Consider the following 576,716-nt stretch of genomic DNA (forward strand, 5'->3'; position numbering starts at 1 on the left):
AGCACTGGGACCCCATCTCCCTTCAAGCTGCTTCCCTACCCTGCGATGTCTGTACTCTTCCAAGCATCCCCCCGCATCACCCACTCTAGCCGCCTCACCACGCTCTCCTTCCGTCGCTTTCCATCCCCGCACACCACCACGCAGCTAACCATCTTCGGGATAGTGAAATGAGATGGAGATAACAGGGCGACTGAACTCGTGAAACAAGCATTTGGCCAGCTCCTGCGCGGAAGGGGTCGCTGAATACCCAACCCCACTATCTACGGGCATCACACTCACTCTAAAAAGCAGCACTGAGAGGGCTGGCGGCCCTCGGCAGGAGATCGCTTATAATGTTCAATTCCAAAAGGTATGCGTGTTCCAAAGAAAGGAATGTACAGCCAGAGGGAACAGCGCTTGGTATAACCTTCCAGCAAGGCCCTGCCAACAGGGCACCTTTATCCAGGCCTGGCTCGGGAGGCAGCTGAATTTGTCATGTTGGGCTTCGTACACCTACTGGTTAAGATGTATAGACCTGCAAGTCCCAGGGGTGTGCGGGGCCGCAAGAGTGTCTCGAGGGTCCTTTCTAGGGTTCAGGGGCTTCACATTTAGTCGAAAAAAGGGCTAAGCAGGTTCCTTACTCTCTAGGGAATCGCATTCCTAGAGGTAGTCCAAATAGGCAGCAAGATTTATCTGCATAAATGCAGATGTCTCAAATTTGGATAGATTTTTGAAATTTTGTAACTTTCCTGCAGATTTTGTACCATGACTCAATTTCCAGGTATAAAGCAAGCCTGCAAAAGAATCAGAAAATGACTGGAACCAGGAAGACATGGCTTTAACAGCAGCGGCTGGTATATTAGTGACATTTCTCAAGTGCTCACAACCATTACTATCACTTTGTAGTACATTCACTTACCTGGACATTCTCATGGGGACCTGGGAGGACTAGAGCAAAGCCAAGTACTAACTTATTATAGTGGCAGCTCAGATGATGTGCGGACTGCTTCAAGACACCCCAGGACACCAAGTGCTTTATAGGCTTACCTGTCAGTTGATCAGTCAGGGTGTGGTGGACAGTGAGTTCACTGGTCACTGGAGGAACCTGCCCAGCCAGTTAGTCCTAGTGCGAACTATCTTCTGTGGTTGAATGCGGTAAGTTTATGTGAGCTGTTATGTGCAGAAACTGCAAAGTGGGACTGATGCAAGTAGAGTAGGGGACACACTGGCATCAGGAATCACACAGACGGAAGAGATCTGAGTGAGTGGTACAGAGAAATTCACGAGTGGAGCACCAAAGGGGGGCTGAAGAGAATTTGCTCAAGCACTATAGAGACAATACACATCACCAATAAATGTTGAACATAAACAAATACAGTGAGTGCATTTTCATGTAGTTTGATTTTTTTGGCATTAAATTGAGAAATATTAATATATATTTCACAGGCGCTTTAGCAGATGTAGCAAGCTTTCGTTGCATATTTTATATTTTTTTCTACAAAACTGATTTCTGTAGAATTCTGCATATTTTACAGCAGATCCGGAGTACCCGATAAGATTTCTGTATTTTACAGCAGATCTGGACTACCTCTATCCACTTCTTATCCGTTTTTGATGTACTTAACTTAAATTTAAAATAAATAAATTCCCTATGTGCAGCAGCAGATCGCTATTTTCACCTGCAACGTTGGGGTAGTAAAAAAATGTAAGCAGTCCTGTTCAATTTATTTACTTTATAGTTAAGTCACGCATACAAAAATAGATATTCTGCTAATATGCTATATACACAATAATAAAACATGTATATAACCACGGCACCTACTGTATTTGTAAATTTACAGTCCTTTGTACATCAGTATTTTTTCTACTCACCTTGACACTCTTGTTGACCTTAGGACAACTATATTGTTCTATAAATCCTGAGTATAATTTAATCAACGAAGGACCTGTCAATCTAGGTTTTGTTGTACTAGCCAATGTATAGTTCATTTCATCCATTACTATAGTCCCATACTGCTTTCAGAATTTATGTGACATTTTCTTATTCTCATCTACCCTGATGGTGGTCAGCAGATATACACGTCTCTATATTATCAAACTTGCAAATAAATATACAGCCACACACAGACAGGCCATTCTAACGTGGTCCACTTTTCAAGCATTTCAAAACGGTAAAACACAAGACCTTTCTTTTTATTATCTGCACCTTATTTAGTAATGGCAACCCTTTTCGTTTTAGACTATTCTCTCTTCGTAGTTTGAACTTCAGATTATTTAAATCATAAACAACCAGTGGTACATTTAATAGGTTTTCCATTTAAGGAGGACTTTCATCTTCCTGATGTTTCAAGATGGAAATAAGTTACTTACCTATAACTATAGTTCTCCAGTATTAGCATCTTTCTTGGATTCACATGTTTGAATCATTCCCTGTTGTTGAGATGGGAGTCCCCGGTACGTTAGAAAAGACAATGGCCCTCAGTACGACCCTGGCGGTTGGCGGTAATTTGAATACTGAATTCAAAATACTGAATACTGCCAACAGGCTACCACCACGAAAACCATGGCGGTAGGCACTATCAGTGCCAGGGAGTTTGTTCCCTGGCACTGATAGGGGTCTTCCCCCCCCCTCCCCCTCCCCGTAGTCCTCCACCCCCCCTCCCTCTCCTGCCCCCCGCACATTTCCACATCCACACGCGCACACACATATAAACATGCATACCCACATCCACCCACGCATGCACACATACATACCCACATACCGCAACACACACCAACCTACTTTGCCGCACACATGTATTCACAACACACAACATACAGGTACACTCACATGCAGGCATTCACGCACTCATTCAAGGTGACTCACACCCGCATGCACGCATTCATAAACAGACACCCCCTCACACACAACACCCCCACACACGCACACAACACCCCCCACACCCCTTCTCCTGTCAGAGAACCCGAATTACCTGCTTGCAGGGGGTCCTCCGACGGAATGCGGCGCTGCTGTCAGCTGCAGCGTCCGCCAGCAAAACACCGCCAGGCCGTATCATTGCTCATGATACGGTCGGAGGTGTTTTGCTGGTGTGACGCTGCTGCTGACAGCAGCGCCACCTTAGCGCCGTCCGCCGCCAGGACAGTCGGTGGTATTCCGCCAGCCTTCTGGCGGAATTATGTTGAGGGTCATAATGCGGGTGGGCGGCTGGTAGCCTCGGCGACGGTATGTTGGCGGCCATCGCCATGGTGGTAGGCAGCAGTTACTGCCAATGTTGTAATGAGGGCCAATGTCCCACAAGACATAACAGTAATAACTTAGAGCTCTACTATTCAGTAATCTATCCAAGTCCTTATGTAAAAAAGGACCAAACTTGAGCCTAAACCAATCAGATTACCCCACCCTCTAGAACCGTCCTGAGAGAAGCTCTAGTACCTCAGATTTTCTAAGCACTAGTGCGTATCCTAAAAGTTGATTGAGAAAGTAACAAAGGTGAGCTTCCCCCGGGAGGTGGGTGGGTCGCATGTGAATCTATGAAAGATTCCAATACTGGAGAACTATAGTTACAGGTAAGTAACTTATTTCCTTACTCCAGTATTGGAACTTTCATAGATTCACATGCTTGAATCAGACTATAGAGCAGTATTTACAGCATATTGCATTGACAATAAATCGTTTGAATTAGTGAATGATAGCTATCTTACCTGTAAAGACATGATAGTATTCTAACCTGTAAAGATGCTGTTAGTTCTGAGCATAAATATTTATGTCCGACAATAATTATATTTACATACAAAGCACAACTATTAAACCATGCAATGTGCATACCAGAAAAGAAGGATGGAGGGAGGTAAAATTAGCTCACCGTTACTGGAACAGATGTCGCAGGACCGCCTGCCCAACCGCTACATCTCCTTGAGGCATGGCATCTAGACAGTAGTGCTTTATAAATGTGTGGGTACTTCTCCAGGTGGCCGCTCTGCAAATGTCTTGTAGGGGCACACCTGCAAACAGTGCCATCGACGCTGAGACAGATCTCGTGGAGTGTGCCCTTACCAAAGAATGTAAAGGCTTACCAGCTGCTTGGTGACAAAACTTTATAGCAGCTACTATCCACCTTGCTATACTCTGCTTGGAAAGGGCCTGGCCCCTCCGCAGGGTGCTATAAGCGACAAATAACTGTGTAGTCTTGCGAAAATGCTTGGTTCTCTCCAAATAAAATTTAAGATTTCTTTTGATGTCCAACGAATTAAGAGCTGTTTCTTCCAGAGATGACAGATTTGGAAAGAAAGACTTCAAGATCAAAGGCTCCTCAATATGAAAGTCTGATGGAACTTTTGGAAGAAATTTTGGGTTTGTACGAAGTATCACTCTAATATGCCTAAATTGAAGGAAAGGTTCTTGAATGGTTAAAGCTTGGATTTCGCTGATATGTCTAGAAGAAGTAAGGGCCAGCAGAAGAGCTACTTTCCACAGTAACTGCTTCATCTCCACTATGTGAATGGGTTCAAATGGATGTTTCATAAGCTGAGATAGAACTGTGTTGAGCTGCCAGGAGGGTGTCGGAGGTCTTACTGGTGGATAAACTCGAAAGAGCCCTTTTAGAAACTGTTTTACCAATCTAGAGGAACAATGAGATGACGATGTTGGCGAATGTCTGAAACGAGATATGGCCGCCAAGTGCATTCTGATGGATGCATGAGTCACCCTCGTTGATGCCAGATGGAGTAGATAGTGCAATATGTGCTCTGGTGGCAATAATACTGGATCAATCTGTTCTTTCTGACACCACAAACAAAACCTTTTCCACTTCAGAGAGTATGATTTGTTTGTGCAATCTGCTCTGGCCTTTGAAAGTATCGTCCGACATTCTGGTTGAATGTTTAAATGGGCAAACTCATTGTGTTCAGGAGCCAAGCTGATAACGTTAGTGATTTGAGGTCCAGATGCAAAACTTGACCCTCGTTCCTTGTCAGAGCTGCGGTGAGACTGTCAGTGGAATGTGGTCTGTCTCTGAGAGCAGGAGGAGCTCCGAAAAACAATGCTGGCAAGGCTAATACGGAGCTATCAGAATCCGTCTGCAATGTAATCTCTTTGTTTTTGTGAGCATTCTTGAAATCGGGGGAATAGGTGGAAAAGCGTAGGAAAATATTCCGTACCATTCCACCGAAAAGGCATTCCCCCACGAGCCCGGATGTTGAACCCAACTTGCATAAAAGCGGCATTTGGTGTTCTGCGGAGTTGCGAATAGATCTAGGTTGGGCTTCCCTTACCTCCTGAAAACTAGGTCGAGCACCTCCTGGTTCAGCTCCCATTCATGACAGGAGGATGTTAGTCTGCTGAGGGTATCTGCTGTCTTGTTCTGCCTTCCTGGCAGGTGTTCCGTTCGTAAACTGATTTCATTTAGAATAGCCCAATTCCAAATAGTTTGAGATTCTAGAGATAGGAGAAGAGCTTTTGTTCAGTCATGAGCCTCTTGATACGACGCGCTTTTATTAGCCAATCGTCTAAATAGGGAAAAATTTGATTTTCTTTCTTAGCCAAACCACTACCGGAGCTAGACACTTTGTAAAGATTCTGGGGGCAGACTTCAGGCCAAATGGAAGAACTCTGAACTGGAAATGGCTGCCGACTGTGAAGCGCAGACATTTTCTGTGAGCAGGTGAAATCAGGATATGAAAGTAAGCGTCCTGTAGATCCAGGGTAGCCATAAAGTCTCCATGATTCATGCGGAAGAGAATGTCCTGCAACACGACCATGCAAATGATTTGACGTTTGAGGTATTTGTTTAAGTCCCTGAGATCGAAAATGGGATGCCATGCTTCCCAGTTTTTGCATACTAGAAAGAAACGGGAGTAAAAACCTCTGCCCTTTTCCGAAGAAGGAACTCTCTCTATAGCTCCATTCTTTAGCATGGTCATGACCTCCAGCAGGAGTTGTTTTAGATGCTTTTGAAAGAAGGTATGTGGAGGGCGTGAAGGTGCGATTTCAATGAACTCCAAAGTGTGGCCAAATTGAACTATCTTTAATACCCACTGGTCCGAGGTTATTTCTTGCCATTTCCCAAAAAAGTGTGATATTCTTCCCTCTATTCTGTGAATTGGTGGTGGGGAAGTAGCCGGAGCCTGAAAGCTGTCATTGGCATCAAACCACATCCTTGCAGTGACGCACTCTACCCCTGGGAGGAGGCCTGGAATAGGACGCCTGGGGTGGTTGTCTCTGTGAATATTGCGGTCGGAACTGCTGCGTCGCATAGGAGAGATAACTAAAGCGTTGGAAACTCCCTCTATATGATCGGACTCCTCGACCCCTGGAGACTCGAAATGGCAACTTTTTTAATTGTAGGGTCCCTAATCACCTGGTGGTGTCTGTGTCAGTTTTGATCGCTTGCAGGACTTCATCCACGTGTTTGCCGAAAAGAGCCTCCCCATCAAACGGAAGGTCCAATACTTTATTTTGTACTTCCGGATGAAAGGAAGTTGCTCTAAGCCAGCCCTGCTGTCGCAGCACCGTTCCACCAGCTAACTGTCGAAAAGCAGTGGTCGCAATATCTATTGTGCAATCTATAACCTCAGCCAAGGTGATCTCCCCCTCCAAAAGGATCTTCTTTACTTCTGCCTTAGAATCTTCCATAAGGTGGTCCAGATACAGAGCAGTATCAGCCCATAATTGCCTGTCGTATCTGCCCAAAATTGCCAACGAGATCGCTGCTCTCACTATAAGCCTGACATAGAGGAGAAACGCTTCCCAATGTTGTCCAGCCTTCTACCTTCCTCGTCTGGGGGCACTGGAATTGGCGTTGATGGATTTTTTGAACGCCTCTGCGCTGCCTGGGTTATGACTGAGTCTGGTTTTGGGTGACCAATGAGACAAGTTGGAGCGTCTTCTGGAGCCTTATAATTTGGGTCTAACCTTGGTAAAACCGCTGTCACAGTAGCTGGATTCTTCATTACCTTTAGACCTTCCTCCCAGATGTAGCCTACTATGGGTATGGAGCGTATACTTTTTTGAAAAGGCTCCTTGAAGTCGTATAGAAAGCAGTCCATCTGCTTAGATGGCATGGGCCACGCAAATCTGGTTGCTGCTCTTTCAAGCAGATTATGGAAACTCCCAATGTCTCCTGGGGGTGAATCCACCGAATTAGACGATGGAGATGAAGGGGTTGGCAATAAATAGTTGTCCCAATCAGAATGCGCATTTTGAAGCTCTCCTTCTTCCCTTTCCACATCTGAGGAGTCAGTAACGTGCATGAAGGTCCTCTGCAGGGTACTCCTCGCCGATCTAAGCAACATAGGCTGTGGTACTGGAGTGGCAGGTACCGACGGTGGAGGTTCGTTGGTATGTTCTCTAACTGTGGTACTGTGGTGCAGGCGGAAACCTTTTCTTGTAATCTGACAACATAAGCTGCAGATCAGAGATAAGGGAACTTGGGATACAGACCATATCTTCTGGCACACCTGGTTGGTCTCTTTGAGGAGAATAATATTGTTGGTAATGTTCCTCTTCATCTTCCTAACACTTAACATGGAGAGCTGGAAAGGATTATGGGCTGCCCCAAATGGCCCATCATCATCAGAATCCTCCTCCAAAAGATGGGATTGGAATTAAAGGTGTGACCTTACTTGGGCATGTGGCTGGCGGAGTTATATCCCATTTCACAGTCAAGGCCTGTAGTTTTCTCCTCGTCAACGGTGTTGATGATGGTGCCGTCGACGAGGTCGTCGACAAAGTTGTCTCCATCAGCAAAGGTCCGCCTCTAGTCCCCGCCGACGGTGCACCGACGATGGCGTTGTCATCAGAATCCTTGTTGTTGGTGTTGTCATTATTGACGTCGATGGCATCTTCATCTTCAACGTCAACTGCCTAGATTTAGTTACAGTCGACGTAGATGTCGTCGACGAACAGGAAGCCACAGTTGAGAGGCTGGTAACCGTCTACGTTGTCATCGTCGATGCAGCCACCATATGTTCTCGTCGACGACGATGACTTCGCCGATGGTAGAGTCATCGTCGACGGTCTGTCGTCTGGAGCTGAAGAAGGCTTTCTGAAAGTATTGAGAACCTTTGGTGGAGGTGTAGATGGCTCTGAAGAAGGTTTGGACTCCTCGTTTGAATTTGAAGGCCGATGTTTAGACTTTGAGGAAGATTTCTTTGCATAAGGTGATGATGAGAGACTGCGGCCTTCACCAGACCCCTGTGAGGTCTTTTAAAAAGTTTTTGAGGGTTGTCTTGAACCCTTTTCAGAGTGAGGCGATCTTTGCCTCTTTTGGGATTCTTAGAAGACCAGGAAGATTCCTCACTGTCAGAATCTAAGACAGGGTTCTTCCTTGTTTTAAGCTTCTGGAGCCATATAAGCAGTCTTCCCTCTCTATCCTTTAAAGTTTTTGAGGCAAAGGTACGACATACCTCACAATCAGCAGCAGAATGTTCAGGATAGAGACAATATATACAGTCTCTATGTGGATCCTCAGAATGGAGCCTTTTCTTTCCACAAGTCCTGCCTGCTCTGAAGAGACTTTTCCTCTCTCTGTTAGACATTGTGCTGATAAAGTCAAAATCCAGAAATTCTGAGTGTAAATAAGAAACACTCAAAAATAAAGAAGAAATTCAGATGTAGTGGCAAAATCTTCTTCAACAGGAACAAAATGAGCAGAGCTCAGAGGTGACTCCCTAGCACGGCGTGCAGTAGTAAATCTGAGGTACTGGAGCTTCTCTCAGGAGGGTTATAGAGGGTGGGGTAATCCGATTGGTTAAGGCTCAAGTTTGGTGTTTTTTTTACATAAGGACTTGGATAGATTACTGAAAAGTAGAGCTCTAAGTTATTGCTGTTATGTTTTTGGGGACATTGTCTTTTCTAAGGTACCGGGGAGTCCATTCTCGACGACAGGAAATGATTCAAGCATGTGAATTTATGAAAGTTTCAATACTGGAGTAATGATGTTTTCAATGGCAGTACAATCTGATGGGTAAACACCTGATGAGTTTATTTATTTGGATGAAACCAAGAATTTAACTATGTCTCGTTATACGAGGTATTCAGTTGTCCCTGTAATCAATTGAGTAGCATTTTGCCAGAAATGTACGACTCTTGGGTCACACTACATCAAGTGCATTAACGTCCAGGAGTCCTGCTTCCAACTGGGACTTAAAGCAGATGAGGTGGATGCATATTGTGGTGCTACACCTGACAGCGATAATCCTGGGGCACTACCTCAATAACAATATATTTAGCTTGATCTCCAATAATACAGTTATCTCTGATCTTCTGAACCGATGACCACTATACTTCCACTAAATTATTTTGCAGATCTTTAGCCCATTTATCTATCATATCACTACTTGTTTGGCAAAACTATCATTGATCACCTTGAACAAGATATTTTAATATAACCTAGCATACAAACAATGGCTATGAGCTAGCGTTTTCTATTACTGTTTGCCTGTTGATAAAATCCTGATGTAGATAATTCATTAGGCAAAAATCTACTTCAATGAATCTTCTAAGATAACATGATGGTGGGGACTAGACAATAGCAATTTGATTATTGATTTGTTAGAAGCCATAAATTTGACTGACAGAATATCCTCAGATATTTAAATGCACTTTGTTGCTACAATATCCAAAGACAGTAAATCTGTACCAGATCCAGATTCAAATATCAGGATGACATATTAATAAAAGGAAAATACTCCGTCGCAGCTGGCAACTGGGCAAAGTTGCGGGGCATGGGGAACACAACAAAAATAAATAAAATATGTTAGAAAAAAAAACTTACCTTAAGCGCACCACCGCACTGCTGCTCTCCACCACACTGCAGGCACAGGCTCCCTGCCTGGCCTGCGGCCAATCATGACGCTGCTCAGAGAAGCGTTATGATTGGCTGGAGCTCCCTGGCTAGGCGCTCCAAGGCACAGTGGGAGCCTGGGCCTGCTCTCCCCAACCCTGCAACATAGTGCTGGGTTGGAGAGAGCCTTGTGCGCGTGAATGTTTGGCTGGCCCGAGATGGCTGGCGGGGGATGGGGGAAACTGACGCTCCTCTGCCAAACCGAATGAGCCGCCCCTGAAAATACGTTCCATTTTGTGTAGGTTCTCTCAGTTTGATACCCTTTGAAGGACTTTCTTCTACTATTCACTCCTCACAGATATTGCTGGAAATGCAGTCAGTTAAGGAGATTTCATGTTATCTTTTAATTTAGACCTCCAGTGATTTGTTTATATTTAGAAATTCCAGGCAAGTCCAGGAAATGCCGTAGTTCCATGATTTCACGTCACCATACCAACATATTTTTTCTGCACTGCTGCATTACTGCTGACATTCTCTGGAGAGAAGCCACGGACTGAGTTGACATGAAGTCATAACTCCTCACACATGGCTGCACATAATTGATGTACTGTAGTGATCACTGAGAATTGTAAGAAACTTGCTCTGGTCGGCAGTGTGAGAAGCTGGCAGGAGAGGGAAGTGAAAGTAAAGGCTTTTGTTGTGCAGTGTGAAAATCTCACACTGGTGAGTCGCTCGAGTACTTGCACTGATGGGCAGTATGATAAGCAGATTCTTGTGGATAATATTGCAAACTCCTACTATTAGGCAGTACAAGAAGCTTGCCTTGTTGGCAATGTGAGAACCTCACAATAGTGGTTAGGGTGCATAGCTTTCACCGATCGTCAGTATGAGAAGAAGGAACTGGTGGGCAACGTGAGAAGCTTGCCCTGGTGGGCAGTGTAAGGATCTGGCACTGGTGGGCAGTATGAGAAAATTGTGAGAAAACGAGCATTAGTAGGCAATGTGAGAATATGTTATGGGTGGTCAGCCTGAGACATTTGCACCCAATGGCAGTGCAAGTAGCTCACAATGATGTAATGTGCGAGAAGCCGGCACTGGTGATGAATGTGAAACGGTTACAATGGTGGGCATTGTTTGAACACTGTACTTGTTAATAGCACGATGAGCTTGCACTGATGGGCAGTATGGAAAGCTGGCACTGTTTGTGAGGGAAGTTCAAATCGTTTGGGGGGGATGAGAGGCTTCATTCTATGGGTAGTTTTCACCAGTGGTGAGTATGAAAGCTGGTACCTTTGGGCACCACGCAAAGATGACACTGTCGGTCAGTGCGAGTCCCTTGCTATAACGTGAAGGATCTAAGGCCATAATTTCGTAAAAATTCACAAGCAGCAGGTCGAACTCGCCTCCATCCATCCAGTTTTGCACTGCGTGCTGTATAACTGTCTCACATCTGCCCTGTAGTGTTTACAGTCAGGTTTCCAAGCTGGTTTATTTTTAAAGCATCAAACACAACTTTTAACACATTATTTCGGATTCTAATACCAACAACTCTTGCAAACATCAAGTGTATTAATGTGCATATGGGATAAATATACACAGACGTTTTTCTGTGCATTTGTCCATTTATTTGGCACACTCCAAGTGGCCTGACCCAACGCCCAGTCTTGCTTTCCTTCTCTCTCTCTCTCTCTCTCTCTCTCTCTCTCTCTCTCTCTCTCTCTCTCTCTCTCTCTCTCTCTCTCTCTCTCTCTCTCTCTCTCTCTCTCTCTCTCTCTCTCTCTCTCTCTCTCTCTCTCTCTCTCTCTCTGTCTCTCGTGTACGAACACACCACAGCACACGTGTCCGTCAATTCTCAGTTCGCCTCTGTTGTACCTTTGCTCTACAAGCACTGAGGTGAAACAGGCAGAGTAATGACCGCATGAACTCTGCCTTTTTCACTATAGTGCCAATGGCCCCTCTTGGAGCACTGGGGCCTCAGCAAAGCACCCAGTCTTACATCCTAGGGAATGCATATAGCATATAGTCCTTGGTCAGTTCTATCTGTGTTAAAAGAGTGCGGGGGTCTGTGTTCTATCACTTCAAGTGATTTTTTTGTCCTTCCACACACCTCGAACAACTGGGCAAGGCAATGTGAATTTATGGAAACTCCAAATGCTTCCTCACTCCAATTCACTTCAGTTTTGGGTTCTGCTGAAAACTTTGTGGAATGGGGTTTCGTGGTAGGAGGATAAGGCAGTTGACTGTCAACAGACACTTTAGGGAAGTCAGTGCACAGCCTATTGTATTTCTCAGGTCCCTATCTGACTTGGTTCATCTAAAAAATTATTGACTTCCAAACTACCTTCCAGCCATGATCCCTCACTTGGCACGCCACAATATCTGTCCTACCCTCACCTATTATTTTTTAGACCCAAGCACAGATTGGAGGCAGCAGGTAGTGCATGCTGGTACACACTCCAACATGACTTCATTTCCTCCTAGAGCGCCCCTTTTCTCATCCCATCTTCACTCCTAGCCTCCTCTCTTTCCCAATTTGTGCTTCACGTCAAAATCCTTTTTGTCCTCTTCATGTGTACTCTCCATGTTTGCTTTCCCCTGCTTCTTCTCTTTTCTTCTCAGGGTTCTTGAAAATCTCAGAAGTGGCTGAAAGGTTTGTGTCATAAAAAACATCAAAAATATGTTTGTGTAGATATTTTACTACCATGCATCAATGTTTAATCTGAGTCTGTGGCCCTCAGTATCAGCAGGTACGTCTTCAGAAAGCAAAAGCAGTTACAAGTATTTTGCCAAGACCAAGTAGTTTGGTCTTCTAGTTCATCTGTTTCCTCTAGAATACATTTCCCCTAAATTCATTTGGGCACTTTTATATGGTGAAAATTCCCCAATCCCCGCCTCAACTATTTACATATTGTCTCGAGAAGCTGAATAAAACAGCCGGTTTGAAGAGCCACATTTTCATGTGGATCCTTAGCACCACCAAATTTCAAATCAGTGGGTTTGGAGCAGGAAGCATATTCCAAACAACCAGGTGCATCATCACAGTGTCCGAAAGAGCTGTAAAGAAAAGTAGCAATATGCAGCATTCGGCATTAACTCAAACTAAGCAGTGTCTGACACACCTATGTGGAAAATTGAAAGTGTTTATGGAAGTACGGAAGAGCTGGAAGTGAAACACCTACATGTCAGATTACTTGAGCAGCCTCTGGATGCCACAACCAGATCAGCTTTTGTCCACCCATCCCCCGTGCAAGGAACACCTCTTACGCTGTTATCCAATTAGACTTAGACCAATACAACAGCATTTATTCTCAAATCGTGGAGACAAGTTTGAAGGAATCTAGGCCTAAAATAATGATGTTTTGGTTTTTTGACCAATGGTGAGTGCTAAACACATAAAGATCATGCGTTCAAGATATAGGGGGTTATTCTAACTTTGGAGGAGTGTTAATCCGTCCCAAAAGTGACGGTAAAGTGACGGATATACCACCAGCCGTATTACGAGTTCCATAGGATATAATGGACTCGTAATACGGCTGGTGGTAAATCCGTCACTTTTCCGTCACTTTTGGGACGGATTAACACCTCCTCCAAAGTTAGAATAACCCCCATAGTTCTGTATTGTGGGATCTCCAACACTGATTGTCATCAAGAATGCCTATCTTATGAAACTTGCTAAGATGCCAGAAAGCTTGAGGTGCGAGGACCACATGTAAGTGGCAGACAACCCAGACGACTTGACTTTATGTTGTCAATTGGTGTCCGACAGATAAGAGCTACCTAGAAGGACTCTGCTTCCCATGATAGGAACAATGGTGAAACACCTTATGTCAAACTCACTTGGAACATACAACTGCAAAAGACTTAGGTGCCTATACCAGCTAATATTTTTTCTCAACGAACTGTCCACAAAGAGTTGTAGTTTGCAGAGGCATACACCGCAAGCAGAGGTTCTTAACCCCCTTGACTTGATGAGTAATATTCCAGGGAGTTGCTTATATTATTGAGCTTCTGATTACTTTACATGCCCTTTACTCACAATATCTATTTCTTCACTAAAGGCATTTAATTTATTTCAAGAAAGAAGTCCTCCTTACACATGTGTGGAAGAGAATGTAACCCCGGCAACCCATTCTCTTTCATTACCAACTTCACCTCCAGCTTTTCTGTTACGAAAACCGGTGTTTAGTCTTGTTACTTTCATCACAAGTACAAACTTGTGACAAAGTTTTATTCTGATATAGTTTTTATTCGTGCTTAAAACCTCTACTAAAGCTTTATCAACCACAACACTGATTTCCTATTTGCCTTGATATAACCCTGGTCGTTCAGTTGCAGCATTTATTAGCTGCGGTTTACTCTTGGAATTCGTCCCAATGCTAGCTACTGGTACCTGGGTTTTGTACTTGGAAAATTCAATAACATATATTAAAATGAAACAATCAAAGGTTTAGAGCTACAAAGCCCAGGGTGTGTCAAACAATGATTTCTTAAGCCTACAACTGGGTACATTGATCGCCACCTTTACAAATACCCTGGCTATTCGTGAAGTCCTGCTCATCCTACTGAACTTTTTGATTTGCGAACAAGTTTATCATTTTGGAGCAAAACCACCCATAAGCTTTATGGGGCCGGACGTATCTTTAGGATTGCTAGCCTGGCTGTTGGGAGTAACCTTGTCTTTCCATGAACCTGGATTGGTCTTCACAGGATTTAAATGAGCACCGGTGCTAAAACTCACTCACTTTGATTCAAAAGCTGAGAATTAGAAGACACTTGTGAAGTGTTAAACATGTTAAGTCTCCATTCCTCCGTCTTTGCCCATCTGACATGTGGGCAGGGTCCCTGGATTAGCTATGGAAATTAAATCAGATGCACCACTCTCAAAAATGGTAGGAGATGAAAACAAGTAGAAAGGTGCTTCTAGCGTCAATAATGTAAGAAGCGAAATAAATCAAGTGACAGTAGCCCAGAAATACTTCTCTACAAATCATCAGCGCTCGTCAATAGCTCTCTACAACGATTAATGGAGGGATGGAAAGAATGGGTAGTACATAGAGGGGCCAGGAGATAATACCATGATGAAATGCGGAGAACAAGTTGTTCTTGTCTGTCTTTCGGTCTGGAAGACAGAGTGTTGGGTCCTGGATGTGGAGTAAAACAGTCATTCAGCCTCGCAGAGGATTCCCTGATTGTTTTTCAGGAAGAGAGGACAGTAACAGCAGTGCTAGAGGTGCAGATGATCCAACTATTTTGAGGGCTGTTGCTTAACACAAAGAGTATATGTACATATGTACCAGGGTATGAGGCTCTGATCCACTTCAGAAGAGACACAAAAAAACAGGTTGTTAGGAAATCTCTGCCAAGGTTATAAATGTAGACAGCAGGGTTGTATCTTTTAAAGCTCAAACTAGGTGGGAAATCCTTCACAGTGCTAGTGTTACTGGGTATTTTGAAAAAAGTGATAATTGTTTTTTATTTTTTTTAATTGATTTATCCCAAATGATCATACAATAGCCAGCGGAATCCAGCAACAGTAAACTGCAGAATTCAAGTCAATTCATTGCTTGACATACAAATATAGCTCAGGATAATAATTAATAATACAGAACACAATGAAACCATATCAACGCACATTATATCCAATTGTACTTAACCACCAACCAGTCCTCATGCCCTGATTTATTAAAGAGCCATCTACTCAGGACATGCCAGACCGATTTCCACAACTCCTAGCTTGTTTCCCCTTACAATTAGTAAATGATCTCTTCAGATTACATACGCCCAGCAGACGCCCAAAATAAAGGAGAACTGTAGGAGGTTCAGGTTTTTTCCAGGTCATTGTGATAAGGCGAGTTATGGCCAATGAAATGAAGATAAAGTACACCTGGGTTAGCTACCCCTCAAAACATTGATCATACCCGAGAAGCATCATGGTAGGAGTAATTCAAATCTCTTTCCCAAATATTTGTTGCCAATACAGCTCTATTCCTTTCTGAAAAGACTATAGCTTTTTGCAGCTATAAAACATATGTATCTTTTCTGCAGGGCCTTCCCCCATCTGGGACATTTATTATCCTCCCTCTTGCTCCATCCGAAGAGATTAGCTGGAGTAAAATAGAGTCTAAAAAGAGTTTTATAGTGCTCTGCTCGCAAACTGGAAGAAAGCAGTTATTTCCTTCTTATCACCATTGCTGCTTGGAGCTCTATACCTTCCTCCCCAAACTTCCATGTCCAAGTTGCTTCCTGATGCTCTAGGCCATCTATTGCGGTGTTGATTAAAATCTTATAAATTAGGCCGATTTTACATCCCACCTGCTGAATAGCATCAATCAAAGGAACCCCTTTGAGTGAAATTATACTCTGATTGTTGTCAAGATATCTCTTAGCTGTAAGTACTTGAAGAAGGTTCTGTGTCTTAAACCATAATCCTGCTGAAGCTTAATAAAAGAACAGAACTGATCTGCTGAACAGAGATCCCCCAATCTGTTGAGACAGGATTATTCCCATTGTCTACCAATGGATTAATACAATATTAGTGGAAATAGCGACGACCGCTACAGAGGTGTTTATGCGTTGTACCGTTTAATATTCAACAGCTTACGGATTTTATTCAACGTATTCCAGGCTGCGGTCACAATCTTGAATTTTACTTTTCTAGAGTAGCTAAGCTGAACCTGACATAAAAAGCAGCCCTAACTGGTGCCCAGCGCTAACTCGTAGATGGTGAGGGGAGCTAATTTTTTTATCTAACTCTGTTCGGTGATCCTGTTCTGCTGAGAACAGAATAGACATATGCTGGAGAAGGGCTGCCCAATAACAAACTAAGAAATTCGGAGCTGCTCATCCCCCACGTTCCTGTGGAAGACACAGAAATTTAAAAGCCTGCCTAGTTTTCTTATATTGTCAAATGAAATTTATACAAACAGAATTGAGTTTCCTGAGTCAAATCTGATCTAATACAAGAGGTATAGTACGGAATAGATTGAGCACCTTACTAAAGATTGTCATTTTAAGGACACTACACCTTCCAATCAAGGTTAAATGTAGCCTGTGAATTTGCTGCAGGCCCAAACTAATCTTCCTTAGTAAGGGGTCTAGATTGATCTGATACATAGTGTGGACTAGGAGTGATATCTTTACACCCAAATATGTAGTAACATCAACCTTGCAAGTGTCTGCCAGGTCAATATTATCTGTACATATTATCATGGGTTTTTCCAGGTTAAGTAGATAACCAGAATTTTTCCGAATTCAACAACCAACCTCTCAACCTCAGGAAGTGCACTCTGGGGATCTGAGGTTATTACTTATATATCGTCTGCGTAGGCTAGCACCTTAGGGTCAAATTCTCTTATACAAACTGTTTTGATGACTTGACTTTGGATAATTTGTTGTATAAATGAGTCAAGATAGACGGCAAAAAGAATTGGAAAGAAGGGACAACCCTGCCTTGCACCTCTCATGATAGTAATGGCTCACAATTCCCGGACTATTATTTGAAGCTTGGCGAATGGAGCATAATATATTGCCCTAATCATCCGTGGGACAAAACCCTTCTGTTCCAACACTGACCATAGAAACCTCCATGATATTCAGTCAAATGCCTTTTCGGTGTCCAGTGGGATCATGGCCATCCAGCCCCCGGTAACTTGAGCTATATAGAAAAGAGTGATGGCACGTCTGACATGATCAAAGGCTCCTCTGCCCAGAATAAACCTGTGTTGCCATGGCAAAACCAAACGGGTTACAACCCTCCACAAATGGGCCGCAAGTATTTTAGCATACAGTTTGGAGTCAGAGTTGAATAGGGAGATTGGTTGATAGAAGCCAGTGTTATCTGTTTTTTTTTTTTTTTTTTTTTTAAAGAAAAATCACATTATCTGTTCCCTGTCAGGAAGGAGGAGAAACCTCAGTTCTTTGAACGCCTAACAACAGATCTAGTACAAACGGCGATATCTCTTGGTAAAATACCTTATAAAATCTGAATTTTTTATGAATCAGTAAATGTCTTTGGACTAAATGAATGCTTACTCACCACATACTAGACTAATAATTTAAAAGGCAAGACATGATTTTCATCATGATTTATTGTGTGTATGATTATCCTGCATAAAGTAACTTTGTAGTCAAACCATTGATTATGTATAAATACAAAAGAAGTTACCACTGCAGAATAGAACTTAAAATAGAAGAACGGTGGTCAGTATAAAAGTGTCACAATTTTTCTTCCACAGGACTACACTGACATAGGACACACAGGGTCAAATGTATGGAACCATTTTGCAGTCACAAAACCTGCGATTTTAAAAGCACACGATTTGTGATCAGAAAATGGTGTTTGGCCAAGAATTAGCCCCATTTTGTGACTTGGAAGTATTTTTCAAAAACAAAAAGGAATATTGCAACTTAGGACCTGATTTATATATTGGCAGGGAGGGTACTTCGTCGCAACAGTGAAGGAGTTCCCTCCTCACCAATATAATGGTCCGCCCTCCAAATGTCATGGCGGTTGGACCTTAAGTTTGGCCACTGCAGAAGCTGCATGTCTGCTCACTCAATTTAGGTGGGAGGACATGTTGCCATCTTTTTACTGCCCCTTACTTCCAGGTAAAGCCTGGTGGCAAGGAACAGTAAAACCATTCTAATGCTCCCCCCACCATAGGAGAAGAGTCCCACGGTGAGGGGAGCATTACTTTTTTTCTTTTCAAAAAGGAAATTCTGTTTAGGGATTTTCTTTGTGAAAAGAAAAAGAAAATGCTGTTAGCTGCATGGCTGCATCCTTCCAACGCAGCCCTTCAGCAAAAGGTAAAATGCCTTGACATGAACCGCCATGAAGGCGGTGCCTGCTAGGCGGCCATTTATAAATCTGACGGGAGGTTATTTCACCAGGGCAACTGAGAAATGTACCCAGTGGTGGACCCATGGGGCGTCTGCCAGGATATAAATCAGGCCCTTAGTCGGAATCCCAATGAGGAGGGGACATGAAAGGGTCATCCTCTCAAAACTGAAAAACGAAAACTCATTAGCTATCAGACGGGGAATCAAAGAAGAAAGTGGCAAACAACTGTAGACTTGGATACCCCATTCAGAGCTTGAAAACCAACAGCTGCTCTCTCTATCATCAACCTCCCTCCACACCCTTAATTATACCCAAGAGACACGCGGGCACACACAATTAGGCGAGACCAGACAAGCATGGAGAGCAATGTATTTTTTTTTTCAAATATATTTTTATTAACTGTTTGCTGTTTTACATATGTAGGTCTGTTTACTGTAACATTTTGTCCTTATTGTACATTTCTGCTCCTTGAGCCGCAACTCTGTTATACTTTGCTTGCGATGCGTGTTACAATTACTTGTACATTTCAATGATATTATAATATAATACTTATACATCAGTATTTCCAATTCTAAATCAGATCGCTTTTATGTTGGCAGTACTTTCAGTACCCCTTGTTACCTCTTGGATATTGTGACCTAATAAAAGACTTAACTCAACTTCAAACTTTGAATAAACTTATTGGCTTAAGTGGGTGGATCTGCTTAATTTCTTAATGGGGCAATTGTCAGGGCATTACTTGTTATGTAGGGTTGGCCTGTGCTTCGCGCCCCTCCGTCCTCTATCATTTTAGTTATTGTGTCCTGTCCCCCCGCTCTCTCACTCTCCGCGTCTGGCTCGGAGGGGCGCCTAGTATTCCTCCTGTCATAGTTACGGGGACCTTCCCCCACGATCCTATCCGCTGGCCATTTCAATTAGTTCATCCCACCCCCTCAGGTGCTTTTGGTCTCTTCGTTAGGTCGTCCCAGTTTGTCACTAGGTTTTCCCACTCCGAGGCGATGGGAGTCTGGCGTACCCCCCTGGCCTCTTCGGCCTTAAGGACCTGCAGCTCAGCTCTGGACCATCTTGTGACATCGCTTCTCCATTCTGTCAGAGATGGGTGAGTGGGAGACTTCCAACCCTTCGTAATCAGTCTTTTATATAGGGCTAGGGACAGGTCAAGGAAACGGACCCCTACCCTACTCCACTTGATGCCGGTTCTAAGGCCCAATAGACACATGACAGGGGTTGGCCTGAGCTCCATCTCGAACAGCTCCGTGAGGATTGCCATCATCGCGTCCCAACCCCTCTGGAGTATCGTGCATCCCCACACCATATGGTCAAAGTCGGCCTCACCGTCCCCACATCTTGGGCATGTCCTGGGCACCCCCCCATATATGCGGTGCAGCCGTTGAGGAGTGAGGTATGTTCTGTGTAGATAGTTGTTTTGGATGTATCTCAGCCTTGTGTTGCGCGAGATCATCCTGGGATAAGCTAGTGCTCTGTTCCACTCGGATTCAGACAGATCCCGCCCAATTGTCTTCACCCATTTTTCTCTTAGGGAATGCAGGGGGTCCACTGCTGCTTCTATTTGGGCCCAGTATATTTTTGCAATCAAGTGAGGTTCCTCTCCTGCTGTCAACAGGAGGTTCAACACCCCTTGAATCGTGGGTTCCGCGTTGATCGCGTCCCAATGCTCTTTCAGGGTGTGCACCAGCCTCCTGAAGAGTAAAAATTGTCCTTGCGGCACTCCCCCCCCTGCTACATCAGCGAAGCTCCTCAGCACCCCCTCCTTGAATAGCCCCCCACTGTCACTATCCCTGCTCTCGTCCATGGTCCCAATCCCAGCCCCCTTCACTCCCCCACTCCCGGGTCCAGAGCGACGGCCGCCAGCGGCAGAGCGGGAGAGTACGGCGGCCCCACCCCAGTCCTTTTCTCGCACCGTTTCCAGCATTTCATCGCCACATTGCACATTATGTTGTCTCTTATGGGGGCAATCTTCCTGCCCACCATACTTGCTGCTATCCGAGCTGTGTCTATTACTCCGTGCGCGGTAGCTAGGTCCAGCCGTCCCCTGCCTGCTAGCCAGCCGGCCACCCATTGTAGCTGGGATGCCAAGTAATAAGCCTCGAAGTCAGGAGCACCCAGCCCCCCCAAGTGTGTCGGTCTACAGATGGTCGAAAGCGCTGTTCTCCTGCGACCCTCATCCCATATCAGCTCTCTGAGCAGAGCATTCAGCTCTCGGAACCATGCAGAGGGGACCTGTAGCGGTAAGTTAGCAAAGTAGTAAAGGAGGCGCGGAAGCATGATCATTTTTGAGAGCGCCACTCTGGCCATTATTGTTAGCTTCAATGATCTCCAGAACCCCACCGAGGTGCGCAGGGATCTGAGTGTCCTGCCAATATTCCCGTCTCTAAGGTCGTTCAATTCGTGAAATATCTGTATGCCCAGGTATTTAAAAGTCCGTGGGGCCCAGTTTATATCCGCTGGGCACGCATCAGGGCGCATGCCGTCTGACAGCACCGGGAATACAAATGTTTTTCTCCGGTTAAGTCGGAGACCAGATATGTCTCCGAAGTCTTCCAGCGTCCCCAGTGCCCACGTGAGTCCGCTTGTCCCGTCTCCCAGGTAGATAAATATATCATCAGCATACAGAGAAACAATATGCTCATCCGGACCCCACACAATTCCCCTACCCATGCCTTCACATCGCAGCCGCGAGGCCAGGGGCTCAATTGCCAGAGCAAACAGCAGTGGGGACAAGGGGCAGCCCTGCCTAGTTCCCCGGTAAACTGGGTATGCACTAGAAATCGTCCTTCCGGTCTTAACTCTTGCTAGTGGGGATGAGTACAACAGATCCACCCATTTCACCCATTCCTCCCCCAGCCCCATTTTAAGCATCACAGTTCTTAAGTAGTCCCACCTGATAGAATCGAAGGCCTTCTCGAAGTCCACCGCGAGCAAGACCCCCGCCGTCGGCCTCAGGTTCTTAGGCATGTGCAGAACCGTAAAAACCCGTCTCAGGTTCAGGGAGGTATTACGGCCGGGGACAAAACCGTTCTGGTCAGCGTGCACTAGCTTGGTCATTAGGGGGAGTAGCCGAGCAGCCATGATCTTGCTAAGAATTTTGAAATCGCTGTTTAGCATTGATAAAGGCCTAAAGTCTGCCACCGAAGCTTCCCTGTCTTTTGTCTTGGGGAGTGGCACCACCAAGGCTTCCCGCAGTGTGCACGGTAGCTCTCCTTGTTTCAGTGCCTCCGCATACATCTCCATCAGTTGGGGAGCCAGCAGTGATCTGTATTTTTTATAAAAATCCATGGGGAGGCCGTCTGTTCCTGGGGTCTTTCCAGGTGCTAACTGTGCTATTGCTTCGTTTACTTCTTCTACCGACACTGGACCCCCCAAGCCGTCTCTCTCCTCTGCACTCAGTGTAGGCAGTGGAGTTTGTAGTAAGTAATTATCAAAGTCCTCCGTCCGCAGCTCACTGGGTTTCCCGTACAACTGCGTGTAGTATTCCCTGAATGCGTCATTTATGGGGCCCGGTCTGAGTCTGCGCGATCCCTCCCCATCTAGCACACATGTGACCGGCTCACCCTGCCCCCCTGGGCGGACCAGCCATGCCAGCAGCCTTCCCGATCTGCCCTCCTCCGCCTGCAAGGATGCTATGTATTTTGCCTATCATGACATCTGAGCTGCTCTTCAATACGGGAGTGTTCTCTGCGGGCACGGCTGTATTCTCCATTCTCCTGGACTGCCTTCCCCTGTCTCAACTCCCCATCATGCATATCCTTCTCTAGGGCTTCCAGTTCCTTTTCTAGCGTGCGCCTCACCCCCACTGACTGCTCCAAACAGAAGCCCCTCGTCACCACCTTGAGTGCCTCCCACTCCAAGGCCCTAGATGGGGTGGACCCACTGTTCGTCTCAATATATTCTGCTAGGTGACAGTGCAGGGCCTCTCTGTACGCCTGGTCCTCAAGTGCTGAGGGGGACAGTCTCCATGATGGTATGGGGGGTCTATCTTCCGACAACCTCATCGTTATTAGCAAGGGATTGTGGTCAGACAAGGTGCGGGCTAAGTATTCCGAGTGTGTCATGTTATTCATCAGGCCTGCAGTACAAACTACCCTGTCAATTCTAGTGTGCACCCGGTGAAGACCCGAGTAATAAGAGTAATCCCTAGTAGTTGGGTGATGCACTCGCCAGACATCCGACAACCCCCACGTGTCCAACCACTTGCCTAACCTTTTGGCTGTTCTAATTGTAGCTGCCCCTTGTAGAGGTGGGGTGGATCTGTCCATGTTTGTGTCTAACACTGCATTAAAATCACCTCCCACTAATAGTTCTCCGGCGTGTTGGCGTGTGAGGTGTCTTGATAGGCCCGATATGAAGGGTACCTGGTCTTGGTTGGGGGCGTAAATGCAGCTCAAGACCATTGGTATACCGTGTAGCCTCCCCTCTAATATCACGAATCTTCCCTCTCGGTCTATGTTAGAAGAAATCATTGTGAAGGGGACCCCCGCTCTGATCCATATTAATACACCTCTTGCATAGGCTGAGTATTCTGATGCAAACACCTGCCCCCTCCACCTGCGTCTTAGCTTCTCTCCCTCTCCAGGCGCCAGGTGAGTCTCCTGCAGTAGTGCCACCTGTACACCCCTTCTCTTTAAATAGGAGAGTATTTTGTGCCTTTTAGCTGGTGTACCCATTCCCCTAACGTTCCAGGTCAAGAGATTGTAATCTGCCATTTTGTGATTTCAGACTGGTAACATTGTCCCCGGCCCTCCCAAGCCTCAGAGTTGTGTTTCCACATATTCATGACTTTGCCGCAAACTAATTCCGCCATCCACTGTGCCATATTAACTTTTAACTGTGTATCCCAACTCCCGATCCCCAGGGCGCCTCTAAGCCTGTAGGTTGCCCAGCTAATTGTTCAACAGTGCAACTTGTTTAGTCTCTTAACAGCAGTACTCGCCATTTTGGATAGGCGAGATTCTGGTCCGGGGGGTGGCCAAGTCCAGAGGGGCCGTTAGTTCCCATGACACGCTCTATCTCCGGCGCCCACCGCAGGTCCATGTTAGCCGAGTTCGTCAGCCGTTTGTGGGGTTACCTTCAGGGCCCGGGCTGAGTGTTCCAGGTCTCCCGCAGAGGACACCAGCGTGTCATCCGTTTCATCCCCAGAGCCTTCCTGGGGGGATGCCTCGCCACCCATGCGTGCTGCTGCTTCCAGTGCTTCCTTCCTTCCTTTCTCCTTCTGTGTTTGCGTAGGCGCCAGTCGTCTGCGGTCTCTGGATTTCCTTCCCTTCGGAGCTCGGTGAGCCCTGCCCCCATTCGCGCCCTCTCCTGCTGGCCCTCCCGCCCGTGAACTGTGTGACTCCAGCCATTCCCACGCCTCTTCAGGGGATTGGAGGAACGTTGTCTTCCCTTCCAGCATTACCCTTAACCTGGCTGGGTAGAGTAGCGAGTACTGGATTCCTTCATCCCTTAGGGCTCTCTTGACTGTCAGAAATGAAGCTCGCTTATTTTGCACCTCCAGGGTGAAGTCCGGGAATAGTGTCACCTCCCAGTTTGCGACATTGAACGAGCCCGACTCCCTGGCCCGCTGCAGGAGGGTGTCCCTGTCTCTGTGGTGTAACAATTTAGCTATCACTGCCCGGGGGGGCCTGCCCGGAGCAAGGGGTCTCGCCGGCACTCGATGCGCCCGCTCCAGCGTGTAGAAAGAAGTCAGGCGCCCGGGCGCCACTGTTGTGCTGAACCACTTCTCCAGAAATTCAACCATGTTCGCCCCCTCGGCCCCCTCCGGGAGGCCCACTACGCATACATTGCTCCTTCTGTTCCTACCTTCCGCGTCTTCAGCTCTCTTTTCGACGCGCGTCACTCTGTCAACCAGGGAGGTCACTTCGGCCGCCAAGTCTTTCTGTTTTGGTGCAATGTCCGCCAGTGCAGTTTCTGTTTCTTTGACTCTGTCCACCAATTTGTGGTGGTCCGCTCTCAGTAGGCTCACCTCAACCGCGACCTGGCTTATCTCCCGCTGCAGCGTTGCTTTTGTGTCCTCAATCGCTCCGAGTATTTTATCTAGAGTATCCTGGACTTTGAGCTGTATGTGGTCCTGCGTGCCCGGTCCCCCGCTCTCAGCCGGAGCCGCAGTGTCCATGGTTCTGGTCTTGCGGCGGCTCTTGGGGGACATCAGACTGGCTGCCGGCCTTGCCCTAGGGGCCCCAGCAGTGGCCCCAACGATGTTTATAGTTCCACTCCAGGGCGTCACTTCCACTCACCATAAGCGGCACCTTTTTGTTCCTGGTTGATCCTCAGCTGGGCCCCTGCGCTCCGTCCAGACCCGCTGTTTTCGGGCCGCGGCGCCGGGGGGTCTTTACGCCGACTTTTCCTGTTTAGCCGCTAGCTTCTCCTGTTCTTGGCCCTTTGGCACGTCGTGGGCTCACGTCTGTCTCCCCTCTTCGCGGCTCCGCTTTGCGTCCCACTTGGCTTCCTTATTGCACCAATAACATTTCTGGGCACCCTGTTTCACCCCTCTGGGGCTAATCCCCCTTGTACTGTTCCCTGCCCTACTCGTTTAGGGGTCTCTGGCCCTCTAGGGCGCCCGAGGGAATCCACAAGTCCATCCACTGGTCCTTCCACGTTCCGCTCACCCCCAGGGCGCGATCCGCCACTCACCGGTTCCACAGGCTGTTCCTCTTGCCCAGCTGATTTGATCCTGTCAGTTGGATCCTCCCGCCCCGGGCTCCAAGTCCGCCCCCAGGGGGCTCAGGCAGGCGCGGTCCCGGGCCACTCTTCTCTGGCACCCTACCCCAAGGGGCCACCAGTCGCACTGCGAACTCACCGATGTCTACAGGGGTTCACCAGGGTCCGCGTTCCTCTAATCATTTCACCTCTTCGGAGTTTGCCGGGGCCCGAGCTCCACCTCCAGTCAAGCGGCCTTGTGGCCTGCTCCCGGGTCGCACCGTCACCCCGGTGTCGCGCTGCTCCTACTCTCTCTATCGGCCACTCGTCGTCCCCACTCTTCTTCTCTGGGGTCATGCTCTTGTCTAAGAGCAGCGCCTCAAAACGTGTCCACTATTGGGCCACCGGGCCCCAACCGGCGACCCCGCCGCAGCGGGGGGGACTCCCTTGGCATCCCCCGCTGCCCTCGGGCCGATCGCCCTCGTGCCGCCTCGGCCCGCAGTTCCACCCGCGGCCACAAACCTTGTTCGTAGGCCGGCCCCCGTATTCATCTTGGGCCGACTGCTTCTAGGAGCATTGCCCTGCCACACCCCGATTAGGCGCGGTCACTCTTGGGCTCTCGGGCCCCCTCCGGAACCAGCGCCGCCACGGGGAGACCCGTCCGGGGTCCCCCGCCTCTCCATTCCGTCTGCCCACACGCCGCTTCGGGCCTCGGCCCAGCGCAAGGCCGCGGCTTCGGCCGCGCTCTCAGGCCTCCGGGCCCCGAGCCCAACAGCTGGCCGGTTTCGCCCCCCGGCACTCTCCGTGGTCGCCGCAAGGGTCCGCGCCCTCTTGGCCACTTCCTCCGGCCCAGTCCCTCCGCTCGGACCTCGGCAGGGCCGGAGAGGGCACGATTTCAAGCACTTTCTCGCCGGCCCCTCCGGAGCGAGAAGTTCAGGCGTGCGCCATCTCCGGGTCCTTGGCCACGCCCCCCATGGAGAGCAATGTAGAGCTGAATCTACCAATGAAGCAATAAGTCGAGCAGAACCCTGCACTGGTTATGCTCAAACACAATAGAGAGAGATCCTATAGCAGTCACTGAAGCGGAGGACAGGAACAGACTTAAGGGAGACTAGGCTATAGCTACAGAATTTGCTTTATACTACAAAAAACTCTACTCAGAGGAGAGCCAACTGTCAGGCAAGGACATGGAGTGCTTTATCAGGAACCTCCCCACAAGAAGCTTGGACTCCACTGAAAGGGCATCATTAGAGGAGTTCCTCACGGCCGAAGACAACTGTAAGTTGGGAAAGCCCTGTTGTCCAAAGGATTCTTAGCAGAGGTCTTCCGGCTACACACCAATACAGTCATTCTACCCTGACGGACGTAGCAACACAGCGGGTTCTACCTGCAGACCTTCACACACCAGAGATACTGGTCATTCATAACCCAGGGCGACTGACGGAGAGGTGCTCATTATACTACCTAATCTCATTACTCAATGAAGAGGCCAAAATACTGGTGAAGGCTCTGCTCAACCACCTCACAACAGTTATAAGCACACTTGTGTTGTGGGACTAATCTGGCTTTATGACGGGATGGGCAATACAAGATAGTATCAGAATAGTCCTTAACACCCTAGATCTGAATGGCAAACTACAGGGCCCACTAGCGCTGTTCCTAGCAAGTTTTGAGAAAGCCTTTGATTCAATATGATGGGACTATCTCTGTCTTCTCTTGGAAAAACTAAATTTTGGCCCAAGGTTCCGCCAATATATCAAACTCTTATACACAAACCATGTCCGGACAGGGAGAGCCTCTTCAGATGCCTTAATGATCAGTCAAGGAACTCTACAGGGATGTCCCCTCTCCTTGCTCCTTTTTGCACTGGCAATGGAACTTCTAGCGCAATGGATCCAGACAGATATGCAGATTTGGAGATTTGAATGGGCACCGGATATAGAAGAAAGGATAACACTCTAGGTCAACGATGTGCTGGTTTTCTTGGCAGACTTGCAGTTGTACAGCAGTTTCTTTTACAGATCCTCCTTACATTTGGCGCCCTCTCTGGCCTGCAGTTAAATGAGACAAAGTCCTCCCTGTTTATTATCGGGGACTAACTGGTAGATCTGGCGTGGGTCGGAAATGTTGAACGTGCCGAGGGAGCGTTTTGATATCTGGGGGTCTATGTCACCCGGGAACTCCAGAGAGCCTGGCACTGCAACATTCAATCCCGGTTAGAGAGATTAGTACCTGATATTTCATTTTGGTCAGCCCTGCTCCGATCACTTCTAGGCCGGGCGACTATCTCTAAAATGGTTTCACTTCCTCGAGGTCTTTATCAGTTGCAGAACTGTCCCTACACACTTCCTCAACATTTCTTTCCTAGACTGGATGGGATCCTGTGAGGATATCTGGGTTTCTAAAGAAGGGTGCTGAAGCTAGACTTGAACTGATCAAATGTTACAAATCCCCTTATGACGGGTGGATAGCCAGGGCAGTAATGACATCGCACTATGGGACCGCACCTCTAAAGATTCTTCATGTATGTCTGCACAACACTGAGAGCGATCTGACCTTTGGCGCTGAACAATGGGCGATGTGGGGTGTACCTTTGCTGCACCGTCTCTACTGGGACTCACACACACTGGACCTCACTCCAGCCATGAGAGTGGTGTTGAAAACCTGGCAAGATGCAACAAAATTGCTAGGTTGGAAGGGTAGGCTCTCAGAGGGGAAGCAATTATGGGTGGGGATCCAGCTTCCCTAACAGGATTTAGTTCATGTGATACAATTGGAATTTCCACACTTGAAAATGTGATGCAGTGATCCATTATGAAATTCTTTGCAATACTACAGGTGGAATTTGACCTCCACTGCTGTCAATTATTTTGGTATCTACAGATGCGTCATACGCTGACGCCCTACGTAGTGTATTTGACTGGCTTGCTGACAGCCAGTCTCCTAGAGACTAATATACTGTGGGAGGATCTGGGTATTCATAAAATTGCAAAGATGTATATAGTCCTGGTACTCAACACCCCCAACACATTTCTGAAGTTGTGGGAGGCCTGGGACCCGGACCTAGGCCCATTTGAGGAGGAAGACTGGAGGGAGACCCTCGCTTTTCCACAAGAGGCGGCGGTTGCAGAACAATTCAGGCTCAGTCAGGTACACTACCTCTGCCTCACATATTGGAAGAGACATAGGTTGTGGAAGCGAGGGCTGGTGCTATCCTCGAGATGTCTGTGTAGCCGGGGGGAGGAGGAGACTTGCTACACACAGTGTGTAATTGTAGGGTATTGACCTCCTTCTGGAAGGGGGTGCTCTCTACAATCAGGCAGGTTTGGGCTGGTGCATCGCACAAAACCCGAAGCTGATTTTATTACACATACAGGCAGATCTAGATAGCAACAGATACGAGACTGCTCTGTTCTGGATTGCTCTAATGGTAGCCAAAAGAGGCATCGCAAGTCACTGGAAAGATGGTGCAGCCCCCACTTTTGAGGGGGGAAAAAAGGGTTAGACAACTGTATCAGATTAGAGGCCGTGGTGTTCGCAGCTAAATTCTGCCCACACAAACATCTGAAAATTTGATAAGATTGAGTCCAATGTAGAGGAATTCTCGTGGAACCCAGCAGGAATCAACAGAGTTCCTTGTGGGCTTGGCTGTAGGAGAGGAGGGTGTGAAGGAGCGAAGAGGGACTGTCAGTGCACATACTATGTACGGTAGACTAGAGAATTTTTAAATATGGCATGGATGTGACCTTGGCTATGGAGAAAATTTAATGAAATGTTTTTAAAAAATGCAAATTGAAATGGTACGTACTAATGGTTTGTGACCACAACTACAGTCTCAAACACTGAAAAGTGACCGATAACTCAGTGGACATTTTTACCGATTCACTAAGAGGAGGCTGCCTCTTTTGTATGCCCTGCCGTTTGGGAACCATGTCGGGCAGCCTCTGGGCAATAAGCAGTGGTCCATATGGACCATGACCATATGGACCACTACCTGCTCCACTCAATGTCTTACCAAACGAGATTTTTTAAGCAGCACGTGTTCCTTTAATAAATCAATGCCGCCTTAAAAAAATGGTTCCCATTCGGTGTAAAGGGCTGCGGTTTCTTGCAGGTTACGATCTCTGCATTGGTAGCCAATTGCAGTTGGACCCAAACAGCGAGCAGTCGAATTAAGATTTGTTATGGAGCTCATCGGCGGCCATTTTGTGAGTCATCTGCTGGTACAAAGATCATTCTTCAAAGTAACTGGCAGGTCGCAAAAAAGTCATTGTGTAATGTTCACCCATTATTGTTGACCTTCCTTTTCGTACATCTAGCTCAAAATGCATACAAGTAGGGCCGTCGAGTAGGAGAGACGAGGGCGTATGGGGTGGCCCACACTGGGAAAGAATAAAGCCTCACAACCCTTTTATTTTAATTTTGTGAATTTCATTAATGTTACAGCAGCTGTTTTCTTTCTCTTTTTAACATATTATTACTTGTGTTATAGTTTTCTTGTCTCGGATTTATTTTAAAGTAAGTTCACCCTCTGCCAAATGCGTGACTCACCGGTGCTGAATATGTCAAATCGCTAGACCCTATTTTCAGATATCAGGCATTTTACATTTTCAAAATGTCTTTCCAGACTTGCTGAGTTTTAAGCATTTTCTCCAAGTTAAAAGGAATCTAGAAGCGCTTTATAACATTCATAACAACAATGTGTAAGACCAACACAAAAGAATACACAAAAAATAAACAGGAGGAGAATCTGGACAGGCTAGAGGCAAAATAAACATAGGAGAAAACAGAGGAGTGAAGGAATGGGCCTGCGCCAAAACTTAGAACTCATAACCACAGACAGATTCAAAACAGGCCTTACTTTTATAGTGAGGTTTGGCAGCTCACAATACAAAAGTAACAAACTTTGAAATTATAATAAAATATGGAGGAAGCTGTTTTCACACAAGTGAAATATGAAATAATCTAAAGTGGTTAAAAAAATGAGAGCTAGATCGGATAAAATCTCCCTTGACGTACATTATGAGGACATTGCAAGTCACGAGGATTTCTGTGACCCTATTGAGGAACGACGCCCAAGGTCGAGTTCCTCTATAAAGCCATGGGATTCCTTGCAATATCCCTTAACATGTACAGCCAAGGGTATTTTATTCCGTGTAATACATGGTTACCCCAACAACCTTCACTCAACCTCTTGAATCTTTGGTGTCTTGCTGTTTCACATGGAAGAAACAGTATAGTTATGTACATGAATAATAAAATTAGAATCTAGGATGAAATTAAGCACAGCTGTTAATAATTTTTTGGCAATAGTTACTACAAACAATTTAATGTAAGCCAGACTAAACAATAATGCCGCTCACAATGTGCAGATAAAAATAACTAATTTCGCAATTATAATTGATTCAGGGCGCAGAATTACTGATAATTCTTGGCCTGTAGACACTTGACCTCTCAGAGAGGCAGCAAGGGTTGGGAATATGGCAAGCAGCGCTGTACAGCCCAACCCGTTGTCTGCTGCAGCCCGTGGGAGCAGTTAATGGTCCCTTTGGACAGGCACACGCATGCCCTTCCTCCTGCACTCCCCAGTCAACATCCCCAACTGCTCGGATAAAAATGCGATAAATCGGGGGTAAAAGCAGTTGTCAATGCTTTGTTTAAACTGCAGCTGTAACTGTGCTTTATGACCTACTTGGGTCCTGGCTGTGCAGTAGGCATTGTGATGTCAGAATTCAACTGTATTATCTTACTACAGTTGAGCAACTATGTAATTCATTTATTACAGATGACTAGAGACGCCAGAAGTCAGGTGTATTGAGGAAATTAGAGAAGGTCTTTTGTACTGTAATAGCAGGCTCACATGTACTATATGTGACTCATCAAAAGATTTGACCTTACCCTACCTATATCCACCTTGTCATGTATTATGTGTACATAACTATTTAAAAAACATTTTTAAGGAATGTTTCGGTTATAAATCAAAACTTAAAAAACAGATTGAAATTTGCCTGTTTTGGTGAGCCAAAAAATAACATTTTGACCCCCCACCCGACCCCTCTATGCACTGCTCATGATCAAACATGATGTCCCAAATATTATCACTGATGTGATGTCATCAAATTAAATGTAGCTGTAAGGACAGCGTATTGCATTCACTAACTAGATGCCCTTGTAAAGAATAGAAAAGGAAAGGCCGTAGCCTGCACCAAGTGTCCAGTCCACCGTGGGCATAGATGGGTGAAACAAGCTAGCATTTTCGCTGTCAGCAGTGAAGTGTGTAAAAGAGCAGCTGTTTGCAGCTTTGGTGATGCCACCAATGATGCCTGTGGCGATGTGATATGTAATGTTGCTGTTGATTTATTCACTGATGCCATTTCTGATGTCACCGCTTTTATTTGATGCAATTCCACTAACTAGTAACATATAATCCACATATATGTTAGGGTACCAGGAACATTGCTGTACCACTCTCAACATCTAAGGAAACCTGAAATGGATGGATCTGAAACAACTGTATCCCTGCCACCAACAAACAACTGATGTCATCAGTGATGTTAGTGATGATGTGATACATATTGTGACTAGTGATGTCATCACTGGTGTTGTTTCTAATGTAATTAGCACGTCTAGAAAGTAAAGACAGCTGCAGTTCCATTCACTAATAATCATAGCCTCCTAGGCAGTAATTGCACACAGAAGACTGTAGAACCACTTTTAAAGTCTGCAACGGAAACACGTAGAAACAAGTCTTATTTCCACTGTCACTAAACAGATGTTAAAAGGGGCAATCCATTCAAGCTTCAGTGATGTCATGAATGATGTCAGTGGTGATGTCAATGATGATGTCATTCCGTATGCCATCTGGGTATACAGATAAACTAGCATGACGGCCATGGTTATTAACTCGCTGGAGGCGGTAGTACTACTTTAAACATTAGGTTCCATTGTAGCGGATACATATAGAAATAATACTGTACTTCCGAATTTCTAACGCATCTTCAGTAATTTTATCAATGATGCCAATGGTGATGTCTGATGTCACGAGTGGTGTCATCAGTGACGTTATGTTTTATATCATGAGCAGAATTACAGTTGCATAGTTCACCCTATAGCTTGGTGTTTATGTCTAAGATCACAACCATATTGTCCTTTTAACTAACTTAATAAAAATGGATTATTTTATAATGGATAGTTACCGATCTCAGCAGAGAACAATAAATTCCCATGTCAGTGAAACGTTTGGGTGTTGTTATGATTTTTTCGGCAAGTGTCTGAAATTTAGCAGTGCCAGTGCTCTTAGTGAGGCCATGCACAGCACGGTGTGGGTGCCGAGGGTGCCTTCCAGAATGCCAGAGCTCGAAGGACACAGACGTTGGGCATGCTCAATGGGCTCAGAGTATAAGGTGTCTCCTTAGGCCATGCTTGAAATATATCGAGTTCCCAGACCCCATATCATGCAGGTCATGGGCTCATTCCTGGTCAGCTCTGTGTGCGGGATGTGTCAATCAGCCACGCCCTGTTCCCGGTCCCCGCGCCCCTTGTCCCACCAGGCATGGCCTGTATCCAGTGAGCTCTGAGCAGACTGTATCTTTCAGCTGCCGGATTTCCTGTGCAAAAAACATACTGGGTCAAGGTTTTGGGGCGCAGGTCATGGAAACACCCCTTTATTTCCATTGTCACTAAGCAGATGCGGAAAAGAGCAGCTGTTTGTAACTTTAGTATGGAAACTGAGGCTGGCAATGGTGATGTGATACATAATGTCAACAGTAATGCCATCATTACTCATGTTAGTTCTCATGTCATTAGAATATAGAGAAAAGGAAGGTTTCTGCTATTCCAATCACTAGAATTACATATCTTCACAGACATGCATTGTAGTTGGCAGGATAAAGTACCACTTCCTGCATCTACATGTCTTTCCAATAGATACAGATTGGTAACACATCTGCGTAACCAACGTGAGAGGTTTAGACAATTATTTGCAACTTCATTGAAGTCATTGATAATGTAAATGATGATGTCATAGGTAATTTCACCAGTGATATAATTAAGAAAGATCTGTATTCATATTGTTCATTTAGTGTGTATGTTCAGGCGCACCATAAAACAATGAAGAGTCGTGAGTGTGGTAGGAGACATTAGAGGAGGCAATAAAAGGTGAGAGAGAATAGGTGTAGATGGAAGAAATAGGTCAAACAACAAATCTTGCCCAGTAGGCCGAGTAAGTTGGGTTGGAATTAAGAAGAAACTGGTGGGAAGGCAGTGCCAGGAAAATCCAAGCAAGAAATAGTGCACAGGAGGGCGGGGTGATCCAATGTCATACATGGCAGGCACGTCAAGAAGGATAGGTTACGATGAGAGCTCACTGTGACAAGCAAAGTGGAGGTGGTTAGGCACGGCAAAAAGAGAAGTCACGGTAGAATGAGTACATGAAGAGAACAGGCCTGGATTTCTCTGTTTTACTATGTTACAGATCACATTATTGTTCCATCTGAATAAAGTACTTCCCTTTACTGAAGTTTTTTTGCGTTTTGTTATGATCTTCTTCGGCCCATGCACAGTCTTTGGCCATTTGCAGTGGGCTCTGGTTACAGGGCGAGGTCTTGTCCTATAGAACCCCTGCACATAGCAGCATGACGTCTGAAGCAGGCTGTGTTCCCACTATTCCAGAATTAGCTGCCCACAATCTTCTCCCATGAGTGGTGGGCTATGGGTGAAGAGCAATCCTGGAATACAGTGGAAACAGATGGATTTCCGTCTCAACAGCTACTCTGGGTTCTGAGCTGGACACATCGAATCAACCCAACCAGGCACATACTGAGTGCGCTTCACCCTGAGAACCAGCTGAGGTCTCTATTCAGAGTGAGTCAGCAATTACCTCACCTCCAGGACAATTTAATTATTGATGTCACTATGGTGTCCTAGTTGGGAAACTGAATGCAGCACAGCTGGGAAGTCATACATGCCCGCCGTACCAGCAACGTATCAACAGAAACAAAGAAACTTGTTGTCACATTTTGCTAAGTGATAAACAGAGATTTTAAAATGTTTTCATTTCCTTAGTTTATGTAAGACGTTGCTCTATGCATGTTGTCTGTACAATGTATGTCTTTCTGTGTGTGTGTGTAAGCGTGCATGTGTGTTTGTACGTACACAAACAACTATGATTTATATATAGTGTAAAAAAAACGTATGCACGTCTACTACCATCTATTGGAATCCATTATGCCACCCTTACAATAGAGAAAGACTGAGTTAAAATGTGCACAGCTTTAAAGGTATGGAAGTTTAATAGAGCTGTCTTAAGTGGGCACATAACTGACTGGGTTATTTTACCTAGATTGTAACTTGCAACCTGAAGGTATCTCAAACAGCTCTGCAATGAATGCCTTATTCTATTGAGCTATCTTGCATAAATTATAAATCTGTGACCTGTATTTAGATTCCATGCTCAAGAGCACGCACATTCACCCTGTGAATTATTTTATGATGATTCAGACTTGTAACCAAAGAGTGTACATATTTCTCTCAAGCAAATGCATTATGTATCTGTTATCCTACCAGCATTTCACCCAGAAACGAGCTGATGTACATGGATATCCGCAGTAGTGTTTTAGCCCCGAATCCTCTGGTGCTTCCCTTCATGACTCCACCACTTGTGTTTTCCCCCTCTACAGATTTTGTTTTCATCTGCAAAAGAAGCATAGGTCATGCCTTCAGCCCCGATGTACTTTGTGAGCCCATACAAATACAGCTTTCATGGTCATTGGCAATTTAGGCTTTTGGTCATTGATGTATACTAAATACCTCCTTACCCCCTTCCCAATTCCATTGTGCACAACCTTGGACCATGCCCCTTGGACTTTGAATGCATTACACTCAATATCTCGTTCCTAAGTGCCATTATGACAATGGGAGTGTTGCTGATTTCATATTCTTATACCAATGGGTGGTTTAAGAGGGAAACTGGTGCTCCCGCTCCCTGTCATACAGGTTTTTAACAGTATCACAATATATAATTTGTTGCCAGACGGTGCACTTAACAGGAACCACACCCAAAACCCCTGACGTCAACAATCATTGATTGTTGAAAACCAATTATACATATTAAGACACACGTCCAAGAATGTCCACCAATGTGATGTGATATAATCTTCACAGTTTTATTTTCATGTTTATCTTCAGATCAAACTCCAGCCAACACGTGTTTCGTCTGGGAGGTAACCCAAAGACTTCATCAGGGCATGTGATGTACCTTTGCAATAGAACTTCCATACAGGTAAAATTTTAGATCAATTCACGTCCCTACTTTATTCAACTCTTCAAATAGCTCTGTGTTGCTTTCAAGACCTTTCTAGTCCGTAACTCCAATCACCTGACTACATTTCTCCCTTCATATCCGGGCAATCTGCCTATAAGCTTCTGATCTTATGATGCTGCTAGTACGCTTGTAGAATACTTCAATGTTACTATCAGTTGCTACTCTAGGTGTCCAACCTGACTTACTTTCTAAGCTACTAGTCTCATGTAGGTTTGGTAATATATTCAGAACATTTAGTACCCTCAAAGTGGTTGTTGGAAGATCCTCATAGTCTGTGATTGACAACAAGGCCGCAGTATCATATATATCTTGAATAGATAAATCACTTTTCTCTAATCTCTCTACTGGTGTCCTTAAGTCTTTTTTCTGCTGGTGATTCAATTTGAAAACTCTCTTTAACTTTAAACGTCTCACAAATTTTTGTAGATACATTTTTAGCCAACAAACATGGCCCCAAATGGTTGGGCAAAAACCCAATCCCTTACTAAGGAGTGAGACCATCTATGCAGAAATAATTGTATTCAATATGTTGACTACATTGAACATCTGGTCTGGAGTTACCCCTAGACTCTCTTGTCCCATGATCTTGTCTTCAAGCCCCCTCTGTCCCTGGGAGCCCCCTCCTCTCTTACCCCTTTGGGTTTTCCTTTGAATAGTCTTCCCTGTTCTCAATTTCCCTGTTTTATTCTCAACATGTCTTTTAAAAATTACTTCTATTCGTGGGTAACACTCGTGACATTATCCCTTCGCGTCCATCCGTATCACTATCTCTAGTATATATAAAAAAATACAATAAGAAATATTTCACTTTAAAACATAGTAACAGTAAAAAAAAGACAATCATTACCACAATGACTGTTGATTAAGTAGCCAAAGTGCCTTCTGGTTTACCTGCTAACCAACTGTGCCATCTGAGTGAAACAAGTGTAAGCAAAGTAAGTGTATAATGCACATTTAAAACAAAAGTAGCAATTACTACACACCTCCCCTGAAGGTGAAATTAAAAGGAGAAGCTATGTGAACTAAGACATTCTGCTAATTTGCACACTAAGTAGAATATCCAGCCATGAGGATTTTTTGAGAACATCCAACTTAATGTCAAATTTATATGATGTCCAAACTCAATCCAATTATAACCGATCAAAAAAGTTTCAAAATATTAACAGCTTGTTCATAAAGCTTTGGCTATTCATCGTTTTTTTAAACTTTCTCGTGATGTAATTAAATAATTTGGCACTGAACGATACAGATGTGAGTTTTATGGCAAGCCTCATATGAATGGGTGTTCCTTAAAAATATACACATCATACATTTTAATATGATTTTTTTTTAAGAAACTATTTTTACTTAAAGGAAAAGAGAAATCGTTTGTCCTTCTTAAATGGCTAAATCAGCTCTTTAAATCTTATTTTTGGCAACTCCTTCTAGTTTTTCATTGACTATTCACTCAAATTATTCTGAAAAAATATGACATGGATTGAATCCATTACTTAGGATAAATCGATTACTTATAATGCCTTCATTCTTTTATTTATCACATTTTCAACTTGTAGAAAATGCTAAACATTTACCTTCTAACTTTATTTTTAACTTACTACCTAGGATTTATTTTTCTTTTCAATATTATCTCAAGTCAATTGATCAACACTATTATTCTCCACTTTAATTACTATTCATCGGAACCTTATTGTCATCCCTGGTTATCAAACACGTCATAATAGAATTATGTAACTTATTCTGCAAGCATCAGTTCGTTGCAAGTAGTGATGTAGTTTCACATGTTTTGCATACTCCTGCCCTTTTGTATTTGGGCTTGGGTGTGATTACAACTTGTTTTTCTTCAAAGATGTCTTTCAAGTCATGAGGTTTCGGTGACTCCTCTTCTGGTCATGGAAAAGTATGGGAATTGACTCCAGTGATAGACTATTATTTTACCCAGCAGATAAGAGCAGGATTGGTGTAGTGAGCAGAAAAGAACAGAGTCCAGTCGTATAGATAGAAAAAAGTGGATCACTAACACAATATTGAAACCAACTAAATTCTGTAGCACAAATATGGTCAAAAATGTAATTTACAAAAATATTGTGATCTTATGATTACAATGGTACATACAAAAACATTGTTTATATATATATATCAAATGTTACATATTTTAATATATACCATTAATGTTATTCAAATAACTCTCACTAATATTTAATACTTTACATAAGTATATACTTACCGAAACACACACACATATGTGTGTTTATGTATACATATATATCTAATGTAACACATTTATTAAAAAAAAAAAAAAAAAAAATATATATATATATATATATATATATATATGTATATATATATATATATATTTCACAGAGGAATCATGGTGGATATTTCACAGAATGGAGCAGGATCCGCCGGTTTTCACTGCGAAGAAACAGTAAATAAAAGGTACGGGAAACCAACCGATTATCATGACTTTACTTTATAAGCAAGTGAAACCGGGCTTGGGAAGTGAATGAGATAAGGATCTAATCTCATTCACGGTTTAACAGCTTTTTAAGTGGCACTGAAGCTAAGTAATAACAAAGACAAAGACGCATTTAAAGAGGCACAAACGAAGGGAAATGTTGCAGTGTGGTGGTGAAATGAAATAATTTTAAGACACTGTTTAAACCAACGGAAAAATATTGGATATGTCTATTGAGCATTTGGAAATATGATAACGATACTGCTAAGGAAACGCAGCAGAATATCTTGGAGAATGAATAAGTGGCAATAGCAACGTTGAGAATAATGATAATGACATGAACAGTGTATTTCAAAACGAGGAACAAACACTGCGCAAGGAAAGAGAATTATATGCACTCAATTTTAATGCGTGATCTAAGTTATAATTAAAGTGACTCTATAACTTTAAGGCCACAACATAAATGAGTGGTTGGTTTTACCACGTGATAAATTTTAAATTTGAGAATCATGCACCTATGAATAAGGCTGCTGTGAACAGCCGAAACGCGTCAGGAAAGAAAGAACTTTCTTGTTTTCTGTAATGTGAATGGCAAATAAAGTGCTTCTTTCAGCTGTGAACCTTTGGCGTACGGCGCTCTTCTCTGAGAGGGGATTTTTGTTGGATATATATATATATATATATATATATATATATATATATATATATATATATAAAAAAACATATATATATGTATATATATATCGTATCAAACCAAAACAAAACCGCGTGCAGTTGGCGCCCCTTGACAGACGGCAGAGACGGGGTCGCGGGCCTTTAAACTTAAAAAAAACTGCTTTCTCCTTACAGAAAGACGCCTCCGCCATACGGTGTCTTCTTACATAATCTTTTTATTGTGGCACACAGACAAAAATACTCAACACGTTTCGGGAGTCACAGCTCCCTTGGTCACAAGTAATCCTAGTCCATACTTCTCTTCCCATATATTACTGCACAAGTGCTGACAACATAAAAAACGGACTCATAACATTCCTCATAAAACGGCGGCCATCTTAGAACTTTCTTATTGTGAACATTCAAGCGTATACCTTTGTTAAATAAATATTTCTTTTATTGAACAAATAATTTTCTAATAACTTTCTACTGACTCCTTCTTCCTCATCTCAAATTTAGATCTCTGATTACTATAATCATGTAATACTATTTTTTAAATATACATCCTTCAATACCATATTCATAAGTACATTAATTTACTTCAATTATTAATTTAAACAATCAAATTATCCACATAATGATTATACTTCACCAATCGATCTCATTTAGATATAATAGCTCTTTTGCACTTCCAGATCTTAATAATCCTTCCTTCTGTAGAGATAAAAAAAAGAAGAAGAATTGAAAGAATAATAATAAAATTAAAAAACTAAAAGAAGACAGATATATATATATATATATATATATATATATACACACATATATATATATATATATATATACATATATATATATATATATATATATAAAAAACAATTCAATTCCCAAAACATTAAATTACCAAACAAATAAAGCATTAAAAAACAAAAAAAGACATTCGCAAAAACTATTATAAAAATGTAAAATACATACAAATATACACAAACAGATAAAATTATAATTTTTACTATTAATAATAAATATTAACAACCAATATTTGAAAATATTAGAAAATGTATTGACGTCTGGGAACAATAGATATATTATTCACACTCCAGTTTATGCAACAGTAGAGAAAATGTAAGATTTCAGAGGGGTTAAATATATTATTCCCACTCCAAACAGAGCAACAGTAGGGAAAGTATTAGATTTTGGAGGGATTAGACTGCAAATAGGGCAACAGTAGGGAATGTGTTGGACGTCAGAAGGGTTAAATTTACTATTCCCACTCCAGTCTGCGCAACAGTAGGGAAAGCACTGGACTTCAGACTGCTAAGGTTTACTATTCCCACTCCAACAGTAGGGAAAGCATTGGACTTCGAAGGGGTTAAATTTACTATTCCTCCTTCAGTCTGTGCAGCAGTAGGGAAAGCACTGGACTTCAGAGTGGTTAAATTTACTATTCTCACTCCAGTCTGTGCAACAGTAGGGAATTGATTGGACTTCAGAAGGTATGATTTACTATTCCTGCTCCAGTCTGTGCAACAGTAGGGAAAACGTTGGACTTTGGAGGGGTAAGATTTACTCTTCCCACTGTAGTCTATACAACAGTAGGGAAGGCGTTTGACTTTGGAGGGGTTACATTTACTATTCCCACTCCAGTCTGAGCAATAGTAGGTAAGCTACTTTACTTCAAACACATTACATATTTAAATAACCATATTAATTTAGAAAAATATATAAAACTCTTAATATAAACATTATTACTTAACCTAAAATATATGTTAGAAACTAAAAAACAGTTAACCAATTTACAAAATTCATAAACAGTGTAATAATGAATTTTCAAGTAAAAAAATGGTATTTCATTATTATTTAATTAACTTGCCATCCTATACCAGACAAACAAATCTAGCAACACACATCTAAAATATAAATAAGTGTAACACAATTTTCATAATTGATAATCATTCACACAGTTAACTAGCAATTAATAATTAATTGTGAACAGATTAACCTCCCATCCTATACCCCTACAAACCCAGCAGCCCACACCTAAAAAATAGCATAAATATATAATTACACAATTCACATAAGTATTAATCAACTAAATGTTTATTAATACATTCATATTTTTTTAAATTATTGTTTAATTAACTTCACACCCTATACTCCTACAGACCTAGCAACCCACACCTAAAGTATAAGTAAAATAAATCAGTATTCCACAATGTACAAAATTACTATCACATACTTACTTTAAAATATTAATTCATTATTACTTAATTAACTTTCCACCCTATCCCCCTATAGACCCAACACCACGCTATGACACTATAAATTGCTATAAGCAATTACATTAAAAATTCTAAATAACTTAAAATTAGAAACTGTATTTACAAATATTAATAGCAACTATACAAACAATAGTAACACACAACATTAATATATGAACAAAAACATAATAAAATAATTTGAAAACAATAGATTTTACGACTATCTAATTGAAAACAATATTAACAACAACAATATTCTTAAGAATGACATTACTTACCTGAAAAAAACAATATTCTTAAAAATAATATTTCTGCATTGCAATATTTTTGTATCACGATTTATTTTTCCAATATTTCTGTCTCCCGATATTTACAACTCGATATTTTGTCCAAATACCGGTGAAAATAGTATTAAGTGAAAGCTATCAGTAACAAACACTGGCTTCCAGGAAGGAGGGTGGACGCATGTGAATCTACAGCACTTAATGCAACAAACAGACACCTACACAGTAAACAACATAATCCATTCACAGCTTGTGTGGCTGTGGATACACATGCTATGCATAGACTGTAAAGCAGTACTCTCCTAAGCAGTGGGTAGCTAGTGGTTGGTGCAGAGGTCTGAAACGGAGTCCTAAGGTCAGTCTGCCCAAGTTTAGCTTATTACCAAGCAAAAATATATATCCACACAATGGTGCTTTGTGAAAGTGTGTGGAGTGGACTGTGTGGCAGCAGAAAAAGGTTCCACTTCGCAGCGTGTAGTGGGCCTACGGGCATCCCTGACTACATACATGCACTCCTGGGGTAGGTTAAGGTAACCAAATATAAGACCTCAAGAGCCAAACTGTCAGGTTGAACTGTCTGGGATCCGGGTGTCTAACTTTGCTGAGGTTTTGTGTGAGAAGGTATGGCCTTTTGGGGAGCTTTGGATGAACACTTCTAGAAGGATCAAGAACCATGCAACAAACGTGAAACACCGACATACCCAGATAATCATCTCCAGGTGACACAAGTAGAAATCTCTACACCCTCCTATCATGTATGAGGTGCAATGATCAGATCACCGCTCATAAACAGGAAGGTTAATCACAATTATGTCTTTGAGAGAAAGTAATGCACACCAGTTGGGTGTGTCCAATAGGACTGATAGGACTGGTATATTGTTTGTTCCTACTTTCTTTTTGTCAGTGTGCACTAGTGAGGTTCCTATACACCGGACATTTCACAGCGCCCTGAGAAAGGTGATCTTGCACTTTCGTGTGTCACTGAAATATGAGTCGGCGCTCTCACGATCTTTGATTTGAACCAGGGTCACAAATAACATTGTTATGATAAACAACTATATACCATTGTGGTATTTTAAATCATTCATCAGCCAATTGTAATTTGGAGTCCCAATGTTATTGTATATTATCTTTCAGGTAGTATTTTTTGTATCATTTAGAGTCTTTCTGGTTGCATATGTTCTATGTTTTTAATGAGTATGCGTAGTTGTTTGATATGTGTGAATGTGGTTTGATTGATATATGCACATGACATTGTAGCTTGTGGTATCTGTTATATATTGTTGTTATTTGTTACATAAAGACAATCGAAAATAGTATGTATTATATTAAATATATTAATAAAGAACAAGACTGGAAACAGTTTGAAGATGTATTGTACAACTGAGTAGGCTCAATGTTTTTTTGAGTGGCAATATTTATTGTATTAAGGATATATTCTTGAGTGGGCAGTTTTTGAATGCATTTGCAGACTTAATCATACCCTTGAGCATGGGAAGGTACTAATTGGGGCGTTCAGTCTTCAAGGGTGTATCCACCAAAAAGTCATCCTTTTCGAGGTAGCGTACATCTCTATCTTATGGTAGGCAGGCAAGAGCTGGATAACGCTGTGGTATGCCATGGTGTTATCCAAAGGAGAGGCCCTGACTGGAATGTTCTCTTGGTCTGGGTCTGTCTGAGGGTCAACATTGTAGTCTTTCCAGGGATCTTCTGAGACACCAGGGTAGACGCGGGCACAGTCTTCAGCCAGAGAATAAAGGTTAGAGTTTCCAGTATTTGAGTAAAACTCCACAGACCCCTGAGAAAACGGCACGGGGTGAAGGTGGGAGTTGAGGAGGCGGTAGTGGAGGTCAGGCTGGAGAAGGCAGAGAAGAAGATGGAATAGGAGGAGGAGCAGGAGGAGGAGAAGGAGAAGGAGGAACCTAGTCCTTCGATCTTTTGGGAGGCAAGTTGGGCACAGGAGTATCTGGTAGTGGGACTTTCTCAAAGGCAAGCCTGCAATTCTTGGGTAGAGTTTCCTCTGAGGCCAAATTCTTTACTGTGCATGTGTGGATGATGATCCTTCTCTGCCATTCGTTCAGCTTATGCTGTAGAACTCTCGAGAAGAAGACATTCTTCAACACTGACAGCAGAGGGTTTTGAATCTGAAAATAGTTTCGGCACCAAAGGAGGCTGTTTCGGTGCTGGTGATAATTTTGGCTTTGATAATGGAGCTGACTTTGATGAGTCTGCACTAACGGAGGTCCTTTGGCTCAGGTTGGTCAAGAGTCAAGGCCTGTGGAAGTTTTTTTTTTGGTTCTGAATACTTGATTAGGTGTCGACCAGTGCTCAGAGGTGGTGGCGCACCCAAAGGTGGCAGCGGCTTCAGCAAAGGGCTCGAGGCCCATCCCCCAGAGGGGTGGTGCTTGGTTTTAGTGTGTGGCGATTCAGAAGTTTTGGAGGGGTTGGGGTGTCTACAGTACTCATTCAAGGTGAGGTCTTCAAGCAGGGACTGGAGCTGACGATGTGGATGCAACATCTTTGGGTGTCTCTTCGCCAAGACCTAATCATTGCCTGACTCAGAGAAATCAGAGTAGTCCAACACAGGTCTGTCCCGTAAGATCAGGTGACAAACCAAATGCTTCATCCTCTTCTTCGGCACTGAGGGGATTGGCCTTGCTGAAAATAATCAGCATTTCAGAAAAAGAATGTGCCATTCTGCTGCGGGCCCACCTTTGCGCTTGGCACTGATGTAGAGTCTTCTTTCTGCAGGGCACTGAGCAACAGTCACAGCGGCTCCTGTCATGCTCTGGAGAGATGCAAAGATTGCAGATGGTGTGGAGCTTGGCCCAAGGGGATTTAGAGTGACATTGGAGGCATCTCTTGAAAGACATCCATTCCATTACCTCTGGTGTGCCTTTATTCTCCGAAGGGTGGCCTGGGTCACGTGGGGGCCTGAAGGGCCAGTAGGCCAAGAGGGCTGGTCGATCAAAAATGACGGACTGGAGGAATGTAAATGGCACCGTTAGCAGAGAATCCCTGGAAGAAGTCTTCTCACTACGAGGTGGAAGGCAATAGACTCCGAGGTCACGATGAGAACTGACAAACTCGTCAAGACCAGGAGCATGCTGAATCATGTCCGAACCCAATGGTGGAGAAAAACAATCTAACAATGGAGTTGCTGCTCATGAGCATTCAAGACCAGAGGAGGAGTCACCAAGACCACATTACTCGAAAGACTTCTTTGAAGAAAAACAAGCTGTAGTTGTCCGAGACCAACACTAGATGGCAGAAGTATGCAGAGCATGTGTATCAACAGCCACACATGCTACGGACATCTCATTCCTCTTAGAGAGTAGATTCTAAGTCTATTACTGAAAAAGATCTCCTATTCTTACCTTCTACTCTGGATGTTGCTATTCATAAATGAACCAAATTATTTTCTATTCTTCTTATGACAGTCATTGATCCCCACAATAGTAACTACTTAGACAACAGTACAGAATCCGTATGACAGAAAATTCATAGTTTTAATTTGGCGATTTTGACTGAATCTTGAATCTTAGTAATGACGATCAATTTATTATTCAAAGACAGTGAGAAGCTTTTTAGATGAAATATCTACAAAAATTGAAATTTGCAACATATGTATAATTATAATAGGAAGGATTTCTACTACATAAATAGGAGAAACTCCATTATAATTTTTCTACTTCATTTAATTTTTTTAACTCACCAATTTTGTGGCATGTTCATGATCCGATGGTTCAACATAAAGGCTGGGCAACTGCAAAGTGGCTGATTTTTATACGTTACACTCCTGTGATAACAATATTGGTGTTTTAGGAGTCACTAGTGACTTTCTTCCACTGTATGATTAGTGTCTACAGCAGGGGTCTCCAACCTTTTCTACAATAAGAGCTACTTATGTTCAATGAAAATTATACAGAGCTACTAATATTATTAGTGTTGTAATATTGACCACATAGGGTTACAATAATGGCCTCACTATGCAAGATTATTAAAAGTGATCACTTGAGTGCATCACGCAGAGCTACCAGAAGCAACGTAAAAAAAGGCTTTATTAACAATCTGAATGGTTGTACATGGATAATACATAAAGGCCATAGCTGCAATGCCCTTGGCACCAAGGCAATAATATTAGTAATAATATGTCTTCTCAGTGCCGCACAATTAGTTCCTAAAATACCAGGGTTAAATTTATTTTGGAAATTTGACCATTTTATTTCCAAACATCAGCTTATGATGTCTAATAATAGACACATTTCACATCTTGAATATAAACTTTTTGATTGTATTCTACTTATATTAATTCAACCAATCAAAGGCTTCTTATTTAGTAGGTTTGGCTGCACAGCAGAAGAACTACTTCGGGGGGACTGGAGAGCTACCAATAGCTCGCAAGATACTGGTTGGAGAAGCCTGGTTTACAGTGTATGTTGAGAGAATCTACAAAATACATAGCAACTTGTGATCTGTCTCTTCTCACCCATTATGCTCGACTGCCTCAGCAGAAGAGGACTTCTAATAACACAAAACACTGACATATCTACAGTCCTATGCCCAGGAAAAGGACTGGATCAAACGGACCCTTGGTCATGTGCCATATGAGCATTGTATATACTGGACCCAGGAACAAATTATGGTTAGGGTTATAAGATAATGCACTCGCACATTAGAACTGGCAGACATCACTCCAGCGCTCCCTGGAATTGGAGTGTGTTCGTCCTCTCCCCTCAAAAGGCACAGTGATTTTGTTTTCATAGTAGTTCTTAGGATCACGGATGCCCAGCTCAAATTGGCAAAGTAAGTAAAATGATTCAGAACGTGGTTTGGATTTTGGAGTCTGCTACTTGTTCATGGGCATTACTACAATAGTATCTTTATTTCTTCTAATCCTATATTTCTCAAGCACCCAGAAGGCAGAATCATCTGCCTTCGTGCCAAGTTCAGTAATTATCTGTCTAGTGTTTTTCCTGTAGCCTCCCTTTTTTATCTGTCAGAATTAGAGCGGGAAATTGAGTTTTGGGACCTCCTCAAAACTGCCTTATTACTTGATCAATATGCAAGACATTTTTCAAGATCCACCAAAAGTGAATAGCAAATTTTCTAAGAAAAGATTCATTTAGATGTATCAAAATGGAACCCGATTTATTAGCAACACAAACAAATGTTCATACTTCTGAATGAAGTTTAATAAAAATGTACATGAAAGAAATAATGATTAAGAAATGTGTACAAATAAAAACATAGAAGAATGTAAACAGTGTGAAGTAAATACTGATAAAGATATGCAAAGGATAAATCAAAATCCTACACAGACAAAAAGAAAAAAAGCAAACAAAATAGAGAAACTTCAAAATATACACTTAATACACCTAATATTTTAAAAATATGACTGGGCACAAATCAATGTAAAACTAGTAAGGTATAACAAAATGGTAAAGAATTAATAAAATAAAATGCATGATATTGAAATCTTAGTGCATTACTTAAAGTTTGGATACACCATCTCAAGTGTGGTGATGCCCCGTCTGCCAAACATCAAGTGCACTATAGCCTATAGCACTTATAATATAGCAGATACAATATCAGCCATGTTTTGATGGAGTACCCCTTCCTCAAAACTTTAAATAAAGTACTAGGTTATAAATGTTAAATACCACAGCCCTGTCTATAATAGGCCACCCTAACCCTCCACCCAATCCAGACTCTGCAGCAAGGCAATGCCAAAGACTACAATGCCATCTACTTTTTCTTTCTCTTTTCTCGTTGTAGCTTCTGTGAAAATGTTATTTTATGATTACTTTTTTTCTGCTAACCTTATTGTGTTTTTCTGGTTGCTCTTTAATTTCAGTGCCTTCTTTCCTCCAGCATTCAGTATCGGACCTCAAAACATTGCATGCCAGCTATTAATAGCTCACCCATTTGATTCCTCTTTGCATCCTGATGATTTTAGTTCTGCATTTGTAGTGGGAAAAGTAAAGTCAACAATTGCATGAAGGAGAACAAATAGTGGGTGTATGGTGTTATACAATGCAAAGCCCTTTCCTACTGTATTTGTCCATGTTTTACATCATGCAAAGCCTCTTCCTTCTGTATTTTATCCAGAGGCTATGTTAATAATATCTCTATCAGTGTACAAAAGGGAATGACTTCATAGCTGGGAAAACACAACTGCTGCCCATCAAATACCCTGTAAGAAAAATAATTTTTAAAAGGGATAGAGCCAAACCTCCCATTTACTACTGAACGCTAACCGTGGGCCAGGTACACTCCTTTAGAAATTGACCCCCCAGATAAACTGATAGAGGTGTCCAAGGTTTACTCATAGAGGCTGTGGGTTATAAACTCAGAACCCTGCTAAGCCTACTACACAAAAGCAATGTACTTTCACTAAAAAATGTAATTCCCATAAAACTAAATACTAACATAAAATTCCAATTATACCCAATAAAAACAAGACTTCTGTAGCCTCTCCGGAACTAGATATTTTTGTAAGAACGTCTCTCAGTGTTAATGTAAAGCCCTTAATGTACTGTTTGTCACAGAGTTCAGTGTTAGACTCCTTCCAATTGAACTTATCAGAGTACACAGTGCACCATCTCTGCATAGTGCACTTGTCAAAGAGGTCACAATGTAAATACCTTCCTGTTGTATTAGCCAGCGAACTCACAATGCAAAATCCCTTCCTACTGTGTTGTGACAGGCTTACACCATCTTATTACTGTATTTGAGAAGGGGTCAATGTTGATGTCTCAGTTAATTATGAGCAATGGAATACTTCATAAGTAAGATAACACAACCTCTGCCCAATCAAATGAAGACACGTATTAACATGGGTGCAATGCCACTCTGGGCCTTATTACTAGGCTGGCAGTCTGAATACCGCCAGCCTCGCAGTGGCAGTCGGATCGCTGCGGCTGTGGAAGTCCGACTGCCACATGACGAGGTTGGAGGGCTGACCCACCAACCTACCACTGTCCCTGCCAGGATCAGTGATTCAGGAGGGCTGACGGCGGTCCTGGTTGCAATCAGCCAGGGCTGTGCTGAAGTCAGCACTGCCCTGCTGATTACACCTTCTTCTCCGCCAGCCTTTCCATGGCAGTCTGACTGCCATGAAAAGGCTGGTGTAGAACAAGTGCAGGGGCCTCAGCGGGGCAGACAGTGTGCTTTTCAAGAGTGCTGGTGAACCCTGCATGTGGCAGCATTGCCGCAAGCTCAAATATGAGCCAGGGACAATGCTGCTGCAACTTTCCCAATGGGCTGACGGGTGGGAAAGTTGCAATAGGGCCGGTAGGGAGACCACCACCTCGACGGGGGTCTCTTCACCACGGGTCTGGCGGTCAGGTTTTCTGACCACCAAACTTGGAATCAGACGCTCTGTCTTTACAGCAATGACAGGGATGGTTTGAGCCTATTCTGCTGTATGCTTGTTTTCTAGTGCTTATATATTGCGTTCTTTTGTGCATTTTCAAGTACGTGCTCTTTGATACATCCACAGTATAGTGATCCTGCCCAGTAGAAAGCCAGCTGCCCCTGGTAACTTACTGTACTATGCATGCATCCGCGGCGTGAAGGGCACTTTGCTGTACATTCACACTGTGTGTGGGCATGCAGGGGAGGTAGAGTGGTTTCAGGATCTGAGCACTGCAGCTGCTAGAAACTGCTGTGGAAATATTCATGTAAAGCTAGAGGCTGAGTCTTGGAGCATAGAGGTGAGTATCTGTAAGCACTAGAGGGTTCTGGGGAGCGGGGCTGAGATTATGTTTCCTAGTGTAAGTGATGGGTGGTGACGCCAATAAACACAACCAGTTTAGCACATAATGCAAGGGTTAGTCATCTTTGAACCGGGAGGGGTTTCGTGGCAGGGGCTGGCCAGCCAGCGGTCACTGGGCAAGGGTCTTTAAAGTAAATAAATGGATTGCCTGGGTCATTAATGACCCATCAAACTTCTGGCAACCTCAACACGGAGAGCAGACTGTCGAGGCTCACAAGAGGAGGAACAGGATTCGTCCATCGTTAAATAAATATACAGTGTGGTTTCACTGCATGTCTTTATTGTGGTTCTCAATGAAAACAAGATGAGAACTGCTGAAACCTTTACACTGGAAAAGAAAGCAAAACTCCCTTAACACTTTCACACCGCTTCCACAATAACTGTCATGCTCTACCAGGAGCATTCTCACACCTCTCACATAGGGCCAGTCGCACGCAACCAAAAGCATTCTTGCACCCCTCACATACTAGAAGTCTCGCACTTCTGGTAGCACTCCTATACACATTGGAGTCATAGCCACATATTACCAGACGCAATCAAACACACCTTACAGACTAGTAGCCACACATTACTGACAGCACAGAGTAGCAGTGTGGCATTGCTAAAAGCACTCTCATACACCTCACAACTCACACTCCCGACAGCACTCCTCCATTCCCCATAGCAATTACACACTATCAGAAGCACACCAACAACCCTTACAACCTAGCAGCAAAGGCAATAGGTCTGTCTGATAACTCAAACTGCTTCTTCATTGACTGGTGAGTCCATGCCTGTGGCATTGTGGTTGACAGTTGAGGCAATAACAATTCAGTGGGTGGAAGAACAGATGCATGAATGAGTGGCAGAACGTATGCATGATGCTTGACTGAGTGCACGGACAGATGAAAGCATCTAGGCACTCCAACTAACTGACCTGCCCAGTGCTTGCTTGTTATTGGATTTAAACAGGATCCCGCAAAAGCAATAAAGTTATAAGTGAAGCACGATAAGTTTAAAATGTGCCAGCTCACAGAAAATACTCTGTGTAAACTGCTCGGCTGCACCTTGAAGTTAGATTTACTATATACTAAATACCCCATATAAAATAAAAATAATAATCAGGTCTCTCTCTCACACACACAGGCACACGCACACACACACACTTGAGCACCGAGTGCATTAACTCAACAAGCAATCTTATTGGCGCTGGAACAAGTGACCTGCAGGTTACTCACACACACCTATCACTGCTTCCAGGATAATCTTATAGAGACTGGAGTCTTTAACCTTAAGGGCGCCCTTTTGCTTGGCATGTGATGAACTCCTTGGTCTGCTGCCAGCTTTCCTCCAGCTCTTGTTATGCAGCATTCAGACACCTTAATGCCTCTGGATTGATTTACAAGGTTTCAAGAATTTTGTTTTCTTTTCTAAATAGTTCCTTCCCACCCACTGACACTCCTAACCGCCCACATGCCTTTACCTCTAACACGCTTCAAGGTCGCCAAATCTCATTCCTGCTTGCCTTTTCATTTTTTATTCTATTTTATTGAGTTCACCACAATGACTGTAGGGTCATAACAGGCTCCTCTGACTTCCATCTCACGAAAATGAGCCCTGAATTGACGTATAACTTCCCCTCATGTGTTAATACGGAGGCAGCAAGTATCATTTTAAAACTATACGATATGGGTGGATAAACTCTGTAGTTATATGACTTATAAAAGTACAAAGACCTTAAAACATCACTGAAACAAAACTTCACAGTATCTGCATGTAAGAGTGAGTATTGTTGATTGGAGCAGCGCGCAAAGTAAGACCTCGATTGTGTATAATTTCCACAAATTGAGACCCATATTTATATTTTTTTTACACAAAACTGTGCAAACGCAGTTTTGCGTCAAAAAGTATAGAGCCGGCTTGCGTCATTCCAGAGTGCCAGCCAGGCGCCAAATTTATGGAATCCCGCAAGCCGGTGCTAAGGGTGGGCTAGCGTCTTGGAAAATGGCCTTAGCCAGGTGGGCGTGGCGGTGTGGAGAATGGGGGTTTTGCACCAAAAATGACGATAGGCTGAGTAGATGTAAAAAAAATGCCTTTAACCAGCCTAGCATCTTTTCCTGACGCAAAGCCATCCATACCACATGACTCCTGCCTTACAAACAACAGGAGCCATACCCACCCCCCAATGGCCAGCACAGGGGACAAGGGTCCCCTGGGCATGGCCATTGCACCAAATGCCATGTAGGTGGGGCCATTTCAGGCCCCCCAATGGCACTTCCATTTTTTTTTTTTAATACTTACCTCTACGTACCCTACTTACCAGGGATGCCCCCCCCCCCATCCTCTGGTGTGGGTGTTCCTGGTGCTTGGGGTGGGCACCTCGGGGCTTTTTCCATCCTGTTTGACCATGGAAATGGGTCCACAGGTCCCCTAACTCCTGCCCTCACCCAGGCATTAAATAATGGCGCTTAGCAGGCTTAGCGCCATTATTTAGGACTGTCTTCCCCACGCACCTTTTTTGCACGGGTGGATAAATAAGGCGCTAGGGGCTTTGAGTAATTTTTTGGACGGGAACACCTACCTTGAATCTCATTGACGCAAGGTGGTTTCATGCATCCTGAAAATGACTTTAACTCCAATATTTTGACTCTAGACTGGTCTAGCATCAAAATATAAATATGGAGTTAAGTTTGCACTGAATTAGCATTAAAAAATGACGCTAATTTAGCGCAAAGAAATTATAAATATGCCCCTTAGAGCTGAGATAATAAATGGAGGTCAGAGACAGATGAGATACTGATTTCACTCAAAGAAAGGTCATCCGCCCTTTGGCTCATGTTCTTAGTATTCATCCAGATTGGGGGTTAAATGCATGATGGTAAATGCTCATCCTGCCCTCTGTCATGCAGAGACATGTATTCTAAATGCAGCAAATGAGTTGGACTTGGTGATTACTGAAATCTGGTTGAGGGTTTCATCTAGCCCTGACGTTGCTAGGGCAGTTCCTGAATCACTTAACATTCTCAGAAAAGACAGAGGACAAATTGGATGAGGTGAGCACTAATCCATCTCGCCCATCTCAAATTAGAGGCACTAAAGGGAAAGATTATGAGTTTGGGGGAAGTGATGCAATTTATGTTAGATGCTGCAACCCCAATGATCCTGACACGAATAGTGATCCAGCCCCTTCTAGGCCTTAAGAACTTCATGCAAGCCCTAGCGGAACTAACATCTGACAGGGCATGTAAGTACTGAGAAGTTATGCTTTGGCTGGATTTAGACAATAAACAGGGTGCACTTAAAGAGAACCTCAAAGCTGTTGGCTTGCAGCAATGTATTCTGGAGCATTAGTTAGATGGGATATTTCAATTCACTGAAATCATAAAAGAAATGCTCCACAATGTTTCAGTGGACAGACCAGGGATCCTTTTTATAAGCAGAGATCAAACCTAGTACCGTACCTTGGTATGAAAATAGGAGAGACAGCAATCCACCTAACCAGTCCTGCATTCGGAGGTGGGTGCCTGTTTGCCTATATCAAGAAATTCTGTAGCACCAAATGGGCAAAATGGCTGTCCCTCCTCACTTCTGAATCCAACCAGTAATGGTTTGCGAAAGTGTGGAAGGAAGCCCAGGTTGCTGCTTTGAAAATGTCAACAACCAGTACACCTCTGGCTAAAACCGATGTAATACCCTTAGCTCTGGTCGAATGAGCCCCAATGCCCTCAGGAGGATCTTTCTTTGCCAGCGCCTAACATATAATGCAAAGAATGATCCACCTTGACAAAGTTCTTTTCTGGATGGCTTTGCCCTTCATTTTGCCCGCGTAGCCAACGAAAAGCTGAGCGTCCATCCTAAATTCACTCTTACTGTCCCTGTAGAAGCTCAAAGCTCTCTTTGAATCCAGACGATGCAGCCTTTCCTCCTCCTTAGAGTGACAGAGAGGAGAGTAAAAGGATGGAAGGGTGATGGACTGCCCTAAATGTAAAGGAGTCACTACTTTTGCCAAGAAAGCCATCTTGGTTCTCAAAACCACCTTGTTGGCATGGAAAGTAGTAAACAGGGGTTTTGCACTCAGAGCTTGCAGCTCACTAACACGTCTAGCCGATGTGATTGCTATGAGAAAATCAGTTTTAAACGTAAGGAGCTTCAATGGGCAACTATGTAACAGTTCAAATGGTGTACTCATCAAGTATGTTAAAACTAAACTTAAATCCCACTGAGGCATTATGAAAGGAGTGTGAGGAAACATATTAGTCAAACCTTTAAGAAACTTAAAACTATAAAAGAGTTAAACAAAGAGGATTGGTCAGGTAAACAAATAAATGCCGACAGTGCAGAGATAGCCGTTTACTGTTGCAAATGCACAAACTTACTGCGCCAAGGAAAGGGCATATTGCAAAACAATGGATAAGTGGGCCTTTGAAGGATCCGCGTGCCTGTCCCCACACCATTTGACAAACTTGGCCCATCTACTAGCATAGATAGTCTTGGTGGAGTGCCACCTGGCTGATAAAATAACATCCACCACTTCAGGGGAAAGAGACAAGAACATCAGATTGCCCTGTTCAATCTCCAGGCATGTAGATGCAGGCTCTAGAGGTGGGGGTGTAGAACCTGCTCCTGCGACAGCGAGAGGAGGTCTTCCCTGTAAGGGAGGCAGAGCGGAGGGCACAAAGAGAGTTGAAGAAGGTCTGTGTACCACACACTTCTTGGCCAAGTCAGAGCTGGTCTTGGCGAATCTTCCTCAGAACTCAAGAAATCAAGAGTATGGAGGGAAACGCGTAAATCAGCTGGTTGCCCCAGCTCAACTCAAACGCGTCCCCCAGCGTTCCTTGCAGTGGATACTGGGGGCTGCAGAACAACAGCAGTGTGCGTTCTCGCGAGTGGTAAACAGGTCTATCTGAGACATCCCCCATAAATGGAAGACGTGAAAAACCACCGCCGGATGAAGTTGCTACTCCTGGTCGGCTGAAAAGCGCCGACTGAGACTGTCCGCACATACGTTGAGAGCTCCGGCCAAATGGTTTGCTACTATGCAAATCCGATCGTCCTGATCCCAGGACCAGAGTGGAAGCACCACTCTGCACAGAAGATACGACCTGACTCCACCCTGTTTGTTGACATACCACATCACGATAGTGTTGTCCGTCAAGACCTGTACCAACTGACCGCAAATGGAAAGGAGGAAGGCCTTGAGAGCCAGACGTATTGCCCGCAACTCCAACAGATTGATATGAAACATCTGTTCTTCTGCAGACCAAAGACCCTTGATCTCCAGATCCCCCAGATGAGTTCCCCACCCTAGAATGGAAACGTTTGTAGGTAAAACAGCCTTCCCTGAGTCAAGTTGCTGTCCACAGACCACCACTGAAGATCCGTTGCAGTGCTTCTGGAGATCATTATAAACTCTTTGACATCTCCACTGTGTTCAAAACACTGCTTGCAGAGGCACCACTGAAGGGCCCTCATGTACCAGCGTACAAGGGTGACCAACAGAATGCAGGAAGCAAACAGACTGAGCAGATGTAAGACCTTTAGGAACTGAACGAACACTCCATTCTGAAACATTGGAATCATAGCCCGAATGTCTTGAATCCTTTGTGGAGGAGGAAAGGCATGATTCGCTGTGGTGTGCAGTACCGCCCCTATTAACAGGTTGCACTGAGAGGGTTCCAGGTGAGATTTGGGGACATTGATTGAAAACCCCAGATTGAACAACAGATGCATCATCAATTGCAAGTGATGCTTCACCAACTCAGGAGACTTGGCTTTTAGCAAACAATCATCTAGGGAAGGGAATACTGGTATTCCTCACCTTCTAAGAAGCGCTGCAGCCACTGCCATCACCTTCATGAAGACTCGAGTTGCGGAAGTAAGACCCAAAGGAAGAACAGCAAACTGGTAGTGTTGCATTCCAAACGTGAAACGGAGATACTTCCTGTGTGACTGCAGAATGGAGATGTGAAAATATGCATCCTGCTAGTCAATATTAACCACCCAGTCTTCCATGTCCAATGCTAAAAGCACCTGGGTTAGGGTCAGCATTTTGAATTTCTCCTGTTTGAGGAACCAATTCAAAATCCTCAGGTCCAGGATGCAGCACAACTGACCATCCTTCTTGGAGATCAGGCGATATCTTGAATAACCTCCCTGACCCATTTCCTGCTCTGGAACTAACTCCACTGTGCCCTTTAAAAGCAGATTTTGTACCTCCTGCTGAAGCACCAACAGATGTTGTTCCGAACACAAAGTTTGCTGGGGAGGGAAGGGAGGGAGAAACTCCCGAAAGGGAAGGGCATACCCTTTTCCTACAATGTCTAACACTCAACTGTCTGTTGTTATTGACTCCCACTTTTGGAGGAAATGAATTAACCTCCCCCCTACGGGTAACACATGTTCTTGAAAGGAGGGAGTGCTAGGGTTGTTTTCCTGAAAGATTTCCAGTGGAGGATGAAATGGAGGAGGAGGAAGGCTGATGGACAGTACCGCTCTGCCAAGGTCTTCCACCACCTCTGTAGGATTTATAAAGGGGGTCCACAGACTGCTGACTTTGGAATTGCTGCCTCGCACGAAAGGAGGAGCTGCGGCCAAACAGCCTACAGAAAGGTCTGTAGGTTGAGGAGAGTGTCTGAAGGCCTAGAGACTTAGCGGTGGCCTTACTCTCCTTAAACCACTCTAAGGCTGAATCGGCTTTGGCTCCAAGGAAACTGGATCCTGTCAAATGGAAGATCCATTAAAGTAGACTGTACATCAGGGGAGAACCTTGACCCTCTAACCCATGCATGTCTTCTGTTAGCAATTGAAATCCCCATGGCTCTGGCAGCAGTCTACAGTATCCAGGCTCGATTGAATAGCCTGTTTTGCTGCTGCCTGACTGTCCCGCGCAGCTCCGTAAAATGACCCTGCACATCCTGAAGCAGTTTGGGAATAACATTTTGGCCGAATCCATCAGTGAATGGATATACCTGCCCAACAGACATGTAGTATTCACTGATTTCAGCGGCATACTTCCGGATGAAAAGATCTTGTTCGCCGACTGCTCCATGTGTTTCGACTCCCTGTCTGCAGGAGTCATGGGGAAGGAACCAGGTGCAGCTTCAGATGAACATGTAGCCTGAACCACCAGGATTTCAGGTGTTTGGGGATGACTCAAAAACTATGGGTCACCTGGTGCAGCTCTATATCTCCTGGCAATGGAGTTGGAAACTGCAGGAGTCGTAACAGGTTTCCACCACAGATCCAAGACTGCCTCTGACAAAGCTTCATTAAATGGCAGGAGAGGTTCTGATGCAGCAGAAGAAGAGTGAAGAACCTCGATCAGAATGTTCGATTTTAATTCTGTAGTGGGCAGTGGAAAGTCCAGAAATTCTGCTGCCTTCCTGATTACCCCATGATATGTGGTAACCTCCAGAGGCGGTATAACCCCAGAGGACAACAGTTCCCACTCAGGAAAAGTGTCCAACCCACTCACTACCTCAGTACCTTCAAATGTGTGGGAAGACAAAGGAATCTCTCCTTCCTCAAGGTCCTGCTGCTCTCCCAAGTACTGTTGCTCCTTCAAGTGCCTCAAGGCTTTCTTCCTCAACCTTAACCTGGATTCTAGCCATGGAGTCGATAGTTGATGTGCCGACATTGAAGAAGCCTGTTGCGGCACCAGTACCTTACTCCGGGCAGGTGTAGATTGACCCGACGAGGGATGAGATCTGTCCAATGTTGGAATTGGCGCCAGCAGTGCTGACAACCCCGAAGGCGATGGTATCTTTCTTGGCGCCGTCCCTGACCACTGATAGGGAGTCTTAGGTAGGAAAGGCATGAAAGGAACCCACCTTTACAGCACCGGGATGCCTCCAAGGTTAAAGGCCTAAGGACCCGTGGGGCCCGCAGGCGTGCCAGTGGGGGCCATTGTTTATTAAAAATGCTATACATAGCATTTAAGAAGTTGGATGGATCTGTCCCTGGGGCTGGAAAGGTTGGATACTCCTGCTCCTGTTGTGGAAGCTGGACCTGACCAGTAGTCTTTTCTTCCAGCTCCTGAGCTGATGGAGTTACAGGAGAAAACTGTGCCGCAGGACTTGAGGTCGACGCCGAAATCTCCACCAAAGAAGGCGCCAGTGACATCTCTGGCGATTTCAGTTGAGGAGGAGATAGTGTGGGACTCACTTCCCACGTCGAACGGCGCCGAGAATCCAAAGTCAGAGACAAAGACCGAGGGCTGGTATCTCTGTATGAGCGATGCCGTGAGCTGTGGCAACGCCACTTCTTGTGCAACCTCGAAGACCTGTGGTACGACAACTCCTCTCGAGGCCTTGATCTTCGACTGCCCCACTTCTCCTTCTTAGCTTTCGCCTGGATCAGCTTTGTCTCCCTTTCTTTAAGTGGCTTCGGGTTCATGCTTGGGCAAGAAGAGCATCCCCCGACGTCATGGTCAGAACTTAGGCACCAGAGTCAGTTTTCATGAGGGTCTGTAACTGACATGTGACCTCCACACTCTTTACAAGGCTTAAAGCCAGACTTCTTAAGGAGAGACATTGTCGCACTAAGAAAAACACTACAAAGAAGCTCTTCAATACAGAGTAACCACCTGGGGAGGCAGAAAAACCATTAGCATCAGAGTTGCGGATAAAAAGGGAACTGACATCAGCACGCCGGCGAGGTCTTCTTATAGCTCCGATGACGTCAGACGGAGTCGCATGCGGACCAGTTCCATTGTGACGTCCTCGTCGACGTGGAAAGCTAGAAAGAAAAAAAATCCATTGAATGCTAGCGCAATGGGAGAATTCAAAAGGTGAGGAATCCACAGGTAGGTGTATCCATCAGAAAAACATCTACTTATGAAACCCAACAAAGCGACAGCAATCTTCTGTTTTTTTATTTATAGGGACTATGTGGATCTACTGCTTCAACCACTGAGGAACTAATTAACTCTTCTAGCAAGAGTGGGAATGTCACTCCGTGATGTACAGTGCTGAGATCACACTTTTCCCAAAACCAGGGAAAGACCCAATCGTGTGTGCATCGTATCTCCCCATAGCTCTCTCTTAAATACTGATATCAAAATGTTTTCCAAAACCCTAACCTATAGACTGGATAAAATAATCCCATCGCTGGTACGGCAGGACTAGATGGGGTTTGCCCAGGGTAGACAGGGTTGTGATAATATCCACAGAATGGGGCATCTTATTGAAAGGGTGAAACTGAAGAAGATCCTGGCACTCCTGGTAATGTTGGACGCTAAGAAGCTGGTTGACATGGTGAGCTGGGACTTCCTGAAAGAAGTCCTGTCCATGGATGAGCCCTAAAATGCTTGGTTGTATCCTGTCTTACTACAAAACTCCTACATCTAAAGTGTTGGGTTAATGGATTATGCTCTAGAGAAACTAAACTAGGGAGGATTACAAGGCATATATGCCCCTTATCCCCTATTCTGTTTGTACTGGCAACAGAATCTTTAGCATGCACTTTTAGAGGGAAACCCAAGATTTAATTCAAGCCAACATCTGGTTTTAGGATTAATATAGGGAAATCTAAAATTCTTAATGTCAGTGTGCCACTACACCGATTTCAAGAGCTGAAGACATTGACTCTGCTCGCATGGGCCAAGAACTCCATCAGATACTTGGCCTCAAGATTTCAAACTCAATAAAGGATTGTTTAAAACTTAATTGGCCATTTTAAAAACACAAATCCTTAAAGACTCGGCCCGATGGAAAGGGTTATAGGTCTCCTGGGTGGGCAGAATTGACACAATCAAGATGAATGTCCTACCTTGCCTCTTGTATTTGTTTTAATTAATGCCCAGTGCCGATAGCAGAGCTTCAGGCCCTTCAGAAAGTGTTGTCGTTCATAAGGTTCAAAGGCAAAGTGAGAATGTGTAAAAAGGTGCTTATGGCTCTGGAAGACAAGGAGTTGGTGTGTCCTAATATTGTATACTATTACAGAGTAGCACATTTGTACATAACAGCAGAATAGCTCATGAGTGAATCTGAAAAACATTGTATTATTATGGAAATAGCCCAGGCTCACCAGACTCTGTGGAGTACACCATGACTGTCTTATGTACACATGACACCCATCCTCTAACTATGGGAGATTATTAAAACACAGCTGAAGGGCAGAATCACCACGTTTCCATCATCAAACGCCGCGCCCGCTACACTACAATCCACATTTCACCTCTGCTCTAGATGAAAAGCAGTACACTAAGTGAAGATCAGGAGATTGCCTGACTGTGACTTATTTAATGGGAAGACAGTCAGGTCTTTACTGGAGTTTAAAAATAATTTTGGGTTAACTGAACAGGGTAGACTAATGTGCCCAGTTGAGACCCTGGATGTTAAATTCAAACATTAAAGCTGCAGCCACTAGACAGCTCACACCCTTTGAGAAGTAACTATTGATCTTTGACTCTACGAAGGACCTGATCTCTACATTACTTTACATTGTTAGTTCGGGTATTCACCTATCCGAGAAATGGAAGTACCAAGTACGGTGGAAACATGAACTAGGATTCGAATTTGAGAAGAGTAATGGGGGCATAGGAGCCATGAGGCCTCCGTGAGGGGGAGTACGATGCCTTCTCTATAGGGACACAGTATAAACTATGAATGAGAGGGTACCTAATGCTACATAAATTATATCACCTTATAAAACAAGTTCAGACAGGTGCTGGCAAATTTGGAAACGGGCAGAATATTCTACATTCGGTGAAGTTATTTGAAAATTCAAATCTTTGGAAGGAAGTGCCAATTATATTGACAATACTGCAGGGTTCTCCACCTCCCACACCCCAGGATATGTACTATTAATTTTAGGTTCAATAGGTACATCCAGAGAAGGGGGACTTTGGAATTGTGTGATCCAACAGATGCTGGGAGCAGCTAAGTGCTTAGATGCTAGGGTTAAGAAAAAAGGAAATCCTCCGCCCCTACTCCTGGGACACTGTGGGTTGTTGAACTGTGGCATACTATGGTCCTGGGAAAGCTGCTTGTGAGATGCTGCAATTCCAGAAGGCCCTGGAGGATACATAGGGGACAATCATTAGATATCTTACATGATATCTTTACTATGACACTTTTGACCTAAACTGAGAGCGCTGGGACTATTTAGCATTTAATCTATTGTGTCATGGGAGAAGATCTTATAGTCTGTTATGTCACTGAAGTGTGTGTGTAATTGAAAGAGTGAAAAAGAAGGCAGACTTTGTGGTGGGGGGATGGTGGGATCTAATTGGGAGGATAGGAATGGGGGGGGGGAATTTGTTTGCCTGTCTCTTTGTTGATGTTTGGGTAATACCTCTGTGCAGAGCTATTTTATACGTAGTTAAGCTGAAAATGTATAAAAACAAATCTGAAAAGCTAAGGCAGAATACTATGCTGCAGCTATTCAGACAGCTGAAAATTATTCAAGGGAAGTTTAAATACGTTTTGTCCCCTTCTCCCTCCCTCGATCCCTTGTGGTAACTTTGAAGTAGCACTTTCCCATAAAGTATGCCAGTGTCTTTCTTTGAAGAAAAGATAGCGAAAATAAATCAATCAGTAATCAGTGGGGTTGTACAAAGGTGTTTTCCAGTAGAGGAGATTAGGGAGGAAAGAGAGAAGCATCCAAAGCTGGATGGATTTAAAGAATTTAGCCTAGAGGAGGTGGATTTATGGGAAACACGGAATCTGGCTCCCCAAATGGCCCCTGCCTGGCCTCAGGATTTACTATGGGGCTAAGTTATGGTATTACAACTCAGGGATCTATGTAATTCCATCCTAGAGAATGCAGTAACTCCTAAACAACAGAAGGAGGTCCACAGCTGATCATAAAGTATGGAATAAATATCACCCAATATCACTGTTGTCCGATCTAGCTACAGCATTTGAAAAAGGAGTAAATCACCAACTACACATGCATGTTTACCAAACCAGGTTCACAGTGACTTCATGAGAGTGAGGGAGCATTGGAGGCTGTGACGGATGAGATGCGGAGAACACTAGACCAACGTGGCAGCACTGAAGTGCGGCGTATAGCATGATCTTTTGTGATCTTCTGTTTAACAGATTGGTTGAGACAGACGTCTGTGATGATGCACTAAAACAGTTAATATTTTGCCTGACTGGTAGATTTCAAGCGGTAGCTGTAAAGCCCTTTCAAACAGAGGATCGGAAGGTCAAATGTGGGGTCCCTCAAAGATCAGCTCTGAGTAACATCCTACTCAATTATATACTCAATTATTATATATAACACTATAGCAGAGCTTATTAAAAAATGTAGTTTTATAATTATGGCTTGCAGATGACACCCGGGTAATAGTGCCATTCGTGCAAAATAAGAACACCTCCCCCCCCCCCGAGACAATTTCCGGGAATGTATGCAATCTGTAGCTGAATAGATGGGATCCATTTCATTAAAATTAAATGTGGACAAGAGTGAGGCCCTGCTGAGTTAGGCTCGCCCCACTCCAAAAAAGACATAATTAGTTTAGGTGTCAAGTTGGAAGAGTCCATAGACCTTCAGTCAATAGATAAAAGCCATCAAATCCTCGTGTATTTAATATTTGAGGATGCTTCCGAAATTTCTACTGCTGATACCCGAAAGTACTAGAAAAACAGTTGTGTGTGCAATAATATTATTTATTATTCCAAGGAACTTTACTTGAACATCCCAAAGAGAACTATCAAAAGGCTACAACAGCTTCAGAACGGAGTAGTTAGGGCCCTGTTAAAGTTTTCAGGGAAATGCAGCCCAACCTCAAGATATCTGGGAAAGCTCCACTGGACGCCAGTTCAGCAAAGGATCTATTTTAAATTTTATAAGTCATAAGTATACAAGTATGGCCCAAAGCTTCTTCAGAATATGTTGGTTCACTACAACCCGAATGGTTCACACCCAGACCTAGATGTGTCAAGTGGGGTGGCAGGTCCATTCATGCTTAATACCAAGGGCCTGGAATGATTTCCCAGGAGACCAGGGTCTCTGAGAGCCTGTCAGCGCAGCTCTCCTTGTCTGTTTTGACTGAAAGCTGAAAAGAGACAGCTGCAAGTGGGGGAAGGAAGAGAGTGAAGGTATTGGGTTTTGATTAAGGATAGCAGATAAGATTTTGGTTTTTCACATTTGTGTCAGGGAGGAGAGGTCTTGTTAAGTATTGCTCTCCAATTATCCTCTGACCCTGTGCAGTAATTGAAGATGGGGAAGTTGATCATGGGGGCCATATAAATGCTCTAGTTGGCTATTTGATGTCACTCAGAACAACTAGGTGAAAAACATCCCTGTAATTCAATTTTACCCGTCTATCAATCTATACATCATGCATGGCTCTCACTGAGCCCGCTTGCATGTATGCCAGATTCGAAATCTGGTAATTCTCTGCTATAATGTGGCAACAGTGGTTAAAAAAAGCTGTTAACCTTTTTTTGTAGATCATAAAGGTATTCCAGGTTGCTCTGGCAGGGCTCTCGAACAGCTGGTCAGCGTAGAGCTGCAAATCAGACAGCTCCTCAGGAGGTGGGGTGGAACTGGAGGGAGAAGGAAGCCACAAAATGTGGTGGGGTTGATTGGCAGGAGTTCAGGTGTTTTTGCAACACGTTGGAGAGAGCACGTTATGTGTCCCCATTATGCCATTGTCTCTTCACAGTACTTGAAAGCAGGGGCAAATGATCTGGGGGGTCTGTAAATTACGCAAAGTTATAGATGAGTAACATAATGTTAGTAATAGTTATGTGATGATACATTTGTCCTCCTTTCTTAACAACTTTGAGTGCACGGGGTGACAACTCAGTGGGTCTGAGTGCAGGAATTCCATAAAATACCCTTGGCTTTCTGTTACAAGTCCTTTTTATCAGCTGTGCCAGCCCAGTTGTCTAGTTGGAAGCCAGTTAAGGTTACAGCTCCCAAACCACGCTAGCTGCCAGATGAAAGCCTAGGACTTGAAACATGGTGCCCTGACATCATGGAGAGATATGGCGACCTTAAGGCACTCTACATATGGTAACCAGTCAGCTCAGAACGGAAGCGGAGTGCACATATGTGTCTGTTTGTCAATGGCAAACACAGTCTCTGTGATAAACACACCACAAAGTTCAAAGATGAGGTCCACTATGTGAAATAATGCTTTTCCACAGAGAAATGAATTTACTGCTAGCACATGTTAATTTCTACACAGTAAGCGCTATATAAATATAATTACAGTGTAATATAATGCATGGACCCTAAGAATCATTATACCCTTGAATCGCTTACTCATATCGCCGAATTCAGTTTTACTAATGGTGCTCCTTCGCGGGGACTAGAAAGTGGCCCCTGCTGCAGAACCCAATCAACCCTGAAAGCATCTTCAACCTCCATCTAATAACGCCTCGCGCTCGTTATTATGTCGCTGCTTGTCACTGTAACACACGTTACTCTTAGCCCCCTTAGGTAGTCTAACTGTGTTACAGCACGAAGTAAGGCAGAGTAACACTGCCCATGACCGGAAGTCCTAGGATGCAGCACTGCTTCCTCTCTGACTACACTAACCACGTCAGAAACCAGCTTTATGTGCCTGGGTGTTTACTCACACTAAGCAAGTGATATGGAGGCTGCAATGTTAACAGTCTCTCAATCTAACCTAACAAAGCGAAACACAAAGTTCAATGTTCACAATTAAAGAAGAAATACCACTGATGTCATTCGCACGATCTGCTACGATCTTATAGTGCAGTAACTGCATTCTGGGGTTATCTATTCTGGTCACGTGATACAATACTTCAGTATTTGGAATCTATGCCGATTATTATGCTACCTATACCACGCCTGAGCTAAACACAAAGTACAAGTAGTGCAGTCCATGCTGCCTAGCTATAAGCTAGACAGGGTAATGTTCACTGTCTCCAGTAGACACACGATATAAAGCTAACTGATATGTGACTGACTCCGTCACAACCCTTCTAGCCTTTTACAAGGCCTGCCTGAAGTCTCTGTTGGGCCATCACCACAACACATCTGCCAGCGGTGCGTCAGGGTGCTCGGCGCCCCTGAGTCTCAAGAGGGAATTATATTGTACCCATAGTATCTCCTTTTATTTTCGAGCGCTGGCAGCTTCGTCTCGGGAGTGGGGAGAGGTGAAGTTGGGGTGGCAGACGCTGGAGATAGCCCCTCACTTCTCGCTATACGTCCTTCGCCTTTGACTTGCTGTTTTACATCAGGGCAAATGTTGCCCGTTAGGAACCTCAGCCTCAGTCATTGGCTATTACGTTGTAACCGTCAGTTATGTTCCAAAACAAGAGGATGCAGCCAGTCAGAATGCAGCTTTCCAACAAAGGGCACCAGGATTCGGAATACTCACCCAGAAGGAATTTTTATCTGGATAAAGTTTGACATCGGTTTCCCAGCCATGTGCGTATCATCTATGTTTCCCAACCCGGGCCCCTATCTGCACACCATCTCTAACAAAGATTAAGCCATGTTATGCAACACGCAGTCTGCAGCGTGCCCGGCCTCCGCCCCAAGCCTGGCCACTGCAGATCCATAATAAAGCATCCGCCTATTTGGAGCCTGACTCAGGAGGGAGGGTCTGAGCAGGGTTCAGTGATAAGGGACATGGCGCAAAGGCTTGCTGTGGGCAGCACACAGGGAGCTATTCACAAAATAATATACAAACATAATAGTATTGCCAGAGATTTAGATCTCTGCCTGACTATAGCTATATATTATTTTCCTATTCACTAACATTCCCAGTATTCACCTGAAAAGCTGTGATAGGTGCACAGAACTCCGGACAGGGGAATAGAGGCTCTTGTCAAAATGCACATTTTCGTTCTTTTTTTTCTCTGAGAAGAAAACGTCTCCTCACGAAGAAAGCACTTCTTCCTATTCTATTGAACTGTAATTGTATTTATATAGCACCTACTACCCCTAACAAGCCGCTGAATCAATTTTCGGCGAGTACCATGCTACTAGGGAACCCAAAGGTGGAAGAGTAGTGGATTAGTGGAGGGAAATATACATTGTTACTGTGAGTGGTGGGAGTGGTGGACATGTGAGTCTGTTAGTTGGATGAATAAAATAAAGGATGGCTAGAGGAGGGAAGAGTTTAGAAGGGATTATTTGGTAGTTCCTAGTAGTAAAACAGTTTTGGGATGAGTCAGGGAGTGGAGGTGGGGGATATTTTGGAAGAGGAATAGGACGAATCATAGAGCGTTGGTTTGGTGAAGTTTGGGAAAATTGGTTACCTTTTATCCCCTGTAAATACAATATAAACATACAGATGAGGTATATATACAAAGAGATGTTACTATGATAGGAATATGGAAAATAATCAGGAGATAGTTGTACTAGATAAACTCCTGTATATACATGCACAGATAAATATTTACAAACTCAGGCTTTCCATTTTGCTGTAAGTTTTTATTTTATTTATTATTTTTGTATTTATCAATTTATATGTGTCCCCAAGTATTTCAGTAGTGAAGCACTTATAGACACAATTGCTATATTCATGTTTACACACTGTGACAGATATGTGTTATTATAGGAAAATAAACCCATAAGCATACACTCATCACGTTTTATGTTATTGATGTATTGATCTACTTATTTAGAGATATATTGATAAATACACACTCACACACACACATATATAGGTGTATCATATTTGCATGTTTTATGTGCGTTTTTTATTTTAAATATATTTATTTATTGTTCCTCTAGTAAGTACAACTAAATATAAATAATTAATATTATTTGTTTTTATTATTGTTGATTTTATGTATTTTTAATTTAGGTGGCCGGGGACCACGGAAGCACCGCCAACAGGCTAGCGGTGCTTCCAGGGCCATTCTGACCGAGACGGTAAAGCTGCGGTCAGAAAAGGGGAACCAGCGGTTTCCCGACGGTTTTCCCCTGGCCCAGGGAATCCTCCATGGCGGCGGTGATTGCAGCGCCGCCATGGCGATTCCGACCCCCTTCCCTCCAGCCTGTTTCTGGCGGTTTACACCGCCAGAACCAGGATGGCGGGAACGGGTGTCGTGGGGCCCCTGGGGGGCCCTGCACTGCCCATGCCAGTGGCATGGGCAGTGCAGGGGCCCCCTAACAGGGCCCCATGAAGATTTTCACTGTCTGCTCTGCAGACAGTGAAAATCGCGACGGGTGCTACTGCACCCGTCACACCCCTGCAACACCGCCGGCTCCATTCGGAGCCGGCTTCTATGTTGCAGGGGCTTTCCCGCTGGGCCGGCGGGCGGCCTTTTGGCGGTCGCCCACCAGCCCAGCGGGAAACCCAGAATGGCATCCGCAGTCTCCTGACCGCGGAGCGTCCATTTGGTGGTGACCGCATGGCGGGCGGCAACCGCCGCCCGCCGCGGTCAGAATGACGCCTAAGTGTATTGAATAGTTGGCATTTACACATACTTTCTCTGTAATCATGTTTATAGGTTGTGATAAGAGTGATCATAATAAATAGAATAAGGCTGCAGTTAAATACTTATATTATTTTTTACCTATATATTTTAAGCATAAATATAAGGGACGTATACATTTCAAACAAAAGTAATATATACATTTGTACATTGCTAAGCATAAATATAAGAACATATATGTATTTTTATTCATAAGTAATATGTGCATTTGGACAAAGAAATGCACACATGTGAATACATACATACATATAATTAAAGTATACATGTTTGCAAACATACATGTATGCACCACTGGTGTCTTGGGCATACTATTGCTGTATGTTTGTATTTTTAATATGGTGGTCATGTACGGAAGAGCCAGCTCTTGAGTAATCTTCTGAAGATAAGATGGTTATCTGAGGATGTCAGAATTGTATAGTGTGGCTGCTTAAACAGAGAAAGATTTTTCACACATGTTTTTTTTCTTGTGTGCTGTGATTTTGAGGTGCAGTATCAATCTGGAGCGAAGGTTTCTTTGTTGTATGTATTTTGTGGTTTTCTTTCTTTGTTGGTGATACAAAGCAGCTTGAAAGTGGTCTTCTGGCAACCAGTAACCAATGTAGAACCCTTAACGCAGGGGAAATGTGGGCTTGTGGCTTTATATGTAGGAGTCATCTGGCAGCAGAGTTTTGAATTCGCTGTAGTGTTTTCATAGTTCATAGAGGTGATCCATGATAGAGGTCATTGATGTAATCAAGTCTAGACAGTACAAGAGAGATAGTAGCTTAGACCTTGTGTGGAAAACCTAGGTGTTGAAAAATGTGTTGCAGAGTTTTCATAGTAATGAAGCTTGATCTTGCTAACTTATCTACTTGTATATTCATTGATAGCTTAGAGTCCATGGTAACGCTGAGGTTTCTTACTTCCTTGGATACTTTAGCAGGTGGTCCCAGATCGTCAGACCAGGCAGAGTAGGGATCATAATTTTTCCAAATGCTGCAGGGGAGTATTTCAGTTTTGGATGCATTCAATTTGAGATGGTTCCTTGTCATCCACAGATCAACAGCTTAGAGGCACATGCAGATTTTTGAGTTTCCACTGTCTCTGGGGCTTTCCAGGTTAAGAAGTATTTGTATGTCACCTGCGCAGTTATAGCAGGTAAGTGGAAATCCACTGATCATTGCGGGCAATGAGTTCAAGTAGATGTTGAAAAACATGGGAGAGACAAAAAAGCCTTGTGGGACCCCTGCTTTTATGATGTAGGTTTGGATGAGTAAGAAGGAGTATAGATGATATTTATTGTGCTTGAAGGTAGGATGTGATCCAGTGGTGGGCAGTCCCCTCTATGCCGGCTTTGTAGAGTCTTTGCATTAGCCTGTCATGATCAACTGTGTTGAAGGCAGCCAAAAAGTCCCATAGAAGTAGTGCAGCAACACCATTGTGGTCTACTGTGTATTTAGGGTCATCCCAGATGGTGATTCTGTGCCTCTTCCTGGACAGAAACCTATTTTGAAGTCAGAAAGTACTGAGTTATCTTCAATAAATTGAGACGTCTAAGTGAATGTTGCTCCTTCCATTAGTTTGCCAAGCAATGGCCCATTTGCAATACCTCTGTAGTTGTTTGGGTCTTGAGGGTCCAGGTTTGTTTTCTTCGATAATGGGCAAGTGTATGTCTTTTTTAAGTATTAGGGAAAAACTGTTGTCAAGGAATAACTGTGATTGTTCTGACTGGGGTAGCAACAAAGGTTGTTGAAAGGATGTTCTTGAAGATTTATGGTGGATAAGGGTCAGAGGAGCAGCCAGCTGGCCTACTTGCTTTGACACAATCCATGTAATCAATTTCTTATAGTTGTTTGTAGGTATGCAGAGGCTAGGATAAACTACTCTTGGGAAGGATTGTTGGAAAAGAGCAGGTGGTGGTAGTTTTCTTTTGGGCTAAATAGACATTCAACATCTATGCTTTGGTTGTGTAATGATTTGCCAGTTTGTCAGTAAATTATTTGGAAATAGGATGTTTTTTCGGTGCATTTAGGTTTACAGAATTCAACGAGAATTTTATCATATTCTTCATTTGCACATTTTGCATGTGAATTTTGTTTGAAATAGTAGCTTTTTTGATAGATGACATGTATATTCTGTTGTGTTTGAATAGGTGACGTTTGTCTGAGTATTGTCTGTTTTGAGCCAGAAGCATTTAAGCTTTGCAATTTGTTGTTTTATCATTTTAGTTCTGCATTCATCCAAGGTGCGTGTTTTCATTTGGCATGTTTTATTGTTTTTTGGTGCTATTATGATATCAAAAGATTCCAAAAGTCACTCAGAGTTTTTGAACTAATTTTATCAGCGTCCGGTGATGAATGGGCTTGGGAATGATCTGATGTAGGTTCAGTGTGTCTATGGTAGTGATAATAGTTCTGGGATGGGGCATATTAGGTTTATCAAATTATATGTTTAGGTCACCAGGTTTGCAGAGGTTGTATTGCCAGAAGTGCTTGAAACCGTGTCTAGAAATGTGTCTGGCAATGTTCCATTGCTAGGTGTTCATCTATAAAGAAGGAGAAAGTTACAGGAGAGACCTGGTAGAAGGTTCCATCTGGGGATGAGGACCTCACAACCTCATATGGAAATGTCCCCAGTTTTGGTGAGATTTATTGGTTTCTTTAATTTAAAAGCTAATCCACCTCCTTTTCTGCCTATGTGATTATGTGTGAGAGCCTGATAGCCTGGAGGAACATCTTCATGCAGCACTGGAGTCATGTCATCTTCCAACCATGATCCGTTTATGAAGGGCAAGGCAAGTTGTGTGTCTGTGAGTAGGTCATAGAAGTGGTGCTTGTTTTTAGAAAGGGATCACACATTATTAGTAGGCAGTTTAGAGATTGTGCTTTGATGGTTGTGTGAATTTGTTTGCTGGAAGAGCGAGTAGTATCCTTTGGCTTATTTGTGATGTTAACTATACTGGAATAGCAATAGTGATTGTCTATAGAGTTATCCTTGTTTAACAGCATTAGAAAGCATTTTATTGGGTTGTGTGTGCAGTAATCACCACAAATAGTTTGGTCAGGGTACAATGGTGAAGATTGCAGACTAGTTTAAGTTTATAGTCACATTACTTTTCACAATCACTGTATGGTTCAAAAACACTGCTCACAATAAATAATGTTGCAATACCTCCCATAGGAAACAGTGGTTCAGTGCTAATTTCAACACCGCAACACCACACATGACTCCAGACCAGCCCTAAAGAGAACCAACAGAAGTTACTGTAGGAATCTATGCCACTGTGACTGAGACACCTGGAACAGCACACTCAGTTGTAAAGTTTGAGAAGTGCTCTGTAGGTTCCTTTTTATGAAACTATCAGTCAACAACTCTCAACAGCAAAATAATAAAAGTTAGATTAAATTTAATAAATCCAAATAAAAAGCTTCTAATGGTCAAGATTAACGTTCAAAGGTGCCTCCTTACAGTGGCGGCTGGTGGAATTTGAAAATGGTGAGGTGTATGAGCAGTAAGTGTATAGCTCAAGCGAGTGAGGTGATCCGATGTTAAATAGGGAGGCTTGGGGGCCTCCCCTCTCAAACTTTTAATGATTTGTGTATTTCGGGTGCTATTTCACACTATTTCTGTGATAAATGAACCACATATACAGCTCTTATACAGGCCTCAGCCTGACACCCTCCCTCTACCAAGGAGGTGGTCTTACGGCCAGAGCGGCCAAAGCTTCTGACTTTGTTACTCGGGAACCAGGTCCAATTCTCTGCATTGGCTGAGCATCCTGTGATCTGGACAAGTCACTTAATCTCCCATGTGCCTGTAAAAAACATGAATGTTACCTTGTGTAACGTAATTGGTGCTCATGAAAAGTGCTTCAATACCTCTGGGTATCCGAGGTTAAAAACAAAGCTTTAACATAATGAAAGACAGATACCGATTTAGTGACTGATTTGTACAAAGTGAAACCAAAATTCTGTATAAATCGCGGCATGGCCACTCAAATTGTGTGATCTTAGGCAAATATTTTAGTTCACCAGAACTATGTTTTCAAAAAGCGCTTTCAAATATGTGAGTTCAGAGCCCTAGTTGGACAAACACCCTATTGGCTTTGTTTTATTAGACTATTTGTCAATGTTTGTTGAGAGTTCTGGAGTTCAGGCTGCAGGCAGTGCATGGTTTTCACAGTGTCCATCAGTAGTTCAAAAAGCTGTTTGAATCCATTGTCATGGAAACCTTGGCCTCTCAGTACTGCCCACAGAGCAGTGATCATGTTAACTGGCAGAAACAGCGAAGGACCCAAGATTTATGCTTATGATCCAGCACATTTTATGTTCTGTTTCTAGAAAGTAAGAATGCACATAGGCACAAATGAGCTTAAGAAACATTCTCGGTGACTGGAAAAACAAGGACAGTGGGGCATAAGAATGATAAAAGAGAAGGAAAGGACGGGACCAGGAAGGAGCAGCAAGAGAATTCAAGCTAACTCACCTCAACAGTTCTGATGTCCGGTTGATGTCGAGCTGCACGGGAGGTACTGCACACTGTCACTAGCAGTCTGTCCGTGGAGCTTTCTCTCCATGAGGTCAAGCCCTCTTGCAAATGATGCACCCCTTCCCTTCCCAACTCGTTACACTGTGACGACTTGGAAAGGGAGTGGTGGTGAGAGGCACCGAAAACTGGTAAGCAGGCCCAGGAGTACAGTGCTGATTCTGTACATGCCCGGAGCAGCTTGAAAAGGTGATGCTTTATCACGGCACTTGAGGCCGGTCCCAGAGGACCCCCAAGTATTGCAGAAGCGGGCTGGCAGCATGTCAGCCCGGACCCTGCTTTAACATCACCTGTTGCACTGGTGCATGTGCCTATTTAAAACTGCCGGGCGTCCGTTTTGGAAACCAGCTGGGCAAGTCAAGGCAGTGAATGCTTTAAGCATAATCTAAACTGGATAGTAATTCCTTTTTGCAATTACCATCCATTTTGCAGAAAATTGGAAGGGCTTAGCCCCTCCCGCCTACCCCCAGAAACCACCTCTGCCTCGTTAGTACCTAAACCTCTGATACTGATAAATGAGTACCTGTAGCTGCAGTTGAAAAAGTTCAACCCCAGTGGCCCAAGGGAGGGGGGTCAAAAGCTAGCCAACGGTCCAGTTTTGGTAGCCTAATCATTTAAACAGCTGCAGAGCTTGAATTGTTAGTCTGTCAGGTAAATCCAGTGCTGGGTTCGTCATGGATGCCATGGCTGTTTCCCTGTTTTAGGGAGTAGGTCTCCTGGGCTTTTAGAACAGCAGTATCCAGGTTCCTACTCAAGGCAACAACACTGGCACAGAGCCTCTCAACAGGGGGCACTCTTGCCATTGGAAGAGGCCTGGGTGACCTGATGCTCAAAAAAGGCATAGGGTGGCCCAAAGTGACCAAGGTGCTCATCACGGAATGGTGCAGACCAGTCAACTAAGGATGTGGACAGCACTCTGGTCTACCATGTGCAGGACCACTGCTCAAGCAGGCAGGGCTAGTGGACACTTCTTAATTCACAGAGGACAAAAGGCAGACGAAGGGCTAATGCACATGCTGAAACAGAGAATAGTGAGTGCTGGGACAATATAAAATAATTTGTCCCCACAAATATAAATGAAGCAACTCTGATGCATTGGATCGCTCTTGCCAGGGAGTCACTGACAGATGGTTATTTCTCTAGCAGCATTTCTCTGTTCAGAGCTAAATAGGGTATCTTGGCAATCTGGGACCTATGCTTGTGTCCTACGCCAAGTTGGTGGTACTCAACACATACAGTGGTGGCACTAGGGAGGGCAGCAAAGACTCAGGACGTTTGATCCAGTCGAGGGAAGTTATGCAATTCCAGATATTCAGAAAAGAAACTTGCAGAACAGTACAGGTCCTCCCAAGTCTTGTGATGGAGATGTTGGGCAGAGTAGGTTTGTCTCACTCTCAGCATGCACTGGGTCGCTATTCTGAACAAGCGCCACTGAGGCGCTTTCAGAGTAAGAACTTTGTGCATCCCACTCTGAGAGTCTCCTGGAGAAGTAGGAGGAACAAGAAGTGGGGTATGACGTGATGCTGAAATGCATCCATCCTCCATTTAAGAAACTCTTTTACAGAAATGGGTGCTCGTAATCATTTATTTAAAAAGAAACAAAGGGATCTTCAGTATTGATTCCAATCATCCCTTGTCCACAATGAAGGCTGTGTTTGCGATCACACCACTGCTTATAATCATTCCACTATTCATGATTACTCTTGTAGGAAAAAGGGGGATGGAATACTGGCGGTTTTTCTAATGATCAGCAATAAGCATCACTTATATGGGGTATCATCATACATTTTGGAAAGAAATTCAAAACATGCTTTCCTTTGATTATTTATCCCACACTTTGATTATAAATTACTTTTAAATCTCTGTTGAGCTTCGCACTATTTCAACAATGTGTTTTGGATCAAATCGATTCCCTTTTTTTCCTGAATACCTCAAATCTCCCACCTTCAACTCACAATTAAGACAATATGTACAATCAACCAAATTGTTTTACTACACCGGTTAGCCGAATGGTTAATAAGCATTGACAAAGTCATGGATCCCGCCAAGTTGGGGGAAGAAACCCTCTCCTTGTCTCTTAAACAATTTAGAGAATGCTTTAGAGAGAGTCGTGGGGATGGGGATTTTTGTAAGAATCCCAAAATACGCATTTTCTTTACAACTACCCAGAGGAAAAAAAAAAAACAAACGTGATTTTGAATTTTTTTCTTTGTGGGCTAATGAAGAAGACCGTGATGGTTGAAACGCGTTGCCCTGCTTTTGCATGTTAAATTAAAAAATTTGAAACTTGACAAGGATTTTTGGGTCTAAATAAACATTTCAGTTGTCTGGAGTGCCAGCGTTTGAACTTTGTTTGGTGGAATACGTGACCAAGGCTGCTAGTCAGCCGAAACGTGTTGTGTTAAATAAACAAACTCTACTTTGACTTCCTGAGTGTGCGGCTATTATAAAATAATTCTGATGCTGAAATATATATATATATATATATATATATATATATATATATATATATATATATTTGTGTGTGTGTATATATATATATATATGTATGTATGTGTGTATAATATATATATGGAAGTATATAAGTATATATATATATATATATATATATATATATATATATATATATTTGTAAGTAGATATATATATTTGTTTATCTATACATACATATATATTATGATACACAAAAACCCTTCCATAGTACATGAAGAATATACACAAACTCAGAAGCGTATTGCAACGTAGTTTAATCAGTTTTCATAATCACCAACTGACCCCAACCCAACGCGTTTTGGCGCATCACGCCTTGCTCTCGTGTTTTTTTCCAGTGAATTTCTATGGGTTTTTTAATGCACATGTTAATATTTGTGTTAGGTTGTGGCAAGCCAATCAGGGACTTGCTTTTCCCCAGGATCCGAGGAAGATCCAAGGAGGACCCTCAAATCTGCGAATTATCCCAAAAAAGTAAAAGGGCAATTTTTTGACCATGAGGGGTCCCTAAGGGACCCCTCCATGCATTCTATGGGGTCAGGATACCTGTATCCTGACCCCCTTGCATGTATTTACACTGTTTTTTTCCCACCCCAGGCAAGGCGAGAAACAAAATGCCAGCCACAACTTTTCTGTCAGGTTGCAGCCAGCCAATCAGGGCCCTGCTTTTCCTCTGAATCCGAAGAGGATCCGAGGAGTATATAAGGAGGATCCGCATCCCTATATATACAAATTTGGTTTTCATTTAATAACTAGAAACTACTGAACAGATTTACACCAAATAACAAAAAAAGCCTCTTTCTGGACCAAGAGCTACTTTTATATTATATATATAAATATATACACATATACCATGCCGCGATGAATCCGCAGAGCCAATAGATCTCATCCAGAGAGCTGAATATTTGCCACCATCTCAACCAGAAGTGGTGGCAGCCATCTTAGGACTCGGGACTCAGTCCCAAGCCTTAAGTGAAATGTAGATAAAAGACATAAGGAGACAGGGTGCAGACACTGATCCTCTAGGCCTGGTGGAGGGGTCCCTTTGGGACTTTTTTAAAATGTTGCCACAAATTTGCAGAGGATCTATGCCCTAAGTTAAGTAACTCGCACCCTCGCCATGCACTGCTAATTAGCACACACATTACATCACTCATTACATCTTCTATGAGATCACAGATAATATCACTGCAACGTTTGCAATGAAATTACTGCCTTCAAAACTGTGCCTGGCAGGGGCATGAGTTATAGATACTTAAGATAACTATTGAATTTCTGTGTTTTTCAGAATGTAAAACATTGCCTTGTTACTAAACATTTCACCTAACTGTAATGTTACTTTAACCTTTGTTTCTATAACATAATGATGGTCTCCAGTAGGTAGTTATGGTTAGGACCTATTTCCCCATAGATTAAGCGTTTTTTGTTTTGCCAATAACTCTGTTACCGTTTGAAAATTTTTTGCTAAATTTTCAAAACTCATATGCTGATTAATTCAGCTGCTGTCTTGAAAGTTTCGTCCAGTGGCGGCAGAGAAAAAGGGGGGGGGGGTTCCAAAACGCATTGTCCCCATGAAATTTAACATAGGGAGTTTGAACATTACTACCTCCTGAACCGCTTAACAGATTTACACCAAATTCGGCAGATAGCTAGATCTTTGTCCAGAAAGATCTCTTTTTTGAGATTTTGTGCAAATCCATTCAGTAGTTTTTGAAGTATTAAAGGAAAAAAGAAATATAGATATCTAGGGATGTGGCTCCTCCGCGGATCCGACAGAGCTAATACTAAGATCTGATTGGCTGCCAGCACTTCAACCAGGAACTGTTGACAGCCATTATGGGACTCAAATGTAAGCGAGTCCCAGAAAAATAAAATGTAAAAAAAAAAAGAGAAGGGGGTATATTCGGAATACCCTGACCCCCTAGCCCCGGGGACCAAAAAGCATTTAAAAAAAAAAAAATATATGTGAAAATCATGGAGGATCCGCTGATCTTGGGAAATTATTTAAGAAAAAACAAGAGAGGGAATATAGTTCAGACCCAGAGTGGGCCAGGTCCCTGGGGCAAATTATAGAATTGATTTTGAGGAGAGGGGTGAGTAGAGGGGTGGACTGATATTGACCCTGGGGACCGCCACCTCCCAAGGGCCAAGCCAAAGTTAAATGAAGAGGAGGGGGCCATTTAAGGCCCTGGGGACCGCCACCTCCCTGGGGCAAAGCCAAAATAACCAGGGGGATAGGGGTTGTGTGAACACCCCTCCTGGGACCATTACGGCCCCGGGGTTCCACAAAATCCCCAGGCCAGCCCATTTCGGAACAGAGGAACGGCCATTTTTGACTCTGGGACCACCACCTCCCCAGGGCATGGCTGAATTTTCAATGGGGAGGGGGCCGTGCAGGTCACAGGGCGGTTTCCGCCCTACGGACCACCACCTCCCCGGGCCAGGCCCTGCACAAACAAAAGGAGGGGGGATATGCAGCCCCCCTCCTAGGGCCATTAATGACTCTGGGGATCTCCACCCCCCAAGGCTGGCACCTTATGCCCCGAGGTGCTCGCTCTCAGGACATAGCTTTGACAGCTCCCGCCAAGCGAGAGCAACCAGTAAGTCCACTCCCAGCGGGAGGGAGCAGGAAAACTGCTCCTCTGCAAGGGGAGCAGCCTTTTCAAATTGGTCCTGCACACAGGGAGCAGCATTTTTTGCTGCTCTCTGTGTGTGGGAGCAATGCCAGCCGCAGGAGGTGGGTAGCCGGCAGGAAACATGGGAGCTTTGTGGCCCCCCGTCAGTACCCACTAGGTGCCCTGGATGGGACCAGGGGACACAGGAACAAGTAGCCAGGATCTCGGAGATGGGGTGCCCAGGGCCAAAATCGACCTAGAAAGGGGGATCCATGACCCCCCTCCCCTTGAGCTAAATGGCCAGGCCCCGGGGATAGGGTACCTGGATCCAAAATTGGCCCAGAGAGAGGGGCTGTGTGACCCCTCCCCTTTCATTAATTGGCCAGGTCCCAGTGGATGGGGTCCACAGGGCCCAAATTGGAGGGTGACCACCTAGCCCCCCTCTTCTTTCACCGATTGGCTAGGCCCTGGCCGCCCGGCCCCCTCCCCTTTTAATAATTGGGTGGCCCCAGGGGATAGGGTTATTGGCCCGGGGAGGGGGGCTGTTTGCCCCTGTACTGGGTTTCCTACATATGGGGGGTGTTCTGCAGGGCCTAGGTGCGGGCCAGGCCCTGCAGACATCCCTCTGCTGAACACTGTTTTCGACCATGTGAGAAGGGGTAGTGGGTGCCGTGGTGGGGGGGTGGTTTCGCTGCAGGGCCTGGCCAGAGGCCGTGTGTGTAGCAGGGTTGGGTGCCTATGGGGAGTTGTGAGGAGGGCTTGGCTGCAGGCCCTGCAGTCAACCCCCACCATGCACGATCAAAGGCTGTGTGTGTTGTGGGTTTTGGTGCCTATGGGGGGTGGGCACAGGCCCAATACAAATACGGTGGTTGGATTAACATAAAGTAAATTAGATATTACTTAATGTTGAGAAAAACATAGGAATTCACTGAAAAAAACCCAAAGGTTACAGGGACGTTATAGTTAGGAAATAGAATTAAAAACACATTAGGTATTCACTAAAAACCAAATGTTAGAGGGATGTTATAGTGAGGTTTACATTTTATAAGCAGAAAAACAATAGAAATTCCAACAGTTATAATTATTTCAACTAACTTTAACTCGCGCCCTCGCCATGCACTGCTACTTATCCCACATATTACATCAGTAATAAGATCTTCCATAACATCGTTTTTAAGATAACTGTAACATCTGCAACTAAATTATTGATGAAAAGACTGTGTATGGCAGGCATGCTCGTTATACTTACCTTAGGACATATATAGTTAGGTCAACGGTTCCATAGGAAGTGCCTTTTTTGTCTTGCTAATAATTTTTTGGCTGTTTGATGAATCTTCATAAACATTTTTGAAAAAGTGCTCTTTTTATCTAGTTTGTGCATGGAAGGTTTCGGTGTGATCCATCAAGCGGGGGCTGAGAAAAAAGGGGGAGGGCCTAAAAGCAAAATCCCCATGCATTCGCGATAGACTTTTTTGAACAGCACTACCACAAAAACTGCTGAACGGAATTAAGCTAAATTTGGCAGGAAGAAGCAAGCTCTAGGTCCAGAAAGTGTGCTTTTTTGTGCTTTGGTGCTTTGGTGTAAATCCACTCTAGTTTTTGAGATATTAAACTAAAACATATTTGGATATGTGGACAGTTGGGTTCAAAGGACTCTTGTGAGAGTCCCTTGCACCCAGTTTTAAAAAATAGAGCATTTTGATTGACCCAGGGGGCTTTTTTTCCTTTGGGCCAGTTCGCTCTCACAGGAGACAAGCTCCTGCGGGAGCAAGTGCTATGAATGGCTGCCTGCAACATCAAGAACAATTTTGCATGCCGCTATTAAAGGACTCTGGAACATAGTTTCCTGTCTTAAATTTTAATTAAACAGGGTATGTATACCCTGCCCCCCTAGGCCTTGTGGGGGGAGGGAGTCCAGAGAGACCTCCCTGATCCAAACTATATATTTTTTTTAAGCTGTGATCCCCAAGAGTCCCACAGGATCGGTGCTTTATTTTTTGTTAAACAAAATGCCAGTCACCATTTTTATGCAAATACAAATTTACCCTGGGGAGGGCCAGGGCCCATTGGTCATTAATAAAATATATTTGGGAAGGGGGTGTTTGTGGGGCACCTTCCCTAAGCCAGTGACCGCTCTGGGGATCCCATCCCATGGGCTAGGGGCATGCGGACCCCCCTCCGTAAGTCGCAAATAGGCCCTGGACCCCATCCCTGTGGCCAAACTGATAAAAAAAGGGGAAGATGGATTATTGCCTCTCCTCCCCAAACCTCTTTAGGGCACCAAACACTCTATCCCCTGTGGCCAAAATACTAATAGAAAGGGGAGGGACCCCCCTCCCGTACCTATATCGGCCCCAGGGGCCCCATTCACCAGGGTCCGGTAAGCTACAGTGTCCCGAGCAGCCCACCACTGGGAAAATGTGGTTCCCTGCTCGGGAGAGTGCAGGCATACCCTGCCCACACTCTCCCGGGCAGGGAACTCCACTTCACTCCCGCCGGGATCAGATTAAAACAACTGCTTCCACCAGGTGATGCTGGGGCTCCCCCCATGGCCCAACATAATAGTTTATGGGTGGATCAGGTGGGCACTGGGTCACCCACCAGGGGAACTTAGGGATGGTGTACGTGTTTTGATTTAGCAGAAGTGGGATGCTTCCACTAAATAAGTGCTTCCGTCCGCACAGCTGTGATCATTTTGTTTATTTATCCAGGTGGTTGGGCTTGAACTTTCAGGGGCACCAACATGACATGGTAATGCTGTAAAGGTGCCTTAGATAACTAGATTATTTACGGTGTTTCTCTTTCTCTGGCAGCAGCATAGATGGAGCAGCGCAGTGATTAACCTACATGGATTTGTAGGCCTTGTTTGACAGTGAAAATGTCACCTGACCTTTAAATCTACATCAATATTATTCTACAGTTCCTTGCTTCCACACAAATACATATTAATTCCCTTGCTATTTATTGGTAAATGCTTCACATTACCATACAACACTCCTTTAAAGCCAGTCCTACTGGCATTGTCAATGCTTATTCGTAATGTTGTTGGGGCTGCAGGGGGTCCAGCACCCTCTCACCCCAGCACCAGTAAAAAAGAATTCTCCTAGGTCATTAAATCCATGACCTGAGGAAAACGTACCGTATTTTTTTAAAGCACTCCTACCTGGAGCTCTATGCTCTTTAGCTGAAGACCCTTGTGTAGTTCTTTTTATTATTGCAGTTTCTGGGGCAAAAAATATTAAAAGAAAAACCCAGAGACATGTTTGTTTTAGCTTAAAAAAAATATGTCTCTGACTATTCATTTTGAGATTTTTCACACAAACAATGTAATAATAAAAACTTTGTAAAAAGAAAGAGTCACAGACAAGGATTTTCAAAAGAAAATTATTAATCCTTTTTATACTAAACAATATTAATAAACATTCTATTGTTTGAATTATTGAAATATACATTTGATTAGACTATTGGTGATTTTTGGAGAAAGATGATAGATCTGCTTTATATATAACAATATGTTCACCCCTTCATAAAGCCAATAGGATCCCTTTTTATATTTTGGTGTTGCAGAAGGCCATGCAAGGCGTTGGTTTGGTCGCACATGGAGGGTTGGCCCCAGAGCCGCTGGCCAACCCTCCACATGCTGCCAAAGGCCATGTGTGGTGGAGTTGGCTGCCTGGGGTGGGGTTGGCCACAGGGTCTGCAGACAACCCTCGCTGCACACGGCTGAATGGCAAGCACAGCGGAGGATGGGCTGTATGCAGGAAGTTGGCTGCAGGGCCTACCGAAAAACCCTCCTTCTGCACATGGCCTTTGGTTGTGCGTCGCAGGGGGGGGTTGCTTTTATGCTTTTATGAATGGTAACAAAATATAACTTTATGTTAAATAACCTTAAAATTTACTGAAAATAAAACTGAAGGTTAAAGTGACGTTATTATTAGGAATTGTTATTTCAGTGCCAGGGTAACATTTTAAGCATATAAAACCACTGAAATTCACCAACTATAGTTTGCACTGGTAACTATAACTTGTGCTCTACGGTAAAAATAACTAGCGCCCTCTCTAAGCACTGCTAATTACCCATCATATTACATCACTTATGATTTTTTCCATGACACCACTGATAATATCACAGTTGAACTGTGCATAGCAGGGGGCACAATTTATAGTTACTTAAAGGCACAAGTTATAGTTGCCAGAACTAACTATAACTGGTGAATGTCAGTGATTTTGTAGATTTAAAACATTAATTGTCACTGAAATTATCACCTAACTATGAGATCACATTAACCTTTGTTTTTAGTCTAAAGTTATTTTAATGCAATTAAACAGTATTAACAATTAATGACAACAATGTCACTTTAACCTGTTTTTGTGAATACATACACACACACACATACTTGTGTGTGTGTGAGTGTATACACACATATAAGATGCCAGTTTGTAAACCAGGTTTCCCAGTTCATGCACCAATGTGCACATTTTTTAAATTATATTTTACTTTTATACTTACAAAAAAGTCAGCAAGGCCCTGGATAACATGGAAAAACCACAAAAAGAGACAGAATAAGGGGTACAGGATGCTGCATACCCTGCATCCAGCATTCAAATTCCCTACATGTTGGACACATGATATGCATGTTGTTCCAATGAGATAGCAGCATTGGCCATAGAATGTGGATGAAGACCAATCGCTAGAAAAAGGATGAAGACAGAAAGACATGACAGGGGGCTTGGCTAAAGGCCACATTCTATTCACAGTGTCCTGGGGAAAGGGGTACTGGGCAAAGGGCATGGCAAAAAGCTATGGCATTTTCCCATTACATGCAATGCATAGCCACATGGCGTGCCCCATGGGTACTGAGGCCGCATGTATTGGCCACAGTGTGTAGCTGAAGGCCAAATCTGTGCCCAGTACCAGCAGGCAGGACTGCAGAAAGTAGTTGGTGGCTATTGGAGCTGGGGATACCAGACACAGGACATGGCTGAAAGCCACAACCTGTGCGCTGTGTCCCTTGGTCATGGCCATTTTTATTTATAAAGCTCTTCCCTACTCTACTAGGGTGTCAGAAGTCTTTACGTACAAAGTAAGATATAGTATAAGTGCAGCCACTCAATATGTGAAGTCCAAGGTTGTGTACAATATCTAAAAAACATGTGTAATGTAAAAAGGTTGAATGGGTCAGTGAAGTTAAAAAGCACATACAGTGTGAGATTATGAGCAACATCAAGGAGGAAATGCCTGAGCTTTACAATATTGTTGTGTCTGGTTGGAAGTGAGTGGATGTTGAGTGGGTCCACATGGGAACTCCTTTGGCGTAGTGACCAGTGCCTAATTTGAGCCCATGGTTGCAAGTGGTCCTCCGGCTCACATTTTTGTGGACCGCCAATTTGTTTTCCACAATAAAAATCTGACCCAGCCGAAAGAACGTAAAACACAAAAGGGAGAGGAATGAAGAAGAGACTAATTAAAATGCGGTGATGGAGAAAGAACACAGGGATGAAAAAACTTGAAAGAGTAAGCTAACAGGCAGTGAGTGTCTGTTAGTTTGGTGAAAGAGGCAGTACGTGCAATCAAGAGTATGCAGCCTTGGCATTCAGCAACCCTGACATTCGATAACGCTGACTGCAGGCTTTTAAACAAAACTTTGGGCCATAGCACATATTCTTTTACAAATTAATCAATGGCTGTGAATAATTAGTATTTTTTTTTTTGGGGGGGGGGTCTCATTTCTTGGGACAGTATAGCCAGAGACATTGTAAGTTCATGCCTTCCTTGTTGGAGGACTCCAACATAACAGTGATGACTTGAAATGGCAAATTATTGAACAAATTACTTTGGGCCCAAGAGGAGGTGATAAAGATTACCTCCTCACCAAACGTGAATTGTATTGGATTGAAAAATGTGAAGCTATAAGTGATGGACTGAATTCCTTGGAGGATTGGAGACAGGCCTCTTTATTGTAATTTTCATGTCTTTCCTACCATTTGTTCACTGATGTCTCAAGGCTTACTTGGGACTTTAGGATTTTAGAGAATATGTCTAATTATCACAACTTGTGTATATACATATGAATCACACGGGTATGTACATAAATATTTGCTTCCTAATAGCCTTGTACATCAGGACTTTAGAAATAATTGTTACTACAGCTGTAATTTGCCGTTGAACACTTTGTGTTTCGGCACAATATATATACCTTTCCATATTTAGAAATGACCATAAATCCTTTTAAACAAACTCATAGTATACATTTTAAATTATAGCAATCGCCAAATGGGTTGATTAATTGTGATGCATAGGATCAAGCCCGGGTATCATTAATTCTAAAATTTATACGTTATTTTAAAAAAAGTTCCCTTTAAGTCTGATGTATACGAATCCGATACCAATTTAGGGCAACCAATGAGAATTTGCGAATTCCAGCTATTGGTTCCATGGTAAGCCGGACCATGAAGGGCCCTCAATATATAAAATAGGACCTAGTTTCTTTACGCAGTGATCTGTTTATAAAAGAGTCTCTACACGATAACATGATAATCCTTGTGCGATATATGAGATTATACGTGATACTCTTAAATAAACTTCAACATTACCAATGAGAATCCGTATTTACTCCCACGGCTTTTTATTTGTTTACCAAGATGAAGCCGGTTTTAGCATCCTACGTATATGTAACGTAAGTACGCTGAAATGGACCAGGAAGAGCACTTGTTTTCTGGGGGATTGAGCCGACTCCGGCGCCTTACGTATGTATGACGTAAGCACGCCCCCGCAGACCAGAAAGGGCACAGGTTGCCAATTGAAAGCGTCTTTTAGTACAATGACGCTTGTCCCCTTCCCTTTTAGGCAGACCAGAAAGGAAACAACCTACTCGATTAGGAACACACGAGCCTACTCTATTTAAATGCTCCCGTTAGACGCATACGGGAGGTTGTAATTCGACTTCTTTCGTTGCGCAGGATGACATTCTGAAAGTAAGTTGATTATAATACCAGTATTAAGGACTGAAGTTTTTGTATCTGTATTTTGGCATTCTAAAACTCGTTCTCCTTGTTATTATTTATCTTTTAGAGCTATGAATTTATAATCAGCTGCCATTATTGCCAGAACTCCATTAAGTAAGGATTTAAGGGAGAGATCATAACTCTGGTGAAGACTCCAAATAATAGGCATCATTTAAAATGATTACTACTGTGCAGAATCGCTAACATTGTAGGTAATTCTACACAGTGAATGACTTTTTCAGTATAATGTCAAGGGACAATGATTTCTTAAAAAATTGTGTTCCTATTAGGAAGACGACCAATATACTTGGGCAAACAGTATCAAGATATGATAACATTAAATCTGAACTAATAGGTGAGTGATAACCCTCGTTTTTGTATTTAAATAATTTATGTATTTGATTTTCTTTTATGAATTTAGTCCCCAATATTATAATAGAATATTATTTAGTTATAGGTGCTACCATGTAGAGAGATTCCCAGTCCTGATGATTACCCGTTGTTGATTCATATCTATATAAAGGGTCGAAACGTCGACAGAAATTGATTAGGGATTGATATTATATGCCTCTAAGTGACTTCAGGACTGTTGGATTGAAGGAGCCTTTGGAAGTTCACGTTTCATTGATTTTAACCACATATCTTGTATATGTTGTACATAACCCTGTCACTTTTGTTCACAATATTCACTTTCACTGTGTTTGTAAGTTTAGGAGCACCTAGAACTGTATTTTTATGATAACAAGAAGAAGTTCATGATGATTTTTATAGATTATAATAATTGAGTTGATAAAAGAAATAAAATATAAATCAACCCAAGGAGATTGGATTAATTGAATTTAGTCTTTCCCTTGAACAAGTAACTTTACCATGGAAGTCTAGGTTTACTTCCCCCTTGTAGTGACCACAGACTATTTCTAATGTTTATATACCCAGGTCAAAGGGTTAGTGGGTTTTGCCTAATTTTTTGAAACCGCACATGGTTGAAGGCTGTACATACAAGTTCCTGGTGTAGGGCCACGTCAAAGACCAGACTCTGTGCTCAGAACCTGTTGTACTTGGCCGAAAGCCATGCTCAATGTGGTAAGTTCACAGATGGGGTAGGTGCAGGGCCTGGCCACATATGAGGTGAAATGTGATGTTGCTACTGCATTATTTGTATCACATGATTTGTATACATCAACTGTAAACACATTGGTTTCGGCATTGTGCTGAATCTAGGCATATAATCGGACTGCAGTAGGCGAGGAAGCAGAAGGTAACAAAACCGACAATCAGTAAACATCACTCTGCACTTTGAACCCTGAGGCTGTTGCACTTTTCCAGGGCATACTCCTGGAACATTTTTGTGAGTTCCATTTTTTGCATTAGTAAATATATGTGTGTATGTGTGTTAAACTAAAAATATACCAAGCATATCTACATGCATTTCTTTTTTCTTTTTGAATAAACCTTTTTTCCTACTGCCTCCTCCAATTCTGAGTGTTACAATCCCCCTCCCTTCTTCACCACCTTTGAATGAGAATTACTCCTGCCCCTTTTCATGAGTACATTTCCAAAACGTTTCCAGGGAGGTGGAAGGTGGCTAGGAGAGAAAGGGTCAGAGGGAAGGTTTTTTTATACCCACAAATGTATACGTTTATAAGTTGTCACAGAATCACAGGGCTCTCCAGTCATAGAAGCCAACTCCCTGCTCTGTATGTTGATTTTGTCACACAAATATCTGTGTGAGTAAATTCTTTTACAAGGGAAAAACTAACAGGTGTGAATTAAAAAAGAATTGGGTTTGCAGTTCTACGACAGACAACGTGTGTATCTAATCTTCGCCCATGAAGCCTGCCTACACAAGGCATATGACAAAAAGTGCTGTATTATAGCCGAGCTGTGTGGTTTTGTTTTAAATATGCAAAATGCACATACTATAAACAATGCAATGTTGAAAGCAGGTGTGTCTGTTTAGACTAAGCATGGTTGGAATAGTGTTTACATTTTAAGGGCCTCATTATAACTTGCCCACGATACTCAGTGATAAATGCACCCCTTGCAAATACTGATACTGCTTTTTGCAGTATTCACCGGGTGAACAATTCCAAATTTCCTGATCTGAATCTGTTTAGGGTATTTGTTGAGAGGTTTTTCCCTTTCACATTGCATAAGGTTTTTCCTGGAACAATGTAAAAGTGTAATCGTTTCAGCTATGTAGCCATTACAGAAAAACTCGGGATACTGATCTGCTAAGTGCCTCAACTGAAGTTATGCATACTATGCCAAGGTAGCAGAGTACACAATATGTGTCTATTGCATACACTAAGCACACACAAAAATAAATATACTGTGGGTGTACCCAGATTAAGCATACAATACAGTGCAGTGTTTACACTGTGCGTACGGTGTGCCTGCACTAAGCACTTGATAATAAATAATGTATAGTTTACATTCAGTGTGCATCTGCCTGTACTAATCACACAGTAAAAATGGTGCAATGTGTGCATTGTGCTTGTGCCTCTGTAAACTAAGCCTCGAATATGAATAAAGTAACGATTACAGTTTGTGTATGAACAGCTACTTAACGGGCATAAATAGTATTTTACTTTCTGCGTGTATCTTGCTGCAAAGGTGGTGCAGAAAGTGCAGTATTTGCACTCTATAATCCTCATCCTTAAGAACAAATTGAAAGCTTGCACCCAGATTTCCAAATGTTAGGACTGTTCCAAGGTTTCCAACAGTACTCCTAGAAACAAAGGACTGAGGTTATGCACGTAGTGTAATATGGAAGCCTTGTTGCACAGAGTTCCTATTATTGATCTACCAAGTAGTTAGTGGTATTTCCACTTATCCCATGCCTAGGCACTTGTGTAATTTTCTCTCTGCATACCTGGCGTAGGTTTTTCTCACGGGCACTCTGAAACTGTGTTAAGATAGTAACTTTCCAGCATTTTGTACATGAAGGCTCATCTTACTTAGCTTTTCCTCAGAGTTACTCTGCACATATCATAGTCATGCACAACTTTTAGGAATTCCTACTTGCATGCATGTAAGATATTCACAAACACATCTGTAAGTATGCACTGTATTTTCCCTCCACAGCGAAAATAGTTTCTCGAGGAGAAACCTCTTCTCCAACGCCCACAATAATGTGCGGGGTGTTTACCTGCCTATTCGCACCCTGGAGAGGGTTTATGTGTGCCCTTGACTGGACAATATCTCTGACCCTCGAGGGTGAGAATTGGCCAAGAAAAACAAGTCCATTTATGGCGGTGCAAAAACCCTCTGGGCATTTGTACCCCAGAATACCCACTCCCCAGCCCTGGGAGCAGTTTATTCACACCAAACATTTTGTGTAGGTAAATATTTTTACAGGTTTCAAACCATATTGCATGAATGTCAACTATGGTTTACAATTCACCAAAAAGATTATTTATGCATGCAAGTTAAACCTAGCGCCTGCATTTACTAAGCTTGTGATACTAACAGGCAGTGCTTAGAGTCTCTGTGTGTGCGCGCCTACACAAAGCGAGTAATGCACGTAGCTAGTGCTTAATGCCTTTCTCAGTGTCTGCTTATGCTAACAGTGTGATACATACAGGCAGTGCTTAGGGTCTCTCTGTCTGTACTAAGCGTCTGAAGCAAATCTGTAGTGCTTATGAGTGACACGCACAGGCTGTGTTCACAGGCTCAATGTATGCCTACCTAGACTAAGAGAATGATACAAATAGCTAGTGTTTACGGTCTTTCTCTGTGTCAGCCTATACTAAGAGTGTGGTACAAACATGCGGTGCTTAGGGTCCCTCTTAGTGTTTTTCTGCACTAGGCGCCTGATACAAAACACAGCGCTTAGGATATTTTTGTGTGCCTGTCTGTACTAAGTGATACACATAGGTAGTGTCCTTCTGTCTGCCTACCTATGCAGGTGATACAAACAGGCAGTGCCTAGGGCCTCTCTGTGTGCATGTGTGATATAAATAGTGCGTAATGTCTATCTGTGTGTTTGCCTGTAGTGAGGCAAATAGGTGTGCTTAAGGTCTCTCTGTCTGCCTTACTAGGCGTCTGGGTCTCTGTTTGTGCCTGCCAATATCAACCATGTAATACAAACAGGCGGTGCCTAGGGTCTCTCTGTCTGCCTGTACTAAGCGTATGGTATAAACGAGCAGTGTGCTTAGTGTCTCTCTGAGTTTATGCCTGAAGTGCCTAATACAAACCTGCAGTACTTAGGGGCCCCTCTTTGTGACTGTCTGTACTAGGCACCTGATCCAAACAGGCAGCGCCTAGGGTATTTTTGTGGGTCTGCCTGTGTGTTTGCCTATACTAAGCGACCGATACAAATAGATAGTGCTTAGGATCTCCCGGTCTGCCTTTACTAAACGTATGGGTCTCTGTGCTTGCCAACATCAACCACGTAATACAAACAGGCAGTGCTTAGACTCTCCATGACTGTCTGTTAGCGCGTGATGCAAATAGACAGTGCTTGCCATCTGCCAACTATTAAACACGCTGGAAGCACTGCCCCAAATAGTGCTACATTTTAGCTCATAACACCTGGATTGCATCTCTTGGTATATATGGCACAGCACACGTTCTGCCATGGGTATGGCCTCGCGGGGGACTGTCACAAAGAGGCTATTTCTGAGCCGGGTCCCCTCCCTGAGGCCTCGCCACACCTCCCCAAAGCCACGGGAGGCTTACACAAGGCTTCTGCCTCATGCCCCAGCCTCTGTACCTCCGCCTACCCGCGGAACCTCTGGGCATCCCTTCGATTACATCAGAAGAGCAGCGAAGATACCGAGAGCCGTATCTGGGCCTCCTCCAAATGATTAGCTTTTATGGCCTCGCTCATCCGTGACGTGTCGAGATCTCCTGGCTTGTGTTGAGTAAACCTGCCTATCAAGATGGACAGAGTCTCTTCGCTTGAGAGGCGAGCCAAGGCACATGTCCTTGTTTTCGCTCTGGCGCAGTTACTTTGCACTTGCCCTGCTTGTTGCAGAAGCGTTAGCCTGGGAAACATCCGGGAGGGCTCCGCTTTCTTCCAGAGCACTCCGCGGGTCGTCCAATGGCGTCGGTTCGAGTGGCACGGTGGTTGCGGAGGTTGCTGGAGCAGTGGGGCAGCCGGTAGGTGCGGGTGAGTGGTTCGTGTGCATGGGAGCTGCGTTTCATCGGCGTGATTGGCTACTTGTCTGGAGGTGGACACCTGACCTTTGCGCCTGTTTGTTATCTGGTGGGGGAGAGCTGTGGCACAGATTGGGCATATGAGGTGACGCCACGTTTCCAGTTCTGGGCTTTGATTTGGAAAACCGATGTGTACTGGGAGCGAGTTTGCTTCCATTCAACCAATGATGAGAGTAAATCACCTGGCGCCAATGAATTATAGCAAAAAAGATCAAGACTGTCAGCATGGTGCGCTGCCACGTGGGAATGAGGTGGCAACTTTAGTGATGTTACTAACTTGGCACAATGAAGCACTGCAGCCATTTCTCACTTGAACCCACCCATGCCAGTGCATCCTGGGCCCCAAGAACTGCGTTCTTTTCATTAACACCCAAGCGTGTCTTAGCTCAGGATGGCTCCGGACGGGATGCAAACTTTACGAAATCATTAACCCCACTTTTAAACTCTGTAATGTGGAGGCGTCAGCTGGGTATCCCTGGAATACTCCCCCCGGTGCACCTTTGTGAACTGTGATGCTGACTGGTTTTCTATTCCATCCAGCCAGGTAGGATACAGCCTAATGAATATACCGACAGTCTCATACAGAGGCGTTTTAAGGCATGGGCAATGTGGGTAATTTCCCAGGGCTCCCACATTCCTAAGGGCCTCCTGGTAATACACTGGGAAAGGTCCATGTTCGAGGTGCTGTGATAAACAGTTATTGTCCGTATTTTTCTCCTTCAAAACAAACTGACTGACTGACTGACATTCGCAGCATTTGTACAGTTCGCTGGAGCACACCATCATTAGGTAAAGGTTTCCTGGGCACAAATGGAGCTCAAAACAAATCTACCCAAACACTTACATACCCAGAGAGATCTGGCTCTGGACTAAGGATGGCAAGAGGAAAATATACGCTGAGAGACATATTCTCCTACACGCCATAAACTAAGATGGCATCTGATAAACATGTATTTCTATCAGATAAACGTATTATCGTAGGCGTATTGAAAATAACTTAAAAAAAAGTTAATGAGAAACTGCAGCATCCTAAAGAGAACATAAAATTCAACTAAAATGGCCACAAGATATGTATCATCCTGTCATCAAGTCACACCTGGAATACAGCTTCTAGCATGTCGGTCCACAAAATGTATGTGTACACCTTTGCATGAAAACAGAATAGCGGCATTGTCCAAATCCTGCTGCTGTATCTATTGGTTTTGGGGTAAAGTGTTTCTGTATTAATTTTGGCAATATTGGTGATATCTGTCTTGCTAGTAACCTTTATTTCAATTTTAAGTTGATATCCGATCTGCGGTGTGGTAAACCCATGTGTCACCCAGCGCTCCACAATTATAAAGAACCACTAGCCAAAGCCAAAGAACCAAAGCCAATTGGTCTGTATTACTAAGCTTGCACCATGGCTTTTTTTTAATGCAAGCACATGCCACAAAAAATAAAAGAAAATGTCCAATGCAAATTTTAAAATATTGGTTACCATTGCATATCATTTTAATATAACAATACAAGTATTTCCAAGCAGGCAGGTGTATATGTACGATATGTATGATTCTAAACAGAGCAATGAAACTAGGCTATTGGTTTTGAATTTAACCTGATGATCTAGTTAAAACATTCAACAATGAGCAAGAAAAATATGAAGTGCCCATCTTTTTAGGCGCATATCTGCAAGTGATCGGTAAAAAATGGTTTTCCTCGCAGAGCAAAAGAGCCAACAGCTGAAGTGGACTGAGCCACTGCCCTCTGCTGCATATTGTGAAGTACAGAAGAAACATATGAATGACACAATAATAGACCAGTGGATAAAGAGATCCAAAGCCATTACGTGTATGGATGTATCTACAAGGCTGGCAATACCTATGAAGCAGTTTCTTGGCAAGACCTCAAAAAGAAGTGGATGAAGTTTCATTGTGGGTTGGGGCAGAGACTTCAGCTCCTCCATCACAAGCTATTGGTGCATAATTGCAGCCATGATAAAGACTCCCGTCTAATACTGGGACTGGGACTTACTGGTAAACTAGTTTGTGAACTAGATCCCATTTCATTTTGGCATCTGCTTCTTTTCTTGTACTTGACCATTTAGTCCCAGGGGATGCCTGGACCTCACAGACACATTAATATTTCAGCGGTATTGCTCTCTTTGGCATTTTGTTCTTGGACTTGGGTTTGCCTGACCCATGTATAGAATTTTAATTTATTGGTTCAATTTTGTTAATTTATGTCTGGCCTGTTGTGAGTTGGCCAGTAACTGTTGAGGTTTCCTCATTGGCTCTCAGGTGTTTTCATAGTTGTTAAACGCTACTACTCCGCTGGTGTGGACAATAAGCCCTCTTTAGGGGTTGTTCTTCACAAAGAAAACCTATATTATCTAGTGCCACATGGGTTCAAAATTTTGCCATGACCATACCAATAAGAAAGGCGGCGAGACAGAAATTATGCCTCATGATTATCTCTCTCTTAAAATTAAGACATGTAATAATTTTGCTACCGTAAGGACAATGTAACCTGAAATCAGCTGTGCTTTACCAGGCCAGATACTGCAAGATATGTGTAATTTGATGGTATTGCTGTCATGTCTAAGTGATATGACTGGTGTCTGAAGTTTGAGTCTGTAAAATATATGTGGAACAGATTACTGTGTGAGATTTGGGCTTGTCCAATCTGTGTAACCCAAGGGATAGCTCCGAGGCCAGGGTTTAGATAAATTGATACCTTAGCCTGTAAACTCTACCTGTGTAACTTTGGGGAAAGCTTTCCTGTGTGAAGTCTGAGTCAATGTTAGAATCTATGTAAACTGAGACACGGCCTTGCTGGCAAAAGCTTGAATGTTTATGATTTAAATTATATGAACAAAGCCCAGTTTTCTAAAGTCGTAGTCTATGTCGTCGGTGATGGCCTCAACTTTATGAACTTCAGTTCTTTGTAGAGCACTTGAAGTCTTTGAAATTTGTACACAATAATACAGTGTCCCTGGAAAGGCTGCAGTGCACCCCACATCTTTCTAAAGTGACGTATATATATTTTTAAAAATTCTTATGTATCATGTTTCTTTTTATGTTCACTGATGTTCAAGTCTGTCCCTTCTGTTTTATGATTTATGGTTGTAGGTCTTGTAAGTTGATGGTCTCTTGAAATTGTAGTCTTTCTTCCGTACCTGAGAATAAATTAAGGGAATTGTTTCTTGGGGATGTGAAATTTGTACCACTTATTAAGTCTGAATTTCCCCGTTAAGGGTCCCCGGAACTGTGGCCCGGGACCCAGTTATCCTTAAGATGGATGCCTGTGACCTGGCCAAAACAGGAATTAATTGGCTGAAAATATGCAGTAAAGTCAAAGCTGTTTCAAACAATGCCCCCCAAAATACGTTTGGCCCAGGACCCCCAATATCCTTAAGGTACCCAAAGAGCCTATTTGATCAGTTGACTCCCTAAAACTGATTACATGTGGCACTCCTGGGTCCCTCCCATCCCCACATTCTGTTTCATTCTGAATCTGAAAGCCTACACTCACCCTCTGCCACCAATGTATTTGGTTAATTGATGTGAACAATAAATGAGGAGAATTTAAAACTACAATGCAGCGCGTAAGTAATTTGTAGACAAGGTTTGTCAGTTGTTTGTTCTCAGCAGACTTCATTGGGCTCATTCAGAGTGCCCTTTAAAATCAGGCACAAAGAACATAAAACATTCTTGGGAAATATTGTTACAAATGGTCGTGTGTTTGTACCAGTATTTTAAGACCTGATAAAATCCACCTCTGCGGAGTCAGAAATGTATCCCGTGGTATTCATAAAAGTAGTTACTGCACTTCCTGGAATTATCCCCCATTCGTAATGAGGGCCCTGCTGGCAAAGCAACTTAGTTCTAGTAGACCTCCTAAGTTACTGCAAAAAAGAAAGATAGGAAACCGTGCAGTGGTAATCACATTGTGTAATATTTTACTATAGGACTTTACCAAAAGGAAACATTCTCCTAAACTGTCCTTTAGTGCACCTCATAGGTGAAGGTTGAGAGGCGGCGCTGACCAAACAAGATGGTGCAGCATGATGTCAGGGACTCAGTTCTGAGCATGGTGAAAATCAATCATTATTTTCAGCCACTATCAGCTCTGCACTGCCACAAGGACATCACTTAGGGGTCACAACAGCAGCCCCAAGGTTACTGTAGTAACCATGGGGGCAAGAAGCATTATTAACCTTTGCATATGCTGTGGTCTTGATTCACTGAAGCAAACTTACAGGTTTGTATATGTTTAGTCTTTTCCGTACTCAGAAAACTGCAATTTGATAGCACGTTTACGACAACGTAGTCCCTGCAGTCGGGGCGGGGAACTCCGCACATTAAAAGATAGGCCTGTTATCTCTTTTTATGTGCAGACTTCTTCACCCTGACTGCCACACTCTGCAGCTGTAAACCTACTATTAAATTGCAGTTTTCCGAATAAATAAAAAGAGTAAACTTATGCCAACATGTACGTTTACCTTTGTGAATCAGACCCTGTGTTTACATAGAATCTTTGGTGCAGTGAGGCAAATTCTTTGTGCTGACCAGTTTTAATTTATCAATCTCCATCACAAACTACAGAACAACTCTGTGGGCCAGATGTATGACACAGAGTTTGGCAACTCGCAATTTGTGACTCATCTGAGAGTAGCAAGACCATAAGTACAACAGTGTACTTCACACTGTTTACGATTTCCAATGGGGTCGCAAATAACCTATCTCATTAGTATTCATGAGGTAGGTTGCAATTTGCGACCCCATTGGGAATGGCTGCACTCACAGGGATGGTGGCCTGCTGGGCTCAGCAGACCCCCATGTCTTTGACTGCTTTTAAATAAAGCAGTTTTTTAAAAAATGCAGCCCATTTTCCTTAAAGGAAAACGGGATGCATTTCATAAACAAAAATGAAAAGTTTTCTGTTCATTTTTTCAGTGCAGGCAGTGGTCAGGTTGACTAAAGGCTGCACTGAGAAAATATTTTCGTTACCATTCACAAAGGGGAATGGGTCCCATAGGGACCCATTCCCCTTTGTGAATGGGTTAGCTCCAATTTGAAATTGGGGCTAATTGTGATTGTTTTGTGACCACATTCACGGTCACAAAACAATCATACATCGCACTGCGGCTCGCAATTAGGAAGGGAACGCTCCTTCCTAATTGCGACTCGCAAAGCTATTTTGCGATTTGGTAAATAGATTACAGAATCGCAAAATAGGGTTTGTAGAAACCGAAATGCTTTTTTCTTGTGGCAAACTGCCCCCTGCACCAGGTCTCTGCTAGCCTTTTTATGGCGGTGCTACCGCCATGAAATGGCTGGCAGAGAACAAGGGGCCAGATGTAGCAAAGGATTTGCACGTCGCAAACTGCGAAAATCGCCGTTTGCGAGGCGCAAATGCCTCTTTGCTATGCAGAAATGCATATTGCGAGTCGGGACCGAATCGCAATATGCATTTCAGAATCGCAAATAGGAAGGGGTGTTCCCTTCCTATTTGCGATTCGGAGTGGTATGCAATACCATTTGCGACCGCATATGCGGTCGCAAATGGTGTCGCAGTTACCATCCACCTCAAGTGTATGGTAACCCACTCGCAAATTGGAAGAGGTCCCCATGGGACCCCTTCCAGTTTGTGAATGGACCCAAAACAATTTTTTCAGGGCAGGTAGTGGTCCAAGGGACCACTGCCTGCCCTGAAAAAATACCGAAACTAAAGGTTTCGTTTTTTTTTTTAAGTGCAGCTCGTTTTCCTTTAAGAAAAACGGGCTGCACTTAAAAAAAAAAAACTACTTTATTTACAAGCAGTCACGAACATGGAGGTCTGCTGACTACAGCAGGCCTCCATGTTTGTGAGTGCCTAGACTCGCTATGGGGCCGCAATTTGCGACCCACCTCATGAATATTAATGAGGTGGGTCATTGCGACCCCATAGCGAGTCGCAGACGGTGTCTGAGACACTGTTCTGCATTGCAAATTGCGACTTGCAATTTGCGAGTCGGAAGGACTCGCAATTTGCAATTTTCCTGCATCTGGCCCAAGGTTGTTAATCCTCAGGACAGTGCTGCTTGCAGTGCTGCCCTGGTGGATTAGGACCACTGCAACCACCAGATGGCCGGGTCTTCGATCCTGACGGAGTTGGAGGCCCGACCACAATAGTCCTAATATGGTGCTCGGACCGCCATCCACGAGTCTGGCGGTCAAGTGACCACCAGACTCGTAATGAGGCCCATAATGTCTAAATAAGTGGATGTGATACTGAACACAAAATGGAACGATTTAAACAGTGGAATAAGGTACCATTTGATGTTCAAAATGGCCTCCTCTTTTCTAGATACACTACCTACTAATATGTAACCACTGACAACTGCACTAGCCTACACAGATTGAAAGTAGATACAGTGTCATTATGCTACAAAGTATCACTGTAAATCCCCGACTCATTTAGAAACATTATATGCCATGCCTTTCACGTAAATTGTGTCTCTGTTTAAATCATCCCTAAGTGATGTCCTTGTGCCTGTGCAGAGTGGCCAGTGAGTGAAAACAATGGTTGATCTCAACCAAGTTCGTAGCTAATTCCATAACAGCATGCTGCACCTGCTTGTTTAGCCAGAGCCGCTTTTCAATCTTCAACTACAAGGTGCACTAAAGGACAATTTAGGAGATTGTTTAAGCTTTTTGTAAATTACTCTAGTAAAATATTACACAAGGTGCTTCTTGCTACATGTTTACTATCTTCCTGTTTCTGTCACTTAGTGAACTACCAGAATGTAAACATGATGACACCACCAGATGAAGTTATGTACAAACAACTGTTTCTCACTAAGACCCTATCCATCAACTCTCCAATTCTGATCACTCCTGCTTCTTTTTTTCCATTCCTCCAGCTATTTGAATTATAAGGTTCCCCCACAGCAACAGAACACTAGAGCCGCCGCTTTCTCAAAACCCAACATTCTTAGGATACAACACAGAACTAAGCTGTTTTGCAGAGCAGGGCCCTCATTAAAATTGTCTCGGATAAATCTGGTACGTGCAGTAACTACTGTTATTTATCCCCCATGATAAATTTCGGACTCAGCAGAGACCGAACCCCCTATAATGTGGTATTGTACATATTTATCAATCTGGCACAACACAACGAGTTGCAAGTATTAGCTGAAATTCTTACACATCAATAGCCATAAGGCAGAATTCCATCTGCAAGTCTTTTTGACCATATGTGAAGGCAGAGACAGAGGCTTCCAAGGGACAACAGTCCTCCATCTTTACATTTGCATTCACATAGTACCGTTATTGCTATCTCGGCTCTAACCTTTTATTTTGAAAAAACAGCATTTTCAGAAAAGGACACACAGCAGTTCATGCCGCCATTTTCTGCTTTCCCAATGCCCACAGCTACCTTTCCAACAGGAGAAAATATCATTAAGGACAACTTCCACTGTGCCAGTTGTTACTGACCAATATGAGCAAGTAGTAACCTTCTGATCAGTGTTGGACTTGCCTCTCGGGCAATAATAGCAGCAACAGCCACAGTCCTTACACCATCCACTGTGAGAGGTGGAACAATTTTCCTCCCAGTGGGTTCAGGGCTACAGCCACTTTTATCCATCACCCTTTACCTGTTTAGGTGACTCATTTCACAAGTCACCTCAAAACTGCTCTATAATTATGGTATAGAGGCTTTTTTACCTGAACTACAGTGGTGACGAACAAGTTACTTATCTTCAGAATGATATATCTGGTAGAGACATATTTTAGTTGCAGATCGCTTACCTTAGAATATCCCCCAGGCATCAGATTGGATCTGAAGATTTTTCTTCAAGCAGTACCCCTGTGTGCTGTCAGGTGGCGTTGGTGCATCATTGGCATTGTGGTCGCAGAGATGATGTCACAGAGGTATATAGGCACCACCCTGTGCGCTGATGTCAGTTTTGCTTCACGACTTTCCACACCAGTAGCAAGGAGCCATGAAGAACACTGAGAATGGTGCGCCAAAACTAGGGTCCTTAAAGGGAAGTTCCTGTCCCTTGAAATCAGTACACAGAGTGGGGAGGATGAGGGGGTCGGTAAGGAATATGCAATAGAATATGTCTTTACCACATATATCGTTACCAAAGGGAAGTAACTTGTTCATCTGATAGAGACTTCTAGTTGCAGATTCTTCACCTTAAAATAGATACCCAAGCAATACCATACCTGGAGGTGGGCTACAAACTAAGATCGCACCAAAAAGTCCGGCAGGACCGAACGGCTGAAGTAGCCATCTTTGCAGACCTGACTATCCAGGAAGTAATGTTTAGTGAACATGTGCAGGGATGCCCACGTCGCTGCCTGGCAGATATCCAGGACTGGAACTCCAAGTGTTAATGCTGTGATAGCAGCAGTTGCTCTGGTGGAATGAGCATCGAAACCCTCAGGGGGTTGCTTTTTCGCCAGAGCAAAGCACATCTTGATGCAGAGGACTACCCATCGCAAGATGGTCCTTTTCTGCACCGCCTTTCCTTTCTTCGCACCCACACAGAGTTGATCGTCCACCCGGAAATCTTTGGTACGGTTGAGGTAGAATGCCAATGCTCTTTTTGGATCCAGGCGGTGAAGTCTCTCCTTCTCATGAGAGGGATGTGGAGGTGCATAAAAAGTAGGCAAGGTGATTGATTGGCCTACGTGAAAAGGTGTCACCGCTTTGTGGTGGAAAGAAACCCTGGTACGAAGCACAACTTTGTCAGGATGGACAGCTACAAATGGTGGCTTTGAAAAGAGAGCCTGGAGTTCAGTCACTCAGCGAGCAGAGGTGATAGCAATCAAGAAGCCAGTTTTAAGGGTCAAGAGCTGCAGGGGACAGTTGTGGAGCGGCTTGAAAGGAGCACAAATGAGATACATAAGGACCAAGTTCAAATCCCACTGAGGCCTTAGGAAAGGGATGGGAGGGAACATGTTGATGAGTTCTTTAAGAAACCTCCCAACAATGGGAGATTTGAACATAGAAGGTTGGTTTGGCAGCATTAAAAAGGCAGAGATAGCAGATAAACAACACTTAAGGGATCCCAGAGCAGAGCCCTGTTTGGCAAGAGAGAGAATAAAGAGGAGAATCTGCAAGAGAGGTGCAGAAAGGGGATCAACAGATTTGTTGATACACCATGCCACAAATTTATTCCGACAGGCGTATACCGTTTTGGTGGAAGGATGCCTGGCTGCCAAGATAACATTACAGACTTCAGGTGAAAGGTCCAAAACTGTCAACTGCCCCCACTCAATCTCACACAAGGAGGCGGAGACTGGACAGGTTCGGGTGAAGGACCGTCCCCGGCTGCTATGACAGAAGATCCTCCCGAAGGGGCAGTCTGATCAGCGGATCGATAGCCATGTCCAATAGCTCAAGATACCAGACTCTTCGTGCCCATTCCGGAGCCACCAGGATTACTTGGGCCCAGTTGTACCTAATCTTCTTCAGAACTATGGGCAGAAGTGGTATTGGTGGGAAGGCGTAAAGGAGGACTGAGCTCCACTCATGACGAAAAGCGCCACTGAGCAAGCACCGCTTTGGAAACTCCAACGTGCAAAAGAGTTGACATTGCACGTTGTCTGCGGAGGGGAATAGATCTAACCAAGGCTCTCTCCACTGCTGAAAGAGACCTTGCACCACCTCCATTTGTGATCGACTATGTATCGATGGCTGAGTTTGTCTGCTCTGGTGTTCAGAGAGTACGCCAGATGTTGAGCCACCAGAAAAAATGCCCTAGTGTTCAAGCCACGTCCAGAGGTAAAGAGCCTCTTGAAAGATGGTACACGACCCCCCTCTCCCTTGCTTGTTGCAGTACCACATGACGGTGGTGGTGTCAGTGAACACCTGCACCACTTTCCCTTTGAGAGAGGGAAGGAATGCTTTCACTACAAGTCGGATCACCCTGAGCTCCAAAAGGTTGATGTGAAGCCCGGACTCTGCCAGAGACCAAAGGCCTCTGATCTCCGCCTCTCCCATGTGGCCCCCCATCCCTCCCAGGAGTGACGCATCTGTCACTACTGTGAGATCTGGTTCTGGAAGGGAGAGAGATCTGCCGCTGACCCAATCTGGAATCGACAGCCACCACTGCAGATCTAGAGTTGTGCCCTCCGAGATCTGGACCATGTCGGAGACATTCCCCTGATGCTGTGTCCACTGGAACTTCACGCCCCTCTGGAGAGCCCGCATATGCCATCTGGCATGTTGGACCAGCAAGATGCAGGAGGCCATGAGGCTCCACAGCCTCAGAGTCATTCTCCCCGAAATCCAGGATAGAGTCTGAAACATCAGAATCATAACGCAAATATCCTGGACTCGCTTTTCAGGAGGATATCCCAGAAAGTGCACTGTGTCCAGAACAGCTTCGATGGAAGGGAGCGTCTGTGAGAGAGTCAGGTGTGACTTTGGCATGTTTATAGTGAACCCGAGCAAATGCAGGAGGTTCGCTGTAGTCTGGAGGTGGGAGACGACAGCCTGGGGTGTGTTTGCCTTCAACAGCCAGTCGTTGAGGTAGGGGAAGAATGAAACCCTTAACCAGCACAGATGAACTGCAACCACTTCCATTACTTTTGTCAACACCTGAGGGCTGCTGGTAAGGTCAAAGGGGAACACGGTGAACTGAAAGTGCTCGTGATCTACCATGAATTGCAAATAACGTCTGTGGACCGGCATGACGGAAATGTGGAAATAAGTGACCTGCAAGTCCAAAGCTACTATCCAGTCTCCAGGGTCCAGGGCAGACAGGACCTGAGCTAGAGTGAGCATCTTGAACTCCTCCTTCTTGAGGAACAGATTGAAGGACCGGAGATCTAAGATAGGGCGTAGACCCTTATCCTTTTTGGGCACCAGAAAGTAGCAGAAATAACAACCACAACCTACTTCTAGCACACAAACCCTCTCTATGGCTCCCTCGCTGAGAAGTGCCAAATTATCCTCTGACAGATGATCGTATAATGGTGGCATGGCTGGAGGGTAAGTCTCAAAGGGGAGGGAGGGAGTAGTCCCTTCGTACAAATTGCAACATCCACCTGTCTGTGGTGATGGATTCCCAGTGAGGCAGGTGATGGTGGATCCTGCTGCCAACTGGTCCAGGATGTTCCAACAGACTAGGAAGGCTTGGAGGTGGTGGAGGGGGTGTGGGTGGAGTGGGTGGACCGCTGGCTCTCTGATCTACAAGCACGTGGGATCCTGCGTCCACGGCTGCCCATCATGCTCAGGTCGGTGGCCAGGTAGAAATGAACGTACTGGGTGCCCCTTCCATAACCACGAAAGGTACAAAAAGAGAACTGTGGGGGTGAAGAGCAGCTACGAGGCCAAGGGACCGAGCCATAGCCTGGGAATCCTTAAAGCGTTCGTGCGTTGAGTCCGCTTTTTCCCTGAAGAGACGGGTGCCATCAAAAGACATGTCCGTTAGAGATTGCTGGACATCCCCTGAAAAGCCAGTTGTCCTCAACCAGTCATGGCACCTCAAGGACACTGTTGATGCAACTGGTCTACCTAGAAGAGTCGGTCGTACCCAGTCCACAAGGAATCATGAGCTTTGCTGCCTCTCTCCCATCAGTAACAGCTTGGGAGAGAACTACCCGGGCCTCCTCTGAGACTTGAGCCAGCACCTGCGTGACCGTGTCCCACAGAGTAAGGGAGTATCGTCCCAAAAGGCATGCAGTGTTCATGGACCGCAAAGCTAGACTGGTGGAAGAAAACATTTTCTTCCCAAAGTTATCCAGTCTTTTTGATTCCCTAGCCGGGGGAGCAGAAGGGAATGCACCGGAAGAAGAGAAAGCCTGGATCACAAGGCTCTCAGGCCTAGGATGTTGGGTCAGGAATTCTGGCGCAGGCCAATGGCGGCAGGCAACCGTCCTATTCACAGGAGCCCCTGTGCTGGGTTTGGACCAGGAACCCAGTAGGACATCTGTAAGGGCTTCATTAAAGGGCAGGAGGGGTTCCGAACTAGAAGCCACAGGCCGAAGGACCTCCACAGAAGGATGTTCGAAGTCCAAAACCTTGGCAGCCCTTCTCATCCCAATAGAGTATGAAGCTACCTCCTCCGTAGCCATGGTAGGGGAAGAAAGCATGCCAGCGTCAGGAGATGTATCTAATCTGCTAGCGTCACCCAAATCCTGAACCCAGTCCATGTCAGAATAAGGCTGGCATTCTAAAGGGTCCAGCGACCCCTCTACTCTATCACCATATCCATATCCATAGAAAGTAGGGTCAGGATCCACCCTGGGCCCAGTATAGCCCATGGAAAATGGAATTGGCTTTGAGCGACGGCAGTCTGGCTGCATGTCGTCGGGGATAAGTAAAGGATCAATGTCGATTGCAGACTCAACAGACATCAGGAGCATCCACCTCTGTCCTGACGCCAGGGAAGGCCGCGTTGGCATGCCCGGCATTGGTACGGATCCAAGAGCGGATCCAGAGGTGCCCACCAGAGCTGAAGCCAAAGCCGCCAGTGGGGAACCTGTGAGGGCCCTTACCGACTCTCCTGGGCTCAAAGGCACTGGGGATGGGTCTTTTTGCCCAAAGATGAGGTGCTTGGCCTCATAGAACTCGTTCAACTTGGCAAGGGTGGAACCGGCTCCCGCAAAGTAGGGGAGGCACAGTGCCAATCCAGACGCATGGTCTGAAGAAGGAGGCCTAGAGTGTCAACACTCTTCTCGCATCGCGTTGTCTAAGCGATCGGGCAAAGTCGAAGAACTTTGGCCGTCTTTGACTTCTTCTTGTGACCCGATCGTCTTGAGGACTTGGAATGAGACGAGGAGGCCTGGTGATGACTCGGCAAGCGGTCTCGTGACCTTCCTCTCGACCGAGAGCGACACAAAGTTGCGCTCCTGGCCACCATGGGATTTAGTGATTGCTCCCTCAAAGCCTTCGGATTCATGACCCGACACTTGGAGCCCAACTTTGGGTCGTGGTCACGCTCCAGACACCAAAAGCAGACGTGATGCGAATCCATCACTGACATCATTCGGTGACAGGAGCCGCATGGTTTAAAACCGGTCTTCTGGGACATCCCTCGACCAAAACTCGTCAAAAAGTATTTGACAAAAGTGTCACAGTTTGTCAAAAAATTACTTGGGGTGGCTCTTCTCTCGGATTTGCACGTAGGCTGGCGCGGAAAGAAAAGAACCGAAGTCAGCACACCGTGGTAGCACCTATATATGACCTTGACATCATCACAGCGACCACAACACTAATGACAAACACGGAGTCCCCTGATGCTACCTGACGGTGCTGCTTAAAGAAAAATCTCCAGATCCAGTCTGACGCCTTTGGGAAATTATCAGGTAAGGAATCTGCAACTAGAAGTCTCTTTCAGATATTATCTACTGCTTTTCCCTCTGTAAACCCATGTAGGCCTTTATGACGAGTATCCCCAGTTCAGGGATGTGCCTGAGTGGTGTTTGTATGCGAGAAGGGTGAAGATCCCAAAATCAACTAACCCTTGTATGTAGCCCTAACATTGTAGAGTATTTCAGAACGTTCTGTAATATTAACTGCTGCTGTCTGCAGTTCCCTGTCAGTCTCCTTTGCTGCTCTCATTTTCCTCTCCCTTGCAGAACCCACTGTAAAGACAAGAGTATGTGCCTGGATGAAAATGACATATCGTACAGTGAAGCAGAACGATTTCTTTGTGCTCCCTTCCCTGCAGGTAACCAATGAGAGGCAATACCTGAACAAAGGATTTTAGACAAGGGAACGCCTACTGCTACACATCCTGTGTCATGAGCTAATAGAAAAGGGGCAAGAGCCCCTGACTGGATGGAGCTGTGTGGCTTCAATACAGGAGATGAAGTGGACATTATGAGATGCCTGCCATCCACAAGGAGACCAGAGTGAAAACAGTGGCTACTAAACTGTATAACATTTACAAGGAGAGGAACTTTTAGATGTTTAATTAACTACACAGTTTGTAGACAACTCTGAAACTGAGAGGTCAGCTAACCCAAACCCAACTGTCATTATTTCTGAATACAAGATGGCTTTTTGGCGTATCCATAGGGGATTGTTGAACACACATCCCTAAAAATGTAGAAATGTCTGTCAAACTTGAAAGAATTGAGAATTTACTCCATGGCTGAAGAACAGACTCTGATTTACCTGGAAGCTGAACAAAGAAAATGGGATGGATAACCTGCTTAAAGCAGCCCAGAACCTGAGCCCAGTATTTCCTGGTGTGGCTACGAGCGGTGTTCACCAGCAAGGATTCCCCAGATTGGAGGCATGTGAATGCTACCAAGCTGGCTTGACGAACGTGATGGCAGAATAGAGTCAATAAGCCACTGGCCACACTGCTTCAAGCGAAATCTCCTCTCTACAGTCTTTTTCCTCTTCCTGGCATCCCCACTGTAACCTACATGTCAACCCCATACTGTGCCTCTGGGGCATATCTTCTATTTGTAACCTGCTGGACAGGACTGCTACCTACCCCAGCGTCCTCTGGCTGCACAAATTACCGTTCCAAACAGATCAGGAGAGCTTAAGGGCTCTTGATGCAGTACCATACTACTGCAACTGTTACCGGTGGTGCTGATGTCACCACGAATGTCCGATTCAGCCTGGTTTTTCGTAAATGTCACCAAACTCTTGATGGCAATAGAGGGCCATACTGCACCATTACTGTTAGGTATTCTGTCTCTCTCTCTCTCTCGCTCTCTCTCTCCCTATACATATATATATATATATGTATGTATATATATATATATATATATATAGTATAAATATATTGGTCACCAGTAGTACATTATGACCCTATTTCCAGAGGAAAAGCATTTTCTTATAACTTTGGCACCATTTGATAAATCTTCACAAAAAGTCCCAAAAAAACTGTCTCTTCCACTTCAGCTTCTTCCTGAAAAGTTTTGGGGGTGGTCAGTCATGAGGAGGACCCAAGAAAAAGAGGAGGTCTTAAAACACATTTTCCCAAGTCATTTTTCCATAGGAAAATTGAACAGCGATACCGCAAAAACTACTGAACAGAATTGCACCAAATCTGGAATAAAGCCATATCATGGCACAGAAAGCCTACTGTGCAATTAAGGAGTAAATAGATTGTATATTTTATGGTGCAGAGGATCCACAGACCTGACAGATCTCAAGATGAAATCTGATTGACTGCCACCACATCAACAAGCCATCTTAGGACTTGTGACCAAGTCCTGAATCCCGAAAAAAAGGTAAAAAATAGGTATAAGGGTAGATATATCCCTGCCCCCCTACCCAGGCCAATATGTAAAATAAAGTGGTGGGAGGTATGAGCCCCCCCCCAACATCCCGAGCATATTAAGGCCCCAGGGGACCCCATCAGCAAGGGATGGCTCACTCACTGTGTCCCAGGGAGCCCATCCCCGGAGGCACAGTAGTTTTCTTGCCTGCAGGAGCATGGGCAGGAAAGGTATATCAGTTCCCACCCGTCCAGAACTTTAAAAATGCTGCAGCTGAGTGGAGAAGGCTTGTGTTTCCTTGCCCGTGCTCTTGCAGGCAGTGAAGCTCAGACTGCCACCATCCAACGGGAGCAAGAAAAACTGTTGCTCCCGCTATTGGCTCCCGATGCACCCGGCATGAGTGCATGCAGGGAGCCAGTGGGCCTGCAGCGGCCCTGAGGCTCTCCTTGACAATCCCAACAGTGTTTGCTGTGGGTGCCTCAGGTGGGATGGGGGCCACTATTGGCTCATGGAGGGGAGTCCCTGAAAAAAAAGAGCTTCAAGGGATGACGTCCCAAAAGCTCAGGGAGGGGAGTCCTACAACCCCTCCTCTTCATAAAAAAACAGGATATGGGGTCCCCATGTGGTAACAGCTTTGTGAGGGGAGGCATGCGCCCTCCTCCCCTGAAAAAAAGAAAGGCCCCGGGGGCCCAAGGGACCTGAAAAGGCTCAGAGAGTGGGGATGCACACCCCTATCACTCAATAATTATAAAAAAAGAATGTCCCAGACACCAAAATGAATAATAAATGAGCATCATGAGGCACTCATTTATTATTCACTTCTCCTTGAAGGAGTGCCCCATAATGCCCCATAATGCCCTGCAAGGACTTTTCTGTTGATATTTTTATGAGCTGGTGGTGCCCCTAGGGAGGGAGGAGCACCACCAAGCCATTTTTTTTATGTTGTAGGGGCTGTAGTGAGCTCAGCAGCACCCCGCCCGCGAGCAACATAAACAAAAAACAGTATGTCTTCTGGGTCATTAATTCCATGACCCAAGGAGAACTTATCATATATATATTTATTAAAAACACTCTTAGTTGGAGCTCTTTGCACATCAGCAGGACTGCAAAGCCCACTTGTGGTTGTTTTTATGATTGCATTTTGAGGGCTGAAAAAGTCATAAAAAAGATTCAGAAACATATTGCTTTTTTCTTAATAAAACCAACATCTCTCTGATTCTTTCTTTTAAGACTCAGATGATGGTTTTATTTAAAAAAAGCAATATGTTTCTGAATACTTCTTTTGACATTTGTCAGCCTGAAAAATGCAATAATAAAAACTATGATAAATGAAAGACCCAGACCTGTTATTTTAATTCAACCTTTATTAAGTATTTTTATTATAATCACTATTATTAAAAATCACTGAATTATACATTAGATTAAATATATCTGTGATTTTAGGAGAAAGATGATAGATTTGCTTTATACATGCTGATATGCTCATCCCCTGATAAAGCCAATAGCCGCACTTCTTTAAATTTGGAGTTGTGGCACTTTGACAAAGTCAGCAACTCTGCCTGAGGGTGGCCAGGATCAGCACGTGCCAGAAAGTAGTGTGCGGCCCGGTGATGGCTGCCCTGCAGCCAACTGCATGCTGCACATGGCCCAAGGACAAAGGCCATGTGTGGCTGGGGGTTGGTTTTACGTATGGTAATAAAATATCACATAAAAAAACATAGAACGTAACTAAAAAAACTAAAGTTAAAGTGATATTACAGTTATAAACTGTAATTTTATCTGACTTTACATTAAAAAAGATTTAGAAATTCACTAAAAAAACTCAGGTGAAAGAGACATTATAGTTTGGTTACAATGTCACTTAAAACATAGTTTTAAACAACAAAACCACTTAAATTGACTATTAACTATAACTTATGCTCTAAAGTAACTATAACTCGCATCCTTTCCATGCATCGCTTATGACCACATGCACTGCTCACAAATTATATCACTCATTACAACTATGACATTACTACAACAATTAAAATGACAAACTGTGCATGGCTGGTGGTGTGGTTTTGTTAGTTTAAAACAGTATGGCCCATATTGATACTTTTTTAACGCTCCGTTTGCGTCATTCTTATATGCAAAAACAGCGCAAACTTCCAAAATACAATTGTTTTTTGTAAGTTTGCACCGATTTTGCGTCAAAAAACTACACAAATGCATTGCTAAAAAGTATAAATATGGGCCTATATTTTAATGTGACATTTTCATCTAACACAGTTTACTCACACAAAACCATAGAAATTCAGCAGTTTTAGTTATGGTTATCCCAAGTAACTATAACTCCCACCTCTCCATGCACTTTTTTCCATCAATAATTTTACTGCAAATGTTGAACTGATATTATCAATGGTGTCATAGAAGATGTTAGGAGTGATGTGTAATGTTGGGTAAATAGCAGTGCATGGTGAGGGTGCGGGTTATAGTTACCTCAGGGCACTAGTAATAGTTACTTGAGATAACCATAACTATAACTGCTGACGTTTTCTGCTCCCGCCTGCTGGGAGAGGGCTTACAGTTTGCTCTCGCTTGGTGGGAGTTGTTAAAGCTCCTGTCAAGCAAGAGCAAACTGCTATTTTATGAGGGTGGGCACCTCAGGAGATAGGTGGTCAGCCCTGGTGGGTGGAGGTCCCCATGGCCATGAGTGCCTCCGGGGGGGGGGGGGGTTGCGAGGCCTCCCTTCTTTCAGATGCATAGGGCCAGTTCTGGGGAGGTGGTGGTCCCCGGGGCTGTAAACGCCCCCCCCCCAATCCCATGTTTAATGGCCATGCCCTTAGTGGGGGTGGTCGCTTTGGCCCAATACGACCCCTACCCTTTTTTGCACATTCATAGCCCCAGGTCGATGGTGGACCACGGGACCCTCCGGGCCAATAAAGGGGGTCTGCGTGGTCCCCCTCCTATTTAATTTATATTTAATTTATAAACCCCGGGGAGATGGTAGGACAGCATGGCGTGGCTATAGCATCAGAGGCAATGGCAGCCTACTTTTCACGGTAACTATAAACAACTACCTCCATCTTGGAATCCAAGGACGCGAAACGTGACAGGAACAACAAGAGCCCATGTTGCTTTCAGCAGCATACTCTTCTTAAACATTAAAGAAGTACAAGATGACAAAAAAACACCACAAAGAGGTGTGTGAGGCATGTAAATTACTCGCTATTAGCAATGATGTGCTCTAATGCAGCGGATATCTTGGCGTGGTACTACCAAAGCAGTTAGAAGTGTGGAAGTATCAAAAACAATCAAGCTAAATGAACATAGTCATCACATCAACGGATATAATAGATACTCATTTGTAAGCAAAACATTCAATGGGCTGTTATTTCAGTAACGAGCTTTAGCGTTTTGTGGACGTTGTGATGGGCAGAAGGCCACATTAACATAGCTGTCAGGTTTTCAGTTTACTGTATGTGACAATTTCATTTTTTAAGTGTCCTCGTGTCACATTCACACCCATTGTGAGTGCCGCTTAATATGAGTAACTTCTACAGTCTCCAGAAATGTTTTCTTGGTTTTGGCATCTGGTTTTGATCAATACAGGGCAGCAAACTACGTTGCATGGTGGTACTGTGGAGGAGACAGCATGATGACAGACAGCAAAGGGGGGTTTGGCCAGAAAAGGACACGGAGGGAACACTGAACGAAAATACAAGTGGGTTAAAGAGAAGGAGAAGAATTGTGGCAAAAAGTAAAATATGAAGAGAAGGGGGAAGTCTTGCTGAAAAGCTGAGTGGGTTAAAGAGAAGGGGGGCGCGCCAAAAAGTAAAATATCAACACATGGGGAGGGGGGGGGGGTCGAACCTCCACGCAAGAAGACCCGACTCCAAGACTAGTAAGCAGCCGAAGCCCAGGAGGAGCCGCTGACCAACCAAGAGGATGACTGGAATGCAGACTGACGTGGGAGCCAATTCATCATAACTATAGGTAAGTAAAGGGCAGGCTCTCAGCTCCATTTAAGATTTATTTTTGTTTAAAAAGGATTTAAAAAACGCAGTGCAAGCGCTGTACATGCGAAACCGAAAAATGAATAAATAAAAACCTTAATGTTGGTTGTGCTGGACTGTCTCCAAATGGCATAAAAACATTAGTGCCTTTTAAAAGGAACTAAAAGAAAAAAGCACATTCTATATAATAACAGATTAATGTGTATTAAATGATTAACCCTTTCAATGCTACCAGTACTTTGAAAAAAAAAACAACAAAGTGAATAATAAAAAGAACATGTGGTAATGCTTACTCAACAACCATGCAAGGTATCAATGCACCCATAGCCTTCCTAAACATGCCAGGGAAACCTGCAATTAAATGAGAAGACTGGGAAGAAGGATTCCAGGCCTATGTTGCTGGAGAAATATTTACAGCTTCTTATATATTAGCTATGTTGATGCATTGTCTGGTTTTTGAAATTGGACGAGGATGAAATGAAATATGACGACTGTGAGAGGGCTTTACAAAGACTAGATTTGAACTATGGAAGGAAGCAGAACAAGTTGTGGAGAGATTTAAGTTTCTATAAGGAGACAAATGAGTGGAGAAACATAGATAACTTCATGAAAGCCTTATGGATGTTCTCTTCTACGTGCAATTACAGAACGTTTTTGGACAACATGTTATGAGATCAGTTGGTGCAGAAGGTGTGCAACAGGAAAGTGCATGAGAAATTGTTGATCACGGAGAGTTTTACTATGCAAAAGGCAACTGATATTGTAAAAAGAGTGGAAAATACTGATGAAGGACTGAAGGAAATGGGCTCTAACAGCACTGGCAGGGGGCAAGTTGTCAAAAGAACATCCACTAAATCCAGCATTTAGAAGGAAAATAAATTACGGTCAGAGAGGTGGTTGTTATATAAATGGCAAAGGGGTGACATGGTATAAATGTGGCTTGAAACGACATCTGGCCACTGATACTAACTGTCCTACTATAGGTCAATATTGTAGAAAATGCAAGAAATAGGGGGAATTCACAAGGAAGTGTAAGAGAAAGAGTAGAAATTTGTGGACCAGACCCATTATGTCAGTGGGGGTCATTAGTGAAGATCAAGACGATGATGTTACAGAATAATTTTTGATGCAAATAAGTGAGGTGGGGATTCAACAGGACAGGAGAATCATATTTATGCTACCTTAACTGATGGTCTGGGCATAAACGTCACTGCACATTCTGGAGCCTGTTGCATACTGATTGGTGAAGAACACCTTTACAAACTTCCTAGTTGTAAGTTGAAACCTACTGACAAAGTCAGTGGCTAATGTTAACAAGCCAAATGGTTTATTGGGATGCTTTGAGGGTACATTATAATTTCAAGGGTTTCTGGGGTGGTTGCAAAGATATACACATTAAAAGATGGATCTTGTCTAATAGGGGGGCCTCAACAGAGATGCCTATTTATCAGTCTAGACCCAAATCCCCCCGACCAGGTGTTGGAGGCAGAGTCTAAAATAAACATGTTGAGGTACAATTCTGGGGAAGATAACTTTCCTAAAGTTTTTACAGATGAGTTAGACTTACTTAAGGGATTTACATATAAAATAGTATTGAAGGAAGGGGCAACACCTAAGGCACATAAACCTCCTTGTGTGCCTTTGGCAATGAGGAAACCTTTACGGAAGAAGGTACAAAAGATGTGTAGTGATAAGGTCATCAAGTACATCGAGGCGTGTGAATGGCTGGCTCCAGTGGCTTTAGCTAAGAAGGTCCAATGGGACTTGCTATTATGTGGTGACCTCAGGCATGTAAACAAGGCAATTTGGGTGGACAGACATCCGCTTCCCAATATAAATGACATGTTGGCAACTGTCAAAGGCACAAAGGTGTTCACCATATTAGATATGTCATCTGTGTACTACCAGATTTCCTTGCGTCCTGATTATAGACTCCTCACATCTTTCATTACACATAAGTTTAGGTGCATGCCTTTTGGATTGGCATTAGCATCTGCTGTTTTTTCAAAGGGCAAAGCATCAGATCTTCTGGGGCATCAAAAATATAACATACTTCAAGGAGGGCATTTTGGTGGTGGGTGAAAACAAGTAAGCTCATGATAGGGTGCTGAAAATGGCTCTGGATATTTTGGGATTAAATGGATTGACTACCAAAATGGACAAGTGTAGGATTGGTGTGAACAGAATAGGCTACCTGGGGCATTGGTTAGATGAGACTGGTGTGTTACCTATGCAGAAACTGATAAAGGCCATTAAAGATGCTCTAACTCCAAAATGCAAGGATCATTAGCATTCATTCCTGGGGTTGACAGAGTTTTACTCTCAGTTTATTAGCATGTACGCATATAAAACCAAGTGCATGCCTAAATTAATGTTGAAAAATGCCACATTTGATTGGAGTGTGGGTTGCCACAATTAATTTGCATTGTTGAAAAACAAAATAGCCACAGCTCCTGCATTGAAACCACTTGACACCAGGGACAAAACCATAATTAACACAGATGCAAGTAGTGTGAGCTTGGGCGCTGTATTCAGGCAATGCAGGGATGGAAAATAACTCACCATAGTCTATGCTTGCAGATTTTTTAGAGATGCAGAGACCTCCTATTTCACCATGGAAATAGAAGTGTTAGCTTGTTGGTGGGGTTTAAACCATTTTAGAAAGTGTGTCTGGGGAACTGAATTTATAATTCACACTGACCATGGCCCTCTTCTAGATGTTTTCACATCCAACGGTACTGGACAAGCATCAACCAGAATATTGAGGTGGGTGCTGAGGATGATGGAAGTTTGTTATAAAATAAAGTATGTGCAAAGAAACAAAAAAGTATTGGCTGATTGTTGTGCTTGCCAGTTAATGATGGTGAAGAGAATGAGGCGAAGGATGAAGAATGGAATGAGGCAAATGTTAACAAGATCACAGGAGGAAGTATTTCTGATGAAGCATGGGTTCTGGAAGTCAGCGAGGGCAAGGTTTTCAAGGAAGTCAAGAAATACATGTCTAATGGTTGGCTTAGGAAAGGTAAAGCTCCAGGTTTTAGTAAGTTGCTCCATCATATCAGCAAAGAACTGTCTACAGTAAATGGTGTGCTGGTAATGGTTCTACCTGAAAGTGTATAATGTCACAAATTGGAACTGACGCATGTTGGAAGCTCTGCTATGAGTGAAACTAAGCAGAAGGTTAGGGTTGAATACTGGTGTCTGGGTCTTGACTGTGGTGTGGAGAGATATATACAAGACTGCATAGCGTGTGCATGAAGGGAAAAGTTGCAGAGTACAGAGAACTGTAGTATACCCTCCTGTGGAATCCAATAAAATGGACAGCCCATGGAAGAAAGTTAGGTTGAATAATGTTGGGCCTAACTATGGATTAGGTACAGGTCCAAAATATTCCATGGTAACAACTGATTATTTTCCCAGTTTGGAAGTCAAATTTACCAATCAAGTTACCACTACAGATATCATCAAATTCTTAAAGGAACTGCGGGAAAGGGAAGAGCTTCCATAGATCATCGTGGCGGACAATGGGGTGCAATTTGTCTCTCTGGCAATGCAGGATTTTCTTAAGATGTGTGATGTTGACCACAACTGTCCTTCTGCATATTATCCCCAAAGCAGTGGAATAGTTGAGAGGTGGAACCATACTTTAAACAAGGGTTTACAGTCGGGTGCTCATCAGGAAGGAAATGGAGCACTACTAGTAACAAGTTTGTGCATGCGTATTGCACCAATCCCAACAGTGTCACTGGCAAAGTGCCCTTTGAGTTAATGAGAGGAAGGAATCTGAGGGTATTGTTGAAGAGTCTGAAAAAAAAAAATGTCATAAGGGGAAGGAAGAAGAGATGCTGGACATTTGTAAAGGTGGTTTTTGTAGGGTGCTAGTAAGGAAAAGGCAGATGCCAAACAATGAGTCATGGCTGTGTGAAGCCCCATCACCACAGTATTGTAGCATTCATGCCTGGGCCACACTAAACATAGGCACAGGACTGGCAGCCAGGAAATTTGACTCAAGAGTCCCGGTGGTGACCAATAAGTGTCAGTGACAAGGACCTGCAAAAGTGAAGTTCTGTCATGCATCAAACTCATACGCTCTCATTAAGCGCCTAAGACTTTGACTTTGTGACAAAGTAGTAGAAGTCTCACTGAATTGAAATAGTAATTGTTTTTTTGTGTGGGAAGGTATTTATATTTTGTGAAAATATCTAACATTGGCAACATGATTGGTCAATTGCTGCTGTGGTTTTGAAGTGTTATTGTACAGTATAACATAACCCTTGCATGGTAGTGTACAAAAGGATATGCCACTTGCTTGTAATCCTAGTTCTGCTTCGTAGACCTCCTCAATGAAGTTTTAAACATAGAATATAATAGACCAAGTGCAGGGACCCAGACCATTTTTCTATGAATATATCAGAATCAATCTATAGTTGGAGGTAGGCACCTCAATGTTTATAGTTTGATTATACCTTAATAAATAGTAAGACATGCTAGATTGTACTACATTTTACCTGTGTAAAAAGCTCCTTTTATGCAGCAGTAGGACCACACTGCAGCAATTACATGAAAACAATGTGCCACATTATCCAAGATTACCTGTAACCTTTTTGCTTTGGTGAAAGAGAAAAATTATGCAACAGGTGCCTATCTGGTCAAAAGTACAGAAACTGCAGGTAACATACAGTGTTTCAATAAGAAGTGAGCTGCTTTCCTTCCCCAGCATGCACTTTACTGCCAGCTTGTCTCAAAGTCCCGCTTCTGTCTGAACAGCAAAAAGCTGTGATGAACAAGTCACTTACCTTTTGTAACACTTTTTCTGGTTGAAGCTCCAACTGCGGATTCCTTACCTTTTGAATATTACTGGAGGTGTGCCAGTTTCTAATTGGAAATCTTTTTAAATGAAAGAGCATTACCAAGGACAAATAACTTGTTCTTCTGATAGAAACTTCTAACTGCATGTTCCCCACCGTTTGAATAGATACCAAAGCAGTACCTCCCAGGAGGTGGGTCTGTGAACTATCTCAAACCAAAATGTTCTGCAGGACTGAGCAGGCAAAGTGCCTTTGTTGACAGACCTGGCTGTCCAAACAGTAGTGCTTTGTGAACATATGGGGTGACTGATGCCCAAGTAGTATCCTGGCAAATGTTTGTGTACCAACCAAGTGATGGCAGGTTTGGCTCTGGTAATATGAGCGCTTGCTCACCTGCCATGCTACCACGACCATTAATAGCCCATTTGCTTAACTACTGAGACAGGGACCTCCTCCTACAGAGGTTCCGAACCAAGAGGCTATGGAAATATGAAGACTGCATGATCACAGCCTATCCAGATTTCAGCAGCGTCAATGAAATTCCTACACCAAGGTCAAGTTACACCTACTCAAAGTAATATGAAGTGTGCCCTGCCATACCCGGCACAGCGCTGCATGATTGATGGGGAGCAGACCCATTACTTCTACTCTCCGGAAGACGTCTGGACATGTCTGCATGCTAAAAATCTAGCAGGATCACCAGAAGAGACCGTGGAGAACATGCCATGGCTCATTGCTGTTAACTGTGTATCTAGTATGTTACAGGGTGGCATGGGGTTGTTTCACGCCCAGGCCTGGGGAATGGGAGTTCTTTGCCTAGTTGTTTTTTTTGTTTTGTTCTGTTTCATGCTGTCTGGAGACCTCGTTGGTGGGTGTGGCAGTTGCGGGGGGGGGGTTGGTACAAGTGGGGCTAGAAACCACCTGGACATAAACATATTTAACTATTTCCCATGGCTTCTACATACAGTGTGCTTACGTGGAATGTTAGGGGCATAGCTTCACCAGCCAGAAGGCACAGGATATATGCGCACCTCAGGCGGCAACACATACACAAAGTAGAAGTGAATTGGATAAGGTGAGCAGGAGATTGGGGGGGGCAGGTTTTCGGTATGGGATACTCTGCCTATCCACAATGCGCCCTTGTCTGTATTTCTCCAAAAGTCCCTTTTGTGAAAGAAAGAGTCATGATAGATACAGAGGGCCGTTATGTGGCAGTCAAGGTTAACCTAGATGGACGCCCATTTTATTTGATATCAGTATATGCCCCAAACACAGCGCAAGCTGCTTTTCCAGACACTTTAACACCTACCACACTTCTAATGTCACAAGCACCGGGGATGTGGGGAGGGGACTTCAACTGTGTACAGGATATGGCCTGGGATAGATCTCTCCCTCCCTTGCCCGGAACAGCAAGCATACACACCACTAAACACTTTTGGCAGTGGTCTAGGATCATGGATGTTTGGCGGATGCAACATCGGGGGAGCGTGAATATTCATATTATGCACCAGGCAACCTGGTACATATGCGCTTAGACTGTTTTTGCAGTAATTCTGAGTTCTGGACAATGATACGCACATCTGAAGACCCTGCCCTCCTTGTTGCGGTTTCCTTAGATTTTGAAAAGTCCTTCAATACGATCAATTGGAGCTACCTGCTCCAGGTGTTACAGGCTTTTGGCATGGGCCCCAACCTACTGCGATGGATTGAAATATTATATACCAGTGGTTCCCAACCTTTTGACTCCTGAGGACCCCCAATGAATCATTACTGGAAGCCCGGGACCCCCAGCAATTTGTACGATTGAAATTTCAAATGTTTCAACAATAATTTGCAAAAAATATAACAAGTACACACCAAACAAATACTCAAATTACTAAAGATATCATTCTTTTATATTGAAAAAATATGCAAATATCAAAACATTTTATTGGGAAGGTTGGCGCTGCATCTCGGCGACTACCTTTTCATTCTTTGGTTTTATTTAGGAAAGGTGAATCCTCAAGTCAGATTCTAAAGTTCCGGAGCGATTTCTTTTTTTGATATTTGTTTTAGGTATGTAAGATCTGAGAAAGCTTTTCCACATAAATGAGTGATCAGGAAAGGAAGGAAACCATAGGGGCCTCTCATCTCTCCCTTGCCTCTCCGTCACATGTACTTCTTTTCTTTTAAAGCACCTCTCATACCACTGTAGGGTGTCAGGGCACTTTACAGGGGACTCAAGGTGTAGGATTCACATGTCATCCACACTGGTAGGCATTTTCTAAGAGTGCTTGGTCTGGAGAAGCACAAACTTAGGATTGAGAACACAGCACAGTGATTAGCGAGGACGTTAGTAATAAGAATGTATTTCTACATAAGTAAACCTTTTTAGCAGCATAAGGAAAATGAAAGACTAGGGAAAAAACTACTTTCTAATTTGTGCCATGCGTTTTGCATGTAGCTCTTTAACACCAGTTCATAGCTCACTGTGCTAGATTATTATTATGAACTGCACAGTAACAAAAGAATCTCTGTGACAAAAGCAGTAATCCACTGTGCCATGCACATAAAATACTGTTCTTTGCATGATACACATTCTTAGCAGCAGGCATATTAACCATTTGTGCTACCTTTGAGTGAAAACTGCCACTGCCCAAAACTCTCATTCCTCTCCAGGAGGTACATTAATCAATAGAGTTCTCTTGACACTTTTATTTTTGTTGTACAGGAGCTTTGCAGTGCTTTTAAAACTGCTGAACAAAGGAAGTAATAAATATAAAAACACGACACACGTGTTTGTCTCCTAGCCCATGCCTGCGGACCCCCTGGGAATGTGTCACGGACCCCTGGGGGTCCGCGGACCACAGGTTAGGAACCACTGTTATATACTAATTCTAAGGCCCGGGTTAAGACAGGCCAATGCACATCATGCTCTTTTAATATAGAACTAGCAACTCAGCAGGGTTGTTCTCTATCGCTGGTGCTGTTTGCCTTATCCATGGAGCCTCTGGCTGCCATATTACGCAAGAAAGTACCAGACTGGGGAGTCCGTGTGGGAACCGCCTGGCATATCGTCTCCTTATATGCCAATAATGTTCTCATTTATGTAAGAGACCAGGCCCTCAACACTAGTAAACTTACATGATAAACTCACACAATTTGGTGTCTTAACAGGACTCAAAATTAACTGTGTTAAGTCCTGCATTTTCCAGCTGCGGAGGGTGGAGCAAGCCCAGCGCTATTAACTGACAGCTGCCCGCTTTCCCTGGGCCTTTGACACTTTTTGTTATTTGGGGGTAAATATATCAAATGGCCAAAGATCTATTGGATGGTAATCAGCGGAGGGTGCTAGCGTCTCTACGCTGATCCCTGCAATTCTGGGTGTGTCTCCCATTGTCACCTACGGGGAGGGCGTTGATCGCTAAGATGGTGGTCCTCCCCCAGCTATTATATTTCTTCGGAACTATACCGGTGCTCCCGCCTACATCCTTTTTTGCCACCCTACATGGCTTGATGTCAACCCTTATATGGAGCCAGCCAAGGAAAAGGGCGTCATTATCGATTCTCCAATACACTAGCTCGAAGGGGGGCTCGGGAGTCCCAGAGCTTGAATTATACTTTGCAGCAGCACAGCTCCAATGGCCAATGAAGTGGTTAACGGGGGTGGCCTCGGAATAAGGTCATATGGTGAAAGCACTCCTGGTGAATACAGACCTTTTGAGATGGCTATTTTCCCCACCTACACCAAGGGAAGAAGGGAGTATACTCTTACAGGTAGCAAAACAAACATGGAAATGCTACATATTCAACAAAAGAGCTCCACACCCCTATGCGCCTCAGATCCCTCTATGGAGCTTACCAAACTTGCACAAGATGCTTGAAATATATGACTCAATGCTGTGGCGTGAGGCTGGTTTAACCCAGCTGGCTGCGTTGTACCAGGAGTCTGCTCTACTTTCTTTCCCCGACATATGTCCTCAATTTGACTTAGGAGCTGGACATTTTTTAAGTTACTGGGTGCTCAGGGTGGGAATCATGACCATCTGGCACCAGGGACGAGTGGAACCATTGATACACCTGGGACTCCAATGCATATTAACCCACGATTTGGGCTGTAAAGCAATTTAAACTTTATAGCTCTACGGGAGGGATAGGGGGGCCCCCATCTTGAAGCAGGTAACGCTGGGAGGACTCCTTGTCTATGACAATCACATGTCAACCATGGAACATGGTGCTTGAACAAGTTCAACAAGTCTCTCGCAATGCACCGCTGAATTATATACAATTCAATTATGTGCATCAGACTTATCTCACACCATATCGCCTCAGAAAGATGTTTTCTGCGAAACATGCCAAATGCCCTACATGTAATTTACCTGCTGCAACATTCATTCACATGGTTTGGGAGTGTCCCCCGTTGGGACGCACATGGGATCAGATAATGGAACTGGTGTCAGATATTGTGGAGGTACAAATTCCCCCGAGACCGCTGGTTTGCCTGCTGGGTATTTTGGCACACGACAATCATAATTAACACTATCTGAAACTCACTGACCTAGCAACTGTGTTATATAAGAGACTCACCGCGATACAGTGGAAGACCCCACATCCCCCTACAGTAATTACTTCCACAAGCGATCCAGAAGTGGGCAGTAGCTGAGTCTGAGGCTATGATCCGATGCTGCAGGCTTCAAAGGACTGCTGCTTCCATCGTTGCCTGGGATGCATAGCTGAGGAGTTACACTCCCCTGAGATAGACAGACACCAGCAGTGGATCCTACTTTAGGCACCCATTTGATATTCCACATAGGGCTGAGCCTTTGGACATGTTGTTGATCGCAAAGTGCCATACTAACTTGAACATAATTCCTTACATATCACACGGACCTTGCACTTCCCTCTCTTGCATTCTTGCTTACCCTTGCTTGCTGAAACTCTGTTTCGGTATGGGTGTTTATCCTCTCCCCACCTCTCTCCTCCTCTCGTCCCCTCCTCTCTCCCCACACTGGACTCCGTCGATAATATGATACATACCTCCGACTGCTTGCATCAGACAGTTGTTTGTTTGTTCTGCACAGTTACATTGTTATTTGATGATATCCTTGTTGTGTGGTCATTTCTTTAATTGGCACAACCGTGGATTATCCTGCTGGGCCGGAACTACTCTTTTCCCAGGTACACACATTGCCACTTCGTTATGATGGCCTTGGACTCTTGATTGATATCTATGGTGATACAGGGAGTGCCTCATGACACCTGTGATGCAATGTTATATGCAAATTAAGGCCTTTTGTATTGCCAATTTATAAATGTATGTAGTGTAAAATGCCAATAAAGATTTTTTTTTTTTATGGAAACAGAGGTTGCGCAGGCTCGTGTGTAGGACACTGCCTTGCTGCTGCGCCCCAAGATCCTCCCAAAGGGGCATCCTGATCAGAGGACAGAAGCTCATTTGGGATACCAGATTGTCCATGCCCAATCAGAGGCCACTTGGATGACTTAGGCCCAGTTGGTTTTGATCTTCAGAACTGCGGGTAGAAAAGGTATCAGTGGAAAAGCATACAGGAGTCCTGATCTCAACTCGAGACGGAATACATTGTCTAGCAAGAGGTCCTGTGGAAACTCTAAAACGCAAAAGTGCTTACACGGCACATTCTCTGCAGTGGTAAAAAGATCAAGCAACAGTTCTCCCCTCGGGCAGAAGAGATCTTGCACCCCTTCTGAATATAATTGTCACCTGTTATCTGCAAAGCATTCCCTCTGACTTTCAAGGATCCTGCCAGGTGTTACCAGAAAAATCCCCTTGCGATCTAGCCACATCCAGAGATGACAAACCTCCTGACACAGGGACCACAGCCCCACCCTCCCCTGCTTCTTGCAGTGTCTGTGAGCACCTGCACCAATGCCCCTTTGATGGATGGCAGGAAGGCTTTCAACGGAGCAGATGGCTCGCAGCTCCAAAATGTTGATATGGAGCAGGGCCTCTGCCGGAGACCAGACACCTCTGATCTCCACCTCTTCCAAGTGGCCATGCCAAATCAGAAGCGAAGCATTGGTCACCACTTTCAGCTGTCAATGGGGTGTAAGGAGGGAGGTTTGCACTGATCCTTCAACCACCACTGCATATCTTTTGCAGCATCCTATGAAATCTCAACTCGATCAGAAAGATCCTCCTGGTTTTGGTCCCACTGTGACTTCAGATTCCAGTGCAAAGCCCGCAGGTGCCCACCTGGCATGCTTGACCAGCAAGATGCTGAAGACCATCAGTTCCAGCAGCCTCAAAGTCATCCTAAGTGAAATCCAGCCCAGAGGTTAAAACATCTGGCTTATTTCCCGATGCACCGGAGAAGTGCAGGGAGCTATGTAGGTGTAAGGGAGGGCAATGTCACTTGACAAAAGTGTGACTACAGGAATAAGCCACCCAGCCCACCTCATGAAGCCCTATTAAATATAGGAGACAGACCATTGAGACGAAAAGTCCACTATGGTGTGTATGTTTGCGTGCTTCATAATGTATGTGTGAACTAATATTCAAAGTTGGTATTCACAACTACATACCATAGGGTTTCGATGATTACTTTTGGCCTTGAAGAAAGCCTGCTGTCCCTTGGTGGCACTAGATACAAGTTGAAACATGTCGACCCATTGAGGTTAGGTGTCCTCATACCCACTGAACATCCAACAGTTTTTTATTATCGTCAAAGGACCTTGATAGTAAACAGAATCTAGGATCCTGAAGGCGATTTTAACTTGCACTTGTAAGCCCTTACCGCTTACAAACTGCGTTGAGCCCACCCACTCACACTAGGTGTAGAGGGTCGGGATCCGATGATGAAGCCTGCCACAAGTGGTACCTGTGGGTGGGGTTGCCACTAATATATCCATGAGATGCCAGGATTGCACTAATTTACCTTGGTGCGGATCCTTTACCATCTTGAGATATATTGGGACCAGTCAACTGACCTCTTAGGCCTAAAGAGATCACAATTTATTAGGTTAACCCTCTGTTCTGTAATTATTTGACATATTCGGGGAGGCTGAGGGTTGCCCCTATTTAGCTTCTCACTCCTCCCTTTGGTTATTTACATATCTCTGCTGTGATACCCTTGTCTTGAAACATGTAGTGAATTTGACCTGTCATCAGGGTAGAGATCATGCTGTGCTTCTGAAGAAATAAAAAAAAGAAGCTGCAGAGTGTCTTGATGATGATCGTCTTGAAGGAAATGTTCTAGCCCGTGATTGGTGATGCCTGACAGCTGCATTGTGGGCACAGGTCTCAGCTTCGATGGAGGTGATGCTGGTCAGGATGGAAGAAGTGGAAGTGTTGATAGTGCCTGTTGCCTTGGTGTTGACGTCAGTGGCGCCACTGAACTTTATGATGATGAACAAGACGGTGCTGATGCTTGTGTCGAAGTTGACTGGTGCTCCCAGGTGTGACAGGAGTGTTGAGAATGCTGATAACGGTGTTTTCTTCATCTCATCTTTCCAGATCGCTCAGTGTGGGAGTCTTTTCAATGAGAGGGTATGGTCTAAGAAGAGGGAGCCTCCTCTCTGGACTATTTATTTTGCTTCTTCCTTTCCTCTTGAGCTGGCAGGTCTTCAAGATTCCATCTGAGACAAATTATTTCCCTATCCTTAAAGGACATCTTCGCAATGTTTTGACAAAATCGGTACTCTTTCACAAAATGTGTGGCAGGTCGAAAAACAACCATACAAACAGAATTAGGGTCAGAAAAAGCTTTTCACTTTCATATGAAAGAAATTTCACAAAAACAGATGACATCTGTAGTGAAAAAATTCTCTGTGATGACATTTTGATGTAAAACATTAAAAATCTTACAATCCTGCAGAAAAATCCCAAGGAAAATTGGGTAATGAAAACAAGAACGTTTTGTTAGTTCTTCTTTGTACAAGCTGGAAAAAAAACTGGGCCTGTGAGTTGAACTTCCAGTACTGTGCATCTTGGGAAGGAGAAGCTGCTGACTTGTTAAAGGAACAGTATTGAGTATCATCAACATCTGCACTTTCGACTTGACAGGAACCTTTTCCTTCAGTTTCCTTTTTCTCTTTCATTGAGTAAACGTTACAGACTCATCTGGATAATGTAGCACATTTGTTCCAGGTAGGTGCTGAGGCGTGATCTTATTGCTATAGAAGAGAACGTTTTTACATAAGAAAAATGCAGTAAAAACTAGCATTTCATCATATTAGGTATCACCAGACTATCGATACTGAGATGCCTTCCTCCAACTACAGATTAACTCTGTCATGTTCACAAAAAAGGTGCTCTGAGTAGGAATCTTTTACATTTATGACTATCAGTGGCAGTGTACTTTGTTTACTGTATCATGGTGCTGCACATTTTTGCCCTAACAAAGTTGGATTCCATCCACGTTAACCGCTTATGATGTATTTCTGGATACTGTAGGCTGCGTAATATGGATCTAAGTGTGTGAAAACTTTGGAAGTTGGGAAGGCATATGAAAGTGGTAGAAGTAGTGTGAAGGTACTCTAACTGTGGAATTTGCTATCTTTTGCAGATTTGTATTGTACGCAATGTTAACATCCAGCCATCCTTACCCACACGCACATACATATGTTAGTGAACGTAATATTGCATTATGTAGTGGCATTTGCAAATCTCATACCCTGTCGAACCTATCTGAGAAACTGATGCATATTGTTGTGATTTCATGAGATGCTTTAATCCAAATTCGCATTACTCTATGAATGTTTAAAAAAACAAAAAAAAACATAATTTGACTTCTGCATATATCTATCCAGAATTTGCAGCGCCACATCACTTTAGAAACGCAGGGATGCACCATATTTACTAAAATACACCCTGTGCCGGTGCTAAATTTAGCTGCCAGAGCCAACGCAGGCACTCTGCGTTGAGGGGATTGATTGTTTACGTGCAAGAAGGTGTCCGTTCCTGCACATAAACAATCTACAATGGCGATTTTGCACTACTACGTGTACTGCAGAACGTAATTTTTGAATGACTGTTTATGTGCAGGTAGGAACACCTTCCTGCACATAAACACTTATTTATGGCCTTTTGCTCTTTCTATGTGTTTTGCAGAATGCAGCACATATGGAAAAAGCAAAAACGAGGAGGAATAAAAGTATTCCTCCTCATTGTGCCATGCTGATGCCACCCTGGGGGGGGGGGTTATTTTTAAGTGCTGCCACAGATTTAAGCCTTCTTGCAAATCTGGGGCAGCACAAAAACAATGGGATTGTGGTGGAACAGTTACAGCAGCAGTTATTGTATGCCTCTCTGATGCAGAAAATTGCGGCAAAGGGCCCATATTTACAAGGTGGCTCCAACAGAGCATCACAAAAAATGACACTCCGGTGGAGGTAAGACCTTGTAATTCTGGCCTTAAGTTTAGCTTTTTGGACTTTACACAACTTGTGAACAGTGTGTGTTTGTGGAAGGTACAACGGGGCCCACCAAGGCCTGGTCAAAGCCGACCCTGATTTTGTTGGGTCCGGGTGGACATTGACACTAACTTTGTTTGATTTTTAATTCATCAGAACATCTGGCCTCTGTATGTGTGGTTTATGTGACAATTGGGTCGGCCAGGGAAGGCACACTGAGCTATTTTGTGGTTTCTTTGATGTTTGAGAACACTGGTTTATTAAACAGCGTTAACTCAACATAACTTGATCCCTGTGTATATGTGGTAAATGTTACAACTGGTGTTGTCAGGCTGTAGGAGGTTTGAACGTGGTTCTGCGTGTAATATTTGCATACAGCCATGTCCTAGAACTTGCTGGAAGAGTAAAAGTGCTTATAGGGAGAAGTGGATAGATGCCAGCTGCCACCTACGGTGGTAGGGCACCTGCTCCTCTGTGGTCTGCAGCATAATGCAAGCCACGAAGAAAAGGGCGTTCTGACAACGGTTGGGGAGGATTGGTGTCACCTGCACTCTGTTGTAAAGGGGGCAACAGAGTGCAAAGGCTCCCTTTATCCTCCTTAAGGAAATAGGTACACCATGGCATTTGCCCTCCCATCTTTGAACAGATGCAGTTGGAGAGATGCCTCTAATACCCTTTCCCATGACAAGAAAGGGAGCTGTATGAAATAACATCCCCAGCAACAATTTTAATTCTATCACCATATTTCAGAACACGGTGTGAGATTTCTTTTTTCAAAACTTGAGCCTGGGATTGTGACTGTTTTTAAGAAACACCATAGCCATTTCCAGGCCTTGTCGGCAGCAGCGGTCAACCATGGCGGTCTTCCCAACAGAAGACAGCCAAACTACCGCCAGTACAGCCAGTGCGGTCATGCCACCACAGACAACGGTAGCCACCTTCAGGCCAGCAGACACCATGTTACCGCCGGACACATTACGAGGCTGCACACCCCCAAGGTTTCCGCCGCGGTGACACAACCACAAAAACCTTGGCGGAAACCAACTCTATGAAAGGAGACACTCACCTTCAGGAACACATACCAGTCTGGAGCCGCCATGGAACCTGAACTGCACGTATTCCCTCTGTTCCTGCTCGCCCAACGACTCCGGAACCAGCGATGAAGACAACAACCGTGACTACACACACCTACCAGACACTGTAGGGAAAACCCAAAGTACACACACAACATACACATCTGGGGAGGCAAGTGACACACACACGTAACCACACACCCATCCGCACATACACACACACCTACATACACACACCCATACTACACACACCATGGCCAACACACGTGTGTAATACAGACAGCAACTCGCAGATACACAGCACTGACAGTCGAACACAATACACAACAGCACCAATTCACACAATGACACAACCATACCTACAGAAATGTTTCATCAAGCGATTGCAGTACACACCTCCACATGACACCACATTCATACTACAACACGTAACAACACCTGACTATCAAGCTACACAATCACAGAGCCATACAACGAAATGTACGTCATACCACGCTAACACAACACACAGCGTATCTGACATATCCATCACCACACACCCACGCACACACAACAACCACACAAGGACACACAACACCACCATTACACATCTCAACACAAACAATACACAATTAATCCACATGCGTGCATGTACCAAACACAAACCTGTCCTACACAGAGGGGGAGGTTAGGGCTTGGGTTTGGGAGGGGAGTATTTGGGTTTGGGCTTCGGAGGTGGGGTCCTTGGGTTTTGGAGGCGTCAACTTCTTGGCATGGGGAGGGGCATGGGTTCTAGCAGTGGGTGCAGGGGAGGACTTGGTGGTGGAAGGGCTGGAACTGGGGAGGGCCACAGACCATTTGGGGGTATCACGGGGTGGGAGAGGAGTAGGGAACAGGGAAAACTCTGAGAGAAAATGCTTCTTAGACACGTGGGGTGGTCATTATCAAAAAGGTTTGGGAGTGGAGGTAAAGGGAGTGGTTGTAGGAGGTGTTGCTGTGGATGTCTTTGGTGCAAGTGTGCGCAATGAATGCTTGTGGGTGTCTGTTGGGTGGGTGAGTGTGGGCGTTTATGTGTCTTTGGAGGACAGAATAGGAGGTGCTGAGAGATGCCATGTTGGATGGGTGACTGTCTGTTGGGGTGGTATCTGCAGGTATGGTAGATGTGCTGCATGTGGGTGTGTCGGTGGTTGTGGTGGATGTGGATGTGGATGTGGTGACTGGGGTGGATGTCTGAAGGTCTGCTATTGTGCTGACTGTGGTTAAGATAGGAGTTGTGGCTGGATCTGTCAATGTTGGTGTGGTGGTTGCAGGTGTGTCTGGTGTAGTATCTATGAAGGAGGGGGTGGTGAGGGAGTCGGTGCAGGTAGTGGATGTTGGTGTGTCTGCAGGTGGGTGTTGTTTGTGTGCATGCCGGTGGTGGGTCTTGTGGTGCTTGTGTTTCTCCGGGGTACTTTTGGCTGTTGAGGTTGATACATGCTTGTGTATGTGTGCTTTTGCTGGGTTTGGGAAGAGGGGTTTGGGTAGAGGTAGGTGGATGAGGGACAGGAGACAAAGGGTGACTGGCTGCCATCAGTGTGGAGGCCACAGCCTAAAACGATTTTTGTAGGCCAGCCAGTGCTGGCCCTCCAGGAATGCATTGCTTTGCTGGACTTGAGCTGCCAGTCCCTGGATGGCATGCACAATGGTAGACTGATCCACAGAGATCGACCTCAGGAGGTCAATAACCTCCTCACTGAGGGCAGCAGAGCTGACTGGGGCAGGGGCAGATGTGTCTGCAGCGAAGGAGACACCCATCCTGCTGAGTGAGCGGGCACGGGCAAGTGGGTGGGGAGCTTCAGTGGTAGTAAGGGCGGTGGCGGACACTGATGGTGCTGGGGTGGTCCCAGAAGGGTCCGCTACCACCAGGGAGTGTTCACTGGAGGAGGATTCAAAAGGTGACGTGGATAATCCGGTCTCACCGTGGCATTCCCCTCGCCCTCTGTGCCACGGGGTCCCTCGCTGTCACTGGTAGCAGCACTCCAGGTCCCGTGGCCTGCAGCATCCCCACTCGCCTGTGCCCCTTCTCCTTCACCTGCCAATGCTGATGCACAAATACAGAGAGAGAAGCAGGGAGGGAGAGAGATAGGGAGAGAGAGGGTTAACATATACCTCACATGCACACTTGTAAACATGCACATCTTTGACAATACACCTACATCAACATCCAAGTAAGTCTTCACCACTGGAGTCATCCACATGATCACCACCATTGCCATGTCTGCATGCACATCTTGACCTGGATGAAGTACAAATGTCTATCTGAATTCACATAAGACCTCTCCATACTCCTATCACCTATTGGAAGTGCAGCTGACTGAACCAAACACATCAGGCCTGTACAGTTACAACAGGTGATCAGTCCACGTCCTTTGTGATATATCCATGACAATGAATACTATTACACTCACACACCACACAGCATCTGCCTGTCACATTACATGGCTGACATAACACTGTACAATATTGGTAATCTGTTACTAATAACGGATTAAGCCAATACAAGTTCGACAACCATACAGGTGACATATGATGTGTACAATACAAGTAATGGGAACAGGCATGTGATTAGTCTAACCCAATCACAGAGGAATATCTGCAGACAACAAATACATATGTATCACAACAATCATATATCTACGTGCAGCTACAATGGCCCATATTGCATATATAACACATCCATCCCCAATCACTGAGCGCAGTGCCACAACTGATGAACATCAGGAACACACATATGGCATCATGCTCCACATACAAAACCACCACACATGCATTTTCACCAATAGGACTTCACAATATCATAACACCACCCTCAATCACACCATTCCAGACTTGAGAATACCTGCACCTAAGTCGTGACAACACACATCTCCGATGTTCAATGCATGGTTGCAATATGCATACATGGCCCAACACCACCACCTTGGCACTGACACCACATCACACTACTACAGAGGGCTGCCTCAGTAGAGAAAATACTACATACATTTCACATCAACATATCATTAGTCATACAATACCCAATCCTGTCCTAAACACCCACTTCAGCTAGGCCAAGGGTAGCTGACATGTTGAGGCTTCATCATATGTGCCCCCAAATAACAATCTGGACATGATGTAGGCAGCCAATAAGCTACGTAGCACTGTAATTGCTAGGACATTGGCATACATGGCATTAACATTACACATTGTGAATGACAAGGTCTGCCTAGGCACTTACCACCTCTAGTACTATCCCATTGTGTTCAAGGTTTCATCCCCACAATCCCAGCACTCAGAAATGCATGATGTTGACATGCCATACTATGGTGGCTGACTTTCTGGGTTGTGGATCCTGATTAGTGGCCAACTGGATTAGTCACTGTGCTGCAGCTGTGTTAAGCCTTTTTAGCGTTGCGTTGTTCCACTGCATTGCTGTCATTGCCATGTTGTGGTCCTCAGTCGTAACATCTAGTTGGTATAGGTAGCCCAACAGGCATACATGCAAGGGATGTGATGTGCACATTCCAGGTATTCAGGTAGATGGGTTTGTGCATTGTGGGAGTCGTAGTGTTACTATTTGTCCATGCTAGGCGTGCCTTTGCCAAGGCCTGTGTGGGCGGCTGGGCTGGGTGGAGGTGTGGCATCCAGAAGAGGGGCATTAGGTGGATAGTTGGGATGTGTAGTGAGACATGCAGTACTCTGAGGAGTATTTGGGTGGTGAGGAAGCATGCAGTACACTACAATTATATGACATGGAGGTTGTGTGCACTTACCAGAGTCCAGTCTGCCAAGTATTCCAGTCAGGTCCTCTGGATGCAGGATGTTCAAGACCTTCTCCTCCCAAGATGTGAACTGTGGGGGAGGGGCCCACCGCCAGTCTTGTGCAGGGCGATCTGGTGCTGTGATGCCATGGAACGCACCTTCCCCCTAAGGTCGTTCCACCTCTTCCTGATGTCATCCCTTGTGCGTGGATGGTTGCCTACTGAGTTGACCCTGTCGACTATTCTCTGCCACAACTTCATTTTTCTGGCAATCAAGGTTTGCTGGACCTATTCTCCAAACAGTTGTGGCTCTTCCTGACGATTTCATCCTCCATGATCCTCAACTCATCGTCTGTGAACCGTGGGTGCTTTTGTGGGGACATGGTAGTGGTTGTGTTGTGGGTGGGAGGGGGTTGTGTGTGCAAGGGTGCAGTGTAGTGTGATTGATGGGGTGTAGGTGGCGCGTAGCGGTTGATAGACGCTTGTGGTGTGTGTGGTCGTTATGTGTGTTTTGTGTTGGTAGTGCAGTTGTGTGTGCTGGGTGGGATATGTATCTGTGCCTATGGAGTAACGGTGCTATATGGGTGTATTTTCCTGCTCTCTGTGTATGTGTATATTGAATTTGTAACAAGGGATTGTGGGAAGGGGTGGAGTGTGTTATATAGTGCTGTGGGTAGGTGTGACTGGTGTGTGTATGTGTGTCAGGTGTGGGATATTCAAACTATCCAATGTGGTGTTGTGTTCTGATTGTGGTGGATTCTAAGCGCAGCAGTTCACACAGCCAATGGTTTTCCGCGATGAAAGAAGAGCTGTGCTGATTTGTGGCTCATAATCTGGTGTGTGTAAATGTTTTGGCGTGGCAGTGCTGGTAGTGGCACCGCCTCATTCCCACCCTCAGTGTCCTGGTGGTGTCGGATTTGTGGCTGACAATTTCCATGGTGTGAGTCGTAATGCAGCGGTTGGATTACCGCCAACATGGCGGTCTTTTGGTGGCCGCCACCGGGGCGGTCTTCCGAATAGACGGCCAACGTCGCAATGAGGCCCTCAGTGTCTTTAAAAATCTTTCCAGATGTATAGAGATAAAATAAAACATTGGCCAAGCCAATAGGTGGTGTGTAACTTTTTCATTTGGTTAAGCAAGCTAGATATCCCTCAAATTAATTCAGCGATGTGAATTATGGGAAATATAGGAGATAGACCATCAAAAGGAAAAGGTACACTATTTTATGTATGTTTGTTTGCTTCATGATGTCTGTGTGAACTAATATTCAAAGTTGATATTACCAAATATATACCGTAGGGTAATATATATAACCTACACCAGATTGTACACAATCCCACACACATCACTGTACACATCCTAGATGTCATTTTTGCTGAGCCTGAACTAGTTACCGTTCATAGCATCACGCCAATCACATGGTCAGACCACCATTTGATAACTTTCCGACATAAAACTCTACAAATAAACACACCCCACAACTACTTACATACATGCAACTATCAACCTTGGTGCATACTCAATTTTGATGACTTAGAAACACAACTAACAGCCAAAACAGAGCTAGATACAATTAATTCTGTTCCAAAAATTTATGAGTGGCTACAGGAAGCTTTTGATATCCTAATACCATTCAGAAAAACTAAACACAACAAAAGAAAACCAACACTTTGGAGAAACATAGAACTTAAAAAGATGAAGCAACAAATCAGAAAGTTGCAGCGGACCTGGCTCAAAACAAACAACAGTCAAGACAAACTGCAGCTACACAAACTTAACAAAATATACAAATCATCAATCAAAAAAGCTAAAAACAATGTACTACTCAGACAGAATTCAAAATGCTTAATCTACAACCAAGGAATTTTATAAAATTCTCAATGAATTTTGAAAACTTACATGCATGGAAAGAAGTCATCCCACTACTCAAGATTTCACAAACAAACTGGCAACTCATTACACAACCAAGGCAGACACATTGGACTCCTATTTAAAACAGAAGAAAACCATCAGCACCAACCCCTTTCCTAAAATACCCTCTAAGAATAAACCACCCCAGCCTCTACAGTCCTTCAAACAAATATCTCAAGCTGAATTTATAGATTTGGTCAAAGCAAGCAGACCTTTCGGTTGCCCTTCTGAACCTTGTCCACCACAAATCTTCAAGAACATTCGGTTATCTACTTCTGTTGCCTGTAAGAAGAATCATCAACAACTCTTTAACTACAGGAATTTTCCTGTCGACCTAAAAAAGGCATACATACAACTGTATTTAAAGAAAACAAACCTAGACCCGCAGGACCCCAACAACTACAGACCAATCACAAATGGACCTTTCCTGGGCAAACTGATAGAAAGAGCAGCATTCACCCAGATGTCACAATTCATTGAAGACAGTTCTATACTTTCAGACTTCCAAACTGGATTCTGCCAAGGAAGAGGCACTGAATCGACACTCATAGCAATCTGGGATGATCTTAAAAACACAGTCGACCACAATGGAGTTGCTGCACTACTTCTCTTGGACCTCTCGGCTGCCTTTGATACAGTTGACCATGACACCCTAATACAAAGACTCCACAAAGCCGGCATAGAAAGGACTGCTCTCGACTGGATTACATCCTATCTGTTGGGTTCCGTAGTAGCATGCTACTCGCCGAAAAGCAATTTGACGCCTCGTCAGGGGTAGTAAGAGCTATATAAATACTATTACAATACAATACTATATATACATATATATATATATATCAATAGATATATATATTGTAGTGGGTGGGGGGCTAGGCGCAGGGCCTGGATGTAAGCCAGGCTCTGTGGGCAAACCCCATTGCACAGAGATAGGCAGAGTGGGAATTGTCAGCCCTTGGGAGTTACAAGCAGGGCCTGGACTTTGGCCAAAGTTTGTGCACAACAGGGTATGGGCACACAAAGGCGGTTGGGTGCAAACCCACTCTGTGCATGGCCAAAGGTTGTGCGCAGTGTGGGTTGGGTAGTGGTGGGGGGTTGGATGAAAGGCCCAGCCCCATGGCCAACAACATCTGCGCATGGCCAAAGACAGTAGGCGTTGTCTGCACACAAGGGATGAGATGCAGTGCCTGGTCTTTGACCTTCTGAAGCAGGCATAAGGATGGAGACATTTTCCCAACGTTTTCTGACTATGAAAATATGTTATAATGTACAGCACACATACAAACTGTATAAGTAATGTAGCATACACTTTGTAGTGGAAGGGTCAATCTTCAAACTTCCAATACTAAACATATGCTAGTGAAAACACACACACCCTTATTCCATGGTGTAAGAGTGTAACACATTGGCACACAGTAGCTAAAAGTGCACCAGAGTATGGAAAGAGAAAACAAATCTATGCAGTTTCTTACTTCACACAGCAAATTCCCTAATTTATGTTTGCTATATTATATCCCAAAAAATATGGGCGCTGCATTGCTCTTTCTATTAGTATCCTGAGCACTTCATGACGGACATGACAAGTAACAAAGATTTTTATTAACTGGGAATCATGGTTCTAACAAAAACCTGTTTTTTTTTATTTGTAAAACTTTTTTTTGTTTAGTTTATTTCTTTTTGGGGAAGAATCAGGTGCTCTGATTTTGGATTTAAAAAAATACACTTTTGACCGGCAACCTGATGGAAGACTGCCAAGCTTTGTCTTGAAGTGGCACTTTATTCACCTACAAAGACAATTTTTCCATACACCATACAGTACTTTCTCATGATGGCATATATCAATCAATCATCATTTATATAGCGTAGCTTATCACCCAGGCGGTCTTAAGGCACTAGCTGGGGGATGCTGGTCAGTCGAAGAGCCAGGTCTTGAGGTCCTTCCTGAACTGAGCCAGTGATGGAGACTGCCTGAGGTGGAGCGGCATCATGTTCCAGGTCTGCATGGTGGTGGTTCTGGTAGGCAGCTCCGCCGTTGTGAAGGGCTCTGTATGAGTGTGTCAGGAGTTTGAAGGTGATGTGTTTGTTTACAGGGAGCCAATGTAGGTCTCTCAGGCAGCAGGATATGTGGCGATGATGGGGATATCCAGGATCAGTCTGGCCATGGCGTTCTGTATTCTCTGGAGTCTTGACAGGAGTTTTTTGTTGATTTGGGCATAGAGTGTGTTGCCATAGTCGAGTTTACTGCTGACGAGGGACTGGGTGACTGTTCTTCTTGCGTCGATAGGGGTCCACTTGAAGATCTTCTGGAGCAGGTGAAGGGTATGGAAGCATGATGAGGACATGGTGTTGATTAGGCGGGCCATGGACAGTGATGAGTCAAGAAAGATGCTGAGGTTGCAGGTGTGGTCATTCGGAGATGGAGCACTTCCAAGGCTACTGGGCCACCAGGAATCAGCCCAGGATGAGGATCGCCGTCTTCTCCGAGCTGAGCTTGAGGCAGCTGTCCCTCATCCAGTCGGACACTGCCTTCATTCCGTTGTGAAAGTTATTTTTGGTCGTTGATGGTTTGTTGGTGAGGGAGAGAATGAGCTGTGTGTCGTTGGTGTATGAGGCGATGTTGAGCCTGTGGTGTCTGATGATCTCAGCAAGCGGGGTCACGTAGATGTTGAAGAGGGTGGGACTCAAGGAGGAGCCCTGGGGAACTCTGCATCTGGTTTCCGCTGGCTTTCAGGTGAAAGGTGGGAGCCTGGCTCTTTGGGTTCGGCCAGTGAGGAAAGAGCAGATCCATTCCAGGGCTTTGCCGCAGATGCTGGCATTGTGTAGTCTGTTGCATAGGGTGCTGTGGGAGATGATGTTAAAGGCAGAAGAGAGATCGAGGAGGATGAGGGCAGCTGTCTTGCCACGGTCCAATACGGTGCGGATGCCATTTGTGATTGCTAGGAGTGCAGTTTTGGTGTGTGGTTGCTCCTGAATCTGGATTGGGAGGGGTCGAGGATGTGGTTGGCTTAGATGAACTCGGTGAGCTTTGCGTTGATTGCTTTTTCGATTACCTTGGCTGAAAAAAGGAGCTGTGAGATTGGTCTGTAGTTTTTCAGCTTCAGTAGTGGGATTAATTTCTGCGTGTTTCCAGGTTTCCGCGAAGGTGGTGGTTTCAGTGGAGTGGTTGATGGTATGGCATAGCTCAGGAGCGATGACGGAGCTGGCTTGATTAAAGATGGGGTTGGGGCATGGGTCCGAGGGTACCCCAGGGTGGGTGGTATTCAGTAGCTTGAGGGTGTCTTCCAGGCTGAGGGGGGTCCAGTGCGCTCGCTCTCGCGCTCTCTCTCTCTCTCTCTCTCTCTCTCTCGCTCTCTCTCTCTCTATCTCTCTCTCTCTCTCTCTATATATATATATATATATATATATATATAAGTGTCACTTAAATAGGTCCTGTGGCATGGAACCTCCAGGTATCAACAGTTCTCAAGGTACACAAATAGCAGAGGCTGATGCAGCTGCATCTTCCTGTCTGCAACACTTGGATGCAAGGAACTGTTTGTTGTGCCATGCATTTAGATGCCTGTGCAATGCACTGGACACAAATCTATATTTCTTTATTGTGCCATGAAAAAAGTCACTATTGCAAATTTTGCAAGTGACAAGATTGGCACTGACTTTCTTCTATCCGGCAGGTATCTGGAAGTATTCCCAAAACACTGATTCAGGAGTCATCCTAATGTCTTCCTTCCCATTGACATCCTGAGATAGCTGGGGGTGGATTATCTCCTCCGAATGCCATCGTTTTAATGATGTTCCCAAAAAGACAAACATATGCCATAAATCAAGGCTCACAGCCAGACAGGTCTGGACTCAGCTAGAAACAGATCTAAAATTATTGCAAAGAGGGAAGAACTACTTAAAGTTTTAAGAATACAGTGATAACAACCAATGAAAAATTACTTTTCTTAAAGATTGTAGCACCTAAAAATGTGAAGATTTTAGTAACAACTACAAGAGATTTTGGCTATTAGTGTCTTTCTATCAACTTCTGTAGCACAACAGCAAATGAGGCCAACTGGTCCAAAAAGTGTGCAGGACGAAATGTGCAATTTGTCAACCAAGTGGTCCATAGAGAAAAAGCTGGACAATGTTTCTTGGGAGCCAGTGGGATATGGAAGTAGATCCTGTGCTGGGATGCAGAACAGCCAGGTGGCTAAAGGACAACAGACTGCTCCAGAGGAAGTGTTTCATCAACACCAAAATGAAAATGATGAGAAAAAGTAGCATTATGTAACATACTGCAGACGCAGCCTCAAAGTTGTGGCCTTTGGAGAAACTAATAAAAGAATATCTCAGAGAGCACAATGCCTAGAAGAAAAAAAACACAAGGGAAATAACAAAATATGTAAAAATTAACATGTCTAAATTATAAAAATACAAGTTTAAAAAACCAGTAGCTCAAAATTGTAAACAATTTCAAATAAATAACAATTACCAAAAAAATAAAGCCATAGAAATCTGTAAAGAAACAACACAAAAAATATCCCAAGGATAAATGTGCATCCAATCTCCTCCGTAGGCAGGGTAAGGTTGGATTTTTTGCACAGAGTTGAGCACAGTGTCTGGTTAGAGAAGAGGCATTTTGCCCAATCTTCTATTACAAATGACTGTGTGCCATCCGCAGAGGGGCTCCACAGCTGAAGAACTGGTGCAGTGATGTTAAAGTTAAGCATGGTAATAAGATATTATATTATGTTACAAAGCCCTCAGAAATTCACTAAAGAACTAAGTTTAAAGTGACACTGTAGCTAAGTGCTGAATTGAGATAGAAACTAATGTTTAAAAACTAAAACAACTTTGGAATTTGTCACTTATATTTTACTGAACTAATTATAACTTGTGCCCTACCATTCACTGCTTATGACTTCACATTACATCACCAATACCATGTTAAGTGATGATTGATTGCATCATTAATGACGACATCTCAACTGGCATTATTGATTACATCGCTGATAACACCATTGTCATACACTGCTCAGAGTTTCTGAGTGTACATGCGTGGGTGTATAGCAAGGAAATAGCATAATCCCTCGAGGCGAATGTGATTGTCTATGTTAAAACCTATATGATGGACCACTTACAAATCACTAAAGTTTGGGGTGCAAGTAGTACTCCACGTTAAATAAGGTAAAGTCTGAGCACATCTGATGTGGGTTTCAGAGGAATAATTAAAGTATCTTGTGGCTTCAAGCCAAACCCTATTGCAAAGATATCTGTGAGTAAAGCCTAAGCTTCTGTTGACAATAGACCGTCGACAAATGGATGTCTGAGCATGTGCCCTAAATGGTTGTAATACAGTGCTATTGACAAATTGTATTGAATAAGGACCTTTATAAGGTGTGGATGTTTATTTACAGAATTCCTTTAAGAATTTGTAGCACTGCAAATAGTTGAATAATGTAGAATGTAGGGGATGAAAGCATGGCTGTAAGACAGTAGTCATTGCACTTCGCTCAGGAATATGTGCAGTGTATTTTAGCAAACTAAAGAGTGTAGTGCATATGTCCTGGCAGAAGATCCCTTATTAGTTGTAAATGCATATTTATCAACCTTTTGACTTAATAAGTATGAAGAGTGAGCATGTTAAGGTGAATCTTCTACAAACTCTTTTTTGAAGGATGTTCAAGGTTCAGAAAGAGGAAACCACTTTAAACTCTATGGAGGCATTTTGTTTGATGAAAGAATGCCAGTAAAAAGAAGGTAACATTCACTAAATGTAGGTGACTTGATATATATGCAATGCGTCAAATGTTGTCAAAAGGTATGTCCATTGTCACATGATTAGTGGTAGAAAATTGGCCATAGTTGTAGCCTGTTGTATACTGTCACTCTGACTGGATGTTATCACCAGTGATGATGTGTTTCTGTGTGTTTGCTGGTGTACTGGGCCTGGGAATTGCACCCTAAAATGTCTGCATTACATACTACTGATTTCACCCTATGTGTTCAAGCAACTTATTATGATTTATTGAGGACTTTCCTAAAGCTTTTCTTGTGGTCATGCCAAAGCTCTATGCATACACATTCATTTCTAGGTAGAAAAATAATAGGACAGTTAGGGCCAGATTGTGAAACAAGCCCTGTGGTATCCCCATGTGGGATAACTCTCCACCCAATGACAAAGGGTCTGGTGTAACTGCACCTGAAACTACTGGGTGTAGGGATATCAGGCCCAATTTCTGAGAGAGGAATCACTTGCTGATAAAGTAAAGTGCAGATTAGGAAGGTACTATGGCACAAGCTCTGCAGGACTCTCATCACTCTCCGCATGACTGTTGCTGAATCAGTGGAGAGGTGGCCAACAGAAAATTAATTTCTGGCTCGTGATAAATGTTTTGTGACAAACTCAGCAATTTTTCAAGAGGCCTGGAGCATAATATTGTGTTTCTGAACTTAATACTCAGGTTCACCGGGCGTAAGTGAAGAGCCTGGTGTATAGTTTCACATGATAATGTTTCAGCAGGCTTACGAACATTCTGCAGGTACGGATTTCAAGTCTTTGCAGTATGACTGTGATCTTTCTTTGAGAGAAGGGACCCACTTCGAATAAGGATTGTGTCAGCTTCAGGGTATGATAATTCCCTACAACATGCAAGAGGTATAAGTTCTTATGCCTTATTGCTCACTAATTAGGGTGATGTGATATGTGGGGTTCTAGATTAGGTGATCTAATCCTGAAAAATTGGCTTAGATCTGTTGACAAATAAGGCCAAAAACTTGTTGACCCTTTAGGTGAACACAGGCATAGGAGGATATATTTCCCATCATACTCCTGCTTTGTGTTTAACTTTTAACAATGATCTTTGCAATAATGTAATTTCAGGGGGATACATTAGTTAATTTTAATCTTTGGTTTACCAATTTATAAATTCAGTCAACATTGGGTTTCTTAGTGATTCCTCAAACTCAGATCCCACACACTAGGAAAAGATCTCTAGCAAAGGGCTTCTATTCAGGGGCCTGTTGGGCATTGTAGCACTGGCCCAACGAAGAGCTAGCCCAATGACGCAGCACACCACCTCTTAGCATGGGTGAAGGCTCTTGTTCTTATATTTTCAATATCCTGTGAAACCTAAAAAATCAATGGCATTAACCCTACTTAATTTGTTGAAGGAACAGCACAATTTTCTTTTGTGATTCATGTTTAACTTCTTAGGTAATTTCCCAAACAGGTGTTGATTTTGATGTTGTTGTATAGCTTTAGAACTGCATCTATCATTGCTTGAGTCAAGGTGTTACAAAGTTAGAGTATCCATTAAACCAAGAAGGAAGAATGAAGGGCCAATGTGGCATCCCACAGAACAACTTTGGAGAGCATAACTTTATGGATCAGATTCAAATTTTCTGGTTGTGGTTAAACAGAAATAAGCATATTTCATTCTGGCTAGCCGGATGTCATGGTATACAGTGTTATGAGCTGCAGAGAGGTGAATAAGATCAATGTAGCTTGTTGTCCTTCATCAAAAGTGTATTACAAAACCACAGAGGGTAACCCAAAGTAAACCCAGGGGACTGGGTAAAGACTATGGGCCTGATTACAACTTTGGAGGACGGTGTTAATCCGTCCCAAATGTGACGGATATCCTGCCCACTGTATTACGAGTTCCATAGGATATAATAGACTCGTAATACGGTAGTTGGTATATCCGTCACATTTGGGACGGATTAACACCGTCCTCCAAAGTTGTAATCAGGCCCTATGTTACATAAACTACAATGTCCCCATAGGAGACCACATTGTTCACACAAGGGTTTAAAAAAAAAAAAAAAACAGAATGGATATAAATACAATTGAAAAGCTTATTTTATCAGTGTATATTCGGAGTAAAACCACTATCATAAAGATCAAAGGGAGTCCCTAACACACCACCACAAAATAAAAGGACAGAAAAAAGTGCAAAGATCAAGTGCTCGTGTTCAGAGAAAGAAAACAGAGATAATGAATCTCATCACCGTCTAATCTGACATCCCTGAATGGGAGGAGCTTTTGAATTTGGCCCAAGAGCGTAAAGGGGGTCGAAGCGTCGACGATGATGCTCAAGCCTGTTGTAGTTTGTTATATTTAATGCCCTTTAGAATTAAGGACTGGTTGAGTGCAGAAAAAGATTTACCAACAGGCTGTATATATGTTTTAGTATTTGTCAGATTAGACGGTGATGAGATTCATTATCTCTGTTTTCTTTCTCTGAACACGAGCACTTGATCTTTGCACTTTTTCTGTCCTATTTTTGGGTGGTGTGTTAGGGACTCCCTTTGATCTGTATGATAGTGGTTTTACTCAGTATATATACTAATAAAATAAGCTTTTCAATTGTATTTATATCCATTCAGTTTTTATTTATTTTTTAAAACCCTTGTGTGAACAATATGCTTCATCAAAATTGAGCAGAAGAGCCTTTCAGTGGTTTGCTGTGATTAATTCACTTTGTGAATTTTTATCCAACTGGTAGAAATGCTTATTTACTGTTGAGAATGTATTCAACAAGATGAGGAAATCCCCAGTCTTGCTTCAATAGGGAGAGAACAGTGTGTGTTAATCTGGGAGTAAGGCCAAAAATCTTCATTTTAGACCAACCATACCAATAAGCAGCTCAATTTGTGCTTTCAGAGCCAAAGAAAGAGACCTGAATACAGGTTAATTAGCACATTAGTTTGGTGAGACTCTGAGCAGATTAAGTGAGCTCAGAGCTTTGTATTTACCAAGCAGCTTTGCAAGGTGCTGAAAAAAAGTAAGTACTTAACACAAACAAAATAGTGGGAGATACATGAATAATAATTTTTGGTCTCCCCGATGACAAGTTACTTTTTTCATTTCAGGGAGATCCTGGTGTAGTATTTTGGGGTTAGAAGCAATGACCAGCCAGGAATCTAGATATGTGTGTTAAGGAACCAACTGTGGGGCCAGAATGTAAATTTGTTTGGCGGTCTAAGTCAACCTATGTCACAAATAGCTTATTCCCAGGAGTACTTGTGAGGACAAAGGAGATTTTCAGAACAAGCTATTCTTGTTTTAAGGGTTGATCAATGGGAACATTTCAACCTCTGTGTGGTGTTGGGCTGTTCAAGGTCCAGGTTGTCCAACCTTTGACTTTGGAAGACGTGTCTAGTATCCCCTTTGGTCCCCATGGGCTCTTGCTGAGAGGGAGCAAAGACTGCACTAACCCAAGTCAAAGATCTTCAGTGGTGGAAATTTCTGTAAAGTTCTGTGGAGTTCTGAGGCTCACAGCTTAAAATATCTGCCCAGAACAATTTAAAACGGCCACTTTGATGTTTTAGCAACAGACTTCGTCTTCTTTAACTGGTCCAATATCTCAGAGTTATACATCCTGAGGTGGGGAGAGGCAGCAATCATGACTTACAGACAGAATGAAGAGATATGAACACTAAGGCCTTCATTATGAGTTGGCCTATATTTGGTGGAATATATATCACACACAATAAAATCCTACTGGGCTGGAATAAGCACATAAAAGGGGGGACTCTTCAATTAAGGGGCAAGAAGGACATAATAATTCAATCATAACGGGGCACACGAAGAGTTGAAGGAGACCTGTCTAAACTAAGAAGCACAACAAAGGATGCAAGAAGAAAAACAGGGCAGGAAAAGGGGAGAGGACAGTGGGGCTGCCAGGACATGGACACCCAAAACTGCACAGTATCTGGAGTGATCCCCCTTCAGTGCCAACTGCTTCATAGAGATGTTCAACACTTAAACAATATTTTGAGAAATACCTAGCTGCAGACTCCTAAGTGCATAACTACCTCTGCAAGAACCTAGGAAATGATCAAAGACACATCATGCAGCTGAACCACAGAGCTCACTTACAACTGCTTTGAACACAACCTTTAGTATCATCGTCTCCACGTTTGCCCTGCACTCTTAAAAGAAGTGATTCACAGTGACAACTAAATCACTCTCTCTCTCTCTCAAAACTTGCCTAGAGCGCTTTCACTTTTCTCAAGAATTGTGGCCACAAGCACCTACAAGGCCAGTGAGGATGTTGCGAGTTTTCTGAACACTGTCTGCAATCGGCTATCAGAAATATCTAGAAAGCTTTCCCTTTGTAGTTAGTCATGCTTCTGAACAATGTTTTGCCTTTAATACGCCCTGGCATTTTTTATTTGACATGTGTTTAAGTCTCCTGATGTGATATCAGGTTACCACACCACACTCTCTTCGGAACCACTGATTGGGTGACAGCAGCTGACATAAAATGCCTGACAGCCATTTCTTGGGGTGTGAACCACCCCTTCATTGTATAAAAAGAAGTGACTATGGCTATGTGGAGAAAAGGAGAATGCATCCTACCCCCAGGGAAATGGAAATGCACTTTTCCAAGAAAAAAAACCTACATTAATATGTGATGCTTTTCAGGCAGTTTTCCTTGTTTGTGAATCAGGTCTCACAGTTCAGAAAGGTAACCATTATGACAATTAGAAAAATACATTTACACTTATTGTGTCAAGAATAGTTCACAAAGGTCAACAAAAGGATGAAATATTTCAAAACAAAATAAGAGTAAGAAGTACTGTGCCTGGTACACGGCTAACAGTCATTCCCTATTCCTAGTACCAACTGCACATTGACACTGGCCATGCCCAATGGCTTTTGGGTACTGGTGAATAAGCTGTGCCCAGTGAGCAGTGAAAGCAGGGGAAAATGGGCACAGAGACCTGCTGATAATCCTGGCCCTCTGATATACCGCTGTAAAAAAAATTGTTGTCCAGAGATTTTCATTTTTGATTTGTGTTTTTGGATAGTTAGAGAAGTAATTTGGCTTGGGTAGACATTGCTGATCCAGGCCCAATTTTTCTGGACGACATTTTTTAAAATGGGGGATGTGTTGCAGTGATGATGTAATATTTCAGGAACCATGAGACCTACATACTTGTTGTGGTTCTGGGGGGTCATGTAATCTAATAAAGACAGAAAATAACTCCTCAATGCAACCCTTCCACCATTTTCCAAAATGGCGGCTATAATAGAGATAGAGGAGGCATATGTAGAAATGAATCAAATAATAATGTTTTTTAATCATTTTATGTATATACCAAACAATGTTTATGATCTGAATATGAAAGAAAATATTTTTTATCACTCCTGTTTTAGACACATTTTCATAGTTCACTTTATTTGTTTGTTTCAGCAATCGCTTGTGGTACATTTGCAGAATGTTGAACATTTGAGAAGAGCATATCAACAGGGATCTCTTTTTGTAGCACAGGTTTTGCAAGTATATGTATATGTATGTTTTGTGGGTAGTCTTTAGAAAGTTCTTAGGTTTTAGCACCCCATCAACATCTTCCCAACCAAATTCACATGGATCATACTCTACATATGCATGATCCAAAACATTTACACATCTTCAGATAAAGTAGAATGCTCTTTTAATGTGGCCACGCACAGAAGATGATGTTAGTGGAAGGTCACTTGGCATGACTGATCTCTTGAACTTACTGAACCAAAGATCATTAAATGTTTGGCAGTCAGAACCCATTTTCCACACACACACAAGGAATTTTTCAACGTCTTTAAAGTCACATTCTTCTTCTGTCTCAGCAAATCCTTTAAGAAACTTCACAAGTTCAGCAGTTAAATCTCCAAGCTTTGTTCCAATTTTGGTCATAGTGTCATCATCCTTAAGAATATGTGACTTGATAAGAACATTGGGCATCTCTGGGTCAAGTTTCTTGTACAGAATATGGAGCAGGATTAAGGGCCAGATGTAGGAAAGGATTTTACCCATTCTGTGTCTATGGGAAAATGTGGTCGTACATATGGCCCTAAGTGTCTTTTCTCGCCTGTTCCATAACATATCCATAACTTTGACAATTCTTGACTTATGAACATGCAACAAATCTTAGTAGCACAATAATAACACTTGTGTCATTTGACAGTACAATGACTCGATTGGAACCATTTCGAACAACCCACTCAACATGTCACACAACATGAAGGTCAGCTTCCTCCAATTCGTGGTTAAATCCTTGAATAAAATGGCTCATACCTTTTGAATATATCACTACTGGCACCAACTCCTCATTAACAATCATTCCACTTCAATAATTGTAAATTCAGTGTTCACTGAAGCATCAGCAATATTTTGGTGAGTTTACATCTCCAAGTTCATCTTGTTCAGTGTTGATGACCAGAATTTACCAAGTTGTACAGGTATAGGTGTCAGATATTTGATGCCGGCAAGGTCAATTGTTCCACTTGTAGACACTCGTCTGATTCTCTCACATTCTTTGACAGATAGTTCAGTATAACTGTCAAAAACAGTGTGGAGTTCCTGCAAGGTGCTGGCTGACTTTGATATCTGTAAACCTATCTGAACGACCTATCCGAAGTTTTGCATGGATGAAATCTTGACCATCTGCAATAGTGACGTATAGTCCACAACGACAGCAGTTTTCAATGAGGACACCTTTTCGAACTGAAATCCTTCAGGAAAGTTTTTTTTTAGCTCTTGTACGATTTTGTGCTTGATAAATTCACCCCTTTCTTTTGCTACATCCATCTCTATGTGCTTAAGAAAGTTGTTTTTTTGTAACCTGTTTTGTAGTGGCTGGTTGTCGAAACTCTTACTATGGCAATTAAAGCGTGGAATGTTAGCTTTAGTGATTATGTCTTTCAATACAAATCTCTCCTGCTTCAGTTCCTGCATATAGTTTTGATCCATGTTCCAGGACATCTAGTAGGTGTCTTTATATCACTATCCACATATAGGGGGTCATTCTGACCCTGGCGGTCTTGGACCGCCAGGGTCACGAATGACGGAATCACCACCAACAGGCTGGCGGTGCTTCAAATGGCATTCTGACCGCGGCGGTAAAGCCGCGTTCTCCCTGCCGGGGCCGGCGGTATTCCGCCGTTTTTGCCCCGGCTTGGAGAATCCGGCAGGGCAGCGCTGCAAGCAGCGTTGCCCTGGGGATTCTGACCCCCATACCGCCAGCCTGTTTCTGGCGGTTTTCACTGCCAGGAAGAGGCTGGCGGTAAGGGGTGTCCTGGGGCCCCTGGGGGCCCCTGCACTGCCCATGCCAGTGGCATGGGCAGTGCAGGGGCCCCCTAACAGGGCCCCGGCCAGCTTTTCACTGTCTGCGTAGCAGACAGTGAAAAGCCCGATGGGTGCAACTGCACCCGTCGCACCGCCGCAACACCGCCAGCTCCATTCGGAGCCGGCTCCTGTGTTGCGGCCTCATTCCCGCAGGCCCAGCGGGAATGTTGGAATGGGGACCGCGGAAATTTGGCCGCATGGCGGCCAAATGGCGGTTTCCGCCTGGCGGGCGGCGGTAGCCGCCCGCCAGAGTTGGAATCACCCCCATAGTTTGGTCACAAGCTGTATAGTCGCACAGGCTCAGTCATTTCAGTGGGGTTTCCTTGCTGTTGCATAAAATGAAGAAGGCTGTCAACATGTTTATTAAACTGTTTGCCTCTCTTTCCCACAAGTTCGTGGTGAGGAACAGTTTAACGAAGGTCCATTCATTTTTAATTTGTCATCTCTCTGCAAACATTGCAAATAGAAAATAATTCATGGTAAAGTGGCTGCCACTGAGCAACATATCCACTTTTACATGTCTGACCAACAATTCCCTTTGAGCTTTTCTGTGATCTCTGGAGCGTCTGTTCCAGTTTCATATCTGGAGCCACAGCACTGAACCTTCCCTCTTTGTATTTCCCCACAATATGTATTTGGATGAATTTTCTGTAGAGGTATGGCTTTTCTACCTCTAGCTTATTCACTCTTTCCAAATTCCAGGACCCATATCTCAGGTACTTTATGCAATCGAATTCATGAAACAGTAATCAGTGCAGCTCCCAATCACCTTCCTGATCAGCTTGTCCCAAGTTTTTCACTACAACTATCATGTGTAAAAGATTTACCCAGTAATTACAGTGGTCTGATTTTAATTCACATTCTTTGACAAACTCTACAAACTTGGTTTTCTGATTTTGAACTGAGTTTATTGAACATTGTCTGGCTTTGCATAATGTCTTTTGAATGAAGTGCGCCCTGTGCCTTGTTCACTTATGAGATAAGATTTGCAAAAACCTAATTTGCCATTCTTGTTCCAGAAAGCATTCCAGCACAATGTTTCTATAGCCTCAGATATGATGAGCATACCTTTTAACGAATGAACATAATGAGATCTGCTCAATACTGACTAGACAGTTTTTCTACCAATGATTTCAGCCTCAATAAGTGCATTGTCTATACCACATCCATTGACATAACTTCCTGCACAACACAATGCACTTTTTCCATCACTGGAAAAAGATCATCAAATTCTACTGGATTGCACATAACAATCTCAGCTACAATACGGAAAACACCTTCATTGCAGAAAATTGGCAGGATAGGCTGGTCTTTAAGCTGAGCATGCAAATTTTGGACATTTTTTAGAGCTGCATAGTTTGTGACAGGAGATGGTATCACCGTTAAAACGGTATTCTGAGAGATCAGAGCATGAATTCCTGCCCATGGAGAAACTGGCTTTTCTTCATCCTTCAGTCTACATCAAATAAGAAATATGATAAATTCTGTTAAATTAGATTTGTGGACCACAGCAACAGGTAAAAGAAAAGCTAGGTCCTCCGCCACTTTGAAACGTTCTGGTCTCACAAGGGCATGTTGATGCTTGTAGTGATTTTGCACACATTGGCAAGGCAGTTGGATTATACGTTTCCAGCTTCATTAGTTTCAGCTGACAGATTGTTTTCCAGCAGCTACTTCATTGGTATACAGCCTTGAAAAAGCACCATGGCAGTATCATGTGTGCTGGATGTTCCAGACAAAGAAGAGCTGTCTTCAAAATCAAAATTATCAAGAGCAGCAATTACAAAACCTTTCCTGGTAAAGTGACTTAGAAGTGGTGTGCTGTCGAATTCACCAGACTTTACAGCATGGACTGCCAATTAGTTCCTGCTCTGTAGTATGTCATTATAACTGGTTGATACACCATTCCTATTCATTGAAGTGATTAGCTCTCTACTTTTGCACTTATCATAGATTGCATGGGCAGTCATCATGCGTAGCAGAGTTTTCTTCTTGCATGATGTAATTCACAGAACATGATTTGGAAAAGACAGTACATTTACACAGTATAAGCCTGTCGGTTCATGGGATTGCCTTCCACTTCTTAGCTTATATCTTCAAAGCTATCATCAATGTTGTCAGCCTCTGCTCCGAATTCAAGAAGTTTAGTTTGTAACAGTTTTGCTTTGCTGATATTAAACAATGATGTAAAAAATGTTATGACAACATCAGGCATTCTTGTAAACTCCCATGATTTGTTGAGCTCTGGGGCATCACAAAATTTGTTATTAACTCCAAAATCTAAATCTTTCAGGACGTTTCTTAAAATGGTTCCTGCTGATTTAACTGCATCCTGTGATCTTATTGTGGCAGCAAGAACTCCAGGAGTCAAATCAACTGAGAACACCATAAGTGCTCAATCTTTTTGTTAGACTGACAAAAACGAATTCCATCATTGTACATTGTCACCAGAACATTTTTTATTTCATTATTATGGATCAATACAGTTTCATCAATGTTGACCATTATTTCTCTGATCTCACTGATTGTGAACCTGTGGCCAGCACTCAAGAGTGGCTTTAAAACTTATGCCCCCATCACAACTTCGGCAGTCTTTCAAAAAGACCGCTGAAGTCTCTGGCGCTGAAATACCGCCAGTGCCGGCGGTCTTAAGACCGCCCTAATATGACTGATTTCAGGCAGAATTCAGAGACCAGTTGTGCTGGCAGTAGGTGGTGCAGAGGCAGTACCGCCCCGTTACCGCCATGCCAAATAGAGACAACACACCATGTTACAACCCGTAACACGGTGTGGCGGTGTACAGATGGCTAGGCGCTACCGGTAGTGGAAGCGCTAGGACATGTTCCCAGACCACCTCCTCGAAGGACCAGGTAAGTGGATCATCCGCCAGGGGAGGGTGTGTGAGTGCGTGCGTGTCTGAATGTCGTGGATGCAGGGGAGGGGGGATGTTTGTGGATGCATGTCTACGGGTGTGAGTGATTGTGGATGGGGTGGGGGTGAATGAGTGTTTGTGGAGGGGGTGGGGTTGAACGTGGATGGGGTGAGTGAGTGTATGTCGATGGGGGTGGGGGAGAGTGCATGTACGTGGTGCAGAGGGGAGGGGTGTGTGAATGTATGTATGCGTTGCCGGGGGAGGGGGGTGTGAATGTATGTATGCAGTGCAGGGGGAGGGGGTTGTGAATGTGTATGTATGTGGTGCAGGGGTGTGTGAATGTATGTATGTGGTGCAGGGGGGAGGGAGTGTCAAAGTATGTATGCGCCGGGGTAGTGAATGCGTGCATGAGTGTGTTGTTTGTGTATGTATGCTAGTGTGAATAGGGGTGTATGACGTGAGTGCGAGTGTGTTTAGTTTGCGTGTGGGATTATGTGAGTGCATGGGTGCGGGTATGTGGATATGTGTATGAGTGTATCCTGGTGACCGCAATGGTTATTCCTGTCTCTGGGGTGCAAGACAGCCAGCTTTTTCTGGCGGTGCGACTGGCAGAAAAATGCTAGCAGTCTCCCGCCTCGTGATACCACTAGTACACGCCATCCACCATGATGGAGGTGCTTACCTCCATCCCAGCGGAACATGGTAATGTGGCAGGACAGGTGGAAGCTCGGTGGTTTGGCTTTGGCCAAATCGCCAAACTCCTAATTTGGCAGTATTCACCGTTGGCCTGTCGGCCGTGACACCACCAAAGCAGCCCTGGCGGCCTTCGGACCACCAGGGTTGTAATGAGGGCCTTAATTTTCTTTTTCAAACAGTGAAAACGTAACTGAAGGCTAGATGTTACGTTGTTGCTGGGAGCTCATTGTACATTCATATTTTCAAATGTATGCACGCATGCAGTTTGGGTGGGCATACAAATTCCCCTGTAAATACATTCACCTCGATGTTTAGAACAGCTTTGTGGCTTAAAACAGCATCTTGGAATAAACTAGCTGCAGATAAAAACAAGTTTACCCTTTGAGATTCACATACTCTGTACATTGCTCTTTCGTAAATCCCTTTGGCCCTTGTTCTGGCTAAACCACAGATAACACAATGAATATCCTCTGCTTTCTGATCAGTTGTGGGAAGTGGATGAGGGGTAGCCATCAACCTTCTAAGTGGGTGCCACTGGGTTCAGTTGTCGTCGCTTTCTCAGATGACTCGGATTCTTGCTGTGATTCACGGGTTTCTGCTATTTTTTGAGGCATTTTTCCATTGTATACAACTTGTAGCACTTGTTGTTAAAATGATAAAATATTTGATCCTCTTCACCCATCAGTTTCAATCTTTTTTAACTTCGTCTTGCCATATTTCTGCAGCATCCCAAACTCTCTTCTGTCCTGTCGCAGTTGATGTTAGCTTTTCTTACTGTTTAGTTTGCCATATGACAATTTTTTTTTAAGGAGTCCTCAGATCTTGTAGTTAGATAATTGCATTTACATAGCTCTTACTACCCGTGATAAGGCGTTGAAGTACATTGCATTGGATAGTGGGCTACTCCGAGCCCAAAATTAGAGGTAAGTATTTATTTTTTCCATTAATTGATCTTTTAGTAACAGAAAGTTTTTTATATATATATATATATATATATATATATACAGACAAACCAACAGATGCTTGTTTTCTTTTTTTACTGTAATTTTGATCAGCGCACAGGCCGCACTGACGACATTGCAGTGAAAGTAAATGTAAAACAAGCCAAAGGGTTTGTTTTACTTTCACTGAATCAGTGCTCGGGGGCATGTCTCAGCATGGTCATGGTTATGCCCCCTCCCCAAATAAATGAAACAAAATTCTTTCTCCTCCTCAGAGGGCAGATGAGGTTAATTACCCCTGATCTGCCCCCTGGGGTTGGGGGCAGAAAGCCCACTAAGCGCCAGACAAAGTTTTTTTAATGTAAGGATGGGGGCTGTGCGCCATGGGCATGGTTATGCCCCCAGCCCAAGTAAATGGGGCAACACCCTTTCTGTCCCCCTGGGTGACCTGATGGGGGTAATTAACACAGATCTGCCCCCCAGGGAGGGCAATACGCCCAGTAGATGACGGGAGGTTTTTTTTTATTGAAAAAGAAATAGGGGTGATAGATGAACAACAGTCTTTCTGCCCACTGGGGGACAGATGGGGTTATTGCCCCCAATGTGCTTCCCGGGGGTGGGGGTGCAAAAAGACCACTACATGCCAGGGACTTTTTTCAAATATGGGGGTAGGGGCTGCATAGCAAGGGCATGTCTGAGGGGATACATGGAGGTAATTACCCCCATCTACTCTGAGGGGAGCAGAAAGTCCACTGTTTGGCAGGAATATATAATTTTAATAAAATAGTTGGGGGGTCTTGCCCATCCTAACATCATTCTCATTCTCACCCTTAAAACCTCAACAGTCTGTCTGCTCCTCTGTGGACTAAAGCATCCCATTCCAATGGCAAGCGAGAGGAAATTTGAATATTTTGGGTGATGTTTTTACATATGGGCCAGGAGAGTGTGGCTAACTCCCAATAGCGTCCCACTTGCAATGGTGAATGGCTCACTTTTTGGGTTTGGGTGGGTTGCCACCTGGAAAAACCTACCAGACCCCGAAAGTTCGGAAAACTAGAAATCAGGGGGAGTCCAAGGTAGTGTACTTTGCATGCATCCCATATTCTTTTCATATGCACAATGCCCTGCAATCCTCAAACTTTGACTAAAACACACACACACATTTTCCTCACATTTCTGTGAGAAAAAGGTCTGAAATCTGAAGGGAGCCACAAATCTACTACCACACAGCATTCTCCCAATTCTCCGGATAAAAACAGTACTTCACTTGAGTGGGTGGGCCAAGAGACTTTGACACGAAGGACCATAAAGTGCTACATGGAGAGATCAGCAAGAGGGATAGTTGCGGGGGAATTTGGGGATCAAACCAAGGTCAATGGGGAGTCCCCATGCAAGGGCTCCCTTTACCTCACAGGCACTAGGCTCAGCCACACAAGTGACACAGTGTTTTTACCAGCAGAAGTGAGGCAATGCTGGGTGATAGGAATTGTGTGGCTTCCTGACTTTTCCATCACAGAAATGTAAGGTAAATGTGTGACTTCAGGCAAAGTTTGAGGTTTCAATGGCATTGTGCGCAACAAAAACCTCATGGCATCCATGCAAGGCACACCACCCTGGATTCCACTACTTGTCTAGTTTAAAAAAATATGCAGGCTTACTAGGTTTCCCTAGGCACTGCCTAAGTTGAGGCCCTAAATCCACAACTACCCACTTTACATAAAAACAGATTAGCTTTGAAGTGAAAAATGCGATGTATCATTTTGGGCAGTTTCCTGTTGCGCGCACTGAGCCTACCAACACAAATGAAGTACTGTTTTTATCGGAACACTTACATTTAAGGGAATGCTGGGTGGTAGGAAGTTTGTGGCTCACCGCAGATTCCAGAACGTTCAATCACAGGCATGTGAGGAAAATGTGTGTTCTTAGTCACAGTTCGAGGACTGTAAGGGATACTGGGTAAAACAACCTGGTGAGAGTCACGCAAGTCACCCCATCCTGGATTCCTCTAGGTTTCTAGCTTTCAAAAATGTACAGGTTTGGTAGGATTCCCTAGGTGCCGAGATAGGGCTGAGGTAGGTCCCAAAACTCACAGCCACTTTGCAAATAACCGGTCTATTTTGAATATAAAAATGTGATTTAGCCATGTTGCGTTTTGGGCCGCTTCCTGTCATGGGCACAAGGTCTACTCACACAAGTGAGGTATCATTTTTATCAGAAGACTTATGGGAATGCTGGGTGGAAGGAAGTTTGTGTCTCCCCACAGATTCCAGAACTTTCCATCTCAGAAGTTTGAGGAAAACGTGTTTGTTTAATCATTGTTTGAGGTTTGCAAGGGATTCTGGATAACACAACCTTGAGAGAGCCACACAAATCACCCCATTATGGCTTTCCCTAGGTGATGGTTGAGCTGATTTGAGCTAGGGCCCAAAATCCACAACTACCCACTTTACAAAATAATGGATCAGTTTTGAGTCGAAAAATATGATACCCACACAAGCAAGGTAGAATTTTTATGAGAATACATATGGGAGCACAGAATAGCAGAATATTTGTTTTTACCAATTTTGCTGCTTTTGTGCCTTCCAAATGTACGCAAGAGTGTAAGAATGAAGACATGCTGAAAAATACCCCCTAAATCATATGCTCATACGAGTAACCACATACTCAGAGGGTACAAATAACTACTGTCCCTAAACTCCATATCTTATGTACGTAGATACCTATTTTTCACTCTACATATTTCACCATATGAATTGGTCTATACTCCGTACACAGAGAAAAAACATTGTATAGTGCAGCTCAGATGTTGGTTCTAGGTACATTGGGTGCTTATAGAACCTGCAAACCCTATATATCCCTACAACCAAAGGGTCTAGCAAACATAATAGTGCATTTCTTTTGTAAATTGGCCATCGTGACGAACAGTTACAGATGAAAAAACTGTCACAAAAGACTGTTTCTTCCTGCTTATTTTCAATAGTTCTTTGTTTCAACACTTAGGGGGTCATTTTGACCCTGATGGTCATCGGACCACCAGGGTAAATGTGGTGGTCCCACTGTCAACAGGCTGGCGGTGCAGACCACCACATCTCCTCTCATACCGTCATGGCAGTCTGAACAGCCGCGCCGGAGATGATCATCTCTGACCCGGCGGTCCACAGAAGACTGCCAGCGGTATTAGGAGCCAGCCTTCCGACATGGGTTCTGCGGCGGTAGCACTGCCATGAAAACCATGCCGGAAGGGCTACCAGTGACAGGTAATTCATTCCTGGTGACTGGTAGACGGCTCCCCCACCCCACCAGACAATGCACTAGACCCCCCCTCCACCTCAGCTCCCTCCTTCTGATACTGCGCCCCCCTCCGTACACCCCCTTCTGATACTGTGCCCCTTCCCCCTCACACAGACACCCACACGCACCATGTATACACCCATTCACTTACACTTACATGCACACATCCACTCACACGCATCAAGGCACGCATTCACAGCAACATTCATACAAGCATTCACAACTACATCCATACACGCAATCACAACTACACTCATACACGCATTCATGCATGCATACTCACACCCATCCAAACACACATTCTCACATGCATACACACACTCACTCCAACATTCAGACATGCATACAACCATGCATACACACATTGATGCACACACGCAGACACCACACACTCATACACGCACACACAACACCCCCCCCATCCTCCCACACCCCTCCACTGTCGGATGATCACCTTACCTGTTCTGGGGAGAAGGTCGTCCGGCAGGGGACAGGATGGGACACTTCCACCGCCGGCAGCGCCCCGCCAGCAGGACACCGCCAGGATGTATTATGGCCCATAACATGGCGGCCAGTGTCCTATTGGTGGGATGGGGCCGGTGGTGGGACCACCAGAGCACCTCCGCCCGCCAGCACGACTACTGACGGATTTCCACCCAAAGTGTGGTGGACATCCGGCAGTACCAGTGATATGGCAGGCGGGAGACAGCCAGCACTGGCGGTCCCCTGGCGCCCACGGCTTTGGCGGTCTTCATGGAAGACTGCTAAAGTCGTAATGAGGGCCCTAGTTTCTTTGGGAAAACCCAGAGGGATCCACAGATATAACCTCTTGCAGAATTCAAACTTTTTTCTACGTTTCAGAAATATATAGCTTTCCTGGATCACCCATGAGTTTAACACTGGTTTCCACCACAAAGTGGAAGTAGGTTGAAAGCACAGAAAACAGGAAAAATGGATAACCTCTTTTAAGAATTCCATAACTGTGGAACAAAAATCGTTTTTTTAAATTCAGCTCTACATGTGCCTGAAAACTGGGAAGAAGGTGACTTTTGCACAGCATATATATATATAAGCTCATTTAGAGAACAGGACAACCCCGGTACAAAGTACAGAAATAAATATCTTGACATATGTACTGTACATAAAAAATAATAATATATATATATATATATACACACACACACACACACACACACATATCTATGTGTATATATATGCATGTGAAGTTGTATGTATATATATATATATATATATACACACACACACACACATACATATATATATATATATATATATTATATATATATATATATATATATTTACTTAAGAAACCAAAGGTTATATGGACATTATAGTTAGGTTCTGAATTTACTTGTACAAAAACATAGAAATTTACCAGTTATAGTTATAGTTATCTCAAGTAACTATAACTCGTGCTCTAAGGTAAGTATAACTCGCGCCCCCACCATGCACAATTTTCTTGCCGAAAATGTTACTCCAAATAATACAATTGATATTATCAATGATGATATCAAAGATGTCATGTGTGCCGCAATTTGTTGGGTAATTAGCAGTGCATGACGAGGACGGGAGTTAGAGTTACCTTAGGGCATGAGTTATAGTTACTTGAGACAACTTTAACTATAACTGATGAATTTCTATGTTTTTGTACAAGTAAATTCAGCACCTAACTATAGCGTCCCTGTAACCTTTGTTTTTTAAGTGAGTTAAAAAATGTTTTAACTTCTATTTCCTAACTATAACATCCCTGTAACGTTTGTTTCATTACTATACGTTATTCAAAACACTGCAGAGCACGGACTTTTGCCTTGCAAGGTGGAGGTTGGCTGGAGGAACTGTGCTGCGGCCAACCCCCTATAACCACCTAACCTGGCGCCACACATGGCCTTGCGCTGTGGGGTTGGTCGCAGGGTCTGGTCTGCGGCCATGCTTAGCAACGAACCCTTCTAACCATCCAACCCTGGGAGAGAGTAATTCAGAGATTCAGAGAGAGACAGCGATTTAGGCTTTGATTAATGATATACGAAGAATGAGATATTTTCATACAAATTTAAAAGCAAAGTGTATTTGTCATTTAAAATGAGTGAGATCACCTTTCAGTATTAACTTATAACTTTTGAAGTTTAAATAAATTAAAGAAGGGAAAAGACAATAGACAGGCCAGGAGTAGAACCCTCAACTTTCAGTGTGAGGGTCTGTGATCTTAACCATTGCACCACAGGTGATTCCTTACCTTGTTCGTTTCAGGCATACCTATGACACTTAAGCCACACATGTGATAGGAATGAAACATGAATGTTCCATCACTAGGAAGGTTTAACAGTAAAAACTCCAGTCAATAAACACACACACTGCTAAGCCATACTAACGAAACGTAAGTATAACATTCATACCAAACATCTTGCTAGTCTTACTCTTTGAGGTCATTGCATGGAGAAACCATTGCAATAACAATCTCTCTCTCCCTCTCTTCCTCCTGATCTCTTAGCTTTGGTGCTCCCCCAGAGCTAAAAAGTATATATTTTTTAATTTTCCGATGGAAAAAAAACAAGCATGGTCTCCCACACTTGTTTCTGTCAGGCCCCCGGGTGGGCTAAGTCCTGGGGGGCATTGCCATTTTAATGTGGGGGGTGCTACCTGGCCCGCCGCACCCCTCTCTCCCCCACAGCGCCAGGGACCGCCACCTCCCTGGGGCTTTAAACAATTGTAACCGAGGGTGAGACGGGTGAGGTCATCACTCGTTGTTGATGCAACAGTCGAGAATCTTATTGATGCACAAATTTCTATTCTGTGTTTAAAAACAGTGTATGCTTACAAATCGCTATTTGCCCACAGGAAAAGTGCCTACCTCATATTTAGCAATGCCTAATTTTCAATTCAGCATTTGTTGCACTTCAGGAATCACTAAATGTCCCTTTCATACATCAGGCCCTATTTCTTTGGCCCTTAATAAAAAATATATTGGAGTCTGTCCAGGGCGCATAAATCTGCACTTAGCTCAATTTACGAGGTACTTATTTTCTGTGTATAAAGAGGTGGTGGTGAACAGAAGATAGCATTTTGCATGCCATCTGGGCATTCTAAACATCAAGTAATGCCATTTGGATTGTGTGGTGCTGCAGTCATTTTTCATAACTTTATGGATTCTATATTTTCTGAAGCTTTGAATTTATTTTGGAATGCTCTGTTTGAATGGCATTTTGAAGTACTCATATGTTTATGGTCAACTTATTATTACATTTGCAGAAATAAATAGTGATATTCATGTGTGTTGTAAAAGACAGTATGAGAAAAAGCTTTTCCTGGGATCATTGAGTTGATGAGGTTTTAAAGACACTTAAGAGGATGTTTACTCAAGCACCAATCTTATACCATCTACATACTTCTAAAGAGTTCATTGTGGAGGCAGATGCCTCTAAAAAGAGCTGTTGTGGTAGCATTGATACAAACACAATAAAGTGATGGTTCGAGCATACAGTCATTTTCTTATCCTATGTTCTGTCAGAATTCAAGTGGAACTATTCAGTTCATGCAAAAGAAAACTTTTTGTTGGGTACTAGAGATCCAGCTGAAATTCAAACTGATCATCAAAACCTACAGTGCCTATGAAATAGACAGTTACATCAACAACAAAGAAGGAATAAGTTACTTACCTGTAAATATAGTTCTCCAGTATTGGAAACTTACATAGATTCACATGCTTGAATCATTCCCCGTCATCGAGATGGGAGTCCCCGGTGCAATACAAAAAACTATGCTCAATAGCATATAAAGCTCTAAAAGTACTAGGCCTCTAACTTAGAAACATATCACAGTCGTTTTGTAAAAAAAGGACCAAACTAAAAGACAAACAATCAGCTCACACCCCCCTCTAGAACCCTTCTGTGAGGAGCTGACTTCCCTCAGATTTTCCAAGCACAAGTGAGCAATACAGCTAGTACTGAGGAAATGAAGGTAAGCTCCCCAGGGGAGGTGGACGGGTCGCATGTGAATCTATGAAAGTTTCCAATACTGGAGAACTACAGTTACAGCTAAGAAACCTATTCCTTACTCCAGTATTGGAACTTTCATTGATTCACATGCTTGAATCAGAATAGTAAGCAGTGAATAACACATTTTCAACATGCATATAGTAACACAGCACTCTGAAATGCGAACCGGCATGACAATATGCACATAAACTTTCTTTACGATCTACAGCCTGAGGAGTAGAAAAGAATTACTTTTAAAGATAATGTGAGATAATACAGAATAAGCGGATGGAGGGAAGGAAACATTTAGCTCACCTTCATTGGAACACGTTTCTAAGGACTGCTTGCCCGACAGCTGCATCCCGAAGTGACTCTGGGCCTCATTACAACCCTGGCGGTCAAAGACCGCCAGGGCTGTTTTGGAGATTGGACCGGCAACAGGCTGGCGGTACAATCTTACGGATTATGACCGCGGCGGAGACGCCGCAGTTGCACCGCCGGGACCGGCGGTTTACCGCCATGGTTGTCCCGGCGGTTTTAATCCGCCAGGGCAGCGCTGGGCTGCCCAGGGTAATACGAGTCCCCTTCCCACCAGCCTGTCCATGGCGGTAGAGACCGCCATGGAAAGGCTGGCGAGAAGGGGAGTCGCGGGGCCTCTACAGCAGACAGTGAAAAGCACGACGGCCGCAACACCACCGGCTCCATTAGGAGCCGGCTCCCATGTTGCGGCCGACATCCCCGCTGGGCCAGCAGGCGGAAACAGAGTTTCAAGGATGTCAAAATGGGGCTAGCTGGAGTGCGGCTGCATTGGCGGCTGCACAGCAGTTGCCAAGGTTGTAATAAGGCCCTCTGTGTCCAAGAAGTAATGCTGCGTGAAGGTGTGAGTTGTCCTCGATGTCGCAGCCCGAGAGATGTCTTGAATTAGCACACCTGCAAACATCGCACAGGACGCAGATATAGCTCTGGTAGAATGCGCTCTCACACTTGTTTGCAATGGTCTACCTGCCTTCTGATGGCAGAAGATGATTGCATTCTTAATCCATTGGGAAATAGTCTGTTTCATCACATTGGGCCTGATTCTAACTTTGGAGGACGGTGTTAAACCGTCCCAAAAGTGGCGGATATACCACCTACCGTATTACGAGTCCATTATATCCTATGGAACTCGTAATACGGTAGGTGGTATATCCGCCACTTTTGGGACGGTTTAACACCGTCCTCCAAAGTTAGAATCAGGCCCATAGTGTCCTTTCCTGGTGGCACTGAAAGCTATAAATAATTGATTGGACTTTTGGAATGACTTTGTTCTGTCCAGATAGAATTTTATGCACCTCTTAAGATCGAGTGAATGTAGGGTCCTCTCTGCAGTAGTTTGAGGGTTCGGGAAAAATGATTTTACCACCACTGGTTCACTGATATGGAATTCTGAAGGCACCTTAGGAATGAATTTGGGATTGGTGCATATAATCACTCTATCTTTTTTGAATTGCAAAAAAGGTTCTTGTATAGTGAATGCTTGAATTACACTAACTCTTCGTGCCGAAGTAAGGGCGAGAAGGAAAGCCACCTTCCAAGTGAGGTACTTGATGTCTGCCGCTGGATAGGCTCAAAGGGCTCCTTCATGAGCTGGCAAAGGGCGATGTTAAGTTGCCATGTCGGAGGAGGAGGTTTCACTGGAGGAAAGGATCTGAAGAGACCCTTCAAGAATTGCTTGACTAATTTCAGAGAACATAAGGACGGTTTACCTGGTATCCTTCTGTATCTGGAAATAGCTGCCAAAAGGACTCTAATTGACGAATGGGCAAGACCAGAACGTGTCAGCTGCAGAAGTATGGCAACACTGCCTCCGGAGCGGAGAAGACAGGGTTCACATTCTGGGTTTCACACCACAAACAAAACCCCTTCACTTTAGGTGGTATGATTTAATGGTGCTAGCTGCCCGTGCTGTAGCTAGCACTTCCCTGTACTCAGCTGGTAGGTCTAAATGGCCGAATTCGTTGAATTCAGGAGCCATGCGCACAAACTGAGAGACTTGGGATCCGGGTATCTTACTTGTCCCCTGTTGATGGTAAGCAGCTCCGGAATTGGTCTGATCCTGATGGGTGGACAAACAGACAGGGGAAGGAACCCATGTACCACAGTTGACGCAGCCACGCTGGAGCTATTAGGATCATCTGGCAAGGTTCCGACTTCATCTTCCGGAGGAAAGGCGTATGCATAGATCCCTGACCATGCGAAAATGCATCCCCCCCATGATCCCTGTTGGTGATGCCAACTTGCGTAATGTTGGCATTTGGCGTTCTAGGAGGATGCAAATAGATCCAGATTCGGTTTTCCCCACTGGTCGAATATTCCATCTAATGTTTGCTGGTCTAATTCCCACTCGTGAGGGGAAGTTGCCAACCTGCTTAACGAATCCGCAATGGTATTCTGTATGCCTGGGACATGTTCCGCTGCTATGTGGACTGAGTGGTGAATGCACCATTTCCAGATGGTCTGCGCCTCTCGAGAGAGCAGGTGGGAACGCGCTCCTCCTTGCTTGTTGAGGTAGTGCACTGTGGTGGTATTGTCTGTTCTGACAAGCACTGGTGACCCTCAAATTCTCAGAAGGAAGGCATGCAAAGCATAATAGACCGTTCTCAGCTCTAGAAGGTTTATGTGAAAAAGACAGTGAGAAGGGGGCCATTTGCAGGCATGCACCCCATCTGGTGAGTGACGTGTCCGTCATCACGATCATTTGAGGAATCTTTGGCAAGAACATGAGACCTTTTGAAATTATTTTGGGAATTGTCCACCAATCGAGAGAGTGGACCATGTAGGGTGTTATGAGGACCATGTCCTCGAAGGATCCTTGCGCCTGCATCCATTGTTTGTCCAGCTCCTCTTGAATTGGATGCATGTGCAGCCGACAGTAGGGAATGAGGCTTATGCATGACAACATCATGCCTAGTAAGGACTTGTACTGATGAGCTTAAAGACACCTTTTACCTTGGAGTCACTTCGCTAAGGAGATTAACTTGGTTTGTCTGTCCTGCGTTGGATAGGCTGTGGCCTGTTGCGTGTCTAATATAGCCCCTAGGAAGGCTAACCGAGTCGAAGGTGGAAGGAATGATTTTTCTTTGTTTAGAGTAAGGCCTAAGTCCTTGAAAAGGCGCAGAGTTGCCCTGACTGACTTTCGTGCTGACTGGACATCTGGAGCTTTCACTAGCCAGTCATCTAGATAAGGAAAAAGCTGGTGCTCTTCCTCCCTAGGTAGGCTGCAACTGCGGCCAAACATTTGGTGAAGATAGCCCAAAGGGGAGGACCTTGAACTGGAAGTGTTTGCCGTCGACCACAAATCTCAGGTACTTCTTGTGCAGTGGATGAATGGAAATATGGAAGTACACGTCTTGAAGGTCCAGAGATGCCATAAAGTCTGCTCTGTTTAGAAGCTGGAGGACGTCTTGAATGTGGCCATCCGAAATGTTTGCTTCTTGAGGTACTTGTTCAGCTCCCACAAGTCCAGGATTGGCCTCCATAAGCGAGATTTTTTCCAAATGAGAAAGAAGCGAGGGTAGAACCCCTTCCCTCTCTGGGAATATGGAATGGCCTCTATGGCCCCTTTCTTTAGCATGGTTGCTACCTCTAAGCGGAGCAGACAAAGATGTTTTTGTCGGGTCTGGAATGGAGGCATTAATGGAGGAATCTGAATGAATTCCAACAGGTGCCCAAATCGGATTACATCCAGCACCCACTCGTCCTTCGTTATTTGCCGCCAGTGTTGGATATGATTCTTTAAGATCCGATGGAAAATTGTAGGGGAGGAGAGAGGAGGAACTGGTGGTAGGCAGTCATTGTCTACATGCAGACTCCTTAGATTGTCACCCTGACTTGTTCTTGTGGTAGGGTCTGGTGTAAGCCGCGGGAGGCGGTTGCCTTGGTTGATATTGTGGCCTAGAAGGTCGGAATGCGGAGGAGTAGGATGGATACTTATAATGCTGGAATCCCTGCGAAAGGAAGTCTGACCTCTGCCTCTGGCTCCTCAAAAGGGCACTTTTCTGTACTGTGGAGTGCCCAATGATCTTGCCATCTCCGTATCCGGCTTTATAGTCTGAAGAGCGTTACAACGTGCTTCCCAAAAAGCGCCTCTCCGTCATAGGGAAGATCCAAAATCTTTGGCTGCACCTCGGGGCAAAAGTTAGTGGCTTTGAGCCAACGCTGACACCTCAAGACGGCTGACCCAGCGAGTAGTCTAAAGCCCACTGCTGCGGAATCAAGCGCACAATCAATGATCTCTGCTGAAGATCGTTGGCCCTCCATAAGCACATTTTTTGCTTCTGATTTGGCACTCCGAAAGCTCTTCTAAGGATTGGGACATGTCTGACCAGAGCTGCCGATCATATCTACCAAGTAGAGCAAGGAATTTGGCCACCCTCACCACAATAGCAGACATTGAGGAAAAGCGCTTGCCGATGTTATCTAAGCGTCTCCCCTATTTATCTGGCGGTGTTGTCAATGGTGTTGAGGGGTTTCCGGAGCGACTTTGAGCAGCTTGTGAAATTACAGAGTCCGGTTTCGGGTGGCCTGAGAGGCAAGCAGGAGCATAATCAGTGGGCTTATATTTTCTGTCCAGCCTCAGCAGCACTGCAGGGACCGTTGCAGGATTCTGCATTATCTTCAAGCCCTGGCTCCAAACATGATCTATTATTGTTATAGCCCTGACTGTCTTTCTGTGGGGTTCCTTAAAATCATGGAGGAAGCAATCCTGCTGAGTTGCAGGCATCGGAAGATCAAACCCTGTGGCTGCTCGCTCAAGTAGGTTATGAAAGCCACCAATGTCTTCAGGTGGAGACTCTACAACAGGTGTCGTAGGAGATGCAGGCGCTGGTGTGATATAATAGTCCCACTCGTCATTCCCAGTCTGTATTTCTCCTTCCTCTGCATCCTCATCAGAAGAGACTTGCTGCATTGGTGTAGAAAGTGTAGAATGCTGTGGCCTTGGTGGAGGTGTATGATGTGGTTGATGGAACTGGGGAGTTGGTGGCATAGCTGGAAGTATTGGTTGTTGCACTGATAAAGGCTTTGACGGAAAACGTTCCTTATAGTCCGCCAACATTGCTTGCAAGTCTGAAACCAACCCCGGGGGAAGACCTACCAGCCCCGGCTGTTGCTGCTCATAATACCTTTGATCATAGTATGAACCATCGTCATCCGAATACTCCTGGCATTTAACCCGTAACTGGGAAAGGGCTGCTGGCCACTCCAAAAATACCATCTTTCTCGGAGTCATCCTCATTAACAGGTATTAAGGTAAAAGTCTGGAAACCTTGCTAGGAGATGTTACTGAGGGCGTCAAATGGTACTTCTTTACCCTTCTTTGCACAGCCTGATCCGTCGACGAGAACAGAGGCAAGGAACATGGTCTCTGTACTTTTGTTGTAACCTTCATCGTCGACGAGAGATGAGATGCTGCCGACGGTGGTGGTGTTGATAAAATGATCGTCGAAGGAGGCATTGTTGATGGATTGACTGTTGTCGGCTGTGGAAGCATCGACGGTTGAGACGCCGTCGACGGTTGTTGCTCCATCTACAAAGCCATCATCGGTAGAAGCATTGTCGAAGAGGCCGTCGTCGGCAGGGTCATCGCCGACAGGTGTTCCATCGACGGAAGTGTCGACAGTATCAGCGCCGACTCATTGAAGAAGAGTGCTGCAACGGCGAAGAGATAGGGCGTGCCGTTTAAGAGGATGAGCAGACTGTCGACGAAGGGTCGGTTGCTGCCACTGACACAGACAGTGTGACAACGGTGGATGTCCTCGTTAAGGCATGAGCTGTCGACGGTGCAGAAATTGGCTTCTTGAAGGTATGTTTTACCTTAAATGGTGTTGTTGATGGCTCAGAGACAGGCTTCTTTTTTTATTTTAAATCTGAAGCTCTAGATTTCATCTTCTTTGAAGGGCTAAACATTTTTGAGGACACTTCAGCAGATTTTTTTAAAGCTTTTCTGGGTGGTTCTTCTGAAGAAACTTCAGCACTGTCCTCATCAGAAACTGGATTGTCTCTGGATTTCAGTTTTTGTAGCGAAAGTAGAAGGCGACCTTCTCTGTCCTTTGGTGTTTTAGTAGAAAAGGTCCTACATACCTTGCAGTCTCTAGGTTTATGGCAAGGATAGAGACAATATATGCAGTCCTTATGCTGGTCATCCACATGGAGTCTTTTCTTCATGTAGGTAGCACAGGCTCTAAAAAGCCCTTTCCTAGGTGTCTCTGACATGGTAGTAAGGTTGACCCACCTTGAATAATTCCTAAAGAGAAAAAATAATCCAAATCTCTTCAGAAAGGATTTCTGAGAGAAAAAACTGAGCAGAGCTCAAGGGAGACTCCTTAGAATGACTTGCGGTGGAAAATCTGACAGAAGTTCTAGAGGGTGGTGTAAGCTGATTGGTTGTCTTTTAAGTTTGGTCCTTTTTTTACAAAACAACTGTGATATGTTTCTCAGTTAGAGGCCTAGTACTTTTAGAGCTTTATATGCAATTGAGCATTGTTTTTTGTATTGCACCGGGGACTCCCATCTCAATGACGGGGAATGATTCATGCATGTGAATCTATGAAAGTTCCAATACTGGAGTAAATGGATAGTTTGCCTGAATTAATCTCAGCTATTGTCAGTCAGTCGGGCAGTACTCCAGTCCATTGTTTCTCACCCACCAGGACACCTAAGTTTGGACCCAACCGTATGCAAATCGGTTTTGACCCTACTCCAATAGGAACAGTCCTGCCTGAACTGCCAGACCAAGTCCTCTTTGAACCAAAATGCAAGCAGCCCAATACCGGTTTCGCTCTGACTGAGGCTTTTCAGTCAGTGTGGCTTGGTTCCAGTGGCATAATAGACACGGAAACCACACCTGGACATACCTATTGTACTTAGGGCATGTACTGCAGCAAGAACAAGATGATGGATGGAATATTTGAATTAATTTCAGCCACAGGTAATTACTCGGGCTGCATCCCAGTCCATTGTTAGTTTGCACATCATGCCACCTTAGTTTGGACCCAGCCATATACAAATCACTCTTGACCCTGCTCCATTGGGAACAGTCCAGCCCAAACTGCCAGGCCATGTCCTTCCTCAATCGGGATACAAGCAGCCAATGACCACATTAGTCCTAGTTAAGGCTCACCAGCAAAGTATATCTTGATTCCAGTGACTATGTGCACGGGACCCACATTTGGGCATACCCATCCCACATAGGGCACACTAAAGTATACAAAAAAGTGATGGATGGAATGTGTGAATTAATCTCTGCCACTGGTAATTACTCAGAGGTGCATCCCAGTTCATCGTTTTTTGCCCACCCTGCTACCTTCTTTTCGACCCACCCTTATGCAATCAGTCTCAGCGGGTATGACCTTATGTTCTGTTACAGAGAAACAAAAATACCAGAACTGAGAAAATGTTGATGGATCCCCACAGTAAGGTGTTCCACCTTTTGGTTTCCTTATCTCCATTTTTTTTCATTACATAAATGTTTTTTATTCTTGAGTTAAGGTGGCAGTGTTTCACCTATCTACAACAATAAAACATCGAAAAAACACAAAAACAAATCAAAACACTAAAAGGGGGTTTTAGATCCCCTGATTAAAAATAGATCTAATTCTTTCTTTCATTTTTACTCTCATTTCATCAATGTTGTTAAAACTATTGCGCTCATAGTCTTAAATCTAGGAATTTTCATCCCATTATATAAGCCGGTGTGTAATGTGTGAAGAATAATAAATAGTAGGTTTACAACACTACTTGAGGCTAGGCCCTACTATGCAAGTGGCCAGAAACAAGAGGCCATGCACTGCAGAAATGGCTGCCCACTCCGTTGGGTGCAGGACCCAAGTGTAGAAAGGGGGGGGGGGGAGGCAAGGGAGGTTCATTTAGTATATAATCGACTAATGCAAGCACTCATGTAAAACTTTGTTATGGTAAATTATGTTTTCTCTTGCTTAAAGGGCATTAAAATATATTTAACAACCCCTCAGGAAATTCCTTAAAAACACTGTTAAAGTGAAGGTATGGTTATGAAGCAAACCCAAAAACCCTGAAACTATCCAGTAATAGTAAGCTACACAGACTAAAACTCTAGCCCCTGCCATGAACTGCTTAAAACCTGATACATGACATCACTGGTGACATCTCAAATGACATCACTGATTGCATCACCAATTAATCATTGATGATATCACTCTATTAGCAAATATAATGTGTGTTGGCGACTGTGAGTAAATCAAAAGGTGTTAGGAGTAACCTATCTTTAAGAAAAACCCTGGAGATTCCCTTAGAAACACACTAGTAGATTTAGTTACATAACAAACCCGAACCCCATGAAATTGTCCAGGTATAGTTAGCTGCACAAACAATAATTTAGAACAGTTCAAAACTCCACATAAGACATCATTGGTGACATCCTCAATGGCATCACTTTATCTACCAGTATAATGTGTGCTTTAGACTGTGCGGAAGTAACGCGAGTGCAAGAAATACAGTGGGACCTACTCTTTGGAAGCCCCCCTCCCATGTCCTTGAGGCATTTGTCAAGAAAGCCCCCTCAAGCCATCTCATTGATTCTAGCCTTGACTGCCTTTTGGTTTCAGTTGTGACAATTTAGACTTCAAAGAGACCCCCTCTGTGACATTTAATCCTCACCACATCTAAGTTTGGCAGCTCATCGGGAAAAAACCCAAGAGGCTTTCTCTGGCTGTCACTTCCTACCTTGCTCAGCAGAAAAAACATAGGAAAACATGCAATAAGAGAGGGCAACAGACGTGTTTATACCACATTTTTCAGGTCCTGCATTTTCAATGAACATTTATTTATATTGTATCATGTATGCAGCAGTTTATGGTTTAGCAAACCCAAGAATGACTTTTCATAGCACATAATCCAATCAGAACTGGTTTTAACACTTCATAATATTATTACAACCGAACGTGATGGCATTCAAGTGTGAAATGTTCTAAGAAAAAAATAAATTTATGTTGCCCTGCAAAGGTCCAAACATAAGCAAATTAGGCCACATGTAGAACTTTATACCAGACACAGAACTCAATTAACTTATCTCTGGGTCATAACTTGGGACCTACAGCTCAGACGATTGCTTCTATAATGACTGCATGAACCCAATGATCTACCCCACTAATATTCCATCCTGAAACCTACAGGCTGAAAGGTAATGCAAGATATGAATTATGTTACTAAACTGCAAAACGTCAGTAAAGAAATGCAGATAAAAGACCGATACGTATGTATACATGTATACATATATGTACACGTGTATGTATACACATAAACATATTTGTATCTTTTGATTTTACATGTGATTTGATACATTGGATACCACAGCTTTGTAATGTATTAGCAATATCAATGTGTTTATATATAGTGCCCCTTTTTCCTCTAGGCATGGGCCTGAATACCCAGTTTGCTTGAAGAAAAGGTGACATTAGTACCCTGGTAGCTGCAGAGAAGCTGAAAAGTGTATGACGATTTCTGAGGTCTCTGTTTTCTGATATGCTGAAGTGTCTGGCAGGGAATCTCTTGGGCTGTGCAGGCAATATAATGGGCTCTGGTGGCCAGTGGAGGGAGACTGAGGGTATCATATTAGCGACGGATTGGGTGCTAGCAGAGGTGCTTTGAGCATTTAGAGGCCAAAAGAGAGGGGCCAATGCAACCTGTTGTGATCGACAGTGCTGTGTAATATCGTCTGAAAGCCAGCAGAAGTACTGGCAAGATGATGTAAGGTTTCAAAGGGTGTGTGGTTGCCAGATTAATGTCGCTGAAGGCCAAGTGAGATTTGTGAAGTGCAGCTAAGGGCTTCTTAGACTTAAGTAAGGATAGCTTTAGGTTACCAAAAGGGCTCATGGGTACTCTGAGGGCCTGCTGATGCCTGTTAGACGGTAGTTACAGGCTATGTTCAGGGAGAGTGGGTCTGAAAGCCATGTGAGAATCAATGAGAGTAACTGAGGAATAGTGGAGGATCTGAGTGCCATTTGAGGGCCTTCTGAAGGTTTAATATTGGTTCCTGAGGAATGTCTGATGCATGGCGAAGGTATGCCAAGATTGGCAGAGGGCCTCTGAAAAGGAGCGAGGACAAGCTTTTGTTTAGCTTAATTATAGCCTTCGATTTCAGAGTGCTCAATAAGGGCCACATGATAGTTTGAGAGACAACTTGAACTGCAGCTGCACTATTTTACCTGTCTTTTGTGTGATAAGTGTAGGAAGCTGGCCTGGTGTGTGGTGGACACCTATGGTGTTTGCACCTTATACCAGGTCAAGGCAACCCCTATTAGTGAGATGGTGTCTAGGAAGCCAGGGCTCTCTGGTGGCAGCTGTGGTGAGCAGCCAAGAATTATCTAGAAGGAGTGTAAAGCACGTGCAATACCACAGCAGCCACACAGCAACTTATCTCACATAAAAGGAACCACACAGTGCTACTGAAATAAAGGTACTTTATTACAGTAGTACTGAAATAGATCACGTATAGGCAGTCCCCCGGCTGGAGGTTAAGTACACACTACATATACACAATAAGTATTAGGAATTAGCATTGGTAAATAACAAGCTTTGGCAAGAAATAGCAGAAAATAGCTAGGGCCCTATTTGGGGGGGGGGGAGAACCATAGACTAAAATAGTGGAATGTGAAGTCCCCCATCTAAGGAGATGGAATAGTTAAAAGGGAGCTGGGAGAACTCGGACCCAGAAAGGTGAGTACCTAGATGACCCTCAGCGTCCGGCAGAGCAGAGGTAAGTAACCTGGTCTTCCCAGAGACTAACAAGAGGACTTGGAAAGGAAGATTGCAAGACCAGGACCAGTCCAGTGGAACCCAACGGTGGATTGCGGACAAAGAGGACCTGCAAAAGAAGTGGACAGAGTCCAGTCCACATGGCTGTCCAGGTGGGGGCAGGAACCACTACCCACCCTTCTGTGGAGGAAGATCTGGGTCGGCAATGGAAGATGAAGATCAGATGTGGAGCCCAGGAGCTGCAGAGAAGTCCTTGGAGTCGTGCAGAAGATGTCCCACGCTGGTTGCCGGGTCACAGATGGTCAGTGGTCAGGAGGACCACCATCAATCCTTGGCAAACTCAAATCTGGGCAAAAGAGGATTGGACCCATGGAGGGGAGTCTGGGCAGACCCTCAGCAGTAAGGAGAGCAAGGAGAAGTAATTGCAGCCCCCACAGACAACCCACTGGCAGCAGACACAGTAAGTTGCAGTGATGCCTAATCAGCACATCTAGAGAGGAGTCCCCCGTCGCTGTAGCAGCAGAGGAGTGACTGTCCTTGCAATGATGTAGTGCTGGAGGCCGGGGCTACTTGGAGCCTGAAGATGTCCCGGAGCAGGAGTCAACAAGCCTTGGCTGCTGTAAGAGTTGTGGTGCACAGGGGTACTGTCCTGGAGGAAGAGGCAAGGGCTCACCATCTCCCAAGTTGGACAGGGGGCAGAGACAACCAAGAAGACGACTCAGGACCATACCCTGTGTTGGAGAATCCACAGAGTTTATGTGAACAGCAGATCCCAGCAGCCGGACATCATTACCTTAGATGCCTTCAGACACAGGGGAGTGACTCCTTCACTCCAAGGGCGATTCCTTCTTGCTTCTTTGGTGCAGCTGAAGTCTTGCTGACCCCAGAGGATGCACAGCTGTGGAAATGTTGCAATTACTGGAAGAAGCTGAAGAAACAATGTTGCAAGGCCAGGTCGTCTCAGGAGTTGCAGGCTTGTTTGGTTCCTGTGAAGTCCAGCAGCGATTCCGGTGGCCAGGAGCAGAAGAGATTGATGTAGAGGAGTCCTGGTGGAGTCTTGCACACCGATTCTGTGGACCCACCCACAAAGGAGTCTCTAAATAGCCCTAACAGAGAGCTTGGTCACTCTGCAGGGTGACCACCTATCAGAGGGGGTCACTGATGTCATTCACCTGTCCTGGTCAAAAAGATGCTCCCAGGGGCCTCTGCACATCTTGTTTTCAAGATGTCCGAATCAAGTGGCCACCTAGAGGAGCTCTGGGCACCACCCCTGGGGTGGTGATGGACAGGTGAATGGTCACTCCCCTTTCCTTTATGTGTTTTTGTGCCAGAGCAGGGACCAGGGGGTCCCTGGACTGGTCAAACCGGATAATGCAAGGAGGGCACCAAATGTGCCCTAGAAAGCAAGCCTGAGGCATTGGGAGGCTACCCCTCCCCAGCCTTGTAACACCTATTTCCAAGGGATAGGGTGTTGCATTCCCTCTCCCACAGGAAATCCCTTGTTATGCCTTCCCCTGCTTGAGCTGATAAAGCAGAAGGAGTGCAGAAACCTGCCTTAGGGGCTGCAGCAGTGTGGGTAGCCCGCAAACCCTGAAAGACTGGTAGAAGCAATACTGGGGGGTCCTCTAAGGAGCCCCCGTAGGCATGGAATCATGCCACCAATACTGGCATTAGCATTGAGGCATGATTCTGACCTGTTTGATACCAAACATCCCTAGGTTCGGAGTTACCATTATGAAGCTGGACCACAGGTTAAGTGACCTGTGGTCAGTACATGGGTAAAATGACTTCCCCGCATTTACGAAGTCCAGCGCATTGGAACTGGAGTTCGTGGGGGCACCTCTGCTCATGCGGGGGTGCCCTCACAGGCAGGAACCTGTATCCTGCCCTCTGGGCTGCGATGGCCTACATAGGGGTGACTTAGGGTGACCTGGTGCGGTGACCAGCAGTGAAAGGTTGCATGCACCTTTTCATGCAGCTGCAATGGCTAGCCTGCAGACAAAGTTTCAATGGGCTCCCATGGGTGGCATAATACTTGCTGCAGCCCATGGGGGACCCCTGGTGCCCACGCTGGCTGCAACGGCATGCCTGCAGACACAGTTTGCATGGGCTCCCATGGGTGGAATAATACATGCTGCATCCCATGGGGGACCCCTATTGTACCAATGCCCTGGGTACCTAAGTACCATATAGTAGGGACTTACAGGGATACACCAGTATGCTAAATGTGGGGTGTTAAAGGTACCAAAGCAACCACATTTAGAGGAGAGAGCACAATCACTGGGTTCCTGGTTAGAAGGATCCCAGTGAAAACAGTATAAAACACTGATAAACAGGCAAAAGGTGGGGGTAACCATGCCAAAAAGAGTGACTTTCCTACAATAAGGAATCTTGCCCTACTCCTGGCTGTGTCATTTCAGTATATTTTTGACCGAAGGAGCTAGGTGGCAATTTCTCCTTCCAAAGCCCCCACTCTGAACTATGGGAGGAGGGAAGGGGAAGACTAGTTATGTGCCTTTATCCACAAGCTCTGCCTCTTCATTTCCTCTGCAAAATGCACGTAGCCTGTGGAGAAGCAAGGTAAATGAGAGTCAGAGTAACAGGCTGTAGATTAGGACCTTGGAAAGTTGAGAACAGCAGACCTATACCAATGTTTATATCTGCTGCAGCTCCTTTCTCTTCAATAGAGTTCCCAATATTACGATGTTCTAATGGCTAGTATGTGTCCTTGTAAACGATATGTTAAAAAAGTCTACGTCGTCATACATTTCAATTGTAGTCCGAAGGCTGTACAACCACTTTTAACATAGAGATGTTTTCTTGTTGGATGCATATGGAAACTAAGCTGAATTTTAACTATCAACAAATAAAAGTGAAAATACCAATTATGCCTAATTTCTGTGATGTTATTGATAGTTTGGATAGTGATGTTACGTATAATGGCACTCACTGATTTTTAATTGAAATTTCAGTTTGTGTACCGGTTTACTAGCCAAATTGTCAAAAATAGCGTTATGACATTCTGATGTTAATATTTCAAAATACATTGGATTAGATAAATAAACGATCATTAAACTAAGGCAAAAGACAGTGTAATGAGTCTGAATGACAAATTAGGTGCAAATGTATCTAGTGATTTTGGAATGATCATTCTAACAAAACTCTGCACTTGGGATCAGAATAGGAAACCCAAGTTACATGGGCCAACTGTTGCCACTGTTGACTGTATTACATGTTACAAGACAAATCAGAGAGGGACAAACACATGTTTGAGAACTTTTTGCACAGCTTTAAGTAGCTTGACAAGTCATTAGACATTTTACTGACAGCAACTTACATAGGGCCTGATTACCAGTGTGGTGGTCTTATGACCACCACGGATGCATCGGTCTGACCGCCACACAACAACCCTCACAGTCGGACAGCTAGGGAACTGCCAGCTCCACTAGGATCTTGGATCCCGGCAGTCTGGCGGTGGCAGAGATCCTGGGGATTACGACCTCATTCTCCGCCAGCCTTTTCATGGCTGTAATACAATCTTAATCTAGTTTGGAACATGGATCTATGTCATTCTAACCTGCATGAGTATTAAGCAAAGCAGCTAGAAAAAGGTTGAAAAATGAAATGTAAGACATAGATATAGTAGACTCTTGAAAAAAATATAATGCTACTGAGGTCTATTCATATTTTTTGGCCACACACAGGACATACACGAGAACCGATCATATATATACAGACAAAAAGATTTTTGGCATAATTTAAAACCCTGAAATGGAAGACACAGTGCTGGCTAACCACGCGCATGTAGAGTGGGCCATGAGAGAGGTACAGGAAACGGAAAATGCCAAGGTAGACGGAGACTTAAGAAATATGTATATTGGGGCTCAGCCAACATGCAGGAAATGTAAACCCTAATAAAGGAATTTCTGCTAACACATGCCAAGAATCGTATCCCATTACAATTACAGTGGACACCTTAAAAGCATATATTAGAGGCAGACTATTAGCTATGAATGCCCTTAAAAATAGAGAATGGAAATTAGAAACAGACAACATCTTGGGTGAACTTGGAATACTAGAAAACCTTAACAACCCACAGACCACAGTATATATTTGAAAAACTTTCTGAAGATCAATTTGCAAAATATGTCTGTTTTAGAGAAGTCTGTGATCATCCCATCCATTCAACCACGTCTGTAGTACACATACACATATAAACCATACGAAACAGTTGATTTCATAAAAAATATATATATTGCCTCAGGTTAGTTAATTTCTCTAGAAAAATAATATATAATGAAAGGTTGCTCCATGTGCAATGTATGCAAAGTGCTCATGAAGTAAAATGTGCATGAAGTATAAATGAAAAATATTGTAAATATTGAATCAAGTATCTTCAGTCTGGCCATTGAACAATATCCAACAACAGAGGCGGATTCAGTCATAAAAGCAGTCTTTCAATGCCAGCCCATACAAGTGATCCAGACAAATACATTTGTTGACATTTCGACCTCAATAACTCACCATGGTGATTGATCATCAAGCAGGTCTCCCTCAGGACAGTGAATGTAGGCTCCCAAGCAGTGGAAGTGGAGATTTTAATTAACACCATGTGTAATGGTGACAGTATTGTATTTCGATCATGGTAAGTCAAACACTCACCCAACTTCACAGGTACGAGTTTAATATGTTCCGACCCGTCACCTTAATACTGCCGCTGTTGCATGAACAATGTGTTTTTGAGTATGGGAAGCTTATTATCTCTTATATCAAACACAACAAAAAAAATCTTTGTGAGGAAGGTAAACACTCACCAAGTCACCTGCTATAGCTACTGATGTTCACCGTAAAAACTGAAAAGCAAAGACTCCGGTTAGTAGCCTATCTCCTTTTATTCAAAAAGCAACAAGACAGATAGACTGCTTGCCCAATTATTAAAAACAAAAATGGACAAAGTATATGTAGCAGAAATCTGGGATAAGCAAGGAGTTTTAAAATAAATCAGGGGGAAAAACAGGTGTTTAAAGACTTTTATCAAGAACTATATCATAAAGGGGGAGAAACTGAACTGAAGATGTGGCACATCTTCAGAATTGTCAGCTGCCATGCCTAACACCTGAACCAAAGGACAATCTTAAATAGAGCCACAGAGGAAACCGAGATAAGGGAGGCTTTAAGATCACCGAAAGAGGGGGTAAAGTGTGAGGAAGAATTTGTTCACAGACGTAGCGACAACATTAGCACCGCATTTGACGCTATTATTCAACACGGATGAGATAGATGGTGAGACAATTCCAACTATTATGTAGGTGGATTTGACCCTGATCTCTAAGCAGGAGAAAGAATCTAGAAGGTGTAAGTCATAGAGGCCTGGTTTTACATCGAAATGTTTATTAAAGTGCATGCTAATAGGCTCGGTATGTAGCTGCGTGTTCGTAGACGCCGGCAGGTAAGGTTTTATTAGGGGCTGACATACCCATACCCATACCTTAGACAAGCAGCCCTCATAATTAAAAAAAAGAAACAAGAGAAAGATACAAACAGCAACAGCCATGCTATATGCTGAAAAGGACTCTGACCAGGAAAGCAGGAGCATTTTAGGAAACACAATGTGCAATATGGGCTTAGGTGACTGGCTCCACAGCTGAGTATTTGATAACTATAAACAACCAGAGGCAAAGATAGTGGTAAATGGGCTAAGATGTTGAGCCACTCAGTTACAAAGAGTAGCAAGGAAGTGGGGGGCATTTCTGCACTTTTATTTGCCCTGTCAATAGAGCCACTGACAACATATCTTTGACAAGATCCAGAGATAAAACAGACTGCCTTTGTAGGAGAACAACATGAACTTTGTCTCTTTACAGACAACATGCTCATCACCCAGACAGAACCAGAAATGACTCACCAATCTGAACACTTTGTAAAAATTGCAGTTTTTTTAATTAATAAGGAAAAATCTGAAATATTAAAAATGACACTCTTCCAAGAGAAAGAAACAAAATTAAAGGTTGCTTTCCCCTACAGATGGGCATGCATTTATATATGTCACTTGAGCTTAAACATAACTGACTCACTAACAGGGATACTCGACGTCAAAAATTCTAACATTCCTATATAAACAGAGGACTCTACTCTTATTGTAGTTAGGAAAGATACCCACAATTAAAATGAATGTGCTGACAGGACGCTTACAACTTTTCAAGCCAGGCCAACCCAATCCCTAGGTATGTGGTTATCTCCATCCCGAAAAAAATTCTACTTTTCACTGCGGGGGCGGAGGGGTGAGGGAGTCCACCGATCTTCACAGAAGTTCTTTGTCCTTGGTGAGAGGGCAGGACTAGCCTTTCCCAAAACATGGAGGTACTATCTGGCAGCACATTTAAGACTTCAATATCCATGGACAATGAGGGAGACACACAAGATATTGGTGTTTATGGCTTGGGTGGTGATGAGGGGTTCACTTTAGTTATGTGATCTTGGTTGGCGAAACAATCAAGACCACCAAACCCGTACCTAAGTAGCATAGTTGTCACATTAATGCACACGCCATTGAGGTGTGACTAGAACTGACCACATAGCATTCTCCATTCACCCCTATCCACTGAAACACAGATTACATGCCTGCTTTACAGAAGCAGGCCTTCTGCATAGAGGAAAAAGTTATTGTCGAACAATTAGGGAACCTACTTGAAAAAAATATAACATCATATCATTTCAACAATGAGAAACAGAATTTAAACTCACAGACCATGATAGAGTAGCCTATACACAAGTGAATCTATTTATGAAGTTGGCTGTCACCAGGTCTCTTACCGATTTTGAGGAATATACAAAAATACGCCAAGAGTCCCGGGATGTAATTTCCAAGACATATAAACTATTGTACTTAGGAGAATCTTAGGGAAAATGAAAATACCAGGAAGGGTGGGCTAAAATCTTTCCAAGGGAAATAGAAGACAAGGAGCGGGAAACACTGTGGGAAGACCTAATAAAAACTCATAGAAATGTCTCACACCCTTCAGAGAAGAAGGGTGCAACCTAATCTATAATTGGTATCTCACCCACATTGATTAAAGGAAAAACACTCCAATGCAAAGGGAGATTGTTGTGTGCGTGGTGCTGCAGAAGGTTCAACACTTCACATATCACGGTCATGCGCAAAACAAAGTCATTTTGGAAGGAAATCATAAGTAAAATTAAACAAATTATACGTTTCCCATTATAGGATGCACCTGATGTGATCATAGTGGGTGTTTGGGATAAGAACGTGAGATTAACATGGGAAAAGGTACACCAAATGTTAACGGCTACTTATCAGCAGATAGCGACCGACTGGGATATATGTGAGCCACCCAGGATCTTTAGATGGTGTACCAAACTATGGAACACGCTAGCACTGGAGATCATCATTTATGACTCGAATTGGCAATATAAACACTTAAAACAGAAATGGCACCCACTGAAGGACCATCATTTATGCATAGGAGATCTATCTACTAGAGCTCAAAGACTAATAGATCTAGACTTGACTTACTGATGTAACTAGTATAAATCTGTGATCTTGGTGAAAATGAGTTGAAGAAACGGAGACTGGTACCCTCACTTTGGGGGTAATGCCGTGTGTGTGTGCGTGCGTGGGGGGGAGGTGAGGTTTGGGGAGTCAGGGGAGTTAAAGTAACATGAGAAAGAACAGACTAAATATGATAGTTAAGCATGTAATTGTACTGTAAGCTCTGAACTAACTGAATATAAAAAGTTTTTAACTAAAACATTTTTACACATTGAGTTCTGAAAATATCCACTGATGTTCTATACATTGGAAATAAATTAAGAAATATAAGGTGCATACAGATGTGTGGCTACAAGAGGTAGCAAAGCCATGCCCCACAACCTGAAACAAATGGGAAAAGCTGAAAAGTGTGCCCTGTAGTTTCTGAAGGAAGAGGAAGTGGGCATACTGCATGATTAAAAGCAAAGTCCTTTGTCCAGAACCACTCAGCACAGCCAAAATCAGTGCCCAGCTGTGCATGAGGGCCCCCTTGCATGGCCAGTACTCACACCCTGCACCCAAAACATTGCGAGCAGCCAAATATTTTACCTAGCAGGGTCTCGGGACCGGGAACAGTGTTTCAAATGCAATACAAATCTAAGTAAGAACTATATTTTTTTTTAAAAATCCTGAGTTTAAAAATCCCTGGTTCTTTTTCACATTCTGCTTCAGATGTTGTGGCATTTCTCCTTTAAAACGCCACCACAAGTTGCATAACAGAGATCCTTGAAAAGGTGACTGAATGAACAATCAGTACAGAGACCTGAGGACGGTTGCAAGCAGCAAATCAAACCCCTCCTGGAAAACAAACAACTCAGTGCTTAATTTGTGCAAGTGGTTGTGGTGGTCACTTATTTCTCAGGACTGTAACTTATTTTGTTCTGTTGTTCGCCAGCAATTGTTTCCAACACATTTAAGTCTAGTCTAGATTTTACTATTTTACTGGCTTTTACTTTAAAAGGTTGATCCCGTTCGAGTCAGTCACCCGGAGTCGGAATCTGATTCTACTCAGATCCTTCCGCGGTGGTGTCTTCCAGCAGAGGTGTAGGAGCACTGAAGCTATCCCTGCTCCCCATAAGCAAGGCAGGCATTGGTACAGTTGGCAGCGGTAACCTACCAACAGAAGCCTAGGGCGACACTCACACCACTATTAGCTCCACTAGCCCCTCATCTTATGACTCGCGTGACAGGACTAAAGCAGAGGATGGGAGCAGTAAATTGGTGGTGGTAATATGGACCATAGCAAGGAGTCACATAACCACCAGCGTGTTACTACTAACGAGGTAGTTTTCCCTCTATTGGTATTTGGGAAGGCCTGAGACTGCAGGGATGGAGACCTGCAAGGATGTCAGACCTGCCTCCATGCATTTTCAAACTCCAATCACGGCAATGAAAATAAAATGTGGCAGTGTGCGTAGGGACATCATGGAGGGCATGCTGCATCCCCTTTGTCTTTGTGCTTCTCCCGATTTCAGCTGCCGATCTGCATACTGTGGAAGGACACGTTCTCGGACAGTTTCCACTGCTGTCACGAACTTAACTATGATAGGCGTTCCTGAGTTTTGCAAGGAAGTCTGGGAATGCCCCCTTTCCTACTCCATTTTCCTTGGCAGGGACTCACAAAATGGACATAGTGAGTCACTAAGCCAACTGCTACGCTGTATTTGTCTTTGCTACATTGCAACTTGTTTTTTGCAAATATTGCATTATAGGACACCACAGGTTTTATAAGTACACATTCCTTTACCCCCAAGGTAATTAATTATATGTGCCCTGAAGTGCCTTGGCTACTGGATATGGTGACCTAAATGAATACTAGATCGATAGCTAAGGAATTCCAAAGAGTTTGTCTTAGGCAATTGAATGTTGACATGTGGTCATGTTCTCAACTACTAGCAAGGTCTGAGAACCTGAAGCAGCTCATTACATTCTAATAATCCTACAGTATTTACTAGGCAAGTAGCGCTCAATAGAAATATGTTCTGCATTCTGTCTAATCCACGAGGGATAAGTCTGGTAAGTTATAGTTACCTTGCAGTGATCACAACAAATAATGTACACTCTCTCGCCCGATTGCTGGGATAGAATTATACATAAACACGAAATATCTTACATATACATTTTTCTGTCTGTCTATTCCTTGATTTCTCTTTTATTCTGTCTGTTGCCTTGCCCATGCACTGCCCCGGTTCCCAATGGTAGCTAAGCCCTGCAGATACTGGGCACAGGGCATGCCCTTCTGCCATTCGCCAGTGTTCAGTACGGGTGTCGCCTGCAGGTCCCTGAACACTGCCTTTGACTCTACATTGGGTAGCGATCTTGGCCTTAACTCCCCCTACCCTTAATACTGGTGTAAGCACACAGTTATCCTTGGCCTGTACCATGCACACGCTCTTATAGTGTGCACTGGACATATGCTGCACCCATGCAGCTACTTGGAACAAAGCAGACCTTTCGGCCCTGCCTTTATATATTCACTGTGCTGAGAACCTTTTCCCTCACTACCTATAAAGTATGACTGCAGATAAGCCACAGTCTGCCGGTGCCAGTTATAGACCTTTGATCAGGCCCAGTACTTCTACTCACAACATCCTGTTCCATACCGACAGTGCTCATGGGCTGACTACAGAGGCAACTGTTCTGATTCATTCGTTCTCTCGTTATTCGGAATCCACGTGCATTTTTAATGATTTTTTATTCTCATTGACATGGGAACAATTCACATTATTTCTAGCAGGGCCAAATTACATTATATGATTCTGCTGCCATATCAGTTTCGATGTTTGTTTGAATGTTTTGCCCTATAATCCATATAATTCACTATCTGCAGCATAATGTGAAGAGTTCAACAAAAAAAATTCTCTAGCTCAAATAGATCAAAAGTTATTAACAAACATTGGCATAGCCAATAGGTCTCGCTTTTGGGACCTTATGAGTATTTATCCATGCAGCACATTATCTACTGTTACTTCACGTGCCACCAGTGAATGGCCATACACATCCAACAACCAAAGCAATGGCAAAGACAATCGGTCTCTGCAATCCGAGAGCTACTGGCATTGTGAGTGTTTATTTTTTTTAGCTATGTGTTATGAAGAGGATCTTGGTTGTATTTGAATTGCTTGTTGTGTAATTGTGTGGTGTTGAGGGGAATTATATGGATAGTAATTATGTGGTACTGAGTGTACTGGAATTATGTGTTGTGGGATTGTGTGACATGGAGTGTAATTGTGTGTAGCGGTCTTGTGTGTCGTGGAGTAGAATCATGTGGTGTGGTGTTGAATTTTGTGGCATGATGTGGAATTCTGTGTTGTAGCTTGGATATATGTGGTATGGAGTGGAATTGTGTTGTGGAGTGGAATTATGTGGTTTTGTGTGGAAATATGTGGTGTGGAATGGTACTGTGTGGAGTTGAACTGTGTGGCATACAGTGAAATTATGCTGAGTGGAATTATGTGGCATGGTGTGGGGTGCATTTATGTGTATTGTTGTTATGCGCCATTGAGTGGATTTATGTGGGGTGCATTTATACAACAGAATAATAATTCAATGTTTGTAAAGAACCTTCTGCTATGCTGTTACATAAGGCACCAGTTTTTAGTAAGTTTTGATAAGTGTGACGTCAAAAAAAATGTGGGTGAAAATTGCAGATTTTGTAGCAGAAGATAGATTATGTAGCAAAAGGGACAAATATAAAATCATGCAGAAAACACCGATGGTTTTGCAGGGGCTATGGAAAGTACTATAAGAATACCATTTATGTTGCAGGATATCCAGTCCCCTTCTGCTCCACACATCTGTCTTTTTTTTTTTTTATCTGTTTATTAGTTTAACAACATGTACATTTTGCTAGATATGTCTCCGCTTTTTCCGACATTTTATCTTTACATTTAACGTTTCGTTGCCATTTACATATTATGTTGGTATAGCGTTCAATATACGATTTGCTGCCAAGTAAGGCAACGGAGTTTAGAGGAAATTGAAAACGAAGAAAACAAAAAGAAATCAAACCAGCAAGAAAAAACCCACTTCAGAACTGAGTAGCAGGTGATGCCATATATTAATTGTTATGTTTGTGCATGTTACCTGTTTGTGTTCAGTGTTATATGAGGAAATAATCCTTCAGGGAGGAGGGAGGAGGCATGTTCAGGAAGGGGAGGAGGAGGTGCATAGTTCAAAATAGTTATAGTTTTGAGGCTATTATTTGCATGTTGGCTAAACTTCACTGGTAAGTTGTGTACGGGCATGTTTGTTACTGGATTGGTCGTTTATCCAGTTCAGGGGGGTCGGTTGTCGTTTTTTTGCTCCAGTTGTTCTATGATAGTGTCCCATACATCTGTACCTTTGATTTCCATAACATTATCGCGTAGTGTCTGAAACACTTGTGTTTCAGCTTTGGACCAATGTAGCATCTCTTGTGTCCAACGGTGTATGCTAGGTGTACTGGTTGATTTCCATTGTATTGCAATTAGGCGCTTGAATAGAATAAACGTCAGGTCTGCGCTTCTGTGTTTTTGTTTATCTGCTCCTTTTCGTGTACGTATTCCCAATAGGCAGGACTCTGGAGTGGGGGTAAGGGGTAGTCTCGACCATGTGGCTGTTTGTGTCGTTACTTCTTGCCATATGCGATGTAACGGTGGGCAGCTCCACGTCATGTGTAAGAAATCTACTTCCGGTGTCCCACATCTTGGACATTCCGGGTTGGATTGTAAAAACATGCGTTTGATTCTTGCTGGGGTAAGGTAGGTCTGGTGCAGATAATTGAGTTGTGTGTACCGGAAGCGGGCATTACGTGATATTTCTTTTGTATTTAGCAGTGCCATGTTCCATTGTTTTGTGTGGTTTTGTGTATGGGTGTATGTAGCGCTGTCTCCCGTCTATTTTTTGCTTGTGTTTGGAGCTCTTCCGGGTGACCCTGTAGGGTACAGTATATCCAAGATATATCCGCTTGGGTCGCTGACCCTGTCAATAATTCATGTAGAATTGGTGCTGTAGTAGGTTCATTGCTGCCATTTCCCCATGTACTGCGCACCACATGTTGTAATGCCCTATATGTGAGAAATTCGCCTTTACCCAGGTTGTATCTGTTCGTTAATTCTTCACATGCTAAGAAATGTCCTTCTTCGAATATGTTGCCAAGTGTGTTAATCCCTTAGTCTACCCATTTGGTTAGTTTACATCGTCGTATTGTGTTATTTAGTCCCGGGGTTGCTAGTAACGGATTTTGGGTGAATATGGTGGCTTACGTCCTGTTGTCATTACATATCAATGCCATATCCAATCCGCCATCCCCAGTAGTAGATTATCAGTCTTCATTAGTTTGTTGTGGCTAATGAGCCAATGCATTGTGTCTGTATGTCCTGTTAGTGTGCTTACCATTTGGCTTTCTGGGCCATTTGGGTTACACGTCCAGTCCATGATCCAATGTATTTGTGCTGCTGCATAATATAGTTCGAATTGGGGTACGCCCATCCCACCTTTCTCTAATGGTAAGTATGTCTTAGCTAGAGCTATTCGGCAGCGGCCTGTAGCCCATATCAAGTCTGTTAATAGGCTGGTTAGAGGCGCAAAGTAGCTCTTAGGAAGCTTAAGTGGTAGTGCTGAGAAATAATATAGAATACGTGGTAGTATGATCATTTTGGCTATGGCTACTCTTCCCAAGGGTGAGAGTGGGAGCGAGCACCAGAAGGGCATTGAGTTTCTTGTCGCCCTGATCATCCGATCTAGGTTGCCTTCTCTAAGGTCTTGTTCGCTGTGGTAGATTTGTACCACTAAGTACTTGAAAGTGGTGTGACACCATTGCAGTTTATGTGTGGGGATTATTTCCCTATGGAGGTCTGGTATTAATTGCATCGGGAACAGGCATGACTTTGCCCAGTTTACCCGTAGTCCCGATATGTCCCCGAATGTGTAGGTGTACATGTCTGTAGTATGTCTGTTAGGGATTCCGAGCTATTACGCAGGTATATCAGTGCGTCATCTGCGTATAGCGAGATGACCTTGTAGGCCCCTCTGTCAGGGATGCCCCTCCACACATCTGTCTTGTGGGATAAATTATAAGAATCCACTCTTTTGGAGGACAGAGAGCGGACAAAGGTAGTTTTGCAGGTTTCAACTTGATTCTAAATGTATGTAAAATTTAAAGACATACTTTCAGTAGTTTTGAGTTTCATTGAACTTTCATGATGTCGGACAGTCTCTACTATTAATGAAACGTGAGGTGCTTCTGAAAGATTTATGCAGTGTATTGCAAGAAGCACAGAAAGCATTAATGTAAAAACAAAAAAAGAAATACATACATTTTCAACGTCCTAAAATATATAGATACAAGTACAGCCCATCTGAAAAAAATGCAGCTCTGGGATCTATTTCTTCTGTCTGAGAAAGGAATAGCAAGTCAAAAGCACGCGGAGGACACACCGGGTCCTGCATGTCGTGGGCAGTAAGTTGGCCTCCACGAGGACCCTATGGATCATTGTTTTATCGTTGAATTTTACTTTTTGCATTTCTAAAGTGTAGCAATAGCTAATACATCGCGAATCGTACACCTTTCATGTATACAGGTTTATGAGCTCTGTAGTTAGCCACCTTAATTTGTTTACAGGGAAGCATCTATATAGCCTCTGGCAGCCACATCTTCTTTCTATTATTGGACGCATTCTTTGGGGTAGGCCTGGACACCTGGTTGAGTGAGCTCATGCCTCAGGATACTGGGCTGTACGGCACTCCTCAACAGCTGTTCCATAGACATGACCATGCCCCAAATGTATCCGCTGCATGTTCTAGTGGTCAAAGTGGGTGTTCTTAGTTGCGTGCATTAGATGTCACAGGACTTCTCACGCACATGACGGATAAAAGTTTCCACCTCTCTTTAATGAGAAAGCGCGCCTGCCCTCACTGAGCTGTAGAGTACCCCTTCACAGCATCTCCGATTGGAGAACAACAGCTAGCCTTTTCCAGTTTGGGAGGCAGTGGGAAGGAGAATGCTGCAATAAAATTCAAGCAGCTATGACCTGAAGCACCCAGAGTCTAACATGAGCAAGAAAGCAAAATAAAGTAGTCCCTGGAACCAAGAGATAAAGAACCATGGCCTAAATATACTTAGTCCCTGCTCAGTGGGACAAACGAAAGAGAAAAAGGAAGGACAAAGAGGCAGGACTAACCATTAACTAGCAAGGGTTTTTAAAGGACACTGAAACAAACAAATGAAATGAAAAGTATACTAAAGAATACACAAGGTCGTACACTTACACTCGGCACTAGACATAGTGCTGCACAGTGGCAGGCTTTATGCAAAAATTAACCAGTCACCTTCTGTTGTTGAATGCTACATTCCAGTGTTATTCTGCTACTAATAAAGCGAAAACATTGGCCAGACAATATATATTGATATATAATAGCTACACAAAAGGATGATGGACGGAGTGCTGAACAATGCAAACACTCACCCCCAGTCACAGATCTGGGTTTAATCCATTGTTCTTTTGCTCACCATGCCACCCCAGTTTGGACCCAGCCATATGCAAATCAGTCTTGACCCTGTTCCTCATGGAAACAGTCCAGCCTGAACTGCCAAGCCTGGTCCTCACTGGACCGGAAACAAGCATCCTGGGACCGGTTTCAGGGTTTCACCCTTCATCAGCTAGGCTAGCTTGAATCCAGTGGCACAGTGAGCAAGGGACCCACGACTGGGCATACCCTTCCCACTTAGGGCAACTTTAGCAACACAAAAGGATGATGGACGGAGTGCTGAACAATGCAAACACTCACCCCCCAGTCACAGATCTGGGTTTAATCCATTGTTCTTTTGCTCAACATGCCACCCCAGTTTGGACCCAGCCATATGCAAATCAGTCTTGACCTTGTTCCTCATGGAAACAGTCCAGCCCGAACTGCCAACCCAGGTCCTCACTGGACCGGAAACAAGCATCCTGGGACCAGTTTCAGGGTTTCACCCTTCATCAGCCAGGCTAGCTTGAATCCAGTGGCACAGTGAGCAAGGGACCCACGTCTGGGCATATCCTTCCCACTTAGGGCAACTTTAGCAACACAAAAGAATGATGGACGGAGTGCTCAACAATGCAAACACTCACCCCCAGTCACAGATCTGGGTATAATCCATTGTTCTTTTGCTCACCATGCCACCCCAGTTTGGACCCAGCCATATGCAAATCAGTCTTGACCCTATTCCTCATGGAAACAGTCCAGCCTGAACTGCCAAGCCAGGTCCTCACTGGACCGGAAACAAGCATCCTGGGACCGGTTTCAGGGTTTCACCCTTCATCAGCCAGGCTAGCTTGAATCCAGTGGCACAGTGAGCAAGGAACCCACGTCTCGACATACCCTTCCCACTTAGGGCAACTTTAGCAACACAAAAGGACGATGGACGGACTGCTGAACAATGCAAACACTCACCCCCAGTCACAGATCTGTGTTTAATCCATTGTTGTTTTGCTCACCATGCCACCCCAGTTTGGACCCAGCCATATGCAAATCAGTCTTGACCCTGTTCCTCATGGAAACAGTCCAGCCTGAACTGCCAAGCCAGGTCCCCACTGGACCGGAAACAAGCATCCTGGGACCGGATTCAGGGTTTCACCCTTCATCAGCCAGGCTAGATTGAATCCAGTGGCACAGTGATACATATATACACGTTAGAATAACAAACTAGTGGAATAACACTATCCCAAAATGTGTAACGCTATGATGCATAATTTGTTTTTGCTTGGCGCCTAATTTAGTTGACTCTATCGCATAACTTGGTCTTCAAGAGCCACATAATTATAGTGATTTTAAATACGCCTAGTAGTCATCATTTCCAGAAAGAGCCTCTTGTAAAATTATATATATTGTTTCTCTATTTAGGATTGTAGCACAGCAATAGTTAGTCACTTTTGTTTTTTCTTATTATTGGGGGAAGTTATTTATTGATTCTTAGGCAATCTGTAGGGATCAGATTCACTTTATGTTGATTAAAAAACAATGTAACTAATGCAAGTGCATGTTTAAAAAATAACTAAATCCCTTGTTAAAGACTAACCATATTGATGAAAAAGGTAAGTAAAAAAAATGGCGGGGTAGGTATAGAGTCACATGGGCAAGAGAGCAGGGAAGATAAGAGGAGGAGAAAGGGAGAAGCGGAAGAGAGCCACACCAGGCTCTTAAAAAACGTGAGACAAAAGTGAGGTGGTCTTGGGGGTGGAAATCCCGAAATAAAAAGGAACTCGGGGAAAGTGGACAGAGAATTGGAGGCCAGACAACACAATAAAAAGAAAAGTTTTAAAAAACAGGTTAAAAAAACAGGTAAACAGAGGTCAGAGATATGGGGCAATGGGGGGTACAGAGGTATGGGAGCAATTGAGTAGGGGACATAAGAAGGAGCATAAGGAGAAGAGGAATATGAGCCACAATAAACTCTTAAAAACCAAGCAATAAAAATGGAGGATGGCCAGGAGGATGCTACCAATCAAAAGAAGGATGTTTGCAGGTGGTTGGTGGGACAGCAGAAAAATAAGAAAAAAACAGGAACAGGTAGCAGAATGCTCAAAAGCAAAGCTGAAAAAAGTATTTTTTCTCCAAATAGGGCTGTCAGAATGTTGGATTAGTCAACTTGGTGAGTCTCATTCAAATTAAAAGATTTGCTGTACCAGGTTAGACGGAAAGCATTAGTCAGAAGAGGTTTATTCTGGTTGTGACACACAATATCATGTTGTGTGGGTAACTGTTTCCTTCCTCTTTATAACTCTCCATTCCTTTTTTCCAAAAATGAGTTACCCAAAATATGTAAAAATATTTATTTGTATTCAGAAATGCAACAAACAAATTATGATTTATGAATGCATTTTCAAGCCGTGTCATTGCACATTGGACACCCAAGTGTCCGTATGCTTGGTATTCACACGTTACGAGTTTGAATTCCAAGTTTTTATTCCTTCTGAAGTTGAAAAACGTAATAACACTGTTCCTTTTTGGACTAGGTTGGCTATCTTTCCTGTTTATAATAAAGGGGACAGGATGGCCCTTAAAAATAACCACCCAGGTTCCTTCCTATATCGGATTAACAAATTAAATAGGAAATTACAAGTTAAATGGCTGAAGGAGGCTTTGGAAACCAGTGGGATTCTTGTCAAATTACTAAGCAGTTTTCAGGAGAGGGAGGGTACCCTCTACCAGTGCAACAAATGACCTTTGATTATAATGAAATATGTTTACATTAAGTAAGTCTCTGTCTGCCTTTCTACACTGCTAGGCTGCCTTAAACAAAAACATGCCTTCTTACAAGTAATGTATCTACAAAAACTCATAAATGTTATGATCTAAATGCACACTCACAATTCAGCGCATGTGTGTTTTGGAAAGACGGGAAAACACAACCCTCAGTTTGCTGTAAATAATGGTATGAGCCCATGTTCATTTTTATAGATACTATGTTGCCAGTTTTATCTAGTGCATCCCCTATATTTGATGAAACATTAATCGCCTGTTTGTTTTATACAGACAATCGTTTTTTTATTAGCCAGGATTGAAAATTATTTTAACATGTCAGTTGTGAAGCTCAAGCTGTATTGTTTAATAGGGAAAAACCTTCACTGCAAGAACGTTTTTTTCCTAAACAAAAATCAAGAGGCCTTGCCAGAATTTGATTACTTTCATATTTATTTTTCAAAAGAGAAAAATAGAATAATCATTCAGATGAGACATTTAGCATTATCCAGCATATAACAAATTATTTTTATATCCAGTTCTAGGATGGGGGAAATGTGATATCTGCACCTCTGATAGCAGCCAAATGAAAACTGAGACTCATATCCATATTGGGGCTGAGTTGTGGGATTTAATTGAGGTAGTTATAATCAACATTCAACAAAGTCACTTTTTTAGAAGGATATATTATCTTCCTCTTTCTACTCCTACCACATCTCTGAGATGGGAACTACGAAGCAAAGATTGTTTTATCACTGGTAGCTTAGAGGCCTGTTCTATTATAATTTTGCAAATAGTTACACCCAGCTGCTAATAGCCGTGTTTTCCCCATATTTGAGAAATTCTGATCCGCTGATTTATGGTCCGATCCTGAAAGTCTTGTAAGATCAGCCTTAAGTGCCTTGAAGTATTTCTTGGGAAAATATAGAAAGATTTAATGGACCTAGCTTGGCAGTTCGGGCTGGACTGTTCCCACGGGGAGCTGGGTCAAGAATGATTTGCATATGGCTACGTCCAAACTGGGGTGGCATGGTGAGCAAAAGAGCGATGGATTCAACCCAGATCTGTGACTTGGGGTGAGTGTTTGAAAAGCTTCAGCACTCCATCAAGTAGCAGGAATCACGAAGTGAAATATAATAGGTGTAAAGGGTTTGTAGGTTGAGGACATTTTTGGATTCTGCCTCTCCTGCACAGCTAGGATCACTCTATATACAACGTATGCTGGCACCCTTCCTCTCAAAGCATTGAAGTCCAAATAGCAAGAGCAGTTATCACCAATACGGAGCTGTCCCTTAAATTGAGCAGAGGAGCCTGATTTTTTGTTTTCTTGCCTACATTATATTCGAATCAGGGTACACCATTTGTAAAGACTATCAGAGGCAGAAATAAACAAAAAACTCCTCTTCTGTGCAAAGATGTTAAGTTAAGTTTCTTTATAGCACAGCTATGTGTAGAGCCTGGTGCTTCAAAACCACATTTTTTAACATTGCTCAAAGAGGTGTCGCCCTTATGCTTCATTTATACATGCCTGCCACCGTAATTTTGGAAAGAATTTCCACTTTCTGTTAGCAATATTAGGCAATTAGAATAAGGACCCTTCCGGTTCAAGGTCAAATCAGTTAACAGTGTATGAGAGACTGTGATACGTTTATTTATTTTCTTGATTATAATATGATATTACTGATATTCTGTGATTTAATACTGTTAAATTTAATTATTTAAACTATTTATATTTTATTGTGTTTTGTATGATTTTCTGGATCACCTTATCCATACTTAATAAATGAATAACATTGTTTAACAATTGCATCTACAACATAAGCACCAATACACAATTACCTTTGACTGTTTGAGATCTAAATGGTCAATTTAATTAAATTGTAAGTCCTAATCAGGAGCGTGAGTAATATATATCCAAAAAGGTAAAATAAAAAAGGGGTCATGACATTCAAACCATGGGGAACCATGGACATGAAGGCCGCCATGCCAGAGTTTGGAAGCCAATGCCTCGCACTAATATGATAAAAGCCCTTCATTTGTCATACATGGGTCCAATGCTATTCGTTTTTAAAGTTGCTTGTCAGATCTGCAGTCCTTGTCACAGATGCAGCCCATTCCGATTTTGTGACTCTAAATTAGGGTACCCAGCTTTTCCAAAGATTAAGGAACACAGGTAATACCGAACCAATAAATCTAAATATTTGACAGCAATTGGGTAACATTCTCTAATTAGCCTTACCCAGATAGTACCGACAGAACCACATCAGTGAACCAGCATTACATTCAAATGAGATTGCAATCCAACCGAGAAAAGGTGTTATAAATAATTAAATAGCAATGTTCAAAAATACTTAGGTTAAAGCTGCTAGATCATTTCCATTGTGGCGTACTCATTCAGAGGTGTGCAGTCTATTAGTTTGTGCGACATGGGTTGTTTAAATAAATCTGATTTACTTTAATTTGTACTGTGAAATAGTGCGAAAGACTGCAAATATTATGCACTCACTGAGCCAGTTACCATCACCGCCTGATAATGGCTTTTTTAATCTGGCTATCATTTTAGATTATTTTATCTTCGTGTTCGATTTTTAGTATGCCTATTCCACCAGTCTATCTTCTATGCTGTGGTCATTATTACAAGCCAGGCGGAGTGGAGTTCCTGTGTGGAATTCTGTTCCACCTGATCACGACTGGCTCAGTGTTCCAGCACCTGGTTGATTTTATCTTGAATCTGTCCTTGTTTGCTGGCTGCCCTACTTACTGTTTATGTCTTCTCTACATCTCTTCCTTCTAAATGCGTATTCCTTCTGCGTCTCATGAGTGTGCATTTTTTTATTTAATACCTCTTGTCTTTTGTATCTGCATATCTCTTCTATCTGCCTATTGGTTATTAGTTAGTATGTGTCTGAAGATCTGGGTCTTTCTGCTTTTATAGGTTGTCTTGTCTGTCTTTGGTATCTACTGGTCTTATCTACATAGCTGTGTCTTCTATATTTCAGCGCCTTCTGTGTACACTATCAGTATGCCTATCTACTGTAGTCCATCTCTGCCCTATCTAAACCATTCCTTTGTTTAGTTCTTTTGTGCCTGACTCTTTTTTCGTCGCCTGTTATTTCCAGGTTCTGAAAGTGTGCTGAAGAGACTGAATAAACAAATATATGGTAATTCATTTCTTTCTTATATACTTTGTTACTTAAAGCCTCCTGCAAACCATCAGTGCCTTGCAGAGAGAACCAAGCTCTCTTTATCAGCCGAGGGCAGAAACTGGTGAGGATTCATCGATATCCTGGTCTGGAGTGCCAAAGACTAACACAACTCCTCCTGCAAATGGACAGCAGAACTTCCCCATCCTAGTAAGAAAAATGGAAAAAGAGCTGTCCGGGCGAGAGACTCAAACACTGAACTCAGAGACTGAACCACTCACTTGCAAGACCGGAGCAGACTGCAAAGGGAATGGTCTTTTGTCCAAGAATCCCAAAAACACCCTGCGGCTGCCAGATGACCTCAACAAGGTGCACCCCTGCCCTGGAGAGAAAGGGGAGCCAGGGCGCATCTCCAATGGGTACTCAGCTGTTCAAAGCACCATCCTGGGCAGTGGTACAGCAGATCGGGAGGACACCCAGAGCACTGCTGCCGTGCCCATGACCACCACTCTCACTGCTTGCGGGATCCAGACCCAGCAGCTCCTTGAACTGGAAGAGAGAGAGACATGGAGCAAAAAAATGGACTTTCTTCTCTCAGTCATTGGGTATGCAGTGGACCTCGGCAATGTTTGGAGGTTTCCATACATCTGTTACCAGAATGGAGGAGGTGAGTCTTAAAATTAAAACCTTTGATATTTTGTTGTAAAAATGCAAGTTGGTGGCTTAGCTTTTCGGATGAGGCATTCTTTAAGAAAGCGGCCTGCATGTACTTGCCAGAATACTATATGCCCAACCGTGATTTCGGGCTGATTAATATGTTCAATATGTGTCTATGTTTGGAATGCTTTTATAAGTCACACATGGAGAGACTGTATTCTGAGGCTACAGGTGGGGACAAAGCCAAATCCTCAAGACCAGATCTTCCTACAAAAGTCAAGCTTCTTCCATAGGAAGAGATACTAATGCTAAGGAAGGGCACAGAAGCAAGGCAGTGGCCCCTTTTCCTCTAGTGTCCGGTGTCATAACTGGTTTGCAGTGTTATTTACAGGCATGCCTTGAACCCAGACTCTGACTTTACCCCACACTGGTACCACCACCTTAAGTTGGAAACTGCACTATGTATGATTCCCTTTGTAACATATTGGTGGTCATGTAAATATATATGTGTGTGGAGGGGGTATGTGCAGGGGCGGCTTCTCCTTAAGGGTGGAGGAGCGTCACCCCCCGCCAGCAGCGGCAGGTGCAAATCCTTTAACAGAAAAGGATTTTAAAGGGGCAGGGCCACAGGCTGTGACGTGCTCTGAGGGTGGAGTACTCACTCCCCCTCAGAGCGCATGTGTGTTTGGCCGGCCGTCTCAGGCCGGTCAAACATACATGCGCAGTGTGCTCTCTGCAGCCCAGCAAAACAGTTGCTGGGATGTAGAGAGCCTGCACAGGCTCCCAGTCCGCCTGGGAGTGCCCTGGCTGGACACTCCCAGTCAATCCTGATGCTGAGCAGCATCAGGATTGGCCGCAGGGCAGGGTGGGAGCCTGTGCCTGCGTGCATACAGCCAGCAGGGAAGAGGAGTGCGGCGTAGGACGGCGTGCACAAGGTAAGTGGTGTTTTTTTTTAATGTAATTTATTTTAAAGTTTATTACCCCACCACCACCCCTCACCGCATGCCACCCCGCCCCTTCCACAACCAGCGAGCCACTCCTGGGTATGTGTGTCTATGCACGAGTTGTGATGTGCTGGAACCCAATCACATCAAATGATAAATAATTTCATTGATGGAAGTACTAGGAATATTATATTGTTACTTGGCATATAATGACATACAAACCTGATCTTTGTCAATGAGAGCACATCTGTTTGTGTTTGCACGTCTGTGTCTGTGTGGGTCTTGTGTTTATATTTGGGGCCAAGGAACGAAGCATAAAGTCTTTATCTTCACCCTGTTTTCACATTGTATTGAACAAAGAAGATCTAAACACTGAAGAGTACTTGCATATTTCTTTAGGAGCAGCACCAAATCAAATATTGCCGTTTTAATCACCAGCAGCATTCAAGTAGGTTTCTTTAGGAGTCTGGGAATTGCAGTGCAGTGGTGCTGCATGTACTTAGAGCTAAACATGAAAATATGTTCTTCCTTGCAGATGGACCGAAATATTGTCTGTAACAAACATGGTTTGAACAAATTATTCTGTGCATCTAGGAATATGTGGGGAGCCAGGATTACACAAGGGATTGTATCCTATAAGTTGTCACGCTCCTGGAAAGTGAAGGTAGAACTACCTGTAGATCTTGCCAATAAAATGCCTCGTTCTGAGAAATATAACCACAGTCTTCCAAGAATTTAAACTGAGCCAAATCTGACTCATCCTTCACTCGACAGGTCTTGGGAAATTAATCATGCCAGTATATTGTTGAAGAGATCCAGCAACATACACGTTGTGCCGACAACACAACCATAATATTGTGTTATTCTCAACAAAGCGAGCGTTATAAGTATAGCATCAAATAAAACAAGGTTTTTATAAGAATACAGTTAAAAAAACAAGGCTTATCACTGGAAGACACAACATCTACTGAACATAACCAAATGACCCCTGATTAACATATACTGTATTAGGATGATATGTTATTGTCAATACTTGCACAATGAAAAAGTGTTTTTTTACCAATAATTTCTGAATGTTCAAAAGACATGCATACTTTTCATACTGTTTTTCACAACTTCCATGCTTGAATACCTATGTTGTAGTACTTTCAAGTATCAATGCAACAGTGCAGTACCAGTCCACAGTGTAACAGAAAGAGAAATAGGTACACACTGAAACTTTCTTCCTATTCTGTTACTCAAAAGGGCAAATGTCTTCATTCCTTAATGGGCACTTTGTTTGATATCTACTACACCCAGTCAAGAAGAGAGCTACTCCATAAGTCTAACTACAGGAAATGTACATGGGCTTTCAACACAACTTCGCCAAATACAGCTTTAGGCTTGGCCCGCTGGAGATTTTTGAGCTCCACAAAAAAAGACTAAGTATGTAGGTAGAAAGCTTGACCAATTGAAAGTGCAAAATATATCTGACCAGTGTCAGGGCTTCATCAGCCATGAAATTTAGATTTACTCTCCCTCTGACCTTTTCCCGCCAAACCCAATGGGTTCAACAAGACCTCATGCAGGAGCTATCTGGCTTTGAGAGGACTTTGTTGGCTAGAGCCTACAGCCTTGACCAGCTGAGCTGACGGATTCTGACTTCCATTTCACAGATTACGTCCCAAGGTAAAATCTTTGACCGGGAAGAACAAGCATGGTGTATCCCACCAGCGCACAGTCAACCTGAAACTGAGTTTGGTTCTGGTCACCTGCAAATGATACTTCTAATTGATGCTTTGCTGTCTCAAGGCGCTTTTTATCTTAAATCTTCAAAAATTCATATCTCCTGTTTCTCTGATTGGATATTTGTCATTGTGGTGTCATTCTGTTTATTAATTGTTACTTTAGTTGGTTAAATTGGAGTGGGCTTTTTGTTGTGTTGAGATATTAACTTTTTAACTGTTTTTGTACTTCTAAATGCTTTATACACTTTTCACTTCTGCTCTGTGCCATAGCGATCAGGTGTTGAGTTCAGGTTTAAATTATTGAAACCTTTGCCTGAATTTAATAGGCTAGGTATTTTGTTACTTGGGTGGAGCACAATCCACCTCAATTAATAACTCTTTCTCAAAGGTTATTTTTAATGGGTGCTTTGAGACAAATGTTTTAGCCTCCAGAGGAATGTGGGAAACCCCTCAAGTGTCTCCTTAGTGTTGTAGTGGTGGCTGGTGAGCTTTGAGAGTGTGGAACATTGTACTAGTTCACGCAACATTTTCATATAAAGTTGCTCAAAACATAAGAGAGTCCTCATTACATTTTCAAGTACGTTCATATCATACTAAGCCAATGAAGCCTGACACTTGTCAGGAATTTACCCCGTTTTGACAAAATGTGCACTGGCTGACCCTGTAAGTGAATAATTACCTCCATTATCCCAGGGCCAGCATTTTGTGATCCATATGGTATGGGTATCCCTTAAGCCACAAATTACATACAATATGCCAATGGCGGAAATTCGCTACTGATCACATCTATACGCCATGGACAACAATTATATATAGAATTACCTTTACTATGTCAGGGCAAGTATTTTGCATGCGTGGTCCCCATACGCTCTGGGTAACCTATTATCTCATTAATTCGATATAATATGCCAGTGCCAGACTTCTGAACGTTCTCTGGCATAAGAGGACTATCTTGTATTGTACTGTCAAAGTTTAAGGGAAACCTACAGTCTAACCAACTAGTAATAACAAATGTGGTCTTCAATCTTAATGCCAATGTTCCATGAAGTAAATGGATCTGTATACCATCAGTTATTTGGAAAGATAAGATTACTTCATATGTACTGACAAATCTACTGCTTTGATATGATTGTAAGGTAAAACTCACAAGGGTATCTATGTTATAAATTCAGATGTGTTTTTAATTTAAAATTTTAAATATCATTTTTGACCGTGATGGCAAGACACCATCAGCTAACTTTCTTCTGAACCAGACCTCGGAGATAGCATTCAGAATGATGATGAAATTGGATGGCTTTTTTAGTAGTCCAATCTCGTTCCCTGATAAAGCGATCAAATGGGGATTACTATTATTTTTGCCCATTTGAAGTTTCGTTTTATGCTTCCACGGTTAGGCTACAAAGACAATGCTAGTAGTTTCAGCTTTGGGAGTATTCAATGCACTCCACTGACTAAAACACTTTACCAGTGAATGATGGGGTGTGTGTAGTTTGATAGATATTTAAGCCTAATGCTGTGAACTTTTGCTGGGAAAATGCTGGGCAATTTACATAATGGGGTCTAGTCGAGTGTCAACCTTTGTGCTCATTGAAAAGGGATAGAAAGCTGAGTACGTAGTGGATGTAAGTGAAAAAGGGTCCTATCTTGGCGAACAAGAGGAGTCTTCATCCACGGAAGCTGTAAATGGAGGTATGCCAAAGAAAGCTAATATTTTTTAGTTGCTGAAGACCATGAGCAGCAGGACTGTAAAACGACTTAGGACTCTCGAAGAAACAGTATTTTCACGCAACAAAGCACATAAAGAGACATCTCTGTATGCCATAAATGAGAAGCCTTTTGCATCTGAAGACCTGAAAGACAGTGATGCAGTATCAAAACCATCATCCTCAAAGTAATCAAATAATTCAATGTCATGGACTCAAAAACTCAGGAGAAAGGCCTGATCATAGAAAGAGACCAAAAGGGATGACCGCCACAAGCAGATTTCAATGTTGCACGTTTTGGCATTAAAACATAAAGAGAATTTAAAGAAGCTTGCAAACATGTTCAGAAGCCTTAGACATAAACAGCCGTTTTTGAGCTCAATCTTATTTCTAGCTGAGACTGAATCTTTTCAATTGATATATATTAGTGTACCATCTAGCTGACATGGATCCTCTATAGTAGCCACGCTACATGACAGAAGAGGGGAAAAACAACAGGAATAAACAGGGGCATAACTCCAGGGAGGATGTTTGAGGTATTACAGCCTCCTAAAAATGCATTCTGTAGTAAACAGTTGGGTACAAGTGCTTTCAGTAGGGTAATGTGAATAGTCTGTCGATTTTCCCCTGGGATTTTCTACATGCCCACACTGACAAAAAAAACACTCTCTCTCTCTCAGTTTTGAAGGCATCAAAAAATGTTGACTAGTTTGAAAAATATTGCATCTTAAGTACCCCTAACAAACCACACTCCTCTCTCTTTCAATTGTCCCTTAAGCCCCCCTCATGTCATGCTTCTCATGTAATGTATTTTAACATTACATGTTAGCTTGTTTGTTGTGAAATCTGAAACTAACCCCCCCAATCTCATGGACCAAGTTAATCCCCTGGGAATAGAGGTTGAGTTTATAGGAGAAGCAGAGGATGAATGAGGAGGAGAAATACCTAGTACAGCATCACACCTGACAATTTGGAGACCATTAATACTATCATACTAATAGCTTTATTACACAGTAGGAATAACCAACAAAAACAATTTTCTTCTTGCAAAATAATACACAATCAGTTCCCCCTGATTAAACAAGAGTATAGCATTGGCTAGGAAGGTGCTCACAAAAAAAGAATACTCAGGCATGTGTGAACAAAGCATCTACTCACATACCCGCACATAAAAAAGGACCATGGCATTCAAAGACATATGACTACTCGACGAGTGGTTAAAACTCACAGTTTGAAATTTAAGACACTGTAAAAAATCTTATCTTGACGTAAAAAGGTAACACATATTCTAATAGCCTAATAATTAGTGATACAAGACATATCTTCTATTTTGATATGTTAGAACCACTAACAAGTTATGCTATTGTTTGTTACAAATGCAAAAAGAACAGATGATGGACAGAATGCTGAACAATGCAGACATTCATCCCCAGTCGCAAACATATGGGTTTAATCCATGTTTTTTTGTTCACCACACCACCCCAGTTTGGACCCAGCCATATGCAAATCAGCCTTAACCCTGTTCCCCATGAGAAAAGTCCAGCCCAAACTGCCAAGACCAGGACTGGTTTCAGTGTATCACCCTTCATCAGTCAGGCTAGCTTGAATCCAGTGGCATAGTGAGCACGGGACCCACGTCTGGGCATACCCTTCCCACTTGGGGCGACAAATGCAAAAAGAACAGATGATGGACGGAATCCTGAACAATGCAGACATTCACCCAGTCACCCCAGTCGCAAAGACCTGGGTTTAATCCATTGTTTTTTTTGCTCACTACGCCACCCCAGTTTGGACCCAGCCATATGCAAATCAGTATTGACCCTGTTCCCCATGGGAACAGTCCAACCCGAACTGCCGAGCCAGGTCCTCCCTGGACCGGAAACAAGCATCCTAGGAGCGGTTTCAGGGTATCACCCTTCATCAGCCAGGCTAGCTTGAATCCAGTGGCGTAGTAAGCACGGGACCCACTTGGGGTGACAAATGCAAAAAGAACAGTTGATGGACGGAATGCTGAACAATGCAGACATTCACCCCCAGGTAGTTCGGGCTGGACTGTTCCCATGAAGGGTGATACCCTGAAACCGGCCCCAGGATGCCTGTTTCTGGTCCAGGGAGGACCTGGCCTGGCAGTTTGGGGCTGGACTGTTACCATGGGGAACAGGGTCAAGACTGATTTACATATGGCTGGGTCCAAACTGGAACGGCACGGCAAGCTAAAAAAACCTGATGGATTAAACCCAGATCTGTGACTGGGGGTGAATGCTTGATTTGCTCTTCATTCCATCCATCATCTGTTGTTTTTGCAATTGTTTGCTTTAAAGCCATCACTACGAATATTCACAATGTGCTCAACAGTGGAGATACCACTGATACCTATCCATACTTGGACGACAGAATGTAAAGGTGAATTATCAGGTGAAATGTCAAAAAGCAACAGCTAAGGCAAGGTTATTATTACATCAGCTATAGTTTGCAGCTAACATAGAACAAATATTGCTCTCAGGATCAAAGAGCGTTGCCAAGAGGGTGCTTATTCTCCACAAGAAGTACCCTGCCATTTCAGTGCATGGTGCCAGACATAGGGCCTTATTATGAGTTCGGCAGGCGGTTTAGGCCGTCTGCCGAACTTCAGATGAGGAGGTTGCCGCCATAGTAGCTACCTCCCTGCCGGACCCATTAAGAGTTTCCCGCTAGGTCAGCGGGCGGAAACCTCAGGTTCCGCCCGCTGGCCTAGCAGGATACAGCCTAAAGCATTGTATCTGGCTCGTAACTGAGCCGGTGGCAATGCTGTAGGATGCAGGGTGCACCAGCACCCTCAGGATGTTCCCTGTCTGCAAAGCAGACAATGAACACTGAGAGGGTGCTGGCCAGGGGGACCCCTGCACGGCCCATGCCAGGTGCATGTGCAGTGCAGGGGCCCCGGTGAGGCACCCTGAGCCGGTTCTCTGCCAGCCTTTTCATAACGGTGCTACGGCCTTGAAAAGGCAGGCAGAGAACGAGGTCATAATCCCCAGGGCAGTGCTGCCCTGGTGGATTAGGACCGCTGCAACCGGATCAAAGCTCCCAGCAGTGCTGGCAGTCCCACTGCGGCACGACCGCCGTGGTCAAAATATGGGACTCGGACCGCTGCACTGGCGGCAGTCCGACCGCCATCTGCGAATCTGGTGGTCAGATGACCGCCAGACTTGTGATGATGCCCATATTCTTTATGACAACAAGGGAGGTAATGGAGCTCTTATGGTTGGTACCATCGTGAATTCATGTGGTAGTAAGATTAGGAGGCATGGGATGAACTAGTCAAGGAGTGGACATCCTTGTGTTGGTAAACTGTATACAACCCATAGAAAAACAAGATGGTAATAGATCTGAAGAGTATAGTGACAAGAGATGCATTCCTAACAGGTCAGGGAGTACATATGGTAGAAATCGCTGCACGGTAAAAATGAACAGGATACTATTACTGGCTTTCAAATATGTTTAGTGTATTTAATCATAGGTTGAAGAAAATAATTAGCTCTGACCCACACTGACTGAAGTAAACTACAGCCGGTCATTCAAATAGCTGACAGTGCGAGTTACTCACACATATTTTAGTGCTGCTCTGGACAGACCTTTTCCTTGGCTTTTACCAACATTGCAACTATTAAATCTTTCTATTCTGAGTTTGGGTCACTGTCTTAAACCATAAAAGATCTGCCGGTTATTAATGCATTTCTTCCTGATTTTCCTTCTGTATCCATTAAGGCTAATTCTCTGCCTTTGTCGGCAGACTTACATGTTCGTTCTGTCTGATGCAAAATATTAACCCAAGAAGGATACATATCTCTTTGGTTTGTATTTCAGAAAAACCCCGTGGTAGTTAGATATGGCGGAAGGAAGATTCAAGCTGCATGATTCCAAACATATGAAGAATGTGTCTCAATTTTTCATTACAAAACGTTAGGTATCACAACCTTTTCCTAGGAGAAAATGCAATAGTGATGCTTAGAAAAGTATTTAGGACCTGGTCCCTTCTGAAATAAATGATCAACTTTCCCACTCTGCCAGGAACAGTATGGTGTTCTTGCTCCCTACAGCAATGACAGGACGCAGGCAAGTAGATTAAATAGGTTGTATTCCTCATTATAACCTGGGACATTCTGTCCTCAGCTAGCGTGCTCCAACTGCACCCTAGCCCCAACCTCTGCTTCTCGAATACCAGGGCCAGAACAAGGACCCAGAATGGGGAACAGTCAGCACTCTAGAATCCTCTCGTCTACAAACTGGAAAATAATCACAAGAAATGCAGTGCGAATTATACGAATTTATGCACATATCATGTGGGACACGGTGCTTACAGATTGGAATAAAATTACAAGAAAATGTGAGTAAACTTAGAAAGACACTTGACAACAATGTAAAGCTAATAGGACATGAAACTATAGGGAATAGACTTTCTATCATGTGTATTTACCTCCTCACCGTCTGAAAGAACACTTTCACTTGTAATGGACATATATACGTATTGGTAAATCAAAAGTCGGTTAGTCAACATTACACTTCTTCATTTTCACAGGCAGTGCTGAAGCAATTCTGAGGGGTGTTCCTCTTCCTCTTGTTCTCAGTCCTTTAATCACATACTTCCTGACTCGTGATGTTTCTGGTGGAAGACTAAACCATGTGTCTCATCCCTTAGTCTGTAAGTCTTTGCTCTTTTCTGTCTTTGGGGACACTGCTTTTAGTACTTCTTCCCCTCCACACTCTTCACACTACAAATCTGCAACCTTGCCGGATTCACAGATTATCCTCTCATCCCACATGCTCCACTGAACAATGGAGAGCACCCTCTTCAAAAACTCAATCAACCCTTTGACCACCATCACTAGCGATGCATGCATTACCTTTAGTGAATGTATTCTTCCAGTTATCACTTACCATCACTTAACTGAACAGAACTGCTCATGACTTTTACCACCTATAAAGGGTCATAGAATTGTCTCTCTCTCTTAGACACTTTCCATGGCTTCTCTACTCTAACCCATTGCACAACTGAGGTTCAACAGGAAGAGTTCTACAACCATAAAACGTCTTCCACTTATCATGTGTTCTTTTAATCTTGCTTCTCAAAACATCCGCTGGGCATTGTTATATTATAGATTTACACAACCACTTTGAATTACACTTATTTCTTAGGCTCCTTCAACTTATTATCTCGAATTGAGACAACCTAGTAACCTTATTAACATTTATACTATATTTTCACACTTTCTTTGCAAATTGAAGTTCACAGTCAGTACTGCTTTTCACAGCTAACTTACTAGTGGTCTTTAGTACGCAATTAAACCTTTCAATCATTCTGTTTGAACTAAGATTACGTTAAACCACATTTTAATCTTGGTAACTCTGCCACTCAACAATACTGCAGTCATCACCCCTCGCCCCCCCAATTCATGAATACTACAGCAAACATGTTTAAAACCAGATCAACAACTGTTCTGTACACTCTCTGAACTGCTAGCCAATGTGGAAAAATGCCTACAGTATTATGGGTATAACAAATGTCGGAGGGGTCCCAGTTGGCTCCTGTGATATCTGTATCAGCACATTCCAAAGATTCACAGAAATTATCTTTTCACACAAAGGAGGTTTAAGTGTTCTCAAGCTTTTATCTGCCATACAACACTATGCATTCTCTCATCATCCTTTCCACTACAATCTCCACACCAGACCACCTGTACAATTCCCTTAGACTTTAAACAGGGCCGCTGGAATTATGCAGCAGGGTTGAATAAATTATGCACAATGAAAAGGCAAATTATGCAGCAATATGGCACATTTTATGATAGCATTACTTCATTATTTTGTCTTACTTACACTTGTTCACACTGTCTGGGCATTGGTTGTAATTCATTAGTACCATTTGTACACCCAAATATAGTAATAGGCAACAGAAAGATGACCAGTCAACCTTTGCAAAGGGCCTTTCATTGGGCGGTAATGTGTCACTGCGATTTTAGCACAAACATTACTTCCCAAAATTGCCCTAACGTCTTATCTAATAATTCCTTATCCTTCCGTGGCCAATCCTTTCCAACATACTTGTTGTAAAGTACCCCTTTTTGGATGGTCACCTCCCATTTTTTATATCAAATGCTGTTGTTTTTGACCTGTCAGTGTACTGAGGCCTGCTAAACAGGCCTCAGTACCTATGTTCTTTCCCTTAAATTGTATGTCGAGTTGCATAGGCCAATTGACAAGGACCTTACCACCCCTGTAACTCCCTAGTAACTGGTACCCAGGGTACCCAAGGCAAGGGTGGTATAGGGGGTCACCAGGGCTGCAGCACTGATTGTGCCACCCTGAGTACCTCAAAGTCAAAGAGAGACTGCAGAGCAGCCTGATGCTTGAGTGTGACTCTGCCCACACAAGGTGCAGGCAGGGTTCCTGTTACTGCCCATGGACAGACGAGTCACCCCCGAGACAGGCCCCCCTCTAGCCCAGGGGGCAGAGTGCACTATCCCATGGCTGAGAACATATATGCAGGAGCACATATGCACCCGTACTGGCATTTAAAACGTGATGCTGGCCCGAGTATCCAGAGGTCTATTGGATAACATAGGCTGGCATCTGACCACTGCTCAAATGTCCAGCTCTGCAATGGCCCAGCCGAATCCTGCTGTGTTTGGTATCAAGCGCTGTGCTTTTTAACCCTGAACATGATACCCATGTTTAGGATTACAAAGCAGATGCCCAAATGGCCCCTTTACAGGGTGCCCACCAAGTTATCGACTCCTGTACTGTTTTGGCAGGCTTTCCTGAGCCACTGCCACCACAGACAAGAGTCTGACCTCCTGCTGGTGGTGCTAGCACCTTGGCAGGATGTAAGATAAAGGGCCTGAGCAGAAAGGAGGTCACACCTCCTCCCACCCAAGTTGGGTAGTGATATAAGCATCAAGGCGGTCAGCTTCAAAGGCTTCCCCCGCCTTTGATGTGTAAGTAGCTGTCCCCCCAGTGGAGGACAAAGCCATTCCTGCCCTGCCCGGCGAGGCAGGCAGGAAATTAGTTATGCAGGAGGCGTGCACCTCCAAAGGACTAGCCCCCCCTTGTAGTGGGCTGGAAGGTCTGCACACCCGAGGGAGGGTTCTGCCATCTTGGCAGACCCTAAGAAGATTGGGTTCTGAGCAGAAGAGTGACATAATCCCACAGGAAGTCATCACTCTAGGGGTGAATTAGCTGCAGGGACTAGAAGCCCATTTGCCACTGTCCCTCACACCCTTAAATGCCCCCTAAACCAGGATTTAAGGGCCCTCCCCTGGCACCAGAATTTAGATCTTCCCTGGAAAAGAAGAAAGAAGCACAAAGAGACGTCCACACCAACAACAGGACCTGGACTCCAGCCCCAGCGCAAAGAAGAGGACACAGAGTGACCTAAGGAGTCTAGTTCTGGAACCGCATGCCCGACGTGTACCTGAGGTGAAGACTCATTGGTCCCAGCAAGAGGGACCCTAGTGGATACTGTGAATCCAAGGAAGACTCCACTGACTGGTAGTACCAGTACCCTGTAAACTGCAGGAGTAAAGGTGGGTGAGATCGAAGAACTGCGACTCCACAGGCTCTGCGTGTCTGAGCCTAAAGAAACTTGGTTCCCAGCATTAAAAGGGTGGTAGTAAGGACCGTGCCAATTTTCAAGCCTCTACTCTCTGCCAAACGACCTCTAGCCGTCAGAAAGCTCGTGGACCACCCTTGCAATTACCAAGGCTTGTTGGTCACCTGCTTGTAAACAAGATGGCCGCACACCGTTCACTGACTCTAGGGCACCCCCCAGCATAGAGACCAATGTCGCCAGCGACCCTTCTTCTGTGAGATCACAGCCTGAAGTAAGTGACCTTGGCACGACCATCCCAGTGATTGACAGCTAGAAGCCATCTCTGCACCCAGAGCCACCGGACAAGGTGATGAAGATCCAACTGTTGATTCCTGGTCGTGGCCCCCCCAGAGAGCTCTACATTTGAATGATAGAGTGTGAGTCCACCCCCAAGTCCAGTTTTGCAATGGAGTGTAAAACCCACCAGCCATTATGGACCGCCAAGGACAGCCTAGTCACCTCTGCAACCGAGTTCCCTGGGCAAGTAACAAAAGTCTGACTGTCGAATCTTGGTTTAGGTCCCCGCAACACCTTAAGTTCCCAGGGGTTCGTCGGAACACACCCTACAAGTGCCCGAGTGCACACTGCTATTTTTCTCATTGACTGTACATAATATAAAGTTTAAGGCACCACGTACATGTCCTTTCAACGCAGCTTCGGTAGCTTATTGTCCTTATTCATTCGTGGTGGCAACTTCCTTGTGAGCAGGTGAACGAATAGCAAGTTTGCAGTTTGTGCAATGCTGACTTGTTTAGAAGAAGCACAGGTGGGCCTGACTACTCATTGCCACAACTGTGGTGTTCGTTCTCTCAGTCCCTCCAGCAATTACAGGACACGGACAGGCAGGTGAAATAGGTGTTACTCCTCATGACAACCTGAGACGTCCTCTCCTTAGTTCCGTTGCTTTAACTAACACCAGTCTAGCCGAATCATCTACTTCCGGTATCGCACGGTCACTCCATGGAAACAGAATAAGGAGCAGCCAGCACATTCTACAGACCCTTGCCTGAAGTCCACACTACATGGAGGACAATGTTGTCCAGGACGTTAGCAAGTGTTTTTGAGCCAGGCAAATGGTAATTATGCAACTGATTTGCAAATGTGTTGTAATTCTATTTTGCTCGGATAAGAGTGACTAGGCTGGAAACTGAGACTACGGATATTTTAAAATATTAAGAGATATGTTAGCTATAATATGTCAAGATTTTAATAAAAGAAAATAAAGAATAACAGTGTTTTGGTTAAATAAAAGCAAAAAATGAATTTGGTGCATTAGCATTCAGAATGGATCAATACGTCAAAAGAAAGGCAATGTCAGTAATTATTTCTTGTTTTGAAAGTTTGATGATTTTTGGCGTGGAGTTCTTTTACGATCCACAGAGGAGTATTTTGCAAATATCATATGGTCTATATATAATTTTCTTTGAGGCCATATTATTTTTAAAAATTTGAAAAGAACACTCAAGATACAGTTGACAAAAATGTGATAAATCTACATATACCAACTTTATCCCTTCCAGTGGTGCAGTTTTACAACTTTTGGCTATTCATTTAAATTTACAGAGGTACGCTTGGCTGGGAAGCTGCTCTTTTCACTGGTTTTCACTCCTCCTTCTTAAAGCTCCTGAATACCCTGTTTCACTTCTGCAAAGGCAGTTTGACCACTGAACTGAAGTTGCTGTACATTCACGCTGACATACCACTGCTTTTGCCCAACGACACTTTTTCTTGTTTTCTCTATGAGGAAAATATGTTTTCCTGAAAGAAACCCCTTCCTCTAAAGCCCCCACCAATTTGCTTGGCACTTTCCACCCTGGGCATGTGAATCCTTTACTATTTTAATGGTGAAAAGGAGTCTGAGAGGAGTTTGAGAATACTCTTGAGTTTGTGGGCAGGGAGTCTGTGGATGGTCCCAAACTTACCAGGGACACTCCACTCTAGACGTTCACGTAATGTAACATCATTGTGGTGCAATATGAGTAAAAGCATTAATTAGTGGAAGGTAATATTTTGTGAAATACTCTCAGACAGTCAGCTATTTTACTTACACGCACAAATTACTTTATGAGTGAGGAAATAAAGAAAAGATAATAACACTCTACATCTTTAATAGTTAATGATTTTAACATCATCTACTGGGACAAGTAAAGAGGATTCTCTGACTCCCTGTTTCCATGCAGGAGGCTAGAGATTCACCACCCAAGTGCTATACAGAGAACAGGTTGGGGGCTGTTCGTGGTCACTATCACACTGGGAGCACAGTATTTTGATTTTGTAGAAAGGAGCAAAAAGTCATACAGTTTGCACAATTACAACTTGCACCACAATGCATTTATGTTCCAAGAGAAGGAAGGAGCCTAACCACACAAGTATGTTATTCTTGAACAGTAGAGAGCTTTGCTACCCTTCCAGTACAAATGTTAGACATCATGCACTCATTATTTGCACTATGGTTAAATGGTGTGTGATTGGTGGAAAGCTGCCTAAAGTGTGCCAGCGGAGGGGGAGAAAGAATCTTACAAGATATGGTGCTAGTCACCTATCCCCCTTTGATGCAATGCAGTGCACCAGCTTTGGTTGCTGTGCTGCATTGCATCAAATGTATGTAAACCTGGCCTGAAGTGTGATCTACAGGTGGCGGTTCACTTGGGTGGAACATTCACAGTTTTCAGAGGATGGTAGTGAATTTTGTACCAAGTACCTTCAGAGGTATTGTAGTTTGTCTATTTAAAAAAAAAAGGACTCTTGGTTGACCAGCAGCTTTCAGGTTTTATGGGTAGCTTACATGTGATAAACATGAATGGGTTTTTAACCCTATTCATTGCTATTCTCTATTAAAACGTATTTGTAAATAGTGGAAGTAACTTTGGAGCCGAGCTGGACATACTGTTCTTGTGTAGTATGACCAGAGCTCTCAATAAAGTAGCTTAAACGTAGCTCAGATGGATCTTTTTTAATATTTATACCAAAACAGCTTGTTTGGTGCTAGAAGTAAAATATATTGCTGTTCAAAGAAAGTTGCCAAAATCAATGACTGTGGTTACAAGAACACTTTGTCATTGCAAGGAACTCTGGCAAGAAACCTTAATGCAAAATTTGTACTGGAAGAATATGTTGAACGTGGAGTTTTCTAGTTATGAAAATAGAAATATTCCAGCTGTTTTAAGACACAGATGTGAACATTATGATCACTTTTGTATTGAAACAACCTCAGAAAATAGAACTCAATTAGCTAGGAAACCTGGGAGTATGAGTAAATTGCTGCTCTCTCAGTCCCTACAGCTTCTCTTCCTTTGTCTACAAACTATTAACTTCTCAATGCAAACCATTTGATTGCTTACTTTGGGATATCCGCTCTCTCCACCTCAATCTTCTATTGTTTCCTATTCACAACCAGAAATCTAGACAGATTTCTTAATTACAATCACATTCCCAACATAATGTCCTGTTGCACAGAAAAATAAAATAAACCCTAATTTTCTCTTGTGCTTAGCGTGACCATCAGCAGTTTTATCTATTTGGTGATGCTGGTGAAGGACTTCACAGGCTGGCAAACCCACAGACCTGCTGCTTCCAGAAAAACTGGAGGAATTTTATGACTAGATAGAAATTCCTGACCATCAGAGGTGTCCTTGTTCTCCATAGGGACTAGCAACCCCCTCCAAGAGAAATCATGAAAGAGATGGACACCATACATCTGATGTGACACAAACATATCCAGGTGTTGAACTCTTACTTTTAATATGGGCAACGTCTTTCCTTCTTTTGGACTAGGAACATGTGGGCTTAGGCACACAGCAAGATATCAAATCACTCTGTTTGCACATTTTATGGCAAAGTAAGCCACACACTCATCCAACAGCCTGCCATCCATCTGAAATGAAACAACAGATCGAGCCAGTGACCTCTGCACTGGGGTTCTGAAGAATAATATATGAGAACCATAGGCCATTTGCAGGATCCATGCATTAGCAGAAATATTTTACAAATCGTGTGAAAGCAAGGCAAGCCTTCCCCTTGAAAGGAAGAACAGACTTGCCTGCAGGGGCAACTGGCTTGCATTCAAATATTCCTTTAAAGCCTCCTTTGATTATGAGGAACAGAGTGTTCATGTTTTGGTCCTGCCCTGGTTTACTTTCATCTTTCACAGGATGGAAACATTGGGAGCCTTAAATTAGCGATTGGCTAGATGAAATGGATTCAACAATGCATGGCCTTTGTAAAATCACGAGGAGCAAACATTTCCTATATAGCATCTGAGCTTTGCCCAATGAAATGTTTAAATATTTACTGAACTGCTTAGCAAAGGAACACTCAAGTAATAGACTTTGCACCATCACCTCTGAAAAAGATGTCATTTCTTTAAATAAATGTATCTTGAGATCTGTTGAGACCTGGGGTCCCTCATATGCTTAGGGGGTCATCTAAGAACCTTGCTGTACTTGGGTAAATCATCTTGGTGAAAGTGCTCCATTCAACATTTCATGAGGACTTTCATCAAAACTGCAGTGCTGGCCAGCAGCTATGTCGTGGTGGCCGTTCTGCATTTTATTTGTATTGAGCTGAGATCTGTCATATACCTCACACCCAGTTCTTCTTGTCAAAAGGCCTAAGCCATCTTTCCTGCTCTGGGAACAGTTTTCACTCCTCATTAAGGGGAAGCAAAGGCAGACACATTTGCCGTCAGGCAAAAGCTAATTAGCCTACTGGAGACTCAGGTAGCTAAAATGAAACTTTTTTTAAAAAAAATTTGTACATATTTATGAAAATTCCAACTTTGCCATTGAATTGAATTTTTAATAAACATTAAAAATAATGTTTAAATCATTGCAGTAGCTTGTCCCAAGCTGGAGAGAGCAGATTTATGATTTTATTCTGAACACTAGTCTTTCTTATAGGACAGGTACAGCCCTTTATAGTAAAAATAGCTTTTGGGGACTGGCCACAGTAAGTACGTACCAGCATTAAATTCTTTCATGAACCACTTTTGAAAATAAATAGTAAGCTCCATACCTTGTGGGCCTCAAGGCCTACCTATGGGTGACATATTTATTATTTAAAATTAGATTTTTTTAATGCTAAAAAGTATTATTTTGGTGGGCTTGTCTTTAAGATTAAAAGTTGAATGAGTCTTGCTACACAGGTTCTCCTGAAGCCACTGCACAGCCGATGCTGCAGTTTGCAGGTGACTTTTAACTTGTCCAGGCCACTGGTGTATTTCTTGGCATATATGCTATTGCATTACTGAGAAGTTAAATATGCCAGTGAAGAGTTAGTCTGTTTTTGGGGTCACAGCACATATCATAGGGATGAGACAGCAGTGACCCAGTTTCCAAAGCTCAAAAACAAGACTAGCAGCATCAGTCAAAAACAGCACGGATGTCCACTCAAAAAGAGGTACTTTTTTGGGATGGTTTCCCAAATGCCCTGGCCCAGCAGCCGTTAGGGTAAGAGCATTGGAGCAATGCCTATGGTCAGGGCATTGGAGCAACCACCTTGTGGGAATGTATCTCTTTTTGCCCTATGAACAAGAAGGCCCTTTGGTGGATGGCCCACTAGGTCACATGTTTACAACATGTTTGCAAAGTTAACTGAAGTGCTGCACTTGGAAACATTGTAGCTCCTCACTTCAAAGTGAGGTGGGTGAGCCATGGGTTTGACTGAGCAGACCTTAGGCACAAAAGGGGACTATTTTAAGTCCAACTCCATAGTTGTTGTGACCTTCAGTTCTACAGCATGTCTTTGGCCTTCAACTAGAAATATGTTGCCCACCTATTTATTAAATGCTTTTTAAGCCTCTCCCACACACATTAAACAATGCTGGGGGTTGGAACCTATCACAAAGAACACAGGAGTCTAAGGTCACTCACGTCAATCATTGGATTTTTATTTTCTAGCCTGTTTTCCTTGGGTGATCACTTTGATCCTTGTGCACAGCCTTGTGTCCTTTTTGCTTAGTTGTGTTCTAGAAGTTCAAGATCTCAGCATCCAAGTGCATGGAATCTAAGGTGAGTACTTCCTTGCACTATTGTTCTCATCCACCCAGACCTTGCCTGTTAGCTGGAGAATAACTGGGGCACCTGGATGTATTGTTAGATCAGCATGTGTAAATGTTGTTCCTTGTGCTCAAAGCATTGGGCAGGACGTTTTTCTGCTATTGAAAGATGCTTTGCATAACTTTTCAAAGGAGTTTGGTTTTTCTCTCCTGACTCTCCTCAAAAATACTCCTTCTGTAAAGGGATGAACGCGGTGACGGTCTTCGAATTCTAGAAAGCTTGAACCCGAGGAAGGGGTGATTCCTTTCTGCAGCCACTGTAGTAACTAGTGAAAATATAACAGCAACAGACAAGTGCCTTTGGAAAGAAACCACGCTGAAATAAAAAACAGTAGTAAAAACCTCCAATGGAGTTCAGAAGGGAAAACACCAAACACTGGAGCAATACTAAGGAATTCCCAGGAATCAAGGATAATAAGCATGGAAAATAACACACACGAATAGAACCCTGACAAGAAGTAGCTAGAGCACTGTGACATACAGTTCCTATCACCTGTCCCAATTAAATTGGAAGAAATGCCCTGGAAGTAGAGCAGAGTGACAAGAACTAAAATCCATCTATCTAAGCCTTCTCTAGCCCCGAGAACTGCAAAGTCAAGCTCTCTTTTGGATTGGGTTGATTATAGAAAGATGGCGCCCATGCACATCACAATACTGAAACGGAAAAGGTATGGCTGCCTTTCTTAGGGCAGCATGGAAAGTTCCCTAAAGCAACTGCAATAACCCCCAAACTCCCAGGCGCCTTCAGCAAGTATGTGAAGGGTCTGTCCGCGAGCCACGCACAGTTCACCTGTAGGGGTTTGTGCCCCATGGGCAGGATGCCGCCTTATAATATACCCCCTCTCCAGAGCTCAAGGCCTCCATTGAAAAAAATTGCAGATCAATCTAGAAGCATGGCTGGTTCCCATAACTGGTCAGAAATTGGGTACCCCTCCAGCTAACTGAGAGCTTTCCTCGAAAACAAAATCTGAGAATCAACAATGTTAGAGACTTCATATTCTAGTTGGCCATCAATCTACTGACCATCAGTCTCCACCAGTGGGGACAGAAGAGGATTCCTGGAAAGTTAATCTACAACAAAGGCACACTGAAGATGAGATGTATCTTCCAAGTCAGTGATAACGAAAAGGGAACAGTGACAGAATTATTGTTTTGGAAAATAATAAAGGGACCCAAAAAACAAACCTAAACTTAAGACGGGCCCACCTTGGTACTTAGTAGTGGGATGAGAGCCAGAACTTCTCCTCCACCTTATAGTACAGTTCTAGCTGTTTATGCTTTTCTGCTTGTTCTTTCATTCTGGTGACTGCTTTCCTCAAACCTTCAGATGTCATGCAGTTCCTATTGTGGTGATAAGACTGCGTCTTTAGGACAACATCACCACCGAGTGTGGGAGACTGAGTCAACCTCACACAACTTGGAAGCTGTCAGCCTACTCCTGGCTAGCCTGCAGTGCCTCACCCAACCACGGAAGGGAAGAGATGATTTGTGGCAACCTAAACCTGATACTCTGACTCCTCAGGGAAGTTGTGGAAACAGAACATACCCCTTTCACTCAGTTACTCAGTGGCTCACACATGCCAAGGCAAGACACAAGGTGCAACCTCAATTTTAATGCATGTATTGAGGCGATTGCATCATATGGTAAAAAGCGTGAGCTGTGATAATAAGGCAGATGAAAAATAATGCAGTGATCATCATTACAACCAAGCTAAAGTAGATAAAAAAACAAGATTTTAAATGGTTCTAGAAAGCCTAGGTATTCCTGCCTAAATCCTAGTCCAGATCTGAGAGCATAGAAGTTGTAACCCTTCTGCCTGTCCCGACCTAAGGGAGTAACCCAACCCCATACCTGAACAGTATAGCAGGGTCTGCCTGGTGTCTGGATGGCAATCCTCTCGGGAAGCTAAAGAGTCACTGACAGGATCAGCAAAGCTGTCTGTAGTGTGGTACACGTCCCAGAACTGTCATGACTTGAATGCCCTCTACTCTCCATAGGAGTATGTATTGTTTATATAATAACCCGTACAGAGTTTGTAGAACAGGCCTGACATACTGGCATGTCTTTGTGGATAGGACTGGTTCCTGGGCTCCACAACTGGCAATACGAGTTAGCATGACAGCTTGGAACACGGCACAGAGTACATGTTGTACAATAGCTGATAAAATTTGCAGCATGAAGTCTGTCTTCTTAAAAAGAGGCAGCTGAAATTATGAAAACAACTAGCTAAAAGCAGGCTTTGCTAAAAAAAATATGAACACAAATTAAAATGAATCTAAGTGTAAAAGACACAGGCTGCGGGTCTAATGCTAAATTAAGGGTGTCCAACCTAGGCGCTAAAAAGGTCCCACAACATAGAGATCAGACTCTTAACTTCAGCCTGCTGTGACACCATTTTGAATATTAGCTACTTCAGGTCCAATTTGGAATGAAACCTATACATGAAGAAAGAAAGAAGTTACTTACCTGTAACTGTAGTTCTCCAGTATTGGACACTTTCATAGATTCACATGCTTGAATACTTCCCCGTCGTCGAGATGGGAGTCCCCGGTGGAATATAAAACCAGGCCTGAAGATGTATGCACACAATACATGAAGAAGGCCTCAGTACAATAACCCATCATAGTTGTTTTGTAAAATAGACCCAAACTCCAACTTAAACCAATCAGATTGCTTCACCCCTCTAGAACCTCCTGTGAGGAGCTGCCTTCCCTCAGATTTTCCGAGCACAAGTGCTGAAATAACCCAGCACAATGAAAAGAGAGAAGGTGAGCTCCTCCGGGGAGGCGGGCGGGCCGCATGTGAATCTATGAAAGTGTCCAATACTGGAGAACTACAGTTACAGGTAAGTAACTTATTTCTTGCTCCAGTATTGGAACTTTCATAGATTCACATGCTTGAATAGAGTAGCAAGCAGTAAGTAACACATTTTTTGTACCAAGAAATACTGTCTATCTCAATCATTATAAACAGTGTCATTAGACAGTTACATGCAGAGCAATAAAATAACGCTGTAAACACAAATATATGAATATGCAAGAAAGGTACGTAAATAACAACCAGAAAATGTGATTAAATCAGAAGCGGATGGAGGGAAACAGCTCACCTTATCTGAAAAAATGTCTAAGAACTGCTTGACCCACCGCGGCATCATGCAGCGTCTCAGCATCCAGGCAGTAGTGCTTCGTGAAGGCGTGCGCTGTCCTCCACGTGGCTGCACGACAGAGGTCTGGAAGGGATACCCCACAGAAGAGTGCACAAGATGTGGATACTGCTCGTGTAGAATGTGCATGAACTTTAGTGTCCAGCAGTCGACCAGCTTTTTGGTGGCAAAAGGCTTTGGCACTAGAAATGCATCTGGAGATGGTTTGTTTAGAAACAGGAAGACCTCTACTGGGCGCACTAAATGCCACAAACAGCTGACTGGATTTTCTAATAGAGGATGTCCGCTGCAAATAAAATTGAAGGCATCGCTTGATGTCCAAAGAATGCAGCGATCTTTCTGCCCCAGTCTGGGGCTGCGGAAAGAAAGTCTTTAGGACCACTTGTTCGTTAATGTGGAAATCAGTTGGCACCTTTGGGATACATTTCGGGTTTGTCCGTAGGATGACTGTGTCGTCTGTAAATATCATGAAAGGCTCTTGGATGGTAAAGGCTTGAATCTAGCTTACTCTGCAAGCAGATGTCAGCGCTAAAAGGAGCGCTACCTTCCAGGTAAGATAGTTAGGGCCAGATGTAGAAAAAGTAGATTTTGCGACTCGGAAATTGCGACTCGGTGCGACTCGCAATTTCCGAGTCGCAAAACCATATGCAGAATGGTGTCTCAGACACCTTCTGCGAGTCGCTATGGGGTCGCAAAGACCCACCTCATTAATATTAATGAGGTGGGTTGCATTTTGTGACCCCATAGCAAGTCCCTGCACTCACAGGGATGGTGGCCTGCTGAAGTCAGCAGACATCCATGTCTGTGACTGCTTTTTAAATAAAGCAGTTTTTTATTTTTATTTTGCAGCCCGTTTTCCTTAAAGGAAAACGAGTTGCAAAATAAAAAAAATAACGAAACCATTTGGTTTCAGTTTTTCACAGTAGGCAGTGGTCCATTGGACCACTGCCTGCCCTGAAAAACCCTTTTTGGCAACATTCACAAAGGGGAAGGGGTCCCATGGGGACCCCTTTCCTTTTGCGAATGGGTTACCACCAGTGTGACACTGGTGGTAACTGCGAATTGCTTTGCGACTGCATTCGCGGTCACAAAGCAACTTAGCATAGCGATGCGAGTCGCAAATAGGAAGGGAACGCCCCTTCCTATTTGCGAGTCGCATTCAAAATTTGCGAGTCGGTACCGACTCGCAAATTGTGAATGAGCATCGCAAACAGCATTTTGCATGGCGCAGACTGAGATTTTAGCAGTTTGCACCATGCAAAATGCTTGCTACATCTGGCCCTTAATGTCTGATTTATGACTAGGTTCGAATGTTTCCTTCATCAACTGAGTTAGGACTGTATTCAGTTGCCAAGATGGAGGAGGTCGTTTGGCTGAAGGAAAGGATCGGAATAAGCCCTTCATAAACTGCCTTATCAGTCGATGAGACCAGAGAGACGGTCCTTTGGATAGTCGTCTATATCTGGAGATAGCAGCTAAGTGGACCTTAATGGAAGCATGGGCGAGACCAGACTTTGCCAGGTGGAGAAGGTACAGTAAAACTTGTTCTGGAGCAGATGTAAGTGGATGAATGTTATTCGCAGAACACCATAAACAAAACCGCTTCCATTTTAAGGCATATGTCTTATTGGTACTATCTGCACGTACTTTAGCTAAAACTGTTTGACAGTCCATGGGAATATTTAGAAGGCCGAATTCATTGAACTCAGGAGCCATGCACATAACCTGAGGTGCTTGGGATCTGGATGCCTCACTTGGCCCTGTCTGATGGTGAGCAGGTCCGGAATGGGTGTTAACTTGATGGGAGGACACGAGGATAGCAACAGAAGCTCAGTATACCACGGTTGACGTGGCCAAGCTGGATCAATTAGAATTATCTGTCAGGTCTCCGATTTAATCTTGCTGATGACCCGAGGAAGAAGGGGTATCGGAGGAAAGACGTAAGCATAAATCCCTGACCATGCTATCGAAAGGGCATTTCCACAAACCCTGGTGGGGGATGCCAGCTTGCATAAAACCAGCATTTCGCGTTCTGAGACATCGCAAAGAGGTCCAGGTTCGGTGTCCCCCACCTGTGGAAGACTGCATCCAGCGTTGTCTGGTTCAGCTCCCACTCGTGTGAAGATGTGCTTAGCCTGCTTAGTGAGTCTGCTGTGGTATTGCTGACTCCAGGGAAATGTTCCGCCCTTATGTGCACTGAATTCTGAATGCACCAGATCCAGATGAGCTGAGCTTCTGTGGAAAGTAAGTGAGACCGCGTTCTGCCTTGACTGTTTATGTAGTGCATGGTGGTCGTATTGTCTGTCCGGACCAGCACCGACAAACCTCAGATTCTCGGTAGAAAAGCTTGTAGTGCAAGGTACACAGCTCTGAGTTCGAGGAGGTTGATGTGCACCGTCGCATGAGAATTGGGCCATCTCCCACTGACTTGCAGATCTTGGAGACATGCTTCCCACCCCTCCATCAAACATCTGTTGTGATGGTGAACGGAGGGATTTGATTCAGGAACTCCAGATAAACTGAAATGTTTGCAGGCTTTGACCACCACTCGAGGGAGTGGACCATCCTTGGTGTTATGTGAATGATGTCCCCGAAGGACCCTTGCACCTGCTTCCAATGTTTGTCGAGCTCTTCCTGCAGAGGGCGCTAGGCTGATACAGGAGGACATCATCTCAGTAATGATTTGAACCTCCGAACTGAAAGAGACTTTTTTCTTCGAACTGAGTCTGCCAAGGTCAAAAGCTTGAGTTGACGTTCTTCTGCAGGATAGGCTTTTACAAGAGTCGTGTCCAATATAGCACCCGGAAACACTATTCTTCTGGTAGGTTGAAGCTGTGACTTGTCTCTGTTGAGAGTGAGACCTAGTTGTTGGAAAAGACGTAACGTCGTTGTGAGGGAGTGACGTAGAGCAGAGACATTCGGAGCCTTTAGTAACCAATCATCCAGATAAGGGAATACCTGGTGCTTGAGATGTCTCAGATATGCAGCCACTGGGGCTAAGCACTTTGTGAAAATCCCAGGAGGGGGGACTTGAGTCCGAAGGGTAGCACTCTGAACTGAAAGTGCTGGCCGGCTACCATGAATCTCAGAACTTTCCTGTGCTTGGGGTGAATGGGAACGTGGAAATACGCATCCTGAAGATCTAGGGAAGCCATGAAGTCGCCTCTGTTGAGAAGCTGTAGTAGATCCTTCAAAGTTACCATTCGAAAGGATTGCTTTTTGAGATATTTGTTGAGCTGCCTCAGATCCAGGATGGGCCTCCACAGATGGGACTTCTTTCTGACGAGGAAGAATCGAGAGTAAAAACCTCTTCCTTGCTGCGAAGAGGGTACCACCTCTATCGCACCTTTGGACAACATGCTTACTATCTCTAGGAGGAGGAGATGTATATGACGTTCCCGGGAAGGTGGTGTTTCGGGAGGCTTGGAAGTGAATTCTAGTCGATGGCCATGAGTTATGATAGCCAGAACCCGCTTGTCGCTTGTGATCTGACTCCAACGAAGCAGGTGACAAACAAGGAGGGAGGGGTAGCTGGCCCCTGGAGGCTGTCATTGCCTGCGTGAGGCGTCCTTGGACTGTCCTCCTGATCTTCCTGTAGGAGGAGGTCTGCTGTATTCTGCCGCTGGAGGCTGCCTTTGATGGTACTGGGGTCTGGATGACTGATAATGGGAGGAGTAGGCTGGATAAGGAAAAGACTGGTAGCCACCTCATAAAGAGGAGTGGCCTCTACCCCTGGCTCCCTGAAAGGGACTACGCTTGTACTGTAGGGATCCCAATGACCTGGCAGTATCAATATCAGCCTTGATCGCCTGAAGGACATCGTCAACATGCTTGCCAAACAGGTCTTGGCCATTGCACGGAAGATCCAGGATCTTTGTTTGGACATCCGGCCTGAAATTAGTGGCTTTGAGCCATCCCTGGCGCCTTAAGACGGCTGAACCAACCAGAAGCCTAAATCCCATGGCCGCAATGTCCAGGGTGCAGTCAATTACTTCTGCAGATGTTCGCTGACCCTCCATAATGATCTTTTTAGCGTCCGACTTGTTGATATCTGAAAGATCCTCTGCAGAGTGGGAGATGTCAGACCACAGCTGCCTGTCGTATCTGCCCAGTAGTGGCAAAGAATTTTCTGCACGGACCACAATTGCCGACATAGAAGAGAACCTCTTCCCGATATTGTCCAGGCGCCTTCCGTCCTTATCAGGAGGGGCCGATAAAGGCACTGAAGGGTTGTTGGAGCGTCTCTGGGCAGCCTGGGAAACTACAGAGTCCAGCTTTGGGTGACCCACTAGACACGCAGGAGCGTCTTCTGTTGCCTTATACTTTTTGACCAGCTTTGGCAACACTGCTGGCACTGTCGCCGGGTTTTTCATAATCTTCAGCCCGACTCCAGACATGATCAATGTTTGGGATAGCCCTAATGTATTTTCTGTGCGGCTCTTCAAAATAATACAGAAAACAGTTCTGCTGCGTAGATGGTAACTGCAGCTCAAACCTCATTGCAGCTTTCTCTAAGAGGTTATGGAAAGAGCCAATATCCTCAGGAGGAGATTCGACTGCTAATGGCTCCGGTGAAGGGGGTGCCGGGAGCACATACTCATCCCATTCGTCTTGGTCAGAGAGAACCTCTCCTTCCTCTGACGCTTCATCAGAAGAGGCCTGGACCTGAGGATTCTGGGGAGCCTGAAGATGAACTTGTGGCGTCGTAGGAAAAACTGGCAGAGGTGCCAGAGTAGCTGGAGCAGAAATTGCTGGTGTGGGATCATTCCTCAGCTGAGGGTAGAAGTGTTCTCAGTAGTCCGCCAGCATAGCCTAGAGTTCGGACACCATACTGGAGGGCAGAGATACTGTTCCCTGCTGTTGTGGTACTGAGTCATAATACTGTTGGCCATAATAAGAATCATCGTCCGAGTACTCCTAGCATTTCACGTCTAGCTGTGAAGGACTTCTAGCGACTCCAAGCATTGTATCTTGATCTGAGCCCTCATCATTCTCGCTGTCATCTAAAAACCTAGATGGCAAGAGTCTTGAAACTTTGCTCAGAGACATAACAGAAGGTGTTAAATGAGCTTTAGAGAGCTTTTTAAGGGGAGTTTGTTGACCCAAAAGTAACGTAGATGGTCTTTTTTTTTTTCGTTGGAAGCAATCCTGGTGTTGAAGACAAGAAACTACATGTCGTGGACGGCGGTGTCGACAAGACCATCGTCGCTGGAAATATTGTCGCCGATGACGGTAGGACCCTTGACGAGAGCGTCGTCGACGGAGGCGTCGTCGGAATCATCGTCGACGAGGGCATCGTCGACGGGGGCATCGCCGACGGGTATATCGACGACGAGAGAAGCTTCGACGAGAAGGGGTGCACCGTCGACGAGGATGATACTGTCGTCAACGTAGATCCTGAAGCTGCTGCCGTCAACGTAGAGATGGTTACCACCACTGGCGTCACCGATGAAACGGTCGTCGGCGAGGGTATCGTCGACAATGGCATCGTCGACGGTGCAGAGCTAGGCTTCTTAAATCTGTGAAGCACTTTAGGAGGAGGAGTGGCCGGCTCTGAAGCAGTATTCTTTGCTATATTTGAGGGACTCTGTACCCAGTTTTTTCTTGTGTGGAGAGCCATGCTTTGATGTCTTTTTCCTAGGTGGCTCTTGCCCCTCAGAACTTTCTTGTTTTCTTTTAAGAGGTGTTTTAGGGGCAGAAATAGAAAAAGAGGCACTGTCCTCATCAGAGGCAGTGTCCAGTCTTACGTCTTTGCAGCCACAACAGAAGGCGACCCTCTCTGTCCTTCAGGGTCTTAGTAGAAAACGTCCTGCAGATTTTGCAGTCCTTAGTCTTGTGGCTGGGGTACAGGCATTAGATATACTCCTCATTTGGATCCTCCACAGATAATCTCTTTTTTAAGCATGAGGCACACGATCTGAAAAGGCATTTCTTTGGTGTCTCTGACATGGCAGCCAGTTTGAATCACCAGAGTAGATAGAAATATCCAAAAGCTGTAGAAACAGGTCTTCTGACAGAAAATTTTGAGCAGAGCTCAAAGGAGACTCCTCAGCACAACGTGCGGTGGAAAATCTGAGGGAAGGCAGCTCCTCACAGGAGGTTCTAGAGGGGTGAGGCAATCTGATTGGTTTAAGCTTGAGTTTGTGTCTATTTTTCAAAACGAATATGATGGGCTATTGTACTGAGGCCTACTTCATGTATTGTGTGCATACATCTTCAGGCCTGGTTTTATATTCCACCGGGGACTCCCAACTCGACGACAGAGAAGTATTCAAGCATATGAATCTATGAAAGTTCCAATACTGGAGTAAAAGGGTGTTACCTCGGGATTCTGTGAACACTGTTATTGGACACTAATTCTGCATATTGCAGTTGGGAAGTCCAATTATCGCTTGTGGTGTTACAAAAGCACCTTTATTATTGCTACAGTGTCTGGTGGTGTCTCTCTTTATCACCACTGGTTTGCAGATAAAATCCAGATAAAGCTCGCAATAGTCCCAAAGCTGAGTGTAAAGAGTTTCAAAATTATAATATGAATTGTGGACCCCAATCTGAAATTATGGTTTTGGGGTACTATGTAAACTGAAAATCTCTTTCCTAAATCTTTGAGTAATTTCCTTAGCACTGGTCAGTCCAGAGAATGTTTTTTTTTTTAAAGTGCAGATATCAAGATGGTATCACTGGTCACCATTATCACTGTTTTCCTTCTGGATAATGGTAAATTAACAATAAAATCAGTGGCAGTTACAAACCAAAGACCCGAGGCTGGAGGTAAGGGTTGTAAAAAACCCACTGGCCTCCGATGTAGAGTCGTCATCTGTGCATAGCCTGGACAAGATTTCACTTAGCATTCAAGATCTTGTTTCAAAGAGGCCACCAAAAGTTTTGAGTGATTAGTGCTAAGGTGTTCTTTACTCCACGATGGCCAGCAATACAAGTTTTGTGACACAATTTTAGCACTCTTTTCTGTGGGATAGGTGTATGGATAAAAATAGTTTTTTGGATGAAATAAGAAAATTAGTTACTTACCTGTAACTCTAGTTCTCCAGTATTAGAATCTTTCATAGATTCACATGCTTGAATCACTCCCCGTCGTCGAGATGGGAGTCCCCGGTACATTAAAATAGCAATGTAGAAGGAACTATAATGAAAAAAGCCCAAAGGCTTTCACCTTAGTAGCCTATCCTTGTCTCTTTGAGCAAAAAGGACCAAACCCAAGTCTCAGCCAATCAGGCTTCCCCTCCCTCTAGAACCCTCCTGTGAGAAGCTCCATTCTCTCAGATTTTCCAAAGCACGAGTGCCAAAGTATCTGAAGAGGATAGACAACGGTGAGCTTCCCAGGGGAGGAGGGAGGATCGCATGTGAATCTATGATAGATTCCAATACCGGAGAACTACAGTTACAGGTAAGTAACTCATTTTCTTACTCCAGTATTGGAACTTTCATAGATAAAAATGCTTGAATCAGAATAGCAACCAGTAATGAAGCACATTGTATGATATGTATCACCACAATTACTGAAATAAACATCACCATGTTTGAGAGAAGAAATATTAAATAAGCAATGACTATGCGAAGAGAACATCACTGTAGCATGATAAATAATAAATAAGACATCATCAAACAAAGAAAACAATGCTATACAATGTAAGCAAAAAATACTGGGCTGGCGGGAAAAAAAAAGAAGAAAATACAACAGCACTCCATTACTGGAATAAATGTCCTAATACCGCTTGTCCTACCGCCACATCACCCTGCTATGTTTCTTCCAAACAATAATGCCTCGCAAATGTATGCGTTAACTTCCAGGTGGCCGCCCTGCAAATGTCCTGAACGGGCACTCCTGCGAAGAGCGCCATGGATGCGGCCATTGTCCTTGTTGAGTGTGCATGAGTTGGTTCAAGTAAAGGTTTTCCTGCCACTGTATGACAATAGTTAATAGCAGAGGATATCCATCTTGCAATCCCCTGCTTGGACAACGATTGGCCTTTTCTAGGAGCACTGAATGCCACAAGAAGTTGATTTGATTTTCTAAAATGCTTTGTTCTATCTAGATAAAACTTAAGGCACCTCTTAATGTCCAATGAATGAAGAGCCTGTTCTGCCGGTGTTGAAGGATTTGGGAAATTCAACTTTAGCACCACTGGTTGATTAATGTGGAAATCCGAAGGAACTTTAGGTATAAACTTTGGATTTGTTCGAAAGACTACCCTGTCTTTCTTGAACTGTGAGAAAGGGTCTTAAATAGTGAATGCTTGGATCTTGCTCACTCTTCTGGCTGAGGTAAGAGCGAGAAAGAGAGTGAGTTTCCAGGATAAAGATTTTAAGTCTGCCTTATGAATCGGCTCGAACGGAGGCTTCATTAATTGGGACAACACCAGGTTAAGCTGCCACAATGGTGGAGGAGCTCTGACTGGTGGGAAAGATCGGAAATAGTTTTATGACCCTTGCGGACCACAGAGGAGGTGTGTTGTCCTTACGTCTATAGTGGGAAATTGCTGCTAGGTGAACTCTAATCGAAGAGTTTGCCAAACCTGATTTGGCCAGATGGAGAAGATAAGGTAATATCTGCTCCGGCGATGAAGAGAAAGGATATACCTGAGCCTGCGCACACCATGGGCAAAAGCTTTTCTACTTCAGACGATAGCATTCATTGGTACTAACAGCAGCAGCTCTGGCTACGATGACTCTACATTCTGAAGGAATATTCAGGTGCGCAAATTCATGGTGTTCCGGAGCCAGGCTGTCAAGTGAAGTGAAGCTGGATCCAGTTGGAGAATTTGACCCGTGCTCATTGTAAGGAGGGACGGCATTACTGGAAGAGGGATGCTGTGGCTCTCTGAGAGGAGAAGCAGCTCTGTATACCAATACTGCTGAGGCAATGCCGGAGCGATCAGGAGAAGTCTGCAGCGTTCATTCTTGATCTTTGCCAGTACTCTCGGTATGAGGGGAATGGGAGGAAAAGGGTAAGCATAAATTCCTGACCATGCCATCGAAAACGCATTCCCCCAAGAGCCCCGATGGTGATCCCGACTTGCAAAGAACCAGCATTTTGCATTCTGCGGGGTGGTGTAGAGGTCCAGGTTTGGTTTTCCCCAAAGGGAGAAAACTCAATTTAACAATCCTTGATCCATCTCCTACTTGTGGTTGGATGACACTGACCAGCTCAGAGAGTCCGCTTTGATGTTCTGAACACCCGGGACGTGTTCTGCTCAAAGGTTTATTTTGTGACTAATGGACCAGTTCCAAATGTGCTGAGATTCTCTCGATAAGAGGAGAGATCTTGTTCCTCCCTGCTTGATGACATAATGCATAATTGTAGCGTTGTCTGTCCGAATTAGTACCGATGAGCCCCTTATCTTTGGAAGGAAAGGGCAAATCGCTAGGCAGGAGCCCGGCCAGGGATATGAGCTTTTTCAGCCTCTCCTGTAGGAGTTGCCTTGATGTAGGATGTGTCCAATATCGTCTCCAGAAATGTTCTTCTTCTTAAGGGATGGAAGGCTGATTTGTCACAGTTGACCGTTAGGCCCAGATTTGTGAACAGCTCCACGCAGGCGTATGTCAACCTCAGAGCCTGAGCTCTGGACGTGGACTTGACAAGACAATCGTCCAAATACGGAAAGACCTGATGGTTGTGCCTTCTGAGGAAGGCTGCGACTGGGGACAAACATTTTGTAAAAATTCTCGGGCCGATTTCAGTCTGAAAAGAAGCACCTTGAACTGGAAATGCTCTCCAGCTACTACAAATCTGAGAAATTTCCTGTGGGAAGGGTGCAAATCGAGGGTGGGCATGAAATATCCTGGATTGAGAAGGGACAGGATATCTGTTAAGGTAATCATGCGAAACAACTGCTTCTTGAGATAAGTATTGAGATCCCTGAGTTCTAAGATTGGGCGCCAACTTTTCTACTTCCTTCAAATCAGGAAGAACCGACAATAAAATCCCCTCTTTTTGTCTTGATGCGGAACTCTCTTTATAGCTCCCTTGAGGATCATTGTCTCGACTTTGAGTTTGAGCAGATGTACATTTTTCACCATTCGTGGAAGGGGGGGTCTTACAGCAGGAATCTGCAGGAATTCTAAAGTATGGTCAGATTGAATCAGATTTAAGACCCATTGGTCTGATGTAATTTTTTGCCAATTGAGAAAATGGTGGGAAATCCTTCCCCCTATTTTTGTATCCAAGGAAACGTATGTAGCCGGAGTCACTAGAAAGTTATTGTCTGCGTCCTGTGTCCTTAGCTTGTCTTCCTGCTCTTCCCCTTTGCTCTGTTCTCGAATATGCTGCTTGTGGAGGCAGCCTCTGTTGGTACTGAGAACGAAAGGACTGAGACGCAGCGGAGAGAGAGGGGTACCTGTATTGGTGGAAACTTCCCCTGAAAGATGAATACCCCCAATTTCTAGCACCACGAAAGGGTTGCCTTCTAAACTGTAGTGTGCCAAGGGACCTGGCTGTGTCCGTGTCGGTCTTTATGGACTGAAGTGCGTCATCAATATGTTTTCCGAAGAGGGCTTCTCCGTCAAAAAGCAAGTCTAGAATCTTGTTTTGAACCTCCGGTCGAAACGAAGTTGCACAGAGCCAACCCTGCCTTCTTAAAACAGCCACACCTGCCAGCTGTTGAAACGCCATGGCAGTGATATCCATTGCACAGTCTATAACCTCAGCGGAAGATCTTTCACCTTCCTGCAAGATTTTTCTCACCTCCTTCTTTGATTCCTCTGGTAGTTGATCTAAAGTAGGGAGCAATGTCTGCCCATAATTGCCTGTCGTACCTGCCAAATATAGCCAAAGAGTTAGAGGCTCTTATCATAAGAGAAGACATCAAGGAGAAATGCTTCCCTATATTATCCAGTCTTCTACCCTCCTTGTCTGGTGGAGCAGATATTGGTGCCGAAGGGTTTCTGGACCTGCGTTTGCGCAGCTTGGGTAATAACTGAGTCCGGTTTGGGGTGCCCTGTGAGGCAGGCCGGGGAGTCGTCAGGTGCCTTATATTTTGTCTAGACGATGCAAGACAGGAGTGACAGTAGCCGGGTTTTTCATCACCTTGATGCCTTCATCCCATTTATAGTCCACTAGTGGCATCAATTTTATACTCTTTTGAAAAGGTTCTTTAAAATCATAAAGGAAACAATCCATTTGTTTCATTGGCATGGGCAGCTCAAACCTCTTTGCAGCTCTTTCCAACAAACTATGAAAATTTCCGATGTCACCCGGAGGGGAATCTATCGGGACAGGGGAAGGGGAGGATGGAGTAGGAATTTGGTAATCATCCCACTCTGTTATTGCATCAGGCAATTCTCCCACCTCTCTGTCCTCGTCCGATGATGACAGAGCCTGTGTCGGAACTGCTATAGGTGTATGCGGTGGTACATCTAACTGTGGAACCCCTAGATGAATAGGAGTGAAAGGAAGAGGCACAGAGGATGGCGAAGATGGTTGCTGTACTTCCGAGCCGGCTGGCAGAAATCGCCTTCTGTAGTCCTCTAACATCAATTGTAAGTCCGCTATAAGGGATCCCGGCAAAGGGACCATTTGTTCTTGATAAGGATACTGCTGTGTCCTCCTCCAAGTCATGACACTTCGCATGCAGTTCTGAAGGGCTATTTGCAATCTCAAATGGGCCCTCATCCTTTGAATCCTCCTCCTCTAAAAGATGTGTAGGTACCAATGATGATACCTTACTTGGTAATGTGAGCAATGGCGACAGCAATTCAGATTTTTTTATATTTTTTTACCGTCGTCAAGGCGGTCGACAACGGTAATAGTGCCGATGGTCTCACCGACGGTTTCGTCGACAGAGGAGAAGCGATGAGTACATTGATTGTCGACGACGTGACTGAAAACCCTGTTGACGAGGACGTCGTCAAGGTAACCATCGTTGTGGCTGAACCTGCTGTAGAAATAGTCGATGTTGTGGCAGTCAACGATGAGGCCATATACACTCCTTTTGACGCTGCCGTCGACGACGCGGATGTCGACGATGCTGCCGTCGACGGTGTCGTCGCCGTTCTTTTTCCAGATTTTTTTTGAAAGTGTGTTTTACCACAGGAGGTGTTGTTGGGGGCTCAGAAAAGGCTTTTTAACTGTGTTCTGAGGAAACAGAACGCTCTTTAGAGTCTCTTTTGGATGATACAGAACTCCTGTGAGGAGAACTGGAAGGGCTGTAAGCTTTAGAAGACATTTGTTTTGTCATTTTAAGAGCTTTTTTAGGTGGATCCTCAGAATGATGAGCTTGAGAAGATCTGCCCCTTTTTTGGAACTTTCTTGATGAAGAGTATGACTCCTCACTATCAGAACCAGAAACAGGGTTTGATCTGGATTTCAAGTTTCTGTAGCCAAATCAGTAGCCTACCCTTCCTGTCCCTGAGGGTTTTGTTAGAAAAAGTTCTGCATACCTTACAGTCCTTAGCTACATGATCAGGATAGAGGCAATAAATGCAGTCCTTGTGTGGATCTTCAAAATGAAGTCCCTTCTTTCCACAGGTTTTGCAGGCCCTAAAAATGCTTTTCTTTTCCTTGTCTGACATGTTGAAATTTTGAGAAAATAGAATTCCCTTAGGCCAGGGAACAATTTGAAGCCTTACTTGCTGAAGAAATCTTCTTTCTCTGGCAAAACAAGCACTAGAAATAGATCTTTGCAGATTTCACTGAGTAGAGCTCAGTGGAGACTCCCTAGCACGACATGCGGTAGAAAATCTGAGGGAATGGAGCTTCTCACAGGAAGGTTCTAGAGGGAGGGGAAGCCTGATTAGCTGAGACTTGGGTTTGGTCCGTTTTGCTCAAAGAAACAAGGATAGGCTACTAAGGTGAAAGCCTTTGGGATTTTTTCATTGTAGTTGCTTCCACATTGCTATTTTAATGTACCGGGGACTCCCATATCGATGACGGGAATAATTCAAGCATGTGAATCTATGAAAGTTCCAATACTGGAGTAAGCACCATTTCTAGATGTCAGTTTTAGAGTATGCTTAAACTCATTTGTTCCAACACCAACCTGTTTTGTGCTGTTCATACTTCCTCCACAAAGGATGTAATGCTGGAGATGATGTGACTGGGCGGAATGATACTTTCTGTTTTCACATCTGTTGCACCAGGATATCTTCAGGATATGGCATCCACTACCCAGCTTTGAGTTCCTGGAATATAACTGATCACAAACTTCTACTGAGAAAAGAAGTATGCCCATCATGCCTGGCGACTGTGTCTACAATATTTGCAACATCTGTAGATTTTAATGCACTGTTCTGTTCTCAAACAAGTCTTTAGCCCACAGCAGAAAATTGTCTCCATTCTGAACATGCTTAGTTCATAACCAACAACTCTCTTTTTTTTTTAAAGTGTACTTCCGTTCTGCCAAAGAGAAAGAATGAGAGTGGTAAAAAAATTAGATGTTGTTCTTTTTCATCTTCTTGTTACTGTAGCAACATTGATCCAATACTTTTTGCATGGGATCAGAATGATGGAGAACAGGTGCCTTAGTAAATGCTATTTCCACATGGGTGTCCCAGTTGAACCCATTTTTGAGGTATTCCTTCTTTATGACTTTAGAACCATCACTGACATATGTGGAATTTTTTTCCACAAACTGCTGACGACCAAGATCTTCCTTTTATCCATAGTTATTCCTTGAGGTGTCAAAACAGATCCCAAATATTCTACTTATCTGATATCAAAGAGGTATTTCTTAGGCTTGGAGGTAAGTTGATCTCTACAGAGATGTTGAAGCACCTCCCTCACATGTTCTCTATGGGTGATTAATTAACTGGAAAAAAAACTCAAAATGTCATCCAGGTATGCAACAAAAACATTCCACACATGAGAGAAAACACTATCCATAAACAGCTGAAAGATGGAGTAAGCTCTACCTAATCCAAAGGGCATCACCCTGCAAGGGGTTCAGGAAGTAGTGTTCCACTTGTACACACTTCTTATCCATAACCGGAGATAAGCCTTCTTTATAAAAAGTTGAAATCCTTAGATTGCTTCCAGGATAACTTTGATTAAGGGAAAAGGAAGTCAATGCTTTAACGTTATTTTGTTTAATCCCTGTAATCAGTACAGAGCCTTAGCTCATTGTTCTTCTTTGCTACAAAGAACAATGAAGCTCTGGCTGAGGAGGATTAGGGAGTGATCGTTTGCACTTCCAGACTTTCTTTTAGTTATTGTTGTTGCACAACCCTTTACTTTACTGATAATGAATGAAAATACATTTGTCCATAATATATTTCCACTTTTGACTTTCAGATTTATGGCACAATCACAAATACAATGAGGCAGCAATTGCTTCACTTCTGAAGAAAAAGCACATTAGAAAACTCCTTGTAACTCTCTGGGACACAGATTAAGGATGCCACCACAAACTCTGGTCCAGGAAGTGTTGTTAGCCTATATTCCTTCTCCAAAGACACAAGCCTTAAACATAATTAACAGCAATGTTCAGAGTAGAGGCATCTAGCCCGAGTTGTCCAATTCATATATAGATTATGGCAACACAACCAAGGAAAACCCAGGATTGCTGTATAACTCAGTGATGTGATGAGATCCTTTGATGGTTATACATTGATATCTTATGAGGTAAGGTACACTCCTTAACTCGTCCTGAGATTAAAGGTGTGCCATCAAAAGTATGTACTACTTTGACTATGTATTTGAGTTGTCTGGGTATTCCAGGGTTATAAACCCAATCCAAACCAAAAATATTCCGGTCACCTCAGAATCCAACAATGCCATTTGCATCCAAACACAAAGTTATTTGAGGTAAAAATAGGTTATATCCTTCCTCTTGGGAAAATTGTGAGGCTGAAGCTTGAGAAAAACTTTACTGACCCTTCTCAAGGGTTGGGCTTATGTGTTTTTTGAACTAGTTAAAGGTCAGACCAGCATTGGTGAACCAAATGACCACCTTAATAATACAGGCATAGTCCCTTCACTCTACGGTTTTCGTCTTTCACTCTCTAATAGGGGTCTTCTCACCAATCGGATTTGGATTGGATCTTCATGGGCTTCGGACATTCTTTTTCTCTTCTGGGTTCTTTGGTTGCAAATTTCTGGCTGCCTGCTCTTCCTTTTTTCTCTTGTTTAAGCCGTGTTCAATATGGCTTCAATAGCTTTCTTTAAAGATGAAGGATGTGGTAGAGGAACAACCTTATCCTTGATTTCAACTTTCAGTCTGTTCTTAACAACATTAGTAAAGTACGCTCTACCCATTGACTTTCTGCTGCCAACCACCTGAACCTGTTTACATAAAACTTGACTTCTTGTGATCCTTGTTGGATCTCACAAAGAGCTTCACTGGCTGAATATTCTGTGTCAGGCCATTCACACATATGAAGAAACTGATTATAGTCATTGAGACTGGTTTCAGAAGGTGTTACAAACAGCACAGACCAGAATAAGGGTTTCTTGACAAACAGCTGATAAAGTAACCTACTTTGGTCTTGTCTGATGAAAACTGCATAGGACAAAATTCAAAATGAACAGTCAATGAGTCAAAAAATTATCTCGCTTTCTCTGGTTTCCCGTCAAAGGGTAAGGCTCTAGTGAGCACAAGAGGTAGGTCAGATGAAGCTCAATATGCCAAAGATTGCTGAAAAGTATCATTCCCAATCCTCAAAAAGATAATCTCGACACTCTGTTGCTATAATGTAGCTTGGAAATCTTGAGTTTGGAAATCTGGACCGGAATTCAGGTTTACTAAATGTTCTATAATAGGCAGGCATTGAAGTCTGTGAAGAACTGAATGCAATGTTGGTCTTTTAATCCTTGAAAGCTTAACACTTTTCAAGCCAATGTACTACCTGGTGAAGAATATAACAACAGCAGGCAGTGTCTTTGGAAAGAAATTGTTGCTGAAGAAGAAAAAAGTTTTGGCAAAAATCTCTGATTGAACTCAGCAGGACAGATACCAAACACCAGAGAAACACCAAAGAGTTCCTAGAAATCAAGCATTCACATGGAAAATAACACACAGGAATAGAATTCCTGCAAAAGGTACTAGAGTGTTGTGATGCACCGTTCCTATTATTGGCCTCCACTTACATATGAAGGAATCCCTTAGGAAGTAGAGCAGAGTGACAAGAACTGAAATCTGACCATCTAAGCCTTAGCTGCCCTCTAGAACTGCAATGCAAGATGCCATATTTGAAAGGATTGATTGTAGAATCTAATATGACTCCTGTGTGAGCCAGAATCCCCCCCACCCCATGGAAAATGTACAGCCACCGTCCTCATGGTAGCACAGAAAGATGCTCCCCAACCCAGCTGCCATGACCCCAAACTCCCGGGAGTCAGCAGCAGATAAGTGAAGGGTCTGCCCAGCACAGTTCACCTGTAAGCATGCTTGGTTCCCACAGGCAGAAATCTGCCACATAACTCCTTGCTTGCTTCCTTGACATGACATCAGCCGCTTGCTATTTTCATGTTTAATGATATAGTTTGAATACATTACCCAAAATTGACTGTTAACCAGCCACTAACCATGCAAAACTGCTCTTGGAACAACTAAATTTTACTTCCTCACAGGCTTCATGACCTCAGGGGTAGCGGACATGGTCTCATCCCCTAGCACAGTGCCATGCTTCCTCTGCATTTCTGCTGCTCAAATCTGTTTATTCCGGTAATCTACAATATGGACTCATTATTATTAACACTGCTTAAACAAATGAATAACAATAATATATTATTATTATACATTTGTATAGAAAAGTTGCTGCTATATACCTCTGCCAATGGGCACTTGGCAGGACTAAGAGCACACAAGAGCACCAGGCAGTTCTCCTATAATTACATTATCTTTTGATGGGCTACACAGAATGCTGTTTTTAACGTTATCCCCAGTTCCAAATAGTGAAGTTAATGTAGTACATGAAAGAAAAGAATTATGGGCTACCTTCTGCGCATATGCATAATAGGGGTTTATGGGAAGTAATAAACAAAGAGCATTTTTGCAGCAAATACTTTGTTAGGGGGAGCCAGCGAGTTGCAGGTTATATTTGCAAAAGACCACTTCATGCCTTACGCTTAGACTGCAGGCCTGCCACGCAGATTTGTTCTGGAGTAAGTTCTGCTCCTGTGTGTAACCATGTGTTTGGATATAAAAGTTGAATCTAAAACTAACCATTTCACCACTATCCTTGTATAGCGTCATCATCATTAAAGTATAACATTCCAGGGGGTTTACTAGTTGTGTCCCAAATGGATGCTGAATTGCTTTATCAGTAATGGACAGCACGCTAACCACTACATTGGAAGGAGCCCTAAGGAAAAAGCTATTAACTAACAGAACCCATCTTAAATTACTGTTTATCATATTTCTTTGTGACAAATTACCGTAAATCATCATTTATAAGTCTGATTTACTGACCCAAGGTAATATGAATCTTCTACAAGATGTGCCAATTAAGGAGACCTGCATAAGTCACAACATGGTCCTACGCCCCTTTATTAACCCCTACGGTGCCTTGGACGAGGTGATCTCGTCCAAGGCACTGGTTCCCAGGTGCCTTGGACGAGAGCACATCGTCCTGCACCCAGGAACTGGGGGCTCCCCACCCACCCCCCCAGGTGGTGGAAGCCCTTCCCCTTCCACCCAACCCTCCCATCCCCCCTGTGACAATCACAGAGGGCCTCCTCCATCGCGCTGGAAGCTCAGGCAAATTTATTTTAGGCCATTTCTGCCCCCCCTGGGGGCAGATTGGCCTATTGTTATTAGGCCGATCTGCCCCCAGGGGGGGCAGAAACCTCTAGGCGCCAAGGAAAAGTTTGTTTTGTGTTTTTCTTTTTTGTTTGTTTGTTTTTTTAGAGATAGGGAGCAACCCATTAGGCAAGGGTCGCTTCCCTGGGGGGCAAATTGTATTTAGACCATTTCTGCCCCCCCGGGGGCAGATCGGCCTATTGTTATTAGGCCGATCTGCTCCCAGGGGGGGCAGAAACCTCTAGGCGCCAGGGCAAAAAAAAATGTTGTGTTTCTTTTTGTTTGTTTGTTTTTTTAGAGATGGGGAGCGACCCATTAGGCAAGGGTCGCTCCCCTGGGGGGCAAATTGTATTTCGACCATTTCTTCCCCCCTTGGGGGCAGATCGGCCGATTTTAGGTCAATCTGCCCCCGAGGGGGCAGAAACCACTAGGCACCGGTGATTTGTTTTTTTTGCGCCAATGTCACGGAGGGGGAGCGACCCCATAGGCAAGGGTGACTCCCGGGGAATGGGGGTTGGGGGGGGAAATTCATTTTAGGCCATTTCTGCCCCCCAGGAGCAGATCGGCCTATTGTTATTAGGCCGATCTGCCCCCAGGGGGGCAGAAACCTCTAGGCACCAGGGCAAATTTTTTGTGTGTGTTTTTTTAGAGATGGGGAGCGACCCATTAGGCAAGGGTCGCTCCCCTGGGGGGAAAATTGTATTTAGACCATTTCTGCCCGCCTTGGGGGCAGATCGGACGATTTTAGGTCAATCTGCCCCCAAGGGAGCAGAAACCACTAGGCACCGGGGATTTTTTTTTTGCGCCAATGTCACGCAGGGGGAGCGACCCCGTAGGCAAGGGTTGCGCCAGTGGAGGTTGGGGGGGGTGCAAATTTATTTTAGGCCATTTCTGCCCCCCCGGGGGCAGATCGGCCTATTGTTATTAGGCAGAAACCTCTAGGCGCCAGGGAAAATTATATATTTTTTTTTTTTCGTTTGTTTGTTTTTTTAGAGATGGGTAGCGATCCATTAGGCAAGGGTCCCTCCCCTGGGGGGCAAATTGTATTTAGACCATTTCTGCCCCCCTTGGGGGCAGATCGGCCGATTTTAGGTCAATCTGCCCCCAAGGGGGGCAGAAACCACTAGGCATTGGGGATATTTTTTTGCGCCAATGTCACGCAAGGGAACGACCCCGTAGGCAACTGTCGCTCCCGGGAGGTTTGGGGGGGCATATTTATTTTAGGCCATTTCTGCCCCCCCTGGGGCCGGCTGAGCTAGAGGCCAAAATCCACAGGTAGGCACTTTGTAAAAAAACACTCTGTGAAAAAATGTGATGTGTCCACGTTGTGTTTTGGGCCATTTCATTATGTGTGCACTAGGCCTACCCACACAAGTGAGGTATAATTTTTATCGGAAGACTTGGGGGAACGCTGGGTGGAAGGAAATTTGTGGCTCTTCTCAGATTCCAGAACTTTCTGTCACTGAAATGTGAGGAAAACGTGTTTTTTTAGCCAAATTTTGAGGTTTGCAAAGGATTCTGGGTAACAGAACCTGGTCAGAGCCCCACAAGTCACCCCATCTTGGATTCCACTAGGTCTCTAGTTTAAAAAAATGTACAGGTTTGGTTGGTTTCCCTAGGTGCCGGCTGAGCTAGAGGCCAAAATCTACAGGTAGGCACTTTGCAAAAAACACCTCTGTTTTCTGTCAAAAAATGTGATGTGTCCACGTAGTGTTTTGGGGCATTTCCTGTTGCGGGCGCTAGGTCTACCCACACAAGTGAGGTATCATTTTTATCGGGAGACATGGGGGAACGCTGGGTGGAAGGAAATTTGTGGCTCCTCTCAGATTCCAGAACTTTCTGTCACCGAAATGTGAGGAAAATGTGTTTTTTTAGCCAAATTTTGAGGTTTGTAAAGGATTCTGGGTAACAGAACCTGGTCAGAGCCCCACAAGTCACCCTATCTTGGATTCCCCTAGGTCTCTAGTTTAAAAAAAATGTACAGGTGTGGTAGGTTTCCCTAGGTGCCGGCTGAGCTAGAGGCCAAAATCTACAGGTAGGCACTTTGCAAAAAACACCTCTGTTTTCTGTCAAAAACTTTGATGTGTCCACGTAGTGTTTTGGGGCATTTCCTGTTGCGGGCGCTAGGCCTACCCACACAAGTGAGGTATCATTGTTATCGGGAGACTTGGGGGAACTTTGGGTAGAAGGAAATTTGTGGCTCCTCTCAGATTCCACAACTTTCTGTCACCGAAATGTGAGGAAAACGTGTTTTTTTAGCCAAATTTTGAGGTTTGCAAAGGATTCTGGGTAACAGAACCTGGTCAGAGCCCCACAAGTCACCCCATCTTGGATTCCCCTAGGTCTCTAGTTTTCAACAATGCACAGGTTTGGTAGTTTCCCTAGGTGCCAGCTGAGCTAGAGGCCAAAATCTACAGGTAGGCACTTTTCAAAAAACACCTCTGTTTTTTGTCAAAAATTATGATGTGTCCACGTTGTGTTTTGGGGCATTTCCTGTCGCGGGCGCTAGGCCTACCCACACAAGTGAGGTATCATTTTTATCGGGAGACTTGGGGGAACGCTGGGCGGAAGGAAATTTGTGGCTCCTATCAGATTCCAGAACTTTATGTCACCGAAATGTGAGGAAAATGTGTTTTTTTAGCCAAATTTTGAGGTTTGCAAAGGATTCTGGGTAACAGAACCTGGTCAGAGCCCCACAAGTCACCCCATCTTGGATTCCCCTAGGTCTCTAGTTTTCAAAAATGCACAGGTTTAGTAGGTTTCCCTAGGTGCCGGCTGAGCTAGAGGCCAAAATCTACAGGTAGGCACTTTGCAAAAAACACCTCTGTTTTCTGTCAAAAAATGTGATGTGTCCACGTTGTGTTTTGAGGCATTTCCTGTCGTGGGTGTTAGGCCTACCCACACAAGTGAGGTATCATTTTTATCGGGAGACTTGGGGGAACATAGAATAGCAAAACAAGTGTTATTGCCCCTTGTCTTTCTCTACATTTTTTCCTTCCAAATATGAGAGAGTGTGTAAAAAAGACGTCTATTTGAGAAATGCCCTGTAATTCACATGCTAGTATGGGCACCCCCGAATTCAGAGATGTTAAAATAACTACTGCCCCTCAACACCTTATCTTGTGCCCATTTTGGAAATACAAAGGTTTTCTTGATAGCTATTTTTCACTCTTTATATTTCAGCAAATTAATTGCTGTATACCCGGTATAGAATGAAAACCCACTGCAGGGTGCAGCTCATTTATTGGCTCTGGGTACCTAGGGCTCTTAATGAACCTACAAGCCCTATATATCCCTGCAACCAGAAGAGTCCAGGAGACGTAACGGTATATTGCTTTAAAAAATCTGTTATATCTATATAGGTACACTGTTCCAAAAGAAAGAAGAGAAAAGACAAAAAAACTTTTTAAGTTCTATTCAGCAGGGGCGAATCTATGCTGGGTATTTAGGAGAGCCCTCAAGCACCCGATAGGGTGACAGGTATCATCATTGGGCTTACTCCTCGTCAGACCGGTGCTGCAATGTCTGGCGGGCCACCCAGGATTCTGAGTGGCGCTCAACCGTTGTTAAATTGCCAAAAAAAGGTCTGGGATGAAAACTGACTAAGAAAAGAAACGGAGAGTATAGAAAGAGACAAAACTCTAAAATTGGCTCTGAACCAAAACCATAATTTTAATGAGTCAGAAACAAGGTACAGGCCAAGATTAAAACGGGGGTGTAAAGAGTGTTGATGGAAATAATGTACCACTGCACTCTATGACTAGGGAAGGTAGTTTACCTAATCCTAAATGGTCAACATGTTTCGCGTCTTCGGTTGGTCACAAAGTGATCCTATGACGCTTCTTCAGGACCCAAAAAAAAGGAAATTGTTATTAAACTACTTCTCCTGTGTATCAACAATTGATCAAGTGCTAAAAAGTCACTTACAAGTAGAAGACAAAGTATGTCCAAGTCAGTTGGTCAGTAAGGTCGCCCTGCATAGAATCGATAAAACACATAACAATTAGTGCCAGTGATAAAAACAGAAGAACAATTATAGTGACAACCACCCTCAGTGTGTAGTAAAAGAAAATAAGTAAAAATTAGAAGCTTACCATCCCATATTAGAGATTGGGCTTCCTAGGTCAGCGCTAGCATCAACCAAGGAGATAGTACTAGGTAAAAATAATATAACATATAATAGTATACTGCCGCAATCAGTACATAATAACACGACAATTGGGGGGTCTTTATATCGCCGTCTAGAATAAACCACTGGATTCAGTAATTGATAGAATGGCATATGTCAGTCAAAAATAGTCTGTTGACAATAAATTATGGCGAAAGAGTAAATTATTTTAGACTACATGTCAATACAGTCAACATTGTAGGTACTCTAGCCACGTGGCAAAATACCATCACTCATTCATCTTCGACCCAAGATGTTACTATAAAGATGGCAAGAACTGCTTGCATGCTGTAATTAGTCCAGTATTAATCAATGTATATTAATTCCTTAGTCAAAAAAGATATATCAAGGGTATGCACTAGGGTCATCGGGTCCAGAGGATACGGATCGCCCGATTAAAAAGTCAATAAAAAGTAAAGGGTATAGAGTTGTAATATGCGGAGTCATAAACGGGGACGGACGAAATAACTTCTGTTACCCCGTGCTTACTTGATTAACTCCTCGGTGAGTCTGGAAACCTGCCCCATGCCGCGCACCTGAAGACAGTGTGCCGGTGCGTCGGGAAGGTATTTATGTAAACGCTGTCAGCGCGTCTGTGCCGGAACCAACCAGCCGGTTGTTCCGAATGCTAAAAATAGAGGAAGGACCAAAGTCTTTGTTAATGGCGGCCATCTTGAGATAAAAAAATCGGAGTATTAGTATACGAAGGTACACTTCCAGCAAAAGCCACTAAATACAAACAGGGTGGCCATCTTAAAGTTCAAATGAGTAAGATAGTCTGGCCATTAATACCATGTATTAGTAGTCAATGACATCAGACCAGTCAAACTGATCTATGAAGAACGGGCCAGAAACCACCAAAAGTGCTTGTTCCATGATGGGGGCACAAAAGAAAACAAAATAAATAAAAAAAGAAATTTAATTAATGAAAAAAATGAAAAAAAAAATTCTAGTAATACAAAATCGGGTTATCATAGTCATCTGTTCAAAAGGATATGCATATATAATGTTGAAAATTGGGCCAATAACATACACTAATTGCTCAGAAACCAACTCAATCTGGAAAAGCCTACCAACGGTTTATATCTCAATCAACTATCGGTCAGAAGGTGTTGTTTTATATTGAGTAGGGTTGTAATAATCGACCCCTCCCACAGATTAAGATGTTAAGAGATTCCAAGGAATGTCATCGTTCAGCCCTTCTTTGTGGGTTTTCAGTCGAAAGACCCATCTTTGTTCGAACTTGAATAGGTAATTTGGGTTATTACTGTCGTGTCTTGGTACTTGTAGTACTATCCACCACATATCGTCAGGGCCATGTTTGGCTTCTAAAAAATGTGAGCTAAGTTTTGTAGTGATACGGGAGCATCTAATGTTGCTCTGATGTTCATTAATACGCAGTTTTACCGGGCGAGTGGTCATCCCGATATATTTTAAATTGCAGGGACAAGAGATCAAATAGATACATTGGCGCGTATTGCAATTAGTGTGCTTGTTCAAGTGCCAGGTCCCGAAATGATCGAGGTCAATACTATCTATGCGTTTGGTAAGAGGACAGACACTGCAAGAACCACATGGGTGATGACCCATGACTGGGGGTAGATTCCACAAAGTGGTTAGTCTCTGTAAATCGTTGGACAAACGAGGGCGAGTGTGGATAATGAGATCTCGTATATTAGCAGATCTTTTGAAGGCAAATAGCGGTCTTGAAATTGAAGTTCCACCACTCTGTAGTATGTTCCATCGTTTATTGATAAGTTTTTTGATGGCGTTAGACAGTGGAGTGACAGTGGAGACACATGTCGGTCGTGTTTCTGGTTCTTTAGGTACTGAGGTCAAAAGGGCATCCCTGTGGTTGTTACGGGCTCTCTTGTAAGCTGGATTGATGATCTTGTTCGGATAATGTTGGTTCCTGAGTTTCTGTTTCAAATCATGAGATTGAGTATCAAAAGTTTGGATTGAGCTACAGTTATGGCGTAACCTCAGGAATTGACCGAAAGGGAGATTATCCCGCAAAGCTTTTGGATGATGACTATCATACAAAAGTAAACTGTTACGGTCAGTACTCTTGTGGAACGTGGTAGTGGTAAGTTTGCCATTATCAATTTTGATCACGAGGTCCAAAAACGAAACTTGTGTTAGGGATGAATGGGCAGTAAATCTCAAGAAAGGGTCTAAAGAGTTCACCCAGACAGTGAAGTTATCTATTTCTTCAAATGGACCATTCCAAATGATGAGAATGTCATCGATATATCTTTTCCACAATGTGATCTTATTATAAAAAGGATTGGATGTTTGTAGTATAAAGAGTTTCTCAAAATTATACATATACAAACAAGCCAGACTGGGTGCAAAAGTGCTACCCATTGATGTCCCTTGGAACTGATGGAATAAGGAATCTTCAAATTGGAAGAAATTCTTTTTCATCGCTAATGTAGCACATTGCATGATGAAGTGGACTGGAGTGGGGGATGACCATGTGCTGGCAAGAAGGGCAGATTCCACTACTTGCAGGGTAGATTCCTGTGGAATGTTAGTATATAAAGCCTCCACATCAAGCGTGATGAGGGCTTGTGCCCTATTGTTTAAATTGATGTTCTCAATCAGGTTTAAAACATGTGTGGTGTCCTTCAGGAAAGTACTTGATTCTTTCACCAACGGTTGAAGAAAGAAATCACAAAAAACAGAGAGTGGCTCTAAAACTTCCCACCCCTCGCTGTTCCACTCGGTAATTTCCAACTGACATTCCACTGACTTTACCCTTCCAAATAGGAATACATACAACCCAGGGCTACGCTAATATCCGCAACGTCCGCTTTTAGAGAACCCCGTACTTTCGTGTGTATTTTGATGCTAGCGCAGACCTAGGAAGCCCAATCTCTAATATGGGATGGTAAGCTTCTAATTTTTACTTATTTTCTTTTACTACACACTGAGGGTGGTTGTCACTATAATTGTTCTTCTGTTTTTATCACTGGCACTAATTGTTATGTGTTTTGTCGATTCTATGCAGGGCGACGTTACTGACCAACTGACTTGGACATACTTTGTCTTCTACTTGTAAGTGACTTTTTAGCACTTGATCAATTGTTGATACACAGGAGAAGTAGTTTAATAACAATTTCCTTTTTTTGGGGTCCTGAAGAAGCGTCATAGGATCACTTTGTGACCAACCGAAGACGCGAAACATGTTGACCATTTAGGATTAGGTAAACTACCTTCCCTAGTCATAGAGTGCAGTGGTACATTATTTCCATCAACACTCTTTACACCCCCGTTTTAATCTTGGCCTGTACCTTGTTTCTGACTCATTAAAATTATGGTTTTGGTTCAGAGCCAATTTTAGAGTTTTGTCTCTTTCTATACTCTCCGTTTCTTTTCTTAGTCAGTTTTCATCCCAGACCTTTTTTTGGCAATTTAACAACGGTTGAGCGCCACCCAGAATCCTGGGTGGCCCGCCAGACATTGCAGCACCAGTCTGACGAGCAGTAAGCCCAATGATGATACCTGTCACCCTATCGGGTGCTTGAGGGCTCTCCTAAATACCCAGCATAGATTCGCCCCTGCTGAATAGAACTTAAAAAGTTTTTTTGACTTTTCTCTTCTTTCTTTTGGAACAGTGTACCTATATAGATATAACAGGTTCGTTTGGGAGACTGTGCACTGGACCAATAATCTCCCAGTCCCCACTCTTGTTTAAAAAGCTTTAAAAAATCTGACATTGCAAGAAGAAGTTACGGAGTAAAACGTAGAGAAAAATTGCTGTTTTTTCCACCTCAATTTCAATTTTTTGTTTTCAGTTGTTATTTTCTGTAGGAAACCCTTGTAGGATCTACACAAATTACCCCTTGCTGAATACAGAATTTTGTCTACTTTTCATAAATGTTTAGGTTTCTGGGATCCAGCATTGGTTTCATGCCCATTTCTGTCAATGACTGGAAGGAGGGTGAAAGCACAAAAAATCGTACAAATGGGGTATGTCCCAGTAAAATGCCAAATTTGTGTTGAAAAATTGGGTTTTCTGATTCAAGTCTGCCTGTTCCTGAAATCTGGGAAGCTGGTGATTTTAGCACCGCAAACCCTTTGTTGATGCCGTTTTCAGGGAAAAAAACACAAGCCTTCTTCTGCATCCACTTTTTCCCATTTAAAAAAAAAAAACGATTTTTTCACTGTATTTTGGCTAATTTCTTGGCCTCCTTCAGTGGAACCCACATAGTCTGGGTACCTCTAGAATCCCTAGGATGTTGGAAAAAAAAGGACGCAAATTTGGCTTGGCTAGCTTATGTGGACAAAAAGTTATGAGGGTCTAAGCGCGAACTGCCCCAAATAGCCAAAAAAAGGCCTGGCACAGGAGGGGGAAAAGGTCTGGCAGCGAAGGGGTTAAGCAACGTTCTATAGCCTTTCAGACCATATTGTATGGTAGCATTGGTTACCTCCTTAAAAGTCACCAAAACGGTGTTATGGATTTTTGATATTCTGCCAATTAGATACATAAAGGAGACCAAAGCAGTGCTTAATTGGTAAAAAAGAAAAATAATAAGTGCAGGTCCCCAAAATATTTCTTAAGAGGCTACCTCCCACTCAACTATTGATGCACTGCTACAACTCACGCCTCCCACAGCTGAGTGTCATACCTGACCTGAGATGTAAGCAAGTCCACATTTTTCAAGAAGAATTCAGAAGCATCTCTCCATGAATATAAAAAAATAGGGCAAAGCAGAACAAAATGACTCCTGTTGGGTACACAATCAGGGTGCCGTGAGCCACCCACACCACTGGGTGCTGGTGCCACTGCACCTACAGCAGTAATGATAGTTGCATTACTCGATCCAAGTATCAGGGAATCAGTGATGTATCTTTTCTCGTCATAAGAAAAGTTTGCATTGCTGTGGTTCCTGCACAGCTTCAGAGAAGCTGACATTATCCTTAAAACGTAGAACAAGAACTTAATGATTTCCTTGTGGTTATGCTAATTAAGACAAACAACTAATCTTTTTATAGTTACAATCTTAGCTGTGGCAGTACTGCTGTCAACAGTACACCCAGTGACCTGTCTTCCTGCTTTATTTATTTTGGTATTTACATTTCTGGAAAACACTGGCAGAAATAATAGATCTGAGTGGCAAATGTCACTCACTCTGCAAACTTTATTTTGTATTTATTATTTTAAAATAATATGGTATCAAGCAAGGTCCAGACCCCTACATTACGTGCTGGTAGGGACCAGCAACAACCACTGACACAAAGTATGTACCTGTCAAATGTAAAGCCCACTGTCAGAGTCAAGATATGTCAGCACTAGAATTATAAAGACCTAGATCTGTGAGGAGGAAAGCCTATTCAGGGAAATATATGATGTAGCATTTATGGTCCAGAAAGCACTTTTAGACACCTATGTTTGGAGTTAAATGGTAGTGTACGTTATAGCACCAAGGTTCATTACTTCCATCAGGTGACTGGGAGTAGTCCAATCAACTGCAGCAGAAGGAGTTTTATTTGCCACAATTTACAGGTGAGGCCCTGTTTTTTCAGGATGGTGGGTCAGAGAAGGGATCACAGAGAAAGTTATGCAATATAAAATCTGTGCAGACCCATGGTATTCAATCAAAGAAAGGCCTGTTGCTTCACTCTTATTCACACCATTCAAGCAAGGAACTGGAGACTGTGGAAGACTAGGCAATGGCATCTAAGAAGCACTAGACCGCTAATCACTCGGGGGGGATTTCTTGGTTTGGGGTTCACACCAAGGCCAGGGGTAGTAGAATCGGCACTTGACTGCTCTCCACGTTTCCTTTCCTCCCTCTTGGTGCCCCACAAATTTTCCTCTTTCCCCTCAGGCTTGCTACCAAGCCTGTTTTTATATGTTGCTCATCCTACCACTTATCCTGGCTAGTGCCTGGTATCATTACTGCCAAAACTGCCCAGGATCAAGGTAAGCTACTTCCACTGATTATAGGTCCCTCCTCTCTACATCATGTCCTATTTAGTAATTCTAGTGCTCTGACTGACCTGTTGACTTTTATCTTATCTGTTCACAAATCCCTTCATTTGCAGTCTGAAGTCAGGGCCACACATGAGATTAATACCAGACCTGAGTCCGTACTAGGTATTACTGATAACACAGCAAGCACTCTTGTATTTTATTTTCCCCTTTCCCATTTTACTTTTCTTTCTCTGGCAAGGTATTTGAGTTCTCAACACCTTCATTGAGAATCAGGGAAGGCTGGAATTCTCAGGGGATCTCCATTCGATTGACTGGGAGTCGCCAGCCATTTCATTTTCCTACTGCTTATAAAGGTGCTATCTAATATAAAAAATAACTTAGATGTAAGAAGTGAAATGTTTTGCTCTCTGAAACACCATCTCATTGCAATTAAAAATATGCTGGCTTTACAGATGTCTTCATGTAAAAGTCAAAAAAGGAAGAAAATTAGTTACTTACCTGTAACTGTAGTTCTACAGTATTGATATCTTTTATAGATTCACATGCTCGAATATTCCCAGTCGTCGAAGTGGGAGTCCCACGGTAACCTTATGAAGCAGTACATGTTAGTATCATAGGCTATAATGGCAATGCCCATTCTGTTCAATAGCCTATCTACTTCCCTTTATAAAAAAGGACGAATAGTTGACCCACGACCAATCAGACGCCAACACCCTGCAGAACACTCCCAACAGAGGCTGTTTCCCTCAGATCTTTGAGCACTAGTGTGCCCTTAACCTGTTGCATGAGTGAGGGGAGCCACTAAGGGGAGGAGGATGGGTTGCATGTGAATCTATGAAAGATACCAATACTGGAGAACTACAGTTATAGGTAAGTAACTAATCTTCTTCTCCAGTATTGTATCTTTCATAGATTCACATGCTTGAATCAGAATAATAAGCAATACAGTAAAATTAAAGATACAATAGCTCTTGAGAAACACAATTAGCGGATGGTGGGACATGAAGAAAGAGGCTCACCTTAATGAAGGGAGATGTCGTAGCCCTGCCTGTCTCACAGCCGTATCTGTCTTATGCTCTCGGCCAGGCAATAATGTCTTGTAAATGTGTGCCTGCTGGACCAAGTTGCTGCCCTGCAGATGTGTTGAAATGGCATTCCTGCAAAGAGAGCTGTGGATGTGGCCATGGCCCTAGTGGAATGGGTTGTTACTCTGCCTTGTAAATGTTTACCAGTCTGCGCATGACAATACTGAATAGTGGCAGCAATCCATATTGCAATAGTTTGTTTTGTTACTGAGAGACCTTTTCTGATACCTCCATATGCTAGGAACAGCTGTTCCGATCTCCTTTTGTGATGAATCCTGTGCAAATAGAACTTTAAACATCTTTTGACATCTAGTGAGTGGAGAGATTTCTCTGATGGTGTTTGCGGATTTGGGAAAAAAGTTCTGAGAACAACTGGTTCATTTAAGTGGAAATCCGATGGAACTTTCGGAATGAACTTAGGGTTTGTCCTGAGGATAACACTGTCTGCCGTGAATATTGCTGTTTTCCAGGTAAGATACTTTAGTTCAGATCTGTTTATTGGTTCAAATGGTGGCTTCCTCAGCTGCTCTAGGACTACGTTCAGATACCCCACTGGTGGGGGATTCCGAACCAGGGAAAAACTTTGAAGAGTCCCTCGATGAATTGTTTAACAATTCGACAACAGCTGAAGGATGGCACGTTATTGGCGTGTCTAAAGCATGAAATTGCAGCCAGGTGTACTTTTATTGAAGATTGAGATAGTTTGGATTTTGCTAAGTGCAGTAAGTACGGAAGAATCTGCTCTGGCGGTGCTTTGAGTGGATGGATGTTTGAGGATTTGCACCAAAGACAGAAACGCTTCCAATTGAGCTTATAGGTTTTGTTTGTTGTCTTGGATCTTGCTTTGGCCAGTAATTCTCTGCACTCTGCTGGAATGAGTAGAGATGCAAACTCATTGTATTCAGGATCCAGGCCGATAAGTGTAGTGATGTTGGGTCCGGATGCTGTATCTGGCCGTTGTTCATTGTCAAGAGATCCGCTGTTACCTTGAGTTGCCAGTGAGGCTGCTCTGAGAGGAGAAGGAGTTCGGTGAACCAGTACTTCCTGGGCCACCTGGGGGCTATTAGAAGGAGTCTGCAAGGTTCTCTCTTCATTTTTGTTGATTATTTATGGGATCAACGAAATCAGTGGAAATGCATGGGCATATACTCCTGACCATTGCATTGCAAATGCATTCCCCATTTTAGGGATGCCAGCTTATAAAGTACAGGCATTTCTTGTTCTCCCTTGTTGCAAACAGGTCTAGTTTCCGCTTGCCCCAGCGCTGGAATAGATTTTTTAACCTGTGCCGATATGGGGCCATATGTACGAACACTTTTTCCCATAGACACAGAATGGGTAAAAACCTTTGCTACATCTGGCCCTTAGTTCCCATTCGTGGTATGTAATGGTGGTCCTGCTTAACAATTCGGAAAGGAGATTGTATACTCCTGGTACATGCTCCGCTTTTATGAAGATGTAATTTTGAAGCGCCCAGTTCCAGATGTCTTGAGCTTGAGCAGAGAGTGCCTGAGAATGTGTTCCTCCTTGTTCTTTCAGATAGAACATACTGGTTGTATTGTCTGTTCGAATGAGAACCAACGAGCCTGTTATTTTGGGAAGAAAGGCTTTCAATGCTAGGGCAATAGTCCTGAGTTCCAGCTGGTTGATGTGGAGTTTTCTCTCCTCTGTGGACCAACTTCCACTTATCCTCAAGTCCTGAAGGTATGCTCCCCAGCCCTCTAGCAATGCATCTGTTGTTATGATGAAATCTGGTATTTTTTTGTAGGTATTCTAGTCCTATCACTAGGTTCAAGGGTTGTGCCCACCATAAAATCTCCGATTTCATTGTTGGCGTAATGTGAATGGGATCATCGAACGAGCTCTGTGTCTTGATCAACTGCTCGTCAAGTTGTTGCTGGAGGGGCCTGATACGTAAGTGACAGTTTGGGGCTAGAAGAATGCACAAGGAGATCATTCCCATGAACAAATTGTACATCCGGAAACTGACTTTCTTTTGGAAAGTTTGGTTGCAGTTGGTGAATCTTTGCTTGTCTGTCCTTGTAGGGAAAGACCCTGTTCTTAACTGTGTCCAGTATGGCTCCCAAGAAAGTTAACCTTGTTGTTGGTTTGAGCTGTGACTTTTGATAATCTGTCATGAGGCCCAATCTGTTGAATAATGAAAGGCAGGTGGCTGTTGCCTCTGCTATTTGCCTTGAAGTAGCGGCTTTTATTAGGCAATCAATCAAGTATGGGAATACCTGGATCCCCTGTTGCCTGAGATGGATAGGCGGGTAAGGCAGGGCCTTACTTGGTGATGCATGTATAGGTAGTCTTGCAGACTTTGATGATCTGTCCTTTAAAGGTATGAGGGATAGCGGCGGAAACAATCTTTCATATTGCGCACCTGTTAATATGGTAGTATGATGTCATTTTGTTGAAGATTTTGTTAGTGAATGCTCCTCCACCAATGCTAAAGCTATTGTTGACGATGGTACCATCGTAATTCTTGAATCTGGAATAGTCGTCGACAGCCCGTCGATGGAGTGTTCTTAGACGAGACAGCCACCATCGACAGAAGCTTTGACAACGAGATCTTTGTCATCGACGTTGCCCTTGTGGACGAGCTGTTCGTCGATGGCGTCATCAATGTGAGGTTATTGCATATTGTTCCTGTGTCCATGTTGTTTGTGCAGACGAGCAACTCAAGTAGGTCGTCATCGATGGGACATCAAATGAGTGGCGTTTGATAGCCTTCACTGTTACAATTGTCATAGAGGACATCGAAGACGATGCCAGTATCATAGGAGAACTCAGTGAGGAAAAGGTAGGAGTTACCATCATTGTTGTTACTGTCGACAATGCCCTGGTTTATTTGTGGCAGTTTCCATTGACGCTGAATCTGATTATTTTACTCTCAAAGTCGATGGAGCAGTCTGTGAGACATCTTTAAGAATAGTTTCCTTCAGGGAGTAGTGGGCAGAGACTTAGGTATATGTTGCTTGGAGGTTGAAGGCTGATCTTTGTACCTCCTCTCCTTCCCACTATCAGTATGTCTGGATTTTTTACTAACCTTTGCCTTTGGTTCTGAAGAATGTTTTTCTTCAATTCTTTGCCTCTTATTTGAAGTTATGGCCTGTGAGGAATTATCACTGTCCTTCTCAGATAAAGGATACTTTCTGGTCTTGAGTTTCTGGAGCCACAAAAAAAGCCTACCTTCTCTGCCCTTTAAAGTTTTCTGAGAGAAAGTTTGGCAGATCTTACAGTCCTTTACCTTATGATCCGGATATAAACAATGAATACATTGCTTGTGAGGATTCTCTGAGTGAAGTATTTTCTTCCCACAGGTGTCACAAGCCCTGAAAAGGCTTTTCTTTGAAATATGGGGCATATCCAGTCAGGTTGTTGGAGTAATACCTCCTAAAGAATAAAGTTCTTCTATAAATTTGTGAGGAAAAAACAAGTAGTTGTGCAGAGCTCAAGGAGACTCCTTCACATGCCGTGAGGTAGAAAATCTGAGGGAAATAGCCTCTGTTGGGAGTGTTCTGGAGGGTGGTGGTGTTTGATTGGTCATGGGTCAAGTTTGGTCCTTCTTTAGAAAGGGAACTAGACAGGCTAATAAACACAAAATGCATTGCCATTATAGCCTATGATACTAACATGTGCTGCTTTATAAGGTAACCATGGGACGCCCACTTCGACGACGGGGAATATTCAAGCATGTGAATCTATGAAAGACCGAAGACTGGAGAACAGACTTTCTTCCTCCCCATCACAACTATGATTGTGCAAGCTTACTGATTCCCAGAACAACAGTTTCTTACCACCCTCTTATAGCTGTCTTATTCAGATCAAGTCAGCCAACATTTTCCTTAATTTTACCTCTGAGGAGATGTAACCTTGTTCGGATAAGAAAGGAACGTAAGTGAAAGACAGCATTTAAAAGACAGTATGAGAACTGCAAAACTCTAGTCATATTATATGGTCTGTGCACTGCCCGCTGTCTTTCAGCATTTTGTGAACAATGTTTTCAGAGACTTGTTGGATATTTTTATGGTGGTATACCTGTATGACAACCTAATCTACTCTACAAATTTACAGCAACATCAGGAATATGTTAAGGAAGTGCACAATAGGCTACAAAGACATTCTTTTTAGCCTAACATGTGGAAATGCCTTTTGAGGTATCAGAAATCTCCTTTTTATGATTTCAAATATTGTTGAAAAGTATGCAAATCAATAACTCCAAAGTAAAAACTATATTAGAACTGCCTCAGTCTAGTACCATCAAAGATATCGAAAAGTTTGTAGGTTTTGCCAGTGTTTACAGACATTTTAATCAGGATTTTCCCACCCTAATTAGAACAGTTGTCAACCTAAGTAAGTAAGCAACTGCATTTCAGTTGGAAAAAAAATAGGAAGCAGACTTCTCGGATTTGAAGAAAGCGTTTACGACTGCGCCCATCCTTTGACATCCAGCTTGTCTTTATTGCAAAATCGACGCATCCTTCTTTAATCTGGGAATAGTATTATCACAAAAAAGACCTATAGATAGACATTTTACATTCACTAGCATACCACTTCCGAACTCTAATCAGTACAGAACACTACTATGCCATCTACGACAGGGAACTGTTGGCTATGAAATAGGTCTGCACCCATTTGCATCATTATTTGAAAGGGACTTATCATAACATTGGAGTGTAAAAGAATCATAAAAATTTATATTCAGGATTGATGAAATGTGTTGGTGCTCATCTTGCTCAATGGTCACTCTCCTCCTGGTTCAAAGGGTCCATCAGTCCAGCTCAAAGGTTAAATCAGGAACATCAGAGGCAGCAAAGAGGAACTTTGTTATCCTATCCAGAGACCCTGTGTTTGCCCAGTAATGAATAACAGAAACAGGTGCTAAGATGGTGTCATGACTCTTCCACAGCTGGTCATCCAAGGCAACGAAAATCGCAGGATTTAGTTAGTTGTGATTTTTGGTAGCCAGGACTAAATATCATTCTCAATAATTATGTACAACAATGTACTGCATGTGGATATAAGTCAAGGCCTCCCAGACTAGCCCTGTGAGGTCACAACAATCTTTCCCTATGCATCAACAATTGTGGTCAAATATTTCTATGTATTTTATAGTTGAACTTCCAGACTCACATTGACTTATCTCTCTTTAAGGCATCAAAGACTATTTTTTGCATATGTGCCATTTTTTTTATTTTAAAGAACTTCCTATAGCAGTTAAAGTAGTCCAGTTTTTTTAGAGAACATCTTCAGACTTCGTGGTTTACACTATACTATAATTACAAAGAGTAGTTCACAATTTACTGCACACCTCTGGACTAAATAAATGAAAAGATTTGGTATTATCCATTTTAAATCATTAGTCGTTCACAGACCGATGGACAAACTGAGTCAATTAATTGTTTTAACAATATTAGAGGGCTTCCTGATAAACATCAGAGTTGTCTAGATGGATATCTTTAGCTGACTTTGCTTACAGTAACTCTTTTCACAGTTCATTAGGAACATCTCCTTTTTACTGGATCTATAGAATTCATCCTTGCATACTACCCGCCACCACTTCTTCTATGCTCCTCTCAGTCTTACACTTGTTAAAAAGATAAAGATGGTTAGGAAGACCATGTAGAAACAATTATTGAAGGCTAAAGCAGATTAGAGGTGCACCAACCTACACCAGCAGGAACCTCTCCTTATCATCCAATGGGGCAAAGTCTAGATGTCCACAAAATACCTCTCTTTCCTGGGGTCTCATCCCAAGTATACCTCTAGACTCATAGGCCCCTTAAAGATTCCAGATTTAGTAGGGAAAGCCACAGACTAGTACTGACCACTAATTGGCAAGTACATCCTGTGGTACACATCTATAGAATAAAACTGGCCACAGTGATGGCAGGCGTTCCTCCACTTGCCACATTTACTGATGGTGCACCTGAAGTAGAGTATATGACAGATTCTAGGACATGGCATCAGCATATACAGTACCTAGTAAAGTGAAAAAGGTATGATATTTCTGGGAGGTCTTCTGAAGCAGCTTAATTTGTATATGCAGAGAGTATATCCCAGAGTAGCAAGAGTCTTTCAACGGGGACAGGGGATTTACTATCAGGATTTCAGGTCAAGTGCATGTTGGGAAAGGGTCACAGATACAGTTGCACAATATAGGATCTGTGTACATCAGTGCTTAATTTATAAATAAAAACGTGCTGGTGCTCAAAGCCCTCCTCTTAAATACGCGGCTCCTGCAATGAAATGTGGTAACACGGAATACTGAGGCCATCTCAGGCCTCTTTAATCCACTTAAAACCATTCCCTGCCCCTTCAGCTCATTCCTGCAGCTTTCTGCTTTCTCCCTTTGTGACGCTTTTTCATTTTTCTCTTCCTCCTTCTTTCCGATATGTGTCTTGTGCTCACAGCAAATGCTTGAGGCAGAAGAATAAGTGCTGGCCATCAGAATAAGTGCCGGTGCTCCACACCGCAAACAACAAGCACAAATTAGGCACTGGTGTACATCCATTGTATGCAATCGTAGCAGCGCAAAGCCATTTCTCACTTCAATCACAGAATCATGCAGTTTGAACATGAAGGGGGCTGGAGGCTGTGGAAGGCTGGGCAATGGCACCTGATGAGCATTAGACCACTAACCCCTGAAGGGTAGGCACTTCCTCAGTCAGAGGATAACATCTAAATCAACAGTAGTAGAACTGCATGCACACATCTTCTTGCCTGACAACACATCCTAGTTTTACTGATTTTCCACTTACGTTCAGTTTGTACACTCAACATTGCGTCCTATCACTTTTGTGGTCTCACTCCCTCACAGTTCCTCTAAGGTTTTCCTCTCCCTATTCAGTCAGAGTTGCTGACTCTTCATGTTTATCTGTTGTTCATTAAACTGCTGATTTGCTGCTGTGCTGGAGATTCCTGCTCTTTGGCTTCTTGGAGATCAGAACTGGTATACTGGTCTACATCTGGTCTCACTACTGCCAAACCCACCCTCTAACAGGGTAAGTTACTTTCTGATTCTAGGTCCCTCCTCTCTGCATCAGTTCCTATTTTGTAATTCATGTGCCCTTACTTGTTGGCTTTTACCTTATGTCATTAAAAATACATTCATCTGGCACCTGAGGTCACAACTGCACATCAGACCGTTACCAAATGCCAGTTCATGCTGAGTACTTTAGACAATCAAGCAAGCACTTCTCTGTCTTCCTCTTGCCCGTTTTACCCTTCTTTCTCTGACAAGGTATCTGAGTTCTTTCTCAATCCCTTCCCAGATACTATGATTAAGTTGGGATTTAAAGTGGACCGCTGTCCTTGAACCATGCAAATAAGGGCAGAGGTGTCCAGGTTTGATGGACATTTCAGTGTGGGGAAGATATTGGTATTGGCTGCTTATCTGTAACTTGGATGCTTAAAAGAATTGACAAAATCTGGGAGTGATAAACAAGCACGAACTGAGTGGACTGATGGTCTAGATTTGATCAACACCCACTCAACGGTGAATGGTTATTTGTAAAACAGCAGCATGACGATTTGGGCTCTATGTGTGAGCTGGGATTTGTAAAAAAACTGTACTCTGGATCCCTGTGTCTCTCGGTCTTAGACAGCTGGTGGTCAACAGTGTTGAAGACTGAAGAAAAGTTAGGAAGGAGGATGTCAGCAACTCCATTCAGTGTTCTTGATGTCTTCTCAAATAGCAATCAACGTGGATGCAATGCCTCTGTTAGGAACGCTGAGAGGATGCCGTTTTGTTCAAAGACAATATGGAAATTAGAATAGGGTATTTTTTATGGGAATAACTATGCAAAGTGGCTATAGGTGTGTACTTGGCCGAGTCACACCGGTTAAGTCCATATTTCCACCAAAAACTACCTCAATTGAGATCAAACTTATTCAAATTCTAGGAGAGATTCATGGGCTGAAGATTTTCCAAGATGAAGCAAACAGAAAAATTAACCATCAGCTGGAATGGATCAACTCTAACCTAACCTAGCTCTCGCATAGGGTTTCGGATATTGAACAAAGGGTCTCGGACCTTGAAGACACTCAGATCTGCCAGGAGGCAGTGATTGTGCAAACGCAGTCTGAACTAGAGGAGCATCGGCTTAAACAAGCAGCCATGGAAAACAGATCACGGTGCTCAAATTTGAGATTTATTGGGATTCCTGAAGAGCTTGAAGCAACATCTCCAGTGACCAAAGTAATAACTGATCTAATTTATAAATATATCCTTCCAGAGAAAGTGGAGATCAAGGCCGACTTGCTGATCATCCGGGTACATAGGATCCCCTTTACAAAACTCCCATCTTCTAAATATCCATGTACAATCATTGTAAATTTTGTGGACACTAGGATTAATGAGCAGGTGCTATCCCATGATATTAGAGCGAAGGCCTTTAAAACGACTGAGAACTATCATTTCAGCGGGTATTGTCCAGCTCGCAAACTTAAAAGTGTTCCACAAAGGCAAGGCCCATATTTTTCAAAACGTTCAAAAGGCTAGAGACTTCTTAGAGTTGCTCAGTAAATAGTCTCATGGTGATGACATTTTAAGGAAAAGGGGATCTGAGGGTTTTTTTTTTTTTCCTTCGGTGTGTCTGGATAAGGGTGTAACAAAATAAAGAGGGGGAGGGACCAGGAGAATAATGGTCCAGTGCACGATCTCCCAGTAATGATCCTAATCAAATATACAGGTGCACTTTTCCAAGGCGAGAAAAATAGAGCCTAATCCTACAGGAGCGAGAACCCTCACGCATCACATTGGATGACTAGCATCATCATCGGGAAAGCTCCTCGTCGGACCGGTAGTGCAATGCCTGACGGGCTCCCCGTAGGGGGCTCTTAACCGTATTGCTCTGAATGTAGCAAAGAAAAACAGGTCATATAGGTGAACTACCTAAATCTGAATACCTGAGCAATAGGGAGAGAAAAAGAGTTAAAATTGGTTACCCATCTTGAACGTACATCATAAGTTTAATCAGCAAACATAAGATGAGGACCAAGGTTAAAATCACAGAAAAGAGTACATGGGTGAGGGGTGATGCTCACTTACTCTCTCCAAGAACATGAGAGGACCGAACCGATTCTGGTGCCTCATTTCGTGGGTCTACATGTTTCGCATCTAGTGGTCCAGCCGGATCCATTGACGCTTCATCAGGACCAGTACAAAAATAACAACTTCTCCAAACAATAATTTAATGCCAACCCTAATAGGGAGGTCAAAAGCAAAGAGCAGTCACTTACTTTGAGTCTACCTGCTACGTCAAAAAAGGTCGCCCTAGGAAAAGACAAGCACATACGAAAATAGTAACCAAAAATACCCTTGTGAATTTATTAATCGTGCAAAATCACATAATTAGATGAGATAATTCAGCTTACCATCCCCAGTCTCAGGATAGAGCCCCATAGGTAACACGTCAGGAAGTGGAACAAACAATCTCTGAGTATCATAGTCATGGGAGGAAAAATGTCATCAAAAGTACACCTTGATAGTACGGTTGTTATCATATCGCATACAGTCGATATATTAATGAAAGTCAACTTCTAATCAATAGCAGAGATAAACTAATAACATACGGGCAGCCAAAATGTAAGATCAATGTTTATCACAGTTCGTCTTATATGGGAAGGAAACTGGGAAATTATGTATATTTTTAAAAAAAGTCAAAAATCCACTGTTGTAGAGAAGATACCATTGTTCAAATACGACGAGTGAAATCACTCGAGAGTCAAATGCAGCATCGGTCCAGAGAAGAATGACTGGACCAGGGCGTATGCATGTAAGCTAATATCATTAACAACAGTAAAAAGAGGAGGCACTTACGAGTCCCGCAGTGGAAGTAGGCCGATTCACCTACCCTCCTGACAGAGTCCCTGTTCATAGTAACTGGGCGCTTGTCGGAGCTGAACTAAATGCGTTGGGACCTGGAAGAGAATTCCGGTTAGTGAGCGTCCCGAAAGTAATTGTCATAGAAGACGGACTTAGTCTTCATTAAAGGGCCACTCACACTTTTTAGTCGTATGATATCTCTGCTAAGGTCAATGTTGTGAATAAAGTCATATTAAGGTGCAGTAAAAAGTGGAATACATCAGGAGGTCAAGTAATTGGTTTTTATCAACAAAGATACAAATAAGAAAATATCGAGTCTATAATATTAGGAAGCAGAAAAAATCCTCTATAACTTGACTGTCTTAGGACATGAAGTAAAGATAAATAAAAAATAAATAAAAATTACGTAAGACCTAGCAAGGATCTAAAATGGGATAAGACAAAAGTTCTAATCAAAAAGAAAGAAATATCTAACTGAAAAATCAATTAAGAGGACAGCATAGTCCATGGAATTTCATCGTTCAAGCCCCGTATAGAGGTCCCTAGTTTAAAGACCCAGCACTGTTCAGTTCTAAAAAGAAAGTCTGGGTCATTGGGGTCACACATGAGGGGCTTCCAAGACCACCCACCAGAGATCATCCGGAGTGTGTGAAGTCTCTATGAAATGTGCACTACGTTTTTTAGAGACCCTGCGGCATCTAATATTGCTCCTGTGTTCATTAATGCGAATCTTGACTGGTCGTTTAGTCATCCCAATGTAACGTAATTCTCATGGGCAAGTAATCATGTAGATGCAGTGCTTAGAGTTACAATTTGTGTGCTTTTTTAGGAGCCACCTCCCGATAGGCTCTAGGTCAAGTGACGTGGTACGTCTCGTTAATGTACACACATTACAGTTACCACATGGATAGTGTCCTTCAACTGGAGGTAGGTCCCACAGTGTTTTCTGAGTGTGAGTGTCATGGGCAACACGTGGGCGGGTATGCACTACCATATCTTTGATGTTAGCGGTACGTTTAAAAGCAAATAATGGTTTTGGGAGATCAACTCTGCCACTACTCAATATCGACCAGCGTTTGTTAATTCATTTTTTAATGTTGTTCGACAAAGGGGTAAAGGTGGAGACACAAGTTATTCGTGTTTGTGGGACATTTACTTTAGTGGCCAGTAACCACACTCTGATTATTTTTAGCTCTCTTCCGGGCTAAGTTTACAATCTTGGTCGGATAGTGTCGTTCGTGAAGGTTTTCTTGGAGAGTGCTAGCTTGATGTTCAAATTCTAGTGGGGAGCTACAGTTCCGTCTAAGTCGCAGAAACTGTCCCACAGGTAAGTTATCTCTTAAAGCTTTAGGATGATGAATCTCATATAGTAAGAGGCTGTTCCGATCTGTTGGTTTGTGGTATGTACTGGTTGTCAACTTGCCATTGTCAATGGAGATCATCAAATCCAGAAAAAGGTAGATTGGTAGAAGACACATGGGCCGTAAATCTCAAGTAGGGATCAAGAGTATTGATCCAAGTTGTAAAGTTTTCTGCTGTTGTTAGGGGTCCTTGCCAGATGACCAAAATATTGTCTATATAGCGACGCCATAGTTTAATATCATCTTGAAAAGGATTGGTTTGTGACAGAATAAATTTCTTTTCAAAGTCATACATATATAAACAAGCTAGACTTGGTGCAAACGTACTGTCCATCGATGTCCCCCTAATCTGGTGGAAAAATTGGTCCTCAATTTGAAAATAGTTCTCTGTGAGGGCCAAAGAGGCGCATTGCATCAGGAAAGCTACGGGTGTGGAAGGAGGAGTGGGATCATTCAGAAGTACTGTTTCCACAACCTGCAAAGTAGCTTCTTGGGGGATATTTGTTTATAATGCTTCTACATCTAAGGTAATAATACCTTGTGTACCGCCGGTATTATTAATAGACTCGATCAGATTGAGGACATCTTTAGTGTCCTGTAAATAGGTAGAGGAATTTCTCACTAAAGGTTGTAGAAAGTGATCACAAAAAATTGAAAGTGGTTCCAAAACGGAGCCTATACCTGATACGATCGGTCGACCGGGGGGAGGTGTTATTCCCTTATGGATCTTAGGTAAGCAGTAGAAATAAGGGGTCCTAGGATGAACCGTGTCAAGAAAATCGGCCTCCTTAGAGGAGATCCACAAATTGTTTTGGATAAGTGTGTATACAGCGCAGCCTATCTTTGCTTGCTCTTTGGGGTTTTGGGTTTCAGAGTGCCACACCAATGCACTCAAGTGGGGGAAGCAGAGGAGGGGGGGTGGTTGCGGGATGGGTCACAAAGGAGGGTGTCACTTTACAGCATGGGAAGGCCAGGATGGGGTTGGTCACTGATTTCGGGCACTATTTGGGTTTCCTGGGGGGGGTTCATAGGAAGGGGGCAGAAAAAAAGCATGTGTAGCACATAAGAAATGGTTAATCATGTTTGGAATGTGGTGGCCGAACATCAAGAGACCAAGGACTATGCCGAAAAGGAATGAGGAAGTAGAGAGATCACTGTACAAATATATATCAAATTGGAGCTTTACTTATGCTACTCAGAGACGAAAGGGAGGTCACAGACATGGGTTATATTATTGTTTATTTTTCTATTAGTATAGATGTCAGGAAAGAGTCTAAGGATCGCAACGTGTAACTTGAATGGTGCCAATACCTCTGATAAATTTCAAGTAATACTTAGCTGGCTTAGGGCATCCTGCTCCCACATCTTTCTCCTTCAGGAGACTCGTCTAAAACTTCGGGGTAAAATGCCAAAACGTCCCAAGTTTATTACTCAATTGTTTTTTGCATCGGCGAATGCGGCAGTGAGAGGGGTGGATGTTCTTTTTACACAGGATTTCCATGGGCGGATAGATCAGGTCTATAGGGACCCCCTGGCTAGATGGATAGTTGTCACTACATCAATGCTAAAAACAAATATCGATTTTGTGAGTTTTTATGGCCCTATTGAAGATTATACAAGCAGGTTCTTGATTTAGCGCTCAGTAACCATGTGGTATCTTACAATCAGGCAACGCTATGTAGACTAAATAAGGGTACTATCTGTCACGTATAATAATTAATCGACACACAAGTTTCCAGCGACAGTATGAGGAAAATGAGCATGTGGGCAAATTCTTGGCCTGGTCAGTCAAGCAAAAATGGAATAAAAATATTTTTAAATCAATATTTGATGAGCATTCTGGCTCAATCGTTCATCAGTGTAATGATATTGAAAAGGTATTTCTTGCTCACTGTACTAAAATGTACTCTACCACGTACCAAGTAGAGGCATCACAGATTTGCCACTATTTAAACTCATTGCGATTATCACGGCTAGGCGGGGAAAAACAAATGTCACTATTAGCTCCTATTACTCTTGTTGAAGTGACGGACGCAATTCGGGCTTCTCCAAATGGTAAATCCCCTAGCAAAGATGGCCTTCCGGCAGAGGTTTATAAATCATTGCAAGGCCAACTAGCCACGGTTTTAGTGGACCTTTTTAATGAGATCTTAAAAGGGGCAGAGATTCATTCTTCTTTTACGAGGGCCATAGTTGTTAGCTTCTTAAAAAAGAACAAGCCTCCCGAACAGCCTAGTTCGTATCTATGACTATAAGCTCTTTACAAACATTCTGGCATCTAGGACAGTGCTGGTTGCCCAGGAGCTTATTCATGAGGATCAATGTGGCTTTCCTTCAGGCAGGCTTCTATCAACCAACACGAATTTCTTAGCCCATGCAATTGACTATTTTTCGCAAAATAACTGTCTAGCTGCTATTATTATGCTTGATGCTGAGAAAGCGTTGCACCTCGTGCAATGGGAGGTCTTATTCTCGATTTTAGGTAAATTTGGATTTCCTAAACAATTTACTTTAGTCCTTCATAATTTATATGCCAAGGCTCAAGCCAAGATTCTTATCAATGCGCAAATAGTGGATACCATATAAGTTTCACGGGGTACTCAGCAGGGTTGCCCTCTTTCCCCAGTGCTCTTTGTTCTTTTTATTGAACATCTTGCTGCCTCTCTTTGTCAGGATAATTCTATTCATCCACCTTTACTTCGAGCACCTAAACTAAAATTATTTGCCAACGATATGATTCTTTATCTCTGTGCTGATCCCGCCAATATCGCTAGGGGGTTCGCAAAGATTAAGATTTTCTTAGACCTTGGTGGTTATAGGATTAATCAGTCAAAGTCTGGGGCACTCTCGTTTCATTCGAACGATCGGATCCTTCCTGTAGGTATTCGGGTGCAGTCACATCCATCTATACCTAAAAGATATTTAGGAGTGTATGTTACGCATAATGTATCAGATCTTTTCTACCTTAACTACATAGGGGTGTTTAAAAAGGCTAAAGACCTTCTTCATAAGTGGCAAGTCTCTTTGCTATCAATCATAGACCATGTGGCACTAGTAAACATGATGATTCTTCCACTTTTTTTGTTTATTTTTACTAGTTTGATTCTTAAAATTCCCCAAAAATATTTTAGAGAATTAGATTCAGTGATTCGTCAACTTATATGTACCAACCAAAAACCGCGTTTACAGCTGGAAAAGCTAGCCCTAACGGTCGAGCAACGAGAGCGGCTTTGGTGCCCAACCTCAACTTTTATTTAAAAAGAATGATAATAGAAAGTAATAACCAGCTTCCCCTTTTTTTAAAAATGCCAAGACTCCCCAAACACACAAGGTATAAACTCCAGCGCGAAGTTCAAGCCAGAATTTTGGCAATCCAGGAAAAGTATTAAATTCCTAGCTTCCATTCGGCGATTATGCTTTGTGAATCTTCAATGCTAGGACTTGACGTAAGTCAGGTTTACATACAAAAATGGGAGCAGGCAGGCTTTGGTAGCTTCTCAGATTTCTTAATAGGTGACAAAAAATTAGGCCATGGGAGCAGTATCAATCTGAAGGGATCTTTCTTCCAGACAATCTCAGGTTTTCCTTCCTTCAAATCCAGCATTTTCTTTCTTCTGTGGATAGGATTTTTGATCCAGCCAGCTGCTCGATGTTTTTGGCTTTTATGGAAACCTTCAGGGCATAGGAAGGTGGTATTGGAATCTAATCTTGTGGTTCTCGTCTGAAATTATATGCTGCATTTTTGACGTGGGCCGAGGCAACAACAGGAGTTACGATTGGTTTACAGCAGTGGAGGAAGTTTAATATTCTGTCATATAAAGCAATTCGAGGGGCTAATCTTAAAAAAATGGCTTTTTTTCTAAATGGATGCTTTACTTTACCCCGGCCTGACTAAATGAAATGTTTCCAGGCATGTCAGATCTTTGCCAGCGACGTGAGACGTGCCAGGGGGACTGGCTGCATATATGTTCTTCTTATCCATATCTGACAGAGTATTGGGGAAAAAAATTTCAGTGGCTGAGTTCAGTAGTTTCAATCTCGCTGACCCCAGATCCGGCCGGAGCTTTGTTTGGCATATCAAGCCATCCTGGATTGACAATACGTTCAAAACAAACCGTGTTCATTGCCTCTGTCATTGCCAAATCTTTGATTCTGCAAGCATGGAAGTCACCTGTCCCACCATCTTATTCCACCTCGGAAGAAAAAATGAATGTAATTTATGGGCAAGAGCAAATTTACGCTCAATGTGTAGGTGCGTTAAGTAAATTCACGGGCATCTGGGGAGCGCGGCCTAACATCTCAGCAGCATAATTGGAGGGGGGGGGGGGGGGGGGAGAAGAGGGGAGAGTTATCGGGTGGGTTAATTTGCTATGTTTCGGGTGTTGATCGAAATGTGAAGAGACATTGTGTGCATGTAAAGATGCCATGTTGCTCTTATGAACCTGCTAATACAAAATATATATATACATATATATATATTTTAAGTACTGGTGTAGCATTTTCCCCTACCTAATTTCTGGAATTAAGTCAGATACTAGGTGATACGTGATGATTCTGTTCTTGCTTAATGAACTGGCATTAATTAGGTTACAAGACATGTACCTGTTGGAGTGACAGGGGGTTAAGGATTTTCTGACTGGCTAGAGGACACTGCCGATACCTTTTCAGGAGTGGCAGTGGAGAATGTGAGGATGGTGCTTCAGAGGTCCCAGTATATACTGTATTAGATGACAAATGGTGACCTGACCACTCTAGTGATTACGATGGTGACAAAGCCTGTAGGGCTAGGAAGGGTTGGGGAGGTTGATGATTGCTCCTGCCACATATGTGTTGAAGAAAGAAGGGATAGAATGATAAGGTCCCAGGATATGACGTACTGGTTGCCCAATACCTTACTTCTTGGGAGCATTGCTCAAACATCTGCTCTGGCCAAAGAGGCAGCAGAGTTTGTGACACTTTGCAGTAAAAGGTTTGTCGAGCTGCTTCAGTAGGCAGAGCTCAGATTTAAAAGGGTTAGTATGAGAAAGGAGGGAGTATAAAGGGAGTGATTGACAGGCTAGCAATTGTTCACAAAGGCTGCACAAGAGAGGTGATAGCAACTAACAAGTGAGGAAGATATGGTTGGGGAAAAATGAGTATAGGTGGGTGATTCTGGTCTTCATTGTTTATGGTGATAATTGTGGCTAGGTGAGGTGCATGAGTAAGGGCAAGAAGAGGGAAGTCATCTGAGAGAGGTTTATGTGATTTTTAGAGGATGTTATTGTGTTAACTAAGAGTTCAGAAACTGAACATGGGTCAGTAAGTGGGGCAGCAGGAGTAGATATGGTAGGGTGTGAGTGCGCGAAGATGTGTTGAGGAAGTAAGGAAACTGTAGAGAGATGAGACACAGACATGGTGGGGAAATGTATCAGTGAGAATCATATTTACAGCACAAAGGTAATCTCTGACTGCATTACAGTTGTACACAACACACTGTGACCACATGTGGAGTATGGAATGAGGTTCTGAAGGCTACATCCTACATATTGTATCTAAATGAGACACCCATTAACTGCCTGGCTATAGAAAGGCTATAGTTCACAGCTACTGGGCTAAGAATTAAGGCCATTGTATGGGGGATGCCACAGCAGGCTCCTTGTACGTGCATAGAGCCATTCAGTAACAAAAGCCCCAGGGAAAAATGAGCGTGTTTCCCCTGGATGATTATAGCTTCTTTTCTTAAAGACCAGTGAGGTCAGTGATTTAGATCTTGGGCCGAAAAGTGCATGGAGGGCTTGCGGATTGTGAGTGTTATGTCACAGAGGGCCAGATGTAGGAAGTGTTTTGCATGGCGCAAACTGCGAAAATCGCAGTTTGCGCCATGCAAAACGTGCATCGCGATGCACATTCCCATTTTGCGAGTCGGTACCGACTCGCAAAAGGGGAATGCGACTCGCAAATAGGAAGGGTTGTTCCCTTGCTATTTGCGACTCGCGCCGCACTGCAGAATTGCTTTGTGACCGCGAACGCGGTCGCAAAACAATTCGCAGTTACCACCAGTGTCACACTGGTGGTAACCCATTTGCAAACGGGAAGGAGTCCCATGGGACCCCTTCCCCTTTGTGAATGTCGCCATTAATGTTTTTTCAGAGCAGGCAGTGGTCCATTGGACCACTGCCTACTCTGAGAAACCGAAACTAAATGGTTTCGTAATTTTTTTGTATTGCTACTTGTTTTCCTTTAAGGAAAACGGGCTGCAATACAAAAAGAAAAACTGCTTTATTTAAAAAGCAGTCACAGACATGGTGGTCTGCTGTCTCCAGCAGGCCACCATCCCTGTGAGTGCAGGGAATTTCAATGGGGTTACAAAATGCGACCCACCTCATTAATATTAATGAGGTGGGTCTTTGCGAGCCCATTGAGATTCGCAGACAGTGTCTGAGACACCGTTCTGCATCCGATTTTGCAAATCGGAAATTGCAAGTCGCACGACTCGCAATTTCCGATTCGCAAAATCGGATTTTACTACATCTGGCCCAAAGAAACACAAAGAACTGATATCTTTAACATGTTCAGGCAGATTTAAAATACATGCTTATCTTTCCTTTTGTACCTCTCCGTTTAGGGGCATTCCTCATCCCCTACACCATAATGGCCATATTTGGGGGAATTCCCCTCTTCTACATGGAGTTAGCTATGGGCCAGTACCACAGGAATGGATGCATCTCAATATGGAGGAAAATCTGCCCTATATTCAAAGGTAAGGATTTCATCTACCACAACTAAGTTTTCCACATAGGCCCCCTCCCCATAGAGAAGCAACGCACAGCCCTCCACTGCCCAGCAGAGACGTTTCTGGATCGAGATCCAGTGGATCCTTAGGCCGAAGTGGCCAGATCACAAAATAATCTGTGTTTCCTTTTCACAACAACTAGGATGGAAATCTAATGTAAATTTGAACTAAACAACTGTTCTCAACGCCGAAGATTTTTTTTTCAAGCTGTATGGCCATAATACCTAAATGGGTGAGAGGGCTTGTATAGTGCTATTCTGAAAACTAAGATGTCGCAGATATTAGTGTTTGATTATTTTACTAGTGCTCTGCGTTTGGTGTGACGTTTGTTTGGTGCATTCCTTAATTATTAATGTAAATCTGCACTGCTTACCAGTTGCTCATCCAGACAAGGCCAAATTCTTTCAGGAGCAAAATGAGAAGATTGCACTTATACTCCTGGAAATGATCCTGTTCCCTAAGACAGTGCCTTACTGGGAAATGGGAGCCTCAAATGCCCATTGTGCAAATATGATAGCAAGGGGGATAGCTGAAGAACAGATAATTACCAAAGTGTTTATTTACTCTGACTCAGTAGAGTGCAGTAACCCATGGCGTGATTATAAAAGGTGGTAACTAACCTGTATTGTGTATAGCAGACACTGGGATACATCCCATAGCGCAGGATTCAGGATGATGGTGTTAGTGCTATACCCCCGTATTCAGGATTCAAGAGAAAAATTAAGAGGCCTATTCACAAAAGTATTTTCAGGCATACACGTATTTTAGCTAAACATACCACTTTTACGTTTGTCAGAATTTCACAAAGTAATTTCTGACAGGCAAAAATGACTAGAGTGAATTTTTCCACCCCAACTGTGAGAAATCTGCATTACTAAATCCTATTCAAGGGATGGTAAGCAGGTGTTCCAAGGCAAGGTTGCCTTGGATGTTTGGGAATTCCCTTAAGCATATACATTTGTGGACATTCCCAAACTTTAATCCAACCTCTTCCTACTCCCCTCATCTACGCTCCACCAAGTAATGCCACCATATAGGTTTTGGCTTCTTCTATGTGCAGCTGCCACCATGGAGTGAACTGAAGCAACATAGCAAAATATACAAGCAGATTTATAAGTGCTCATCAGATCTGGCCAGGCTCAGGTGATGTGCTGGGACTATGATACCAGTTATAGTCCAACAGAAACCCACTGACAGAAAATCTAGTGGAAAAGGGATAAAGATGGATAAGACCACAGTTGCTAATGAACTTTAAAAGAAAATTGATAAACTATCAGAACAAGCACGCTAAATGAAACTAAGCTCTTGGTCAGACCACTTATGGAGTTGCATAAATTAATTTTCTTTTTTAAAAGCTTTTTTTCAGTTGATCAAGCTTTACTCATCTATCACCTGTATTGTGATCCAGTCAATCAAATGTAATGTAATTTGCACAATAGAATGTGTCGCATGGCCAACTGTACAAGCACCCTCCACATGATTGTATGAAAATTTAACTTGTGATACTAACTGTGAGTAAATAAAGTTAAGGATTTAACAGCTTCACTTAATAAAAGGAAATGTTGATTCCAAAATAGACCTTTTAGATGAGCTTGAAAACCAAGAAGGGATTAAAATGTGCCTACCCCTAACAAGCATTGGATCTCTTGTAGCTGAACAATGACCCACAGTCCTCTCTACCAGGAGTATGTATTGGTTTGTTAACCCATAAACTACAATGCATTGCCTTAACCTTTCATTATACCTAGAAGCATTTTGGAGGGTCTAATGAAGAAGGGAAGCGTTCTACTTTTGTTTTAAGTAAGGATGATTACATATACTGTTGCAAATGTGTTTGCATGCCCTGTGCTTCCTCAAGGCACAGTGGGTTACATGTCTCTATATCCACGAAGCAATGAGTCCACTGTGCACTGAGAAACCATTAGTTGCAGTGTTAAACACATTAGAAAAGAGTTTTATAATTGTGCAATCAGATATCCTCTACCTCTTCCTCTACCTCTTCCATTGGACTTCAGTATATCCAGATGATTACTGACTGTGGCTCTCCCTCTATAGGTATAGGCTTTGCTATCTGTGTGATCGCCCTCTACATCGCCTTTTACTACAATACCATCATGGCCTGGGCTCTGTACTACCTCCTGTCCTCCTTCACCAGCGAGTTACCCTGGACCAGCTGTAACAACGCCTGGAACACAGAGAACTGCACCAACTACTTCTACAACTCTAGCACTGCCTGGTCTGGGCACTCCACCTCACCCGCAGAGGAATTTTATACGTAAGTGCATGTAAGTGGATGCAACAATATGAAAGGGGCAAAGAGACTGGGAGTGAGTGAGTGGGGGTATGAGCCTATCATGATGTCAAACAAGATGGGAGAGACTGAGAGAATCCATAAAACATGACAATGCAAGAGAGGAGATTTAGGAATCTTCAGAAAGACAAAGGATGGGTAAGATTGAAAAACAGAAGACCATGAAATAATAAGACATAAAGATACTGAAACAATGATAGACAGGAGACCCAGAAAGGTAGTGACAACAAGCAGTGGAGGAGAGTGAGAAGGAATGGTTTCTTACCTATGTTTGTCTCTCAGGGGAATCACCACTGAAACCATAAGTCCCACCCAAGTAGGGGGACACCGGAGCACTTCTTTTAAAGTCACATTTTTACAATATCGTCGCTTTACTTTGTCAAGGCCAGGAGCTAAATGTGACAAAAAAGTACCTTTTTTGCAACCTTAAGTCATGCTATATTGCCAACTCCAAAAATGTAATTTACAGAAGGAAGAAAAAACATACACCCTTTAAAAAACACTGAAAATAAGCAAAAGTGACTTTTTAAAACATCGTTCACAAATTATTTTTATTTTATTTTAAAAGTGAATGATAAGGATAGGGCAATGTAACTGTATAGGCTGTTGCTCTGAAACAATGATAATAGAACACTGTACCTTTCAGGGCACCCTGACCCCCAGTCCTCCATCATGCTCTGCAGGTGACACTTACACAATTCGTTTTGGGGCAGTAAGTAACAGACAAGAGTTAATCATACTTTATCTCTTCCATTGTGGAAAAGGGAGGATTGCTTATCATTCCAATGAAGGCTCCGGTAGACAGCTCTATAATTACAGGTAAGAAACCATTCATTCGCTCTCATGGGATGATCACTGAGAACAGCGATTCTCCAAATTAAATGCCAAGAGAATATGAATTTCATGAAAACCACGGAAAATAACATTATGCATTATCCCTTTAGTCATTCCACGCAGCACTTGAAAGACCTTTTACTACATTCTAGAATAGAACATCCATCCATATATTATCCCATGCACAGAACAATCTGCCTCTTTGAAATGCGAAACTTGCTCCCTCCTTCATGGATGAACCAAGATAAAGAATCCACTTGCATCACAAAACCTCAAAGTAACGAAGCCCCTTATAGGAAGCAAACTATTGGTTAATATCTGAAAGAAAAGGGAAACGTTAATACTCCAGCTTAAGAAAGCCTGAGAAACAAGAAAACAACAAGATAGTCGACAATTAAATGTTCATCTAAAACCATAAAATTTTCCTTAACTCTTCTCTTACTCCCTTTTATTATTATTATTATTTTATTTTTTTTGTTTTTAGTACCACCATTTTAACAAAAGATAAATCTCCACTTCTGGGACAGAAGGGTGGGTTAATGTTAGCCTCTGTGTCTTTAATAAAATTCAGATTCTCTTGGCATTTAATTTGGAGAATCACTATTTCATAACAAGACCAGAGGCTACCATTATGTATATTGGTAGCCCTCCGGTACCACATCAGACATGTGTTCAGTTGACTTACAGTAATGTTTTGGAAATGAAGAAGAGTTAGACCAGTCAGTGGCCCTCCAGATAGCCTCCAATTTGCCACCTCTCCAAAAGGACTGTCCCCTCCCAGAATGAACTTGAAACTTATGTAAATCAACACTACCCAAATGCAAAGTCCATTTTACCCACCTTGCAATAGTTGCACAGGTAACCGCTTTAAAGGGTTTCATAAAGCAACACACAGTTTTCTAAAAGAATCAAACTTTGGGTAAAATATGGTGTCAGACATTGTTTCCGTTCTCCTAATAATCTCAAAAGTTACCTCAAAAGCATAATATACTCTGTTACTTACCTCCTAAGCTTTAACATCCAACACTCGACAACAGGATATTAGACAAAGTAAGGAAGTCAATTTCGTAGAGAGTTTTTTTAAGTCCAAATATCTATTAGTAGGCCAAGGGGAAAACACACACAGAACTAAAGTTACATCCCATAGGGTCTTATACCAAGGTCTAAGGGGTCTACTCAACCTGATGCTCTTAAGGACTCTACAGATCAGAACCTTTTTCCCACTTTCCTGCCATTGACTAGAATGTGTCCTGCAGAAACCACAGACCTATAGCTGTTTATCATTCTGTAGCTAAGACCCCTATCAAACTGCTCTACAAAATATTGACCACTTCAACCATAGGAGCCTCCACAGGATCCAAATCCCTTTCCAAGCACCAACCTACGCACGATTTCCATACTCCTTTATATCTTTAGTGAGTACCTGGAACCCAGGACTCCTTGAGGAGTTCTTCAGCTCTTTCCAAAAGGCCTGACATTTCTCTAGACCTCCTGATATTCTCCAAGCAAGAAGGTGCAAAGTCCCTGTTAGAACCTGAGGGTGTTCCTCTTCATCTGCGTCCCTCAACAGACCCTCCACATCAGGAAGAAAAAAGGGAATGTCGCAAGCTAGCTCCAAGGTCATTGGGAGCTATGCCTGTGATACCCAAAAGGGAGTTATTAGGAAAACAGAGCATCTCTCTTGTCTCATCTTCTGAAGAACCCTCTGAATCATTGCAAATGGTGGGAATGCATAAGCGTTGGTCTCCTTCCAGGTCTGAAGGAAGGCGATCACTGCTAGAGCACCCGGGTCTGGCATCCAACTGTAGTACCTCTTCAGCTGAAATGTCAGCCTGCTCGCAAAGAAGAAGTCTAACTCCAGTGAGCCCCAAATCTGAGGCAGTTTCCTGAAACAAGCCTTGCTCAATTTCCAGTTACTGAAATCCCTTGAAAACCTTGAATTCCAGTCCACAGTAACGTATGCCTTTTCAGGCAAATACTCTGCCTTCAAGCTGATCTTGTGCTCCAAGCAAAACAGCCAGAGTTTCTTGGCTAAATCTGACAGGTCTGAAGATCTTGTCCCTCCTAAGCAATTTATATATGCTACCACAGAAACACTGTCCATCTTTAACAAAGCCGCTCTGCCTTCCAAACAATGTTTGAAACTCATAAGGATATAGAGACCTGAAGTCAACTCCAAATAATTTATGTGAATCAGCTTCTCTGTGTGCGACCACAATCCCCCAGTGTCCATTGCACCCAAGCGTGCAACTCACATCTGACTCCAGAATGAATTTTGGGAAGCGTCCAAAGATCGCCCTGCCATTCCAGGCGTTCAAATTCCCCAACCACCAATTCAACTCCAGGCTTCCTGATCTAGAGATACCTTGTGTCCATACCACAATGCTCCCGAAAGGGCTTTCACTTTTATTCTCTAAAAAGCGTGATAATGTAAGGGACCTGGAAAGATTGCCCGAATGGAAGAAGACAGAAGACCGAAAAAGTCTGGCTAGTTCCTTCAGAGTTAAAGACTCCGGTTTCAGCACGTAATTTATCTCTTTCTGAATTTTGGTAATCTTCTTTAAGGGCAAAGGCAGAACCACATTCACTGTATCTACTGTGAAGCATAAAAACTCCATAGACCTGGAGGGGGTAAGAGTCAAACTCTCCAGAAGGGACAAACAAATATCCAAGTCCTTCAAAACCTGTGCTTGGCATTGGGGCATGATGAAGAGATTGTCCAAGTAGGCAATCATATGCACGCCCATCTCCCTGAGGTGATCAGCTCTGATCACCTTGGTAAAGCAGCATAGTGCAGATGAAAGATCAAAGGGGAGTGTGCGTAATTGGTAAACTCGACCCTGCCAGGTGAATTGAAGATAACGCTGACACATCCTGACAATAGGAATGGTAAAGTAGGCATCTTTCAGTTCGAACTTTACTAACCAATCCTTTTCTAGCAACATATCCCTTAAAAGATGGATTCCTTCCATCTTGAAATGCCTGTATACAAAGAATCTGTTCCCATCTCTTAAGTTTATCACAGGCCTCCAACCCTAGGCGGTCATTATGGACATGGTGGTAATGACCGCCATGCCGGTAATTACCGCCAATGGCATGGCAGTCCAGACCGCCATATTCTGAACACAGTAGTGAACTGGCTGCAAAGCCACCCACCGCCAGGCCGACGCCAGGCCGACGGTAGGCACATTCGACCCGGCGGTGGAGGCCAGACTGGCAGTGGGATTATGATCCCATTTCCACCAGGGATTTCCTGGCGGGATACCCCATCAGGTAATCCCTGGTTGAAAGCATACGGGTGACAGGAATCCTCATTCCTATGTGACACGCCAGTCCCCCCCCTTGCCACTACCCCCACCCACCCCCCAAAGCCCCTAGAACCGCCCCACTCTCCAAACTCCAAAAACCGATCCCTTACCCAACCCTCCACCCCAAAACTCCATGTAGGTCTCCCAGCTACCCCTCAGCATCCCCCACCCCCGACATACAGGTCCACCTCACATCCTCATGCACCCATACACCTACATGCACACAAGCCATCATACACTCAGACACACATCCTCCCCTTCACAAACACTCACGCACACCCCCATGCACTCACACACACACCCCGCTCACCCCTTCCCTCTCGGGCAGCACTTAACTGTTCCGTGGCGCTGCTCCGAGAGGGAACGGGCTCCTTGGATGCTGCTCCACCAGCATTGCTGTGTCTCCATACACCGCCACGCCTATAACTGCATGATTATGGGTGTGGCAGGGTTTGGACTGACGTGGCGGTGAGGGTGGAGCAACATCCACCCTGCCAACGACAGCCAGCATTGCGCATGGCGGCCATCACCGCCATCCATATGTCAGAATATAGTGGGATGCCTGCAGCCGCCATTGGCATCCTTCTGTCGACCGTCAGCATGGTAGGCGGTGGGCATACCCGCCATATTCAAAATGACCACCTAAATCTTTCTTTTCCACAAGGAAGAGTGCACTTACGAGAACCCTGTGCTCTAAGGGAACTTCCATAATGGCAACCTTCTGCAACATACATTTTACCTCTTCTATGGTCAGACTTAGTTCTCTTGGGGGAGCAGCTTGGAAGGGTTTCTTCAGGAAATCTATCTTGAATCCCTGGATGGTCGCTAGCACCCAAGGATCCTGCGTAATAGTTTCCCAGGCATGAGTAAAAAGTCTGAGGCGATCTCCCACTCTTCCCAGAGTAGAAGAAGGTGAAATTGTTCTACTCACCTTGGTAACCTGCTGAGCCTTGGCCATGTGACTTATTCCCCCTTGCATGTTGGAAGCATCCTCTTTGGGGATAGAGGGTCGTGGTTGCTCCAACTTGATATTCTCTGCCGAAGCCTCTCTGTCTGAAGTTTGAGAACAGGGACGTCTCGGAGCCCCAGCCGGAAGAAAGTCCCCTTCTGCTGACTCGTCCAAAAACACCTGGACCGAAAACCCAGTGAATGTTAGATTGGGCCTTATCATGGGCAGTAAATGTTGCCACGTACATGCCCAAGGTTTTAATTATGTCCTCGCCAAAGAGAAGACCCTTGGGGTTCTCTGAGGGTTCTCTCTCTGCAAGATCTCCAAGTTTAGGATTTATTTTCATGAGTACTACACTACTCTCTCAGCACTGAGGCCTTCACAGGCATTTCCAAGAAGAACCAACGTCCTCTGGCTCCAAGCCCTGAGGACATTTATACCCAATGGGAGTTCGTTGACATGTGCCTCTTCAGCTATGTCAATGACCCTTGCCAGGGGCCCGACCACATCAAGGAGGTGGTCCTAGCAAGCCTAAAGGGACCTCTCAAGCCCCTTCTTAGGATCTCTGTCTAGCTTCAAGAGGAAGGTAACAAACTCCGAGTCTCGGTTTGGGGTAAGGCACACTTTCTCATGAATTACAGGCCTTGAGCTTTTAACCTGAAGAATACTATGGACTTCCTTCTCAAGTGGGTTCCTGATCCATCGTTTGATGAATTTGCCCACAGGGCCCGGGTGCCACCACTCGGCACTCCTGGGGTGCTTAATGTTGTGTGGGGAAAACATTATCTCCCCCACTGGATCTTTAATTATTCCCTTGGAGGTAGAAAGGGTCTTATCCTCAGTAAAAAGGTTGTCCACATCAAAGTTCCCCTGTTTAAGGTCTAATACGTACTCATCTAAGGGCAGTTTGCTTTGTTGTTCCTCCTCTCTCAAGTCAATATCTTGAGTGCCACGATAGGCACCTGATTCCGTTGTGCCACATCAGGCATGTTCAGTTTTGTGCCACATAGGACAACAATCTTCTTTGAGGTGCTTAGACCCCCCATTCTTTTTGAGGTGCTTGGACCTCCATTCTTCTTTGAGATGCTTGGACTTCCTGTCTTCTTTGAGGTGCTTGGACCTTCCATCCTTTTAAGGTGTATAGACCTTCTCTCGATACATTTAGATTTCCTCCTTCTCTTACCTCCTTCATCTCTGTAATCGGAGTCTCCCCCCGGGATGGACCCGCAGTCAAATTCATTATCAGATCCCATAGATCTTTTATTAACCATCACCTGATGAAGAGCCTGACGTACGCAGGTACGAATCTCATTTTGTTTTAGCATCTTAATTGGCTTCTCATTAATCTTTGCATGTGGGATCTTAGAGCTCTGACATCTTAGTCTAATGAGGGAAAAAAAAGGATTCTTTTAAAATGATCCCAAAATACCTTGTTAATTAGGTGCTATAGTGAGATAAGGGAGAGGCTTCTTTTGAAAAACTGGTGGAAAGCAATAAGCATCCGCCTAAACTGGGATGAGGTGTAGTACTCCCTCACTGAAAGCAGACACTGTAACTGTCAGCTACCACTGTGATGTTACAGTGTCTCCCGGTGGCCTCCTCTATTCATTAAAATAAATTTGGCAAAGCCTAAACCAAGATGCATGATGCGCACCAGGTCAGCCAAGCTGTTGCCAGTGCTTTCCTTTAATACCAACCTGACGCACTATTCTGAATGCGGCCTCTGGGGCAGCCCATGGGAACTGAAAAGCTCCGTAAAACCAGGGGCTGCCAGCACACACAATGCGAGGGCTGCAGCAGTCAGAGGCATGGCCCCTGGGATGTGCTAGCACACTCACTGTGGGGCTCACGGTAACCAGAGTAGCTAGAAGGCGGCCTCAGCGGTCTGGGCCTCAGGGGAAAGAGAGCGGTGCAGAAGCCAGCCCGCACTGAAGCAGTTATGCGCCGACAGTGCCTCAGGTGCTCTAGATTGGTCTAAGAAGATTGGTAACTAGGCTATGGGCTGAGTACACTGGTAAAAAGGCGGGCATTACCTCTTGAAGGCTGATACCAAATCTAACCCCTAACACATTATATTTAACACAAAACAACACAGCTAGAACAGGTTTCCATAAACAGGAAACTGCAGCAAACGTTCCACGGTACATAGAAAGCAGTAAAATAAAATTTACATTGAAGTTAAGTCAAAAGACTTTCACTTGAATAGCTTAGCAGTGTTATTATAAATGACCCAAAGTCCAGCATACTCTCTTGACGCTCTGAGAGATGAAGGAGATCTATGAACCACCAATGTAGGAGCCACTCTAGAGCAGTGAGAATCATGAGTGAGACAGTTTGATGACCACTGTTGGCAGTATAGGAATCTGAGGAAACGCATAAAGAAATTTGCCTGATCCATCGATCCATAGGACATTGCCCAAAATACCTGTTTGGCAAAACCTCAAGGTGTTTTCTCTATTTGCAGGGGGATCTACTTGGAGGACAGCATTGTTTAATACCCATTCTTTGTTCCCTTGAAGGGTTCTGTTAAGAGTGCCCGCTTTAACATTCTGAATGCCTGACAGCCGTAATCCTGAGATCCATGGAGAATAATCATTTCCAGGTTGTCTGTGCCTCTAGGGACAGAGGTTTGGATATAATTTCTCTGTGTTTGTTCAGATAACGCATAGTCGTTGTATTGTCTGTCTGGACAAGGAAAGTGTTTGTCTTCAAAGGTAGAAGGAAAGCCGTCAGAGATAAGTGTACTACTCTCAACTCTAGTGGGCCCATATGGTATGTCTGCTCCTTCTGAGACAGGATGCCTTGAAACTGATTGTGATCCATGTCAGCACCTCACCCAGAGCAGGAGGCATCCATCACTATTGTTTATGGTGGGATGTCTTGATAGAAACTCATACAATTTAGAAGGTTTTCTGTGCAACACCTCCAACTGAGTGATTGTTTTGTGGGAGTTGATAGGATCAGTTTGTCCTCCCATCTTTCTGAGAGTTGATCCCACTGGTCCTCCAGTAACTGTTGCAGAGGTCTCATGTACAGACATGTATTCAGGGCCAGAAAGTTAAATGGTGCCATTGATCCTGGAAGAGAGGATATTTGCATCGCTGTGGGATAGGCTGTTCTCTTCAGACTATGAAATTTCTGATGGATAGATAATTGTATTTCTTTCAAAGGAAACACTTTTGTGTGCATTGTGCCAAAGACTGTTCTCGGATAGTGTGGGGATTATATTGATACGGAGATTAATTTCTTGTGGTTTATTTGCAGTCCAAGTCGATTGAGAGTTACAACAGTCATCTGACAATGCTGGTATGCTTGTTGGTAACAAGACGCCTTGTTGAGACAGTCATCTAGATATGGGTAGGCTAACATTAGACTAATATCTTGAGCGTGAGCTGCAGGGATTATCATGCGTCTGGATATCCTTTGGGGTGCAGATCTGCGAGACAAAGGAAGAACTTTGTATTGATAGTGGTCTCTTCCTACCGAGAACTTCTGGAATTGCTGATGTTTCTTGGCTTTTGGGATGTGAAAATAGGCATCTTGAAGATGTACTGAACATAGCTAATACCCTTGGTGGAGATGAGGATAGATCTGATGGAAAATGAACAACCTGAACTTTTCTTTGTGAATCCACTTGTACTCGTTTTCTAAGGTCTCGAATGGGGCTGAACTCATTTTTTGGTCCTTTCTTCTTCATGAGAAAATAACAGAAATTAATTCCCATATGTTTGAGAGGAGCTGGGACCTTTTTCCAATGCATGTTTTTGCAAGAGGATAGAGATCTACCGGTTGGAACGGGTATGATCTCTTTGGTGGTATAGCTGGTGGAGGATACTTGAATCTGAGACAGTATTTATTTTTCATACTGTTCAGAACCCATTTGTCCCTGGTTATATTTTTCCACTCTTCCAGCTAACCTGTTAATCTGAGCCAAAATGAGCGGCGTAGAACCAGATGGTGACAGTATTTGTGTGATGCTAGGATGGAGGTATCTTCTGCAGCACCGATGATTTAGATAGATACCATTGTGCCCTTGTTAAAGATTTCTTGGAAACCTCGATGTCTGTCTCTGGGTAGGTCTTCTATAAGCTGTTAAATACAGTGCCAGAGTGACGTAGCATATCTTCCAAGAAAGGCAGGAATGCTCGCTGCTATCATAGTAACAACAGAAGTGTCACACACTTTTCTGCCCGTGGAATCCAACTTCTTACTTTCCTTGTCAGGAGAAACAGTAGAAGAGGGAGCTGTGACATCACGTATTTTGGCAGAAACAGTGACAGAGGCTGGTCTGTGATGGATATGAAGAAATAGAGGATCTTGATCTTTTTCTGGAAGCAGGATGGTGCAGCTTTGATAGATGCCAGAGTAAGGAACAAATCCATGGCTAGTTCTATAAGACCTGGAAACAGAGATAACAATTGTCTGGAGACAGATCAATGGTGCAGTGCCTCAAAGATGACCAATATGGTGGATGTGGTAGTCTTAACATCAATATTTAGTTTGTTGGAACCCCTGATAGGAACCTTTTGGAAGGTATTAATATCATCAACAGGAGAGATTCTCTGCATTGTTGTGAGTCTGTCAATGTAGGGGAGGATAGACTGGAAGTAAAGGCAGTGTGGTGTGAACTTGAAGACCCTGATCAGGATGGAGAATTCAGTCTATGTCCTGAGCCTGACTGCCTAGGAGATCACGGTTGGTAATGACGACGGTGGGATTCTGACCTTGACCTAGACCTGTTGCGAAGTCTGGTATGATGTGATGGAGATCTAGCGTGGCTTGGTGGATGTCCTACTAGTACAGGAGACTGTAGTGGTCAAGAAGGCATTGCTGGTGAATTTGGTGGCTGGATTATTACCTGAAGTACTTGTTGAAGAGGAGTAGGCTCTGCAGGAAACTGAGGAAGTGTTGTTGAAGGCTTAGTGCATGTAGAAGGAGAATCCAGTGTGAAGACTGGATAAGCCGTTCTAGGTGGAGGGTAGGCTCTAGACTACTCGTAATCCGATTTTGATGGGAGCCTGCGAGCTTTCAAGCACAATAGCCATTCCTGTGTCTTCTATGGCATAGTAGAATGATGTCCCAATATCAAATGTTTTGGCATCGACTAACGTCTCCACGTCAAAGTTCTTCTCGTTGTCAACTGTCTCCTCCTCCTCAATGTCATGTGTGTCCTCAACATCGATAAAGCCCTTGATGACGATTATGTAGGTGCTGTACCTTTTTCGACATTGAACAGAGATGTTGTGAATCACCAGATCTTTTCCTTTTGGATCTCCCCCTGCAAGAGTCCCCTTATGGTGAGATAGGGGCGCTGGTAAAGGGAGCAGTATTTCCCTGCCTCTCAGATGTCTCTGTAGCCAGGCTATCTTGCATTCTCCAGAATTGGGGTATCTTTCATAGATTCACATGCTTGAATTATTCCCCTTTGTCTAAGTGGGAGTCCCATAGTACATAGAAAGCAGTAAAATTAAATTTACATTGAAGTTTATGCAAAAGACTTTCACTTGAATAGTGTATCAGTGTTATTATAAATGACCCAAAGTCCAGCCAATCAGACGACAGTACCCTTTAGAATCCTCACCACAGAGGCTCCAGTTTCTCAGATTTTCTACCGCACATTCTGTGAAGAGAGTCTCCTGGAGCTCTGCTCAGTTTAGAATTTTTCTGACAGGAATTCTTCTGAATACTGTTGTTTACCTTTAGGACTGCGACTTCTACATCATATCTACAGCCAAGAAAGGTTTATTTCAACCCTGCAGCACCTGTGGAAACCAAGGCTCCACTGTGAAGTCCCTCACAAGGACTGCATATACTGTCTTCACCCATAACTCAAGGTGAAAGATTGTAAAATTTGTCAAACCTGTCCTCAAAAAACCTTGAGAGACAGAGAAGCTAGGCTCCTGCTTTGGCTACAAAATCCTAAGTCAAAAGAGTACCTCCTCTCTGATGATGACAGTGATACTTCACATAGATCTGTGGCATTGGAGAAGAGAAAAAGATCTGTGGAGAATCTTTCTCCAAAACAAAGTAAGGCAGCAAGGAAAAACCTGTCCTGTGGGAAAAATAACAGAGGAAAGTCCATGCATCTCAAAGAAAGAGAAAGGGAAAGGTTATTCTGAACCTTCCATACCAGCTGCCAGTACTACTAAAATTAAAAAAACATCCAGCTCTTTGAACCATCAACGGCTTCAAGAATTTCAGTCTCATCGACAAGACTGTCGACAAGCACATTGTCGACACCAGCTTTAATCACCACTGCTACCATGACTGCAACGTTTACAGCTCCACCTTTGCCCTTGATAATAACATCGTCACCATTATTATTGACGATTATAACATCGGTGAGCATAAGGCATAAACTTGCTGTACCGTCAACGATGTCCCAGGGAAAGAAAGCGTTATCAAAATCATCTAAAATTGACCCATCGACGAAGAGGTTACGCTCCTCAACACCAGGCCTGTCAACGTCAGTAAGGAAACCATCAACGCTGATACTGTCGACGGCTCCATTGACGACCGTACGGACAACGGCAGCTCTGTCGACGACAACTCCGACGACGGCAACACCGTCAACAACTCCGTCGATGGTGCTGCCCACTTATATCCTGCAGGCACACAGTCAACGCCAACACCGTCAAAAACAATGCAAACAATTCCTTCAGCAAGACTGTTTGTTCTACCCTTAACATTAATAACTGTAAGGCATAAATCCACACAAGAGACATTGCTACTGTCACATATGTCACCCAGTAAAGTATCGCCTGCACCTTCAGAAAACCCTCTTGATGAAGAGGAAGATGAAGGGGAATATGAAGATGAATATTCTGATGATGGGCTGTTTGGAGTGGCTCGTGCACCTTCAGATCTACGAATTAAATGCCAGGAAGACAATGAGGAAGACCAGAAGTATGAACATTTATATGTTCATAAACCGTTTGTTCACTAGCATGACGCAGGTTCCCATTAACAACAGCAGGAACCAACAGAGCAGATGCCAATGTCACTGACCACCAATTTACAACATATGATGCAAGCCTACTATAATAGATTCTTACCATCAGGGTCAGCAACTCCACTACCAAGGGCACCACTCCAGCAACCACTGCTGCTAAGTCCTTCTACCAGGGATCAGTCTTCAGAGTTCCAGGTACCAGCAACACCGTTATCACCTCCATCTTCCCCTCCCGAAAATGATCCGCCTTCCTGAGACGAGGACCAAGAAGAGGGTGAGATCCAGGACACTGCCTCAGTTCCCAATGAATGGGACAACTAACAAACACAGACACCATCCCCTTCTACTCCACCACCCGTAGATTCTCCGCCACAGGACATAGGAGGGTTCCACCAGTATTATGGGACGAGCTGCCAAAAAGTTACCGATTCCCATTGTCACAAAACAATCAGATTGCTTTCGTTATGACTTTAAAGAGGATACCAGAAAGTCAGTTTGTGCAATCCCGATTGTGGATTTTATTTGGGTAGAGGACCTTAAGGTTATGCAGACCCCATCCTCAATATCAGCAGTACTTCCCAGATTGAATAAAAAGTACAAAGTGCCAGAGAACTCACCAGCTTGTCTGATTGGTCCAAACCTGACTCTGTGCTAACTTAGGTAGCCCAACGCAGGTCAAGAAACCCACCCTCTCTACTTTCTGCACCCCCGGATAAGGATGGTAGGTGCCTGGATACCATAGGAAAGAAATTCTCCACGATGGCGGCTACAACGGTCAAAGCAGCAAATTTATTGGTGATCCTAGGACGATACGACCACCAGATTTGGTCGGACATTTCCCAATACATCGATCTCCTTCCTGAGGAAGCTAGATCTGAAACGCAGAAGATTTTACAAGAGAGAGAGAGAAGATCTCCGCGGATAATATAGACTGTGCCATAGAAGTCTCATCTTCAGGCTTTCAACAGCTAGCCGGAGCAACAGTACTAAGACGCCAGAGATGGCTAAATGCCACTTCGTTCCGCCCGGAAGTTCAGATGAGGGTACTAGACATGCAATAGGATAGAGAACTCCTGTTCAGTAATCATGTCAATGAGGCACTACAGTCTATAAAGGCGGACACAGAGACAGCCAGATCTTTGGGTACCCTACAATTCAGAAAACAGCTCTTTTGAGGAGCAAGGGGTCAGAGACTTTACTCCTACAGAGGCAGTCTCTACCAATATAGGCAATACCTGCCTTATCAAAGCCAGTTTCGTACAGCCACCACACAACAACCGCAACAACAACCCTATAGGCAACCATCTTCAGCAGCCCACAGACATCCCCATGAGAGGAACGTTTTCCTACAGAGGCAAGAACACTTCCAGAAACCACTGACCTCCATCAGGTGCCAGCCACCAACCCCTATAACTGTGCTCAGATAGGCGGCAGAATTTCCAGCTTCTCCCACCAATGGTCCCAGGTCACATCAGACCAGTGGGTCCTCGATATACAGCAGAGGACATACCCTGGAATTCCAACAAACCCCTTGTTAGAAATGGGGTCTCTAGTTGGCAGTCGGTTTGCACCCTGTCCAAGTAGGGACCCTCACTCTAGTCAGGATAAGGGAGATATCTGCTCAGATAACCCCTGCTCACCCCCTTGGTAGCTTGGCACGAGCAGTCAGGCTTATCTCAGAAGCAATGTGTAAAGCATTTGCACATAACACACAGTAATAAGTGAAAACACTACAAAAGGACACCACACCAGTTTTAGAAAAATAGCCAATATTTATCTATATAAAACAAGACCAAATACGATAAAAATCCAACATACAGAAATAAAAATATGAATGCTGCAAGATGTACTTAACAATACAGTTCCTTGAAGTCGATAACTCCACCTGGGGCTATCACGGCATCTTGAACAACAAAACCAAAAGTCCAGGCTGGCCTCGGCTGGCTGGCCAAAAGTCCAGGTGGGCCAGCTGCGGTGTCAGGAAGACCCACAAACAGTACCTTGGAGTCGCAGGGCGTCGCGATCCTCGTGGTGAGCTCCGGAGAGCGGCGTCGCTGGCATCGGTTCTGGAGTCGGTGCAGGAGTCGTCGGGCCCTTGAAGTCACGCACCTCGGGGATCGAACTCCAGGCTAATGAAATCAGGTGCGCTGGCGGGGATGGCATCAGGTCTGCGGTGCGAAGCGGGACGATGCGACGTGCGATGCCCACAGGTCACGGTGCAGGCAACGGCTCGGTGACGGCGTCCAGCGGCGTTGGTGAGACCAGGGCTGCGGTGTGAAACGGTGTGGTGCAATGTGCGGTGTCCACAGGTCACGGAGCAGGCAGCGTCGTTGTTGTTGCGGAAGCGCTGTCGTCTGTAGGCCCAAGCCAGCGGTGCGGGATGGGACGGTGCTTCGTGACCCTCACGAGCGGTGTCCACAGGCCACGATGCAGGCAAGGATGCCTGGTGACGACACTGGACGACGACGATGGTGCTGGCGTCGGTGGACCGGGGCTGCAGCGCGGGATGGGGCAGTGCTTCGAGCTCCTCACGAGCGGTGTCCACAGGTCACGGTGCAGGCAGCAGCGCTGTTGTCAGCAGGAGCGACGTTGTCGGGAATGCCCAGGCTGCGGTGTGAGCAGGTGATGCTGGAGTGCAGGGCCCACAGGTCGCGGTGCGGGCAGTGGCTCAGTGAAGTCGTCGGATGACGGCGTCGGTGAGACCAGGGTCGCGGTGCGAAGCGGGGCAAAGCGACTCTGTGCGGCGGCGGCAGGTCACGGTGCAGGCCAGTGGCATCGTTGGCGGCGGCGCAGTGGTTTCTCCTCTTGGACAGCACAAAACACACAGTTCCCAGTGCTGCAGGTCGAGGAAACTGAAGTCTTTGGTGTCCCTGATACTTCCAACAGGAGGCAAGCTCTACTCCAAGCCCTTGGAGAATTTTCTCAAGCAGGACACACAGCAAAGTTCACCCTTTGCACTCTTTTCAGGCAGAAGCAGCAACTACAGGCAAGTCCAGCAAAGCAACACAGCAAAGGGACAGTACTCCTCCTTCAGCTCTTCTCCTGGGCAGAGGTTCCTCTTGATTCCCAAAAGATTCTAAAAGTCTGGGGTTTTGGATCTGCTTCTTATACCCAGTTCTGCCTTTGAAGTTTGCAAACTTCAAAGCAAAGTCTCAAGTGTTTGCAAGATCCTTCCTTGTCCAGGCCAGGCCCCAGACACTCACCAGGGGGTCGGAGACAGCATTGTGTGAGGGCAGGCACAGTCCTTTCAGGTGTGAGTGACCACTCCTCCCCCCCCCTCCAGCACAGATGGCTAATCAAGATATGCAGGCTGTACCCCAGCCCCATTTTTGTCACTGTCTAGAGGAGAGGTGTGAACAGCCCAACTGTCAAACTGACCCAGACAGGGAATCCACAAACAGGCAGAGTCACAGAATGGATTAATCAAGAAAACGCCTACTTTCTAAAAGTGGCATTTTCAAACGCACAATCTTAAAATCAACTTTACTAAAATATGTATTTTTAAAGTGTGAGCTCAGAGACCCCAAACTCCACATGTCCGTCCACTCCCAAAGGGAATCTGCACTTTAATCAGATTTAAAGGTAGCCCCCATGTTAACCTATGAGAGGGACAGGCCTTGCAACAGGTAAAAACGAATGTAGCAATATTTCACTGTCAGGACATATAAAACACATTACTATATGTCCTACCTTAACCATACACTGCACCCTGCCCTTGGGGCTACCTAGGGCCTACCTTAGGGTTGCCTTACATGTAAGGCCTGGCAAGTGGGTACACTTGCCAAGTCGAAGTTACAGTCAAAACTGCACACACAGACACTGCAGTGGCAGGTCTGAGACATGATTACAGAGCTACTTATGTGGGTGGCTACTTATGTGCAGCAGGCCCACTAGTAGCATTTGATTTACAGGCCCTGGGCATCTCTAGTGCACTTTACTAGGGACGTACCAGTAAATCAAATATGCCAATTATGGATAAACCAATCCACAGTACAATTTATATGGGGAGCACTTGCACTTTATCACTGATTAGCAGTGGTAAAGTGTGCAGAGACAATAAACCAGCAAAAACAGAGTCCAAAACCAGGAGGTCAGAAGGCAAAAAGACAGGGGAGACACGCCAAAAAGCTGCCAGGTCTAACACCCCTCCAGATGTACCACTGCGAGGACCCCCACCTGCAGAAGATACTTTTACAGATTACCACAATGATAGACAAGAGAGCAATAGAAATAGTACTGAAAAGGAGAACCGGCTTCTATTCTCGGTTCTTCCTCATTCAGAAAAAGACAGGAGACTGGCGCCCCATCTTAGATTTTCGACAACTGAACAAGTTCCTGAAAAAAACAGTCATTCCGTATGGTCACTCTTCAGGATGTATTACATGTGCTCAATCAAGGGGATCTCATGACAGCCTTAGATCTCCAAGATGCCTATTTTCGTATTCCACTTCACCCCAGCCACAGGAAATTCTTACGCTTCAAGGTAGCCAGCACTCACTACCAATCCGAAGTATTACCATTCAATCTGAGCTCAGCTCCTCGAGTGTTCACCAAATTCTTGGCTCCAGTAGCAGCGTACCTCAGACAAAGGGGAGTTCAGGTGTTTCCATACCTGGATGATTGGCTCATAAAGGTGAACACAGCGTGCCAAGCAGCCAGGGAAACATCAACATGCCTATCTCTTTTCCAAACCTTAGGCCTTGGTCAATTACCAAAAGTCACACCTAGTTCCTACAACCAGCATTCACCTTTCTAAGAGCCATACTGGATATGTAACAAGTAAAAGCCTTCCCCTCCCAAGAGAGGCAGTAAAAAAAAATTAAATCTAGTGCTACGCCTCAACAAAAGAAAGTCCAATTCTGTCCAAATCTACAAATCTTTTCTAGGGATGCTGTCCTCTTGCATTCCATAGATACCAAACTGCCGTCTCCACATGAGACACTTCAGGAACAGTTCGACAACCAGTGGATGCAAATCAAAGGATGGTTCGACTATATCGTTCAAATGACCCCACCAATAAAGCAGGCTATCTATGGTGGTCGAAGACATCACACATCACTGAACGTCTCTCCTTCCTGAATCAAATCCTGTAATATGTCATGACCAAAGACGCATCCCTGGAGGGATGGGGTGCTCATCTCCAAGACCTGACAGTGAGAGGGAAATGGACCATTCAGGAAGCAATGCTCCACATCAACCTGCTAGAATTTAAAGCCTTCTTATTGCGCTCAAATCCTTCCAAACCAAGATCAGGGTCCCAATGGTTCTGATCCGAACTGACATCACCACAAGTATGCACTACCTCAATAAGCATGGTGGTACACACTCACCAGCGCTATCTCTCCAGGCGCAAGAGATATGGAATTGTGCACTCGGACATCACATTACTCTCAGGGTGAAGCACATTCCAGGAGCATCCAACACCCTTGCAGACTCATTAAGCAGGACTACAACAACCTGCCACAAGTGGGAGCTCAACCAGACAACCTTCAATCATCTTTTTCATAGCTGGGGCAAGCCCAGCTTAGACCTCTTCGCGATGAAAGAGAACAAGAAGAAAATGAGTTACTTAAACTTGTAACTGTAGTTCTCCAGTAATGGAATCTTTCATAGTCCCCGGTACATTAAAATAGCAATGTAGAAGCAACTATAATGAAAAAATCCAAAGGCTTTCACCTTAGTAGCCTATCCTTGTCTCTGAGCAACAAGGACCAAACCCAAGTCTCAGCCAATCAGGCTTCCCCTCCCTCTAGAACCCTCCTGTGAGAAGCTTCATTCCCTCAGATTTTCCAAAGCACGAGTGCCAAAGTACTTGAAGAGAAAAGACGACGGTGAGCTTCCCAGGGGAGGAGGGAGGGTCGCATGTGAATCTATGAAAGATTCCAATCCTGGAGAACTACAGTTACAGGCAAGTAACTAATTTTCTTACTCCAATATTGCAACTTTCATAGAATCACATGCTTGAATCAGAATAGCAAGCAGTAATGAAGCACATTGTATGATACGTATCACCACAATTACTGAAATAAACATCACCATGAATGAGAGAAGAAATATTAAATAAGCAATTAATATGCGAAGAGAACATCACTGTAGAATGACAAATAATGAATAATACATCACCAAAGAAAGAAAACAATGCTATACAATGTGCGCAAAACATACTGGGCTGGCAGGAAAAAAGAAAAGAAGAAAACACAGCAGTTCACCGTTACTGGAATAAATGTCGTAATACTGATTGTCCTGCCGCCACATCACCCTGCTGTGTTTCTTCCAAACAATAATGCCTCGCAAATGTATGCATTGACTTCCAGGTGGCCGCCCTGCAAATGTCCTGACTGGGCACTCTGCGAAGAGCGTCATGGATGTGGCCATTGTCCTTGTTGAGTGTGCATGAGTTGGTTCTTGTAAAGGTTTTCCTGCCGCTGTATGACAATAGTTAATAGCAGAGGCTATCCATCTTGCAATCCCCTGCTTGGACAATGACTGGCCTTTTCTAGGAGCACTGTATGCCACGAGAAGTTGATTTGATTTTCTAAAATGCCTAGTTCTATCCAGATAAAACTTAAGGCACCTCTTAACGTCCAATGAATGAAGAGCCTGTTCCGCCGGTGTTGAAGGATTTGGGAAATGCGACTTTAGTACCACCGGTTGATTAATTTGGAAATCCGAAGGAACTTTAGGTATAAACTTTGGATTCGTTCATAAGAATACCCTGTTTCTCTTGAACTGTAAGAAAGGGTCTTGAATAGTGTATGCTTGGATCTCGCTCACTCTTCTGGCTGAGCTAAGAGCAGAAGGAGAGCGACTTTCCAGGATAAACATTTTAAATGTGCCTTGTGAATCGGCTCAAACAGAGGCTTCATTAACTGGGACAACACCAGGTTAAGCTGCACCAATGGAGGTGTTCTGACTGGTGAGAAAGATCGGAACAGCCCTTTAAGAAATTGTTTTATGACCCTTGCGGACCACAGAGGAGGTGCGTTGTCCTTATGTCTATAGCAGGAAATTGCTGCTAAGTGAACTCTAATCGAAGAGTTTGCAAAACCTGATCTGGCCAGATGGAGAAGATAAGGTAGTATCTGCTCCGGCGATGAAGAGAAAGGATGTACCTGAGCCTGCGCATACCGTCAGCAAACCCTTTTCCACTTCAGACTATAACATTTATTAGTACTGTCAGCTTCAGCTCTGGCTAGGATGGCTCTACATTCCGAAGGAATATTCATGTGCACAAATTCATGGTGTTCAGGAGCCAGGCTGTTAAGTGAAGTGAAGCTGGATCCGGGTGGAGAATTTTACCCTTGCTCATTGTAAGGAGGGACGGCATTACTGGAAGAGGGATTCTGTGGCTCTCTGAGAGGAGAAGCAGCTCTGTATACCAATACTGCCGAGGCCATGCCGGAGCGATCAGGAGAAGTCTGCAGCGTTCGTTCTTGATCTTTGCCAGTACCCTCGGTATGAGGGGAATGGGAGGAAAAGCGTAAGCATAAATTCTTGACCATGCCATTGAAAACGCATTCCCTCAAGAGCCCCGATGGTGATCCCGACTTGGAGAGAACCGGCATTTCGCATTCTGCGGGGTGGCGAAGAGGTCCAGGTTAGGTTTCCCCAAAGGGAGAAAACTCGATTTAACACTCCTTGATCCAGCTCCCACTCGTGGTTGGATGACACTGACCTGCTCAGAAAGTCCGCTATGACGTTCTGAACGCTCGGGATGTGTTCAGCTCAAAGGTTTATTTTGTGACTGATGGACCAGTTCCAAATGCGCTGAGATTCTCTCGATAAGAGGAGAGATCTTGTTCCTCCCTGCTTGTTCACATAATGCATAGTTGTAGCATTGTCTGTCCAAATGAGTACTGATGAGCCCCTTATCTTTGGAAGGAAAGCGCGAAGCGCTAGGCGGACTGCCTTCAATTCGAAGTAATTGATGTGAAAAGACCTCTGATGTGGCTTCCATTTGCTCCTGACTTGTTAGTGCTGAAGGAAGGCTCCCCAACCTTTGAGAGATGCATCAGTAGTGATCACCCACAGGGCTGGTTGGAGGAGAAAAGAAAGTCCCACTGACAATTGAGACTCCTGAGTCCACCAAGCCAGAGATTATATCATGGGTTTCGTTATCCTGATTATATCGTCGAAAGACCCCTTGGACTGTGTCCACTGGAGGTCGAGCTGTTCCTGGAGGGGTCGCATTCTGAGATGACAGAATGGTACCAGTGGAATGCAGGAGAACATCATTCCCAACAGGGATTTGAAGAGGTGAACTGAAACACACTTTCTTTTTTGCAGGAGATATGAGCTTTTTCAGCCTCTCTCCTGTAGGAGTTGCCTTGTTGGAGGATGTGTCCAATATCGCCCCCAGACATGTTCTTCTTCTTAAGGAATGGAAGGCTGATTTGTCGCGGTTGACGGTTAGGCCCAGATTTGTGAACAGCTCCACACAGGCGTATGTCAACCTCAGAGCCTGAGCTCTGGACTTGGCCTTGACGAGCCAATCATACAAATACGGAAAGACCTGATGGTTGTGCCTTCTGGGGAAGGCTGCGACTGGAGCCAAACATTTTGTGAAAATTCTCTGGGCCGATTTCAGTCGGAAAGGAAGCACCTTAAACTGGAAATGCTTTCCGGCTACTACAAATCTGAGATATTTCCTGTGGGAAGGATGTATAGGGATATGGAAATATGCGTCCTGCAAATCAAGGGTGGACATGACATCTCCTGGATTGAGAAGGGACAGGATATCTGTTAAGGTAATCATGCGAAACAACTGCTTCTTGAGATAAGTATTGAGATCCCTGAGATCTGAGATTGGGCGCCAACTTTTCCACTTCTTTCGAATCAGGAAGAACTGAGAATAAAATCCCCTCTTTTTGTCTTGATGCAGAAATCTCTCTATCGCTCCCTTGAGGAGCATTGACTCGACTTCCTGTTTGAGCAGATGTAAGTGTTTCACCATTCGTGGAAGGGGGGGTCTTACAGGAGGAATCTGCAGGAATTCCAAAGAATGGCCAAATTGAATCAGGTTTAAGACCCATTGGTCTGATGTAATTTTTTGCCAATTGAGAAAATGGTGGGAAATCCTTCCCCCTATTTTTGTATCCGAGGAAATGTACGTAGCCGGAGTCACTAGAAAGTCATTGTCTGCGTCCTGTGCCCTTCGCTTGACTTCCTGCTCTTCCCCTTTGCGCTGTTCTCTACTGAGAATGAAAGGACTGAGACGCAGCGGAGACAGAGGGGTATCTGTATTGGTGGAAACCTCCCCTGGAAGATGAATACCCCGACCTCTAGCACCCCGAAAGGGTTGCCTTCTAAACTGTAGTGTGCCAAGGGACCTGGTTGTGTCCATGTTGCTCTTTATTGACAGAAGTGTGTCGTCAATATGTTTTCCAAAGAGGGCTTATCCGTCAAAAGGCAGGTCTAGAATCTTGTTTTGAACCTCGGGTCGAAACGAAGTTGCACGGAGCCAACCCTGCCTTCTTAAAACAGCCACGCCTGCCAGCTGCTGAAACGCTGTGGTAGCGATATCCATCGCACAGTCTATAACCTCAGCAGAAGATCTTTCACCTTCCTGCAAGATTTTTCTCGCCTCCTTCTTTGATTCCTCTGATAATTGATCTAAGTAGGGAGCAATGTCTGCCCATAATTGCCTGTCGTACCTGCCAATTATAGCCAAAGCGTTAGAGGCTCTTATCATAAGAGAAGACATCAAGGAGAAACGCTTACCTTTATTATCCAGTCTTATACCCTCCTTGTCTGGTGGAGCAGATATTGGTGCCAAAGGGTTTCTGGACCTACGCTGCGCAGCTTGGGTAATAACTGAGTCTGGTTTAGGGTGCCCCGTGAGGCAGGCTGGGGAGTCGTCAGGGGCCTTATATTTTTTGTCTAGACAAGGCAAGACAGGAGTGACGGTAGCCGGGTTTTTCATCACCTTGATGCCTTCATCCCTTATATAGTCCACTTTTGGCATCGATTTTATACTCTTTTGAAAAGGTTCTTTCAAATCATAAAGGAAACAATCCATTTGTTTTGTTGGCATAGGCAGCTCAAACCTCTCCTTTCTAACAAACTATGAAAACTTCTGAGGTCACCCGGAGGGGAATCTATTGGGACAGGGGAAGGTTAAGATGGAGTAGGAATTTGGTAATCATCCCACTCTGTTATTGCATCCGGCAATTCTCCCTCCTCTCTGTCCTCGTACGATGATGACAGATCCTATGTCGGAACTGATATAGGTGTATGTGGTGGTACATCTTACTGTGGAACCCCTGGATGAATAGGAGTGGAAGGAAGAGGCACAGAGGGTGGCAAAGATGGTTGCGGAAATCGCCTTCTGTAGTCCTCTAATATCAATTGTAAGTCTGCTATAAGGGATCCCGACAAAGGGACCATTTGTTCTTGATAAGGATACTGCTGTGTCTGCGAATAGAAGGATTGGGGATCATGCTGCATATCTTCCTCCAAGTCTTGACACTTCACATGCAGTTCTGAAGGGCTATGTGCAATCCCAAACGGGCCCTCATCCTCTGAATCCTCCTCCTCTAAAAGATGTGTAGGTACCAATGATGATACTTTACTTGGTGATGTGAGCAATGACGACAGCAATTCAGAGTTTTTTTTTTTTTTACCGTCATCGACGGTATCCTCAACGGCATCGTCGTCGACGGAGTCAGCTGTGACGACGGTGAAACTCTCGTCGACGAGGCGGTCGACGACGGTAATAGTATCGTCGGCGATGATGGCCTCACCGACGGTTTCGTCAACGGAGGAGAAGCAATGAGTACATTGATTATCGGCGACGTGACTGAAAAACCCGTCGACGAGGACGTCGTCGAGGTAACCACAGTTGAAGCAGAACCTGCTGTAGAGATAGTCGATGTTGTGGCAGTCAACGATGAGGCCATGTACACTCCTTTTGACGTTGCTGTCGACGACGCAGTCATCGACGATGCTGCTGTCGACGGTGTCTTTGTCGTACTTTTTCCAGATGTTTTTTTTTTTAAGTGTGTTTTACCACAGGAGGTGGTGTTGGAGACTCAGAAAAGGCTTTTTTACTGAGTTCTGAGGAAACAGAACGCTCTTTATAGTCTATTTTGGATGATACAGAACTCCTGTGAGGAGAACTGGATGGGCTGTAAGCTTTAGAAGACACTTGTTTTGTCTTTTTGAGAGCTTTTTTAGGTGGATCCTCAGAATAATGAGCTTGAGGATATCTGCACCTTTTTTGGAACTCTCTTGATGAAGAGGACGACTCCTAACTATCAGAACCAGAAACAAGGTTTTATCTGGATTTCAATTTCTGTAGCCAAATCAGTAGCCTACCCTTTCTGTCCTTGAGGGTTTTGTTAGTAAAAGTTCTGCATACTTTACAGTCCTTGGCTACATGATCAGGATAGAGGCAATAAATGCAGTCCTTGTGTGGATTTTCAAAATGAAGTCTCTTCTTTCCACAGGTTTTGCAGGCTCTAAAAAGGCTTTTCTTTTCCTTGTCTGACATGTTGACATTTTGAGAAAATAGAATTCCCTTAGGCCAGGGAAAAATTTGAAGCCTTACCTGCTGAAGAAATCTTCTTTCTCTGGCGGAAAAAGCACTAGAAATAGATCTTTGCAGATTTGACTGAGTACAGATCAGTGGAGACTCCCTAGCACGACGTGCGGTAGAAAATCTGAGGGAATTGGAGCTTCTCACAGGAGGGTTCTAGAGGGAGGGGAAGCCTGATTGGCTGAGATTTGGGTTTGGTCCTTTTTGCTCAAAGAGACAAGGATAGGTTACTAAGGTGAAGGCCTTTGGGCTTTTTTCATCATAGCTGCTTCTACATTGCTATTTTAATGTATCGCGGACTCCCATCTCGACGACGGGGAATGATCCAAGCATGTGACTCTATGACAGTTCAAATACTGGAGTAAATGCCAGTACTACGTAAGCTGGCAACCACAGAGAGGATCGTGGGAGAATGCGTTTTTGATCAGATGGTCAGGAATCTATGCTTACGCTTTTCCCTCGATTCCACTGATCTCAAGAGTTCTAAAGAAAATGAAGAAGGAACCTTGCGGGCTGTTGCTCGTAGCTCCCAAGTGGCCACGCCAGTTTTGGTTTACAGAACTCCGACTCCTCTCAGAGCAGCCTCACATTCTGTTGGAACCAATACCGAACTTACTAATCATGAACCGAGACCAGGTCCATTATCCCAAACCGATTTCTCTTCAGCTGTGGACCTGGCTCCTGAATTCAATGAATTCACTGAGCTGAATATTCCAACCGATTGTCGTGAAGTATTTGCTAATGCTAAAGCCCAGACTACAAATAAAACATACAAACTCAAATGGAAAAGATTCTGTATATGGTGTAAGGATTCTGACGTCCACCCTTTCACATCTGCTCCAGAACAGATACTTCCATATCTTCTTCACTTGGCAAAATCGGGTCTTTCGCACTCATCCATCAAAGTACGTCTGGCAGCCATTTCTAGGTTTCAGTGTAATGCAAATTCTCCACCCTTATGGTCCTCCAGAATAGTAAAACAATTCCGCAAGGGACTATTCAGACTGTTTCCTCCAGTAAAAATCCATCCTCCTCCCTGGCATCTCAATGTTGTACTATCGCAAATGATGAAACACCCATTTGAGCCTATACAGAAGGCGGAGTTGAAATACATTTCCTGGAAGACAGCGCTTCTCCTATCACTTACTTCAGCAAAGAGGGTCAGTGACATCCAGGCATTTACAATCCAGTTCAAGTCTGACACTGTCGTCCTCAGAACTAATCCTAAGTTCATCCCTAAGGTCCCTTCGGACTTTCATCTAAATAAACCATAAATATTGAAAACCTTTTTCCCAAATCCTCACACTGCAGCAGAAAGAGTGTTACATTCCCTAGATATCAAACAATGTCTCAAATTCTATAAAGAAAAGACTAGCAGCTTTCGCAAAGCAGATCATTTGTTTGTAGGCTATGGACAACTCAAAAAGGGATACCCTGTTACTAAACAGACAATAGCACGGTGGATTACTTCCGCCATACAGTTTTGTCATCAGCTAACAGGAAAACCATTGACAAACAAGGTCGAGGCCCACTCTACCAGAGTTGTCTCCACCTCCATAGCTCTTAAAGGCACACCTTTACTCAGCACTACTGCCTCGATGCCGCAGACAGAATAGATGCAGCAGTGGGACGAGCGGTTCTACGTAATTTGTTTCAATAAGGTCACCCACTTATTCTTTTTTCCACCTTCCACTATTTAATCTGCATGGCATTTGTTATAAATATATATATATATATATATATATATATATATATATATATATATATATATATATATATATATATATATATATATATATATTATAACATTTACTGTTAGCTATTCTGATTCAAGCATGTGAATCTATGAAAATGACCCCAATACTGGAGAAGAAAATAAGTTACTTACCTGTACCTGTAACTGTGGTTCTCCAGTATCTTTCATAGATTCACATGCGACCCGCCCTCCTCCCCATAGAGGCTCACCTTAGGTCTTGGTGTTCTCTACATCACTTGTGCTAGAAAATCTGACAGACTGGAGACTCTGTGATGAGAGGTCTAAAGGGTACCGTTGCCTGATTGGTTGGAATTTGGGTCATTTATAATAACACTGATAAGCTATTCAAGTGAATATCTTTTGCATTAACTTAAGTGTAAATTGAATTGTACTGCTTCTTATGTACTGTGGGACTCCCACCTTGATGACGGGGAATGATCCAAGTATGTGAATCCATGAAAGATACCAATACCGGAGAACCACAGTTACGGGTAAGTAACTTATTTTCTTCTCTGATGCTCATCTTGGCCATGTAGGCAAATCTTCTCTGTCTCTCACGGTACATTTCAAGAGGATCCTGCAGTGGCAAGTAGTCTTGTGGTTATGTGGAGCTGGCAAAGGATACAGATCTTCTGTGGGTCTGTTTTTGTCATTTTCCTGCCACATTCTGTCCATTTCACAGAAAAGGATTGCATTTTGCAAAAAAACAGTGCATTTCCTGTCAAGAAAATAAATTTCAGAACTGACATTACAGGAGAGAACTCTGCAATATATTTGATTGTGAGACCCAGACATCCTCCATTGAACTTACCACTATCTTGGAAAGGGCTATTTTATAAGGGTTGGATATGAAGCCCTTTCCATTTTAAGGTTTAAAACCCTTTCCTACACATCAGAGCGTTCATTCTACTATGAAGAAGAGGACCAAGTTTGACATCCTGCATGCCACGCAGAATCGCTGGAGTCCCACTGCCACCCCCCCACCCATGCCCAATGAGTTACCACAAATGCAGAAGCGAAGGAATGACCCAGGCAGCGCAGACACTCATTATCGGCCAAAGAATAAGCATCTGAAGTCCAACTAATGGAAAGTATGTGAAAATTTCTTCCACTTTTGAATCCAGGCTGTCCCAGTGGAACTTGTGATACAGTACTCCACACTGATTCTGGTATGAATGTACCTCTGGTAGTCTGGCTTATTTCAAATGGGGACTAGTTTTGGGCTTTCCGTTATTTATTCTTTTAATGGCACTGCAGTTTTATCCACCCCAACTCTTTTCTTGTGTTACCCTCTAGCCTTTCTGAAGCCTAGACTGACTTACATTTTGCCCAAAGAAAATTGGTACAATGTACATAGCAGAGAGGTTAAAACCAAAGTTTTTAGTGCTCAGTTCAATATTTGACAATAAGAGAAACGCACTCTGAGCGGGCACATAATAATTTATATCTGGTGTCTCCTTGCCCACACTATGCATACCAGGTTTAAACTATGGAAAGCAAGAGCTTAAAAAAAAGAGGGCCTGATTCTAACTTTGGAGGACGGTGTTAAACCGTCCCAAAAGTGGCGGATATACCACCTACCGTATTACGAGTTCCATAGGATATAATGGACTCGTAATACGGTAGGTGGTATATCCGCCACTTTTGGGATGGTTTAACACCGTCCTCCAAAGTTAGAATCAGGCCCAGAGTGTCTTCACTTTGGTATGCCGATCCTGTATACCCGGGTGGGCCAATATAGATGTGATTAAAATGCATCGTTAAGTATAAAAAAAAGGATTGAGAGAGAAAATGAATTACTGAAATTCTCCATTACAGCACACTTGCCTATTGAATGTATGGTTGATCCCCAGAAGTATTTTAAAATAAATTGCTTCAGATTAAATTCCACCCAGTCTTCATCTGCAGACACAAACCACATCTGTATTTGTGATCATAAATCCTTTGAGACAATGGTGCACATTTCATGTTTCTGGTCTTTGTAACAAGCCAAGCTTCACGACCAAGGTAAGATTGGCAAAACGTGCTATTAGGAATAGAGATTACACTGGATGTAGACGTGCATATCGGTAATGCTTTTGTTGCCTGATCAAATGCATGTTTGAATGTACTGGGAGTCATATAGCACACATCTCACTGGGAACTCATCTATTATGCACTAAAACGTTGTCCTTATCTCCCTTTAAATCAAGAAATAGAACACTAGAAGATGAAGTGCTATTTATGTATGCTCATCTTTGTTTTGAGATTTCAAGATATCTCTTTGCACTATCATGTTTTTATGGATATTATTTAGCAATATTACTATACCTAAACATAAAGGTATAGGGAATTCTTCATCTTCATCATAGTATCAGAAGGTGAAACAAGGACACTACTAAAATCATCTTTGGTTACCCCCTAGTATGGTACCTTTGAGTAGGATGTTGTATTCACCAATGCATATAGAACATGTTTGAACACTTTTGCCTCAGCTTTTGTCAGGGGTATTGCTTAAACCAGATTTCAATAAATCAGTTTTGGCGAGGACGTTCCTCTGAACGCACTGAAAGTTTGCTGAGCTGGACCCATGTTTCATTCAGCAGCTCTGCAAACGTTTTTGTTTTCCGAAAACAACCTCCCAAAGCAGGAGCTTGTTTTTATGAAACAATTAATGACCCTGACACCCTGGGAGTTTTCTGGAAGTCATTTGTTTCTGTTCATGGCCGCTAAGCATTTCTTGGTGATACCCAAAGAGGGAAACAAGTACCTCAGACTGTCCGTCCTAAACTGGATCGTCAAACTCTAGTAGTTACGTTTAGTCCAACAGCAACTACAGGACAGGTTCTCAGTGGAGTTGAATGCCTTGTGAGGATACTGATTCAGACAGCGACCAGGTTTTCCAGTGTCTCTGCTACCAGAATTACTGGGGTACCAACCTTGAACAGCAATATATAATAGTTATCCCCCTTGGTAAAGAACTCACACAACCTATACTATATCACAACCACAAATTCCTTCCATCCATCTCTCACACTAAAAAAATGATCAGTGATAATAAAGGAATATAAAACATATAGGGGGTCATTCTGACTTTGGTGGGCGGCGGAGGCCGCCAGCCAAAGTCCCGCCGGCAGGATACCGCTGCGCGGTCAAAAGACCGCCGCGGTTATTCTGGGTTTCCCGCTGGGCTGGCGGGCGACCGCCAGAAGGCCGCCCGCCAGCCCAGCGGGAAACACCCTTCCATGAGGATGCCGGCTCCGAATGGAGCCGGCGGAGTGGAAGGGGTGCGACAGGTGCAGTAGCACCCGTCGCGATTTTCAGTGTCTGCATGGCAGACACTGAAAATCTTGGTGGGGCCCTGTTACGGGGGCCCCTGCAGTGCCCATGCCATTGGCACCCCATACCGCCATCCTCTGCCTGGCGGCCAAAACCGCCAGGAACAGGATGGCGGTATGGGGGTCGGAATCCCCATGGCAGCGCAGCAAGCTGCGCCGCCATGGAGGATTCCCCAGGGCAGCGGAGAACCGGCGGTACACCGCCGGTTTTCCGTTTCTGACCGCGGCTGTACCGCCGCGGTCAGAATCCCCAAGGGAGCACCGCCAGCCTGTTGGCGGTGCTCCCGCGGTCGTTGGCCCTGGCGGATTTTACCGCCAGGGTCAGAATGACCCCCTAAATTACTTGTTTAATATATTAATAAACCATACAAAACATCGGTGGATACCACCACATAATAACACATGAATTGTTCAAAAGATTCAAAGAGCCACAATGATACTCTTTGATGTCAAATGACTGATAAATCAATTTGCAGCCCAATCCTGGCAACTACCAGTGGGTCTAGTCTTCCAAGCGTGACAACGTGTTTCGGTGGCCTTCACAATTCTCTCACCACCTTCCTCAAGACAATCATATAGTCTCCCAATAATACTAAAACATCTAAATTTGTAAATAACATACACCACATCGGTTTCCGTCCAGGTCTCATAAATTGGTATTCAGGAGATAGTTCCTCACTTTTCTTCTCATGGTAGAATAAACTCTCTCATTAAGTCCCTCCCCCCAGGTGTTTGCCAACTTCGAGAGAAAAATAAAGACCAAATGTATTGTTATCAGAGGTCGTATTTCCAAAGGAGCCATCAATCATTCCCCAAACATCGCCCAGCGTCTCGTAGTATTGAGCAAGATTCTTGTTTCCACTTCTTTCCAATTTTCCGGCCTCAAACCTTGGACCTGACAATTCTGGGCCTGGAGAGAGACATTGAACTTGGAGACTTGTGACGAGCTGTGGGGGCTGAGGGCACCAGCTGCCCCCATCCATTCTCATACACAAACAGGGGAATGGGAAGTATAGGAAAAAGCTCCCCTGAAAGGGGGACAACATTCAGAATTGGATCTGCTATTCCTGTTTGTGAGAAACTGGGTTGTTGGTTGACTGAGGTGTGAGCCTTCATCAAGCAACAGCCAAAATCCCTTGCAGGGTGAACCATAAAAAAGTAACTAAATTAACCAGTGCTTAACCCTGGGTAGCTTGGCACAAAGAGCAGCCAGATGTATCTTAGAGACAATGTGTAAAGTATTTGTCCAACACACAAACAGTAATAAAGTGAAACACAACACAAGAAAATCCCAAATGAATTAAGAAAAAGAGTAAATTTAATAAATTATTTGACACCAAACAACAAAAATCAAATCAGTAGAACCAGAGTTATGATTTTTTTCAAGTTTAAAGTTCAAAATAGTGGCTAAAAGATAAAGCTACAATTGTTGACATCTTGTTGCACGAGATTGTGTCAAAGTTGAAAGTTAAGGCCGACTACAATGTAGGGTGGTGCAGACATAAAAGGTTGAGTGGCCTCGATTAGCGCCTACCTTCATACTTAGAATTTTTTTTAAAGAAAAATATCCTAAAGGATAGAAGTTCAGCAGAGGCTGAGGAGAGTCCAAGGAGGGAGCATTATCCTTGGATGGCCATTAAGCAAAGCCGCAGTGAAGATTTTTGGCTTCTGACTTAGTCCTCGAAGTGGAAGTCGAAAATCTCCAGTCGGATAAAGCAGAAGGCTGTAGCTGAAGACAGGTCGACAAGGTCATGTATCTCCTCTTTGGCAAAGGACCGATAAAATGGATTTGCTGTTGTAGAGAAGAATGTAGCGGGAGAAGCTACAAAGTCAATCTGACCACCGATGCCCCTCGGGCGGATAGGTGAGTAGGTTGGTCCCGGTCTCTGGTTCTCAGAGCATTTTTTGGCCAAATATTGTTCTCAGTTTTGAAAAATGGCTATCTGGGCACCTTTAGCACCACACCCAAGGGTTCAGGGATGAAGGCCTTTTAGAGGCTCACAACCCACCCAGGCCAGGTGTGGGCTCGAAACGGTAGGAGCCTGTTATGTCCCTGCGGCTCTGAACAGAACGCCAGCAAACTAGCCCATGGAGTCACTTCTTGTAGTCCTGGGTGCAGATGTAGATACAGGGTTCAACGGCATGGCTGGCCTCTTAGGGTTCAAGGCAGGCTCCAGTCAGCAGCACAGTTCTTGCAGGTCTGGCAGAGTGCACCGCAGTTCACAGAAGCAGGCTTTCCTCTTAGAGTCCTTATTAACGCAAGAGTGGGTCGGAAGGTCCTGTATTTATACTCTAGTGCTTTTCTCCTAGAAAGGTCCTTTCAAGTTTTTGGAATTTCCTGATTCCCCCTCGCCCTGACTCCAAGCTGGCTGCAGGGATATTACAGGGTTGTTACGCCTATTATGAGGAGACAGGACACAACCTATTGAAGTGCAAGTGGGGCTGTGCTCAGCTTTGCCCCTTCATCCTGCCAGTTGATGGCCCATTGAGGAACACCTAATCCCTCTATGATGTGTCTGTCTGGGAGGAATTCACAGTCTATCAGCTACACCCAGTCATGTGATCCAAGACAGGCCACAGGCACAAAGGCATAAGGGAAAGAAAATGCAAACTTTCTAAAAGTGGCATTTTCAATATTGTATTGAAAAATCTGACTTTACCATTAAAGATGGTTTATCATTACAAATCCAGAGGCACCAAACATGACATTTCAACCTCTTTTCAATTTGGAATTACAGCTTATTAAAGGTAATTAGAAATCCCCAATGTCATCCTGTGGGAGGGGTAGGCCGCACAATAGTGAAAACAAATTTTTTCACTACCAGGACAAGTTAAATTTAGAATTACAAGTTCAATCTTTTAATTACGGCACCCTGCCCTATGGGCTACCTACACTCTACCATAGGGGTCAAAAATGTAATGAAAGGGGAGTTTCAGGTTTGGCAAGGGGTTTAAATGCAACATCAACATGGCAGTGTAGCACTGCCTTCAAACTGCAATGGCAGGCCTGAGACATGTTTTATGGTGCTACTTAGGTGGATGGCACAATAAGTGCTGAAGGCCCACTGGTTGCATTTTAATTTACAGGCCCTGGGTATGTAGTATACTGCTCTACAAGGGACTCACCAATCTGGTATAAAACAATTTGACCATGTTTTAGGGCACGAGCACTTTAGCACTGGTTAACAGTGGTAAAGTGCACTGTCTAAAGGGCAACAACAACAAATTCAGCAAAAAGTGTAGGGTAAGAAAATTAGTTACTTACCTGTAACTGTAGTTCTCCAGTATTGGTATCTCTCATAGATTCACATGCTTGAATATTCCCCGTCGTCGAAGTAGGAGTACATTAATAAAGCAATTCATTTACACTTATATATCTGAATATTTATATACATATTAAAAATTATGTATATATATATATATATATATATATATATATTAGCAATATAGGTTATATATTAGCAATGTAGACTACAATGGGAACAATCTGTTATCTTAATAGCCTATCTATCCTTTTCTTTAAAAAGGACCAAAGTTCACTTTAACCAATCAGATGAGAGCACCCTCTAGAAGCTTTCCCACAGAGGCTGAAGCCCTCAGATTTTTTTATAGCACCAGTGTACTTTAGATCCACTGTTTACTCGTACAGGAAGCCTCTGAGGGGAGGAGGGTGGATCGCATGTGAATCTATGAAAGATACCAATACTGGAAAACTACAGTTACAGGTAAGTAACTAATTTTCTTCTCCAGTATTGGATCTTTCATAGATTCACATGCTTGAATAAGACTAATAAGCAATGCACTAAACAATCATATATGTATTATAACAATAAATAGTGGATGGATGGAAAAACAATAAGAAAAAACACAGATGCTCACCTTATCCAAAAAGAGATTAAGTAGTACTGCCTGCCCCACGGCTGCATCCGTTTTATGAGTCTTGTCTAGGCAATAATGTTTTGTGAATGCAAGGTTGTTTGACCATGTTGCTGCCCTGCAGATATGGTGAATTGGTACACCTGCAAACGGAGCTGCCGATGTGGCTACAGCTCTAGTAGAATGTGCTTTCACTCCGCTCTGCAGGGGTTTTCCAGCTTGTGTGTGGCAGAACCTTATAGTAGCAACCATCCATCTGGCAATGACTTGTTTAGTAACTGCAAATCCTTTTCTAATGCCTCCATATGCGAGAAATAATTGATCAGATTTCCTTATGTGATGTGTTCTTTGTAGGTAGAATTTTAAACATCGTTTAACATCTAAGGAGTGTGTGGGGCGTGGCTTGGCCATCCAGCAAGATGGCCGCCACACCGTGAGGCTCTGCTCTGCGGGAGACTTAATCCTCCCATTTCTCCTTGAGAGCAGCCGCCAACTCCTGTGTCGCATTGGGAGCGGTGCAGGGAGACTCGGGGAGGCTGTGAGTGGTAGCAGAGCGTCGCTCAGACGGTGGAGACTGTGCCGGCCGGCCTGGCGTCTCGGGACGGGCCTGGCTGGGCTCGAGGTGAGCGCGGGCCTCAGCTGGGGAGACTGACGCAGGACGTGGTACCGGACGCAGGATCAGCTTTAGGGCCTGACATTCAGTCTCCTACTCCAGGCTTGGATATGAAGTGACCGGAGAGCGGGAGTGGGTGCCTTCGTGGTGTTTTTATCCTTGGTGGCCTTACCTTACGGGTGACCTATACTGGTGCGGTACTGTTCACTTGGTTGGATGCTAACCTGTTAGACGGCGTTGAGGATGGGGAAGTCCGACCATAAGCAGCCTACACTCACCTTTGAGGGGGGTAAAAAGAAGGGTGGCGCGGCCGGCCATTCAGCGGATGATTTGCCGCCTCAGGAGGGGGCTTCTGCTTCCTCTGTGAAGGCTATGTTTTTAGACCTCAAATATAGCCTGGCTGGCATCAGTGCTAAGCTGGACCATTTGACCGAGCAGATGGATCGTTTAAAGGACTGGGTGGATGGTCATGACGCTCGTTTTGAGCAGCTGGAATCTCATACCTCGGACTTGGAGGATGGACGCCGCAGAGATGGAGAACAATTGCTGCGCATGGAACGAGTGCTGGAGGTGATCCGCAACAAGAATGAGGATCTGAAGGCCCCAGCTCGCCGTAATAACATTTGCATTCTTGGCCTCCCTGAGTCAACATGCATGGGACATATGGAGGACTATTTTGAGACCATGCTGTCTGAGCTATTCCCCGGTGAACTCTCCCAGGTACTGCTGGTGGAGAGGGCCCACAGGTACTTAGACTGGCCAGAGAGCGGAGGCCTGTGATTTATAATAACACTGAGCTTAGCATCTTCCATGACTATACCCCTGGGGTGCAGGCTGCCCGTAAGGCTTTCCTGCCTGTCAAGCGCACTCTAAGTCAAACGGATGCTAAATACTCCCTCATTTATCCAGCTAAACTACGAGTGCAGCATAAGGGCAAGTTGCATTTCTTTACTGACCCAAAATTGGCCTCTAAGTTTGCAAAATCGGTCCCTAAAAGGGTGCCGTTGGAGAGTTCAAGAGATTCTGGCGGAGAGAAAGTTGTCCTAAGCGACAATGACTAAATGGTTTCTGCTATTTTGAGGCCCTGGTGGCCTTGCTTGCTGCCTTGTGACTGGCACACTGGTTATTGTTTTATATCTGCATGTTGCCTGCTCTATTATACACTTTGCATTGTGAGTTCCCTCACCCCTCTATCGCGGTCGGGATGGTGTTTCGGATGGCCTGACTCACGCCCCACTGGATGAGTCCTTCTGTATTGTTTAGCACTATTTTTTGGGATGTGCATTTGAGGATGGGTGGGATTGCAGCACTGACCCATTTGGGGGGTCAGCGTGGGTGGGAGTTTGGGCTGTTCTGCTTCCAGATTGCTTCCACTATCTTTCTTCCCTTGTCTTTGCTCCTCTCTTTGCATGCTGCCGAAGCCTTAACTGTGATGGTATGGTGAGGATACCTGCTTCGATAGGTGTTTGGAATAGCACAGAATAGCATGACGCCTGTGCGCTGCCTAACTTGGAATGTACGTGGGCTGAATGACGGGCGTAAGATAAGACTACTGTCTGCCTACATGCAGCGCCATGCAATTGACATTTGCATGCTGCTGGAGACCCACCTGATGGCGCCCACCAAAAATCGTATAAAGGCCGGCAGGATTGGAGAGTGCCACGCTGCGATGTATTTGCACTATGCTAGAGGTGTGGCGATTCTGATTCGGAAAGGGTTACAGTGGTGCACCAAAAAGATACTTGTGGATCCTGCTGGTCGTTACGTCATGCTGCGTGGCACGCTGCTGGATAGACCTTGTAGATTGGCATTGATTTACGGCCCTAATACTGATGACCCTGATTTTTCCGGGAAGTATGGCGGTTGATTTACTTACTGGGATCCAGGACCTTGCTGTGGGGGGGAGGGGGTTTCAATGTGATATTGGACCCTGTGGCGGATCGTGAAAGTCTGGCTCGGCTGCAGCATGTTGTGGCTGCTAGGGCTCTTTCGCATGTGATGACTGAGGGTGCTTTGGTAGATATATGGAGGGCAAAGCATGGAACTGACAGGGAGGGCACCTGTGTCAATTATGTTCATAATAGTTGGTCCTGTATTGACAGATGGCTTGGTACCAGGGATGCTGAGCTCTGGACGCGGTCGGTTGAGCCTATGGCACGTACTCTGTCGGACCATTCTCCGGTCCTGCTTGAGTTGGCTGTACCGGGAGGCCCCGTGCGGGCCTTCACGTGGAGACTTCCTCACGGTGCTCTTAGAGATCAGGTATTCAGGAATGAGATCCGTGATGCCATTATGCAATATTTTGCTGAGAATCAAGGGTCGGTGGCCTCTGCTGGAACCGTGTGGGAGGCTTTTAAGCTGGTGATTTGTGGCATCTGCCTCTCTAAACAGCATGGAGTGTTGAAAGTGCTGAGGGGGGATCTTGTGGAGCTGGAGGCCCAGCTTGTTGATCTGGAAAAACACCTAGTTGCGGACTGGTCGGGCGACCTTCTGGCCACTCTGAAAAGTACGATGACACAGTATGAGGAACCGGAGCTGCGCAAGGTTTGCTTCCTGGGGAAGCACGCTGCAGCAAAGAGATATGACGAGGGAGAGAGAGCTGGCTGTACACTAGCAAACATGCTCCGTTAGCCGTGGGCAAGTAACTATATTGTAGAGTTGTTGGCTTCAACTGGGGAGCGCGTCACACTGGCATTGAGGAGATCAGAGCCGTTCTCACTGACTTTTATGCGGAACCTCCTGGGTTGGACTTGGCGGCGGCCAATGATTACTTTGCAGATATCAGCCTGTTGTGGTTTGAGAATTCACATTGGTCATATTTAGCTGCCCCCTTTTCAGTGGACGTTGTGGTCCAGGCGATCCGCAGTCTGCCGGTCGATAAGGCACTTGGGCTGGGCAGCTTAACACTGTCCTTTTATAAGGAATATGCAGATATCCTTGCACCGCACCTCCTGGAGGTCTATGCGGAAGCTCTTCAGGCCGGTACTCTTCCTGCCTCACTATGGGAGGCTCTTATTGTGACTATTTGAAAGCCCGGGAAGGACCCGTGCAGTTGCAACTCCTATCACCCCCTTTCATTAATCAACATAGACAATAAGATTCTAGCGAAGCTGATTGCTGCTCGATTATAGCCTAATAAGATGCTGCCGGACCAATCTGGCTTTGTGCTGCGCCGCTCTACCGTACACAATCTCTGTACATACTTTGCGGTATCTAGCACGATCAACCCTGATGACCGCGCAGTTGTGGTGTTCTTAGATGCCACCAAGGATTTTGACTCCCTTGCGTGGTCATACATATTTGCTATGGGGCTGAGTTCCAGGTTTATCCAACTGATTTGCTTGCTGTATTCAAAACCTTCTGCCCGGTTGAGAGAAAACTGGACTATCTCTGACCCCTTTCTGATAGCTAGGGGCACTCGCCACGGCTGCCCACTGTCTCCGTTGCTTTTTGCAATAGCGATGGAGCCGCTGGCTGCTCATTTGAGACAGCACCACAATCACAGAGGACTGGCATTTCGACAGCGTCCAATACTAATTTCTATGTATGTGGAGGATATTGCCCTATATGTCCGCGATCCGCAGTGACATCTCAACGCCCTGTTAGATGAAATAGTGTGCTTTGGACGGTTCTCCGGGATTATCATCAACTGGTCCAAGTCGGTGGTTTTGCATCTCTCTGAGGCTACAACGCAGTTCCCCACTGAATATCCCATTGGCTGGGCTGACGGCTCCGTGCGGTATTTAGGTGTCTGGCTGAGCAGGGACGTTAATACGCTTTGGTCAGCGAATTACGGCAAAGCTCTTGCGTGGTTGGAGGACAAGGTGGAGATGTGGCGCTCGTTGTCGCTATCGCTGACGGGTTGCATCGCGATAGCGAAGATGGTTATTTTGCCTAAATTGTTACATCTGTTTATTAATCTACCCCTTGTCCTTACTGTGAGTTTTCTGCAGTGGCTTAGGTCCGCGCTGGTGAAGCTGGCCTGGGCTGGTGGACAGCCCAGAATTTCGTGGGAAAAACTGACACTTCCGTTCGAGATGGGAGGTTTGGCTGCCCCGGATTTAGAGCTTTATTATCAATTTGCGCAGGCACATTTTGCATATTTCTGGCTGTACCCCACACAATATCTGCCACACTTGTCACCTGAAAGTGACGCTGTGTGGCCTGATAGACTACTGTGGGTGCTTGGGAGCCCGTTTAGACCCAGACCACGTGGGGTTGATACTGTGGCTTGCAGCGCAAGGGCTTGGATTGCGTTGCTGTGGCGTGCCAACGTGTGTGAGCTTTTGCTCCTGCGATGCCGGTATTGGATGTTGCGGACAGGCAGCTGTCGGGAGATGTCCGGGTGCATGAGTTTCTCTGTGAGTCTAGCTTGACTATCTTGGGCTCTTGGTTTTCTGATGGGCTGTTCATCTCCTTGGAGGTGGTGCTTGGTGATGGGCGTGATACTGCGCTGAACCGACTATGGCCCTCATTACGAGCCTGGCGGTCTGTGACCGCCAGGCTCGCGGTTGGCGGGAGCACCGCCGACAGCCTGGCGGTGCCCCTTAGGGCATTCTGACCGCGGCGCTTTGGCCGCGGTCAGTGCAGGAAAACCGGCGGTCTCCCGCCGGTTTTCCGCTGCCCGTCAGAATCCTCCAAGGCGGCGCAGCATGCTGCGCCGCCTTGGGGATTCTGACACCCCCTACCGCCATCCTGTTCCTGGCGGTTCGCCCGCCAGGAACAGGATGGCGGTAGGGGGTGTCGCGGGGCCCCTGGGGGCCCCTGCAGTGCCCATGCCAACGGCATGGGCACTGCAGGGGCCCCCGTAAGAGGGCCCTGCTTGTATTTCACTGTCTGCATAGCAGACAGTGAAATACGCGACGGGTGCAGTAGCACCCGTCGCACCTTCCCACTCCGCCGGCTCGATTCCGAGCCGGCGTCCTCGTGGGAAGGTTGTTTCCCGCTGGGCTGGCGGGCGGCCTTAAGGCGGCCGCCCGCCTGCCCAGCGGGAAACTCAGAATGCCGGCCGCGGTCTTCAGACCGCGGTGCGGTATTCCTGCGGCGCAACTTTGGCGGGCGGCCTCCGCCGCCCGTCAAAGTTGTAATGAGGGCCTATATGTGCTTAGAATTGGCGCTATGCTCCGTGTGCCCTACCCCTGTTTCCCCGCGATGCCGCCAGTGTGCCGTGCACTGGAGCTTGTGCATCAAATGCGGTCCCCGTGCAGGCCTATCACCAATTTTTGTGCTTGTATGCAGAGCGAGACGCCTGAGACTATGCTTAAGGCTAAAGTACGCTGGGAGGCAGACATCAGTGAAGCCATCTCTGATGATGTGTGACGAAGATGCTGTGCACATATAAGAGAGCTGTCCCTTAACTTTAGGCTGCGCCTTATTCACTTTAAGTTCTTACATCGTTTGTATCATACGCCCTGTGGATTGTGAAGTATGGGCTTACGTGCTGATGCGCGATGTGAGAGATGTGGGGCCCCTGATGCAGACTTCCTGCACCTTGCGTGGAGCTGTGCTGCGTGAATACTGGACAGAGGTGTTACGGATGATTGAGGAGATGACTGATATCGAGCTGTTGCATATTCCTAAGCTTGCCCTTCTAGGTTATGTGGAGCGGATCCCCGCTGCTCACAGGAGACTGGTTGGACTGCTGTTGTTGCTAGCCAAGCGCATTGTTGCAATGTGCTGGGGACGTAGCCGAGCTCCCCGTTGTCGTGAGCGGCTGTGGGATGCTTCGTTCTGTCAAGAGCAACTCATGATATACTAGGAACTTATGCCTGAGGTCTCCCGACCGAGAGACATATGGGGCCCACTGCGCGCTTTTTTTGAGAACCAGACTTTTGGCAATGTCTGACGGCTTGGCGCTTCACATTGATAACGTTAAAAGGTTTCTTTCCTTTCGTGCTATCCCTCAAGACCTGCAGGAATACTGGCGCACTGTTGGCTGCATTGTTGTTCTGATCTTCCCTCTTTCGCTTTTATCTTTACCCCCTTTTATTTCCCTTTCTTCCCTACTCTTTCTCTTCCTGAGTTGAGCCTTTCTGTTTTTGTAATGTTCTCTCCCTCCTCAGTGTGCGCATCAGAAGAGTTCCGTTTTTGACAGCATTGTACTGTATTCAGTGAAGCCCTGAATCCTGTAATCGATATACTGTAAGATGGTTATATTATTTTGTTGCTAACTATGCTTTAATCAGTTCATGCGAAATTAATGCTGACCTCTCAGATGTGAAACATTGGATATGTTGTTATAACTGCATAGTAAAAAAATAATAAAAATAAAAAATATAAAAAAAGGAGTGCAAAGACCTTTCTGCTGGTGTCTGAGGATTTGGAAAAAAGGTTTTTAAAACACAGGTTCATTTAAGTGAAAATCCAATAGAACTTTTAGAATACATTTTGGGTTTGTTCTCAACATTAAGTCGTCTATAGTGAATTGTAGGCTGCTTAATGGTAAAAGCTTGTATGTCGCTTACTCTCTTCGCAGATGTGAGAGCTAGTAGTATAGCAGTTTTCCATGTGAGATACTTGATCTCAAACCTGTAAATTGGTTCAAATGGCGGTTTCATTAGCTGGGCCTGGACTATGTTTAGGTACCACAGAGGTGGAGGTTCGCTGACTGGTGGGAAGGTTCTGAAGAGACCTTTGAGGAATTGTTTAATAATACGAGCGGACCATAAAGATGGCTCATTACTGGTTCGACGAAATCTAGAAATCGCCGCTAGGTGCACTCTAATTGAGGAATGAGATAAACCTGACTTTGCCAGATGTAGCAAGTAAAGGAGAATTTGATGTGGCTGAGCTGTGAGCGGGTGTATGTTAGACGACACACACCAAAGACAGAACAGTCTCCATTTGAACTTGTAAGTTCTGTTTGTTGAGTCTGCTCTCGCCTTCAATAGAATGCCTCTACATTCAGATGTGATATTTACCGAGGAGAAATCATTGTATTCAGGATCCATGCTGACAAGTGTAGTGATCTCGGGTCTCGATGTTGTATTTGGCCCTGGCTCATTGCCAATAAAGTTGATGTTACCTTGAGTTGGAGATGAGGTTGCTCTAACAGGAGTAGTAGTTTGGTGAACCAGAACTGCTGGGCCATCTCGGGGCTATCAGGATTATTCTGTAAGGTTCTGCCTTCATTTTTCTGATTGCCTTTGGGACCAATGGGATCGGTAGAAAAGCTTAGGCATATATCCCTGACCAGAGTATCGAAAATGCATTCCCCCACGATCCTTTCTGGGGATGCCAGCTTGTGAAGAACCGGCATTTCTTGTTCTCCTTCGTCGCAAACAGATCCAAGTGAGATTTTCCCCAGCGACAGAATAGACAGTTCAGGATCTGTTGGTCTATTTCCCACTCGTGATAAGGAATGATGGCCCTGCTCAAGGAGTCTCCCAGGAGATTGGACCTTCCTGGTAAATGTTCTGCCCTGATGGTTATGTGACGCTGAAGTGGCCAGTTCCATATGTCTTGAGCTTGAGCGGAGAGTGCCTGGGAACGGGTTCCTTTCCTCTTTGTTCAAGTAGAAAATACTGGTGGTATTGTCTGTTCTAATAAGCACTGTAGAGTGAGTTCTTTTGGGGAGTAAAGCCTTTAACCCTAAGGCGATTGCCCTGAGTTCCAGTTGATTGATGTGTAGGTTCTTCTCCGCTGTCGACCATCTCCTGCTGATTTTTAAGCCGTGGAGATGTGCTCCCCAGCCCTGTAATGATGCATCTGTTGTTATTATGAAGCTGGGAGTCTGCTGTACAAATTCCAACCCCTTGGACAGATTTGTTGGCCGAGTCCACCAGAGTATTGCTGTTCTTATAATTGGCGTTATCTGAATGAGTTCCTCGAATGAGCCCTGTGTTTGCCGCCATTGAATGTCTATTTGTTCTTGCAGCGGCCGTAGATGTTGCCAACAGTTTGGGAGTAGAAGGATGCAGGAAGAAATCATGCCCATGAAAGATTTGGACTGAAACCGACTTTTTTCTGGATAGTTTGATTTCCAACGGCTGCATTTTTAGTTGTCTGTCTTTGGAAGGATAGGCCTTTTTTCTTTAGAGTGTCTAGGATTGCGCCCAAGAACCTTATATTTGTAGTTGGTGTTAATTGGGATTTTTGGTAGTTTGTTGTGAGCCCTAATTTTTTGAATAGTGAAAGGCAGGTGGTCGTGGTCACTGCTGTCTGCTGCGATGTAGGAGCTTTTATGAGCCAAACGTCTAAATATGGGAACGCCTGGATTCCCTGCTGTCTGAGATGTGCTGCTACCGGAGCCAATATTTTTGTAAAGATTCTAGGATCCAATTTTAGGCCAAACAGCAGCACCTTGAATTGAAAATGGATCCCAGCTACCTGGAACCGTAGTAATTTGCGATGATTTGGACGTATTGGGATATGAAAATATGCATCCTGTAAATCAATGGATGTCACATGGTCTCCCTTGCTGAGGTGCTGCAGAATCTCTTGAAGAGTTACCATTCAAAAGGCCTGCTTTTTTAGAAATTTGTTGAGCTTTCTCAGATCAAGTTTCCGACGCCAATCTCCTGAGGGTTTTTTTATGAGGAAAAAGCAAGAGTAGAAACCCTTTCTCTTTTGAGTCTTTGGAATGATCTTTATCACTCCTTTTCTTAACATATTGGAAATTTCCGTCATTAGTTGCTTTAGTCGAGGTGGAGGTGGGCCTGATGGTGGAGTGTAAGGGTTTTTTTGGAGACATTTTAAAGAATGCCCTTTTGAAATGATATCTAGGGCCAACTTGTCCGAGGTTATTGTGGACCATTGTTGAAAATGATGTGCTATTCTGCCTCCAACTCGAGATGTGGCACTGTTCTGTTGTCATTGTTTTCTAGAATCTCTGTCTCTTGCTGTCAACTTGCCTCTGGAGCTCTGTCTATATGCAGCTGCCGAAGGTTGCCTGTATTGTGGTTGTTGTGCATAGTGAGGCCGGTACTGTGCTTGTCCCGGTTGATATTGTCTATACTGTTGGTAGGCTGCACAAAAGGAATAATTTCCTCTTCCCCTAGCACCTCGAAAAGGTTGTTTCCGGTACTGGAGCGTTCCCAGGGATCTTGCTGGTTCGGTGTCAGTTTTTATAGTTTGTAATGCATCCTCTACATGCTTGCCAAACATATTTTCACCATCAAACGGCATGTCTAGAATTTTTGTTTGTATTTCTGGGCAGAAGGAAGTGGATTTTAGCCATCCATGTCTGAGAAGCACCACCGCCAGCGCTAGCTGTCTGAATTCGGTGGTAGCGACATCAAGTGCACCATCGATCATTTCTGCCAAAACGCGTTCGCCTTCCTGTAAAATCTTGCATGCCTCTAATTTCTCATACTCCTGCAAAAGGTCTATGTATGGAGCTATGTCGGACCACATCTGATGATCATAATGAGCTAATATAGACATTGAATTTGCCACTCTTACAGTAGTGGCTGCCATTGTTGAAAATCTTTTTCCTATGCTGTCCAACTTGAGACCTTCTTTATCGGGGAGATGAGATTGGTGCAAAGGTGTTATCTGAGCACCTTTGCACTGCCTGTGATACCACCGAATCAGGTTTTGTTTCTCCGATAAGACACACTGGAGAAGTGTCTGGAGTTTTATACTTTTTTTCAAAGCATGGGATTACTGGTGATACAGTAGCCAGATTTTTCATGGCTTTCAGACCTTCTTGCCATATAAAGTCTATTATTGGAATAGCTCTTACTGACTTCTTGGCTCGCTCTTTGAAATCATACAGGAAACAATCTGTCTCCCTTGTAAACAGTGGCAAGTCTAACCTTTTCGCTGCACTGTCCATAAGGTTATGGAATCCCCCAATGTCCTATGGAGGGGAGTCCACCTGAGTCACCAGAGGTGGAGATGGTGTAAGAATAAGATAGTCGTCCCACTCATCTTGCTCGGTTATAGTGTCTTTTATTTCCCCTTCTTCTGCCTCCTCCCCGGATGATACTTCGTGTTCTTCCATCGGTTGTGATCCATCCTGTGTAGGGCTAATTGGTGTTGGAAGTGTTTGAACGGGCTGTGGTAACGTTGAACTAGACCTTCCAACTGCGCTCTCTGACTTATGAGTGTGGCAGTTGACAAGGGAATCTACAATAATAGTCCTTCAACGTGTATTGTAGATTTGATACCAGGGAAGCAGGCACTGGAATAGACTGTTCTTGATTTCCTTCTTGGACTGGTTCAGCGCCCGTAGAACCGTACTGATATTCTTCATAAGCATCATCATCAGCAGCATAATCCTGAAATTTTAACTGTAACTGGGATGGGCTACTAGCCACAATAAAAGGGACTTCATCGTCTGATTTTTCATCCTCATCTAAGAGGTGTACAGGTGGGTAAGGTAGTATCTTACTTGGAAAAGTATGCTCAGGTAAGATTTTCGACTTTATGGGTATTAATGATATTGGAGGAAATGTTTTTTCAGGCAATTGTGTTGTCGTCGACGATGCCTTTTTTCTCCACATCAATGGTGTCTCCATCGATGGTGTGTCCGTCGCCCTTACCCTCATCGACGGTGTGCTAGTCGACGGTGTGCTCGTCGGCGGTGTGTTCGCCGTCGGTGCGTTCGCCGACGGTGCCTTTTCCGACGGTGCCTTTGTAGATGGTGGTTTCGCCGACAGTGCCTTCGCCGATGGTGCCTTCGTCAACGGCGTTTCTATTGATGACCCTGCAATCTCTAATAAGGGGAAATTTATGAAAGCTGTTGTCTATGGACTCTCCGTCGATGAACACTTCAGAAGTTTTATAGTCACCTTTATGGTTGATGAAAGCGGTGACGATGTAACAATTAATGGAGATCTGGCTGTAGTGAATGTCGACGTTACCATCGTTGATGTAGCTGTCGACGTCCTCGTCAATGGTATTTTTTCTGCGGGTGTTTTTGGCGTCAACGGTACAAGACGTTTCTGGGAAGGAGTAGGAGGCTCCAACTTCGTATTGGAAATAGGCCTTTTATGTTTAGAGGTGGAAGGATGAGCCTTATGACCAGTTTCACAGTCAGAGTCATTATTTCTTGATTTTTTACTGACTTTTGATGGTGGCTCTGAGGAACGCTTTGTTTCGTTTCTTTTTCTTTTACTAGAAGTTGAGGTGTAAGAAGAGATCTGATTTTACAATCCTTTACCTTGTGGTCAGGATAAAGGCAGTAAATGCACTTCTTGTGAGGATCTTCTGATTGGAGCCTTTTCTTCCCACAGTTTTCACAATCTCCAAAAAGTCATTTTTTTAGATGTGTGAGACATCTTCACCAATCTGAAGTAAGCAGAAAATGAAATAATGATACTTTCTATGAAGGATATTCTTCTGAATTAACTCTGAGGAAAAGAGGGTTGAGCAGAGCTCAAGGAGACTCCTTCCACATGACGTGCGGTAAAAAATCTGAGGGCTTCAGCATCTGTGGGGAAGCTTCCAGAGGTTGCTCTCATCTGATTGGTTAAAGTGAACTTTGGTCCTTTTTAAAGAAAAAGATATAGATAGACTATTAAGATAACATATTGTTCCCATTGTAGCCTGCATTGCTAATATATAACCTATATTGCTAATATATATATAAATATCATTTTGTATATGTATATAAATATACATATATATAAGTGTAAATAAACTGCTTCATTAATGTACAGTGAGACTCCTACTTCGACGACGAGAAATATTCAAGCATGTGAATCTATGAAAGATTCAATACTGGAGAAAAAGCAAAATGTTTGGGGGTGACCCTGCAATGAGAGCTAGGTACAACACTGCAACAGTCCTCTCTGGGACGACGCCATACACACACGGCTTACACACATCATGGACACCTTGAAGACTTCCCATGGTCTCGGGCATTGAACTATATTTATACTACAACTTGTACACTATGCTGTACGGTTCAGATTTCTTGGAATTGTATCAAGATTAACCATTTAGTTCGTATACTACAAGCCTTGAAAAAGTCAAGGATGACGAAACACGTGTCGGTTGTTTTTTCACAAACATGAAAATTGTACAGTGCTTTCATACTACGTATCCAGTGCATTTCATGATATCAGAGGATTTCCACCCTGATTTAACACCAATGAATAAAATTTTCTCACCTTGATCCTGGGATGTGCCGTGGTGTTTTCTTCCACTGCATCAGTGTTATTCTCCATTCTGGAGGAATTAATTTGTAATTTGTAATCCACATTAACACTCTGGAAGGTATCAGGCGGCTCATTAATTCTAGTCTTGATATCTTCCCACGGAGCTGACATGGAACTCGTAAGACGGGCCACTGAGGGCAAACAATTCTTCAACTGTCAAATCAGTGAGAATTAGTATTCCTATGCGTAGCTAAAGGGTGGGAAGTACACTGGATTTTCTTAGTGGCTCACTATCTTATGGTTACCTGTATTCATGCCACTCACCTAAGGCAAAGGTAGCCTCATATTTTGAAATACTATTTTAGAACTATACTAAATAAATCGAAAATGTTTTAGTTTCATTCAAAGTCACATATGAATTTAACGTTTTGTCAGGAAACATAAACCTACTAGGGTGATGTGGATTCATACTTCACCTAATAAGGGAGGTTATTTTGATACAGTTGGATGTATGCCTCAGGTATGTCACTGTGTTTGACAAGAACCAAAACAAATAGTAGAAAACAGAGAAGAAAGATTATATTGTAGCATTTCTACCGTGCTTTCCTCCCTACACAGTTCTCCCTGGTTCACTTTAACATAGTGCTATCTGGTAACCTTACCTGGGGAAACTGGTGGTCTTGGGCCAGGGACTGTCACTTGTGAATCTCACTTCTCTTTCATAGCAGCATATAGAAGAGGAAACAGTGGGTGTCCTTAACCGTTTCCATGCATTCTCTTTCCAGGCGCCAGGTGCTGCAGATCCACAGATCCACTGGTCTGCATGACCTGGGAGGCATCAGTTGGCAACTCACCCTCTGTTTGCTCTTCATCTTTACAATTGTGTACTTCAGCATTTGGAAAGGAGTCAAAACATCTGGAAAGGTGAGTAAACATATCAATAATGTGCACAATACACTGATTCACTGAAAAACGAGTACACATCTAAAACCCCTTAGTAGACAGCGGCGAGGGAAGTTGGCTCATATAGCTTTTATCAGAAATAGGTGAATAATTATGAGTGGTTTTATGTGGGATTAGTGTAACTGCTGTTTATAACTTCCAGACAGGTTCTTCTGGAAGCTTAACCCTCTTCTCAACACACTAATTTGGAGGGTTCCACCCTTTTCACCTTACCAAACTCTTAGTGGTTCTCGATGGTATCACCATACCAGCAAACCTGTATAACTCTCCTAATAATGCTTCACCTCCATTGGCATCATTAAGGCCATCCTCTTAAAAAGAAATCTTACTTCAACTTCTTAACCACTACAGAGGTTGGGAAGTGTTATATAACTAACGTGGAAGACTTTCTTTTACTGGTATTGGGTAGCTGTGTAGAATGGCAATATAATCAGTCTACACAGACTTGCTTGATTGTACAGATCCCCTAAATAAATTTTTATAGTGTTGCTATCTGGCTTAGATGCTTTTGAAACAGTTGTGTACCATTAAAACCCTAACGTTTAAGGTAAACTGGATTTTCCTGGTGCTGCATAGTTATATAGGTTCCAAGAGCAGCACAAAGATGTGGGATCTTTGAGGTGGCGGCCAGTAACTAAATGTGATTACTGGATGGCTAAGTTAAATGGAAAAATGGCATTTGAATCTCAGTGGCGGCTAGTGGCCTTTAAAAGTGGTGGGGTATAATCCTTGGCTTGAATTCTAAAGAGCTTTTTTTGAAGGGTTCGCTCATACTTTCTTGCACCAAGTTTGCTGTCTCACTCTGACTCTCAGTCACACTTGGTCCCACTAATTCACGCAGTCTCACTCATTCTACTCTTGCCCACTCTGTATCACTCAGTCCCACTCATTCTGAATTGTTCTGTCTTACTGTGACTAAGTCTCAATCTGTTACACTCACTGTCCTTCTCCCTCACTGGCTCACATTCATTCTCACACGTACTTGTCCTTACTGTCACTCATTCTCACTCACTCAACTCATTCCATCACTGGCTCTCTCTCACTTTAACTCACACATATAGTCACACAGATATGCTCACAGTGCTGGGATTTCACCAATCCCTCTGATGGTTAGCAAGGACACCTTCATGCACCTGTGTCAGCAATCAAACAATGTCGCTAGCTGCCTCAGTTTGTTACTGGACCCAAAGCGGGTCTGCATTTTATTATTATATCTAGAGTGACTAGTCATTCACTCTTGATACATTAAAAAAGGGCCACAAAACAAGGAGGGTTTAGCCCATAAAGGAAAGCCAACACTGGGCGAGGGATACCTGTCCATCAAATCAATCCACCCACTCAATTATCCATACTTTCACTTATCCATTCCCCCTTTCTCCATAGACTCATCCGTCCATTCAATCATCCATCCATCCTTTGGCTCATCCATCTGTCCTTTTGCTCCATCCATCCATCCTTTCACTTCATCCACACATCATCCTTCCTTTGGCTCATCCATCTATCCACCCTTAAACTCAGCCATCAATCTACCCTTCGTCCCATCCTTCCATCAATTCATTCATCCTTCCATTCACCCTTTCACTGAGTAATCTATCCTTTTACTCACTCATCCATCTATTCATCCATCCATCAATTCACCCTTTCACTCATCCATCCATTCATCCAGACATTCATCTACCCTGCCTTTCACTCATCCATCCACTGCTTTACTCATCCATCTTTACATACACCCTTTCACTCATCCATCGTTTCATTCATCCATCCACACTTTCACCCCATCCACTCATCCATCCTTTCATGCATTCTACCATCCATCCTTCCTTTTTCTCATCATCCATCAACCCCTTCTTTCACTTCATCCATCCATCCACCCATTCATCTATTCACCCTCCCTTACACTCATACATCCTCCCTGCCTTTCACTCTTCAGTCTAATGTCCATCCTTTCACTCATTGATCCATGCATCTATCCATCCACCATTTCATTAATCAATCCATCTATCCACGCATCCCTCCGGTCACTCACTCACCCTCCCAAGTTAATTTTGAGCCTTTGTCTGCTGGCAGAAGAGGCCCATCAAGAACTCCATCCCACTGTAGCTATTAAATGGGGGTGGGGTTGACGATGCCCCGGATGTAGGCAGAAGCATAACACTTAACTCCTAGTCAACTAGTACAATTGTTGTCCGCAGCTGGTTGCTTCCTCTTGGACCTCTACAGAGTTGACATAAGGAGCACTCTGTCCTGCTCTGCTCCATAATGTTTTTTTCAAAGTGAAACCAAATGCAGAACTAAACACGTGTTACTGCAAGAGAGCAGCCCTGCACCCCTCCTGCAGCCTGCCCCTCTGTGATGACCAACACATTGTTGGCCCCACTCCCTCCTTGTCTGATCGGCCTGCCACACCACACGTCATTGACGTGGATGGAGTTTTGAAACTCCTCTGAGGACTACTGTTTATGCGCCTCAAAATCAACCAGATTACTTGCTTTCTAATTCAGCACTCCCGCTCCGATGATGTCACTGCCCGACTGGCACCTGAGCAGTAGAACATATGCAAAGTTCACTGGAGTTCACCCTAGAGATTCAGCACATTGTCACAGATCAGTGATTTATTTTCAGCAGCTCTGTGTTTATTTCCCCATCCTTGCCTGTCCCCAGAGGGTGGCAGAGCAATGCCCCTTTTGCCCATGAACACCAGTCGTCCCTGATGAACCTAGATGAGGATGTGGAATTTCGGAGCTTAATTTGTAAAATCCTGATCCTGAATGGTGGCACATGGTGCTCACACTAGGTAAGTGTGGTCGATGAGGTAAATCGAAATATGGGATACCAGGCATGAATGGTTACGGATGATTCCAAAACGTAATGATATGAAATTCCTACAGCAAGAGGAGGAAGGTGAATGGACATGTGGCACTGCAAAGCTGAAGATGTATTGTTGAACTGAATGTGGGATTCTGGAGCTAATTGTGGATTTGGAATCGTGTATGTTAATGGGAACTCTAGGTCGAACAACTGCATTGTCCTTTCCTGCAGCTGAGGAGTAGTGTGATATCATGGCAGAATGGGGATATGGGTTTCCATAGCTGAATGAGAATGGGGAATGCAATTGCTAAATTCGGATGAGGGACACCACAGCTGAATGAGGATGCAGGAACCATATGGTATGTGAGATTCAAGAAATGATTAGAGATGTTGGAATTAACAGCCTAGTGGGCATATTGGATCCTTAGGGTTGAGTGGGAATATGATATCCAAGAGTTGAGGGATACTAGAGCTATGTTTGCCTCTTACAATATCTTCACCTTTTTCTCAACAGGTGGTGTGGGTGACAGCCACATTCCCTTACATCATCCTCTTCATTTTGCTTCTACGTGGCGCCACACTTCCCGGAGCCTGGAGGGGGGTGCTCTTCTACGTAAAACCAGATTGGGAAAAACTCCTCTCCACGGAGGTGAGATGACATGGTAGCATAATCCTATTTTGAGGTAAAGAGTGGGGCGTTAAGTCTACAGAGATATATAATTCAAATTTGTACTTTATTCCCCAATCCCAAAGTGGTGCAGGTTATGTAAATCGCCAATCTGATATACAGCAAGGTGCCTATTCTCAATTATGAGGCATACAAAGCTGCAGTATGACATAACTCTGTGGTTCTCTCTATGAGGACTCGTGGTGTTGTACTATTCCATTCCTACATTGGGGATAATCCTGTGATGTGAATCCTTATTACAATTTGGCTGGCATTGTTCCACTCTGCCACTGGCAAGACCCTTAACTTCCCTCACAATGTCCCCTATCCCCAGTTTTAATGTCTCCACAATATCCCATCTGGGCTCAACAGAATCTAGATGGAAGAGATACCCTGTGCCCTTCACATTGCTTCCTTATAGTCCCTTGCAGAATATCCTGCACCTACATTGCCTGATTGCTCTATGCCCCATGGTAGGGCTGTACTGTCCTTCCTCTGACAAGGCTCCCCTGGGCTCACCTACCAGGGGTTCCAGTCCATGATTCATTTCTCTATCAGCAATTCCTTTTGCCCTCATTGCAGGATATACTTGTGTCAAACTGACAGATCCCTTTTGGGTTCCCCCTCACAGAGTTCTGCTAAGCCCCCTTGTCAGGGATTCACAGCAATACTCTGTGTTTAGAGAATCGCAGCACAACAGTAATGTAAGATATGAGGTAGAAATACAGACAAGACACTGACATTGGTATTTAAAACCCTTGCCCACCGTGGTGGCATGTTTCATCGTCAGGCTTGCTCCTTCACGCTAACTGAAAGCAATTGATGACTGATGTAGGGTCTTAAGACACAAGGAGCGTTTGGAAGGTTCAATTTTTGTAGTCCAGAGTATAACCAGTTTTTGGGGTGTGTAAACGCTTGCACACTGGTAAAGGATCCTTTCGCGCTGCACAGTGCCTCAGTGTCTCATGATTTATTGAGATTTGTGGGACCAAAATGATTAAAATTATCTCAAAGTGGACTAAAATTATTTTATTTGTCCCCTTCTGGCAAAGGTTAAAAAAGAGAACTGTAGTCCAGCCCTTAATATCTTCACAGCAAACATGTTTCTGTCATCCAAGGACGCATTAAGGCTCTGTGATATTCTTCTGAATAGAAGTTACTTGTTTGTTTCTTACACATCCAACAATGCCCATAGTATATCTAAGGCTCTTGCTAAGGGCAGTAGGTGTATAAAAAATAAAATAAGTCAACAAAAGATATACCCAGTAATACTTCAGAGTATGGTATAACAGAGAGTAGATGCTCTCATAGGATCTGGGTGCTAACCTGTATATCAAAGACAAATGATATGGGTTATTCTAACCTCATGTTTATGATTCAAAACCACTTGACCCCAAACAGAGCATGCTTAGCAAGGAATACTTTTAATCTTTTTTTTTTCCACTAATGTACGTTATACTGATGTTAAAAGAGTCCAATGCAAGGCCTCATGCAGAGACGTACACCACTAACCTGGAAACTCAGGGCAACAACAGGGTGCCAGCACACAACAAGAAGTGTGATATGTGTATGATTAAAGGTATGTTCTAATATCAATGTATGAGAGGTAATGTGTTATACATAGAAAAAAGCATGCTGGTTAGTTAATATTGGAGGACTCAACTAGCCCTAAAGGTCAAAATGCCATTTAAGGTTGGGAGCCTTTAAGAACGCTGCAGTGTTACAATATGGACATAGGACCAAAGTTGTAAATGTTCTGGCCCATACTGGGTGATCTGACAAACTCTTGCATGTTGTTCAGTAAACTATGCACTTACCTTGCTTTGTAATTGGTAGCACATAAACATGTATGTCTGCCACTCTTTTATTCCACTGCATACCAGTTCACAGGTTCAGAGCGATTTAAGTACGCAGGGCAGCTACTTGCATGAGTAAAGGGTGACGGTGTTAATGCTGTGTGAATGACAACAGTGCTTTAGGTCAAAATTGTTCAAAGGACCTGGACTGTATGTATATATATATATATATTCACACACACACATATACACAGTAGTCTATTTTCTTTCATTTTGCTAATGGTCATCAGGACCATAAATATTCAAATATAAAGGAAGTAATAATGAAAATGATGTACAATTAATCACCAAAGTCAAGGAAGAGCACTGTATTTTCTTAATAATCTAATTTAGAATATAGTACCTTCCATAACTCAGGATTTAGTGGTGTGTTTGATCTAAAGAAAATACATATGTTTACTTAAAATTATGTGTCACTGTGTATTTATTGATGCAACGGCGATACTGAGTACTACATTGGTTTTCCCTACATGGCCTTTATGAGGTGGGATAGGCTCAAAATAAGAAAATATCATTATTCATGCCTCAAATTTGAGTGCTTATTTTGAAATTTCAAAGCTATTCTTTCACTAGTTATATTAGGGTTCACTAGTGTCTATTCCTGGATCCAGTTTTTCAATAATAGTCTAGCTACTATCATCTTTACTGGGGAAATATGAAGTCAGACTGGTTGTATTTTGTTTTACTGCAGATAGCAATTCTGTGTCCACAAAGCACTTTCACCTTTCTGGTGATCATTCCTACACAGTTCGTTTTTTGGGGCACGTAATAAGGTAAATCATCACTGTGACAATGTGTATGATTTCTTAGTTGCCACTGGGTATTTTCAACTATGGCCCTCATTACGACCCTGGCGGTCGGTGTTAAAGCGGCGTTAATACTGCCAACAGGCCAGTGGTAAATAAAATGGGATTTTGACCCTGGCGGTAACCGCCATCACAGACAGCCACTTTAACACATCGACCGCCAGGGTGGTAATGGTCGCTGGGCTGGAGACTTCAGTCTCCAGCCCAGCAGCCGTCACAATCCCATCCTCGGGATTACGACCCAGTTTACCACCATGATTTTCGTGCCAATCTTGCCGCCACGAAAACCATGGCGGTAGGCACTATCAGTGCCAGGAAATCCCTTCCTTGGCCCTGATAGGGGTCTCCCCCGCCCCCTTCTCCCTCCTGAGAGTTCTCCCCCACCCTTCCTCTCCCGCCCTCCCGCACATGTACACACCCACATGCGCACCCATAGACACACATGCACACACACATACCCACATCCACCCACGCATGCCCACATACATACCCACACACCGCAACACACACCAACATACTTTGTCGCACACACGCATTCACAACACACAACATACACTCACATACAGTCATTCACTCACTCATTCAACGCAACTCACACCCGCATGCACGCATACCAAAACATACACACACACCCCCACATACACACAAACCCCCACCACATACACACAACACCCCTCACCCCCCTCTCCTGTTGGAGAACCCCACTTACCTGTTTGCAGGGGGTCCTCCGGCTGGAGATGGGCCGTGGCGCTGCTGTCAGCAGCAGTGTCTGCCAGCAAAACAAAGCCAGGCCGTATCATTGGTCATGATACGGTCGGCTGTGTTTTGCTGGCGTGGCGGTGGTGCTGTCAGCAGTACCGCCTTACCGCTGACCGCCGCCATGACCGTTGGCGGTATTCCGCCAATTCCGTTGATGGTCAGAATACGCCTAGACGGCTGGTAGCCACGGCGGCGGCTTGTTGGCGGCCGTCGCCGTGGCGGTAGTTGGCAGTTACCGCCAAAGTTATAATGAGGGCCTAAGCCTAATGTTTTTGTTGGGACCATAAATCTGCACACTGCAGTTATAACATTGGTTGTGGCCTTCTATAGGTGGAAAGGCCCACAAAGTTGGTTGTATGTTATCCTCTTTCGGTATCTTTTAAAGGAAAACAGGATTTTTCATATTTATGCTGTCTTGTGTTCAATATGTCACGGGGTTCCTTTGCAGAAGTCTAAAGGAGAGCTTCTCTGTTACTATGTTCTCTGTGTTTGGCTTGTCAACAAACTTTCATTGGGTAGTGTCTTGCCAATAGTTTGTCAGTGATTGCCTGGTCCTATTGCTTAGATCCCATGGTTTTTCAACAATTGCATCTTACTCTTAAATACTGGTCAAAAGGTGCATTTTCCATCAGGCTCCTGTGAGGATGAATGTCAAAACTTAGGGACAGATTTATATATTTACGGATGGCCCGCCTTTCCACTATAGGGACGCAGTAAGTTACTCTGTCCCCATGACCAAGGGACTGCCAGCAACATTTATAAATGATCACCAAGCACACAGTCACTTATAAAGCATTGGCAGGAACCGCGTAATGACAATGCATCTTGCTCTTTGGTGCAGGGCTGCATAAGAATGACACAACCCTGCAACAAACAGTTTTCCTTTTTCGAAAAGAAAATCCTGAAACTGGATTTTCTTTTTGAAAATAAAAAAACAAAATGCTTCCCTCATCATGGAAGTCATCTCCAATGGTGGGGGGAGCATTATTTGGTTTGTACTGTCCCCCACCGCTCGGGACTCCCTGGAAGTGAAGGACAGCAAAAAGAATAGCTACATGCCCGTCCATCCTGAATGGGTTGGTAGTCATAGAGCAATGGCTATAACAGCCCTTACTCTTACAACAGCCAAACTGAATGTCCGCCCTCATTTAAATCAGACAGACAGACCTTCATGTTAGCAGTATGTATACTCTGTCACCGTTGGGATGGAGTATAGATACTGGCAACATTTAAATCAGGCCTTTAGTCCTGCAATTTGTGGCTGAATTATGTCTGTACTGTTATTGTTGCATCATGGTTAGCAGGTTTTAGCATGGCAACTCATTTTTGTTCTGACAACCGGTAAACTGAAGTATTCATCTTGGATATTTATCAAATCAGTGAAGGCAATTACCTTGTCATTAATTGGTGTCCAAACTACCAAAATGTTGTCAGTATACTGGAGCCATAGGCTGATTTTGGCTTGGTGAGGGTTAGTCTGTGAGAAGAGCTTGAGAGTCTTAAACCATAGCACATACAGGTTTGTTTGAGCTGGCATGGATGTAATGTAAAGATTTGATGGGCTATCTTGTCATGAAACAAATCTGTTAGTGTGACTGTGGCATAGTCCCTGACAAATGCAATAAGTGTCAATTTATTCGACTGACTGGACCCATATTGCTCTTCAATAAACTGTGTCTTGACATCCAGGCTGGGTAAAATCTCAGTTGAAGACATCAAAAGTGAGATCTTTAAGGAGATTTGGCATTTAGAAACTGCCTCATGTTTGATTATCATCCTGACAACTTGCTTTCAGAAATCAACCTGAAATGCACAAATGTTCTTAGTGAGGTCATTTGTTATTTTTTCATAATTTCTTTGGGCTGAAAGCAAAAATAGACAGTTTTCTCTATAAAACTCTATGGGACATATGTACAAGAAATGAAGCATTCCTAGATTGCAGCAGCGATACGTCCAAAATATTTACGATGGCAGGGATCCATTACGGTGCCATGCATGCACCGTATTTACAATGAGGGGCACCATGGTGCAAAAAGACCCAAGGTACATCAGACATTCTGCTGCATCTGTGGTAACTTTGTCATATCGAATGAGCTCCCAAAGTGGTGCATCGCTGAAGTTGGCTTCACAACTGACGCAACTTCAGCGAGGCTTCAATATTTAAGAGGTGCTACAAAAGTTTTAATTGACGCAAGTAGCCTAATGTTTTAGGAACAATGTAAAAGACTGTAAAATGGTAAAATATCACCTTCTACACTTTTACATTGGTCCTGGATGTCCGAGGTAATATTTGCAGTATGCCTCTGTGTCACATTATAGTGAGCTTAGCCTACTTATGTATATCTATTAATCAATCAATCAATCAGGAATTTGTAAAGCGCACTACTCACCCGTGAGGGTCTCAAGGCGCTGAGGAGGGCTCACTAAGGAATAGAGTCCTGAGTATGCGTGACATAGTCAGTGATACTGTAATGTAAGAGATTACAAGTATAGGTTGTAATGTGACGTGGCAATACACGTTTTACCTACCTTATGTGTGTACCTACGTGTTGTCCATTGGTGTACGCAGGCCTGGACTTGGGAACCCCCTTCCTCTATGGAGAAGTGACAATCATACAAACATACAAAAGTCACATTGCCTTGCTGCAGTGGATGATGAAATCATAGGTGCTATGGTCCCAGCTTGGGCAAGGATTCTTAGAACATGACTGTCACATGTATAGACCCACTACTGATAGAGAAGAAGTGAAGTACAGACATATTCCAGTGTGTAAAGTGACTTCAGCTGGTCAGATTCCTATTGAAAAGCCAATGCATCATTTTTACGCCTGGGTTAAGGAGGCATAGAAATTTTGGCGCATTTTGGATGTGCTTCATGTCACTTTCCTAAAAACTTGAAAATATGGGATTGTAAGAGTGAATGCCTACCCTGAATATGATTAACTTAACCTAACACAGCTGGTTGTAGCACAGGTAAAAAATGACACAGGACACAGAAAAGTGTGCATTATGCCTGATGAGTCACTTTGTAAATATAAAGCACTAAATGCACAGCTGCTACATCAAAATAAATGACGCAGTGGCGGCGCAAGCTTCTTGTAAATATGCCCCTTTGATGACTGTGCTACTATTGTTCCACCTTTGCCAGCCTGTTTAATTATGATAGACTTCTTGTTGGATAATTCAAGTAGTTGATGTCTCTCTATTTTTGACAGATTATTCAAAAACCTATTTTGGGAGTCTTCTGCTTCCTCTATGTCTACCAAGACAACCTTTTTGAAAATCTCTACTCCCTGTGGAATGGACTGGAGTGAAGGGATGAACCTAGATTAACATTATGCATTACTACTTTATTGTCACTACTCCAGCAGCCACTTTAGAGAACACAAACTTTGAAAACATTCTACAAGACAATAAAAAGGGCAGATCCCCAGCCATCTTCCTTCTTTGCTGCTGCTCCAGGCAGATAAGTAATACGCGCATGGTGTCAATGTTTATGTGGCATTGTGTGTTTTAATATGAGTGATGAAGATAGAATTTACAATTTTGTTTTAATTTTATAGAAAAATGGCTGAAAACAGAATTTATCTAACATAAATAATCTTAGATGAGATCTGTTTGGGTATGGTATCGTTTAGGTCGGAAGTTTTAAGTGAAACACATCTTTGAACCTTTTATTTTGTGGTTTGTTGAAACAAAGTTGGATTAAATAGGTTTTATGATAACTCTGAAGCGTATTTACCTCTTTTGAAGTAGGGCTTTTCCGCTAGAGTAGTAACGGCATCTTCACTCTGTCCATGGTTCGAGCGCAGGTTTCCATAGCAACTGTGTCTGTGAGCATTCTTCACAAGGCAAGGTGAGGGCCGCGTGGCGAAGAATTCATTCATAAGACTGTGGTAGAGAGTTAACGTCATTCGATCTTGAGGTCGTGTGCAGGGTGTTGAGAGTGCATGTCGCTAGATTGCATGCATGGTGTGGTGTCTTCCCGGTGAATGTACATGTACGAGACGGCGCCGCAGAAAGAGAAACAGGAGTGGACGACCTCCATGAGTGCGAATTAACGAGGTAAGTCAGCCATTTTAAAGAATTGGGAAACAATATTCTGTCAGTTACGGTGACACTGACAATGCAAACAATGGTTTGACAGTTACAGTTGATTCTTTTTTAATAATAGCTAAGTTTGACAGTAAGAAAGATTAAGATTTTGGAATTTCTATTGATGGCTATTGAGGATTAAACCAAAATTCATGGTTAAGGATTTAGTGGTCTGTATATATTATTTGCACAAAAGAGTATTTTTTTTTTTTTTGATCCTCATATGTCTTCCCAATTCCCTCACATGACCAATAGGGTGGGGGAGGGGGGGAGGAGGGGGAGGAGGGCAGCAAGGTTCTCACCCAACTGCACCCCTCTAACCCCTACCCACCTCACCCCTGTCTGGGACAAACCTTCCATCCAGAACTCTAGTGCAGAAAGCAGAGGGAAGGATATAATCACAGGATCATCTCCTATCTATTTATACCTCCCCACCTCCTAACCAATGCTTCAGCGGATTCCAAAATCTAATCCTTTTACAAACTTTATAACAGTCCAACTTATAATAGTAAATTAAATACTTTTTCCTTTCAATATAGGCAGGGGGGACAGGGCTGATCCATTTTCTACAAATCTACCTTCTCGCCACCAGCATCATATAAAACAACAGTTTAGCTCCATCTCTACCCATCTTCTGTGTCTCATGAGCAGCCAAACATCACAATCGATGGTCTTACCTTTGGGCTTGAGGGAAGAATGACATTAACTGCATCCCCCACCTCTTGCCAAAACGTGCGAAGTAAAGGGCAGTCAAAAAACATATGTAAATCATCAGCTGATGCAGAACCACACTTCTTACACCTCACCACGTTATCTTGTCTCAGCCTGGACAGTTTTTTGGGAGTCCAGAAGGCTCTGTGGATAGAAAATAGATGATTTCTCCTTAACGTAGCATGCTTAACCATGTTATACAAAAGTGTAGTAGATACTTGCCAAAGGTCTTTAAGCTGCAGCTCCGGCATGCACTCCCTCCAATTTTCTTCAGGAAGGTTAAATTCCACATCCACAATATCCAACATCAGCCAATACCATTTCGCCACTTCCTTCTTCATAGAGGTATCCAGCTGCATCTGGTCCACCAGTCCATTAGTACTTCCCACTTCCTCTGCTACATTCCCAGCCCACGACTTCATCTGAAGACATTTAAACTTAGACAGCCCTCCTCCTACCTCAATGTTAAGATTATCAAAGTCTCTAAGTTCACCATTATAACAAAGATGTTTCCATTGCAACAAACCTGCCTCTTTCAGGGGAATAGCCAGGGCATCTTTAGTCCACTACGGAGATCCAGGAGAGTCACAAATTGGTGCATATTCATTATAATATGACAACTTCGTAATCTTCCTCACCTCATACCACAACACTGCCAAATCATATAATATCTTAAATCGAATTTTTTTGAAGAACTTCGGATCCGTAAACTTATACAAAAAACTTCTCTGAACCTCCCGACCTTCCATCATAACAGTTAACACCTGCCCCAGCTCAGACCGATGACATGCAACAAAACTCAGTCTTACATTTTTTAACAAGTATGCCCATGCATAGTACTGTATATCAGGAGCTGCCAGCCCACCTTTTTCTCTTTTTCTCCTGAGCTTTTTCCATGATATACGAACACCTTTTGATGCCCAAATAAAACTACAAATTTTCCCCTGCAACTTCTTTAAAGCAACCTTGTTAAACATTAATGGCAATGCATTAAAATTGAAAGTTAATTTAGGGACTATCACCATTTTTACCACATTAATCCGACCTAGTATAGTTAATGGAAGATTTAGCCATTTCCTCAGTAAAAGGTCCACCTCCCTCATAACCTGAGCAAGGTTTATTTCCGCCATTTTACATAAATCCTGTGTTACCGTAATCCCCAAATATTTGACTTATTTTTTTACATTTGCTACCTCATCATTTAGTTCCATGTTCCCTGCCGAAGTTTCAGTCTTTTGATTGTTAACTGCATAACCAGAAATTCACCCAAAATCCTCCGTTAACACTTGTAGAACTGGATTAGCCTAACTTAGGTTCGCTGTGTAAACCATTAGATCATCTGCATATAAAGAGACCTTCTTAACCTGGTCTCCACACCGGAAAAACGGTATTCTCTTATCTCTCCTAATTCTACAGGCTAATGGTTCAATATAAAGATCAAATAATAGAGGGGATAATGGGCACCCCTGTCTCGTCCCTCTTTCTATCTTTAGTAAAGGAGTAAGTGTACCGTTAACAAATATTCTTGCGCTTGGGTCCTGATAGATTTTATTCAATATTCTAATAAACTGGCCTCTGATTTTATATGATTCACTAACCTTCATCAAATAACTCCAAAAGAGTTTTGAGAATGAATCAAGAAGGGACACACCTGGTGAGCAAATAAAAGGCCTAGGAAGAGAAAAGAAAATATTAAAAAAGGGACATAAACATACAGTAGTACAATGTGACGAATCCTCTGGCAGTGCAGGGGTAGAATTAAGTTGTTTGATTTTGATGAACAATGTTTTCAGGAAATAAAGAAAAAGGAACATTTGGTAGTTAATAAGGAGATGGACAAAAACATTTTGATGGATCCTTTGGGTGAGTCCATGTTTGATCCTTTGATGATCAGCCATCCATTATCTCCTGAATGGACACCTGCTCTGCATGTGGTGGAATATATTGAATTCTGGTTAAGGAGAGAAATGCCTAATGAAGTAAGAGTAAGGTTGAGATCAGAGAGTCCTAGACCTTCTCTGACAAATAATGTAATGGCAACTCCATATCTGGATGCAAAGATTTTAGCAGTCATAGAAAAAGAATGTTGAGATCCACGTAAGGATTTAGATAAAGGTTTGTGAATGTGCGAAGATAGGTTACTGGACTTTTTAGGTCCTTTAACAAAAGTATTTGACATGACTGAACAGTCACATGTCAATAAGGAAGGTTTGGATGCTGATGAGCTGAGACATGCAGTTTGTCTCTTAGGTACTGCCAACACTGCAATTTCAGTAGAACGTAGAAAGGGGATCTTACTTAAGATTGACCTAAAATTAGTGGACTTGACAAACAATAAGTCAGGTCCAGCGGTGAATGGCCTTTTGTTCAGTGATGCATTCATAAAGGAAATGTCTAAGTTTGTGGATGCATTTAGTTCCATCCAAATGTCACAAAGAGATATAAAGAAAGTGTTGAGTGACCGTGATTTTGGATTGGCTGGGTGTACAAGGGGTTGGTACCCCGACCAAAGTCAATGAATCACAAGAAATTATTTTGCTCAGGGATTCAGATTCAACTTACAAAACCAGGGTTCAATACAAACAGGAAGCTTCTACCCTCAGAGACAGAGATCCAGAGGAAGAGGATCTTGTTGAACCCAGGGAAAGGTAAGGCTAGACCCATTTGTCATCCCATTAAAATCGGTCAGCAGACTAGCTCAGTTATATCACAATTCAGTGCAGATAATAGCAAGTCCTTGGGTATTGCAAACAGTACAAGGTTATCACATAGAATTCTATGTGGAACCGGTTCAATCTCAGGTTCCAGAAATGTTAATTTTCCGCACCGGTTTGAGTTGGTAGAAAAAGAGGTAAAGGATCTGTTGGAGAACGGTGCAATAGAGGAAGTGTATCAGAATTTGATTGGATTAATAAGCAATTGTTTTCTAGTAGAGAGAGAGGACAAAGGGATGAGTCCGGTGATAAATTTGAGAAGTCTCAACAATTGGGTACTTTACCATCATTTCAAGATGAAGGGATGCATACGTTGAGGGACATTCTTCAGACAGGAGATTGGTTAACTCAATTAGATTTGAAGGATGCGTATCTCACAATCCCAATTTGGGAACCACATCAGAGGTTTCTGCAATTCAGGTGGGGCGAAAAGACGTGGAAATTTGTATGTCTGTAGTTTTATCTATCATCCGCCCTGTGGTGCTTTACTAAGATTTTTCGGACAGCGGCTTCTTTCCTTTAAGAGAGAGGGATACGTTTAATTATTTATTTGGTTGATATTTTGATAATGGATCAGGACAGGTTGAGAGTGGAAGCTCATACAGATTTGGCAGTAAAGTTGTTGGAAAGTTTGGGATTTGTTGTAAACAGGAACAAGACAAGTTTGGAACAGAAACAGGTGACCTGGTATTGGGATTCCTAGTAGATACACTAAAAGGAGAGTTAAGGCTTCCAAGGGAGAAATTGAAGAGGATAGGGAAGAAGATTCAGAGAATACTGGATATGGATTATATTTCTTTACGGATGTTGGCCTGAGTAATAGGTTTGCTTTCTTCAACAATTCAAGTTATTTTATCTGGACCATTAAATTCTTCGGCACTTCAGAGGTTGAAGGCAATTCATATGAGAATTGGGTTGAAATATTCAGAGACAATAACACCTGGAAGGCGAGGGAAGAACTTCAGTGGTGGTTGAGAAATATGGAGTCATGGAATGGGAGATCAATTTTTGGAGACAGCCCAGGTTTGGTAATAGAATGAGATGGCAGTTTAGATGGTTGAGGTGCCACTGTGGTGCTGTATCAACAGGTGGGCGTTGGACAGAGGAGAAAATAAGGATGCATATAAATGGTCTGGAGTTGTTAGCAGGATCATTTGCAATAAAGTGTTTCACAAGCAACAAGGTAAGTTGCACAGTTATACTAAGGGTGGAAAATGTGTCAGCAGTGCGATATGTAAACAAATTGGGAGGTCCAAAATTGAAGGATTTGGCGGATCTAGCAAAAGTGTTTTGGAATTACTGCCTGGGAAGGAATATGTTGGGTACAAGCAGAACACATTCCGGGTATAAGCAATGTGGAAGAAGATTAGTTTTCAAGGAATTTTTGTGTTTCCAGCGATTGGAAGTTGAACAGAGAAGTGTTTCTGAAAGTCAGCAGGAGTGGATGCATTTCAGCAGGATTGGAGAGGTCTACATCCATATACATTTACTTCGTTTTCAATGACTGCTCAGGTGATGCTAATGGTTTGCAGGAGGAAGAAAACAATAGCGGTGGTACCTCCACTTTGGAGATCTCAGGTTTGGTTTCCAATCCTATTAGAGTTGTCAGTGGATTTTCCAATGTTGCTGCCAATGTTTCAAGAAATTCTAGAGGGGCCAGCAGAAACACGCGATTTGGTGCGGACAGGTCATCTGAGTTTAGTGGCTTGGGAAATTTCAGGAAAGTTTGGGAAGTGTAAGGCATTTTGGCAAAGGCTTCAGATCTCATCAGAGAGTCTAGGGCATCTGGAACAAGGAAAATGTATAGATTGGCTTGGAAGAAGTGGGTTTGCTGGTGTTAGGAGAGACATTCTGATCAGTGGATGTAGTTGAAATTTATAATTATTTGTCAGAGATGTTTGAAAAGGGTTTGAAATATTGGACTAATAATGTTCACAGGTCAACAATAGCAGAATGACATGTTCACGTGAATGGACTTTCTGTGGGACAAGATGTTTTAATAAGGAGATTAATGAAAATTAAAAGAATTGCAACACCACCAGTGTCTAGATATAATTATGTGTGGGTATTTCAGCTGTTTTGACATTTATTGAAAGCTGGAGAAAGAATGATGTTCTAACTCTTAGGGATTTGTCTATGCAGCTAGTATTTTTGTTGTTTGGTGTCATTTCGCAGGGTATCTGATGTAAAAGCTCTTTATATATCAAGCAGGATTTTTACTCCGGAAGGGATATGTTTCTTTTTAACCAAATGAACAAAAACAAATTCAAAAACTATATTTTATCTTTTTTTCAATGAAAGAGAAAAGTCTGTGTGTAGTGCATTGTATGAATGAGTATGAAACAAGGACTTGAGTGTGAGGCCCAAGAGAACCCTGAGAGACGCTGGTCTACAACATTTAATATTCTTCCCAGCCAAACTGAAAGTTATGATTAACAATAAAACTGTTTTTACTTAACACCCAGAAGCAAGGATTAAAATGTATAAAAATTAAACAGATCAGACATTACTACCTAAGCCTCTGCTGCAGAGGCAGAAGAAATAATGTAGGAAGAGGCAGCAGTTTACAAGTAGTGTTAAAAGGCTGTCCAGATCACAACTAGAGAAAGACAAGGCAGCTGCGGCCCTGGTAGCATCTGCCATTGGTCAACCTGGAACTTCAGATGTGGACAGCAGTGGAACCTCCGACCACCATACGTCTGAGTGAGGCCCTGATAAGATACCGTTGATACGGAAGGATTACCTATGCTGGCATCCTCGAACTGCCAATGACATGTGTGGAAGGTATCTGATATGATTGCAGCTGGGTAGGATTCGGGGCATCCTCATGGGACTGGAGAATGAATACAGTTGTGATGTATACTCCTGCGTGGTAGAAATCAGAGGATCCTAGTAGGATTGGTGGTATCATATATAGGAGAATGCTGACACAAAGAGCCCTGAGGTATTTACTTACTCCTGTAAAGGTAGGAGCACCATGAAATGGTTGAACGGTGGCTGGGGGAGGGGAGGGGTCAGAGTAAATCAGGATCTACAGTTCAAATTGGTCACTAGGTGTGCCTTCTTAGTTTGCCATGCTCAAGTATCATAGACAACAGAATAAGTATGACAATGGATGTTTTTGAGTTTGGTGGAGGGCCGTTCCTGTTCTGTTGTGAGGGCATTGGGGTACATTGTGCATATTTCATGCTTTATTTTGTGCATCCAAACTCCGCAGGTGATCAAGGGATGGGGTATAATGGCACAAAGAAGATTTGTCGTCCACAAAAGATATATTCCTGCTCCACACATGGAATGTACGTGGATTGGGATCAGCTGTCAAAGTTAGTGCATACTTGAAGAGAAAAGGGGTGCACATAGCATTTATGCAAGAAACACGTCACCAAGTTCAAGGTTGTCCGATTAACGCATAGATGGAGGTGCCAAGTGTATGCTAGAAGGTAGTAGTCCTATGCCAGGGAAGCGCTTGTCTGGGTGTGAACAAGGGTTAGCTCTTCAGCCACACAGACACAAATAAAGATGGACGCTTTGTATTGGTGTTTGGAACTCTTGATGTGTGAGCTGTGCTATTAGGTATATTTATGCCCCAAACCAGGAACAATTAACAATTGTCTTTGTTTTGTCTGTCCATCTCAGACATTTGTCTGGGGGAGGGGGCTATGAACATAGGTGAAGATTATAACTCTGTCTGTGATGTGAACTTAGGCTGCTCTACATCCCCAACGTAGGACTCCAAACCTGTGAAAGTGTCAAAATGCCTTACTCTATGAGTTTCAGATTTAGACAGGTTCAATATTTGGAGATGCCAACATGCGCATGTGAGGGATTACTCCGTCTATCCTAGTCTCTATGATATCTACGTGAGATTTGATAAAGTGTTTTGTACTGGGAACTTAAGTCAATGTATGGTGGACTTGGAGTATCTATGCAGATCATTTTCGGATCATTGTCCCCTCTTGGTCACTTAGTAGTTCAGAGTGCCCCTGCAATCTGTGCCAACTTGGAGTCTCCAACCTGGTTCTATGACGAATGACCCCTTCTGGTCATTACTGGGGGATACAATCAGAATACTTTGAAAACAACCAGGGATCTGCCTCCAGTCTTCTAGTGGAGTGGGAAGCATTCGGTGAGGTGGTACTGGTTCAGTGAATGGATACATCCACTGGATGTAAGGAATTAGATACTGAATTGGTCGCCCTGAATAGCACCATAAACAACCTGGAATTAGAGGCACCCCACAATCCTATAGTGAAGGTTAAGCTTATGAGGTCGAGTTAATGCTATGCAAGAATTGAGAAACTATGATGTCACAAATATAAAGATTGAGTCTATACGATACAAGAGGATGAAGGTAAGCCATGGACACATTTGGCTTGGGTGGTCTGACCCAAAAGTAGTGGTTCTGACACAATGTGGGCTGCAAGAGATTAACAATACCTTTTTGGAGTATTATGTACTGTTAAATGCAGACCTCATGTACGGAATGATGAGGGAGGTGAAGACCTTTCTGGAGAGGGCCCCTACTTGTTCTCTAAGACCTGAGAAGGCAGTCTGGGTGATTCCGTTTCCGCTAATGAAATAAGGGATGCTATAGGAAACTAGCCAGAGGAAAAAAACTACAGGGTGCAATGGACTACAGGCTGAATTTCATCAAATCTATGAGGCCATTCTGGCTTTATGTCTGTTTACCTTATATGTAAGGCACTGGAAGACGGCGATCTCCCGGCATTGACGAGAGGCAATGGTGGTATCATTGTCTAAGTCGGAGGCACAAAAGGGAGAGAGCGGACTCTTATAGGCCGCTCTCTATGCTTAATTTAGACTTTAAACCCCCCTACTTGTTGTCTAAGACCTGAGAAGGCGGAAAGTCTGGGTGATTCCATTTCCACTAATGAAATAAGGGATGCTATAGGGAACTAGCCAGAGGAAAAAAACTACAGGGTGCGATGGACTACAGGCTGAATTTTATCAAATCTATGAGGTCCTGCTGGCTTGATGTCTGTTTACCTTCTATGTTTGGAATTGGAGGACTGCGATCTCCCAGCATCGACGAGAGACAATGGTGGTATCATTGTCTAAGTCGGCGGCACAAAAGGGAGAGAGCGGACTCTTATAGACCGCTCTCTATGCTTAATTTAGACTTTAAACTCCCCTACTTGTTGTCTAAGACCTGAGAAGGCGGAAAGTCTGGGTGAATACATTTCCACTAATGAAATAAGGGATGCTATAAGGAACTAGCCAGAGGAAAAAACTACAGGGTGTGATAGACTACAGGCTGAATTTTATCAAATCTATGAGGCCCTTCTGGCTTCATGTCTGTTTACCTTCTATGTAAGCAATTGGAGGACGGCGATCTCCCAGCATCGACGAGAGACAATGGTGGTATCATTGTCTAAGTTGGCGGCACCAAAGGGAGAGAGCGGACTCTCATAGACCGCTCTCTATGCTTAATTTGGACTTTAAACTCCTTATCACATCTCACCACGTTAATTCATGTGGACCAAAATGATTTTATCCCCGCACACAGCACATCCCTTAACCACCAAAGATTATAAGGTGCTACATAAGATGGTGGCTAATACTTATCCTGGGGCAGTGGTAATTTTGTCCACCTGTAAAACTCCTTTGACAGTATCCAATGGTACTATAGTGAAGTAACTCTGTTTAGGATGTGTCTTGGATCAGGATTGAGACTTTGTTTTTTGTCTCTTGTATACCAATCCGTTGGCTAGAATGAAAATTGGCCTATATGTTTCTCAGCCATATTGCACTCCTCTTTGCTCTTGTGATTGAGCTGCTTGTAGCAGCGTGTAAGGTAGAAGGCTGGAGAGAAACATACACCTGGGAGAGATGGTACAGGGCATATCTGTGTACTGTATATATCTACTGGGATATGTTAAGAATAGAGTGCAAGAGCTGCAACCGATGTTGACATTTTAAGCAGAGTTTGGGTCTCCCTCCGGGCTAAGATTAACAAGTCCATAACATGGTTCTTCCCAGTGTCAACAGTGAGAAAAATAACTGGGCTCAGAGAACTGGGTATTGTTTGGGCTCCCCACCCTTTTAAGTACCTGGGAGTGTGCAAACACCATGACAGACTTACTTTAGGGAGGGGAACCTGGGCAGCGCAATGACAGAGTTCAAGGGGAATATAGCTTTCTGGCGTTCCTTGCGCTTACCCATTATGGCATGATTAACCCCCACTAAGAAGGTCTTCCTGTCTATACTACTATAATATTTTACAAACCTAGCTGTGTGGGTTCCAGACACCTGGTATAAACTAGGCACACTTGTTAGGGACCTGGTCTGGGACTGCGGCCATTAACAGGTTTCGCTGGAAACACTTACAGGGAGGTTCAGGCAATCTGGCTGCCCAGCTGTGGTGGGTGGCGAGGTGGCTAGGCTGGGTAAATATGGATGAGACAGGCTGGCTAGTTTGTGAGCTCAACCAAGGTACCTTAATATCGTTACTGATGCAAGCTAAACCAAAAAAAGGTAACACGCATTGTCACTGTTTACACCACTGAAATGCTGGAAAATATGCCTTTAGAAAGGATGTCCTCACTTGTATGCCCCAGTGTTACTGCCGGTTTGAAACCCCTACTTTTTTCACTATGCGGCAGCTCTCTCACTGGACCGAAGTTTAAATATTGACGGTAGGAGATTGTTATTCGTATCCAGTGGGATTTTTATCCCACTGGATACGTTTATTAATGAGTATTTTTCGTCTCCTGGACAGTTTTTAATATATGGGGTTATAAAACGGACTTTTGACTCAATGTGGACTGTAGGTATTGAGGAACCTCAGCAGCATGAGGTGCTGCAGCTTATAGTGATGATGGGTATCAGACGTCACCTGGTGACTTGGGGCCAGATGTATCAACCCATTTTGCATTCGAAAGCAGTGCACATCGGTAAAATTGACCGTTGGGAATGCAAATTAGCCTTTCCAGGTATATGAAAGGCATTGGCAGTCCAATTTTAGAGATTCACTATTTTTGCGATTTCCTAAAATTGTAAATCCAAATAGGTCATCTAAATTTGCGATTCCCTAAACAGGAAATTGCAAAAAGGGATTTCCTATTTGCGAGTCCCTAAGCACATGTACCGAGCATTTCCTAAATATGAAATGGGCATTTAGGAAATGCTATTACCATCAACTCTAAGTCGATGGTAACACTGTGCAATTTAAAAAAGTAAACCAAAATGCATTTTTAATGTTCCATTTAGTGCACACATGCCCCTAGGGCATTTATGTGCTTTACATGTGCACCACTTTTTTGGGGGTGCATCAAGGGGGGCTTTAGGCCTCTAGGCACCCTTGGTTTTGCATTTCCTAATAAGAAATTACAAATTAGGAAATGCAAAACCATTCGTACCTATGGGCCTTTAGGAACAAATGGTGTAGCTTTTCCTAAATAGTGATTTCTTAATAGCGATTGCGAATCTGTAGGAATCGCTATTAGGGAATCTCTATTTTCTTACTTACTATTTTGCATTTCCTAATTAGCAATTCTTAAAATTCGATATTTAGGAAATGCAAAATAGAACTTTCATACATCTGGCCCTAGGTTTAAAGAAGGCACTAAACAAAATGGTGATTAATGAGTTATGGCGAAGTGAAAGTCGAACATGTAGAGGAAGATTAAAGAAAATGGGACAGAATCCTGATGTTCTACTAGTAGGTGTCTGAAAAACACTAGGCCTAAATTCATTCATGTTCAATTATGTACGCTAGACTTATCTTATACCCTCTAAAATAAGTGTGATATATGGTGGGATTCCCTGGCTGTGCCCCAGGTGTACAGCACGTCCACAGACTATTTTGTCCAAGGGTAAGGGGTTATTGGACACGGATTACTTGACACTTGGAAGGAACTCTAAACAGCAAGGTGGAGTGTAACCCAGAGGTGTGTTTGTTGGGCAGTTTGCCTAAACCCAAATCCAAGAACACAGACAATAATTTCCTCCATTTGGCACTGCTATTAGCTAAATGCTTGATTTTAATTTATTGAAAGGCTGTGAGGGTTCAGTATATGTTAGATGGACAAAATATGTGACTCACGGGGCGATGGCAGAGGAGGCCCTGTGAAGGGAGGAAACATGTGGGCTACGTTGGAGGGTGATGGCTGATTTCTAGGGTGAAGTGATCCAGGCTTTTGAAGAAAGTAATACGTAAAGAGGAGCCAGTTGATAAGATGGATCTGATAAAACTGATTCACAAAGTAATGTACACTTATTCATGGATCAGGACTGGACCCTGAAGTAGGTCTTGCTCTGCTGCGATGCGCCATTGCCCTTAAAGGCTGCTTTCAGATTCACCTCACATATGTAAATTATACTGCTTGACAGACCCCAGATATTGATTGCCCTGGTTTGTTTCAGTGGATAGTTTTTGTTAAGTTTCAACTTCGCTCTTTTGTCAATGTTTATATAGCTCTGTTAAAAAACAACTTAATAGAAAGTTTTCAGAAAAAAAGGATGCATGGCTGTGTGATACATACATATACACAACACAGTTAGCAATGGTGTGTGTGTAGGATGTTTAGGTCAGTCTTTCGACTGACAAGGCCTTTCTTGTTTTGCTTACACTTTGGCGCCATTTGATGATCTCCACAAAACTTTCCAATTAAATAGCATTAATTGGCTACATTTAACATGTCAAGTTTAGAATCTGTTGCAGGGAGACTTATAAGTGGGGGCGGGCTCAAAATTTACATTTTACACATTGGTCCTTGATACAACAAAAACAGCTGAACAGAAATACACTAAACTTAGCATGGAGTTAGACCTTTACCTAAAGTGTGCCTTTGATTGGTTTGGTGTAAATCAAGTTTAAGATATTTGCATTCTAAAATGTTTCCTCTGGATTTAGGCTGTTAATTTTAAAGATATCTGTACAGTTAATTTGCACATCCTTCAAGAATCTTGATTCTCAAATGCTCTTATGACAAATGTGAAAACTAAACACAACTCACTTGAAGAATACTGATTTTTTCCCTTTCATCCAATACTGGACTCAAGGACTTGAGAGGATTTGAGGAACACAGCAATCTGACTGGTTGGCAGTAACTGAAATGTTTTGTTGCAACTGTAGATACAGATTGATAGGCACTGAAGGCTGTGTCCTAAAAAGGTGACAACATAAGACAGCTAAAGAAACTTCTCATAACCGCAGAGAGGAAGTTGAGATATCCCAGAGAGGCAGATACTGCTTCAAAATGTTTTTATCTCAGGTTACGTGGATCCAAATTTGGATCCACCGATGTTGAACTTTTTGGACAAATTCAATATCAGAACAATATCATACCAATGGTTGAATGCTGTAAGTACAGCAAAACATGGGTAACACAAAAGGATGTGCATAGATTGGCTGTAGGAAAATTCAGCAAGAGGGAGCCACTTTCCCACTCACAAGGGTGATAAATCAGAAAACATTAAAGATATTGTACCATAATCTGATTTACTCTTTCTGTCTGACCATCCATTTGGGGGTGGTAGCTAGTTAATTTGTAATTGACGGTATCCCGTTCATTCAATAACTTGCTCATAAATCCTAATGTGAATTGTACTCCCCTATGCAGGGTGATGACTTCTAGCAAAGCATGCTACCTGACAATCTCTCTTAAAAATATTTAAGCCTATATGTTGGCTAGAATCAGCTGGTCTAAAGGAATGAAGCCAGACATATTTGTAAAAGGGTCTAAAAACCACTAACATAGTAGTCAAATATTGAGAATGATGCAAATCTACTACAAAATAGATGGAGATTTGGGACCAAGGTTGACTGACAATTGGAAGGAACTGTAATAGACCAGCTGGGTTTTCATGTTTGTGCGGTTTTAACTTCCACACATACAGTGCATTTTCTGGTGTACTGTCAAATTTTATTTGCATTTGTGGCCACCAAAACATATGTTCTATCAATTTCCTTGTTTTCCTAAGCCCAGGGTGACCAGCTACATGACACAATGAAAATACATCCAGCTGCAGATATTGTGGTATGTGAATTCTTATTATGCAATAAGAATCCTTTTGAAGCTTTCTTTGGTTCAATACTCTTGTAACTGCTCCTTTTAATTCACTCTAGCGTGTTTTTCTTGTATCCTTTTGAGCAAATAACGAGCATCATATCTGGACCATGGTTGAAGTATCAATGTGGATGGAAAGGTTATGGGTGATACTTCCTTTTCCACATGATGCGATACGGAATCAGCCTTTCTATACCTTTTTTCTGGTCGATATGCATTTTCATATGAGAAACATGAAAAAATAATGTCTATCTTGTGTACATGGTGTTAGAGTATATCAAAGATTTCAGAAACCCTACATTCTTATGATCTGTTGTACAATCGACTTCTCTACTCTCCACTGTAGATAGTTCCTCCATTGGATGAAGGCTTCCTTGATAGCTAACAGCTCCCTATTGGAACGTTCTCAACTAAAATGCTACCAGATGTACTTTTTCTCTGATTGGATGCGTCTGGAAAAAGGATAGCTCCAATTAAAAAAACTGAAGCACCTATTTCCATTGTGAGCTTTCAAGTGCAATGACAATGCATGAGGATAGGAGCCAATGTAAAAAAAATATTTTCAAAAACAGAAATGCTTCTTCCTGTTACGTCTTTTTTAATCAGTTGTGTAATGGTGAGTACAATGGTTGAAAGGTCTGCTGTGTGCTGCAGAGGGTGGACAGGCCCTGCCTCCGTCTTCTAATGTGCATAGTCAAAGGAAGTGCGTACCAAGGTTGGATGCAAGAGCTGTTGAGTGCACAGCTTTGACTGGGGAACCACTGCGTGCTGCATAGTCAAACTTATCATGCCATGAGATTAATTCTCAACTGGACTTTCTCCATGTGACAATGTGTACAAGACTAGTAGTTTGTGGTCTTCCCTGCTTCTCCAAGGGTAAAGACTCTTACTAGCACAGGGGAAACCAGGACAACATTTAAACACACGAGAAGCAGAATGGAACACTATAGCACAAGAAGGTGCAAGATATAACAAAGTACAGATGAGCAAACTGGATGAAATAAAACAAATGTGAAGGACGCAAAGCAGATTGTGAACTGATATGAGCACATGGAAAACATTATATGAGAAGTTGCTGGGCAAGTTGTTCATTGGTGACTGTGTCTGCATAGCCATAGAACCTTTCCTGTGCTACGTCCTCCCTTGCATGTAGGTCTCTTGAGTCCCGCCCCTGATCTGTGCCCCAGCCTCCCTGGGCAATTTCTCCACCTCTTCCATTGACCTGACTTTGACCAAGACATTCCTCCAGACATTGCTCCAGCTGACACTGACTCTTTATTCAAAGGAGCAACAGTAGTCTTTAACCAGAGGGGATAATTTGTTAATCTTAGGTAACAGAAGTGTCCCTTATGGCTGAACGATTTCCATTTCGTCTTACTTATTACTAATAGCTTTTGCTATGGCTTGCACCAGATTGACGTCAGAATCCATGCCTTGTGGCTAGCAAACTGTCAGGATTGCTGTTTTGCACAGTAGGTCTTCTATGTGGCTACCAAATGTCCTTCCTAACATAGTTCAAAAAAGTAAATGGGAATCCATTTTCAAGTGTATATACAAAAGGAAAGATAGGACCTATGGTGTAACAGAAGATCTAGACTGGACTCGACCGGAAACATTGTCTTGCATTTGCAGCTAAAAAGATATGGTGTGTAGCCACTTTGATCAAAATTGCCATGGTGGGGTACACCGCGTACTACAAAACACATACTGCCATAAGATTACTTCTGGATTTAATCACTTCCCAAAGTATTATGTATGTGACCAGCTGTTTAAGCTATACCTGCAGAAAAACCCAAAATAAACATAAGGGGCACAAAGCAGGCTGCAAGCTGATACGAACAAGAGGAAATCATACAATACACCAGAAGTTACTAGGCAAGTTGTTGATTGCTAACTCTGCCAATGTAGCCAGTCACCTTTCCTATGCTAACTCCTCTGAGACCGGTGTGTATCCCGAGTCCCATCCTAACTCTGTGCCCCAGTTTCCATAGGCCTGTTTTCCACCTCTTCCAGTGACCCGATGCTGTTCTAAACTTCATCCTAATTTGCTTCCCCAAAAACTCCTTTCTCAGGTTTTCAGGAAAATGCAAGTGAACATCTGCTATTTGTATAGGCTTGTAGCACTCTTGGCAGTCTGGGGTAAGAGATGATTGTGGGCGGAGTTCGATTAAGTCTTGGTGTGGCATGATCTTTGACAGCTTCATGATTTTGGTATTGTGTTGTATACATGAGAGTGTAGGTGGAGTGTTTAAAGTGGTTGGCTGATACATGTTTAGTGTATTTTGCATTGTTAGAGTGAATCATTTCACCACATGACAGTAGTGTACTGTGATGTAGTTGAGAGCTTGGGGTGACATGACTAAAACATTATTTCTATGAGGGATAATTTTGTGAGGAATTGAGTGTGCTGTGCTGGCAGCATCACTTTGACAGCTAGATTGCTTTGTTATCATGTTTGACCTAGGAGGAGGCAAGTGGCCTGTCTAATAGGTTTTCTGCAGTTAGTGAGGGAATTGGTACATGTGAGAAATGTGTTTCACTTCTGGGGAGCGTTCTTTGTCAACTTTGTGGCTTTGGTTTTGTGTATTTCACATAAAGCTAAGGGAAGTTTGTTAGACCTGACAGCTTTGGGGTGGTCACCCTCAACTTTTTTGCCTGCATCCCTCCACTTTTTGACACTGTTTTTGCTGGTTTTAGGACTATGTGCACTTTACCACTGCTAACCAGTGCTAAAGCGCATAAGCTCTCTCCCTTAAAACATGGTGACATTGGCTCATTCCCAATTGGCCTATTTAATTTACTTATAAATCCCTAGTAAAGTGCACTACATGTGCCCAGGGCCTGTAGATCAAATGCTACTAGTGGGCCTGCAGCACTGATTGTGCCACCCACATAACTAGCCCCTTAACCATGTCTCAGGCTTGCCATTGCAAGGACTGTGTGTGCAGTTTTACTGGCAATTCGACTTGACATTTAAAGGTGCTTGCCAAGCCCTAAACTCCCCTTTTTCTACATATAAGTTACCCCTAAGGTAGGCCCTAGGTAACCCCATAGGGCAGGGTGCTATGTAGGGAAAAGGCAGGGCATGTACCTGTGTAGTTTATATGTCCTGATAGTGTAAAACTCCTAAATGTGTTTTACACTGCTGTGAGGCCTGTTCCTTTCATAGGCTAGCATTAGGGCTACCCTCATATACTGTTTGAGTGGCGGCATCTGATCTGAAAGGAGTAACAAGGTCATTTGTAGTATGGCCAGAATGGTAATACAAACTCCTGCTGACTGGTGAAAATTGGATTTAATATTACTATTTCAGAAATTACACTTTTACAAAGTGAGCATTTCTCTGCACTTAAATCCTTCTGTGCCTTACAATCCATGTCTGGTTAGGTTAGTTCACAGCTCCCTTGTGCAGACACTTCTTGACAAGATAACTACTGGGAAAGGAACTCTGAACCAGAAGCTGCAACCTGCTAAGAGAAGCTGGCTCGCTGCCCAAAGGACTCACCTGACTGCTTTGCTGTAAAGGACTAATGCCTTGCTGTTGCCCTGCTGACTGCTGCCCTCTGGCTCAGCTGAGAAGTGCTCTCCAAGGGCTTGGAATGAGCTTGCCTCCTGTTTCCTGAAGTCTCAGGGCCAAAAAGACTTCATCTCTGCAAAGAACTCCTTGTGCTGCGAAAATCGGCGCATAGGCTGCCCTGCGGTGAGAAAATCACTGCATCGCCAAACCGGATTGACCCAGCCCGGCTCCCCGAGTGGAGATTGACTCAGCTGCAGCGTTGCGACCGGCACTTCAACACACGGCCCACCAGATCAACTTGTATTTATCAAATCTTGATCGTTTTGACCTTAATATACTCAGATAAATATTCTATATTTTTCTAAACCTGTGTGGTGTTTGCACTGTGTTACTGCATGATTTATTGCACAAATACTTCACACATTGCCTTCCAAGTTAAGCTTAATTACTCAGTGCAAGCTACCAGATGGTGGGGGCAGGATAATTTGGATTGTGTGTGACTTACCCTGCTTAGAGTGAGGGTCCTTGCTTGGACAGGGGGTAGCCTGACTGCCAACCAAAGACCCGTTTCTAACAAAGTTCTTGTGTGTTTTTTTTTTTTTCCTATGATTGTTTTGTTAAGGATTAGGTTGTACTCCTGGGTTCAGCACTTGTCAATCATGTAATTTTGGAGCTGTGATGTACACATCAGGATGCTTTAATTTTGTATTACTTATATCATTTAAGCCAGTATAGAGCATTCTTGCACCACAAGAAAATTAGGGCATTATATAAGAAACGTAATTGAACACAAACCATTGAAACGAGAAATGCATTGGACAGTATGGATTTACAGCAAAAGTGTATATCATGATTTGTAAGGAATTTAAGGTGAAGCATCATGAAACAAAATACAATTTATTACATGACATGAAACTTTTTGGGAGGGAAAGGCATTAGCACAGAGAAGGCACAAAAATGAATCTTAAGTGTTTTCTGAAAGTAAGTAGGGTAGGTTTTATTCTGATGTCGAGCGGCAGAGTTCCAGGAAACTGTTGCAGCACCAGTAAAAGAATGCTGCTGAGTAAGAGATATTGGTAATCTTATTACTTTAAGTTGAGCGGAGTTTTCGTGTTTGAGCAAACACAAAGAAGGTGATGAGCGGATACTTGCAATAAGTTGAACCACTGATGATTGCTCAGGGTAGCATTCCAACCCATCTTTCTGCTGCCCACTATGCCACTTGGTGGCATGGTGGGCAAAGGAACACTGGGTTGGAATGCTACCCGAGTGATTGCCAGTGGTTCAACAAATTGCAAGCATTCCTTCCATCACCTTTTGTGTGTTTAATATCCGGCCTAAGTGACTAGGATATATCCAGACATAAGTAACTGTGCCACTGGAACTAGGCTACACCTTACTGAAGCGCCCCAATGAAGGTGAAACTGATCTTGGGTTGCTTTTGTTCCGGTTCAGGGAGGATCCGGCTTAGCAGTTCCAACTCAACTGCTCCCATTGGAACAAGGTAAAGTATAATTTGCATATGTCTGGATCCAAACTTAGATGGCATGGTGGGCAAAAGAATGATGAGTTGGAATGCTAACCGTAGCAATTGCCAGCAGTGAGACAAATTGCAAACATGCCTCCCATCACCATTTGTGTGGTTTTGGTTTTTGAGGCCGCTTAAGCCACTGACATGGTGAGCAGCTCTAATAGTTAAAGTAAACAGTGGTTAATAGCGTTTTAAGTGACGCAGTGTATGTCACTAGTTACATCGTGTGTTAATTACATTACATGTTTATTTTTTTTTTGGGGGGGGGGGTTTGTAGCACACTTCTCAACACCCACTAAAGTGCCTATAAATAAGAAGATGGCAACGTCTTAGTGTAATTAGTAGACCCCAGGAGTTGGGAGACCAGCCTTAGGTGTATGACTAGTAGACTGAAAGAAGATTAAGTATAGACAGTCTGTTTAATCATGTCATTTAATTGCCGAAGACGAGGGAATGTGAGGACTTTCTGAATTTGCAGTGATCCTTTTCCAATTTGAGGTGAATAGGTAAGGTGTTTTATAGAGAGATAGCATGATCAACAAGGGTTTAATATTGTTTTTATCTGAATTTGAGTGGCGTCACCAATCCTTTTTGGCTTGCTGAGAGTCTAGGATGTTTGATATAGAACAAAAAGACTAGCAGTATCATTTGGAATATGGTTATTTATAGGTTTGTTGGTAAGACAAAGAGATTTGAACTTGACCTTTTCCTGTATTACCTAGCCAAGGAGAGATCTGAGAGCAGGGATAACATGGTCATGGCGTTTGAGGTTATATACAAGTTGGGCCACATATTTTTGAACTCCAGGAGTTTCTTGACGGAGGTAGTAAGAAGGCCAGCGCCAAGACCATTGCAATAATCCAGGCGACAATGGCCACTGCTATGACCAAGGCAATTTTCTGTGTGCAATGTAGAAGAGAAAGGATCCCCTTTAGTTTACAGAGGTGGAAAAAATGCATTTTGCATGCCACATTTACATGTGAAGCAACTGTGAGATCACTGTTGAATATAACTCCCATGTTGCATAAGAATACATTGAAATAATCTGATCATGTTTAACTTTACTTTGTGATATTTTACATTGTGCTAGCTTTACATCACAGCTTAGATAGTATTATTTTTTATCCCTCTATGTATATATTAAACGGTGAGGGTTGCCACTGTGTAGTTATATTATGGTCAGCGTTTCCATTGGAAAGGCATTTTTTGTTTAACAACTTTGTCATTGTTAGACAAATCTGCCCACAAGTTTCTAAAAAAAAGGTGCATCTACTATGGCTCTTTCATGGAAAGATTTGCGCCAATCTTTCATGCAGGGACAAGGAAAAGGGGATGGGGTCCTAGAACTGCAATTGACCATGTTAATTCCCATAGGAAACTTTGCTTTCCAATACAGAAAAAAACTGAATATAATTAAACAAAATTTGGCATAAAAAGTTAGACATTTGCTCAGAAAGCTCGCTTTTATGTTATTTGGTCTGAATCCTTTCTAGAAATTAGCGTTTAAAGAGGAGCTTGGGATGGGCATGAAGGGGTTAACACTGGTAAAAAAAGTTAGAAATAACTTCAGTCTTGGTGTTCAGATTTTACCTCTGGTCCATTCGAAGTGGATTGTCAGATCCTGATTGCCTGGCCACAACATAAAGAATATGTTGTTGCAGTTATTACAGGACTCATGACCTCAGTCAATGAAAGACCATATAAGGAGTTAGGGTGGAAACAACCTGACTCCCAGGTCTGTGTGTGTGTGTTGGAGGGGGAAATGGGGGGGAAGGTAGAGGGAAGGGAACAATCCCTTAAGGTAAAAAAAAATTGTAAAAATGATTTGAGGTTGTGGGGGCTTTGGTGCCTATACCTGGTACCATACTACCCAGTGACACTGCAATATCGAAAAATTATTTTAAAAAACAGACCGGAGTGGGGGGAACGGTGGGGGCAGGGCCAATCCACTGCTGCACACAGCTGAAGGCTGTGCACTGCAGAGGGGTTGGCTGCCCATGTGGGATAGTTTGGGCGCTGGGCACTTGTGCATATTTGGTCTCAGGGCCGGCAGGTGGGGCCTGCTGCTAATTTTCTTGTGCATGGGGTTTGTAGCCCTTAGAATGTTGGGCAGCAGGCCTTTGGCCATCCCCAGCTGCATACGGCCAAAGGCTATCTGCGGGGTATTGGGCACCTGTGGCGTGTTGGGTGGGGAATAGAGCCTAGCCAGAGACCAGGCCCTGTGGCAACCCATCATGCACAGCGGTGGGACGGCTGGTCACTCATGGAGGGTTTGCTTCAGGGTCTGGCTAATGCCTGTAACCAACCTCTGGCTGGGTGCACATGGGGAATTGGGTGCAGGGTCTGACAGGAGACCACCCCCTGCAGCCAACCCTCCACTGAAGGACGTTGTTGTGTGGGGAGTTGTGCGCGAGCGTGATGACGCGCTCATGCTCATTTCTATTTACAAGTGTTGATTATTGAATTGTGTTGCATTGTTTGCACGAGCAGGGCATGGGTGGAGGAGTGCTCGCACATTGATCTGATAATGCTTTCGGGTAGGTATATTTATTTATAAAAGCAGGGAGCGTGAAGAGAATGTAGGGAGAGCGTATAACTGGGTGGCCGGTCCAACAAAGGCATTCATACAAGAAGCAGATTATGAGAGGTTACATCGCTGGAATCAAAGAACTCCTGTTTATTTTACCGCTTGCGTGATCATTTACAATGCCGGCTGTTTTCTTCTTACCTCTTCACTGACGTGTGCAGCATTACGGGGTTGGTTGGTAGCAGGTTGCTCAAGGGGTTTAGCATACGTTCAACTTGCAATATAATGAAAAAAATGGCAGAAATTTGCTGACAACATCAAAGGTTAAACTGAAGTAAAATCTTAATTTACATTAACAGTAAAGAAAAAATAAAATTCCCTGAAAACAAAAAACAATGGTTAATTGTCTGGTCATTAGCAGTCACTAACTATTTTAGTGGTTTTTAAACGTTAGTGTTTATCTCATTCCACCATCTAACTATGACTTTACTTTAACCTTTATTTTTATTAAATACAAATATTGTTTCTGGAGTAAAAACTGGTGTCGGCTCAACATCCTGTGCTTCTGGGCAAGTTACTTAGTGGCTTAAAAAATGAATATTTCATCGTGTAACCTAATCTGGTACACATGTAAGTCCCTCCTGCGCCCACAGGCACAGTTGGCGCTGTTTAAAAAGGAGAGTCTGACGGACGCTTTTAACGACAGAAATGTACATTGGGTGTCACCGACCACCAAATAGCAAGACACAATGTAACCCGTGGTACCTTACTATACACTTCTACAACAACAGACATTTTTGTCCAGAACCAATGCAGTCTGTCAGAGAGGAGCTAGAACGTTACATGCCATGCACTACCCACCCACTGAAGGAATACTGACAGCCAGTCATAACTGAAGAATTTGAGCTTTTTGCGCATTGTCCGCCAAGCGTGGTGCTCATTCGCCCTGAATAACACACCAGCAGCTCAGAGAACGAACTGCCGAACAGAGCATCAGAGATTAGGTGAGTGACGTTGCGTGAGTGACGTCTCACCCCCAAGTACGACGCAAGGAACGCGGCTTCTCACTTAGGGCCAGATGTAGGAAGCCTTTTGCGCCTCGCAAACGGCAAAAAAAGGAGTTTGCGAGGAGCAAAAGGCCCTACGCGATGCAGAGTCACATTTTGCAAGTCAGTATTGACTTGCAAAATGTGATTCCGACTCGCAAATAGGAAGGGGTGTCCCCTTCCTATTTGCGACCGCATCGCGATGTTGAGTTGCTTTGTGACCGCGAAAGCAGTCGCAAACCAACTCGCAGTTACCATCCACTTGAAGTGGATGGTAACTCATTCGCAAAAGGGAAGGGGTCCCCATGGGACCCCTTCCCCTTTGTGAATGCCACAAAAAAGTATTTTTCAGAGCAGGCAGTGATCCTATGGACCACTGCCTACTCTGAAAAACACGAAACTAAACGGTTTCGGTATTTTTTCTTTTTGCAGCTCATTTTCCTTTAAGGAAAACGGGCTGCAAAAAGAAGTAAAAAAAACTGGGGCCACCATCCCTGTGAGTGCCTAGACTCGCTATGGGGTCTCAAACTGCGACCCACCTCATAAATATTCATGAGGTGGGTCTTTGCGACCCCATAGCGAGTCGCAGAAGGTGTCTGAGACACCTTTCTGCATATCGGATTGCGAGTTGCATTTTGCGAGTCGCTATGACTCGCAAATTGCAAGTCGCAATTGTTAACGTACCTACATCTGTCCCTTAGGCCCATATTTATACTTTTTTAGCGCCGCATTGACGCAAATGCAGCGCAAAAAAAGTATAAATATGGGCCCTTGTGTCTGCCCGGTTGGTAGAACCTTCCAGATCAAGGACAGGGACCCGCAGAGGTGCCGGCCCACGAAGTAAAGGTTTTGAACAGTCCCTCACACTGGTGTCCACGGGACATAATGTTACGATTTAACCGCCGACCAGAGGACAAGCAGACCTGTGAGTTAACAAAGGGTAATTTTGTTAAAAAATGCCACTATCTTCTATTTACTGAGAACATTTTCCTTTCAGCATTTTTCAACTTTGTGGGGCATACATTTTTTTTCGGTACACGAGGGTACAGTGAAGGGCATCCACTTAATGGAGGAAAGACATGTGGACAATAGTTTGAGTGGTCTCAGACTTATTCCACTTTCAACTATGTTTGCGTTATATAAAACTCTTCAAATACAAAAATAAATAATCACATACTTTCAAGTGTCATTTTTTCACATTTTGGCTCATCTACTTTCACCTTTAACTGATGTGCCCATTTCTGGTGTTCTCCAGCCTGCATTATTCTATGCCAAAAAGCTTACTTCTATTTTGCTTATCCTTTTTTTATAAGTCTTCTGTGTTGACCCCTGTTTGCTTCATTCCCTGTCCGATAGAGAAAATAAAAACGACCATTCTAATTGTTGAAGTAGTTGATTATTTTGCTCCTACATGTGAACTAATTTCTGGGATTCTCAGCATGCAAACAGATCACTGGAACCATCATGTGTGAAGCTTGTGCAGTGTCTTTGATCCCATGCGCGCTAGGGCCCTCACTGTCCTGGGTGGTCTCTTTACAGGAGTTATGTGATCAGATGGGCGGTGTTAAGGTGTGGTTATAAAAGTTATGATGTGAAATATGCACCATAGTATGTTGAAGAATAAAGGCATCTGTTACAGAGCTTGGTATGTGGCATATTTATTTACATGCTCCCCAACTGGGGAGGAAGCTCCAACTGGTAACGAAGGTGGGGGATACGTGCCCCAAAGAAACAAAGCTGCTCTCCCTGAGAGTTTGCAAAAGTGCAGAAAACTGCTGGTGCGTGCCACATGTGCCCCAAATTGAAGTAAAGCAGTCTGTGATTGGCGTATGTGGAGTCAAAGCCCTGCTCCAGCCCATACACAGCTATCGAAGAGGGTGAAGGCCACGCAGAGGAGTACATTTAAAAAGGCCTGCAAAAACCAGTTGGTAAGGCTGAAAGGAGAAATACAGCGTTGGGCCATAACACAGAGCCACCATCAGAACAAAACAAACGCTAAAGGCAGTGACAACAAGGTACGAAAACAGAAACTCACCGGCACAAGCTGCAAAAGCAAGTAAAGGCTGCACATCCTTCAATCGGATGTGATCACCCAGACTCATGCAAGAGTCCGATGTGTGCAGCAGTTGCAGGTGGCATCCTGTGCGACTAAGACGGCCTGAATAGAATACACCCTCAGTGGCAGTAGGAGGGAGCACAAAATATACTGCAGCTACATTCTTAAAGCCATCACCTTCATTTGATACAGAGAAGAAACAAAACTTAGGTGCCAGGTGGACTGCAACCGAAACATTTGATGACTTCATAGATGCGCTAGGAAAAAAAGACAAGAAAATATTAAATATTTGACAAACCTTGCCGGTGATAGAGTGAAAGACATGCTAAAGAAAGTCTCACAAGTGGATGCATAATCATACCAAAAGATAAAAGAAGCATTATATGCCAAGTCCAATCTGATGCCGAATGTCTACTATAAAAGGTACATCTTCCACCAAGCCCGACAACAAGCTGGTGAAACAGATTCATTTTTTGAGAGAGACTTGATGCATTTCTCAAACACTGTAATTTCTGTGACTTTAATGATGAAGGAGCCATGCACCTCTGAGTCATTGATGGCTGCCTTTCAGATTTCTCCAGAAGAAGCATGATGAGAGAGCCACTCAGTTTGGAGAAAATGCTAATGGCTGCAAGGGCAGAAGAACGAGCAGATCGACAAGCTTCTCATATGGAAGCAGGAACAGTGCATGCATGAATCAACATTGATCATGAGAAGCAAGCAAAAGCACAAACATATGCACACAAGTCAACATCCCCAAACAAGAAAAAGTTATGCTTCGAATGTGGGTTTTAATTTCCAGGTGAAGGAAAATGTCCAGCCATAGGACAGACGTGCAAAGGCTGTGGGAAAGAAAACCGCTTCCTAATGGTCTGCAAAGCGAAAGAGAAACCAAATGCATCACAGTGACAAGAGAAAATGGGTGCCAGAAGGTTCCAGAAACATTCTTGCCATGCCCACGAGGCCAAAAGGCAACATCACTTATGACATGTAGAAACCAAGCACAGTTGATTATCGCCAAGTTCATCATATTAAGACTCTTCAACGTCATTAAGCACTAGTGAAGAAGACGGATGTGCACTGATGAAATCGACTAAGAAACAACATGCATGTGTAGGGTTAGCTGCTTGCAAAGAAGGTCAAAAGAGAATCACAAAACTAAGCAACAAAATTAATTTGGACTTTGTCCCAAAATCACATTAAAAATGAACAGTTGCCCCATAAGCTTAATTGTAGACAGTGCATCGATTAACATCATGCCAGCAGAAAAATTCAACAACTTGTCTCCTGCGCCGTGACCTTTCTGTCAAACACAAAGATATACACATGGGCTGCTTCTCAACTGTTACAGAGTCAAGGGTAATTTATAGCAACTTTGTGACACAAAACAACGTCAGTGCAAGCGCCGATCCATATCCTTCAAGGAACTTCACCTAGTGCATGCTTAGTTAGCTTTGGCACTACTGCTGATATGGGTCTGATATCTCTCAGCTGCAAAATCCATGCTCAGGCTGAAATTGTGATTTAGTTCCAGTTGTTGTTTCGTGTCCTAGAAAGACTACAAAAAATGAAAGTGCAACTTCTTATTAATGAGGATATTCGCCCTGTTGCCCAACAGCATCGCAGTCGCTTTTCACTTACAAGCAGCCATGAAGAAAGAATTACAAACACTTTTGAAACATGACATCATTGAATGCTTCACTTGTCCCACGCAATGGGTTTCACCCATAGTATGGTGCCAAAAAAGGGAGGGGTGGTGCAGTAAACAGTTGTGTTGCCATGCACCAACAAATCCATTGAGAGGGAAAGACATCCTGATCCCCACACCTTTCTAACATGATCATGGTACTGAACGGAGCTAAAGTCTTCTCCCGACTTGACCTGAACAAACGATATCATCAACTTGAGCTGGAGGAGAACTGTAGGTACATTACTACATTTTGACTCATGTTGGTTTGCTAGATACAGAAGACTGAGCTTTGAAGTACTTTTGACTGCCAAGATATTTCAGCGTGTTATCTGCCGAATTATTCAACCTGTTACAAATGCGTTCAATTACAGTGATGACATACTGGTATGTGGGCAACACAAAAGGAACATGACAAGGCTCATATGCAAGTGTGTCAATTACTTGCTGATGCAGGTCTCACTCTGGATGCAGCAAAGTGTGAATTTCACAAAACCAAACTTAAATTCTTTGGGCACATATACTCTAATCGGGGAATGACTCCTAACCCAGATAAGGTGCAAGCACTGTCATCTACCTATCCCCCACAAACATGCTACGATCCTTCTTAGGCATGGCCAGTTATTGCTCAAGGTACATTTGTGACTTTGCTACAGCGAGTGCCCCATTGATAGACTTAACAAAACAGACTGTCCTGTTTCAGCGGTCTCCTGTATGTGATCACAGTTTCAAAAAAATAAAAAAATTGACTGAGAATGCCACTGAAATGGCCTATTTTGACCCCAAGTTGCGTATTGAGATCACAGTAGATACGAGTCCGGTGGGGCTAGAGATGGTCCTGGCTCACACAATGGCCATCAGAATGCCCAGAGACACATTGTGGACTTTGTCAGTAGAAGCCTGGCTAAAGCACAACATGCCTACTATCAGCCAGAGAAGGAGGGCCTGGCTGTAGTGTGGGCCTGCAACCATTTTCATGTGTTTTTATATGGGAAACATTTCACTATCATCACTGGCCACCAGGTGCTGCTCCCTATCTTTGAAAACCCAAAAGCTAAAATGCCCCCTCAGATTGAGAGGTGGGAGTTGCAACTACAAAGAGTACGACCACGTGATTGTACACAAAACGAGGGAAGACAAACCTCACAGATTTCTTTTCACGAGTGTTGCAACATCGCCAAAGTTCAACATCAAAAGCAGTTAAAGAGTATCACAATTTTATTATGAGGTCCAGCAGCTCTATCCATTAAAAGGTTTTTGTTGCTACCAAAGCAGATAAAGACCTGCTCACCATCAAGACCTCATTACAACACAATCTTGGAACACAAGTGTTCAACCTTTTACTAATGATGTTGAATTCCAAAAATTAAAAAATGTACAAGATGAGCTATCCATCACTCAAGAGGGTATCATAATGTTAGTCTTGAGAATTGTCATACCTGAGAGCTTAAGGCAGCAACTCATTGAGCTAGCTCATGAAGGACATTGTGGCATTGTAGCCACCAAAAGAGCCCTAAGAGTGTTTGGTTCCCTCACCTAGATGAACAAGTTGAGAGAGAGAGCTAAAAGCATGCCATCTTTGTAACTGTTTATCCATTAAGGTGACGCAGAATCCAGTGAGAATGTCTGACCTTCCTGCACATGCCTGGGAGAGAGTTGCAGTTGATTTCTTTAGGCCTCTAGAAAATGGACATCATCTTGTATTTATCATTGACGAATACTCACATTTTCCTTTGGAGGAGGACTTATAATCTATAACCCATGATAAAGTAATTGAGCGGCTTGGTGACATTTTTGCAGAGGGGGACTTCCCTGCTATTCTCAAATCTGACAATAACCTGCCTTTCAATAGCAAAGAATCCAAGGAGTTTCTTGATCAACTCAAAGTTAAGCACCAAAAGGGTACACCTATCTGGCCCCAAGTCAATGATTTTTTTGAACTATTTATGAGCACCCTCAGAAGAGTAATTCATTGAGCAATGATGGAGGGAATCTGTCTAAATCAAGCCCTGTGCCCAGCACTTTGTGCCTATCAATCAACTTCCCACTCCACAACTGGTGAGAGCCCAACCACCATGCTACATGGAACAGCCATACGAACCAAATTACCATAATGGACATTGAAACGATTGATCAAATCCGAGAAGGTTTGCATCACAGACACTTCTCAAAAGTGCAAAATGAAAATGTATGTTGATCAGCACTACAGTGCCCAGGAAACAGTCTTTGAGAAAGGGGACTTAGTACAGGTCAAACATAAATGGAAGCGTAAAACAGACACTCCATTTGCTGTCAAACTCTTTGAGGGTCCTGGCATGCAAAGGACACATGGTGACAGCGCAGAGTCCCAGAAAATCCATAATATGGGACTAACCAAACTTTAACCACCTGTCTCAATGTTTGTCAGCTCCAGAAATCACTTGCGAGGCAACTCTGCCTGAAAGTTCTGATCGCAAACCTGAGCCTATACCATCGATGCATGGTGATGGTACATCTCAACTACCTCATACCACCTGATCTGGTAGACCAGTGCGAGGGCCTGAGCAGCTCATTTGGGAAATATGATGCTAATATTGTTGGTACTTTTTATTTAACAAGGGAGGAGATGTAGTATCCTTGATATCATGTGCTCTAGGATTCTCGCGATCCTGTGTGGACTCTAGACAGGAATTACATAATCGGATGGGAGGTGTTAAGATGTGCTTATAAAACTTATGACATGATGCATGGTGTGAGTAATAGTATATTGAAGAATAAAGACATCTGCTACAGAGCTCCATGTGTGGCATATATTTTTTTACGTGCTCCTGGGCTGGGGAGGATGCTTCGCCTTGTGGTTTTGTTTTTGAGATTAATGCTGCTGTGATAGAAAGGGGAAAGACAAAACTCCAAAGGGCTTTCCTGACTAATTTTCATCCTAAATCTTTGAGGTGTCAGTGATTCAGATGGACTAGCATTCTTGAGTGTAATTGCTGTATTAAAACATTCGTATATCCAGTTTAGTTTTTCTTTGCGGATTTTCTGCTCATACTGGTAGATTAGCTGAGATTGGCAACTGGAACAAAAACAACATAAATCCTCATCCAAATTTGTGGGGTGTCTGCTACGATGCTTTTTTTGCTTTATACAAGTTGCCACTGAACTATTGGTAGATAGAGGGCTGTCATATTTTTACACTATCGCAGTCCTTAGATTTGGAGTCTTTGGATAAAATATCTCTTGACACACCAGCTGCTGACGGACATAGAATACCTAAACTTTGGACAGATCGTACTGGATCTTCAAAATAATGTCAGAAATTGAGGTTGGTGAATAAATTGCACTGGGCAGTTCGGGGGACCCTTATCAGTTTTCTTATGCCCACGATCACTGATTGGTTAATTAAAAAATATGTTTAGACATCTGTAGTGCTCCATGTGGGCATCCTAGTGCTCCGTGTAGGAATCTGTAATTTTTATCAATCTCCTGGTCACTTTGATGGTTTTTTAGGTCAAGGAGTGCTTGGTGTTGCGGTTTTTTGTAGCATATTTCAGTCTTCTATTGCCTGTAATCGGTAAAGTAATAGTTATCCAGATTGTCCTGTGGCTTGAGAGCTTTGTTTGTTCTCTGACTCAGGGTAATACTATAGTTTTAGCTGTTTGAAAGGCACACTCATTCTCTCCATCTCTTATCGTGTACTCACTCTTTGAGCAACTCCTCTTTTTATGTTTCCTTTCCACACTGTTCATCTATTGTGATGCTATCTCTATATATTTGTTCATGTTTATATCTCAATCGTACTGTTTCAATTTTTTTATTACTGCATATTGATTTGTGTGATACTATACAATGATACATTACTGTCATGACATGAGTTATAAGTAATGCCAATGATTTGCAAATTCATAGCTGTTTTACATATGGATTTCTGTACCGAATAGTAGTACTGTAAGCTTAAAAGCACACTGTCTACCTTACTCTTCATAGTCACTCATCTTTTCCAAATCTCACTACATGCCTTTAACCTCTCCCTCCTAAGCTCTCCTCATCTTTGACTGGGTTCTTACTTTTACATCTTTCCCTTACAGCTCTCATTCTTGTCATGCCCCACTCATCCATCTTCCACTGCCCCCCTTTTCATGGCTATGTTTCTCTTTCTCGTGCTCTGGCTAACTCCACCTATTCTCTTCTCTTCCAGGTGTGGGTGGACGCGGCAGCTCAGATCTTCTTCTCGCTGGGTCCTGGTTTTGGAGTGCTGTTGGCCTTCGCCAGCTACAACAAGTTCCATAACAACTGCTACCAGTTAGTATGTGCGCATAGCCAGCCTTATTATTGTCCCCCGGGAAGTCTGAACTACTAACTTGATGACTGCCAACATTCCCCCTTGACAAAACTAGCTTCAGAGCACAGTTTGGAAAAAATCATAAACCTGTGACAGTTTTGCTAGAGATGAAGTAAGACTTGTTGTAGAATCAATTTACAAAGAAACATATAAGAATCAAATCCTGACAATCACATAGCTACTTTTCCATCTCTAATATATGTTCAGACCTAATCACACAGCACTGATACTGCACCTGTTAACAATATTGGCGGTATTGCTATTTTCAAGACACAGTGTTACCAAGATGTGTCCCGGAGTCACTGCAGTATTACTGCATATGGTAATGGTACCTCTTACTATTATTTGAGCTGAAACACCTCCTTCTACCTAAATTGGTTTTAAAAGGACCTTTATCTGCTCAGAAATATAAGTAATAAGACATAGGTGGCCCATACAAAAGGATTCAGTAGTGTACCAGTAGGTTTAGGTTTTATATGTTCTGTGTACAATTAATTAAAATCATTACAAGACATACATTCATTATGCAGTGCAAAAAAAGAAGAAGCAAAAAAATACAGACAAATTCAGTTGTGTTGAAAAATATCACACTGATTATGGTAAAAATATTCATAAAAACATAAACTAAAAACATTTACTAGCAAAACCCAGATCACTAGGTAGAATATAAGTACTCATTGTCAACAAATAGGGTCTATGTTAACATCTATAAAACACTCAAAGGCAGACTATTAATCATACTACAAGGGGCTCAGTACTAAATACCTTATGAAGTCTTGTCCTAATTAAATGATTTCGACAAATTCATATTAATAGCTAACATCTCACCTCACATATGGTTAAAATGTAAATGCTTACTTACCAATTTGGAGCCTGCACTACAGGTCAGTGGTATAAGACCTATTATATTGTGTACAAAGATTGTTGTGCAAACAATCTACTAGGATGAATGAGAACCCCTCAAAGAGTTTAAAGTGCACTACCCCTCAAAGAGTTTAAAGTGCCAAGGTAGTGCAGTACAATTCACTTCTAGTTCTGCACGCAATAATGTGGGCCAAAGGCTGCTGTGCTAATTAGCTGCAAGGAGACGATCCCTGACAATGTTGAATGTGTCAATGGAATTCAGTGCAATTCACATCAAGGTCTACAGGCAGGTGCAATTAATGACTACCAGTGCCAAAGGTAAAATAGGGCAGACAGCATTACTAGAGATTAAAACAAAAATGGTCTGTATAATCTGTTTCAATCACCACCCAGTCAGTAGTATAAAAGGAGAAAATGCAGATGGAGCACCCCACTAAATCCGTGGCAGGTTTGGTCGATTTTGAGCCCGCTGAAAATCCTGAATTGTTACCCACATGTAGTCATGTAGTCAGTCAAGTGTTGCTAATCTTTGGTATGACGTGCATAAATGAAGCTTCTTGATCAGTAATAACCCTGTCATTCAGAGAGTGCAGACCTAAAATATGCAAGGTGGATGTTAGTGAGATGCAGAGCTTTGAGCATCTAGTGGTTAAAGATACATTTAGTGGTGGGATTTTCCATACCTTATCTTCAATATCAAGCCATTCATGCTCATTCATTGTCATTAGCAGGTTAGCATTAGTTGATTCAAGGTGGCAATTATTAAATATTGTATTGTCTTCCTGTCTCCCTTCTTTTAATCCAGGTTTGTATGTATATATATATATATATATATATATATATATATATATATATATATATATATATATATATATATATATATGTATATATATATAAATATATATATATATAGGTACATAGGAGCTAAAAGAGCTATTTTGTCCAACCAATGAATAAAATGTTAGTACAATTATCACACCTTTGAATTCAGCCAAGATTGTGGCAGTACAGCCCAATTGATTATAGATGTGTATAGAAGCCCCACCTGAAGGGCTGTCGTCCCTTGCTGATTTTATTGCTGGAGAATAATACTCAGTGTAATCTTACCAGGTGATTAAGCTTACTTGCTAAGTCTCTTGTAGACAAATTATGTTAAATGTAAATAAATTATTCAAATATTCAGGTGAGGAGGTTGAATTATTATAGCCTCTGATATTACATGAGCAGATATTTAGCAGAGATGAAGGCTTACTGGGATTTAGGCTAGGGCTGATGACAAGCCCTTCTCCCTGATCCAAAGTCCTTGTGCATTATTAAATTGTTGTGTATTTTATGGCAAGATGTGCTGTCAAGTTGTCCAGTAGCACCACACAGAACCGAGTTCTGAGACGGGACTTATTTCATACCATTGCGATTACTTGTTGGGTGTCTGGCAAGTTCAAAGTTTGGAGGATATTTAGCCTGATCCTTATGCCTCATTGGTCATGCTTTTCTATTTCTGCAAAAATACTGTGGTCATTTCTTTTATCAATGAAGCAAATTTCTATTCTTACTTTGCATTCATCCTTTGGCCCCGCTGCGAAGGCGATGAGGTCTATATCATTCGAAGCTATATTTCGTCAGCTTGGAATGGCTGTAAATAAGTTTAGTAACTTCCCCCTATTTACAAATAAAATTAATCTGAAATGAATTTTGGGTAAATCGATGTGTAAATTAGTGATTTAACAATATACATTGCTAGGGAGGATGGAACTATGATGTGTTGTAAAACAAAAAGAGACAAAGTATAATATACATTGTGGACTAATATTACTACTAACTGGATGAGTGCCTGAAAGTAAATGGCTGTGCTAGTTGTAGGAGCAGAGCAGATTGCCTAGGTTGTTCATCTCGGCTCAATCACTCCAGAGAATGATCGTACATCTCCCCTATAGGATATAACATGTTTAATCAAGCGATGGCTGAACCCTACTAACAGCATCTGATCCTGGTCCCCATGCAGAGATTCGAGGACTGGCAGTGATATGGTCCAACAAAATAAAATTTTTGTTGTCAAAAGAAGTCATAACTAAAGAGTTATCCTTCAATGAAGCCCCCCCGGGTGTAACATTTTTATCATGTAGATCTGGGCTGATGTCAGACATAGTGGTTTTGGCTAGGTTTGGCAGTGGTGTCAGCAGACATAGATTCTGAGCTCTCACTACAATTGAAATTGATGAGGGTCGCAGAGGACTCCCCAAGTCACATTCCTCAGTGTGTTTAGGCTTGAAATATATTTTTTGATACCAGTGTCTTGGTCCACTGGAACCTTTGAGCACTCAGGCGTCCTAGATTGTGACTCTGTCTCAACGGTGGTAGAAAGTTCCATGATTTGGGCCTATGACAGGCTTGATATGAACAAGGCGTTGTGTCTTTTCCTTTTAGCACAAACTTTGTTATTTTGCCCCTTTGCTTGCTGATATTTAATTGCATGGAGCTGCACATTCTCATTTTGAGGTTGAGCTGTCAGGCAACATCCCTCCCCCCTCTGATCTCCAAATAGTGCATGGTAGCACAAAAAGAGGGCAAACATAAATGCAGACAAGTAGAGGGGCCACACACATTGGTGAACTCCTCAGTAGACTCCTCAATAGTTTTAGTGGGATTTTTGTTCATGGGAAGATCTTATCAGGAGCCTTTTCCTCACTTCAGCCAGCACCTTTGGTTGCCTTCAGCTACCTTCTGCCCTGCCGTTCTCTGCAGCAAGTTTTTGAAGAATTTTTGTGCCCTTGCAGACTGAGGCGGACATGCTGGGCAAGCCAAACAACAATTAAGCGGTGAGAGCAGAGTGTCAGTGGGCGTTGAGGGGAGAACAGGCACATTGGCAGTGTAGACTGGAGTAGCATGGAACAGAGCCAAACAGAGGGGATGCAAGCCGCACCGACAGCTAAGCCGCCTCTGCACCACCGCCATGCTCAACCACACGTCAGGCGCCTAGTGCAACTGGCCCACTCCACACACTAGGAAGTCTATGAGGTCTGCAGGGGGCTGTGAGTGACTGGCATCCAGCAGCCCTCACAGCCCAAAACAGCCTGCGAGCTGCCTCAATCAAAACCCCAATCATAGCAGCGAGTTCCACCTGCACCCCCTTCCTTTTTCCAGTGTGCCAGTAGTTAATAGGTTTCAGAGATTAATTCCTTGGCGGAGAATGTAAAAATAAAGTAATCTTTGAAATTCCAGTAGGGCTGGGGCAGTCATTCACAGTCACCTGTAGCATCCTCACCCCCTTCAAAGTACAGAAGCAGCATCACATTTACATATCAGTAAGTAATGTTTTGTTTGGCCTTACCTAGTTTGTACCTAGATATCTGGATATCTGGTCAACTCAATCAATGCCACACACAAGTAGAGAAGCATTGCAAAAATAATCCTCACATTTTTACATGTTCCCAGGATGCCTTTCTTAGCTTTATTACTAATTTTCCCCACTTGCTTCAGTTGACGTAATTGTAGAAAACCTTCTGATGATAAAATTAGTATGTTTTAGGTTTGAAGCATATGGTGCTTGCAGAGTTTAAAAGGGCTTTGGATCACCCTCCTTCAGACATTGTGTTCTTTTGCTGCAGAGCCTTCAGCCATTGACTTGAGACATTGCCACTCACCTCCTGAATTAGCTTACAGGAGTATTTTGGTTTAGTCACACTGTGTTTCTGTTGGCTCTTTCCATGGGCCCTTTTACCTCCATTTGGAAAGCCTGAGGGACTACTTTCTATCTGGAGTCAGTTGGTGAGCGGTCGAGCTATACACACAAACATAAATCATCTGAAATATTAATGCTTTAAAAAAATATTTGATTAATGTTATCAATGTTCAAACACTTTTCTCTGCACTTTAATACAGTACATTTGAAATGTGTACAGTGAATCTCAAACTTATGATCTTTGGCAAAGCGTGTTTATAAGTGTAGCTACGGTAGATTCATAATGATTTTACTAACATATGTTAGTGATTTTATTAACATATGTATTGTTACTCACCTCCAGGACTCTCATTTATTAACCTCCAAAGCATCTACATGCATTAATCAAATTACCAGAGGTAATCGAGGGGATATTGTGCATGTACCCATCGACCCACAGTGATATCACAGGTTTGACCCCTTGTCCAGCCATTACCTCTTCAACATCTTCTATTTGATGATGAGGATCTAGGGCAATGAGTGGAAGTTATATACTTTAAATACACCTCTATAGGCCCTGTTTGATTTTGTTCCTGCTGCTGCCACCATGACCCTGAGGATCTGGGGTATCAAAGGCAGTGCCAGATGTACCAAAGGGCAAGCTAGGAGTAGCAACAGTAGCCCCTGTCTATCCTTAACTGTTTTTCATGCTAAAATGATGAACGTTTGAGTAACACCCACAGGACACCACACCTATAGCCTGCAGGTTATTCCAGATTTCAAAATACAAATATCTTAAAGACATCTAGCAAATATCTTACTTTCTCATTGGTTATATCACTAATATGTGTCTCCCATTGCATGATGTGCTAGAGCTGCGGTGCCTAAGGTAGGCCCCGAGGGTCATGTCTTTGGATTGCCATATACATTTTCATTGCATCTAATCACAGAGGAACTCATTTACATAGTAAATAGTTATCCTGAAAATCTGGCTTGGACCAGCCTTCATGGACGTCCATTGAACATATCTACTTTCAATGCTTAGGCCTCCTTCCGACAAAACATCTCATAGGATTCATGCACGCTGCTATACAGGGGATAGTTGTTACAAATTCGATTGTGACTATGCATTTTATAACATTTTTTTCTTACTTCCTGTGTTAGAAACACATTTTTCACTTTTGTCCTAGTGGCAGATTGCCATGATTGAAGGTAAAAATATCATATTTCATCATAAAATTGGTCCCTGGTTAAACATTGTGAGCTATTGTTTTTACACTGTCAGCTGAGGTGTTCCATGCTGAATTTGGAAGACATGTGAGTGGATAACTCCAGAGACATGGGCTCTGTTCCCAGATTCTGACTGTTTTTCACTACAGCCCTGGGGTTTCTATTCCAGGGATGCTTTGGTGACAAGCACTGTGAACTGCTTGACCAGCTTTATCTCCGGCTTCGTCATATTCACCGTACTGGGGTACATGGCGGAGATGAGAAACCTAGATGTCTCTGAAGTGGCAAAGGACACAGGTAAGGAGCATGGGCTGGAGGGCAATCGTGAAACATCCTGCTCCTAAAAGGGCCAAAAAATTAGAATGAAACTGGCCTTCACTGTGCTGAGATCACATAAAGGAAAGTCTGAATAGTTCATGTTTCAATTTGCTGAGATGTTCGAAGTTGGGTTCAGATTTCAAGTTCCGGCTGAGGGAGATCCAGAGCGTTTTGTCAACCATGGATGTGCAAATAGTTACATTCATATAATTAAACAATACATTTGTGCCAACATACAATCACATTAAAAATGTAGGAATGTTGGTCGTGTGTGTATGAAAACAACCAGTAGTGGACACTATATGCATGAAATAATAAGCCTTAAGCACTTTTTCAGAATCTGCATTACTTTTCCTTCTCATTTAACTCGCAAACCTAGGGCATACTAACCTGGGACAAACACAAATCCATATTGCATGAAAGTTCCATTTTCAGATGACATAACAACGTGCTCGAGCGTAATGAAATAGAGGAGTCCATGCAGTCTGCTTCTCTTGCATGCAGCACATCTTGGATTCTGCTTTGTTTGGGTTTGTGTGTTTCCGCCTCGTAACATCTGAATGATTGCAGTAGAATGGTCTTACACAGGCCCTTTTCCGGTTACAGGTACAACCATGGGATATCTTTTGATTCTGTATCAACTGTGAGTGAAAAAAAGAGCAAAAGTGTCTGTTCATTTGACATCACTATGCAGGAGAAGGAAATAAGATTTATTGAAATAAATATACAGTCACTTAATCTAAACCATGGTAATAAAAAAGAACATTTCAGATTACTGCTGTTTATCGTTGGCTCCAGCAGACGGTAGGTTGCATAAAGAGAGTGCTATTGCAATCTGCAAGTGACTCCTTATGCCTGGAAAATGGTAAAAAGCTAGGATGCCTTTCATTCCATAAATGGAATGAACAATGGTGTCAAGGGTGGAGATATTAAAACACCACAGTAACAGCCCTGAAAAAGACATTTGTGTACAGTTCTAGAAAGTGAGCCGGGAAGAGACCCTTTCTTTCCTGAGACATGGAAGACTGATATGAAAAAGCCCACGTATGTGGTATTTGCGAGCATACAAATATTATTTGTGACTGTATTGCAGCATCTGTTTTCAAAGGGGAAGTAAGCCAGCAAGAACATCATCTTCATCTTAGGCCTACTCAAATTTTAATACCTGTGATATATTTTTGAAGGTCTGTGATACTTCCTGGATTCTTGGTGCTCAAAGATCATATTCTTGATAGCATTCTTAACTCTAGATAAGGTAGAGCTGGATGCTAGTGATGCATTCAACTCATCAGTAATTTTTGAAAACTCCATTCCATTTAAATACCTCTTCATTGCTCTCGCATAAAAAGCCGAATATTAGTTGTTATACCCTCATTGTGCTTCGTTGGTAACAAACATCTCTGTCGACTTGTGAGCTTGTATTGTTAGTCCATGTCTGTTGCTCAATGTGCAGTGATTGCGAATAGAGGCCAAAACGCTAAGCTCCTATTAACTTGAATTGGGGAAAAAGCCCAAACCTGTGCAGAACAGGCTTATATAGATACTGAGAAAAGTCTCTCACGTCACCATTATACTCTCTTGTAACTTCAGTACCCGCTAAGTACAGTATTTAGTAAAAATTTTGCTGTTATCATATCAATCGCTGCAGGAAATTAGACTTTGATACAATAGTTGCCCAACACACAATTGGCAACATGCTAGTGCCCTCAATGTAGCAGATCATCTGTCCCACACTCATCCCACACGCTTCCTTTTAATTCCTTCACTTACCCTATTGTTACTTAGCCACAATAAGAATCCCCATCTTGATTTTAGGTCTCACTTGAGACAGAGCATGCAATGTTGCTTAAGGTACATTTTGTTAGCTTAAAGTGGGCTTAGACCAAGCCCCTTGCCTGCAATTGGTTGGCTTTATTGTCACTCTCATTGGCTTGCTTCTCTTTGGTCAACGCTGGCCAGCTTCACTTCTTGTGTTTGGCTCTCCACTGAAGCATGGTCAAGTACTTGTTCCTTCCACTTCTCGCATATTCTGAGCCACTTTATTCTTTTTGTTTAAGCCCTCATAAGTATGCATGTGTTTGTCCACCCTCTTCCCACTGTCCGTGGCAGTGCCACCCTTTATTTAAAAAGCTCAACAATTATGACCCCAAATCTCCATTCCATTTACATTATACCAAATGTTCATAGAAAGCATAAATCAACACAAAATGTGAAAACTATGCAGATGTTCTGGATGCAACACTTGAATTATGTCCATCTATTGTTGACTTGATTTGCCACTCAGTGTTTGCGGCAGGACATTAGAAACAGGGTGGGTTATTGTTTCAGTAACGACTGATAATTTTAATGTCAGCAGCAAGCCCCTACACCTCCAAGTTCATTGAGACGAAATGAGTAACACACATTGTTAATTGAAAGCGACAGTGCTGCAATTACAGGCACCAATAGTGCTGAGTCCACAGTTTGACACTCTTGGCTCTGCAGAAGCCGACAATGAGGCGTTGTTTGTGCTCATCTACTGTTTGCAGACCCTGCTTGGCTCTAGGCATTTATCTACACTTCGATATCAGACAAAGACCACAAGTGGTGTTGTCATAGATGTAGAAAAATACTAATCGTACAACCCTATCATAGGTGGTGCTGTTGAAGAACCAGCTACTTGCATTTCTCATCCCCTTTCTATGTCAGCAGTGTTAGGGTCAGGGTTCTCTTTTTCTCTTGGTAGGTTTTACATTTTGTGTGGGAATGTTTACAATGTCTGCCCTTCAGTGCTTAATTTGAGCCGGTGGTTTCCCATACTGGGAACTGGCACTTATTTTTGAGGGTCGGCACTTATTTTTCTGTCTTAAGCATTTACTGCGAGCCAAAGACACATATGGGAAAGAGGAGGAAAAGAAAAACGAAAAAGCTACACAAAGGGAGAAAGCAGAAAACTTCAAGAGTGAGCTTAAGGGGTAGGGAGTGCCTCTAAAAGGATTAAAGAGGCCCGAGATGTCTTCAGAATTATTGCTGCCTCAGTATTCTGTGCTCGTACATTTAATTGCAGCAGCTTCCTATTTCAGAGGTGAGTTTTGGGCACCGGCACGTTTTTATTTACAAATTAACCACTGCAGCCCTCTGATATTGTTTGCACACCCACCATTACAAAAAAAGATATCATGTGACCACCAATGGACTTATCTAAAGTGTTTTTTTCCCCACACCCTCTCTGTTGCACACCCTTCGTGCCTTCAAGATGCCTTCTGCCAGTCCCTCTTGCCAGCAATTTAAAAAAAGCACTATGAAGCAGCCACGGTTGATTGCGTCATAGTGCTTTTTTCACTTTTTAGGCCATGCTCAACAGCTTTAAATACCAACAAAGCCAATAGCTCACTTATGTGACACTTATTGACTTTGCCAATACTTGATGAAAATATCTTTTGTTATCAAGGTTTTGATGTGTAGGCGACAGCATCAAACTACTTTGTCTTGCAAATTTGGATCATACTACCTTAACTATTAAATATATCATGTAAAATTACCTGTGTATATTTACTAGTACACTTAGGTGTATACCTAGGTGTATATCTACATGTTTTTGCTAGTCACCGTTTCTGAGTGTTGATTTACACGAAAATGTAGACTCAAATGTCTCCACTCCCTGCTAGAGCCCCCTAATAAGAAGGATTTACAACTGTAAAGTTACTACTAGTCATTTTTCACACTTATGTGCAGGTCTCCACTGTCTTTGAGATCTCCGTGTAGGAAAGTATAAGGAAAGTTATGAAAGTTTATTATTCTTTAATTTTAATCTGCAATATAAATGTAATATTAAAAATAGGTATTATAAATATGTAACTAATAAAATTTTAAAAAAACATTGCATTCAATTTGTATTATATTAATAATTCAATAACATATATTTATTTAATTTAGACCTACCACTTCTCAAAGATTACTAGTAACGTTTTTATTTTCATTTGATATGTGTTACAGTCTGTTAAGTTATGTGTGAAATTTATATTCTTTTAAGTTTTTAACACATGTTTAGAAGTTGAATTTAACTTTATTTTTAAATTCACTTATTATTACATTTTAAAATAATAAAATAAATATATAATAATTATATTTTTTTTACATTAAACAAAACATATATATTTTTCAAAGTTAAAATAATTTTATTTATTTAACATTTCCCGCAGGGTGTTATTTTATTTCCTTGCCTTGATTATTTTATCTGGGAATGTTTTGCAGTACCTGTGCGTGGCCAACTGTAGTGACTGACTTGCTCCAAGCCTGAGCTGGAGTACATTTACTAAAATGTGTGGTCCTTTTTGGCTGAAGTAATATTAGACGTGTAGTTTGTGAATAGCAAAAGGCTTTCTCTTATGTTGGTAGATGTTTGTATTTGCATCTCCATCCCTAAATCCCACCCATTTAAGAGTAAGTGTTGCCCATTTTCCAGCCACAACCCCAGTCCTTCTCACATTTACTATGTTCTGTATACATGTGGCAGAGATCTCTGCACCAAAAAGATGGGAATGGGTTGGGATGGAAAAGTCCCTCACATGGTGACAGACATGTACCCCTGCCCTGAGTGGCCCAAGTGAAACGATGTCTGGATCCCTAGTGCTGATTTTCGCTGTCATGAACAAACACTGATCATGTGTGTGCACTATGACATAGGCCTGTCTCAAAGTTTGAATTCTTGTAGGACCAGGATGGGGCGCCCAAAGCTCTACTTTCATAGTGGTGAAAGGCTACTGCCTTTGCCATGAATTAAGTAGCACGAGCGTGATCAGTGGAAGTGAACAAGTCTATTTACCCTGTGTCACTGGAGTGCAGCTTAATCATGTAAAGTCCTGATGGTCTGTGCTTAACTCACCCTTGGCCTACATTAGGTTAGTCTGCAGTGTTGTGCAGTGCATGTGTGTTAAATGCCAGTGCTTGTTGTATGTGTGCCTGTGAATGGTACAATACATGAATTCTAGGTTCTATTTTTGGGGACCAAGGGCTGACTGAAGGAGCCATGTGGGAGTAGAGGAATCCCCCTAGACAGATTTATGGATTGCTGCATTCATGTGAACTGGAGGAATGGGGAGCCAGACTCTTCAGTATACTTCAGAGGGTGATCTCTGATTCAGAGAGAGGTCATTGGGAAAGAGCCTGGGCACATCTCACGAAAGATATGGAGCTGATGAGAGAATCATAAAGAGTTGGATGAGGGGTAACCTTTTGTTACACATATACTTCTGGCTGAAATCTGGGTGTGAACCTCTGGTCATTCCTATTGTCTCTGTTGTATGGTTATCAGATTTAGAGTTGATCCTATTGTGTCTGATTGCTTTCTGAAGGAAGAGAAGGGCAAAGGAGTTGGCACTTCAAAAAGAACAGACCCTCAGCACAAACATCAAAGAAACAGACCCTAAATCACATTTGATGTCTGAAAATGGACTGTAAAAAGGGTAGCTCCAAAATTGGCCTTCAAAATGGTCAACTGTCAATCAGCCAGTTGGGCAGTACAAGAAGGAGAAGCTCTACTAGACTTCTGTCTATGACTAGGGCTGGAGAGTAAGACCTGCCAGTCTCTCAGTTCTGTGAGAGGCTATCACCTAGAAAACATTCAAGATGACCTTCCCCTGGGGCCTGGAGCACCAGTGATTGCGTGCTTGCCAAGACCAGTGAGCCCTGTGAGGAAGAGGAGAACCAGGAGGGAGGGAGTTCCAGTGGAGGATCCTGGTGAGTGGATCCCAGTAACTACATGTTTTTGCTATTCATCACATGTCTACACTGCTGCACCAATCGGGCTGTTGCCTGTGTGGAGTCTCATGTTAGCGACCCCGTCTGCCAGAAAGGCCACCATAAAGAGGAACCTGTTGCTGTGCCGATCAGGCCATTGCCTGTTGTCTAGTTGATGCTATTATCCTGAGAAGAGGCCACCCTCGTGACCTGTGCAGGTCCGAGCCCCAACTAATAGCCAGAACCAGAAGCTGATGAATTCCCCCTAACTGGTTCCCCCCCCAGTGGGAAAGACCAAAGGAAATTTACTGTTGCATTGGAGGAATGGTGATGACATCCAGCTGTCGCCCCTGAAGAGCCGCATGTGCGATACTCACTGAAGGCAGCCAACGTGCCCAAGAGAGCAACATAATCAGAGACTCCAGTCGGACAATCCTTGCTGGTGCGGGAAAGACTGATCTAAGGACCAGAAGGCCCTGGTGGAACTTGTCTGCCAGATACCGCTTTGGTGCTGGAACACTTTTGACTTTTCCAACAGAGTCGAAGTGGGGCTTCTGAGACTCAGACTGCTAGTGGGTACTAACCTGAATTTGTCCTTTAGTGAAGGAATCATAACCACTACCAGTAGTGAGAGGGAAGTGGAACTCAGAGGGCCTGCTTATTGAACGTTAGAGCCCTGACCTCCGGGGGCTGTGTGCATTATTAGTGTATGCCATATTTTACTTTGTGTTCCTATATAAATACTACTTTTGTCATAAAAGGCATAAAAAAGTATTTGACTAGATAATTTATTGCTGCTATTGAACATACATTTAGTTGTGAGCCTGTGTTCCCTCCCCCGGACTCCTGCCGAGAAGCCTTACACTGCTCGACCTGGCTACCACTACAATTCAAGTGCTGAAGGGGTACTTGGCCCAGTTGCTCAACATCCCGAGTAGGTCAGAACCCGGAACATCAAGGTTAGAAGGCCTCAAACCCCATGGTCAGGCCCAGTAAATCCTGCTTTCCCCCTGGCCCTCTGAAAGGGGTTCTCACAGAGTAGGTGATGTTTCCACACATAGATTTGTAAATTCCATTTTGTAGGACGTCAGTTGTATTGTCGTATTACTTCTAAACATAGTACATAAAAGTGTTTGTGAATGTGGCCCATACAGTCGGCCTTAGCTCCACCAAGAAGTGTATTTCCTTTTCACCTTATGCTAATGACTGGTGTATCATCCCTCCTCTTATTTGGTGCTTGCATTGCATGAGGAACTACTTACATCTCAAAGTATACTGCATAGGCTTTTGCTGACTTTGCCAATGCTTGTTTATTTATAGGTGGCAATCATAAAACTGCCCAGATTCTCTGACAAAATTACCAAAATATATCTGACAGGTCTCAATAGAAAACATATCAAGTGAAGTGCATCTTCTCCAAATTATTCACATATTAATTAACATTATCTGTTTCAGCACTTCATTGCTTGAATTTCTTGTCTCAAAATGGAAGCTGCAGTTTGTTCCCTTCCCAGTCCTCTCCTCAACATATTGAGGTTCCTTTGTATAAAAGGCAGCTCATCATCTGCCATGTGCAAGGTTGAAATCGTGAGCACAACATTTGAGATAGCCAATGTTAAATTTTCAGCCAGCTGTGACTGTCACTTCGTAATTTGAGCTTTTTAGTCGAGGGAAGAGGCAATATTAACTTATAAAGTTGACAATCACTGTATCTAAAAGTATGTTTGACTTCCATTGTGAATGCCTGTTCCTCTCTTCATAACAGCATGTTCTTGCCCTGACAGTGGTGTCCCCCTCTCCCATCTTAGAACACATATGCCTCAGATCCAGCGGTGGCCGCTGCATAACTCAAGGGGAGGGGTGGGTGAAGTGGGGGGGGGATTGGAGCGGAGACGAGGTAAAAATAAAATAGCACTTACCTTGCCGCTGTCCCTGCCGCCTCCTACCGTCTCGCGCTCCTCTTCTTCTGGTGCCACAGCATTCACTGCTGGGACACCAGCACAGGCTCCCCAGCAATCCTGGCGCTGCTTTCATGCAAAACCTTGCATGAAAGCAGCTGCATAATTGGTCTGAGCTGCAGTGACTGCTGCTCAGACACAGCCCCGGGGTCAGTGCAGTTTCTCCAGCCTGGCTGTTAAACACAGCCGGGCTGGAGAAACCTACGTGGGCATGTGTGTTTGGCTGGCCAACAACACATGCGCACTTAGGTGCACTCTCCCCTCCTCCCCCCTCCCAACTCCCGAGGCCCAGTCCCGCCCCTCCCTGCACTACTGGCTGTGCCAGAAGCAGAAAAATAAAATGATAGTAAACTATTGTTTTATTTTTCTGCTTCTGGCACAGCCAGTGGGGCGATGCTCCTATGTCATAGCAAAGGAACCACCCCTGCTGAGATCCCAACAATCCAGGAAGCTGTGCAAGATTCAGATTCTTGAATGGCACTATCTGAAATATACACTGTGGTTTCTTGGTTTGCAACATTTAACCTTTATTCTGTTTTATCAGGTATTTTGATACTTCCTTAAGTGGAAGTTTAAATTTACTATTAAAGAAATATTTTGATAATGATTGACATGATGTGTAGTATGGCACTTGGGGCGTTACTGGACTCATACCTAAGGTTAGGCAGGGACTAAAACTGGGGTGTATATATAGGTTTCTCTGTTGTTCAACTTATAAGCAGACAGCATGGGGTTGATCCTGCAGAAGGCCAGGACATTTCCTCCAAAGTTACAGACCTGTCCATCCTCCAAAGTGCCAACCACTGGCTTCAGCACCTATTGTAAGCATTGGACCACTATAATCAACCCTTAAAACCTTTGAAATAAAAAATATTGGATATTGGTGAAAAGATGACTAGATTATTCAATCGGTTGGCCAGCACACCTGTACAATAAAGGTGCATCCCCTAATGTTGAATATGTACACTCTACAATACGTGATAGATTGATGCCAGCCTCCCTAAATAGTCACATTACATTTTCAGGTAAATACTGAGGTGGTACGATTTGGCTCAATTTTCTGCATTTCATGCAATGTCCCTTTTGCCTCACTCAACCACCTAGACCTTGGTCCACATAGAGTTTAATCTTCACAAAAGCTCTTTGCCAAAGGTAAATATTTAAACATTTGTAATGGGTATGTAGAACAACAACAGGATCAATCAAAGTATTTATCTGGGAAAAAACTGGGACAAGCAATTACATCTTACAAGAGCAAGATGTAAATGCTTGTCCAAGATTTTGGCACATGCTCTGGATAGGCTGTGACTCAAATTCAAGTGGGACTTCTTGTAATGAAGGTCTCAAATGAATCCTAGTTGTATAATATAGGTTTTATTCAAAACTGAGGTGACAGCAGTTGGTGCTCCCTCTCCAGCCAGCAGACAACTGACACTCGAGAGAACCCCCACTATGTCACCAGCTTAAAAATCTAGAATCCCCTAACACAAGCGTTTGGATTAAAGCCACACAACAATAATGGCTAATAACGTACATGCTTAGCTACAACACATCTTCTTCCTTTTAATCAATAAACATTTATTAATATTCTATTTATGTTCTATCACAAACATAGGCCCTCATAATTAGGCTGGCGGTCATTAGACAGCTAGCCTCGTGGAGGCTGTCTTACCGCCGCGGACCCAGCGTTAAAGACTGCTGCTTTACAAGTTGTGGGGTTTGGCCGAAGCCAAACTGTCATAACGCTGCCTGGCCGCACCAACGCAGCCGGCGGTGAGCTCCTCTGGGCCGGCAGCCGGCCTCAGGCCACCACCCGCATTATGAGGCAGCAAACTGACAGGATTTTCGTTGCGGTCACCCCACCATGAAAACCCTGGTGGAAACACACCCGGCGACAGGAGTCCCCATTCCTGTTGCCAGCACACACACCCCCACACACCTCCATGCACCCCCCACCCATCCACACACTTGCAAACAAACCCCCACCCATCCACACATATCCATACAAACCCCCCACCTGCTCTCACACTGACATATACACACACCCCAACTCGCACTCACACATACGCACCCCTCCTGCGCAATCCTTCACACCCCCTTCGCATTCATGCACACCCCACCCTTCCACACATGCATCCCGCCTCATCCGCACACTTGCACACAGACACCCCCACTCACTTGCAGACTTGCACACATGCACCCCCTTACATGCATTCCAATACACACACCTACTCACTCACACCCCGACACCCCCCTCCCCTCTGCATACATGCAAACACACACACCCTCCACATACACATACGCACACCCATTCAGGCACACATACATGCACACACCATACAAATGCACCCAACACCCCTGCCCCCCAGTCCACCTCCCCCTTTTGGATGATCAACTTACCTTTTCCGACGGTGGTCGTCCGGGAGGGAATGGGTCCTGGCATTTTCCACCGCCAGCACTGCACTGCCGACAGGACTCTGCCACACCGTATTATGTATCACAATACGGTGGGTGGAGTCTTGTTGTTGTGGCAGTGCTGGTGGTGGAACCGCCTCTTGAACTCCGTCGGGCATGGCCGACAGAGTCGGATTTCCACCTGTAAATGGGCGGTAGTCCTTTCATGTCTCCTAATATGGTGGTCAGCAGACCGCCAGCACTGGTGGTCTGTTGGCTGCAGCAGCTTCGGCAGTCTTTAACAAAGACCGCCAAAGTCGTAATGAGGGCCTTAATTTTTTAGATACTTAGGTGGTACCCTCATTCTAGGTACCATACTATATCCAACAGTGCCTGTGAATCTTCCTCCCTTCCATTTCTGACACACTGAATCCTCTTGGTACTCATCATCACTCATCATCATGTTACTGCTACACTTGTCCAGGTTCTCCTTGTGATTACTCTCCCGGGTACTCATCCATGCACTCACTCTTATTTCATATAAAGCCACTCTCCTATTATTCCATCTTTCTCCATTCTCCAAAGTGATACATAAACCACGTACAACTAACACTCAAGTGAACCCCCTCTATGTCACCACCTTAAAACTCTAGTGTCCCCTAACACCCCCGTTTGAATTAAAGCCACACAACAATGACTAATAACTTACTTGCTTAACTACAACAGGACTCTATAAGGAACCAAATGGTTACAAGGCTGTTGTCATGGTTCAATCCCACAATTGGTCTTGTGAGGCAGACGGTGATAGTTTCTTGGGGAAGAAAAAGTGCAAAGTAGGGAAGGTGAGGAAATCATCATGGAAAGCAAATACGATATCCTACAGAGACTAAGGCAAAAAACATTGGTACAAATCTTTGCGCCTTCCTTTTCCCTTGAATCCCATTTTTTAATGTCAAGCTTCATAGGCTGCGTGTACACCATCACATGGATTGTGCAACTGTGGTCAATGCACAAGAAGAATTTGATAAACATTGTCTGCCCCGTGTTTACTGCAGATGGCATTTTTTCATTGAGGGCTATATTTTTAAAATGTGGTTAATGCTGCTGTAAAGATGCCCTCATTTTTGCTCCCAGTCAGCCTGTTCAGTGTGCTTCGATATGCATTGTTAAATTCCTGGTGGTTGCAGTATGATATCTAGAGGGTCCCAAAAATAGGTCGAAGGGCAGCAAAGGCCAAATTGAAATTACCGTGGCATTAGCATTTTACACACTAAGTGGAAATACAGGACATATGAATGTTTACATAATTATCTTGTATGGTACCCATGTTATGAATTTTTACAGTCTGTATTTTGAGGATCCAAGTTAGCTGCCCCAGTCTGTTGTTCATTTTAAATATAAAGTTAATTTAAAAATCAAGTTTTGAAACTTTCACAGGTGTAGAAGCTTGAGACCAGGGGCATGAATATATTAAGACCAATCATGGGTTTTAGAGGCCTGGCGTTTAAACGAGGTTCCCCTTTCCATCCTTAACAGCACCCGAATTTCGATTAAATTGCAAATTCAAAATTATGGCACTTCAACCTTAAAAAAAGATTTTTGAAGTAATCACATTCTGTCAATTTGTTTCAAGCATACTGTAATTAGAACAAGGCTGATTTGAATTTTAACCTAGAATCGACACACTGAACTCTAAAGCCTGGGATGAGAAATCACTTTATTTCAGAAAGTTATAATTCAATCAATGTCGATTTCAGTTACTGTCATAAAATCAACAAACTTCTCTACTGCCTGTGATTAGGATTGTTTGATGGCAAGTTAAATCTCTCCCTCTCACATCCAGGGCCAAGTCTCCTCTTCATCACCTACGCCGAGGCTATTGCCAAGATGCCAGCCTCCACCTTCTTTTCCATCATTTTCTTCCTGATGTTGATCACCTTGGGTCTGGACAGCACGGTGAGTACATTATTGACCGATTTCTATTGCACAACCGAGTGGCCTGTCTCCAGCATGGTGGCTCCCCTTCTCTTTATCCAGCCATGCAGGCTCTGAATCATTCCGGGGAACTCCCGCTTCCACATAGTGTTAGGAAGAGCCAATTCAGGTAAGTTCACAGGCGAGTTTGTTTTTCAAAGAAACGGCCCGACACAAGAAGGCGGCACAGCGCTCCTAGCACCTCCGGTCAAGTGACCAGAAACAACATCTCTGCCTCGAACTTGGAATCCCTTCTACCCCGTTGCTATGCTCGGAACAGTGACACATTAGAGGAAAGTGCCCGTGTCACTGAGCGCGAGCATCACAACACATCTTCCCCTTAACAAAACAAAACAGTAAAACACGTGCATATATGCATTTTAACCCAGCCAAAAATTTACCCCCAAAAGAAAACAATAAGTTAACTAAATACTCATAGTACATTGCAAACATAATCTTGAAACTTGCTTGGTTTTCTGACCACACGACCACATCTACTGATTTTCTCAGCACAGTTCTCCGTTTGGCTATTCAAGACTGACTGTTCATTAGCCAACAGGCCAGAATCCAAATGATTTGTCTTCTTCCAGCCCGTCAGCCAATCAAATTTGCATTCCTTGTGTGCCGGACTGACTTCCTGTGCATGACTGACTTCCTCCTTTTTCTTCTCAGCTGGAAAATAGTCCCCATTGCCACAAATAGATACAGACGACAAATGCCAAACCTTCCCATCGCTCAACAAAACTGAATAACAGTAAATCTATTCCACCCTAAGAGGATATGAAAATCGATTGCAACATTTCCTAATGAAACCAGGTTTCTTAACCTTCACCCAATCCCCAATTTTGATGATCTGTTCTGAACACTTGTGTTTTGCATCAAAATAATGTTTACTTCGATCTTGAGAGCACTTAATATTCTGTGTAACTTGTTTAATAGTCCTGTCCACTTTTTTACCTCCAGTCAACCAACATACATTATCTTTCCCCACTGGAATCATACCTCTCATCAATACAAAAGGGGAAAATCCAGTAGAATCACAAGGTGTAGTTCTGTAGGACCACAAGTTTCTAATTAATTCGCTCATCCAGTCCTCATTAATGTTGTTGGCCAACTTAATGACACTCTTAATCACTCGATTAAACCTCTCAACTGCACCATTACCTGCCAGGTGATTTAAAGAAGTGGTATTATGCAACACACCCTTCCTTTCCAAAAACTCCTTGAAAGTATGTGAAACAAATTGTGGACCATTATCACTGACAATGTATTTAGGTAAGCCCTCTCTCAAAAACACTTTGTCCAAAAAACGAATTATAGATTCAACATCTGCTTTGTTAACAATCTCCACCTCAGGCCATTTGGTAAAATGGTCAATCAACACCAGTAAAAACTTTTGCTTGTCATTATTCATTATCGGTTCAGCAATATCAATTCCAATCCGTTCCCATGGTCCATCTGGACACCTCAACGGATGCAAAGGTGGTTTTAGTGTTACCTGTGATTTATCAGAATTAACTCAAACCTGACAGTTCCTAACTTTCTTTTCAATATCAGAATCCAATCCAGGCCACCAATACGCACATTTTACCCTATTTTTGATCTTCCCAATGCCTAAATGTCCCTCATGACATAAATCAACAATTCTTTGTCTAAGACAACTTGGGGGAATAACTCTGCCATTCCTCAATACCAAACTACCTTCTAAAGAAAGTTCATCTCTCAACTCCCAAAACACACGAATCTTCTGATCTAACATGCGCTTTATTGGCCATCCCTTCCTAATATACTCACTCACAACAATGAGCTCATCATCCTGCATAAGTGCTTGTTCCCACTCCATCTTAGAGATGCCAGGTAAATCAGCAACTATATTCGCGACTGTAAATGAGTCAAGATCAACCTCCTCACAATCCTGCGCAGGTAATGGCATTCTGCTTAAAAAATCAGCAACAAAATTTTTGACACCTGGCACATATTGTATGCTGTAAATAAAATCCAAAAGTCTAACAGACATGCGAGCTATGCAAGGTGAAGCCGTAATTAAGCCTTTAGTCGTCAACCCTTTTGTGAGGGGCTTATGATCGCACCTCAACAATACATGGTAACCCCAAATACAGAGTCTATAATGTTCCAACCCCCATACACAAGCTAATCTTTCTCGTTCAATTACTGAATATCTTTCTTCAGTGGGAGTAATAGAACGTGAGGCAAAAGCTATGATTCTCTCAACACCCCAACTGTCAATTTGAGATAGGGTCGCACCGATACCTTTGGCACTGGCATCTGAGGTCACAATACTTTGTAACATGGGATCAAAACCATGCAACGGTGGAGCACTAGCAATCTCACTTTTAATAACTTCAAATGCACTATCGCACCGTTCATCCCATACAAATTTGCTGCTAGTTTTAGGAAGTTGTCGCAAAGCAAACGTTTTTTCCAAAAAATTGTGTACACATTTGGCCTAAAATTTGGCTAGACCTAAAAAGGCCCTTACATCATCCTTGGACTGTGGTCTAGGTGCTTCCTTCACTGCTTCCACCAGTTCTGATTTAGGTTTGATGCCAACCTCCGAGATCTTGTGACCTAAATAGTTTATCTTATTTTCTGCAAACCTGCAGTTACTAAGTTCAGCTGTCAAACCATGCTCGCTTAGTCTTTGCAAAACTTCATCAAGAACTCGGTTATGTTCCTCCAAATGTTTTCCCATTATCAAAATATTGTCCTGAAAAATCAGTACATTTCTCATGCCTGACAACACCTTATGCATCAATCGCTGAAACATGGCAGCTGCAGAGGCTAACCCAAAAGGTACTCTCTTGAACCTAAAACAACCAAAAGGGGTAATGAAAGATGTCAAAGTCCTACTATCTGCATGTAATGGAATTTGATGAAATGCAGCTTTAATGTCTATACTTGAGAACCACTTAATACCTTTGGTTCTAGCTAGCATTTCATTAATCCTGGGTAAAGGAAACTGATCCACTACTATACTCTTGTTAAGATCCCTAAGGTCAACACATAACCTCTCTTCCCCTTAAACACATAGCTCATCAATTCTCTGGTCACTTATCCTAGGACTGCCGTTTTAATTGTGACATCAGTGACCCAGTACCTAGAAGACATCGAACACCATTTCTGCTGCACATCTACCTATACATCCTCATCTGGTGCCTCTTTCTTCTCTCAGATCATTAAAATTATTCTATTTTACTTTTCCACTGTGCACCACTAAATTCCCTCCTGTATTCCATCCCTTCATTCACTCCACCTGATTTCCCATTGGTTCTCATATCAGCTTGTGTCATGCTTTCTGACTCTGACATTCCCATTCTAAGCCATTCCTCTATCACTGTAATAATTCCAGTACATATGTATGTTTTTTTATTAGCTTTTGTTAACTGTGTATCATGTACTGCCTTGTACTTGCTAGATAAGATCATTAATACCGCTAACACTTCACTCCACTGGGGGCATGGCTTGCAAACTGAAGATGACTGATAAGTGAGCCTGCAGCTCTGCCCAGCCCAGCATTCATCCTGAGCCAGGAGGAGCAGTAGCAGCTGTGCGGGCCAAGACAACCTGCCAGCCCGGGCCCCTCAAAATATGAGGGCCTGAAGTGCTATAGACAGCAAAGCAACCCAACTTTCCCTCACAGAACTGCAATATGCAAACAGGTGTTCCTGGAGGGATTATTTAAATTCCAGTCAACAACAATGTGTAATAAACAATCAAATTATCCAGCAGTATATAAATGATAAGTTGGCAGCGTAGTGTCTTATGCAACAATATATTAATATATATATATCTATATATATATATAGATCATTTTATTAATCCAGCATATACATATTTGAGTCTGTACGAACGCCCTTGCGCCCCCATTAATCCCCATACAGTCAAGATCCAAGGATTAAAAAGACGCGCGCAATCCTCCTAACCCTAATATTCAGGAAGGACTGAAGCAACATATGCAGGGGTTCTGACAGAGAGGACACACTGTCGACATTTTAGTCTCACTCAGCCAAAGAGGTCCATGAGACCACCCTCAGCACTTGGTGTAGAAAAGGTACCAATCCTGTAAATGTTTGTACAAACCACGTGATGTATGTGAGATAGTACTACTACCAAAAATTACTAAGAAAAAAATCACTAAGAAAAAACAATTACTAAGAACAAAGCTAAGAAAAAACAATACACCAAACATACAAATTAGGTTCAGGTATTAGGTTTTTTATTGGTAACTAGCCATTAATTTTCATTAAGTTGCTTGTTGATAAACATTTCTTTAGATCTTGTGCCTGGTAGGACCGGTCTTGTGTAAGGGATGTGACTCAGTACCTAGACCAAACGATTTGAGAAATTAAGCATATGGGATGTTGTCTCTCCTTTAACATATTGTTGGCCTGGTGGACATGATAATTTGGAATTTGTTTCAAATGTTTCAAATGGATCTGTGATTAGGTATAGCTTTGATTCATGTTAGATTTTGTTTGTTGTTTGTGTCATGTTTTTGCTTTTAGGAGCATGGCACTTTGATGTTTTTAAGACAAGGTTTCCTGATATAGCATGTCATTTTGATTATCTGCATGGCACTTGTGTGCGTATAGTATTAGTTTGAGTGTTTTGTGGGCTATTCACTGGCATGTTGTGAGCAGGTGATGCTTTTCCAAGATGGCACCGTCTTTGTAGTAGGTGTAACACATGACCGGTGTGTTCGCGTCTTCTTTGTGGTGGATTTAATCGGGCAGATGGCGGCCAGAGTGGAAAGACACTGATTCAGTCATGCTACTGGAAGTACGCGTGTGGAGGTTCTTGTTTGTTGTTTTTTGTGGCGTTTTGAATACAAAGTAGGTTCAGGTATTAGGTTTTTTATTTATTGTCTAACTAGCCATTAATTTTAATTCGGTCCGGTGTGTGGATCTTCACTCAGGTTCTGCCAGCTTCTCCTTCCAGGGGCCCAGGAACTGGATGTGGCACCGCTTGGCAACTCAGGGGGTCTCAGCAAGAGAGCCCAGGTTCTGGCAGATAAAGTCTTTAATGTCCCTGAGACTTCATAACAGGAGGCAAGCTCAGTCCAAGCCATTGGGGAAACTTCACAAGCAGGATACACAGCAAAGCCCAGTCCTTGTCCTCTATAAGGCAGAAGCAGCAGCTGCAGGCCAACCCAGCAAAGCACACACAGCTAAGGGGCACTACTACAGCTCTTAAGCTCTTCTCTTTGGCAGAGGTTCCTTTTGATCCAGAAGTATTCCAAAGTTGTGGGGTCAGCAGTCCAATACTTAAACTCATTTCTGCTTTTAAAGTAGGCAAACTTCAAAGGAAAGTCTTTGTAGTGCACAAGACCCTGCCTCTTTCTTGCCCTGCCCTAGCCACACTCTTGGGGGTTGGAGAATGTACTGTCAGGGGACAGTCACAGTCCTTTCAAGTGCAGGTGTCAGCTCCTCCCTCCCACTCTAGCCCAGGAAGATTCATCAGGATATGCAGGACACACATCAGTCCCTTTTGTGTTACTGTCTAGAGTGAATTCACAAACAGCCCAAGGGTCAATCTCACCCAGACGTGGATTCAGCAGCCAAGCAGAGGCACAGAATGGTTAAGCAAGAAAATGGCCATTTTCTAAAAGCGGCACTTTCTAACAGACACCTAAAAACCAACTGTACCAAAAGATGTATTTTTACATTGTGAGTTCAGAGACCCCAAACGCCAAATCTCTGTCAGCTCCCAATGATGAACTACACTTAGAAGGTATTTCTAGGCAATCCCCATGTTAACCTATCGGAGAGATGGGCCTTGCAATAGTGAAAAACAAATTTGGCAGCATTTCACTATCAGGACATGTAAAACACATCAATACATGTCCTACCTTCTAAATACACTGCTCCCTGCCCATGGGGCTGCGTTAGGCCTACCTTAGGGGTGACAAAGTAAAAGGGAAGGTAGGTAGCTACACTTGCCAGGTCGAATTGGCAGTGCAAGACTGCACAACCAGACACTGCAATGGTAGGTCTGAAACAGGTTTACACGGCTCCTCATGTGGGTGGCACCATCAGTGCTGCAGGTCCACTGGTATCATTTGATCTACAGGCCCTGGGCACCTCTAGTGCACTTTAATAGGGACTTACTAGTAAATCAAATATGCCAATCAGGGATAACCAATCATAATCACAATTTACACAGGAGACACTTGCACTTTAGCATTGATCAGCAGTTGTAAAGTGCCCAGAGTACCAAAACCAGCTAAAACAAATCCAAACAAATAAGGGGAAGAAGGCAAAACATTTGGGGATAACCCTGCAAAAAGGGCCATTTCCAACAAAATATAAAGTAAATTATTTTTGCATATAACAATATGCTGTCAACTGATCATTTATATACTGCTGGATTGTTGATAGATCATTTGATTTTGATTGGTTATTACACATTGTTGTTGACTGTAATTAAAATAATTCCTCCAGGAACACTTGTTTGCATAGGGCCTGAAATGAGCAGCGGCTGCTGATAGGTGAGTAGACACCTGAGGAGCTGTGCGGCCCCCTTACGCTTCAGTTCTCCGGTGAGTGGCTCAGACCCTTTGGGCCCCGAGGTCGGGGCAAGGTGCAGGGACCCCTTATCGGCCACAGAGGGATGTCCTGACAGCCTTACCCTGCGTGCACTAGAGTAGCAGGCCTTGGAGCCCAGGTCATGGCTCGGTGCTGGCAGCTGAAAGTGGGAACGGATACGACCCTTGACCTCCTTAGCCCCCCCAGCACTAGGGGAGTATCATGACCTGGACTAAGGACTGCGGGTTTGTGCTAACACGCACACCCTACCAAGCGAGTTCCTGCTCAAGAGGCTATCAGGGGGCTGACCCTGGCGGATCAACTGCGGACTGTGACAGTGGGCCCAGGGGTAAGGCTTGGCTCACATCGCAGAGTAGTGAGGCATAGGGGAGAGCAGCCCTGGCGGACGACAGTGTGGGACCCTGGCCAGGGTGCAGTTCGGACCTTCACAAAACCACTACCAGGTAGTGATGCCCTGAAGGCAGCCTGCTAGGACGTATGGTGAGGGGCTCCTCGAAGCCTAAGTCAGGGCCCAGTGCAGGCTATCACCTGAAGAAGTGACAGCCATTCATCTAATTGATCTCCCCTCCACTTCCTGCAGCGACTGGTGCCATCTGAAAGGCCTTGTTGAGTCTGACTGCCAGTGACTGTGGCTCGTACTTACAGAGGCCGAGCGGTGCAGGCATACGGGACGGGCTGGCTTTGCCTGTTTCCCCTGGGAGAAACTTTTCTGTGTATCCTCTGATCTCGAGGCCTGAAGTGGCTTCTGGTGCCTGCTAGGGGAACTGAGAACCTTATAACTGCATTACCAATGTGCAAGGGAATGAAAGACTTGGATGGCCACTGATCTCTCATGCGATGAACTGTGGAGGTGAGGTGTACTCCTTGGGTGGACCATACAGACTTAGCCCCTACAGCCTAGACCCAAAAGGGGATAGCCCACCCCGTGTGGGTGGGCCACCTCTGCTTATACCATACAATTCTGGCTCCTCTGCCTGGCACAGAAGGTCAGTGGGGGTACCTATGAGTCTGAGGACTAATCGGGCGGGACAAGTTGCCTCCTATGCTGGTGAACCCCAGTGACTAGTGAACCTTAGGAGACCCTGTTGCCCCTGCCACATGGTGAAGGCAGCTGGGAGAAGGGCAGTGGCACGATCCTACGCCACTTAGAGACCTCTTGAGGTGCCTGTTTCTTGTCTGGATCAACTCGATTCAATCAGAGCCATAAACTCCCTGACTAACTCTCCTCTCTGTGGCAGGTCACCTCCCATATCATCTACCCTGACTCTGAAGTACCTTGAACCAGTAGATCTGTACTCTGCTGTGAAAGCTGACCACACTGCCCCTATGGGGAAACCGAAGGCCAGTCCCACCATGGACTTCCATTTCATTGCTATTCTTGACCATGGCCAGATCTAGGAACTTGGAACCCACTTTCCACGTCCGCGGTCATGGAAACAACCCCAGTAAACAAGGCTCCAAGTTACAGGCAAGGGTGCGGCCAAGGTTGCATTGAGGGTACCTATCACTGTCTCCCAGAACAGTCGCAAATGGGGATAGCTCAAGGTAATGTGGCCGAAATCTGCATCTAGGAATGCACAACTGGGGCAAACACTTAACCCTTTCCGCCTTTTTCAGGCCTAATACGTCTAGCGTTTTGCTCTACTCGACCGATGGCTTCTTTTCTCTAACATTAATGTACCCTCCACCTACTACCAGTTCATTGTGACACCTAATAGTTCTGCCACTTCACTCCAGTCCCCCCATCTACTATCCCTTTTCAGCTCCTAACACGCCACAGCTCAGCACTACATGCAGTAGTACCTTGCTTTACCAAAATGCACAGACTCATGTCATTCACCCCCAAATCTGTCACCACCAATTTATCTTACGTTTCTATATCATCAGTGCAGCGATTCCTGTGGCGTATAGTTCCTTGCGGGGTCCCTTGTACACTCTTGCATCAGCCAGACAGGTATTAGAACAATGATGTTTTAACCGCCCTGACTTTGACAGCTCCCTACAGACCTTCACTTTGTATCTATGCGCAGCTGGACATTGTGCACTGTCTGCTAAAGCAAAAATATCAACCGCGACGACCCATGCACGCCCCCAGCTCTAGTGTTTAAAGATATTCATTCATTCATTCATTCATTCGCTTGACCTGCTGGAGAACTCTTTAAGGCCACTAATGTCTAAAGTACAGAGAGGCGACCAGAGTTTTTAATTTGTTTTAGTGAGTACTATTATTTTTACCTTTGTGAAGTCTACTTGAAATCTCTTGAAATTGATCTGATTAAAATAATACCAAGAGCAAAAAAAAGTAATTCTATTTGAAGGTTTTCATTATTGATCCTATAAAGTACGTTTATCAGGTTTGGAGCTGTGATTATTTAAATAATCCATTTAGCTAAATATTTGGCCAAATACTTGACAATTTAGCTGAAACTCTGCTAAACGCTAAACTGTGGTGTTTGGTGCCCCTTTGTTCCAGTTGGAGAGGCAGTGTCCAGATCCTCATAAGGGTATAGACTTCTTTGTACACCCTCGAGGGGCCTGGGACTTAGACAAATATCCATTTTAACAGTCTTGTCTCACTGTCTCCTCTCTTCTGTTTGGTGGTCCAGTTTGCAGGTCTGGAGGGGGTGATCACTGCCTTGCTGGACGAGTTCCCACACGTCTGGGGGAAACGCAGGGAGCTCCTTGTGCTCGGCTTCATCTCAATCTGCTTTTTGGGGGCACTGAGCACCCTGACATACGTAAGTATTTGATTGGCATTTCCTTCCCACTGCTACAACATAGGGTTGAAAAGGATTAATCCATCTCACAAAACGGCAGCGTCCCTAGCAGAACGTGTACCTGTCACAGGGATCCAATGGTTCGGTCCAAACAAGACTGGGAGGTTCATGTTAGGGTGCAGATTCGCAGGATATAGAGTAGGGGAGGTTACACCTTTGTTCATCAGAGGGTTGTTTTGGGGCATCAGATCAGGCCCCCCATCAATAGTAAGCAAATCACACAAGAATTCAACAATGCTAAAGGCGATGCTACCCCAAATAAACTTCTGGAATCGCAAGATGGTGGTGGTCAAAGAGAGAAGGGAAGCAGCAAAGTCCTATGTTAGTTTTAAGATCACACAAGGAGTCAGCAGTCTGCAAGGGACATCCCTTCCCTGGTATGGTTGCAATCGAAAACCTAATCTCTGGCCTAATGGTAGGGGTCTGGTGCAGTATCTCTTAGCCCCGCAGTATTTAGGGTTGTGCAGATAAGGTGATGCCATAGTGCTTAAATAAAATTGCTAATGCCCATCTCTTTCCCAGGGTGGTGCATACGTGGTGAAGCTCTTTGAAGAATATGCCACTGGCCCAGCAGTGCTGACGGTGGTGCTCTTGGAATCCATTGCTGTGTCCTGGTTTTATGGTAAGAACGTCCGACGCTGGATTTGTACATAGATTCCTTATGGCAAGTCCTCACTGAGAGGTAAAGGGAGTGACCTTTAAGGCCTGTGATAAGTTTTGTTATTTTTTGTAATGGAAGAACCATAGGAAATATCAAGATATGCTAAAGCTAAACTGAGAAAATCATTTTCAGGGATAGCACGTTAAAGGGACCAGCTGGACTCAATGATTTACGCAATTTATATATAACTGAAATTATCACTGTCGTTGTAAGCGATTGAGTGTGTGCAAAATACACAATAAAACTACTGACTCACTCATTAAACATCAATTTGTCTAGTTTCCAGAAGGATGTCTACGAATGATTAAATATCATGAGGTCAGCACAATTCAGATTAACCCAGAAAATGGAAACGCGACTCTCATTTTTTGGGTGGAAATTTCCAATCAATAAGGGATCATTCTCTGCCAAATACAAAACTTAAAGTTTCTGGAAGAAATATTTAAGGACATTCCAAGATTCCCATCATCCTCATGCAAAAACACTGCAAGGGTTTCTGGGATAAAACAAGTTCTGTGGGTTTGCGTGGATTAAGAGTGTGTGATGGTGAGAGGTACAGACGCCCAGTAAAAGCAGCGAAGGTGAGCTGCTTCTTTTAGTTACTAACCCCTACAATTGGCTTTGCTATCCCTGACTTCAGGGGTCATGAAAACACTGAAGAAAACGAAAAGGTAGTCTTGGAAGCCCAATTTACTTTCTGTAGCTTCCCCTTGTGATGTCTCAGCTAATAGATGCCAGTTGAGGAGCCCAGGGGTGGGACAGAGGATCATCCCTTTAATATCCTCAGGGATCAAGGATGCAGGATGGAAATTCCGCTGCCCCAGGCATTCTGTTAACGTTTTTGAACACTCAGGGCCTCATTATGACTTTGGCGGTCTTTCTTGTAAGACCGCCAAAGCCGCTGCAGCCAATAGACCACCATATTAGGAGTCATTAGAGGACTTACGCCTATTTATTTTCGGAAGTCCAACTCCAAAGAGACACTTGCATCACCATCACCGCCACGCAAGCAAGAGTCTGCCCGCCTTATTACGAGCCGTAATACGGCTTGGAGGAGTCCGGCTGGCGTGGTGGCGTGGTGGCGCTGGAGATGCAAAACTGCCAGGACCCATCCCCTCCCAGACGACCAGCTCGCCGGAAAAGGTAAGTTGATCATCCGATAAGGGGGGGAGGGTGTCTGTGTGTGTGGATGCATGAGTGCAAGTTTGTGAAGGGGGGGTGTAGTATGAGTACGAATATTCGGAATGGGGAGGGGGTGGTGAATATGTGCGTGTATGTGATTGACTGTGAATGGGGTGTCTGAGTGCGTGTTTGAGAGGGAGTGTGTGTCTGCATGTTTGCGAGCAAGTGGGGGGGTGTCTGCATGTTTGTGAGCGAGTGGGGGTATGTGTCTGCATGTCTGCGAGCGAGTGGGGGTGTGTGTCTGTATGTATGCGAGTGAGTGGGGGTGTCTGTGTGAATGTATACATATGCTAAGGGGTGTGTATGTGAATGCATGTGTGTGTGAAGGTGTGGGGGGTGTTTGTAAGTGTGTGGACTGGTGGAGGGAGTGTCTGCATGTGGGTGGATATGTTGGGGTGCGTGTGCTGGCAACAGTAATGGGAATTCCTGTTGCCGGGTGCCTTACCGCCAGGGTTTTCACTGCGGGGTGACCACCACAGAAAGCCTTGGCGGTCTGCAGCCTCGTAATCCGGGTTGGAGGAGCTCACCGCCAGCCACGTCGGTGCAACCGCACCGGCGTGCCAGGTGGTCTTGTGGCAGTTTGGCTTCTGCCAAACCCCACAACTCGTAATGTGGTTGCCTTCCGACGGTGAGGCCGCCACCGAGGCCCTGGCAGTCTTCAGACCGCTAGGGTCGTAATGATGGCCTCAGTTTCGAACGTGCTAAACTGCCACTGGTGAAGAACAGAAACAGCATCTTCTAGGACCAACAAAGGCGAATTGGGACTATTCGTGGGTGCATAACCTTGAGAGGGGCGCAGGGAACCGCCTGCATCAAGGTCATTCATACAGAAGTCTGCTTCTGACCTGGCTGCAGTGGTTAACATTCCATCCATTAACCCCCTTTTTTCCAATCACCCTCTCGCCACCCTCTTCTACACCCCACCCTCCCCAAACCACCCATCACCAACAAATTGATACCAGCGTGGCTGGGGCGATTCGAAGATGTGAGTGATTGAGGTGAGTGGGGGAGGGGTGGGGATGTTTGTTTTCAGAGGCCAGTGACTGCTCTGGTGTAATCAGTCAGGTACTGAGCTATGAAGACAAGCAGAGGAGCCCCTTGTTGCGGTTATGATGTCTTTTTTTCGAGCTGCCCCTAAACTATGCTACTTCCAATTTAGCTCCCTTCGGGGGTGGAATCAGAAAGAAGCAAGCTGATGAGGTAGCATAAGTTCCTTAAAATCTAACTTATTTTAATTGGCGTCTTCTTAATACTTAGTGAGTGTGTGTGTGAGCTTGGGGTGGCCACTGACTGGCCGCCCAAGTGCTAGAGGAGGGATGGAGAGGATACATAACCTTTCTGCTGTGGCCATAATGGATAGGTGAGCAATCACGCAAACCCCAAAGCAGAAAATGCATTTTTATCCTTTGCTGCATGAACTATAGTGAGAGTGCGTTTTGTGTGAGAGAACTTGTAAAGCAGTTAAACTGTGCAGTTCCTGCCCAACAGCTGCTGGTGACATACATTAATGCCTGTAACTGATATATCTTAGATTCTGATCTAAGTGTCAGCAAGTAGCGGCTTGCGGGCCATGGAAGGGAAGGGGTGGGTTGGGGCAGGGAGGCGTGGGAGAGAGGAAGGGAATAAACATTTAATTTTATTTATTTTTTAAAATCATTTACCTCCTCTGCCGCTCCTCTGTCCCTCGATGCTCCTCGCTGCAGGCACAGGCTCCCAGCCTGCCTTGCGCCAATCTTGATGCTGCTCAGAGCAGCGTCAAGATTGTCTGGGAGCGCCCAGCCAGGGCACTCCCAGGCAGACTGGGAGCCGGTGCAGGCTCTCTCTAGCCCAACAACTGTGTTGCTGGGCTGGAGAGACCCTACAGCGCATGTGTGTTTGGCCGGCCCGAGACGGCTGGCCAAACACACATGCGCTATGAAGGGGGAGTGCTGAGCACTTTCCCTCAGAGCACGTCACCCCCGTGGCCCGCGCCTTTTAAAGAAAACGATAATAAACATGGTTTATTATCGTTTTCTTTAAAAGGTGCTCCTCTGCCCAAACGGAGGAGCCGCCACTGGTGTCAGCACAGAGTGCTATCTCTTTCAACATATTTTTAGCACATTGTGTGTGCTTTGTCTTCACGACTCTTTAAACGTACCAACCTAGCCCACATACTGGTTATTTCAAAATGTTGTCACTTCTGTAATTTCTGAGCTGAATGACATTTTTATCAGAGGAAAAGATAGGTGATTTACATTAGTAAAACTAACTACTACATTTTAAACTAACATTGCTTTGTTTGACAATAATTATTTTGTTTTTATTCACCGCTCTCACCGTCAAGACCCACCACTCATAAAAGCGTAATCAAATCATAAACTCGGATCTAACGCTGCACATGTATTCCGTGTGACACTTTCTTTAATTTACTCCTAATAATGCATATTTAAACTCAACTACTGCCTTAAACTTCCACTATTTCTCCCTAAGCATTGCCTCGAAAAAACATGCCCTGTCCCATTTAAGGGATGAGTATTGGTGCCTCGGAAGTTACTTCCTGCAATGTCATTTCACTTTGCCTATGCTAATTTGGCTTTGGACCTGGTGATGATTCTCTGTTCTTGGCCGTGGCCCTTACATAACAGCAGAAAGTACAAAGACGGGGTACTAGAGTGAAAAAGAAGAGGGAGGTCGAGAGAAGAAGGTAGACTAAAAGTACAGCTAAAGAATAGGAAAACTCTTTGTAGAGGGGAAGATGCAAAGGAGGAGAGCGCGCCACATCTGTCACTGGAGAACCAGTTTACCCCCATTATATTTACATACTGTGACCACATCATAGTATTTGTGGAAAGCAATGCACGATACGAAGCAGAGATGACAGACTTTTCTAAACGCTGTATCTGTACCCTTGCTGGAATGTGCATGCTTCCATGTGTAAATGTGTTCATGTACGTTTCTGCATGCGTGCCTGTCTGTGCATATATGTGTGTCTCTTTTTGTATGTTTATGTATGCACGGATAACTGTGTGAAACATTCTCCATCATACTGCTGCAGCGGCTAAACCCAGTGGTGACATTCCTTATCTCTTCCTTCACAGGTATCACCCGGTTCTGCAGTGATGTGAATGAGATGCTGGGGTTCAGCCCCGGTTGGTTCTGGAAGGTCTGCTGGGTAGCCGTCTGCCCCATCTTCCTCCTGGTGAGCTTAAACCCTTCACCGTTGTTCAAAGAAAATATTATCAAAATGTGTAATGGTTTACAATGTTCATTATAGTTTTCCCTGCAGAATATGGCAATCTGTGTACTTGATACGTGCAATCTATGAAGAGAAGAGGTGGTGAAGGAGAGCAGAACTAGCTAACAGAGTCCAGTTTTAAATGCCAGCATTTGGAAAGTTATGCGTTTTCTATTGATCCTCACAGCTGAAGCTGAGTGTGTCCCTCTGGAATCGATTTTATGGCTATGCCAAAGCCTGTATTGTTATTATTATTTTTATTATTATTAAAAAAGCTTATAAAGCACAAACAGCCACCCACAACGGGGATTCCCAGCACTTAAAGACAAATAGGAATTGGTCATATCTCGCTACTCACACAACCAGGTCTTCAGCGATTTCTGCAAGGAGGATAAAGAAGTGCAGCTTCTCAAAGTTAGTGGAAGACTGTTCCAAAGCTTTGGGTCCATATGGGCAAAGGACTGTCTTCCAGAGCGAGTCCATTTTACTCTTGGAACTATGCATAAAGAAAGATCACTGGAGGGTAGTGAACAAGTTGGAAGATAATGTTTCACTACTCCGTTCAGGAAGCAAGGGCCAACTCCTGATCTAGCACAGTGCACAAAGCAGAGAGTGTTGAACTGAATGCACTTATCCACCTTAAGCCAGTGCAATTCCTTCAGTAGAGAAGAAGCTGATGCAGTTTTTTGGAGTCTGTAAAGTAGCCCGGCTGCTGAGGTTTGCAGCACCTGCAACCTTTTTAGAGAAGCTCCCAAATAAAGGACATTGCCATAATTCAATCTGAATAAAATAAGAGCCTGAATGACTGTCCTTTGAGCAGAGAAAGGAAGAATCCAAAGGAATCTTCACAGCCATTTCAGAACCTCAAAGCATGTGGCAGCCACCTTTGCAACCTGAGACTTCATGGACAAATTGTTGTCCAGTAAGAAGCTGAGATTTTTCACCTTTTGAGCCAGTGCAGGAAGTGCACCTACATTTTGAGGCCAATGCTGTGGGCCCTTTATGTCCAGGCCGGGTTCTTTCCCAGTATCAGAACCTACGTCTTTTCCCCATTCAGCTTCAAGGTGTTTGAGCTCATCCACGAAGCAACACCGGCCAGGCATGGATTCAAGGCCACGAGGAGTAATCCTGCACGGAAGACAGAGAAAATATAATTTGTGTGTCATCCTCGTAGGACATTATGGTTTGGCTACAGGTCTTCACAAGTTCTGCCAAAGGTTGAACATAGATGTTCAACAGGGCCAGACGTAAGGCAGAATCCTTCCTAAAAGTTACCAGTTTCAGCTCTGTAGTTCCCTTTTCTGATTGGCCAGCCTCTGGCAGCCTGGGCAGGCTGCCTTGATGAGGTGTGAAGTGGCCTGGGATGAACACAAAGGAAGTGCCTTGGGGAGGAGATCTGCCTCAGCAGATGGTGAAACAGGGTGGGGGGAGAGCAGCCAAACTGTTCTTCAAAAGAGTTAAGGACATTTGAAGCAGCTCAGGACCTCCCCCATTCACTGAAATCCCAGACAACCAGGTGCCCTCTTGATTAAATTAGGAGAGGGCAGGAGAAGGGTGTGTATCAAGGACTTTTTAGCCACACCAGTGGGTGGGCTCAGCCAGACCTAGCCTCCAAAATTCAGTAATTCAGTTTCTGCAATTTTGGATTTTTAAGGAATGTTGCTCCCTGGGATTGATTTTTGCCACACTTCCAAGGAAGTGGTCATCCAAGAGGGTAGTGGCCTAACTGTGATTGAACAGTTGCCCTCCCTGCCTTCCACCCCAGGAGCAATGATACATTTAGCAGAACTGCACCCACACATCAGATCCCTACAAGGAACAAGACAAAAAAGAAGAAGAACTGACCTGCTGGACCCCTGACCTGCACCTGGGCACTGCACTCTGAAGGACTGCACCAGCTGCACACTTATGCTTCGCCAATCAAATGACTTTGCCTGTCCTCAACTTCTTCAAGAAGGGATTCCCTGTAAACTACAGGCACAAAGGAGCTGCCCAGAGTCCCCTGCATCAAGTCCTGCAAGAAGAGCACAGCTGACCAGCATCCAATGGCCATCTGAGTTCTCTCCAGGTGCATTCTGGGAATGGTAGTCCCAACTCCCCAAGGAGCAGCCCAGAGCTTCTGAAACCTTATATCAAGTTGTGGACACTCCAAGGACCCAAAAAGGACCTCTGGAAGAAGATCCAGAAGTTCGGAGACATTTGGAGCAACTGTTGTAAACAGCTCCATAAGTTGAAGAGGTGCATTGTGTTAGTTGTAGTCCCATGCCCAAAGAGGCAAACTAGAGACTCTGAACCCTTGGCTGGTGCTGTGGACCATGTCCCTGTATCAAGAAACACTTCTGAAAGTAAGTGTAACAGTGTTACATTGTGGGTGGCCTGAACTCTGAACTTTTTCCCTGTCCAGTGTGACCTTTTTTTAACCCTTTGAGTGCTATTTGCTTCTAAGCGCTAGAATTACACTTGATTTTCGTCGCTTTGGTGTCATTTTAAAGATAAAAATATAATCAATTTTTGTGCTTTGTATTTGACCTATTTACTCTTTTGTTGATATTGAATGTTTTACACACCTGTCTCCTAAGTTAAGCCTAACTGCTCATTGCCAAGTTACCGAGGGTTGACCTGGGATTCATTTATTGAGATCTGACTGGACCTAGTGGGGATTAGTGGCCTGTTGCTAAGTGTAGCTAGCTATCTGCCCTCATCAATAATCCACTTTCCATCATACAGTCTCTCAAGAAAAATGTCATCCAAGATAAGGCTGTGCCTAGTAGTCGAATAGAAGCCAGTACCTCCAATAGCAAAGTATGTGCCCTGCTCTGAACCCCGACTGAGAGGGGTGTAACAGGTTCTGTGTCTCCACAAAAACAGACATTTGTCTGTTGACATGCTTTTCTGAGATTTTAGCCGTTATGGGAAGCATCAAAATAGGTCTATAATTGGACCAATTCAGAGGATCTAAGTTAGGTTTCTTCAGGAGGGGCAAATCATGGAATTTTTCCATGGTTGAGGAATGCACCCTGCCTGTAAGGAGAAGTCCAGAAGGCCCACCAATAACTGCAGAATGTCATTATCCAAAGCAAGATGTTTGGCTGGATGGAGAGGATCTGTAGGAGAGCCGGATTGTATGGACTGTATTAATGACCTGAGTAGTGGCAGATCTAACATGTCCCATGCGTTGAGTTTCTGTCCGACAGGAGTAGGGGATGTCGAGGTAAGAGTTATGGCTAACTGGATGGGATCATCCATAGCTGAAGGTGGCATCATAAGGCATGGCTGAGGCCGAACAGGCCCCTCCAGTTTTAGTGAGAGTTGAATACCCTCTACCTTTTAACAAAAAAGGGCCACTTCTTCAGACTGAGTTTGGGAAAGTAAAGCAGGGAAGCTACCTTGTAGGGGTCAGGGCTTGGACTTCCCTAAACAGAGTTTTGGGGCAGTTCTGTACTTTCTTTAATCTTTAATCTCCATCTCCCCCTGATCTAGAGCTTGCAGTCCTTCTCTACAATCATCGAAGAGCTCTAACTACCAGCACTAACAGCTCTAGAGTTACTTGTAATGGTTGGATAATAATCTGGGGCCATCTTCAACTGTGTCTGATTCAGAACCTGAAGTCTTTCATCTTCAGGGATTCCCAGCTCTAGGACAAGCCTAGTCTAAGCTGCCTTAGTGCTAAAAACAAGTGGGAAGTGAATTTGTGCCCATTTTTGTACCAACTCAATTAGAAGTTGGTGTCAAATTGTACTCCAACTGTTTTCGGAGTCTAAGGTCAAATTGTATTTCAACTGTTTGCAGAGGCAAGTCAATACAAGGTCTCTTACCTGATAGTAATTAGCCAAAGAAACCTTTGCAGAAAATGCAATAATTTGTGCAAAACTGGAACTTTTACCATTTGCATGTGTTAACCCCCATTTATAAATAGATTCCATGCGGTGCATATCACAGATCCAAACTTTACCACACGCCCAGATTTGTACACTTGTAACACACTACCTTGTTTCTTCACTTTATTATACAATGACCTTGCCATTTTCATTTTTGGTATGCATATGGTATTTGTATAGCACAAATCTAGAAGAAACAGCAGCAGAGCGCAGTACAGGGTCAAAGGCAAGAATACACTCATTGAGATATTGGAGAGCCAGCTGGTTATTGGATTGTTACCGCATTGTGATGCAGTGCTCTTTAAAGAGGTGTGTCTTCTACTCTTTCCTAATTTGAAGCAGAATTGGGATGGTCCTTGTGGATACAGGGGTGTTGTCCCAGATTCTGGGTGCATAATGGAAAACGTCCGCTGCCTTTTTTTTCTTTTTAACACTTCTTAGTCTGCAATCTGATGGTGGCCAGCTGTGGGTGAGAGCCACCAAACATGGTGAGCTTGTACACAAGATAATTAGGGGTGCTGGTTGAGATGGTTGTGTAAATGATACAGCTGGTTTTGAAGATTGTGCAGACTGGCTAGAGGAGTCAGTGGAGTTCTGTCAGAATTGGGGTGATGTGATCATATTTCTTGCGGCTCTGGATGAGGCATGCCGGGGCATGTAGGATGCCATTAAGCGATGCTAGTGTGGAGTTTGGGAGGCTTTAGAGCAGGTTGTTAACATCTGGATGCAAGAATATAAGATTGTGAACAGCAGTTCTAACAGTAACTTTCTGGAAGAGCTGTTTTCACTTTCTGTAGAAGTGAGAGCTGGTATTAGGCCGACTTTGTGATTTTTGACAATGAGTTCCTTGAGGTGAGATTGTTGTCGAAGCTGAATCTAAGTGTCTTAACATTTTTGAAAGTTGGATTCGAAGCCATCTTGGTTCATGTTATTGAGCCAGGTTTGTATTATTTCTGGCTTGTTGCTTTTAGCAAATAACAAGAATTCTGTCTTGGATGAGTTGAGCTTCATGTTGGAGCTGGGTGAGGTGCAGGTGGTGTTTGAGAGGCAGAATGCCAGGACCAGAGAATACTTTTGGGTAGAGCTGTGGATCATTGGCATATTAGTGAATCTTGATGCAGTTATCTGTGAATAGGACCCACAGGGGCTCCATGTAGAGGCTGAGGAGGATAGGAGACAGTATGGAACCCTGGGAGACTCTTCAGGGGATAGGGATCTTTTCGGGCATGGAATTGTCCATGTGTACATGATAAGAGACAGTATGGAACCCTGGGAGACTCTGCAGGGGGTTAGGGATCTTTTCGGGCGTGGAATTGTCCATGTGTACAAACTGGTGTTGATTGTAAAGGTAGTAGGAGAACTAGTGAAGGACATTGCCAGTGAATTCAATTCAAGGCTCCAGGGTATGGGTGAAGATTGGACCGCTTAGTGTGTCAAAGGCAGCTAAAACGTCCATGGACATCTGTGGTGAGGAAGACATTGTTTACAGTATGTAAAGTAGTGGCCTCAGTGCTCTAGCATGATCTGAAGCAAAATTGGTTATTATGCAAGAGATGGTTAGAATTCACGCCAACTTGAAGTTGTGCGCAGACTGCTTTTTCAATCATCTTTCCAATCAAGGGGAAGTGAGTGGTATGCCAGTAGTTGGCTAGGTCATAAGAATCAAATGGACATTTCTTTAAGAATAAAAGAATCTTGTCTGTCTTGAGACCTTGTGGGAATATGCCTTGAGTGAGAGAGGCATTGACTATGGTGAGTAGGGGTAAGTGAGCTTTCCTGGAAAAAGCTTTGATGAAGGATAAGGGTAAGACATCATCTTCATAGGAAGTGGTTTTAAAGAAGTTGAGTATGTCATTGAGATCTTGGAGAGAGAAGGTTTTGACGGATATTCATTACAGCATTTTATGAGAGGGGTTGGGCATAAGAGGAGAAGCAGGACTGGTGTTGTTGAGGTGCTTCTGGACCTTCTTTATTTTTTCGCTCAAGAAGAGGTTGATGGCATTGCACTTGTTTGTGGAGTATGGGACGGCTGTGTCAAACAGGTAGTTGATGCAATCCTTGATTGACTTGAGAAAACTGTTCTGCATCTGTTGGTGGCTTCATTGATGGGGTTGGTATGGTACTTTGCTTTGGCTGATGTAATGAGTTGTCTTCCATTTTCTTTTCAGTCTGCAGATGTAGTATTTATTTCCTGCAAGGTATTTAGCTTACCATGGGGCTGAAGGTGTAACTCTTGTTACTACATTCTGTTCTACCACCTTATCCAGTCTCTCACTGTAAAATACCTGTAATCCAGATTTGGAAATAAACATTGGTTTTGAGCAAAATCAGAGTTTACAAGATAGATGGGAATACTGCACTTTCAATTTCTTTAGTCTTGCAGATTACACCAGGTAAAATGTGTCAGAATCTGCCGGGATAAAGGGTCAAATGTAGAAGTGATATATGACGTAACTGGTGTGCAGACCCCCATTTCTTGTTACACCTCCTTTCCAGAGTTCAAACTCATAATAGGCCAATAATCCGACTCCCTGAAATAACCATACCCTTGGGATCAGTAATTGCAGCACAGAATTGCTGCTCAGAACTTCCTTCATAACTTATAATCATATCACTTACTGCTGGGGCTTGTGTATCAGTGGACTAATGCATCCAGTGCATCCACTAAAGGGATATGAGTTTGACCTCATGGTCAGAGGTTGGAATCCTGGTGGGACCACTCAGCCTTTCTTCCTTTCAAGTCTGAAAGAATTAGTACAGCTGGGTTATAATAAACCTCTGTTATTTCAGCACCAAGATACCCTTCCAGGTGAATATGCTCCTTTACAAACACACAAGGATGTTACAAAGATGGCCCAAGTGTTATGATTCGGTTATGGGTGAAAGTTAGGGCAAATGTAAGTGGTATGATTGGGGACTGTTGATAAGGTAAACATTTATAGTGAACTGAAAGTATTGGATGATGGGTATTTTACTATAAATAATAGTTTGTTGTTGGACCTAGCCCTTTTTGTAGGGTCACCCACAAACATTTTGCCTCTTTCCTACTATTTTTTCTGACAGGGTTTGGTTGGCTTTAGGTCTCTGGGTGCCATACTACTGCTAACCAGTGCTAAAGTGCATATACTCTCTGTCTAAATTGTGTTTGTGATTGGTTTATCCATGATTCGCATATTTGATTTACTGGTAAGTCCCTAGTAAAGTGCACCAGAGGTGCCCAGGGCCTGTAAATCAAATGCTACCAGTTGGCCCGGGCACTGATTGTGCCACCCACATGAGTAGACCTGTAAACATTTGTCAGACCTGTCACTGCAGTGTCTCTGTGTGCAGTCTTGCACTGCCAATTCAACCTGGCAAGTGTACCCACTTGCCAGGCCAAAACCTTCCCTTTTACTACATATAAGTCACCCTTAAGGTAGCCCTTAGGTAGCCCCATTTTCAGGGTGCAGTGTATTTAAAAGGTAGGACATGTACTGGTGTGTTTTAATGTCCTGACAGTGAAATACTGCCAAATTTGGTTTTCACTATTGCAAGGCCTATCTCTCTCATAGGTTAACATGGGGGCTGCCTTTAAATATCTTTTAAGTGCAGTTTTGCGTTGAGAGCAGATAAAGATATGGAGTTTGGGGTGTCTGAACTCATAATTTAAAAATACATCTTTTGATAGGGATGGTTTTTAGATTCTCTGTTTGAAAATGTCACTTTTAGAAAGTGGGCATTTTCTTGCTTAATCATTCTGTGCCTCTGCCTGCCTGTGGAATCCACGACTGGGTCAGACTGACAGTTGGGCTGTTTGTGAATTTCTTCTAGACAGTGACACAAAGGGAGCTGAGGTGTGTTCTGCATATGTCTCCTGGCCTAGAGTGGGGAGAGATGAGCTGACACCTGCACCTGAAAGGGCTGTGTCTGTCCTCACAATGCAGTCTCCGACTCCCTGGAGTGTGTCTGTGGCCAGGCCAGGGCAAGGCAGGATCTTGTGAACAACAGAGACTTTCTTTTGAAGTTTGCCTACTTCAAAGGCAGAAATTAGTTTAAGTAGTGGACCCAAAACCCCAGACCTTTAGAGCATTTCTAGATCAAGAAGAAACTCTGCCAAGGAGAAGAGCAGAAGAGCTGGAGGAGGAGTTTCGCCCCTTTGCTGGGTTGGCCTGCAGTTACTGCTTCTGCCTTAAAGAGGACAAAGACTGGACTTTGCTGGTTATTGTGGTTGTAAAGTTTCTCCAAGGGCTTGAAGTAGAGCTTGCCTCCTGTTGGAATTCTCAGGGATATCAAAGACTTCAGATTCATCTGCCTACAGCACTGGGAACTTGTGTGTTTTGTGCTGCAACAGAAGAAAAAGCATCAGCATGCCGTCAACAACGTCGCTAACTGCACTGTGCTGACAATTACGCACAGAGCTGTGCCCCACTTCTCACTGCAACCCTGGTCTCACCGACAGCACCACCTGATGCCATCACTGGGCCGCTGCTTGCACCGTGACCTGCGGGCCCCGCACTCCGCATCTCCTTGCTCAGACCGTAGTCTTGGTATTCCCGATGACAATGCTCTAGGCTGACACTGACGCCGCTGCCTGCACCATGGCCTGAGGACACCACTCCTGAGATACACAAAGCACCATCCCATCCCGCACCACAGCCCCGGTCCACTGATGCCACCGACGTTGACTCCAGCATTGTCAACAGACACCCCTTCTCTGCACCACGACCCGCGGGTGCTGCACCGAGCACGCCCCACGTCGTACCAGTTGGGCCTACTGACGACAGAGCTTCAGCAACAATGACACCGCTGCCTGCACTGCGATCTGGAGACACCGCACTTCCCACCATCCCACTTCACAACACAGCCCTGGTCTCACCAATGCCGCAGGATGCCGTTATACAGCTGCTGCCTGCGCCGTTGCCTGTGGGCACCGCATGTCGCATTGTCCGGCTTCGCACCGCAGCCCTGGCGCCGTCAACACCAGTGTTCCTGACTTCGTCATCAGCCTGGAGTTCGATCTGCAATGCATGTGACTTCAAGGGCCCTATGACCCCTGCACCGGCCTCCAGAACCAACACCCACTGACGCCAGTGACGCCACACTCTGGATCTCATTGCGAGGATCACGAGGTCCTACATTTCCAAAGTTCTACTGTGGGCCTTCCCGATACCGTAGCTGGCCTGCGACCCCGCGGTAGGCCTGAACTGTTGGATTTGTTGTTTACGATGCCGTGATAGCCGCAGACGGAGCTATGGACTTCAATGAACTGTATTTGTAAGTTAATTCTTGCAAAATTCATATTTTTATTACTGTATGTTTTGATCTTGTTTTACACAGATAAATATTGGCTATTTTTTAAAAACTAGTGTGGTGTCCTTTTGTAGTGTTTGTTTAGTGTTAGTGTAGTGTTTTCATTGTATTACTGTGTGTTATGTGCAAATGATTTGCACATTTCTTCTGAGATAAGCCTGACTACTTGTGCCAAGCTACCAAAGGGGTGAGCAGGGGTTATCTGAGCTGGGTATCTCCCTTACCCTGACTAGAGTGAGGGTCCCTACTTGGACAGGGTGTAAAATGACTGCCAACTAGAGACCCTATTTCTAACAGTTGTGATATAGCATGAGAGAAGGAAGTGGCAATACAAAGGATATTGAATGGATTGGAATGAAGTGAAATGTCATTAGGGTTTGGGGTATCTTACCTGAGACATTAAAAACAATCATAGGTTTGTATAGCCACAAAGTATATCCTGATATTTCATTTCCAAATCACCATGTGCTTTCCTTTTTTGACAGAAAAATATTGTAAATGCTTAATTCCATTTTCTTCTGTAGTCCCAAAGCATTGTATATATGAATTGGACATTTGGGCTTAATATAATGTACAATATGTATAACATATATAGTATTGTGTAATATAATATATGTAAGTATATAATTCTGGGTATGTTGGTTATTTGAGTTAATTTCCCAAAACTTAAATGAATCTGGCATGCAAGTGAATGATTGCTTTCCTACCTATAAAATTGCACTAAGATACATACCCATACCCAAAAGTTGGATCAGAATGTGGACTATAGATGCTAAGAGTTCATGTAAGGATTTGTTTTTGGGGGAGTTTTGAGTGATGAAAAACAATTTAATGGTAGCTTTCAAAGTCACTAAACTGTCAAACAGAATGTGTCCTTTTGGTACTTTGTTCTTAAAAGTACCTTCATTGACTCAAGGGCCTCAAAGGATTTTACAGATGCAAAGTCTGTGTTCTACAAGCTCACAGCAAAACCCTAAGGTCCTGATTACAAACTAAGTGGTGCAGTATCCCTGAGTCACGTACTATTCCACCCAATTATAACTAGCTCTGTATTCCTGGCTAGAGAATCTGGCCTGTAAACGTGCTGTGGTATTAGGCTGCACATACATTCCAGCCCTACACCCCAACCCCGTCCAACCCAATAGCTCCCCTTTCTTCTGCCATCATGCCCACCCACTTCCACCACCTCCTGCTGCCAGTTACCACCGGGTCAGAGCAGGTTGCAAGTGTGAATGTTAATCTATGGACTTTCTACCTGGAAAAAATAGTTCTGTGTGGTTAAACCCTATTCTGTAGTATTAACTCTTAATAGAAGGATGTTTGTGCAGATATTTCAACCGGAACCCCAAAATCCAGCCACCCAGTATCTACATACTGAAATCTACCCTGGCACGCAGTGTACAAAATGAAAATACCAGTCTCTAATGTCTTTTTGACTCCCAATGTACATATTGTGGCTCTTTGCCTTCCTTGTGAATAATAGTGAAATGTTCGAATGCTTTTCAGCCACAGCTGCGATGACAAACCATTGATGACTTATGGAATCCTTAAAGAGGGTTGTATGACTTTTGCAGAGTGATAGCTGTCCATGAGGGAGAACTTTCACTCTGTTAATGTGGGTTTGGGCATTGTGTGAGCATACAGTGTTCTGAGAATGAAGAAAAAGTGGAATCCTGCAAATGTAAATGAATGGTTTGCTGTTCCCCGGAGGCATCCATCCTAACAATCCCAGTTCTTTCAGTAGAATTGATATTAATAGGGCGGACGCTCTGAATCCTACCAAATGGTGATTTTTTGCTGGGATGGATTAGTACATCTGTTGCAATGCAAATTTCCTATGTGGAAAAAAACAGCAACTGCTTTGCAACCTCAGAATGATACATCAGGTTGGTAGACTTTATTTGCACATTGTACACAGAAAATGTCTCTTTGTATTGCAGCAAAAGCACTACATTTAAAAAGTTATCCAGATTTCGCCATTGTATGAAATATGTTGTGGAATATTTCCAGACATGCGGAACATCCTAGTTATCACCATAAACAAAGGAAACAAATCCATGTGTAAACTGTCTAGAGGGCTGGTATCAGGATGGCCTCCTTTCCCATTATCAGAGGAACTGAGAGTTCTGGTCAGCCAGGGATGCATTTTAGGGTCTTCTTTGGCTAGAAGCTATCTTATGCATTTCAGATGCCAAAAGGTAGCAAATATCAACTACTAGCTTATTATCTTGTACAGAATCCTTTATCTCTTTGTGTTTAGCCATCACATTAAATTGGTTAATTAGAGGCATGATTGTGGAAAAGGCTCTTTAGTCTCCCTGAGGTGGTTCTTTAAGGGGGGCGTGTACTAACGGGTATTACTTGTTCTATCGACTGAAACTCAGACATTAACCTGGACATAATCTACCACAGCAAGAACCTCACCACTCTCTGGAACCAAGTCTGTGTAACAAAACCTTACTTCAAGTCATTTTACAAATAAAGTGATGTGACAAATTAAAGGCTCCATGGAATTTCCCTTTATCACCCTTTGACAGTCTCTGGTTCCAGATTCATATATACTTTCCCTAAGAGCAAGATGGATAATATGTTCCAAGCACCTCCTCTTCATATCTATATTTATCTTGAGTCCATGTGAGGGATCCCCTGGCCGAGAATGCCTGCTGCCAGGTGCTCATGAAAGTCAGACTTTTTCTATTGTCATGCCTTACCGTCTGATTCTTGACAGTGCCAGGCCTTGCAGCTGCTCTGGAAACAACACTGAACTGTGGGATCATGTCCTGGATCCCTGTCAACACTGATTTAGAACAGAAATACATTTACAAAAATGAGAGCGGCCGACAGATCTTTGATGGGCAAAATAATACAATATGCCAAGAACCAACTTTTATGAAGCCATTCATGTAAAACATGTAGATTGACTTCATATTGTAATATTGATATCTTCGATCATATAAGCATTTGTTGATTTATGGCGTTGTTCACATACTTAGTGGGGAAAAAAAGAGGAAACACAAACTAGTTTTTATTGTTTTAGTAATATGAAATTTGATTTGAAAATAAATATTGTTACAGTTCTAATAGTTTTGTAAACAGTTAATACTGTGATCCAAGTTTTGTGAAAAATAAATACATTCTTGGTCAATTTATTGGTACTCAACAGCGATGAGAAGCTCAAGTCTACCTTAAGTGTGCATGCGCATCTGTAAAAACTGGCCCAGGCCTCCTTTGAAAGACTTCTATTGAAAAAGAAATAGAAGGGAACTGGAACATATTCATGCAATTAAGACGTGAAAAATCTTCAAACAATTTTTAGAGAATTCAATATGGATTTGAAAGATCCAGATTTCCATATTTGAGGATAAACTTACAAGTGTAGCACATCATGAAACACCCTCAACTTTGGTGTTACCATCTCCATTTTTCATTACCTGTGTGTAGCACACCTTTTCCTTTTCCAAAAAACAGTGCCAGAACCTGATACTCATTTCGCAGGATCGGACTTGTCTGGTGAGGTCATGCTCAACACTATAATGGTGGGTCAGCACATTAGGCAGAATACCTTGCCCTAGTATTGTAAGGATCATGCCTTCCTGCACAGAGACCCCTTTTTAATTTCGATTTGAAGACATGCTATTGAACATGTCACAGGTGATGAATTGCTATCTCAATAAGTTCACATTTCTGAGCAGCTTTTATTCTGTAAATATATAATGGAAATATCTGATAAGCAAAATCAATCTAAAACAAATCCCGTGATAATTTACTATCTATTTAGCTTATAAATGACTCCAAAAATGTCACAAATCTTATGACTGTTTCCATCCACAAATCTATTATTTTAATCACTTGCTTTTAGGCTTTTTAGTTTTTGGTTCTGAAACACATACAGGACAGGTTCCAATTGAGCTATAGTTCCCACGTTAGTTAGCCTGTCCAACTTGTTTACCTTTGACACCGAAACCACCTTAGGTAATGGAGGCAGCCATCTTTGACAATGGAGGCTGCCATTTTTCCTCAGATTAAGCAGAATCACCACCATGTCTGACTTTGACGCAGATGTCGTCTGTGCCTATCTTTCCAAGAACTGTGAAAGAGTGAAGTCTGTCAGATATTGAAATCAACAAAACCCACAGAGCGACATAAGTCTGGGGCAGATTCCTCTTTCAAGGTCATATAACATCCATAGCTATAATAGTGTAGTCTGAATTGAAGTCCTCTCACCTTATATGTCCATAAGGAAATGTCTGGGATGCACATAATCTATCTATGTCAGACATTCCTCAATTTATGTCAGAAATTCCAATCAGTTTCAGTACATAAGGCCTGCCGCTTGACCAGTTAGTTAGAAGAGACGCACATCGCAGATCCAGATGAGCATGGCACCAGATTCCAAATTGACCAAAGAAGCCTCAAGCAAGACTTCCTGAGGTTCTGCAAAGTATGCCATTCTGGTGCCAGGATTATGTTCTTGTGTATGCCCACTACCTCCAAAAGGCAGGCTTCTAACTTATTCATCTGCCAGAACCAGCATAGCGCTTAGAGATAGCACAGTGAGGGTGTAAGGGCTATAAATTGTGATGTTACAATTTTTCCCTGTTTTCACTGGTATTGAAAAGCTTAGCTGCTTTTTATTATCTTCTGTGATGTTACCAATATTATATGTGCTAGACCCGCTAGATCCTGACATTTTGAAATGACTATTTTAAAAATAAATATTCTGAAATCCATATTCCATTTCTAGTGTTCTTGGGTGTGTAAATAATTAATGAATGATCGTTTGGATTACCACTGCTCCCTGTTAGTAACCTAGAAGCATTGACATCACTTCATTTATGTACTAGTTTGGGCTTCACCTGGTCTATAATAACCTGTCTATCACATTCAGTGCTAGTGCATTGGACTGAGTTCACTCGTGTCACCCATGGATGTGAAAGAAAACCTTGTAGAGCTGAGCCAGAGACACACTAAAACCTCTCATGTCAACACATGCGTCCTTCATTAGTGGGGGCGCCAAATACACAGCACTAAGAATTATAGGGCTAGCACATAAAACCAACATAGTTTTAGCCAATCTGTTTACTCTTACAATATTAGTGAGACAGAGGGAGGAAAGCCATGGTGAGAATGTGCAAAAAGACAGTTTGGGAAATACTATACAGTAAGAAAAACAGAAATATGTTAATAGAATGTAGCCAATTCCAGCCGTATGCATCTTAAAAATCGAATTTATCCAGTAACAATTTCAATGAAATATTGAATCATGTCCATTGTAGAAATCATGGAGTGTGTCCTTAGAAGAGGGCACAAACGGCACAGCCGGCAAGGTAAGGTGCCAAACGAGAGCATTCCAACCGGGTGCATCTCAAACAATTTTATATTGTTCAGTCACTGGCAAGCACTAACACTAGCCCCTCCCCATAGGTGCCTGCACTTATGCCCATACCACAACAACAGCGGAAATCATGAAAACTGTGAGTAGGATACAGGTAGTCCTCCTGTAGGAAATCTGCATTTTCTGAGCGGTCACCTCTGATTTTTTGCCTTTTGCTGGACCCTATATTTTTCCTGGCTTTAGAACGTTGTCTAGTTTACCCCATGCTACAAAGTGGTAAAGTGTCTGTGCTACTCCTTTCATCATGATGAAATTGGTACTCTCTTAATTAGCATATATAACTTATCTATAAGTCCCTAATATATGGTACAAAATGTACCCAGGGCCTGTAAGTTAAATGTCATGGGTGGACTGCAGCACCTATTGTGCCATCCACTACTGTGACAGTGTAAAACATGGCTTCAGGCCTACCATTGTAGCCGTACTGTGGCAGTTTAAACACACTGCAATTCAACCTGTCAAAATAAATCCTTTTAACAGGTCAAAAACGTCTTTTTAAATATTATTAAGTCACCCCATTAAGGCCTTGTCGCCCACAACTCAGTGTGCATGACATTTAAAATTAGGACATGCAAAAATGTAATATTAATATGTCCTTACAGTGGCTAGCACCCAAAAGCTACTTTCCACTGTGGACTGTAACTGTCCTATGTAGAAAACCAGAGTACAAATTAAATATCCTAATACCATAACTCAGGAATGGCTATTAAACATCCAATTCAATTGTGAAGTCGGATTTTTAATAAAAATGAGGGAAATAACTTTTAGAAAGTTACCATTTCCCTATCTAAAGTTTATAAAGGCCAAATGTGCATGTGCTGTACCATTTTTGCCTGCCAGTATTTAGCATTTGAAAAGTTGTGAAAGAGGTGCAAAGTGCCTCCCATTCTTATGTTTCCACTGTCAGGTTTCTGGAAACCCCTACTTTTGACCTACCACTGACTTTGAGTTTATTGTGGGTGCAGTGACTGCCCCAAACTGGGTTTTAGTGTTAGGTGTTGGAAGCTACTGGGATTACCATGGTCTACTCCCCACCTTCACCCCCAGCCCTCAGAGCCCAAGGTTCATGCATTTTGCCATCTTGAAAGTGCCCAAAGTGGGTAGGATTATCACTAAGAATGTTTACCCATTGTTTAGGGCATGCCCAGGAGTCATCCTCACCCACTAGCTTTTGTCAGGCATATATGTGGCATCTACAGTCACCAACTTCAGAACAATCCTGGACCTGAGGAAGATCAGAAGAGGACTGAAACTACTGTCTGTGATGTGCAAAGAGATCTGAGGCTCTGAAAGACAATAAAGACCTGCTCTATCTTGTACCCAGGACAAAGAAGTGGACTCAAAGGGTCACACGTCTGACCTTCTGTTAAAGCTACAGGGACACAACAAGCTACAAGAGGCCTTTTCCTGCAACTACACAACTGAGTGGCTGTGACTGGCCCTGGACTGGACCCTGCTTTTTGGCTTCTGCCCGACACCCTGTGAGTCCCTAAGTGCCTCTCCAGAAGCTATGGGTGGCTTTAGAATTGTACTCCTGTGTTGGAATGGGACTTAAAGGACTAAAGTTAGAAGGTAAAATCTTTGACCAGGATGTACGAGGTTGGTGTATCCGAACCCCACTCCATTACAGTCAGTGTCAAATTGTGCTTAGGTCCCAGTCTACTGCTACCATTGGCACTTTATGGTCCTTGATGCTTTTTCTGCTAAATCTCTACGTCCCTTATGCATTTCTTTGTCATGTTGTGTACTAAATTTGACTTTATTTTTCTAATTAAGTTTGGGATTTTTATTATTTGGGATTTCAACTTTATAACAGTTTTTTACTTCATAAACGCTTTACACATTGTCCTAGGTTGAGCTTGTCTGCTCTTTGTCATAGCCAGCAGGAGGCTGAGCTCAGGTTAATATGGTGACGTTAATGGTTCACCCTGACAAGGGTTGTGATTATTCTTTGAGGTATAAAAATCAAATTACAAAAAAAAACAATAATAAAAATAAAACGTAAATTTTTCCCGCTCCTCTCCTTTGTCGCTGCAGGCACAGGCTGCTAGTCTGCTCTGCGGCCAATCTTGACGCTGCTCAGAGCAGTGTCAGGATTGGCGGGAAGCACCCAGCCAGGGTGCTCCCAGGCAGACTGGGAGCCTGTGCCTGGACTCTTCAGCCCGGCAACTGTGCTGAAGAGAGCCTATTGCACATGTGTGTTTGGCCTGCCTGAGACGGCCAGCAAAACATACATGTGCAGTGAGGGGGAGTGCTGTGCACGCCCCCTCCATCCCCGTCATGCCCCACCCAATTTTATAGTAAAAACATAAAACTGAGTATATTATGTTTTTACTATAAAAGGTTTGCAGCTGCTGCTGCTGGCAGGTGGGCAACGCTCCTCTGCCCTAGCGGAGGAGCCGCCCCTGCTTGAATGGGTGTGTGGTGTGTAAATGCCTACGTGGTATGTTTAATTTCTGCTCAACCTAATAACTATAATAACCCAAAGTTTGTCCAAATCAGTAACCAGTATTGTAATTCAGGTCTTTCACAGCTGATTTATATTGCTGTGCAGCCACGTTTTGCAGCCTGTACCAAAGGTGTGCTTTTTCTGTATAATACAAGACGACAACACCAATCTAAACCACAACTTTAATTAACATTCCCATCAAAGTCTAGACCTTCGGTAGCTGATTGTGTTACACTTTGAAGATGTTTTGGATTTGGCTGTCGAAGTGAATAACCTAATGTATGTGGAATTAAGTATTACAGGAAGATACATAATAAGAATTATTAGAATATGTCATATGACCTCAAAGTCGCATGCTACCTGCTTACATCTTCTTTCCTCTGAGACATTGGTACCTAGATACTGATAGTAGGACTATCCAATCCCATTCCTATCTCTCTGCCAGCTACAATGCTGTATACCAGTGGTAGCCAATGTTGGTCCAGGAGAAGTATAACAATGCCCATTGTCAGGATAACCACTAATGTTTTTCTTGTTGTTGTTATCAATAATATTACTAAAATAAAACTGATTACTTGCGTATTATATAGTGCCTTTATCACACTTCTGCAGTTGCTAAACATTGATTGTCTTTCCATATTTTGTAAATGTTTCTTACATGATTATCCTAAAAATCATGAATGACTTGGACTAATGATGGGCACATATATGGTAGACCCTATCTTTTATCAAAGTCTGTATTTGCTTCCACAATATGATTACACCTCTGTTTGTTTAAGAAACAGATTGCAGTATTCAGATGAGTTCTGGCTAGCAGCCATTTAATTCAAATCTCTGTTTTTGAACAACAAAAAACACAATAGGAGGCAAATGCCAGGTGAGTTTTACTAAAGGGCCCCAAGCAAATGAGTTCTGAAGAGTACGGAACTTAAAACAAATTTGAAGAGCAGGTAGTATTAGAGGCATTAGGAGTAGATATGAGAAACAGGCAAATCACATGGTCTGCTCAAATTTACGAAATTGACATGTTGTAGCACTGTGAATATTTCCCTATCCCAATGTATGTATACTAACCCTGCCAATTGTTATTCTAGTTCATCCTCTGCAGCTTTCTCTCCAGTCCACCTGAACTCAGACTGTTTGACTACAGCTATCCCTATTGGACAACAGTTTTGGGGTATTCTATTGGCACTTCCTCAATCATCTGTATCCCCGCGTACATGGTGTACCGACTGTTGACCACGCCGGGGTCTCTCAAGCAGGTACCTATATGTGTCTACCCCTGTGTGCCTATCTGTTCAACACCACTTGGTCCTTGCACAGCAGTCTTTAGCCCTTTAAACAAGACAATGTTTTGGTAGTAACTGACGGGCCAGCGCTTGTATTCATTACATTACCTGCAGCTTAAAGTAATAATCATAGATCATGAAGTATAGGAAGCCTGGATAAGACTTAGGGGCAGATTTATGGAAGGTGGCGCTGCACTCGGTGCAGCACCACCTTCCCTGTGCCCCTTAGCACCCCTCTATCGCCACCATGTGTGCACCGTATTTAAAATACGGCACACCATGGCGCAGGATTGGGTGCAATAGAGTCATTTTTAATGACTCTATTAATGTACTCTGCAGGAATAGGCGCAAACTGTTGGCGCTACTCCTAAAGAGTACATAGGGGCCCATTCTAAAGAATGGAAGCCTACTTTTAACGCCTGCTCTTGAGTAGGTGTTAAAAGTGCCATAATAAATGGTGCAAGGAATTTCCTTGCACCATTTTACCAGCTCCCCTAACGAGGGAACGCCCCCTTTACATACATTATGCCTGACGCAGGCATAATGTAGCGCAAAGGGTTACAGAGTGGAGTGCCACCCTGTAAATATGGCGCAGGGATTTTGGCCTTGTTGGGCCACATTAACGGCAAAATAAATTACATTAATGTGGCGCAAGATGGCGCTAGTGGCCTACAAATAGGCCCCCTTAAGGTCTGCAACATATGAAAAGACATCCTGGAAGCCCTGGGTTGCTAGATTATGTCAAGTGAATTAAACACTTCTTTAAGTTGATGGCCAGTCTTTTTTAATCTGGGGACTTTTGAACAACAAACTCCATCAGCTAGTAGTCCCATTGTCGGCAGGGGAATTTAGATGATAGCCTTCTTCTGGATTAAGGTTGAGATTTTGACCTAACAGCCTGTTCCTTGGCCTTGTATTTGGACCGCTAGCTGATGATGACCTCAGATAATAAAGAAGTAATGAAAAGATGACACATGACTGCTTCCAGCGGGGAAGCAGCTCCTACTGCTAAGACGACACATTACTGCGTCAGGTTTCATAAATGATGCTTAAAAGGAGAAATTGAGACTGGGTCTCTGATTGTAATATAAGATGCAATAAACTTCATACTTTTATTTCCCCTCAGAACTTGTCCGAATGTTCAGCTGTAGTGACAGTAAAAGGGAGAAGAATCATTCTTGATATTGCTGGTTTGGATAGAGATAGACCTCTAAGGACCATGTTCTTGAAAGTCTTTTAGAGAACGGCATCTCATTAGCTTCTGAAATGTCATTGCCACTGAAATGGCATCTCGTGTAGAATACTTATTTGTACTGGTACCACCTTCCACCCAGAGCCAGATGCACCTAGGAGGTACAAGAATATCTCTGTCTGAAGAGCTTGCCCACAGAGAATTGATGTTTGACAGAATTTACTTGATTCATAGTCAAGGAATATATTGGTGAATGTGGCCTGGTTCATCCTGGCATGTGACACTATCTAAGAAGCCATTGGATGATACCTGGAGCAGCATCCTTTGCAAACATCCAGGGTCTGTGTCAAGTTGGAGAGACAAGGGGGACGTGGCCGGTGGTCAAGAAAGTGGCAGCAAAGTTTTAAGCTCCGCTACTGGCCCAACACAATCCGCTATCATCTGGTGCGGTGTGCATCTAATTAGGGGTTTACATAGTGGAGGAAAGCACCCATCTCTCCCGATGTAGACTGTGCTGCATTTTGGGCCTGTAGCTGCATCGGTGGTGAAGCGGCAGATGAGGCACCGGACCAGGCCAACGCAAGCTGGGTGGCAAGCTAGTGGCCGCACAGCAGAGGGAGTGGCAGGAGACCCCCACGGGGCTCTTGCAGCAGTGTGGAGGCCTTGAGCGGCCAGATGGGAGTGGTGCTGGGGTCCCCCATCTCCCACTACACTACACATGTGAGGTGAGTGGCGGAGAGGCTGGACATACAGTTAGAGACAGAGCGACAGTGCTGGGTAGCTCCGTGGGCGGCAGTGGAGGCGAGGCACCCTGAGGCCCAGGGGAGGGCCACAGAGGAGCAGTGTAGCTGAGGGCGACCCAGCAGTGCATCCTGGAGGGTCCAGCTGGTGGGGACACACCACTGGGAGGAAGGAGCGCTGAGTGGGTCCTGCGGAGAGTACGAAAAAATGCCTGGAGAGATCGGAGGGGTCTGTGACTGCACTGGAGCTTTTGCCAGAGACTCAGGCATTGTAGGCCACTGGGAGCTGCAATTCTGGCCCCCGGGGAAGAGGCCTCGAGGAGAGTGATGGGGCAAGAGAACCAACGGCTGCCAATAACCGGAGTCTTGAGACTGCTTTGACATATCTTGGTGCAACAGAGGGACAAAGTGCTATCCTGAAGGAGGCGAGTCTGGCTCTCCTTTTCCCTCCCTCTCCCCCTTTTTTATTCCTCTTCTTTCCCCCCACCTGGCTTGGCCTGCTGGGACCCTCACCAGGCGCACATAGCTGGACAGAGAGAGTGAGACTGGAGCTAGGGGAAAGGACAAGGGTCCCCCTCCCCGCTCAGGGGAAGATTGACAAATTCAACAGGCCCACTGTGGATAGGAGCGAGTATAGCAGTAAAGGACAGCAGCTGGTTGGTGCCCTGCCAGTCTCCCCGGCATCCATTTTGTGAGCCATTCATAACTCTGGGTCTTTGCTGGAAGGAAGATTGGGGAGCTTAGCATGGACCTGTCCCTCCTCCGGTAGGACTTACGCAACACAGTGGAGAGGATTTCGAAAGCAGAGGGGAGGCTGTCATTAGTTGAGAAAAAGAGGAAGACTTTCCATACTATTTGGCTACCATCCAGGGTAGAGTGGGCCTTCTGGAGACCAGAATGGAAAATGTGGAGTGCAGGGCATGGCAGAACAATATCCAGGTAGTGTAGGTCTGGTCTTGGAGGGTACTGAGGGTTCCAGACCCACCACCTTCGCCTTTCTCTTTGTTGATCCCATCCTTGATGGGGGATACATGATGATGTGCTTGCCTGGGCAAGGCTCCATCCGGACCTTAGGGGTGCTACGCTCATGGTGATACTGAAACCCGATAAACCCTTGACGGACTGTGGGTTTATCATCCTAACTTGCTTATCAATTTTGAGATAAAAATTCTGTCCAAAGTACTAGTTTCTCATTTGGCCATGGTGATACATGCCGACCAGAATGGTTTTAAGACAGGTAAGAGCACTAGACATTGTGTCCATCATCTGCATAAGGTGCTTGCCTGCTGTGGAGAACTGCCATGCGATACAGTCCTCTTATTGGCATAGAGAGGGCATTCAACACGGTTCACTGGCCCTTTCTCTTAGCGGTCCTATACAAAATGGGCTTTGGTCCCTAGTATCGTAAGTGGGTGTCCATCCTTTACATGGATTTGTAGGCTCAGGTCTGAGTGAATGGTGCACTGTCTCAAAAATTCCCTATAAAAAGGGTCACTCGCCAGGGGTGCCTGCTCTTCTCCCTGTTGTTCGACCTGATGAAGGAGCCATTGACAGAGGCATTGGCAGAACTCATTCAAACTGAGACCAGATTAAGTGGGTTTGAGTGGGGGAGAAGGAGGACTGAGATTCACTGTATGCCACCGACATGCTCCTCTTCCTCCAGAGGCCAAGGGATACTGTCCACCAGCTTATGGAAATCCTGTTGATCTATGGTGATGGTCGATGGCAGGGCTGGGGTCTCTTTTTGAAATGGTATCCCTCCCCCGTTTTCTGTACATACTGCAGCATTACCCCTACCCATTGCCACACACTTTCTTCACTGAACTGCAGGCCCACATCACCAGTTTCCTATGGGTGGCAAAACACTCTTGGTATCTTTTACAAACTGCCAATTTTCTACTTTTGATGCGGGACTGGGATGGGCAGACCTTAAATTGTATTATTGTGCCTCACAACTAGTGAACATCAGCAACTGACTGAGGGTGGATAGGGATGACCCGGCTCACAAATTGGAGTTGGAGCTGTTACACCCCATGACGTGCTCTCGCTGCTGGATGGTAGATCTCCCCCTCATGCACTGCGGCCTGTCACCCAGATTCCTATTCACTGCTGGTATGCAGCCCTTCGATATATGAAAGGGTAAGGTATGCTTGTGGGGGTGACCCCCCTTTAGAGTGGATGCTGGTTGTCAGAACCAGCTGACAGGAGGGGAGCATGTGATCATTCCAGGAGTTAGCAGCCGACTTTCTGTTACACTCCTTGCAGTTCTTCAGGTATCTACAGCTAGCCACACTTCTGGGAACCCTCCTAAAGTTCAAGCCTTTGGAATGCAAGTTGGTGATGGAGGACTTTGGTACGGGAGGTGCCTTGCATATCTATGAGTCCCTGGTCATTAATACGCCGGACCTCCTGCTGGCCCTTAAGACTAGGTGGGAGGATGATATGGGGCCTCTTGATGATGCTGGGTGAGTGGAGGCAAAAGTGGCTCTCAGAATATTGGCTAATTCCAGGCTTTGACGCTTGATCCAGTTTAAATATTTTCATTGTTTCTATTTCTCCCTATAGCGGCTCTGGCAGGTTGGCTATGCTCAAGGGCCTGACTGCCTTTGGGTGCGGCCACTTCCCGGGCCTTCTTTATCACGTGCTGTGGGTTTACCTGGTGGCCCAGGCGTAATGGTGTGAGGGCACCAACAGGATTGGGAAAGTAGTTAGACAACAACTGGCCATAGACCCCAGGGTTACACTGTTGAGTATTATGGACCCCTGAGAAAGCCTTGTCCCATATGCACACTTATTACTACAGCATAGTTGTAGTAATAAGTCAAGTCATTGGAGGGATGAGAGGGTGCTCCCATTGCAAGAATGGGTCAGGGGTATGGACCACTGGGCAGCAATGGAGAAATTGGTTTATACAGCTATTTTCTGTTGTTATTCCGCTCACTGCCTTGGGCTTGAACAGCTCACCCTGTGACCAAAGTCATGTTTTGTGTTGTTTTTTGTCAACTCCTTAAAATAAATAAAATGTGTTATAACAAAAAAGCTGGACAGGCGGGTCAGTATGAGGCACCTCCAGGAATTTGGCCTCCTCCATGACTTCAAGAATAGTCTCAGAAGGCTTCATATCTGGCAAAAGCTTGCTCATGACCCACACCTTCACGTCCATAGTAAAAGCACTTCTTTCACACATAAGTGAAGGCAGCCCTCTGCACAATGGTCTCCTGGAGTTTAGCCTCATCACCTCGAAGGCCACAATGCATGTAACCACTGCCAAATCACCTCTCAAGACATCTACAACCACATCTCCCTGTTTCCAGAACTTCCCACTGGGATCCTTTCCACGTCACTCCAGTACAAGCGAAAGTGCATCATGCATAAAACTATTCACACAAGTAAACACTATCTAGCTGCAAAGCTCCTGTTCCCACTTCTGCAACTCTCGCAGCACCAACACGATGATCCTTGCAATTCTTTGGGCAAGGAAAAAGAAGGGGAGAAGTCAGATCCTTCTATATCCCCCAAACTTGGGAGCAACCTCAGCATCGGCCTGAGACAGTTCCTCTCCCTCCTCATCTATTTGTCTGTTAGAAGCCTTCTAAAAGGACTCAAATAGAAGAAAACAGCTGGATAGATCAGCATGATCGGTTTGTGAGATCAGTAAGGAGAAGTATAAATGAAATATGTATACACATTATAACTCACAAACAGACATCTTTGGTGCAATATATATGTATATGTATGTGAGGGTAAGGGAAAGGAGATAAGGTTGAAGCCTGTGGGGCTATTTGGAGGACCCAATGAGAAGGATTGTCTCTTGGGTGGGTTTCTGAATGATTATACTGCAATGAGATGTTGCTTAGAAAGATCAGTCTTCAGTTATTTATGAAGTGGCAAGGGATGGAACCTAGGGATTTGGACTGGGATGCATTTGCAAACTCTGAGCATAGCATGAGACAATATGGTGTTCTGTAGTCTCTCTTCCGCAATTACTGATTACCAGTCTAGGTAGGCTGATGCACATTTCATCTTGGTCTCCAGGTACAATGATTTATGTTGGAGTTGACCGCCCTCACTACGCTGCAACTGGTCTTGAATAGATTGCAGGCATCCAATGGAAGTCATTAGAGTTCAGTAGCCATCAGTATAATCCATCCAAACTTTAAAAGGTCTTTTATTTAATGGGCTCCAATGTGGAAGACACTCTACTCTTTGGCAGTGTCATTTGGGTGTCTAGGACTTCAGCAAGCAGAACCTTACCTCTAGCAAAATTAGACAATACCTAACGTTGTTGTGAAGTTAGAGCCATTCACGAACCGTATATTGTTTGCAGCTAGCAGTGATGGGTACATTTTAAATCTTTACGGGGTTCACTTTGAGAATCAATACTTTAATAGTACAGAGGCAGCTCTTCTGATGTTCAGTGTTGTGGCTAGTGAGACCTTTAGGTGCAGCTCAGTGGCTTGCACGGATCGGTGAATATTCCCATCCTTTCCCTTCAGCAGAACTCTCGCTTGCAAGCATATAAACTATAAGTAGTGTGGGTAAAATGGTAACTGTGAAACCAAACAGCATTAGTTGTAAATAATAATAATAATACTACACCCCATGTATTATTATTATTAGTAGTAGTAGTAGTAGTAATCATTATTATTACCTTTAATGTTATTGGTCTCATATCTGCAATTATTATGCAAAGAATAATAATAATGACAATGGCAATAATAAATAATTAATCTCAGCTTCCACACTAGACATTACAGAGGTATTCTAAGAATACTGATCAAAAGGCAAAGGTTGGGTGAATGTATATGATTTTGGGAAATTTGGTAATTACGTCCAAACTCTGAATACAAATGTAAGGCGGTTGTAAGAAGAATTACATAAATGTGGAAATCTTTAGAAATGTATGTAATGAGGCACACCTTTTTTAACACATCTACAAATTTTACAGTTCATTGCAAACAGTCTGCGATCATGTTGCTCATTTTTACCCTATGTTCACAAAGCTTTTGCCTTAAATTCCTTGCTGCTGTGTCTCTAGGTGTCTTCAACATTTTTATACCTATTCTGTCTCTTTCTATGCAGCGAATCATGAAGAGCATAACTCCAGAGACAGAGACGGAGATTCCCTTTGGGGGTATTCATATGAATGCTGTCTGACAGTGTCATCTCTCGGACCCCCATTCCACATGCCGAAATTGGGAGCTCTCCTGTTCCATACCTGAAAGAAGGGGTGGGCATCTTTTTATACGTACGGCACCCCCACCAGAGCTTTAATCACTTTCCCAATGGAGCCAGATCCAAAACAATCCAAAAAGGTTCCATTTCACTTGTGAAGCTCACTTGGTGGGTCATGAGTCCCAAACATGTGTTTGACTTCTGAGCACAGTATTTCTGGAGCACTTCGAAGGAGATACCCCCTATGGAACTGACTGCTGCTTCCGCAAATGGGTACCTCTGCAAATAGTAGTGTGCGTGTGTGTGTGTGTGTGTGCAGATGGGGTGTTTGCAGAGGCGGGAAGGGACAGAGAGGAGAAACCACTCAAGGCTAACCACAGGGATGCAATATATACATATATATGTGGACTCCAGTTGGTGCTCCTCTGTCATGTTAGTCTGCCCTGGAGCAACTTATATCTGGTCCCAGCCCAAATGATGAAGGAACAGCCAAGCATCTCTACAGAAAACAGACTTATATGCACCCTGAAAAGAAATGACGTGTGGGGCAGAGAAGATAACATTGATCACTGCTCGAGCACGATGCAACAATGCCACCATATGCCAAATAGTCATCTGACTTACAGGGAGAGGGGTGTGTGATGATCTTTCAACATGTACAAATATGTATAGGAGGTAAGATTTCAACTGGTGAGCCAGAAAACACACCTTCTAGCCATGTCTTTCTCGTTTGACTAACCTCTGTGGTGCTGGGCAAATTATACTGTCAATTATAATCTTTCACCCCTTGTCTGTTAAGCAACAGCATTTACATCAGGCTAACGAATAGAATTTAGTGCTGTATACACTGATGCCAGGTTGGTATTCCTAAGCTAACAAAATGACCACAGTATATTCTGTTAAATCATCTCAACAGAAAGAGATTTGCACCAGCCAGGAAAAAATGCCCCTCTGGAGTTTTGCAGGATTTTCTTTCTCTTCAAAACTGTAAACGAGGTATTAAATCATTGTCACAAAGTTTGCATTCATAAAATGAATCAGCATTTCTGAGCAGAATATAGTTTTACAGTTAGAATCCTCAAAATAAGCAACATTGTTGATTAAGTGCAATAGCATTATTACCTGGGCAGTCTACTTGTGTTCATACAAAGGAAGTAAACGTGGTATCATTTGTCAATCTTATTCCTAAGAACATAGAGACAAAGCTTCATGACTTTACCACTGGCAAAACAATCTTGGTATCAGCTCTTCCTCATTTTCTGAGAAGAATCAACAGAACCTCTATAACCATTTATTTTGGGAGCCTCTACTGTTGCATACCTGTTCACTCTGTAAAAACCTTCAGAACCCAAAACTACTTACCCCTATGTACTTTATGGAAAGAAACTCAAAGCTTTTCTTTTTTCACCTTAGACTATATTTTGAGTATATATATGGTTCTCTTTAATGTTTCAGTGGAACCAAGACCTTAGGTTGCATGACCCCATTTATAAATTCCTAAACTAATCTGAGGGCAATTCCCATGCATTCTTTTTTTCTAGGATTAATTGGAGGAGCTATGTGTATAGCTGAGGTCTCATGCAAGGCTCGTACTGTAAAACCTTGTTGGAAAATCTGGCAGACACCAATGCAGGATCACTTCACACAAACTTGTACTCTGATTTCAGGGTAAAAGATACTGTAAATCGTGTTGCGACAATGTGGTATACACCAAACAAAAATCCCACCACAAAAACTCGAACCTTGGTTTCAGGAGAGAAGATATCATAAAACCCTGTTGCTACAGCGTGATAGACAGACCTTCAAGGCAAACTCCCACCCAAAAACTTGATCCTTGGTTTCAGGAGAGGAAATATTACAAAACCCTGTTGTGACAGCATAATAGACACCAAGACAAATTCCCACCACAAAACCTTGAATGTTGATTTCGGTAGAGGAGATATTATAAAACCTTGTTGCGACAGTGTGAACTCAAACTCTAGTTTCAAGAGAGAAGATACTATTAAACCCTGTTACAACAGCATTATGTACACCAAGGCAAAATCCCACCACAGAAACTCGAATCTTGGTTTCAAGAGACGTGATATTATAAAACCCTGTTGCAACAGCGCGATAGACATCAAGGCAATCTCCCACCACAAAAAAAAGAACCTTGGTTTCAGGAGAGGAGATATTGTAAAATCCTGTTGTCACAGCGTAAACTCAAACCCTGGTTTCAAGAGAGAATATACTATTGAACCCTGTTGCAACAGCGTGATAGACACCAGGGCAAAACCCAACCACTAAAAACTCTAAACTTGATTTCAGGTGAGGTGATATTATAAAACACTGTCGCAACACTGTGATCGACACCAAGGTAAACTCCCACCACAACAATTCAAATCCTGTTTTCAGGAGAGAAGATACTATTAAACTCTGTTGCATCAGTGTCATAGACACCAAAGCAAAAGATCATCACAAAAACTTAACCTTAGTTTCTGGAGAGGAGGTATTATAAAACCCTGTTGTGACAGCGTGATAAACACGAGGTAAAATCCCATCACAAACAGCAAACTTTGCTTTTGTATGAGAAGATATTAGCATGGTCTGATTAAAAAAGAGTTTACAACTTTTATCCAAAGAATCTTAAAATTGAAACAGAATTGGACGTGGAATATAAAAGGTATTAGGCACGTAGAGGTAGGAGGCACAGAGAAGGAGACTTTAGTCTTTTAACATTTCAGTAGCCCTTCTGTATGAAGATGTGGATTTGCAGAGTAGTGTGTGTGAGACTTTTTCATCAACACCTTGATACTTTGATAATGTGTTCAATTCTCGTTACTACATCCATTTAGGAACTCATTTACAAAACATTTTACATTTGCAAATTGCACTGGAAATTACATTTTCAACTGCACTGTCAGCTCCAAAATTCTGTTTCAGAGAATATGTATTTGAGAAATTGTCTGATCCTAAATTCCACATGAGACTATGGGTTCTCCCCACGTATGATGTGAAAACTTAGGTTTTCTCCAAGTAGAGATGGAGGGTGGCCATCGAACATGCAGTGAACAACCACAAATTAGGACATTTGTGAGTATTCATAATCATTTTTGTTATTCATTTTGTTTTCATTGATATAAGTGTCACAAACATGGTGCATGGATGATGATTTACCAAAATGGCACAGGAGTGAAAAGTGACGTTATAGGTTTGACTGTCTTCTTCCTACGCTAGACCTTCAACAGCCTATTTCTGACTAGTGACGTAGGAAAGTGAAGTGTACTTTCTTTTTCTGCCACTGCCTGCACTTGAGAGCAGGGATAGCAAGGGCAGTGAGGCAGATACGAAGAAGAAAGCGTGAGATAGTACTGCTACTGTTGACTATTTACAAGTGACGCCAGTGTTTTACATATTAAGAACACTGATGAAATTAGGATTGACTCCACATTTCAGGTGGACATCACTTATTTCTCCTGTGTGTTGAACCATCATTATATTTAACTAAATCTGAACTTCAGCTGTTAGTACAGTGTGAATGTTCCCGTATTTGAGAAACATTTGGCATCCAAGACTGTTCTTTATAGGGGGAGGACGTAAAAAAGCCATTTTATTTTTATACAGACATTATGAAACAATACAGATGCAACTGCTATCATACCAAAGAATATATTGTGATTGTCTCCCGTCTCTGTTGGAATGATATCCTAAAGGATTTTTTCCAACCAAGCGAGAGGCAATCTTCGCCTCATTCAATCTTCTTTCTAGTACAAGTAGACTGGTCTCAATGGCAGCTGCAAAGTTATGTATAGGACCAACTCTCTCTCTGCAATTGAATGAGCACATGTTTATTGGGTCTCCAAATAGTTGCAAGAACGAACCAGCGTGGTTCCATAAACCTTAAGTATCAAGCACTTTTTCCCTCTCTTGGCTTTCTCAACATTTGAAGAAGTAGTACAAATGTACCAAGTGAAAAATTGGTACAATTCCTGTGAACAAAGTGTTTTTATACTGGCTATTTAAATGTCATCAATAAAGAAACTAGAGTGCTTTGTATTGTTTTGATGGCCTTTGAGTACCATCTTAAGGTGGGTCTTAAACAGTTTCCAGAACTTAATATAATCTGAGTAGACAAGCAGAGCTAAAGAGAGCTTCATTCTTGTTTAAGATGGCATTTCTCAGGTGTTCAACATGCAGGCCATTGCTGGCCAGTTGTATTTGCAGGTAGCTCGATTTTACCCAGAGCTTGCAGAGGCCTAATTAGAGTTCCATTTAGCCAGTTGCTAAGGCTGTTGCTTTCCAAGCATCCACAAATCAAATAGTTTGCTCTTAATAAATGAAGAAACATTAAGCATTGACCCACTGAAATTCATTTTGTCCTTTTTCTTCTGTTCTTCATTGCCACTGTTTTCTGTTCCTTGGTCCTTCATCCAAAATCCTGTTTCCAAAAACTGCATCTACAATCAGTTTTCCTCTGCGCTCACAAGTAAATGCTCTTTTGTATGGCATATGTGTGTCGAAAGTATGTCTTACACAAAATAGAGGCATGGTATTAATGAATGGGTTACAAACTGAACTCTCTAAGTGCCGAGGTCTTTTGTCCCAAACATGAGTCTGCAGATAACTTTCCTGTCCTAGCCTTGAGCCTGTAGATAACTTCTGTTCAATCCATGAACCTGATGATAGCTCTTCAGTCCAAGCCCCAAGCCTTTTGTTATCTGTAAGTTGTGTTACAAAGCAATATTTCTTAAAGTATGTAGTCAATGATGATTGATCAGGTTTACTCTATTGGAAATCTAGTTGCGTACATTGATGTGCAACAACCACTAAATAACTGGTGGGTAGGTATTAATTATATAACACGTACCTAATTCTTTCATAAGAGAGTTGTAATCTCTATGGACTCAACAAACCAGAAATGTCTAACCCTGAGGCATCAATGTTTATATAGACCCAAAACTAATAGGAAAATTCGTACATCTTTAAAGTTGTTTTCAACAATTGCAGCAAAGGACGCATTAGTTAAAGTGCTTCCTTTTTAGATAAAACACTCATCCAACATTTATTGAAGAAATAATTTCAAGAGCTGAAGGATACAGGTTTGAGTCGTAGTATGTGGACACAGCCTTTCATCCTTCCAAAGGCAATGGAATGGTATTTAGTTGAATCCCAGACATATCCTTTTACCACCAAAAGCCAATCTACGGGTGCCAATTTTAATCAAGCCTTTCTGGGCCACTCAATCATCACTATGTGGGTTTATTTCCACTGGGCCACTGCCCTTAGTTGCACGAGTACATATATTTATGGGGTAATTACCCTGTTCCGTATTGAACGGAACCCATCTAGTTACACAATCATACTCAGTAAACCTGTGAATATTTGCTACTGCCAACATAAATACGTAGCTCAATATTTAGTGGGAACCAGTATCATCATGGTAGTAGCAAAAGGTACTCCAGTAGGTGAAGACAATAATAGCACTACTGCTCTCCTTGCTTATGGAGCGACTACCTTGCCACAGGGCTTAACACTGGCCCACAAAGTTCTTTAAACTGCTGCTGTCCAACACAGCTTATCCGATTACCAGTGTCGCACACATCTCCTCAGGCTACCACTGTCCCACACGACTCATCAGACTATCAATATCTCTCTCAGCTACTAGTCTTTTCTCAGTACATCAGACTATATCTGTCCCACCCCTTACAATTAGTCATCAGTTGTTTGCTTTTCAGCTACACAAGCATCAGTTATTTGCTGATTAGTCAACAGTTATTTGCTTTCCAGGTGCACAATCATTCACTAGACTATTGCTGCCCCATCTGTTGCTGCCCCCATCACCCATCGGGCTATAGTTCTCCCATAACTCTCATGGCTATTGCTCCCCCCATCACTCACCGAGCTATTGTTGCCCCCATCAGCCATTGAGCTATAGTTTCCCCATCACTCATCTGGCTATTGCTGTCCCACCACTCACCAGGCTATTGCTGCCCCATCACCCATTGGGCTGTAGTTCTCCCATCACTCTCCCATCACCCATCGGGCTATAGTTGCCCCATCACTCACCTGGCTATTGCTGCCTCATCACTTACTCATCAGACCACAGCTGCCATCCCACCACAAAGCTTTTGCTGCCCCTCACAAGGCTACAGATACCCAATCATTCAAGAGGTTGCTTTTCCCCATTATTATTGGCTGCTGCCTCCTCATTGCTATTGGCTACTTATGTCTCAGGGCTCATGGTGTTACTGCTCCAACATTCATCAGGCTTCATCAGGGTCTTGCTACCTCCATGCCCACAGGGATACTGCTGCAACGACACTCATCAGGATGCAGCTGTCACCACGCCCATTGGTTTACTGCAGCCCGACACTCATCGCACTACTCCTAACCAATACTCATCAGGCTCCTGTTGCCACCATGCCCACAGGGCTACTACAGTGCAACACTCGTCAGGCTACTCCTAACCAACACTCATCAGGCTGTTGATGCCACCATGTCCATTTGGCTGATTCTGCAATGACGCTCATCAGGCTACTGCTGCCCCATCACTCATCATGCTATTGCTACCCCCTCAACCACCAGGTTATTTCTAACCAATCAGTTACCTGGCTACTGGCTACTGCAACCACATTACTGTGGGGCACTAGATTCCTAAAAGCTTATGATGTTATTTATCACCCGCCAGGTTTAAATGGTCTGTGGCGCTCCAAAGGAAGGCTTCCAATGTCCCTCAGATCCCGCCCCTTCACAACCATTAGTCCCACTACTTTCTTTCAAAGCAAATGGACAACCGCCTTAATGTTAATTTCTCCAGCAGCTGAACCTCGCAATCTTTTTTAAAGTGGAGAATCCTTCTTGTGGACAGTTCTTTCAGTTTGCTGCAAGGTACTGAAGTAAGGCTCAAAACCCCAAGGCTGGCACTGGGGAATAGTAGCTTTCTACTGAGATGTGTTACAATATCTTGCGCTATTAGAGACTAATATAATTTTCTGAGACTGCATATCTGTTAGCATTAGAAAATGTCACTCATTGCATTAGGCTGGCCACATTTAATCCTTTATCACCCACAAAGAATAATTAAGTTAGGCAGACTACGGCTCTACACCAGCCTGCTGCTGCTTCCTATGTCACCTCATCAGAATACTGTTCATGTCCTTCACAGCTCAGTGCCACTCAACTCAAACAGCTACTGTTCCTAATTCTAATTCGAAAATTACCCATGCCCTCCACAACTAACTACTACTACCAACTGTGGTCAAACAGCTACTGTTGCCCACCTCTGCAGCTCATGTACCTACTCTTGTCCTCCCATAGATCATCAGCCTATTGCTGCCAGCCTGCCATATCTCATCAAGCTATTGTTGCCACTGTAAATGTGCTTAAGACCTTATAAGCCACAAAAAAAAAGTGCACCACAGTGGGTATTGGACCCACATCTCAGCCTACCCGTCAGACTTAGGGTGTCTACTACCACAAACAACGAAGTGATGGAATGAATTCATTTCAGCCACTGGTGATCGCTCAAGACCACATTCCAATCCATTGTTTTTCACCTACTGTCTCACTTTGAACAGTGACTATTTGTAACTAAGTCATCATTTGTCCTTCTCCAAAAGGAAGTTCAGCCCGATCAGTCAGACCAGTCCCTTCCAGATGGGAACACGAGCAACCCTAGATGGGTTTCCGCCTACTTAGACCTCAGCAATGAAGTACAGCTTGAGTCCTGATTGCTCAGAAAACTGTTGGTACTCAGCACACCCTCTCATCCATCAGGCCACCACTGCTCCATTGCTCATATGCTACTGCTGCCCCAATTAGTTTATAAGGCTCCTGTTTCTGCTGCTACCATATATCATTAGCATGCTCCCAACCTGGAGTTTGCCCAGGGCTGCCGCTAATACCTCATGAGGCTACTGTGGCTCACTCAGCTTACCAGGCTACGGCTGCTCCACTAAAGTTCAGCAGGCTACTGCTCTCCCCATTCGTTTATCATCCTAGGTCTGCCTATTGCTGTTTCTCACGACTCTTCAGGATACCGTGTGCCACTTCCTCATAACTCATCCGGCTTCTACTGCCACACATAGTTCCTCAGGCTCGAGCTGCCCTTATAACTAATCAGGACACAGGTGTCTCTGCAGCTGTACAAGATACTCTTACCCACTGACTCTGCAGCTGTACAAGATACTCTTACCCACTGAGCTCAACAGGGTATTTCTGTCCCTATATATCTTCCCACTGCTACAGTCCCTTCCATGTATAGCTCATTACGTCTTATCTGCCTCTGCAAGTCAATAGTCTACTGTTGCTAACCCATTGCCCATCATTCTGCTGCTTCTTTCATAGTGCATCGTGTTAAAGCTGTCTCCCACAGATCTACAAGTTTCGGAAGCCTTCCCCAATACTGCATCAGGACACTGCTGTTGTTATAGTTCATGACACCTTTCATGCCCCCAGCTTATCAGGATATACTTGACCTTTCAGCTAGTTAGGCTATTTCTGGCTCCCCTATAGCTCATCAGGCTACTGCTGGCCTCCACCACATCTCGTCATGACCCCCACCATCCCTCATGTGCCTTCTGCGGATCCATAACATAGCTCATCAGGCTACTGCTGATCTCCACCACATCTCATCATGCTACTGCTCATCCCCAGTTTATCACATCTGGTTTCATCCAGTGCTTAATTTGTGCTTGTTGTTTCCGGTGCGGAGTACCAGCACTTATTTTTGAGGGCCGGCACTTATTCTTCTGCCTCAAGCATTTGCTGCGAGCAAAGGAAGAGAAAAACGAAAAGGCGTCACAATGGGAGAAAACAAAAAGCTGTAAAAGTGAGCTGAAGGGACAGGGAGTGGCTTTAAATGGATTGAAGAGGCCCGAAATAGCTTCAGGATTACGCTGCCTCAGTATTCTGTGTTCCCACATGTAACTGCAGCAGCTGTGTGTTTAATAGGAGGGCTTTGGGCACCAACACGTTTTTATTTACAAATTAAGCACTGGTTTCATCTAATCCCTACAATAGCCCATCAGGCAATTGCTTACCCTCAGTCTATCTCATTAGGCATATGCTGAACTTGACCGTAGCTCATCAAGCTACTTCTGATCTCCAGCACATCTCATCATGCTACTGTTAATCCCCACCATATCAAATCTGGTTTCTTTTCTTCCTGCCATAACTCTTAAGGCTCCTGCTGATCACCACCACATTTTATCATGCTACTACTGATCCCAACCATATTGCATCAGGCTTCTTCTCACACCTACTCTAGCTATTCAGGTCGCTGATCTCCACCCTATCTCGGTAGGTGTACGCTCATCTTTTCCAGAGCTCATCAGCCCTCTACTGATCTCCACCATGTCTCTTCATGCTACTGCTGATCCCTACCATAACTTATTGGGTGTGTGCTCATCCTCACCATAGCTGATTGAGCTCTTGCTGATGTACACCTTATCTCATCATGCTTCCACTGATCCCTAACACATATTGCTAATACATATGCCCACCATATTTTTTCAGGATTCTTTGTATCCCCCTTATAGCTGGCCAAGCTACTACTATCATCTACCTAGAACAAAATCAATATAAAGGTTAATAAAAGGCTGACAATTGTAAGTCAATTCAATCTGAATCTGTAGGGATTTCCTTTTATTGAACAAAAAATAGTCCACTACTGACCATTTTTTTTCTTTGGTTAAAAAGTAAATATATATTTGTTGACAGTATAATTCATCTCTTTAGGTAGCATGCCTAAGCCCGACAGGGTTGTAGGAAGAGGTTAAATACAGCATTTTTCCAATTGCTTATCAGCGGGAGATCAAAAGCTGAGAGATTTGAACATAGTTATCTGCAGAGCAAATGGCTTCCCTCTGTTGATGTTGTATTTTATTTCTTCCCAGAAAGGGTTTCTCACTCATGAAGTGATGTTAAAATTGGGTCCTTCAACAGCAGAACCTTGAGGTTTTGCCCAAGGTACTGAAGTCTTTTTGTGGACAGTTCTACAGTGGCAGTACATCATAGTTCTATCCAACATACTCCAATAAACTTCTGAATTCAAAGCCTAGAACAGGGTTGATGTAAGCATGTTTTCTTAGATCATCTCACAGCTTGCGCTCTTGTTGAAAGAGCTAGCATGACCAGAATGCAGAATAGACTTCTGGACCCTGCAATGTGGCTTCCATTTGACTTTTCAAAGGCTCGCAAGTGCATGACCACACACAGTCAGCATTGGGCACTGGAATCAGGAAGATGGCATTCAAGGTGATTAACCCTGGCTACCCTATTTGCCCTACCTCAGAAGTGACTGGTAACTTTGTTAGCAGCACCATCAACATTTTAGGACCAATCGTAATGAAGTGCTCAGTCTTTGCTGGATCAGAGAAGGAGTCCCAGGCAAGGTGTGTAAAAAATCCCACCAGAGCACCATTGGCCGCATTCGGGGGGGCTACCAGGAGTTGACCCCCGCACTCCCACAGCTGTTGGCCAAAGAATTGAACATGGTACAGAGAGTGAATGTGGCGAGGGTGAGAGCAATGTAAAGACAAAAGAGAGAGGAGCAAGAAAGAAAATGAACGATTTGTATAGCTGCGGGGCTTGGAGGGGCTGCTCTCTATATATGCGATTTGTAATCCTTGAAGTCAGAAAAGAGCGTTTGCATTTGTTTGCTTGTAAAGTGTTCCCAAGCGAATGGTGAAGTGCGGGAAACTGGTTATTCAGTCTCGTAGACAGGAGAACGTGAAACCCTTTCTAGGATGGAAGTGTGGTGTATGGATGAAAAACTGTCTGCCTAAAAGATCGGTCCATGTGAAATCAGTAAAAGGGAGACTTTTTAAAGGCAAGAAATCATGCTTCGATGTCTTGAATTAATGAGACGCAGTGTCATTAGAACCAAAGAGTGAAATTACATACACGAGAGGACGAAACGTGTGGCGGACAGTGATCAGGCAATGAGACACGAGCTCCAGACTGTCTGGCTAAGAGTGGGGCCACCGAGCATACTAGCCAGATGTTCGTGTTTTGGGGCTCCTGGCCTCACACAGACGCCCCAGAGTCTTCCGAGGCTACCTAAGGTAGGGCGAGTCCTTGGTCTCTAGGATGGGTTAATTCCAGGTGAATGTAGCCTAGACCAGAAAACGTCTCCTCCCACTAGGAAGGAATTTATCAGGATTCTAAAGCAAAAGTGCTGGGGTAGAACATTAACCTACTGAGCCCACATATGCCAAGGTAGCAGCAGCTACGCATGTTGCCTTTACATTACTACTTGAACTCACACCTCCGTCTACTTTGTCTGCAGTGGCTGCTCTGAGCGTCAGTGTAACGAGTGGAAAAGCTTTTATGGACTTCAAAATGAAAAAACAAAAACTGCAGTTCAGTTCAGTACTAATCTCTAAGAGTAAGTGCATCACGGTAAACAATGCTTTAAGTGGGTTTATACTGCCAAGACTAGAGAACCTGCACTTCTTTAATTTTAGAGAGAACTTGCACTTCTCAAAAGAAATACAATGCTTAAAATGGGAGATTATCAGCACTTCTTAGTAGCAAGGAGGTACTCTGGGATGCCGAGTATCTGCACTTCTATTATTTCCTTTCCAAGCACTATGTACACACCAACATGTTGGTCTTTAGATGCTAAGAGTGGAGATAAATCGAGTATAAAAATAGAGGTGACTTGTTGCAGTAAAGATGCAATAATCCTCTTACTTTCTGGCCTAGTAGTAGTGGGCATCTCCACGTCATTACCTCCTTTGTGCAGTGGGGGACTTTTGTCTTTGTATTATCTTGAAGCTCAATATCATTGGGTACCATAAAAGAAATAACCTGACTCCAGTAAAGACCATGCGCTAAACAGTTTTCCCTCTTTTGTGGTTTTCTTGGGACTGACACGGTACTATTTAGCTGATAACAGGAGATGGGTAGTCATTCGTTCAGTCACCAGAGTTTTAGTTGACCTGAGTACTTTACTTGGTACCTGAGGTTCCGCCCATCTGAGAGCTTTTCACTTGATGTGGAGGCCTAGGCGATGATGTAGATAGTATGACCACCAAATTTATTTGCAATCTGTAAGCACACAATTAGATTATATCAATAGATTCTGTAGCTCACAGCTAATGGCACTCCCTTCCCAAGTGCTTTTGGATGACACAGAGTTACCACCTGAAACTACTACCAAATATAACTCACATAGAGAAGAAATTATGCCCATGCCATGCTTATGGTTGTTAAGTATTCTATTTATGAGTACTGAACTTTATGCATTTTTTTTCTTTACTAGAATCTGTGCATGCCTATTTTCAAAGACTTCAACAATTCTAGCTCTAGGACACCTTTTGGGTAATCATGAGCTTTTATAAAACATGTTTCGTTCGTTTTAGTGTTTTTTCGATGTGTCTGCACGCTGACCAATCCAAGTGCCAGGCCATTTGTTTTAAAAATCACATGCTTCTATAAGTCCTATTTAATTCATTCAGCCATCTAAGGGAAACGTATATCTTATCCTTTTGGTATATGCCTGGTCTCTTCATTTGGGGTTTAAACTTGCACCTTCCCACGTTTTATCAAAATTGAAAATACGTTGCTAAAGGTAAAACGCATGAATTCTATCTTCACACAATAGTAATCCACTAACATCTTTGGGTTTTTCATATTGGCTATTTTGGCCTGTGCACCTTTTTACCAATTTCTAAGTAGAAAAAATTGGGGCCACCTAATCTAACAATTTTATGAATTCAGAATGGTTTATACCACAAATCAATTTATCCCTACACATTAAGGCCCATATTTATACTTTTTTAGCGCCGCATTTGCGCCGCTTTTTGACGGAAAAACGACGCAAACTTACAAAATACAATTGTGTTTCGCACGTTTGAGCCATTTTTGCGTCAAAAAATGACGCAAACGTGGCGCTAAAAAGGTATAAATATGGGCCTACATTTTTGGGCAACCTCTGTAAACACTCAAATCACACATTCAGTCGCACGGCCTTTCAACCCTACCTGCTGGCTCTTCTGTCAGGGTCTACTTTTCACCTCGTTAGCAGTATTTTAAGAGTATTTTCTAGCAGTTGCAGGGATTATTCTGCAGGAAGTGGCAGATGACTGCAAAATTACTTTAGTCGTCTATTTTGACACTTGAGTGATGCTGTGCTCAAATGAGTGCCCTTAAAACACGTAGGAAGCCTCTCCTTAACCACTGAGTGATGTCAGCAAGACTGATCAAGTGCCAGTGACAGGGACGACTGAGTAGGCCCACATTGCCTTCTTCGGGTCATAGAGAGCTGCACAAAAGGCGCTGCAGGTGAACTAAGTAGTGGTGCACATACTGTACAAGTATTACAAGGATATCTCATCCAACAGTACTGGTGTCAAAAAGAGTTCTTTAGACTCTGATAAAGGAATCAGGTGCAAAACCTCTTGGCTGTCCAAATTGCTGGCTAGGTACAAAAAATGACAAATAATTTCTTTAAATTATATTTACATGTTTTCCACATGTTATTTCAACACTTTGTACAAACTAAGGAGCACAATTTATGCTGAGCTCTTAGTCAAAGGTAGTCACATTTTTCCAACCCCAAATTTCTCTGGACAGAAAATGTGTCATGTATGTGTATAGAACTAAAGCATGCATTGCATGAGGTTTGACCTCTACAATGCAGCGTGATACAAACATACGAACTAATGAATAATCCCTGGGAAATGCAATCTGGCAGCCATGGTGGATATTTCTTTATGCAGCTAGAGAGTGTTCCGCCATTGTGTACCATGTATGGCGCAGAACAGACTTTTCTATATTCATGATGTATGAAAATAGTAGGATGGCATAGTGTCCTGTATAGGTCCCGCAAAAGCTAAAGCAGCAATAGGCTGTCAGAGTCACCAGATCAATTTGGATTTTGAGGCTGAAGGAAAATGGTCATAGTACAAAGCTTCGGTGGTACTGTGCTCTGATTCAGAGGGTGCAGAATTTCCCAGTACAGATCAATGTGCCTATTGAAAGTATTGAACATACTATGAGATTGAGAATTTTGAGTAACTTACAGTCGTGCCTGGTGATGCATTGCTAAAACAATACATGAATGCAAATTCTGACAAAGGACAAACCACTCTTTTTGTTTGGTAAATATCTATTCGTTTTATTTTACTGTATACTCGGAAAAAAACAATATACTCCACTTTGTCATAAAAAGGTGATCCCCTAGAATATTCCCTGGCCGCATTTTATCGATTAGCTCAGGTTTATCCTACGATTTCGAACCAGAATCATGACACAAGGCATGGATATGGACATTTTCACTGGGCAGTGCCCACTAGTTTCAGGACAATAGCAATATAGCTGCAGCCCTGCTTGCCAAGAACAAACTTCCCTCACTCACGTTCAACCACTGTGTACAACACATCAATGTAGTGCAGAAGAGCCTGTAAGGAGCACTGAGGGTGGCAGACACAGTAGACACGTGTGTGACCATCTGTGGCCTTTGTCTTTAAATGGCTTGAGCTAGAAGGGTTGAATGTGGTAAAGATATGTCATATCCAAGTCTAAGAAAGGTGACAAGATGACACTGCATCATCAAGATGTGCCTGCAACCCTGGACTTTCAGCTATAAAAGCAAATTCATTCTGGACGATTTAGGGCCTGATTTAGACTTTGGCAGAGGAGTTACTCGTCACAAACGTGGCGGATATCCTGCCCTCGTATTACAATTAAATTATAGCCTATGGAACTTGTAATACGTTTGTGACAGTAACCTCTCAGCCAAACTCTAAATCAGGCCCTTAGACTTGGTTGGTGTCAATTGAAGAAAGTGGACCATGAGTCCCAGAATGTGATAATTTAGAAACAGAATTTCTTTGATAGGAAAAAATATATGTTTAGGAGAACTAATTCACCTAAACATATAAAAACCCTTACTCCATTCCATCCCGGTCTATTTTCTTCCTTTACTGGCCACGGTCTTCAGAAAATGGACTTTAATGAACCCTACTTTCAGACGTGTGTTTCTGTTTTGTAACATACATACTGGTCAGCCGTCAAATGGACTCATTAGGAAATGGTTCTGTGCCTTTCTGTCCCCTGGTTGGTTAATCAGATTTCTCCAAACTGAGCCACTTTCGAATAAACAGGGGACACGTGCCTAGTCGGCGCACATAGTACTCCTGCGTCTTACCAAATAATTGAATCAGAGGATTGTACAAGAGTGGGTATCTGCTATTGGGTGACAAAATGTAAGCTTTGTTGTGCTGTTTTAATACTAAAAGGAAAAGTACAATATTATGCTAGTGAATTGAAACAATGATTAATCCAAGCAATGCGGAGATCACCTTATTTTAGATGATGGAAAGTGTTTTGTCCCATGTGTTTCCTCATCTCACACTCCCGGGTGTGAAAAACAGAACCAAATTCACTGTGAAATGTCTAGACAAGGGGACCACTCCAAACCTCAATTGTCTCTCTTTCGGGTAAGCTGAGAATGCTTATTCTTTAGTGAACCACCTGAACTGGAGTTGTATATGTAAATAGCTCAAGAGTATATTCCCAGTAGGCTTGTATACAATAACTATGTATTCAGTTATACAGCAGTTTTATCTCTGAATGTTGATGGGATGCATTGTAAGTCATCAGTATGTGCCTTGTATTGTAAAATTGTTATTATAATAAATTTAATATCATACCAATTGTCTGTGTGTCTTACGTCTGTTTGCTGCAGCAAATATAGGGCTCTGGTAAACCCTTATTAGGTAATCTCCCCATTTGGATACAATACAGATTTTTTTTAAACATATTTTATTGAGTTTTCATCAACACTATACATTTCCTCCTCTCCACCCATCTACCAGTCGCCCTGTAAATGGTATAGTATACATGGTGATTATGAACATACGTTTCTGCGACTTTACATTTTCATGTCAACTATATCACCCAATCAAACAAAAACTCAGCCAGAGAGAGGCAATGCAGTGCTTACAGACCGGTGCTTTACAGGATCTGTTACTGCAGTTACCCGTTACCAGTGTATCATTTTTACTTGCTCCCATGTAGCAGTTGGGGGGGGGGTTGCAACAGCTGTTGTTAGGTGATTCTCTGCTCTGTGGGCTCTCTACACTCTCAAGCTCACACCTGGCAAGTTCTCATTACCCTTGTTGTGCACTAATTGTCCTTAATTCCCTATCTGTGGTATATACAGTTTTGTTTGATTCCAGGTATCTGTTCAAACCCTGGGTCCAGTGCTTAATTTGTAAATAAAAACGTGCTGGTGCCCAAAGAACTCCCCTGAAACATGCGGATGCTGCAATTAAAAGTGCGGGCACAGAATACTAAAGCAGCGTAATCCTGAAGCCATCTCGGGCCCCCTCAAGCCATTTAAAGCCGCTCCCTGCACCTTAAGCTCACTCTTGCAGCTTTCTGCTTTTTCGAATTTTGATGCTTTTTCGTTTTTCACTTCCTCCATGTTTCCCATGTGTGTCTTTTGCTCGCAGCAAGTGCTTGAGGCAGAAGAATAAGCACCGGCCCTCAAAAATAAGTGCTGGTGCTCCGCACCGGAAACAACAAGCACAAATTAAGCACTTCCTGGCTCTCAGCCAGTGCTTAATTTGAGCTGGTGGTTTCCGGTTCTCAGCACCGGAACTTTATTGTCAACACCAGCAAGTATGACAGCCGGCCGCATTGTGGTGCTGTTTGTCTAATTTTGTAATGAAAACAAAAACAGTTGCTTATTAATTCAATATAAATTAAAATGACTAAAACCTGCCAACCAAAGCTATAAGAATAGTTAGTGCGCCAGGTATTATTCTTCAATAATGTATACTTAAAGTCTGAATTGTCACACTTTAGGGGTGTGATGGTCACTTGTGTTGCTACTGTCATAGGCAGCGCTGGCAGGGGCGGTGGGTGGTGCAAGCTGCGGTGGCCTTTTGACAAAGGGCCCTGGCATTTAGCAATTTTCAAATTAACCACTGGTCTCAACCCTCTATTACCGTTTCTTTGCAGCATTGCTCCCTCCCTGCTGGACCACCTGTTGAGTTCTAACAACCATCTCTTTACTTTTGGGCACTCTTGGGTTTTCCAATTCATTGCCCGCTGACGTCTAGCTAGTATCAGTGCCAAGTCTGTGAACCTAGATGTGACAGCACTGATTTTTGTTCTAGGGAACCAGCCTTATAGGCAGACGCCTGGGGTTCAGGTCAGTGATCTGTCACTTGCCACCCTGGCATTCTCCACCACCCTGTTCCAGTATTCAGTTAGAATGGGGCACAGTCAGCTATTTGCTAAAACTCTATTATTATCCCCGCACGTGAGGCAACACACCCGCGCATTTGGGAACATCAAGTTCACACATTTGAGTGTGATGTATGCCCTATGGAGGAATTAATACTGTATAAGCTTTGTACACAATCCTGATTTAAGGTAAATATAAAAGGACTGACATTCTAAATATGTAAACCCAGGTGAAAATTTTAGAGATAGGAAGATAGGGAAAAACCTATGAATAATGTCATAAAAAAGAAAGTTAGAAAAAATGAAAGATAAATACATATTTTTCCTGAATTTACATTATAATATGGCAAAAACGTTCTTTAGAATTTGGTACTTCGAATTGGACAACTGCATTATTATTGCATTAAGGACAGGATGTTTGGGGGTTCGCTACAACATGAGCTGTGCTCAGGGTTACAAGTGAGCAAACAAGATCATGTGAACCTGCATCATTGGTAAAACAAGAAAAGAAAAGAAAACTAACTGTAGTTACTGTACACATCGCAAATATGAGTTTTGAGATACATATCAACGGGGCAAAAGGAAACGTACAGTTTTTGATGCAGTAAACACTAAAATCCGCATGTTCGACCTAAAAAACTCAAATGTGTGGTGTTGGGAGGTTCAGCATAGTCTGATTTTTCTGGTGCAATAAATATCACACCAATTACCGGGCCGCTCGTAACGAGGGCCTCAGTATTGATGTCATTTGTCCATTCATTGTCTATTTTTTTGTTTAACACTTTTTATTAAAGAAAATAACAGAATACAAATTAAAACAACTCAGGATATACAAATAAAATATATAGTATAACACTAGTAGTTGTATATTATATACAATGTTTCAGAAAAAAAATGAAAGAGGAGCAAAAGACAGGAACACAGAACATGAAAAAGGAGATAAGAAGAGGAAATAAGAAAAGTAAAGAACATAAATAAAGCTAAGTTCTTGAAACATTAGAACCCAAGGGCCTGATTTAGAGTTTGGTAGATGTGCTTACTCCGTCACAAACATGACGGATATCCTGACCGCCTTATTACAATATCCATTATATTCTATGCAAATCGTAATGCGGCAGACCTGATATCTATCATGTGTGATAGAGTAATCCGTCCGCCAAACTCTAAATGAGGCCCTATGTTTGTAAAGAGAGGTAATTCATAAAAGGAACTAAAAAGATCAAATCAAATATTTTGCTTACGACGGAGAGAACAAACAGTATCAATTCTATGGTTATCACAAATCAGATTCCACCAAGAATATAACAACAAGGTAGAACAAGCATTTGCAATGCAACGGGTCTCGCGTTTGCTCGTGTTAGAGCTGATAGCGTTGTAAACTCCTAACCCGACTTTTCACTGGTAATGAAACCTATCGGCAAAAGTGCATTTATGTACTAACCGGAAAAAGTGCAATTAACTGAGTAACAAGCGCTCGACTTCTGCCAAGCGAGATTGCGCTGGGAAAATAGAGAAAAAGTAGTCCACGAACCGGACAGAAAACAGCGAGCCTCGCATGTTTTCTGTACTTGGTCGATCCACTCGAGGAGGGCTATCCACCGGAAAAGGCATGACGTATGCATGCCTTCCACTAATGAAATCAAGCAGATTCTAATAGGCAAGCCCACAAGCCAATGACAAACACTGACGTGACGTGGACAGGGCTCTGAGCCCTTTTTAATTACTAAAGCGTCTCGCTTAGCAAAACGCATGCGCAAGCGCATGCGACGCAGGCTCGACCCTAAAAATATTGACAAAAGGATAGCATAACTTTGAAAGCAATTGTATTAAAATAGATTCAGCTATATAGTTATCGGAGTACAAAGTTTATGAACCTAAAAATACATTTGCAAAATTAAGAGGCAAGTTACATTTGAACATTTCCAAACACCTAGGCTATACTGGGTTCCATCAGGATTTAATATACTTACAATAGAACAGAAAGTGAGTGACAGAACCTTAATCACTTGCACAGGACCAACAAAGACAAGAACTGGAAAAATCAAACTTGCTTATACTTGGGGGAGGAGCATTCCTCTGCTAAAGACCATAAGCAATTGAGCCCTCACCTAGGAGGGAATAATGCTAATGCTGTACTGACACTGTTTACTAACTCTTACGTATAAGAATACCTGTAGCATCCATTCAGATCTCTCATGCAGAATATTTTTGTTATTGTATTTATCCTTATTGTATTACAAACTTAGTGATAATAGGGATGTAGCTACCACCTTGCTCTACTAAGCAACCCTTATTGAAATGAAATTAAATGTAGATTTATATAGCCAGGCTATCACCCGTAAGGGTCTCAATGCACTGTCCATGGGCACGAGGAGATTAAGGCCCATATTTATACTTTTTTAGCGCCGTATTTGCTCCTCTTTTTGACGCAAAAGCGGCATAAACTTACAAAATACAATTGTATTTTGTAAGTTTGCGCCGCTTCTGCATAAAAAAATGACGCAAATGCGGCACTAAAAAAGTATAAATATGGGCCTAAGTGAGTTGCCCAGAATCACAGGACGTTGGGCTGATGCCGAGAGTTGAACCCAGATTTTCAGGTCCCAAGGCAGTTGCTCTGACCGCTGCACTACATCCTCTCCCTAAAGGGAAGGGTGGTTTGTTTAACATATTATTCCTTTATAGTACTAAATGTATACAGAAAAATGATATTCTTATCATCATGAACATTATTATATCATTTGTGATATATCAATACAAATATGGAAACACAAACTTGCTTACACAGACTGGTGTAAAGGCAGCTGTATTACTAATAAAAAATAACATTTGGGTTAACCTTGCTGCTCTAGAGGTTTTGTGTAGCTTCAGCCACAATTTGTCCCAGAATTGAACAGAATATTAAATCTGTAAGTTGTCTTTCCACAGCATTTCATTTGCAGATTCAGTTCTAGTTGAAGCAGCAAGGACTTATGAATAACATCAGCCTTTGCACTAGAATCACTCCAAATAATATTAGCAATGACAGATGCCTGAGGAATCGTTAAGTCACCTGTTACCAAAGACTCAGAAACATAGGGCCCGATTACAAGTCTGGCGGTCCGAGGACTGCCAGACTCATGGTGATGGTGTGACTGCCTCATGCCAGGCGGTCCGACCGCCACATTGTGACTCTGGCGGTTGGACGGCCATCTCCACCTAGAACAAGGCTCCCGACGGGCTGTCAGCGGTCAGGTTGTACTCAGCCAGTGTGGCGCTAAACTCAGCGTCGCCTGGCTGATTACAACCACTCTTTTCGCCAGTCTTTTCATGGCGGGTACCCCACCATGAAAAGGCTCCTTCGGAATGCCCACTGTCTTCACTGCAGTCAGTGCGCATTCAGAGGGTGCTGGAGTGCTAGGATATTGGCCTTTGCTCCCTTAAAGAAGCAGAGGCCAATATCATAGCACTGTTCCCGCCGGTCAGCCCGGCAGGAACATTGTAGTACGCTCCGGGGGGACATAACAGACATGACAGTGGCTTCCTCCCAACGGCTTCAGCGGTCCGTCTTTAGGACCGCCAAAGTCATAATGAGGCCCATAGCATAAATAGATTCACGCAAGTTGCATTCACATAAAAATGATATAGAAAATCATATTTCTTCGGAAGAAATTCAAAAGGAGTAATACCATTATCATTCCACAATTGATAGACCCACATGGTGCCATTGCTTTTCGACGCCTTAAGGAAAAGGGCCTCTTATGGATCTTTAAATGTTTTTATGTCATAATGGGGCAATGACCAAATAATAAGTTCTATAACAGAAAATGTATTTATTTTAGAATAAGATACTTAAAACTAGAACAGTAAATAGACATGTAGATTACATCATTAAATAAAAACTAATCAAACACAGTGTGTTCAAAACAAATCCAATATGGAATAAGATTGTCATCAAAATTATAAAGCAATGCACAGACTTGTCTAATTATATATGAAGAATGATATCATTTAAAATCAGGGAATCATAGTCCAACCGCAACATAGGATCTCTTTAATTTAAATGACCCAATATGAGGAGTTTTACACTGCCAGAGATATTTAGAACAAATAGAATCAAATAACTAAAACTCAAATTTGGAATTTTAAACTTAGGCATTCAAAAAACATATAAAAGATGAGGCACAATCATACTTTTGATAGTATTTAACCTCCTCCAGTAGGAAATAAATTAAGGCGAGCAGACACTAAACAAATTCTGAATGTTACACTTTAAAGCTGAGGTAATATATTCAATAATCCGCAGCAGAACACCAAATACCAAGATATTTGGCTGCTTATTTTTGAGAGGCTTGCGCCACCGGAGCATCACTTTTTGTGCCACTCCAGCGTCGCAAACTTCTCAACCCTATATTTGAGACCACACAAAGCCACTTTGCATGGCTTTGAATGGCCTCATAGATATGGAGGAAGGCACGGCAGCGCAAGTCGCTGCATTGCCTTACGCTACGTCAGGGAGGCGTTCCATGGGCGTTGCGGTGGGGTTTCCCGCATAGCACCCATGGATTTTGATGCTGCCCCAGATTTACCTTATCACGTAAACCTGGGGAAGCACCAAAACCTTACGCCTCCCAAGATGAGACATAACGAGGAGAAATATTTGTTTCTTCATATTTTTACCTCTCTCCATGTGTGCTTCATTCTGCAGCACACAGAGAGAGAGAACGCCTCTTTTTTTTTTTAAACAAATTTTTATTGGCTGGCTTGTTTGTATTCAACAGTACAGTGATATTTCAATATGCATTTGTTGGTCTGCATATTTTCAATGATGGCCCCCAAAAAAACAACGCTATAAGCAATTATCATCTAACAAACCCCTTCCTCGCTCCCTCCCCCCCTCCCCAATGAGTCAATCTAATGTATATGGGATGTGGTGTATTGATGTGTCATCTGAGGTGAATGTTTCCGTAGGCGGGGAAGGTAAGTGTTCCGCTCAATCCTGGGCAATAACATCTCAAGGAAGGCATTAGTTCTGAGAACCGTCCAGGGAAGGGTTGGGGGTGCCCTGGGTCAATTCTTTCATACAATCCACCATGGTCTCCCATGCCCTTGCCATATCCAGTGGTCTCAGCCCTCTCTTAGCCTCTCGAAGAAGAGAGTCCCGTTCACATGTTGCCCACTTCTCCAGTTCCCTGTGCCATCTAGCTACCGTCGGGTCATGTGGGTTTTTCCAGTTTATGGTAATCTCTGTCTTGGCCAGTATGTAGCCCAGGCCCTGGAATCTGCTAGTTGCCTTCGTTTTAGGTGTGTGCAAGAACCAACCCAGTAGACAATGACCTGGCGTGCAAGGACTTCTTTATCCATAATGTCAGCTACAGTATGAGTCACCTCTTCCCAGTAGGTCCCCAGCTGTGGGCAATCCCAGAACATTTGTGATCCACACCATGGGCACTTCGCCCCTGCTGTATTAAAATGCCAGTCAATCTGTCCCGGTGTCATGTATGCTCTCTGTAATATGAAAAAGTTCACTAACTTAAATCTAGCATTTCTTGAGACCTTGGGGATTATTTCCAAAATGATTTTCCAGGAGTTGTCTGGTAAGTGGGCTCCCAAATCCTCTTCCCATTGAAGCTTTAACTGTTCCATGGGCATGGTTGTATCGGCTCGTATTCTATTGTATAAATTTGTGACTGCCCTACATGTGCCCGACGGTACTGCCAGATAGGCACTGGTGGCCTGCGCATTAGGCTCAGCCAAACCTGCCCCCCAGTGCTGTTGAATGATTGCTGTGACCGAGTCATATAACAGAAAATGTCCTCTCAGTAGATCAAACTCGGCTCTGAGATGTTCAAAGGGGAGCAGAGTGCAGTCTCTAAAAAGATCACCGACGGCTACTACCCCGCTATTTTCCAAATATTTAATCCTTCGCAATTACCCACATGCGGCAAAGCTCGCAAGAACAATAAGGGGAAGTCAGATGAGTAAGGAGTTTTGGTCTTAGTTTTACACATATATAGTGCCCAGCACTGATTGAGTACCTTCAATTTTGGAGTGTCATCCCTCGTGGGTTGTGGGATTCTTAACAGGACTACCACCAGTCTCGTTAGGGTAGGTGTGAAGGATTTCACCAAGGCCCCGGGGGTATACCAGCTCGCTAACCATTATGCGAACCATGTGAGTTGTGCTGCGAGATAATAGGATTTGTAATCAGGGACTGCCAATCCCCCATCCATCGACTGTCTCTGCAGTTTAGACAGGGCCACCTGTTTCCGACAACCTCCCCACAGGAATGATATTACTAGGGTATCTAACTCCCTAAAGGTGGATCTAGATATCCACACCAACAGTAATGAAAAATAGTACAGCAGTCTCAGCAGCACTATCATTTTTAGAAGTGCTACTCTACCAGCCACTGATAATGGCAGTGTCTGCCAGATTGTCATATTTGTTTGGATAGATTGGATCGCACGTTCCACATTGGCGTCTAGGATGTTGCGTATGTCATGATATACCTTAACACCCAAATATGTGAGGCAGAGCAGTTCCCATAATAATACGTCCAGATCTGGGGGTGCCATACCCGTGTACTCCAAGGGGAAAAGGTGGGACGTCTGCCAATTGACTCTGACTCCTTATAGGGCACCAAAACTGGATAACAAGAGCTGTGCCTTTGGCAGATCTCTCCTCATATTTCTTAAGAAGATAATCAAGTCATCTGCGTATCAAGCTATATGGTGGCACGCATCCCCGGCATGTATTCCCTGACCCCCATCTCCTTTTGAGCCAGGGCCACCAAAGATTCTATGGCGATCGTGAACAATAGTGGGGATAAGGGGCATCCTTGCCTGGTGCCCCGCTCAACTACTTACCTGTCTGAGATTGTTCGGCTGGTGTGGACCCTAGTTACTGGGGCAGAATAAAGCAGCTTTACCCACGTCACATAGTCTTTACCCAATTCCATCTTTGCCATCATGGCGTAAAGGAAGTTCCATTCCAGACTGTCAAAGGCTTTTTCGATATCTACTGCCAATATTCCCATCTCCGTCTTATCATAGGAGGGGTTGATCAGGACTTCCAGCTGTCTACGGATGTTACCAGCCGTGCTCCGTCCTGTGATGAATCCCGCCTGATACGGGTGTACTAAATGCATCATATGAGGGAGGATCTGCATTGCTAGAATTTTGCTAAGAATCTTATAGTCCAGATTCAGCATGGACAATGGGCTATATGCCCGCACTCAGTTGGGGTCTAGCCGGGTTTTAGCAGGGGAACTACCAGTGCCTCCCGTGTTGTAGCCGGCAAGGTTTCCCTTTCCCTTGTATCTTTATAAGGCGCTACAAGCCATGGGGCCAATAGGTCAGAATATGTGGCGTAAAACTAAACTGGGAAGCCATCTGTTCCCGGTGTCTTGCCCCTAGCTAACTCCTCAATGGTACTCGTAGCAATGTGATGTTCCCCCGCCATTCAGCTGATTCCGGAAGGAGCAATGCAAGTGGCACCCGGTCTAAATATGCTCGTATGGTCTCTACCTCCCAGTGTTGGGTGCTTTTATATAGCCTTTCATAATATTTAAAGAAATGTGTATTATTCTCGTCCTGTTTCTAAAGTCTGTCCCCGTGTCTGTATGTACCTCATAATGGTTGACCCCCTCTTGGTAGGTGATGCTAACCGTGCAAGCATTTTATCCAACTTATCTCTCTCCGCATTGGCCCTCGATATGTAATTCTTGTAATCAAAACAACAAATTCTCTCCACATGGCCCGCTACTATCTCTTTCAGTTCTGATACTCTCTGTTGGAGACCTGGGTGTACTGGCCTGTTCTTTTCCTCCTCTCTTAGTTCATCTTCCGCCTCTAGCTTGTCCTTAATCAATGTACGCCTAACCCCTACTGATTCTGCTATACATCATCCACTCAACTAATGGGCTGCTGGCTGTGGCTACATTATTAGTAAAGAAATGAGTAATATGTTGTCTCACTGCTTCCTGGTGAGGTGTGTCTTCTAAATATTCAGGTTTTAGTTTCCATGTAGTGATACTAGGAAGGGGGCTGCCCCACCCCAATGACATTAATATGGGGTTATGATCCGATATGGTACAGGCCAAGTATTCAACATTATGAATGGTTCTGACCTCCTCAGGGGTGCAGAGAAAGAATTCCAGACGTACATGTAAGTCATGCAAGTGCAAAAAATATGAGTAGTCTCCAGTGTGTGGGTGTGATCTGCAACATTGGATCTGTGAGTTCCCACTGCACCTGCCAGGTTGTAAACTACTGTGCTGTTCTTGTTATTGGGGAATCTTTCAATGGAGGGTGGGACCGATCTACGTCAGGATCCGCCACACAGTTAAAATCTCCACCCAACTCTATTGTGTGTATGAGATGTGGAGCCAACCCGTCAGTGAGTCTGGCAAAAAAATAACCTTGGTCTGTGTTGGGTGCGTAGACACTGACTAGAGCTAAGTCACAACCCTCAAATCTACCCCTCACCAATGCATAGTGCCTTTCGGGATCAATAAAACTATCAATGGGCTGGAACGGGACCTCAGCCCTCACCCAGATCAGAGTTCCTCTGGCAAAAGCTGAATAAGTGGTGTAATAGACCTGTCCCCTCCAACGTTTCTGTATAGCCCTTACCTCTTTTAGTGTCATATGTGTTTCTTGGAGGATTGCCACATGGGCGCCACATCTTTGCAAGTAAGAGAAGACCTTCTACCTTTTTGACATAGTATGCATTCCCCAGACATTCCATGATATAAACTTGTATTTCTCAGATGTAGCCACTGTTTTGCCTTAATGCCAAGTTCCTCTGCATCTCTTCCCCCATCTCCTATCTATCCGTTTAATCCGGTTCCACCACAGGTCTATATGTTTTCTCTCAGATGTATGAGACTCATGATTCCCTTTAGAACCAATCCAACAATCCATTTCCCAACTCCCCTTCCCCAGGACAAAAAGACTACTGTCCCTCATCCAAACTATAAAATTATTAACAGTCAGAGGCCAGCTATTTGAGTTGATTCAGTAGTGCTGCTTCACCACTGGTACCTCCCCCAATCTTACTTGCTCCATAATTTCAGCTGTCCTCAGCACGCCCGGTCAATATCTCCTCCATCTATATCCCTTCCTCCCAAGGGAGCTCACTGGGCCGGTGCACAATATTACCAATGAGGTGAATCGAGTTTCATCAGTTTCAAAGAAGAGAGAGTCAGATGATGCAGTCAGAAGTCCCTGGTGTCACCTCTGGTTTGGTCTCCTCAGACAGTCTTGTGATGACAGAGTCTCGGTCCGAGCTCGATTGGTCCATCTCTTCTCCGATCATTGGGGATGAGCCCATATCCCGCCCATTCAGAGAGGCTCTGCTTCCATCACTTTCTGGCGTTCCTGTTGGAATTTCCTTTTTGGAAGGGGCAGTAGGTTTGTGCGGGAGTCTATGTCGACGGCATCTTTGCTGCTGTTGTGGGCTGCCACCCTTTTCGGTATCCAGCCAAGTTGCCGCACAGGTGTCTATCCAGTGCCAGACCTCTTCTGGAGAGTTAAAGAATTGCACCCCTTTCTTCGTTATTGCATGCAGGCGGGGCGGAAACACCATACCGTATTGTATGTCCATTTGTCTCAATTCTTGCTTTGCCTCATGAAAAGTATCCTTCTCTATGGACCTAGTCAACCAATTACGCTGATATTATTCTGCTGTGATCTGTTTTCTGCGTCCTCCGCCCTCAGTTCCAAATTGTGAATTTGCCTCTCTAACATTTGCAGTTTATAATTAGAATCGTTTACAGCTGGTAGGATGTCTTTGATATGTATCTCCAAGGTATTTACTCTTTTTGCCAGCCGTTGGTGATCATCATGTAGTATGGTCAGGTCTGTCGCCAATGCATCAATTTTCCCCTCTAGGGCTTCACAAGAGGCTGTGATTGCCTGAAGGATGATTTGGAGAGTAGGGTGTTCCGGGCCCTGCATAGTGTGAGCTTGTTTAGCCTCTGGGCGCTCAGTCGAGGAAGTTGCTTCCTCCCTCATCTCAGGGTCTCTTTGGCATCCTGTTTTCTCCATGTCCAGCTCTCGGTTGGGTCACAATGCTAGACCCTGGCTGTGCTTGGTACCCTCTACCAGAGTTCGCACCTGACCAGATAGACCAGTGGTAGGGTCTGTGGATTACCTCTTTGGCTATTATCGGTATGGTGCTGTGACTGCGCCTTCAGCAGAGCTCCTGGGGGGGCCCTCTTTGTGTTCGTTCACTCAGTTATTTTGTTTGTGCACTCAAAGTGCCCGGTGCCATGTGCTGTTCAGGGCTCCCAGGCCCATATTGTCAGGTTAAACGTCGGTAGGTCTGCCAGAGATCTCAGCGGTCTGGCCCGCAGCCGAGCATCCTCCCACTGTCGCCCAGATCTCGGTTCCAGCACCAGGCCACCGCGGAGCTCCTCTCCTCATTTTTCCTTCCCTGGCTTCAGACACCCCTCACCTGCCGCCGCTGTGTGCAGTGGCTCAGTTTCACACCGGTAGGCGAAAGGGACCTTCTCCTCTCTTGTGCAAGGGTATCTGCGTTGGCGCTAGGCTGCCAACACAGTGCCAGCTCAGGGGGAAAGAACAGGAATGCACCATATTGCCTAAATATTATATATTCCTGCCCTTTCACTTTGGCATGGGGCAGCACAGCAAGATGACTTGCGACACTGCTCTATGCTAAAACCCCGTAAGTAAGGGCCTTCATCTTTAAGGGGCTTGATAAAAAAATTAGGACCCTCAAACATATGCTGAAAATAAAAAACAGCTCAACTGAAGTGTTTTTGTTTTGATAAAATATCACTCATATTTGATACAGCTGAATACAATTACATTTCTTTAAAAAAAAAAGACCCAGAGAAAAAGTAGGATTAGACATGTATAACAAGATGTCACATGCATGCACTGATATTTCAATCTCCTCTTTGCCATGCTGAACCAAGTAATACATGAAGGTTTCTCCTGGAAAGGTTACAAAAACAAAACAAATAATAAAGATGAAAGAGGGCACCCATATCAAGTGCTCCCATGTAAACTAATGTAGAGAGAGTATCAACTATTCGGAAAAATACTAGGTCTCCACAAGACTCTCATATTATCGAAGATTAATCTACCCTTAATTACCTCGACTGATCTGTTGAAATAAGGAACGGAAGAACGGATATTGAGCGGAATGCAAGAATCTTGGCATATGTTTTATGATCGCAATTAATAAGAATGATGAGTCTAAAATGTTTACAGTATCTTAAGTCTTTATCTTTCTTGGGTATGATAGTCATTAAAGAATTCAAAACGTGCCAGTAGCAGAAGATGCATTTAAAAGGAATTTACTATCTCTAATAATTTTGGTTGAAAAAAGAAGCTAACAAAGAAATTCAATAGTTAAACCATCAGGGCCTATGGCTTTAGCTTTCTTCAAAGATTTAATAGTCTCAAACTTCCTGCAATGTAGTATCAGTTTCAACGTGTTATAAAACATTTTTTTTAGATTATTTTTTTCAGAATGTTGCTAAACAATTATCAATATCCTGAGCATTTGGACCAGTATCATTTGTATAGAGGAAATGACAAAAATGTTTAAAACATTTAGAAATACCTGAATTTGCAACTGAAATAATGTTATCTACCTCATGAATGTTAGGCCCAATCGGCTGTAATCTTCCAAAAACTTCAAAAATTGTACTTGCTTTATTTTGACCACCATGGAATTTAGTTTTTAAACACAATAATATATTACATGCATCCATGGAAGCAGTCTTATTTAATTCTGACTTGGCCTTGATAAGATCGTTTAAAATAAAAGAAGACTTTGAAGTACAATAATTGTACTCACGTGTCATAATAGTCGTCAAGAGGGGCTCATAATAGCTATTAATTTTCTTTTTCTTCCCAGCAATAATTGCTATTGTGAAAGCTTTAAAAGAAGCTCAAAATGCATTTCCAATTATTAATAGCAGATGTATCTAAGAACTTATTAAATTGTAAAAACTTTCTTATAAACATTTTATGTTTAGAAAGGAAATTATTAGCAGTTAAGAGATAGGTATTAAAGCTCCATCTGCCACATTTTAAATCAAAAGGAGCAACATCCAAATGAGCCAACACCGGGGCATGATCAGATAAGCATTTCTGCAGACTGTGATCATGGTAGCAAGGATTTAGTAACTAAAATATAATCAATTCTAGGGAGTCATTGATGAACTTTAGAAAATAAAGATAATTCAGAACTATTTGTGATACATGTTCTCTATACACATAAATGGGTTATCAGAAATCACGGACTTAAAAGTTTTATGAGATCCAGATTCTTATTAAAGTCTCCCACAGTAATAATATTAAAATTGTAAATATTAGTTAATTTAATTTTGATTTCATTCCAGATGTCAGGATCTGTTGTTACATGTACATCAACATTAATTTAAGGTAATAAATATTCTCAAGTACAATATTGACTAGCATCCATCTACCAGCAGCATCACATTCTGCCCACCCTTACGATCTCCATCAGGAGAAAAGAATACATGACCCACCCAATGTTGCTTCAGTTTTACCAACTCACTACATTTTGCTTCTTGAATAAAAGCAATTTTTGCATGAACCTTAAGCAAATGATGAAAGTAGCTTTTGTCTTTCACAGGGTTTTCAGGCTATTGGGCATTCCAGGAAACAGAATATAATTTAGTAGATACCAAGGGGTAGACTGCGACAAAATGACAATCTGAAAGAAAGAAGAAAAGCAAACAGACATAACAAGGTAGTAGGGGACATTAAAATAACAAACGGTACCTTTTGACATTCCACATTCAAGGAAAACCATAGATAAAGCAGTAGTGAAAAGACAGGAAACATTAAAAAAAACAAGAAAGAATAGCAGACCATGAGACAGAAACAAGACCTGAAGAACAAAATTATGTACCAAGAAATAAAGGGGCATATGTACAAGCCCTGTGGCGCAGGGCAGTGCAGCAAGTGACCTTGCTGCGCTGCCTTGCGCCACAGAGAAAGGGAAGAAATGAGCTGTATCTAGAAGATACAGCACATTTCGGTCCTATCCCCCTGTGGGACATCTTCCTGCACAAAAACAATCCATGGAGGTGTTGTCCTATTTCCATGTGTGCAGCAGACTGCAGCATCATCGAAAGAGGAAAAAACGAAGAAAAATAAAGATAGCTCTCTGCATTGCGCCTCCCCTGGGGAGGTGTAAGATTTTGACGCTTTCCCAGGTTTACAATGCCCGGTAAATATGGGAATGCACCAGAACCCATGGGTGTTGCGTGGGTAAACCCACTGCAACACCCAGGGATCCCCCTGAAGCAGTGTAAGGCAATGCAACAACTTGCACTGCGTAGCCTTACACCATACCTACAAAGCCACAAAAAGCCATGCAATGTGGCTTTGTATGGACTTTTGGATATGGGCCTGCACTATGCAACACCAGTGCGTCACGAAAATTGATGCACTGGCGGTGCATGGGGATTATAAATAAGCCCAGTAGTGTGGTCAGTGATATGAAAAGACAGGTAGCAGAGCATACACATAGAAAAATATAAACTCTAAATTATAGAACACACCTACAACAAAATTGGATTACTGGTAGAAGCAATTGAAAGAGTAGGATTATTTTTTGGCTTTTTGGGCTTTGCGAGTGAGAAAACAATTTTGGCACAAGTAATCATGTCAGAAGACATTTAATTTGCTGAGGTCATGTTTCTGGAAGCTTTTCATGCAAATTCTTGATTTTCCCATACATTTAAGGGTGGTGTCACATCGACTGCATTTCTATAAGGAGCACAGTCAGAGAAAATTGGATAGGTGCACTTCGAAGTGTCCACATTCAGGAAAATAATGACTGCCAAAACAATCCACAAATCCTCATTTTCCTAATGTAACAGTCCTTCAGATCATCAACACTCCAATCCTAAGTTATTGTACTAGTAAGATTACCACATACCTCGAAACACCAGGAGTTCTTACATAAAACTCTACTGAGAACTAGTCACTAATAACCTACATTTTTAATTTAACCCTGATAAAGAAATAAAAAAGAGAAGATAAACTTTTCTGTTGCTTTGCCTTCCACTAGAGTTCCTTTGTTTTATGTACAGCACAACAAAAGAACAAAGGGCCTGATTTAGATCTTGATGATATTACCGCCAATCCACGGTGGTGGTGGACACAAGTACTCAGTCAAGATGACAATGTTTTCCCCGCCGTATTGAGGTCTATGGCTGCGCAGCCGCTGTCAACATTGACAGAGTGCACTCCATCACACTAGCTGTGTCCTGTAGCCGAGGCAGCGGACTCCAATGCTGGCGATGAGCACTCCTTCACGGTCATGACCGCAGGATTCCCCCAGCCATATTTAGATAACACAGTTGTGCTGGTGCTGTACCAGCAGCAGGCCCATGACAGCAGGTGTCCATTGCAGAACCCGCTCAGCATTGTACCATGGCTGTGGCCATTGGATGGATGCTAGCAGCCTACACCTGATACAAATTGGACAATTGCAAACACCTGCAAAACACACTATAAAATACAGCCCATTTCAGACCATGATCATTTGCCTTTCCACAAGAGGAAAAACATTTTTCTGCAAAATATTCCACTCAGGAGCAAGGTTAATCTTTCATCTGTGTTATTCTCCCTCTGTTGTTGTTCTTGACTATCAGATTTTTTCCATTTACTGTTGAGGTACTGGATTTTCTTTACATATTCACTATGGAAGGGAGGAGGAATCCACGTTTCACAAAGGGAGAATTGCCTGTCGTAGTGGATGAAAATATTGTTTGGAGCACAAGTACAAAATGCAGCCATATCCCAGAAAAGGCAAATGTCGACCAGAATAGTGCCAGAGTGAATGCCGTAGCTAACAATCTGCACACACAGGAGGAAAGTAAGAAAGATAAAATAACCTGTGGGGGAAAGTGCCTTCCCTGGCCTCCAAGTGTCACTTGAAGGCCCAGAGGTCTAGTGGTGGTTCTCCCAACCCCCTATTACAACTATTTTCCTGGGAGGAGATGGTCTTGCAGATCCTACATCCGAAAGGCTTGACAGGAATCCCGGGTGGAGTTCAGACTGGTAAGTTACACTTAGCCATGTCTGAACTAACATCAGTGGGTTGCTTGCCTTTAAGTGAGCTGTTTAAAATGTTTCAACATCCTTATCAAAACATATATATCTAAACTAGAGTCCGCAAAATATCTTGTTTCATCCCAGTTACTAGCCTCATGGTCGTATTTCTCTTTTTAACAATGAGCAATATGTTTTCTCAGATTGTGTGATTTTACCCATCGTTCATCCCTTGCATTTGCCTCTTCCCTTGCTTTCTTTCAATGTATGTTGTTGTTCTCCTAAAAACAGGTCCAAAACCCCATCAATATGCACATGAAGGTATAGTGCATGTAAAAGGTATTTTTACATAGTCACATTATTACCATATGTGTGTAAACATGTTGTAAATGTTTGTTCATCTCCACTATAGTTATTGAAATAGGCATGTGGAACTCACATTTTATCAGGTATTGTCAATGGTGTTAACAGATGACTACAAATACCATGATGCCCTATTTTTGTATCTACAAAACAGTGCAATGTAATGTGGCTGTACCTCCCTTTACTTCCATATAAGCACACATCAAAAAGTGGTGCATTTGTCAGTCACCATTCCATGCTATGTGTAAAAATGTCAATTGCTGTGTTGATCAAGCATGTTGACACCTTTTGTTACTACACTGACATGATGTAATTGTTCACATAATTCATACTCTGTTGAATCCAAGATTTGCTACCATGTCATCATGTGGCGTGCTGAATAGAAGTAGTATTGACACACAATTTACTTTGCAGTGTCCAGATGATGACCAATTACATTATTGCCATTAATTTGTACTACAGTTTGTCTGATCTTTTTTAGCCTTCTAGGCCTTGGAATGGTTTAGTACTCAAATTTAATGCATGGTGCATGTAATGTACACTTCCTAAATAATATTTTGCATTTCAGGACATCTCTTCAACTTCATTACAAGAGTTTTCATCTGGGTAAATCAGCCTGCATGTGTAAAATAATGAACATCACACAAAGGAATAATCATTCCAATAATCAGAATTTTCTTTTTTAGGTCGCCTCTTTTGTAGCTGAACACACATTTGAGGTACAAACCAGATTTTAACTTCATATTGTCTGTATTGCTTTCAGGTCCACCACCCAGGGCCAGTGGACCACCGTCTGCTACTGAAGACACCTCAACTCCAGACCAGGATCAAGCCTCCAGTAAAGACTCCAATCCTGCAACTCCGTATGATCATGAGATGCCTGGTTCATTAGGTCTGTCTGAGCAGGCAACTCCAGTGAGTCGCACTCGGCTGACAGCTACACATCCCACTCCAGCTTCAGCCATATCTCAGCCTCAGGATGCCTCCATTTGCTGTGTCCAGAGGAACTTTGCACCAATATTGTTCCCACCAGTCCTGGCTGCTGTTGAGACAACACCAACACCGCCTCCAGTTGTGCCTAGACCCAGTGGGATGGGGCACACTGCCTCCAGGGCACATGGTAGTGGGGGTAGTGGTTATGAGAGGGAATCTGTGGGAATGTAAAGTGAGACCACTGGCGTCACTCTCAGCCAGACCACCATTGACTGAGTCTTGGGAGCAATAGAGGAGTCCCAAGATATGATTGGCCAGGTCATTACAGAGTTCCAGGAGATTAAGCAGGTGCAGAGGGAGCTCATATTGGAAATCAGGAATCACGATGACAAAATGAGCTCCTTGACTGGGTTTGCTTTTTAATATATACCATCATATCTGTAGACTTTTCTGTTACCATCAGCCTCTGTATGTGATCCTTCAGCATCGGGACAAAATACACCGACAACAGCCACAGACAGGGAAGCCCTGACACAACAGGAGACTGCCCCATCACAGTCCCTGCACCTGTGCCCCATCCGTCCTCCCCTGAGGGGACAGTCACCTGGACCAGCAGAACAGAATGGCAAGACCTCCACCACCACTTCCAAGAGTGTTGAACCTAATTTTCTCCAGTGTGTGTCTATCATTCACTCTGTGGAAAATTTCAAGGACACATACCTTTTTTGAGGACAGTTGTATTTTGTACCTTGGAATCCAAACAATTTAACCTCTACAATAATACTTTCATCCACCATTATACTTGCTTTTCTTATCCTTGGTTTTAATTTGAAGCACTTTTTGATCATTTGTGCCACATAAATAAATGTAAATTACACATAGTCAAAGACTGTGGATGTATTTATTGTGGTATTTCCTTTCTCATGTCTTACTTACAGCCAACCTTTTGCAAACAATATTGACCAAAAACTTCCAAAGACATATTAGTATGACAAATAGGTAATGTGTTTTCCATTTCATTCAAACAGAAACAATTAAAATCACAATGTATTGGTGTCATACATTTATAGGTAACAAGTCTTTGTCAAAAGCATAGATGTTTTTAGAAGCCAGGCATAAGTCAAATCTGTGCCATGTAGAGGTTGACAATCCACAACCTTGACACCATTGAAGAAAGGGAAAATCACATCAAACCACAATAAATAGACAAACTATAATTGATTCATGACAACAGATGGAGCCAGACATCATGCCCTCACAGTAGGAATGCAACATCAATTACACAGATAGTCTATATCATGGTAATAACAAAATTAGAGGCCACATGACAATTTCAGTGGTGGAATGCCACAATCAGCTTTCAGTGGTGGGCTTAAAAAAGGTCTTTCAACTATGAGGAGACACCTCAACAGCTTCATACACTGAACACAATTTGAAGATTTAGCCACTGTGAAGGGAGATCATTATGCTATGGCTTGACATATACATGTGGTTAGTGCAAGTTAAGCAGCACATAATATTGCCTTAATGGCAACATCCAACAGAAAACAGGTCTGATACAATCTCAAGAACTTCCACTTAATCACTGTGCAAGTTATCTCTGTTCAAGATCTGTACATCCCAAGTGGGTGTCTGTCCCAGGATCAACACATGTTCCCTTTGTACTTTCTAACAGTAAGGTATCATTGCAAATGTCACAACTTGGTAATGTCCAAATGAAGATGACACGGTGAAGGAGCCTAAAAAAGAATATACAGGGGGAAATGAATGATGTCACAGAAGAGATTTGACTCAATTGATAAGTTAGGAGGATGCAAATACTTAGTACAAGCAAAGAAAATCTATGTCAAGAAACACAGCAGTCAATGCTTGGAATCTTTGATCAACATCTTTGCCTTGAACTTTCCTGAACTGAGCAAAAAATTTGCATCACAGAGTGATATGTTCAGTATGTCAAAAGTTGTTCCAACATTGGATGTCACAATATGTAAAGATACACTATGACCATGTCAATTAGAAATATCTAGCCGGTGTGCTGAAGGATTTTGGAATAGGGGATGAGTTCCTGAATATATTCAGTAAGATATACAGTAGGCCATGAGCTCAGGTTCTGGTTAATGGTAGCCTCACCACGCAAGTTAAAGTATATAGAGGGACTAGGCAGGGTTGTCCTCTATCTCCCATTCTTTTTGGTTTGTATATTCAGCCTTTAGCGCAAAGCCTGAGACTAAACATAGAGATTAAGCCATTTGAGGAAGGTGCTTTCTCCAGAAAAATAGCATTAAATCACACAAACTGGTGCTGTATTCCTCAGATGCTGAATCTGCCATCCTTTCATTAATGGAAAAAGTGAAGGCGGAGGATCAAGGAGTTATCCGGCTAGGAGATAAATGAAGAAAAAAACTGAGATTATGGTTTGGAACCACGATTGCTGGGATATTCGAACTTTGAGAAACATAAGATATCTGGATTTAACAATAATGCAGGATTTGGAGAAAGTTCCATTAGTGAATATTGAGAAAGTGTATCAGGAAGTGGATAAGACCTTAAAAAGATGGCAGAATCTCCCCCTTACTCTACACAGCGGAGTAAATCTGGTTAAAATGTCTATTCTATCTAAATTCTCATATCTGTTGTACAATATCCCACTAAGCTTTCATAGGAAATTCCTTATGAAGATACAGGGGAGAATTGCATCTTTTATTTGGGCTGGTAAAGGGATCAGACTTTTGTGGGAAAAGTTGAGAAGGAAGGTGGGCAAAGGTGGATTGGGGCTCCCCAATATTCAATTGTACTGTTGGGCCTATGAATTGAAGAACAAGAGGATGCTCCTTCTTCGGCCAGACAGTTCTTTAGTGGGTCTCATGTATAGTACCATGCTGATCGATCTTCCTGAGGAAGGCTTCTCATATAAGTTTGGAACCCCAAAATGGTTTAAAGAGGGGTGTCTGAAGTCGTTTAAAGCAGCAACTAAAATTAGTTATGGGGTCAGGCCCCTTTTAGGGATACCCTATTTTAGCAAGTTGTCACCAGTATTGGACTCTCCAGGGACCACGGAATGCTTACTAATTGGGGAGAGCTGGCTCAAAGGGGGAGGGGCCTTTCCTGGGACACCTGGAGTTGGAGGGAGCTGACAAATGGGAAGCTTTCCAGGTTTAAGTTCTATCAGCTGAGTGCATGGCTCAGGACTCAAGGGTGAACTGAGACTGAGTTGAATCCAATAGAAAAGGACCTTTGGGAACCTAAAGCAAGGAAGAAGGAGATATCAAGTTGGTATCAGTACCTTCTGGAAGCACCAGAGGAGAGTATGAAACCCCCTTATCTTGTCTGGGATGGATGCTTGCCAAGCTTGGAGTTGGAAGAAATATGGCAAGTATCAATGAAATTGCTTTACGCTGTGACTAAATCAGCTGCATTAAGGAGAAACCACTTCTTCACTCTCTATAGAGCTTACTGAACACTGCTGAAGTTGGCCAAGATAAGAGGAGGTATGGAGTAAAAGGGACAGACGATGTCCAAACGTTTTCCAGCTGTTTGATTCTCGAAGGCTTCTGGTTAAAAATGGGTGAGACTATCTCTGAAATTCTAGGAGTGAATGTGGAGGTAAGCCCCACTTTGATTCTGTTTGGTTATAGTACAGCACGAGGCTGGAGCTGTATTTCCCTCAAAATCACAAAGTTGATCTTTTATTTGATCCTCCAGGCAAGGAGAAAGGTATGCAAAAGTGGTATCAACCTCGCCCCCTGCCTGGTGTGACTGGTGGAAGTCAGTGAGGTACTTTAGGGAATTGGAGAACAAGTGTAATAAGAGCAAGAGAGATGCAGGAGGAGGAGGATTTTGGAACCTGATTGAAACTGTAGGACATCATCCTGTCCAATTATTATACCTCTTGATCAGATGTGGCTGGGGAGGCAACTACAAGGATTTGTGAACCACAAATTTGATTGATGTCGACACCGACATAAGCACAAAGGGCAGCCCTGGTCAAGAGTGTGCTTACATGAGGTGATATGAGGACATTAAAAAAATATGGTATGATACACTTACACTCAAGTGAAGAGGCAGTTAATGACATCTTGACATACATCAAGTCTTTCCTCTTCACCATTGTCATCTTCATTGGGCAATTTCAACATCCTCACCCAGTGGAGCTTCACGGTCTCCATCCTTTGTGGTGATTGGGATGATTAGGCACAGGGCAATGTTGTGCAGCATGCAGCAAGCAACTGTGATTTGGCACACCTTATCGGGTGACTAGAGGAAGGCTCCACCAGGCTTGTCCAGATAGTAGAATCTAGCCTTCAAGATCCCGAAAGCCCGCTCCACTGGCATTTGTGTTCTTCCATTGGTCTCACTGAAACGGACTTCCTGTGGCAGTATTGGATTATTTAGCGGTACTAGCAACCACGGTCTGTTAGGATAAGCTGAGTCTCCTACATGGAAGTATTAGACCTGTCCGCTCTTGGCATGGTTTCCCCTGTACTTTTTGCTTCTGGCCTCCTGTTATGATCCTGTGCTGAACTTTGTTTTTGCTGGTTTTAGGAATCTGTGTACTTTAGTACTGCTGACCAGTGCTAAAGTGCAAATGTTCTCTGTCTAACTTGGATTGGTGAATGGTTTTTCCTTGATTAGCATATCTGATTTACTAGTAAGTCCCTAGTTATGTGTTTTATGTGTGCCCAGGGCCTGTAAATCAAATGCTACTATAGGGCCTGCTGCACTGATTGTGCCACCCATGTGAGTAGCCATGTAAACATGTCTCAGACCTGCCACTGCAGTGTCTGTGTGTGCAGTTTTGTACTGCCAGTTCGACCTGGCAAGTGTACTCACTTGTCAAGCCCAAACCTTCCCTTTTACTACATGTAAGGCACCCCTAAGGTGGTAGTGCCAAGGCAGCCCCATGGGCAGGATGCAGTGTATTTAAAAGGTAGGACATGTAGTAGTGTTTTTTACATGTCCTGACAGTGAAATACTGCTAAATGTGTTTTTCACTATTGAAGGCCTATCCATCCCATAAGATAACATGGGGATTGCCTTGAGATATCTTTTAATTGCAGTTTCCCATATGGAGCAGATAAAGAAAGGGAGTTTGGGGTCTCTGAACTCACAATTTAAAAATACATCTTTTGGCAAAGTTGGTTTTTAGATTGTCTGTTTGAAAATGCCACTTTTAGAAAGTAGGCATTTTCTTGCTTAACTATTCTGTGCCTCTGCTTGGCTGCTGAGCCCACGTCTGGGTCAGACTGACAGTTGGGCTGTGACAGTGACACAAAGGGAGCTGAGGTGTGTCCTGCATTTCCTGAGGAGTCTTCCTTGGCTAGAGTGGGAGGTAAGAGCTGTCACCTGTGCTTGAAAGGGCTTTGTCTGTCCCTTCACAATACAGTCTCCAACCCCTTAGATGTGTCTGGGGCAGGGCAAGGAAGAGGCAGGGTCTTGTGCACTACAAAAACTTTCCTTTGAGGTCTGCCTACTTCAAAGGCAGAAATTAGTATAAGTAATAAACTGCTGACCCCACAAGTTTAGAACACTTCTGGACTGAGGGCATTTTGCCAGGAAGAAATGCTGGATGCTGTAGGAGGAACTGCCACTCTGCCTGTTGCTTTGCTGTGCTGGCCTGCTGCTTGTTGCTTCTGTCCTGGGAGTGAAAGGACTGGAGTTTGCTTTCTACATCCTGCTTTCCAAGGTTCTCCAATGGCTTTAATTGGGCTTGCCTTCTATTGTGAAGTATCAGGGACATCAAAGACATCATCTGCCAGTGCTTGGACTCTACGTCTGAGAGGCCTGACTTGCTAAGTGGTGCCAAATACAGCCCCTGGACCCTTAGAAGTGGAAGCTGGTAACCTGAGTGAAGAGTCATGCACCGAGGCTGTTGCAGCAGAAAAATTTGCCCATCACCTGCATCACAGCTGAAAAATCGGCGCATTGCGGTGGAATCGACGCATTGCCAGCTCAGCACAGATGCATAATTGCTGTGCGTCTAGATTTTTCACGCATCATCCTTGCTTGTCATTTCTCTTCACGGATGCCACTCCGCAACCAGGAATCGAGGCATCGCTAGTCTGGTGGGAAAAGAATCCACGCAGCGCCAGCCAGGCGGGTAAAGAATCAACATATCACCAGCTAGGAAAAAAATCCTTGCATTGCCTGTCCAGTGTGAAAATAATCGACGCATTGCTTGCTTTTCTGACACTTCAGCTCCTTTGCGGCTCTTTGTTTTTGACGCACCCAAGGTACTGTGTGTTATAAGGATACAACCACTGTTTTCTCAGGATTAAGACACTTTTAAATCTTTAAAAAGTGATAGCTTTGCTTGTGTATGTTGGATTTATATTGTTTTGGTCTTGCTTTACTCAGATAAATATTGGCTATTTTTCTGGTGCGGAGTCCTTTTGTGGTATTGTCACTGTGTTACTGTGTATGTTTGTACAAATATTTAACACATTGCCTCTAAGATAAGCCTGACTGCTTGTGCCAAGCTACCAAGTGGGTGAACAGTGGTTATCTGAGCTGTGTATCTCCCCTACCCTGACTAGAGTGAGGGTCCCTACTTGGACAGGGTGTAAACTGACTGCCAACTGGAGACCCTATTTATAATAGGAGCAATATAACAATAAATTAATATCACACCAAACTATTGTACCTTCCTAAACTAGGAGCAAAACAAATGATCCTCTAGTCATTTTGTACTTACCAACAAGCCAGATCCTCACAGGTCCAAGTTCTGCCATTTGCAGGGGTATGGTACTGTTGCGTAGTACAAAGGAATGATGTGTTGACCCAGGAAATCAGGCACACACACTTGACATGTACAAGCAGGTAAGCAGACAACTTGCACATTGATGGAATGGAAGTTCTTCCAATTGTGGTAGACCTGTTCTCTGACGTGTGGTGACACCAAGCCAATATGCGTGCCATCAATTGCTCCAACCATATATGGTAGGCCACCCAAAGCATAAAATCTTATTGTTATGGAAACTGGATGCAACTGTTGACGTGTCTCAGCAATAAAGGACACCTTGTACCACACCACTGAAAGTTGGTTGTGACATTGGTTGTGACATGCCTCCAGATAATACCACAGTGTACCAGCGCCTTCAGTTACTCAAGGGTGAGTAGCCATGCTTTACAAAAACTGATTGATTGATTGAATGCATTGGAAAGATCCTGATGCCACAAAATGAAGTACTGCCATGAGTTTCACTATTGGTGTTATTGCTGTTGTATTCATATTGTGAGGCAGGAGATCAGGTTCCAGTTGGTGACACAAATCCAGGATAGTTTGTCTATTCAACCTGGAGGTCTTGATGATGTCCCTTACCTCCATGGTAGCCAGGTCTGGAAATGGTCTGAAGACTTGTGGCCATCGACATCTACCCATCCCTGGGTTTAAATGTCTGCATGCCTGCATGTATGGAAAACAATTTATCAGTTTGAATGGTCACTCAATACTTTGATGGTCAACACACATCCTATGTCTTGGTAAGATTACTCATTTCATTGTGTCATATATGCATAGCTGCCAAGTTTCCCAGGTCCATGCGTGATGTGTGAGCTCCAGTCCATTTTTTCCTTTGAATTCTGGGACTTTGAGCTCCAGTCCATTTTTTCCTTTGAATTCGGTGACTTGTAGTCCTGTTTGAAATTAAATAAACAAGACAGCAGTTACCAGAATTCAAACAAAAAAACTGGAGCGGGGCAGCACATCACACATGGACCTGGGAAACTTGGCAGGGCTGTGTATGAACACATAATTTTCTCTCAATACATTGCTACTTCAGTTATCAACTTTACACATGTCTGATTTATTTGTTTCAAGAATATGAAAATAATAATACATTTGGAATATATTATTCACACATTATTTTATTTATTTATTTATTTTAATACTGTAAACTTAGGTAGTACACCATAGCACTATCGATGTTAAACACAGTCACAGTTCCCTTTTTAATGTATCATATTTTTTTGACAAAGATAGTGTTGTTTGTATCTGATATTTATATACAAACTGGCCTCCATTTTGAGTGCTGGTGACACAAAAACAAATGAAAAATACACAGCCTCACATCTTAAAAAGGCAGATGCCTGACCTTACTGTCAGGACATTGGCTAGCTGATGAAAGTCTGCGGAAGCTGACCGCATAGTAAGTGGAACACTCTGTGACGGACACTGCCATAGGCAAACATGGGTGACGGCTATGCATTGAAGCCAATGGCTGTGTCCGCCTTGGTCACAGCCATTGGCGCGTACACCGTGTATACCGTGTACTTGTATGCAGCATATTGAAAAAAAAGTTCTCTTACCTCCTAACACTGAGACAACAAGACCTCCTCGATATTTGCTGCAGTTACTGACCTCTGGGAGCAAGGATGCTAGGCAGAGCAGGTGACAGGGCCCCTGCCTTCATCCTTGAGGAGTTGGAGCTCCTCACCAGGGAGGTCCTGTCCCTGTACAGCCAGCTGTATGGGAGCCCAGAGGAACAGGTACATGTTTGAGTGGGAAATGTATGCCAAAGTACTTGTTCCCTCTTTGTCCACAGGCTATTTGTTCATGAGTGAAGTGTTGTGATTGGAGTGTACTGAACTGAATGATTTAGCTGGGTACAGGATGTTGTTTATGGATGTTAGAAATGTCTGTGCATTGAAATGAAAAGTCGCCTGAAAGAATTAGCTTAGTTTCAGTGCATGTACTCACCCAAACCCATGCTCTCTCTGACACATGGCAGCCCCCCCCCCTTACTGCCCTTAATCACTGTTTGTGGTGCAAACCATAATATCTGACTCTTTGAAGATTAGGTATGAAGATAATGTAGCTGTGGGTAGGGTTATGTGCCAAAAATTTACCCGTTGCTCAGCCTTTAGTAACTCACAATGAGCTTGACTAATCAGCAGTGGCTCTCACTACTTGAAAGTTTCATAGCACTGGCCCATATGATGTTTGTAGCTTGGATTGGTAACACGAGGAGAAAGAAAATGTTGAGTGTACTCCACAGATCACTTTGAATGAGTGTTTTATAGGAACTTTTAAATGTTTGTAAATAATCTGTACTGAATGTTCTGGGAATGCCTATAAGAGATGGAAAACATTAAGAGGGGCATTACAACATTGGCGGTAAAAGCCACTTACCGCCGTGCAGAAGACCGCCAACACACCGCCGCGGCCGCGGAATTCCGCCACAGCTATTATGACCCACATCTCGAAATCCGACAAAATTCAGACACCCACACAAGTCCACCACACCAAAGGACAGTGATAAACTGGCGAAAACAAAACCTCCACCGTCACGCCAACAGAAATACGCCCACACTATCACGACACACGAATCCACGCGGCGGTCTTTCAACCGCGGTATTCCATTGGCGGTACACACCGCCGCGCTCAAAATACACACACATATACAAAAGACCGCCACATTGGACAATTCGAAATACACACTCCTGATACACATACACACACCACTCCCACACACCCAATACAATATAAAACACACACCCACATCACCCACAAACCCCTACTACCAAAAATTCCAAAAGAAGGCCAGAGAGAGACACCAGCATCCACAAACTACCATCCACAGGCACTCAACACCATCACCCACACAACTTCCAAGCACAAAACACCACACACCACTACATATCACCACACATATCACCACACACACCACCCCACACCACCCCATGGCACGGCAAAAACACCCCAGGTTCTCGGAGGAGGAGCTCAGGGTCATGGTGGAGGAAATCGTCTGGGTAGAGCCACAGCTATTCGGATCACAGGTGCAGCATACCTCAATTGCAAGGAAGATGGAGCTATGGCGAAGAATAGTCGACAGGGTCAACGCAGTGGGACAGCACCCAAGAAATCGGGACGACATCAGGAAGAGGTGGAACGACCTACGGGGGAAGGTGCGTTCCGTCGTCTCCAGACACCACCTGGCGGTACAGCGAACTGGCAGTGGACCCCCACCTCCTCCCCCACAACTAACAACATGGGAGGAGCAGGTCTTGGCAATTCTGCATCCTGAGGGCCTCGCAGGAGTCGGTGGGGGAATGGACTCTGGTAAGTCAAAGCTTTAACTACCATATCCCCCACCCTACCTGCATGCTATCACAGACCCCCACATTCACGCCCTCCCCTATCACTCCAACTCCTCACAAATGTACCAATAACACAAACCACACATCCAAACACCAAGCCCTGCATGACACAACAAAGCATGGACACCCATCACTAAAGCATGCCCACTGCACATACCGATAACACTCCCCTCAACCATCATCACACAAGCCCTCACACAGGAATGCTAGCACTGGGGTACATGGTCACCCACCCATTGCACACCATGACACACACAGATGCAATAATCATGTTTTTCCACCCCTGCAGGACCCCTACCCAACGTCACCAGACAGGAGGGTCCAGACATCTCCACCCCACCCACAGAAGAGGCCCACAGTGATGACAGCAGCTCTGTCCAACTGGATCCAGATGACCAGCCCGGACCATCGTGGGCCTCTGGACAGTCGGTTCCCCTCACACAGGCACAGCCCACCACAGACCTTCCACCCTCTGGAAACACCAGCACAGCACCCACCCAGCGGGCCCATACCTCCGTCCCCAGGACACGTCAAGCAGCTGTGTGTCCACCACTACAGGGAACCCAGGATAACCCACCACCCCAACAACAACAGGGACCTGGGGGCAGTGGCAGTGGGCACACGGTCCAGGGGTCGGAGGCCCAGGAACACAGGGGAACTGGGAGGGCTGCCGTGCAACAGGGGGCGGGCAGGCCAAGGGAACCCACTCTCCAAGAGGGCCTCTCCTCCATCATGGGAGCATACCACCACTCCCAGGAGATGATGGCAACGGTCCTGGCCACGTTTCAGGAGACCCAGCGCATGCAGGAGGAACAGTATTTGGGCCTCAGGGAGGAACTCAGAACCATCAGCCCCGCCCTGGGCACCATCGTAGGGGTACTGAAGGAAATACTTAACACCAGGAGGGACATTGTGGCACTCCAAGGGGCCCCTGACACTAGCATGGACGATGAACTACCCACCACCTCCGCCGGCGCTAGTGGACAGGAGGCACCGCCACAGGACCACGACACCAGCACCCCACCCCCTGCAGATGGAGAACCACCCCGCAAGCGGTCCCTGAGATCCAGGAACAAGACAGAGCACGATGCCAAGTCCCCCACCAAGAAATGAGACCACCCTGATTGTCATCCCACTGTCCCACTTTGTCACCCTGTCCATATTTAAACTCCCCCATCTCCACTTCCTATGCCCATATGGGCAATGCACCTATGAGACTAATAGACTGGACTCTGCCATGGACATTCCTCCACCATCACCCATCACCATGTTACAACCCCCCTCCAATATTTAGCACTTCAATAAACACACTTGAAGCACAAAACAATCTGGAGTCAGTCTGTGATTTTGAAAATGTGTATTAGCAATGACAGTGACAAAATGCGTTTTCAAATGTAATGTCAACATACCTATGTCACACATCTCAAGTCCATGAGGAATCTAAGCAGATGACACACGTTGGAAACCACACCTGTGAAACCGTAAGGGAAATGTACAACTCAGTTACCATATACTGGTTGAAATCGACAGACAGGAGAGAGGTAGAAGTGTGAAAGTACTTGTAGTAGGCAGGAATGTGTTCTCACCTGTGTGTCACTGGAAATATTGCTGGATAACTGAGTCCCTGTTGTCAATGTCTTCTTCCTCTGCTTCCTCCTCATCACTGTCCACAGGCTCCACAGCTGCCACAACACCGTCATCTGGACCATCCTCCTGCAGAAAAGGCACCTGTCGTCGTAAAGCCAAGTTGTGAAGCATACAGCAGGCCACGATGATCTGGCACACCTTCTTTGGTGAGTAGAATAGGGATCCACCTGTCATATGCAGGCACCTGAACCTGGCCTTCAGGAGGCCGAAGGTGCGTTCAATCACCCTCCTAGTCCACCCATGGGCCTCATTGTAGCGTTCCTCTGCCCTGGTCCTGGGATTCCTCACTGGGGTCAGTAGCCATGACAGGTTGGGGTAACCAGAGTCCCCTAATAGCCACACCCGGTGCCTCTGGAGTTGACCCATCACATAAGGGATGCTGCTATTCCGCAGGATGTAGGCGTCATGCACAGAACCAGGGAACATAGCATTTACCTGGGAGATGTACTGGTCTGCCAAACTTACCATCTGTACATTCATCGAATGATAACTCTTCCGGTTCCTGTACACCTGTTCACTCCTGTGTGGGGGGGGCCAGAGCTACATGGGTCCCATCAATGGCACCTATGATGTTGGGGATCTGTCCAAGGGCATAGAAGTCACCTTTAACTGTAGGCAAATCCTCCACCTGAGGGAAAACGATGTAGCTCCGCATGTGTTTCAGCAGGGCAGACAACACTCTGGACAACACGTAGGAAAACATAGGCTGGGACATCCCTGATGCCATGGCCACTGTAGTTTGAAATGACCCACTTGCAAGGAAATGGAGCACTGATAGCACCTGCACTTGAGGGGGCATCCCTGTGGGATGGTGGATTGCTAACATCAGGTCAGGCTCCAACTGGTCACACAGTTGCTGGATTGTGACACGGTCAAACCTGTAGGTGATGATCAAATGTCTTTCCTCCATAGTCGACAGGTCCACCAATGGTTGGTACACCAGAGGATTCCACCATCTCCTCACATGTCCCAGCAGACGGTGCCTAGGAATGACAACAGCGACTACAGAGTCAAACAACTCAGAGGTATGTACCCACAGCGTACACAGAACACCATTCATACACAAAATGTGGCCTGTATTTGTGTTGTGCGACAAGGCCTAGGTCTGTGTGGCGCAGTTGGTAATTAGGGCATGTGGGCCCCTGAAATGGCGGCTGCCTGACCTCTAAAGTGGGACAATGGGATGTGAGGTAACTGCGCTGGCGTTGTACACCGTCGCGGTAGGCGGTCGAAGACCGCAGCACAATGCTGCATTAGTTAAGATTGGACCCTATGGGTCCCAGGAGCCAATGACGATGTATGCCGGCGGTGATGGTACGCACCGCCGCGGACGTGACCACCATTTTCTATCTGTTCAATCACTCTATACCTGATCTTCGACAGGAGAGGACCTACACTGCAAGTGCTGCTGTGACCTCGGTCTGGAAGAGACGATGGCTCGTGCGTCTGGGGAAAGGGCCCCTGCCTTCACTGCACAGGAGTTGGAGAAGCTCGTGGACGGGGTCCTCCCCCAGTACACGCTACTCTACGGTCCTCCAGACCAACAGGTAAGTACACAGGGAGCATGTTGTATGGGCTATGCCTGTGTGGAGAGGGCTGGTTGTAAGAATGAAGGGGGCACAGTTCTGCGTGCATGAAGTCCTGTGAGTGCATGTGCCACATGGCAAGGGTAGGGATGTGGGCCACTCACTTAGACAGTGCAGTTGGTAATGACTTCTCTTCTTCCCCTGTACATGTCATGTAGGTCAGCGCCCACCAGAAGAAGGATATTTGGCGTGCCATCGCCAAGGACGTCCGGTCCCTGGGGGTCCACCACAGACGGAGCACCCACTGCCGGAAAAGATGGGAGGACATTTGCCGCTAGAGCAAGAAGACGCCGGAGGCTCAGCTGGGGATGGCCTCCGAACGTGGGAGGGGTGCCCGTTGCACCATGACCCCCCTGATGTTCAGGATCCTGGCGGTGGCCTACCCTGAGTTGGATGGGCACTTGAGGGCATCACAGCAGACACAAGGGGGTGAGTACAACATCATTCAGCGGACTTTGCGTGCAGTGAAGGTGTCTGGGTGGGGGAGGAGGGCTGTGGGTTTCCCTAGGCCAGGGCGAGTTCCGTAGGCTAGGCCCCTCCGTACTGCAGGCCATGTGGCACCCCACCCCACCTCTGTAGAGTGCCAAGTACAGGTATTCATGCCCCTCTGTCATCTCTGTGTGCAGATGTCGACCAAAGCTGCTCACAAGGGTCCCGGGGGGAGTGTCGACTCAGCGGTGAGTCCTCCCAAGGTGGGGAAGGGGCAGAAGAAATCTCCAAAGTCTGGGAGGAGCAGCACGGCGGAGATGACCGCCATCATCCCCGCTGCCCAGGAGGCCACCGCCAGCCCCATCGTCACTGCCCAGGAGGCCACCGCCAGAGTCACTGCCCAGGAGGCCAGCCCCATCGTCACTGGCCAGGAGGCCACCGCCAGAGTCACTGCCCAGGAGGCCAGCCCCATCGTCACTGCCCAGGAGGCCAGCCCCATCGTCACTGGCCAGGAGGCCACCGCCAGAGTCACTGCCCAGGAAGCCAGTCCCATTGACACTGGCCAGGAGGCCACCGCCAGAGTCACTGCCCAGGAGGCCAGCCCCATCGTCACTGCCCAGTAGGCCAACGCCAGAGTCACTGCCCAGGAGGCCAGCCCCATCGTCACTGGCCAGGAGGCCACCGCCAGAGTCACTGCCCAGGAGGCCAGCCCCATTGTCACTACCCAGGAGGCCACCGCCAGAGTCACTGCCCAGGAGGCCAGCCCCATTGTCACTGCCCAGGAGGCCACCGCCAGTCCCAGAGTCACTGCCCAGGAGGCCAGCCCCAGAGTCACTGCTCAGGAAGCCAGCCCCATCATCACTGCCCAGGAGGCCACCGCCAGAGTCACTGCCCAGGAGGCCAGCCCCATCGTCACTGCCCAGGAGGCCACCGCAAGCCCCAGAGTCACTGCCCAGGAGGCCACCGCCAGCCCCAGAGTCACTGGCCAGGAGGCCACCGCCAGCCACAGCCCAGCTGGCCAGGAGTGCCCCGCAAGCCACAGCCCAGCTGACCCATGAAGGACCGCCAGACACAGCCCTGCTGGGCAATGAAGGACCGCCTTGGCAAGCACCGCTGAACAGGCCAGGGATCGCTGAACAGGGCAAAGGCCGCCATGGAATGCACCGCTGAACAGGTCTGACACTGGCAACACAAGCACCGCTGAACAGGCCAGGGACCGCTGAACAGGGCAAAGACCGCCATGGAATGCACTGCTGAACAGGTCTGACACTGGCAACGCAAGCACCGCTGAACAGGCCAGGGACCGCTGAACAGGGCAAAGACCGCCATGGACTGCACCGCTAGCCCATTTGCGGCAGGGGCAGTGACGCAACTGAGACCGTCACGGGGTGTGTGCTGAACTCTGGGCACCAGTCCCTCTCCAGAACCAGTGGAGACTGTTACCCACTTGAGAGACTGTGGCTTTGCACTCCCCAGGATGGTACAGTGGGCAACCCACCCACTGCAGAGACTTGAGAGACTGTGGCTTTGCACTCCCCAGGATTGAACAGTGGGCAAACCACCCACTGTAGAGACTTGAGAGACTGTGGCTTTGCACTCCCCAGGATTGAACAGTGGGCAAACCACCCACTGCAGAGACTTGAGAGACTGTGGCTTTGCACTCCCCAGGATTGAACAGTGGGCAAACCACCCACTGCAGAGACTTGAGAGACTGTGGCTTTGCACTCCCCAGGATACATCAATGGGCATGGAGCCCCTCGTGGATCTGGCGTGGTGCACTCATCCGGCTGAGGTGCCCCCCCTTCCCTTCCCCCTGAGGTGCCTGTTGTATTTCTATCTGATGCCCCTGCAGTGTTCTCTCCGTTTTGATCAGGTATCTTGTGTGGGCCTCGCCCATGCATTTTGGGCCCAGTGGTCCACGGACAATGAATGGTGCATTACCTGCACTACTAATCGTGGTGTATATTTTGTTTAATGTGTATATATATATATGTATAGATTTGCTTACTGTATTTTGATATATTACAATGGTTGAGCTCATTTCCTTTTGTCTTTGCATTCTTCCGGGGGGGTTGGGGGGTGTTACTGTAATGTATAGATATGCATTGGTGTGTGTGTTGTAGTGGGTGAGGGTCGGGGTGGGGGTTGGGATGTTGGTTGTGTGTGTCCCTGTGTTTTAGCCTCCCCCCTCCCCTATGTCGTAGGTGCAGTACTCACCATGGTGTTCGCCGCAGGCGTTGATGATCCTCGTATAGGAGCAGGAAGACTATCGCTGGCAGAATATGGATTTCCAGCTCCATGGTGTCGTCGTTCCTCGTGGAGTGTGTAGAGGTGAGCGCTTTCCCTTTGAAATGGCTGTTTCCGCCGTGTTTTTATCCGTGGTGAATCCACCCCGGAAAAGGTGGCAGATTGGTAGGTTGTGATACTGTGGGCGGTACATTGTCCTCCGCCTGTTTGTTGGCGGTGACCGCCGCGCTGTTTGTCTGTACCGCCGTAGCGGTCGGAGTGTTAAAGTGGCTGTCTTTGTTGGCGGTTTCCGCCACGGTCATAGTTCCAATTTTTTTACCGCCGGCCTGTTGGCGGTTTTACCGCTGCTTTAACACGGTCCGCCAGGGTTGTAATGACCACCTAAGTTACTGCGATACAGACAAACAAAATCACTCACAACACCTTTTGCTGTTATGTGTTCTCATCCATATAGGTCAACACCCATCAGAAGCAGGAGTTATGGAAGGCCATTGCAAAGAAGGTGCAGACCCTGGGGGTCCATAAGCGGCACAGCCTGCATTGCAGGATGAGATGAGAGGACCTCTGACTGTGGACCAGGAAGTCAACAAAAGTCCAGCTCGGCCAGGCCTCCCAACGAGGCAAGCGCGTGCGCCGCACCAACACCCCCCCAATGCCCCTCATTCTTGCGGTCGCATACCCGGCACTTGACGGGCAGTTGAGAGCCTAACAGCAGCATCAAGGGGATGAGTTCTTGTATGTAGCTATTCTTGTGGTTGAAACTCCTTTTTTACAGCAATGTTGTTTGGTATCAAATTAACGGTTGACACACATCCAATGCAGACGATGATTACTAGAGGTGTATGTTTTTCAGACGAGGTCTGATGCTTGTTTTGTGCTAAAGGTTGTCACTAGATTCCTCACCACAATCCAAGTACTGTTTTGAACAGACACATGGCTGCATGCCTGCATTCTCTCCATGTTATGAGGTACATGAGTACCAAACATGCCCCATTTGAGGATTGATTCAGGTGTGATGTCCATCCCAAATGTGAGTAGGTAATCTAAGCCCTATAACTTGTGACATGACATAGTAAGCACTTATGATACTGTTGATGTTTCAGTCTTTACATTGGTAAGCTTGTACTATGACAATATGATCATGAGCATCCGCACCAAAAGGACTGGAAATGTGTACAATTGAATCATTCCTTATCTGTGATTTGTTAGGAATAGCTTTCAACAACAAAAATCCATTTATTTCATGTAGACAGTAGCACATTCTCATGAAGCCTCAGTCTTTCCCAAATATGCATGTAAGCCAGTCTGTGTTAACCAACATGAATTTTTAGGCCAAACTGTATTGATTGAAACAGAGAGGAATGTGTCCACATAGGTGACAGAGTTACACATTTCACAAATGACACTTAGGTGTCCTTAGTCATGTCCAGATGAGAAATCAATAATGAAAAGAGAGAGACTCAAAATTACATTTGCAGATAGAAGGTAACATCGCATAGATGTTGGAGTATCCCATCTTGAGAAGTCAATAGCAGGCCTAAAACATGTCTCTTTTAGAAATGTGGAAATGTATTTGCTCTGTACTGAAGTAGTATAGGAATGTATTCAGGCCTATGTATTTACTCATGCTGTTGAAGCTATTTGTCATGAAGGAAAATAAAAGTGGATTAGATACAAAAGTTATACAAGGTATGGAAGCAAGCATGGGGAATTTCTAGGCTGTGAGCAGATGGTTTGTGGAATTTTTCCCTACATACATGAGATACTGATGACGAAGAAGGCAAGTTTGCATGCCTTGAAGTTGATTTAATATGTTGAATTGGCAGATTTTTTTTAATCAAAGTTCTTGTTAAATTCTATAAACATAGATACACTCAAACTGTTGTATCTGTCTTAACAGCATCATCTGGGCAAGGCAATGGTGAAAGCGGCAACGTCAGCGGGGAAGAAGCTGTGCACTGGGGACCCAGTGCCATGGAGGGTGAGGGGACTGGTGAGGAGGCCACGAGCAACTCAACATCATCACCCACCACCACACTTGCAGACACTACACCGACCACAACACAAACATCCACACCCACCACCACACCTGCAGACTCTACACCGAACATGACATATGCATCCACACGCACCACACACACACACATGCACCAGCACATCCACAACCACACACAGCACCTCCACAGCACACCCATCCACAAACACACATACATTGCACGTTACACATACTGTACACAAACCCCCACACTCATCCAAACAACAGACACTGAGAAAGAAACACAAACCAAAACAGGCACCCACACCATCAATAGACACATGCACATCAGACACTGCCACTACCTCTACCTCCCAACCCCAACTCCCTCCTGAACTCCCTACCCCTTTTCCTGCAAGAAGACCTTTTGTTTGCCCTGACCCTGTCCCCTTCCAAATCCCAAACCACCCCTTCCAAACGTATTGCCACCCCTTCCACTATCCAACCCACCCCTTCCACATTCCAGCCCACCCCTTCCAAACCTGAACCCAACTCTCCTAAATCCAAACCCAAGGACCCCCCCAAGTAAGATCACTGTGGTGCCTTCTCCCTGCCCCATGGATGACCCTTCTGGGGTAGGTTGATTTTGGCAGTCCGAATGGGAGGCAAGTTCTGGGCATCCAACCTAGATGTAAGACATTGAGGATTTGAGCCTTTGTTGTTTTTTTAGTTATTAAATTTAAAAGAACTATCTCATTTAGATAAAAATATTATTTTACTTTGACAATGCCTTTGTCCTGGCCTTATTTTTTGATTGTTACTAATTGTTTGCTGATGATATTTCTGCTAATGTGTATGCCATGCACTTATTCCCATTTGTGACAGTGACAAGCCCATATTTCCTTTTTTAGACATATTTATAATGCATACATTAGTGTTGTACATCTGTGATGGGCATGTTAATTTTGGTGCAAGCATGCAGCATGCTACTGGACACTTACACCAAAATTACATGTGTTTCTGTTATTGTGACTGGAGAATGCATGTTCTTTTCTATTGGCATGATGTGTTAATGATATACACAAATGCATTACACAGGGAACCTGACACTTTACACTCAAATGGCATCTAATGTTTGTCATAAATTGCACAAACAGAGGGAACATGTGACCTTCATACATCTCTGACATGTTTGTAGTTTAGAGGTTAGATTGGTTGCACATTCTGTGTACACCCACTTGTAGCAGTTTGTAATGCAGTTGCTACATTATCATGGATTGCAGTAGTTTTTATTGGGTATACTGTTTATGTATATGATCTGGTAGTTTAGGTAAAATTATTTCACACTCCTGTATGGATTGCTGTGACTTTTTGTGTAGGTGTCCATTGCCATGAAGGCAGTTAGTACCAGATTGATGGGTGTTAGTAATATCTTAAGGTGTGTTTTTTAAAGTTTTTCTGAAAACAACATTACAGACATATGCATTACACATCATTGTACTTTTGCTTGCGCATATTTGTTAAACATGCAGAAGTCCAGTTCTAATGTACACCAACAATTCCGAGGATGGCAGGTGATACAGTGACTTACCTTCTGTTCTGACAACCAATGGGTTGATTTTTGTCTTAGCCCAGGAGCAGCAGCAACAGGAGGACTTGAACTATTGAATTCATGGTGGCAGGAAATGGAAAAAGTGGAAAAAAATGAGTTTTGTGCTTAAATACCTCCCAATCTGTGGAGGCTTAGCCACTACAGTTACATTGGCGGGAACGCACATCGTGATTGGCTCGGCAGTAAAAGGGACTGGAGTCCCACTGTCAGCTGCTTTTGCCTATTGTGCCATTGATGTGGGTGTAGATTCTTGGTGGTAACAGCGGTCTGTCAGTGGTCTTTCGCCTATGGGCCCACCAACATCTAAATAGACCGGGCAGACCGCTAAGTCAACAGACAGGAATTCAGGCAGAAAACTAATGGCACGACCGTTACCCTCAAGATCTAAATCAATCCCAAAGTGATGAGGGTATAAAAACATGGAAGAAGTAGGGTAATACCTCTGTTGTGAGGTCTCTACTTCATGACGGAGCCCGGTTCTTAACCATCATCATGTCCGGCGGCCAAGCCACACCCCCATTGCCTTCTTCTTACAAGAAAATTAAGCTACTAGGGTCCAATAAAACATCTTCTTTCAATTGAACTAACAAATTGCTGACATCACAATATTTAAGGTTAATATTTTATGCATCTATCATTTCCACCTCTCAAGTCGTTCGATTACAGAGCTATTTGCATACTTAAATCTAACTCAGTTCAGGCTGCAAATAGGTGTAAATAGGTTCAATTACTAGCGCAAGTGCATTAGTCCATGCATTTACTCGTTTAAGATATAGAGTAATTCACATGTGTGGGAGCAAGTGAAGATGATGGTGAATAACCATGTACTGCAGGTATTCACAACCCTTTTACAGATCCTTTCAAAGCCCTGAAAATGATCATAGATTATTGTCATAGGCAGAAATAAATCTGCTTTTGGGGTGAGGAAGGTAGTAAACACCCCCAAAATTGGAGGGGTGTAAAAGAAGTGAATTGTGATATAGGAAAATATTCCTTCATGGAGACAGAAAAGGGTCCCCTTAAAGGTACAACACGTGTAAAAATGGGAAGAATGGGAATGGGAAACGGAGCATGGAAAAGAAAAAAACGCTAAAATAAAGTGAAATTAAACTTCCTAAATAGAGCCAGCACTCTGAAATTCATGAAAAATAAATGACAGAGTGGAGATAATTCCTGCAGTTGAAATTGTATAACAAAACAGAAATAATGTAGAGATCAGATCCTTCCAGCTCCCAAATAAACAATCAAACCAAGTAAACCACCAAATTTAATAATGGAGCGGTTTAGAGCTTAAAAGCATGCCCCAAGTGCAAATCTAAACTGGCACTGAGGCGTATGTGCCCGCAATAAGGGATTTCTCGAAGGTAACTTCGGTAGTAGCGGATTGGGTTAAGACATGGAAAAGACCGCTGGAAAAAACAAGCAGAAAAAAGGATCGCTCAACAATGAAATGGCAAGAAAAATTACTTAATGAAAAATAATTTTCTAAAATAGAACTGTATGAATTTACATGGAACATACATTTAAAAACACAGAACACCTTCAGAGCTCATCTCTACTCAAAATGGGACATACACAATTTACGAACGTAATGTCAAACTACAGAACAACTAAAATATTGGAAATTAAATATTAAATATAACAAGTGATGGGTCTGCAGTTTACTTGCAAACCCAAACACCACTTTAAAATTGATGCTCATGCCGACACTAAGGGCTTTCACGATGGGTGTGTTGCACCACTTCGGAAACCCATAACCAAAATATCATGGAAATAGGACATACATTTAATGCAGTAGTAATAAGGTAGTCAGTTTTAGTTCTACCCAAGGTGGTGTCAATGTAAACATCAAATGCATAGAAGAAGCTGAATACGGGTGAATGTGGCCTAGAAGGTACACAGCAAGGCTCTAAATATGTTTTTCCCTGGTTGCCAATTTGTATGTAATCAGCTGGGCACTGACACTCTCGTAGATTATAAAAAAGGAAAATTATTTGAAAAATAGTATCATGTAAGGAGTTTTGTTGACCTCACCTGCTATGAGAAGCACAACTGATTGAGAGATTTCCAGAATTTGAATCTTGGCAAATTCACTGTCGTTTATAGACGTCTAGGATGAATATAGATTGAATCACTGAATAAGTCAATAAGCGGTCCTTGCAAAGTCTGACTAGTGGACAATTCAAGAAATGGGATAGGTCTAATATCAGCATACATGGAAGGACCCATCTCTAACTCTGCTGATACTGGCTCATTATTCTACACCCTGCATGGTAATGGCACCTAACGCTACTGGCATGGGGGTCAGGTTGTCCCTCCTATCCTGGAACATCAGGGGTATCAATAACCCCCCATAAAGGTAAACAGGTGCCACAATACGTTACCCGACATAACATAAAAATAGCTTTTCTGCAGGAGACTCACCTCCCCCCCAGGGAACACACACACGTCTTTGCATCCTTTTGGGGCCCTTACGGATATCACTCCACCTACAGCACATATTCCTGAGGGGTTTGCATACTAATCCTCAAATGAGTACCCTTCTCCCCCAGCACCAATTACACTAATGACACGGGTAGATACATAGCGGTCAAGGGGCTCCTGCCCGACCGTAGTGTCCTCTTCCTTAAAGAAAATATTAAGGAGATTGGCAGCGGGTTCGAAAAGGAAATGCACCTATTCCTAACACCAAATTATATAAAGTCCTTGTAAGCAAACAACATCTTGTGATGATACGGACTAAGTGGACTTAATTATTCTATTCTAAGTGGTGCACGTTCAAAATGTCTATTATTCTATCTCTTTTGAGCTAGTACCTTGGCGGCAGGTACTGTGATCGGTGCATGCATCGAATCATTAACATTTGTTGTTTGCTTACAAGGACTTGTATATAATTTGGTGATAGGAATAGGTGCGTTTCCTTTTCGAGCCCGCTGCCAATCTCCTTAATATTTTCTTTGTTAGGGTTCCAGTTTGCACTATTCCACTTATTTATAATACGTTAATTCTTTATAATATGTCCCATTTTAAAGATAGACATGAGGAAATGGCAAGGGACCTCTTTTCTAATCAGGCTCCACATGATGGAACCAATACCAGTCTCACAAGCCAAGATGGTCTAAAGACCAGATTTCAAAAACTTGAACGACTAAAGAAACAGGAGATGGCCAGATGGTGGGATGGGATCACATTGCAAAAATATTTAGAAAATAAGAAAATCCCACGAGGCCTGAGAATTCTCATTTTTCCAACTTTTGAAGACTTGGATGAGGAATCCTTGATGGAATGGGAGAAAAATCTACAGAATGCCTCTTTCACAATGATGCGTATACTAATCAAACATTCTGAGAAAACAACTATCAAACTGCAGGCCAAGGTTGATAAAATTGAGAAAGGCATTGATTGCATGAATCTTAAGGATGCCACTAAAAAGAATTATGAGATTATGGATAGAATACTGGAAGATTACCAACTATATTTGCGTGATAAGAAACTACGCAAAATTAAACGGGATGATATGGTCTATCAAGAAGGAAGAATTTACACCTTTGCACGTAAATATGACAATTTAAGATCATCATCATCCAACAAAGAACACGTGCTGAAATGATGGACACTGATTCAGCAAGCTCTAGTTCTATGTGTTCCCTTGAAAGTTCAATATCTATTGAAGCATCGACATCAGCAAATCCATCCCGGAATCCATCTCCTTTTTTAGTGGAAATGGAAAGGCTCAGACTTGGCAACAAACTGGAACGAAAAGAAAGATCAGAAGGGGTGGTAAAAGATGGAGGCAAAACTATAAACCCAGATCTCCAGGGGGTACAAACGCGCTCCAAGGGAAATTAGTCACATTTGATTTGGTGAAGGATATTACATCTATGCCGTCACCAATCATTGATTCTACAATTCAGCAAGCTAAATTGTTGATTGTCAACCTGTCTAATCGTGTACTTAATAAACATGAATGTGAAATCCTTAGTAGGGGTTTGGGGTTTTGTCCCACACAAATGAATGATCCCACTGATATCTTTATTGACCTGTTTAAATTTGTACATCTGCTCAAATTGAAGGATCATTTCAGCACAACACATACACCAGCTACCTCGTCAGTGGAGTCTCTCTCTACCCTATCTCACTCTGTCTCTGACCTTTATGACCTACAACTTGTGATGTCACTCATGGATAATGATCACATGGAGATTGATACTTTAAGGAAGGAGCTGGGTATTCAGGAAAACACATATCTCAACAGTGGTCTTAGACTTGGTTCTAAATTTGTTCCTCAAGGAACACACCATAATATCGACCTTTTCCGTAAACGAGTCTCCAGTGACTTTCAGAAACTTTTGGAAAGGCTCAATATTTCTACATTCAGAGATGACAATCTTTCTAAATTAGAGAGAAATGCATTACTTTCTTTAAAACTTGATTCCTCGATAGTGATCAGGGAAGCGGACAAGGGTGGAAATGTTGTGGTCATGAACAAATCGGATTACATTCAGGAAATTAACAGGCGATTATCAGACAGTGTCTGCTACAAATTCATCATAGAAAATCCAATGCAATCTCTGAGTGAGTTTATTAATATGCGACTGAATGATTGGCGTGAAAGTTGCCTTATCTCTGATGGTGAATATAAATATTTGAGTGTTCATGACCCACATTTTCCATGTATTTATGTACTGCCTAAAATACATAAAGGAGGTAAATTTCCCCCAGGTAGACCTATAATTTCTGGTAACTCCTCTCCCACTGAGAGACTATCAGAGTATGTTGATGTGTTCCTACAACCCTTTGTACATAACCTACCGTCTTATATACAAGACAGTAAAGATATACTGAATAAATTTGATGACTTTGAATGGTCAGATGAGCTCTTCTTTGTAACTACGTATGTGACTAGCCTCTATACCTGTACACACAAACATTTTGGAACCAGAGCTGTTGAATCTTTTCTCTTTACAAGAACTGCTGACCATTGGCAGCATAAAAACATGCTGATGGAGATGATTGATATTATTCTCTCCAAAAACGTTTTCCTGCATGATGGACAATGGTTCCAGCAGACACAAGGGACCGCGATGGGTTCCAGTTTGCTCACTCATATGCCTGCCTATTTATGGGTTGGTACGAGAGAGAGCATGCCTGGGGCAGGCATGCCATGCAGTGGACAGACTTATTCGTTTTCTGGGGCAGATACATCGATGATATAATTCTCCTGTGGAAGGGTTCTGTGGAACAACTATTGGCAGATCATTTGTTCCTCAATGATAACCCTTATAATGTTAAATTGAGCTTACAGTACAGTAAAGAACAGATAGATTTCCTTGATATAAGATTTTTTGTTGAAAACAATAAGATACAAAGTACTCTCTTTAGTGAGCCTACTTCGTGTAATAGTGTTCTTCATGCCAGTAGTGCTCATCCTAAATCAGTCATTAATAATATCCCTTATGGTGAAATGAGTCGCATAAGGCAGAACTGCAGTACCAACAACACTTTCACCGCTCGTATTGATGAAGCCAAAGATTTAGAAATCGGGGATATAGTGAAGATGTCCTTACTAATGCACACAAACGCATTGGCACAGTGAAAAGGCATACAACCCTTGTAATGGATCACAACAAAAAACAGAAAAGACAGATCCAGTTGCTTGATGTTTACCACTCAATTTTCCACCTTGAGTAATGACATATATAAGACCCTACGTAGGCACTGGCACTTACGAGTAATGACATATATAAGACCCTACGTAGGCACTGGCACTTACTATTAGAGGCACCTAGTATCAGTGGCTCTATTCCTAGGAAACCACAGGTGACCTATCGTAGGGGTCGCACTTTGCAGGATCATCTTTGTCCTAGTTATATTACCACCAACAAGGCGCATACATGGTTACCCACAGGCCCGAAAGGTTTTTTCACCTGCCATGATTGCAATATGTGCAATTTTAGCGTTGATACTATCAGGAGTTTCAGTTACAATACTGCCAAAAGGTATGAAAATAGACATTTCATCAACTGTAAAACAAAATATGTTGTATATATTTTAGGTTGTGGCTGTGACAAAATCTACGAAGATACGAAACATCCCTTGGCGTTTCATATGATGAAACAACACCCTAATGACAGTAAAATCTGGTTTCATGGGGTGGATCAGGTACCACCAAATCGCAGAGGAGGAGATAGAGAATTGGCCCTACGACGTAAGGAGGCAACATGGATATGCGGCTTACGTGCTGTTGATATGGGCCACAATTCTGATGAGGAACTTCCTTACTTTCTTTAGGTATCATATGTAGTCACCTCTTTTGGTGTGACTGTTTTGATACTACCTATGTTCCAATAAGTATATCATTTATTACATTGATTCTTTATTCTTTCTCTTCTTTCACCTTTTTTCCCCCCTTTTTTTACGTTGTTTATTTTATTACCTAATCTCATATTTTCACCCATTTTTTGTATCATGCACCTTCATCTAATTCCCCCAGTTGTTGTGCTTCGCATTGCCTTTCTCTCCTTCTTCTTTTTGGTATAAATCTTTTGGTATATTTTCTTTTTTATTTTACATTTGGCCATTACAAGATGGCCGCTGTCTTCTCTGACTCGTTTCTAATCAAGGATAAGATGGCTGCCTTTGTTTCTTCCCCCTGCTGTCTAATCGGCATTCTCTGGACCGATCCGTCTCCATAGCAACGTCTTCCCGGAAGTCTCATCAACTTTTTGAGCTGCCAGCTGACCTTAAATACGAGAAAAATTTACCTTTTTAGTGGGGATGTTCACTTCATTCCAATTCACCTAATTATTTCTACTTTTCAACACAGTTTTTAATACGGTTTGGAAGCTATTCCGGTATTGTTTAGTGTATGTTTATAGTGTTCTATATGTTTTTTGGCTTTCTTTATTTATTGGTCCTCTTAGAGGCAGTTTTTATGTTGTTATATATTATGCCATCTTAGCCCAATAAGAAGAAGGTTTAACATTTCATCATCTAAGGGGGATCATATTTATTATTACCTTAGGATTAGAAGGCACATTTATTTTATTTTTCTTCTATTTTCCTTATATATCCACTTGTCCTCTTTAATGAACTAAAAATTGCCAGGATGTGAGGAAATATCAAATTCCATATATATATATAAGGTACGATCTCCCTTTTTTAAAAAAAATTAATTGCTATATACAGCCTTAATAAACTTTGTTGAGTTTTAGCAATGTTCTTTCTTACACTGCTGTCATCTTCTCCTTCGTCTTTTTCTTTGGTATTGCTTATGACTATCAACACTGGTCTAATTAAATGAACATTTAGCATTTATGTTCTTTCGTTGGATCCCTTTTCTCATGTGTACAACCTTTTGTTAATTGCTGCCGGTCTTGTTTTTTTAAAAGCTTGGATTGGTTTTTCCCCCTTTTTTTCTTTTTTTCTTACTTTAATATGGATGTCATTTATGTATACAAGTAATTTAGTATACTTTTTTGTGTTTGTCCCTTGCCTTTATATTAATTTATGATGTTAGTGAGGTCTTTTATGTGTTTGTTTTTATTTACATGTAATTTTTGTATATATACACTTTGTGTATTAATTTTGTATGTATATACACTTAGGTTATGCATGTCTTTTATCTTATTTCAGCCCTGAAGAAGTCCTTTGGAAAGGATGAAATGCGTTGGCTGTTTTGTTTCTACATTCAAGGAAAACCTAATAAACAGAAGATACTTTTGTGATGATACGGACTAAGTGGACTTAATTATTCTATTCTAAGTGGTGCACGTTCAAAATTTCTATTATTCTTCCTCTTCCTTAAAGTTTATGTAGATGAACCGGAATTTTTTTCACAACCTACAGTCCCTCCTTGAGCATGAGGCAGTTGATCACATTCTGCTGGAGGTGACTTTAATATGATTTTAGATCCACTGTTGGACACAACAGCATCATCCCCCAGTTGCAAACTGTGCTCTCACTGAGCCCTCCGTTGCATATGGAAAACTCCAACACCTACAGTCGGCTGGTGCTACCACCACACAACTGCCCCGGGTTATACCTTTTATTCTGCACCACACAATACCTGGACCCAAATAGATTATGGGCCAATAGCCTTTTATGGCTGGGTAACGTCTCCCATTTACTGCGCACATTGTCTGATCAATCCCCAGTCCAGGTGGCTCTTATCGTGCCCTTTGAAGCCAGGGTAGAACGCGTTTAGCTGTTACCATGTAATGCCCTACAAGATGACATTTTTCACAAGGAACTGTGAACGACCATAGTAGACTACTTTAACCTGAGCATGGGCTCTGTTGCCACACATCCCACCCTATAGGAGGACGTCACGGCTCATATTCGCTGGGTATGCATTTCAAAGCATACGGGGGTGCTGCGTAACATACTTAGGACCCTTGCACCGGTCAACCAGGAGCAGAAGAATATTGGCAGTGCAGACATGCAACAGCGACAAGGCTCCCAATCTCAGTGCCATGCCACCCTACTGGAAAAGGTTTGAGACCAGACCAACCGCAAGGTGACATATATGGGGAAGTACGCTTTGTCACGTTGCTATGGAGAGGGCGGGAGGCCTGGCCGTACCCTGGCAAGCTTCCTCCACACCCCAAGGGGCAGCAGCTACATTCCTGAGAATGGAATGGAATGGGACGCACACGACGGACAATAGCACAATCCTAGCAGAGCTTCTTTGCTACTACACACATCTGTACTTCACCCACTTTACAGAGAGCACTGCAGACTTGAGTGACTACCTTGTGGAGATGGCCATAGTGTGGCTGTCAGGCGCCCAGTAGCAGTTTCTAAGTGACCCTATTTCTGAGGAGGAGGTGGTAAATGCAATTGACTCACTGGATGGGTATAAGGTCCCCGGATTGGATGGCCTCCTGTGGGTGTTTTACAAAACCTATAAGCACTTACTTGCCCCGCACCTATTGGCTATGTACATGGAATCTTTAGATACTGGGGTTCTGCCCCCCACACTGTAAGAGGCAGTGATTGTACTGCTTGTTAAGCCTGGTAAGGATCCCCATTGCTGTACGTCGTACAGACTGCTGTCAAAATTATTGCATATATACATTTGCTCCTGCTGGAGACAGTTATATCACTCCTCCATTCCAGGTTTGTACCGCACCGCTCCACCTCTCTTAATTTGCAGAAATTATTTTCTGTACTGAACAGAATCTCTCCAGAAGCCCCGGCGGCAGTCACCCTTCTGGACACTGAGAAGGCCTTCGACTTGCTCAAATGGCAATTCCTACACTCCACGCTCAAAAAACTGGGACTGCGATGGGGATTCACCTCCCTAATAATGCTCCTTTAATCTAAACCGGTCACTCACATTCGTGCCAACGCCTCTCTCACTGCCCCATGTGATATCACTAGGGGAGTGCAACAGGGATGCCCTTTATCCCCTATTCTTTCCATAATTGCCATGGACCCTTTGGTCCGACACCTCAAGGAGAAACATCTACAGCGGGCCTTTAATTTAAGCTCGGCCCACTGCTTATGTCTCTTTGCGCAGATGACATAGTACTATTTGTAAGCCATCCAGCTGATAATCTAGCACCCATTATATGCAAGACCATCCGTTTTGGTCGTTTTTCTGGCCTCAAAATTAATTGAGGCAAGTCTGACTGGTTCCCACTTACAGACGCCACAATGCAGCCGGTGCTTGAGTTCCCACTGCCCTAGGGTGCCGACTCAGTTAAGTATCGGGGTCACACACTTCCAACTCCATTACCTGGCAGCCCCATGTCAATAGGCCTATCATTGGTACCATAAAGAAGCAGGACTACCGTACAATAAACCAGAGCGCAACCACGCGGAAATGGTCCCATTACAATCATTACAATCCATCCTGCCATGGGGCATACCCCTCGACCCTACCTACATTAAAACCCTTTCCACTACCTGCGGGGCATGGAGCAAACTCTGCTGGGTTCTGGGGGGGGGGGAGGAATCTCTAATACTTCCCATCCCTACGCCTTGCTGACAACCAGTGGCTGTCCCCCACACTGGAGACACTTGTCAAATGCACTCTATCTAAATTTGCATTACACACATTTGAGGACCTCTTCCCTGATGGGCATGTCTTATCCGAAGCTGATGACATCCAGTTTGCAGGTGCGTCCACAATGGACCATTTTATTCTGCAATGTATTCTCAGTGCCCTGTGGGCACAGATATCTTCCTACCCCTTTGCACCCACGGACTTCACACCATTGACAGCCCTGATAGACGAACCTGACAGGAAGCAGTTGATCTCCAAACTAATCAGAGCAGTGTGGCCCTGTTGCCTACCTGGGACGGGGGACTCAGAGTGAGGTGGGAGCAAGAACTGCAACGCCCCTCCCGGACAAGGTTTGGTTCTTTTGCTGCCAGCATGCAAAGCTCAACTCCCAGAATCATAGGCACAAGTTAATTCCCTTTAAATTCCTTTCAAAAACATATACCACTCCGAGCACCTTGGCCAAAATCGACCCCTCTAGATCCTCAAATTACCCCAATTGCCACGATGAGGGAGCCTATTTTCCACACTTGACATGGACGTGCAGAAGAGTGGTGATTTTTTGGTTTCAGTCTTCAGTCACCTCTCCTTAATGGTGAGAGACACGCTAGTGCCTGACCTACTACTTTCATTACTGGGATATGTGCGTGCAGTGCCCAGAGGGGTCTGCAGATTTGCTGCATTAGCAATAGTTTTGGCCAAACATGAAATCAATTTGCACTGGGGCAGCAAATGCAATCCGACAATCGCTGACTGGCTCAAGAGTCTGATCCACTATGATAACTCTAGTGAGACCTACTCCAAGTTGCAGCCCCCTTCCTCTAGACCCAAAGACATTTGGCAACCCTTCCAGGACTATTTATTGCAGCATGGACAGCAGGAGCCGGAGTGAGTTCTTCCTGCTGCTATCCTACCACCGCAAGTCACTCCCCCTCTTAACCCTGATCCTAGATGGTTATTTGTCATTCCTAGTGGTGTTCATTATTCTCCATTAACCTGCTGCAGTCCTTACAGTAACATATGCTCAGTATCGTGCACTGACTTCAGTACTATGTTGTTTTCAATGTATCTGGTCCTTCCCACAAGGTTGCTATTGACAATTGTGCATGCTCCTACAGCCTTGTAAAGGGACTGTTGTTGTATGGTCTTAAAATCATAAATATATGTTGTTAAATTAATATCAGCTTACACAAACAATTTTGCATTAAAGCCATGCATCAAAATAGTCAACATTAGGAAATAACTATAATAAAGGAGATTGCATAGCTCTGTGGGACACCTAAGTTGATGGGTTTGCAACCAGAATCATTGGTAGAAAGAAGCCCAGTAATGTCATGTGTATTGATAAGGAGCTCTAACCAGCAAAAACCATGGGGTTTCAGATGGAAAATTGGAACATGTTGAAATGTCTGTTGTAGTAAAAATAAACTGGTGACCTTGGTGATCCTGATTAATATACGTAATTGCCTTTCAACCTTAAAAGGTTTTTTTTGGAAGCTTTAAAACAGGGGTCTTCAACCTTTTCTATAGTAAGAGCCACTTATGTTCAATGAAAATCATACAGAGCTACTAATATTATTAGTGTTTTATTCAGGACCACGTCAAGCAAGATTAACTTAGTGCCCACCCTAAGCATGATTATCAACAGTGATCACCTCAGTGCATCAGGTAGGGCTGGAAGCCATAAAGTAAGAAAGCTTTCTCAATTTTGAAAGCCTCCGCATGGGTAATGCATAAAAGCTATAGCAGCAATACCCCTAGCACAAAGGTGATAACGTTAGTAATTGCATCCTTCAAATGTCTGCTTTAAATATATTTTGGAAAGTCAACCACTTTTCCCCAAATTTCAGCTGATGATTCCTGAAAATATCCACACTTTGGTCTTGATACACACGCATTTTGATATTCACATAAATTCAATCAAGCAAAAGCTTCTAATTTAGTAGGCTGGGCGGCTCACAGGAGAACATTTTGCCACGAGCTGAAGAGCTACTAGTAGCTAATGAGCTTGTTATTGAAGACACCTGCTTTAGAAGGTGTGACAGTGACACCATATTAGCAGGTATTCAGCTTGGATTGCTAGCAATCAGGAGGATATTAATAGATGATTCTTAGATGATCCAATGCTGACTAATGAAAATGTTCCTAATTTCCCAAAATGGTATTTGGTCTTGAATTAAAAAAATCAGGCACAAATTCACTAATATTTTGAAGTCAGGGTTGGGCCGCTTTAGTAGTACAGCCCTGACGCAAAATTCATGTTGGAATTTAACAAGACACACAAATCAGATGTAGGTGGCTTGTGTGGGATTTTATCCCAAAAGTAACATAATGTAGTCATAGGGTTTGCTTGAGTTACCTTTCAATGGAGAGGTGTTACATGGGTGGAGCTTGGGTGTTCCCGTTCATATACCCATGTATTTTGACACAAATCCATACTTGTTAAAGGCAGTAAACATAGGTTTGCATTAAAATTGTGAAAATGGTGAGCTGATGTAACAAGGAGAAATATTTGTATTTCTCCTCATTATTTCCTCATGGCAGCACACATGCAAAGGGAAATAGGCACCTTCCTGCACAAAAAATATTCTAATTACAACACAGGCATCCTTGCACCATGGCACAATCCATTCTTTTCTCTATCCAACTATGGGGGTGATTCTGACGGGGCCAGGGTCGGTGGGAGCACCGCCAACAGGCTGGCGGTGCCCCGCAGGGCATTCTGACCGTGGCGGTTCAGCCGCGGTCAGAAGAGGAAAACCGGCGGTCTCCCGCCGGTTTTCTGCTGCCCTGGGAATCCCCCATGGCGGCGCAGCTTGCTGCGCCGCCATGGGGGATTCTGACAGCCCATACCGCCATCCTGTTCCTGGCGGTTCTCCCGCCGGGAACAGGATGGCGGTATGGGTTGTCGTGGGGCTCCTGGGGGCCCCTGCAGTGCCCATGCCAATGGCATGGGCACTGCAGGGGCCCCTGTAAGAGGGCCCCACTTTGTATTTCAGTGTCTGCATTGCAGACACTGAAATACGCGATGGGTGCCACTGCACCCGTCGCACCTTCCCACTCCGCCGGCTCAATTCTGAGCCGGCGTCCTAGTGGGAAGGGTTTTTGCACTGGGCTGGCGGGCGACCTTTTGGCGGTCGCCCGCCAGCCCAGTGCAAAAGCCAAAATACCCTCAGCGGTCTTGCGACCGCGGAGCGGTATTTTGGAGGGGGGAAGTCTGGCAGGTGGCCTCCGCCGCCCGCCAGACTTAGAATGACCCCCTATGTGTGTTGTTTTTTGTAATTGAAATGACTTTGTTAAATGCAATAAATATAAGGCCTGCAAGATTGGGCATAACATCAAAGAAATTTGAGATTTCCGAAATACAATTATTGCTATAAACCAATCATATCTGAAACACAATCTGTACAATATGTCATTGAGTGTGAGTGCAGCCTCAACATGTAGAGAGCACACCTGCTCGTTGAAAAAGAGGGTATTAGAACATACAAAACAAGGATATCACCTATGCCATTTCTAAACATGATACTCAAAATCATGAGAATAATCAGAAAATCCTGATATATTATGGCATACCAAGTGTCCCGAAGAATAGGAGAGGAGGAGATTGGACATTGAATATTCACCACTTAGAATCAAAATTCATTATCAAACTATGCACCAATGCTCCTTTTAGTTTGAATGTGGATGAGGAAATATATGTACACTTATAACAGCACAGTCACAAGGGGTGGCCAAATATTTGAATGAGCCTAGTAAGTGATGTACAATAACATAATGTAGGAAGGTCCTCCTTTTTGCCCTGGTGACCCCCAAACTTTTTTGACAGATGCTGGTGGTTACTGACTCTTGGCTGTACCCTGGGTACTGCTTACCAGTCCCAGGGCCAGTGCTCTGTGTAAAGTGGATATGCAAATTTGCCTAACTATAATTGGCAATATTAACCTACTTACAAGTCCCTAGTATATGGTAGGGCATGTAGGTTTAGGGACCCCAGCATAGGTAACGCACACATAGGTGCAGTGCTGAGGCACCCAGTGTCATTTTAAAGGCAGGCCTGCCTTGCAGCTGCTTTTAAACTAAAGTTACATGCAAATTCGACTAGGACGTCGGATCAAGATTCAGGTTTGCCCCGGTTAAAGGATTTTCATCTTGAAAAAATGACTAAGTCCGAAGGTAAAAATCCCTACCGAGGGCTCCTGCGATGCGTATCTGAGGAAGAGTTCCAGCCAGTCGGATTGGACCCGCGACTTGGTCCCGCTGAAGAAAATCTTCAAGAAAATGACTAAGTCCAAAGGTAAACTTTTGATCGAGGCCTCCCACGGACTGTAGCCGAGCAGGGCTCCATCATCGCGGTCAGCCTTAAACTTTGACTTTGCCCCGGTCGAGGTGCGACCAAATGACAAGATTGGCGCTATTCGTATCTAAGTGCTAAAGACCATTAATTCTTTAAAAATTAATATCTCTGGTTCCCTTTATCCAATTTTATCCGTTTTGGTGTCATTTCAAAGCTAAATTTCATATTTTTATAAAGTGGTTTTGGATTTTTAAACTGTTTCCTGTGATTTATTTAATTACTGTTTTGTGATATTTGAATGCTTTGCGCTTTGTCTCCTAAGTTAAGCCTTGTCACTCGTTGCCAAGCTACCAAGGGTTGAGCTAGGTTTAACTGACCTAAGTGGAGGTTGGTGGCCTTTTGCTAAGTGTAAGTACTTACCTGCCCTTACCAATAACCCATTTTCCAACATTTTTTGTGCACAGTGGTGGGATCCTGTACTTGTGTTCAGTATCACGCTACAGTTTTAAGTAAAGCAAATTAAAAATCCTCTAAATTGTCCTAGTGCAAAAATTGTTTTTAATTTGGATTAATTTCAATTATTGAATTTTAGTGACTTTTCTAAATTCTTGTTTCCGATTTTTGCAAAATGGTTTTGTTGACACAAAACTAGGGAACCATGGAGGTTGATCTGGCTAGCCAACCCACAATGACAGTAGTCCAGCTTAGGGGATTGTGTACTGAGAGGGGGTTGCCTGCAGCCACTAACCTCAGGAAGGATGTCATGATTAAATCCCTGACAGCATGGGCTGAGGCCCAAGAAGTAGGCCCAGAGGAAGCTCCAGAGGATGAAGAAGTAGGGGAGGATGCTAGCTCCAACCACTCAAGGGAGGGAGGGCATTTGAGCCTAGGTGAGGAGGAAGTCCGGTCCTCACTGCACACAGTCACTAGGGTCATACCCAAAGCTAATTGGGGGAAGGGGGCCCTTCAGAAGGAGAGAACCTGTCCCTTAGGGAAAGAGAGCTGGATGTCCAGCTAGCATTTCTAGCTTGGAAGGCAGAGAAGCTGGCCCTAGAAAAGAAAAAGTGGGTAAGGGAAGAGAAAGAGATGGTGGCAGTGACAAAGAAGCTGAGATGTCCATGGGTGAAGGGTTTTGCCCTAGAATACCAAAGGAGGGTGGTTCCTGCCTATGTAGAGGGGGATGACATAGACAAGTGGCTGTGGGACTTTGAGAGGGCCCTGCAGATGAGGAAAGTTAAGCCGCAGTAGTGGGGTTCACTTGTTTGGAAGCTGGTCCCCAACTCTGGGAGGGATAGGCTTCTGACCTTAAGTGGGGAGGAGGCAGATTCATACCCCAGCATGAAGAGGTGCTTAACTAAAAAGTTTGGTCTGACCCCAGAGCAGTATAGGTTCAAGTTTAGAGACACCCAAAAGACAAGCACCCAGTCCTGGGTGGATTTTGTGGACATCTCAGTTAAGGCACTAGAGGGCTGGATACAAGGCAACAAGGTAAGTACCTTTGAGGGGCTTTACAATTTGATTATGAGAGAACACCTTTTAACTAATTGTGCCCAAGACAAGCTCTGCCAGTATCTAGTTGACTCTAAGCTGACCAACCCCAGAGAGCTGGGGGAGGCAGCAGATGACTGGTTAAGAACTAGGGTTAGCCAGAAACCCCTAGGGGGTGATCAGAAAAAGGGAGGACATGGTTCTTCCCAGGGCAAGAACCAAGGGAGAGATGACAAAAAGCCCAAGGAGTCCTCACAAGAGTCCCCAAAAACATATCAGGGTGGGGAGCCCCAAGCCATGCCACTTCTAAGGGGAAGGGATGTCAGGGGAAGAATTATGATCCTGTTAAGGTAGGGAAGTTTCTGGAGCTTGCTAAGGCCGGCAAGTGCTTTGAGTGTCATCAACCTGGACACAAAAGAGGAGATGCTATCTGCTCCCTCCAAGAACCCCCCCACTAGTGGGCAGTACCATGGGATTGCTGGTGAAGGGATAGGGGTGGAAGTTGGCCCAGGGCTGGGATCAGGGTACACAGAGGTCACCTTAGTATCCGTGGGTGGTGTGGACATTGCAACTATGGACACCTTACCTCCCAGCATAGAGAGGTATAGACAGAGGCCTAAAGTCAATGGGACTGAGGTGGAAGCTCTGAGAGATACAGGAGCCAATGTGGCAATGGTCACAGAGAAGCTGGTTTCTCCAGAACAGGTCTTACCTGGTTTCTTCCACCAAGTAACTTATGCAGATAGCAGAACCAAACTCCATCCAATGGCCATGGTGAGCCTGGAATGGGGAGGTGTGACTGGCCCTAAGAAGGTAGCTGTAACTCCTACCCTCCCAATAGAGTGTCTGTTGGGAAATGATCTCGAAGCAGCTGAATGGTCAGAGGTGGAAGGAAGGGTCCATACACAGATGCTGGACCTCCCTGAATGGGTGTGTGCTGTGACCAGGTCACAGGCAGCACAACAGGGAAGAACTGGGCACTTGGACCCTGGAACAATGCAAAGCTTTCAAGAAAAAGAGAAAGGGCACTGGGTCTGGCTTGCCAGCCCCAACAAGTAAAGAGAGTCAGGAGGAATCCACACCTGAGGGGGAGGATCTGATATGGGAAGGAGGGCACATTCCCCTGCAAGCTCTGCCTTACTTGGCAGAACTGCAAGGGGCAGGTGGGCCCACCAGAGAAGAATTGTGCCAGGGACAACATGTGTCCCACTCTTGAGGGCCTAAGGCAGACTGCTGCCAGGGAAGAACAAGGGGATACCAGTGGAACCCACAAGGTTTAATGGGAGGGTGGAGTTCTCTACACCAAGGCAAGGGACCCCAAACCAGGGGCAACCAGGAGAGTGGTGGTCCCCCAGAAGTATAGAGAATTCCTCCTGACTTTAAGCCATGATATTCCCTTAGCTGGACATTTGGGACAGATCAAGACCTGGAACAGGCTGGTCAGCCATTTTTATTGGCCCTAAATGTCAGAAAAAGTCAGGGAGTTTTGCAGCTCCTGTGTCACCTGCCAGGCCAGTGGCAAGGCAGAGGGCAAGCCAAAGTTTACCTTGATACCACTACCAGTGGTTGAGACTCCTATTGAGAGGGTGGGGATTGACATTGTTGGTCCCCAACTGCCTCAGGCAACAGGTACATTTTGGTGGTTGTGGACCATGCCACCACCTTGAGGCAATACCCCTCAGGACAGTCACTGCTCCCACAGTGGCTAGGGCCCTACTTGGTGTGTTCACCAGAGTGGGATTCTCAAAGGAGGTGGTCTCAGATAGGGCACACGTTTTATGTCTGCCTATCTGAAAGCCATGTGGGATGAGTGTGGTGTTACTTATAAGTTCACCACCACCTGTCTTCCATAGACCAATGGACTGGTGGAAAGATTTAACATGACCCTGACGGGCATGATCATGGGTTTGTCTGACAAACTCAGGAGGAGATGGGATGTTCTCTTCCCATGCCCGCTGTTTGCTGACAGAGAGGTGTCACAGAAAGGGGTTGGATTCAGCCCCGTTGAGTTACTGTTTGGGAACCCTGTAAGAGTCCCATTATGCTTGGTGAGAGAGTCTTGGGAGAAATCTCTCAAAGAAGCCAAGGAGAATATGCTGGATTATGTGCTGGGCCTGCGGTCACGCATGGCTGAGTACATGAAGAAGGCAAGCAGCAACCTGGAGGCCAGCCAAGAGCTCATGAAGCTCTGGCATGACCAGAAGGCTACCATACCTGAGTATCACCCAAGTCAGCTGGTGTGGGTTTTGGAGCCTGTGGCTCCTAGGGCACTTCAGGCCAAATGGATCGGGCCTTATCCAATTGTGGAGAAAAAGGGTGAGGTCACCTACCTGGTGGACTTTGGCACCCTCAGGAATCCTCATACGATCCTGCATGTCAACAGACTGAAACCCTACCAGGACAGGGCAGACATGACCATACTTATGGTCACTGACGAAGGGAAGGAAGAGGAGAGTGAACCTCTACCAGACCTCCTGTCCACAAATGCACAAGATGGGTCAGTGGAGGAAGTGGTACTCTCTCCCAAGTTGACAGACCAGCAGCAAAAAGACTGCAGAAACATTTTGGAGCAGTTTGCTAGTCTGTTTTCCTTGACCCCTGGACTCACCAATTGGTGTGTCCATGATATTGACATTGATGACAGCTTACCTGTCTTGAACAAGCTGTACAGGCTGTCTGACCAGATCAACGCCAACATCAAAGCTGAAGTGGCTAAGATGTTGGAGCTCAAGGTAATTGAGCCCTCTGACAGTCCTTGGTCCAGTCCAGTGGTACTGGTACCCAAACCTAATCCCCAGGGTGGGAAAAAGGAATTGAGATTCTGTGTGGACTACAGAGGTCTAAATGCAGTCACTAGGATGGATGCTCACCCCATACCTAGAGCTGATGAGCTCATTGAAAGGTTGGGGGCTGCCACATTGTTGAGCATATTTGATCTGACCTCAGGATACTGGCAGATTGCCTTAAGCCCAGGAGCTAAGGAGAGGTCAGCATTTTCCACACCAGAGGGCCACTTTCAGTTCAAGGTGATGCCCTTTGGCCTGACGAAATGCTCTTGTCATCTTCCAATGGTTGGTGAATAGAGTCCTGTCTTGGTTGGAATCTTTCAGTGCAGCTTATCTGGATGAAATAGCTGTATTCTTGTATTCAGTTCCACCTGGGAGGACCACATGGTCCACCTGAAGGAAGTGCCTCAGGCCCTGCTTCAAGCAGGCCTGACTATCAAGAAAAGCAAGTGCCAGATAGGCTAAAGTTCAGTTGTGTACCTGGGCCACCTCATTTGTGGAGGCCATGTACAACCTCTCCAGCCCAAGATCCAGACTATCCTGGATTGGGAGGCTCCTAAAACCCAGACTCAGGTCAGGGCCTTTCTTGGCCTGACAGGGAACTACATGAGGTTTGTTCAGAATTATGGGACCATAGTGGCCCCTCTGAATGAGCTTACCTCAAAGAAACATCCCAAGAAAGTCATTTGGACCCCAGAGTGTCAAAAAGCCCTTGACACTCTGAAGCAGGCTATGTGTTCAGCACCAGTGTTACGCGCCCCTGACTATAGCAAAAAGTTTATAGTGCAAACAGATGCTTCAGAACTAGGGATTGGGGCAGTGTTAACACAAGTTAATGAAGAGGGCCAAGAATACCCAGTTGCCTTCATAGCAGAGGACTGCTCCCCAGAGAGAAAAGATGGAGTGCCATTGAGAGGGAGGCCTTTGCTGTGGTCAGGTCCCTGAAGAAGTTGAGGCCATACCTGTTTGGCACTCACTTCCGTGTACAAACTGACCAAAGACCTCTCAGATCGTTGATGCAAATGAGGGAGGAGAACCCAAAACTGTTAAGGTGGTCCATTTTCCTACAGGGGATGGACTTCACTGTGGAACATAGACCTGGGACTGCCCATGCCAACGCAGATGGCCTTTCCAGGTTTTTGCACTTAGCTGATGAGGACTACCACAGTGTAGGTTAGTACCCATCACTGTGGCGGTGGCGGCGTTTCCACCGTGGCGTTTCCGCCATGGTCATAATAGTGCGGGCGGACTGCCACTACCACGGCTGTCCACCCGCCACTGTAAGTCTGGCGGTCCATGGACCACCAGATTCATAATGAGGGCCTAAATCTGAAGCCAAAAATCTCCACCGAGGGCTCCCGCGATGCGTATCTGAGGAAGAGTTCCAGGAGGTCAGATTAGACTGGAAACTTGGTCCTGCTGAAGAAAATCTTCAAGAAAACAACTAAGTCCGAAGGTAAACTTTTGAGCGAGGCCTCCCGCGGGCTGTAGCCAAGCAGGGCTCCATCGCGATCGGCCTTAAACTTGACTTTGCCCCGGTCGAGGTGCAACCAGATGACTAGATTGGAGCTATTAGTTTCTAAGCGCTAAAAAGTATTCATTCTTTAAAAAATCATATCTCTGGTTCCCTTTATCTGATTTTATTCATTTTGGTGTCATTTTGAAGCTAAAAATATTTTATATATTTTTATAAATTGGTTTTGGATTTTTAAATTATTTCTTGTGTTTCTTTTAATTACTGCTTTGTGATGTTTGAATGCTCTATGCTTTTACTCCTAAGTTAAGTCTTGTCGCTCGTTGCCAAGCTACCAGGGGTTGAGCTAGGTTTAATTAATGGAGACCTAACTGGACCTAAGTGGAGGTTAGTGGCTTATTGCTAAGTGTAGGTACTTACCTGCCCTCACCAATAACCCATTTTCCAACACATAACATATATGAGAAATAGTAATGACTTCAATATTAACGTACTTGTTCAGGATATCATGTCGGATTTTGTTTCTATGGAGTACTGGCTATTAAGTTTGCACATTGTATTTGTGAGACATCGGTCAGGCACTGAACCAAGTATTAAATCCTGGATATAGGAGATATTACAATAAATGAGAAACCAAGATGCCATAAATTTACAATGTGGAAGAGTGTCGGTTACATGGATATATCAGGGTATATTTCCTATAACTAAGCCTCATGATGGCCCTGGATTGCAATTTGCCTGGAAAATTGTGCTGAACAATTGCAAGGCACTGGCACTGGCACATTCAGTAGTAAATAGTGAAACAATCCAACATGGTAGATTACAGATGAATACTCTTGTTCACTTGGCTCTGATATACAATTTTATGAAGAACACTCCACAATAATTGGGACAAATAGGAGAAATTCAGAACAGACTCAATTATCACACAGAAGATTTTCAGTTTTAACAATGGGTACTCAGCCCCAAATTAAAAAGCTGTTGTTTAAACTGTGACAACTATAGGATATGAGAAAGAACAATGTTTGTTTGGCCCAAATGTTTTTTGTTGGCTCGCTGTTTAATACAAGAGAATGTAATACTACATTTCCCAGAATGCTTCATGATGAGCAGGATACGCTGCATTTATATTATGTATGTATCATGTTATAGGTAGGTTCTGAATTTACTCGCACAAAACCATAGAAATTCAGCAGCTATAGTTAAAGTTCTTTAAAGTAACTATAACTCGCGCTCTAAGGTAACTATAACTAGCGCCCCTGCCATGTACAGCTTTTTCTTAAAAAATTTGATTGCTAATGTTTTATTTATACTTTTATGGATGTTACAGAAGTTCTCATGACTGCTGTAATTAGCAGTGCTAAAGCAGCTCCCTCTCTGTGAGAGCAATTGATTTCTCTGTCTCCCTGCCTGCATCTCCACAGGCAGGGAGACAAAGAAAACCTCTGCTCGGGGCAAGGAAGAGCTGTTTGAAAGTTGTCCCTCGCTGATAGTAGTGTGTTTGCTGTGGCTTGGCTACTGCCAAGCCACAGCAAACAGCTATGGGGGTCATTCTGAGCTTGGCGGGCGGCGGGAGCCGCCCGCCAAGCGGGAACCGCCAGAATACCGCTGCGCGGTCAAAAGACCGCCACGGTTATTCTGAGTTTCCCGCTGGGCGGGCGACCGCCAGAAGGCCGCACCCCCGCCAAGCGGGAAACCCCTTCCCACGAGGATGCCAGCTCCGAATGGAGCCGGCGGAGTGGGAAGGGTGCGACGGGTGCAGTTGCACCCGTCGTGATTTTCAGTGTCTGCTATGCAGACACTGAAAATCTTAGTGGGCCCTGTTAGGGGGCCCACGACACCCGTTACCGCCATCCTGTTCCTGGCGGTGAAAACCGCCAGGAACAGGATGGCGGTAAGGGGGTCGGAATCCCCATGGCGGCGCTGCTTGCAGCGCCGCCGTGGAGGATTCCCTAGGGCAGCGGGAAACCGGCGGGACACCGCCGGTTTCCCGTTTCTGACCGCGGCGGTATGCCCATGGGAGCACCGCCAGCCTGTTGGCGGTGCTCCCGTCATTTTAGCCCTGGCGGTCATCGACCGCCAGGGTTAGAATGACCCCCTATGTCTTGGGGTGGGCACCCCAGGACATAGCAGGAGCCGGTCCTGGGGGTTGGCGGTCCCCAGGGCCATCAGTGGCTCCTCGAGGGGGGCCGTGCAGCTCCCCTCCTACTAAAATAGCCCCAGGGAGATGTTGGTCCCCGGGGCTGTGGGGAAACAAAATGGACCCCGTTTTCTTTTTTTAATCTATACCCGGGGGAGGTGGTGGTCTGTGGGGGGGGGCAGGCACCCCTCCCCCCCACACAATGACTGCAAAGCTCCAGAGAAGTGGCGGTCCCTGGGGCTGCAGAAAGGGCTTGCGGCCCACCTGCATTTAATAACGTTTTAGCCCTGGGGAGGTGGCAGTCCCCAGGGCTGCGAGGGGCCAGGTGGCCTCCTGCATTAAAATAGCAATGCTCCCAGGACTTGGCCCACCTGGTGTCTTATTAAAAAATAAACACAGGAACACCCACTTGTTTAAAAAAAAAAAAAAAATCCCAGATTCTCCGGTCAGCCTGCAAATCGCGTTGAAAATTAAAAACTATTACTATAAATTATAACTATTACTATAAACTATAACTCACTCTTTCACAGGCACAGTTTTCTCATCCCTAATTTTATTGCACATATTGCAGTTATATTATGAATGGTGTTATCACTGATGTAATATGTTTGGGAAGTAGCAGGGCATGGCAAGGGCGTGAGTTATAGTTACCTTAGGGCACGAGTTATAGTTTGAGATATGTATAACTAAAACTGTTCACTTCTATGGGTTTGTGTATATATATATATATAACAGTTCTTGGTGACGCACTCTTGTTGCCGGTGCAGGTGACGGAGGAGACCACCCTAGAAATATTCATGAAAACAACAAATTCTCTGCCCTCCACAGGGTCCTGTGTATCGCTTTTATTGAAGCATTCAGTAACCACCATTGCGTTTCAACTTATTACAAGCGGTGAATTTCTTGTTTTCATGTATATAAATATATATCTATATATAGATATAGATATTTCCACCACTGCTGCCACAGTGACGTACAAACCCCGCCTCATGATGCAGAGGCTCAAATTGTAATTAACATTAGTTCCAATGAGGGGGGGGTGAGTATTTTCCTGATCCGCCCACATTATTTTCTGTAGAAGTTTTTGCAGTATCATTGGTTGGTCATGTGTGGTGCTTTACTTATTTCAAGACAGGGCTGGAGTACATTTACACCTGTTCTGACACCTTTAGGGATGTAGTAACTTTAGAAGTGCAGGTTATGAAAAGCAGTGGTTTTATTCTTTTGTGCGTGTGTGTTTGTATTAGGATGTCCCTTGCTAATCCTAATTTTCCCACCACTCCCCTGGTCTCTTCCACATTTACTACCGAAACATACACCTACGTGGGAAGACTCCTCACAGAAAAGATGGGAGAGGCAGAGGCGTAGATCGGCAGCCTTAGTTTTGTGCATTGCATTTTGTATCAACATGAATAGTACCACTATAGTGATTACTCTACATACTACAAAATGCAGTTCGTGAATCAGGCCCTATCTTGGCAAGCAGGTGGTGAGGGCGTTCCATTCACACCAAGGCAACAAGGACAACAGAGGTCACAGGACGTTTTTCTCTCGGTAAGGAATCCTACTCCAGTTTTTTTTACCCACCTGGTGTATGTATGTTCATTTGAAAACTCCTGATACATAGTCTCTGCCATTTACCACTTTCACAGCGACAGGGAATAGTAAACCTTAATGCTAGAAAACATCAATTTCTCACTAAATGAATGAAAGAGAATTATTATTCTTTGTGATTTAGACAGTGACAATACTTCACATTAAAATACAACTTAAACTAGAAATTTGTTATAAAACAAAATACCAATCAATATTAAAAACAAGGGAGAACATCAACTATAAGATGCCAAACAGGATATGAACAGTTTGTACATATACTGGTCACTTAAATACCTCTTAATGTCTTTCTCGCTCCACATCACTTAAAAATAGAACAACCACACATTCTATATTTTCCGTGCTTAAATATAACAAATAATCGAAGGCCTTATTAACTGTCCGTATGCCAAACTTTTTTTGACAATTGGTTCATCTTTCTTTTCCTATCAACTAAATAGCTGGACTTAATAACTTTATAGGCGTCAATGTATTCCGTTTTCTTTGTGGGCAGATATATGTCGGCAAAATAGAACCTAGATTTATGGTCTCAGCGTTAACTGAAAACCCATGATGAAACAGCTAAATCATTTATACACATTCCTAGGCAAGATGTAAAAAGAAAACACTGTGTTGTGCAAAAAGATTGCTTGGGTTTCTTGAATTGAGACAATTAATGTTTTATCAGCCTTGAATGAAACCTGAGAAACCTTATTTCACAAACTCACAAATATATCTTAAGAACAAATAACATTTCAACCCTAGGAATTGGGCAGTGATTCAATTTGGGATCATATTTTCGAAACACAGTGCACATATGCTTCATATTCTTTGCAAGTTGCCTTTCAGTCATAAAAAAGCTATTTTCGGCACTGCTGCCACAAATTGTATATGCTGTCTAGTTAGGAAAGATAAAAACTTTGGGCCAAATGTACTAAGTACTAAGTACAAACCAAAATCTGGTCACAATTTGGGAGCAGTATTTTTTCATCTAGTATTTGATTTTACAATCGGACCTACTTACTGATAGGTTAGTACATAAAATTCTGATTTGGAGTAGGTTATAATCTGACCTACGTCATGAATAATAATAAAGCATGTTGCACGTCTCTGTGATTTGTCACAGGAATGGTAGCCTGCTAGGGTCAGCAGATTACCACGCCTGTGATTGCCTTTAAATAAAATTACCCTTTTTTAAATGAACCCCATTTACCTTAAAAAAACAAAAACAGTGCTGCATTTAAAAAACATGTTAAAACATGTTTTACTTTTTCGTAGTTTGTTTAAGAGTTGGCTGTGCCAACCCATAGACTGATTTTTTTAACAGTCACAAAGGGAATTCCCCGACAAACTTATTTTTGTTAATTTGCAAGTCGGACCCCTTCCCTTTTGGGAATGGCTTTCCACCACAACTCGGACGTCAGTAATTTTTCAATGGTTTGTGACCAGAATTTGGTTGCAAAACTGTGATACATGTCATACTAATTCTTTATTTGAAAGTGATGCCTACAACACACCCCTTCCCAGTACCAAATTGGTATATGGTTGGAATCCCATTTGATACATTAAAAAATAGGTTTTGTAACAAGCTTTGAAGAAGAGTGTTTGCGATCGTAAAATTGCTTTGTACATCTGGCTCTTCATGCCAACATTTTCAGTTTCTGGTTAAATAAAACAAATTCCCAGTCCTAAACAAAGTGCTTCCTCAGAAGCTTCATATATCATTCTCTTTATTACGGTTAGAATGGCACACACACTCCATCTCAGTCAGAGCCTTCCCAAAAATGAAATGTTCATGCTATTTAAAAGACATTTCAATAAAAGTAATCCTTAAATAGGAACAGGAAAATGCTCTATGAAATTTTAACAGTGTCTTTCTGGAAATTATTCATCCCAGACAGAAGCCAATGAGGTGGTGACTGATGTTTTTTGGCCAATTGTCTATCATTTTGTCCAAGCAAAAACAACAAGTGATGGACGGAATACTGAACATTGTCAAACATTCACCCCCAGTACAGTGATCTGGGCCTAAATCCATTGTTTTTTGCTGCCTATGCCATTCCAGTTTGGACCCAGCCATATGCAAATCAGTCTTGACCCTGTTCCCCATGGGAACAGTCCAGCCCGAACTGCCAAGCCAGGTCTTCCCTGGACTGGAAACAAGCATCCTGGGACCGGTTTCGGGGTTTCACCCCTCATCAGCCAGGCTAGCTTGAATCCAGTGGTATGGGAAGCACGGGACCCACGCTTAGGGCGACAAAGCAAAAACAACAAGTGATGGACGGAATGCTGAACATTGTCAAACATTCACCCCCAGTTCAGTGATCTGGGCCTAAATCCATCGTTTTTTGCTGCCCATGCCATTCCAGTTTGGACCCAGCCATATGCAAATCAGTCTTGACCCTGTTCCCCATGGGAACAGTCCAGCCCGAACTGCTAGACCAGTTCTTCCCTGGACTGGAAACAAGCATCCTGGGACCGGTTTCGGGGTTTCACCCCTCATCAGCCAGGCTAGCTTGAATCCAGTGGCATGGGAAGCACGGGACCCACGTCTGGGCATACCCTTCCCACTTAGGGCGACAAAGCAAAAATTCCTTTTTGAAAATATAATTAGTTTTAAGTTTGGTGTACAGCTCTGTCATGTTGATGGAGCCATCTTTCAACTTACAATGCATTGCCAGGAACCGCCATGAAGGTGGTTCCTGTCAATGCTTGAAATGTGCAATGGGCCAGCGGATATTTATAAATTTGGTGGGCAGCAACTCTGTCAGGGCGATGGAGTAGTTTACTCTGTTGCCCTGGCGGAGGATGGGCCGTTCGGCAAATATTAAACAAGGCCCTTGGTTTAGAAGTTTCGAAATTATTAGATGCAATTTTCACAGTGGCCTCTCTATGATGAGCAAGTAACATCATTGTACATTTATGTATTTGTGTAATGTGTTTCGTTCAAATCAGTTTCAAAGAACCTGGAGGCTGTTTTCATCTTATTGCTAAATATGATTCGTTAAAACCATCCATATATTCAAATGACTTCTGGCCTGATTTAGATATTGGCGGATGGGTTAGTCCATCACAGCAAGTGATGGTTATCCCGTCCGCCTTAATCTGTAGCCCATTATATCCAAGGGGATTTAGATTTCAGCAGACGGGATATCCGTCACCATTGTGATGGAGTAACCTGTTTGCCAATATCTAAATCAGGCCCTTAATTTAGAATATATAAAACAAATTACCATAATTGCTGTTTTTGTTTAAGCACTAGAAATAGGTAGACAACTACATGTTCTAAATATTCTGCATTACTGAACAAATCAGAGTGAACATTCCATGGCTTTCAGAGCCCTCCAATTATTCAAATATAGCAAAGCTCTTTCCCTTTGCCCCACGCATTCTAATCATAGGATTTGTTCCACAAACATGCAAGCAACATTCATAACCTCTAAACCTAATTTATTGTCCTACATACATGATAACCTCCCACAGTGCAGATACAGATAGCTCTACTACCCCCAACTTTCTCATTTCAATTTTAATTCTCATTACCCTTCATATTCTGCTTCCATACTACCACTTAAGGTGATCAACCTTGCTTTCAGAGCATTCTAAACCCATGCAATCAGTGTACTAGAAAACAGCCAGTGGGTTTCCTCGCTCCTATGAATCAATATGCTAATCATGAGGATAATCAGAAAGTGGCTTATGTCCACATTCACAGGTCCATCACGAGACTCAGATTAATACTCATCAGTCTTCTTCCAGATTTCCAGGGCAGGTAGCCGGTCAATTTAACAACTGATCTAAATTACACAGAGAAGAAAATACATTTTGTGGTTAACAAACGATTTGAGCATAAAATAACCAGAAAAGTCAGTTCATGTAATTTTAAATTCAGATTGGAGCGACTTCAGTAATGCATTTCAAAGGTGTCACATGGTAAGCACCAATATATTGTTGGTATACAAGACACTTTGGTCTTCTACTGTCCCCATTTATTATTGTACCTCAGGCGATATTATGCCTAAAGTCATGCCCACATGCCATGCCTATTGTTTTCACCAATCTGACTACAGTTATGTACTACTTTGGACTTATTTATGTAGACTGTAACAATAATTACCTTATAACTTGTAAGTTATATCCACAGCAACTTATTTATGGACACACATCATTATTGATGCCACTATCAGCTTGATTCAATCCCAATGGAATATCCGTCACCTCTGTACATGATTGTGCTGTAATTACCAATATATAACTGAGAGCAATAACGACAAAAAGCGGGTTGCTTATGCACCAAAGGTATTAAAATAGTTGTTTGTCATACAGTTAACATGGTTTTCATAATAATCCATTTTTAATACTTCCCTATTTTCTAATCCAATATTTGTTTTAGGCGTTAGATCACCAAGTACAGTCAAAATATCATAATCTCGATACCTACTCAAGACTCAATAAGGCCAAGTCGCAATGGGATCAAAATCCCTCCTGCACTTCGCATTCTAACACAAAACATATGTAATGTGCCTGAAGAAAACCACACACCACAACCAGGAACATTTGACTGTATACAAACACTCCTACTTTTAAATCAGTATCTTTCATCCACAAGTAATGCTCACACTTTCCTCTACCAACTGAGGAGAGGTACAAGAGATCCTCCCATTTTTTGAACCCTGGTACATTCATCTACTGATTCCATTTATGCAGCATAATGTCTGGGAGCCACCTTGTGCTCCTCTAGCATTCCCACCAAAACTTCAAAGCACCATTCACTTATTTCCTAGTTATGCTTTTGCAGTAGAAGATTCATGTACAGCAATAGCTAATATTCAAAACCCAGAAAGTCCAGGCACTTAGAATGCTTTCGGAACCTTCCATTGGGCTAGTATTTTCCCAGGGATTGCTGTGAGGTTATTTTAACATTTATTTAGGCACATTTATATAAGCTTGGTTCTGAGGCCTGCACCCTATCATCTAGTTACTTGTCATTTTATTCCTCTTATTATTTTAGCAAGGCTTCATTTTTGGTGGCAACGTTTTATTATTTTTATCAGTTGCACTTTCATGCAGAATTTGTTATTCATTTCTCTGCATGACATTTCATCCTGTGCTCAGTCCAAGGCTGCACACAATAGTTTACCAGGTATTTCCGGTCTAGAGAGCGCAATGTCTACCTTACACATAAAAGATGCATTATCACATCAGGGCAGTTCTCAGAACAACAACATGTTTTATTATAAAGCAACATGCTGCCCAAGCTAAGTCAAAGGGGCATTCTAGCCAGCCAGCCATTTTATGCTGCACGTTGTTGCAGTTTCTGCTGAAACACCGCGCTTTCTCTTAGTTTATGTAGAAGGACTCCCAGCAGACTAACAGACCTCTACATTACCTCTGAACACAGGTGTGGGGATTGGGTCTCCTTCCCTGGACTAGATGGGTGGATTAGGGCTACCATCGCTATTTGCTTTCATGCAGAAACCTCAGTAGTGTAGGTAGGGATATTAGATACACTATGGTGACAATATGGTGGGACTCTTCCTGTGTTTCACTTTCTTGGTCACTGCTGTAATAGTGTAGTGTTTCATTATCCTCATAATCACGATTCATGCCTATTTACATAGAACACAGTTGCTTCAATAAAATCTATTGAACAACGTTCCTGCTTCTGTTTGTCTGTGTATGTATGACACTTGTATAGCTGAGAGAAAAGGTGATGATCTGTTCTACCACGACTTCCCTGAGGAGTCTGAGTGTCATGCGATAGGCTGCCACAAATCAATTTTACCTTTGGTACTGATAAAGTGCTGCTGGCTAGCCAGAAGGGTTAGACCGACAGCTGTCACATAGTGGGGGATCAGACTCAGTCCCCCATACTTGGTGGTGCTACCATCCAAAATCCAGCAGTGTTGTTACTACAACGGGAGCCCTAAGACTCTTTAGAGGTTGACCCCAACACATGTTTCTATTTAACCTCATAAAGCCGATATATAGTGAAAGGCAGGTGTTTAGGTATCCTGACACCCTCCTAATGTCAGTCCATGCCCTTACCTAGCACAAACCACCTTCTTAAAAGCATTATACCCCAAAAACCTCAAAAACATCCTTTTAATCTTGCTAGACCATATAAACTTAGAATAATTCTGATCAAATTCAGCATCTCTCTACCAAGTGACAAAACAGGATCTCATATGTTTTAAATGCAGGGCCCAAAAAAGATCTCAAAGTTTAGAAATACCCAACCCCACCTTGTCTACTGAATGCTTCAACTTTTTTCCATGATAACCTGGGTGATTTTGAGCCTCATACATACTGAGCACCCACCTCTGTATGCCCCCATTTTTTATCAGTAGCTTTGCACACTACTGCAAACTCTTGATTGATTAGTATTCTTTTGTAACTTGTCATGTCTGCGTTTTCCCATATTCCTAACAACAACATCGAGTGCATCTGTCTCTGTAGTGGTTTGTTTTCCTCCAACTTTTTTTGTTAACTGCCAAACAGTATTTCTTGCTTTTAGGGCATCTCCAGATAATGTACATGAATATACCTTCCTGGCGAGAGTTGCATAGATATTAAACAACCTTTGGCCCTGCCTGCCCTATATAGCAATGTTCTGCCGTAGTATATTCTATATATATATTAATGCTCTGCTTTACCCGGATGAGCCTAAAGCTTGTTTTAGTCGCAATCTCACTTGGGAGCCTAACTGTGCTTTCCCTCATAAAATTTTCTGATTCACCAATGTCCCTATGCCATTTTGCAATTCTTGGTTATTTCTCATTAATGTATTAAATTAAGTGACATGGTTTTTATGTCCAGAAGTCTCCTCTCTAGTGTGGATCCCTCTTTGGTCTTGTATTTGTTTGTTTTTATGGTCTGCAGGATGTGTTTCAGCTGCGGATATCTGAATGTCTGTGAGGTGGTCATCTCATATTCAGGTTCTAGGTGGGTAAATTGCACCATTTCATTTGCATACCACACATCATCTAGCGGTGTAAATCCAGTGTTGTTCCATTGTTTACATTTCAGTAATGATGACACTGCTTTCACTCAATTACCTACCTGTTTGGGGAGTCTCGGGGTCAGCCTTTTTCCCATCATATCCTATTTTTCCACTCAACCCATGTCATGTTTGATAACTACTGGTAGTAAGGGAAAGGTATCCAACATTTTCCCTCCATAGGGCGCATGCATATATCCCTTTTTCTTATTGCATCTGACCATCATAGAGACAGTTCGTCTAATGGGGTGAATGCCAATTCATTTATGTTGCAAAGCTGGAAAGCTCCATAATATACCTGGAAATTTGGGGGTACAAAGTACCTTTTAAATGTTGACTGCTGCAGTGCTTTTTTTCTTTATTTATTTTTTATAAACAATGTTATTATTTTTGCATGACAGCTTAAGAACAATAGGTCACATCTGAACCTCCTAAGCATATTAGTGTGTAAATCCCATTTATTTTGCATGGGTATATAATCACCACTGATTTTGATGTCCAGGAGCATGTCACTCAATTGACATCACACCTAAGGCGTAGCATTTTATCGGATATCCCATGTCCCTGTCCACCTCCCCCACGCCCCGTTATACTTAGCTGGGTACCCTCTTGCTTCATATACCAATTTTTCTTCCTGGGCACACCATTTCACCCCTCGCTGCCATTGAGCAATTGCCGGTGCTGTCTCGGCTTTCCAGCCGGTTGCGATATCTCCTTTTGCTACCAGGAATGCCACCCCCAAGAATGCCTGCTCTGGTCTGCTAGTCCCCACTCCCTCCAGGACCCCCAACAGGATCGGCAGGATCCTCCACCTGCAGGATTCTGGAGATTTCGGCTTTGACCGCTCACCAGTAGGTTGCTATATGTGGGCAGACCCACACCATATGGTAGAATTCTGCATTGGGGCTCAGACAGCGGGGGCAGTTCATGTGAGGTTAAAGACCTGCTTTGTTCATTTTATCAGGCGTGAGGTATGCTGTATGTACCTAATATGTTTGTACCACACGAAGGTGGGTGGTCATAGTTCAGATCCTCGGGGCCATCATGGCATCCCACCAATCCTCCTCCTCTATTCGGCCCAGCCAGCCCTCCCACCTCTCTCGAAGCTTATTGAACGCTTCGGCTGTGTTGGTGACCAGGGTGCGGTATATCTGAGAACACCCCTTCCATGCCTAAGCCAGCCATCAGGGTTTTTGCTTCCACAGGACTAAACTCAGGGAGGGTTGTGCCAACCTGAATATGTTCGCTCAATGCATGACTGAGTTGTAGATATTTATGAAACTGGGTCTTAGTGAGCGAGTACTGCCACTGAAGCTCCTGAAAGGAACGCATATGGGAGTCCCCCAAATGTCTCCCAAAAGTGAAATGCCTATATGGTCCCATTTCTGGAAGCCCTCCAGGGCCGAGACCTCGATGAGCCATGCACCTGCCATAACGGGGTCTGTTGGGTGAGCCTCCGTTACCATCCCGTTCCTCCCTGTGCCACCCTCCACCCCAGCAGCACCACCCTTGTCACCTCTGGAATTGTGTGGGCGGGAGTTACCGTACAGCATCTCAAGCAGTATGGGAAAGCCCAGCGCCAGGAGTTTGAGCTAGTACGGTGGATCAGACCAACCACCTCCCAGCCAGTCATTAAATAACCAGCAAGTGATTTGCTAAGTAATAGAGATAGAGATTGTACAATCCCAACCCCACCCCCTGCATACACATCCCCTTGATAAGGGCGGAATACAAGCCAAGGATGAGAATTGTACCATAGGAATAGTCACGCCACTGCATCCATTTCTTTAAACCATCTCTTAGGTCTCTTGTAAGGGAAATTCTGGAGAAGATAGAGGAACCGGGGTAGAACCATAATTTTATATTGTGCTATTCTTCTCAAGACATTAAGAGGCAGGGTCTGCCAACTCTGGAGGTCTTCTCTGATCCTCTGAGTGAGTGGTGAGACATTGAGCGACCAGGCCAATTCGGGCAGAAGGTCAACATTTACCCCAGGTACCGGAAACTATTACGCTAGATGGGAATACTATTCTGCCTGTCATAACAATCCCTTGCAGAATGCAAGGGGACTAGCATGGACTTGCTGGGTTGTCTCCCAGCAAGAGGGCCTCCCTCTCCATTTGGGGTGTGGGGCATTCCTCCTAAAGTCTTGTATAGTAAGTGGCAAAGCTTTGTGCAATATAATGGGGTGTCCGGGAGGTGGCACCCAGTCCGTCAACAATTTCGGGGACTACTCTGCTTGCCAGGGTCCGGGTCGCCAACCAGTGCAACAGCTTTCCGTTTTTGTGTCCCCAACCATATATACGGGCCGTCGAGGCTCGCCACATGTGCTTCGCAGTTTCAAGAGAGAGATGCCTGAGCTCTTCTCTAATTAGGCTTAGCTGTCTCGTAACGGATGTGTATGTGGTGGAGGAGAGCTGACGCTCAAGTCGTAGCGCCCGGGCTTCGAGGTCTGTCACTTGTTGGTTCTTCCCGCATTCTCTTACGCAGAGGAGATGTTTGGCCTGCCCCCTGGGGGTGGCCTTACAAAGCGGCACATATTATGCCCGGTGACAGCACAGATCCCAGGTTTTTTCGCAAAGTATTGGTTAAGTTGGTCTCTTAGGGCTTGGATGTAGTCGCTATCCTGGAGGTGCCAGGCATTCAATCGCCACATCGGGTGGTGGGTTACATAAGTGTTATCCAATTGGACAAGGAGTGGTGCGTGGTCAGAGACCCTGCGCAGAAGTATCTCTGCCCCCGTGACCCGAGAGACGTCTAGGGCCAGCATGAAGAGGAGGTTGATTCTTGCATGTGTATGGTGCGCTGCCGATGTATTTGTGTATTGCTGCTGGGGATTCTGGGGTGCCAAATCCGCCAAACATCACAAAGGCCCAGGCCTTCCGCCCAACTGCCCAGTTTTGTGGCCCGAGCTGCATGGCTCACGGAGGGGGATCCGGTGGTATCAATCTCCGGATTCATGATGGAGTTGAAGTCCCCTCTCAGGATTGTCAATCCCAGAGGGAGCCATGCCACCACCCCTTGGAGCATCTCCAAGAATCGCTCAAACACTCCAGAGGGGGGTGCAGGCACTCAGGAGGTTAATCGGTCGTCCGTCAAGTGTGCTGGACACGGCTGCAATACCGCCTGTGCTGGTCTAGCGGGGATGCAGTAATCACTATGGATAGTGAGCAGTGCAGCAGGATAGCCACCCCCCTAGAACCTATGGAGAAACCTGCATTGTAGACTCTGTCATACCCACATCTTGCAAGCGTAGGGCAATTGGTGCCAAGCAAGTGTCTCTCCTGGAGTGGGGCTATAGAAGGGGCAAAGCAGTTGAGAGTGTTGAAAGCCGCAGAGCGCTTGATTTTATCTAGGAGCCCATTAACATTCCAGGAAAGAACCTGTTTAGAGAGTTCCAGTGCGTGTGGGGAATTGGTGTTGTTTATGTAAGGTTTTATCCCTAGGGCCGCAATGTGACCACCTGAAATAAAAAAGTTAGTACAAAAAATATTCAACCATAACATGATAGTAGAGTGTTCCACTGTCACTTCATCCCATCCCCCCAACTGCCCCCCACCCCATACTTCCATCCATGAAGCATCTGTGGACCGGGCATGTCTGCATCCGCCCCATAACCCTGGTGAGTCAATGTGGCTGGGTCCTGGGAGATTTCTTTCTTGATGGGAAGGGGCCCTTCCGGGCGACACGGTGCTCTTCAGTGAGCCAGTCCCACGCAAATTCGGATGAGTCAAAGAAGAAGGATTTCCGATCCATAAGGACTTTAAGGCACGCAGGGAAAAGGAGCATGTATGACAGCTGCATTGCCCTTAGTTTTTGCTTGACTCCCTCATGGGAGCGACGTTTAGCCTGCACTTCTCGGATATAATCTGGGAAGATAAGAATCTTGTGGTTATCCCAGCGGAGATCCAGGTGCACTCTTGGCTCCCTGAAGATAGCGTCACAGTCTTTAAAATTGAGAAATCTAGCAATCATTGGTCGTCTGGGTCCACCCAATGGGGGTCTGGGTGCCAGTGCCCTGTGGGCACGCTCGATGGCAAACCCAGGGGGCAGTTGTTGCTCCAGGACCTAGGACCTGATCCAGTGCTCCAGAAACTCAATCGCTTGGATCTCTTCCACTCCCTCTGGGAAGCCGATAAAGCGCAAGTTATTGCACCTGGAGCAATTTTCGACGTCCTCAGCTCTATGGTGAAGTTCACCAGTACGGGTCAGCAGTTGGGCGACTTTGGTTTTAAGATCTGTGATTTCGTCTTCTGCTAGGGAGACTTTCAGGATCGTGCCCATACCCTCCATGACAGGGGTCTCTGGTGACGTGCCAACCGTCCCGTCGGGGGATGTTTGCGTGGTAAACTGGTCTTTGCGCTGCTGGGACGCTGATGGCTGTTTGTTAGTTTTGTCTTTCCCCGTGGTAGATGTATGGAATCTGAGCGCATTGACCCCAGATGTATTTCAATCGGATCACCCACCACATGGTATCTCTGTAGGGCTCGTGCGATGGTCACTCACCGCCGGGGAGCCGTTTTAGGTCCCAGTCACGAGGGACTGCGTAGTCATCAGGGATCAGCAGGGGGAAAGGGTGAATGGCAGGCAACAAGGCCCCCACTGGTCCAGGGCGCGAAGCACACCTCACGTCGTGGCCCACACCTGCTCAGCCAGCGCTGCCCCACACTCTTTTCACTTGATTCTCTAATCTGCACCACACCTCGTGTCACGCTGGCCACCTCCACATCCGATATTTCGGCCGGGCATCTCCACCTCCACTCAGAGGCTCCTCACTTGTTCACAGTATGTGCTAGGCTCAAGGGGCTCATGATCATGGCAGTTGCGGTGCCATGGTTCCTTCTCTAACATCCACTGCCCCACTCCGGCTCGCAATCCAGTTTCCTCCATGTGGGTGCCAAGGCCTTCAAGGGCCTGCACGGCACCCCCATCTCAGGCCAGCCACGCCACTCTTCTGTTCTAGCTCAGCCCACTCAGGCAGGCCTCGGGACCAGCCGGGGGAGCCTGGACCACCCTGGCCTCGACCCGGGTGTCAGGCCTTCTTGGACTCGCACGCTGCTATCTGTGTTCCCTGGTCCGGTCTACGCGGCCCGGGCTAGCCACAGAGACACCCTGTCTCCCCCGGCTCTCCACTCATCCTCCTGTGCACTGGATTCCAGTCCTTGGCTGCTGACCGGAATCGCCGAACGGGGCGCAGTGGCCCCAGCACACATCGTTGTCGCCGCCAGAGAGCCGATGCTCCGCCCCCAGGCCATGCCGACGGCCCAGGCCAACAGCCCCTCTCGGGCCCGGACCCTCAGCTGGCCTCTGCTGTCTCTCTGCAGCCCATCCGTGCTCTGTGCCACATCTCCAGACCATCCAGTGTGTGTGCTGTCATGTTTGGGGCAGGCAGGATGCAGGATGAACGGGGCTTGTAGTGGCGGATGACGGAGGGGTCCGGAGCACTCTTAGAGTGCGACTGCCATCTTGACGGCCGAAGCCACGTCCTCCGCTGCAGTGCTTTTAATGTGAAACCTGGTGGACCTACCACCCACACCAGCATCTTGGTCAAAAAGTTTTTAAGTATCTTTTATGTGCTGTTTTGAAGGTTGTATGTATGAATGTATGGGGAGAGGAATAATTTTATATATAAAGGTGACAGATTGTCTTCATAGGTGTTTTTATTTCTCGGATATACAGAGTCCTAAGTATTCAAAATGGTAGATATCCAGCATGAGGGGTAATGTCATGGCTCATCATTGGGTCCACCTCCCCTCCACCCCCAAAGGAGTATATTGGAGATTTCTTCCAATTTAAGCTCAGTCCAGAACATTTCTGATACATGTCATATATTCCCTTGAATTTAATTAAGGATTTGATTTTTGGGTTTAGGTAAACATTGCAAGATGTTGGCAGCCTACAGAAACATTTCTTCATCCCATCCCTCTCAACAGCGGCTCGTCCTTGAGGGAGGAGAGGCCACGTTCCTGTACCTTTTGGACATAAAGAGTGTCTATCAGGCTAAACAAAGGTCAGCCTGACAGACACTCTTTATTTTCAGGTCAGGTAGCCAGAGCGAGACATGCACTAAATGCACAGGCTCCTGGCTGCCTGAGCTGAACTTTGCTGTGCTGAGGTGGTCACAGCTCCTGTGGGTGGGACCTCCTCAGTTCATCAAATGTCCTCGAGGCCCTCCCCCTCCTGACGAGGGAGACCATCACTGATAGCCTTGTACCTGGGAGTTTTAGGTTTAAGCCCTGAAGTGCCCATGACCCAGTGTCTCTCACTGATACCTCGTCACAGGGTAGGTGGGGGTCAGTAGACCCATTCCTACTCTGTGACGAGGTAGGGACTGCTTCTACCCCTCACTGGCTGACCTAAGGTTAGCCAGTGAGGGGAAGCAGCAGTGCCAGCCCTCCTGGCACCACCGAGGCTTCTCTTCCCGAGCTGCAGAGCAGGTAAGTGTTGTTTTTTATTGACTGTTTGGTGCATGTGTGAATGTGTGAATGTATGTGTATTTGTGAGTGAGCGTTGTGAATGAGTGTGTGTGCGTCTGCATGTGGAACCATGGGTGAGTGTGCATGTGTGTGTGTGCCTCTCCTATCCCGCCCCCTCTCATTTATACTTACCGGCTGCAACTGATCCGACACACATCCACTCAGTTGTACATCATCTCGTATCCATTCTACAAGGGGTATGATAACTAGTGCAAATTGTACTGGAGACAGTGGACATTCCTGTCTCATTCCCCATCCAGTAGGGAAGCTTTGGCATTGTTTCTCATTGATCCTTACTTTTGAGGTGGGTTCATTATAAAGTAATTTTACATATGTTAAGAACTGTGGCCTCAAAGCCATTTTCTCCAAAATGGAGAATAAAAATGGTCACTCTACAGAATCAAAGACTTTTTTGAGTCTAGTGACACTATCATGATTGCTTCCTTATCTCAAACAGCAGTGACTAGGTTATTATAGGTTCATCTGAGGTTAGGTTTAGTAGATCTTTGGGTCATAAAGCCAACTTGATCTGGATGGATTACATCCATTATTATCCCTCATAGCATATTTGCCTTGACTTTGGCATCTACCGTGGTTACACAGTTTAACAGTGATATCTTATGCTAGGAGGCACATGAATCTTTGGCTTTCCCTTCATTGTGGATCATGTTGATTGTTGTGACCGTCAAGACTTGTCGCTTTCTTAAAGAATTCTGGAGGCAACCCATTTGGCCAGAGGTTTTTCTGAATGCAGCTGTATCTATCACATCCCTATCTTGTCTTCTGTTAGATTAACTCTTGTCCTGTTCTATGCTCCCTTGTCAGTGTTTTTGTTGGGCAGTCGTTTATAAACTGTGAACAGCCTGTAGGACAAGTTGGTTATTGGTACTGGTAGAAATATTGTAGGTGTTTAGCAAAGGTTTCTGCAATTTCCAGATCTCCTGTTACTGTACAGAATTCTGAAACCTTAATTTCTATCACATAATCATTGCTCCTTTTCCTGGCTATTAAAACAGGCAAAGAGTTTCCCTGGCTTGTCCTCAGTCTTGCGGAGTCTTTTTTTGTTTGATAGGTATGACACTTTCAACTCGTTAACTGCTAATGCTTTCTCTTCCTCTATATCTGCCAATATATATCTCATCTCGCCATCTGTGGGTTGCCTAGTGTATTCCTACTCTAATTTTAGAGGTTCCTGTTCTATATCCCTTATCTGCCCCCTCTTTCCCTTTTGCGCCCTACTTTTCCTGATATAATTTGTTCTTTTATTGTGGCCTTCTTTGCCTTCCACTGTGTTTTGTGCTATGGACGGTTTTTTACCAACTCAGAATGTGTCATTCACCATGTTGCCATTCTCCATTCCTTTAGCTCATGCTTTTTTCCCAGTGATTAGCAAAATGAAGAGTGGGGAGTGGGGAGTGGTGAGATGTGCCCCTAGCAAGATATTCACCTTGGTGATTCTGTGAAAAAGTAGTCAATCCATGAGTAACAGTTGTGTGCTTTCGAGTAATTTAAAATACATCTGTCCTTGGGGTGTAGTGATCTGCAAACATCTCCTAGGCCTATTGCTTGGGCAAAGTTCCACAGTTTATAGATGTGGTTACACAATGTTTGTTTGCCACTGAACCTGTGCATTCACAGGTGCAAGAGTAAGTAAAGGTTTCCTGTCATTATTGTCAATGCTTGCAGCAGTCGGGTCAACATCAACAATGCTGTGCACCTTCTGATTGTATCCATCCATGTTTGCTGGAAGTAAAAATATGTCATTTTTAAAGTAATAACACTAGACCTAGTAGTGAACCCACAATATATTAGTACCTTCAATTTACCACAACCTATGAATTGGTAGTTTGTTATGTGTTACTTGAGGAGTTGTTATGCAGATTTGTGGAATGCACTATCACACGGCAGTGTAACCTGGCACTGAGCAGGTGTGTGTCTAGCCACACCTATGCTCTAGTGGGACTACTTGAAAAAACAGCTGTAGGAGGTTGGCCTGGCTTATAGTGGGTACCTTGTGGTACTTACACCCTGTGCCAGGTCCAGTTATCCCTTATTAGTAGAATAGAGGTGTTTCTAGCAGCTTAGGCTGATAGAAGGTAGCTATGGCAAAGCAGCTTAGGCTGAACTAGGAGACATGCAAAGCTCCTACTATACCACTTATATCATATGCACAATATCATAAGAAAACACAATACTCAGAGTTACTAAAAATAAAGGTACTTTATTTTTATGACAATATCCCACCAGTATCTCAGTAAGTACCCTTAGTAAGAAGGTAAGTAATCTAGACAAGTTATATGTAAACAAACCCAAAACAGGTAAGTAAGAGTAAGAAAAGTAATGCAAACAGTGTAGAATTACAATAGGATGCAATAGGTGAACATAGGTCTAGGGGCAACACAAACCATATACTCCAAAAGTGGAATGTGAATCACGAATGGACCCCAGATTTATGGGAGCTTGTAGAGGGTCGCTGGGACTGTAAGAAAACAGTCAGGGTGTCCAAGATACCCCACCCCAAGACCTACTACCCCAAAAGGACACAATAGTCGTGATAGGGGGATTCTGCAAGAACCACAAACACCAGCAAAGCACTGAAGACGGATTCCTGGATCTGAGGACCTGCAAGGGGACCAAGTCCAAGAGTCGCAATAGTGTCCAAGGGGTGCAGGAGCCCAGGAAACCCCGGATGAAGGTGCAAGGAAGCTGCCTCCGGATGGAAGAAGCTTAGGATTCTGCAACAACAAAGAGAGCTAGGAACTTCTCCTTTGGATGGAAGATGTCCCACGCCGTGCTGAAGGTTGCAGAAGTGTTCCCACACATAAATACCACAAACAAGCCTTGCTAGCTGCAAGGGTCACGGTAGAGGTTTTTGGGTGCTGCTGGGGACCAAGAAGGACCAGGATGTCGCCCCTTGGAGGAGAAGACAGAGGGAGCGCTCAGCAACTCAGAGAGCCCCCACAGAGGCAGGCAGCGCCCGCAGAAGTACCCAAACAGGCACTTAGAAGATTTGTGAACCGGAGCTTGCTCAGAGTCACAAAGGAGGGTCCCACGATGCCAGAGGCCAACTCAGAGGGTTGTGCACTGCAGGACGGAGTGCTGGGGACCCAAGCTAGGCTGTGCATGAAGGAAATCCTGGAAGAGTACACAGGTTTTCAGTCTAGCGTGGGGAGGCAAGGACTTACCTCCACCAAACTTGGACTGAAGGATCACTGGACTGTGGGAGTCACTTGGATAGAGTTCCTGTGCTCCAGGGACCACGCTCGTCAGGATGAGAGGGGACCCAGAGGACCGGTGATGCAGTCTTTTGGTGCCTGTGTTAGCAGGGGGAAGATTCCGTCGACCCATGGGAGATTTCTTCTTGGCTTCCAGTGCAGGGTGAAGGCAGGTGACCATCAGAGCATGCACCACCAGGAAACAGTCGAGAAAGCCGGCAGGATGAGGCGCTACAATGTTGCTGGCAGTCATCTTTCTACTTTGTTGCAGTTTTGCAGGCGTCCTGGAGCAGTCAGCTGTCGATCCTTGGCAGAAGTCGAAGAGGGAAGTGCAGAGGAACTCTGGTGAGCTCTTGCATTCGTTTTCTGAAGAATACCCCAGAAGAGAGACCCTAATTAGCTAGAAAAGGAGGTTTGGCTACCAAGAAAGGAGGTTTGGCTACCAAGAGAGGTAAGAGCCTATCAGAGGGGGTCTCTGACATCACCTGCTGGCACTGGCCACTCAGAGCAGTCCAGTGTGCCCCCAACACCTCTGTTTCCAAGATGGCAGAGGTCTGGGACACATTGGAGGAGCTCTGGGCACCTCCCCTGGGAGGTACTGGTCAGGGGAGTGGTCACTCCCCTTTCCTTTGTCCAGTTTCGCGCCAGAGCAGGGCTGGGGGATCCCTGAACCGGTCTAGACTGGCTTATGCAGAGATCGGCACCATCTGTGCCCATCAAAGCATTTTCAGAGGCTGGGGGAGACTACTCCTCCCCAGCCCTTCACACCTATTTCCAAAGGGAGAGAGTGTAACACCCTCTCTCAGAGGAAATCCTTTGTTCTGCCTTCCTGGGCCAGGGCTGCCTGGACCCCAGGAGGGCAGAAACCTGTCTGAGGGGTTGGCAGCAGCAGCAGCTGCAGTGGAAACCCCGGAAAGGCAGTTTGGCAGCAGCCGGGTTCTGTGCTAGAGACCCAGGGGATCATGGAATTGTCCCCCCAATACCATTCTGGTATTGGGGTGACAATTCCATGATCTTAGACATGTTACATGGCCATGTTTGGAGTTACCATTGTGACGCTATACATAGGTAGTGACCTATGTATAGTGCACGTGTGTAATGGTGTCCCCGCACTCACAAAGTTCGGGGAATTTGCCCTGAACGATGTGGGGGCACCTTGGCTAGTGCCAGGGTGCCCACACACTAAGTAACTTGGCACCCAACCTTCACCAGGTGAAGGTTAGACATATAGGTGACTTATAAGTTACTTATGTGCAGTGAAAAATGGCTGTGAAATAACGTGGACGTTATTTCACTCAGGCTGCAGTGGCAGGCCTGTGTAAGAATTGCCTGTGCTCCCTATGGGTGGCAAAAGAAATGCTGCAGCCCATAGGGATCTCCTGGAACCCCAATACCCTGGTTACCGAAGTACCATATACAAGGGATTTATATGGGTGTACCAGTGTGCCAATGAGAATTGGTAAATTTGGTCACTAGCCTGCAGTGACAAATTTAGAAAGCAGAGAGTGCATAAACACTGAGGTTCTGGTTAGCAGAACATTAGTGATACAGTTAGGCACCACACAGGGAACACATATCGGCCACAAACCTATGAGCACTGGGGTCCCGGCTAGCAAGATCCCAGTGACACATAACAAACACAGTGACAACATAGGGTTTTCACTATGAGCACTGGGCCCTGGCTAGCAGGATCCCAGTGAGACAGTGAAAACACCCTGACATACACTCACAAACACACCAAAAGTGGGGGTAACAAGGCTAGCAAGAGGCTACCTTCCTACAACAGCTTTTCAGCTTCTTGTGAAATTCAAGAAGTCAGGAGGAGGCTGTTATGGTCATCCTATGCTCCTGCTGCAGGAGAATGCCCGACCTTCAGATGTGGTTTTCTGTATGCGTGCAAGTAGAAGTTCACAAGCAAAGGTGTCTGGAAGGTTTTTGAAAGTAGAAGCTACTGTTGAAGAATGCTGGGCCACTGTCTTGTAGTGCATTGAAAGTATTTGAATTATTCCCATTTGGGAATGGGGAGCCAGTGGAGCTCCTTCAGGTATGGTGCTATGAGAGTGTAGTGTTGGAGATTGAGAGTGATTCTGGCCAAAGACGTCTGAGTGGTCTGCAGCTTCTGGTGAGTTTTTTGTTGATCCTAGCATAGAGGGTGTTCCCTAGTCCAGCTGGCTTGACCACAGCATGCACAAGCTTTCCGGGGTGCTGACTGGGAACCATTTCAAAATCTTCCACAGCATCGGCAGGGTATGGAAGCAAGAGGTGGTGATGGTATTGACTTAGGCGGTCATATCAAGTTCACTGTGGATGATGATCAAGAGGTTCTTGGCATAGGTGGAGGAGGTGAGTGAAAAACAGTTATCCACCAAATTAGATTGCAGAGATGCTTAGAGCATGGTACACATTAATGAGGGTAATGAATTGATGGCTACCTTTAACACCTGTTATGGGCATTTTTGAAGACTTGATCAATCCTCGTGGCTTAAGTAACGTGCCGACAGCCTTGCAGCATTTGGTAAACAACATCTTAAGTGGCATTTTAGCTGCAAATACTTAGGTAGATGATAACCCTATTCTATCAGAAAACAAAGAACATCGGATACGTTTCATAGAAGTTCCGCACCATCTCAGAAAACATCATCGATATGCTAAATTAGAAATAAATGTGGTTAAAGCCTCTGAAGTAACCTTTTTAGGGTTTGTGATATCGGAGAAAAAGGAATATGTATGGATCTCAGCAAAGCTGCAGTAGTGCAAGATTGGTCTCAACGCAAGATTGTGAAGGAAATTTAAAGATTCTCAGTATTTTCCAACTTTTCCGTCAATTTGATGTTAAACTTTTCTGCTACAATTAAGTCCACTGTAACACTTGTCCAGAAAGGAGTTCTATTTGTGAGGGTATAAGAGCAGGAGGAGGACGTCTTTAGAGAGACTGAAAATGGATTTAGTATAGCACTCATTTTAAGACTTCTAAATACAGATCTACAGTTTATAATGGAATCAGATGATCCAAGCAGTTGCTATAGGAGCCTTACATTCTGAAACACATCCACAGACATCAGTGCTGCATCCGGTTTTCTTTTATTCTAGGACACGTAGTAGCACAGAAAAGTATTATACTATTTACGATACAGAGTTTCTCGCCATCAAAGAAGCATTTGTGCATTGGATACATTCTTTGAATAGCTTCTTATGCTGTTCTGGGGAGACTATAAAAATGTCAAGTTTCTAAAATCCATGAAATGCACTTATTCTCACCATGCAATGTGGTCATATTCTTTTCTCGCTTTCAGAACAACATCGCATATCCTAGAAACAGATATAACAAACAGACGCTCCTTCTTGACAAATCAAGGAAATAGATGAGAAAAAAGCACCTTCTTAAATTCTAACATCTCCTTTTTATCATCCCAAGAAGATGAAAATTGTTAGAAGAAGTCAAACAATGCTTACAATGGTGTGATGATTTCACCTTGGCAGGACATCCTAGGTAAAAAGAAAAACAAACTGGTTTACAGACCAGGCACTTTTGGTGGCCTTCAATGATGAAAACTGTCAAGAGCTGCATACAAAAATGTGCAATATGTGCCCAGGCAAAACTGTGCCACCAACGGCCTGGAGGACATTTGCAATCTCTTCCCACACCCTGCTCCTCATGGTCCCTCAGTTTTATGTATTTCAGTGCTGAACTCTCAAATTAAAAAATGTAAAGTATCATTTTAATAGTAATAGACTACTTAGCTAAGATGGGGTATTTTATTCCCTTATAACAGTTGCTTACAGAAACAGTTTTAGCCAGAATCTTCATCAAGGAAATCTTTTAGCTCCTTGGTCTACTGGAGGGTATAGTAACTGATAAAGGGACTCAAGCTAAATCTAATTTCTGGAAAGAACATTTTAAAAGGTCTCATCTGTCCACAAGCTAACATCCACAAACATATGGGCAAATTGAATGGTTAAACAAACCAACTGAGCAATACTCAAAGTGTTTTAATGTCAAGACAGCTAGATTGGGTACAATGGTTACAGTTGGCTGAATTAGCCTACAATAACTCTTTAAGTTACTGTCCATTTTTCTGCCTATATGAGGGTATCCAAAGGTGTTTCCAAGATCTACTCCTGGTATCTAATTCACTCTTTATTAGCAGCTCTACATTCTATTCATTCACTTAGAAAACAGGTAATCACACATTTACAACTGGAAAGTCTGACTACAAAAAGCAGGTAGACAAACAGGTCAGCTACTCCACAGTACCATATAGGGGATGAAGTATGGTTTCTTCCCGACAATTGACTATTTCTGGCTCACATCCTAATTTTTTACTTTATTTGTTAGCACCTTTTAAGATCACTCAATTGATAGGCCCAGCAGCTAAGAGGCTTCAACTCTCTCATAGCCACACAGTGGTCCAAGTCTCTTAGGGTGAAACATTATAAATCCCAAGGCCCTCCTCCTCCTCCTGTTACAATAAAAAGAACACCAGAAATTCAGGTCTAGGAGTTTCTGGACATCAGAATCTCCAGAGGATAGCTGGAGTATCTAGTAGATTGTAAATGCTGTGATGCTATGAAGCATCAGATAGACCTTGGAAACCAGCAGAATGTAAACACGTCCACAGAATGTAGGCTCAATTCTATGTTTCTTTCCCAAATGAACCAGGTCCAGCTTTGCAGAAGGGGCAGTTGGTTGCTTCCATCTTTCTTTAACACTAAATACCACACACTTTTATTTTTCCATCCTGACCTTTTCCAGGTGATTCTCAGTTGTACCTTAACTAGAAATTGGAAAGGTTGAAATTTATATTACACAGCAGTGAAGTTCAACCCAACCACAAGAGAATTCCTGCTATTTGCCAAGAACAGCAAAGAACAACTAGTTCAACCTTAACTCTACAACATGAACCTGGGTGGATCTAAATCGTAAGCTTCACGCAATGTCAACATACAGCTGATTCACCCTCCACTCTGGCCTCACCTTTATGTGATACATACTCAGGAAAACCAAGACAGCCTGATACCAATACTTGTTACTAAAGAAAGTAAAATGGATCCTCCCAGAAATTGGCTTCAAATTTGCTATTCAAGTCCTTGCACTGCTGGATGTGGATGGCACCAAGACCCTGGTCCATTCCTGCAACGGCCCCCTTCATTGTATCCTAAATGCCGGGCAAAGCGACACCAAGGACCTGAAGTTATATGACCACATCACCCCACCCTGATGAAACTCTGCTTGGTCCCTGTTTGACCCATAACATCTACAAAACCATTAACACTGTTGCAGAGATCCTTCCTGGAAATTTAAAGCACAATGCTGTGCTTTTGGGCTTTTATCTTCAGTGCACAGCTGCACCGCCTATAAAAAAAAAAAAAAAAGAAGCAGAGTTCCCTACGTTTATGTTTCAATGAGAAGATATACTCTGAAAGCAAAAGCACCAAAGCTTCAGATAATATCTAAAGCAGAAAACGAGGGGGGGTCAAAAGAAAAAGAATAGCACTAACCGAAATTGCATGTGGATAGCTATAAAACCCAGTATAGATTGTGCCAAAAGAATAATGAATGCAATTGCAGGGAGGAAGATCAGGGACATTATGGATAGAGGGCTCGGAAATATATAGAAACCACCGTGAAATATGAATCCTCAGATAACCATAATCTGCAGGATTGTGCAGATAAAAAATGTGATCCATAAAAGAGTGCCAGTTACTCCCAGGGACTTGAGAAGGGAGAAGGTTACAAACAAGGGAAAAAGGATGGCAAAGGGATTGACTCAAACACAACCTTTAAAAAAAAAAAAACTAATAAGAGACAGGATGCTACACAAAAGAAAGACTCCCCATGATGAGCATGAACTGAACAATTGCCATTTTAGACAGTTTAGAGGAAATCACAACAGCCTATTTTAACCTCAAGCTCATCCATAAAATAGAGGAGACTAATAAGTACACTATGCTGAAACTCCTGGTGAGCATTTCGGTGAACGAGACCTATTCTATTCTATTCTGTGAAATTTGTAAAGCGCATGGGTGCCCAACTGGTCTAACAACCATTAGCCACAGGACATCTTTGCATAACTTGAACGGAGATCAGAATATAAAAGACTTCAAGTGCTTTCTGAAGCTGAGTTCTGATTGGTACAGTCTGAGATTAACTGGCAGGGCATTCCAGAGTTGAGGAGCCAAATAGACAAAGGAGCTCTTCCGCTCCTTGCCCACTTGATCTTGGCGACCAGCAGCAGTTTTTGATGCCCAGAGCATAGTGGTCTCGTCGGAGTGTAGGGAGTCAGCAGACACTGTATTAGCTGCAGACCTCTGTTGTGCATGGCGCGGTGGGCTAAACAGAGTGTTTTAAACTCATGCAACTAGTGAAGGGCTCTTAGGGCTGGAGCAGCAAACTGGTGTTTGGGATTTTTTTAGAGAATCTGAGCAGTTGCGTTCTGGACCACTTGCAGCCTCCTTATTACTTACTTCGGGCTACCTAGGGAAAGGGAGTTGCCTTAGTCCAGACCTGAGTTGACCAATTCCTTCACAACCAGTCTCTGCAGTGGGCCAGGAACCTAACTCAACAATATACTGAGTCGCGAGAAGTCCAAAGCAGCATGCTGCAAGTTTCCTGGCCTGTACCGTCATGGAAAGTTTATTGTCAATCCAGAACCCAAGGCCATAAATTCAAACTATCTTTGCCAATGTGAGCACAAACGGATTAAAAATGGTAAGGCTTAGGGACGAGCCCTGTGGGACCCCACACCTAAAGGGGCAGGTTGTCAAGAACAGTGATTCTTCACTAACCTAAAAACTCCTGTTTTTGTAAAATGCCATTGCAGCTCCAGCAATTCCTGCCTCTTCAAGCCTTTGTCTTAAAACGTTTTCAGTTGCTCTCAGTTCCTCTGTGGCTGCCTAATTGTGCCATTTTGGTGCCGTTACCAGGCTTGAACCCTGTTTGGTTGAGTGTGAGATAGCGTGTGCCTCTGCTTGTTGACATATTTCTCAAGAGCTTTACTAAGTCCCAGAAGGAGGGAGAGTGGTCTATAATTCTCTGTGCATATGGAGGTCTGCAGAGGGTATTTTCAGTAGAGGTCTGACTACTGCATGCATCCATACAGAGGGGACACTCCTGCTTTTCAGGGACTGGTTAAAAATGTTGATCAAACTGGATAGGATTATATTACCCCCCTTTCCAAATTATGTCGGGGGGCTCGGTCGAGCGGTGAGCCTGATTTTGATTGATTTAAGGATCTCCACAGTGGCCTCTTTGCTAATAGCTGGGAAGGTTAGCAGTTTTTCCTTACTCAGGCTTTCAGCAATAGGAGGTTTTTTGCAAACAGCATCTCTAACTAGGGGGAGAAGAATGTTTACGTTTCCTAGAAAGAAGTTGGCAAACACACTCCAGTGCCCCTCTGAAGGACGGGGGGGGGGGGGGGGGGCAGCTTGATTCAGCTGATTTCATGAGGCCTAATTTACAAAACTGAAATTCAAATTGAAGGGTTTTTGAGCATAAGGTTTTATATATATTTTGGGCTCATTAACATATTCTTGTAACATAATATTGGCTGACGATGAGTGACCACTGATAACTATAATTCATGCCCCTGTCAAAGAAGAGGTCATAATAAGTGCTTTCTTTGGTTCCCAAATCGCTCGGAGACTATTATGATGCTTAGGGCCAGATGTAGGTAGGTATAATTTTGCGACTTGCAATTTGCAAGTCATAGCGACTCGCAAATTGCAACTCGCAAAACCAAATGCAGAAAGGTGTCTCAGACACCCTCTGCGACTCGCTATGGGGTTGCAAAGACCCACCTCATAAATATTAATGAGGTGGGTCGCAGTTTGCGACCCCATAGCGAGTCCATGCACTCACAGGGATGGTAGACCTCCATGTCTGTGACTGCTTTTTTAATAAAGCAGTTTTTCTTTTTCTTTTTGCAGCCCATAGGACCACTGCCTGCTCTGAAAAAACATTTTTTAAGGCTTTCACAAAGGGGGAGGGGTCCCCCTTTTGCGAATGAGTTACCACCCACTTCAAATGGGTGGTAACTGCGAGTTGGTTTGCGACCGCATTCGCGGTCACAAAGCAACTCAGCATGGCGATGCGGTCGCAAATAGGAAGGGAACACCCCTTCCTATTTGCGAGTCGCATCCTCAAATTGCGAGTCGGTACCGGTGCGACTCGCAATTTGAGGATGTGCATCGCGTTAGACCTTTTGCATGTCGCAAACTGCGTTTTTCGCAGTTTGCGACATGCAAAAGGCTTCCTACATCTGGCCCTTAGTGGGATCTACAATTAGCTCTAGCCCCTTACAAAAATCAAGCTGAGGGGCATAGGGAGGCAGTTCCTTATATGATGCCTTTGTGGGATGAACCACAAATCCAGCACTAGTACTCTATGAAGCCTAAAGTGAAGAAGGATTTTAAAAAAGATAAAATATGCGCCTGCAAAAGCAGTGCACAATAAGTCCCTACCTATCTACCATAATCATCGCCATTTTTGACAGTTTTGAAGCCTGACGGTTCTTGGAGATTAGTTTGGGATTACAGAAATGTAACCTTCACAGCAAAACACAAGCAGTTTAAAATGCACATTCAATACATCTAAAGGCACAGCTTACACACAAAAAATATAAAGGAGATGATTTCATGCCAAATATAGGCCCTCATTACGGAGCTGGCGGACATCAGACCGCCAGGCTCGCGATGGCGGTCCTACCACCGTGGACCCAGCAGTAAAGACCACCGCATTACAAGTTGTGGGGTTTGGCTGAAGCCAAACCTCCACAACGCCGACACAGCCGGCGGTGAGCTCCTCACGGCGTTGGCAGGCCTCTGCCTGCCGGCCGCAATACGAGACAACAAACTGCCAGGCTTTCCGTGGTGGTCACCCTGCCAAGTAAACCCGGGCGGTCACGCACCATGTGACAAGAATCCCCAATCCTGTCGCCGGCACACACCTCCCCACATGTCCACACACCCCCCTGCACTCCCCCACCCGTGCACACACTTGCAAACACCCCTCCACCCAACCGCACATATCCATACAAACACCCCCACCTGCTCTCACATTGACATACACACACTCCCCACTCACACTCACACATACACACCCCCCTCCACAATCATTCACACCCACACCCCCTTCCACATTCATGCACACCCCTACCCCCTCAACGCATGCATACATTCACACACTCCCCCCTCCGGATACGCACACTTGCACACACACCCCTTATCCACAGACTTGCACACACCCCCCTCATCTGCACACTTGCACATAAACACCCCTCATCCACACACTTGCACACATGCAGCCCCACTCACATGCATCCCAATACACACATCTACTCAGTCACACCCCAACACACCCCCTGCGCATACATGCAGACACCCCCCCCAACCGCACGCATACATCCAGACACCCCCACTCGCACGCTCACAAACACGCACTCAGATACACCCATTCACACACATACACGCACTCAGACTGATACCCCTACCCCTCTGCATATAAACGCACACGCACTCGCACCCCAACACCCCCCCTTCCCATACATGAAGACACACCAGGGGCGGCTCCTCCATTAGGGCGGAGGAGCGTCGACCCCCCCTGCCAGCAGCGGGTACTGCAAAATCTTTGAAAGAAAAGGATAATAAACTTTGTTTATTATCCTTTTCTTTTAAAGGGGCGGGGCCACGGAGGTGACGAGCAGCGAGGGGGAGTGCACAGCACTCCTCCTCAGGGCACATGTGTGTTTGGCCGGCCGTCCAGGGCCGGCCAAACACATATGCGCAGTGGGCTCTCTCCGAGCCTGCACAGGCTCCCAGTCTGCCTGGGAGTGCCCTAGTTGGGCGCTCCCAGCCAATCCTGATGTCAGGATTGGCTACAGGGCAAGCTGGGAGCCTGTGCCTGCAGCAAGACGAAGGAGAGTAGAGGCGTGGGCGTGGCGAAGAGCAATGTAAGTGTTTTAATTTGCTTAATTTACTTTATTTTAATGTTTATTCCTCCATGCGCTCTGCCCCGCCCCCTCCACTCCCCGCAAGCCGCTCCTGAGACACACACAGCCTCCACGGACACATACATTCACACACACACACCAATTCAGGCACACATACAAGCACACACCACACACATGCACCCAACACCCCCGCCTCCCCTTTTGGACGGGGTGGTTGTCTGGGAAGCAATGGGTCCTGGAGTTTTCCAACGCCAGTCCTGCCCTGCGACAGGACTCCGCCAATACTCCGGGGTAATACAGTGGGCAGTGTCTTGTTGCTGTGGCAGTGCTGGTGGCGGAACAGCCTCTTTAACTCCTTCGGCCATGCCGACAGAGTCGGACTTCCGCCCATAAATGGGCAGAAGTACAAACAGAACTCCTACTAAGGCAGTCAGCAGACCGCCAGCACTGGTGGTCTGTTGACTGCAGCGGCTTCAGCGGTCTGCTTAAAAGACCGCCAAAGCTGTAATGAGGCCCATAGCATCTAATTCACAACACATGATAGCCTTCACATTTCGGGGGACATAATATGCATTCACATATTTCCCCAAGCGTGCCATAATGGTCCTACGGTAAATCTACAGTTGCTGTATATAAAATGTCCTTGTACCAGTAGTAGGGCTAACATCGTCCATACATCTGACAAGGAGTGAGAAAGAGTATCACACAACATAGGTCCAGAATTCAATGTCAAACATCTGGGGCACAATTGCACACTACATGGAGAAACAATATAGTATGGACAGTGCTAGCAATAATTACTCCTCACCACAGTGGAGTTATAGATTGAATCTCGTCTGGCACGTTGTGAAGCCAAATATATTAAAAACTAGGCACAGTGAGGCCTCAATGACTATAATGAAATGTTTACTTTGATGAATAGATAAAAATACATTGCTTGTGAACAAGCATCAATGTTGTTCTGTAATCTGACTCTCCATCTTTGGATAAACTTACATTGCGTATTAATGTTCCACCTGACATCTGATATTCATCTGTGAATAAACTTACACTGTATATAGATATGCGTATATGGTTTGTGTTACATTGGTAGACCGCTAGGAGACCAACTTGTATCTTTGTAAATACATATAACCACCCCATGCTAATGGCTCTGACTGATTAAAAAACATAACCTCTACCAGACCAACCTGATTTTAGGGTTTGTTTGACAGTACTAAGCCCCACTACTAGCTATTCATGCAAGGTTCATGTAATGATATGGCATCTTTAAAGTCCGTTAAAGGATTTTTCTAGCTTTGATCAGTGGACCCCAGAGGATTTAAACTAGTATGGCCCAGAAGCTCCATTAGATATGCACTCTTTACATTTGATTAGAGGTATCATACATAACAACACCAGTCAATCATGCCAGTGGAGGCAAAGCTGCCCCAAGCAACTTGCCTGGAAGTGGGTAAATCGGTAGCCAATCATAATGAGGTATACTTGATGCCAGTCAGTTAATGGCACATAGAAAATGGTGCTATGTGCTGCCTGCACACTTTGATGAAAATCATATGCCTCCACTTGTAGGATTTTTGCAATTATGGTAAGGGATTCTATTTTGACAGCTAAATGCAATTTAAGCCTGTATGGCCTGCATAAGTGACAGATGAAGAAGGTCTCACAATTAGAATGTGTGTTCAATCAGGTTGACCCAGTCCAACTGCGGCAGACATTTGTGCTCAGCAATAAAAGGTACCACCTGGATGGTAAGACAAACAAGTTCATTTTGCACAAGTATGCTGGGACATTGAATCCCTCTACCATACTAATTTCTGTTGCTACATGCAGAAATTGATTGTTCAGAGGTGCACACCCTCGCAATGGAGTTTGTCCCCATACAATTAGCAGCATGTAATTAGCAAATAGTGGTGTCAACTTTTTTATATCAGCATGTGGACTTCATATTATATGGGAGCTGCTTTAGGTCTTCCCTCTGGTATTAATATGGGATGTATTGGTCAAGCCACTTTGTACCTTTTCAAATATTATACACAATTGTATATGTAATTGTGGACATGTTTCTTTGTTTTTTTAATGTGCTTCTCAAGTGCTTGTGATTTGTCCTGAGAAGGACCATAGAAGTAGAAGCAGAAATGCATCAACCATCATACGACATGGAGTTCCCAAAGTTGCAATGATTTGACATGTGCGGATTAAGTCTTTAGCACCCATGGGCGTGAAACATATTTACACATTCCCATTTGGTGCATGGTTTGGATTTTTGGAGATACTAAAAGGGATCCATTTAGGACAAATATTCAAGATACATGCCATTGAAGAAATCAAACAAATGCCATAGTAGGACTAATACTCACTTGATGTATATGTTAAATATTTTAATCTTTGTATTGCGTGTAATGTTGGATAGATTGACCAATAGATTTATGCAGTGTGGTAACCAATTGTATAATTAAACCAAATTCAAGTTGCAGATGCAAATAATCGTGATTTCTCCAATGGTGAACTAAATCTCTATTGGTGAGTGCAAATTAACATTACAAATGATCCCTTTAGAGAACCCTTCTCTTCTCTTCAATATAGATGCTCATGTTTTCATAGGGTTGTTCAAGCCCTCTCCTTAATATAATATTAAAATATAGTTCCTAATTCACAATATATGGCAGCCTTCACATCTGAAGGGACACAATATATGTTCACACATTTCCCCAAAGGAACCAGAATGGTCCTATGGTGCTTTCAGCATGCATTAGTGAGTTCAACTTTATTTTTTTTAGGTGGAAAGCTCAATTTAATACAATGATTTCTCTCCCATTGTTACAGTGTGTTACAGCACATAACATATAATAATAGTAATAATAATCCAACAACAACAATATTCAAGTATCACACTAAAATAAAACACATGCCTGGGCAATCTGGCCTCAAAAACACCTAGTACTGCGGGCACTATTCTCACTAAATTATCAGTTTCTCAAATCATGCAAGGACAGAAATAAATAGGCATTAATGTTTCTCCTTCTAGGGGTAGTTAGCCAACATTTATCATTTAGAAACATATTAGACTGACGGGATTTTGTAAATTATAAATGCCTATTTACTGAAGCCAACAACACTGATTGTCTGCAGCATATTCCAAAGGTGATGATGGCTAACCTTGTTGAATGCTGCTGATTAGTCCACGATGCATGCATAACGATTTATTCTTAAACATAAAGCTTTTGTTACTATTTGGGACAAAAATATTATGTTGTCATTAGTTGTTGTAAGGTAGAGCACCCACTCTGTCTAGCTAGTCCGAGAGATTTTGCAAAGTAAGTTGTGTATACATTTTAGTTTTATTGCTTAGTAAATCAATGAATCTAAAATGGCCTCCATTATTTTTTTCACCTCTTCCAATTAAGGGTACCAAGTGGTTGCCCCGTCATGAGTCCAGACATGTTGTTGAGACTTCATGGAATAGGAATATGTTTCGGAGCCCAACAAATAGAGCCAACTTGACATAACATAAAATAACAGATGCACCACTGGGTACAGGTGTTTACAAAGGTGTACATTGGCTAAAAATATGTACTATACCTGTGATAGATAGAAATTTATAAAACCCATTGTCATTACCTGCAGGATTATTCTCCTGAACCCTTAGAGTATCTAAATCTGTGGCATGCACCTTACCACATTTACATTTCCTGAGCTCAGTCAAAGATGTCTTACAGGTCCCCAACTATATATACTTGTTAACTTGTGTTTGGTGGTTACATTCTACTGTCAATAGCGAAATCAGTCATCTGTTAAAAATGTGCTGTGTCGAATATTGGATAGTACAAACGATATTGCTCCCTACACCCACGTTGTAGCTGCATACAGACAAGAGATCCATTTAGCAAAATGTCGATCTTAAGCGTGTCAGATCGCAAAGCTTCCAACAAGATCAGAAAATAGTTTGGAGCCTCTAAATATCCTTCTTCCTTGTAACATCTATCTGATTCCCTATCCAATTTATTCTAGAAAATTGCTAACATTAGGGACACAATAAAGATACCTCAACCTTGGTAAACACCCCATTGGTAATGTATTACTCTACTGAGATCTCTTCCACAAGCCTGCCTGAGATAGACTCTTGCAGTAAATGTGCTCTCACATAATTATGAACTTCGGCAAGTACTGCTAGCCATAACCAGTGCTAAGATTTCTGAATCACATCAGGATCCCTGTCCAGTCTACAGGATGAAACAACTTGCCCATTTTGGTAACATATCTAATTGTGCTATTCAATTTCTCCTTAAGGTGGGTTGAACATTCTGAATATTGGGCAGTGGCCATAATAAAACATCTTTTGAAGTAACTGTCACTCATATCTTCAGACCCAAACAACTTATGGTCAACCCCCTTTTTAGCTTTTCAAATGTAAACCTACTGCAAGCCAGGTTCAGGGTGGATCACAGCACAGAAGTGGTGGTGCTGTCTGTTCTATATGATCTACTTCACAGTGCAGATATGGGAGACATGGATGCTGTAATTTTATTGGATCTGCATGCAGCATTCAACACCATTGATCACACTATTCTTCTATCCAGGCCAAAGTACTCGGACTTTGACCAGATGTTTCACTTCACATTGAAAACCATTTTTAATTCCATCTCTCAAATCTGACGCCAAATCGCTATCTTGTTGAATTCCACAGGGGTCTATACAGTGACCATTACTTTTCAATACTTATATGGTCCCTATACCAGTGTCACTTCTAAAGAAGATGGATGTACAAATCTAAATCTATGATACACACAGTATTTTTAAATTCCAGTTCTCAAACTCTCTAAATCAGGCTTCCCTTTCTGTTCATTCTTAATTGGCATACACCGGCACCACAATTCATTACTGGATGTCAAACAACTTTTTTAAAGTTCAATCCTTCGAAAAGCTCGCTAGTAATCAGGTAAACAAACTGCAGCCTTCCATCTGGTGGGACATCATGGCCCACCATAGGGCATCAAGTCTCCATGGTCTCCAGCACATGTTTTTGGCAATTACAACTGGTGGGAAATATATTTCCTTATATTGACATCTACAATATTCCTATTGTACAAGCATTGATTCACTCCTGCTTATGTAGTGGAAATGTCTGCTATTTGGGACTTTCAGAAAATATGCTAAAATGCCTTCATTCAATTCAAGCTAGGGCAGCAAATAAGGGCCTCACTATGAGTTTGGCGGTCTGACAGTCGGACCGCTAACCTCATTTGAGTGATGCAGGCATCATACTAAAAAACTTTACACCCGGTATTATTAAGATGTTTCCACCATCTTGACGGGCGGAAACATCGTATTACAACGTTTCCACCGGTCAGTCCAGTGAAAACAGTGCCACAGCACTGGCCTCGGTTCCCTAAGGGAGCCGAGGCCATTGGTGTTGCACAACAGCACCCAGGGAAAGCGCACTGTTTTCAGAGCAGACAGTACGCTTTCCCAGGGTGCTTGCAGGTGGGCCCCTGCACTGCCCAATCCTTAGGCCATGGGCAGTGCAGGGGCCCCCTGCACTAGCTTTCCGCCAGCCTTCTCATGGCTGTGAAACTGGCATGGAAAGGCTGGCGGAAAGTGGACTCGTGATCAGAATGGTGTTGCTGTCATGGGCACTGCTGTGGCTGACAACGACTACGACTGCCGCCACCCCATCAGGATCTGTGATCCTTGCAGCGGTGGAGGTCCCCTGGCAGTCTGACTGCCAGGGTTGTAATTTGGTGGTCGGACTGCCACCACGACTTCGAGGCCATTACTCACCAGCACTCCTTGTCATTATCATATCATCCCAGGTCTTAAGTAATTGCTCTTCTTGCCTATTAGGAAAAGGAGGCAGACAGTTATAGCAATATTATAGTAAATCTCAGTTGCACATTCATAATGACGTTGACATTTTTTAAACAAAATGTAGGGCTCCTTTAAGGTTGATGAACCAGCCAACACATGTTTCATCCCTTGGGTGGTGCGAAGGCTTGGGCATTTTCAAGGCTGTATATATTTCTTGTAAAAAAAATAGCAACACAAAGGTTTTTAATAACAAGTAAAGAAGACATACAATATAAAATCAGACATATTGAAGTAAATAATAATAAATAATATTAGGTGGTGATCAGAAAAGAAATATAGGGAGACAAAAAGGAAACAAATTTGCCATTGTTTTATATTCAAACATAATATAAATGCAACAATGTGTTTGTGCTTTTTATTCTCTGAGGTTTTCACTGCAATCCATGCCACACAATTGTATGGTGTCTATAAGTTTAAAGATATGTGAGCCTTTATAAGAGGAATCTAAATTAGTGGTGTAATATCTGTGTGTGTTTAGGTGAAATAAAATCTAATAGGAGCAGTACAGAGAGAGAGGAAGTAGTAGCTGAAAAGGTCAGCAGTTGCTTGCTGTATTTATCTTGTAGTTATGTATGAATAACTACAAGACTAACAACAATGCAATATAAAGAATTAGGTCATGCCTAATATAGGGGCAGTCAAGGGCAAAAATTATAGGATTCAATGTCTATAAAAGTAAATATTTTCAGGAGCTATAATATTCCATCTGTAGGAAAGGGAGGTGGCACGGTAGTTTAAAAAAGACTTCTAGAACTTTAGAAGAGGCATGTGAATAAATAAACTAAATGACAGCTATGAATGTTACCTAGGTTGTATTTGGTCCCTCTTAGTTTGAGTAGGCTAATCCATTGCTATAATCACAGCCAAAACACATTCCTTACTTTGAGACAGCTAGCAGGAAAATTGCTTCTCAAACAAAGTTAAAAGGAAATTCTTTAAAAGGGGCTAGTGAGGGTTAGGGCTGTCAGCTAATACAAATCTAGACAGGTAAATGTCAAGGCAGAAAATAATGAAATAAGTATTTTATTTATTACATTAACATGATAATACAAATAAAATAGGAATTGAGTTTGTTAGGCAAAATGTGTTTGTGTTTCATAATTGGACATTTTTAAATAGTGTTTTAAAGAGTGTGTAGGATTACTCTACAAACACACTACACTCTTTATTTAAAAATAATACTGTTAGACAGAAATGTGTTCAAATAACAAGACTTGCAGTTTTCCCAAGACTGAGGCCCTCATTACAAGGCTGGCGGTCATCAGGTCATTACCAGCCTCGCTGTGGCAGTCTTACCGCCGCGGACCCGGCGGTAAAGACCACCGCATTATAAGTTGTGGAGTTGGGCAGAAGTCAAACCACCACAACGTCGCCTGGCCTGCCGATGCGGTCTCACCAACAAGGCCGGCGGTGAGCTCCTCAAGCTCGGCGGCAGTCCTCAGCCTGTTTGCCGGATTACAAGGCTGCAGACCACCAGGCTTTCCATGGTGGTCACCCCACCACAAAACCCCTGGTGGTAATGCACCCGGCGACAGCGATCCCCATTCCTGTCACGGCACATGCACCCCACACCCCCACACACCCCCACACAGACACCCCCCCAACTGTCCACACACATGCAGACACTCCCACCCGTCCACATACTTACAAACACCCTGCCACATCCGTACACATCCATTCTAACACCCCCACCCGCTCTCACACTGATATACACACACCTCCACTCACACATACGCACCCCCCTCTGCAAACATTCACACACCTATCCCCTCCTAATCATCCACACCACTATCCCTCTCCGCAAACATTCACACCCCTACCCGCCACTACAATCATCCATACCCCCACCCTCCTCTGCAAACATTCACACCCCCACCACCCTCCGCAATCATTCACACCCCCACCCCTTCATGAAAGCATACATTCACACACACACCCCCACCCACTTGCAGACTTTGCTCAGATGCACCCTACTCACTCGCAGACTTGCACACATGCACCCCCACTCGCATGCATCCCAATACACACACCTACTCACTCACACCCAGACACCCCCTCCCCTCCGCATACATGCAGACACCCCCCCACCGCATGCATACATCCAGACACCCCCACTCGCTTGCTCACAAACACACACTTAGACACCCCTACTTGCACACATACACGCACTCCGGCACCCCTATTCAAACACAAACACGCACTCAGACACCCCCATTTACACACATACACGCACACATGCACCCAACACTCAACACCCACCCCACCTTTCGGACGATCACCTTAACTTTGTCCAGTGAGCTGGTCGTCCGGGTGGGGATGGATCCTGGCGGTTTTGCACCACCAGCATCACCACACCAGCAAGACTCCGCCAATCCGTATTACGTCTTCGCACACAAACACACACTCAGACACCCCGATTCGCAAACATACACGCACTCAGACACCCTCATCCACACACAAACATGCACACTGACATCCCCATTCGCATACAAACATGCACTCAGACACCCCCATTCGCACACATACACGCACAAACCACACACATGCAGCCAACACTCCACACCCGCCACCCCTTTCGGACGATCACCTTAACTTTTCCGGCGAGCTGGTCGTCCGGGAGGGGATGGGTCCTGGCGGCTTTGCACCGCCAGTACCACCTCACCAGCAAGACTACGCCAAGCTGTATTACGTCTCATAATACGGCAGGCGGAGTCTTGCTGGTATGGCGGTGCTGGTGATGCACCTGCCTCTTCAAGAGTCGGATTCCCACCCATATATGGACGGCAGTCCCCACAGGACTCCAAATATGGTGGTCAGCAGACTGCCAGCACTGGCGGTCTGTTGACTCCAGCGGCTTCGGCGGTTGTTGTAAAAGACCACCAAAGTCGTAATGAGGGCCTGAATGTCCTGTTCTAAAACGTACTGTTTGCTGGTAGAGCCCGCAATTATATAGAAAATTTGCACATACGCAAAGTTTGTAACTCAACTTCTGCGTGTAGGCAGAAAAAGTTAAATATGCATATTCCAAGCACTTACAAATAGGAAAGGAAAGAAGGAAGAATGAAAATACATACAAAACTAAGGTGGGAAAAGAAACAAAAGAAAAGGGTGTCTTTTACATAGCAGAAGAATCACGATCAATAAATTGCTAATTACAATCTCAGAAAAGGCTGGAAACTAAATGCTTGTCTGAATGTGAATCAAAATCCAAAAATGAGTAGCAAATCGTACAAAACATACAAAAAAGAAAAATGTAAACTAAATGATACAAAGGAAGCTAAAAAAATAGAGGGTGGTTCTGAAAGGAGAAATTGGATATAAGAATGCTGTAGAAAACTCAAGTAAGAAGGTGCTGTAGATAATTATGAATATTGGTCAGGACTACGTGTATAGCAACAAAACCTAGCATATTAAAATAAAGGTTGCTGTGTTAGATAGAATACCATGATCGCACAAGAATACTATTACAGCTTTATTAAAATTATTTCTGGCTTCTTTGAATTGAAGACAATACTTAGTATCCCATGTGTGGTTAAAGGTAAGTAAGACATGATTTTTCATTAATGCAAATTGTCGGATTCAGTTTAATGCAAAGATTTAAACGGTTCCCACTTCCCAACAGTTAACCAGGAGAATATCAGTTGGCTGACAATTAGACATGCTTCCCAAGACTTCCAGAACACCACACTACATCCCTCTTATACTAATCCCATGAATGTCTACAGTAGAAAAGCCCAAAGAGGTGCCAAAGAGACTTTTTTCAGCAAATACCAGAAACAAATAGGTCCAATCATCCTCCAATAACCACAGCAACGTCTTTTTGGAATACACTGTAAGCAGAAGTGCACCTTAGGAGCATGGAAGATCTATAGTAAATGAGACAAGATCTTGGGATGGAGTAATGTGAAAAGGAGGTCAGAGAACACTATCCGAAATTGATTGGAAGGTATCTGCTTCAGAATGACTAGAGAGCCAACTGAATGGGTTTAAACATAACAGGGGAAAAAGGCTGATTAGAAAAACGACATAGACACTAAGGAGCTGGAGAAGACAGGGTGGGATTATTGAAAGGGTAACCCAATCAAGTGCAGCACGAGGAGTTATACAAAAGTGGACTGGCAGGATGACTTGTTGACCTGGGCAGGAACCACCATTTTCAAGACGGTGACAGCGATTTCCCAGTTCTTTTGAGAGTCTCACTCCTAACAGACTGATTTCTGTATAAGAGGCACAGGGCACAAATATACCAACAGACTGAACCAAAACTGTCTGTAAATTGAGAAATGGAAGAACCCTAAGAAGATCAACCCCATATAATTAAGACACAGTAAACTGGTAAGAAGAATATATTTCAATTAAATGAAAATTAGTAGTCATAAATGCTTTGGGTTAAGTAACAAGAAAGGTAATTAAACCCTCAATTTCAATGTGAGCCTCTTGCTATTGTATTGGTCTCTCTCCTTTTCACTTCTCCTCTCTTGCTCCTTGGCTCCACTGTCATCCTGCTTATCTTTCGCTACATCTCTCGCTTTCTCTTTATCCCAGTTTCTTAATCCCTGCTTCACTGTGTCTGGCTTTCTATTCCTCCACTTCGATTTCCATTTCCTTTTCTTCCTTTCTTTCTCTGCACCTCCCTTTCACTTTCCCTACCTTCCTTTGTCTGCCTCACTCTCTTTCCTACTTTAGTTCTCTCACTTTCTGTCTACTTTCTTGCTTACCTTTCTCTCGCCCTCCCTCTTTCATTTTCTTCCCTCTTTCCTTCCCTATATCCAGTTTGCTTTCTGCTTCTGCTCTCTGCCTCACTTTCTCCATCTCTTCTTCCACACCTACCGTTTTCTCACACTTAATATTTCTGTCTTCGTCTCTTTCCATTCACATAACTCATTTTCTGCTTCAGACTCTCAACACTCTCATTCCCCATCCTCTTTCCATTTACCACCTGTCCTATACGATGCATCACATTTTCCTACTCCATCTCTTCCTACTTTTATCTCTCTTCCTACCTTTCTCCTTTTATGACTCCCTTTTTAACCTCTCTTTGTCACTTCCTCTGTTGGTCTCTTTCACTCACCTCTTCTGTTTCTCTTGCTTCCTCTCTGCTGACTTCTCTTTCATTCTCTGCTCAGCCTCTCTTCCATGACTTTCTTATCTCACCCCCTCTCTCTCCTTCAATGCATGTATTTCACTCCCTCAGTTCCCCCCAATCCCTTTTTTCTTTCTAGGACTTTGGACCCCATTATGACCCTGGCGGTCACCAGACCGTTAGGGTCACGGTCGCGGTTGGACCGCCGCCAAAGTGGCGGTCTGACTGCGACATTATGATGTGGTGGAGCCGCCACGGCCAGACCGCCGACACTGCCAGGTTGCCGCCATCGGACAGCCTGGCGGCCTCCACGGTTGTAATCCTCCAGGGCAGTGTTGCTTGTAGCGCTACCCTGGGGATTACGAGTCCCCATTCTACTAGCCTTTGCATGGCGGTAGCCCCGCCATGCAAAGGCTGGCGGAAAGGGGGTGATGGCCCCCCCACATGGACAGCCCCGTTGCGCTTTCCACTCCCCGAATTACGGGCAGTGGAAAGAACGACGGGTGCTGCTGCACCCGCCGCACCATCACATTGGCACCGGCTCCATTAGGAGCCAGCGTTAATGTTAAGGCGTTTCCGCCGGCCAGCCCTGCAGTGAACTGTTTTTAGGGCCGGCGGTGTCCAGTCCGCAGAGACGGCCTGATGGCGAATGAATTTGGCGGGCAGCCTCCGCTGCCTGCCAAACTCGTATATCCTTCCCTGCCACAATTTCACTCCATTTTTACCCGCTTTCGTCTTTTGCTCATGCTCCCTCTTTCCTCTCCTACTTCCTGTGCACACTGCCTCTCGCTCCCTGCCCGTCTTTGAATATCCTTCTATCTCTCCTTCCATTCCTATTTAGAGGCAACTCACCATTCGTTTCTCATTTCCTTTCTTTCATTCTCTTCCACTTTCTAGTCTATCCCTCTCTTTCAGCCCCTGTCCTTTGTACATTTTATGCCTCACTATTGCACCTCCTTCAGTCACAAGCTCAATCATTTGCCGACTTTTTCTCTCCTTCTTACTTTCCTCTCTGTGATCTGAAGTAAAACCCATCAACAACAAGCATCATCACTTAACACCATCCAAGTGTTAAAGAACAACATCTATATAAGTGACAGTTAAAAACGTTGGAATGCTATGTGCTAAAGAAGACTATAAAAAAATTTAGATAGAGATGTTATGAAATTCTTAAAAGAAATCAGAATCAGAAATGGTGAACAGTAGAAGTAGCAGTAAGTACTTTTGCACATTTAAGTAAGTAAGTTAGGGCCCGATTTTGATGTTGGCAGATGGAGTAATCTCCGTTGGCCTGGCGGAGGACCTTACGCCCACCAGACCGAGACTACTAAACCCGCCAGATTTATAAATGACCCTCATGCTGGTGGTCATTTATAAAACATTGGCAGAAGCCGCAGCAACTGCAGTTCTTGTCACTGCAATTTCCTGTTTTATGCGGGACTCTGTCAGGGGACCACTTCCCCTATGTGAATGTTGACAAAAATGTTTTTAGGAGTAGGCAATGGGACCACTGCCTACTCCTAAAAAAGGCTTGTGTAACTTCTCATTTTTTTGAAGGCATCTTCTTTTCCTTTAACTTTAAGCCCAGTGACAGTAATTGCTCCGACGTGATCCATCATAGACGTGTCCACTGTTAGTTCGGATTCTCTGGCGGACTTCCTCCTTGCATGCTGCCCCTTTGAGGGTGCCAGGACATACAGGCTTATCTCTTGCAGCTGCATAATTTCGACAGATGCGGCTTGACGCTTCTACCCTTTGATGTTTTACTGTGGTGCCATATCACACTCCCCTTCAGATTGGTTTACCACCAACACTCGTATGTGCGCATTGCCACCATTTGTACAGCTGAACCTCAGGCATGAATATTGCAATGTCCTGATGACGATCCTTCTATTCAGCAAGGATCAAAACGTCGTTGACTCTGCACACTGACCCTGTACTGTATACGTAATTCAACAGGGCTGGTATGTGGTTGTGTACTTTGTGATACATATGTAACAATTCTTTTAACTGTCACTTTGAAATCGTCTGAGTATACTAATGTGTGTTTTGTTGGAGCTACCCACCACTTTTTGATTGTCAATAAATTTGTTTTTGAATTTTACATCATGACACTTAGGTATACTTCATTGAGATAATTTGTGATTAACTATGTTTATGTAGAGACCTCTGTTTCTCAAAATTCAAAATATGTTCAAAGTACAAATTGCTATTTGGTAACACGTTACCGAATCACACTTAGGGTCTGATTACGACCTTGGCATATGGGATACTCTGTCACAAACGTGACGGATATTCGTCCCCTGTATTACAAGTTCCATTATATCCTATGGAACTTGTAAAACGGCGTGTGGGATATCGGGCACGTTTGTGACGGAGTTTCTCATTCGCCAAAGTCGTAATCAGGCCCTTTGTGTTTGCAATTCGGTATTTGGAAGGGGTACGTTTTGGGTGGACTCACTGAATCTGAATGTATTAATGATTTGTAACCAAATTCTTGTTGCAAAACATTAATAATTGACTGACTCCTTGAAGGAGGTGGTAACCCATTTGCAAATGGAAATCCTCTTTGACAATGAAACAAAATACTTTTTAAGAGCAGACAGTGGCCCCACAGACCACTGCCTATTCTTCAAAAAAAGAAAACTTCAAAATTGAATTTCTTTCTTTGAAAACCCATCTCGTTTTCCTCTAAAGAAAATGTCCTGCATTTAAAAAAAAACATTGCTTTATTTAAAAGCAATCGCAGACATGGTGGTCTGACACAGACGTGATGGCTATCATTCCTGATGAGTCACAAACTGTGACCTTGCTCATTACTATTCTTGAGGTAGGTCAATTTGTGACCCATTAGAAATCGCTAACTAATATTTGTAAGTTCAGTAAGAATCACAATCAGGAAATCCCAATTCCTAAATTTTGTACATGTGGCCCTTCATCTATATAAATCTTCTAGTACTTCTGTAACCCTGATATCCAAGTGTTTCCTAGGAGATTTATCATAGGTGGCAGATAAATCCTCTGGAAGTACACGAACCACGGAAATTAATAATATAATCTCTGTTTGGTCTTGTTCAGTTTGTACCCTTCTACGTTTGAGAAATTAACTAAGAAATGTAAAAAAAAGCCACTAATGATTGAGTTGCTGGGGTTGTACAGACTACTAAGTCATCTGCAAATAGTATGAGTTTCAGGGAACCCAGAGCTATGGTGTTGATCTCCAGAGAAGCTCTAATAGCTATTTATAATGGTTCAAAGTAAAGAACCCGTAAAATTGGTGAAAGAAGACACACCTGCCTAGTATCCCAAGTTATTTCTGATTTTCTCTATACTCTTTCCATTAATTATAAGCAAAGCAGTTTTTCCAGTATAAAGTTAAGCTAATGTCCTGACCAACTGTCCCATGAGCCCGTCTTTTTCCCAATAGCAAAACCCAAAACTTCAAGCACATTCAATTAAACACTTTCTATCTGTAAAAATACATATATGTCGTAGATACATAGTGAATAGCCTCTACCAAAAAGTGGGTATTTCCACAGAATTGACAGCCTCATATAAATCCATTTTGATCATTATGGATTATTTTGGGTATTGCAGCTGCCAACCATACTGCAGTTATTTTCACAAAAAGTTTATAGTCAAAACTTAATAGGATTCCTGGTCAAAATTAGTTTAGATTGGTCGAGTCTGTCCAATTTTTAAGAAGCAGGTAGGATTCCTTCTCGCAAAAGAACAGGGATTTTAACTCTAAATAAAATATAATTAAATAATAGTGTAAATGGGTCATTTAATTTTTCCATAAATGTCTGATGTAAGACCATTTTCCCCCACTGCTTTGCCCCTCAGACAACTCTTAATAACCCCTGATAGTGATTCATGTGTGATTGTGCTAATTCACCCTTTAGCTTTGTCAGGGAACAGCATAGAAATATCCCACTGGTTTAAATATTAAACAACAGAACCTTGTTATGTTTCTTCTTGCTCATTGTAACTATTTTCGAAGTGCTTCTGAAAATGTTCCTCTATGCATTTTGAATTGGTGGTATGGGTAAGCGTGTTAGGATCTTGAATTTTATTTATCTGATTGGAAATAGCACACATTTTGATACACCAAGCCAAGGGTTTCCTGCTGTACTCAACCTCTTCATAAAGCTGCTTTGCAACTGATTGCGAATTAACCATTTCCATTTCTAATACCAACATATTTAAATCTTTTGTCACCTTTTTCCTACTGGCAGAAATGTTCTTGTTTAATCTGTTTTTCCGGGTTATTTCTGCTTGTTACGCCTACACTTCCAGATCCACACCACCCTCAGAGGAACACTCATCTACAGACTCCGGACCACGGCCTCAGTTCTGCGACTCCATCGCCGACCTCATCAGCACGCACGCCCTAGCCTCCGCCGACTACATCCTCCTCGGCGACCTGAACTTTTACCTGGAGAGTAACAACGACCCCAACTCCACCACCCTAATCGACAACCTTGCCACCATCGGACTCAGACAACTCGTCACTACTCCGACACACTCCGACGGCCACATGCTGGACCCCGTCTTGTCCGCTAGCCCCCACGTCACCTTCAGCCACACCACCGAACTCCCATGGACCGGCCACCGCTGAATCCACTTCACCTTCCGGAAACCCACCGTGCACCACCGCACCCAACAGATCCCCTACCGCAACTGGAGCAAAGTCAGCCAAGACCAGCTGAACACCAGCCTCGCCCAAAAACCACCCACCAAACCCACCAATCCCGACCTCGCAGCCTGCAACCTCTGGTGCTGGATCGACGACTGCACCAACACTCTCGCCCCGCTCAATAAACCTTCCAACAGAGGCACCAACAAGAGAGCCAGCTGGTTCACCTCGGACCTTCGCGCCTCCAAGCAAACCTGCTGGAAACTGGAGAGAAAGTGAACAGACACCGGACAACCATGCTGCCTTCAAGAACACCATCCGCAAACACATCCCTCATCAGATCTGCCAAGAAAACCTCCTTCAAAGACCGCCTTGACAACAACGCACACAACAGCAAGGAGCTCTTCAACATCGTGAAGGAACTCTCCAACCCCAGCTCCAGCACAAACGACATCCCACCATCACAAGACCCTCACCGCGGCTCTCATCCTCCAGGACCTCTCTGCCGCCTTCGACACCGTCTGCCACCACACCCTACGCACACGCATCCACAACGCAGGAATCCGGGACAAAGCTCTGGACTGGACCGCTTCTTTCCTCTCCGGCAGAACCCAGAGTGTCCGCCTCCCCCTTTCCAATACGAAGACTCCAAGATCATCTGCGGCGTCCCCCAAGGATCATCCCTCAGCACTACACTATTCAACGTCTACATGGCCCCGCTCGCCCACATCGCCCGGCTACACAACCTCAACATCATCTCCTACGCCGACGACACCCAACTGATCCTCTCCCTCAGCAAGGACGCCCTCACCGCCAAATCCAACCTCCATGAAGGAATGAAGGCCATTGCTGAATGGATTAGGAACAGCAAACTGAAGTTGAGCTCAGACTGCCACAGCCGCGGCGTTCCGACCGCCACCACGACGAGACTGGTGGCCTTGTGACAGCCAGCCTCGTAATGAGGCCCCAAGTTTTCCTATAGAATCAGTACTTGTCTGTTCGTCTTCGCTAGCTCACAGTACCACTAATCCATAACCCCTAAACTGACCAGGTAAAAATAGATGCTGTCGGCAACCTCAAACATGACCCTCTGATTCCCAAGGAATCTATGTAAACAGATCTAAACGTTGCCAAAGGTTAACACAAGAAAGATATGAAAATGCATGTTTAAAACATTTTTTATTTAAATGATCATATTCTTGCATAAAAAGAATCAGCTGCGACTATTAATAAAGACAAGACATTATTGTAATCAGCGTTGTTAAAATGGTAAACAAAATTAACAATTTAATCATTGTTAATTGTTATTAAGCACAGAAAAGGAAAACAAAATCATTGCGCACTGATTGTATGTCCCTGGACTGGATTACAAGGCGACAATGCCTACCAAGAATAAAGGCATAGGCAGCACATTCTCGTGTTAGCAAGAAACTATGAGAAAAGTCACCATTAGAAAACGATGTCAAGCTAAAAACGGGAATCTAAAATGGAGACCTAATGTGGGCCCTGCAACACCCTCCCCTTGGTCAGAAGAGAGATTATGCAAAAATAAGAAAATAGCAATAAAAGGAATATTAGGAATCTAAAACACAAATTAAAAACTTTAATAATCCAAGCAGATGCCTAACGGCATTTAAAAATCACAAATTAAAAACCGCACAAGCTATTAAAAAGTTAGGAAATCAAATTAAAAAACCAAAGAGACAAACTATAGACTCTAGGAGGCACCGGAAGTGCAGGACGGTATCTCTGAAACTTGTACCATGTCTATATAGTCATTTGGGTCCAGGAAGGAACCCGCACCCACAGCTAACAGATCCGTAGGGGCCTGAAGAGCAAGTTCCAAGGAACCAATATGGTTATTACAAGCCCAATCAGAAGACATCAGTGCCAGGAGTGCAGCCTCACAAGAGGAACCAGACGCCATGAAGCCTGGAGCGGAAGCATCAATCCAAAGTGGCACAGGAAACTTGTAGAAAGCTTCTTGCAGCTATGGTAGCAACAAAGGACAACATTGGACGTACATCTTCAATGAATACACTAGCAGATTCTTGTCCATAGTCAGCGCCAATTGCATAGCAAGGCTTAAGTCTATTGTACACTCGGAAAAGCACCACAGACAGTGAAACACAGGTTGCACACCTCAAAACCACCTAGGCTGGAAGGATGAAGACCAATTTTCGTTCAGTTCCTGTAATAAGGACACTCCAGAGTACTATATTATGAGTTCATGACACAGAAGGATGTGTGGCAGTTCATTCGTCATTTGGCCTTGTTGTGAAACATCCATTGCAGAGCAACAAAAAGAGCACCAAAATAGTGATCACCAGGAAGAGCACAAGCGGACATCCTCCAAAAATGCTTGAGAACAGGGAATGTATAGAATATGGAATCTCTCCAAGCACAGTCTGAAATGGAGAAACAAATCCAGACCCAATCATTTTAAAAAAGTATGCCACTCCAGAGTTATTACAAGCATTAAAAATGCTGTGCACAATTTCACAAAAATACATCTGCAAATCAGTGTGCAGTAATGATCGTACTTCTGAGGAAGGTCGGGCATCTCGGAGATCAAAAGGTTCTCTGGCAGATGTTAATGCCACATCTTTTTGAAACATTAAGGCTTTCAGCCGGCTTAACTTTTTAAAGTAAATTTTAGAAATAGGGACTTCTGGCCACAAGGTTATTTCCCCAGCCGTGTGTGTAGGATGGATATAAGATATTCATACAGCAAGTCACGACCTTGGAAACAGTTATAATATAAAGGACACCTAGTTTCATTCCACAGAAACCTTGGTCATTCAGAATCAAATAACTCCCATTAGGAAGCAACAAAAAACTGGCTTAACCATGGAGGGGGGAGCGCCCTTCAAATAACACACTTAGTTAGTCATCAACACCTTGCACGCTCAATGCAGTGTCTTTACAAATTAATGAATGACCCAAGGAAATTCCGCATTCGTTTCCACTAAAAAAGACCTCTCTGTTTCCAGTCATACATTTGTAATCGAAACAAAGGAAATAGGTTTCATGCAAAAAGCATCCACCCATCTGTTCGTACCTGCCTACTTGAAAATGTTTCAGACATGCTGTAAAATAAAACGCAGAGATTGGTAGAGATGAATCTATGCGTTTCAGCTACTGTAAGGGCCAGTTTCTCAAAGTGCTCTATCTTAAGCATAGTGTAATTTGCGTCTTTCTTTGCCATCACTTGTTTATGTGAGGGATTATAAAGTAAAAATAATTCTGTCACATTGTAGGAGGCTGGCCTGGTTTGTAGTGGGTACCAAGGGGTACTTACACTCTGTATCAGGACCAGTTATCCCTTATTAGTGGAGAAGAGGTGTTTCTAGCAGCTTAGGCTGATAGAAGGTAGCTATGGAGAGCAGCTTAGGCTGAACTAGGAGACATGCAAAGCTCCTACTATACCACTGGTGTCATATGCACAATATCATAAGAAAACACAATACACAGATATACTAAAAATAAAGGTACTTTATTTTTATGACAATATGCCAAAAGTATCTCAGTGAGTACCCTCAGTATGAGGATAGCAAATATACACAATATATATGTACACAATACCAGAAATATGCAGTAATAGCAAAAGGAAGTAATGCAAGCAATGTACAGTCACAATAGATTGCAATGAGAGCACATAGGTATAGGGGCAACACAAACCATATACTCCAAAAGTGGAATGCGAACCACGAATGGACCCCAAACCTATGTGAGCTTGTAGAGGGTCGCTGGGACTGTAAGAAAACAGTGAGGGTTAGAAAAATAGCCCGCCCCAAGACCCTGAAAAGTAGGTGTAAAGTGCACCTATATTCCCCAGAGAGCACAGAAGTCGTGATAGGGGAATTCTGCAAGTAAGACCAACACCAGCAATGCAACAAAGGTGGATTTCTGGACGAGAGTACCTGTGGAACAAGGGGACCAAGTCCAAGAGTCGCGACAAAGTCGAGATTGGGCAGATGCCCAGGAAATGCCAGCTGAGGATGCAAAGAAGCTGCCACTGGATGGTAGAAGCTGTGGATTCTGCAAGAACGAAGAGGACTAGGAACTTTCCCTTTGGAGGATGGATGTCCCACGTCGTGAAGAAGCTTGCAGAGGTGTTCCCACGCAGAAAGACCGCAAACAAGCCTTGCTAGCTGCAAGGGTCGCGGTTAGGGTTTTTGGATCCTGCTGTGGCCCAGGAGGGACCAGGATGTCGCCAATTGCGTGAGGAGACAGAGGGGGCACCCAGCAAGATAGGAACCCCTCACAGAAACAGGCAGCACCCGCAGAAATGCTGGAACAGGCACTACGAAGAAGAGTGAACCGGAGCTCACCCGAAGTCACAAAAGGAGATCCCACGACGCCGGAGGACAACTCAGGAGGTTGTGCACTGCAGGTGAGAGTGTCAGGACCCAGGCTTGGCTGTGCACAAAGGAAATCCTGGAAGAGTGCACAGGAGCCGGAGCAGCTGCAAATCACGCGGTGCCCAGCAATGCAGTCTAGCATGGGGAGGCAAGGACTTACCTCCACCAAACTTGGACTGAAGAGTCACTGGACTGTGGGAGTCACTTGGACAGAGTTGCTGAGTTCCAGGGACCATGCTCGTCGTGCTGAGAGGGGACCCAGAGGACCGGTGATGCAGTCTTTTGTTGCCTGAGGTTGCAGGGGGAGGATTCCGTCGTCCCACGGGAGATTTCTTCAGAGCTTCTAGTGCAGAGAGGAGGCAGGCTACCCCCACAGCATGCACCACCAGGAAAACAGTCGAGAAGGCGGCAGGATCAGCGATACAAAGTTGCAGTAGTCGTCTTTGCTACTTTGTTGCGGTTTTGCAGGCTTCCTGAGCAGTCAGTGGTCGATTCCGTGGCAGAAGGTGAAGAGGGAGATGCAGAGGAACTCTGCTGAGCTCTTGCATTCGTTATCTAAAGAATTGGCTGTGAAATAACTTGGACGTTATTTCACTCAGGCTGCAATGGCAGGCCTGTGTAAGAATTGTCAGAGCTCCATATGGGTGGCAAAAGAAATGCTGCAGCCCATAGGGATCTCCTGGAACCCCAATACCCTGGGTACCTCAGTACCATATACTAGGGAATTATAAGGGTGTTCCAGTATGCCAATGTGAATTGGTGAAATTGGTCACTAGCCTGTTAGTGACAATTTGTAAAGAGAGAGCATAACCACTGAGGTTCTGGTTAGCAGAGCCTCAGTGAGACAGTTAGGCATCACACAGGGAACACATACATATAGGCCACAAACTTATGAGCACTGGGGTCCTGGCTAGCAGGGTCCCAGTGACACATAACAAACATACTGAAAACATAGGGTTTTCACTATGAGCACTGGGCCCTGGCTAGCAGGATCCCAGTGAGACAGTGAAAACACCCTGACATATACTCACAAACAGGACAAAGGTGGGGGTAACAGGGATAGAAAGAGGCTACTTTCTCACACACGTTTAAATATTTCCATGGCACTTTGTTTGATTTTAAAGCCTGCAATGTCCAACTCAACTGCAAAATTGATGTTAATTGACTATGACCATGTAAAAGTGCAGACATGTAATTTCGAATGATATCAAATACGCATGACACAACACTATTCAATGAATATATGCGAGTAGACAATGTAGTCATGCCAGTATCAACAAAAGCCAATGCTTTTTCAAAAGTTTCCTTTTCAGTTTGACACAATCTTTCAGTAGCTTCATGTTGTGAAACCTTCCAAATTTCATTGTAAATAGCATATAGAAAATGTTTTGAACAGTGAGATCCAGGACCTCATGAAAAAACTTATAAATCCATGCTGTCTGAAAGAAGTTACAGGTGTTGTTTAACAGTGGACAAGGTGAAATGTTGTAACCATTGTTGGAATAACTTACCTACATGATAGGTAGTCACTACACCCGAGTGTTTTGACTGAACATAAGGGCATCTGGCCTGCTAGCTTTAAAACCAATAGAGTAGTTTAAAAAGTGTGAATTGTAGCCATGAGTGTCAAAGGGCCACAATAATCACCCATCTTAACTGGAAAGTGAAAGGTTGCATGTACTATTCTGTACCATTTCATTAAGCTGGTATGCTGTACAGTTAATGTGCTGTTGCAACTATCAAACCATGCAATATAGGGAATGCAGGGTGTGTTTAATTTTTTTGTGTTAGCTAATCTAACACATGTAGTCTGTTGTACTGTTTTGTTCCAAAATATATGTTGTTGAGGGATGAGACAAGCCCTGAATAAAGCACCAATGCCCGGGACCTGCAGTGTTGTGTACCCCAAATTGAGTTTCAATCAATATTTTCTTTCCAATATTCGTAACATTTGTTTGTCAATTGGGGAAATAAACAAATCAGAATAAATCAATTTTGCTTGTGTCAGCATGTATTTCTGTGTTTGGGGTGGTGTAAGCCTGTACTAAAATGAAATCGGGTCTGGAGGACATGACCAGAAAAATAAGGGAACTTTTTCAAGTATTGTGGGGGACTTCCTACAGGCGTTGTTAAGCAGTGTTCATACTGTGCATAATTAAAAATAGCACATGCAGTACTAACTCTGTGTAAGTAATGGTGTGCATAACGGTGACAACAAAACAATTCTCCATAATTTTCAGTACTCAAGTACAAATCTTCATTTTTGAATACGCCATATGATTCTAGTTCAGATAACATATTTGAAACAATCACAACATCCCATTCATCTGAGATAGAACCTGGGGTGGCAAAATCGTCCATAGCAATCTTAAAAACATAAGGAATTTGCAAAGTCTCTGTGGGACCAAAAATGTCATTTTGGACCGTTTCCCAAACAAAACCATCATGGATAGGAAACACAGTCATGTTCATAAGGGATAAGTTTCTTCCGACCTTATGTGAAGAAGGATGAGGCTTAAGTACGTCTGGAGAAGAACAATCTGGGAGATAGGATCCACTCTACAGAAAAAAGAAAACTGTAGCAAATCCAATCCAGATTAACAGAAAAGCAGTGTAAGAAAAATGCAAAGGTAAAACCATTGAGGAATCTGAAAAGTGTTTTTCAACCAAAACCATAGTGTGCGTGTACCATGCAAGGAAGTACATGAAGAATTTGAAGAGAAATCATCAATGTTGGCAAAATACCCAGAGGCAGTCAGTGTGAAAACAGTGACCTCACAAGGCAAAGGAGAAGCAGTAGGTTTTTCCATAGGTGGTTGATAATACACAATCTCATTATTAGGAGCAGCCATTGAAGGCTGTAGACCGACATCAGAAATAAATCCTGTGTTGGCTCTAGTAACAGGCACCAAGGAAAGTTCAACATCAAAAATCCCCCACCAGGAAGGAGTACGATTAGGGCTACTTAATGTGTGTAGAGGGATCTCTTGCAGGATAGGGAGAGGAGATAAGGAACTACCCAGATACCCTAGTGGCCTACTGCGGGGAACTGGCCACATGATGTAACCTGATCAAATCAATGTAAACTTGTTGTTTCTGTTTACAACCACCAAGTGGTGGCAAAATCACAGTTCTAGCACCTTGATCAGCAAGGACAGGCACTGGAGCTCGTTAAGACAGGCCAAACTCCTTATTTTCTGTAATCTTCTCCCAAACTAGATCCCCAACTTTTGGAATCAAACCAGAAGTTGCTGGTTGCTCCTTCACTTTGCCAGTGGCATATCATTTAGAGTTCTCATTTGAGTGTTCATACCTGAAGTCTTGTGATTCTTGTAAGACAGTGAAACGTTCATTGATGTCAAAAGGTGCATTTGTCACCACTGTGCCAGAGTTATCAAGATCTAGAACATAAATTTGGACCCCACAAAAGGACTCCCAAAGATCTTCTAGGCAGATTATTTAATGCTGTCTGGACCCCATGCAGGTGACAATTCCAACTACAACCTGAACCTAATATTCTAGCTGTTAGGGACTGCTTTAAGTCACTGTGGTCTACAGCAAGCTAAATAGATACATTGTAGTGGTTTATTTGAAACTAGAAGGGATGTCTATAGTAGGCAGGTAACATTGGAATCTTTAATTTGTTCACTAATGTCAAAACAAAGGACATTTTTTAACCTGTTTATAAAGCCCCTGCTACCAGTAGCATTTCTGTAACAAGGAAACTGTAGTCGCCAGATCAGCATGAGCTAATCCTTCATGTTCAGCTATTGTTAATTCTAACCTGCGGTCCTGCTTAGGTATCAATCAATCACCCAACCTGGAATGCAGGCAAAAGGAATATTGTGGGTACTCACAGACAGGAGTATTTTGTTTCAAACTTTTTTTGATTAAGGCGTTCCACTAGCCAAAGCAGTGACCACAACCATGATGACTTCATCAATTCTCTTATGGGAATGAGTAATCGCAGCTACTTGTACAGTCTGAACAGCTGCCTTAAGGGCTTCATCAGCCAATGAAGTCCCTACAACGTGTACTCTGGCATGTATATTCAGACATGTTGATGACTCAATGTGTGTATTGCATGAGCCCATGGCAAAGCATCCTTAAGAGCTGCCACCTTTCCCCAAAGCAATTTATGATTGTGTTACGCTTAGGGTCTCTGAATCCATTCAAGTGCCCATAATGTCAATTACCATTAAACAACTGGATGCAGTAATAGGAATCCCACACTATAAGTGTCAAGAATTCAGGATCCGTATTCTTCAGTACCAGAACCAAAGATTTCAATTCAGCCAGCCTTTTTGTGTATGTTTTTTGTGCCTAACATTCTCCATCTTTCTGACACCCTTCACTGCAGCACATGCTGCCGAGTACTTATGTTCTATACCAACTATGAGCTGGGCTAGACCGCCAGTATATATTATGAAATCATACTGATCTAGGAGAAAAACTTAATTTGACTTGGGGTATTCTTGCTCATTCTGGAGAAATTCCTTTGTTCATAATATAGGCTCAAAATGTAATCTACCTCAGTAGCTGTCAAGGAAGTGCCCCACTGCCTCAATCGTGGATGTAAGGCTTTGGCGTTAGGAACGCTCACCTCTGTGACAGCTTCTAAGGCTGGAATGGGAGAAATCACAATTATGTGCTTCCCCTGAGCCAATGGGCATTCCTTTAGGACAGTTGTTTGAACTGCAGTGAGACTTTTTCTGTCAATGCAAAACACATTTCTGCATTAGAATATGAATGTAATTTATATGCAATTGTTACAGTTTCACCTTCAATAAAGATGACATAGGTGTAACGAGTTGAACTCACAATTATGCTGATAACTAAGTTAGTAGTGTAAGTGTTTGGATGCAAGCACATCAGTTTGTGATGCTCTGAGAACAGTAGTATGTTCTGTAGTCCAATATTTGTGTGTGTAACCAGGTCGAATGAAATCATACTATGGTTTAACCCACAATGCATAATCTGGTATATATGTTCTACCAAAGTTTAGAACGCCTAAAATTGATTGCAGTTTTTGCAACTTTTTTAATGTATTAGGTGGATGCAAGTGAGAACACTTCTCCAAGAAGTGTGATGCAAGGCTTATGTCTTAATTTGACAAATCAATTCCTAAGAACAAGACACTACGAAAAGCAATCATTGATTTTCAAAAATTTAATGTATATCCATGGTCCGCAAATCCTAGGATTATGCTTTCCACTTTGGCCAAATGTGTGTTTAGATCATCATCTGTGAGGTAAAGGTAGTCAACATAAGACAAGGCTTCAGAGTCAATTTCTTGTAAAAAATTGATGTTACATGGGCAGCAAACTGTGTCAGACTGGTTTTATACCCCTGCGGGAGCCTACAGAAACTCTCAGGTCCCTAGGGTGGTAAATGCTGTCAGATTTCTGCGCTATGTGAATTTTGTATAGCAAAAGTGTGGATAAGACTGTTTAAGTATCTATAGTCTATGACTATGCGATAAGAATGATCTGGTTTAGCTATAGGAAATGAAGGATTATTTATAGGAGAGATACAAAGTTCAAAGACACCCTAATATTCTAATTTCCCTAACAGGGCATTTAGCTGCATGTTTAATATGGTATTGTGGTTGCACGTGCGGGCTGGACCTTATAGTTATAATGTCAGAAGGGGAGTCTATATCCCAGCCTGCTTGATTGCGGTATAATGTTGGGGCTTGTGCGAGAGCCAATTCTGCGGCATACGCTTCTTTAACTTCTTCGTAAACAAGAACAGAAAAGGGTGGTGTTACCTGATAGCCTTAGGGTGGTCATCCCGCAACTTTTTGCCTGCATTCGTCCATTTTTCTGACCCTTTTATTGCTGGTTTTAGGACTCTGCGTACTTTACCACTGCTGACCAGTGCTAACGTGCATGTGATCTCTCCCCTAAACATGGTAAAATTGGCTCCTACCCAATTAGCATATTCAATTTACCTGCAAGTCCCTAATAAAGTGGACTACCTGTGCCAGGACCTGTAAATTGAAGGCTACTAGTGGGCCGGCAGCACTGATTGTGCCACCCACATAAGTAGCCCCTTAAAAAATGTCTCAGGCCTGACATTGCAAGGCCTGTGTGTGCAGTTTCACAGCCACTTCAACTTGGCATTTAATACTAATTGCCAAGGCTTAAACGCCCCTTTTTCTACATATAAGTCACCTCTAAGGTAGGCTCTAGGTAATCCATAGGGCAGGGTGCTATGTGAGTAAAAGGCAGGACATGTACTTATGTGTTTTACATATCCTGGTAGTGAAAAACTCGCCAATTCTTTTTCCACCACTGTGAGACCTGCTCCTCTCATAGACTAGCATTAGAACTGCCCTCATATACTTTTAAGCAGTAGATTCTGATTTGGAGGGAGTAGCCCTGTCATGTTTAGTATTGCCAGAATGGTAATAGAAAATTCTGCCTACTGAAGTTGGATTTAATATTACTATTTTAGAAATGCCACTTTTAGAAAGTGGGTATTTCTCTGCACTTACTGCCATATCTGCTTTACAGCCCTGTCTCCAATCCACATCTGGTCTGTGCTGGTTGACAGCTCCCCTTGTGCATTCCACCCAGCCAACCATAATCACAGGACACTCAGTCATAGCTGCATTCATCTGTATACTGAATGGGTCTCCCTGGCCAGAAATGGTGGAGGGGTTCTCTCTTACACTTCAAAGGCCAGTGGCCTGCCCTCCCATAGAGGACTGATAACTCTCCACATGGATCCTGGCAGACAGGACTGGGCTGAAAGGGAACTTGTGCACTTCAAAACCACTCTTTGAAGTTTCCCCCACAAGGCATTTGGGGTATAAACTGCGTCTCTGACCCCACCAAATCATACACTTCTGGGCCGACAACTTGACTCTGTCAGAGAGACTCCCTGGCTGCCCAAAGGACTCATCTGGACTGCTCTGCTGAAGGACAGTTTTCCTGCTTGTTGCCCTGCTGCCTGGTGCTCCGGACTCTGCTGGAAAGACTCTGCCTTCCTCCTAAAGTGCTCTCCAAGGGCTTGGATTGAGAGTGCCTCCTGCTTCTGAAGTCTAAGGGCCAAAAAAGACGTCACCCGTTCAGGAAATCCTTGTGCGTTGGAAAATAGATGCAATGCCTGCAGAAATCGATACAACGCCTGCCTCGCAGCTGGAAAATCGCCACACCGCTGACTTAAACAACGTAGTACCGGACGCGTAACGGGAAATCAATGCAGCACCCTCCTCGTGGCTGAAATTTCGGCGCTTCGCCTACCAGATCAACGTAGCACCTAATCCTCTACCAGCACATCAAGGATTTTCAACGCATTGTCTGTGGGCGTCAAAATATCACTGCATCGCCGTAAGGAAACAAGGCTGCGCTCCTGAAATTTGACGCATCCCCATGCAGCGTGGAAAGAAACAATGCGTTGTCTGTGCCACGCCGGAAAATGCGATGCAATACCTTATTTTTGAGGCATCTCCTCCGCGGCCACTGTGCATCCTTATTTTTGATGCATCCCAGGTACTGTTTGATACAAAGATACAACCATTGATTCCTAAAGATTGAGGTTCTTTTAAACCTTTAAAAAGTGATATTTTAATTTGTGCTTATTGGATTTTTGTCGTTTTGACCTTATTTTATTCAGATAAATATCATCTATTTCTCTAAGTCTTTGTGGAGTATTTTTGTGGTGTTTTCACTGTGTTACTGTATGTGTTATTGCACAAATACTTTAGAAATTGCCTTCTAAGTTAAGCCTGCCTGCTCTGTGCCAAGCTACCAGAGGGTGAGCACAGGATAATTTGGGTTGTGTTGTGACTTACCCTGACTAGGATTGTGGTCCCTATTTGGACAAGGGTGTATACTTCTGCCAACTAGAGACCCCCATTTTTAACAGATGGTAATATCACATCCTGTGGGACTTTTCTAACAAACTCAGATGGCCAATCTATCAAAGTCAAAATAATGCCATAAACATTGTACAAGTTCTCCCAGAATATTACTTTAATCATATGCAGTACATCACCCTCGATTTGGATGTCCAAATCATTAAGTCTTTTAGAAGGACTGAACTGCTGATCTGGAGTTTCAACTTGTATAAAATCATTAATCAAGCTCGCCCCCAGAAACTCTTGAAGAGTCTTGCGAACTATTGTGACCTCTGCTGTGCTGCTGAGCAGTGTTTCACCCATGTCTTGTCTGGAAGAAGTGTGGCATATTAAGGGGAAATTCCTGTCACTTTCTTCTTTTCAAATTGGGGTTTTGTGCTGTGGAAGTTTCTCTTTCTTTTTATGATGAGATCAGAAGAGCGTTGTTAGTCCTTTTTCCTGTCTGTGCTCGCCTCGTCCCACTCTCTCTGACTTTCTCTCTGAGTCCTGAAGGGAATGTGAAGGATGTGTATCCGAATACTGATACCTATCAGGTTGTTTAACTGTATCACAGGTTATGTAAATTGTAACATTTCCCAGTGGACTCGTGTTGTGGAGACCCACTCTGTGTTTTTGTTCTATCTTTTGTGTTTTTATCCCAGAGCTTTTTAGAAGACTCAGGTGTCTGCTTGGTGGCATCTGTATCAGATTTGTTTTAAAGTTGTGGCTTACCAGGCCTGGCTCCCAGATTGTCATAACCCATAGAAGCATAGGTCTCAGAAATAACTTTAGGTTGCTCATGTTCCTGATTCGCAACAGGAACTGCCGTGAGACACTTGCGTGTGGCCACAGATGCTGCCTCCCCTTTAATGTTACTCAAATTCATTGACAATAGTGTGGCAAAATTGTCAATTAACTTCACCCTCTAATCCAGGGCAAGGGCCGCCCCTTCATTTTTTATTTTTTTAGCACTTTAGGCAAAACAGCAATCGATGGGGTACTGTGTGTTAAAGTATATATGGCAGCAAAGACAGTACCCCTAATAGCACAGTCTTTAACTGGGGAAATTCTACTAAGTGGTAGACACATAGGGCCAGATGTAGCAAAATAATATTTTGTGAGTTGCAAATAGCGAGTCACAGCGACTCGCAATTTGCAACTCGCAAAATATTATGCAGAAAGGTGTCTCAGACACCTTCTGCGACTCGCAATGGGGTCGCAAAGACCCACCTCATGAATATTAATGAGGTGGGTCGCAGTTTGCGACCCCATAGCGAGTCCAGGCACTCACAGGGATGGTGGCCTGCTGGAGACAGCAGACCACCATGTCCGTGACTGCTTTTTGAATAAAGCAGTTTGTTTTTTTCTTTTTGCAGCCCGTTTTCCTTAAAGGAAAACGAGCTGCAAAAAGAAAAAATTCCGAAACCATTTGGTTTCGGTTTTTTCAGAGTAGGCAGTGGTCCATAGGACCACTGCCTGCTCTGAAAAAATATTTTTTGGGGCATTCACAAAGGGGAAGGGGTCCCATGGGGACCCCTTCCCTTTTGCGAATGAGTTACCATCCACTTCAAGTGGATGGTAACTGCGAGTTGGTTTGCGACCGCATTCGCGGTCACAAACCAACTCTGCATGGCAATGTGGTCGCAAATAGGAAGGGAACACCCCTTCCTATTTGCGAGTCGCAGCCTCAAATTGCGAGTCGGTACCGACTCGCAATTTGAGGTTGTGCATCGCGTTAAGCCTTTTGCGCCTCGCAAACTGCGTTTTTTGCAGTTTGCGAGGCGCAAAAGGCTTCCTACATCTGGCCCATGGTGAGAATTTGAAATTTGTCTTGGGGGTCCCGTGTGGGGAAACACTTCTTTTGTGCAATCCAAAATTGAATTTTCTCCTGTTTGGTAGTTATGTTACCCATAATAGCATTATTAGTTACTGGATTAATAGCAGGAACAACTAACGTAGGAGGCCCAGCTTAAACAGCCCTCACAGGGGCAGTAGTTACTGAGCGCAAAGCAAAGTGCATTAGACGTCAATACAGCCAAACTAAATGTGTCTATAAAGTAAGCACTTTGCGATTTGTTAATTGCCTTGTATGGGAATATGGGGTGTAGCTGGCTAAGACTGGCCCATCATTACTGAGGGGATCCAGTCTTACATGTTGCAGTGCATATGGGACAGTGCCCTGGAACCAATTGTGCTGTTCCTGAAATGTTAATGGTATTTCTAAATATTCATAAGGTCTCAATGCAGCTGGAACTGCTGCATCAGAGTACATGTGAAATGTCAGTGTATTAGCATGAACTGCGGGAAAGGTAATCCAGGAACAAAACACTTCACATTTATATGCTCTGTGTGCCTCCACCATGAAGGTAACATCTCCCTCGCCACTGGCAAGCCCATGTGTATTTAAATGTGCAGTTTCTGCCTATTTACAATTGGCAGGAATAGTCACTGGTTGCTCTATGGTTAATGAATGGTATTCATAGACAGGTAAAACTACAGTACAGTAACCCTTTTAAACGTTCAAGCTTGAACAACCTACAAACAAAAATAGTGCTTCCTATTAAGTTGAAGAGGATGAATCCTTTTCACCACAGATGTCTCCATTTAGAGGTGAAAAAGTAGCCTTGGGCAGAAGTGAGAAAACCACTCAGGTGCAGGGCCTGCTCCTTTGCTATGGCGAAGGAGCGTCACCCCCCTGACTGAGCCAGCAGCAGAAAAAATAAAATGATAGAGAGGAGCCAGGTGGCAGGAGACAGAGGTATCAAGGTAAGTTTGTTTTATTATTATTTTTTATTTTCACCTCTGTCTCTGTCCGCCCCACCCCTCCCCTTGAGATTTGCGGCAGCCACCGCTGCTCAGGTGACCCATTAAATAAGTACCTGACCTAAAACCTTTGTCGTGCCATGTTATACGGTTCCTACGAGGTTAGTAGGACTGTGTATAAGAACTTCAGAATATACTGACTTAGTCTACGTATATAATAAGTAATTGTTGGTTTGTTTCAGCTAGCTCACATTACCACCTCATATCCCCTAAACTGACCAGGGAAATAGATGCTGCTGGGAACCTCAAGCATGACACTGTGATTCCCAAGTTCCTTTGAAATAGATCCAACCCTTTTGTTTGGTCACCCTTGCGTGCCCAAGGCAAACACAAGAAAATTACAAAAACACATTTTTAAAACATTTATTGAAATTATTGTATTCTTGCATAAAAAGAATGAGCTGCGATTATTAGAAAGATGAGATATTACTGAATCAGCATTGTTAAAATTGTAAACAATATGAACAATTCAACCATGTTGTTACTAATGTTTGCTTACTCATATCTCTAGCTAAACTATACTAAAGAGAGCATAGCAGGAGTACCCTTCTGACAGATCATTTGGGATAGTGTAACCCCCATACCTTGGTCTTAGATGTGAGGAAGCCAGTCTCAGTGTACAGGTTATCTTTCTTAGCAGGATGGTCAGTGTCAAAAGGGTTGCATCTCAGTCACAGCCGTTCCATGATCAGCTGGTGTGAAGTGCTCCTCTACACGAGTGTAGTACATATGCAGCTTATACAATATAACCAGCTCCCAATCATTCTGTGACAGAGGTGCAGATGACAATACCTACAAAAAATAAATGCGTAAGCAGCACATTCTTGTGTTAATAGGAAAGTATGTGAAAAGTTGCCATTTGAAAAATATGTCAAGCTAAAAATGTGAATCTAAAAGAGAGACCTAATGCAGGCTATGCAACAGATGAAACTACAAAGTCCCTTTTTCAATCATATCTTCAGAATTCAGGAAAGGAGATTCAGCAAGAGGAAAGGGTAACTGAGGAAGCCAACTTCCTATTGAGAAATAGCTGACCCCTTTGGTGATCCACTCATTCACAATTAGGTTCAAATTGATATGAATGTAGATGAGATTGTTATGGACCAAGCAACTTGGGAGATAGTTAACTCAGAAGCAAACAGAACAAAACAAATTTATGAAAATATATTTGTGCAATTGATAAAGGAGTTCTCTCTAAAGCTTTAAAATGCAATTGCTCAGCCTACCCCTCTGCTTCAATGTTAGAGGTCAGGTAGGAACAGAGATAGGTTTGATGATTCAGGCAATAACAGCCTATGTGCATGAAACAACTGTCTCTAATATGTTGTGCAGTGTAATTGCACCAACGGGTCTGGCTGAGTATAATATCAGAGGCATCACAACATCATTAATACTGCCAGCCAAACATAAAAATTGGCTGAACTTTAACAAATCGAGCCCTAAGATGGCATAAGAACTGAATCGAGTCTTGTGAAAAATGAAGTTTTTTCTAAGTGATAAAGTGAGCTTGGTTCACATTTTGATGCTTGCTTCACACACCTTAGCATAAAGGAGGTGTACGGGGAGTTGTTTAGTATTAGACATGTAATTATCTGGAAACATATTGTAGTTAATACCTGTTAAAAGGCTACTCTACAACATTAGACTATACGCTTTTCTACTCTATGCCACTCCACTCTACGTCACTTCAGTGTAAACCACTGCATTGTACAGTATTTCAGTGCATGCCACTCTACTATACGCCACTCTAATCGACGACAATCCACTGTACGCTATTACACTGTACACCACTCCAATCTATGCCACTACACTTTTTGTCACTACACTCTACGCTATTCCACTACATGACAATCCACTCTGCTCTGTGGTATTCCACACTAGGTCACTGCACTGTACGCCAGTAAACTCAACATTAATGCATTCTACACCACTCCACTGTACATTACTCCACTGTATGCCAATCAACACTACGCCACTCCTCTCTACCCCACTACACTCGTTGCGTTTCGACTGTACACCACTACACTCTACAACACTGCATTCTACACCACTCCACAGTACGTTACTACACTGTACAATACTACAGTTTACCCCACTACATTATACTCCAATCTGCAACACTCCACTCTACAGTATTCCACTATACAAAAACTACCCTGTATGCCACTCTACTCCATGGCACTCCAGTCTACACTATTCCACTGTGTGCCACTACACAGTACCTCACTCCACTTTACACTACTACACTCTATGGTACTTCAGTGTACCCCACTCCACTGCATTCTATTCCAATATACGCCACTCCGCTATACGCTATTACACTTAACACAACTCAAATGTACGCCACTCTACTGTATGCTATTCTAGTCGATCCCACTCCACTATTTGACACTCCAGTGTATGCCACTCCACTGTACTCCAATACACTCTACACTACTCCACTCTACGGTATTCTACTCTATGCTACTCCACCATATGCCACTCTACTCTGCACTACTCTATACCACTAAAGTCTACCACTCTCTACAACACTACACTGGATGCTACTCCACTCTAGAACACTCTACTCCACTTTTATGCCAGTTTACTGAACTCCAAGATATAACACTTTCCAAGAGTCTACCACACGCCACTCCACTCAGCAGCAGTCCACTGTGTGCCACTCCAGTCTACACCACTAAACTCTATGCCACTGCACTCTATGTCACTCCACTCTACACTACTACATTGTATGCCACTCCACTCTATCAAACTTCACTAAACGCCAGTCCACTCTACCCCACTCTACAATACTGTACTCCACTGAACGACACTCTACGCCCCTCAGTGTACCATACAATACTCCACTCTGTAGCAATCCACTGTACTCCACTCTACTCCACTCTGTTCCACTGTACAACACTACACTCTATGACACCCCAGTGTGTGACATACTCCTCCACTGTAGTGTATGACCTACATTTTTATTAAAAACAAACACTGAAATTCAATGAAAAAAACAAAGGTTAATGTTAATTTATAGTTAGGAAAAAGCTATTTCTTCTTTCTACACAAACCCAACATAAACTATCCAAACATTAGAAATTCTAAAGTTAAAGCTAGAACTTAAATTTATAACTTACACACCCTCAGTTGAAACTTTTAAATGTATAATTTACGACCGCCTTCCATTTACTATAATTCATGCACCTCCGTACACAGTCTTGTCGCCTTACTTGTTACACTACATTAACTATAACGAGCCACTCTACCATGAACTAGTTATACCTTTTCATATTTAATGACATATAGCATGTGAAATGATAGCATTCATAACAACACATATGACATCATAAATGTCACCATTTCTGAGAACACAGGTTTTAGTGCTCTGTTTTACCACAAAGGATCCTGTTTCATTATGGCTATTAGGATCCCATTTGGACAGGAGGCTTCTGAGTTCTTACTTTTAGTTATGAATGATGCCAATTGCTTTGCTGATTCTGCAGTGCCATTACTCGCAAAATGTGTTTTGAGATACACTTCCCATTTGTTGAAAAGAATGTCATAGGCCCTCATTATAACTTTGGCGGTAACTGCCGCCTACCGCGACGGCCATAAACCTACTGCCACCGTGGCTACCAGCCGTCCACGCATATTATGACCGTCAACGGTATTCTACCAGAAGGCTGGTGGAATACCGCCGACGGTCATGGTGGCGGACGGCGGTAAGGTGGTGCTGCTGACAGCAGCACCGCCACGCCAGCAAAACACCGCCGACGTATCATGAGCAAGGATTCGGCCTGGTGGTGTTTTGCTGGCGGACGCTGCTGGTGACAGCAGAGCCACGTCCCGTCTCCAGCCAGAGTACCCCCTGCAAGCAGGTAAGTCGGGTTGTTCAACAGGAGAGGGGGGTGAGGGGTGTTGTGTGCGTGGGTGTTGTGTGTGTGTGTGGGGGTGTTGTGTGTGTGTGTGGGTGTGTGTATGGTTTGGTATGCGTGCATGCGGGTGCGAGTCGCGTTGAAGGAGTGCATGAATGACTGAATGTCAGTGTCCGTGTATGTTGTGTGTTGTGAATGCGTGTGTGAGACAAAGGGGGTGATTCTGACATTGACGGGCGGCGGAGGCCGCCCGCCAATGTTCCCCCGTCAAAATACCGCTCCGCGGTCACATGACCGCTGAGGGTATTTTGAGATTTGCCCTGGGCTGGCGGGCGGCCGCCAAAAGGCCGCCCGCCAGCCCAGGGCAAATCTACCTTCCCACGAGGACGCCGGCTCCGAATGGAGCCGGCGTAGTGGGAAGGTGCGACGGGTGCTGTTGCACCCGTCGCGTATTTCAGTGTCTGCAAAGCAGACACTGAAATACCTTGCGGGGCCCTCTTACGGGGGCCCCTGCAGTGCCCATGCCATTGGCATGGGCACTGCAGGGGCCCCCAGGGGCCCCGCGGCACCCCCTACACCCATCCTGTTCCTGGCGGGAGACCCGCCAGGAACAGGATGGCGGTAGGGGGTGTCAGAATCCCCATGGCGGCGGAGCGCGCTCCGCCGCCATGGAGGATTCCCCCGAGCAGCGGAAAGTCGGCGGGGGACCGCCGACTTTCCGCTTCTGACCGCGGCTGAACCGCCGCGGTCAGAATGCTCGTGGGAGCACCGCCAGCCTGTTGGCGGTGCTCCCGTGGTCGGTGGCCCTGGCGGCCGGTGAATGACCCCCAAAGTATGTTGGTGTATGTTGCGGTATGTATGTGTGCATATGTGGGTGGATGTGGGTATGCGTGTGTGCATGTGTATATATGGGTGTGCGTGTGGGTGTGTAAATGTGCGGGGGGCAGGAGAGGGAGGGGGAAGGTGGGGAAGGATTCTGGGGAGGGGGCGGGGGAGACCCCTATTGGCACTGATAGTGCCTACCGCCATGGTTTTCATGGCAGTAAGAATGGCACGAAAACCATGGTGGTAGACCGGGTCGTAATCCAGAGGGTGGGATTGTGACGGCCGCCGGGCTGGAGACTGAAGTCTCCAGCCCAGCGGCCGTTACCACACTGACAGTTGGTGTGTTAAAGTGGCTGTCTCTGTTGGCGGTTACTGCCAGGGTCATAATCCCATTTTTTTTACTGCCGGCCTGTTGGCGGTATTACCGCTGCTTTAACACCGACCGCCAGGGTCATAATGAGGGACATAGGTGGTCATTACAACCCTGGCGGTCGGTGTTAAAGCGGCGGTAAAACCGCTAACAGGCCGGCGGTAAAAAAAATGGAATCACGACTGTGGCGGCGGTACAAACAAACACTGTGGCGGTAACCGCCAACAGACAGGCGGAGGACAAAAACACCCCCAACCCCACCCTCACCCACGACAACACACACACTAATACATCATGATACATTACAGTTACACCCCCCAGCCCTCCTGGAAGAATGCAAAGACAAAAGGAAATGAGGTGAACGATTGTAATCTATTAAAATTCAGTATTCAAAAAATATATATACACTATTAACAAATATATACACCAATAATATAAGTACAAGGTATTCCACCATTAAAGTCCGTGGACCACTGGGCCCAAAATTCTTGGGCAAGGCCCACACAAGATACCCTATCGAAACGGAGAGAACACTGCTGGGGCATCAGTTCGAAATACAACAGGCACCTCAGGGGGAAGGGAAGGGGGGGCACCTCAGCCGGATGAGTGCACGACGCCAGATCCACGAGGGGGCTCCATGCCCACTGATGTATCCTGGGGAGTGCAAAGCCACAGTCTCTCAAGTCTCTCAAGTGGGTGGTTTGCCCACTGCTTTATCCTGGGAAGTGCAAGGCCACAGCCTCTCAAGTCTCTCAAGTGGGTGGCTTGCCCACTGCTTTATCCTGGGGAGTGCAAAGCCACAGTCTCACAAGTCTCTCAAGTGGGTGGGTTGCCCACTGCTTTATCCTGGGGCGTGCAAAGCCACTGTCTCACAAGTCTCTACAGTGGGTGGTTTGCCCACTGCTTTATCCTGGGGAGTGCAAAGCCACAGTCTCTCAAGTGGATAACAGTCTCCACTGGTTCTGGAGGGGGCTTTGTGCCCAGAGTGCTTCATCCTGCCAAGTACTGAGGTAGTGGATGGGATACTCCACTGGTTCTGGAGGGGGATTGGTGCCCAGAGTGCTTCATCCTGCCAAGGACTGAGGTAGTGGATGTCTTTCTCCACTGTTCTGGAGGGGGCTTTGTTCCCAGAGTGCTTCATTCTGCCAAGGACTGAGGTAGTGGATGGGATACTCCACTGGTTCTGGAGGGGGCTTTGTGCCCAGAGTGCTTCATCCTGCCAAGGACTGAGGTAGTGGATGTCTTTCTCCACTGGTTCTGGAGGGGGCTTTGTGCCCAGAGTGCTTCATCCTGCCAAGGACTGAGGTAGTGGATGGGATACTCCACTGGTTCTGTAGGGGCCTTTGTGCCCAGAGTGCTTCATCCTGCCAAGGACTGAGGTAGTGGATGTATCTCTCCACTGGTTCTGGAGGGGGCTTTGTGCCCAGAGTGCTTCATCCTGCCAAGGACTGAGGTAGTGGATGTATCTCTCCACTGGTTCTGGAGGGGGGTTTGTGCCTAGAGTGCTTCATCCTCCCAAGGACTGAGGTAGTGGATGTCTTTCTCCACTGTTCTGGAGGGGGCTTTGTGCCCAGAGTGCTTCATCCTGCCAAGGACTGAGGTAGTGGATGGGATACTCCACTGGTTCTGGAGGGGGCTTTGTGCCCAGAGTGCTTCATCCTGCCAAGGACTGAGGTAGTGGATGTCTTTCTCCACTGGTTCTGGAGGGGGCTTTGTGCCCAGAGTGCTTCATCCTGCCAAGGACTGAGGTAGTGGATGGGATACTCCACTGGTTCTGGAGGGGCCTTTGTGCCCAGAGTGCTTCATCCTGCCAAGGACTGAGGTAGTGGATATATCTCTCCACTGGTTCTGGAGGGGGGTTTGTGCCTAGAGTGCTTCATCCTCCCAAGGACTGAGGTAGTGGATGTATCTCTCCACTGGTTCTGGAGGGGGATTGATGCCCAGAGTGCTTCATCCTGCTCGTGGCGGCCCCAATAGCGTTGGAGCTTTTGGCGCTCATAGGCCTGCGGTGCTTGTGGAGGCGGTGTCCTGTGAAGTGGTGCTTGTGGCAGCAGTGTCCTTGGCAGCGGTGCTTGTGGCGGCGGTGTCCTTGGCAGCGGTGCTTGTGGCGGCGGTGTCCTGTGAAGTGGTGCTTGTGGCGGTGGTGTCCTTGGCAGCGGTGCTGGTGGCGGCGGTGTCCTTGGCAGCGGTGCTTGTGGCGGCGGTGTCCTTGGCAGCGGTGCTGGTGGCGGCCTTGTCCGCCGTGCAGGTTTTCGGCAACTTGCCTGTCTTTCTGTGCCCCTTCCCCACCTTGGATGGTGGCGCAGCTGTCTTCCTACTCCCAACTGTGCTTCTGGGAGCGGCTTTGGTGGTAGATGTTTTGCCTTTCTCCCTCCGAGCACTGGCCAACCTTTTATGCTTTTGAGGTGGGGGACTGTCCGTGGTCAGGCTCCTTGGCACACTGGCTGCCCTGCTCCTTGGTGCACTCCAGAAGCCGGTTACTGCTGGCACCACTGTGCCGGGTGATGTGGTGGCTGAGGTGCTGGGTTGGGACCTGGAAAGGTGGGCCCTAGGGGACTGAAGGGGTGGGGGAGGTGAGGGGAAGAGGTCAAGGTTGGACAGGAAAGGTTTTTTGGACACACTGGGATGGGTAGATGGAGGGGGTTTGGGAGTGGAGGAAGAGGTAGTGCTTGTAGGAGGTGTACGTTTGCTGACTTTGGGTGAAGGTGCATGGGTTGGAGGCTGTTGTGAGGTGGATGGCTGTTGGGTGGGTGTGTGGCTGTGTTTCTGTACTTTGGGAGGTGGGCTCACAGACACACTGGGAGAGGACACAGGGGATGTGTGACTAGTAGTGGGGTGGTGAGTGCAAGTGAGCGGGGTGTGGTGATGGGTGTGCTGGTGATGGACGTAGTGGATGAAGATGTAGTGCATCCAGGTGTGAGTGGAGACGAGACTGGGAGGGAGGAGGGAGACGTGGAGGAGGGGGACACAGTGGAGGCAGTGGATGTTGGTATGTGTGCATGGGTATGATGCTTGTGTGAGTGCCTGTGGGATGTGTGTTGCTTATGTTTGCCAGAGCTTCCCTTGTGTGTTGAGGCGTGTGCATGCTGGTCTGATGGTGTGCTTGGGATAGGCTGAGGTACAGGGGTTTGGGTCTGGTTAGAGGAAGTTGGAGGGGGGAGGCTGGACACAGGGACAATGGCTGCCATCAGTGCTGAGGCCAGAGTCTGAAAAGCTCGCTGTTGGGCTGCCTGACCAGAATGAATGCCCTCCAGGTATGCATTGGTCTGTTGCATCTGCCTCTCTACACCCTGGATGGCATTCAAAATGGTAGACTGCCCAACAGTGAGGGACCTGAGGAGGTCAATGGCCTCCTCATTGAGGGCAGCAGGGCTGACTGGGGCAGGGGCTGAGGTGCCTGGGGTGAAGGAGATGCCCACCCTTCTGGGTGAGCGGCCACGGGGCACACGCTGAGGGGCTGCTGGGAGGGCGGTGCTGGCAGGGGGGTGGCGGCTATACCTGTAGATGCAGTGGGCACAGAGGGGCCCGCCACCACAAGGGAGCTCCCATCAGAGGAGGAGTTCGTGTCGCTGGTCTCAGCTCCTATCCCCGCCGTGGAGCTCCCCTCGCCCCCCCGTCCCACTGGTGGCTTCAGACTCCGTTGTCTCGCCCTCCAGGGCCATGTGGGATACAACTCCCTCCTGCTCCGGTGGCACTGCTCCTGCGCCTGATGATGCTAATGCACACAAGAACAGGGAGACCACAAAAAAAGGGGGGGGGAGACAGAAGTAAGACATGTTGAGTGCATGCAATACCGCTACCGGTGGTGGACACTACAGACACAGAAGCCCCCTGCACTACGCCGTGCACTTTGAGTTCCCTAATTAATCACAGGGACATGGGTTGCAAGGCCTATGCCCGATTGCTGCACACATGGAAGTCACAGGAGCCTGACTAGGTGTAGTTGGCTATGAACACAGGTGGGGTGGGGTGCCACATGGCCTGCCTTACGACGGGACCTTGCCTACTAAACTCGCCCTGGCCTAGGGGAACTCACAGCCCACCTCCCCCACCCAGACACCTCCACTGCGCGCAGAATCAGCTGATTGAGAGTGTACTCACCCCCTTGTGGCTGCTGTGATGCCCTCAAACGCCCATCTGTAGGAAAGTACCATCTTGCCTGGCATGTTACCCCCATTTTTCACTGTATATATGTTGTTTTAGTTGTATGTGTCACTGGGACCCTGCTAGTCAGGGCCTCAGTGCTCATAAGTGTGCCTGAATGTGTTACCTGTGATATGACTAACTGTCTCACTGAGGCTCTGCTAATCAGAACCTCAGTGGTTATGCTCTCTCATTTCTTTCAAATTGTCACTAACAGGCTAGTGACCATTTTACCAATTTACATTGGCTTACTGGAAAACCCTTATAATTCCCTAGTATATGGTACTGAGGTACCCAGGGTATTGGGGTTCCAGGAGATCCCTATGGGCTGCAGCATTTCTTTTGCCACCCATAGGGAGCTCTGACAATTCTTACACAGGCCTGCCACTGCAGCCTGAGTGAAATAACGTCCACGTTATTTCACAGCCATTTTACACTGCACTTAAGTAACTTATAAGTCACCTATATGTCGAACCTTTACCTGGTAAAGGTTGGGTGCTAAGTTACTTATTGTGTGGGCACCCTGGCACTAGCCAAGGTGCCCCCACATTGTTCAGGGCCAATTCCCCGGACTTTGTGAGTGCGGGGACACCATTACACGCGTGCAATACATACAGGTCACTACCTATATGTAGCTTCACAATGGTAACTCCGAATATGGCCATGTAACATGTCTATGATCATGGAATTGCCCCCTCTATACCATCCTGCCATAGTTGGCACAATCCCATGATCCCAGTGGTCTGTAGCACAGACCCTGGTACTGCCAAACTGCCTTTCCCGGGGTTTCACTGCAGCTGCTGCCAACCTCTCAGACAGGCTTCTGCCCTCCTGGGGTCCAGCCAGGCCTGGCCCAGGATGGCAGAACAAAGGACTTCCTCTGAGAGAGGGTGTTACACCCTCTCCCTTTGGAAAATGGTGTGAAGGCAGGGGAGGAGTAGCCTCCCCCAGCCTCTGGAAATGCTTTCATGGGCACACATGGTGCCCATTTCTGCATAAGCCAGTCTACACTGGTTCAGGGACCCCTCAGCCCTGCTCTGGTGCGAAACTGGACAAAGGAAAGGGGAGTGACCACTCCCCTGACCTGCACCTCCCCTGGGAGGTGCCCAGAGCTCCTCCAGTGTGCTCCAGACCTCTGCCATCTTGGAAACAGAGGTGCTGCTGGCACACTGGACTGCTCTGAGTGGCCAGTGCCAGCAGGTGATGTCAGAGACTCCTTCTGATAGGCTCCTTCAGGTGTTGCTAGCCTATCCTCTCTCCTAAGTAGCCAAACCCTCTTTTCTGGCTATTTAGGGTCTCTGACTTTGGGGATTCCTTAGATAACGAATGCAAGAGCTCATCCGAGTTCCTCTGCATCTCTCTCTTCAACTTCTGCCAAGGAATCGCCTGCTGACCGCGCTGGAAGCCTGCAAAACTGCAACAAAGTAGCGAAGACAACTACTGCAACTCTGTAACGCTGATCCTGCAGCCTTCTCGACTGTTTTCCTGGTGGTGCATGCTGTGGGGGTAGTCTGCCTCCTCTCTGCACTAGAAGCTCCGAAGAAATCTCCCGTAGGTCGACGGAATCGTCCCCCTGCAACCGCAGGCACCAAAGAACTGCATCACCGGTACCCTGGGTCTCCTCTCAGCACGACGAGCGAGGTCCCTTGAATCCAGCAACTCTGTCCAAGTGACTCCCACAGTCCAGTGACTCTTCAGTCCAAGTTTGGTGGAGGTAAGTCCTTGCCTCCCCACGCTAGACTGCATTGCTGGGAACCGTGACTTTTGCAGCTACTCCGGCCTCTGTGCACTTCCGGCGGAATTCCTTTGTGCACAGCCAAGCCTGGGTCCACGTCACTCTAACCTGCATTGCACGACCTCCTAAGTTGTCCTCTGGCGACGTGGGACTCCTTTGTGCGACTTCGGGTGAGCACCATTTCATGCATCTTCGTAGTGCCTGTTTTAGGCACTTCTGCGGGTGCTGCCTGCTGCTGAGAGGGCTCCTTGTCTTGCTCGACGCCCCCTCTGTCCCCAGACGCAATTGGCGACATCCTGGTCCCTCCTGGGCCACAGCAGCATCCAAAAACCCTAACCGCACGATTTGCAGCTAGCAAGGCTTGTTGGCGGTCTTTCTTCAGGAAAACACTTCTGCACGACTCTCCACGGCGTGAGGGATCCGTCCTCCAAAGGGGAAGTTCCTAGCCCTTGTCGTTCCTGCAGAAACCTCAGCTTCTACTGTCCAGTAGCAGCTTCTTTGCACCCACAGCTGGCATTTCCTGGACATCTGCCCATCTCCAACTTGCTTGTGACTTTTGGACTTGGTCCCCTTGTTCCACAGGTACCCTCGACTAGAAATCCATCATTGTTGCATTGCTGGTTTGTGTCTTTCCTGCAGAATTCCCCTATCACGACTTCTATGTCCTTTGGGGAACTTTAGTGCACTTTGCACTCACTTTTCAGGGTCTTGGGGTGGGCTATTTTTCTAACCCTTACTATTTTCTAATAGTCCCAGCGACCCTCTACAAGGTCACATAGGTTTGGGGTCCATTCGTGGTTCGCATTCCACTTTTGGAGTATATGGTTTATGTTGCCCCTATCCCTATGTGTCCCCATTGCATCCTATTGTAACTATACATTGTTTGCACTGTTTTCTAATACTATTACTGCATATTTTGGTATTGTGTACATATATCTTGTGTATATTTGCTATCCTCATACTGAGGGTACTCACTGAGATACTTTTGGAATATTGTCATAAAAATAAAGTACCTTTATTTTTAGTATATCTGTGTATTGTGTTTTCTTATGATATTGTGCATATGACACTAGTGGTACTGTAGGAGCTTCACTCGTCTCCTAGTTCAGCCTAAGCTGCTCTGCTAAGCTACCATTATCTATCAGCCTAAGCTGCTAGACACCCTATACACTAATAAGGGATAACTGGGCCTGGTGCAAGGTGCAAGTACCCCTAGGTACTCACTACAAGCCAGTCCAGCCTCCTACATTGGTTGTGCAGCGGTGGGATAAGTGCTTTGAGACTACTTACCACTCTTGTCATTGTACTTTTCATAAGAGAAAAATATACAAAACAAGTTCAGTGTATGTACACCTAACCAAAAAGTTTTGCATTTCTTTTCTCACCTCTTTTCTAAAGTGCTGAAAAGTACCTCTAAACTTTCTAAAAAGTTCTTAAAAGTTTAAAAAGTTTTTTTTTTCTGTCTTTCTAAAAGTTCTGAAAACTTTTTTCTCTTTATCTGTCACTTAAACTCTTTCTAAAAATGTCTGGCACAGGCCAAAATGTTGATCTGTCCAAACTTGCATATGATCACCTTAGCTGGAAAGGAGCAAGGAGTCTCTGCATAGAAAGAGGTTTGAGTGTAGGGAAGAATCCTTCCTTGGAATTATTGCTTAACATGCTTAAAGAACAAGATAAGGCCAGAAGGGCCCCATCTGTTGAAAAAGTAGCTAATGGTTCCCAATCTGATCCAGCGACTCCCCTAGGAAAAGATTCAGGAAAGAAACTTCTTAGCCTGCCCATTAGTAGACTGTCTAGCATAGTTGGTACTCACATCAAAGCAAGAGTATTGTTTCTCACCACAGTAGAAGTGATGTTTCTGTTAACCAAGCTGTTAGGGTGCCTTCTGTAAGGGATAGGTCTCCTTCTGTCAATTCTCATCATACCTCTGTTTCAAGACAGGTCCTTCCCACCCACCCTGATGACAGATTGTTAGAAAGGGAGCTCAATAAGTTGAGAGTGGAACAAACCAGACTGAAGCTTAAAAAGCAACAGCTGGATTTGGATAGACAGTCCTTAGAACTAGAGAAGGAAAGACAGAAGTTGGGTTTTGAAACCCATGGTGGCAGCAGCAGTATTCCCCATAGTCATCCTGCAAAAGAGCATTATTCCAGGAATCTGCACAAGATAGTTCCCCTTTATAAGGAGGGGGGTGACATTAACAAGTGGTTTGCTGCACTTGAGAGGGCCTGTGTTGTACAGGATGTCCCTCAAAGGCAGTGGGCTGCTATCCTATGGCTATCATTTAGTGGAAAGGGTAGGGATAGGCTCCTTACTGTGAAAGAAAGTGATGCCAATAATTTTACAGTTCTTAAGAATGCACTCCTGGATGGTTATGGCTTAACCACTGAACAGTACAGGATAAAGTTCAGAGAGACCAAAAAGGAGTCTTCACAAGACTGGGTTGATTTCATTGACCATTCAGTGAAGGCCTTGGAGGGGTGGTTACATGGCAGTAAAGTTACTGATTATGACAGCCTGTATAACTTGATCCTGAGAGAGCATATACTTAATAACTGTGTGTCTGATTTGTTGCATCAGTACCTGGTGGACTCTGATCTGACCTCTCCCCAAGAATTGGGAAAGAAGGCAGACAAATGGGTCAGAACAAGGGTGAACAGAAAAGTTCATACAGGGGGTGACAAAGATGGCAACAAGAAGAAGGATGGTAAGTCTTCTGACAAGGGTGGGGACAAATCTAAAAATGAGTCTTCATCAGGCCCACAAAAACACTCTGGTGTGGGTGGTGGGCCCAAATCCTCTTCTAATCAAAACAAAGAAAAGAAACCATGGTGCTATTTATGTAAAATAAAAGGCCATTGGACAACAGATCCCAGTTGTCCAAAGAAAAGCACCAAGCCTCCTACCACTACAACCCCTACTGCTACACCTAGTGTCCCTACTAATAGCAGTGGTGGTGGGAGCAAACCTACTAATAGCCAATCCAAGGGAGTAGCTGGGCTCACTTTTGGTAACTTAGTTGGGGTTGGTCTGATTAGGGAGACCACAGAGGCTGTGTTAGTCTCTGAGGGGGCTATTGATTTAGCCACCTTGGTTGCTTGTCCCCTTAAAATGGATAAGTACAAGCAACTACCCCTAATAAATGGTGTTGGGGTTCAGGCCTACAGGGACACTGGTGCCAGTGTTACTATGGTAATAGAGAAACTGGTCCACCCTGAACAACACCTACTTGGTCACCAGTACCAAGTAACCGATGCTCACAACAACACACTTAGCCACCCCATGGCTGTTGTAAATCTCAACTGGGGGGGTTACTGGTCCAAAGAAAGTTGTGGTAGCCTCAGATTTACCTGTAGACTGTCTACTAGGAAAACTCCGGATACGCCACCGCCAGGATCCGGAACATCAGGGGGGTCATGGTGCGACGGGCACCCCTCCCACGTTGGGAGGCCATCCCCAGCTGGGCCTCCGCCGTCTTCTTGCTCCAGCGGCGAATGTCCTCCCATCTTTTACGGCAGTGGGTGCTCCGTCTGTGGTGGACCCCCGCAGACGGACTTCCTTGGCGATGGCATGCCAAATATCCTTCTTCTGGTGGGCGCTGACCTAAAGGAATAGTACAGGGGAAAAGGAGAAGATATAACCATCCGCAACGTCACAGTCATTGGCCCGCATCCCTACCCTTGCCATGACGCACATGCACTCACCGTCGTTTCATGCACGCCTCATTCTCCCCCCCCCATCTTCCATCCACACCACTCCGCACAGGCATTGCCCATTCTGCATGCTCACAGTGTACTTACCTGTTTGTCTGGAGGACCGTAGAGTAGCATGCACTGGGGGAGGACCCCATCCACTAGTTTCTCCAACTCCTCCGTCTATTCCAGACTGAGGACACAGCAGCACTTGCAGTGTAGGTCCTCTCCTGTCGAAGATCAGGTATCAAGTGATTGAACAGAGAGAAAATGGAGGTCACGTCCGCGGCGGTGCGTACCGTCACCGCCGGCGTACATCGTCATTGGCTCCTCGGACCCATAGGGTCCAATGTTAACCAATGCAGGATTGCGCCGTGGTCTATGACCGTCTACCGCGACGGTGTACAACGCCAGCGCAGTTACCTCACATCCCATCGTCCCACCTTACAGGTCAGGCAGCCGCCATTTCAGGGGCCACATGGCTTCATTTTGAACTGCGTCACACATACCTAGGCCTAGACTCAACACACATACAGGCCACTTTTTAGATTATGGGACATGTGAGGAGATGGCGGCATCCTCCGTGTACCGACCGTTGGTGGACCTGTCGACAATGGAGGAGTGACATGCAATTGTCACCTACAGACTTGATCATGCCACAATCCTGGAACTGTGTGCCCAGTTGGAGCCAGACCAGATGTCAGCTATCCGCCATCTCACAGAAATCCCCCCTCTAGTGCAGGTGCTGTCAGTACTCCATTTCCTGGCAAATGGGTCTTTTCAAACGACAGTGGCCATAGCATCAGGGATGTCCCAGCCTATGTTTTCCAACGTGTTGTCCAGAGTGTTGTCTGCCCTGCTGAAACACATGCGCAGCTACATCGTTTTCCCTCAGGTGGAGGATTTGCCTACAGTGAAAGGTGACTTCTATGCCCTGGGACATATCCCCAACATCATAGGTGCCATTGCTGGGACACATGTGGCCTTGGTCCCCCCCCCCCACAGGAGTGAACAGGTGTACAGAAACCAGAAGAGTTACCATTCAATGAATGTGCAGATGGTGTGTTTGGTCGACCAGTACATCTCCCATGTGAATGCCAAGTTTCCTGGATCAGTGCATGATGCTTACATTTTGAGGAATAGCAGCATCCCTTATGTGATGGGGCAACTCCAGAGGCACCGTGTGTGGCTATTAGGTGAGGACATGGAGCCTATACAGTGTGACTAGGTGTCTGGGTCTGGTGATGTCCCTAAGAGTTAGTGTGTGTCTAACAGATTTCCCTCGACATTTGCAGGTGACTCTGGCTACCCCAACTGTCATGGCTACTGAACCCAGTGAGGAATCCTAGGACAAGGGCAGAGGAACGCTACAATGAGGCCCATGGGCGAACTAGGAGGGTTTTAGAGAGGACCTTCGGCCTCCTGAAGGACAGGTTCAGGTGCCGCCATCTGACAGGTGGTTCCCTATTCTACTCACGAAGACGGTGTGCCAGATCATCGTGGCCTGCTGTATGCTTCACAACTTGGCTTTGCGACGACAGGTGCCTTTTCTGCAGGAGGATGGTCCAGATGGGGGTGTTATGGGAGCTGTGGAGCCTGTGGACAGTGAAGGAGAGGAAGCAGAAGAAGAGGACATCGACAACAGAAACACAGTGATTCATCAATATTTCCAGTGAGACACAGGTAAGAAGACATCACTGCCTGCTACATCTGATATAATTGTTCGACCTCTCATCTGTCTGTCACCTTCACCCAGGGTATGGACCCTGAGTTGTCACTTTCCCTTTCAATTTCACAGATGTGGGTCCCACTGTGTGACATCTGCTTTGTTTCCTCATGGACTAGAGCTGTGTGACATAGGTATGTTGACAATACAATGGTTATATCATTTTTACACAGTTATTGCAAATACACATTTTCAAAAGCACAGACTGACTCCAGATTGTTTTGTGCTTTAAGGGTGTTTATTTAAGTGCTAAATATTGGAGGGGGTTGTAAAACAGTCAGGGGTGATGGTGGAGGAATGTCCATGGCAGAGTCCAGTCTATTAGTCTCCCAGGTGCATTGTCCAAAGGGGCATAGGAAGTGGAGCTGCTAGGGCAGTTTAAGGATGGACAGGGTGACAAAGAGGGACAGAAGGATGACAATCAGGGTGGTCTCATTTCTTGGCAGGGGTCTTGGCATTGTTCTCTGTCTTTGTCCTGGATCTCAGGGACCGCTTGCGGGGTGGTTCTCCATCTGCAGGGGGTGGGGTGCTGGTGTCGTGGTCCTGTGGCGGTGCCTCCTGTCCACTAGCGCCGGCAGAGGTGGTGGGCAGTTCATCGTCCAGGCTAGTGTCATGGGCCCCTTATTGTGCCATAGTGTCCCTCCTGGTGTTGACGAGTTCCTTCAGCACCCCTACAATGGTGCCCAGAGTGGTGTTGGATTTGAGTTCCTCCCTGAACCCCAAATACTGTTCCTCCTGCAGCCACTGTGTCTCCTGAAACTTGGCCAGTACCGTTGCCATCGTCTCCTAGGAATGGTGCTAGGCTCCCATGATGTTGGAGAGGGCCTCGTGGAGAGTGGGTTCCCTGGGCCTGTCTTCCCACTGTCGCACAGCAGCCCTCCCAGTTCCCCTGTGTTCCTGGGCCTCTGTCCCCTGAACTGTGTGCCCACTACCACTGCCCCCAGGTCCCTGGTGTTGTTGGGGTGGTGGGTTAGCCTGGGTTCCCTGTAGTGGTGGACACACTGCTGCTTGACGTGTCCTGGGGACAGAGGTATGGGCCCGCTGGGTGGGTGCTGTGCTGGTGTTTCCAGAGGGGGGAGGCTCTGTGGTGTCCTGTGCCAGTGTGAGGGGAACCGACTGTCCCGAGGTCCCAGATGGGCCGGGCTGGTCACCTAGATCCAGTTGGACAGAGCTGCTGTCATCACTGTGGGCCTCTTCTGTGGGTGGAGTGGACATGTCTGGACCTTCCTGTCCAGTGACGTTGGGTAGGGGTCCTGCAGGGGTGTAAAGGCATGATTATTGCATCTGTGTGTGGCATGATGTGCAATGGGTGGGTGACCCTGTAGCCCAGAGCTTGCATTCTTGTGTGGGACCTTGTGTGATAATTGTTTACGGGTGTGTGTGGGTATGTGCAGTGGCCATGCATTGGTGATGGGTGTCCATGCTTTGGTGTTACATGCAGGGCTTGGTGTTGGGATGGGTGGTTTGTGATAGTGGGACATATGTGAGGAGTTGGAGTGATGGGGGTGAGGGCGAGGGTGGGGGTATGTGAAGGCATGCAGGTAGGGTGGGGGATGTAATAGTTAAGATTTGACTTACCAGAGTCCATTCCTCCAGCTACTCCTGCGAGCCCTCAGGATGCATTATAGCCAAGACCTGCTCCTCCCATGTTGTTAGTTGTGGGGGAGGAGCTGGGGGGTCCGCCTCCCGTCCTCTGAACCGCAAAGTGGTGTCTGGACACCACGGAACGTACCTTTCCCCATAGGTCGTTCCACCTCTTCTTGATGTCATCCCGTGTTCTTGGGTGCTGTCCCACTGCGTTGACCCTGTCCCCGATTCTGCACCATAGCTCCATCTTCCTAGCTATGGTGGTGTGCTGCACCTGTGATCCGAATAGCTGTGGCTCGACCCGGATAATTTCCTCCACCATGACCCTGAGCTTCTCCTCAGAGAACCTGGGGTGTCTTTGCGGTGCCATGGGGTGGTGTGGGTGATGTGTGGGGTGGTGTGTGTTGTGATGTGTGGGGTGATGTTTAGGGGTGTGTGGTGTTTTGTGCATGGATGTTTTGTGGATTGATGGTTTTGAGTGCCTGTGGATGCTAGTTTGTAGATGGTGGTGTCTCTCTCTGGCCTTCAGTCGTAATTGTGGTCGTAAGGGTTTGTGGGTGATGTGGGTGTGTGTTTTATATTGTATTGGATGTGTGGGAGTGGTGTGTGTATGTGTATCCGGTGTGTGTATTTGGAATTGTCCAATGTGGTTGTGTTTTGTAAATGTGTGTGTATTTTGAGCGCGGCGGTGTGTACCGCCAATGGAATACCGTGGTTGAAAGACCACCGCGTGGATTCATGGGTCGTGATAGTGTGGGCGTATTCCTGTTGGCATGACGATGGAGGTTTTGTTATCGCCAGTTTATCACTGACCTTTGGTGTGGCGGACTTGTGTGGGTGTCTAAATTTTGGCGGATTCCGAGGTATGGGTCATAATAGCTGTGGCGGAATTCCACGGCCGCAGCGGTGTGTTGGCGGTCTTCTGCACGGCGGTAAGCGGCATTTACCGCCAATGTTGTAATGACCCCCATAGTCTATTACTGGCCCATGTGGAGATGAATTGATCCCCACTAGATGGCAAAATGTTTTAGCATCTTTTGTTTCAGTTGCTTTATGCACTGAGGCCCATTTCTTATCAGCCTCGTCTTTTTTTTTCTTTTTTACAGATTTCCTGTAAGCCGCATTCAATTGTTTGATGGCACTGGATTGTTCCAAACTATGTGTAAAAGTTAGAAGGTTCCTCATGGACCGCCTATATTTCCTCTTTATAATTAATATTTCCCTTGATAATTTGAGCTAAGTGTTTGGCGCAGCCATATGAGTAATGTGGTGGCCCCTTTAAGGTGGAGTGCATAGCCTTTAAGGCTACGGGCTGCACCATGACGACTGCTCATCATCAGGTCCCCTCCTCCCTACTCACATGTGTGGAAGCTCCGTCTTCCTCCTGTCACGTCCTTCCAAGCACTCTGCGTTCTCGCACGGTTTTTTCGCTTCTCTCCGTCGGGTCACTGGTTCCCCTGCTTCCATGCTCGCTATCCTACTGCCATCCTGAAAAAGACAATCAAAAGTCATTATTCAAGTAGCAACTGATACATATAGGTAGCATTTAGATTTTGTACTAAAACAAGGAAGGAATACTTATCTGAAAGAATCCTGCTGAAAAGGACTACTATAGCCAACCATTATTTTTGTTGTTGTTTCTAATAGAGGAAAGAAAAGACATTTATTATGGTTTTTAGCAGTGCTTTGTTTATATCAAGGACTCTTATTAAGGTTATTATTAGTACCTATCTCAGACATAAATTAATGCACAGTGACATTTAGTTAGAGTAATGACATGCTGTGTATTTTATGATTTCAGGAGATGAAAGGCTATTATGCCTAGGAATTATTTATTGAACCTTGAATCATTGTAATGGAATGATGTTTGTTATCTAGATGTGTAAAACATATATACTTAAGTAGGCGTTAGCACAAACTGTTATATGTCTACCAGTACCTGAGACTATTACCTGTGGAATTAATTATCTTGAACTTGTCTTTTAGCAATATTGCATAATGATTCAGGCTACAGGAACCAGCACCTAAAAAAAAGGAGAAGTGACATTAGGTAATTTAACGTAGGTTACATAAATTGGGAAGAAGTTAAACTGAGTATTCTAAGGTACTAAAGGTTATTCTTATGTTTACAGGAAACAAATATGCAACTTCTAAGTAACTTATTATTTGACCTTTAGTAATAAGCATTGTCCATGTTGCTATATAAGTGCCGGCCCGTGAAGCAGCAAAATAAGACCCGCTGTTTACTTGTATGGAGATAGGTACTATCACTGCCGCAACATTAAAAATCTGTACTTGCCTTGCCAAGAGGAGCCTTGTCTTTTTTTTATCTTACATTTCCCTGCAACATTTGGTACAGTGGCTTGAAATCCAAAACTTGATTTACCTTCATGGGTTTAACTATGCCATGTATAACACGCACCCCTTGGATTTGGAATCCTTGATTTACTTTACAAGTGGGTTCAATGCCCAACAGACTTCTGGGGGCAGAGTCCTCCAGTGAAGGCTTTATACAAGACTGGATTAATGGATGATCCTGCATTTTTAAGTTATGCTCAGTCAATACATTAGTCTAAATAGGTGGTCTATTTTTCGTTAGACTTTGTGCACACATCTTGTTAGCCAAGGTTAAACGTTCACCTGCCATACGATTAATAGATCAATCAAAGGCAGTGAGGTTGTCTGATCATTTAAGTAATTCAATCCCTGAATTGGATTTGTAGGGGCTACATTCCCCTGGCAGACATTACTGCTTGTCTATGCTGTTCATTCATGTTACTTAGTGATTGATAAGTTAAATAATCCAGTCCCCGAATTGGGTTTACATCATTAGAGTATATTATACTTGATGTTGCTTGGGAGAAAATACTATTTGACTGTATTGCATAGTTGTATTGCTTGGTAAGTGTTGCATAGTTTCCAAATTTCAATCTGAGATGAAAATCACATTACTGTGTAGGATTTGAGGTTCTTTCACAGTGATTACACCTCTTGTGGATGTTTCACTTATGTCCTACTTAGATAACAGTGTTAGTTACAATAAAGTTATTTGTGTAGGAAGAATGGAGACACTCCCTGCCATAAGCTGAATGTAAGTGGGAGCTTTTTAAGATTTGATGCTGAGGCTATCCTTCGAAGTGGTTATGGTTTGCATAGCAGGATTTCTGTTGGTCAAATTGAGTAGATGTGAAGAGGTCGTTTTGCTTACATAAGTCTCACAAAACTTCTTTTGAGGACTTTGGATTAAATCTTTAAGCCTCTGTTGCGTGGGCTCTCATTATTCTAAATGAGACTACTGGATTTCTAGTTAGCAGGATCTATAACGGTGTGGGGGACTGAGTCTGACCCACGTGTAAAGAACTCTGTCACCCTAAATCCGTTTTTTGCTCCGGCTAACTAGCAGTGCCTCATTTCTCCCATGTGGAAGGAATGATTCGGCAGCCGAGCGCATGACATCTTTGGAACTTCTCAGGGAAGTCGTGGTTACTCAGATCCAAACCAACTCTCTTATTTCCAATATGATCTCATATACAAATGACAAAGACAGTATAAGTTTTATATAATGTTTTTAATAAAACGACTGTATTTTAGATATTAAGGCGTGAGCCGCAATAACCAGAACGATACAACACAGTAGGATTGAAATAGTCACCAGGAGAGTAAAACATAAGAACAAAGCTATCATATTGTCTAACAGTTTCTACTCTCCCTCTGCTTGTTCTATTTAGAGCACAGCATGTTAAGCTTCTAGCTTGCCTATTAGAATCACTGTGGAGACATCAGCCCTCATACCTGAGCAAAGACCTGTGATCTTGGTTCAGCATCTGCAACAAGGCAGTCAGCGTCTAGTTGTGGTTCCCTGGTCGGAATCTCCCTCTTGCGTGTATTGGGACAAGGAAGTGATTTTATAACTAACATGTCATCGTGATCACAAAATGTCCCTACACAGGAATGCCAAGTCTAAACTCTTACCACGTCTATCGGCAAAGTACCAGACTGTATCCTTGACTGAAGCACAGAGTACATATGTTATGGAGAACTCCAGTGCTGAGGCAAAACAGTGTGATATGAATAAAAAAACAACACCGTAGAACTGGCTATTTGAAAAATAACAGTACGAAGCCTAATAAAAAGCATGTAGAGCAAAGTGCATAGAGGCTCTAAGCTGTTAGCAAATGAATAAAATATATTCAGAACAAAGTGCACAAAGGCCTAAAGCCTGAAGCTAAAGCGCAATGAATACGTAAAACTAACCACACTACACCCTCCCCTTGTCGGTAGCAAGTGGTTCCAATAATATAAAAGGATGCCCTAAATATAAACAATACCTAAAACAATTATTTCGACAAGGTGAGAAGACAACAAAGTCATAAATTTAGGTAACATGTGATCATAAAGCCAAATTCAAAATAGTATCAATTTCGTAAAAAATCCAATCGTCAGATAGAAGCAATAGAACGCAGGAGTTCCTCTACTTCGATATATGTCAATATCGAAAGATCCACCCCACAAAGTACCATGGAGCAGGTGTGATCCAAAGCCCCAAAACCATTCAGGGCGGCACCCCGTGCAGGGCCTATGAAAGAGACAATACCATCTTCCTCCAGGAAGGGAATCTCATAAACTGCCTCACGAAGCAAGCGCAACCGTAGTACACAAGTCTGGGAATGAGCCCTAATCGGGAACATCAACAGATCAGTATCGACCATTGGAGGGCGCTGCAATGAGAGACAGAGAGCCAGTGCATGTTCAAACGAGCACCAAAGGCATCGAAACACGGGTTGCACACAATCCAAAACCGGTCTGAATGACAGAGACCAGTCGCGCTCCAAATGTCCCAGGAGTGTCGCTCCAAAATGCTGCATCATGCGTTCACGACACAGCTGCGCTGACGGGAGCAGCAATACAGGATCTCGTCGTGACGGGACAGCCATTGTGAAAAAATAGCAACAACAGCAAGACTCCAGCCAATAAAGCCAAAGTAATCGGGAAACCCCCAAAAATGCTCCCGAAAATAGAATGTATAGCCGAAGGTATCAAACCGAATATGGAAGAGAAGGTATGAGCAAAACCAACACCAACGACTTTGAAAAAATGTGCAATACCAGCAGTGCTGGATGCATTAAATATACGTCCCACAAGTTCACCGAAGTGATTTGGAAAGTTAGTATTCAAAAGGGACTGTATCTCCGCCGATGACCTTGCCACCTGAAGTGCGTAGGTCTCGCTAGCAGATGTAAGGGCCACATGCTTTTGAAACAATAAAGCTTTTAGCCGACTCAACTTGTCGAAATCAACCTTGGAAGTAGCAATATGAGGCCAGATGTCCGCTACCTCCCTAAATTGAGTGGGGGGAAACAACACATTCCCGCAGCATGTAACGGCCTTGTTGACAACGTCGATGTAAACTATTCCGGCACGCATGCCACAGCAGCGTTCGCTGTTAAGAACAAGGTAACTGCCGTTAGAAAGCACCTGGAAAGTGTTTTTAATAACCGGGACTGGAACTCCCTTCAGATAACAAGCTAAGTTAGCAATCGAAGCGTTACACGCCCCGTGCAAGGACAGCTGTTTACAAACCAATGAAGGAGAAAAACCTCCTTCAAACCATTAACACATCTGTACTGAAAGGGAAGGTCCCACACCTCGTGTATGTAACTGTCTCGCAATAGTTCATATCTACCCACCGGAATGTGCTTCAAACACGAAGTAAATTGCAAAGTGGAGATAGGCAAATTAATAACCCCATGAATCAACCATTCAGCTGACGGAATCTCAGCTACCGTGAAAGGCAGTTTCTCTAATTTCTCAATATTTAACATAACATATGTCGCTTCCTTTTTAGCCATCAGTTGTTGTTGACGAGTCAAATTAAAAGAGATAAAGATCTCTCTGGCACGAACGTGCTGCCATGGAACACGACCCGCCTTCAAGGTCTGAAGAGTCCAACCCAGCTGCATGATGGACCGCGTCTGACTCTGCCCATGATATAAAGAAGACATGTCCGACTTAATAATGTCAATGGCAGAGGAAACAATGCTGTCAATCGTGTAAACACGGTCAGAAAGGGTATGCATGCCATTATCAACAACAGACAAAGTCTGCATCAGATTTTCTTGATCAATCTGCCTCAACCGGGCTGCAGCCTCTTGTTGTGAAAGCTTCCAAATCTCATTATAAACCTCGTATAAGAACCTTTTCTTCTGTGGTACTTTGGGACCTGACAAAAAATCTTGTAAATCAGTATCATTAGACAGTAACGTGAGATGTGACTTAACTGCATCCAGCGTGGATGACTTCAACCATTGCTGACAAAGCTTCCCCACACTGTATGTAGTTATAATATCAGCATGTTCTGGTGAAACGTAACGAGGGTCTGCCCTACTAGTCCTGAACCCCCCTGAAGAGGTGACAAAACGTTGATGACACATATTAGTGTCTACAGGCCATAATAACCACCCGCCTGGATGTAACGATGAAGTGTTAAGCGTACCATTCTGGACCCAATGTGTAAAGTCACTGAAAGTAGCATTCACATAGTGCTGCCAATTTTTTAATTTAGAAGGGACAGGTATACTAGGCAAAGTCAACTCCCTAATCGTTGCTAAGCCCAAACAGCTAGTCTGTTGTACTGTGTCATTGAGGAAAATCATCTGCACAGGGATAATACATGCTCTAAATAACGTGTCCCTGCCTCGCATTTGCCAATTTTTCGAACCCCAAACACTTTTCAAGTCAACAGTTTTAAACCAGTATTCATATCCCTCGACCGAAAGTTTAGATACAAACAAATTGGAATACAGTAATTTAGTATCGGTCAATAACATTTGCTTATTAGAATACGGTGCAACTTTAAAATAGTAGGACTTAGCATCACGTGGATCATGCCCAGAAAAATATGCAAATTTATCATAATACGTTTTTGAACTCCCTTGTGGAGGAGTCGAGCAATGTTCCCATTGCACATAATTAAACATCGACTTGGGGCTACTAGCTTTATGAATAAAGTGGTGTCCATAATAGCTGTAACAAAACATGTCACCATGATTATCTCTAAACTGGTAAGCATCATCATCGTCATACACAGTATAATATTGCAAATCCGTAAGCATAGAATCTACTGTCTTCACATCCCAATCATCAGAAACAATGCCAGGTATAACAATATCATTCATTGATAATTTGAGGACATACGGTATTTGAATCAATTCAGTGGGACCATATATATCAAACATTACTTTATCCCACACAATTCCATCCGGAACTGGTATCGCAGAAATGTTAACAGTGGACAAATCTCTTCGAACCATATGAGACGAAAAATGCGGTTTTAACACAGTCTCTACGTGCTCAATGTCAGATCGATCAGGAAGAAAATGACCATGTATTATCAGAAAAAAAGTAACCACAAATCCCAACCATAATAATATAGTCATCACGGCCAAAAACAGCCAAAAATAGTTCCAAGGAAAAACAAAATATGTTCGTTTAAGCCATCCCAGCAGCCGTCGTGGACCGTGGAGAGAAGACATCGAGGACGAGGAGCCGGACACATCATTATCAGCGTCGTTGAAGCAGCCAGAAGAAGTTCTAGCAAAAGGTGCAACTATGAACAAAGAAGCAGATGGAGGCTCTCGCCGTGGCACGCTATAAACCACATGTTCAGAAACGTCAGTAGAACGTACAGCAATTTGATCACAAGATTCCATGTTAATCGCCGTCGGTGGAACAATCGCAAGATCATCATCCACCCTCCCCAAGCTCGGAGAGGAAACAGTGTCGGTGAAAATCACCTGCAGCGGGACTTCCTCCCCAGTAGTGAGAGGGATTCCGGAACTACTGGGTGTCCCTCTTGGTCTGCTGTGCAGAATCGGCCACATGTTGTAACTTGACATTATCAATGGAAACAAAGCGATTTCCTTTGGCCCCTCGCAGCGGCGGTAAAATCACAGTTCTCGTGCCGCTCACCCCCAACACAGGGACAGGTTCTCGATAAGAAGGACCAAATTATTTTTTAACTGCGACCTTTTCACGCACTAGATCCCCAATCCTGGGTATCCAACCAGTAGGTGTTACTGGCTCATCCTTAATTCCTGAGGAGGCAGCACTGGCAGAAGAGTTATCTTCACGGAATTGTTGTAAATCCTGCAAAACAGTGACACGATCATTTATGTCAAAGGGCGTATCTGCCGCCTCCACACCAGGACCATCTAGATCAGGAACATACATTCGTGTTCCAAACAGGCACTCATATGAAGTACGACCCCCCAGTGACCTTCTAGGCAAGTTATTAAGTGCTCTCTGTACTCCATATAGGTGGGCAGGCCAACCACGACCTGTACTTATAACTCTGGCCGTTAAGGACTGCTTTAAATCACGATTTAAACGCTCCACGACAGAATTTCCCTCGGGATGAAATGGAGACGAGAATTGGAGTTGGACCCCCAACGAAGCCATGGTGTCCCTGAATGCCTTAGAGGCAAAAGCAGGGCCCTGGTCCGAATGAAAAGCCGCAACTGCAAATATATATACAAAGATGCGCAAATCTTTAATAACAGTTCGAGCGTCAGCCGAGCGTTGTGGCCATACCCATACAAATCTGGAGCACGAATCTACAGCAACCAATATATATTTGTATGCACTATCTGGTGTCAGCGGACCACAATGATCCAAGTACACACACTGTAATGGTTTATTTGAAATCAGAAGGGGCGTCTGCTGCGGGCGTCTAGCCGACGATGCTTTAATTTGTTGCCAAACGTCACAACAAAGGACATATTGCTTCGTCTCTTTATAGAGACCAGGCCACCAGTAACGAGCCTGTAAAAGTGAAATCGTGGCAGCCAACCCAGCATGTGCAGAACCCACCCCCTCATGTGCTGCAGAAATTAATCGAGGTCTCTCAATTTTATTGGGAATTTCACGTACACCAATGCCTGGAATTGTAACAGTAGCATTCAGCGCAGCATTCAAGCAGTAACTATATTTTGAAGTAAATCCTTTAGGAAAGGGCATGCCAGCAGCCGTAGCCTTTATGGCAGCCGAAATTTCTGTGTCTGGTTTGGAACTCGAACGAATCACTGCGGCCACAGTGGCGACAGCCACTGCCGATTTCGCGGCTTCATCAGCCAAAGTATTCCCAGCAACATGTATTCCAACGCGCTGGTGTCCAAGTGTATGCACAACATGGACTTTAGGAAGCGTTTCCTTTAGATCCGCAACCTTACCCCACAACAGTTTGGGGGTCATTCCGACCCCGGCGGGGAGCACCGCCAACAGGCTGGCGGTGCCCCGCAGGGCATTCTGACCGCGGCGGTTTGGCCGCGGTCAGACCAGGAAAACCGGCGGTCTCCCGCCGGTTTTCCGCTGCCCTGGGAATCCCCCATGGCGGCGCAGCTTGCTGCGCCACCATGGGGGATTCCGACCCCCTCACCGCCATCCTGTTCCTGGCGGTTCCGACCACCAGGAACAGGATGGCGGTGAGGGGTGTCGTGGGGCCCCTGGGGGCCCCTGCAGTGCCCATGCCAATGGCATGGGCACTGCAGGGGCCCCCGTAAGAGAGCCCCACTTTGAATTCCAGTGTCTGCTTTGCAGACACTGGAATTCGCGACGGGTGCCACTGCACCCGTCGCACATCCTCCACTCCGCCGGCTCCATTCGGAGCCGGCTTCCTCATGGGGAGGGGTTTCCCGCTGGGCTGGCGGGCGGCCTTCTGGCGGTCGCCCGCCAGCCCAGCGGGAAAGCCAGAATGGCTTCCGCGGTCTTTCGACCGCGGAGTGGCCATATGGCGGCTCCCTCCAGGCGGGCGGCTCCCGCCGCCCGCCGCCCGCCGGGGTCAGAATGACCCCCTTTATGTTTAATGGTGTTGCCTTTAGAATCTCTGAACCCATTCATCTTCCAATAGTGTAGATATTCGTTGAAAGACTGCACACAGTAGTAGGAGTCACAGACCAGCAAGGTTAAAAGCGCCGGATCCGCGTGCTCCAACGCTAACAATAGAGCTTTGAGCTCAGCCAGCTGTGCCGTGCAATCTCCCAAGGTTTTAGTATAAGTATGTCGGGGGCAGAACACTTCCCCCTCCATAGTGCCGCTCACCACCGCACATGCAGCAGAATACTGTTGTTTAGTCCCAACCGCTGGTTGCGCAGAGCCATCGGTATACATGACCACTTGATATTGGTCAATAGGCAACGTACCAGCAGGAACAGGGTATTCCATTTCATATTGAAGAAATTCTTGAGTCTGCAGTTTAGGGTCAAATACATAATCTACATCAGTGGCTGTCAAAGACGTAGCCCATTGTATCCATCGCAGGTGTAAAGCTTTCGAATTAGGAACACTCGCTTTAGTAACAGCCTCTAAGGCCGGAACCGGGGAAACGACAACAATGCGTTGACCCTGGGCCAGCGGTCTTTCTTTAATAACAGCCATCTGTACTGCAGTGAGAATTTTCTCAGTTTGTGCAAAACGTTGCTCTGCAGCAGAATACAAGTGAGACTTGTATGCAATCGGGACTGTCTCCCCTTCATTAAAGGTGACATAAGTAAACCCAACAGCCCCAGGTATCACCCTGATGACTAAATGTGTCTTATTGTCCCGTGTGTGTAAGTGTTTAACTGCTAAGAGATCACTCTGTAACTCACGCAGTATGTGTGTATGTTCAATCGTCCAAAATCTACTCAAAAAATTCGGGCGAATCAACTCGTATAAGGGCTTTATACGCGTCGCATATTCAGGAATGTAAGTTCTGCCAAAATTCAGAAACCCCAACAAGGACTGGAGCTTCCGAACCGTATTAGGAGGCTGCAATAAAGCACATTTCTCCAAAAAATGTGGCGCTAGGCTCTTGCCCTCACTCGACAACTCATATCCCAGGAAAATGACGCTGAGGAAGGCAATCTTTGATTTCTTAAAATTAAACTTATAGCCAATATCAGCAAACCCCACAACAATGCGCGATACACGCCTTAGATGTTGCAGAATCTTATCATCTGTCAGATATATGTCATCTACATATGACAACGCTTCAGGGTCGAACTCATGCAGCATTTCAGTTACACGAGCCGAAAACAGTCCTGGGCTATTCTTATACCCCTGAGGCAAACGACAAAAAAAATTCTGAGAGCCAAACGCACTGAAACAGGTATAGTCCCGACTCTCGGGCGCTATATTCTGGCAGAAAAATCCATTCGAGATATCCAATGTTGTCTTGTATTTTTTACGCACTATATTATTCATAAGCGCTGCGCTGTGTGAATTCTGTATTGCATATGTGGGTGTATGACTATTCAAATGTCTTTAATCCACCACTATCCTATATGAATGGTCCGGTTTAGCAACCGGAAACAAGGGATTATTCATCGGCGAGACACAGGGCTCAATTACACCCTGATACTCCAATTGTGTACGAATTTTTATAACCAATGCCCTTGCTTCAAATTTGATAGGATACTGCGGTTGTGGCTGAGGTTCGCCCTTTATTGGAATTACATGATAAGGTGATTGTCTGTCCCACCCCACATTATTTCTAAATAAGGCGGGAGCTTGTGCTAGAGCCCATGATTTACTATAGGACTCTGCGAGTTCTCTCGGAACAAGTGGTGAGAAGGAAGGTGTAATAACCTCCTCCCCAACCGGACAGTCGCGAACAAAGTCAGGTGGCCAATCTTGTTCGGCCAGCAGAACATCATATGATTTTACCACATGGTCCCAAAAAATGGCGTTTATAATACGGTCCATGTCCCCTTCCAATCGCAGAGTCACTTCATATACTCTTTTAGGATCAGAGACTCGCATATCCGCCGTCTCGACTTGTATGAAGTCATCAGTTGCTTTCACCTCCAGATGCTCTAGAAGACTCCGGCGAACTATTGTGACCTCTGCCGCGCTGTCTAACAGTGCTAACGCCCATGTCTTGTTCGTCAAGAGAACTCTCTTCTTGAGCGGCATGTCTGACTGAGACAGCTGCCACTTTCTTCTTTTTAAATTGCTGTTTCTGTTGCAGCGGTTTCTCTTCTTGTTTAATAGAAACCTCCGCTGAGCGTTGTGAATCCTGTCTCGGTTTCACGTACTCCGTCCTCCACTCTGACCGCCCACCTCTCTCACTTCTCTTTTCCGAGGAGTCCTGAAAGGAACGAGATTGGCGTGTATCAGTATATTGATATCTATCAGGCGTCTTCAAAGTATCCCTATTCCTGAGATTATACTTATTCTGTGGGGTCTCCGGTTGCGGAGACTGCCCACCATCTTTCTTAGGTGTTTGCTGTTTCTTTTCCCAGCGCTTTTTCGAACCCTCTGGTTGTTGCTGTTTAGCATTTTCTTTATTAGTTTTACCCTGTAACTGGGGTTTTTGTGGTCTAGCCCCCAGGCTATCACGACCAATACTAGAATATGTTTCCGCTATTATTCTCGGAAGCTCCCTCTCCTGATTTAGCAGCGGAACATCCCGAAGACGCATTCGCACTGCTAGTGCTACTGCCTCTCCTTTGAGATTACTCAAAATAATATAAGAAACTGTGGCAAAATTGCCCATCAACTGCATGCCCAAATCCAAGGCAGGGGCAGCCCCATATTCATCCTGAATCTGTTTAAGTACGTCCGGTAAATTAGCTAATGTCGGTGTACCGTGTGCCGTAGTGTAGAGCGCAGCAAATACCGTGCCCCAGGTATTACAAAGGTCCACCGGAGGAACCATCCCGTACGGCAAACACATCGTCAAAATTCTCTGTTTATCCTGAGGTCCCGTATGGGGAAATACTGCTTCCAGCGTATTAATTTTTTGCGCCAGCCAAAATGGAGTCTCCTCTCGTTTAGCCGGTACTTTACCCATAACTGAGTGCACAGTGGCCGGATTAATACCCGGAACCACAGCCTGTGGGTGCGCTGGAGCAGCACGCGCTGCATTCGTATTTAGTGTCTGCATGACAAACTGAACTAATCGTCTATATGTAGCCGTTAATTCTGTATATAAACGACGAACTTCAACCACTGCCAATTGAGCAACCGCAGGATGAGGTGTATATGTAGCCAATAAAGGCCAGGTAGGACCATCATTACTCAGTGGACCTAACCTAACTTGTGCTACTGAGTGTGGGAGGGCGCCATCAAGCCAATTATGGTGTTCTTGATAAGATAGAGGTATTTCTAAATAAGCGTAAGCCCTGTATTGTCCAGGGACATTCGCAACAGTGTATTCATGAAAAGTATTTGTGCCCCCATCCACTGCTGGAAATCCGACCCAAGAATAAAAAAGTTCCGTTCTATAGGCTGCATGGGCGTCCACCACAAAAGTGACTGGACCCCCCTGGACTGTCAGTCCATGTGTCAACAGATGTCCCGTGAGCGGATGACGCATATTAATTGCTATGTTCACTACATTAGGATTCGCCATTTTATAAAAAAATAGCTTCAGGTCAGAGAAGGCACACCAATATCGGGGTTTTCCTTTCAAAGTTCAAGCTTGAACAACCAACCACTAAGCAACAGGAAGCACCTATGCCGTGGCGGCGGAAAGCCTCAGCCCCACGGACGTCTCCGTAAACGGAACCGAGGAGTCAAAATATATATGAGACCAAGAGAGTCAGTCGGACCTAATCATTAGAGCCAGACCAAACGTTGGCGGCGCCATGTCGCGTGGGCTCTCATTATTCTAAATGAGAATACTGGATTTCTAGGTAGCAGGATCTATAACGGTGTGGGGGACTGAGTCTGACCCACGTGTAAAGAACTCTGTCACCCTAAATCCGGTTTTTGCTCCGGCTAACTAGCAGTGCCTCATTTCTCCCATATGGAAGGAATGATTCGGCAGCCGAGCGCATGACATCTTTGGAACTTCTCAGGGAAGTCGTGGTTACTCAGATCCAAACCAACTCTCTTATTTCCAATATGATCTCATATACAAATGACAAAGACAGTATAAGTTTTATATAATGTTTTTAATAAAACGACTGTATTTTAGATATTAAGGCGTGAGCCGCAATAACCAGAACGATACAACACAGTGGGATTGAAATAGTCACCAGGAGAGTAAAACATAAGAACAAAGCTATCATATTGTCTAACAGTTTCTACTCTCCCTCTGCTTGTTCTATTTAGAGCACAGCATGTTAAGCTTCTAGCTTGCCTATTAGAATCACTGTGGAGACATCAGCCCTCATACCTGAGCAAAGACCTGTGATCTTGGTTCAGCATCTGCAACGAGGCAGTCAGCGTCTAGTTGTGGTTCCCTGGTCGGAATCTCCCTCTTGCGTGTATTGGGACAAGGAAGTGATTTTATAACTAACATGTCATCGTGATCACAAAATGTCCCTACGCAGGAATGCCAAGTCTAAACTCTTACCACGTCTATCGGCAATGTACCAGACTGTATCCTTGACTGAAGCACAGAGTAAATATGTTATGGAGAACTCCAGTGCTGAGGCAAAACAGTGTGATATGAATAAAAAAACAACACCGTAGAACTGGCTATTTGAAAAATAACAGTACGAAGCCTAATAAAAAGCATGTAGAGCAAAGTGCATAGAGGCTCTAAGCTGTTAGCAAATGAATAAAATATATTCAGAACAAAGTGCACAAAGGCCTAAAGCCTGAAGCTAAAGCACAATGAATACGTAAAACTAACCACACTACACTCTTCTGTTATTGATACCTCCTCTACTGCCGGGGATCTTCCTGAATGAACAGAATTTTCTCCTGCTTCAACACCATGTTCTTCCTCCATGCTAGGAGTTCATCCTCAGAGATTTGTGGTGATGGACCTTTTGGCTGAGGCATAGTTAAAAGCATTGGGTTAGCAGAAGAATTATTTGATTCTTTGACTCTGATTTGACGAGGTCTACTTACGTCCTGCACCATGGAGCTGGCTGTAGCCACTTTTGGTGTAGAAATGTGTGTGTGTGTTGATTTTAAACTAGAACTATTTTTACAGGAAGAAGCTGAAGTAAACTAAATAAATCATACTTGTCAGGTTGGATGTGCTTTCTAGTATTGTTGCAAGTTTTGTATCCATTCCAATTAGAGCTATATTGAAAGAGTTCCATAAAGTTGAAAGTTCTTAAATTGGTTTTAGTAGTATGACCTTTTCATCAGTAAAAAAACAATTGTGATTCCAAGGCCTTCATCATTTTTGTGAGAGTAAACAGAACTGATTTCCCCCTTTGCAGAAAGACCAGGGTATAGTGGAGGAGTTTCAAAATCCTTCTCCTGTGAGTTACCTTAATTGACCAAATCAAAAGCTCTGACACCTCCCTCTGTCAAAGATATATATATATATATATATATATATATATATATATATATATATATATATATATATATATATATCTATCTCCTTGGACTTTTTGGCAGAAATAATTCACTGTACAGAATTATTTCCTGACAGAATCATCACAGTGTATACATACATATATATATATATATATATATATATATATATATATATATATATATATATATACACATGTATAAATATATATATATATACCTAGTGGCCACAAGGTAGATTATAGTTAGAACGTAGTTGCTATAGAAAAAGCGTTGTTTTGCTAATAACTTTGGCCCCGTCTGTCAAGCTGAGACCGAGAAAAAAAGGGGCACCCCAAAACACTTTTCCCCCATGCATTTTCCCATAAGGATTTTGAACAGGAATAGCGCCCAAACCACTAAATGGAATTAAACCAAATTTGGCAGAAAGGTAGCTCTTGGTCCAGAAAGCCCCCTTTTTGATATTTGGTGCATATCCGTTCAGTAGTTTTTGAAAAATTAAAGAAAAAAGAATTCTATATATAGGGATGCGAAGGCTCCACGAAGTCTCCCGATCCCCTGCTGAGATCTGATTGGCTGCCAACACTTCAACAAGGAAGTAATGGCAGCCATGTTTGGACTCAGCTTCAGCCGAGTCCCAGAAAAAAAGATTAAAAAAAGGAAAAGGGCCTCTTAGCTCTGGTGCTGGGGTGCCAGAAGGCCCCCACACCCAGCAAAAAATCATTTTTTAAAACATTTCACAGGGCGATGCAGCAGATCCGCTGAAAATGGAAACAAAAACAAACAAACTTGTTTTAATGATGCCCCTGGGTGGGTCAGGTCCCAGGTGCATTGAAATTTTGAATGCAGGTAGGGCCGCCCAGACCTCTGTAGCCCTGGGAACCGCCACCTCCCCGGGGGCTAACAACTAATGAAATACAGGGGAGCCCCACCCTACTCCCCTCGCAGCCCCAGGCACTACCACCTCCCCAGGGCTACCTAATTAAATGCGGAGAGGTGAACCCCCCGCAGCCCCAGGGAATGCCATCTACAAGGAGCTAAATTTGAATAAGATATGGGGTCTGTTTTGGACCCCCAGTGACCACCACCTCACTGGGGTTAATTGAAATGTCGACCGGGGTGCATATTTGCTTGCAGGGAAACAGATGAAAACACTGCTTTCGCAAACAGGGAGCTGGTATTTAAAGCAGCTCCCTGCTTGTGGGAGCAATGCTGGCTCCTGCAGGACGTGGAGAGCCGGCTAGGACCATGGGGGCCTTGAGGCTCACCCATGCGTCCAGTCACTCTCTCTCTCTTCCATCCCACAGCGGGATGGAAGAGAGAAAGAGAGAGAGATTGTTATTGCAATGGTCTATCCATACAAAGACTATAAAGTATCACAATAGCAAAATATTTGGTTTGAATGTTATAGTAACATTTTGATGGACAGCAGACCATAGTCACTTCTGGCCGAATGGTAAATATCTTGGACTGTAGGCTGAAGGTTCAAATTATTGTATCTCATGGCAGTGTGTCTGTTTATTTTCCAGTGTTTTGACTGTTAAACATTCCTAGTTATGTAACATTGAAGTATTTTCCCACGCAAATTCTTTGAGCTCAATGTCATAGGTAAGTGTGGACACCACATGCTAAGAAGTCACTTTTGGCCTAATGGTTAAGGTCTCAGACCCGTACAATGAAGATTGAGGGGTCAAGTGTATGTGTGTCTGTGGTCATTTCCCAGGTCCCCAGGGCTGTGTGCCCCCCTATCCACACCCCAAACAAAATTCAAAGGTGAAATTGACCGGGGAGGGGGCCATGTGGACCTGTGTCCAACTCCCACTGCACATGGGCAAAGGCTGTGCACAGCGCAGAGTTGGGTGGTTAGGGGGGACGTCAGAAGGGTCTGGTAGCAGGCCAGGCCCTGCTGCCAATCCCAGCACGTTTGTCCAAAGGCTGTGCACTGTGCAAGGTTGTGAGGTTATAGGGCGTTGGCCGCAGGCCCTGCGGTCAACCGGCACTGCGCACAGCTAAAACCATGCGCAGCGGGGTTGGATTAACATATATTAATGAAAATTATTTTACGATAAAAAAACATAGAAATTCCCTGAAAAAAACAAAGGTTAAAGGGACGTTATAGTTAGGAAATAGAATGTAAAAGGCTCACATTTTAAACGTGCAAAACCAATTGTTTTTATATAGCAAAAATATATTTTGTTACTTTAGTTCTAGAACCTCAAGATTCAAGTTGCAGGTAAGTATGTTTGCAGGTAAGTATCCAGCATATGTATCAATACCACTTTGTTTCAATTTAGCACGTTAAATGGTTTCAATAAAATAGCAAATATCTGTTTTAAAAGTTGACAGAGCAATTTTCAGAAACAGAAACAGTTCTAGGGGGGAAGAAAAGTTAGTACAGTTTTGAGGTAAGTACAATGCTTACAGTTCCAGTCTCCAGGGGTTAGGATGTCCACAGGTTAGGATGCAAGTGAACCCCAAACACCCACCACCAGCAACATGGGGCCAGCCGGGTGCAGAGGTCAAAGTTGATGCAGATTTAAAATGGGTTTCTATGGCGACTGTGGGCAGTCAGAATCAGGTCTGCCAGCAGGTAAGTACCCGCGTCTTCGGAGGGAAGATCTGGGGGGTTCAGGTGAGCACCGGGAGGGCCACAGGTCAGCACCAAACACACACCCTCAACAGCACAGGGGCAGCTGGGTGCAGGGTGCAAACTTAGCATTGGGCTCCCAATACTTTTCAAAAGGGGGACCTCAGGGGTCACAAAGATGCTGCAGACTGGGTCCTGGGGGTCAGTTCCGGAAAACCACAGGCTGGACAATGAAGAGGAGGGCCACCTGCTGAATGTTGCTGGACCAGTCGTCGGATTCCACAAGTCGAGGAGGCTGCGGGTGCAGGGGTAACTTTAGGCATCGGGTTCTCTCGTGGTCGGTGGGGGGGGGTTCTCCGGATTCAGGCTGCAGGCGTCATCATTTTGAACAGGAGGGGTCAACCCAGGTTGGACACTAGGTTGGAATCACCTGGGGACCAGCTCTAGTTGGTCTGGCCGTGAGCGTTGGGTGCAGAGTGGGCAGGACTCACAGATCTGAGGTGGTTCAGGAGTACTTTGTTGGAGTTTCCCTCTGGACAGGGCCGGTGTCCACTGGAGTTCCTGGTCCTCTGGGGTGCAGGCAGTCCCCTTGAGGCTTTTAAGTGGTTGCTGGTCCTGCAGGATGCATCACCTTTTTGTAGCAGGGCTTTAGAAGCTGGAGACAGGCCTGTAGGGCTGAGGCCAAGTCAGTTGGTGCATTCAGTCTTCTCTGCTGGGGGTCAGCTTAGCAGTCCTTTTTCTTTCTTCTCGTTGCCTTCTTGAGGTCGCCAGGAATCTGACAAGCTAGGTTCAGGGGAGCCCTTAAATCCTGGATTTAGGGGCGTTACAGACGTCAGAGGGTAGTATCCAATAGCCACTGTCACTAAGGGTGACTTCACCCTTCTGGTGTCCACTCCCTTTGGGGAGAGGGACACAGATGTTATCCTATTGGTCCTTGACCAAGATAGAGGATTTTGCAAGGAGGGGGTCACTTCAGCTCTGAACACCTTAGGGATAATTCCCAGCTGAAGCTTCACTCCTCCTTGTTTTCCCTAATTTTCCCTGATGGACTTGCCGCCAAAAGTGGGGTTTTGTCCGGGTGCAGGCATCTCCACTAGCTGGAGTGCCCTGGGGCACTGTAACAAGAGGCCTGAGCCTTTGAGATTCACCGCCAGGTGTTACAGTTCCTGCAGGGGGGAGGTGTGAAGCACCTCCACCCAGTGCTGGCTTTGTTTCTGGTCACAGAGAGCACAAGGGCTCTCACCCCATTTGGTCAGACATTTGTCTGAAAGTGGCAGGCTGGCACAGACCGGTCAGTCCTGCACTAGAGGTTTGGCTACAATACAGGGGGCATCTCTAAGATGCCCTCAGAGTGCATTTTTCAATAAATGGAACACTGGCACCAGTGTGGGTTTATTGTGCTGAGAAGTTTGATACCAAACTTCCCAGACTTCAGTGAAGCCATTGTGGAGCTGTGGCGCTCGTAATCACAAACTCCCAGCCCATATACTCAGTATGGCCACACTGCACTTACAATGTCTAAGAATCGACTTAGACACTGTAGGGGCATATTGTTCATGAAACTATGCCCTCACCAGTGATGTAGTGCACCCTACGACTGTAAGGCCTGCCATTGGGATGACTTACCTATGCTACAGGCAGTGGTTTGTGGGCATGGAACCCTAAGAGGGATGCCATGTTGACTTTGTCTTTTTCTCCACACCAGCACACACAAGCTGCATTGGCAGTGTGCATGGGCTTGGTGAAGGGTCCCCCAGGGTGGCATAATACATGCTGTAGCCTTTGGGGACCTTCCCTGGCCACAGGGCCCTTGGTACAATGGGTACCTTTTACAAGGGACTTAACTGTGTGCCAGGGGTGTGCCAATTGTGGGAACAATGATACCGTTTGGGGGAAAGAACACTGGTGTTGGCGCCTTGATAGCAGTCAAGCCAGCATCAATATCAGGCAAAAAGTGTGGGGAGGGTGGTAACCATGCCAGAAAGAGACACTTTCCTACATGCTGCAAGAACTTAACCACCAGTAAGGTGTTAACCTCCTGGCCAACCTCACTTTTACCCTAAAAAGTAGCAAAGTGCGCTGGCTACTTTTGTTTTTGTCACAAATGAGCTGCTTTCGTACCATTTTATGTGAGACTAAATAGTTTAGTGCAGTGATGCAGATATCGGCTCTAAAATGTGTTAGCCTAACCCCTGGTGCATAGTACTTGGCAGGACTGTATCATTTCCCCATTCTGATGGAACTCCAGTGGCTCCTCTTGTCTCCCGAACCATCTTCAAAACTAGCTGCATCATTTACAAAGCTACCACGACCAGCATCCCTGCTCATCTTGCAGACAAGATCACCATAGTTGGTGGATTTCAGCGCACCCTCAGCCAGGACACTATCATACTGCAGACTAAGAAGTGTAAAAAAGAAGAAAACAAGAATGCAGGCCTTTTCCATCTATGTACCCAGGCTATGGAACAACATTCCTGTATCAATAAGTACCACCCAAACACTATTCCAATTTCGGAAAGAGTTGAGACACAAAGAACAGTGGAACACTACATCACAATTAGGGTTGCCACCTGGCCAGTTTTATACAAGCACAACTGGTATTTTAATGCCCAACCGGTAGAAAAATAAGCAAAATCTAAGCTGTACATACCAGTCTTGTCAAGTTTCCCAGGTCCATGCATGATGTGCTGCCCCAGTACAGGTTTTTTCTTTCAATTCTGGGACTTGTAGTCTAGTTTTATTCCATTCTAAATCAGGACTACAGGTCCCAGAGTTCAAAGGAAATAAATCTGGACTGGAGCAGCACATCATGCATAGACCTAGAAAGTTTGGGGGCAATGGCATACTTCAAACAGTAAATATAAATATAAACACTTTTAAATGTGTTCTAGTACTGTGCTAATGATAGCTAATAATTAAAGTAATCGGAAAAAGTCATGTTACAAATGAATAAATGCAATTTTATAGTCCAATTTGGTATCATGTGCGGGCCTTTGCAGACGCTTTCAAACATGCCAAAAGACCTGATTGAGGAAGTATTTTTCAAACATCCCAATAGACCTGTTTGAGGCAGGGGACTTCTGATTTTTGAAGCCAAAAATGGGTTTATTTTTGCTGTCACCTGCCTGAAATTGCCTCTGCTTCAACAGAAGTAAATAGGAGGAATACATTATCCCAATTATTTTTTTTAATCTCCCACTTTCCACATCTAAAATGTTGGTATGTGTGATTCATTTCCTAGAAGGGTGGTAACTGTAGCATCACAGCCCAGTGACGCAACTGAGGCGCTGACGCTACCATCCCAGATCCGCACACAAGGGGATGCCCAGAACAATGCCCCGTGTTCCCCGATGTAAGTGGAGCACCCCCAAGGTCAGGTGGAAAAGTTAATAAAGTGTGTGTCTGATAGGCACGGTCAAGGAGTAATGAAGTGGGACCCGTCTGTTCAGCACACATAAAATCAAAGCTTCCCGGGTATTGATTTGCGCAGCATTGAAGGCTGCACGAGTGTCCCAGAATATGTGCCCACCAGTGACATAACACTGGCGATGAGGGACCTCTGCAGTGCCCAAACTGGTCAAGACGCTGCGCTCTTGTCTCTGTGGAGCCGCAGTCATCGGGCCAAACGCCTGCTACCTCCAAGCGGCCCCCCCCCCCACCTGCTGCACGCGCTCACTCCCGTGTGGGCTGAAGGAAGCAGAAGAAGGAGTTGCCTGTCAGCCTAGAGCGCCGTGCTGAGAGATTGCTGCATGCTCACCTCTGGTTCAGGTAAGTGCTGGCTCCAGTCGGAGGTGACTCACGAGGGGCCTGAACCGGCTGGGACTGTTCACCGCGTGTCAACTCTCAAGGCAGGAAAGCCCAGCACTGGGTCATTGGCCTTCCATTCCCAGGTGAGTGAGTCCGGCTGCTGTTTTTCTACACATGTAATGCCTCATGGTATATGTATAAAATAAGAAATAAAGGAAATAAAGAAGTAATAGAAGGCCATAAGGAAGTGACAACACATCCAGTGACTGAAATAGCTCCCATTCCCATAGCCTGGAATAATCATACCTGCCAAAGTAAGATCAACAAACACTGTACCAGCGCAGCGCACACTTGTACAGTCCACCATGCATGTGCAGGTGTGCCAGTGAGCAACGAGATCTCACCCCAACTTAGCTGATACCAAGCACAATGGCCACCATACCAGCAGTTGTTCCTTTCATTATTGAGGGTGCACCATCAGCTCAGGCCTCTAGGTGGAAAGAATGGGTGGAGAAAGTCCTACTGTTCTTTGAAGCTACAAAAGTGGAGAACGCACAGAAGTGAGCAACGATCCTACACCTGGGGGAAAGAACATACATCGGATCTCGAAAACTATCAATCAAGCCGCCCCAAAGACTCACCTCACTCTGATTGCCACCCTCAGTACTCATTTAGAGTCCATGACCAACACCGACTACCAAAAGGTTCATGTTTCGCCAAGTGTGGCAGCAAGCTGAGGAATCTATAGACACTTTCTACATGAGGCTGAAAGAGCTAGCAAGCACGTGCTGATTCACAGATGAAAACGAGGAAATCAGAGGGCAGATAATACGAGGATGCGCGTCGGTGAAATTACGAGTAAGAATCCTGGAGGAGTCAGGAAGGTCGCTAGCTGACATACTGACTATTGGAAGAAAACTCTCCAAAGCCAGGGCATCACACATGGAGGCGACGTGCACAGGCCAATAAAAGTAGAACCAGTCAACTCTATCACACCGGTGCCCAGCAAACCCAGACCCAAGAAAAGTAGTGTCTCATCCAGGACATGCGGCTACTGTGGAGGGCCCACTCACTGCCCTACGTACTGCCCAGTGAGGGGAAAGAAATGCGCAGAATGTGGGAAGATAAATAATTTCCTAAACACGTGCAGATCAATAAAAGGATGCGCCTTAAGTTCAACCGTCAACACTGCCTTCGAAGCACAGCCCCAAACAAGCAATATGGATGACGATGACGGTGAAGAACATGCCATACACTCCATTTTCACAGTAGGCACAGTGTTCCACACAGCGCGTCAATTACTCAAATGCGTTATACAAGTAGGAGATCACTCCACCCCAGTGGACACTGGCACCGCCATAAACATAATGTCCTCCGATACCTACAGAAAAATGTACAACAATTAAAGTGTTTGCATACCGACAATCGACTCCGCTGGCCATGCGAGGAAAATTCAGGACAATCATCACCTAAGGACCTCGCTCCATCGAACATCAGGTATACGTCACGGAAGCAGGCCATGGCATGTTATTAGGGTGCAGAGCTGCAGAATTCCTCGGCATTGTGACATTTGCATTTGGAGTCCATGGAGAATCTATAACTGAAATGCTGGGGGACTTCCAGGGCATTTTCAACGGCATTGGCTGCCTGAAAAACAAAGAGATCAAACTGCACATCGACAGGACAGTCCAACTTGTGGCCCTCCGCTATTGTTCCATCTGAGACCAAAAGTGGAGAAGGCGCTTGACAAATTAGAAGCTGCCCGTATCATCGAGAAGGTGACCGGACCCACACCATGAGTATTTCCAATTGTGGTTGCCAGGTAACCCAAGCAGCCCGGCGAGGTGTGCATCTGTGCTGACATTAGGCTGCCCAATGCAGCCATCAAGAGGGACAGGCACCTCACCCCCACCATAGATTACCTAATTGGTGAGCTAAGTGGAGCCTGCTGGTTCTCCAAGCTAGACTTCT

General features: G+C 44.0%; 1 protein-coding gene across 1 annotated transcript; it reads left to right on the plus strand.

Moving 5' to 3' along the window:
* The first annotated feature begins 87,933 nt into the window (after positions 1 to 87,933).
* On the plus strand, positions 87,934 to 416,687 carry SLC6A4 (solute carrier family 6 member 4). The gene is made up of 14 exons (XM_069226260.1): positions 87,934 to 88,100; positions 184,853 to 185,463; positions 253,361 to 253,495; positions 255,584 to 255,803; positions 301,813 to 301,951; positions 305,313 to 305,447; positions 342,979 to 343,082; positions 349,044 to 349,171; positions 361,106 to 361,218; positions 370,409 to 370,540; positions 371,102 to 371,201; positions 375,500 to 375,600; positions 393,742 to 393,909; positions 400,951 to 416,687. Exons 1-14 carry the CDS (start codon positions 88,042 to 88,044, stop codon positions 401,023 to 401,025), a joined length of 2,220 nt encoding a protein of 739 aa, XP_069082361.1. The 5' UTR covers positions 87,934 to 88,041; the 3' UTR covers positions 401,026 to 416,687.
* The last annotated feature ends 160,029 nt before the right edge of the window (positions 416,688 to 576,716 follow it).

This window comes from Pleurodeles waltl, chromosome 3_1 (assembly GCF_031143425.1).
Source record: "Pleurodeles waltl isolate 20211129_DDA chromosome 3_1, aPleWal1.hap1.20221129, whole genome shotgun sequence".
Lineage (NCBI taxonomy): Eukaryota > Metazoa > Chordata > Amphibia > Caudata > Salamandridae > Pleurodeles > Pleurodeles waltl.

Excerpts from the sequence above, each read along its gene's own strand:
- SLC6A4 (XM_069226260.1), top strand. The coding sequence starts at position 88,042 with ATGGCGTCGGTTCGAGTGGCACGGTGGTTGCGGAGGTTGCTGGAGCAG. Across the intron at positions 255,804-301,812 it reads CCCGCAGAGGAATTTTATAC|GCGCCAGGTGCTGCAGATCC; the intron begins GTAAGTGCATGT and ends TTCTCTTTCCAG. Across the intron at positions 301,952-305,312 it reads GAGTCAAAACATCTGGAAAG|GTGGTGTGGGTGACAGCCAC; the intron begins GTGAGTAAACAT and ends TTTTCTCAACAG.